Raw genomic sequence first — 576,716 nt, forward strand, 5'->3', positions numbered from 1 at the left:
GAAAACCCGAGTATCTAGCCAATCTGCTTTCTCTCCCCCTTTCAGAGTCGTTTTATATTGGTTTTGTAATACCATGCAGGATATTTAGCTATACTTAAACAGACAGAATGGATAGAAGTGCAACTATTCCATGTTCTCCTAGAACTGGAAGCTTGTATTATTTTTACAATTAAGAATAAAGTGATTAAACATTTTTATTTTTAAAACAAAACATGAATATGACATAGGCTTAATTTTTTTATTGGATTAGAACACTTGACATGAAATCTATTTAAAAAATTTTAAGTGCACAATACAGTATTGTTAAGTATAAGCACAAAGTTGTACACTAGATCTTTGGAACTTAATTTTAAGCCTGAAAGTAGCAAGCTTAATTAAAATATAGGATCTAAAATTTGCCAGCAAGAGGGAAAAATGACTACTTATTCTAATAGTAAAGTTCATTTCTCCCAATAATAAAAAATAATATGTATTATAGAAAATTGATATTACCTTTTTCTGTAGTAAGTGGAGTGAAAATTTCAAAGTTAATATAAGTTATGGGTGGCAGAAGATCCATATTCATTTAATTTTGCCATGATTTTATAGGGAAATACCAAGAAAAGAGGAGGAAATTTCCTGTAATATAGAACTAAAACAGGCCCCCATAGATGGCCTAGCAGAAGTCTCCCATACACAGTGTTAACGGTAAAACCTGGACTGCTTGTTTATATCCAAAGTCATGTGCATAGGAGATACTATCTTCTCAGTCATAGAGAAACAATTACAAATGTCCCTACCCACAAATTCTAGACTAATGAACTACTTCTGAGATGAAATTTTAATATAATATATTGCTGTCTAATCAACACTCAATTTGAAATCTTAAACAAGAACATCAAATTGTAATTATGTTGCAGTATTTCACATTATGAGGGCAATTTTCATTTATTTGTTTTTTTCTAAATATCCACAGTGACTCATAAGTGGATAAATTAATATCTCCCATGCTTTCATAAATATTAATGAAATGTCTAGACTGTTATAATCTAAACAAATACAACATGACAAAGCAAGCTTTGATCACCAAGAAGCTATCTGTAAGGAATAGGCTATCATTGTTTTATTTATTATGCTTTACATCACCAGGAAACAATTCTTTAGCAATGTGTTTATGTCCATAGAGCATTAGTCAGGGTTCTGGAAGCAGCCTTGCTGAAAATTATCCTCCTGACCTTAAGGTAACCAATTTCCCCTGAGCTCAATCCTTGTTAATCAAATTGAATTTATTAAATAACCAAATATATATTTTTTTAAATTCTGTATTTCAGAGTCTAGGATTTAATTCCGCAGTTCTTCAACAATATTCTATGGGCTTGTGTTATATGATGACATAGTTTCCATCAATCTTCCACTTGCAAAATGAGAAGTATAAGGACCATATAGTATCTATATACCGTATTTTCCAGCGTATAAAACGACCCCCTAATTTTACAGTTAAAACTTAGGTTTAGGCCTATATTCACTGTATAAGACTACCCCCCACTTCAAAGAAAAGACTTACTTTGTCGTCAAGATCTGCAGGTAATTTTTGTGCAATTTTGGTCTTTTGCCCCCGATTTTCGGTTGACTTTTTTTCCGTTTCAAAAGTCGTCTTATACGCCGGAAAATAAGGGTATATAAAAACCTAAGTGACTATTAAGGTGGAACCACCTGAATGACCAGTTGCTATTTCACGCACTGAGCAGGCAGGCAGGCAGGTGAGCAGTTGGGTGAGCAGGCAAGCAGGTAAGCAGTTAGGGGCTATTCGTCCCAGATTATGAGAGGGCTCAGTCTGGACTGAGGGACCCCCCTCCCATAGGCACACATTTCATGCACTGGGCCTCTAGTATTGTTCATAAAGCCAAATGGAAGAATCATGTTCTTTATTTTTATTGATAGCTATGATTACTTCTCACAAGTATGCATTTATCTTGCCTAGAATTTCCACACCCTCATTATTCATACTGAAATAAACTCATAATTTCCATTTAGTATTTAGAATTTTATTGATAACATTAAAGTGGTACATTTTTCCCTTCATGCTGAGTAAATATTACCTCAAGTGATTTGTGTTGAAATATTATTTCTGGTTTTAAATAACAGAAACTTAATGAGGCTGGCTTGAGGCAAAAAAATAGGAGATGGGGAGGAGAGGTGGTTTTAGGAGGGCAGAGCACCTGACATGGAGTACCAGTTGAATGTTGTTGAACCAGAAACCAATGCCCTTAAAAATAAATTCACATATTTTATCCCTAGAGTACTGCCATTAATATGACTTTGACTCCCAGTCTCTGTGTCACTTAACTCCAAATTCCAAAATTCTGGAGTCAAATCTTAATTTGTCTAACTTAGGTTACATGTCTATCTCTGGATCAACCAACTCTTCCAAGGGCATCAGGTTTTGCCTAAGCCTGCCCCTGCTCCTAAAGACAGTTTTCAGGGGAGAAGATTTCCCTGTAGGTCAAACAGCCTCTCCTGAAGTGCTTTATACTGATCATTAATGGTGTTCTCTTCCTGACAGGTTTCCATTTACCGTTTTCTTTCCTTAACATTTTAGTTAATTCAGTACTCATTTATACAGTCTGTTCCTTAATGGTAGGCACATTTTATCAGTAAGCAAATCATTCATTTTCTTCTCTATCTATAGCTCAGTTATTTGGATGAATATTAATTTAATTTAATTTAATTTGTAAAATGTTTTATTGATTTTAGAAAGAGAGGAGGGGAATAGGGAGAGAGGGAGAAGGGATAGGACAGAGAGAGAGAGAGAGAGAGAGAGAGAGAGACATGTCAGGAAGAAACATCAATTGGTTGCCTCTACCTGAACCCCAACTGGAGGTTGAACCTGAAACCCGAATGCAATGTGGGTACAGGGCTCAGTGCCCTGTGATATAGAGGTAAGCAGGAAAGGACAGGGCGTGGATCTGAGGGCTAATAGGCCAATGACAGGTATAAGACATTTCCCAGGTCTGGTCTTAATTCACCTTCCTGTTCTCATTTCCACTACTTCCAGCCCACTCCTGTTATCTCCAGCCATATCAGATTATCAGATGTTTTCAGGCTATGTCTTGCACATTCACAGTCTCTAACCCTTAGTTCAGATCATATCCTCAGCTTGGAATGCTTTCTTATCTTCTTTGAAGTCACACATTCTTCGAATGTCACTTTATGTCTTCACCCTTGAAGCATTTCTCCCCAGACATCCTTTTAATACTGAGGTTTCTAGAATGCTGTCCTTGGTCCTCTTTTTATCTTGTATTACTTGGGTATTTTAGTGGGTGATTTTATGTATCCCCAAGATTTTAACTTCCACTTAAGTAGTGATGATTCACAAATGTGTGTCTTTCCTAATCTCCAGACCAATATATATATATAGTTCCTGATTAGACATTTCCACTTGCCTGTTCTTTAATGCCTCAGACTGAGTCTGTCTAAAACCTAACTCATCAGTGACCACACTCCCTCTCCCTGTATAATCCTCCTGTATTTTACTCAGTTGCTTATATCTAATAAGAAATCACCCAGTTCTCCTTTCCTCTCTGATCCCTTCCCCAATTAGTCATCCTGAGTCCTGTCAGATGCTACCTCATTTACAACTCTAAAAGATGCACTCTAAAAATTTGGCAGCATATATTAAAAGTCTTACAGATATGTTGTAGGTTGAATTGTGTCCCCCCAAATTCACATGTGAGAGTCCTATCCTAGTATGTCAGAATGTCACCTTATTTGGAAATAGATTAATTATAACTGAGGTCATACTAGAGTAGGGTGGACCCCTAACCCATTATGACGAGTTTCCTTATAAAAAGGGGCAATTTGGGTATAGGAACATATGATATATCCAAATAGTGGAATGTCATGTACCTTTAAAAATATGTATGTATAAGAGGAAGAGAAAGACATTCACAATATAGTTAAGTTGCTTTTAAATATATATATATATTATTGATTTTTCACAGAGAGGAAGAGAGAGGGATAAAGAGTTAGAAACATCAATAAGCTGCCTCCTGCACACCCCCTACTGGGGATATGCCCGTAACCAAGATACATGCTCTTGACCAGAATCAAACCTGGGATCTTTCGGTCTGCAGGCCAACACTCTCTCTATCCACTGAGCCAAACAGGTTTCAGCAGTTAAGTTGCTTTCAAAGAGGTTACAAAGTAATACAGTGTGGTGACTGACCCCATCCTGAAGTTATCTATTGGCTTATCAGCATAAATTTTGATAAAGTGAAAAGGGGCTTGTTACTCCTATCAGGAAAATCCTAGAATTTTAGAAGCTCTGTACCAGAAATCAGGAACAAAGACCAAATGTGTGTTGTCCCAAAAAATGTATACACATTCTAAATAATTATTAATTCCAGCGAGTTAAATCTGAAAACAATTGAGCTATCAATAATATATGGACTTACATTTTCGGCGGGACACTCTACATATATGGTAGCACACATTGGGTGTCAGGTTCCATTTTTATACAATTCAAGAACAGACAAAACTAAACTACTAGAGTTTTCCACAGCTCAGCATGGTGCAGGAGCAGCAGAATGGATTGCCCCATCCTATTTCTTGGAATGTCTCCTAGCCACTAGACTAGAGCACACGGGGTTAGCACCTCCCATGATGACTTTTTTGCTCAGCAATACTAACAGCAACACCTCCCTCCAAGGAAATCTTTCCCAAATCCTTTCTCTGCTCCCTTTTTGCACCATTTGGTGACCTCATCTGCCCACAGGGCTCCGGGAGTCTTAGAACTAACTGGTGTGTTCACATTCCTTTCATCAATTATGCCCATGGGAGAGTCTGTGTCACTTTTATGTTGGCATCTGACTCTACTGTTTTGGTACCTCACTTGGCACAGGCAGAAAGTGTCCCACATCAACTTCCCCTGAAATGTGTATATAAAATGTGTGCTCGTTCTGCCCCTCTTTGCCTCATCCTTAATTCACCTAGCTAACTCGTATCAATGTTTCAATACTTAGAATGCTTCTCACTTCCTTTCATCCCAAGACCCCACAGAATGGGCTAATTCCTCCCATTTGTATTCCCAAGGCAAACTTGGCTCCCTTTAATTATAACCAATCCATTCCACTTTGTATCAAAACCAAAATTTATGTGCCTGTTCTCAACCCTATGGGATTGGAAATTCTTGAGGACAGGAACTCATGAGATTTACTGTTAACATATTCAAAGACTAACAGAAAATTTAAATTAACATTAACATAGCATAAAAACATAAAATATTTAGGAATTAATGTACTAAAATATATGCAAAACCTCTATGTCAAAAACAAAATGTCTCAATAAGACCTTGAGGAACTTGACAAGCAAAAATTGCAAATTTAATTCCAAAATTGATAAGGAAATATAATGAGCCAAAATCCTTTTGAAGAAAATAAAACAAAACAAAGACAAAGAATTGGGAGAACTTGCTCTACCATATATGGAGACTTCTTATTTAGCTAGAGTAATTGAAACAGTTTAGTATCGACACAGGATAGACAGTCAAACCTATGCAATGTTATAGTGAGTTCAGAAACAGATCTACACAGGTATGCATGCTGCATTCAAGACACAATGGCTTTGTAAAGCATGGGAGAAACAGGCTTAAAAGAATCATTACATGTGAAAACTTTAAATTTATGTTCATTATTTAGAGAATGAAAAGGGAAGCTACAGGGCAACAGAAGATGTTTGCAGTATATATGATTGACAAAGGATTAGAAAAACAAAGAATATACAAAAGATTAGAAATCAAGAAGCAAAAGACACACAACCCAGGAGAAAATTGAGGAAGAGACTTGAGCAATTCACAAAAGAGGAAACATGAAAGACAAAAGTCCAATAAACATGAAAAGGTACTCAGCCTCCTTAGCAATTATGAAAATGCAAATTAAAAACCTCTCTAGAGCCCTAGCTGGTTGGCTCAGTGGATAGAGCGTTGAAGGGTCCAAGGTTTGATTCAGGTCAAGGTCATGTACTTTGGTGCATGCTCCATCCCTGGCCCTGATTGGGGGCCATGGGGAAGGCAACCAATTGATGTGTTTTTCTCACATTGATGTCTCTAGATCTCTCTCTCTCTCTCTCTCTCTCTCTCTCCCCCTCCCTCCCTCCCCTTTTCCTCCCTCCTTCCCTCTCTCTATCTAAAAATCAATAGAAAAATATCCTCAGGTAAGGATTAACAAAAAACAAAACAACCCCCAGTAGAACGGCTACAATGAAAAAGATGGCAATACTAATGGTAGGCTAGAATATAAAGCAATAGAAACTCTGACCAATTGCTGTTGGGGGTGCATATTGGTGCATATACCTTGGAAGACAGTTGGAGTTATCTAAGAAAGCTGAATATCTACAGACGCTGTGGCCCAGCATTTCTTTTCAAGAGAAATGTTTGCACATGAGCACCAGGAGACAAGTTCCAAAATGCTGATAGCAGCATAATTTGTAGTAGCCCCAGACTGGAATTTAAGTGTTCATTAACCCAAACGTTGACTAACAGCAGAATGAACACAAAAATGTTATATTCAGATAATGTAATTAAAACTGGAATTTTAGTGAAAATGAAGAAAACTGCAGGTCTACGCAAGAACATAATTGAATCTCAAACACAATGTTAAGCTAGTCACCCAAGAATGCATACTAATATATGATTCCATTTATATACAATTCAAGAATAGGCAAAACTAAACTACCATGTGTAAGGACCCAGGTGGCCTCACAGAGAAAAGGAAGTTGCTGTATTAAAGTTAGGTTAGCATTTGTGCGAAGAGTGTGTGTGTGGAGGGGTGGGGGATGGGGGGGAGGGGACAGACTTCTGGGGTGTTAGCAAACTTCTATTTCTAGATAGTGGTTAAATGGGTTTTTAAAATAACAATTCGTTAAGTTGTACAGTTTTGTTACTGTGCACCTACCGTCATTTAAAAATACATATATATATATCTTATTAATTCTTCACAGAGAGGAAGGGAGAGGGACAGAGAGTCAGAAACATCAATCAGCTGCCTCCTGCACACCACCCACGGGGATGCGCCTGCAACCAAGACATACCTTTGATCGGAATTGAACCTGTAACCCTTCAGTTCACAGGCCGATGCTCTATCCACTGAGCCAAACCGGTTAAGGACCCTACCATCATTTTTTTTTTTTTTTTAGTTACTTCCTCATCTTCATAACAGCATATTACACTGACTAATAAATTAAAAGGATTGGTGACTAGGAACTCTTTTAATTGCAAATAATAAAAAATGTAACCCAAATTGGTTTAAGCAAAAAAAAAATCTTAGTTGATATAATTACATGATGGAGGTGGACATGCTGGCTTCAGATAGGGCTTAGATTAGGGCTCATGCACTGTGGTTTCTTTTTATGTCTTGGGTTCTTTTACATATTTTGGCATATTTTTAAGTTGGCTCTTCCCTTTTGGGTCTAAATGGCAGCCCCCAATTTTATACGATTCTTTATTCAGGTCTAGCAGAAAAGAGAAACTTTGCTCTCCCTCATAGTTCAGCCAAATTCTCTGGTGCTGAGCCTTGCTCTGATTGTTAAGGCTTGCCTGGGTCACGGGGTTTTCTCTGGACTAATCACTGTGGGAAATAGGGGAAAAAATAATTGATCCATCCATGATCAATTACCAATATACTACATAGCTAGGATATTCAAGTTGATATTGGGGAGGTAACTAACACATGTCTATGACAATCAATATCCATTCTATCACATTAACTATCATGCTTGAAAAGCAACTCATACTTTTGTATTACTGCCCATTTCAGGCTTAATCAAAATCAAGACAAAGAAAATGGCAGGGTAGGATGGGGGTATACCAGTTGATCTTAAATTTGAAAACAACAACAGTACATTTTTTTCCTTCTCCGTGCTGATGTTAGAGACTCTAACAGTCAGAAGCATTCAGGTTGATTAAAAGCAAAATTGGCTTGTAAGATGTAACAACTAAGGCAATTAAGATGTAACCACTTGATTTGATCTTGGTTGGAAAAAAAATTATCACTAAAAGATAATACAGGGAGAATTGTGAAAATTTGAATATTGGTTTGACAGTAAAAGATTTAGGGAATTATAATTCATTTTCTTAGGTGTGGTAATGGCATTTGGCAATACTGAAGAAAGCTCTTATTTTTAGAAGAGGAAGAGTAGAATATTTAAAGGTGCAGAGTGTTGTCCGTATCTCTCAAATAGCTTAACAAACCATACACATACATAAAGCAAATATTCAAAACCTTAACAATTGTTGAATCTAGATGGTGAGTATATGAGTGATGATTCTTTTAAATCTTCTGTATATTTTAAACTCCTCCAAATGAAAAGTTGGGGAAATAAAAAATGTTGGGGGGGGGGGGCAGATTTGAAAAATTCAAACCAAACAAAAGCTGATTTGTTTCTATGCTTTTTCCCTCCTGTATACTTGGGTATTCATTCCACCGAAGGTAGAAAAAGATGAATTTATTTTGTATTGCAACAATATAAGTTTCAAGACAAAATAATCATCCATTAAAAAGATTTAAGCAACTATGTGTAAGCATCTCTTATTTTTTTTATACATATTTTTATTGATTTCAGTGAGGAAAGGAGGAGAGACAGAAACATCAATTATGAGAATCATTGATGGGCTGCCTTCTGCAGCCCCACACCAGGAATCTAGCCCCCAACCTGAAAAATGTGCCTTGACTAGGCATGGAACTGTGACCTCCTGGTTCATAGATTGACACTCAACCACTGAGCCACACAGGCCATGCAGTAGCTCTTATTGCTAATAGGGAGTTATAATTGTATCTCTATCTGACTTTACTACAGAATAAATGTTGCCAATCAAATATCAAAGACAGAAGGAAGGAAACTAATAACATTTATTGAGGGCTTACTTTGTATTAGGAATATTCACATTTCATTTAATTTTCATTATAATCTGTGTAGAACATACTACCATTACTCCTGTTTCACAGATGACAGATGGAGGTGTTTATAAATTATGTCCACTTGGTACAGGGTCCCACGTCTAACAAGGGGCCATCTGAAACTAAGGGTAAATCTCCCCTCATACACTGCTGATGGGAATGTAAAATGGAGCAGCCACTTGGGAAAGTCTGGCATGACTGAACAGTTTTCCTCTTGGAATTGGATTTCAAAATCAAACCATTGGATTTCAAAATCAAACCAATATTTGGTTAATCTCTTACTGCCTGGCTCCCCACCCCTCCAACCCTTTCTAGATTTAATGAGATTTTATATATGACTCAGACTTTTCTATTCACTAAAATTAACTAATTTTGAGTTGGATAGAGAAAACTTTCAAAGTACCCAGAACATATTAGGAACTAAGGAAATGAATGAATAAATGAGTACACGAACATTCTCCTTTCTCTATATTTCCAATGTTGGCTAGCCAAGTTCTGTGAATTTGGGCCCCCTTTTGTGAAACCTATTATATGAAATCTTATCACTGGATCTAGAAGGTAAAGCATAACAAGCTGACCATCAGTTATCTGAAGATACTCATCCAAGGACTATTTCTATGTGATTATTAGCAATAGTCGGTTTTCGGAATTCGGAGACTAGCCTTTTAAAATAACTAGAGCAGTAACTAAATATGCACTCCTCCTCAATGTTAAATACATTTAGTGAACAGGAAAATAACTTTTATAGTCCTGAATGGCTTGCCATTCCAGTCATAAACACTCTACTCCTTTCTAGCAACCGAAGCTAATTCCTTTTATGACCAAGCTGTGGCATTTGGGTATTTCTTTAAGCTTGGAACCAGGCACTTACCCTAAATTTTGCTCCTGACCTTTCCTGATTAGGGTGGGTTTGGGTGCCTCTAGAAAGTACTTTTACTGTGATTGCTCTTTCATTTGAGTGGTCCTCTCTACTGCCCCTTGCTTGCCTGTTCTTTTTTTCTATAGGTTTCTTTTTCTTTTCATTTGGTTACATGCTTCTGGCAATGTGGAGCTTTCCCAAACTGGATCTGCAGCAATGTAATAGCAGTAACCCTTTCATTACCAGAGTAATTTTCTTCACTTGTTTGAACTTCAGATTTACTGGCAGCTGCTATAAAATTCAAAGGAAAAAAAAAAAAAAAAGACATGTGGCTTTTTTCTGCTTTTAGAAGTCCAGAGTAGTTACAGTCAAGGTTATAGGGCTTTGAAGCCATTTTTAGCATCCCCCCCTCCTTTTTTTTTTTTTTTTTTTTTAAGATTTATTACCATTCTCCCTCCACTCATCTCCTGCCTTTCCCGCCGGGCCTTCCTTGTAATATTGTCTGTGTCTATGGGTTATGCATACATGCATATATACATTCTTTGATTAATCTCTTACTGCCAGCCCACTCACCCCTCAAACCCTCTCTGAAGCTGAGGTAGGCCTTTCCTTCATTTAAACAAAACACACCAACCTGGTAACAAAACTAAGGTAACATTTTCAAGGTTTCTGCAACTCACCCTAGAGGAGTAAATAAAAACTAGTTACAATTTAGCATTATATCAATTTTGACTTTTTTTGTAATGTCTGTGGTCTTTTATTTTCTTGAATGAGTCGGTAATAAAGTTGTCCAAACAAGGAGAAACCAAGGGATAAGACCTGCTATCTTGGGCAATTTCCTATTCCAGACGTTAGTCATGTGGTCTCTGTAATTTCATACTTAACCAGGATATATAAAGAGACTCATAAAATGGCCTCCCTGGGATGTAGCAGGCTTAATGATTATTCTAAAGTAGTTTAAGGCACCTGGATGAAAGGTGGCTGTAGTAATTTTATTTTCTGGAACCCAATTCCCAGAAAATTCAAAAACAAAACAAAACTTGATTTCTATAGAAATCAAACTATTGAAGGGGGACGTTACTCTGAATTTGATTGGCTGATACCTCTGGTAATTACATTTTTTTAAATTATAGAGCTTCCTTATACAATTTTAGCAAGACGCAAAAACTGCTCAGAATTGGGGGTTTGGCATTTAAAGTGTAGAGGCCAGAGAGGTGAATTCCCAAGGATGGCCCCCAGCCCAGAAATCTAGATCTAAACACATCCATTTATCCTGTAACACGCAGAAGTTGTGGCTTCACAATTTCTGGATGATCCAGTATAGTTGCAACATTTTACCTACGGACATACATTTATGTAACAGGCACTGACAACATCAAAGGCTCGACTGGTTTCTCATAGCAACCTAACAGTCCTGCCAAAGCAGGGAGGACTAGCGGCATCCTTGATGCATTCTGCGCATACTCCAACGTGCCGCAGGCTTTGTATTGTGGGGAAGTGGGGCACAGTTTCTGCCCTAAAAAAGTGTGTCGACATTTAAATCAGGGCAGTCATGCTGGTCAGTGCTGGAGATTCCAGCAGAATTTCGACCTTGGGGAGGAAGGGCGTGTCTGTGTGTGTGTGTGTGTGTGTGTGTGTACTCTGATCTGTTTTGAACCTTAGACCGAAAAGACAAGACAAACACAAAATAACCACTTAATACTACTACAGTCATCTTCTTGGGAGCAAATTCTGTAAAGGGAAGGGGCGGAATCTTCCAGGTCAGGATGCTCCGTTCCAATTCATTTATTCCTTTCACCTACTCACTTATTCAGCAGAGGTTTCTTGGACACCCTGCGCTGGGCACCGCCGAGCCATCCCCGACGTGGTCCCTAACGCCATGGTGTGGACAGTCTAGTCCAGTCACCGAGGGACTTAAAAGGGGGGAGGGGGAGACATGTGGCTTTTTTCTGCTTTTAGAAGTCCAGCATAGTCACAGTCAAGGTTATAGGACTTTGAAGCCATTCTCTCCCCACCCGCCCACCTTTAAAAAAAAAAAGAAAAAAGATTTATTATCATTTTATTTTAAATTTATCTTTATTGTATTACAGATGTCCCTCGCTTATTTCCCCCACTGACCCTCTCTACCCATCTCCTGCCTTTCCCCCAGGCCTTCACTGTAATGTTGTCTGGCATCATGTAATACGTTCCGGCATCATTGCTGCTGCGATTGCACCGGGAGAGCGAGGACCGGCCCCCCTCCAGCCCTGCCACGTGCGCCCGGCAGGTGGATGTGGGTGTGAGCGCGTGCGTGGGGAGTGTGGGAGCGCACGTGTGTCAGAATGGCGCGTGTCACAGTGCGCGGGCCGGCGCCGGCGCGCGTTCCCATAACCGCCGGAGCCCGGCTGCGCGGGCCGCCGTGGGCTCGTCTCTCCCACCCACGCACCGCAGCGCGAGGCGGCGGCGCGGGAACCCCCCGGGCCCGCGCGATTGTGAGTGAACGCGGGCGCGCGCGCAGGAGGGGGCGGGGGAGGGGCGCGCCGCGCTGGCGGCGCCGCGCGCAGGCGCAGAGCGCAGGAGAGCGGACCGCGGCCGCCGCCGCAGAGAGTGCCCGGGGGCGGAGCGGAGAGAGCACTGGAGGCCATGGCCGCCGCCGCCGGCTGCTGACGGGCTCTGCCCGCGAGCGCACGCTGCCGCGGACGATGGTGACCGTACGCGTCGGGCCGTTGCCGCCGCCGCTGCCGCCGCCGCCTCCTCCCGAGACACAGCAGCCAAGGCCCGGCGCGGAGGAGCCGCCGCTGTGAGCCCTGCCGTCCCGGCCCCCGCCGCCGCCGCCACCGCCGCCGCCGCCGCTCCAGGAGGACGGGAGGGCGGGGGAGAGAGCCAGGCATCGGCGGAGCCTTCAGCCCTCGGCTGCGCCGCCTCGCAGGCCGGGACGCTGCAGCCCGAGGTGACCGCCCCGTCCGCCCCCTTCCCACCCGGGTGCCCCCGATCCGCCGCCGGCATCCTCCCTTCCCTCCGCTCCCTTCCCCCTTTCCGTCGCCGTGCCTGCCCTTTCTCTGCCTGCGCCCCTTCTCCCCCCGCTCTGCTCGCTTCTCTCAGGCGGCGTCCACATCCCTTCTTCTCCATCGCCAGCCTCTCCCGCGGTCCTCCTGGCCCCCTCGCCGGCCCTTCCCTCCCGGAGCCCCGCACAGGGCCCCTTCCCGCGCCGGATCGGCTCCCCCGCCCCCCATCTCCCCCATCTCCCCACCCTCCCGGAGCCTCCCCCGTCATTCCTAAGGTCCCCTCACTCTGCGCTTCCCCCATCCTCTCCCCGGCATCCCATTTCAAGGCCTTTTGTAAGCCCCTTCCTGAGCTGCCCCTTTCCTAGTCGCTCCTTTCCTCTAGTTCCTACTTCCAACTTTCCCTCTTTCGCAGTCTTTTGTCCACTTTGCGTCCAGGCTTGCCCCCCTCCTTCCTCTTGCCTTGCCCATCTCCGGTCTACGCAGCTCCAAACAGCCTCCTCCTCCTCCTCTTGAGGTGCGAGGTTTGGGGGTTGCAGAAAGGCTTTGCCAAGCCATTCTTCAAATGGGGGACCCGTTTGCTGTGCATCCCGTCCGTGAGTCTTTCTTTTTCTTCAGTAAGAGCATTCCTCATCCCTTCCTTTTTGTCCCTATCGCTTCCTCCTCCTCCTCCTCGCTTGCCATTCCTTCTGCACCCTCCCTCTCCACTCCCGCCCCGCGCAGTTCGCTTTTTCCCACCCAGGGACCCTGAGACCCAGGCCCTTCCTTAAGGAACGAGACTCCTTCGCGCTGGAGGATGAAGAACTTCCCCGCATCTTTCTTTGGAACCTTTCTGGTGTTTGGCGCGGAGGAGCCAGCACCCTTTGCTAGACCTGGAGGAGAGCCCCCCCTGGCACGGGCCTCTCTCCTGGCAGAGTTTTTGTGAACGTAATCCCCTACCCCGCGGCTGCGGCAGCGGCCCCGTTGCTGCTGCTGCTGCTGCTGCTGCTCGCTTTGCAGCGAGCTGAGTCGGGGTTACTATAGTTCAAACGCGTCTGAGATCCGCAGGCGTGGCGTTGGGGGAGGAGAGGCAGGGACGAGGGAGGGGGCTTTGCAGTGTGAAGGCATCAAAGATTAATGGATGGCTTTGCATCGCAGTTTACAGGAAACAGGAAACTAGTGTGAAGGGAAAGGAGAGGGGACCGTGCCTTTTTTATGTTTTAAAACACGGAGCGTGCAGCTCTGACTATTGAATCACGCCCCAAAGAGGATGAGCTGCCGGTGCTGCAGTCGTGACCCCGGTAGAGCGCTGAATGGCAGAGGTAGCAGTTTTTAACTTTCCGCTGTCTGGCCCCCTAAGTTGAAAGATTCAGAGTGGACTGTATCTTTGTGGATCTGGAGATGCTGAGGAACTACGGGACTGCTAGTAGTTTATGTGGAAATCAGGTACATACAAAGTTAGCTAGCAGTGAGTGGGAGTGGGGAGGACCAGCTATATTTTAGACATGTGCCAATGCTTATGTAAGCAGTGCATACTCCTCCCGGGTGTTTTTGGCAGAGTTGACTTATGGTTTTAGGCTCTAGTTTTATCCTTTTACATTTTTTTTTTAGAGCTTATCATACTAACATATGGACGACTAGAAAATCTGTTTTAAGATTGGTTTTAGCTGATGGTAGAATATTTTTTAATTGGATGAGACAAAGGAAATTAGTGATGAGTGAAAGTCCCCCCCCCCTTTTTTGATGGAAAAAGGTGTAGAAACTTTCAGCCTTAAATTATCCTAAGTATGTCCTGAAAAATTTTAAATTGTGTTATATAGTATTCTTATTTTTGCTTTGTCTTTTTGAAAGGGAGTTTATCCAGGAGATGTGAATACTATTCATTTTTTTTGGAAACATCACATTATTTTCCATTTCTGTTATTTACCACAATTCTTCAACTGAGATGAGCCATGACTTAAATATCTTATGTTTATTATATTGTTCGTGATGATTTGTTTGATTTCTTTAGATTTAAAACCAATGCAGTGTTTTCAGGAAAGTGTAGAATGAGGCTTCTTGTGTTTCCTAACCCACAAATATGAATGGTGAACCATGCAGCGTTATACTTGTACAGATATTACTGTGTTTGTAAGTAGCGATGATTGCTTTCAAGCCTGGGAAAGTCATTTAATGAAATCATTGTGGTCCTGTTTTTGGTTAGCATTTGTTGAACCTTTTTTTCCCCATTATTGGACAGAGAGGTTTAAAAAAAAATTTTTTTTTTTTTGAATTGTTTGCTTAAACTCCTGGGTAAAGCATCTTTAAATTTTAGTTTATGGTACTTGCTGAGACATGGTGGTGGAGTATTATTTTTCCAATTCTTCATAGTTCAAGGAGAAAACTTTAAAATCTTTCATTGAAAGTAAAATGTATGTAACTGAACTGGGCTGGAAGTAGCTTATATGTTTGGTTGTAAGAGTGTGGAGCCTTTTAGTTTTCTTTGCCTTTGGCTTTCCTCCTTATTTTTGAGAAATTTTTGGTCTTGTTTTGGTTTTAAGAGAATTTGGAGCTCACTCTGACTTAGGATATGCTCATTAGATCTATCCAACAAGTCTAAGGAAAAAGATAAATGAAGCTTGAACCAAACAACATAAAGGTATAATAATCTCTTTACTCCAGGAGAGAAAGCTCTATTTTGACTGAAAGCTTGTAATCATTGATTTGGCAGGTATGAGTGGTTTCAGGTATCTGCAAATCAAATATTTCAGCATCTTGTTTAGGTGTTGGTTTAGTTTATGGTGCTATAGTGTTATGTATGGTATTTATTTGTGCTGATCACCACTCTATATGGCATTTCTACTTTAGAAAGATTAAAAATTATTTAGAGAAAATGTTTTCTTTTTCTTTTTTTCTTTCCATATCTTTTGTGGGTAACATTTTAGATTTGGTTTTTCATGTATAAACTTTGTTTCCTCCATATCCCTACACATGGCATTCACGTACAGAAATAAATGAAAAGCTTAATAAGCAATAGATTTGTTATTAAATGGGCATATTTCATTCTATCCAAGGTCCTTCTTAATTTAGACTCTCGAGTTTACTATGTATAGAGTTTGGGGCTTGGCCTTGAATATTCTTCTGTATTGACAGCTTTAGAGATCCATGATTCTCTTTTTTTTAAAATTTATTTTATTGATTTTTTTTTTTTTAGAGAGAGGAAGGGAGAGGGATAGAGAGCTAGAAACATCAATCAGCTGCCTCCCGCACACTCCCCACTAGGGATGTGCCCGCAACCAAGGTACTTGCCCTTGGCCGGAATCGAACTTGGCACTCTTGAGCTCGCAGGCCGACACTCTATCCACTGAGCCAAACCGGTCAGGGCCCATGATTCTCTTTTTATTCTTGTTCTGTTTGTGAAACAGGAGTAGAGTTAAATACGAGGGAATATGTACCATTATACTAATGGTATTTTGTAATAGAGATGATTCTTTGTAAGAATTAAAGAGATTCTCCCCTCCCCCCAAAAAAACCAAAAACCCAAAAAACAAAAAACAGTTCAAATCTTGATTTCTAATGCAGGGTTGGTTATTTGTTTCAAGTTTTTTCTCTACCCCTTAAGAGCTACAGTGAAGGATGAAAGTGGGTACATTTAAAAATAACATTAAAAAGAGGAAGGTTCCAAATCAAATGAAGTAAATATGGACCTCAAAATATTAACTCAGTAAATATTTTCTTTTATGTTGTTGCTTAAAAAAGGAGTAGTGATTTATATTGGATTTTAGAATATGGAAAAATAGCTAAACTCCTAAGAACACATTGAGTTATCAGTTTAAACCACCAGAATAAGCTGTTATTTCCTGTGTGTGTGTGTGTGTGTGTGTGTGTGTGTGTGTGTTTAAATCCTCACCTGAGGATAGGCTTACATTAATTTTAGAGTGAGAGGGAAACATCCATGGGTTGTCTCCTGCCCGACCATGCCAGATCTCTCAGGATATGCCCTGACTGGGAATCAAACCCAAGACCTTTTGGGTTCTTGGGTCCATGCTCCAACCAACTGAGCCACATTGGCAGGGCTCCTGTATATATTCTTTTTTTAAAAAAATATATTTTATTGATTTTTTTACAGAGAGGAAGGGAGAGAGATAGAGAGCTAGAAACGTCGATGACAGAGAAACATCGACTAGCTGCCTCTTGCACACCCCCTACCGGGGATGTGCCCGCAACCAAGGTACATGCCCTTGACCGGAATCGAACCTGGGACCCTTCAGTCCGTAGACCCGACGCTCTACCGCTGAGCCAAACCGGTTTCGGCTCCTGTATATATTCTTAAGTAGATGGCACAAGCACATCATACTTTTTACAAAGAATTTTTCTTTTTATAAGTGCATCTCCATACCTTCCAAATAACACATGAATAGTCTAAAACTGTGGTCAGCAAACTGGCTCGTGAGCCACATGCGGCCCTTTGGCCCCTTGAGTGTAGTAGCTCTTCCACAAAATACCACAGCCTGGGCGAGTCTATTTTGAAGTGGCTTTAGAAAAAGTTTAAGAAATTTGGCTCTCAAAAGAAATTTCAATTGTTGTACTGTTGATATTTGGCTCTGTTGACTAATGAGTTTGCTGACCACTGGTCTAAAACATTTGGCAAACAGGAAAAGGTAGAAAGAAGGGAATAAAACTTACCCCAGCCTTACTGTTGAAAGGATGTTAATATTTTGGTATATTTCTTCCCAGCCCCCCCTCCCCTCCCCGCTTAAATATGAGCTTTGAGAAACTTAGGATCCTGAATAAATGTTGATTTGAGATTTTATTTTTCAGTGCTTTTTTTCTCTTAGGCCCACCTATTTGATTTGGATTCTCTCTCACCGTATTATTGTTATTTTTTAATGTAGGATAATTATTAAAGTGGTCTTGTTCATTTAAAGTAACCAGATTTTCAGTATTTACAAAAATGTTAATTATTCGGTATTGATAGGATGTGTATATATAATAGGAATGATACATGATTAGCTAACAATCAATGAAATTATCATTTATTTCCATGCTTGAAAAACTTATAATAACAGTGTGCCAAGTTGTGCTGCTCCCTTTTTAAAAAGAAATAACACAAAAAACAACTATCTGAGCTTGGGAGCAATGAAAATTAGAGGGTAAAATGGAAATACTGACAAATATTTAACTATAGCATAGCAATCTGTCACTATAATTTTCTTCAGAAATAAATGTTTTCATTTGTCTGAAATCACTGCCAAAGCTAGACATGTGTTTAGCTTTCTCAGCAAAATCCTTAAAAGGATATTGTCAGAGCCAACAATTCAGAATTATCTTAAAATTGTCCTTTACCCACCTTTGTCCTATCCTATCCTCTTTTTTGTAATTCCTTGGGTTAATTTGCAGCTCACTTATATAAAACAGTATTCCACTGAATTGTCCTGTTAAGTAGATTTGTCCAGGAGATTCTTAATTTCCTTCTTTTTCCCTTCTTCACTCTGCTGCTCATTAGCAATTCAGTAAAGTCAGAGGCTGCAGATTCACACAATGCCTGACTTCTTTCACGTGCCAGCAAGCATGTCTGTGTATCATAGGAAGAATCTAAATTATTTTCCTACCTTGAAGGCAAATGATGGAGATTTCAGATTAAGATATTAACTCTAATAATTCAAGGAAACAGTATTGCAAATAATAGTTCCTTTACATGTAGTAAAGATAAAATGCATATCACCAGTTCTCTGGATTTTATCTATAGCATGTAAATTCAGTACTTCTGTTTTGATTAAGGGATAAGGAAAAGAATAGATTGAGATGCTGCAGACTAAATATGTACTTATCAAATTTTTATTGAACTGTTTAGGTTTTTAACATTTATTAATATTTAATGTTTTCCTTCATTTAAGAGCTACATATATATCTCAAGTAATTTCATAGGAGTGAATTTTTTATTGCAAATTAATTAGACAAAAGCTACAATATTATTTTAGGGTATTTTGTTGCTAAGTGCCTAGCTTTGGAATTAGGGGCTTTTTAAAACTAAATTTGGAGGCCTGAACATTTCATCAGAATCTTAATGTGGCTAGGGAGTTTCATACAGTCCAATATAGTCTTTTTATAGTATGGAAAATCCAATAGACTCATAAGAAGATATCTAAAAGCTATTTGAGGTGACATGTTTTTATATACTGTACCTCTTGAATTTTAGGTCTGCTCCAAGAAAAAACATGGCTGCAAAGGAGAAAATGGAGGCAATGTTAAATGTGGCCCTCAGGGTGCCAAGCATCATGCTGTTGGATGTCTTGTACAGATGGGATGTCAGCTCCTTCTTCCAGCAGATCCAAAGAAGTAGCCTCAATCACAACCCTCTTTTCCAATATAAGTATTTGGCTCTTAATATGCATTATGTAGGTAAGTATCTGCATCACCTTTTGTTGAGCCATAATGAATGTTTATGAATCTTGTTTATAGTCTTACTATTGCATATGGTTTATTAGGGGTAGAAGAAAACAGTTATATTATTTTACTGGATGAAACTAGAGGGCAGAAGAAAACATTTTAGATTTTAATATGATAAAATATAAATAATGAAGAATACTTTTCTAGATATTTAGCTTGTTTTAATTTGTGATTATTTGTGGTTTTGGTAGTGATTCAGAAAGTAAGCTTTTTAAAATGCATTATTCTTTATTGTTCAAACATCAGTTGAAAATAAAGCCTTCAGCCCTAACCGGTTTGGCTCAGTGGATAGAACATCAGCCTGTGGTCCCAGGTTAGATTCCGGTCAAGGGCATGTCCCTTGGTTGTGGGCACATACCCAATAGGGGCTGTGCAGGAGGCAGCTGATCGATGTTTCTCTCTCATTGATGTTTCTAACTCTCTATCTCTCTCCCTTCCTCTCTGTAAAAAATCATTAAAATATATTTAAAAAAAGAAAAGAAAAGAAAACTTAAATTTCAGTTAAATGAAAGGTGGGAAATGATATAATATTTTCTTTTAAAATTCTCTTTGAAATATAATTGATATGATTTGGAGTTAGTTATAAAAGTAATGTTGAGGGGTTAAAGAAATTAAAGTCAAGAAATACTTTCAGGAACCGAAACCAGTTTGGCTTAGTGTATAGAGTGTCGGCTTGCGGACTGAAGTGTCCCGGGTTCGATTCCGGTCAAAGGCATGTATCTTGGTTGCAGGCACCTCTCCAGTGGGCGGTGTGCAGGAGGGAGCTGATGAGATGTTTCTCTCTCATCAGTGTTTCTGACTATCTGTCCCTCTCTCTTTCTCTCTGTAAAAAATCAATAAAATATATTAAAAAAAAAATACATTAAAAAAATACTTTCAGGAAACATAAAATTCTACATAACATAAAAACATAAAAATCTACATTAAAAACGTATGATTCTCAATTTTTTGGTTAATTTTTGATTACATGAAATGATACAACAATATATTTTATTTAGCATTGCTATTGCATAACTCAATACATGGTTTGAATGATGTATTATAGTGGTTTTATTAATATTTTTACTAGAATTGCCCATCAACAAGTGCATCTTTTATAAAATTGTGAAGGGTTGTCCTCTCTCTATGAGATTTATTTTTATCTATTGAAGGACTTCTTGGGTGCCAAAGCCTAGCCCTGAGAACCCCTTCCAGCTCTAAGAGATTATTACCAAGTAAGTCATTGTGGGAAGAAATAAGATCTAGCAGAAAAGACAGTGTGTACTAGAAGCAGAACATCTGAATACAATAAACTGTCTCTCTTAGGTGGCACTACATTGGGAAAGTCTGTGACATGAGAAGATTGTTTTATGCTGTGAAACACTATAATTCTCAGCCCTTTATTAGAGGCTTTGTATGTTAGCAATTTATGAGAAATAATTCCAGTCTGTTTTAGAAGAACAATTGAGTACTTGGCTTAGATGTTTAGCTTAATCAAATAATTTACAGGGTGGTTTAAAAAATGTGTTTATCATGTATATTATTTTTTATAGATTTAAATATTTGTTATAAAAACAGCCATTTTGTAACCAGAAACATTAAATTTAGAAATTGAATGTGTTCTAGTTCTGTTGCCTTTCATACCCACTGACATAACTTTGTGAATGTAACTCATCCTTCTTAAATACACTTAGTATACGCTATGGTAGAGTAAGCTCAGTGATTACATAGTAGATAATTTCAGCTTGAATAGTTTTTGGTTATAGAAACCCCTGTGTCAAAGTATTATATAGTGCTTATGTAATGTTCTTGATTACAGAAATTTTCTCCTTAAACACTGTAATGTATTTATGTTTAAAAATCAATAAGCATAAAAAGTATACAGTGAAAAGTATCTCCCCCTATATCTGTTTCTCATTCATTAAGTTCTCATTCTGAGCCTGAACAAGCAGCTATTTTTATTTCTTTGTGTATAATCTTACAGATATTTTTGTGTATATATAAATAAGTATAAAGATGTGTTGATAATATAAGTGTAAATAAAATATATAGTTTAAGTGTTTGTATTTCCCCTTTTTTGTACTATTAGTATAATGCACACTATTCTGAACCATTTGTTTGTTTTAACTTAATGACAAATCAGAACCATAATTACTGCTTTTAGATATTCATGAAATAAAGCTTTGTATTCTGTTCTGCCAAATCAAAAGTTTTTGCGATAATGTTGAGTCCTCACTCTCGCCCCAATCGAATAACTGTGTCCTTATATAGTCTATTGAACTAACAATTAGTGGGCATTTTAGGTAGGTCCTGTCTTCTATTTCATTAAGTATTGTACTAAATAATTTGGTATAGCCATAATTTCATCGAGTACAAATATAATGTTGGGATAAATTGCTAGGAGTGAAATTGCTGGATTAGAGAATGTATATGTTTGTAGTATTGAGTGATTGTACTCTCCGCAGGGTTTTACTATTTTGTACCTCCAGGAACAATGGTTGAGGGTTCCTGCAGTCCTACATCCTTTTCAAAGAAGTGTTACAAACTTTCATATTTATTTTCAGTATGTGAAAATGGATGTTTTTAAATGTAGTTTTATTTTTTTCTCATTATGAGTGAGATTTAATTTATTTACATTTAAGAAAAATGTGTATTTCCTCTTGGGAAAGTTGTCAGTTAATGTCCTTTGCCCACTTTTCTATGAGATTGTTAGCCTTTTTTAAACAATTTGTGGGAGAAACTTGTCCTTTGAAGTCATTTTTCCCAGTTTCAGTTCCCTTAATTATGCTTGATTTTTTTTTTGACATGCAGAATTTGTTTTTGATGTGATTTAATTTATTGTTTCTTCTTTTATAACTTTACAATTTTGAATTGACTAGAAAAGCTTTTCTGAATTTATATGCATGCACAGTGTGTTCCAAATATAAATTTCCCCCCAGATAACTGTCCAGTAGTCTCTGTGTATTTATTAAACAGTTTTTCTGACTGATTATTATTACTAAATTATATATACTTATACAACATACTAAAATATTATATTATCACATACATTTTGTTCTATTTCTGAATTTTTTTCCTGTCTTTATTTTTAAGCCTCATCCAAGGATGTTTATTAATTTTAGAAAAAGAGAGAAAGTGAAAAAAAGTGAGAGAGAGAAAGAAAGAGATAAAGAAAAAGAGAAAGAAACATTCATCAGTTGTCTCCTTATGCACTGACCGGGAATCGAACCCGAAACCTTTTGGTATATGGGATGAAGCTCCAACCATCTGAGCCTCTCCTTTTGTTTTGTCTATCTTATTATTAAAGATTTAGATTATTTTCATTGACTGATAGAGTTTGTCCCTTCATTACTTTTTATTTCTCCCTCTGAGTTTTTCTGTTGTTAGTTTTCTATATGAACTTTAGAATTATCTAGTCTTTTTAGTTCAAAAGTTTTATTCATACTACTATCATTTTGCATAAGTATTGCTAATCTCTCAAAAATCTTGTGCAGTATGTTATTATCACAGTTATTTTTCCATTGGAATGTGAAAATGGGGGTGTGGATTCTTTTTGTTGTTGATGATTTAAAAAAAAAATATATATTTTATTGATTTTTTACAGAGAGGAAGGGAGAGAGATAGAGAGCTAGAAACGTCAATGAGAGAGAAACATCGACCAGCTGCCTCTTGCACACCCCCTATCGGGGATGTGCCTGCAACCAATGTACATGCCCTTGACCGGAATCAAACCTGGGACCTTTCAGTCCGCAGATCGACGCTCTACCACTGAGCCAAACCGGCTTTGGCTGATTTGTTTTTTTGTTTGTTTTCTTGCCTAACCTAATGGGTCTCTAAAGGGTTTGAGAACCATTAATTCAGTCTAAACTCCTTACTGGAATTTACAAGGCTTTATATTGAGACTTTTGGCTCCAGTTCTGTTAGCACTACCTCACAGTATTCTCCCAATGTTCTTTCTGTTTGACACCAAATATTAATCTGGCCTACAGAATTGGCTGTCTTCTCCGGCTGTTTTCTTTTCCTAGAATTTTTTTTCTTTCTTCCTCCTGGTAGAGAAATTCATTCACTCTTTGAGGTCCAGATCAAACTTAATCAGTTAATCAACCATAGCCTTTCTAATGTTTGCTTATTACAGCAACAATATTGTATCATACTTTTGTCCATGTTCATGTTTCACTAGACTGATTATTTTAGTTTCCTTTGGATCTTCAATGCCTAGGAATGCATATGGGTCATACTTTACATATAATAATGTTAGTGGAGTAACTGGGTAATTGACAGAATGAATTAAATGAATATGTTCAATTAGAGGATTTGGTAGCTGGTTCTATGAGATGCACAGGAAATGAGAAAGATAATATATGGAAAGGAAAAGGATAGTTCATTCAAAGAATTTAAGGAAAAGTTTTATGCCATAGACTGACTAGAAAAATTCTTCAGCCACAAACACTAAAAATGCTTGTTAAATATAATAAATATCCTCTTAAATACCTCTATTTAAAACCAACACCCCCATTTTCACATTCCAGTTATTTAGCATTATAAATTCGGGCAATTATTTTAAGAAATGAAAAGCGAATAGAAATACTTGTCTGACTTCTGCTGGATTGTTCTAGGGTGCATGTGTAATAGGAATTTTACCTCTTTAGTCCCTTAGCACACCTCATCTGTTTTCCTTGCCTTAAGCATGATGGTTGAGTCAGCCTGAGAGAGGCATTAGATGCTAAGAAGGGATATCTGTGCCCTAATAAAGACTTAGTAAGTGGAAAATAGTGACAGGAGAGTAGATTAACCAGATTTACAAGACCTAGAATATCGGACTGAGAAGTTTAGAACTTTAAAGTTTTGAACAAGAGAGTTGCCTAGATGAAAGTGAAGGTTTTGAGAATATTACCCTGATAATGAAATATAGGATGCATGAAGATGAAAGGAGACTGAAAGAAGAATAGTAATTAGTATGCTTATATATTACAGCATGATTTAGGATGGGAACATAAGGGACTGGAAAGGAAGGGTAACATGTGACAGATTTATTGAGAAAGACTCAGCAGGGCTTGGTAATAGGAGAAAAGATGACTCAGATTTGAGTCAACGTGAATGGGATTTAGGAGAGTGAAAGAGGGTGAGCTAGCTTGTTGAGGAAGGAGACGGGAGCTTAGTTCGTACTTGTTGTATATTAGAACATCTCACTGGAATATGACCAGGCATCATGTGCTATGAGATGTCTTCTTAGAATAAGAAATGATTAAGCTTTGGAAGAGGCGGGGAAGAGGGAGAAAATGGGAGATATCTGTAATACTATCAACAGTAAAATATATATTAAAAAAATAAGTGATAAAGTTTTTTACTTAGAAAAGAAAGGATTAAGTTTTTTGTTTTTGCTTGTATAATAGGTTCTGAATAACTATTTGTTGATACCATACATCTAGAATGGTGTATTTGAAGCAAGAAAATTGATTATTGAAGCTACATATAGGTCTAGTAATAATTAATGTCGTTTTCTAATACTTTTTTAAATCGAATTTATTTAAACAATACAACAAAATTTAATCAACAATATAGTTGCCGTTGTTTTCTACTACTTGTACCCAACGCTCAGGAAGCATTTTAATCCCTCTTGTAAAATTCTTGTGATTTTGATGCAAAAAATTCGGTCAATGCATTTTTGAGGCATTCTTCATTATTAAATTTTTTTCCAAGAAGAAAGTTTTGCAAAGAACGAAACAAATGGTAATCGGAAGGGGCAATATCAGGAGAATATGCAGGTTGAGGGAGAACTTCCCATTCCAACTGGCGCAGTTTTTCAGCAGTGATTCTTGCAGTATGTGGTCGTGCGCTATCGTGGTGAAGAATTACGCCCTTCCGATTAATCAGCTCGGGTTCTTTTTCTCTTAAAGCTTGGGCTAACCTTTCCAATTGGGCACTATACACTGCACTTGTAATGGTTTGGTTAGATGGTAAAAGTTCATAATGAAGAATTCCTTTAAAATTCCACCAAACACACAACATCACTTTTTTCGCATGCAAGTCAGGTTTTGGCGTGGGCTGTGGAGCCTCATTTTTGTCCAACCATTGAGGCCGCTTTTTCAAATTAACATACAGCACCCATTTTTCATCTCCGGTAACAATTTGCTCTAAAAACGGCAAACAGTTTTGACGAGAGAGGAGCGAACTGCAAATTGTGACTCTTTGATTACGGTTGTTGTCGGTCAACTCATGAGGAACCCATTTTCCAATCTTTCGGACTTTGCCAAGTGCACGCAATTGATTGGAAATTGTTTTCTGTGAACAATTTAAAGTTGTTACAAGCTCTTGTTGGGTAATTTGAGGATTTTGCACCAAAAGAGCTTGAAGAGCTTCTTGGTCAAAATTGGACACACGGCCTCGACCACTCTTGTCATCTAACGAAAAATTTCCCTCGCGAAATTTCTCAAACCAACGCTGGCATTTTCTGGCGCTAATTGCATCTTGACCAAGAGCACTACAGATGTTTTTTGCAGCCTCACTTGCTTTTCTTCCTAATTGGAACTCGTAAAGCATGCAGTGCCGAATATGCTCTTCATCCGCCATCTTCTTAGCCCTAGTTTTGCAACAAAAACCAAACCAAACACAAAGTTTTTCAAGCAAAACTTGTTAATTGCACTTCACACGTTCTGTAGATACCACGTGTTTGAAGGTTATGTCAATACAAGTCAACGCCAAGCAAGATTTTAAACGAATGTTAAAAACGACATTAATTATTACTAGACCGATATTTTATACAGAGAAAAGCAGTTGTTCAGAGACTAAATTTTCTGTGTTCATTTGAGAGGGTGAAAAGAATGTAGAGGGGAGGATTTACAGGGTAAAAGGAAATTCATGTCACAGAGTCAAAGAATAATTTTGAGAGTAGTTACCTTAGATGCTGGCATAAAAATACACACGTTATCTTCTTTAGAGTGGAAAAGGGGGGGATTGGTAAAGGATGTGTAGATAGTAGAATATAAAGAAGGAATAATAGATGGTTAGAAAATAGAGACACTTGTTCTGCTGGTGTTGCTCAGTGATTTAGCATCAATCCATGAATCTAGAGCTCCCCTGTTGAATTTCAGGTCAGGGCAAATGCCCGGTTTGTGGGCTTGATCCCCAATAGGGGGCATGCAGGAGGCAGCCGACCATGCTTCTTTCTCATTAATGTTTCTATCTCTCTATCCCTTTCCTTTCTGCTTTCACTAAAATCAATAAAAAACATTTAAAAAAAAGAGAAACTAGAGACACTGATACACAGTTTATAACATTTATCAGTGGAATGAGAAAAACAGGCAATAGAAAAAGGAGAAATTGGTCTGAAGAGAAATTTTCCTCAGTACTTGGGGAAGAACCCTGCACATTGTGTGAAAAGAGAGGTAAGGACTGGTGTCAGGGGAATGATTGGAGATGAAGAAGGTAGAGTCTTTAGGAGTTGGAAAAATAAGATCTTAAATGAAAGGGGAAGCCTTCGAGGGACATGAAGGTGCCCAGTTCTTCCTCTGGAACTAGGGAATGGAGACTTGATGTAGAACCCGTGAGGACATCAGGAAGGGTAGATGATGAGAGGAGTCCGCTGTGCCTAAAGTACAAACGTCTACAAAAGAAGTGAAAAATGCTTTACATCTTCAAGAAAGAAATCTGCAGTGGTTTTACTGTGCTGAATTTACTTTGGTATGAAGTGAAAAAAAACCTTAAGTTGTTGAAACCTAATTGGAAAGTAATTTACTTCAATCTCTTTTTATTGGTGTAATTAATTGGGAGACTAAATTAGAACCGAATTTTATTTATATTTCTCTTAATTTTTACTACAGGTTATATCTTAAGTGTTGTGCTACTAACCTTGCCCAGGCAATACCTGGTTCAGCTTTACCTATATTTTTTGACTGCCCTTCTCCTCTATGCTGGACATCAAATCTCCAGGTAAGAATGTGACACCATTTTTGAAATGAATGACTGAATTTCAAGTTTTTCTTTACCAAAAAAATTCTTTTCATAAACATAGTTAAGAAGCTGAGGCCTTGGTAGGTATCCAAAACCTTTTCTAAAATACTTGATTTCTAAATAAATATTAGCATACAGGATTAGTAGGTGGAGCTATGTCTCAAATTTTATTTTTGCTTTTAAAAACAATCTTATATAAAATGGGCCTTAAGGTTATGTTTACAGTGATAACCATGAGTTTTTCTGTATCACCTGAGAAAAGAATTTCTAAAGACAGCCTATAGGACCATTTTAACAGTTACAGACTTCATCATTTTCATTATTTTAGGAAGTCAGTGTATGTTGCATGAGAATCAGTATAAGATGCAACCATGTACATCGTGGATGATTAATATAAATTATTTGATGGTGTTAATTGGATAGCTCAGAACTTCTACCTCTTTAGCAAGAGTGTCTATTTGCCTAGATCTACTAGCCCTAAAATTTAAGACCAATGAATATGAGTGTCCTACTTTGGAACAAAATGTTAAAATACAGGTGAACCAAAATCCACACAGTAAATGTAATGGAGTGGAATACATTTTGGAGTATTATTTCTTCTGTTTTGATTAAATTGTATAAAATATACTCCCTAGTCTAAGAAGAGTGACAGCTACTTTGCATATATAACAAGATATAATTATCCTAGAGGTCTGAAACAGATATTGTTGTAGGCTTGAAATTTAATGTTGGAAATAGTATTTTTATATGACTAGAATCGAATGGTTGACTTTTTTTTTTTAAAAAAAACCTTTCCTCCTGATTATAAAATAACAGTACTGCTCACCTTAGACAATTTTGGGGAAACAGAACATTCAAAGACAGTAATAATCACCTGAAATTATGCCACCCAGAAATAGACATGTTAAAATTCTGGTATGTCCTTCCAGGTTTTTTTTAATACCTTTCAGTTTTCACCACTGCACTGGATACGAAAAAGTGAAAATAATTAAAAGTCACTGACAAATGGCTCTTCTTGTTGAAGCAGGAAGGGTCCTGCTTCATCCTTAATATTTCATCTAGTTAATTCTCAGAGGCTCCAGAGTGTTTCCCAGAAACCAGTCCTCTCACATTCCTCACCTTTGTTTCTGTCTGGTTGATTTCCTCTGCTCGAAAAGGTACCTGGAGGGTGGGGAATTACGCTTGTCTTGCCCAGCATATGTCCTCACATGTCCAAGTTACAAAATGTGGAGCTGCATTTCTTGTAATCCTCACAGTGTTTCAAGTCAAGCTGTCACCCAAGGATATGTTTTTCATTGATTCTAGAGAGAGAAGGGAAGAAGGAGATAGAAAGAAACATTGATGGATTCCTCACCCACGTGCCCCAACCCCCACCGAGATCTTACCTTTGACCTAAGTATGTGCCCTGACTTGGGAATCGAGTCCATGGCCCTTTGGTGCACAAGGGTGATGCTCTAACCACTAATCACAACAGCCAGGGCATGATAGCTTTTAAAATTTAATAGGACTTTTTAAAATTTTATTTTATTTTTTCCAGTACCATTTATCAAGTACCATATTATTTTACTCATGGAATTTAATGAACAAGTTGAGCTATGAAGCAAAATACATTTAGACTCATAGATAGAAAAGCAGGCAGACAGCACTGGTAGGGGGAATATTGGTGGGGGTGGAGGGATTGAACAAGAAAGTTAATAGCATTTTGATGATTAATCAGAGAAATCTCAAAGTTGAAGGTAGAGCCATTAAAATGATTGCTTTGGCCTGGCTGGCATGTCTCAGTGATTGAGTGTTGACCTAAGAACCAGGAGGTCACAGTTCGATCTGTCAGGGCATATGTCGGATGTGCAGAAGTCAGCCAATCAATGATTCTCTCTCATCATTGATATTTCTATTTCTCCCTTTCTCTCTGGAATCAATAAAAATATATTAAAAATTGTTGCTTTGTTAGTTTTAATTCTGCATAACACACACACACACACAAACAAAACAACAAAAAACAATGAACCTGCCCTTTCCCTCGTGGTTTTTAGTTTTCATGTGGTTTGTGGTCTAGTGATGCTGAAATCATGTAGCTCTATTTTTATCTATGGTATTGCCATCCTGGCTTTTTTAGAGAGGTCACAATTCTGATATGTAAAAAGAAAAGGATCAGCTGTAAAGAAAAACCTTTTTCTAATTATTTTTGTGGCAATTTCAACTTTTTAGTTTTAATTTATGAAGTAATGCTTTTTTCTGATGTTTAAAGTTTGTTTTCATTATTAGAAAGTGTAAACTTACTTTAAACAATAAAAGAATTATAGTAGAACATTATAGTATACAAAATATTTCTGGTTCTTGATTTCATTTTGATCTTTATTATAATGCTTTGAGATTTACAGATAAAAATACTGAGAGGATGGTTCAGACTTTAACTTGACTTCAGGTTTTCTGATTCTTAGTTCTCTTAGGGAAGATAGGATGGTTAATGGGAAGAAAATTAGTTTTAGAATCAGACTGGATATGAAATAGTTTTACTACTGAGTGAATACTATGTTACTTTGGCAAGTTGCTTCTTTGAAACTAAAGACTCATTCATCTTACAGAGTTAGTTTTGATATTAACAAATTTCAAGATATGACATATTTTAGTATTTATCCTCAGTATAATTTATTCTGCATGGTTTCATGTCACAAAAGATGTGTTATTCTTATTTATAATGTATCACATCTATAATTCATTAGGGCCAAAATTTTTAGTTTGTTTAAAAAACTAGTTCAGATTTCATGTGGCAATTTTATAACTAAGTGTCTTAAAAAATAAGACACTTTATTTAAAAACTAGAGGCCTGATGCACAAATTCATGCACTGGTGGTGTTCAGCCAGCCTCCCCCAATCTGGCCAGGCCAGCCAAAGGAAGGGACCGAGGACATGGTGGGTTGGGCTGGCCCCACTCCCAATTGGGATGGGGGGTGATTGGGGAGAGGACCGGCCAGAGGGAGGGGCCGTGCGTGGTTAGCAGGCCGGCCCTATCCTCTAGTCAAACTATGGTCAAACTCCCAGTTGAGAGACAATTTGCATATTAGCCTTTTATTATACAGGATAAAGCTTTATTGAAATGTATACATTGAATTTTACAGTATGTGGTTCTTTGTGCCTGGCTTTTTGCACTTTGCACATGTTCAAGATTCATCCATGGTATAGCATGTATCACACTATTTTTCTGTCTAAATCATATTCTGTTTTATGAACAGACCATATTTTGTTTGTCCACTCACTTATTGATGAATATTTGGCTACTATGACTAATGCTATAAACATTCATGGTGGACATACTTTTTTTCTTGGAGTGGAATTTGTAGATCATATGACATTTATATTTAACTTTTTGAGAAACTGTCAGACTGTTTCTGAAGTGGCTGCACTATTTTATGTTTCCACCAGCAATGTATGAGGGTTTCAATTTCTCCATATCCTTGCCAGCACTTGTTGATATGTCTGTCTTTTTTAGTATAGACATCATAGTTACAATAGTATGAGGGTCCCAATTTCTCCATATCATTGCCAACACTTGTTGATGGCTGTCTTTTTTAGTATAGACATTGTAGTTAATATGGAGTGATATTTCATTGGGGTTTTGATTTGCATTTTCTTGATGGTTAATGAGGTTTAGCATCTTTTCATGTTAATCTTCTTTGGAAAAATGTTTATGCATATCCTTTTGTCCATTATTGAATGGGGTTATCTTTTTAAAAATTGAGTTGTAGAATATTTTCACATGTCCTAGATATAAGTTCCTTATTCATTATATGATTTACAAATATTCCCACCGTTACTCCAGTCTACTTATATCAAGGTAGAGCATAATGTAGTCCTGAGAAGAAGAGTTACACTACTTGGATAATTTCAATAATTAATTTGGTACTTCAAAAACTGGTTATATATAAAGACATTTGCAAATATTAATTTATTAAATAGAAAATTTCATAAACTCTTGAAAAACTGGATCTCTGTTTTCCCTAAATACATTTACTCACACAATGAAACTGATTATTCTTAAGTGAATAAAAAAATATTTTTATAATATGTCTGTAGAATGGATATGGCTTATAGTTCAGAAAATTTAATTAGAAGACCCAGGGACTCAGGTGGTATAGTTTCATACTATATGAATTAAACACATGAGAATTGAACTCATTAGAATTTGACAAAATTCTTAGAATCACTCAATTGTACTCTTAATTTTGAGTGATGTATGGAATGTTTTTTCAAGTACCAATCCTACTGTAATATTGAGACTATCCAGAAATAAAGGGGAAAAAGAAACCTTCAATTTACATGACCATTCCTATGAGGGTGTACTCATGGTTCAGATCCATTGTTCTTTGTCTTTTTCTAAATTTTTTAAGTTCTAGTTTTCTTAAAATTTCTTGCTTACTTGCTAGATTTTTGAATCAACATATCAGTTTTCATGTATGGCCTGAATTAAGAGGCTGTGCTTTTAAAAAGATGAAAGTATACTTTTTTTCATACTGGTCTGTCTTGGGTATATAAGTATGGTTTCAAATGTAAAAATTTTCCAAGAGTTACCTGTGTAAAATACAGGTAACCAGCTCTCCATCTTATGAAAGCTTGTATAATTCTTAGCTGTAGATGAGGGTTTCTCTATCTGGGGGCCATTAGCATTTTGAGCTGGGCCATTCTTTACTGTGGGTGGCAGTTCTGTGGTTTTCATAGAATAATAAGAGGACAATTGCTAAATCACCCATGAGATTTAGGATTGTTCCCCATACTGCTATTCTTAACAATTTGTCATTTAAGTTTTTAATTTTGATTTTTGGCAGTACTCTCCTTGCTGATTATGTAAGGGTCATTTATTGTTTGGCTGTGGTATGCTAAAGGAATTCAACTTGATTGCTTAATAGGAAGCAATTTCATGGAAAAAGTAAATACAGCCATATGAGTTTGTTTAGAAATACTTGCCACATTCAAACCGTTTTGAAACAGTGAATAAAGCATTCATCAATTGAAGAAAAGAGGAAGGATATTTAAACACATTTCCCCACTTTGATGTCATAAAACTTAAACAACCACTTTCTAGTGTTACTATTTAACTTACTGATTAATAAATTAAATTATCCCTTTCTGTGTTTCCCACCTATGCCCTAAAAGTTGTTTTCTCAGAGTATAAAGGCTTCTTGGCTACTACTTAAATTGTGTTGTTTCTTAGTAATCATGTGTTAAATGAATTAAATTTAAAAAGGGATATTTGCTTTGGTTTAAGATTTGTTTCAAAATAAATGTATAGATTTATTAAATTTCCTAGAGACTTAAAAGTGACATTTTTAAAGTGTTGTCCTTAAAGGTTAGCCAGTTTTCTAACTAGTTTAAGGTTTTACCTGTGATTAATTAAGTATAAGTGGGGACAAAACTTTGGGGAAAATAAGGGCGGATGGAGGAAGAGAGCCAAAAGAGGAAATAGTTCATGTAATATTGCTGGATATTATTAAATAGTAGGGTAGAGAAATGATGCCTCATTTGGCTTTTTTACTTGGTGTAAATTATTTAATAAGGTCATGGGAAGAAAGAAAGTCCCACACAATGGAGGTTTGCCTGTCTTCTCTGTATAGTAATCTCCCATTTCTGTAAATTCTGTTTCAGTGTTGGAAAGAAGGATTTGAAGGCCATTCCTGTATAAGTCATTATACTTAAATTTTTCCTTAGAAGTGGAAAGAGGAATTATTAAGAGGAGAATATGCTTTTTATAGGAATTCTGTGCTTTAGCTGCTTCTGTTTGCCATCTGTATGTGGGATGTATCTAATCCATTCTTACCATTTTACTTTTATAGAGACTATGTTCGAAGTGAATTGGAGTCTGCCTATGAAGGACCGATGTATTTAGAACCTCTTTCTATGAATCGATTTACCACAGCCTTAATAGGTAAGTACTATAAAAGAATTAAAAGTGTAGGTAGGAACCAACCAGTTTTGCTCTTATAATTACTACAAAAAAAAAAAATTACTACCAAAAACAAACAAACAAAACACAGGGACTCTTTCAAACTTCAGCCATTGGTAAACATTCCCTTTACTTAGTTGCTTTTCTCCTTGCATCAGTGCTTTTTATTTTATGAGTTTATAATCATACACAAGAGGCCCAGTTCACAAAATTCATGCACAGGGTGTGTGTGTCCCTCAGCCCAGTGTGTACCCTTTCCAATCTGGGATCCCTCTCACAATCCAGGCCTGCTGGCTCCCAACTGCTTGCCTGCCTGCCTGCCTGTTTGTCCCTAACCGCTTCTGCCTACCAGCTTGTTCACCTCCTAACTACTCCCCTGCCAGCCTGATCAATGCCTAACTGCTCCCCTGCTGGCCCAATTGCCCCTAACTGCCCTCCCCTATTGGCCTGGTCATCCCCCAACTGCCCTCTCCTGCAGGCCTGGTCCCCCCACAACTGCCCTCCCCTACCAGCCATCTTGTAGTGGCCATCTTATGTCCACATGTGGGTGGTCATCTTGTGTGTTGGAGTGATGGTCAATTTGCATATCACCTATTTATTATTATATATAGGATTGCCTATAGTTGATTGTGCTTTTTAGTGGTATTTTGAGTATTTGGGAAGATTAATAAAGCTAATTATGACTTTGTAAGATTAAAATGAAATGTGTAATGTGTTAAAAGTTATTTATTACTATTGAAAGCCATCACTTTATAGCCAAAACTAAATTGCTAGAAACTTCAAATACTTGAGACATGATTGAAATTTTCAGGTAACAAAATGTAAAAGTAGAAGTGTTGGCTAAGGTCCCAAAACAATATAGACAAAACAGTGTAAAGTGAGGAACCAGAGTTGCATAAAAAGAAGTGAGAGAAAACCTATTTGTGGCTCTTAACCTCACCTATGCAAGTGTTTAAAAGGTCCATTGTTGGAGATTGAAGGAGAGTTTCATTTTTTAAACTATTATTATTAATATATTTTTATTGAATTGAGAGAGGAAGGGAGAGGGAGAGTGAGATAGAAACTTCAAGGATGAGAGAGAGTATCATTGATGAGCTTGCCTCCTGCATGCCCACTACTGGGGATTTGAGCCCACAACCCTGGCATGTGCCCTTGACTGGAATCGAACCTGGGACCCTTCAGTATGCAATCCAATGCTCTATTCCCTGAGCCAAACCAGCTAGGCCAAGCAGGCTAATTTTTAAGTTGATAATTTTGTGTGGCCCCAGAGAGATATTATAAATAATCAAATGGCCCTTGGCAGAAAAAAGCTTCCCCACCCCTGATTTAGAGTCACATGTCTTCTATGGATTGAGAGGGGGGGGTGTGATACCATGGACTGGTGTCTGGCCCAAGTCTGCAAAATCTAAAGCTGTATCATCCAAAACTAGCTGCATGTGGCCACTGAGCACTTGAAATGTGGCTAGTGCACATTCAGATACACAAGTGTAAAACACACATCAAGTTTCTAAGACTTTGTACAGAAAGGATGTAAAATGTGTTGTTAATTTTTTTATGTAGATTTGAATATCTATATGATATTTGGGATATGTTATGTTAAAAAATATATTGTTAATTTAGCTGTTATTTTTAACTTTCTAAAATGAGGCTTAAATTCCTGATAGAATCAGCACGTATGTACCGTAAATTAAAAATTACGCATGTGCCTCATAATTCTAATCTACACTAATAAAAGAAATATGCAAATTGACCATACCTCCGACAACCACTAGCCAACGAGGAATGAGTATGCAAATTAACCCAACAAAGATGGCTAGTTAATTTGCATATGCAGGCATGGAGCAGCCAGGTGGGTGGGATGCTTCTAAGAGGGGGTGGGCCGGGGGCAGAGGGAGCTACAGGAGTGCCGCTCTGGCCCGAGTGGAGAAGACTGAAGGCTTCGGCCAGAGCAAACACTGAAGGCTTCAGCTTGAGTGAGTCCAGCTGGCCAGAGCAAAGACTGGCCAGAGTGAAGATGGAAGGCGGTGGCAGAGCAAAGACCCGGGTCCTGGGTGCTGGAGGAAAACCGGTGCCAGCAGCCAGGCGAAGGAAGGCCTATTGCATGAATCTTCGTGCAATGGGCCTCTAGTCTGATATAAAGGCCAACAGTGGAGTGGGTGGCTGTTGAGTTTTCTGACTGTGGACTGAGAATGACTTGTTGGGTTCTCTGTATTCCCTAAACTGTTTAGGCAAATGATGCTAGTTTCCTGTGGACTGGTTGGAGGGATTTTCTTAGTCCTTCCAGGAGGGCCCTTTAGAAAGGTGATAAGACCCCTAATAGGAATTGAACTTCCAAGATTCCCAGGAGTTAAGGAAAGAACCAAAAAACAGCCAGAGGAAGTACATAGCAAGCTTCAGGGGTACTGCAGATGTGATCCATACTAATGGGGACAATATCAGAAGGAACCATGTAATTGCCCAGGAGAAAAATCAAGTTTTAAATTTCTCCAATTCCAGGGAGCACCAACATATCGTTTGTCAGTACACTTGAGTAAGAATTTCCTACTTCCCTCCTTCTCCTTCCCCACCTTTTTCAATCTTGGGTAAATGAGAAGAGAGGGAGATGGTGCTGGCAAAGAAAGGGGTAGAATCCTGCCATACCTGCTCCAACATGGACCCTCTCACAAGGCATGTTTTCATCCATAGTCTCATAGGCCTAGGCCAGAGGAAAGGGAAAGCCTCAACTTTAAATCAGTGTCCGTTGTAGTTATTATCAGATTGAGACTGAAAATTAAGCTAAAAAAGTTATGGGACTTACTTTTGGGATAGGAGCACACTAGTCTTAATGGGTTTTAAAAGACAGTAGGAGACAAAGATAATGTTGCTTTATACGTATATCCTGAGTTGGTGTATTCAGTAATGGTAACATTTAAATGTGAGGATGTTTGGTAGGTTAGAAAGCTTGTAAATTATTCTCTCTTATTCTGTGATAGCTACAATTTAGTATAAATCTGAAACATTTTTAAAAATTGTTTCTTTCAGTGGTTATAATAATATACTCAAATATGATTCAATTAATTAGAAATAAAACAAAACCCATACACTATTAATAAGTAGCATGTTTTCATCTAACTTTAATTTTATTTATTTATTAAAATATATTTTATTGATTTTTTTACAGAGAGGAAGAGAGAGGGATAGAGAGTTAGAAACATCGATGAGAGAGAATCATCCATCAGCTTGCACACCCGCTACTGGGGTACATGCCCTTGACCAGAACCAAACTGGGACCCTTCAGTCCGCAGGCCGACGCTCTATCCACTGAGCCACACCAGTTTCGGCTAACTTTAATTTTAAAGTAACTCTCTACTTCTTTGCTTCCATTGCAAAAACTAAGTAATTTGAATATGCTATCATTTATTAGGGTTGCAGATTTCTTGGAGATATTTCTAATAGTGGAATTTAGACATCCAAAGAATACATTGAGATTTTGGTTTTCTCAGACTTATAAGTGTTAATAAACAACTTCCTGTTCTTTTGGAGCTACTGAAGAGGTTTCCACGAATTGACTCCTTCTTCCATCTAAGTAGGAGGAGAAATCTGCTCTTAGAATCATAGCACATGAGTCATATTCTATGAAAGAAGATAAGTGAAGCCTGTTGTCCAGAGCTGAGCGCTGAGTGCTGGCGCAGGCTTGTGGGAATGTTCAGAGCTTAGAAGAAGTTGTCATTCTGAACAAGGAAATTTAAGTGTCATAGCTATGAGCACAGAGAAAACAAGCTTTGTCAGAAAGGAAATTCCTAATCTTTCCCAGCATTTCCTTAAAAGTGAAGAAATACTACAATTTTATGATGAAAATCAGCTCTGTCCTGTACCTCTCCGCTCCACTCAGGTGTTGTTCTGCTGTTTTCTCTTTTATCCTTTTCTGGAAATCATGTTAATTGTTTAAGATTTCTCCTACATTGAGCCCCTAACTTTCTTTACAGTTCTGTTTTTCTTTTCTGCCTGAAACCTGGGCATGTGCCCTTGACCAGAATTGAATTCGGGATCCTTCAGTCCACAGGCTGAAGCTCTGCACTGAGCCATGCTGGCTAGGGCATGGCAGTCTTTTTATTTCTTAAATGTATTAGTTATCTCTTTGAAGCTTTCTTTTATTCCATTTCCTCTGAGATCTTTTTTTCTGTTTGTTTTGGTCTTTGTCTTTCACGAGACAGCAATGCTGCTCAAACCTGTATTGGAAACACCAGGTTATTTTTTTAAATTATGGATGCTGATGCTAGGCCCCAGCTGAGGCTAATTAAGCTATAGGTTTTTACTTAACTACATGGGAGTTTTTGGCAGATCATTTGTTTTGAAGTGAGTTATTAAGTTGGTGACTGGAATCTCTTTAGGGCCAAGAATTTGACATGCTTGCTTTAGAGCTTAGTCGCTGGTGTGAACACAGTAGGTGCTCAAGTGGGACTGGCTACTTTAAGTGTATTTGTAGGTCTTTTTACTTAGAGCTGAGTGTAAAATATGTATACTACACATTTCCTTTATGTGAAACATCTGTGTGTATCCATGTGCATGATATAAGTCTGGTCATTTTCCCTAAATGGGAATCTTTCTGTTCCCTCTGTGACTAGAACTGGGTGGCAGCAAATGTGGTAGCAGTGTTTGGAGATCTAGAGAGATCTCATCTTTGGAAGTGCAGATTTTTATTTTAATCCTTTCTTTTCTTTCGGGCACCTCACATGCCCTGGGCTGTTCTCAGGAGTCAGTTCAGTCTCTCCAAAGCAGACTTCAGCCTTCCTCCCGGGCAGGGAAGCATAATGGCCTGGCTGAAACCATGCTGTCTCATAGCTCTGTTTTCTCTCCTATCTCTCCTATACAATGTTGGCTTGTCTCACTTGGTAGCCTCTCTCCTGTTTTTTTTTTTTTTTTTTTTTTTTTTTAATTGTTACGGGCTTTCCTCTTTTTTTTTTTTTATATGCCTTTATAAATGTTTTTCACATATGAATATCAATTCTTTAAAGGCTAAAATTAATATGTGGGAGAACGTACCACATGTTTTATAGTAAGTAGGTTCTTCATAAACATTTGGCTTTGTGTAACAATGTTGCCATTTTTGTATTCTTCTAAGTAATATGAATGGAACACAAATAAAAATCCCAGAGTATTGTTTTGCTTTTCATCGGCAAGAAGGAAGATAATTTGACTGAGTGATATTTCTTTTGGATTGGTGTAGGGGAGGGGGGCGGTCTGAGACTTCTAAATACCTTTAAAAAAAAAAATCATCACCTGAGGATATGTTTTTATTGCTTTTAGAGAAGTTGGGGGTGGGCGGGTACAACATGGATATGTGCCCCGACCAGGAATTGAACCTTTTGGTGTACAGGATAATGCTCCAACCGAGCCACACTGGCCAAGGTCCTGTATGCTCTTGAGTAAGAGGAATCATGTAATTAACCATAGCAGCAAAAATGGAAACCATTAAGGAAAAAACTGATAGGTTTGACTCTTTACAATAAAAACTTACACAATAGGAACAAAATGTTATTAAAATAGACAGGTGACACATTTGGAAATATGGCAAACTAGATTAAAGTCTTAAACAATATTCTTCTACATATTCAAGTAGAAGTATGGGCAGAAAGTGTATAAGAATTTCAATAAAGAATTGCAAGTTTTTAAAAAACTTAGAAAATATTCCTTGCTCTTCCTTAAATTATTTTCACTTTGGCAAGTCAGTGGGAAAATGGGCACCCTGTACACTGGGTGTTTTGTTTCTGAAGGGCAATCCAATAGTGTATGTCAAAAGTCTTAAAAAATGTTTATTATAACTCTGTAGTCCCATTTTTAGGAATTGAGTCTAAGTAAATATTAGGAAATGTGCACCAAGTATCTCATAAATATGCAAAGCTTTTTATAATTATGAAATATTTAAAAACAGCCAAATGCTAATATCATGTCATATACAGTAAGTGTAATAATATACCATAAGCAACAACAACAACAAAAGGTATATATTTTTACTGATATAGAGAGATATATGAATAATATTTATTAAATGAAAAGAGCTGATTATAAAATATTATGTATACTAAACATTTCCTTTACATAAAACATCCATGTATATTCATGTGTATGGCATAAATCTGAAAAGATAACAAATAATATGGATAGCTAACTTTTGTTGAGCACTTACTATGTTTCAAATACAATGCTAAGATTTTATATCTAGTACTTCATTTAATGGAACCAAGACATACTTTTGGGTGATAAAATTGTAAGAGATTGGTATTTTTTTCCTTTTTTACTTCTCAATATTTCCTAAATTTTCTATAATGATTATGCATAATCTTCTTTGAGAATCCTCCTTGCCTCAACTTTTCAGTTCTAACTTTAATTATTCAGTCATTTGAGAAGGCTTTTATGGTCCTGTAAAAGTAATTAAAGATAAAAAAAAAAAAAACCTTCAGAATAAATGTTATCATAGCATGATCTTGGACAGGTAACGGTCCCCCTTATATTTATATTTTCCCCTGCAGACCAGGAGAGTTAAATATTGAGTACCTTTGTAAAAGGAGCTATATGTGTAATAGCAGTAACTGAATTATACTATTAAATTAGAAATTTTAGAACTTTCTTCGTATTACACATGCTATCTGGAATGGGATGAAGACCAGTGAATATTTGTGCTGCTTTTTTCAAATAATAGGGAATTGCTGCTCAAAATCCATAGAACATGTGAATATATAATTACGATCAGATGAAGTTAAAATTGGTCTAAGTCAAGCATGTCAAACTCACACGTGTGGGCTGCATGCCTTGTTTATTTGGCCTGTGTTAGCCTTTGAGTTTAACAAGCTTGGTCTAAGTCTGTGGTCCGCAAACCGTGTGGCTCTTGGTCCCTTGAGTGTGGCTCTTCCATAATATACCACAGTCTGGGGGAGTCTATTTTGAAGAAATGGCATTAGAAGAAGTTTAAGTTTAAAAAATTTGGCTCTCAAAAGAAATTTCAATCCTTGTACTGTTGCTATTTGGTTCTGTTGACTAATGAGTTTGCTGACCAGTGGTCTAAGTGATCTTAATTAGACTTCTTCAAAAGCTGTGTCATCGTCCTTATTGATGGGTGTGTGTGTGTGTGTGTGTGTGTGTGTGTGTTTGTTTTCACTTTGTGGACACCAAATCTCAAAAGTAAATGCCTTCTTCCCCTTTAGGTCAGTTGGTGGTGTGTACTTTATGCTCCTGTGTCATGAAAACGAAGCAGATTTGGCTCTTCTCCGCCCACATGCTTCCTCTGCTAGCACGACTCTGCCTGGTTCCTCTGGAGACCATTGTTATCATCAACAAATTCGCTATGATTTTTACTGGATTGGAAGTTCTCTATTTTCTTGGGTCTAATCTTTTGGTACCTTATAACCTTGCTAAGTCTGCATACAGAGAATTGGTTCAGGTAAGACTTACAACCACACACAGGTAGATAAAACTCTACATAAGTACTACGTATGTTAAAGGTTTAGTTCCCTTTTTTTTTCACAGTCCTGATCATGGTAACCTGTTTGATGGTTTCAAGATAGCAACTATTTTTAACCCAGTTAGGAACATCTGAGATTCTTTGTTGGGTGTGCCATTGAGAGGCAGTAAAGGGGAGTGATTTCTCTGGGTTTTTACTCTAGTGCTGCTGCTGACTAGCTGTGTAATCTGGGGATAGCCACTGAACTTCATTTACCTATAAAATAGAACTGACAATAGCAGTTGTACTTAATTCAGAGGGTTGCCATGAGATTCAAATGAGTTCAGTGCCATGCAGGTGATGTTTAGTATGCATTAATTGTTGTAATGAAGACAGTTAATACATACTGGAGGTCAGATCCTATTTACCCCCTGATTATAGTTTTACTGTAACTGCAGTTTTCCCTTTATGTTTGCCTAATTTGCTTAAACTGAGAAATTAAATAGTTCTAGACTGTAACATGATGGATTTCGTTTAGTACTTGAACTGACTTGCTAATATAACGTGCTTCTGTCTCCTACTTTTTTCAGACTTTGCTCTAAAACATTATTCCTAGATACAAACAGTAGATATGCAGGAGATAAATATTTCTATTTGATTTCATTGAGAAATTGCAGTATTTATACATATAAAAGCCTTAGTGACCATCCAACCATTCAGCTGGTAGCTATGATGTGTAATGACCACAGGGGGCTGGCATTCAATGCAGGAGCTGCCGAGCTGCAGTGACTTGGCAGATTTGGTTCTTGGGTGATGCATCTGGAACCAGAGAGGAGGGAGTCTGATTTTGGGGTGTGTCACCCAAGAACTCTCCTCTCAAAGTTCAGGACCCCTGGGGGAAGTTGGAGAGCTGGTTTCAGCCCAATCCCTTCAGGCCAGGCTGAGGGACACCACTGTTGCACGAACCCATGCACCAGGCCTCTAGCCCCATGGTCAGCAAACTGCAGCTCACGAGCCACATGCGGCTCTTTGGCTCCTTGAGTGTGGCTCTTCCACAAAATAACATGACCTGGATGAGTCTATTTTGAAGAAATGGCGTTAGAAGTTTAAGTTTAAAAAATTTGGCTCTCAAAAGAAATTTCAATCGTACTGTTGATATTTGGCTCTGTTGACTAATGAGTTTGCTGACCACTGCTCTAGCCTATACATATAATAGAGCTTAAAACTGACCTTGGTATAAAAAGAGAGTGTTGAAATGGGCATTCTCTTCTCTTGACTGTGTGTGTATGACCTTAAGGTACAGGAAGCTCTCAGGTTGTCCAAACATACTAGATGAAGCAGGCTTTTGTGTTGTTTTGGCCCAGGAGCAGATTTCCCAGAGAAAAATTTTCCAAGCTCTTGACCTTAGCCTGAACTTCCTTATTTCTTCATCTTACATAGTGTTGGATGATTCCTGGAAGTAGATCTTCCAGAGATGAGGTTCTTTTCGGTCTGTCCATGAAAAGTTGCTTCAAGGGGAAGGTTGCATTCTTCAGAGAGAATGACCAATTTAATTTGTATATTTTTTTCTTTGAATTCAGTCTTGTGGAGCTGTCTTAGTTTGTAAGAAACAGTAGACATTGAGAAAGTAATAATGTACACTGTTTAATTAGTCTCCAAAAGGACAAAGTATTTTCAAAGTCATGTTCAATGACATTTTCAGTGTCAAGGAGTTGATTGCCATAAGATTCATGCATCATTTAGTGTGGCAGTTGAAAACACATTATAAGTTATGGAGTTAATGACCTGGAAGGAATTTTTTAAAGGTTTTTTTAAAAAAAATGTTTTTATTGATTTTTAGAAAGGAAGTGAGAGGGATAGAGTTAGAAACCTCAGTGAGAGAGAAACATCATTGATTGAATGCCTCCTGCACACCCCCTACTGGGGATTGAGCCTGGACCTCTTAGTTTGTGGGTCAAAGCTCAACCACTGAACTACATCAACTGGGCTGACCTGGAAAAAATTTGATGGGCAAGAAGTGAAAACTGTCAGGTATTTTAATGATCTGCTCATTGAATGGAAAGGGGGAAAATTACTCTACCTCTCTCAATGATCAGTTTGCTGCTAATAATAACTTTATAGCTAGTTGAGTAATTTCCTCCCTCCATCCTCTCCCTTCAATATTTTCAAGTTGGGGAAAGAGAGATTAATTTTTTTACTAGTTTTTTAGAAAAAGCATTTGATTTAGTGGTACAGATGAAAAAAAATTAAATTTAGAATACCCTGCAAGTGAGTGTATTTTAACTTAATACTTAAAAGATCTTTGCCTACCTAGAGAGATACTAATTAGAAACCAGAACAACTTGCAATCCCATGTATTTTAAGATCTTTATAACTTATTGAAGAATCACATTGAGAGTTCTAGCAAGACCAGTTGACTGCTTAGGTTAGAGCATGAAGCTTGCCTGGGTTTGTTTTTTGTTTTTTTTTTTTTTTTTTTTTTTTTTTTTTTTTTTTATATATTTTATTGATTTTGTACAGAGAGGGAGGGAGAGAGATAGAGAGTTAGAAACATCGATGAGAGAGAGTCATCGATCAGTTGCCTCTTGCACACCCCCTACTGGGGATATGCCCGCAACCAAGGTTCATGCCCTTGACCGGAATCGAACCCGGGTCCCTTCAGTCCCCAAGCCGATGCTCTATCCATTGAGCTAAACCGGTCCCGGCTGTTTTTGTTTTGTTTTGTTTTCTTAAGGTATAGCTTGTTTCCTGATGTTAATGTACTTGACAAACCAAATTGAGAAATGTTGCTTGATAAATACACAGTAGGAGCGAAGGAAAAAACTTGCTGATTTCCTGGGGTGACAAACTCGCTAATTATCTTTGTTTTATGATAAAGTAAACCTCTCCAGTGATTATTCAGTCTTCCATCGAACTACTTCTATTGTTGACATTCCTGAAAAAAATCTGAAAAGTGTTTCCTTGTATATTTTATTTTTCCCTAGTCCTTCAAGCAATATTGTATTAATTGTGCTAGTCCTGATAATTTTGATTAAGATAATAATAAGTTTAGCAAGTCTCCTGGCATTGCTCTTGATAAAGTTTTATTCTGTGCATAACTGAACTATAAGGGCAATTTACTCTTCTATTTGATAAGTGTGTGTTAAGTGTTAATAATAATGCAGAAATCAATAAATTTTTCAAAACATGCTATTGGCTAACTATATGTGTAGAGTGACTTTAAAGGAATTTATTTGAAACAATCTTGCAATAAAAGTGATTCAAGTTTTATCTGTAGTACTTTAGAATAAACTTTTTAAGTTTAAAACTAGAGGCCCTGTGCCCGGATTCATGCACCAGTGAGGTCTCTCTCAGCCTGGCCTGTGGGGATCAGGCTGCAACCGACTCTCCGACATCCCTCGAGGGGTCCCAGATTGCGAGAGGGCACAGGCCAAGATGAGGGACCCCACTGCTGCACAATCGGGGCCGGGGAAAGATCTTGGGAGGGGTCCAGGTCATGTCCAGCTCACCATACACACCATAGCACACCATAGCAACTGGTCAAACAGTCTGGTGCAGCATATTATACTTCTATTATATAGGATTATTTATTAATCTGTGATACAAGATAAGATGTTTTTCTATTTGTTTTCTTTTTCAGGTTGTGGAGGTATATGGCCTTCTAGCCTTGGGAATGTCCCTGTGGAATCAACTGGTGGTCCCTGTACTTTTCATGGTTTTCTGGCTCGTCTTGTTTGCTCTTCAGATTTACTCCTACTTCAGTACTCGAGATCAGCCTGCGTCTCGGGAGAGACTTCTTTTCCTTTTCTTGACAAGGTAACTAATATTAGTGTCTGATACTGCCATACCTTAGGAAGAAAACACTGAACTAGGAACAGTAAGTTTTACAAATTAACTTTTATCAGTCTTATTATAGTACTTTATATTTAATTAAAATAGGATTTTCATTCAGTGGCTGTCCAGGTCTGGTGATGCTGGTGCCTTTGTTATTATTACCTTTTTATAGCTGAGGACTCTGTACCAAGTCACCCAGGTGGTGCTATGGAAAGAAGCAGCACTGAGCCTGAAACCCCATCTGACTTCAAACCTTGTGGCTTACCTATGCGCCTTCACTATGTCCCATCATCATTGTTATTATTAGTTTAATATATTTGTATTGATTTTAGAGAGGCAGGGAGAAGGAGAAATAGAAACATCAACAATGAGAGAGAATCATCGATCCGCTGCCTCCTGCACACCCTCTACTGGGGATCGAGCCTGCAACCCAGGCATGCATCCTGACTGGGAATTGAACCTGGGACTCTTCAGTCTACAGGCTGATGCTCTGTCCACTGAGCCAAACCAACTAGGGCACTATACCCCATTATTTTTAATGTTATGCTTCATTATTGAGATAGAATTAAATAATTAGTTAAAAGGGTTATTTACAGTCTTTTGCTACTAATCCCCAAGGTATTCTAAGACTTAGTTTTTAAGGTATAATATGAAAAAAAGTCCTTAGAGTCTTTTCTCACTTCACTGTCTTTGCTGTGAGCTTATGCTAGATGCAATCTGCCATTTTTTCACTTGGAGTTGGAATCTTGTGCCCTCAGAATCTAGCACATGGATACACATCTTTGCTCCCTGGCTCACTGTCGCCTTAAAAGGCAAAAATGAAACTGTCCTTCTGGAAAATAAATACTACAGGTGGATAAAAGTCTTGGGTTTTAGTTGATAGAACCATTGTTATCCAGCCATCCAAAATGATGGAACACTGTGTACTAATGGTACAAGGAATGAGAAGTTTAAGACAAATTTATGGTCCTTAAGGAACGTTTCTTGTTAAGATCGAACATGTTACACAAAGTTAAGTATTAATAAAAATGTCATAGGGCAGTACCTATGTTAACAAAAAGTAAACTTACTGGTACTAAGTCAGATTTTGTACTTTCTGAAAATAACACTTTTAATTGATAAGTAGCTTCTATAAACATAATAAATTGGTATCAAACACATTTTAATGGCCCATTATTAACTAAGTTTTACTGCTATTTACTTCTGTGTAAATATGGAGGTTTTATGCAGAATTTTAAAGTGATGTAAAAAATAACTGAATTTAATGAGAAAGAAGATAAAAATCCTACGGTTATAATAATAACCTAAATATGGCTGTGTTTTAATCCAGATTGCTATTCATTGTAAAGCACAATCAAATGAAGTATAGCATAGTGTAATAAATAGGCTCAACAATCAGTAAGCTGTGAATGAATTTGGACTTAATTACAAGTAAGAAAAATAATACTGAGATTTTGGTGAGGTTTAGATATATTGCCAAACTAATTTTTCTCTCTATTCTTTTTTTATATATAGGATAGATTGATCCTCAAAATAATAATACTTCAATTTTTAAAAAAAATATATTTTATTAGTTTTCTACCGAGAGGAAGATAGAGGGTTAGAGAGCCAAAAACATTGATGAGAGAGAAATACCAATCAGCTGCCTCCTCCACACTCCCCACTGGGTACCCGCCCTCAACCATGGCACATGCCCTTAATGGGAATCGAACCTGGGACCCTTGAGTCCACAGGCCGACGCTCCATTCACTGAGCCAAACTGGTCAGGGCTCAATTTGTTTTTTAATATAGCTCAAGACCATTTAAGAATATTTTAATATCGATATTTAGCATTAGAGTTTGCTATGAATATCACAAGGAAAACTGGAAGATCTTACACTGAAGCTTGGAAACACTTTCATATTTTATGGAAATACATTCACTGAACATATTAGGTATTAACTTCTAAGTACTTTGCAAATATATATAGTATATACCAATAATTTGGATTTAGCACTTACACAGCATCTAAGTTCCCATCTGGTTCTTTGCTTAATTTATATCTCTGTAAGCATTGTTTTTTGGTCTTCTTGATGCTCTTGTGTGCCAAGTTATATTTGTGTGTTGCCTTGTCAAAAAATAAAAACAAAACTTATTTACAGAAAGGAGGGTTACAATTTTATCAGAACACCCAGACTAAACAAACCAACCAAAAAGCATACACAAACTGAAAAACAAAAAGAAGCTTCTTTTGCAGCTAGAAAAATAGAAACTAAAATTAATAAAATATCTCATTGAAGAGAGGGGGAAGAAAAATTTTTATAAATTTCCCGGACTCTTTCACTTCCCCAAAGCTAGGTTGAAACCTCTTGTTTTCTTTGCTATGCTCTCTTTTGAAAAATACCAATACACTCTTTTCTAAAGTAAAGGGAGACGAATGTGCTCCTCTTGAAAATGTAATTAGATCACTCTTCTTTGGGTGTAAAAGATTACTTTAAATGTAGATACAGGAATAATATGGACCTTTATTAAACTTCAGATTTTACAATCTGAATAAGAAAATTTTTAGTGTTATTTTCAGCCATGATTTTTCTGTTTTGTAAATTACTGGACAATATATTGAAACATGTTATATAATGATTTCTCTAAGAAAAATGTCAAGCATTTCATAAATCAGATTTGTAAAAATGTCATATAATATTTATTTTTTTAGCTGTCAGCCAGTACAATTATAGGTATTTTCATTCCTAACATAAAACCAGACACTTTTTTTTTCTCATTAGAAGATATATTGGTTTGCATAAAATTAGATATTTTTCTATGAAAACTAGCTAGTAAGCAGTAATGTAGAAAGGATACCTATGTAGCAGAAGTATGGAGCTGACTAGTAAAGGACCAATATGATTCCCCTGATTAAACTCTTCATGCATCCAAATGAAATTCAAATCTGAAGATATAGGACTTTAAACATTTCTTAGATGCTGTGTAAGTGCTAAATCCAAATTATTGGTACATACTATATATATTTGCAAAGTACTTAGAAGTTAATACCTAATATGTTCAGTGAATGTATTTCCATAAAATATGAAAGTGTTTCCAAGCTTCAGTGTAAGATCTTCCAGTTTTCCTTGTGATATTCATAGCAAACTCTAATGCTAAATATCAATATTAAAATATTCTTAAATGGTCTTGAGCTATATTCTTGGACTTGCTTTAAAAATAACCCAAAATAAATTAATTGATGTAAACCTAAATTAAACTAAGCCTAAATAAGTTTATTTTATAGAATCAACAGTATGGAAGATGTTGAAGTGATGTCAGGGACGTCAGAGCCAACATAGACCTTGCCCCATAGCAGTTTGTCTAAATAAAGAGTTTTGACTAGTAACTATGGTCGCAGTACAGTCAGAACAATTTGAACAGCCAACAATTTTCAGAAGGAACAGTGGACAACTATACATGCTTCTTTTGAATATCACCAATATGTTAATGATGTGTTTCTTAAAGTTTGAACAAGCTGTAAGCCCTGGGAGTTTTAAGGAGATGATGCATTTGAAGGAGATCCTAGATAAATAAAAATTAAGAAGACTGTTTCAGATATGGTGCTGTGTACTAAATATTTGCCAAGGGGTAAGAAAATGTAGGTTAGGATAATAAGAATAGATTTAAATTACTAATAAGATGTTTAGGAGGTGACATCTGAAATTTTAGTTTGGAGTGTTTTAATTAATGAGAATTAGGTTAAGTTTGGTGATTATTTGAAAGTTTAAGATGTTTTTATTCCAAATAGAAAATTTTTATCTGCCACTGTTTCCCCTTTTCTTCTAGTATTGCTGAATGCTGCAGCACTCCTTATTCTCTTTTGGGTTTGGTCTTCACGGTTTCTTTTGTTGCCTTGGGTGTTCTGACACTCTGCAAGTTTTACTTGCAGGGTTATCGAGCTTTCATGAATGATCCTGCCATGAACCGGTAAGTTCTCTACTTCTAATATTTCTAGACATTTAAATCTTATCTCTAACTTAAAGAAGTAATGATAAATTATTTTTGTTAATGCATCTTAAAGGAAATGGAATTTTGAGTTGGTTTGGAATTTTGAGTTGGTTTAAAAAAAATATATATATATTATTGATTTTCTTACAGAGAGGAAGAGAGAGGGATAGAGAGTTAGAAACATTGATGAGAGAGAATCATCCATCAGCTGTCTTGCACACCCCCTACTGGGGATGTGTCCTCAACCACGGTACATGCCCTTGACCGGAATCCAACCTAGGACCTTTCAGTCCGCAGGCAGATGCTCTATCCACTGAGCCAAACCTGTTTCGGCTGTTTTAGAGGTTTCTGATAGCTTATTTTAAAATCAGATTTCTATATTTGATACTTAACGTTTTTTAATGTTTGAACATAATTTTGATACTAATCAAAGTTTCAAAGGATCATTAATGAGAATGCATAATTGATAAAATCTAGTGGTTATTAAATTAGTAAGATCAGGTTATTGGAAAATCTTGTTTCTAGAACTTGTCATGATGTCTATTTAAATATAGGAGTTTCATTTATATAAGTTTACATAACCTCTTCTTAAACTCTAAATTTTTATGGATTATTTAAGAATTAGTAAATAGTGAATACTTGGGGGCAAATTTTGGAGGAGTGTATATTACATTTTTATTACAGAAAATTTAAAAACCTGTGCTCTATAATCTTCCTGCCAGTCCCAGCCAACACCTTTGTGATGGGAATAAAGGAGGGAGGGCAAGAAAGAAAAAAATAACTCGTGTAAATTGACAATTTAAAGTGTTCAAAAAGTACAAAATGGATAGTGATACTTCTACTACTTTCCATTTCCTCTCTCCAAGCATAATAGCTATAGATGATTACTTTAAAATTTCTTAAAAATATTTTTTACCCATTTAAAAAAAATGTATTTTCCAATTACAGTTGACATACAATATTATATTTGTTTTACGTGTACAACATAGTGATTAGACATTTTTATGTACCCATCTAACACCATACATAGTTATTACAATATTATTGACCATATTTCCTCTGCTGTACTTTACATCCCCGTGACAACTATAAGTTTAAGTTTTATCTATAACTTGACTTATAGGGAAAGATGCATATATATTTTTTTCGGGGGGGGGCTCATTTCTGCATGCTATTCACACTATTGTGCACCTTATTGTTTCACTTAATGTTTTAAGTAGTGTTTATTTTTATGTTAATACATGTAAATACATCTCATTCTTTTTTGATGAAAGCATAGTATTCCAAATGCATTTATCTTTTTTTTTTTTCTGTTAAAAAGTAATGATATATATAAAGTTATGAGTAACTTTATATATGTCACTCTTATTTTTAAATGCTTAATTAGGCAATTTCAAACCAACAAAGCTGAGAGAGGAGTGAAATTCTCAAGTACAGTCGTGTGTCACCCATGTCCTTATCAAGTTCACCCACCCCAACCCCTCCTCCATAAAGCCCTGGTTGCATTTGTTTGGAGTAAATCCCAGATATAATATACTTTTACCTAAATATTTTTGTCTATTAAGCTTTTGAAAAAACATAACTATAATAGAATGTTTATTCATAACGAAAGAATTTCTTGACATCAAATACCCAGTTGGTGTTCAGATTTCCCTAGTAATCTAAAATGTTTTAAACATTTTGTTTGGTCATCTCAGGATCCATATAAGACTGTATTGCACTTGTTTTCTTTCTTTCTTTTTTTAAAAAATATATTTTATTGATTTTTTACAGAGAGGAAGGGAGAGAGATAGCCAGAAATGTCGATGAGAGAGAAACATCGACCAGCCGCCTCCTGCACACCCCCCACCGGGGATGTGCCCGCAACCAACGTACATGCCCCTGACCGGAATCGAACTTGGGACCTTTCAGTCCACAGACTGACGCTCTACCACTGAGCCAAACCGGCTTCGGCTGTATTGCACTTGTTTGATATGTCTCTTAAGTCACTTTTAATATTTAGGTCCCTACTATCTCTCTATTTTCTTTCATTTTATTTATTGAAGATACCAGCAGTCCTACTTCATTTTTCAGAGTCTCAATTTTGCTGATTGTATCCCCGTGATATCATATAACATGTTCCATTATTCACTATATTTTCTTTGATACATAACTTTTGTAGTACATTCATAGGAAAAATTATTTGTGGTAAGTTTATTAGGTTGAAGGATATGTTCATTTTAAATTTATTAGCAAATTTTTCTTTAGAAAGGTTTTATCTGTTTATGTCTCATGCTGTAAAAATGTGCAATTCAGTGGATATCTAAGAATGTTAGATGTATTTTGATTATTACCAAACTAGTTAGAACACTTATTTATCTCAGAAGTTGCTTTTTTTCTTTTGATTGTATGTTCAGTAAATAGCTATTATATTTTGCTCATGTACTGATGCATTATGACTGTATATTATTACATTGATGTTATATGATAAGTTAATACTCTGATTATGTATTGTCTTTTTTTTTTAAATCTAATGGTCACAGATACAAAACAACAGACTGATCCTTTAGATTGTTTTCTGTTGGAATTAAATGAGATTCTGATTGTTTTTCTGAAATTGTATGCTTCTTAGGGGCATGACAGAAGGAGTTACGCTGTTAATCCTGGCGGTGCAGACGGGTCTCATCGAGCTGCAGGTGGTTCACCGGGCATTCCTGCTCAGTATTATCCTTTTCATTGTTGTAGCTTCTATCCTACAGTCTATGCTGGAGATTGCAGATCCTATTGTTTTGGCCCTGGGAGCATCTAGAGACAAGTAAGAAACTTGCTAAGAGAAGTTTTTGTACTATGCTTTACATGAGTTTGTCGTCAGAAGATTTGGGTAATGTTTACAGACAGAAAATGGATGAATAATTGGTATTAAGTGAACAAATTTAATTTTAATTTTTTTATATGGCTGACTTTTCTGTTGTTTATTTTTTCTCTCAAGATTCCTATAGTTAAAAGTAATATCAAAGGCCATTTATTACAAATAAACTTTTCTTCAGAGAAATTTAATACTTTTTACTATTGTCCAGTTTTAAAATGAAGAACATAGAGCATAAGACTTATTTTAGTAAATACAGCAATTAATACATAATTTTATTCTGTGTAATGCTGAAGGAGAGAAAGCATTGAGAGAAATGTAAATGAAAGAAAAAGACTGGAGGCAATCATAGAGACAGGCATTTATGGAGTAACAACCTCATTTGATGCTTAAATAGGGAGATAATATGTTTGTGTATAGATGTATAAACACACAAAAATTAGATATAAATTTAAAGCTCTTTGCATATTATTCTGGTAGAGCCTTAAGAAGCTTAAACTGTCTGGTGGAGTCCAAGATAGGTCTCTGGGGAGGAAGAGCAGCTAGTAGGTCTTGCCTCAGTTTTTGCTCTAACCTCAGCAGATGTGAGGATCAATATACCTGTCATCATGAGCATTCCTCTCATGCCGAGATTTTCATCACAGTGGAGTGGGCAGGGAAAAGGGGGATGGTGATGGCATATGACTTAAGAACACAAACTACTGTTAAAATTATTAAGGTTTAATGCTACAAAAGCCTGAAATTGCTTTCAAATAGCTAGGATTGAGAATGAAACTGAAAGCAAACTGTTGAGGAAAAAACAAATTGATGATGCCTGGCTGTGGCTGAGTGTGGAAACTGAGAGAAAAGAAGCGAGTCAGGTGGACACACCGGCCTGAGCCCTAACCTGCCCTGACCTTCAGTGCCATGACCGGCTGGTGAAGGGTGCTCAGGACGGTATTTGTAAAGAGAAGCATGACAAACACCTGTTAGCTGGGAATGTAATGGTTGTGTTACTAGGAAACAGGCACTTTAAAAGAATACTTTTCTTTCTCTAGGAGTTTATGGAAACACTTCCGTGCTGTGAGCCTTTGTTTATTTTTACTGATATTCCCCGCTTACATGGCTTACATGATTTGCCAGTTTTTCCACATGGATTTTTGGCTTCTTATCATTATTTCTAGCAGCATTCTTACCTCTCTTCAGGTAAGCCAAAGTTATTAACGTTGTATAATAATTAAAACTTTTTAAGGACTCATGATAAAATATGACCTATGTAGGTGATTACTTCCCACCTTCTTTACTAAAATATGTGACATTTATTTGAGCATAGGAGTTGAAGGTAGTTTATTAAAATACTAGGCTGTCTGTCATTGTATTCTAGTATTCTATTTTATCAAGGTAATTAAACATTTTACTTTCTCTTTTTCAAAATGGTATGATACAAAGCTGTTATGTAAATCATAAATTGAAGTAATTACAAAATATTAAAAGATTTTAGCACTTGTTTGGAGCCTTTTTTTTTTTGTAAGAAAATACCATTCAGAAATATCCGTAATTTCATATTGTTTATAAATAAAATGACGTGTGTATTACACATATAACCAGTATTGCCTGAAAATGATAAGCTTATTATAACTCAAAGGTGGATCTTTGCTGCCTGATCCGTAGGAAGTAAAAGAAAATGTAGCACTGGCAGTAGGATTTATTCACTATTTTTTGTAGAAGTAACAGTTCTTTCAAAGTGGAGGAACACATATGACTACAGACTGAAGAAAATTCAGATAGAATTTTTATGGGTTTTGGTGACCTAGGGACTAAGAGGAAGGAAAGAATCAGAGAAAACTAAATACTAATTAGAACTGTTTTAGGAAAGTTGTGTCTCAAGATATGGCTTTTGGTATCTAATACCTGGATTATCGAAATCACGCACCCACATTTTAATCATGCCACTGTCTCTTCTAGATACTAATATGGCATCCAAAAGTGTTAGGAATGTGTTAATGTTTAACGTCTATGGAAAACCTTTCACAGTGATCGTATTCTGTTTTAATGTACATGCTTTCTCTTTCAGGTTCTGGGAACACTTTTTATTTATGTCTTATTTATGGTTGAGGAATTCAGAAAAGAGCCAGTAGAAAATATGGATGATGTCATCTACTATGTGAATGGCACTTACCGCCTGCTGGAGTTTCTTGTGGCGCTTTGTGTGGTGGCCTATGGCGTCTCGGAGACCATCTTTGGAGAATGGACAGTAATGGGCTCAATGATCATCTTCATCCATTCCTACTACAATGTGTGGCTTCGGGCCCAGCTGGGCTGGAAGAGCTTTCTTCTCCGCAGGGATGCTGTGAATAAGATTAAATCGTTACCTCTCGCAACTAAAGAGCAGCTTGAGAAACACAATGATATTTGTGCCATCTGTTATCAGGTAAGCCACACAGTAAGAATCCACATGGGTGGGTCATACTGTATCCTTTGGTGTCTCCCTTGGGACATTAACTACATTATCCAGATTCAAGTTAAGTCCCCAGGCAGAACTGTCTCCTGGGTACAAAGAACGTGGGCCTCAGAAATGATTAGATCTGATAAAATATTTTCATTTCATTTCTAAATTTAAGTTTTTAATGTAGTTCCTCAAATTCTAATATATTATTTTCATCATTATTGCTCACCCATAAATAAAGGAAAAACAGGTCAGGTGTATTTTATATTTTACTCCTGAGTACATTTACACACACACTTATATATTTGCACTATCAAATATATATTGTCACTCAGGAGTCAGCAACTTCTGAAAAGTGGTGTGCCAAGAATCAACTCTCTTTTGGTATTCCCAGGGTGGGGAAGAAGTGTTACTTTTCCTCCCGTAGGTGGAGAGAGTATTTGCTACCTGTGGATATCTGCGATGGTTACAGGTCTCTGTGTGTGGGTTGGGTGGGCACATATGGTAGAGGCAACCAGTTGGTATTCCATTACATTGGCCTACCTTTGGCACATGTGCCATGTATTGCTCACGATTACCTTCTATTAAACATCTAAAGGTGTTATTTAAATCAGCTTGAAAATATAACAACAAAAAACAGGCCTAGAGTTTAGTCACCAGTCATGTGCAAAGGGATGATTGAGTAGCAGCTTTTGTAACTCAGCTGTACTGTTGGGAGTGTGGACAGAAATGGGCAGCAGCAGAAGCTGCATGTGTAAAACGGATGGGGAGCATCCAGCCGGTGGGCAGTGTGAGGCCCGTGAAATCATTTGGTCTGGCCCTGCCAAGGCATTAGGGGTGAGTTAATTAAATGATTGGCCAAATATAGCAGGCTAATTTTTTTTTTTAATTAGAGGAAATATTTTAAAGTTTTTTTAAAAAAATATATTTTATTGATTTTTTACAGAGAGGAAGGGAGAGAGATAGCTAGAAACGTCGATGGCTAAATAATTTTTTAAATAAGTAAAAAATTAGAGAAACATCAACCAGCTGCCTCTTGCACACCCCCTACTGGGGATGTGCCCACAATCAATGTACATGCCCTTGACTGGAATCGAACCTGGGACCTTTCAGTCCGCAGACCGACGCTCTACCACTGAGCCAAACTGGCTTTGGCAGCAGGCTAATTTTTAAGTTGATAATTTTGTATGCCCCCCAAGTAATGTTATAAATATTCAAATGGCCCTTGGCAGGAACCCCCTCCGCCCCCTCTGCTCTAAAGTCACTCTTAGAGTGTGATGAGTGTGGCCTGTGGGATAATGCCACAGGGTGTCAGTGAGGACACAGGGAACATCCTCCCTCCTAGTTCTGCTAGACCATCTAGATTAGAATTTTTTTTCTTAAGATTAAAAGGCATTTATGTACCACACTTTATTGTTATTAGAACACACTTTTGCGTACTGGCAAAATACTATTTCTTGGGTTGTTTTTGCATTTGAGAGGACTTGGCGTATAATGTAGGTACCCGGAGTTAAGTGGTTGCTGTTTTAGTTTTGGCACTTGGTGCTTAGCACCTTGTCATGTGCAGGACAGAGCCCAGCAGTGACAGATTCAGGGCACAGCAGCTCCAGTAGCCAGCCTGTGTCTAAATATTCCAGTGCTGGGATTTGCGTCCTCTTTCTATTTCCTGTTGTCACATCACTTTTTTTGAGGTGCTTGAACTACCTGCTGATGCCACACAGAAAATGGAAGTCATTGCTTAACTTCCAAGCTGGCTGCATTTCCTTGGATGGCTTTCTGCTTAATAGTTGACTCCCAGGTGTTACCAGCTCTTGACAAGGGATTTATAGAAATTCCTTGTTTTGGGACTTTAAATAACCCCAATGGTCAGTTCACCAAATTATAATCTTAAATTTAAACTTCATGTCCTCAGCCTTCCCTCCCCAAATATATCTTAAGCAAGGAATGTAATGCAAAGTCTATCACCTCATATTCCAGTGGTTATTGAACTTGAATGTGCATAAAAGTCATGTGGATGGCTAGCTGTAACTGGATTTGTGAATGGCATCTTTAGTTGTCAACTTCTGGCCCAGGCATATGCATGGTTAACCAGCACTCTGGGCAGTTCTGATGCAAGTTGAGAAACACTGGCTTGGCTTATACAGGCCCTATCTTGAAAATTGGATATATAAGTTGAAACTGAAATTGCTATTTCCTTGTCAATATCCTGGTATTTTGTGGCTGATTTTGTCTCCTTGCCAATAATCTCATCATGGAATACTCTGTTCAACTGTGGAAAAGCCCTGTCTTCATCAGGTTTTTCTGAGGTTCCGATTATACTTGTGCTATATCCGATGGAGACTCAGTAACAGCTTTCTACAGTTCTGTAATCCTTGCATTTCAAGCCAGTTAAAGGGGTTATTTCTTCCTCGTTTTTTGCTTTTACTTGTTTAAAAAATTGTTTAGCCAGTGGTTCTTGTATTATTTGTAATGGGGGGTGGGGAAGGGGAGTGTTTCTCTGATGGCAAGAAAATTATTACTAAAATATAAAATGAGTTTTAACCTAAGATCTGTGTTACAGATTTTCTTTGGGGAATTGTGGGGCGGGGGGAAATGTGGCAACTATAACTTTTGGGGATATCATCAAAGGTTGTAGATAATAAACACGAGGTATCTTTATTCCCCATTAGGACATGAAGTCCGCTGTGATCACACCTTGCAGTCATTTCTTCCACGCAGGCTGTCTGAAGAAGTGGCTGTATGTCCAGGAGACCTGCCCCCTGTGCCACTGCCACCTCAAAAACTCTTCCCATTTCCCAGGGTCAGCCACTGAGCCGGCTCCTCAACCACGTGCTGGAGCTGAGCAAAACGCTGTGCGTCAGGAAGGGGCCCAGCCTGCTCCACAACCAGCTCCACAACGGCGTGCTGGAGCCGAGGAAAACGCTGTGCGTCAGGAAGGGACCCAGCCGGCTCCACAACCGCGTGCTGGAGCCGAGGAAGGGACCCAGCCGGCTCCACAACCAGCTCCTCAACCGCGTGCTGGAACCGAGGAAAACGCTGAGCGTCAGGAAGGGACTGCACCCCCAGACCAAAAGCATCCTGGAGGGACTGGAATGGAACGAGGTTCCAGAGACAATAATGAGTGCATTGCCAGCAGATCAGATAGCCAGGAAGGGACTTGTGAGCCTACGGAATAGCTTCTTGGTGCAAAAGATGAAGCACGTCCTGCTGAGGTCAACCCAGAAGAAAGCAGCAGGAGTAACGCTGCGTATGCTGGCTGCTGGCGGGGAGGCTGACTCCGATGGCATTTGTGCCCAGATTTGAGAAACAAATATATGGGGTGATTAGGTGGGAAATTTGACATTCCAAGGATCTAATCCGGGAAATACTTACTCTCAGTGGAGACCACCTGTTTTCATGCCCTTGACTTTGTGGGAGAAATTTTACAATGTATGTTAATCAAAATGTATTTATATATCCTGTGCTGATGTTTTGTAGAGGTTTGCCAAGGAAATTTAACCTCAACAACTTCAGAAACTGTCCCTGATTTGTAAGGGATAAATAAAATCAGATTTGAGTGTTTGAAAGGGGCTAAAGAAAGGAAGACAACATAAGGACAATCTGGGAAGAGGCAGGCAGAGTGGAGCTGACATTTCACTTTCTATGGGACAGGATCATTTTTGTTACAAAATATGAGTAGTGACCAACCCCTTTCTCCACCCCCTTTTCCCTCAGCTAATTGGAACTCAGTCTGGTAATTATTAAGTTTTGTATAGCACTGATTGAAATCAAAGATATAAAGGCATTAATTGTATCCAGAGATCGAAACACCCTCATACTTCGTATGTGCTTTAGTGGAGGGGCGGTTGGGCATTTGGCCCCAGGTATATTCATGTAACCTGAGACCCTTGAACTTTCTGATCGAGTCCTCAATATTTTGTGTATATGAAACTTTTGTTGATATATCGTACACTGTGTTGGCTGTGTGAAGTAATCTAAAACTCTAATGAACACTTTGGAGTCCACGTTAGTGTGGGAGACCAAAGTGGGAAGGGCTTTAGGTCACTGATAGAGGCCTTGTGTACTTTTCAATCCTGTGTAATGTTTAGTTCTTGCAACTGAATCAACAGTGTTAAATTATGGCAATATTTGCACTTGGGAATGAGTACATAACTGTATGATCACACACTGCAAATGCCACTTTTAAAGCTGTTAATAGACTTTGCACCTTTTCTTTGATAAGGATGTGTCATATTTAAATTTTTACATTCATCATGGCTACAGGTAGACCTGGGGGGGTACAATTTTTTTATGGGAATTTTGATATGAAAAGAAACTAGTCATTTATTTATACAATAGGCTTGGTTCAGAAAGTGTTTTTTTCAGACTTGGTATTCCTAATGTGGGTTGTGACTTTATTTTATTTTTAGTAGCAAATTTGGATGTAGACTGACAGACATAGCTGAATGTCTTAATAAATTTAAATTTGAAGATAACTTATGTTTTCCCCCCTGTGATGATTATTATGAAGTGTTTTGTTCTTAGGGACTTTTTTCCCCCCCTCTCCAGCTGGATTTCTTATATCTTGATCCCTGTCTAAAATGCCCTGTAGATGACAACATTTTTTACTTGAAAAAGGGCCAGTTCTTTGAAATCTCCTACACCAGTGATAGCAAACTCAGCTCTGCACCAGAGATCTGGAGAACTTAAAAAAAAAATAAATAAATATATATATATATATATATATATATATATATATATATATATATACACACACACACACATTTTTTAACATGACTTCAGACCCATTGAATCAGCTTCGGGGGAGCCTGAGAGCGGGTACTTCAGAGCTTCCTGTGTGATTTTATTCAAGACTGACACTAGCAATGTTGCAAGTTTAGAAAAGAAGTGGCTAGATGAGGATGAATTTCTCCCTGGTGGAGCTGCAAGTTTCCCACCATCCTATTGTTGAGCCGTGTTATGCAGCAAAAAGAGCAGATGGCTCCCTCTAGTGGTGCTCAGGCCGTTGTGCAAGACATAGCAGCGATCTCTGATTTAAATCGGGTTTTTGGCCTTTGTGGAAAAGGTAAGTGTTCAAATATTTACCTTTTTGGTGCCTCGTTTGAAGGAATTAAAATTGCAGGTGAAGTTGAAATCATTTGTGTCACAGTGACCTCGGCCAGCCTTGAGCACCATCTACACTTCTGACCAAAGGACTCCCATGCACATCTAAGGAAAAGGAGATGTTTAATAAAAACGGGCTTCTTTGACACCAAGTTTCACATTAGAATACAATTTTTTTTTTACCTCCTAATAGCATGGAGAGCCCCACTCTACTTGCCAAGTTGCAGCAGCCTAGTGGACAAATATGAGTCTCTCTGTTAGTCTACCGATTAATGCTTTTGCTTCAGTCAGGAGAGCTATCTTGTGTTGTAGTGATGAAAACCCTCCCAATCTCAGTGGCCCTAAAACAACAAAGGTTTATCCCTCACCCACATCGCATATATGTCTATTAGTTTTGGAGCAGACACTCAGGGATCTAGGCTGAGTGGAACAGCCAGTCTTGAACCTTCCTGATGGTCACACCAAGAGAAAGGGCTCTGGGAGGCTTAGCAAGTACATGCTCCTCCCAGTGGTGGGTGCACATCCCTTCTGTTCATCACCATCATCTCGTGTTCGGAACTGTGGTCACACCAGCACACGTGGGCGTAGTTGTTCAGTCCTCCTGTGGTCTGGGAAGAGGACACAGCAGTGCTGACTACCACACCTCTGTTGAAGCAACAGGTACTTTTATTTACTCATTAAAAATTCAGGAGCACGCCTGTGAATTTTTCAAAATATATGGGTTGGTTGAGAACCTCCAACCTAATTTGCTTCTTGGTCTAATATGTATGTAGCATTGTCTAATGCCATCTGTCTTTCACATTTCTGTTTTCCAGCCATGTTTCCAACTCCCTGCCAGACTTTGGACCTGAGAAGACAAAGTTTAATCAGCTAGTTTGTACCACGGAAGAGAAAACAAAATCAGACCATGTTTCCCTTATAGTTGATCAAATGAAGTGAGAAAATAACACATTCCTGATGGTTTCTTTTTAGGCCATTTTTCTCAGACAGTGTTTATGTACTTTTCACCTATGATCACTTTTCTCTTAGAAATTTTATTCCCTTGTAAACTTTGGCATCAAAATTAGTACTAAACAATCTTAATTCTCATACTAGTTATCAGTGTATATTTCTAGTTTTGTGTGGTTTCTCATTTTAGAAAGCTGTTCTAGAGGTCTAAATCATGCTATTTGCACAGCATGTCTTTATAGAGATCTGGTTTTTTTTTTTTTTTTTTTTTTTTTTAATCCTCACCCAGAGATGTTTTTTCCATTGAGTTTTAGAGAGAGTGGAAGGAAGGAAAGGAGGGGGGAGAGAGAGAGAAAAAACAAAAAACAAAACAAAACAAAACAAAAAACAATGTAAGAGATACACACTGATTGGTTGCCTCTCATTTGAATTCCCTAGTAGTCCAGTGGCCAGGGACTCCTTAGCCCAGAGGCTGGGTCTGCCTTGAATCTCACACCTTGATTGTCTCTGCTCTGAGGTATACTCCATTCCCCCATGGACCTGATCCCACAGGTGTAAGCTGCAGGTGCTTGGGGTCCTCCTTGCTTTTGCCTTGTTGCACTTTCTGATGCAGTGTCAATGGCTGGGATTAGATCAGACAAAGACTGTCTCCAGAGACCTGCCTCTACCTGCAGACTGATTGGACTCAGCCTTGAGTGACCTTGCACTTGTCCACAGGTGGGGTGAGAGGTTTTCTAACTAAGTGGGGTGATTGCTTTTGCCTGGAGGCTAATTGTTATTCTCAGTTTCTTAACAGGCCTCAGAAATTCGGTGTAGTACCTTTGGGCAAAGTGTTTTCCATTGGGGTAGGTTAACTGTCTTTCCCCCAGGCAAAAACCACCTGGATAGCAAATGTCAGCCTGAGAAAAATGACCTCTGCAGCATGAGGAAATGACTCAGGAAACTGGGCTATCTGCCTTCCAAATTGCTAACCCCAGAGCCCCCAACCCTGGCTTCTTGCTCACTCAGCTCCAGTCTTTCTGCACTCCCTTTGCCGGAGCCCAAGGTGAGTGGCTGTACACAAAATTTTGTGCGTTGGCCCTTTAAGAGGTTGCCTGCATTTCCAGCAGTCTCTCCCTGTCAGACAGCAAGCTGCTGCTTTTCACAGCCAGATATTGTGTGGGTACCCTCCTCAGTTCTGGTGCTCTCTGCTGGGAGGTCCATCTTGGGAGTTTAGACCCCAGAAATCTCAGTGGCAACCCCCTACAGGTGAACTGTCCTTCAGCTGCTGTCTGCGGGGGCTCAGCCAGCCCTTCATGCCTCTCCTATAAGTCTTTCTGTCTGCATTTTCTGTCCTTGATTATCAGGGTTCTCTCCTGATAATCAAGTTAGACTTCAGTTGATTATTTAAGATGTGTTTTTTTGTTTTGTTTTTTTGGTTTCTTTCTTGTACTTTAGTTGTAATTGTAATTCCAGTTTGGTCCTGTAGTGTGTCTGTGTAGCATCCACTTACTCCACTGCCATTTTTAAAAGAATAGAAATCCCACCTACTCTCACTTTTGGAATTAGTCTTTTAAGGTTATTTTTATATCTGGAGATAGCAGACGCCCTTCCCCCTTCTGTGGAGAAGCACAACCCCCAGAGAGCCATTTCCACTCTCTTTTTAAAGTCGACTGCCTATCCTTTGGTTTCTGAAATTCAAATACATTCCAAACAGTATAGCAATTCATCAGTTGAGGCACACCTGATTCTCTCACCTTTGCAGACAGAGAATGCTATGACTTTAAAAAATAGGGTTATATCTCATAGGTAGTACTTGCTTAGAAAATAAAAGTAAAAAAATATCAGGAGTCACTTATGGAGCTAGTCATTTTTGTGGCCACTCAGAAACACGCTTCCTTTTTCTCCAGTGGGTTCTGCAGTCAAATGCAATGTGTGGACAGGTCGAGAGTCCAGGTAAGACATTCACAGTGAAGACAACAAACTCTGCTATTGGCCATGCTTCTGGCATCCTCTTTATTGTCCTTGCTCTTACCTACACTGATATTGGGGTTCTTATCCTAACCTATTTTTATTGAAGGTTGACTGTTTGACCCTTAATTTATCTTAGATGTAAGCAACCCCTTGCTTTCCTATTGTTATTATATACTAGAGGCCCAGTGCACAAAATTTGTGCATGGGTGCGGTCCCTAGGCCTGGCTGAGGATTGAAGTATGATCATCTGGCATGGAAGGGCAGGTCCCAGCTGACCTCTGGGCCCTGGGCAGCACCTGGGCCACCAGGCCCTTGTGGGCTCCCATTCCCTAAGTCACAGCACCTGAGTCCCCATGCAGAGTTGCAGTGAGCATGACCTGATGCCATGGGCCAGGTTGCAGCGAGGGGCTCTGGGGCTGCCCAGTGGTGTTGCATGGAAGCTGGGCAGGCAGTGCAGGCTCTCATGGCTGGCCTCATGGACCGGCTCCCGTGTGAACCCCTGGGGAGCCCGACCGGCCCCTGCAGTCCTGGTGGCTGCAGCCCGGCTCACTGGGAAGAGGCTGTGTGGGTGTGGGGCGAGCTCCTTGTGGGCACCCAGCACCTGAGCACAGGAGCTTCCCTGGTGCATGAATCCTGGCATCCCATGGGAGGGAAGCTGAGGGAGTGAGAGAGAGCTTGGTGGACCCCCCACATTCCCACTGCACCTTCATCCCTGTCACCCCCACCCCAGGTAGCTGGCAAGAGGTCACAGCCTCCTGCCAGGGCACAGCAGGAGGTTGGTTGCCACCATCCACCCCCAGTTCCCTGTCCCAGCCTGGGGCCCGGTCCAGATTGGGCAATCAGGGGCCTGTTGGCTGCTGGTCACCATCTGTGGGGTGATCGATTGGAGCTGGCCCTTACCCTGCAACCCCTCCCTGGCTCCCTCAGTGCCTGGGAGCTGAATGGCGGCCCCGCTCCTGCCACCACCACTGGGTGCTGTCTGCAGGGCTATTGGCAGGGCAATCGGGCCCCCACTCGCACCCGCCTTGGTTTGGTGCCATCTATTCACCTGCTTCACCATCTTGCCTTGGTCCCGCTCGTGTCAGGGCCCATTGGGTCCAGCAGTGCCTCCACTGCCGCCTGTTGCCAATGCCACATGGCTGACACCTGCCATGTTCTGCACCACCCACTGTTGGTCAGTGCATGTCATAGCAAGCGGTCGAACTGGTGGAAGGAACAATTTGTATATTAGGGTTTTATTATATAGGATTCTAATGTATGGCTTCTGACTTGCAGGAAATAATCTCCATGGATGTAGAAGAAATCTTGAGCCAATTCTAGATGGAGTGTTCTATTACAGGTGAGAACTTGCCAAACTGATTTTTCTGAGGCCCATCAGGCCTGCAAAGTTTCCTTTGATAAGTCTTCATGAGCCCCGTTGGGTTTAGAGAACTAGATGGTGGAAGGAGGAGACTTGACTAAAGGCAGGATCTCTGGGCTGAATTTTTTACTCCCTTTCACGCTGTGTGATCCTTGGCCCAGCCTTTGTTCTCCTGGGCTTCAGTCCCATCTGAAAAAAATGATCTCTGAGGTCTTATTCTGCTCAAGAGTTTGCTCATCTGTATTAATTTTGAACACTGATGAGCCTCATCTATTTGATGAACCTCATATATTTGATGAACTATGCAAATATTAAACTTAACTAAGGTTGGGTTTACTCTATGTTCCCAGCACCTGACACAGGGCAGGAGCTCTCTGAGTATCTGCTGGATGAACAAATGAACTGAGTCTGTGGCTCCTTGTACAAACCCTATAGTTAAAAAAAAAAAAAAAAAAGCAGAGAATTTCGCTAGTTCTCGTGGCAGAGCGCATAACCCTGCGTGCCATCTGGATGAGGTCATTTCTGGAGTGGCTTTTGATCTGGGGCATCTAGGTGAAATCTGGGCAGATGAATTTTGCTTTGCTCTATGGTTTGGCCTCCGTCATGCACTTCAGCATGATGTGTTCAAAAACCTTAGAATCAGTTGCCAACCACTTAAAAATTGCAAGCCTATAAATACAAACTTGAACTTTCCAGCTTCTCAGAAAACTGGGAGAACTGGCTGCATGAGGTTACTCACGCCTGCCTGGCAGCTGTTGGCAGGAGCCGAGGTGGGTTGAGTGGGCTAGTTTCTAAATTCATCCTGGATCCCTCCCCAGCACGACCTGCTCTTGGAAATTAGATTGTTATCATCGAACTCTTCTGTTGCCACGAGAGATGCTGTGCTTACTGGGCAAGTTTGGCTTCTCATTTAATGAAATTGTGTAACGCAAATATCCTGTGCTGATTAAAGTAAAAAGAACCAGAAGCAATGTGGATAAGTACGATGTTCAGTTGGGAAAGTGTAGAGTCTGTACATTTTCATTTTTTTCTCATTATAATAGTCCAGTTTAAAAAAAAACAACACTAAGTGACCTAGTCATTCATTTGCATCTATTTTCAATTTGAGTCTATGTTTGAGTTTTGCACTCTGATGTTGCCAAATTGTCGCATGACCTAAGGCCAGTGTTTCTCCTCCTCTAATGGGTGTTGCTAGCAGGTGGGAAGCTTGTTAAAAATACAGGTGCCATGGCCCAGCCTCACAGGTTCCGATGGGGCAGGTTTGGGGTGGAGACTGAGCATCTGTTATCCTTGTACACATTTTGCAGATGATCTTGATTCCGTGGAAACGTGAGAACCTTTGATCTGGAGTAAATATTCTTGCTCTTTTGGTGTGGGGGAGGGTCCTGATTTTGGAAACTACTGCTTTTACGGAAGAAGATTCTTAGAGAGGAGATACACATGAACACGGTTGCCTCTGAGGAAGATCTGTGGTTAAGGATGGCAGCAGACCTCACAGCTTATGGAGTTTCTGCAGTAAAGCACCAAAGCCTGCAGGTGCACGCGTGAGATCCAGCCTCGTTGAGCAAACATTTTGGTTGATTAACCACCCAGAAATGTCTGAAACTATTTATATTTGAAAGTAAAACATTGTCAGCCCTCCCCCCCCCTCCATATATACAGAATTAAAAAACCATAGGATTTTGGAATAGAGATATGCTGGAAGTTACTCTAATAGACACATGCTGGAAGTTACTCCTAGACACCAGACATGGGCTCAATGTCAGGCACCGCCCTGCCCCCATAGAGCCCTCATTGAGCATTCAGAAGACACAACACTAACTAAGACCAAAGTGTGGCCCAGCTGGTGTTGCTCAGTGGTTGAGCATTGAGAGGTCATTGATTTGATTACTGATCAGGGCACCTGCCTGGGTTTTGGGCTCCATCCCCAGTAGGGGGCATGCAGGAGGCAGCTGATGGATGATGATTCTCTCTCATGAATGTTTCTCTCTATCCTCCTCCCTTCCTCTCTCTCTAAAAATCAATAAAAACACGTTTTAAAAAAGAATATGTCCACTTAAAAAAAAAAAGAATAAAGAGTTATGATAGGGATCCCAACTTCTCTACTTCACCTGTGCCTTTGTGAAGTCCATTGTTCATAGTCCAAAGAGAGTAAGGAAGGGGTTTCACCCCTAGATTAATTTTTCTGTCCAATATGAGAGCACATTCAATATTTAAAATTGAAGTACTCTTCTTGCTTTCTATGAGGCAATTGCTTCCAAGATAAACCAGCTTTATCAACTCTGCAGAGACAGGGTCTCAGAGAGGCATTCCCTAGCTGGAGTGTAGTGGTGATCGAACTCGCTGCACGTTGGAATCCTCTGGGCTGGGTGCAACCTGTGCATCAGAATTTTGAAAAGCTCCCTGTATGCACCAAAGTCTGGGAACCAGAGTGTTCAGGGGATCTGCACTCTTCAGCCCTGTCACTTGGATGCTCGCAGGTAGAATTGATGGGCCTGGGACCTTGACAACCAGGGTCCCTGGGTTGTAGCAGTTTCCCCATCCTGAGCCTTCATATTCCCAGCTCCCAATCTTCTCTTGAATCAGCGTCAGGCAAGTTGATCTCTGCTGCTGATAGGGTCTCATACTTGATAAACTGGCACTGGGATCCTGAATCTGACTGGCTTTATTTTGCTTGGACAGTGTTTCTAAAACATTTGAGCTAAAAGAGAGGTTTCATATTAAAAATCTGGACTCCTGAGTTTTCTGGAAAAAACACACACACACACACACACAAAAAAACCCAACAAAAAACTCTAAGCCCATTCTCACTGATTTAATCAACAGGGACTCCTGCTCCTTAAATGGCATCTACCCCACTTCCAACCTCCTGGTGTACCGGGCCCTACCCAGACCCCATCATTCTTGTTACTTATGACCCCCACAGGTCACATGACAGTTGCATTTACTCACCATTTGCTAAATATTGATTACCTACACATAGCGCTTTTCCAGCCATGGGTTGCCTCCTGCTTGCACAATTCACACACACACACACACACACACATGCACACACACACACACATACACACACACACACACACACACACGCACACACATTTTCCAGGTTCATGATCCCTACTTCCATATTCACTTTTCAGATCATGTCCGCTTCTCCTTTCGCACTTTCCTGAGGGGATAGGGTTAGTGGTGTTTTTTTAAAACATTGCAAAATTAAGTAGAAACCCAAAAGTATATGGCAGACTAGGTTCTCAAATTCAAATGCCTACAGGGGTCAGGTCGGTAATGTCAAGGGCAGGAGTGGGCTGCCTGGGGAGCACCGGCATCTGCAGAAGGCAGCCCTCCCAGCTCCCCTCTAGAGGGTGGTGCTGTAGGACACTTGATGACAGGAGAGCCCACTGCTCCGTCCCACTTGGCAGCCATGAGCCACACGTGGCTAGTGAGCATGTGAAGTGTGCCTGCTGAGATGGAGGAACTACATTTTAAATTTCATTTAATTGTTATTACTTTAAGTTCAAATAGCCACATGTGGCTAGTGAACACGCTCTCAAAACAAGTCTAGCTGAGTCTTGCTGATAAAAGTGAGTGTGGGGCCAGGGGGACTTGGGTTGGTTGACATTCATTTCATGCACCAGGAGGTCAACAGGTCAACTCCTGGTCAGGGCACGTGCCTGGGTTGCAGGCTCAATCCCCAATAGAGGGCATATAGGAAGCAGCTCATCAATGTGATGCTTTTCTCATTGATTTTTTTTTCTCTCTCCCTTCATCTGTCTCTAAAGTAAATTTAAAAAAAAAAAATGAAAAAGAAAGGTCATCAGTAGCAGAGTTTATGCACCTCCCATCTTATGAAAACATATATCAAGGGTCAGGTAGCCTGAGACATAATGGATGAAGAAAAGGTCTTCAAAGGAGAGGGAGCAGCAAGGGGAAGTCCCAAGGACCAGAGAGGACACAGTTGGCTGGGGACTTGAGATGTGATGTGTCCGCTCTGTCCAATATAGTAGCCACTAGCCACATAGGGCTACTAAATGTAAATAAAACTTCGAACATTAAACATTCAGTTTCTCAGTCACGTTAGCCACAGTTCAAGTGCTCAATAGCCATGCATGGCTCGTCCCTACCCTATGGAACCTTGGAGGTACTGAGCTTGTTTATTCTTGTACAAGTCTATTGCCAAGTACTAGAGCTCAAGGAGTGTGGGAGGCAAAGCTAGGGATGGGGCCTCGAGAAAGGGGCTACAGAGAGACTGGGGGGCCAGGCCACAAGGTCCCAAAGGGGCCAGTGCAGCTTATCAGGAAGTCTGGGCTTGGAGCTGAAGGTTTGTCATTTAGGAAGCTTGTGCTGTTGAGCTGTGAAGAAATGGATTGACGATTGAAAGGAGAACCAGAGTGGAGGGATGTGATAAGAGGGGTGCCAGTCCAGGTAAGGGGTGAAATGTGGCCCCGGCTGGGTAGCTCAGTTTGTGAGAGAGACGTCCGGATACATGAAGGTTACAGGTTTGATATGGTCAGGGCACCTAGGAGAATCAGCAATGTATGCATAAATAAGAGGAACAACAAATCCATGCCTCTCTCTCTCTCTCTCTCTCTCTCTCTCTCTCTCTCTCTCCCTCCCTCCAATTTTAAAACAGAGAGAGATAAAGATGACCAAACAGTTACATATTATCTGTTCTCCACCATCCACCATACTTGGCTCAGGACAAGCGTACAGTCACCACTTGCAGTGGGGACATAGAATCACCCACTCAAAACAGGAAAACAGGCCTGATTCCTCAGGAGAGGACATGAAGGTTCATGGTGATTAAATGCACCAGCCTCACAGGCCACACAGTTCGTTCCAGAACAATGCCTCGGCGATTAGCTCCAAAGCCTGAGATTAGCTTTTATTTTAGTTTTGTTCTCACATCAACTTCCCCCACACCCAGCGAGTCACTCCCTCTCACTGCAGTCTCACCCACACTCTGTGTTCCCTTCCCTTTAAGATGAAGAGAATTATATTTTAGAGCCTCCCCTCCCCCACCCCCCCCTGCCAGCTTGTTCTACTCCAAATTAAGGATAATCACAGCTGGTTGGTTGAATTCAATGCCAGAACCAGACCTAGATAAAAGTCTTTTGTATGTGATAGTAAATGTGTGAGCTTTTATGAAAATATGTGTGCCTTTGAGGAATTCAGACATCGGGGGAATTTAGACTAATAATTTATAATAGATTTTCTTGACTAGCATGATAATTTCCTAATGAAAAGAGTGGGCTTTGTGGCAAATTGTGTGTAGCAGTGAAAAGAGACTTTTCTGATGCTCAGTTAGGTGTAAGTTTACCTGCTTATTCTGCTCGTTTTTTTTCATTTGTTTTTCAAAATAAGTCAAACTTTAAAAAACTCCTTAAAACCTTATTTTTGCTTTTTTGTTAACTTCTATTTTGATATAATTTCAAATTTACAGAAAAGTTGCTAGAATAGTACAAAGAACCACTGTGTACCCTTTGCTTAGACACACCAATTATTAACATTTAACACACTTGCTTATTTTCTTTCAACATACACACACATGCATGCACACACAAAATAATTTTTGAACCACTTGAGAATAAGTTGCAGACATAATGCTGCTTTACTCCCTGAATATTTTAGTGTGTATTTTCTAATACTTTAAAAAATATTTTTATTGACTTCAGAGAGGATGGGAGAGGGAGAGATAGAAACATCAATGATGGGGGAGAATCCTTGATTAGCTGCCTCCTGCATGCCCCCTACTGAGGATCAAGCCCTGGGCATGTGACCTGACCAGGAATCCAAACTGTGACCTCCTGGTTCATAGGTCGACACTTAACCGCTGAGCCACACCAGCTGGGCTAATATTTTTATTTTACATAATATAATAAATTAATCAAAACAGAAAATTTAACACTGGGAGAGTATAATTATTCAATCCACAATATTTAATTCAAAAGATTATTCAAATTTTACCAAGTACTCGAATAATGTCCTTTCTAGCTATTTATAACTCCTTCCACAACATCACAGGCAGAATTGAATCCTGGATTATGTATAACATTGAGTTGTTAATCTCTTCTTCAGTCTCCTTAATCTGGAATAATTCTTTTTTTTTTTTTTTTTTTTTTTTTTTTTTTTTTTTACTTTCACAGTATATATTTTTAAAGAGAAATAAATAGCAATAGATTATGGATATGAATAATATAATATAATTATGTATAGTGCTAGAGGCCCAGTGCATGAAATTTGTGCACAAGGAGGGGGTCCCCCTCAGCCCAGCCTGCACCCTCTCCGATCTGGGACCCCTCAGGGGATGTCCGATTGCCGGTTTAGGCCCAATCCCCTAAACTGTGTACACAGGCAGTTGACGTCCTTCTCATAATCCAGGACCACTGGCTCCTAACTGCTCACCTGCCTGCCTGACATGCCCTCCTCCCGTCCCCCCCCCCCCCCCCCCCCCCCCCCCCCCCGCCAGCCTGATCACCCCTAATTGCCTCTGCCTGCCAGCCTGATGGCCCCACTGTGCCCCCTGCTAGCCTGGTCACTCACAACTGCCCCCCGCTGCTGGCCTGGTTGCCTCACGCAGCCTGCTGCTCAGTTGTTTGTTCGTCCCTCACTATCCCCACTGCTGGCCTGTTGCCCCACACGAGTTGCCTGCTTGTTCAGTCATTACTGTGAGGGCGTCCTGACCAATTTGCATATTACCCTTTTATTAGTATAGATGTAGGAATTCATGAGACCATATTAATAAATATAAACACAAATAAATAAGAAATAGGGAAAGTTCTTTCAGTAAAATGATAACTGATAAAAATGTAGAAAAAATAAACAGAATTAGAGAATTCTGTTACATTATAGTAATAATTGATTTAGTCAAGAATTATTTTTTCAGTTTATAATTTTTGTTTTTATATTATTTTGTATCAGTTTCAGGTGTACAGCCTCATGATTAGACAATCCTATACTTTGCAAAATGTTCCCCCAGGCAAGACTTACTAATGGATAGTAAAATTAGCAAATAAAAGTTTAAGAGAAAAAAAAAAGACATTTATATAGTTTCAAAATATTGCCCCACAAATATGTGATGAATCAGAAAGGAAAGGACAATAACTTTACATAGTGTAACCCTGGCGGGTACCCTGTTAACCAAATAGTTAAAGTTAACACACAAATAATGGGGTAAGCCATTATCACCTGCTTCTTGGTATGATGCACAACTTCACTTGGGTGGAATTTCTGTTAAAAAATAAATCTATTGCCCTATGGTTTGGCTCAATGGACAGAGCCTCAGCATGTGGAATGAAGGGTCCCAGGTACGACTCTAGTCAAAGGCACATGCCGGAGTTGCAGGATTGATCCCCAGCGTGGGGCGAACAGGAGGCAGCCGAACATCCTTGATGTTTCTATCTCTCCCTCTCCCTTCCACTCTGAATTCAAGAAAAATATACTTAAAAAAATAATTTTATTGCACTGGCCGGCCAGTGTTCTCAATGGTTAGAACGTCAGTCCCCACACCAAAGGGACCGCTGCCAGTGTTCGGTTTCCAGGTAAGGGCTGGTACCTGGGTTGTAGGTTTCATCCCTGCCCCAGTCAGGGTACATTCGGGAGGCAACCAATCCTTGTGGGTGTGTGTGTGTTTCTCTCTCTCCAACTTCCCTATCCCCTTCCCTCCCTCTCTCTCTCTAAAAATTAATGGAAAAATATCTTGGGTGAGCATTAAAACAAACAAACAAACAAAATCAATAAATATATTTATGAGGAAATAGACAAACTCAAACTGAGGGATAGAGTCTGCCTTTTAAATGACAAACTTGCTCAAATCAAGGGTTGCATCAAAAGTTGCAGTACTGAGGAATACCACTAGACGTCACTGTGGCTTTACAAGTTGGGCTCCGAAGGTCTGTGATTTAAGCTGATAATTTCTTAGCTTCAATAATTTCAGTGCCCTTTAGAGGATTTTTGCCCAACCACAATTGGACCACTATTGGTTTTCTTTGCTTTTTCACCTGTCCTCTAATTTATCTAATGTTTATCTTTAAGTTGGCTCTGTTTTTTTTTTTTTTTAAAAAAGGAAATAAATTTATAGGTGGATAACAAATGGAAACCAGTTCCACTTGCCATAAATGGAAGGTAACCGCAAAAATAAGTGTAACAAAAACAACATAATATAATTAAATTGGAGCTAGAGACTAGGGTCTGCCAAAGGCTCAGAGCCTGTGGCCTGACTTTTTATTTTATTTTTAGAGAGACGTGTTAAAGAGAAGTTGAAGACAGACTAACCCTGCCACTTTCCCCCTGATGTAAGCAAAAGAACTGAGACTGAGAACGGACCTGTCCGTGCGGTTCGGTATGCTTAAGTCTGTATCCACAAAACCTACCACAATGCTTCATACACCATCTAACCAGCCCCTGCTTTCATAAGCTGTCCTAAGTTCTATTATTCCCTCTCACCCTCCCTTTCTTCCTTTCATTCTTCTCTGTTTTTTGTTTTTATTTTTTTAACTCTTCTTCACTATCCCTAATAGACCAGAAATAATGTAGAAACCATACATTATTAATCTTTTTTCTTCAATCTATAGTTAGGCTTTCGTTTTATTTTGCTATTCCTTTCAGTGTAGTATCTGTTTAACTGGCTTTCGTGTTTATTTAAATCTGCTTTTATATTCAGTCTTCTCCCATTTAAACCGCTCACTCCCTTTTAAACAGAGGAGATGATATATACCCTGTGCTGTCAATGTCGAAGCAATTATATGCCACCAAATGACTTGTGATTTGGCATCTTCTCCTGATAAAGGCTTGTGATAGATAGGATGTGGCAGAGGTCAGGAATTCTGCTGAGTACAACCTGAGGGGATGCTTCAAATTGCTTGAGCTTTATCCAAGTCCCCCAGGACACAATCAGAAAGCTGGTCCCCTTCAATTTAGGTGCAGAGGGTTTTCTTCTTCATTCTTCACAGAGATTCAGAGGGAAGACTTCGGAGGCTGAGCCATCTAATTGCAAACTTCACTCCCTCACGTTAGTATAGGTTTTTCCTGCTTTGCATAATTTCTTACAATTGCTAATTTGCTAGCCACAATTAGTGTAGGGGATTTTATAGGATCCGAGACAATTTTTTAGCGACCCGGTGTTACTAAATAATTTGAAAAGGGGAAGGCCAATAATTTACATCAAACATGTTTTGTTTTCTTTTTAAAAATATATTTTATTGATTTTTTATAGAGAGGAAGAGAGAGGGATAGAGAGTTAGAAACATCGATGAGAAAGAAACATCAACCAGCTGCCTCCTGCACACCCTCTACTGGGGATGTGCCCGCAACCAAGGTACATGCCCCTGACTGGAATCGAACCCGGGACCTTTCAGTCTGCAGGCTGATGCTCTATCCACTGAGCCAAACCGGTTTCGGCTGTTTTGTTTTCTTAATACCTGTGTTGCAATTTAGGGAGACCATGATAAGGCAAGAAAATCAGGAAATGTGTGAAGATAAATATGCCAATTATTTTCTGCATTATAGTTATTCTTTCTATAGTTTCCTTTTCTTGGTAAGATAGATTTAATATGCCAGTAGGTGCTCCAAACCTGAGAGGTCAGCTTCCCTAGTCAACAAAACAGAATGCTTCTCATCTTGCATGGCTCCCTGTTCCTATCTGCAAGAAACTTCTTGAAGTGATTTCAGGAGAAATTTTCATGACATGGTGATAATGAATGAATGGAAATATTTTTTTCTCTACACCAAATTCTGTAAAACTATACTCTTGCTACTCACCCATCCCAATTCAGAGTAAGAACACCTGTTTTTTTTGTTTGTTTGTTTTTGTGTTTTCTTCTCTCAATGTTCATTACTACAAGTATGCTGAGACTCAAACCAGGGTGAGCAGATAGAAGATTTTATGAAATCTACTAAATACACTAATAAAAATCAAATACAAAGCATGATTGTTTTGCGAGTTTTTTTGTGTGTGGGTTTTTTTTTTTTTTTTTGTGAGAGACATATTTGAGGTTTGCTAGGGAATTTCTTTGTATTCCCTTTAGCCCTATTTTACTGGTGCTTACTGTTTATGATTTCATGATTCACTTTATGTTTATAGATTCCAGGCGCCCAGCATTCACTCAATTGTTTTATGATATGTTGATGTTGGTCTTAATGAAGGATGGTTCTTTGGCAGAGCCTCCTCCCAAGGTTTGCTGAATATCACCAGTCGGTGAGCCCATTTTTGGAACTAAATCCCAAGTATGTCCCCAGGGCTGCAAATTCTACTTTATTCCATTGTTTCAAAGTGTGTAGAGCCAACATGTCTGTTTGAGATACTGAGCCAAGTATTGTCTTCCCAGCACATCTATAACTATTGATTCCTATGAGGGAGGCCTAATTATATTTGTGCTTATCTTAGGACTACAGCATCGAAAGAGGCTTTAAAGATCTCTCATCCCATCTGGTGCTCGGGTCCCCATTGAATCAGCCTTCTGTGATGCAAGTAATGAAAACCAACGCTGGGCAAGTTAAACCAAAAAGGGCATTTATTTTATTAATAAAGGATGGCTCATGGAATAGAACAAGCAAACAAAACAAAACAAAAAAACAACAGCCCAAGAACCAGGCTCTGCAGGGTCAGAAGCCACATGGATTGGGTTTTAGGTAAAAGGCCCTAATGGGCAACGTCTTTAGGGGTTACCCAGTGGTGACTTCAAGGGGATATTTGGGGGAGCTCTTAACTCCCCCAAAACCCCAATTCTTAGTCTAGGCAGGTGAGATTTACTATCCTTTTCCAAAATGCTTTGCTAAAGAATCCCAGCCAGCCCTCTCCCTTCGACACAGAAATAATAAGGCTGGTACTGAAACAACCACGAGGGGGCACTAGGTTCACATTTCCCCCAGCTCCATCCTGGAACCACTGCGAAGAAGAGGGTTCTGAGGGAGGAAGCCCACCTGACTCGCTCTAAGTCATGATGGGACCACTCTTTGTCCAGGGTTATTGAGAAGTCAAGGCTGTCACAATAGGGGAGAGATCATTCCCCATGAGGAAGACAGGAGGCTCTTCTTCAAGAAAGGAGTGATGACCAGAAAACACATATTCACTGAACTTGCTAAGATTAAAGTGACAATCACTTCTGGTGACATGGGCCACGCAGACTCCTCAAGTAGCTCTTGATGAGGTACTTGAACCAATGGTAGAATTAATGGAAGGCTGCCAAACCTATTTTCAAAAGATAGATTTTTTAAAATCTTGAGCCATTTTAAATAGCTTTCTTATGGTATAGTTTATATGTAATAAATTGTATATATTTAAAGTGTCGTATGTGATAAGTTTTGAATATAGATGTAGCTGTGAAAACATACCTATAATAGATACTATATATATATATATATATATATATATATATATATATATATATATATATAAAATACACACACACACACACACACACACACACACATACAGGGTGTCCTCCAAAAATGTATACAGACTTTAAAAATATATATTTTTTATTGACTTATTATTATTTTTTTACAGAGAGGAAGGGAGAGGGATAAAGAGTTAGAAACATTGATGAGAGAGAAACATCGGTGAGCTGCCTCCTGTACCGCCCCCCGCCCCCCCCCCCCCCCCACTGGGGATGTGTCTGCAACCAAGGTACATGCCCTTGACCGGAATCGAACCTGGGACCCTTCAGCCCGCAGTCCAATGCTCTATTCACTGAGCCAAACCAGTTAAGGCCAGACTTTTTTTTGATAGCTCAATTGATGTTTCTTTCTTTTCATATTTAACCCATTGGAATTAATAATTTTTAAAAGTGTGTACACATTTTTGGGGGACTAAATATATCTGTATTTTATATATATATATTATATATATATATACACACACACACACACACACACACACACACACATATATTGGATATATAATAGATTGTTTAAGAATTGGTTATGAAGTGAATGAACTTTTGATAACCACCACCCACGTGAAGAAATGGCATGGTATTGGCACCCAAGAAATCATCCGTGTACTTTGCCCATTTCCAGTCACAATCCCTTTCTCCTCAACGAGGTAACTACTATTCTCACGTGATAATCATTTACTTGTGCTTCTCCATAGTATTACTGATCCGTAGGCCAGGTATTTTAGTCTTGCCCGAACTTAGAACTAGATATAGACGGAATGATACTGGATGACTCCTTTGCACCTTGATTATTTTGTTCAAGGTTATGTTTTTAGGCTTCTAACTTCTGGCATGATGGAGTGAGAAGGTTGACAAATATTATCCTTAAGTTGGCCAAAACTTCAAAAACAACCATATTAGTGCTCCTGAAATTTACCAAAGCATACCACTAATTGTTGGCTTTTAATAGGCAGAGAGTTTCCATTTTAGGAGATGAAAGATCGGTTGCACAACAATGTGAATATATTTAACGCAAGTGAACTGTATACACTTAAACATGGTTAAGATGATAAATTTTATGTTGTGTATATTTTACACAATTTTTAAAAGGAGAGAAAAAGCCTGCATGAGAGTGAGCTTTCAACACTTGTCACTACACCTCTAAAACACAATGTACCCCCAATTTTTTTTTTAAAAATAGAAGTACAGAAATTGAATTAGTAATTTATTCTCACAGAGAGAGAAGTCCAGAACCAGATTATTTTTTTACTGGTAAATTCTAGAAAATATTTAAAGAAGAAATATTGATCCTTCACAAACGTTTTAAAAAATATGTAGCAGGAAAAAACTTCTAAACTCATTTTGTAAGTCTACTATTAGTCTAATATATCCTGTTATTAAAACTAGACAAAGATCTCATTAAAAAGAAAGAAAGTCTATGAATCTTTAGAGGGAAGGCAGAGGAGGGTCAGGGTGGGGAGTAAGAGATCAACTAAAAGACTTTTATGCATGCATATAAGCATAACCAATGGACACAGACACTAGGGGGGTGAGGGCATGTGCCAGGGAGTGGGGGTAACTATGGGGAAAAAAGGAGACATGTGTAATACTTTAAACAATAAAGAATTTTAAAAAATAGGAAGAAAACTACAGAGCAATTTTGCTCAGGAACGGAGGTATTTTTTTTTAAGTTTTTATTTATTGATTTTTAGAGAGAGAGGAAGAGAGAGAGAGAGAAACATGTATTTGTTGTTCTACCTATGATATTTATACATTCACTGGTTGCTTCTTGCATGTGCCCTGACTAAGGATTGAACCCGCAGCCTTTTCATATTGGGATGATGCTCCCCAGTTGGTTGGAGCATCATCCCGATATGATATTTGAGGAAACAACATCAGTACCCTGGTCCCTGGAAAAAGTCCATGTGATGTTCACTCATTGCTTACTATTTAAAAAAAATCTATATTTTTGTTGATAAATATATATTTAAAAATATGTTTATTAGAGAGTAAGGGAGAGAGGGAGAGAAAGAGAGAAATTATCAGTGATGAGAGAGAATATCTTGCACACACATCACTGGGGATTGCGCCTGCAACCCAGCCAGGGCTGTAGAACTAAGTTTAAAGTATACTACATTTTTAAAAATGCAAATTATAAAACATTTTGGTCTGAAGGTGTAAGTATACTCTTACTGTCCTGAGCTTACCTATTGTCCTGAACTTCCATGCCGATGCGGCCCACACATTTCAAAATCTGTTCTCTATTCTGTTTTATCCTATATGCCTTTTGAAGGGTAACGTTTACCATACAAGAAAATATTTTTTCTCACTCAAACAACTCACATGTTCATGCCATTTAATTTTAGAGCGTAAGTAATGAGTTCACTGTTCTCCATTCTAAAAAGTCAAGTGAAGTAAGAAGAATGGCTGTAAAATACATACATCAGAAGTTATTCCCTTTCCCTGTGGTTTCCAACAGCAAGGGCCATGGAGTCAGAGTAGGCAGTGAGTATCCCGGCTGGCATGGCTCAGTAGTTGAAGCATTAACCTATGAATCAGGAAGTCATGGTTCGATTCCCAGTCAGGGCACATGCCCGGGTTGCAGGCTCAATCCCCAGTGTGGTGTGTGCTAGAGGCAGCCAATCAATGATTCTTTCTCATCATTGATATTTCTCTCTCTCTCCCTTCCTCTCTAAAAAACATAGTATTTTAAAAAGTATATTTATCAATAAAAAATATATATATATATTTTTAAAAGAGTAGGCAATAAGTGAACATCACATGGGCTTTTTCAAGGAACAAGGTACTGATGTTGTTTCCTCAATTTGTGTGAGAAGCCAAAAGAAACCTGCTCCTGCCCCTGACTCCATAGGTTCTTGATGACCCACCTCCAATTCCAGAGCCTTGAGGTTCTGAGTAACAGAACCTCAGGAGTAGCTGACTCCAGTCATTGGGGCGATTCTTCCACATTGATTTTGCACATATGCTCAGAGTAAGGGCATGGCCTCTGTGGATGGCTGAGATTGAATGTCGTCCTCACCACTTATTGCCTTTGGGACTTTTCCAAACTCTCACTGTGCCTCAGTTTTCTCCATGGTGAGAGGAGGAAAATGGACTGTTTCCACATCACAGACCTGCTGTGAGGAAGAGATGAGGTCATAAATGGGAAGGATTCAAACAGTCATTGGCATCTAAAAAGTGCTCAATAAATGTTGGATATTAATCTTCAGACTTGAGGCATAGTAGGCATATATTTAGTTAACTCACCTGGGGAGAGTAATATTCTTGAGAGAAAGTCTTGAATGTAGTTCAGAAATAATTAAATGCCTTCCTTGATTGAAATAGAAAGGCAATTAAGACAATGCAGCTTTTTTCTCTGTGTTATCTAGGACATATTTTTCTCATTTCCTCCTGTAATGGGAAAATTTGAAGCTCACACAGAATGGTGAAAAATTACTCATCTTGAGGTTAATTGTTCCCCAACAAATACATTTCAAATAGGGAAGGTGGGAAAGATTCCGGAGGTGTCGGAAGTCAACCAGTAGCATCCTGTTTGGGACGCAGGCAGGCCTAGGTGTCCTGTTTTGCCAGCATATGATTTGGAAAAATTCTTTAACCCTTCTAGGTTTCAGGCTCCTTGACTATAAATTAGGGATAAAAAATGGCAAACTGCAGTGATGGTATTGTCAGTTTTACAGATGACAGGCTATAGAGAGGACCCTTCTTTTATAGTTGAGCAACAATCCAAAACTTTGCCCTAGATCCTGGGGACTTAACTCTAAAAGGGAGCTACCTGTTTACATAAAATGAGCCACTTAAACAAACTCTAGTCATGTTAGCCAAGCAAACTGTCTCCCAAATGTGTGCCTCTGATTATCTGGGATGGGGCACAGGACAACCCAGATATGTCTCAGGGTACAGGATGGTGGGATGGAGAAAGAGAACAAGGACCACTTAGAATGTCGTAGATGCTGCATTCATTAATTTCGCCACTCACATAATTATTTACTGGTAGTGTTTTATTTATTTAGTTAACAATATGCATTGGGAAGGCTCCATGAGAGAACCTGTGGGAACATTTCAAGGGGAGGGAGAAAAGAGCCGCGGGTTGCCTGGGGTCAAGTTCATCAATAGTCACGTCCTCTTGATGACCTCCTCCAACAATATCAGAGCAGGCTAATGCCAAAATAACCCTAAAGTCTCAGTGGCCTCCTATGATAGAAGTTTAGTTGTTGCTTGTACAAAGTCTGTTTTCTCATGCAGTCATTGAGTGACCCAGATTCCTTTAACCCTGTGATTCTGATATATCTTAGAGCAGGGGGTCAGCAAACTATGATTCATGGGCCCAATTTAACCTACTATTCTCATAAAAAGTTTTTTTGTGTGTAAATTAAGTTTTATTGGAACACAACCACACTCATTTATTACCTATCACTTGGGCTTTGTAGCTCCTCTGATGCTTACATTGGCAAAGTGGAGAACTTGTGACAGACTCCATGGCCGATGAACCCTAAAATTACAGGAAAAGTTTGTTAAGCTCTAAAGCATTGGGTCTTATCTTGGATTCTCTAATTCAGCTCACAGAGGGAGAAGAAGAGTGGAAGATTATGTGGGAGGTTTTTATGAATGATGTCTTCCATCAATTCCATCTGTGGGTGTTTTTTTTGTTTGTTTGTTTGTTTTTTTCAGATCTCAGTCATGAAGCCTACCTAAGCTGCTAGGGAAGCTGAGAAATGCAGCTTAGCAATGGTCCAGAAGGAAAACACAGTTCTCCATGGACTGGTACTGCAGTAGATTCTTCCACTTATTCTATCCTCTGTGTTCTTCAAAACAACTGTCTAAGGTAAGTACAGTACTACTGTGCAAATGAGGTATCTGAGGTTCAGAGAGGTCAAGCAACTTGCCTCTGATGCCCAGCATCAGAATAGTAGGAGTGAGGATTTGATAGTCAGAATATGTTGTTCTGAAGCCTGTGCTATTTTTTCTGAAAAAAAATTTTTTAAATTGTAAAATATACAGAAAATGTGCCACTTAAGCCATTTTAAGTGTATAGTTCAGTGGCATATGACACACACACACACACACACACACACACACACGAGGCCAGGTGCACAAAATTTGTGCAAGGAGGAGGGGTGTCCCTTAGCTAGGCTGTACGCTCTTGCAATACGGGATCCCTTGGTTAAGGTCCTTAGGCCTGGCCAGTGGTCAGAGCCTATTGGGGTTTTCCTGCCCCCCAGCTGCTGGCATCTGGCCCTGCCACTGCTTGCCATCTGTGCAGTGCTGCTCCCCCTCCCCTGCCACCAGTTGCCTCCCTCTGCAGGCGACAGGTGTGGGGCGCGATTGCTTAACTGGCCTGGGCCTCCCTCTTTGGGGTGATTGTGGGGCAATGGCTGGACCCCATGACCAATTGCATTGCACCTGCCTTGGCTGGCCTGGTACCAGTGCATGTCATAGCATGGTTGTCCGGATGGTCCTTCTGCTGTTCCATTGTTCAGTCGATTTGCATATTATGCTTTTATTATTATAGATTTAACATATTAATATATTTTTATTGATTTTAGAGATAGAGAGGAAGAGAGAGAGAGAGAGAGAGAGAGAGAGAGAGAGAGAGAGAGAGAGAGAGAGAGAGAGAGAGACATCAGTGTGAGAGAAAAACATCTTGGCTGTCTCTCACACTGGGGATTGAGCCCCCAACTTGGGCCATATGCCCTGACTGGGAATACAATCTGACACCTTTCATTGCATGGGACTATACTCAAACAACTGAGCCATACTGGCCAGTGCTGAAATATATTTTTGAAAGTAGAAGATTCCTAGATTTTGATAGAAATGTAAAAGCGTAGGGCTTTCATTGCAATGATTGTCTTAAAAAGTTAAGCATAGTCAGGCTTAAAACTGAATGCTAACACAAAGTTTCCAAGCTCTAATTTTAGTGGATGTTTATTGGTGCCAACAGTGATTCTTGACTGCCATGGGCTGATTACAAAGGGACAGAGGTTGATTTGATAGAAAAATGACTCATTTAAGCTTTCCCTATACTATATTAATTAAGGAATGCTTTGCAGTCATTCAGAAAAAGAAAAAAAATGGTAGGACAATTGAGACATCACCCAGGACATCATTATATAGAGATGCCATTCTCCAATTAACCTATTTTATTGAATTCAAAACCATGTTGATGTTTGACTGGCAATTTAATTTCCACAAAACAATGGCACCCAGCACATTTTATTATTGTTCATTTGTAAATCTTTGGCGTTGTGGCATTTTTCTTTTCCATTAACTTTGAAATTGGGTTTCAGTTAAGTGTTATATGCATAAAGATTGTATTCCTAGTTTAATGCTATGCATATTTAAGAAGATAGTAAAATTAATTTAAATAAAAACACGAGAAAGCCAGGGAAACTTTTCTCTTTAAAAGGTGTGTATAAGATTCAAGTTTACAAGATAGTTCCCTTTGACAAAAGACTGAAATTTGAATTAGGAAACTGTACCTGCAGGACAGACTTAAGTTAAGCTGCAGTAACAAGCAACCCCTAGATTCTAGTGGCTTAACGCACTTCCTTGCAATAATCAGTTGCATATGGGTAGATACCTCTGCTCATCACGACCCTGACAGCAGGACCTACACTGATGGATCTACCTTCAGTAATATTTCTGGCTTAGGGGAGGAGTGAGTACTCTGGAGGTTTTCTGTCCTTGAAGTAAAATGCTGTGGCTCAAGAAAGTCTTATGACCACACCTAACTTCAAGAAGAGGACTACAGTCTTTTTGGGAGGAGAGAGAAACCAGCGGACAGCTATAATGTCTGCAACAAGAAGTACCCTGCATCTTTCTACAAAGGAATGCCCTATGGCCTAGTTTTGAAACTTTCTATTTCCTAGTAAAGTTGCACAGAGCTTTCTTAATTTCACAGGAGTCTGTGGCTCCTGGGTTACAGCCAAACCCTGCTGCTTACCAGCCCCATGGCATAGGCAGATCTAAACCTCAGCTCCTCCGCTGTGAAATGGGGGTGGGGAGAAGTGGTGGGAAGATGTCTGTCGCACTGTTTGTTGAGAAGAGTCAAAGTAATAACTGGTGGAACCTCTTCATCAGTTGTAAATTATTATCTAGATGAAGGAAGTAGTATTATTTCTGGCAATCAATCATGCCACGTGAAGGAGAAAGAACACATAATAATGATTCCACCCCACAGCACTTGTCACACAATCAATATTGTCTCACAAGTTTCCCAGAAATCCACAAGAAATTTCTTTTGGTGATCTGATAATGAAACCTGAAGAGAGTGGTTCTCCTATAAAAAAGCAAAAAAAATTTCCTCTTGGCTGGAAAATGACAAAGCATTTCACAAGACCCTGAATCTGTATGGTCCGCTTTTCTAGCAGATATCCACATAAAAAAAAAAAAAAAAAAAAAAAAAAAAAAAAAAGAGGTTGAAGAAAAGAAGTACTATCTATCTTGCCTAAGAAGCATTTTTTAGAAAGTTGGGATCCATGTGGAAAGAGTAAAAATGTTTTATGAAAGAGCAATGAAGATAGAAACACAGGGAGAGTCTTATATGGTAGGATTGACTCCTGAAACTGCTGTCACCCAAATATCCCAGTATTCTTGCTTTGTAGATAGAACTGAATGGCACCTCGATTTTGTCTAACACTCCTGTTTTCCAGATGAAGAAAGTAAGGTCTAGCAAAGTTAAACGACTTGCCCTAGACCAGTAGTCAACAGAGCCAAATATCAACAGTACAACGATCAAAATTTCTTTTGAGAGCCAAATTGTTCAATCGTAAGCTTCTTCTAATGCCAGTTCTTCAAAATAGATTCGCCCAGGTATTTTGTGGAAGAGCCACACTCAAGGGGCCAAAGAGCCTCATGTGGCTCGCGAGACGCAGTTTGCCCACCACGGCCCTAGATGGTGTTCCTTAAGCACAAGTTGGTTAGTCAAGTGTTCTTCCCTACCATCGACCTGAAATTATAGAAATGAACACAATGGAGGAAGAAATGTTTCTTCCATATAACTGAATCGAATCCGAACCTAGGAAATCCCCTTCATGGTGTACCTGCAAAGCTGGCAAAGGTCTCCCTGGACATTCTTGAAGATGGTCCAGCAGTGATTTTGACAAACCTTCTCAGCATTTCTAAAATTCTGTTGTTTTCCGCATTTCAGAGTCTTCTAAATGGTACTTTTGACTCACAGGAAATGTATGAATTAAATAAGAAAACAAGGAATAGATTTCAGATGGAGTAACTTCATTATCTAATTGTTCTTAAATAGACGTGGAAGCCCACATGGTACTCTAGGAGAAGAAACCTCACACTGTCCAAGGAAAGATGTGTTGCCTTCCTGGGCATATTTGTCAGGAGAGGCTCAGTTTGCTAGGGACTTACAGTAACAAAAGATGATTTCCCATTCGTGCGAAAAGTCCTCAGTGGGTTCGAAGGGTCTCCACTCGGCATTATCTTTGCAAAGAGTGGCGGGGGGTGGGGGAGGATTGCATCTGGGGGTCACCTGCATCTGTGGCACAGATGCTTTTAAAACTCCTGCCATGGACAATGGGGGGGGGGGAGAGATGGGGGGGCATATCTAGGGAGGGGTTTGGGATGGGACTGGGGGAATAAGGACAATTATGTGAGACCATAATCAATAAAAAAATTTTAAAAAATTAAAAAAATAAAACTCCTGCCTATAAATAATGCATATTACTTCTGCTAATTTCTCATTTGTCAAAGCAAATCACAGGGTCACATCTAAATGCACAGGGTTCAGCATACTTCCATCTGACTATGCACCTGGAAGAAGAAAAACTGATTTTGATGAACATCTCTGGTGACTACCATACTAGGAATAAAAGAGAAAACAACAGACCCCCCCCCCCCCATGACAAAAAGCTGGTGTCTAATACCAGCAATATGAATCAAATACCAAATCAGGATAATAAAATATCTGTCAACTTTACAATAAAACCATTTAATATTAATTTGCTGCAGCTAAAACTTTCTGAATTTGTTCATCTTCTTACAAGAGTATTGCATAGAATGGGCAGCAAATACAAATGAAGTAAACAAAATTGGGGCTGGCTGAGATGAAGTTTCTAGAAAGTCATTGTGGGCTAACTAAATAGGGAGGCACATTTATGCTTTCTGTAGATTTTATTAGACTAATTTCTCTGAGGAGAAATAGCTTCTTTATGACGTAACTGTGCTAGTCAACAGACTTTCTGAAGTAATTTGATAGCAGGAAAGTTATAGCCTGATCCAACAGAAGAGTTTGTCTTCATTGAAATTGCTAATAGGAGTAATTGTTTAATGATCTTTCTAAAAAGAGACCCCTGCCATCCAGTGTGGCTAGGTGGCTGAGTGGTTGACCCAGGGGGTTGCTGGTTAGATTCCGGGGTGAGGCACCTGCTGGGTTGCTCGCTCCATCCCTGGTGGGGAAGTGTGTGTGTGTGGAGGGGGCAGACTTACAGGAGGCAGCCGGTCTATGTTTTTGTCTTTCTGCCCCTCTTCCTTCCTCTCTCTGAAATCAATGAAAACATATTTAAAAAATAAAAAAAGGCCGTGAACCCTTAAAACTTAGACTTTTGGGGAAATGTCTGAAGGTCTGAAATATGTTTTAACAACCCTCATTTGTTTCTTTTATTTGGGCACAATCATTTGATTAGATATATATTTTTAAACTTTTTGTATATTACCAGCAACAGAGTGTTTCAAGTGGGAAAATGCAAACTAGCTCAGAATGTCCCCTAAATTAAAAAAAAATAGAGTTTTGTACTTTCCAGAATAGTAAGCATTTTTTTAAAAATAGTCTTTCTTTAAATCTTTCTTGGTAGAAATCTACAGAGCAGGAGGAAAGGGTGAGAGTCAATGTCCACTGAGTGACTGTTTAATTATATCATCTCCTCCCCTGCCCCTTAACATTTTATAACAGAGCAAGGTTAACATGAGCACGCCAAACACAATAAACATGCTTTATTACATATTTTATGTTCAAGATGAAAATGTAGACACAACAGTGAGATCATTTTATACAGAGGTACAGTGAATTCCATGTGAGTAGGGGAAAGTCAATTTTGTGTTTTGTGCTTTAGTTTTTAAAGCTCTCTCTAAATGAACTGGGGTTCATTTAGCAAAGATGGCAGAGCCGGGGCTGGAGTGGACGCAACCCTGGCACCTGTCTACAATAATGACATCAGAGTAAAATTTTATTGAGCACTGACCACAGTATGAGGGACTATATCAAGTACTTGGCAATTTTTCCTCAATAAAACCTCACAGCAAACTTTCTTTCACAAATGAGGAAATTAAGGAGGTCACCTAGCTAGTGAGTGAAGAAATACTCTTTGGGGGTAAATCATTGTAGTGGCATTTCAGTTAAGGTATCTGATAATTGCTGTATTTTTTTTTTTTTTTTATATCCCAACTCTCTCAGAGAAGAAGGAATTAAAGCTGGAGGTGGTTCATTTATTCATAAGTATACAAATGCCTGCTCTGTGCCTGGTCCTAAACACCATGCATATAGAGTTGAATAAGTCTGCAAGGTGCAGAAGTTAAGAAAAGCGGGCTCTAGCATCAGACAAACAGGCCTGGGTTGGGCTCTACAATGTGACTTTGTACAAGAACTCTCTCGTCTCATCCACAAACCGGGAAATTATATTGGTGCTTACTTCATGGTTTCGCTGGGAAAATTAAATGAGATAATGAAGGTGCTTATAATGGACAAGCTCGTTGCTCCATAGTATGGTCAGTAAATAGTAGGTTTTAATAGTTATTTGCATTGTCATTACCATACGCAACAGTAACAATAATCATTGTTGGGGAGCTCTTGATTGGGGAGGGAGAGACTTTTAAACATTTCTTGTCCAATGTGATATGAGCACTGGGGAAACCAGGGGAGGCAAGAGTGATGGCCTAGAGGGGTTTGTAGAAGTTTCACAGAAGAGATGAACTTTGAGCTCGTGAGAGAAGGGTGTAGGCATGCCAGTCTCCTGGAAGGTACACCGGCCAGGGGAGGGCCACGCATGGTTGGGGAACCTGGAGGCGCTTGCGAAGTGGAACTCCGGGGGATCGCAAGGTGGCGCTGTGGTTCCACGAAAGGAGGAGATTCGCGCGCCCACGGATCACCGCACGCCCAGGGCCCTGGCTTCCAAGAGGCAGGGCGGTGTTGTATTGCTCGGTTGGGCACGATCTTCACACAGCCACCAAATAATGACAGTGATAAAGATAATAAACACAAAGGCAAATAGCCCCGAAGTAATCTCCGTTAGGACACGCGGCATCAATAATCATGAAGAGCGTGGAACTGTCCAGCAGGGATCACTTGCGAGCGCAGTCCTGGTAAACTTGTGGGGCGCCCGTGGCAATCCCGCTCGCCCGCAGCCCTGGGCGCTAACCTGCAACCTCCAGGCGGGTCGGCTTCCTGCTACCCGCAGGCAGAAGGAGCAACAGTTCCCACACCGGCCCTTCTGTGATCAGTCTGCACCCTGCCTGACAGCATGACACATGCACACGTGGACACACGCGAACCACCTCTGGGCTCAGGCTCGCTCACCCACAAGTGTACGATCCTCTGGCACACACACCCACTCGCATAAACCAGACACTTGGCACATGCACACACTTATACACATGCACACGTGTGCAACAATCAGCCTCTGAGCGCACGCCCACACGTGCACCCAAGTGGGTGCTGTCACTCACTGGCGCACGCTCTTACTGGACTGGCCCACAAACAGGCAGCCGCTCTTCGCTCATACAAGCATATGTGGACACTCACATCACCGCCTCTTGCATCTCAGTAGCTAACAAAGACCTCCAAGCAGTGAGCGGTGCCTAAATATGTGTGAATTGTGACCTGGGTGCCTTGCGCTAAACTTCTCACTTCCCCACAAGCAAACGGGCCTACAGCGTTCTCACCCTTCCTCCCCACATCTCAGGCAGCCTCAGTTTCCAGCAAACGGATTTGCATTTGAAGGGATGCTAATTTCCAAAGAGCCAGGAGCTCCCTCCTCCCACATTTGAGCCTCCTTTCTGCCGTAGAAGTCGGCGAGGGCCCCTCCCCATCCCATTTTCTAATAGTGTGGTTGGAGGACTGTGGGGAAGGGCTGGGATAAGGTAGGGTCCCACCCAGTGATAGCCTGGGATTGGGAGATCCTTTCCGGGACAGGGCCCCCAACTGGATTCCCTCAGCTCAGAACACCATTAGCTTTTAGCCATTTGTGGTCATGCCAAGGCTATCTGGTCTGCCTCCGTTAGAGCACATCCGCAGGCGCCCAGGTTTCTGTCCCCGGATGAGTGTCGCAAGCATCCCCCTAAAGTCTCCTGTGTAGTCCATTTCAAAGCCACCTTGCCCCCGCATGGACCTCGAAGCCCTCAGCTAAAAGTGGGAGAAGCAGAGGACTGGGGTTCATTTAGCAAAGATGGCAGAGCCGGGGCTGGAGTGGACGCAACCCTGGCACCTGTCCCGGGAAGCCAGGGGGGGTCAGGAGTCCCTCTCTGCCCGCAGGGATACACACCCGGTCTTCTCATGAGGACTTGGCACAGTCCCTCCTTCCCCCTCCTCCCTCCCTTCTGCTGCCTGCCCTCAGGAGGCGACTTGCACCCAAGCTCTTCTGTCACCCAGATACTCTGGGTTGGGAGCCAGAAGGGATTTGTGCCGGGGAAGACGGGGGGTAGTGGTTTGGAGCTAAGGTTAAGGGCACAGGTTCTGGGGTAATTTCGGGAGGGTGACTTTGTTAGCAGCGTGGCCCCCAACAGGCTGACTCATTTCAGTCACAGGGCGGCTGTTTCCTCACCTGTAAAGCAGGAGTGATCTCACCTGCCTTCGAGGTCTGTTGTGGGAATTCAGTGAGTTTATGCCCGTAAAGCCTTCGACCCAGGAGAGGTATTATTATCTGGGGACCGCCCAGGGGAAACCCCAGCGAGCGGGCAGGCTTCCTCTGGGAAAGGTCTGTTCCAACCCGCTGCCCAAGCCCTCATCCTAGGCAGAGTAAGAGCTCAGAGCCCTGGACTGATCTACCCCCCCAACCTCCCCAATTCCCCCCGCGCCCCTGCCCACGGTGTTGTCGGCCTGCTCTCCACCTCTTAGCTTTTAGCTGTCTGGGGGTACCTCTGTCACCCCCTGGGCCCCGGTTTCCCTGTCTGTACTACGGGGGCTTCCAGGGGCTGGCAGGAAAGGGGACCCTGTTTGCAGCGCGGGGTCGGGGACTGGGATCAGGTTGAAGAAATGACCCCTTCCCTTTCTTTGCCACTTGCCAGAGCTGGCTGAGGGCGAGGAGGGGGAGCAGACGGATTTCCGGAGCAGCCGTGGCTGCGGCTCCTGTGTGCTCCCGGAGGGCAGCGATAGGAGTCCCTGCGGGGCGGGGCAGGGGCAGGGGCAGGGGCAGGGGCAGGGTTCTGACCGCGGGCCACCTGGCCCCGCTGCCCCGCTGTCCCGCCACCATCCCGGGCCGTCCAGGTCCTCGCTTCCCCAGGGGTTCGGGCTGCCTGGCACCCACTCCCATTGCTCTCTTCCCGCGGGCGGCGCCCTGCCTCTGCTCCCCTCCCGGCCTCGGCTCCGGAGGGCCAGTCGTCGCCTTTGGAGCCTGCGATGTGCGGGGGAGGCTTCGGCCTTCGCACTCCGCCCTCCCCCCACCTTTCCCTTTGCTTCTTCTCTGCACAGCAGGACGCGTCTCCCCCTCCCATTCCCCCCCCCCCCCCCCCCCCCCCCCCCGCCTCCGGCTAGCGGCAAAAGGAAGCGGGCATCTCCCGGGCTGGGGGCCCCTTTGGGAGGCGCGTCCTCGCTGGGGAAACGGGGATCCAGGAAACGTTCGGAGGGAGAGGTCTCCTGGGGGCGGACGAGCAGAGAGGATCCTCTGTCCCCCGGACGCCCGGGCCCGGTTAATTCCAACCCGGGGGCCCCAGCAGTTGTAGTTCGGCAGATATTTTCCTGCCTCTGCTCTTTGCGGGCGAGAGTTGGGACCGGCGGGGAGGGTTCCGCCTCCACCCCTTCCCCGGTACACCTCGGCCTGGACTGTTGCCCTTCAGGAGAGGGAATCGCTTTTTCTACTCTTACGCGGGTTGGGATATCCCAAAGCCAGAACGTTTCCAAGTTCGGAGTGAGGTGTGTTGGCGACTTTCTTGCCGGGCCTGGGCTTCCTTTAGCCGGGAGGGAGCAAGGGCTGGGCAGCCTCATCTACTTTTTGGAGCAACCGAGGAGGGGTTTTGAGGATGCTCACTTCCACCAGTAAAGAAACTCCGAGGAGCTCTGCTGGAGACTTAAGTCCAGAGGGAAATGCCATGCCTTTCCTTCCCATTGCTTCTTCCACATATAAACCCATTTTGCTGTATATTTATTTTTCTCATGCACAGGTTCCCCTCTCCCCCCACAACACACTTTCTCTCCCCCGTCCCCCCTCCCGAATTCTGCAGGTTTGGACAAGACCTGGGAATCTGCATGTCTATCCCACCCTCCCATAGGATCAGGCTGGTGAGTGGGATCGAGGCCAACTGTTACAAGCTGCCCTAAAAAATATGCTACAAAGCCTGGGCGAGGTTCCACATACAAGTATCTCTCCTTGCTGGAGGTGTGACTATAACGTAAAAAGGAAGGAACCAGTGTATACTTCATGGTCTCACCCTCCCCAGGCATGCTGTGCTTTTGGGACGTGGTGCTAACCTTACATCAGAGAAGACCCGTGTTGAAGGGATTTTTCAAAGTTTAAAATTGCAGTTGTGAGTTCAATATTCATGAGAGGAAATTCACCAAAATCCAGGGCTCATCCTTCTCTGACTCTTTTCTACCTTCTCTCTAGGTGGGAAGAAGGAATTCTTGTTTACACACTTATTACTGGGTGAGAACGGGCCTGGTTAGAAAAGCTGTGGCTACACTCTGCAAGATGAAAATAAAGTGTACTCAGCATCCCAGGTGAGGCACCTGCTGCCCCCACACAGCCAAAGGGCCCTAGTCTTATCAAAAGATTGCTGCCCCCTCATATTTTCCCTCCTCCTATGGCCTGGCAGATATGGAGATTGCCTCCTCTTATTTTTAATGCTTGATGATTACTGGCTCTGGAGCAGGAAGTAGGCTGCTAGAAGCTTCGATTTCTCTGGTCCAATTTCTCTTTGAACCAGGCTGCTTCAGGCCCCTCAACAAACACATCATTTCTGGAGTGCCTCTATAGTCTTCTTGACTCCCCCCCAATACCCCCCCTCTCCCATCCATCTGTTGTGTCTCATGATCCTGATCCTCAGAGAGGCTGGATCTCTCCTTTCTCTGGCACCTGTACCACCTCCCTTTGGCAGTGATCTTGTCCCCCATCATGTACTCCCTATCACTGGGGTATATCCCTCACCAAACTCAACTTGGAGTCCTGAATACTATTTACTGCAGAGTAAAATGGAGGCTCCGGTAATTACAAAGAGGGAGGCCTGGGTCCTATGCCAGGGGTATCTGGGACTCAGTGATAGGGCCGTGGCCTCTGCTTCCTGGTCCCTCTCCCTTCAAGGATCCCCTCAGAGCAGGCAGGGGGAGAGACTGGCTCTTGAGGACCCTTTGGGCCTTGAGATTAAGCTCGGAATTTTGGGAAGTTTTCAGCAGGCCCAGTTTCAACTGCGTATTTAAATTCTAAAGAGATGGAGAAGGTCCAACTCCCTCCATCTTTCCTCCCCACAAACCTATAATCCTTCAATTCTCTGCACCAACATGTCCCTCTTGTGCACCCACTGTGTGCCAGGAACTCTGGTAGATGCTGTGGGAATCCTGATGGATCAGACAGAGCTCCTCAGGAGTGTCCTGGAAGAGATGGTGTGAATTATGGTGCCAGGGAGAAAGTGATGAGTGTGCTAGTGGTCCTGATGAGATGGTCTGAGGGCTGGGAGGCTTTGTGCAGGAGATAAAGCAGTGTTTTGAGGACAGTGGCCATGGACTGACAGGCCTGGAACACAGGCTTTCATCTAGTCTGGGAATCAGGAAGTGGCTCCCACTTTCCTGCATTGCCAAGAGTACAAAGCATAACTCTCGCCTGTCTCCATTCCATTCTGCATGGGCATGTGTACTTTTCCATCACTGACCCCAGGAGCTTTCTGAATCAAAGGGCCAAGCAAGGCCAGCAGAAAGGGGACCTGGATTTCTGGCAAAGATTTTCCCCGAAGGAGTCCTTAGCAGATTTGGCTGCAGCCAGGGAGTTCCTTTGAGGGCAATGAAACAGAAGTTCATCATGTGCTTATTAGAGGTTACAACCTGCTAAAAAATGATGGGGCACATTACCCAGAAACATCTACCTAGATATTTCCTTTGCCAGCCTCAAGCATGCATGCCAGAGGCCTGAGGCGGGAGATCTTTCCTTCTTTCTTTCCTGCTTTCCTTTAATCTCTCTTGACATATGCCAGGGGCAGAATTTGGGGAGGGTTTGTGCAAGCCCACTCCCAATTGAACAAAAAGGATGAGGATGAGAGAAACCCTGCACCAAATAAACAGACTACTCAGGGGCCTTGTTGTTGCTTTGGTAGTTACTCTAAAGGAAAACTACTTTGGGGGCGGGGGTGAGGGGCTGGGATAAAAAATGAGTCAATTTAAAAACACATCCTGACACAGTTCCAGTGAGAGCATTCATTCCACCGTTTACGTATCCGCAGATCACTAGAGGGAGGTGAGCATCTGAGGACAGGACCTCTACAGTCTTCGGCCTCCAGGCTAGCGGCCAAGTGAGAAGTGTTTGCAGAGGCCAGACTAGGGGCAGAGCCCGCCTCCCAGCCCCACCCCTCCCAGCGTGAAGGCGGTACGCTCCGCGAGCCACCGGCCCCGACCTCCACCCAGCACCCTTTTCCCACCCCACCACCCCTTCCTCAAAGCGAAGAGGTGGGCACCTGGGACGGGCGTCCTGCTTTTGTTTTTTTTTTTCTTTTTCTTTTTCTGCCTGGGATCTCCCGTCTCCTCCACTTTGGCCCCCGACGTCCCAGAGCAGCGGAGCAGGACGCGGGCAACGGCCCCGGGAGGGCGCAGCCTGTGCTCCTCCAAGCGCGCTCAGGGCGCGGCGAGGATGCTAAACCGCCACGGCCAGGATGCAGATCCCAGCTCAAATCCTCGAGAAAAAGAAGGTCCCCACCCGTTCCTTCCGTCCCCATCCTCTGGCCAGGCTCTGTCCTGCTCAGCCCCGCTCCTTCCAGCTCAGACGCTCGAGCTCGGCGGTCCTTCGCCCGCCACTTTGCGAGGAACTTTGGCCGGCTCCCGGGAGCCGCCGGGAGAGGGATGTTAATGAGGGGGCGTGGTCCTGCACTGCGAGCCAGCGGGCTCCCGAGCAGCGATTGGCTGCGGCGAGGCGGAAGAATGACGTTATGCAAATGAAGGGGCGGGCCTGGGAGGCGCGGGCCCCGCCTCCTCCCTTTGGGGTTAGTGTGCCTGTGTTTAGCTCTGGGGAGAGTCAAACTGGATTCCATAGGGAAAGCCTGCAAATCACTTCTATTTTAGCGAGGAGAAAACAGAATCTCCATCCAGCAGGGTCCACCCCTCTCTCTTTCTCCCTCTCCTCTCCTTCTCTCTCTCTCTCCCTCCCCCCCTTCCTCTCTCCCTCTTTCTCCCCCCTTCCCCCCCATCCCAATCTCCCTCTCTGGTGTATCTGTCTACGGCAACCAGCGTCCTCCTCATCTATACGCACTGAAGGAAAGAAACATCTTTGGTTGGGAGAGAAGGAGGGAAAAAAAAGAAAGAGGAAAAAAACTTGCCTGGTTGTGGAAAATGACACTTGAAGTAGCAAAGCCGGCAGCGCGAGTTGAGTCTATTGTTTCTTAAATTGCCATCAGGGCTTTTTTTTTTCTTCCTGCTTCTTCAAGTGAAGGGTACCTCTGCAAAAGGAAACTCCAGCCCCTCCTGCCCTCCACCGGCCTGTGATCATTACAAAAAAAAAAAAAAAAAAAAAAAAAAAAAAAAGCAAAAAAAAAAAAAAAAAAAGCACCCAAACCAAAAATTAACCAACCAAACAACCCCCAACAGCCAAGCATACATCTCATTTTTTTTTTTTTGGTCTTTTCGTTGGATTTTCCCTTCTTTTTTTCTGCCTTTTTTTTTTTTCCGGGTTATCGCTGTTTTGAGCGACGGTTTACATTTTTTAAAAATTTGCTTTCTAGCCCGCCTTGATCTTCCAACGCGAGTTCACCGTCTTTAAAAAATCTCTGGCTGGCGTTTTTTTCTTTCCTTTTTTTTTTTTTTTTTTTTTTTTTTTTTTTTTAATATTTTCAAGGGGGAGGAGATTTTCCACAAGAAAAGGTTGTTTTCATGTTTGGGATTCAGGAAAGCATCCAACGGAGTGGAAGCAGCATGAAGGAAGAGCCGCTGGGCAGCGGCATGAACGCGGTGCGGACGTGGATGCAGGGCGCCGGGGTGCTGGACGCCAACACGGCGGCGCAGAGGTGGGTACCGCTCGGGGACGCGGCCGGGGCGGCGAGCCGGGAGCGGGGAGCCGGGAGGCGGTGGCGGCGGCGGCCGCCCGGGGCCTGGCCGCAGCCGTGCGGCCGCCGCTCCGCTCCGCTCGCCTCCGGGCTCCGCGCTCCGGGGCCGCGCTGCCTGAGTCGCCTGAGGCCGGAGGGCCGGGAGCTCCCGCGAGGAGCCCACGCTTTGCCGGCACTTTCCCCTGCCGGGTCTGCGGCTGTTTTCATTTTGTTTTAAGCCAGAAGAGGCGAGAGTCTCAGCAGCTTGATGTTGGATATCTGTGTTTTTATGACTGCTTTCTTTTCTCTTCTCTTCTCTTCTTTCTTTTTCTTTCTTTCTTTCTCCTTTCTTTCTTTCTTTCTTTCTTTCTTTCTTTCTTTCTTTTCTTTCTTTCTCTTTCTTTCTTTTCCTTCCTTCCTCCTTCCTTCTTCTTTCTCTTCCTTCCTTCCTTCTTCCTTCCTTCCTTCCTTCCTTCCTTTCATTTCTTTCTCATTCCTTCCTTTCCTTCTGCCTTTTTGTCTTCCCTCATTTTAAAACTTTCCTTCTCTTTCCCTTCATTCCTTTCCTCCCTCCCTCTCTTCTTCCTCCCTCCTTCCTTCCCTTTTCCTTCCTTCTTTTCTCCCTTCTTTCCTTTCTCCCTCCTTTTTTACTTCCCTCCCTTTTTTCCCCCTTCTTCCCTCCCTTCCTCTCTTTCCTCTTCTTTCTTCACCCCTCCCCCTCATTCTTCATCCCTGACCCTCTTTTTTTCTCTTCTTTTCTGTGTTCATTTTGCCCCAGAATCTTCTCTTATTCCCCCTATCAGTGTTTCTCAGTCCACTCAGGAGAACAGCAACTCCCAACTTTAATTCTGACGTCTCCTGGAAGTCTTCCCCACCCTGTCTCCCTGGCCCCTCTAGCCCCTGTCCAACTCTCAGCCTCTGGGATGCTGGGTTGTGTTGCCTTCGGGCACTGCCCTTGGAGGTTGACAGGGGGAACTTCCCTGGGCGCCCTGGGCACTCTTTCTGGGGACTCCTGGTCCCAAGTGAGAAATGGCCATTGCCCCCCACCCCTCCAGGCCACCGCCAGCTGGGCTTCAGGGAGTGGGAGACCTGGCGGCCCCAGGCCTTATCGGACCCAGCGAGGGCGGAAGGGGAAGAAGGAAGATGACTAATTACATCATCCTTATTTTCTCTGGGCTGCGGACAAGTGTCGTTAACACTGTTTCCATCCCCACTGTGTACAAAGATGGGGGTGGTAGGCAGTGAGAGTGAGTTGGATAACTGGGCTTGAAGTGAAAGTGTGTGTTTGTGACACGTGTGTGTTTGTGTGTGTGTGTGGGAGCGCGCTAGTGTGGGGCAGGTCAAGCTGTCAGTGGCCGCCGCCCCGCTCCCCGGGCGCCCCAGCCTCTAGCCCCAGGGTGGGCGCTCTCAGCCGTGAGCCCTGGTTCTTAGGGTTTCTGCAGAGTGTGAGGATTTCTGCGGAACGGGAAAGTTTGTCAGGACAGGTCTTTTTTATTTAAAAACAACACCACCAAACACAAAACACCCCAGCTCCCCTTTCCACAGTGACCACCCCTGACAGCTCTGCGTTCCATCCTTAGACCCCTTTCCCCCGCGCTTTATGGGGCGGGTGGGGGGCCCGTGGCTTCCCGCGGCCGGGCGCCCGCGCCTGCAGGGGAGCCTGAGGTTTCCCGGAGGATGGTTTCCGCAGCGAGCAGCTGAGCCTGCTCCCCATCCTTCCGCACCAGCCCACGGAGCAGAGACGGGAGAGACTCGAGGGGGCGGCGGGACCGATCCCCATGCCCCCTCCCGCTGAGCTGTCAGTGAGCTGCTCCGTTCCGCGGACGCGGGTTCGCCTCCTCCACGGCCACGCTCCTGGCTCCCCACGCCGCGCGCCGGGCCGGAGCCCGTGCCTTCCCTGCTGCGCAAAACGCAAACCAAACTTTCGCGGCGCTCCCGCGAGTTGGGGAGGGGAGGGGGCGCCCCGTGCTCCGCGTGGAGGCCAGGACGCGCGAGAACACGCCGATCCCGCCGTCGGGTGGGAACCGGGCGGCTGCGTGGAGGGCGCCCCCCACGGGCGTTTTTGGGGGGCGACCAGGGGTCGCGGGTGGGTGTCCCGTGTAGCCGTCTAACTCTGCCTCTTTGGCCGCAGCGGGGTGGGTCTGGCCCGGGCTCACTTCGAGAAGCAGCCGCCCTCCAACCTACGGAAGTCCAACTTCTTCCACTTCGTCCTGGCCCTCTACGACCGGCAGGGCCAGCCCGTGGAGATCGAGAGGACCGCCTTCGTGGGCTTCGTGGAGAAGGAGAAAGTAAGTGGGCGCCGCGCCCCGCGCCTCGCCCGGCGGGGGAGCAGGCCCAGGCGCCCGGGGGCGCGCTCCTCCCGCAGCCGCCCGTGCAAAGCGCTCCTGACACCGTGCGCAGGGTCTTCCCGTCCTGGGCGAACCCCGGCTCCTGCTCCAAAAAAATAAAATAATAAAATAAAATAAAATAAAAGAGTGTGCGCGTAGTCCCCCAGAGTCGGAGAGAGGCGAGCCCGGCTTCACCCTCCGGGGCGCCCCGGGAGGAACGCGCCCTCCACCCCCTGCGCCACCCCGCGCGGCTCCTGCCTCCGCTGGCCCAGGCCCGAGCCCCAGGGGATGGGGATCGCCTGTGCGTGCCCCCACGGAATTTTCTGGTAGGGAAGAGGGGGCAGTCAGGGTCGGGTTGTGGAGGGGCGCCGGCAGAGGGGTCCCCCCAGTTGGCCGCGATGTGTGCTGTTCCCGGCCTGTCCGGACTCCCCGCCGGTCAGGGGGCCCGGAGGGGAGAGTGGCCTCGAAGTCAGGCCACGAGCTCACGCCGACCTCTCTCCTGCGTCTCTTGTGTCTGTGCGTCCTGATGCGACCCAGGAAGCCAACAGCGAAAAGACCAACAACGGGATCCACTACCGGCTGCAGCTCCTCTACAGCAATGGTGAGGCTCCGCACCTGGGGCTGGGGCGCGGGTGGAGGGCGCGGGGAGCTGCAGGGCTGCAGGGAGGAGAGCGCCTGCGGGACTCGTGCTCGTTCACCTGCGTTTCGCCCGAAGAGGCTGCACCTGAGAAGCCCTGAGTGGCCCGTGGACAGACAGCCGGGGTCTGAGCTTACCTGGGGCCAGGTGTGGCTCCTCGGCCCTCGATGGGCCGCTTTCCCCTCCCTCCCCTCTCATAAGGCCGGTGCCTTCCGCTCAGCCCAGACGCCAGGCCCCAAGCCTCTGGCTGGCCCCCGGGGGCAGGAGGGCGCAGAGGGCTCCCTGGGAAGGCAGAGTGGCCAGGTGGGGCCCGGCCCCGTTGCCTGCTGCGGGCGGGTGGGGGGGCTGGCTAGCTAGGGCTAGGCCCGAGGCCCCTCTCTGCACCCTGGGCAACGGGGTCCTGGCCTCGGCGTCCCATGCTTTGTGTGCTTGTTTGTGTGTTTGTTGGTTTTCGCGCAGATCCCCTCTCACTTAATTCTCCTTGTTCCCCTCCTCTGCTCCCCCAGGGATAAGGACCGAGCAGGATTTCTACGTGCGCCTCATTGACTCCATGACAAAACAAGTAAGTTTCTGCATTTCGCGCCGCAGGGGTACGACTGTAGGGCAGCAACATATAGGGGAGTCCAGAAGCTGGCTGCTCCCAAGCGGAGGGCTGGGACTCGAACTCTCAGCGTCAGGGCTGGCCACAGACGCGGCTCTCAGCGCTGCCTTCCTAGTGCCGGTGCATTCTGGCACTTGTGCCCGCCGCCGCGTGGGGAAGGTGGCTCGAAGGCTCCTAAGGGCAACTCAGACCCTAGGACCAGGGGCTGCTGAGTAGGGAGAATATGGCTCAACTTTGCTTGACCCCGCCCGGTGCCCCAGGGGGCGGGCAAGGTGTCCCAGGGAACTGGTGAGGAGTGGGCCAGATGTGTAAAACCCACACCACTTGGGCCTGGGGTAGAGGGAGCGGCCGAGGGCAAAGGCAGCTTCTCCAGGAGTGGTGAGGAGGGCTGAGAACACATGTCACAGGTTTTTTAAAAGGAGGTGGTGGTGGTGTGCTGGAAGAGGGAGCGACAATTGTTAGAGGATATTTTGCAAAAATCCTCCTGCTTTTTGCCTCTAAGTTTGGCAAGAAGCCAGGCAGCATGAGTGAGCTTGTGGTCTTAAAGGTACATGGACTGCATTTTCTTAAGCTCCCCAACAGGCATGGAGTCAAGCAGTATACATTAAGGTTGAGTTATGGTTTAAAAGATACAATTATGAGCCCAGTCAGAAAAGAGGCCTGACGTTTTAATGAGGCACAGGAGCTCCCCCCTCCCCCCTATTCTTTTAAATTTTAAGAAAAAGTTTAGTTTCAGAATTAAGTAGTAGCTGGTTAGGTAGTTGGAGAACTTAGTCACAGAAAAAAAAAAGAAGACAGGTTTATTGGGTGAGGGAAAGAAATCAGAACAAAGAGAAAAGTTATCCATTGTGTACCAACTACCAATTTAGTAGGAGGGTTAAAACTTACTTGCTTGATTGTGATTTAAAAAGATTTCCTTTGAAATAAGGGAGGTGATCTTCTTTCATTGATATTGGTTTGGAAGGTTTCAAATTAAGGTGTATATATACATATATAAAATTTGTTTTTAGATAAGCATGGCTTAAATATGTTGTACAAAATGCACACCATTAAGCTGTTGTAAGTTTTAAACTCTATCGGCAAGAATAAATTTAATAACAGCTAATTTTGATTATTACCTCATAATTTCATTTTGAACCAAGTAGAAAAGGAGGGTATGAAATATATTTTTAAGATAAATATCTATTGAAACCTATTTCAAGTATTTGCAAAAAACTGGACTTTCTTAAAGATCTAGTCATTTCTTGGTTGATTGTTCAGAGTAAATCCACATTTATACTTTTAGTCTTGGTCTTTTTTTTTTTTAATGGTTTTTATTATTATATAGGAGAATTCCCTTTTAATTGGATATATTATATTTTGTTAATTTTCCCCTGCTAAGCAGAAACACAAAAGCCTAATTTCAATCACAGTTGTTTTTTTCATGATATCAAAATAAAAATGTCTTAAGTGATTTTTTTAATATTGTCTTTGATACCTTGATTATCCTTTCCTGCCATTCTCATCCCAGGAAAGAAAAGATGGGATGGGATGGGGAAAATATGAACTCTAATATGTATTCCATATGTATTCGTTAGAATTTACTTTTTGAAAGATAAAAAATCTCCACATATTAGTATATAAGGCCTGTCTGCTCGTGCAACATTGACAGCTTAAATATTAAATTATATGTAGCACTATGAAAGCAACAGTTGTAGGGAGCACAAAATTAGGATATGTTTGAAGTGATTAACTTCTCTCAAAACTTTATATTAGACCCCTTACACAAAAAGTGCCACCAAAAATCAATTTTCCCAGTATGAAATGAACTGACTTTACACACTTTCATATGATGGGAGAATACTCTTTTATATTTTTATAAAGCAATTTCATGATTTTTATAAAGCAATGCATCGAATATCATTTTACTAACAAGGTCACAGAGCTTAAGAAAAACTATAAGCCATCCTTTGACCTCTTGGTTATCATAAATTCTACCAGTTGCGTGTGTGTGGACTAGAACAAGATACAGTTTATTTTTAATAATAGCAGGTATGAGAAAGTCATTTGCCATAATATGACATCTCACTGGAAGTTAAAATTACAAATGTATACAATTCTATATTTTGGTGAGGAGTGACCTGAGAAAAAGTTTAAATAACTCTCTGAATTTAGTCTAAAAATATCAAGAAAAAGAGATTTTTTTTTTTCTTTGAGTCATACCTGTTTGCTTTCATAGTAATTTCCTAGTGCCTTCTATGTAGCTTTCACTTTGAAAGGCAATCCTTGCCCATTCTCCGGCTGCATGTTCGTTGATTATGTGCTGTAAGAGTTTGGGAAGTAGGTTAGCTTCTTGGGTACGCAATTAACACAATAGTCTTTAAAAAGCAAATCAGTTTGAAGAAGCATAACTTTCCTTAGCTGTGACATAATTATTATATTTTAGCCTTGATGAGTAAAACAGGGGGTCTCATTTATTATAGCTTGAATTATTCTATGATAAGTAATTACCAAGTCTGATAAAAAAATGCTTAAATTTTTTATTTTAGTTAAATATGTGGTAACCCATTCAATCAGAAGTAAAGCTAAAGCTGACTAAATAAATGGTTAACCCCAACTTCACCCCCGCCCCCCCTTAAATTCTTCTAGATAGACTCAGGATTTTGATACTTAGAATGCAGACTGGAATATTTGTCAGTGCTGTGATGAGTTCTAATAGCATCATACGTTTCAGAGAGCATATGTAGGCACAGTTCAAGTCTCCCCTTAGCTGCTGGTTTATTTTTTCAGATCTGAGATACAGCGTTGTGTGTGCGATGTCATATCTTTGCCTCACAAGATGGGGTTAAAATTCAAAGGGAATCTTTGGCAAGCAGAATCCAAAACTAGCAGTGAACTCCACATTTTTATAGAATGTCCCTGATCTTGGGTGGAGTTAGAATCATGGAGATCAAACAGAAATGTACTTGACCAAGATATGTTGGTATGACATGCAGTATTTCACACCTTTTCAAAGGGTCTCATGACACTCTTTTTGGGTAATGACTTACTTTTGGGACTCTCCCGGAAAGACGAAGCTTCATTAGAAGTGAATGTGTAAGGACCCGAGCCCCTATCCCTCTGCCTCTTGTACAAAACACAGAGGATATAAGGATATTTTAAAAATTCACCCACCAACTAGAAAATAAGAGGCTTGCTTTTTGGGAAGGGTTGTTCAAAACCAAGTTTAGCTGGACTAAAAATAGGTTGTTTTTGTGTCATTGCTGTTTTTGGTATTCCATTAGTGAGCATTGCAAAAACGCCTGTAGAATTCAGAACTTTATGGCTGTTGAATCCAGAAACAGGATCTAATGCAGAAGCTCAAGTGAACCCGGTGGGGCAGACTGAGGTTGAATCTGCTTCCTTTCAGGTTTTCCTGTAGTATTTGAAATTGGATTCTGTTCTGTGATGGCTTCACTGAGTTATTTATCTTTCAATAGTTAAAAAAAAAAAAAAGCCTTTAACTTATCTTTCCTCCTGATATCTTGCTTTAAAAAAAGTGACATTTTAATAATTAAAAGAAAGAGTACCAAAGTCCATAAAGTTATCAAAAACAAAAACAAAACTCTCCCTGCACCCAAACAAAAGTTTTTTTTTTTTGTTTTTTTTGGAAAGGGGAAAATAATGGCCACATAATCCTTGAATGTATGGTTGAAGTAGGTGATGTGGTGAGGGAACTCCTAAAAGGTCCCAGCACAGTGGGTGGTGCAAGGAACAATAATCAGAAATGCTGTCATATTTCTTTTCCCAACTAATCTTTATATATCTGTTTTGATGTTCCTGGTACTTTAAGTTATTGATGCAAGTGCATTTTTCCTTATTGATTGTTTCATTATATCCTGCCACAGCTACGCAGATTTGATTAACAACCCTTTCAGTTCGTGGTTCTTCATTGGTAGATAAACACATTTTTAGTATTCAATAAGTTCCAAAGGAATTCACTAGGTCAGGAGAGAGGGTCTTTCATACATTTGGGGAAACAAACAAAAAGCACAGGGTAAGATTATAGTCAGGAGCCATATTTCAGCAGCTTTCTCTCTTCTTTGGTAAAACGTAAAAAAATGCAGGTGATTTAAATTTCCTTGCACATGGAGGAATGAAGAAGTTTGGAATTTTTATGCATGATCAGGACCTGTGTTTGGGAAAATGTAAACTCATCACAGTGGAAAATGTGTTGTTTGGAGTCTGGGGGTGAAAACAAAGCTGATGGTTTTGGAGAGATTGCCGGAGCCAGATGGCCTAGTACTTCCCCAGTCTGGCGGTCCAACTGCTCCCTCCTGGATAATATACAGCCATTTGTTCGGGGATATTTACGCTAGAGCTGTTTCCATGTGAATGTTTGAACAGCATTAAAAACGAACATATTAGTAGTGATGCATTTCTAGAACTTGTATGACTACACCGATAGACTGTTCTTTTGCCTTTACGTACATTGCTGAGGGGCAAGAAGGAGGGTTTGGATATTGGTGAATTGTTTATATAGTTGTTGAACAAGAATAATTTGGTCTTAGTTAGTAATTAGAATATGTAAGCATTTGGAATTAAATTAATGGAAATAAAGGGGCACCTACCCCGGAGCTCTGTTGTGAGAATTATATGAACTCATACATGTGAAATGCTTAGTATAGTGATGGGCACGCATTAAGTGCTTAATAAATTAGCTGCTGCTATTATTATTATTATTATTATTATTACTATTATTATCCCATTGGGTTGACAAAGCCAGTTGAATCCACTAATATAGATGTAAATGTAGTTATCATATGAGTGAAATATCTTTTATAATATGGGGTTGTTAGAATGATTCAGTTTTTATCTTGGTGTTTGTATAATGGAAGGGATTTTAGTGTGTTTTTTTTTTGAGACATAAAAGATGTATTCTAAAGCCAACTGCTTTTGGTACACATTCTCTTTTTATTCAGGGCTGTGATGTAACTAAACAGCATACTGAATATGATATCATTCCTTTGCAACTTTCCTAATTCAGTCCTGAAAACGGCCTGTTTGGCTGCTGAGCTGAAATTACATCTTTGTAACTTGTTCACCAGTAGCCAAGCTGCTAATTGAAGCAAAATAATTTTTCATTTTATCCTACTATTAATGTTGGAAGGCTGTTTGACACAATTGTTTATGAAATGTCAGATGTGTAGTGTTTTCTTTGGCTCAGGTTAATTTCTAACTAACCTTCTAGAAATTTCTAGGATCACATTAGCAAGCACTTTTTTTTTTTTTTTAATGACAAGTAGTGGAACTTGGTGGTCAAATAAAATGATTCATATCACAGTTTGCTGATATTGTAGGTGTTAGTATTATTTTTGATTAGTTTCAATTCTTGATCATTTGCTACCAAAGCCTTATTGACAGTCTGTTTAGAGGACACTTCACTTCTGCTTGAAGGAGATACTTTGTATATTCATGAACTCTTTTTTTTTTTTTTTTTTTTTAATGAACTGATTATTTAACATGACACATTAGGTTTGGCCTTTTGTACGGGGAAAAATAGAGTAACATATATTCAAGTTTACTCTTTGGTTTAAATGGAAAATTAGGCATTGTTAGTTATAGATAACTTATCTACCTTCCCCCCCAAAAACTAATGATGACAAATCTCCTATTTGCTTGTAAACCAAAATGACTAATACAAACATTTTGTTTCTAAAACCCTTTAGCATTTTGACAAACCAAAGTCAAAATATTCTCCTCACCCTCTTTCTTTTGGCAAGGAACACAAAGAGTTAAAACTATTAGAAAAATAAACAAAGAAGGCCATGCTTAATTCTCTGTATTTCCTTTGGCATTCTATTGAAGTGTGATCCTGGAGTGTATGTTCACCATGTATTTTTTGTTTTACTGTGTGGTCTTTATCCACAGTAAGTTTCAATTAACTTTTAAAACCCAGTGATATTTTAGAAAAGCAGGATGAATCACACTTCACAAGATGCCTTCTAAAAACAGTGGCAACCAAAGCAGATTTTCACTATTGATTGATTATTTCTTTGCAAAGATGCTGTAGGTTAATTTATAATTGGGCATTTGAAATTGATGGCATTTTATCCTCTCATGGTAAACCTTCTGCCTTGTTGCGTAAGGATGTGAAAGTTTAACAATTCCTGTTTTTTTTCTTCAATTTTGTTAATTATAAAACATTATTCTGGGAGAAAAAAAACAAACCTCTCAATGTGAAAGTTAATAAAGTATTAAAAATAATTGCATATTTTCTTTCTGCTTAATAGAGGAGAACATTAAAAAATGGGAGGCTAGTCTATCAGAAAAAGAAATCTCCAGTTACAGAAAAAGAAATCTCCAGTTATGTCATTTTGACAACTTGTTTGTCAATTTCTCCAGGTTTTTAAAGTTGCAATGAAGTTAACTCTGTTTATTCTTCAACTTTTCTTCCTGAACAAGCATTCCTGCCATCTTAAGGCATTTACTTGCCATTGGTAGGATTAATATACACATTGTGTCCTACCTGATACTATATTCTTTTTGTTTCCTTGCTTAAAATTTCAACTTGCTTTACCATTCATCCACTTATTTAAAGAATATATTTTTCTATGTCTTCTCTTCCCTGCTTGCCCATCTCTGTGACAGGCCTCCCATCCCTACTCCTGGTAAACACATTGATTTATTTAAACCACTGTTGTCTTTGTTGCTCTCACAGCAGACTACCTTCCTCACAGGGAGCAGACGCATGATTTACTATGGAGGATGAAAATAAGCCTTCTTCTTGGTGTTCTATTGTTTGGGCCCTAAACCAGCTGTCTATTAAAATGGTTTCACTTAAAATAGTCAATGCTGTTTATATGCTTCTGTGATCTCCCAGCTGATCCAGCCTCAATGAGCTTTACTCACACCCCACAGAGACACACATTTAAATGAGGAAGAAAAGCAGGAACTTCTTCCGAAATTGGTGTTAAAGGATCCCTTTCCTTTTAGGCTTGAAGTCTGGGTTTGCTAAACTGTGAACCAGTCTTGGCGTGTGTACTGTGACTGTAGATGGTAGAGTTAACGTGTGGCTGCCAGTTGTGTGTACAGGCTGGAGGGGGAACTTGGTGGCATTTTCAAAAGTCTGTCTTATTTTTGACAATCTGCCTTAGGGATATTCGCCAACATGAATTTATCATGTTTCCCTATGTTGGATCTCATTAGACTGTTGATTTCCTGGCCCATACCTTTTATATAATAGTGTGTGTGTGTGTGTGTGTGTGTGTGTGTGTTTGTTAGTAACAAAAAACCGCTTTCGGTGAGGTTGGAGGTGAATCCGTCTTTGACTGAGTTCCACTCCCTAGCTGTTACACGGAGGTTCCAGTTTACTCTAGTCAAAGGATTTGAGCTCTCCTCACGGGACAGTGAAAAGGCTCCTTGTTTCACTTGCTTTTATTTCAGAAGTCACAGAAGCAGCAAAGCGCTTCTTTCTCTGCATTTAGGTGCTGAAAAATATTGTTCTGTTGAGGCCCCCAGGAAGGGGAACAGCAGAAACTTCATGCTTCATTTCTCCCCAGAGTTCCTAACAACTTCTGAGCAAATCCAAACTCATGCTTTCATTTTTTCTGTGCCCGATTTGGAGAAAGAGTCTCCCTTTGGACTCAGTGGCAGTTTGGCATTTGGTAGATATGTATTACAGAGACCCTGGAACTTCAGCAAATGATGCTTCCTCACCAGAGATGAAAACATGGGGTTGCTGGGAGTCCATGGGTTATTGACTCTTTGGGGGTGTCATGTGCATTTTTGCAGCATATCTTTAACTGAATATCATGATGGGCCCACTGATTTTAATGAAACTGGCAGCCGTAGTAAGAATAATACATGTCATCCAGAAATAATCAAAACAAGAAGGCCTGATGTAACGGATACTCCCTCCAAAAGAACAAAAAAATAATTTTTTTATTTTTTTTTTTGCAGTAGGGCAAACACCATCAATACCTGTGAATTTATTTACCAAGTTACTAGTTTAGCACGACAAAAAACTGAAATTGACACAGAGATTATCAGGGGTATTAAGAGAACATACAGAATGTAGTGATAATAGGATTTTATAGAAATGTGTGATTATGAATTTTTTAGCATCGTGTATGAGATCTAATCAGTTATTTACAGTGTTTCCCTGGTTCTCCAGCTGTGATTGCAGAAAATAAAGCAGGCAGATATAATTTTTTGGTTCACAAAATATTTTCAGTTCACATAATGCATTTTTTTTTTTTTTTTTGAGTAAAGCAACTTCTTAGGTATTTGAAAAGTTCCTTTAAGAATACAGGAAATCATGGATGAAGAGTTGAGGGATAATGGAATATTAGCATAATCTAGATATTTCTCCCAAAAGATAGTTGTGAATTACATAAGGTGTGGAAGTCTGGCTGATTATCTCTGTTGGACAACAGGCACCACCTTAACCAAATGACCAGAGTTTACTGCCAGTAGTGCAATTAGTTGACAGTGAGATTTGATACACGGAGAACTCAGCACCATGTCTTGTTATTCTGGCCCTTAATTACATAACTTAGTCTAAGTCTGAGGAGACATCAGACAAACCCAAGTTGAGGATGTTCTACAGAAGAACTGGCCTGTATTCTTCAACAATGCTCTGGTTAAGATATTCCCATTTTGGAGACATAACAACTGAATGCAATAATTGGTATTGGAATATGGTGTTTTTTTGCTTGTTTGTTTGTCTATTAGGACATTATTGGGTAGTTGATGAATCTCAATTAAGGTCCATAGATTAGATGATTGTATCAATGTTGATTTTCTGATTCAGATCATTGTATTGTGGTTATGTAAGGTAATTCCTTGTTTTAAGGAAATAATAGCTGAAGTATTTAGGGTGTGTCTGCAGTTTACTAATAAATGGTTCAGGGAAGAATAGGAAAGATTAAAGCAAATTTAGTAAAATGTAAATATTTGAAGAATCTGGGTAAAGAGTATGTTGAATTTATATGTCTTTGCAACTTTTCTGTAAGTCTAAAATTATGTCAAAATAAAACCTTAAAGAATGAGAGGCTAACCATAAAAAAGTCATTTTGATGGGCCAGTGGTAAGGAAATGTTTTCTTTCTGTGCACATGCTTTTGTAATTTTTAAATTTGTTGCTATTTTTGTTTTGTGTTGGAGTTAGATATCTTAACCAGAGCATGCTCATGGGTCCCCACCCACAGTGTCTTAAGTTTCTCTCATCATTTACAGGCTCTAGAAGTCCTGGGTTCATCAACAAAGCACATTAGAGCCAACGAACTATAAGTTAATTTTGTAGCATCTGTATGTACCAAATAAGGATAATTCCTGGGTAATTTAAGTAGTTTTATCACCAAGCAATTGAGGGTTAGGTGAATGTGCAAAAGTAATTTTATTAACAAATTGAAGCTGTATTATGCAGTGATACAGTGTTAAATGTATCCCAATGTGGAGAAAAGAAAGATGGGGGCATTGGTAAATGTCTGTACTCACTGCCTCCCACAACCATGTCAAAATTACAACTAAAATACAGAGCAACTATCATCCAGAACCGCTGGAAAGCTGGCTGAATGGAAGTCCTACAACTAGAGAAGTAAAGAAGAAAGCACACTGAGACTGGTAGGAGGTGCAGAGGCTTGAAATGGGCTGGTCTGAGACCCTGTGTGGTGCTTTTTAAATTGTCTCTGTGGAGGCTGCCCAGGGGAGCAAGGAGTCTAAGCTCCCAACCCGACCCCCTGCCCAGAGTCCCAGAGCTGAGAAATGAAGTCCTTATGGGCAGTAAGACCTACAGGCTGTAAAAATCAGTGTAGATTGGGGTGCAGTGACACAGAGGCTGCTGGAGACCCAGCTATTCTTCTTAAAAACCATGAACTGAACCTACAAGGTCCCACTTCATCTGAGCTCCAGCACTAGGGCAAGGCTTTGGGCAACACAGACACATATAAGGAGGAACTGGATTGTCTGGCATTGGGGCAGGAACTTGGGGGTGGCTTTGTCCCAGCCAGAGGTGCTTGTAGGGATCATGGTTCCTATGCTGGGACCTCCCCATTGCAGCTATTTCTGTAGTTCCCTAAGACCCCATCTCATCCAGCTTACAACCCCACCCAAGCTGTGTGCAGTGGCTTTTGCATGTGACTAGCCTGTCCTTTCCCAGGCCTTGCTTTATAGGTGGGACTCATCTGGGCACTTATAAATGTGATACAAAGAGGAGGAATCTTCAGATTTCTTTGTAGCTCCTGCTGGGTGGCCCCAGGCAGTGGCTGACTTTGCACCTCCCTGGAGACCCAAGAGCCAGTGTACCCAGTGGTCAGTGTCAGGCCATACCAGATTACAACCTATACATCCATAAGCGACACACTCAAGGGGCAGACTCAGTGAGCACCAAAGCCCCACTGAAGCAAGCCCTTCTCCCTAGGGGTGTCTTTTGCATAGCAGCTCTCCTACTGTAGTGGCAGCTGGTCCTCACAGCCAATTGCCCTGGAGGTCAATTCCTCCCAGTGACACCAACAGCAATCAAGTCTCAATAACAAGACTGTGCTCACAGCCCACAAAGGGGTGCACTTAGAGTGTCCAGCTCAGGTGACTGGGAAGGTTGGGCCACTGGGACCAATAGAATACCTATTACATAAGGCCACTCTACCAATTCAAGGAGACATAGTCCCACTACTCAATACATAGAAACAAACATAGGGAAGCAGCCAAAATGCAGAGACAAAGAAACATTTCACAAATGAAATAAATGGAAGAAATAAAACTATTGGATATAGAATTCAAAATCACAATTATAAGGTTACTCAAGAATTTTCTAGAAACCTCCTCCCAAAATGGAAAAGGACCAGTCATAAATTAAGCATAACTGACTGAAATAAAGAATAATATACAGGGATTCAACAGTAGAGTAGAAGATTCTGATAAACAAGTAAATGATTTGGAATATGAGAAAGCAAAGAACAACCAACCAAGAAAGCAGAAAGAGAAAAGGATCTAAAAATATGAAGATAGTATAAGAAGCCTCAGGGAAAACTTGAGTGTATCAACATTTGCATTATGGGGTGCCAGAAGAAGAGAGAGAGCAAGATATTGAAAATGTTTTTAAAGAAATAATGATAGAAAATTTCCCCTACCTGATAAAAGAAATAGACTTACAAGTCCAGGAAGCACACAGAGTCCCAAACAAGAGGAACCCAAAGAGGACCACAGCAAGACACATCATAATTAAAAGACCAAGTGCTAACGACAAAGAGAATCTTAAAAGCAGCAAGAGAAAAGCAGTTAGTTACTTACAAGGGAATGCCCATACGACTGTCAGCTGATTTCTCAACAAACTGTGCAGGCCATAAGGGAGTGGTAAGAAATATTCAAAGTAATGAATAGCAAGGACCTACACCAAGATTACTCTACCCAACAAAGCTATCATGAAGGTCAGATAGAGCTTCACAGACAAGAAAAAGCTAAAGGAATTCATCACCACCAAAGCAGTATTATATGAAATGTTGAAGAGTATTCTTTAAGAAGAGGAAGAAGAGTAAAAAGAAAATGATAAAAATAGAAACAACAAAATGGCAAATACATACCTATCAACAATTGAATCTAAAAATTAAAATAAACTAAGAAATCTAATGAATAAAATAAACTGGAGAATAAAATGGAATCAGAGGCATGGAAATGGAACAGACTGATGATTCTCAGAGGAAAGGAGAGTGGGGAGTGGGAAGAGATTAAACAAAGATATTATATGTACGGGTGGGTGTACACCCTGGAGAGCACATGCTTTCTGCCTGCTGGTGGGAAGAAGGCTTTTCCCTGATTGATGAATCATCTCAGAGAAGACAGTGAGAGAATGGATTCATTGATCATACCTCCTCCACTTGTTTCCTGCGGCTCATCTCTGGAACACTACATGCTGGGGCTGGAAGTAGTAAAATGAGGAGGGAAATACATACAAATCCGTGTACTTTTCTATATTTTAAATCAATAGTATCTCAATCTGCTAAAATGGCTGGGTTCTCTCGTCGTTGTTGATTAGATTTCTTTTATTCTGAATTGAGGGTGAACTGTGGTTGTCTTGTTGACAGACACCCATATCACACACGGATGCAGAGATGTGTGTCATAGTGAGGCCACAGAGAAACATGGCTGCTTCCACTCAGTTTGGGTTGATCCTTAACAAAGTATCTTGAAACAGCCCAGAGAGGCCTTAGCTCCTGAAAACGTCTGGGCCCGCAGCAGTGGAGAAGTGGTTAAGAACTCAACTGTGATGATTTGTCCTCTGCTACCTGTTTCCATTCTTAACTCAAATCCATTCTTAACTTTCTTCTTCTTCTTCTTTTTTATAGGCCATAGTGTATGAAGGCCAAGACAAGAACCCAGAAATGTGCCGAGTCTTGCTCACACACGAGATCATGTGCAGGTAAGAAATACCTTGTTCTCTCCCTTTAATTAGCAAAGAGAAGATGAATTTGTGTCTCCAATCTAGATGAACTCAGGTTTATTCTGGGGGTATATATTTAATCTTAAATTAGACAATATAAAAAGAACCCATGGACTTGAGTATTTGGCACTAAATTGTCAGGCATCAGAGTAGTTCTCAATTATTTATCAGAGTTCATCCTGTAAGATATATTACATTTCCATGTTGATATCTGCACTGTTAATGGGCACAAAGCAGTACCCTCCCCTTGTTCCTTTCAATCGAATAAAATACAATATAACGCTTTTAGTGCTAATATATGCACTCAACCACATTGCTAGTAAAATGAGTAAGAGTTCAGTTGATGTCAGTAGAAGCCTCCACTTGATAAGACTTAAGGTATACAGTGGTTCCCCCCCTTAATTCTTCCACTTAAAAATAGAACGTCCATACATAGGTAGCATTCCTCCTTAAACTGAGCGTGGATTTTCTTTCATTCACCGCCCCCCCCCCCCCCCCCGCCCCCAGACTCTGATCTCTTAATCTTAGTTACCCAGTGTGTAATTATGACAGTGTAGCTAATATTTCTGAGGGCTGGTGAGCTTTCGGAAGGATAGCAAAGAGGAATCCCTGAAAGCTATTATATAAGAATTCATATCACTTGCAAATGAGGGTCTTTATTTTTGCCTGTTATCTGACTGAAGCCACATTTGAAAACAGGCCTCTAGACCACATTCAGTTCCCTGGTCTCAGCCAGACCTCCACATGTGGGAAAGCAGACCAGAGAATGAACACTTTTTAACTTGCAGTTTAGGATTCTTATTCTTCATAAAGCAACAGTGGTTCTTGGCTCCCAGCATATTCTGAGTAATTGGACGAAGCATGAAGGTGCCACTGTGCATCAGAGAAAGGCTACTAATTGCTTTGTTAGCCATTCAGGTGGGCTCATGCAGGCTTGGCCCCTGACTATTACTGACCAATCCTGTTAGGGCTTCAGCATGAGTGGGCTTTATTTGCTGTGTACTGAACTCAGTATTAAAGCTCTAGTTTAGTGGTCGGCAAACTGTGGCTCGCGAGCCACATGCGGCTCTTTGGCCCCTTGAGTGTGGCTCTTCCACAAAATACCACGGCCTGGGCGAATCTATTTTGAAGAAGTGGCGTTAGAAGAAGTTAAGTTTAAAAAATTTGGCTCTCAAAAGAAATTTCAATTGTTGTACTGTTGATATTTGGCTCTGTTGACTAATGAGTTTGCTGACCACTGCTCTAGTTGGAAATACATTAGAAGGGCTTAATGTATAAACATATTTACTTACTGAAATCTCAAATATAAACTTCTTTATATAGAACTATGTATATGTCTGAAAATTTCCCTTTTTTCGTTTCCTTTTAAAAAAAATACTTCTAATATATCATTATAAAATATATAGGAGTTTCACAAGTTTTAACTTCAGTGATTTGTAAACCTTGTTAATTATTCCAAAAACAGGTTGCTTTTCTCTAACTTTAAGGCAGTAGCAAAGTGTAAAAATATGGTCATAAATTTCTTAGAAGGCAAAAATCAGCATTATACTGCATACAATAATTGTATGATTAAAGCTGAGTTGCACTTTACATAATTAAATGAGTAAAATCATTTTGAAAAGCCTTAAAAAAATGACCTCCTTTGTATTACCATTTTTCAGACTGTATTTTAGCTTCCCACAATTAGCATGTTATTAGAATGAATTTTCAGTGTTCTATTACATGTGATTCTCGCAAAATAGGAGACAGACAGGAAGATGGATCTCAACCAATGGCCACCTAATATCTGTATATCATAGATTTGCATCTCAGATCTGCCCATGTTTGGACTCTGCTAGAAATAATTCTGTTCTTGAAATACTTAAAGATATATTATGCCTTTCACACACAAGCCTACCCTCTATTAATGCAGTTTATATTTTTCTTGTTCTTAAAATTCATTGGTCCAAGGTATTTTATTATGCTGGTTGCTGTGCTTTACTGCTGGTGTTCTTTCTATTTTTCAGAAACATAAAAATAGCAAAAATAAAATTCTCAAGCCACGGAAGGCAAATGATGATGTTTTGTACTGCATGGCTGAGAGGGAAAAGCCATATTCAAAACGCCATCCTGTTAATGTTACAGATGACGGTTTTTCTGGCTGCCTATAGATGTGTGAGGGGTACTGTTTGTTTACCAGGCCGCCATGACCCTATTACACAAACCTGTCATCTATTGTGTGGCTAACAGTCTTTTAAATTGCAAATCAGATGCTCTTTAGGGGGCTTGAGGAAAAAAAAAAAATCTCGCTTTCCATACCATCCTATTTCTCTTGATTTCTTGCCTGTTGTAAGTGGAAGTTGGGATGTGCTGAATTTGCACCAGGGGTGCAAATGCAGTCTCAATTATAAGCATAAAATTAGAGTCTGTTCACCATTAATCAGCCTGGCTAATTGCTATGCACCACCATTAGCCATATGGTGTGAAAGACAGCTTGCTCTCCCCAAGATGAAATTTCTCCATTGCAGACATGAAATAGTGAGGACCCTGGATTCTAAAATAGCATGTTTTAGATATTTAATTTCTAAGCAACTTTCCGCTGTGCTTTCTATCAAGGCTAACGGCACAATAAAACTTTGCGTTTATGTCACGAAAACTGTATATTTATAGTACGTTGGAGCGATGGTAAAGGAGACAGAGAATTTACATCGACAGGAAAGGGTTTGGGATGGTTCTGTTTTGTTGTGGAAAAGGTGAAAAAGAAAAAAAGGAAAGAAAGATAGAAAAGAAATGAGGTAAGAGGAAAGAAGGAAGTTTTGTCTCAGGTGGCTACAAATTTAAGAAATCCATTTTGTTTTGTTGTGAGGATAACTCCGTGGTGTGAGCTGACTAGAGGACTTGCCACCGTTGGATTACAATGATTGCTACTCTTTGAGAGAAAACCTTGTTGACTTGGTGGCATAGGGTAGTGGCATAGAGCTCTTTCTGTGGAATTTTGGGAGCGTTTCTACATCTTTGGTAAATTAGAATCTGTCATTACATTTTGCTAATACCTGGTGGTTAAAGCCTTAAAATAATGTGGCCCCATAAAGGATTTTTTTTTTTAAAGCTGATCTCAACCAATAGGCCACTAATATCTATATATCATAGATTTGCATCCATAAGAAATTTGATTTTAAGTGCATCTCAACATCTTGTATTTACATGTGAATGGAAAACAGAAACTATACTTGGTAGTTAAACCAGCTCCCAACTTCCCAGGAAGGTTGAAGCAGGTTTTCTCTCCTTCCAGGTCACAGAATGGTTTCCCAGGTTGAGTGCTCTTTTGAGGCGAGCGATCGTTTTCCATGATCAGTGCCTGGCTTTCTGTGGGGCCGTGGCTCAGTTCTCAGGGTCAGCCTCTGCCTTGATCAGGCCTCTTCTTCTTTCTCTTTTGCTGGCTTATTCCGATTTTCCCCTTCAGATCCCCACTTCAGCGTGATTTCTTCAGGAAAGCCTCCCCAGTCCTTGTCCTTTGTTAGGCATTCTTATTCTATCCTATGCTTTTCTCTCAAAGCATGCAGGGCATTGTAACTGAGGGTCCATGGCCTGTGTTCCTTTCTGGACTAAGGACTTGCAAGCAGGGAAATTACTCAGTTTTCCTCTGTGGCTCGGTTGTTTCATGTGTGAAACAGGTGAAAAGTATTATCTCATAGATAGTGGTTAAAATTAAATGCTATAACCTATAAATGCTTATCATTGTGCTTACCATATAGAAAGTACTGAATGTCTATTGTTAGTGTTTAGAGCAGTGGCAGTAGTATTAGTATTAATATTAATATAAGCAGGAGTAGTAGTCGAAGCCATAGCAGCAATATCCAGTGTCTAGCTAGATACCCGGCACATATTTGTTCAGAGTGAAAGATTGATAAGAGAACTTTGAAAGGAAGTGAAGCATCCCTTGGCCTGGCCTGTGGGATCGAGCCAAAACCAGCTCTCTGACATCCCCTGAGGGGTCCCAGATTGCAAGAGGGCTCAGGCCAGGCTGATGGACCCCACTGGTGCTTGATTGGGGCTGGGGAGGGATGTGGGAAATAGGGTAGCTGGGGAGGGACTGTGGGAGGGCTCCAGGGCATGTCTGGTCTATCTCACTCAGGCCTGATTGGCTGTACTCCAGCAGCAAGCTCACCTACTAGTCAGAGCATCTTCCCCCTGGTGGTCAGTGTACGTCATAGCCACTGGTCAACTGGTTGACTGTCTGCCCCCTGGTGGTCAGTGCATATCATAGAGAGTGGTTAAGTGGCCTTAGCATACCATTAGCATATATTACCCATTGATTGGTTGAACGAACAACTGGATGACTGGACACTTAGCATATTAGGTTTTTATTATATAGGATATCCTATATAATAAAAGGGCAATATGCAAATTAACCATCACTCCGTCACAAAGATGGTGGTGCCCAGTTCTCTCAGCCCTGCTCAAGTACCCCAGTCCCAGGGGGGCGGCTCCTGAGAGTGGGCAGCATGAGCGGCCTAGTGGAATGCTTGCTTTGTTGCTGTGCCCGGCTTGGGCTGGTCCCCCAGAGCCGGAGCAGACATGGACAGGGACAGGGGGCTGGCCTGCAGCTTCTGCGACTGAGTGCAGGCCTGGAGAAGCAATGGTGGGCCTGCCTCCTGCAGAAGCAGTGTGGGTTCCTCCTGGCTCCTGTGGAATGAATGTGGGTCCCTTCTGTCTCCTATAGAAGCAGTGCGGTTTCTGGTGGTATGCTGCGGTTTCTGCTGGCTCTCGCAGAAGCGGCAGGTGGCCTACTGCACACGATATTGCGTGATGGACTACTTGTGTGTGTGTGTGTGTATGCTCCATTCTCCCCCACTCTTATTTCATAATGTACTTTGTTCATTCTAGGTGTGGTGGTTAAGGATGTTTTCATTCATTCTTTTAGCCCCTACTGTGTGCAAAGCACTGTGGAATGTGGAATGCTGAGCCCAAAAGGATTGAGTCCTGTAATAGGAGAGCTGACAGATTGGATAAGACTTGTGGGCAGAGTACCAGACTGCTCTGTAGAAAGAGTTGACTGTGGTCAGAGCTGAGGCAAAGGATTGTGGCTATTCAGAGAAGACAGAACATACTTGCAGGCAGGTAGTAGCCTCAGACATGGGGAGGAGGGTGAGCTAGGACAAGGATTTTAGAGGATGCATGAAGAAGTGTTTGGGTCCATTTGTTTCATTTGTTGGTGGTGCAGGTAGGATTTCTCTAAAGGTGGGTGGCCCTGTGGCCTGGAGCTGGGAAGAGAGTCAGGGTGAAAGACAACCCACTTCAGAGGTCTCTTCCCAAAGGTGAGAGTTGAAGCTATGGGCTTATAAGGGGTTGACAAGGGTGGGAGAAAAGAGAGCAAAGGGTCCTTGGATGCATTCTTGGGGAATAATCACACATTAGCAAGGAGGGAAGGTGTGTTCAAGAATCAAGGGAAAGAACCTGAGCATCCAAGACTAAGAAAGAAAAGGAGGGTGTTTCAAAGACGTCGGCCATCCATGTAAGTGCTAGGAGGCTCCACGTGGATATGAAAACAGAAAAACAGCAAAAAGGTTCACTGGTGAACGAAGCCAGTCTTTATGGGGTTAAGGTGGCAAGAACTGATGGAGATTCTGGCAAGGAAAGAGCTGGACAGAAAAGAAACTAACTCAAGAAACAAGATGGAGCAAGTCTTTTTAAAAAAAAAATTTTTTTTTTAAGAGAATGGGAAAACTTGACAACGTATGTAAACTGAGGGAAAGAATGAACTTATCCTCACAACCATTAATCAGACTCTTTGAGTAATTTCTCTCTACCTCCTTCTCCAGCTGCTTTGGTTAAATAAGTAAGATATTTTACTTTTTATTGCAAAGCTTAGAGATTGATACGGTGTTTTTCTCTGGTTGAGAGAGCCTCTACTTATCAGGAAAAAAAAGTGTGTTCCTAAAATGAGGATCTGCCAGTCCCATGACGAGGAGACCTCTAGCCATTTCTTGCTGTGATTGATGGAACTGCGTGTCAGCTCACTGGAGATACACCACCTGTGTCAGGCTGCTATGGAAGAGACTCATAAGTTTGCCTTGCCCTCGGTGTGTGGAATTGTCCAGGAGACGCACCAGCCTGCTGGGGAAAGGGCTGCTGTTTTGAGTCCTCAGTGTACTTGTGGCATCAGGTGCTGGGTACCCACTCCTGTGACAGGCCACATTGCTCTCCTGCCAGCTGGGTCGCAGGTTGAGAAGGGACGTGAAATAGTGGGAGTCCTGCCCTGTGACAAAACAAATTAGGCACCTCCAAGCTCTCCCACACGATAGATGTCTGCGCTGGGAAGCCAATACCGGGTCTGAGCCTGGCACGGTGCCTGCCACACAAGTAGGAGCCGGAGTAACACCTTTTTGACTTGATGAAGACCCATCCATCACACAGTAATGAGGATGTAATGATCACTGCGAGTTCTTTCACTACTGCGGCAACTTTTCCTTTGCAATGCTCTTGCATTTGCTGTCCCTACACACTGTAGTGTTTCATTCTGAGACCTCTTCTGCCTTACGCATAAAGGAATCTGTGCTCTTCTCAGCTGTCCTTGCTGATGCCTGTCTTGTGGAGGTCGGTGCCCACCTTTCTTGGTTCTTCTGAGTTCTATGGGAGAAACCAGGGGAGGTTCAACTCAGAGCTCAGAGGACTCTTGAGGGCAGGCAACAGCCATGGGAAGAAGGACAGGTCTTTGCTTGGCACTCGGGTTAGAATTAGGGAGCTACGGGGGGTGGGGTGGGGGGTGGTGTCCATGTCAGCTCAGTCTAAGGGAAGACCTTCTCCCACTGACAATTGAGTTTTCATTTTTCAGTGGGAAAGTAAGAATGCAATACAAAGCAGAAGACTGAAAATGTACTTAAAATATACACCCTCCATCATTCCCCATTCCTACTTCCCTTGCTATAGGTTACAGCTTTGAGGTATCTATTCGTTTATTAACTTTTTTCCAGAGGGCCCAGGGGTACTAGGCTCTGTCCTGATTGCTTGGGGATATAAAGGTGAATGCAAACATCTTAGGTCCTGTCCTCATGGGGTTTGTATTCTAGTGTATCAGACAATAATGAAGAAGATAAAGCAATATAAAATATAATGTGGGGAGTGCTAGGAAGAAAAGGGATGCAGAATAAGGGGCTAGAGAGCTCTGGGTGGCCAAGGAAGCCTTTCTAAGGCAGTGACTTTGTGCAGAGATTTGAGTGACATGAGGGTGTGGACCATGCTTATGACATCTCTCTCTCTCTCTCTCCCCTTCCCTCCCTCTCCCTCCCCTTTACTCCCCCCACCTCCTCACATTCTTCTCTCAGAAATTGGACCATATCATACATACTATTTTGCAACTTATTTTTCTCAGTTCACAATATAATGTTGACTTCTTTTCATGATAATTCATAAAAACCACCTTCATTCATTTTTAATTCTGCACAGAACTTCAACTATACATGTACATGTATAATATACACTCACATACAGGCACATACACACACATATATTTAAAGTGGGCTCATACCATAGACACTATTTTGTCATCACCCAGGTGCAGAGCAGAGCCCAAGGGTCTCATTTTGGGAAAACTATATGATGCAGTGACATGGGCTGGGAGATAGGAACCTGTTGGAATAATTTTCATCCTTTGCTTAAAGATTTTTATAAGTGATAAGTGACCTCCAGCAGCCCCTTGATTTTGTTTTCTCTTCCTCCATTCCCCCATTTTAGTCCCATTCTGTCCTTCCTTCTACACTCCTGTTCTTCGAATCTGCCTGCTACTCTGGGTCCCTTGGGGCACAGCACAGAGGGGACGGTTCTTATTTATGCTATTCTTCAATTCCTCTGGCTTCTCTCTAAGTCGTTTTTATTTGAGACAGTGCTTAAGTCAAAGGAAAAATTTCTGGCCTGGTGTGGCCCTCGCTTGGGGGAAGTGGTTTGGTGTATGGGGGTAGGGTGATAGCGATCTCCTCTTTCCATCCGGAGTGACTGCCCAGAGGGTCAGCTTGGTTCTCTTTATCTGCTTTCATGGGCTATATTCCCTCATCCCGATATGTTATACTCATTCATGAAATTAATCAATCAATCCAATATTTGAGCTTCTCTGTTCTATTCTAGGTTTTATGCTGCTCCTTAGGTAACTAAAATGACAGTTTTTTCCTTTAAGAAGAATATGGGTTAATGAGGGAGTGGTGTGCAAAGAGAAAGATAGCAACAAAACACACACACACACACACACACACACACACACACACACGCAAATATATATATGCAAGAATGGACTTTTCATTGTGTTAAGTGCCCTGAAAGGAAAAACAGAACAAACCTAACTTTGATGTTAGGGCCAACCTCTCAGAGGAAAGAGCCTAGAGGCTGAAGTCTGATGGGGGACCAGCGGCTACCTCACTAGGAAGGGGTCAAAGGAGGAACAGAGCAGGTGGGAGGCCTGGCCTGATTGGGGCCTGGGACCAGACTGAGTGTGTCTATCAGAGATATTGAAATTGGCCAGTGAGACTGCAGCTTGGCAAGTTGGAGAAGAGTGACAGGAGATTGGGAGGTGGTCTGGCATCCTGTCATGCCATAGATTTATTCTAAGTGTTGTGGGAAGGCATTAAAAGGTCCTGGGCAGTGAAGTGACACAGACCCATTGACATTTCTAAAAGATCACTCAGGCTGTTGCAGGGAGTAAAGAGTAGACAGCAAGAGTAGGCCACTGGAGGAATCCAAGGACAAATGAAAGTGATTGGACCAGGGTGATGGCAGTGAGGAGGGAGAGAATCAGGTAAGCCTGAGATGTAGATTCTACTCCACAATTACCATCATGCAAGTTGGAGTGCCTCCTCACTTAGGGGTGGGTATAATCATTGTTTGTTTTGCAAATGAGGGAACTATGAACTCTGAGGGGTAAGGGGACCCAGGTAGTTTTGTCTGATTCCAGAGCCAGTATTTTTAACCACTATGCTCATCTGCCCTTGAAATGTAGGCATAGAGGATCAGAGTTTAGGGAGGATGGAGTTGAGTTTTTAACTTATTATTATTATTATTATTTGCATTCAGCCCAACTACTGTACTTCTCATTTCTGTTCCTCATGTGTCTTATACATTGGGACACTTTAGGCCTTCTATCCCCGGAGCACCAGCACTGCAGAACTCAGGCCCGGAGGAAATAGTTCCCTCAGAATCACACAGGCAAAAACTATAGCGGGTGGAGTGGTTTTTAGCTGGGGCTTTGACAAAGGAAATACAATTCTTAGTATTGCTTTCTGAACATATGGGAGACACAGAATTAGCACCAAATTTGGAAGCTGATTCTCTTCTCAGGGATATAGTTACAGCAAAGAGAGAGACTCTCCAACTTGGGGGAGAGACTCCCTGTGCAGAAGTATATCTCCAGGTCCTGAAAGTGAAGTTCAATGTTTGATTCTCTCTGGCAGCTCTAAATTTAGGCTCTGTGATTCACTAAGTTGAGTGTGTGTGTGTGTGTGTGTGTGTGTGTGTGTGAGAGAGAGAGAGAGAGAGAGAGCAATAGAGAGAGAGAGAGAGAGAGAGAGAGAGAGAGAGAGAGAGAGAGAGAGAGAGATCATGCATGTGTGCCTGTGTAAGAAAGTGGGAGCAAAGTGCATATTATTTGTGCATGGTAATATATAACCCTGGGGTTCACTTCCTCACCTCCTTGACTAATCAAATATTTGCTTTTATAGTGTGCCCCTGTGGACAATGTTTTATTTGTAAACAAGTCTCAGGTGCATAGGTTTCCATTGATCATGGGTAATTTTCAAAATCCATAAATTTTTCCCGGTTAGAAGCATCTTAAGGTCACAGCTGGGGTGGGATTTGGATAGGGGTGCATCTCTTGCCCATGGCTGCTTTTTCTGGTCTAATAAAGAGTGCCCATTGCCAGGGCTGCGCTAGCCTTTTGGTCAATTGTCCCTAGTGTTTCCAGAAAATGTAAGTGGTGGCCAGTGCAAGACACAAAAGCCCAAGAGGGCATGCTGGTCTCCACTTTCTTTTATCCCGATTCTTGGTTTGTCTTAATTATTGTGTCATGCTTTTATTCTCATGAAGATGGTTCAAAAGCAAGCACTTGCAGCTTCAGGATTTTAGAAAGCCTGTGGTTGAAGAAAATGTCTCCCATAAAAGAGAGAGGAGGAGGAAGAGGAATCCACTTAATACAAAATGACTGGAGTGGGAGAAATCACTCATACCTCATTATTGACGCGTTCCACACAATTAGTGTGATCTTGAGGGAAGAACGTTTGAGCCACCCACAACCCTGAATATTCTCATTGGGTAGATGTGATCATAATGCATTTCACTGTGAACCCTCCCAATACCGTGGGCCGTGATGGGGAGACCCCATCTTAGGGCTGTCAGTCCCGGCTCCCAGAGAGTCCCTTTCTCTCCTCCTTTGTGTGGGGAGAGGTTAAGCCTGGCCATTAACCCATAGGTGACCTACATAGAATTTTCTGTCCCAGGGATCCATTGATTGCCAGGTATGGCTTTGCGGTAATTCTAGCATTTGCAACCCAGCAATTTGAACCTTCTGTCTGCCTAAATGATGATTTTACATTGTAATGGTTGTACTAAATCCTTTCGCTTTTGCCTCCATAGCCGCTGTTGTGACAAGAAAAGCTGTGGCAACCGAAATGAGACTCCCTCAGATCCAGTGATAATTGACAGGTAGGGACCACTCTACTTTCACTGGCTTCTTATTCCTCATTATAATGAAACACCTGCCTTGTGTCGCTCATGGGCGAGGGTTAGGAATGCATGTGGCCGAAATGTGCCTGTTGGTCATGACTTAATCGGCGCCGAGCTATTGCGAATCCTGGGAAAGCCGTATGGAATGTTCTTTGGAGGCCTGTTTTCTTGGATTGCTCCGGTTTTGTGTCTGATTCATGCTCCGAAAGGAATATTTTTTTCCCCCCCTGACTTTCAGTGGCTCAGTCCTCACGCTGTGCCAGGAAGCTTCAGAAATAAAATAATAATAGTTTGTGATTTATGAAATGTGGTTGGGTGCTTATAAATATTTAACTTTTATTTGAAAAATGTTTGAATCATTATCACTTTTAGCTACAGTAGTCCTGTTGGATGTAATCCATCTACATTTTAAGGTTTTATTTATGCATAAAAGCAGTTTTAAAGAGATCTGTGAACCATGATTTTCCTACTGTTATTTCCTGGGTTTGATTGTAGCTCATACTGTATCGTAAGTTGATTAATTTATCCTGCTTGTCTTAATTATCGTGTTTTTAAACAGATCCATATTACTAATCTGACATGACCGAGTAAATCACTGTGGAACGATAAATCTGTTTTAGTTGTTTGGTGCAATTTGAAGCCAGTATGTGCACATATTATGCAAAGCCACATTCCAAATATTCGTTTTACATTTTAATTATTGAAATTCATTGTATGGAAACATGTATGATAAACCATTTGTTACATAGCACTACTCATTGAGAGTTAAATGACCTGGAAGGTTTATAGATGCTGTCGGTTGTCAGCTAGGAAAAGAGCTAGCACCCTCCACCAGCCGGGAAAGAGTCTTGCAAGCAAGACTGACTGACTGATCCCTCATTGAAGGAACCTACAGCTGAGCAAAAGTCTCCTTTGGAGTTTGATAATATTGTTTTTTGACAATTCTCCCCTCTTCCCCCCACACTTCTCTGTCTTCCTAATTCTTTTATCATTTAGGGACTTGCCTAATCATTTTTCAATGAACCGGAAAGTGTTTGCTTCATCATAATTTATGACAAAACATTGGTTATTGATTTTGACATATGTGGTTCTTCAGGCTTAAGCCCAATTTTGTTTATTTTATTTTTTAAGCCCAATTTTGATTGCCAAGTAGTTTCCTAAAGCTCACATTTCAACTGGATGTTTTACTTAAGTATTTCTCACTAATGTTCACTAACAACATACACTTTTGCCTGATAAATAAGTATAATATACTTGATTCAAAGGTAACGCAGGTAATATTTGCAGTATAGTGAGGTGGTGTGCTGTCTGTAGAATTCGAATGACATGTTTATCTGAGACCACAGGCCTGCCATTCATATAATATTTTTTTTCTGCAACAGAAGATAAATATTCAAATACTATAAAACAATAAGTATCACCTCTGTGCTGTTTGTTTCATTTAAATACACCTCTTCAAAAATACCACTTTCTTATCCTAAGTAAGTTTTTCTTACTCAGCCATCAAAAAGAAAGTGTTCTAATCAAAGGACCAGCCCAGATCGGTCCCCCAAATTTGAAACTTTACGCATTTTGTTCTGATCCCCAGTTCCTTTTGGTTTAGATGATGACAAAAACTTACCTTGCCACACTCAATGAAAACATTTTTTTTTTTTTTTGCTTGTGAATGGGTTAAGCTTTTAAGTTCTTCGTTTGGTTTTAAGCCGTGACTCTGATATAGAAGGTTGATAGGACTGTGGTTTGAATAACATTTGATTTTGACCTGTTCCTGTGGGTTGCAATGGCATAAGAAACTTGACTCAGCAGCGCTGTAATTAGCCCGGCCCGTGTTTTTGAAACAGGATTGTGTTACCTGGATTGCATTAGTGTGGCTTCTATTGTTGCCGCTTTGCATCTGTCCCAGTAGGGTACTTAAAACCTTTTCTTGGCTGGGGTAGTTCAAACAATTTAGGCAAAATAAGTATGCACTTTATACTGTTGGTGGCTTTGGAGATATTACTCAGGACATTTATCCTTTTCATTTTTTCCCCCCTTTTCGGTCTGACAAAATAGAAAACTGTGTGTAGCCAGTGCTGGTCTCTTAAGAGAGGAGAATTCTACAAACAGCTGAAACCCAGTGCGTCTGCACCAGTCCAGCGTGTGTTTATTTGCTGGCTGTTGCCACTGTCTCCTGTGAACTATCTTTTTAAGCAGGGATGCCAGCTGATATGCAAAAACCCATTTAACTATCCTTTATTTGCATCCGAGTTTCCACAATTTGCCCTTCAGACGGCCAAAAGGCTTTTAAAGCTCCAGGCTTGTCTATGCTGATATGTGAAACTTCCATTTTTAAAGACGAGAGAAGAGAATAACAATAAGAAAAGAACTCACGCAAGGAAAGGCAAAATAGAAAAGATTTTTCAATTCCATACAATTGCTGCAAAGGGGGAAAAAAATGAAGGCAACTGTGTTTGAATTTCATGGTTTACAATTTGATTCTATATTACTGATTGCATAATATCTGTGTTACATGCTTAGGGTTTGATTTGTTTTCTAGATTTATGGATGTGAATTCCTGCATATTTTGGAAAAGTAGGTTATGGGGCCTGCATTCAGTAGCAGTAGCAACTGTTTTTTTTTTTTTTTTTACAAGATGCACACAGTATGTAATTATAGAGCTGAGGGTATAGGCAATCGTTATGTTAGGATTTAGCATAGTTTTAACACACAGTTACCTTTTGGGCACCAGTACTTTTTAGCTCCCTTTGCTTGTCCTTCAGATTTTGGAAGAACACTTCTAAAAAAAAGACTTTAAGCAGTGGTTATGCTGAAAAACTATTTATAGGGTAGATAGAAGAGCCTGTCTGGTCATATGGCAATGGTGCAGGGTAAGCTCTTTCTGTGTTGAATTTTGGCTGTATGATTTGCCGCCAGTGATTTGGGGACATCAGCTTGGCATAGTCTATCCAAAAAGTGGAATTAACAAAATCAGCAGTAGCACACTGTGTTGCAGAAAATGACTCCTTTTACAATTGTGACAATTTGTCCAGTCACTTTGAAAAGCTTTTTGGAAAATTCTCTGCAAACGTAGGACGTGTGCATCTGCAGTTGACTGCCAGGTTATATTTTATATTTCTGCCTGATACCAAATGGCTTGATGAAGAATGATAAAACCCAGGCTGTGCCCAATGATCCAGATATTTGGGCTGTGTAGACATGGAAAAAGTCAAAAGTGTTATGTTTAATAGCTGATGACCAGGAACTAATAATAGCAAATTTCATTATTGTTGAGGTAAAGGGCTATGTATAGTAATTATTGTTAAATAAAAAGCAAAACAATGATTTGCAGTTATTGAATTACAGTGGAGATTGACTTAACATATTCACACAGTAACTCATATTTGAATTTAAAAGGTTTGCAATAAAATTCATGTTTAGAAATTGAATAAATTGTAGTTTTATTACCACATTGGATATCCTTGTGTCCTAACCTTTTTCCTTGGAGTTATCTAAGTTCAATAAATAAAACCTCATTAGACTATTCCCATTTCAACGAGTTTATTAAATTTTGCAGGAGTAATTAGCATAAGCTGTGCTAATTTTTCTGGAAGACTAATGAGGGAGGTTCTTAATTAGGTTTACTTTGTGAGAATCAGAAAAGATGATAATGACAAAAGTCACATAGGGTAGTCTGAATTGGGAACCCAGTTTTTCTGAATCTGTAAAAAGGAGCTTCAATTTTCTAGATGGAAACTTCTTTATAAATGCTTGAACTGAATATATTAAATGTGCAGAATGTCATTTCGTATCTAGTTGTTAGGATTACTATCCACTCTTGATTTGCTTCACAAAAATTTATTTTCCTACCCTCGACTCACTAAACTATCTTTAAGCAATGACACAGATGAATTTGATGGTCTTACAAAAACATTTCTTTCTCCAAATTATACTGCAGGATTCCTTACACATGGAGCCCTAAAATTTCTCATCAGATTTTTGCCACTTATTGTAAAGCAGGATAGGGAATGGCTCAATATTTGTGTGTTTGTTTTTCCCCCAATTTTATTCTAATTTTATTCAGTGTGCTTGATAGAATCGTTAGCCCACTAAATAAAATGAAAAAAAATAAGAGCTCAATTCTTTATTTCCTTGTACTGTGGATCTTGAGCAGTTAATAGTGCATTTTTGAAAACAGAAATAATACAAGATGAAATTCTTCCTCAAATTATCTTCTCCTGTCTCATGTGAATTTAGATGTAGCTCTTTTGGGATATATAGCTCAAGCAACCTGCAAGTTTTGAGTTCCTCAGAGCCAATATTTAAAGCATGGATTTATAGAGCCTGTCAATTAAGATACCTCTAAAGATTTTGGGTTTGCACATTGTAACCTTAACAGATTTGTCTTTATTTTCCATTTATACTAATTCTTGTATCTATGTTTGAGATGAAAGCTTTGACATGTAACATTAAAAACACTAATTTTATAGAGTGAGAAGCCTACTCTGTTTGGAATATATATGTATTTTTACACACACACACACGATATATATATATATATATATATATGTATACATATATATATATATATATATGTATATGTATACATATATATATGTATATAGTTAAAATATCTTCCATATCTAGATCACTTGTATTTAGGTAACATTAATTGGGTATGTCTTCTGTTTATTGGTTGAAAAATGTTCAGGTGTGAAAATATTGGGATGCTTATTTTACCTGTTGATTTTACAGGATGTAAATCACCTGAATAGAAAAGCTTAACCATGTCAGGGTTGATCAAAGAACCAATTTTATTTACGATCTAATATTCATCTAAGAGATATAAATACTGTGGTAGGACATTTCATAAAGTGCAGTGCTATCAACAAGCTAATTTCTTAATTAAATTGGTCACGATATATTTATATAACATATATATTCATTTGTATAATAGGAAAATAATATTAAAAGTTTAGAATTAGCATATAATTGTGTGTGTTTTCCAACCATTGAGCAGGGTGGGGTATATCCTAATTTCTAAATTTACAATTACGAGGTTGTAAAGTCATCTGGGCCCCTCAACAATAAATGACTTCCTTCTCTCTTTTATTAACAGAGGTAAACCCCCAAAGCCATTAATTTTTTTTTAATCTTCTGTAAAAATAGTCTTCAACTAACGTGAATATAAACATATAGTTTTATTCAAGTTGCAGATGAGGCTTTCAGACAGAATTTCTTGGTTTCATTTCATTGACCTTCCAATTCTTAATATTTTGGTCTTCATCCAGTTTTTAGAAGGACCAATCACTAAACATAGACCCTCCATAAGATACGCAAATGACTTGTCCGGGGTGTGAAAAACCAGAGGTGTACCTGCATTTCTTGGAGTTCTGATAAGCCTTTATACCACCTGATTTCCTAACCTGGAATGCTGGGTTAAAGTAAAAGGAGGAGGAATTCACTTTTTAAAGTGGCCCCAGGCAGGGTAATTGCTGTCCTCTTGGCTGGTTTGGGAGGCTGCATTTTTCTAAAAGTGACAAGCCAGCGTCTATACCTAGCATGAATTTACGGATGTTTATTAAGTCTAGCATATTTAAACATTTGTTTTCTCAGTGGGAATTCACATGCGATTATTAGGAATGAGACTTATGTGAGAGAGCATCATTCTAAATTTTATCACATATCAGATAATACAATTCTGAATATGAGATGAGCCCTGTACATTTCACTGCAGCTCGCTTCCATGTTAAGAAAATAATGAATACAATAAGCTAATAGCAGCCTATATATCCCATTTGCTACCAGCTATTCCCAAATACACAACCAGGATACATTAAAATGCATTTCAAATATGCTGACAATATATCATAATGCAAAGCACTTTTACATGGCATAATGCTACTGCAGACACTGTATAATGAACAACAGTGGTTTTCCTGTAAAGGAAATAATGGCAGCAACTTCCAAGAAATGTATTTAACGGAGAGTCAGAGAATCAGCAGTGGATATGTGTAACTGGCCTAGGCGTCAGCTCATGGAGTGGGTTTTTCTTACCCTATGTCATCATAACTTTGCTTTTGTAATGGTTGTAGAAAAATACAGGAAAGCTGTACAAAGTCCCCTGTGTGTCATCTGGCAACTTTGCACCGTCAGTTTGTGATGAGAATCTATCACTGTATTAAATATGCTTTTACTTTTCTAATAGAAGTTGCTTAGAATGAAAATAAGACCACACTCCTATTCAAGTTCAGCTCTTCATTGATGAATTTCACTCGTTTATCCATACTGCCAGCACCTGACCAAACGCTTAAAAAAAAAAAAAAAAAACTGACCAGGTTTTTAAGACTCTATGTAGAGGTTCCTGCATATAAAGAGGTAGTATTTTGGCCATTTTAAATTGAGGCAGTATTTGAAATACACAACTAATTCTTCCTTCCCTCCCCTGCCCACAGCCCATCCTCTCCATACAAACTGTGTAACTATATACAGCCCTGGACAATATAAAAGTGACCTAAATACTCCAATTGCAGCCCATGAAATATGGTGAACAGTGCAGGTTTGTCTTTGGTTGCTCGCTGCCTTTAAAGGTGTGGGTAGATGAAGATAAATCTCCCTCCCAAACTCTTTCTCCAGTTACAAGCCTTTGTCCAGAAGCAAATGAAGGTTTTAACGTTACAGTACTTATTGTAATAGAATTTTAATTGCCTTAGGTGTGAAGCGGAGTGCATGTGTGTTTGTGTATATGTATTCTTCATGGGGAGGAGAGTCAAGACAACCCTCCCCCACTCACACTAATCAACAAAACAGCATATGTCCATGGGAGGTGGGGGTCATACATGGTAAATGATGCAAACTTAGAGAAATGGATTGTGAGGGAGGGAAGGCCTTTGGCGTTTGATCCACATAATTGGAACTCCACTTTCAGGAGGGGCAGAGTGGTCTTCAGTGTGCTTTAGGGATTTTTGTTATTGAAGGTGAAGTGCTTGGTCTTCCAAACCCTACTCGTAAAGACTTAACTAGACAAGCCATCAAGTTTAAAGCTGGATCCCACACAGTAGCCTCCAAAATGGCCCTGGGTAACGATACCGTCCCGCTAACTGTTTGAGGCACAATAGTTTGGTAATATAATATAAAGTAATAGTGATGGCCAACACATCTTTAATAAGATATTGTCCGTGCCTTTGCCATATGCTACAGAGCAGCCTCTCACTCGGTGGGCCTTTTGATTCCTCTCAATAAGATTATTTCAAATGCTCTAATCCCGAATCATTGACATGAATACAAAAGCCTAGTGACATCTAATAGATGCCTCTTAGCTTTGCTTTTCCTCTTGTTCCTTCCCTTTTTCTTGTCTTTTTACCTGACAAAAAGCTTATAGACACTTGGGCTCTGCCTCTCAGTAGCAGCATGGGGGGCTCCTCATGAAATATAAAGGAGGAAAAAGGACTGACAGAGGCCCGATAAGCTACAGAGTAAAGGGCTGTAGATTAAAAGTAAATGCCAGTAAATCCTGCCCTGTACACTTACTTGTTCGTCTATTGTTTTCTTTAACACTTTTGGGTCCAGGTCAGATGGGGGGAAAAAAGGAGAAAATGATAACCACATAGTGCCTAGGCATTTTTAAGCTGGACACGGTCACTATACATATTGAATGGGGTTTGGGTAAGATTTTCAAATTTCAGTTCGTGTAAAGGTTGTGGTGATAACTTTTCTCATGCTCAGAGGTTCTCTTATCTACCTTTCCAAAGAAATCATGATTTGACTAAAGCTTTGTGGAGTTTTTTTTTTCCCTCTGTCTTAGATCAGACAATCATGCTACTTGCAATTTATTTGTTATTGTTCCACAAATAAACTAGTAGGATTTGCCCCAATTTTTTAATATGCTTCCCATTCATTAGTATTTTGATTTGTTAGTAATATCTAAAAATAGCATTTTAAAAATAGTCTTGAATGCACTATTGATTGAAATCCCTCACAAAATGGAAAGGTAGTTTGAAGAACATTGGACCTATATCTGATTTGCTTACTCTCACATGTAAACACACACACACACAACACAAAGACAAAAACAAAGATGAAACATGAGAAGTCTCTTTTTTTCTTAATTAGAAAGTATTTTAGAAAAAGTTGGCTAAGAGTTAACCTGGTTATCTTGGAAGTTATTATAATGTAGAAAACCCATGTTTCTCTAACGATCTTGGTTCTATCTTAAAGGTAGATTCTAATCTCAGAATATCTTTAAAAAGCTGAGTCCTTCTTTCTGTGGCCATGGGCATGGGAGTGTCCAGTTCTGGACCCTGGTGTAAATTCTCTGACCAACATCAGAATCCTGGCCCTGTGAGCACCTGAAAGCAAAACCAAACCCCTACCCTTTGTGGATTAATAGTAATTTATGTCTGAGTGATACTTGCAAAGTAACAAAGCAAGTGGCTAGGAACCTCATAGCCTAGCTCTCAGCCTGATCCTTTTCTTTCCTCAGTTGCCCAGTAAAAAAAAATTTACTGTTTTCAGTATTTCAGAATAGTCTCATTTTTTCCCTTGGTGTTTACAATTCATACTTTCCATATATGACTCTAAACTTCTTTACCTATGCAGTTTTTTTTTTTAAAGTAGATTTTGCACTTAACTTTCAGGATTAAAAACAACAATGTGACATATAAATTGTTGAACCCATTGCTGGAGCAGTGTTTGAGTTCTGGTGTCCGCATTTAATTTGATGAGTGAACACTGTGTTTCGTGTGGAAAAAGTAGGCACTCTCCTACTTTTTCCAATGAGAAATCTAGGAGAAGGCAGAATATTATGGAAAAGACATAGATTTTGGAGTCCATTGTTTGTGGGATCAAGTCCCTCCATTACCAGCACCTCTGCTCTAGGGGGGAATCTTAGTTTTCACATCTTTAAAATGGGAAACATCTTTCTATTTTGAAGAGTTGCAAGGGTTAAAATACCTAGCCCTGGGTGTGGTACCTTGTGGGTACTTGAAATCAGATAGCTCTTGCAATTTGAATATAATATATTTCATGTGGATTGTTAATCTTAATGTGATGATTGCCGTGGATCTTTCTCACCAAAAGTTTATCATGGCAGCTAACCTCCTTGAATGAAGAGGCACTCAGTTTACTTTTTCCATAAATATTTACTGATCTTCTACTATACACCATGCACTGTTTTCAGGGTTGGAGATATAACATGGTTCCTGCCCTAAGGGAGCTTTTAGTGCCTCAGAGTTGAAAAAAAAAAATTGGAAGAGTGAGTGTAAACAAAGAATATCTTGATTAAAAAAAAAAGAAGAAGAAATAGAGGAATGCTATTTTAAGTAGGGATTATGATGCAGAGGAGAAAAAATCCCTGGACTGTTAGCTCTCATCCCTGGGTTATTGAACTTGGGCAAACTCATGGCTTCATTGCACTCCTCCAAGGCAGCCTACACAATGGTGAAGACCCATCAGCTGTGGAGTCAGACCATGTCGGGTCAAATCCAGCTCTTCCAGTGTTAACTGTGGGGCTACAAGCAGACCATTTAACTTCCTTAAGCCCCAGTTTCTTCATTTTTAAGGCCAGGATAAGAGTAGAAGTTCCTCCTTTATAGGGTTGTGGTGAAGAGTAAGTAGATAATGCATGGAGAGTACTTAGCACAGTGCCTGGCACATAAATCATATTCAGTAGAAGGTGGCTATTATTTTTTAAAACAAGGGCTGGAATGAGGAGATCTCTGAGGCTCTTTCCAGCTATGAAATTCCAATTTTAGTTCCCTGTGGTATTCCCGAGGCAGATAAACTCATTAGGAGGTAGACTGTGAGCCCCAGAGGGCAGTGATTCGTGTGTGCTGGTTGCTGTTGTATCCCCAGCACACAGCACAGTGCCTCGCTCCTGTGCAAGATGTGCTTAGAGCATGTTTTTGTGAAATGGAAGAAAGAATGAAAGAAGCTAGAAATGCAGTTTGTTGAATCTGGTGGTCTCCTCTCTCTGGGTAAAGACAGGCTTGTTACAGCTACACAATAAAGTGAGAAGGCACTGCCATTAAAGAATGATGAGAAACAGAAAATGTGAGATAAGATATTAAATTTGTTACACTTAAAAATGTTAATCTTCACACGATTACCATGCAAATCCCCTCGTTGCCTAACTGTTTAATTGATCAAGTAAATCACAGAAGAGACAAGTAAGAGAAAAACCCTGCTGTTGACATTCTCACAAAGCATATTTCCAAGGATACATTCTGGCAACTAGTATGTTTATTACAGAGGACAATGTGAATTAAAAGGCACAAGCACACACACACACACACACACACACACACACACACACAGCATCCTCTGCAAGCAAGCAGATTTCAGACAGTTTGGGGAAAGCTTTATTTTTTATGGCAACTTGGTCATCTTCCATTATGATACCAAACGTGAAATCAGCGTGAGGGTAACAGATGTTTTAGTAGTGCTTTTATTTTACATAATGTTAGAAGATTTAAGTCACTATTTTTTCTTTTAAAAGAAAAACTATATAGGTATATTTTGACATGCCTCTCATGATGAAAGGGTCAATGAATTCTCTCTCTCTCCCTCTTTCTCTCCCTTACCCTCTCTCCCTCCCTCCCTCCCTCCCTCCCCCCCCTCCTTCTCCCCCCACCCCAATCCCATCATGTGCCTGGTTGACTCTGAAAAAAGAGGCTTGGAGTTGCCCACAGGGCATCCCTTTTCCCAGCCTCCTCCAAGGCCACCTGGGCAGATGGGAGCTTGCCTCCTGTCCTTAGGACACAAAATCCAATCAGGCTCTGAGGCTTGCCAGTCTCTCTGACCTTCCAGCTGGGAAAGAGGAGGAGAAGCAGAGACCCCTCACATTTAATAGGATTCATCTCTGCGGCTTAAGGGGGCTCCTGCCTCTACTGGAGGAAGGAAGTTCTCCCTCATTTTCTCGATAAGGTGTCGCTCATGAGGGCAGCGTGCTGAACTAATCAGGTTAATTGAGAGGCCTCAAATCATCCTCACGGAGGCCAGCTCTTCTTCCTGGTAATGGCAGATAGTGCACACAGACAGATGACACACACTGCAGTTTTCTCTCCCAAAGCCCATGGAATCTGCAGGGGTGCAGGGCATAGAGGTTTAGCCAAGTGCCAAGTGAGCATGGGTTCTTATAGAACAGGGCAGCATAAAAACAAAACACAGTGCCTTTGAGTGTCCAATATCTTCTTTGCTTTTGCTTAGTGTTACAATAGCCTCAGTATTTCAGATCGGCTTGGAATGACTGTCTGTTAAAGGATCCAGATAGATTGCTCCTTGGCTATTTTATTTAAGATCGAAACTTAAGAAATCTCACTGTGGTGTGTGTCATCAGTAACAAGGAATTTCTCAGGCTGTGTTTTGGTTCCTCAGCATCCAAACTGGACGTGGGGGGCCAAGCCAGACACCAGGGTGCTGTGGCCCTGACTAATGGCACCTCTGGCCTCCCCTGGACACCCCTCTTCCACTCCTCCCCGCCCCCCACAACAATGAAGAAGAAAACAGAGCTGGTTCAACTGAATCCCATGAAGGTGGGGGTTCCTCCTCCCTCTCCTGCACTCAGAATGATTTGTCATAGTCTAATTTTAAACGCTATCATTGACTATTCTTTCCTCCGACCCCACCTCTTCCCCCCACCCCCCACCCCCCGCCCCGATTTTTTTTCTTGGAAGTTCCAGGAATGACTTTAATTATCTCCACAATCAAATTCTCATTGCTGCCTCTGTGAAAGTGTGTAGTCATAGATCGCAGGGATTATTTTCTTTAGCACTTGGGGATAGAGAAACCGGTTGTTTCAAAATGAGAACCAGCTGGTTCCACAGAGCCCTCTTTAATGGGGAGCCACTTTGTACACAAACCTTGGCTCAGGTCAGTCATTACGCCAAGCCCCAAATCAGCAGTGTTTGGTCTAGCACCCTTTATTAAATGTCGAGTGAGGAGTGATTTAGCCGATATGATAATAATACTAATAATTAAAAAAAAAAAAAACCCCACATTACTCTGCATCTTCAGTTTTGCCTCTGCCAAGTACTTGGGTTTATAAAGAGCATTTCTCAAACCTGTTCCTATGGTAATTATATTGTAGACCTAGTTTACCACTGCGCTCTCGTAGATGCTGTGTGTGTGTGTGTGTGTGTGTGTGTGTGTGTGTGTGTAGTTTTAACCCTCTCCAAATCCACAAAATAAAATTAAGCTCATCTTTCAACATGATCTTTTATCTGACAAGCACAGTAGATAGATGAAAAGTAGATATCCAAGTTGTTGGGTCCCCTTAATAGAACCAATTGGAGGACAGAGATAACTATTATCAAATGTCTTTGATGCCATTCTGTAAAACAGGGAGGAGGGTGATCCACCATATGTATTTTGCTGTCTTTTAAGCTTATAGAAACTGGTTTGTTGTCACACCATGTTAAACACTACCAGCACCAAATTCAATTTGAAATAAGGGAAGTACTTTCACTAGTTGTATGAAATATTTCTGAGGCATGCAAAGAAGGAAAAGAAGCATAAAAGACAGATAAAACCATGGTAGATATTTAGTTTGTTTTTAGGCCCTGGGTTGCATTTTTATAAGGTAAACTAATAAAAAGAACAGCTTCATAGAGATTTCTTAAAAATAGAATTTAACCAAATTTTGTTTTACAAAGGTGAGACATTACTTTGCATTATTCATAAAAATGTATGGTCAATTCTTTTATTATAACATGTTTTTTTATATTAAAATCACAATAAAATAACTTGAGGAAAGGATAAAAATTTAGAAATTTATTTTCACAGGTAGTTTGATCAATAAGGACTGGTTGTGCTTTCACTTGTTTTTATTTTAAGGATTTTCTTTTTAAAATATGGCTTGAGTAAAATTTTATTTAATAAGTTTTTTGTTTATTGATCAACTACTTTGATTATATACTGTCTCTTTAGTTCTTAGTGTAATTCTATTGCATATTTTCTGTGTCTGTATTTAAAAAAATTTGTGGGTTTTTTAATATAAAAAACAAATAACTGTTATATTTCCAGTCACTCAAATTTGAACTGAATTTTACTTCCTGTTTCAAAGGTCAAGGCAGACTGACCTCAACAGCAGTGTGGAGGCTGCTGAATTATTCATATCATTGACTTTGTGTCAGCTTCCACATTTGTGGAGAGGGATGTTTTATTCATTTATCTCATTTAGGGTTCTTCTCTGCACCTGTTTCTACCATTAAGTACCCTGTAATTTGCATTTGATGCTAATTTAGTTTCATATCAGCCTGGTCCCCCCTTGTTAATTTAATTTTCTAAGACCCTTTTCATTACAGTAGAACTGTTTTCCTCTTTAAAGCAAACATCTATACAAGTAATTGTATAAACTGCCTTTTAAATAATATCTTTTAGAAGATTCCATCGTTTAATTCCTTAATTCCTATAATTAGCCATGGTTTGATTAATGTTTCAAAGGGTTAAATTAAAATGCAGAATTACTCAAATGCATACTTGAATAATTTCTTATATATGGATGGCAGCATTTGTGTTTCAGTACTCTTCCTGATAATTCTCAGAACAGTGGTAATTTTCTTCTTTTAGACTGCTGTTTAGTTTACTAATAGTAGTTCCTTTCAGATCATGGCATTCTCAACATTACTTTTTAAATTGTTAGCTTTTGCTTTCATTAAGTTCCAGATAGATAGTGGCTTAAAAATGTTTCTGCAACATTAATAATGACATACCCAAAATAATCAGGGCAGAATTAGGTTTGATTCCTTGATATGTCATGGAAATTTGGTATAATGAACTTCAGGATACTGTGTTATGTCTTTTTCTCTTCTCCCCATGTCTTTCTCTTTCTCTTTCTGCTGCTCAGAGGAGATTTCCTGGGAATTTCTGTTTCCCAGACCTGGTACTTTTAGTAAACTTTGGTTTGCTTCTTTGAGCACCCATTGGTCTTCAAATGCTTCACTTAGATATTAAAACGGTGGCCTCACTGAAATGTGGCTACCTTGGTAGGAGCAGCCGTGTCCCTGGAGCATCCACCATTGGGGATTTAGAGGACATGAGAACTAGCAACTCCTATAAGCCAGGTATGCAGCCCCCCAGGGTTGAAGAAAGAACTCTACCTCAGTCGTTTCCACGTTAACTGCCTGGAAGGTTGTTGACACAAACATGCAAATATTCCTCATAGGCTCACTCGGTTGGAAATTTAAAACAAGGGCATGGATTACAATTTGAAGTTCCAAGCTACACAGGAATTACAGAGAAGGAAAAGCTGTGGCAGTCGCTGAATGGTACCAAAAAATTGGCCCACTCTCTAAGGTGACCCTTCTTGCCACAGGTTGGGTTAGTTTTATCTGTTGTTGATATTCTCTGGGGAGAGCAAATGGTGCCGAAGCTTTGGGTTTCCAGAAGGCTCTCAGGCCTATTGAAATTGGAGTTTGAAGGCGGCTTCTCTTGTTCTCTCAGTTATAAGTGATTCTTAGGGCCTCCCACAAACAACTTTGTAATTGTGGAGAATGAAAGAGAATCTCGGTTTCCTGGCAGACAGCTTCATCTGTCTGGTACCCAGACAGGGCCATGGGTGAACTGCCTGCTCCCAAGAGTCCCCTTCAGCTGGGGACTTCTCAGGTATGTCCCATCACAGAGAATGTTCTTATTCTTATGGAGCATTCAGCTAGCTTTGTGCTTCTGCTGATGGGTCTAAAACAACAGGAGATATTTTTAGGAATGAAACGTGGGATCTTTATTCATTAACCAAACATTTACTTACAGACTCTCTCTTCCCCCCGCATTTAGGCAAGTTTTTGAGCTCCACCAGAAATGTTTTAATGAGGTTTGATTAAACAGTCAGGTTGAAGTACAATAAGAAATATTTGGGGAGCTCTTAAGACATAGGAAAGGTTTTCCCGCCCAACTCTGGCTGATGCTTAGAATTCTACTGTTAGAGACCCATCTCTTTAGCCAAGAGTCATTGCTCTCTACTAAGACATATCTAACTTTGGGAAGGCAAACACTGTCATTCTACCACTCATCTACCTCTTTGAGGGAATAAAATAAAGTTTGTACGTGAGTTCAGCTCTTTGCAGTTTACAGACCTACATTGTTATAGTTCCCATGGCAACATAGGTAGTGGTTTTTGTACCCATTTTGTGGTTATGGAGAATGAATAATTTAGCTCTAGGAAGCTAGTAAATAACCTATCTAGGTCTCAAGGGCAGGTTTTCTGAGGAATCTAGGTTGTTGTAGAAAGAGACCAGGTTTCCATTTGAGACACATGGACTCTGAGAAATTTTGGTGCAATCCCTTCATTTTACAGATGAGAAAGCCGAGGTCAAGAGAAGCTCAGTCATGTTCCCAAAGATCTAATTAGCCTTATAGCCAGGCCCATAAGCCAAGTCCCTGGCTCTGATTCCAGTGTCTTTTCTCCTACCACTCTGGGCCACCCTCTCTCTCCATGTCACTTGTGAGATCAGGCTCAGGGAAATGTATAAGTTGTATTTTCTGGATTTGGGTTCCAAGGAAACCCTACACATACGTGTTGTTTCTCAGGAATTATAACATGGGGAGGAGGAAGCTACAGAGTACCTCATTGTAAAGAGTTAATTTAGTTTTAAAAGCTCACATATTTCTGTCATTTGCAACTGTGCTTGTTCATGCTATGTCATACTACTGTGCAAAAAAAAAAAATAATTTCTGTTTATACTCATCAGAGCTACGTCATCGATAGTCATCTTCCAGTAGGTATTTTATAAAAGTCCTTTCTATCCTAGACGTCTCATCATGAGCAGTTGTCTCTGACTATTATCTTTCTCTGGAAGGCACTGACATGTATAAATATTGAACTTGGCAAGTTTCAAAGTAAGTCCTAATTTAAAACAATTATCTTATATTTAAACCTAAACAAATGTAATAAACTGTCCCTTCCAGAAATAATAATAAAGGAAATGAGGCATTGCTGTAGAATATAATTCTGAAGAAATCATAGTGAAAGGGGAAAAAAAGTACATTGAACTTCCTCCTCCTCAAAACCACCTTTGTGTACAGTGCTGTCTGAACAGGTTTGTCACACCTTTTGATCTGCCAAGAAGGGGCAGCCATGGCCTTGGTGTTGAGAGAAATGAGTAGCCCCTGGCGTAGTCTCAAGCTGAACTGTAGGGGAGTTTTCAGCTGGTAGGCTGGAAGGAGGAGTGAGTGATTAGCATATTTTGTACTTTTTCGGGATGTGGGGAGACGGGGGAGCAAGAAATATCTCAGTTTCTGAATGAAATGCCTTTCTGGCCTGCCTGAAATGATTGAGCTGTTATGGGAAAACTTCCCTCTTGGTGCAGCGATGTGACTGAATATCAAGAGTTGTTTTCCTCTCCTTTATCCACTGTCTGGCCACTTAAAGCCCCATGCCCTACTTTAAAAATGATGGCATTTCAAATATATGTATTTTCTCTTCCTCTCTTTTCCTCTTCCGAAATTATCACAAACCACTCAACAAGCTGAACTTGGTTGTGCTCCCGAATGTTTTGATGTCGGGAGTGCAGAGAGAGTAATTCTGCTAACCCTACAACAGGTTGCTTCATGATAGGGTAGGCTCTTGTTTGGAACCATTGCTTTCATTTCACAGAGGCCATGAAGACAGGCACCCATGATTCCATTGACCTCTAGTAGGAGAAACAAAGACACCGGCGTGTTAATTTATTCACTAAATGTTCAGAAAGCATCTACTGTATGAAGTAGGTGGTAGCCCCTAGCCCTGAGTGATGCACTTCTGGGGCACTCACTTATTAAGGAAATTGCAGTTGGTTAGGATCTACTTTTTCCAAATCACCCCCAATTTGATTTTGTCATTTGTCTTTCTTCTGCCATCCCCTTGGGCCCCTGCCTCGCTCCCAACCTGAGATCTGAAGTAATTCATTATACATCAGATTCAGTGTAGGTTAATGCACTACTATGCTAATTTTCAATCTTCAAGTTTACTGTTACCTCCATGATGAACCCCAAATTGAGTGTATCCTTCTGCGGAGATAGCATGCTTTGGTTCTCTTATCGGCCTGATAAGTTAAACCCCTCATGCTGAAGTTGGGAGTTTTCATTTATAATGAAAATGAGAAGCAGCCTGGTGTAGAATGCTGAACTGGGACACAGGAGACCTGGTTTTCAATGTGGCCTCCGCCGTTAGTTAGATATGTGAGCCTCAGCAAGTCTCTTACCTTCTCTGGGTTTCAGTTTCCCCATTTATAAAATGAGAGAATTGGACGCCTAGGATCTTTAAGGTTCCCTCTTGCTCAATGATTTTAATCCTCTCTCCTCCTATAAATCTGGTCACCTCTTATATCTAATGTTGCACAATAGCCTATTATTAAACACTAGAGACCCAATGCGTGAAACTCGTGCAAGAGTGGTGCACTTCGCAGCTGGGGCAGCTGCCTCGATCCCACAGCTGCAGCCCTGGCTTAGTCCAGAAGGACGTCCGGTCTAATGAGCATATTACACTTTTATTATTATAGATTTGCATGGGCAGTAGGTACTATATGGGAAATAGCAACCTCCGCAGCCAGAATTGTACAATCAGCAATATTCTCCGCCAACTTTCACTCCTCCTTCATTACCTGTCCCAGGTATCAGCCAGCTCAGTGGTCGGCAAACTGTGGCTCTCAAGGCCTGTGCGGCTCTTTGACCCCTTGAGTGTGGCTCAACATTAGAACCACTTCTTCAAAATAGACTCGCCCAGGCCAAAACCCGACTTCTGCGCACGGGCCACGAAATTTCAATCGCACTATGTGTTCATGCCCACACGTGGTATTTTGTGGAAAAGCCACAAGCAACGGGCCAAAGAGCCGCATGTGGCTTGAGAGCCGCAGTTTGCCGACCACTTGAGCAAGGTAATAAGAAGGTCAGGCAGCACGCATAGCACACGTCTATTGCTGGCATTACCTTAAGGCAGGGGCTATTGGATGAGGTCATTAGGTGACATATCTTATAAGGTTAATTGAGTTGGTATATTTAAATTTATTGGTAGCATAACTTGGGAAAGATGGGGAAGGGATCTAGTAAAAAGAAAAATTGCAGGCTTGTAAAGTGTGAGGCACACGGGCAAACACTTTCATCTACGTGAGACAGTAACCCCAAAAGGCTGTCCGCAGAGGCTACCTATGTGGCATCCAGAGTCATCTAACCAGATTCCTCCAGCTTAGACTTGTCTTCCAGATGAAACAGCCTACATGTTGATAGATGAAGACACATACTCAGTTGTACATAGAACATGCTCATTGAATGATTAAGTATATCTATTTTGTATCTGTGCTTTTGGAGGTAGACAATTCCCTTTAAGGCCAAATAACTCTGAGTCTCTTTAGAATGAAGCTATGAGATAGTATGTTCTGCTAGTAAGTACCCTGTCTACGTGTGTGAGAATACAGTGTTTATCCACTAAACTTAAAGAAATTAGAATCTCACAAACTGTCAAAAACATGTTTTTATTTATTTATTTATTTTTTTTAATTTTGCCCTATGCAGAGATGAGAGACTGAGAAACTAAACTTTGTCTAGGACAAGAGTAAGATTCTTTATCTATCTACGTATTTTTTTTTTTAAATTTGAAATTCTTAAATCTTTACATAGAAACATTATGATATTCAATAGGTCCCCAAGGAAACACATTTGTGAGTCCTCTGGATAATGACTTTCTGAGAATTCCAGGTACAGAATAGGCCCTCTCAGGATTTCCTGTTTTTCGTTTGCTTTCCTTTATTTTTTATTTTATGTCTAATAAACCTTTGCTTTAAGCAGGATCAAGTGTTAAGACAAACCAACTACAGAGCTAATGTATAGAACATTAATTCTATAGTAATGCTCTATAAAAAAAAACCAAAAGAAATAAGACCAACTATTAAAAGAAATCCATATGTCTCTGGAATTTTTATTTAAGTTTATATTAGCGATAATGACCTTGGTTCCAGGGAATTCGGTAACAATTAATGACCAGCAAGGGGTCACTGGCCCCATGGTGCTTTGTGCCCACAATTCCTTCCAAAATGGTCAAGAGTTGGTTATTTATCCCAAGGAAATGCCCCGAGGTGAGGTCCTTATCCTTTTGCCATCTGATTATAATTTAACCTCAGCTTTTAAAGGGCCCCTAGGAACAAAGGTACAATGGGTCATGCTTATAGTGTTTTAAAAAGAGTTTATTTTTGCCACGCAATTTCTAACTGAGTGTCATCAAATAGAGTTATCAAAATAAAGTTAATAATGGTGTTCCTTTCATTCTGGGGTGTGAGTACTCATTTTTGTCTGAGTATCTGCTGGCTAGTATTGGTGTAGTGTGTATCCATGTATATGCTTACATTCATACTCTTGTGTCTGGGGTGTGTGTGTGTGTGTGTGTGTGAGAGAGAGAGAGAGAGAGAGAGAGAGAGAGAGAGAGAGAGAGAGAGAGAGAGAGAGAGAGGGGGGGAGAGAGAGAGAAAGAGAGATACATGCAGTGTAAACAGAATAAAACAAAATTGGGATTATAGAAACTCAGTTACACCAGTTTTCCTTGAAGTTTAGCAGGCCTGTAGTCTCTTCCTGGGGTTGAAATGACCAGTGTCATGGCGACTGGCATTGGCTTTTTCATGTTCTATGTTATTATTGTCATTACTGGTGATGATGATGGTAATAATAGTTCACATTTACTATGCTACATATTTGCTAAGTATGCTCCTCATCTATAAAAGAGGAGGGGGGGGGAGGGAGATAAGATGAGGACGAGGGGGCTCTGAGAGATAAATAACTTGCCCAAGGTCACCAGAGCTACGAAGTGGTGGAGTTGGGATGCCAGCCCTGCTGTTTGGAATACCAAAGATCAGGGTCTTAATCATGACACCATTCTGCCTCTATTTAAAAAACTAACATTTCCATTTTCTGAGCGCAGCCTTTAACATATTCATTTAGGCAAATTTCCATCCTTTGCTGGCATAATCACTATTCCTTTTGTTGGTCATTGCTCCCCTGGGCTTCCCTCAAACATGGTCAGAGGTGCCCTGGACTTTTTAAAGATGGAAGAAAGGCCACATGGCTCTGCATAATTTGACCGAGACAGCTGTGCAGTTGGTTGTCTCATTTAAATTACAACCACAAAAAAAGATGTGCCAGGCTTCACTGACACAGGCTAAGGGCAGGAACACGAAATGGTTTCTTGAACCTGCCCTGGGTTACTGCCAAAGGTAAGCAGCCACGCTCAGCGGGGTCTCATGGACCACTGAGGGGGCAGTGAGCTTCTTTAAAAACAATTATCCTTCTCCGGGCCTCTTCTGAAGGGTTGCAGCTCCAAATTCTCAGGGTAGAGATCCTGCCATTGCTGCGTGGAATGGCTGACCGAGACAGGAACGCGAAGACAATCTGTCTGAGAGTCAGGGAGAAAAAGAAAGATGTGGGATTTAAGAGGCTGGTGTTGCAAAGCATCCTCTTGACAGGCTGTGGCTCAGATTTAGAGAAACCCCAAACTGATTTGCTGAAGGCTGAACGCGGAACCTTGTAACCACAGACCAGAGAGGCATTCATGAGACCTGACAGGCCTACTTTTACTAAGGAGTCTGGTACAAAGTTTCATGTGTGTATTTTTTGCTGTGGGTCCCTCGCACCCCGCACCCCCACCTCTGAAACCTTTTGGAATTGAGGCTGAGAGTCCAAAGGAGAGATTTCATGTGCAATATTCTCTTCTTTGATTTGGGATAATTAGGAGCTTTTCTGGGGTTGCAAAACAATACACCTATATCTACATGATGCAGGATGTCCCCCTTTTTTTAGATGGAATTTTTTACATGGCATTGTTTCTGCCCCCCTGTTCAATGACTTTTAACATCCATTACTTTTTTTTTTTCTTTACCATTTCCCCCAAAACGTCATGGGTAATAGATGCTTCCCAAATCAGATTTGTTTTTTTTATTAAAATCATTATGTCTTTTTGAAGCAAACACACGCACTCTTCCATAACAGTGATATACTATTTTTTTTTGCGCACGTGAGTGTATTATGAGTCTCCCCCCCGCCCGCCCGTGTGTGTGTGTGTGTGTGTGTGTGTGTGTGTGCGTGGTTTGTGTAAACATGAATGTAGTATGACTTCTGTATTGCCGTTATTAATGGCTATAGGACATTTTTGAAGTCTGTTGGGTTTTTCACAAATTATGGTAAAAGGAAGGTGGTGGAGATTACTTTCCCCCCCTCTCATAGCAAACTAAAATAAAATAAATAAAATAAAAACGACAAGGAAATGAATGAGGACAAACTGCACGTGCGGTGCGGGCGGCGATGGGCCCGGAGGCAGGAGCACGGCCGGTGCTGCCCGCGGCGCCTCTCCGTGGCGGCTTTGTGGGGGCTCATGAATGACCCCTTACAGCGGGGCTCCCGCCATAAATCCCGCCGGTGCCGAGCGCTGCGGGCCGCGGGGCCAGCACAGGGGCCGCCGCTGTTTGTGTTGTTGTTAGCGATACGTAGCGGGCTCCTCCGAAGCGGAAGGCCCCGGCTCCAGTGTGTCGCCAGGGAAAGCCGAAACATGAGTCGCACATGTGGACGGGCGGGCGGGGACGCCGGCGGCCTGGGGTGCAGGGGGGGCGGCGTGCAGAGCGGCCCGGCCCCGCCACCGCCCAGCCCGGGCATCGGTTTGGAGGGGAGCGAGGAGGGGGTGGGCAGGAGCCAGGAAAACAGCCCGAGGGGAGCTGGGCAAAGGATACCCTGACCCCTAACCGGTATGGGCCTTCCCGTTACATCTCACTACTTGTCCGAATACTTGAGAGAATTAAAAAAAAAAAAAAAAAGAAAAAAAAGAGGGGGGGGGAAAAAAAAGACCCTCTGTGGCCTGGCTTTCAAATGTCTTTTCTTTCTCAGGAAATCCTGTGTCTGTCTTTGGGTGGGGTTTTTATGGGTTCTGTAGGATAGGAGATGGTCTCCTTCTATCCCTTTAAGAGGTAAACACATGAAAAGAATGTAAATGTAAGGACTTTAACACTCCCCCCCCTTCCTAACATTCATATAATTGCTGTTAAGCCACATTGAAAACCCTGGGGCCTGGTGTGCACCAGGGTAAAGTTACATTTCACAAGCAGAAAATTGACTCACCACTTAGGAAAATTGGCTACCAATTATGTGTCAAAGGCTCTAAAGTCAACCTGAGGTTTTCTTTTTTTGCCAGAACGAGGAATTAAAAAGGGCCCAGGGGCCCGGCCTGTCCCCTCTCCCCCTCCCGGGAGGGACTTCCTTCTTGCCCGGAGTTTGAGAGTTTGAGACATTCCTTTCCAAGCTTCTGGGTCCTGGTGGGGAAGGAGGGCTCCCAGCCCAGGAGGGACAGGCTGGGAGGAGGAACAGGGGTAGGAGAAAGGGAGACAACAGATAGAAGTGAGTTCATGTGTAAGTATTTTAAAAATCTGCTTAGGACACACAGGGAGAAAGTCACTCTTTTTAAAAAAAAATAAATTTTATTGATTTTTTACAGAGAGGAAGGGAGAGAGATAGAGAGCTAGAAACGTCGATGAGAGAGAAACATCGACCAGCTGCCTCCTGCACACCCCCCAACGGGGATGTGCCCGCAACCAATGTACATGGCCCCGACCAGAATCGAACCTGGGACCCTTCAGTCCGCAGACCAACGCTCTACCACTGAGCCAAACCAGCTTCGGTGAGAAAGTCACTCTTGCCCCAGTGCTGTTGGCCCAAGGTCTGAGAGCTGTGACTGAATCTCCTGGGGCCCAGGGGGCACTGGGGAAAGGAGTGCTGGGGAAAGAGGGGTGCTGAAGGCCAAGTCTCCACTGTCCTGGGACATGTGCTGTCTCTGGGGACATGGCACCATGTGTGGAGCCCTTTTTGGAAGCTCACTGGTCTCCCCTGTTGTAGGAGGATCCCCCCTACCCCCCAATCCGGGGAGGAGGGGGATCAGTTCCAGGGGCAGGAGGATCTATGATCCTAGGGGCACATGGGGGGTGAGGGGGGGGGGTAAAAGGCAGGAGAGAGAAGGAGAGGGAGGGAGGGGGAGAGAGAAAAGCATTATATGGTTATATGGGAGAGGGCGAGACAGGATATGGAGGAGAGTGTGGGAGGAGATGGAGGAGGGAGAGAGCCAGTGCTCTGAACATCACCGTTTGCCTTCCACCCTGTCTGCCTCCGTGCCCTGGGTCTCCTCTGTGCAACTTTCTTGACACACTTGCTTACCTTCTTTCAAGGCCTGCTTTCTGTGCCTGTTGCAGTGACTAATCCCAAGTTTTATTTCTTAATGTCTTGAAATCAAGCCTTATTTAGTGCTTCATTTTCTGCCTCTAGAGGGAGAGAAAGAGAAAGCATTGGGACTTGCCAGATTGAGTGAATCTGCTGTGGTGTGCTGGAGAGAGTGAGTTTTCTAGGACAACCAGGATGCAAATGCGTACTGGATTTTATCCCCAGATAAGCATCCCTCCTGACAACAGGATGTGATATGTAATAATTTCAGTGAGACAAACCATCCACATTTTGCCTCCTGGGAAATCTTATGCTTGCTGTTTCTGTTTGATTCTCACGTTGGAAATTTTCCAGAACTCTCAAGAACCAACTATCTTAAATTTTCAATGATTTTTGACAGAGAAGACTGTTTTGTCTAAGGGACAGCAATTCTAGGGCTGAATCGTAACCAAAAGATCTAATTTCAACTTAGTCCAAGCAACTTAGCTGGAACAAAGAGAGAAAGAATTTATTCTTTGCAGAATATATAGTTGACCTCAGAGTCTTTACTGGGTTAAAAAAAATGTATGTGTGAGTTTTTCCTTATGCAGCAATTCTGAATGCATGGAAGTTTATGTTTTTCTAATCAAGACTCAAATAATTTGAGTGAATTCCCCCTCCCCAACCCCCATCTTGTATGTTTGAGTGATCTTTTCAGGTTTTAAGAATCTCACGGGCTCCCTCAAGTGATGCTTAATTAGAGAAGCCTTCTACCCACTAAGTATTTTCTTAAATGTATAATTGATTGTGCAAGGAAGGAAGAGCGGCAGGAGTGGAAATCATACATCATTTCATTATTAATGGCAATGTCTAAATAAAATGCAGACTTTGTCATGCTAATGGATGGCTGAGTATGTTTAAATCAGAGGCTTTTCTTTCTTTCTTTCTTTACTGTTCTGGGATCATTTTAGGAAGTTTACATAGCATTTACTATATTGATAAATATGTTCTAACACCCAATCAATCTCTGAAGAATGTGATGGCAAGGTGCGACAAAACTAGTAACTGGGAAGCCACATACATTACCTCCTTTTTATAGTGAAGAAACTGGGGTTTTACCAGGATTTAATTGACAAGATATGCATTTAGCACTTACTATGTGATGTTTTCATGGCAGCACTTCACAGATATCCTCATGGAACCACAGAACTGCAAGTTTGTTTCCTGGTTTCCGTGTGGAATTCATTAGCCAGAGGGAAAGCTAGTGGAGACTGAAATGGCTGCTTTCTTTTATTTAAATTAAATTAAATTTTCCCCAACACTATTTGTCCCCTCTATGCCCTCTTCTACCTCCCCTCCCTCCCTTTCAATTAGAAGCTAAGTTTGAAATTCTCCTGAAAGTACTAGTAGATCTTCCAGAGGTATATGGATGCAGGTAGTTTATGTGGGCATGATCCTAGGAAGCAGGAACTGAGGAGAGTGAGAACAGGTAAGGAAGAAACATTGAGATGATGACGCATTTTCCAAGTCACTGCTTAGACAATAGGTGCTCAATCCTATTGGGATCTCCTAAGAGGCAGACTAAATCATACTCCCCCCACCCAATTATGCACCTGAAGGGCAAGAGGCTAGAGCATTTATTTCCTGGTTCTTCTCCCCCTTGGATTGAGGGTTGTCCATGGATGCATCTCAGAAGCTGTGCTTGCACATCAGCCTGGCAACTCCTACAGAGTTGGAATGCCATGGAAGGAAGCCTTCTTGTGGTGACTTGCGGTCAGGGTGAGCTAGGTGGTTGAAATTAGAGTGGACTGCGGAAATGGGAGGCAAGCACCAGAGGCATCTTCTACAGAATCTGAGTATAAAGTGTCTATGTGGAGGGAAGCTTTGATACTTGAAAGTTAATTTTTTCTTTATTGAGTACCTGCTATGTGGCATAGTAGGCATTCTGTGATTCCCTGTTGAATCAATAATGCACAAAATTCATACACAATATATGTTCGGTGAGGGCTTATTGTATGTCTGGAGATCTGTCTGTCTGTCTTCTAAGTGTTCATATTGTTAGACCACCTGTTGTGATTTTGCTTTGGAAAATATGCTACCAAAATAAGGAAAATATGGTATCTATCTTTTGACAAGATGAATGAGACATGATCTGAGCTCTGTGTCCTCAGCCTGAATATAGACAGTTCTGGGTGTGTAGCTCTGTTAGGTGTTGAGTGCTTGCCTACCACCAAGAAGCAAGGATCAGAAAGCAAGTTTGGGAAGGGGATTCTGCTGATAGAGGGAAGTGGCAGTAAAATGGGTTTTATGGCAACTGATGTGAAAGGAGGCTGGGAAGAAAGTAGGGACCAGAGTGTAAGGGCCTTGAAGGCCATGATAAGAGATATGGATTTTCCTTTTTGGGGGCCAATTTTACATATAAGGCTGAGAAGTTAGGAGATGGGAACATAAAATCCATATTGAAGTACTTGGTATCCAAACATGAACTTTCATCTGTGGTTCCCAGACCTGGTCATATTCTTCATATTACTTACAGATTTCTCTCTCCCTCCAATTGTAGAAACTTGGGAATTATCCTTATTGCTTCATTATTCCTCATACCCTGCAGGAAGTATCTCTCAACTCTGTCTTCTTCACACCACCCACATGCTTACCATGTCTTTGTCCACCTCAACTCCTGCTATAACTCCATTTGACCTCTCTAGAATCCATTCATTCCACACAGAAGCCAAAGTAATTGAATTTTAAGAATTCAAATTTCATAGTGCCCCTCCCTAGTGTAAAACCCACCACTGGCTTCTTGTAACTTGTAGGATAACGTCCAAATTCCTAACTCATGTTCTAGCACATCTTTTCTAGCCTCCACAACTGGGTCAGTTCCCACCATGGTATGTTGTCACATCCCTGAGGCCAGGGTCTCTGGCTGTTTGATATTATTTTATTTCTATCCAGCATAGTTCCTGACACTTAATGGTGATCAATAAGTAGCTATTGGATGAATTATTGGATAATGGGAAACTTAGCATGTGGCTGGGGGGAGATAGATCTTGTCCTGTGGTGTGCTGTAACTGGGCTGCATAGGCTCATGAGAATCAACTGAGTGAATCTCTTCCCCCACTCTGTTCAGTGGTCTTACACTGGTAGCTTGAAATCACTCATGGTGGGAATATTTACACTATGGGAATTGGCAAACACTGTGAAGTAGGATTCCCTCCATCTACTTTAGCAGAACATTGGTGATTCTGTCAGTCGTGACTCCTATAAAATCTTTTGTTTTTCAAACTTTTTCCATATTTAGTCTTTTCCATCAGCTCTGTGGAAGGCAGAGACCACATCTTATCAAGCTTTGAGTCATCAACACATAGCAAAGCATATAATTTAATAAGCATTTGTTTAGAAAAAGAAAGCAAAGTAACCAGTAGCTTGAATCTCCAGTCACGCAGTGCTGTCTGTCCCTGTCTGATCTAACATGCTCCTTGAGAAAGGAATTTTGAAAACATATTGTATTTTAGCCCGCTTTGAGCCTCTTTTCATTCTCTACTCCACTTAGGCCAATGACTCCTACACAGTCTACTCGTGTGATAGGAGCATGTTTTAATAAGCAGGATTCTTGTCATCATGGACAACTCATTACACTTAAGTGAATAGTTCAATTCCACAATAAGACTCAATGTTGAATTCAATTAGAATAATGAGGGTCTCCTTTGTGGATACCCTGTTGCTCATATGCTAGTGAAACAGAATTTTTTTCTGCCCTCAAATGTCTGTACAATTGAGAGGTGCAGACATACGCCCCTGTAGCCAATAAGATGTTAAGTGGTGGGCTAGAATATCAAAGACTAGGAAGAAGTGATATTTGAGTTGGACTTGGAGGGATGAAAAGAGAAAGCTGTAGAGGGTGTAGCTCAGAGGCAAGGAGACCAAGTTAGGAAGTTACTGTGATAGTAGGGCCCAAAGATAATGAAGTCTCAGTGAGTACTGGAGGCAGGAATGAAGGGAAGTGAACAAAGCATCAGATTAGCTGTGGGGAGGAGAGGGAGAAGAGAATGAAGGCAAACTGGCCCGATCATTTTCTCAGCCAGCCCCTTTTAGGGTGGGAAGATGAGAGAATTGAAATGATCTAAATATGGTTTCTTAATGTTCATATTATCTTGACTAATCTTGATAAGACTTTATGACAGCTTTATCTCAAGCTGCTGCTGTTTCAATAGAAATTGGATTGTAGGATGCACAATTTGATTAAGCCAAACAGCTTCGGACTTGCATCCTATTTCATTGTCCCTGAGTTTCATTACTGCCATTGTCTGCAACTTAATTCTATTTCTATTTGAATCACTCATTAAGCACCTTAAAATTATGCATGTAGTAAATTCACAGGATAACATATGCAAATAAGAAGCACCCCTCACCCTAGTTCTAAATAAACACTCTGGGTTTGTTAAATAAACTTAGGAGTTTCAGATAATTTCTTTTATGTAATGAAATTGTAGACACATACTTCCAATACAGCTAGAACTCTTATTCCCTTCTCCCTTTAGATACAAGGAGAAAAAAAATATTTTCATTTTGAGTCAGAAGTTGGGAGGGGGCCATGCAGAGGAGAGAGATGAAGAGGGAGGGAGGGAATGCATACAGCTTCTCTCTTAGGTTTTTGGCAAAAAAGAGTAATTCCCATCAACTCAGCTTGGCTAAGAGAAGCCTCTAGATAAGAATTCTTGAGATCTCTGACTCTTCTCCACATAAAAATGAAAAAAATAAAAATAAAAAAATTACAAATGATCTGGTCTTGAAGGCTAAAAGTGTAACCTTTGATGTTGGCTTTTTGGAAGTTAAATAATAAACCAGTCTCTTTTTTTCTCATTTTAAAGAGGACTGCTTTATAAAGTCTATCTCTATAATAAAAAGAAAGAAAACATAAACAAAAGACACTCAAATATTTATACAGTTATTCAAAGGATTAAGAGTATTTTGTAAGGTCTAAGGTTATTTGATATTTTCCTCTTTTTTTGAGTCTTTGTTTTTAGCTCTGATCCATTGAGGATATTTCTTTTCCCTGTGGTTTGGTTTATAGAAAATTAACTAATTTCCTTATAATCCTGGCCAAAGTTACATTAGATATATGCAAATACAAATAAATGAGAGAGATGGTATAGATGAGATATGAAATATTTAAATGGGTATGGTCTTTATATTACAGTGATTAATTAAAAAACCTAGTGTTATTGAATGAATAACAAAACCATGAATAAGTACCTACTGATAAAGATCTCAGAGACCCATAATCTAGAATAATATAATTTTGCTTTAAGCTTTTTTTTGTTTTATTAATCTTTACCTGAGGATATTTTTTCATTGATTTTTTCAGAGAGAGTGGAAGGGAGGGGTGGGGTGGGGAGAGAGCGAGAGAGCGAGAGAGAGCAAGAGAGAAAAAGAGAGACAGAGAGAGAGAGAGAGAGAGAGAGAGAGAGAGAGAGAGAGAGAAACATTGATATGAGAGAAACACAATGATTGGTTGCCTCCCACGCATGCCTCAACAGAAACTAGGGATGGAACCTGCAACCCAGGAAGGTGCCCTTGACTAGGAATCAAACCCAGGAGTCTTTGGGCGGACATTCTAACCACTTAGAAACACTGACTAGGGCTAAACTTTTATACTCTGTGGCAATGTACTAGAACATACTAATATTCACATGCATTTTGGGAAAGGAGAATGATTAATTTAAAAATGCAGTGTATTTGTATTTGTCATGAGTCTAATTAGGGCTAATTCTACTAATGTCCTTCCTCTCCTGCACTCCAGCTAGGATTCTTTTGTGAAAACATACCAAACTTCTCTTTAGAGTTTTAATTTGTTTTATTATATCAAAATTTAAATATCCAGATAGTAGTTTCTGATGGATTAAAACAACAACATCAACTCTACCACCAACTATAATGCCTTACCTTACACTTCTTGAAAGTCCCAATGTTATAATTTCTTAGTAAATAAGAGGGTGGTACCAACTATCCTACATTTAGACCATCATCACTTTCTACTTAGGGTGACTTAATTTCCTCTTAAAGAACACAAATGGGAATTCTATGTAGTTAAGTATTCTGGATAGTAGATAATTTCTTCATATGCTCGACACAGAACATCATGTTCAGATACAATAACATAGTTATGATCAATCTAGTTTTATTCAATGATTATGTGTTGTATAAAGCCCCTGGGAGAATTGTATAATGTGGTCTCTACTCTCAAAGAACTTCTTACCTAATGTCATTTTTTTTTCTGTGATCCAGAGCATATCTTGGTGACTTGTTGTGAATTAGGGTCATAATTATGACCATCATTTATCATTGTACTGTGATTGCACAAGTGCTGGTTAATAGAGGATTCAGAATGATAGAATGCCGGGTAAATCACATCACCTTCTCCTGGAGCCGTGTCTTGGTGAGCGGGAGCAGAAGCAGAGAATGAAACTGATATCATTTCCATCTGCAAGCCCTGGTGACGTATGAAGTGCGTGAGACATTTATGGCTTTGTTGCTACCATCAAAACCTTTGGCAGAGTTCTAAACTTATTTTGGTCTCTCCCTCTCCTTTTTTTTTTGTTTTGTTTTGTTAGCTATTTCCAGCTGTTTATTTTTATCTTGCTTTGAGATGCTTAAATGAAAGACATAATTTGAATCTAAATTGTGGTTGTTATCAGATCTGGCTAGGGCAATTAGACAGTGATAGCAACTTGGGTTCTCCTGGTTATGAATTTTGTGCTGAGTTACAACAGAGGTAAGTTTGAAGTAGTGGCTCATTCATTCATTCATTCATTCAGTGAGTACCTACTATGTGCCAGCAAAGACTGTTTAGACCTTGCATAAACCTTATAGTTGAGTAGGAAAGATAGTCATTCAAATAATCACATACTAAATAAAGATGAGATCACAATTATATTAGACTAGAGGCCCGGTGCATGAAATTCATGCACTGAAGGTGGGTAGTTCCTCAGTCAGGCCTGTGCCCTTCATAGTCTGGGAGCCCTGCAATAGATTGCCCCCACAGAGGAAAGCCCTGCCCACCCATTTGCAGCACCCACCTGCTGCAGTGCCACAGCTAGGTAGCCTGTGCCTCCCTCTTTGGGGCCATCTGTTGTGGGGCTCTGTCATCGATTGCCCCAAAGAGGTAGCCCCTGGCCATCCACCATGAATTGCTCCCATAGCGGGAGGTCCTGTCCACCCAGATCAGTGCCATGCTGGGTAGCCTGAGCCTCCCTCTTTGGGGTGATCAATCATGCCCTGAAGAGGGAGGCTCTGCCAACCCGCTGCAGCCTGTTGGCTTGTGGCCTGGGCCTCCCTCTGCAGGATGATTATGGGGTGATGGCCAGGCCCGTGACCAATCACATCACACCCACCTTGGCTGGCCCGGGGCCTATGAGTGTCATAGCGTGGTTGGATGGTCATTCTACTGTTTGGCCATTCAGTTGATTTGCATATTACACTTTTATTATTATAGATATTATGAAGGCAAGTGAAGGAGGAGGATTTGATGAGTGCATGTATCAGAGAGAAAAAGAACTAATGGTGGTGAGGGGAGTTTCAGGGAATGTGCCCCCATGGAAGTGATGATCAAACCTAGAGCAAATCTCTATGTCTGCATGCTCCTGTTGTTAGAGTGGTACAGTAGAAATAGCGTGGACTCTGGAAGCAGATGGACCACGGTTCCAAACCTCCTGTCTACTCACTAGCTGTGTGACCTTGGATGAGGAATCTCATTCTTTAAAATTTAGGATTTTTTTAATCTGCAAAATAAGAAAAGCAACATAAATCTGCTGGATTGTTTTGTGTTGTAGCACATTATTTTTAAAAAAATTAAATATATTTTTATTGATTTCAGAGAGGAAGGGAGAGGGAGAGAGAGATAGAAACATCAATGATGAGAGAATTATTGATCAGCTGCTTCCTGTATGTCCAATAATGGGGATCAAGCCAGCAACCAGGCATGTGCCCTTGACAGGAATAGAATCCAGGACCCTTCAGTTTGCAGGCTAGCACTCTGTCCACTGAGCCAAACCAGCTAGGGTGGAGTAGTACATTCTTTACATACCTGGTTCAATTAGATAATAGGTGCTCACTATTATTTTTTTCATATAATAAAAATATAGATTTAAATTTTGTAAATCAGACCCTATCCTTTCCAGAAAGATGCTTTAAAATAGACATTTCCTGACCACCTGACTAAACCAGCTCCCTATCATCGCATCCTGTTAAACCTTTAATTTTTCTACTGTTCATATTTGCTACATAAAAATAGTATATGTAACAATTATGCTGGGAAGCACAGTGGATAAAAACCCAGAACCCCTTATTGAACTTAAAGACTTAGTTTTTTTGAAATTTAAGTTATTAACAAATATGAGACCTTTGGTACAGTTCTGTTCAGAAGATAGATTTTTTTTTTTAAAGGAAAGCTAAAATGATGTTAATTATTTTAAGGCTCAATACAGTTTTTGTTGCTGGGAGACCAAAAAATAAATACACACAGATATACATACACACAAAGAAAACAAAAATTTTTTTTTTCCCCCTTTGGGAAAACAGTAGTATGTCTAAACTGGTTTGGAGGAAGTTGATTGTTTCCCAACCAGAATGACATTTGGGATAACATTTGAATTGGTTGATCATGGTTTTAGGTAAACAAACTCAGAAATAGGCCAGCTTTTAGATGTATGGAGGGGGAGGGACTCTGGGCAAGGGTGCAGGAAGATGCTGAATTCTGGTCCAGGCTTTGCCTTTGCCTTTGACCATGCACCTGAGATGTGTTTAGTTTGCTTGTCTAGGCTTCGTTTCCTCACCTCTAAATCAAGTTGATGAAATGACCTCGGAAGTTAACAATCCCTCGATCTGTGCCTCGTGACCTGCGCTCTCCACTGATCCAGGTCCCTTGATGACCAGAGGGCATAAGCATGGTCCAGGCCCCAGTCAGGGAGCGACACTGGCCGCAGGTGTGCCTCCTTTCATGCCAGTGTGCCATCTCTGATGGTCTGGTACCTACAGCAAGCTTCTTTGTGTGGGAAAAAGTTCCCTTCCAATTACACAGCAGTTTTGTGGTGGCTGAGGGCTATAATGGGAAAGCTTTGCAGCCAAAGCACTCTCATTCATAAATTCCACTGTGCCACTCTCTAATTTTTTTTCTTTTTTGGAGAGATCAGTATTTTGTGGTTCCCTTCTACCATAGCCATGCAAGCAAATGTGAGTAAATTGTCATGGCTTTTAAGTCCCTGCAACAGATGGACATGGCATTTTCAGTCATAAGCAATATCTTTTGCAGTAAATATGAGTGAACTGACCCTTCTAATATCTCCTAAGAAGCTCACTTTAAAATGAACTACAGGAAGGAGCTGAAGATGGGAGCTGGTTTGTTTCTAGTTTATGGATTTCTCTGGAACTAGACATTTTATTCTGGTAAAAGCCCTCTGTTCATCACACACAGCTCGATACATATGCTGAATGTCAACCCATTTGTGCAGGTGTGAATATCTATTGTAAATTATGGAAATGTAGGCTGCATATTTTTTAAAAAATATTTTCTACATCTGTTTTTGCAACTTGCATTATTCCCGGATTCCCTTTTTGGAAGTGACTAAAATGAAGAAGGAAAATAAAAGTAAATATTTAAACAAACACAGAAGAATCTAAAACAATAATACAGAATCCATATGCAACACAAGACTATTTTAGTGTTTATTTTTTAAACTTGAGAAGTATATTCCCTTAAAGCCAGAGTATTGTTTGCCGTGGTGGCAATCTAAAAGCATTATGCCTCATGAAAAAAACTGTTCTTTGTAGGATCTTTACCCTGTGTTGGTGTAGGTCACATGTGTCAAACACAAGGCCCACGGGCCAAATCCGTCCCGCCAGGCCTTGCAATGTGGCCCGCACCGCGCTGTCATCACTGCACTCCGCTGCGTTTCCATCACAATGACAGTTTATGACTGTTCAGTAAACCATTCGGCCCGCGATTTAGGCTGGATTTTAGATTTTGGCCCCTTCTCTGATTGAGTTCGACACCCCTAGTGTAGGTATATACATGGAGCAGAGCATTAAAAAGTTAACATTTGCTTTCTGCCATGTGGTGTTTATGTTTTCATGGCAGTGATAAGGGATACTGTAATTAGATTCTGCATAAGTGCAATTTCAGAAGTACTATTAGCTCATTAAAGCATTGAAGATTGGTCAAGTTCAGCTCAAATAACCATGGATGCATGTGAGGTTGGGTACCACATTGTGATGTAATGAATTTGTAGATCATAACTATGGCAAGGGCTTGCCTTCATATTTCCCTTTGAAAAAGATGACGGTTCCTCTGTAGATATGTAGCACAGAATCTGTTTCTAAACAGCTCCAATAAAATCTGTTTATTGGTGTCTCTTGTCTACATACAGCCACCTGTCTAAAAGCATAAATTCACATGTATGGAGTGGTCTATTCTCCCCTGTATAAGTATATGTCACCCCCACCGGCATCAATGAAAGCTGTGTTCTTACCAGCAGGAGAATAGATTCATATGCTGTGAAAAGGTATGGAATTCTGATTTATGGTCTGTGTTGCTTTTAATGGATATACCTGCAACAGCTACAGAGCTAGAAACTGTAAGGTGTTAAAATAAAACATTTTACAGTGCAATATATTGCCTGCTTGTTAGTTAAAAGCACTACCAGGGAGCACATTTTAGCTAAATTTGGCAGTATTAAAAATACATGTGGTGTATCCTTGCTTTTTTTTTTTCTCTCTTCACTCTTGCTCTCTGCCTCTTCCAAGTATGCTTTCCCTGTTTGGGGACTCGCTGCCTGTGACCTCCAGGGCAGCGAGGGTGGACATTCCTTGTGGCTTCAGATGAAACTAAAATGAAAGATTAAAGCCATTCTGAAAGATTTCATGATAGGCTACTGCCAGCTCAGTTTCAGAAGAAGAAAAAGGAAAAGAAACACCTTTCTTGAGTCACCTGCAATTTGGATCATTGATAGCCATTCCGGTGGTGTTCTCAGTGGACATAACGTAGCTAGTGCTTTCAAACTCTTCATGCTAGGGCTCAGAAGCCTTTGCAGAACCGTTTATTAAATATTTAAACATTTCCTCTTTCTGCCTCTCATTCAGCCACAGAGAGAGCTGGAGAGCAGCATTTTTCCAAACCCAGTGAGGGACCAGAGGGCGGCCATCATTCCTTCGGTTTCAGGCAAAGGGTCAGCTTTGTTTTGGGGGATGATTCTGCAGTAAGCTCCTTTCATACATCACTGAGGACTCCCATGGTCCAAAATCCAAATGCTAATCAAAGCCCCTACATGCATGCTCCCTGTAGTCTTTAATTGGGGTGGCTGTTTAAAGAAATTCACAGTACTTTAAGAGATTGGTTAATATTATGTTTGAACAGAAAACGATTTTAGGCATAAAATTTAGGGTTGCCTCAAGCAAGCTTTTGTTTTGTGTTGTCATCTTTTAGAGCTACTGCAGGAAATATTTTAAACCTAACCATATATATCAAGAACCCGTGGGCCTCATTATTGGAAATGCTGGGTTGCTCTCATTCGATAATTTATGCTTTACATGTTTTTACTCCCTGCCCAGCTCTTGCTTTTAGGTGGGTATTAGTTATTCTAAGAGCTCTTGAGAAGGAATAATAGTATGAGTTGGTTTTAAGTTTCATGGTGAAACTGCTTTTCATATTTAAATAATTTCTCTTTTGAAATGAGGAACTTCAATAAGAAAGTTATTTAATAGCTAAGTTACTTTAGCAACTGGCTTCCCTTATTCTTTCTTAAAGTCTGAAATAGTGCTAAGATAAAGTATAATGTAATATTTAAAATAAATATACCTGGGGCCTGTGAAAATCCTACTTCACAGCATTTGTAGGAAAATGTAATGCATGCGAAAGTACACAGTAGTTTATATAGTGGTTTTATTTTAACTAGTACAATATAACAACCCGACATGCTGTGAAGAATAAATAACTTTTTGAAAACGCATTTTCCAAGTATGAAAGTAATATTGAAAAACGACAAAAGTAATCTCTTTTGCATAGATTCTGAAAGGGGAAGAGAGGGAAAGAATAATTTATGGTTTAATGCATAGAATTTTACAAACATGTGAGAGATTTCCTTTGTGTGTGTGTGTGTGTGTGTGTGTGTGTGTGTGTGTGTGTGTGTGGAACCTGAAAGAATATGCTTTGCCATTTTTGCAAAAAGACTCAGGGAAGATAGCTGACTTGTGAGAGAGTGCTTGCCAAAGTCTTGGCCAACTCACTTATACCATGAACTCTCTTTGTTTTTGGTTTTGGTGTTAGCAGATCGAGTAAAGGGATTTCTTGTTATTTCTTCACAGGGAAAAAAGGCTTCTTTGGCTGTTAAATTTCAGTTTTCCAAAGGAAGTAAACATTCCATCTCAGGCTTCTCACACATTCAGATAAACAAACCACTTTGAATCACATAATGTTTATGGAGAGGAAATAGCCTCTCCATTTTTATAGATGAGGGTCCAGAGAGGAGGCGACTCACTCAAGGTCATACAGCTAGCTAGCCAGTATCCAAACCAGGATCACTTTCTGCCCAATTCCATTACTGTTGACTGTCAGACTTTCACAGGAAAATTAGGTGAGCTGGTATTAGACCAGGGACATTGAAAGTGTTGCTGTTAGTCTTGCTAATATAATGGGTCAGGAAACCCCAAACCAACCAAATATCACTAGGTCATTGACACTACCAAGGTATGGCTTAGGCTTATCAGCTCCTCCTAGTCCGGCTCAAATACACACACACTCTGAGTTAAACTGTGCTTGCTTTTTGTGGAGTTTAGCTTCTAGACAAGTTTACAAGCTGTCTTCTCCCCACCCTCCCCAACATCATCATACCCTAGACTTGTATTGATAGTCTAGAGCCACCACTGCATTCGATTTTAAGTTGTTTTGACTCTGAGTCTTGATATCTCTCTTTGGTGTGATAAGTCTGGTACATCTTGATTGGATAATATATATAAAAAACATGTTATTTTTGTTGGCTCTAAAAGTGTGAAGTATCTGGGCTGATGCACAAGTGCTAAGTAGAGAAGGTCTGGGTGGGTGTGTTTGCCTCCACTGCTTCCAATGGCTTTTTGACTTATTTTTGTCATGAGGTTTGCAAGTCAAGAGGAAGAGAAGGTGAGTCTACCGTTACACCTATCAAAAGGGATGGTCATGGTGGGGCATGGGTCAAGGGAGAAATAACTACTAAGATTAAAAAAAAAAAAAAAGATCATGGATTCCAGGGTAGCAAAGAAATATGCAGGATAAAGGGCAAAATTAAGTTATTAGTACTCCTTCTTCCCAGTTTCCCCAGATCTGTGATAATTCCTTAAAAAATAGCCCTGGCAGCTGGCACCACCTGTCATGTGGGCACTGCCCATGAGCCTAGCTGAAGAAAACAGTTCTTATAAATGGATCTCCCCTCTCCCCGCCCTCCCAGTCTTCTTTTGTAGAAGATCTAAAAGTGCCTGATGGTGGCAGGAGGGAAGGTGACAGTGGTCCTCATTGCTGAGGAAGCTGGGGGATTCAAATGATTAGCTTATCTCCCTTCCTATCAGAAACAGGGTATCCGGAAGTGCTGGCTGATGGCTGATAAGATGATGGAGCAGTTGAAGCACAACTCTGGAATCCTTCTTCTTTCCCTCTTTCTTTAGTCTGTTTTCTTTTTCAGTTTCATTCCTCATTCTGCACACGTAAGGCCCATGCTCCCCAGGCCCAAGTCTCTCCTGACCAAGGAGTAGGAAGAGGAGGAGATCTTTCATTTTATATCTTTGGAGAGATCAACCCAGTGACTGATTTTTAATGGTAAATTTCAAGGTTCTCCAAATCCAAGAGAGATTTTGGGGAGGGGGTAGTTATCACAATACTTCCATGTGTACATGAAATTGGGAAGGGCAACAACTTGATACATTCTGATCGTCCACATCCTTCAGTCTCCCCATTTTAAAACGAGACTGAAAAAATTAACCTGTTCCCTACTCATAAAAGTATTTTAGGGTCTGGTTAAGCAATGATAGCCAACATTACTTATTGCACACAAGAATGTGTGGTCAATTGGGAAAAACCAGTTATAGAGATAAAGAACCATTGAACAGACTGTCAAACTATAGCGGGAAGGCAAGGGAGGTTGGGGGTGGGGGCTGTAACAGATCACTGAAGGTCTTGTATGCATGCATATAAGTATAACCAATAGATACAAGACACGGGGGAGGGGGGAGGAGGGAAGCAGGGCAGGTAAAGGCATATGCAGGGGGACAGGAGAGGCTGGGGGCGGTCAAGGGGGAAAAAAAGGAGATATATGTACTACTATGTGTAATGCTTCAAACAAAGAAACAAACAAAGAAACAAACAAAAGAATATGTGGTCATTCTTATGGATAGATGAGGAAGATTAAAGCTTAGAGAAGCTAAGGGGCTTATACAAAATCTTCAGCTAGTTAGCAGAAAAACTGAGATTTGAATCTAAGTGGCTTATTTAACTTTGCAGTCTCTATGGCTTCCTTAAACATGGCTGAAGATCCTTCACTCCTGTGGTTTATAGCATCAAATTCTGCTGGTAATTTAACCTTTAGTATTGTTTAATACCAAGAGCTGCCAACTAGATTTTTCTGACTTGGAATTCTCAGTTTCTTCTTGGCATTTTTTGGGTTTATTTTGATGTGTGTGTGTGATGTTCCATAGAGTAAAAATACAGGTAAAAATTTGTGATTTGAGAATTTTCCCTTTCTCAAAAGCTTTTAGTTGATGTTTGATGAGTCTTTATATTTATTGCTCCCTTGATGAAACAGTGTTCTAAATTCTCTTGGCTTGATTTCTCTCTTCTCTCTCTTTGATGGCGTCAACAAACCAATAATATAATTAAGCAACAAAAAAAGAGAAATAACTAAGGCTCCTGGTTTTTGATTTTCTAAGGAGAAATCTCTTCAATCCTTAATGTTTCATGGCATATGTTTTCCAAAGAGCTCCATGTTACACTGGATCTCATAGAGTGGTTTTTGTTTTTATAGAGGGGGGAAAAAGGGGGTAAGGCACCGTTTCTGAGTGAACCAGGTGGGAACCATACTGCAGGAGGATTATGTGCTTCACTCTTGGTTTTTATTACCTGGAGTTCCATCATGAGTCTCTGGGTGGATTGAAATCCTATATTGAGGCCAAAAGTGAAAGGAAAACGAGGACAAAGAAATCTGCAGGGCAAGGGGCGGGGCTTGCGTAGCAAGAGCGATGGAAAACGACAGTGAAGTAGCTTGTAGCTTGCTGCCTAATATGTGTAAAGCGTTGGTACAGGCAAGATGGAGTTAATTCAATAAAATAAATATAAAATACTCTCTCCTCTGTCAGGCCACGCTGGAAGCGGGTCAGAGGTCACTGAGCCGCTTCACTGGAGCACTAATCGATTTGCTGTCAAGGTGGCCTGCTGGGGTTTCAAGCCAGAGAGGAATTGAGAGGCGCTCTGGCCCAATTTCCATAATTGCTCACTGCCTTTAGTGTACAACCTTTTATGAAACACAAAAAATATATCATGGAATTGTATTGATTAGCCATTGGGCTGAATAATTCACTTAGTATTTATTACCTGACCCCCAGAGGTTAAATAAATCCACTATCTAACTTGGGTTTGTGAGAAATATTACTTATTCATTGAAATGTGGACTGATTATTGCACAATAGGCCTGTATCTTTGTTTCTTGATTTTGCAATCAAGGTTAACCCTTCCTGCATTTTGGGGGCCAATGAGTTGGAATACAAAAAGCACAGTTTGAGTGCTTCCCCAAAGAAGTCCAATAGAATCACTGTTGGAATATCATTTTGAAGTCATTTTCTTATCTTGAATTTGAGTCATTTGAGTCCAGTTTCAAAATGGCCCCCAACTTTATGGAGAATGATGAAATGCAGACATAAACCTGGCTTTCATTGCACACACTACATTTCATAATAACAGACTTATTAATGGTGACATCTAAGCCCAATTTTATTACGCCATTTTTGGAAGCTTATGCTATTGTGATAAACACTCATAAATTAAGTGTCTTGGGAAACAAAAGGGTGGGTAGGAAGAAGACTCTTTCAGTCTTAAAGATGAATCAGTCACGGGCAGATGACTGATATTCATTCCAAAAAAGATGATTTCAGGTAGCTTGAAAATACGTTGGAATTTTATCGGTAGGGCACTTTATGAATGTGTAGCCTTTGTGGGTAATCATGACTTATTTACAGGAATTTGTATATTTCTCTTACTCTGACTAAAAGGTAAATCCTTTTTGATGTGCTATGCATCCCAGTCACAACTACATGGCATCCAAATCGAATTATTTTCTTGGTTGCCATGAGCTCTCACTGTCAAGGTCCAACACTTCCCTGCCACCGCCCTCCCTCCAGAAAAGACGTTTTTAACTTTTGTGCAAAGCCTTTCTTCAGTTTCCTGTCCGCATCCTCCAGCATTTCAAAGCATTGTTCCTGGAGTTTAATGGAATTTGTTGTAGGTCAAGAAAAGGAAGCATGTGAAGCTTTGTTTTTTCTCTCCCCCTTCAATAAAAGGGAAAGGGGAAAAAAAAATTCATTTGAGTTCAGTGCTAACTGCATGTTTGTTGATCCTTTAACATTTCTGTATCCAGGATCTAACCTTGCGATTAATGATAGGAAAAGCCAGGGCCCTGGTGTTAGCCTCAGAATGGGCCTTTCCTGTGCTGTGTGGTGGAAGGAAGAGATGGCTGCAGAGCAGGTTAAATGTGTGCAGAACTCCCCCGAGCAAGTTCAGGTGTGCCCCACTTCCCCTCTTCCGTGTGGCTGCTCATGTGAATTGGAGCATTGCATCTAATTTTTTTTTTTTTTTGTATTGCATGTTAAAATGATTTTCTGATTAGCACTTTGGGAATTTTCAAGTTCAGGTTTTGGTGTTTGGTGTCTATATTTAGCTTGGGGGTGGGGAGGATGTGGGAGGGTGGAGAACTTTGGGGAGGGAAAGAGAGAGGGAAGAGAATATTAAAAAAAAAAATTTTTTTTTAAAGTGGAATTTTAAGCCTTCCTCTCCTTCCCCTCCCTTCTGTCTGTGTGGGGCTCAGTTAAATGGAGAACGTAGTTAACAAAATGACTCAAGAGCTCCAGATAGCCTCTTGAGATAATTTGGTTTTAAGCACTGAACAAAATGCATTCCCTGGATCTACGCATTTCAAGTGCTAATTGTGAAGACTACATTTTTAAGGAAGCTGGTGTCATAATATTGTTCATGGCAATTCCAAGATAAATATTAGTGAAATGTTGTAAAAGTCTGGCGTGGTGTAAGAGATATGTTCCCCCCTCCCCACCCCTGTAGAATTCTTCTAGTATTTAACATAAGCTCTGCCATTAGGTACAGACATTGCATATGTTCAAGAATAACAATATACAGATAAGAGGTTTGTTCAAGGGTTTAGAAATTTAGTCCAAGGAAACTAAATAAGAGCTGATCAAGGAACCAGTGGTACATCTTGATGTCTAAATATAGCTGTGTTGGGTAGACAAGGGAAATGTATTCATATGGAAGAAATGCAATGGAAAAAAGCTAGATTTTGAATAAAATGGTCGTGGTTACCATGTATACCTGGGCAAGTTAACTTATTTTGTGTCTTTAATTTGTACAGCAGAGGTAATTTCACCTACCTGCACAGAATTATGGATATAATTCTGGCACATAATGTATAAATAAGTGGTAGCCATACTGTTCTTCTTCAGATATTTTCCTAAAAAATATTTTTATTGATTTCAGAGAGGAAAGGAGAGGAAGGGAGAGATAGAAACATCAATGATGAGAGAGAATCTTAGATCGGCTGCTTCTTGCGCGAACCTGGGTATGTACCCTGACCTGGAATCGAATCCTGACCTCTTGGTTCATAGGCCCATACTCAACCACTGAGCCATGCTGGTTGGGTTGTTCTTTAAATATTTGTTATAAACCATTGATATTGATTAGACATTTGGGGGCTGGTCTTGGTGGAGATTCTAACCCAAAACAGCCTCCCTCTTCTAGAGCAGTGTTTCCCAAACTTTTAACATATGTGTACCCCTTCTATATAATTTTCGTAATGCTGAGTACCCCTCATGAGAACGTAGAATTAGGTGCAACTAAGCACCAAACTCTTCCTGTACCCCTGGGGGTACGCATACCACACTTTGGGAAACACTGTTCTAGAGCATCCTGGAACATATCCCCCAGGTAATCTAAAAGCAAAGCATGGTTTGATATTTTTTGGAAAAAAAAAATTTTTTTTTAACCATGAACATTTCTTCAAAGAGGGGAGGAGTAGGGAAGATTTTTCAACTGTACCCACAAATATGGAGGTTTTGTTTTTTTATTTTAACTAAAAGTGGCCAAGATTTCCCAACTGTTCTATTTTTACAAATTTTAAAAGTTTCATCGCTGGGTCAGATTTAGGGCTTGTGTGGGAAACAGTGAGCGCTGCCAGCAGCTCAGCCAGATTCCTGCTGTGTTGTGGTTTCCATGTATTTTTACATTCCGTGCATTGCTGAACTGTGTATAGCAGGGAGCTCTAAATCACCGGTGCTTTATGTGCATTTGCAACCTTCTGATTTGGGCTTCAGAGTTAATGCATTCTGTTAAAACTGGGGAAGGTATGCTAGTGAGTCCTCCACAGATTTCTCCTCCCCTTCTCCCTGCTCCTCCCCTTACTTCCCCAGTGGAGGTCGAAGGTAAACTTTATATAGCACAGGAAACATTTGGGACTGCTAATAAACAAATGTTAGAAATGACGAGGCTTTAATTTTTGGGTGTGCACGCACACGCCGGGGCACTAAAGAAAGCCTGGTTGAAATGGGAAGTTAAGGAGTGGGTTTCTGTTTCCAAGAAATGTATAGACCTAAGGACAGGTTATATGTCTTCATGGATCACAGGCATGCTGTTGGAGAGTTCTAATATAGTCTCTACCCATGCAGTGGTTCTTATCTATCCATCCCTACAGCTCCTACACTGGGATCTCTCAGGGCCTTCCAACTGGTGTCTGGGGCCTTGTTATCTTCACAGCCCGTGGCATCACATCCCGCCACTGTGCGCACTCCAGCCACGTTAGTCTTCATCTAGTCCAGCCCCGATCATGTCATTTCTGCTCACCACAGGCCTCCCGAAGGAAGCCTAAACTATTTAGCCTGTGGGTTTAAACCACCTTTTCAGCCTTCTATTCCTCAAATGTCCTCATGCTCTGCAACCCAGACTTCTTCCTTTTTCCAGACGCTTGTATTGCTTGCCGAATCTCCAAATTCTATTGGCTGTCTTTCCCTTCTGCATGGATCGAAGCCTTGCTATGGCTTCTCCAGAGAAACTTCTCCTGCCTCTCCTACTGCTTCATTTATAATCAGATTTTATTGTAATTAAAAAATATATTTAATCAGCCAGTATTTGTGGAATTTCTATTCTCTGTCAGCCCTTTTGCTTGATGCTGAGATGCAGAGAGTAATAATATACATATTTTTCTTTAGTAAGTTATAAGATTAATTTAACTAAATTTCAGAAAAATTGGGGTAGAAATACAAAAGGAAAGAAAACCCCACAATCCAATATACACATAGCATTTTTAATTCATGTGCATCTTTACAAAGTTATGATAATATGACTAGAATTTTGTTTTTTTTGTTTTAAGTTCCAATGATATGCAATTTTGTAATGACATATAAAATATGATATTTTTTTATCATATGTGTATGATATGTACAAATTTTCATGAATAGCTCATGTTTAACGAATAATAAATTATTTTCCTATGATTGAAAATTAAGTTTTTTCATTTTTCACTATTATAAATAATACTGATGAGCATATTCATATTTATAGTGATTTTTATCATTTAGGTTATTTAAGAGAATAGTTTTTGTTTCTCTTAAGTATCAGCACTCCCTTTTTCAGGAAACTCTGTTATAAATTCAGGACCCTGAAGACATAAAACAGAGCTGTGCTGGGTCATGGGGTAGAATACCTAAACCCTTCCTTCCCTTTCAGAATAACCAGAGGCCATGAGGCACTTCTGCAGAACCTGAGGGCTTCATAGAAAATACTTTCAAAGCCTTGTGATAAATCTCAGAAGAGGAATTACTTCTTGAGACATTATAAACATTTTCATGGCACTCCATGCATAATATCAAATGGTTTTCCAACAGCTTGAGTTCCCAGTGCTCAAGTCTATTATTTGTGAGAGTACCACTTTCTCTGGATCTTTGCCAGTATTGTATATTATCATTACACTTACTTTTTCCTCATTTAATAGCTGAACATTAGTCTTATGTGTGCACTTCTCTTATTACCATTGTGATTGGGCATTTTCCATGTGTGCATTTATTATTTTCATGTTCTTCTTTTTTTTTTTTTTTTTTATAACTTCTCTATTTTCTTCTCCTTGAGGATTTCCTTATTGGAATAGTAGTACTTTTATTATCAGTTTGTTTAAATATTTATACAATAAAAATAATAGCTATCAAAAGTAATGCTTTGAACATATTTTATGGTTTTGAAACACATGATTGATTCTTCTATTTTGTTTACAGAACAAATAGCTAAGATTTTATTCTTTTTAAAAAATATATATTTTATTGATTTTTCACAGAGAGGAAGAGAGAGGGATAGAGAGTTAGAAACATTGATGAGAGAGAATCATCAACCAGCTGCCTCTTGCACACCTCCTACTGGGGATGTGCCCGCAACCAAGGTACATGCCCTTGACCGGAATCGAACCCGGGACCTTTCAGTTCGTAGGCCGACGCTCTATCCACTGAGCCAAACTGGTGCGGCTAAGATTTTATTCTTAAAAAATTCTGGCTAACCCTCCTTAGGGTAAAGGAGTCTTTGTATTCTCCATAGCAATTCCCATTGAGTCTTTTATGTGTCAGGGGTTCTGAAAATGCCAGTTAGATGGACAAAGTTCCTATCATAGCTCCTTTCTGTTTTCCATCCTCAGTCCTCTCCAGATGCACTCATCTCCAACCCTGCCACGGTCCCCACTGTCCAGGGGTGCTCCACACACCACACGTTAGCCTCTCTGGCCTCCTCCTGACATGCCAGACCTGTTAATGTCTTGAAAATGTACTGTTCCTTCTTTCTGGAACTTCTCATAAAGAACATTTATGATGGCCTCTTTCTTCTCAGCTTAAATGTCACCTTCTTAGAGAAGTCTTTCTTATTCACTTTTCCTCATACCTTCCCTCCCATCTTTACTCTAACCATCCATTCATTTATCCATTCAACCCTCCATTCATCCTTTAACACATAGTATCTGTTGAATTCACACTACTATACTTGGTGCAGGGGATATAGCAGTGAACAACACAGATGAGGTCCCTGCTCTCATTGGAGTATCTTTTTTGTTTCCTTGTTAATTGTACAATTCTCTCACTGCCACCCATAGAATGATAATTCCATGTGAGCAGATGCTTTATTCTTCTTGTTCATCATTACATTCCAGCCCTACATATGCTAAATATATAATTGATGAGTGAATAAGTGTTTCATCTCCTACCCCAACTTGATACTATTTCAATTTCTTAGAATGTTGATGGCATCTTTTCAGAAACTTAGACTTTCTTAGCTGAGCAGTCCATAATTTTGGGGGGTATTTTTTTTTTGTTTCTTTTTAAAATTTATTTTTTAATTATAGTTGACGTATGATATTATATTAGTTTCAGGTGTACAACATAGCGATTAGATGTTTATGTACCTTACGAGGTGATTACCCTGATAATTCTAGTACCCACCTGGCATCATCTGTAGATATTGCTGACTGTGCTCCCTATGTTGTACTTTACATCCCCATGACTATTTTTATAACTGGTCATCTTCATTGGTTTCTCTCTTCCTGCCTTGTCACCAAATTCTTAGAGATAATGAAATTAAGGATTATTCTCTTATTTACCCTCACTCTTATCCCAGGTCTTCCTGTTCCCATCCAGCCACCCACTAGGTTTGGCCCAAAGGATGTGCTCTCACTTCAGTGCAAGAGCCCAGCTCCCATTAGTGCTAAGGAGGATGATTCTGTCTCATCTAGAGCCTGCTGGGATTTTTCAAGCACTATCCACACACTTAAAATAGAGACACTTCGTAAAGTAGGAAGCAGTTATACAAAGCCCCAACTTCAACCTGCTTTTAATAATAGAAACCCTTATTTGCCAAGTTCATGTCAGTTTTTCCCTTGCAAGCTTTATTTGGAAAAGGCTTGGGCTGAAGTTCATTCTTCCAAAAGAGAGTAAGGGAAAGAAAGATCCATATGAATTTGGGGAACCCAGGGCATGACAAGCTTGAAAGTACTTTGTACAACTCAGGAGCTGCAAAGATGCATGTAAGGTTCAGTGATGGTCTACCCTGCTGAGCAGCTGTTATGTGAGGATTGGAAAATGAGGACTAGATGTTTCAATTCAGTGTTAATCAAATGCCAGCGACATGTTAGGCCCAGCACTGAGTAGTGGGGGAATGACTGTGACTAAGACGTGAACTCCGCCTAATTGGGCCAACATTTTGGGACAGTACTATCTCAGAGTCACCCGTGTATGAATCACTTTGGTCAAATGAAGATTTCCAAGCCTCTGTCAGAATCAGTTTCTAGGAACAGATGACTGAGAATTTACATTTTTGACAAACTCCCTGCAGATTCTTTTGCATGCTAAGGCCTGGTAAAAACACAGGTCTGGTAATTATTGAGCGTTGAGTGTTCAACAAGGAGAGGGTATGTCAGGGCAGCCTAACCTGATATGGAAATGAGTAAGGGTCTGAGAAGGCTTCCTGAAGAAACATTATTTCCGGGTGACTTGGAGGAGTTGTTAGTTAATGGGAAGGCAATGGAGTCTGGGCCTGGTCTATGATAAACCATAGATTAATAGGAGGAAGAATTTAGTCCCTCTCTGAGAAGAATTCAGGTCGTCAGAGTGAGTGAGCATAATGTCCATGTGTTTAAACAATAGTAAAGATTGGGAGTACTGTACAAGGTAAGGATTTCTTACTCATGACAAAGTCAGGCTATGTAGACAGTAGCACTGCCCCAGCTGAAATGCTGGACATACCCTCTTCCTGTTTTCTAATGGAGGGAACAAATGGAATCTGGATGTCATTGTGATGAGAAGAGGCACTAATGGCTAGATAGATAGATGCCTGAGGCCAGAAAAGCCAACTGGGTGGGGCTAATGGAAACTGGGCAGGGCCCAAACCAAATGAAATAGACCTTATCCCTTCTTTCTCTTCACTCTTTGTTTTCTTGGATTTCCCCCTCATGGGAATTTGTACGTGCTGTAGACAGATGCCAGTTTTTCCCCTTTTAACTTAGAGACACAGGGAATGTGAGGGACAGAAAAAGAAAAGTTTGATGAATAGAAAATAAAGTGGCATGGACCCTGTTCTTGTCTCTCATGCTATGCTCTCGCTAGGTAGAAATTAAAAAAAAAAATTCCTAATCTGATGCCCTTGATCTAAGTATCTTGGGTTGCATTAAGCTCAGGAGAAGAAAAGTTTGAGCAGATGAATGACTTCTAAGTCATGTAGTTCTGACTTGTACAGAGTAGAGAGAACTGAGAGTCCAGTTTCCTGATCTTTCCCGTACCAGGGAACAAAGGCCTGGGCACCTCTGGGATGTGAGAACAATGGTGGCCAGCCTAGGAGAGCACATTAAGGAAGCATTTGAGCCATGGATTCTGCTGGCTATTGGTTCAGGCTTTCCCATCTTTGTTGGTAGGAAATGTTATTTTTGCACCCACAGTTGTTAACATTTATGTTTGCTTGGTTTGTTAGCACCGACTGGCTTCCCTCTATATCCTCTTTCTTTCCCATGGTCTAAAATGTCCTTATCCTGACAGGGTTAGTTAAAACTGTGATTTCCCTGATTGGGGACATTGGTACTCGAGCTGGAATTTTTCTCCCCTATGTTTCAATGATAAGAAAACGAGTCGTCTTTAACAGGAGAGCCTGCTCATCTCAAAATACATACTAAATCTGGCTGTAGAATTTGACTTTGTGACCTTTTTGGGTGGTGAATGTCAAAGACCGAGCCCCGGGCAGTGTGAAATAATAAACAACTGGGCTGTAAGATCCAGCTTGATGGGTATCATCTGAAATCACCTCCCTGAATTTATTAGAGTTAATCAATCCAGGCTGAAAAGCGGAGCTAGGAAATCTCACCCACCATGCTCTGTTTCATTCACACTTAACACCAGGTAATGGACGTTTGTGAGTTTGTTTCACTGGTGGATTTTGTCGAGACAATCAAAGGTGTCCCCAAATGGGCACTACTTGGATGTAATGTAAAAAGTGATAAACCGCCCAAGAAGCAAAATACCAAGTTGTTTTCACTTGAATTGCTCAGGGCATTTTTTCAAAGGTAGAACGTAGCCCTCCTCTTCCAAGGTGTATTTTGGTGGTGACTAAAGTTAGCAGGAATCACATCTCATTTCAAACATCCAGGCAGACCTGTAGAGATACATTAAGGAGACGACCGGTTGAAAGAGAACTACCTATAGAAAAATCTTTCAGGGTTCAGGCTAGGGCAGTTGCTTGTGACCTCAAGGAATGGAAATAAAAAATCTGTTATTAGTTCCACGTCGGTTCTCAAGGCGAACGTTGCAGAGTGATGGAGGGTGTTAAGCTGTCAAATACTAGCAAGGGTTAATAAGGTTAAGGAAGAAATAAAAGCTGGTCAACAATAAAGCAGTGTGGGTAAATCAGCTCCAATAAATAAAAACATGTCACATCATGTATACACTGTGTAGGAAAAACAAAAAAATCATAACACATTCTCAAGCAATAGTTGTAGAATTCTGCACCGAAACATCCCAGGTTATTTCCCTGGGCATCTGGCAGCGACCCCCTTTCCTTTCTGGAAACCACTTAATCACTTTCCTTGTGGGGGAATTCTCTAACATCAATCAGAGCACAAAATATAAGAACAGAGTCAGTGTACAGCTTAGCACCTGATGTCAAGGGAAGGTCCTTCTAAACCACCATGCCAAAGAGGTGATTCACTTTCAGCCCCCTTTGACCTCTGCCCTGGAAAGAAAGGTCAGATAGATGCCTTCTGTGTGGGCTGAGTTTGCTTAGCAGACTAGGGAAAGGCATGACTCTGGTGGCCAAAGGATTTTGCCGATTCTTTTGTACATGGACCATACATAGCGCAAGGACTCGAGGAGCATGTAGCTGAAATTCCTTCACAACCTCAGAGCCTTGCTGTTGGCCATAGTAAGCCCACAAGAACAGGCAAAGTGGCTCTTTTTACTTATGTTGGTATGTAAGCACCAGGTTCTGGCTCGGTTGTAAGTGGGCAGCCATTCTAGCTGACCCATGAGCCTCGTTTTTATTGTTTCATGGCTACTTCCAGATCCAGGGGCTGTGGAGAATACTTCTGCTTTACCAGTCTCATTTAGATGCAATTCTGTATAGCATGAGTACAAGGATTCATACGATGTATTTGTTTTTTAAAGAAGTACACCCACACTCACACATCCAAGTGAATAATTGCTCTTTTGGGGAGCTATCCGTTTATTTCATTTCTTTAAACCTTCTTTGCTCCTCAACTTGCAGCATATTATTTTGAGTATCCTTGCTAGCAACAAGCCTTAGTCTTTGGGGGCTGTGTTTGGAAAGAGCCAAGCTTCAGGAGTCAAGCGGGTGGTCAACTTGGATGATTTTCCTTTGTTGTATTATTATAAAGTACAAATGCTATTTTTTTTTTTTTTGGGCGGGTGTGTGCAGTTTGGTTTTGTTTGCAGTAGGACCATAAAGGAATTTCCAGAAGACTAGTTCCAAAAATATATCAAGCAAAGGCCATAACATTGGAAAAACTGCATCGTTACTCAAAGGTTTAAGTTCTGGTAGGTGTGTTGGTTAAGCTGTAAGTTATCATTTATAGTCTCGGATTGTCAACTGCAGAACCAGTCAGGTTTGTGGAGGTGAGGCTTCTGTTCTCAGGACTCGTCTTCCAGCCGGTAATGAGAAATTTATGAAAAGTGACCACAGTGACTTCTCTGCTTGGATCTGCTGAGCCTTCGGGACTCCAGAAATTGGCTCGTAGAGCATGGAGGGTCCTGGGACCTCCGCCCGAGTGGCCCGACTCACAGAGACTTTTGTCTGAATACTGTTGGCTTTCCCATTCTAAGGAAGTAATCTCTTACCTTCAGCCACTGCTTTCACTGACAACTAGTTTTTCTTTGCTTGAGTAATCCTAGTAGCAACCTAAAAAAAGAATTTTTATTCCAAAGAAACAAACCCATAAAGAGAATTGTGAATTGTTAAGAGAACATGCATGTTTCTCATATGCCTGTCCTGCCCCTCCCCCATTTCCCACTGTTCCCTTCAACTCCACATGCAACGAAGGGTGGTTTTATTTAGACAGCAAGGCCTGATTATTTCTACATGGATTGATTTTCTATCAGTGGGTTCTCTCGGTCACAATGCTATTTTATGGCAAGCAAGACATTTGTGACTGTTGAACAGAGGGGGAGGTTTGGAAACTAGCCGCTAGAATTTTGTTTTTGTGAGTAAAAGGCAGGTTAAAGTAAAAAGTAAGTAACATCATCCTCTCCTATCACCAGCTGCATGCTCCAAATTATGCTAATTTGTAACTTTACAAATACTGCATGGTGTAGGCAAGGCTTCTCTGGGCCAAAGGTTTTCACTCCTTGAGAATATGTTTTCAGGGTTTTCACCCTCAGGTAGAAGGGCAATGGAAAGACTTATGACAAAACATAGTTTGGGCATCAGACAGATCTGGGTTTGAATTTTAGCATTTTCCTTTCCACTTGGAAGGCTTTATTTGGTTCAGGTTACTGTACAATAAACATAATTCCCGCTTCATAGTGTTTTTAGACTGTATCTATCATGTAACTGTAATATCCCAGGATAAAACCAGTCTCTCCATTCTCTTCTTTTGTTGAAAGTTATTTGCATAAAGTGAATTTCACAAACTAAGTATTTTTGTGTGTGTGTGAGAAAATTCTGGCACTGATATAGAAAACAAGTTAATATTTGCTTGAGAGCACTCTTTTCTACAAGTGAAGCATAGATTTGTATGGCTCTCAATGGCCCCAACTTTTCACAATTCTCAAAGCAGAGAAATAAACCCAGGAACTTTGCTATATTGAAGTAAGAGCTGGAAAGGCCAGGTCCACATTCAGGGACACTTTGGAAATAGTTATTTAATTTCACAGTTGTTTTTTATATTTTACTCAGTGAGTCACAAACAATTTTTTTAAAAGTCAAATGCTGAAAAACAGACACTTGGAATACAATAGCACTTACACGTTCTATTCTTTTGCTCTCTTCCCATCCGTCCATCTGTCTCTCGTTTAATACCGTGAAGGTGAGGAGTTTCTTGTAGGAGCACGTGACGTTGTTTTGCCCACCCACCCTGTCTCTTTATACCAATGGCCAGGCTTCAGAAAATAGGAAGGCCTGTTTTCAGTCCCTTTCCTTTTCATTATATACAGGCTGCAATGCAAAAAGCCTGTTTGCCTGTCTCCTAATTCCTCAGCCCATCCTTAATTAGTGTTTTTATGGTTAATCCCCACCATATATCTTTAAGAGTTTCACATGAGTCGGCTCCCTACAAGTTTTATTGCATTCAAAATAGAGGCAAGCTGGCAGTGTGTGATGGTGGGAATATATACAGTCACCACGAGGGGTTGGCTGTTACTTGTAATTGATTGCTCACTGAAGCCTGCCCGCGCACTTTACCCCGAGGCCTCGCTCTCCTCCATATGCCTAGTGTCAGAACTTGGAAGCCAGCTGGTCAGTCAGCGCACATCCTGTGGGAAGAGGCAGACACAGGCGGCCGGGTAGCCATCAGCCCTCCCGAGCACATTTCCTCTGTGTTTTGATAATAGTTCTGTAAGCTTTAATTATGCTGTGTGACAACACATTCACGAACTATCAAAATAAATCCTTTGAGGAGATGGCTGCTAATAAGTTTTGAAGCCACTGTGCTTGTTGGAGAGACGTAAGGAGCGAGGCAATCAGAGTTTTCAGGATCCCCCCTCAACGACGTTGAAACCAGATGAAACGTTTTCTTGCCTTTTTATCGTGCTGACAAATGCTCCTTTTAAAGTGGTGCCCTCAAGAAGTTAACTGAAGACACTTATTACAACACTCGAGTGTATCCAACACAAGGGCTTTACAATTAGCGGCGGTAATGTGAGCATAAAAGCTGTGCCCCAATATCAGTATATAATCTGAAGGAACACTGCGGGGTCCATTAAAGCCATTTACAGTTGAGACGGAGACTAATGGTATTAAATTATTACAGCTATTGCTAAGGGGGCATTCTAAGTGAATTCCTTCCAGCTGGGTTGGCTGTATGTGCTCCTTGACAACAGCACAGTCCTTTAAGGATATGCTTGTTGTTCCTGATCATTTAGATGTGATGCTGCATGCTTTACAGAAAGCATAAATAACACCCTCCAGAAAGACTGGGAATTAGTGTTGGATGAAACTTGGCTTAGAGTTAAGTGGAGTTGGGTAGTACTTGGGCAAAGCCTGCTTGTCTTCACACACATGTGTTTAGACTCCGGTGGGCTCACACTCAGGATTATCTGTGTTCAAGAACTGTGTGCGGTGGCGGTTTCCACCTGGCTCCACATGACCAGGTAGACCCAGAAGCCAGTTAAGAGTTCTTGCATTGTTCTGTGTCATTATTCTGTTTGGAACTCGGCAGAATTTATTGAATTAGAGAGTTAGAGGAGAATTCTGTTTGGAACCCAAGTGTTTAAGAAATAAGAACCATTTATAATGTTTCAACACACATTAACTTCTCGCTCTCTCTTTTTCCCCCCTATGGGTATGATTGCCCTTTATTTGGATAGAAGATTATGCAAATCTCTTTCAAGGTTGGTAGCACTATTAACTCTTAAGACATTTTAGCTTCCCCAACACCTAGTCAAACAGTGGGAAACTATTTTACAGAATAATTGAGCACGAGAGTCTTGGATTTCAATTTATTAAAACAAGGAAGTTGCAAAGAGAAATTTGGGAATAAATGCCAAGTTGCTAATGAGCTTAAATAACGCACATGGCACCAATCAATAACACCAGAGATACAAGAGAGAAAAGACTAAAAAACACAGAGGAACCTGTCTTCTCAGGCAGGAGTCAAAGGTCATTGCAAATAAGATCAAGGTGGTTGCCATAATAGGAATATTCATATATATTATACATATGCTATATATGTGTGTCTTCTTCCTATTGTATGCATTAAATTCATAAAGATAATTGAATGATTTGTGTTATTTACTCTTGTAGTTTACCTTGGTCAGATATATTTATTGAGCAGCAACTTACTTTGTGGATTCCACTTTACTAGGCACTTAGGAGGGAGAGGAGAGTCCATCAGGCATGCCTCTTGCCTCAAGGAGTTTATAATGAAGTTGCAAAGAATAAAGGAACAGAAAAGATAAACTTGTTCAGTGTGATCGTGTAGTGGTGGTTGAGTAGATTGGAGTTTAAGAAGGAGTGAAACCTCTGAGCTAAGCTTGTAGCATCATAGAACTGCAGTGAGGAGGTGGTAAGAACAGATCTTGAAGTCTGCAGGGGTTGGGAGATACCATGAAGGATTGCTGGGTTAAGGTAGAGCCTTGTCCTGTCCTCCCCCTCTGGGTGTTTAGAGCCTATGCATCTTTCCATTGAAATAAAAATTTGTTTGCAAAGAATTCAAGGAACCCGTGGTCCCTTTGAAGCTTATCAATTGATTCTTTGATCGAAGGTTAAGAGTTGTTGCCTCACAGGAATGAAACGTAATGCAAAGGGAATATAGTCAACAATATTGTTTTGTGGGTATTTCTGAAGTGAAAGGTTTAAAAGATTGTAATAGCTATCTATGGTGCCAGGTGGGCACTTGCATTATCAGGGAACACTTTGTAACCCAGAAGAATGTTTGGATGCTGTGCTGAAACTAATGTAAAATTATGTTGAAGGCAAACTAATCAACAAATGAAATGGAAAAACACACATATCACTGTTCAGAGGAGGAATTTTCAAACATACAGCATCAAGATACTTAAAAATAGTACTAATACTCTGACCCAAGAATTGCACATATAGGAATCTGGCCTAATGAAAAAAACATTGATTTATAACTGTTTTCATTGCCACACTATAATATCTTTAAAAAGAGAGAATGATTAAATGAGTTGAGGTACATAATATCCAGTTATGAATGGTTTGAGGAGTAAAAAACAAGAACAACTCAATGGCCACTAAAAAAATGCTGGCTCGTGGGAATTGTAGGACATAAGTTTGAGGTGGGACTGTTTTTTGTTGTTGTTGTTGTTATTGGGTGGGCACTAAAAACCTGGCAAAAGAGATAGACTGACAGAGGAGACAATAGAAAGACTCTAAAAAGACAAAGAATGTTAAAGATAGGCCATTGTCCACCCACCTCATTTTCAGGTGGTGAAACTGAGAGCCAGGGGCAGAGTATTAGTATTTTTAAAAGTCCTAGTCGCTCTTTATCATCTGCAGCTGAGTAGGCACTGCCCACCTGGGGCAGGTACTCTTGGGAATTCCCAGGGTGGCAGCAAAGTGTGAAAGATGAAAACCAACCTTTGGCTAACTCTCTTTAGCTGAGAGGCATGAAGAAAACCCAGGGCTGTAAGAGGAAAGGAGGATTTTGGAGGAATAAAGGACAAAAGGATGGGACCACCGGTGTGAAAGAAGCTCTACAGAGTATAGTTTTAATGCACAGAGATACTGTCCATGAGAAACCTCTTCTTCAACTTTGCAATAAAGCAGAGAATCTTTGCAATCTTTGAAACCTTTCACTTCGGAAATATCCACAAAACAAATGGGAAAAACAAACATTAATGAGGCAGATATAAAACACTTTGGAGAAAATTTTTTTTTCTTAGCATTTTTATAGTTGCTATAGAAACACCTCAGCCCTCTCACTCTTGCTAATTAGTTGGATTTTACACATTTTATATTTGGAAATGCAAATCAGTTTTCATAAATTATTACTTGTATTTTTTTTTCCAGTTACATTTACAGTACTGGTATGCAGATCCACCGAAAGTCTAGGATATTATTTAGTTACAGAATGTGACATAGTTATGTGAGCATGACATTTATATCCACTAAGACATTGCTTAGTTTAAATATTCTCCTGTTAAATGTTGTGGGAAATTATACAGAGATTTATAATTTTTACAGAAGAAAATGAGAAAACGTAAATTATGCGGTGGCTTACTAAAGTGTTTTCTCATGGAGTCTTGAGAGAGAAGGGAGAGATCTGGCCCCCCTCACAGTAAACTCTAAATAATAAACATTTAAAAACTTTTCTCTAGTCGTGGGAATTGTGGTTGGTTTGGGTGTCTTCTGAACTTTGGGTACTAAACACTCGCCATCTGTAAACACTTACTGCATTCTCGTTGATTGGAGAAGACACAGACATGTTTGGAGGAGTGAGACTACAGGACAGGCCCAAGATGTGGAGTGGCTGGTAGTCTTGCAGAGAGGAGGTGAGCAAATGGGAATTGCAGACATGTTTGCAGTCGGTAGTTGGAAGACAGTCCGTGTGAAGCTGTGGATGAGGGCTTTCTTATTGAAAAGGGGTTTCATTGATAGACTGTGGTCAACTGCTAGCCCCACTACTTACTAGCTGCGAGATTTGGGGCAGACTTATTGACCACTTCGAGCCAATCCTTATAAAATGAGGACCAAAAGTTTGATTCCTGCATCCCGGAGTTTTTGTTTGGTTGGGGCCCGGGACATTGCAAGTGCTTAGCTAGTGGTATCATAAAATTAGCACCACAGTTGATTTTCATTGTGCATGCATTTATCTTTCTGATTTCAACCGTGTGGAGTGGAACAAATAATAAAGAGAAAAAATGCTAAGAGGAAAAGAACAGTTTAAATAATATTGTCCATTCCACTCACTGGGTACATGTCTCTGAGTGAGCTCTAGAGGTGAACTTACTGATAATCAGGCTTTTGTATACATATTAATGCTTATGCTGTAAACACATATAAACCACACTCTCTGTGTAGTTTAAGGGATTTTTAAGCACTATTTTGACTTTATGTAATTTTTATCTAACTTTAGAAGCTAACTCCCACATCACAGTTGAAGCCACTGTATTATTATTGTTGTTGTCTTGTTCATGTTATTACTAGAGGCCCGATACACGAAATTTGTGCATGGTTAGGGTCCCTAGGTCTGACTGGTGGTCAGAGCCAACCTCTGGGGTGACCGGCGGGATGATTGGCCATCCCCCCCCAGGCCTGGCTGCCCCTGCTGCTGCCACCTCTCTCCTCTCTCTTTGTGACACCAGGCGTCAGGGTCTGCGGGCTGAGGGCAGCTCCTCCATTGAGTGTCTGCCCCCTGGTGGTCAGTGCATGTCATAGTGACAAGTTGTTCTGCTATTTGCATATTAGGCTTTCATTATATAGGATTGGCTTGTTGTGAAGGAACCAGTAGGGCAGCTGACAGAATACTGGAACCTTCAGTTGAGACCTTGGATTAGGTCTAGATGTCCCTGTGTGGTTTTGATATGAAGATAAAATAAATACCAGGGAGGGGTGGTAAAAGACTCTTAAATGTTTAGGGTGAGGGAGAGAGATAAAAGGGGAGGTGAGAGATGCTGGGAGGGGTTGTGGCCCAGTGCCAGGTCTTGACAAGGGGTCCTGGAGAGAGGAAACCAGTCTCAGAGAAACTAGAGCCACAGAGAGGGGAGGGACTGGGTGACTCGCCACATGTGGGAAATAAGCAGCACACAGAGAAAAATGTTTATATATGCTGGCATTCTCAGAGACCGAGGTCCTTTTAGCGATATGTTTGAATAACAAGGTGTTCTAATGCTTCTCAGCCTTATGTCTTCAGTTATTTGAAAAACAGAGTAAACAGGATCACTTTCTTCCCCAGGCTGATTTCCGCCCTTTCCTGAATCAATAAGCAAGGATTTGTTTCTTCTGTGTGTGGATGACCCCATTTAAATTCAGGGTTCATGGTAACATAAATGGTAAGTGGGAGGAAAACAAATAAAGTACAAATACATAAATACATTTCTTCTTCAGAATTCACCACATTAAACAAGCCGGTAGTTTTGATGTTATCTCCATAGGGTCGTGGCTGTGCTGTTTGCTGTGCCAGCTGGGGGGTGGCCAGGCAGGAAATCTCAGGGATTGAAGCAGTGGGTTCTGAGCAGGACCGTGGCTTTTACAGGGAGGGGCTGCAGCCGCTTCTCAGCTCTACCTCCTGGTGGCTAGTGGAACCCTGGAACCCAGGGTTGCCGGACATGGCTTTTCACCAGAAGCCAGAAACGGGTATTTTAATGCGAAATCTGACTTCAAATGATGGTAACTAATTAAAAAAAAAATCATCAAAGCCCAAACAAAATTAGTCTGTGGGTTGCAAGTTTGATATGAAGTTTGATATCCTTTTAGAGCCACACTCTCCAATTTGGTAGCCCCTGCCTGGAGGTGGCTACTGACTACTTACATACAACAAGGCCAATTCAAATTGAGATATCCTGTAAGTGTGAAGAACACACTGGATTTTGCAGATTATAAATATAGTAAGGTTTAAAAAGATTAGCATGTGGAAATGATAATAATATTGTGGATATGTTGGATTCAATGAAATATTTACTAAAATTAATGCACCTGGTTCTTTTCACTTTTTTTTTTTTTTTTTTTTTTTTTTTTAAACAAAGGTGGCTCCTGGGAAATGTAAAATGACATCTGTGATTTGCATCCCATTTTGAGTGGACATGAGGTGCTCGAGTGCTTGAGCTGCCGCGTTTTCCCTCTGAGGCAGTCTCTAAGTGTGTTTGTGGTTTTGGGAGGGTGAAGGTCCATATACACTTACCTCCGGGTGCAGTCCTTCCTTCTGTCTCAGGTCAACCTAAAGATCAAGAAAGGCCTGCCTTTTTGGTTTGCCCTCCAGCCAGGTCAGTTTTGAGCCAAGGATAGAGCTAAAAATAGATCTCAAGCCTCGAGCTCAGGTTTTGGTTGGCTGGCAGGTGTGCACCCAGCTGTCCCCGCCAGACGTGGTGGCACTGACATCTGGCATCCCAGACACGAGCACGCAGCCCTCGGTACCTGGGCTCTTCAGAAGAAATGGTGAACTCGGGGGAACCACATTTCTTTTGTTTGCCTTTATGTCGCTTCCAAGCTTGTATATTTGGGGGAAAAAAGAGCAAACACCTTAAATTTGCCCAAGGTGAGGATAAGCTGTCATGGGCACCGTGGGAGTCACGCCATGCTCACATTTTAACGGGGTCGAATGACTTAGGAAGTCACCAGGGGTGGTGGCTGGTCAGTGGGGCCACAGTGGAAATGCCAATGTGAGAAGAGGGGGAGCCCCTGGTCGGTTCTCCTCTCCAGCTTTTCAGAGAACAGTGTTTTCAGATTGAATTGACAAAGCGCTAGATTCAAATCCAGGAAATACTGTCCTACCTGTTAGGTGCCAGGCTCTGTATGGCATATCTTCACACACATTATCTCATTTAATTCTCACCTAATAAACCATCTCTGGTAACCTCTGTTGGGACTTTATGTGCTTCCTATCAAAAGAGGAGAGGATGAAGGCATCAGTCATCACCCGTCCCCAGACATGTAAGAAATTTCATAATTTTCTTAAAGGCAGGAAAGATTGAATGCTCAGACTTTAAGCACAGAGACTTTTACTTAGTTCAGCTTAGTGGTTCTCAATTTTTAGTGTAAATACAAATCCATAGGAGTGGTACTTTATGGATGATGTGATTTTCAAGGATAATTTTGACTATTTGTGATTGTTGTCTTCCCTGCTAACTTGACGACCTGGCTTTCTGGCTAAGAAGTAACTCCTCTAGTATGTGTAAAGTTCTTAGTGCATGATCCCAGGTGGTTGGATACAAAAATGTGCAATAAATATCCACTGTTCCCATGAATTACAGAATAATGTGCATTCTTAATGTAAGGGTTGGCGGGGTGGGAAGAAAACTCACGAAGCTTAGGCACTGTCAGTGCTCCTGAGGTGAGGGAGCAGAGGAGACATTCTTTGGAAATGGTGGAGGCAGCAGAGGGCAGTATGAATGGGAAAACAGCTGGACCCCACAGCTGCCTGGGATCGGAGATCCACAGGCATTATAGCTCCCTCAGGTACGTTGGTCCATTAAAGCCACAGTCATGTTATCTCTAGAAGGATCTTCAGTTCCAGCTCTAAGATAAGCCCCTGCAACTTCCAGTGGTGTCAGTTATGGGGCTCACAACTTAAAGTGCAAGCTGAATGTTGGGGCTTTAGTGCTTGTGATGGAGAATCCAGTTAATTTCATCAGCTCTGAGAGTTCCCTGTGAGTCCTATCGTGTGGGGAATATGGTGATAGTAAGCTAACATTTACTGAGGGCTTCTGATATGCCCGGGACTGTGCTAAATATTACAGTTACATCATATCTCATGTGATTCACACCATAGGAGATGGGCATTACTCATTCTAGTTTTACATATCAGGGAATCAGGAGGTTAAATAATTTACTCAGAGTATCACGCTTTTCTCTCTGTGACTGCATCAGCCTTGGTTAGATTTAGCTGTAAGTGAGGGAATCTGTGCCCTGAACCCACCCCCTTCAGAACCAAAACAAAACAGTGGCCTAGATCAGACAGAAGTTTATTACTTTCACATAAATGAAGCCTGGAGGTAAGCAACCCAGGGCTATGGGGGAGGCTTGGCTCCACCAAGCCCTGAAGGCATGCTTCCTTTACCACATTCTCCCACCATCTGGAGGGTGGCCTCATTTCTGCTGTCCAATATCCATAGACAACATCCAGTGTCCCAGAAACCTCCCCAATAACAAAATAAGGGAAGGAGAGGGCAGGACAGATTCCTTCTCTTAGCACTGGATTTTGCATACAGTGTTTTGCTTACTTCTCATTGGCTAGAACTTGGTCATATGATCATGTAGCTATAAAGGAGTTTGGGAAATATCATTTTTATTCCCGACAGTTACATGCTTGGATAAATATTAAAGATGTTACTACTTCACATGAAGGGGAAAACAGATATTTGAGGTTAGCAGTAGATTTTGGTCACTCCAGTGACCTTGGACACATCTCTTAGGTTCCCCCTGATTTATGTGTAAAAGAAATGACGAGAATAGATCCTAACTCAGTGTCCCATAGCAGCATCATTCAAAACATCATAGCTATTTTACACTGTAACATGACCAATCTTTTCTTATTCGTGTTCATTTTGTGTATATACCATGTTTCCTTGAAAATAAGACAGTGTCTTATATTAATTTTTGCTCCCAATGATGCGCTAGGTCTTATTTTCAGGGGATGTCTTATTTTTCCATGAAGAAGAATACAGTACACATTTATTGTTAAATGAAAATAAAGGAAATTTATTACTTGTATACGGTACGGTAGTATGGTAGTTGTAAACACAAACCAGACAAACTGTGAATCCTACAGTATCAAGAATTTACTCATTTATTCAATGACAATCATGTCATCTTCTTCTGGAACATCATCATAACAATCCAATTCCTGATTTTCCTGGTGAATTTCTTGTGACTCCATTTCTTTCAGAATCAGTGGACCAAATCTCTCATGTTTAGCCTGGGGGGGCCTTATTTTTTGGGGGATGCCTTATATTTCACTCAGAAGGAAACATGTAAGTAGGTCTTATTTTCAGAGGATGTCTTATTTTCGGGGAAACATGGTAGTAACACAGTCACTAGAGAAAGATGCTTGCTTTTACACTTTCTCCCTGGTGTTCTAGCTCACTACTAAATAATACTTGTGAGTTTCCTGGCTACCATGTAACCTTAGTTCAATATCTGTTTTCCTCTCACCTGAGGTGGTAAGATTCAGTGATCGTGCATTCTATAAGATTTGGAGAAGAAATCATGGAAGGCGAGATAAGTTGGTTTTCTTTCTCTTTCTAGTGATGGTCTATTTTTCTTGTAGAACAGACTTTTACATTGTGTGCTTGGAAAGTTGTGTGTTAATGTAGCCATATGTGAAATAATTTAAAACTTTTTAAAGAGAGGGATTAATTCTGAAATTTTACATCTGGACTTATGTCTATCTAGGGTGTCACTGAATAAGAATGGCTGAAAAGAGAGGCATACCTTTTAAAACAGAGACGTACTCTTTTTAAAAAAAATATTTTTTTTATTGATTTTTAGAGAGAGGAAGGGAGAGGGACAGAGAGATAGAAACAAGGATGAGAAGGAAACTTCATTGATTGACTGCATGTTCTCTACTGGGGATCGAGTTCACAATCCAGACATGTGCCTTGACCGGGAATCGAACAGGTGACCTCTTGGTTCTGGGTCAGGGTTCAACCACTGAGCAACACCAGCTAGGCTTAAGTGTTTTTGAAACACTGATAACTACCATTATATTCAACACCTTTGAGAGAGAATTTTGTAAATTGGCAGTTACAGAATAGTCATGGGGATGTAAAGTACAGCATAGGGAATATAGTCAATAACATTGTAATAACTATGCATGGTGTCCTGTGGGCACTAGACTTAACAGGGGAACATTTTTGTAAGTTATTTAAATGTTTAACCACTATGCTGTACACCTGAACCTAACACAACATTGAATGCCGATTGTAATTGAAAAATAAAGAAATGATAAACACTTTTGATTAGGAGACATGCATGGGCCAAAGAGTGCCATATCTTTAGTTTGGACCAGATCTTGACAAGTTTTGCAGGAGGTAGTGATGCACTGAATACTAAGCAAAAATCCTTCAATGGCATCCCATCTGGATTCAGTCCATGTTGCAGAGCAAGGTCCTGGTGGTCTGATCCTGCCTGCCTCATTGGCCCAGCATTTTAGGCCCTCCTATCACACGTATTCTCCCTCTGACCCTGGGGCTCTTCTGCAGTTTGATTCCCCTACCTGGGGTACCTCCCCACCCTCTTTGCTTATCTACTTACTCATCATCCCCCAACCCCACTTCCAGGAAAGCTTCTCTGAGGCCCCAGGTTGGTCAGACTTCTTGGTTTTTACTCTCATAACAAGGGCCACTTCCCCCCAGAATGCCCGACTTGGGCTTTTTTAGGTGACCATGTGGTTCACATCTTCCTTCTCCTCTAGTCTGTGAGCTCAGTGAAGGCTGGGTTGGATGGGGAGACTGTGTCTGCTTTGGCTACCATGTCCCCTGTGCTTGGCCTGGTGCTCAACAACTATTTGTGGAAGGAATTAATTTAAAAATCTATAAATTATCTATGGATCATCCTCTGGCCACTTATAGGACCTGCTGATAAACAATTTTTTTCCCTTTTGGGAGAAAAAAAAAAAAGCTTAACAGTTGCTCAGTGGGCATCGTGGACTCTACCTAGCACAGAAGTTTAATAAGTCAGCATTCTCTAAGCTGAGGCTGAGGTGGCTCTGGCCCAACCTGGCCTGGTTAGAGCAAGGCCCAGCCAGGCAGCTTCTGAATGGACACAGCAAGAAAGGCAGAGAATGGGACCCCTAAGGGTAGGTGGTCCACATGAAAGAGCAAGATTTATTTTTATTACGTTTTTTTCTTAACTGAGGGCATCTTATCTAGTTAGTCAGGCTTTGTTGGAACCAAATTTTGTTCTTTGTGACATTTGGAATTAATATGAGGAAATAACTCTTTGTATTGCCTGGTATTGAAAATGTCAGTAAACAAATCCAGCAGTCGCAGAAGGGGAGGGAGGTGGTTCATAACAAAAGACATTGTTTCTTGGTGCAGGAGGTAAACAAGAAAGTATGGAACAAAGGTTTTCTCAAAATAGGCTTTTTAGCAAGCGTTGCAGCTCGGGCTCTCGAACCCCACCCGCCTCCATGCTGCTGGAGCTGGGGGTGCTGATGAGAATCCTTATTATTTTAACCAGCCTCCCGAACTTACCAACACAAACACACTCTTAATGTCTGCGCTGACAGCAGGCCTGGGAAGGTCCTTATAGGATCACAAAACAACCGGGCGGTTGAGGGCTTCCGGCAGCCAGCTAACAAAAATATACTCTCAGAGGATGCAGCTCAGGGAGGCGTGGGACCTGCACAGCAGTGAGCCTGAAAGCCAGCCTTTCCGTTTTTTTTTTTATTTAATTTTTTTTTTTTTTTTTTTTTTACAGAGCTTCACCCCTCACATCTGGTGGAGCTGTGACAATCAGCGTTAGACCATTTTAGAAATCAGATACCCTGGGTACCAGGAAGTTGATTTGCCTTCCACTTCCTTAAGAAAACACACATTAATATTTAAGCCAGGTTTTCATAAAAGAAGTGTTGTGTTGGAGATGCGAAATAAAGTCCGGGGGGCTGGGAGAGCTCCCCCAGGTACAGTGACCCTGATGCAATTCAAATCGTCCTCCTGATTTGAAAAGGAAAAGGCTCCTCCTCCCCATCCTGGGGAACTTGTGGCATTTGGCACACACTGTTTTATGGTGTGTGTCTATAATTTGGGGAGAACTGGACTTGAAGTTGTAACTTCCTTCTCTGTAAACAGAAGTTGCAAAGCCTCGGAGGTTACCTTCTCAAGGGATCCCGAGAAACAGTGTGTAGAATTCCCACCTCAATATTGTTTCTTTGAGCTTTTTGTAGCTAGAGGACTGTGGGGTGCACGCGGTCCCATTTCTGGGCTCATGATAGCCCTTGTGCTCATAGTCCAGCCTTCTGCATTTTTCTACCCTCCTTTGGGTCCACTCTGCTCTATGTGGAGCTGACATGGAGATTGTGTCTTATAAATCAGGCCAGGCAGTCCTGCTAGTGCCTTTTTGAATACAGAGTGAGATTTTTTTTTTTTTTTTGATAGGTCTTTCAAAAAATTGTGGAGACAAATACAGTTCTGAAAGGGCGAGAGGGGTTTTTCAAAGATCAGTGTAAATGGCTTACTTCAAAAATAAACATTTTAAATCACTTTGATCTTGGCTGTCTAAACGATGCAAACTAGTCATGCTTCTGGGGAGTATTTTCCGGGGTTTTAAACCTAGCATAGACATTTCCTCTTTGCTTGTAAGAAGCTAAATAATTTTTGAGACAATAGAAGACATGAAGAAGCATTTGTGCAGCTCATAGGCAAGTAGGACGTTGAAGGTATTGTAAGATTGGAGGTTGACTTTGCATTTGCCAATGGAGATTTTAGTTGCTTCTCTTGGCAAAGTTATTTATAGACTTGAATCCTAAAAATTGCCTTTCCTTTCTTTGTGTTTATTCACCAACTTATCCACATGCATTGCTTCTGCAGATTTTTACCATGACCTTTTTTTTTTGTTTGTTTGTTTTTGTTAGATACCTTCCTGAAAATTTGCTCATGCCATTCGCTGGTATGTCTTAAATCTTTTGTTTTACTAATTAGACTTTACTCTTTTGGAACATATACTTGCCTGTTCACCAGCCATCTTCATTTAAATATGATTCCAGCATTAACTGGCTATCTGAATGTACCTATATTTGGTATTTTGGTATAGTGGTTAGTATTTTGAAGACTGCCTAAATTTTAGACTTTGATTAAGTACAACAATTGCAATGGGAGTAAGTTCTGATGCACTTGAAAAACCCAACCACAAATTATTCAAAGATGAAATGATTTTGAGGTTTTCCACAGGTTTCTTTTGCATGGGAAAGCAAGTGTCAACTGTACTAACATCACATACTATTAAATCCTTAAAGTATTTTTCTGTTCGTTTTCTATGTGATGTATAAAATGGTGATTTCATGGATGGCAGAAAGCTGTCCTCAATAGATCAGCCATCTTTTTCATATTTGTGCTATGAATTGTTACCCTAAAGATTAACAAGTCAAGCAATCATTTTCTTTTAAAAAAATATTTTTATTGATTTCAGAGAGGGAGAGGTAGAGAGAGATAGAAACATCAATGATGAGTGAGGATCATTGATTGGCTGCCTCTTGCATACCCCCTACTGGGGATTGAGCCCCTGCAACCCGGGCATATGGCATTGACTGGAATCAAACCCTGAAACCTTTAGTTCACAAGCCAACCCTCTATCTAGGGCTCAAGCAATCATTTTCAAAGAAGATGCTCAAAGGCCAAGATTGACATAGTAAAGGAAGTCTGATATTTTATTTTTAACTGGTTTCCAGTAGCATTTGTAAAACAGGGTTCCTTTTTCATGTTCTGTAGTCATGGGGTGAGGGTTGGGGTGCTGTGCAAAAAACTTTGGGTGATTCTATGTGGGTCTCTTACCAGTATAAAGCAATGAGCTATAAATGGGTGCTCTTCCTTGGGCAGATAGAATCACATCGTGGGCATAGGGGAATCTGAATTAGGATATTTGAGTTTTAATCTGAGATCCTCCATTAACAAGCCATGTGACCCTAGGCACTGACTGTTAACATTTCTGGGTAGTGGCTTCTCATTTATACATTGAAAAGGGTTTGATTTGATAGCAAATAAAAATATATAGAGAATAAATAAAGGCAAAGCTGTTATCGTTAAGAAGAACATTAGCCTGGGGTAATCTTCCACTGACTAGGCCTGTCCCCTCAGCCCCGAGATCCCTGGAGTCTCTGGCACCCAGTGTGGAAGTCACCTTCTATTGCTGGCATTTGACATTCCGTAAGTCTAAAAGAGATCATACTCATTGGAATTTAAACTCATAAAAGCCATTTGACTTCTTTCAAGTGTCCTTTTGCAGATATTCCATATTGCAGAAAACTTGGGATATATGGGAAAGTTTACAAAGGTAACCAAAGTGCCTCATAGGTGCCACTACCCAGGGATACACATTTGATATACTTTCTTTTCCTTTTCTTTCAATTTTCTTATACATTCTAAGAAAACACACACACACACACACACACACACACACACACACGATTTCTATGATTATCATGTGTCATAAACTGAGGAGGATGGTTAACGACAAACAAAACCTGATCATCTGTACGTACAGCTTTGAATCCTGTAACTTCTAATACATAGGGTGTCATGAGAATTTTTCTAGGCATTTTTGGGAAAGTATCTTAATGGTGAATTAATGTCTCATTGACCAGTCCCTCCTTATTGGATATTTAGGTTATGGCTAGTTTTTTCACATCCATGAATGTCACCGTGATGAACATCTCTGACTGCTGCTCTGATTACAGTCTTAGGGTAAATTCCTAGATGTACAATAGATAGAATTCCTAGGTCAAAAGTTTGACTTCATGTTGTCACAGTGATCTTATTTTAATTTTGGTTGGCTCTACTTGTTTAAGTAGAAATAATCTCTTATTTTTATATGTGGGAATCTGACGAGTTGTTCAGACTGTGAGGTGAAAGAATATTCTGAAAAATATTAGTGAACACGAAGCAGTTCTTCCAGATTGTAGAATAAAATATAGTTTCCGTGTCACTATTAAACGGGTCGTTGTCCTCCTTGAGTGTCATGGCCGAGAGTTGCTCTCCAAGTCAAGAGAAAGTGACCTGCGGAATCAATGCTAATTTTTGTCATATATCTGATTGCTAAGGTTTTTCTCTCCTTAGCATTGTAGGATACTTACCATTGGTTCAAACAAGCACAACTTATGTCTTTTCAACTTCCCTCATTTCTGAACTCCTAGCTTTGGAACGGGACATTTTGGGGAGGGGCGGGGCATGAATGCATATTTAAGGTATGAATGCTTCTTTCAGGAATTGATCTGCATTTTGGCTGGCAAACCTCTCAGGTGCACGTAGGGGCCCTGGCTACTTGGTCATTCGTGGAGGAATATATTTTAAAAATGCCTTCTTGACCTTCTTCTAACTTGGAGACAAGCACATTCCTCACTTTTCCCCAACCAAAGCGAACAAAATTTTCATGTGCAGAGGATGTGTTTTCAGTGGATTAGACCCAAAGCTATGTTGTTCTAGAAGTCTTAGAACTGCTTATGTAGTGCGCAATAAGCTTTGTAGCACAATTTAAATGTTGATTTTAACATATAAACAGTCATCCAAAAGCATTTCAGTGAAGCTGTTTTTAGGAATTGGCTTCAAAATATATTGGATAATGATTTTCCAAGCATGTTGTTGTTGGTTTTTTTTGGTGTCATTATTTAGGCATATAAAGTTTTTCCTTTTACTTGGACCCCATAAAAGAAGTTCTAGGACTGCTTTCTTTTCTCTGGGCTCCTTCCCTTCCTTTTCCAGCTGTTTTTTTTTTTTTTTTTTTACTCATCTGAGACATTAGACAACATTCTTTATTATGCCGACAATGACTTATTTATCCCTAATTGCCTGGATTCTGAGGTTGTTAGGGAACTGTATTGACAACGATAATTTTCAGTAGTCTCACAATAAGGGCCCATGAATTAACACAGATCCCAATCAAAACATGGCAAGTGAAAAACAAAGCCCCCACCGATAGCATGTTTCTGACACTGTCTTTGTTAAGTGTTGCCTTAATGGGAAGGTGACATTCTTTTGAGAAGTAAAGCATATGTAAATAGGAAGTGTTTTTAAAAAAATAGAATTATGCAAGACAGACTCATTTCTACAGCTTTCGAAGGCAGAAAATAAGTTAGAAGTCTCCTGTTTAATAGAGAATAGAAATTGGAGCTGTTTTCCTGCTTCATTGAAGAGCCACACTTTCTTTTGTGTTGGGCATAGCTGGGTATAGCTGGGTGTAAATCTGACAACATCGATTCCGTATTTGAATTTCATCACAAGTGAGAACCCAAGACAGACTTTTTTTTTTTTTTTGTATGACTGTGATTATATGAGTTTGTGATATTGCAAACTTAACTGCTGGGCAGCACTAAAACAGGAATTACCTGGAATGGAGTCTCTGGTTGCTTTGCAATTTGACCATTATGTCTCTTGATGTATTTCTTTTTCTAAGGAAGGAATAAAAGTGCTGCATTCACTAATGACCAAATTGGTCGGTTCCACTCATATGCCCCACGCTGCCTCTGTACTATTCAGCCCTTTCCAAGTTAATCTATTGTAAAATTAGATTGTAAAAATGGACACAGCCACCGCCACCCTGGGACAATGCTGAAGGACTCACGGTGTCAGCCCCACTGAGCTCCCCGGTGGAAATCGTTACACAATTTATTTGCGGTGTCACCCAGCTCCCCAAAGAGCGTAGCTTCTTTTCAGCCCCACTTATCTCTTGGAAGTGTGACCCTTCAGTTTGACTGCCCCAAGAAGGCACACAGTTTTCTCTGGATGGTGAACACCCCCCCCCACTCCCCCCCCCACGCCAGTCTGCATCTTAAATGGCAGAGATGCTGAAACATTTCTCCCAGCAGTGTTTCGAATTCATTTCTCCCTTATGTAATCATGCATAAACTGAGGTGTGCATCCAGTGAAGAAGAGAGGGGTCAGGAGGTGGGGTTCCAGTAGCATTTAAATAGCCACTGCACTTGCAATTTTAGACTGTGAACACCTCCTCTCTTAGCACATTGGGCAGGTCAGTTAGATGGAGTGAGTTTTCATGGTGTTGGGGATTATAATTCAGGGACTTGTATAGGTAAAACAAACAAACAAAAAATAATACTACCTTTCAGGAGGTGGGGGCAGTGAAATTTTTTAAATGAATGGGACATTTTTTATTAGGGATACACATTTTCCTAAGGAGAGACTTTTATCAAGTTCTCACATGGGGGCACAGCCCATAAAAGGCTAAAACACCACTGTCTTCTGTCTTCCTAGTTTTTAATGTTTTATTTCAAAAGTTGACATCCTGTTTCCTTTTATGCAGAAGAGACCATAGCATGCACAACACTGATATTTCTTGATCTCTAATTTCTCCTTTGTACAGGAAAGAAATATAAAATGCTACCCAAACTCGGTTAATAGCTCTGAGAAATGCACATTGAGAGTGGTTTAAAATCAGGTTACAAATATAATTTCCAATTTGCTGGGGAGAAAATAGGCAGAAAGAATCCTTCAGAACACAGAATAAATTCATTGTATGTGCATTATCGGCGTTGGTTCATTATCTTCCTCGTTGGCCCATAACTCAACACATCTTTAAGAAGCAGAAAGTGCACAGACTGTCCCTATTGACAAGATTGAGGGAGGGGTATGCAATCGGAACTACTGTGAGCAGGGTTCTTGAAGTCAAAGAGGTGCCAAGAGAAGTTATTTATTTATTTATTTTTAGGAGAGGCATTTTATTAAAAGGTTTTCACATGGCCCTTGGAATTAGGGTGATTTGACTGTAGGTGATTGAGTCATTTTATATAATCTTGATTTTATACAGATACTGCTAATTAGTAAATATATTTAAAAATAAAGCAAGTTATCTTGAAATGGAAAGACTAAAGAAAACATGAAGAACAGACTTTTCAAGACATGAGAGAAGCTGACATCTTTCTCGTGCAAGGTGAAGTTTTATTCTCTGGCACCGTAAAATCCCAAAGGCGAGCGGTGTTATCAGTGAAGGACACTTATGAGATTTGATTGAGAAATTCACCGCTCTTGGGGATTGTTTCCTCCTTTGTGGGGTAATCTGAATGAATGTCAAGACCTGGCCCTGATAGATTCCAGAGACTACGTCTATCTTAATTTGCGGGGGGACCTACGGGAGCCGCCATACTGCAGTGTCTGGGTCGCTGTCACAAGGAAAGCCTGGAGTTTGTAGGAGGGCACTCTTTTCCCTCTTTAAAATTCTCCGTTTCCACAACTGATTCTTATTATTCTGTGACATGCTGGAAGTGTTGCTGTGACTATTTAAGAAGTACGGATGGATATATTGCTGACTGGCTGCTTACTGGAAGAGTTTCACATTACGTTGATTTTAAGCAGCTTTGCCATTCCACCTCAAACTTCTCAGGATGCTTAGCCTTCCCTCATCCTGAAGTTTCCGGAGTCCCATCAACAGAAGCCACTGAGACGGTATGACCTACCGTGGGTCTGGAGAATTCCAAAGCACTTAGTATCTGGTAGAGAAACACAGTGTTTACTATATGATCAGCTAAGCAGTTGCAAAATGAGATGTGGCAACAATTACCTTTCCACTAAGTGACTTTGATGGGCTTTGATGATTTATTTATTTGCCTATTTTTTTGTTTGTTTGTTTGCCATTTTATAGCAAAACTAGCGGATCAGTACATGAAAATTTGTGCACTGGGTGGGGTGGGGGGTGTACTTCAGCCTGGCCTGTTCCCTCTAACACTCTGGGAGCCCTCAGGAGTTCCACGGGGAGCAAGGCGACCAGTGGGCCAATCAGGGGACAGAACCGGCCTGTGAGCAGCCAGTTCCTGACCTCCCCTCCCCCCAATTGCCCCTCTGCTGCCGCTGGTTGCTGCTGCCTCCCCCCACCGGGTCACCATCCCCTCCCTTTGCCCGTTGGCACACTCCTTGGCTGGCCTGGTGCTGCTTGCTCTCCAGTCCCACCCCCAACCTAAGGGTTATTCTGCTGTTTGGTTGATTTGCATATTATGTTTTTATTGTAGAGGATAATGGTCTTGTGGGAAGACCCAAATTCCTGTCCCAGCTCTTCTAGTCATGGCTGTTTGAACTCTAAGACAGTGCTTTAGCCGTTCTGGACTTGCTTTTCCTCACCTGTAAACGGAACATATTATTATCTCTTCTTATGACCTAATGTGATTAGGGTGTGGGGGAAATAAGAAATCAAATCAATAGGAAACATTTTAAAGCCAAGTGAAGATTGCTCTCTTCCTTGATAGAAACGCTCCCAACATTTCAGACTTAATCAGAAGCCATGTATTTTAGTGGTTCACAGTTCTGGCTCTGGAATCAGACAGGGCTGGGTGAGCATCCTGGCCAGGTCACTTACTCATAGGTGATTTTGAGGAAGTCACTTTTGTAATCTGAGCCCCCATCTGTGTAACTCATCTTCAAAATGAGGGTAATGATAGTTCAGACCTTACAGCATTGGGACATGGATTGATTGAGAGAGGACTGTGCCTAGCACAGGGCCTGGCATGTGGTCAGTGTTCAGTAGCTGTAAGCTATTGTTAGGGTTCAAGTCCCTTAGCCAGCAATGTTAAGCTTTAGAACACCCTGAAAAGCAGCCCTGCATAAGTGCTCCTGGAGTGAGCCATAGGCAAGCTGTCATTTTAAGGTGAAATCACCTGGGGTCTGCTGGTTAGTCCTCAATACTCACCTTCTATTATATTACAATCAGATTGGATCTTCAAGTGGTGGCAGAATGCCAGTTTTCCTTGCAGTTCTCAGTTTCCCATGTCTTCTAGTGGTATTCAAATTCACAATTTGACTCAAGAAATTTAGCACATCTTCAGAATAAATTATTATTGTTATTATTACATTACCGCCCAAGAAAATCTGTGCAGGAACAACATACCCAGGATGAAAGGCTGTATGCTCATCAACGTGTGAGCGCCATGCTTATGGGGATGTTTTTGTTTCAGGTTGCTTTTTGCACACCAAAGCTAAACACCAGGCACACCCGATGGTGTTTGTTGATCTTGTGACTAACAGAGTTAGCAAAGACCCAGTAGGACAGGTCAAACAGGAAGAAAGATAAGGATGCCAGCACCGAGAAAAGTCGCAGAGGCAGTACCTCCCAACAAAAGGGCAAATATGATGAAGATGTCACCATCTTACCTTTTATCAACTTGTGTATGTAAGTGCATAAAAAATGAACACATTTCCGACTTGCATTATGAGTGAAGAAATTGAAAGGAAAATCTATTTTGGTTGTTTCCATGGGACTTCCTTTTTACGTGCACTGAGGTTAATCAACTTTCCCATCCAGCGGTAATCTTTTAGCTATCCATCCTCGCTATCGCTTTCTTTCCTGGTGAATCTTGTTACCTGCGGTTTAGCACCACGAGTCATATTTTCATGTCACAGGTTTCCAAAGGTGATAATTTCTTGCATTTTACATGCTAATAATAAAGCATTGCTCCAAAGTCACTACTGTTTCAGATGCCCACATTACTTCATCCTTTTGAATAGCATTCCTTCCTCCATGTACATATTACCATATAATATATATATATATATATATATATATATATATATATATATATATATATGAAATTTTAGCCCTGAACCCGAACTAAAATTTCTTACTTTGAAATGCATTCGATATGGATCTTAAACCTGAGCTTGGAAAATAGGAAATAATTCACTCTGGCTTGAAAAGGGTGGGGATTTCTTTGTTTCTTTTTATATTTATTCAGGAAAAGCTGACAATCGTCCCACATTAATGAACTACACCATCAATCATGGAGTTGACAATGAGCGGAAAAGCGAGGTATATGTCAGGCTGACGGCATATTGCCTTTTTCAGCGAGGGCATGGCTGTTTATAGCACTTTCGTTGGCAAAATTCTTTTTTGCACTGGAACAGGAATAGAAAGAATTAGAAAGGCAGCCAGTGGAAAGAGCTTTACATTTTTCAAATTATGAAAAAAAATAATAATATGGGAATGCTGAGGAATGATTATCTTGGTAGTTTGTATACCTATTTCACAGAACTTAGAGAATAAATGGAAAATGAGAGAAAAGAGGGGTTTCTTTTATTTCACCTTATTATTCAGGGCTTTGGCTTTCCCCAAGACCATGGCAAAAAAGTTTCAAAGATTATATACATTGACTGCATTTGAACCCTGAGATTGTCACAAAAGTGAATTAATAGTAATGGATGTACTCTGATCTGAGCATCTATCTTGGGTTAACACACACACACACACACACACACACACACACACACACTTACACTTACAGGTTTGAGCTGGCCATTGATAATGAAAATGGCTTCAGTGCCCTCAGGAAATGGTAGAGTTTTCTCCCTTCTCTGGCTCTCACTCTACTCTAGTACTAGGTGGTAAGAAGAAAGCTGAACCCTGGTGGAGTTACCATATGAGGCCCTATTTTGGAAAATTGTGACTAAGACCAAACAGCCATGTGTCCATATCACTCATGAGTGGAGGGCACCTTCATCTCTCTTTTGGGGACATTTTTTTCACTCTTTCTGAAGCTAAATAGCTCTGACCCATTTCCACTTAATAAATTGGCCAACAAATACAAGATGAAGGCAATATCAGCAGCTAGTAATTAAGAATTTCTTATGTGTTAGGAACAATATAGTTGTTACTTCTTGTAATTCTTGGCAATAGACCTGTGAGATGGGGGAACATTATTACCTTCACAGATAACGAAATTGAGGTTTGGAGAGATGAGTGATTTGTAGCAGGGTATCTCACAGTCTGAGTTATAATTTGTGGGTTTCTCTTAACTACAGTCTCTCCAATGCTACACCAGTACTTTTTGAACCTTTTGGCCTCATGACCCCTTTACACTCTTAAAAATTATTGAGAATCCAAAGAACTTCTGTTTATGTGGCTCATATCTATACATATTCACTGTATCATAAATAAAAATAAGAAATTTAGAAATATTCTTATTAATTTAAAAACAATAGTAAACCCACCACACACTAACATAAGTAATCTCATATAATAAAAGGCTAATTTGCAAATTGTCCTTTCGACTGGGAGTTTGACCAACTGCCTGCATCCTTCCCCTCCCCCACCCCCTGCTGGTCCTGCCCCCTATTGTCCTCTATTGGGGTGGGCTGGCTAGACCCAACCCATGCATGAATTTGTACACTGGACCTCTAGTACATTATAAAATAAGAAATATCTGTATTTTCTGAAACAAAAATACTTACGGAGAAGAATGGTATTGTTTTACATTTTTACAAATCTCTTAAATGCCTAATCTATTAGAAGTCAGTATTCTCAAATTTGCTTCTGCATTAGGTTTACATATTTTATTTTGCCAAATGTATATGAAGAAAATGCAACTCCATAAATACATGAGGTTGGGGGAAAAGTAGTGTTTTAATATATATATATATATATATATATATATATATATATATATATATATTTAGATAACTATGAATATTCTTTGATACAACACCAGAATTTAATAAGTGGTAGTTGTTTTTTTTATTAATATATTTTATTGATTTTTTACAGAGAGGAAAAAGAAAGGGACAAAGAGCTAAAAACATCAATGAGAGAGAAACATCAATCAGCTGCCTCTTGCAAATCCCTTACCAGGGATGTGCCCTCAACCAATGTACATGCCCTTGACCGGAATCCAACCTGGAATCTTTCAGTCTACAGGCCAATGCTCTATCCACTGAGCCAAACCAGTTTTGGCATGGTAGTTGTTTTTAAAGTTAGTTGCAGTGTTTCATCTGAAAACATATCAATGAACTTTTGGTACTCTTTATATTAAAACTTATTGGTATATATTTTATTTTGAATGTGACCTTCTGGGTGGGAACCGGTAGAGGAGAGTAATGGGGGCAAAAAGGAGGAACTTCTGTAATTCAACAATACATATTAAAAACATCAAAACACACACACACACACACACACACACACACACACACACACACACAGCTAAACCTAGCAACTAATTTTGAAAGACTTGAAGAAAAGCTCACATTTTGTTGAAGTGAAGACAATTGGAGATTTTTATGGAAATTAACGATAACTGCTAATATGTCTTTTGAAGTTATCCTTCCATTGTTTGGAATGCCCATTGGCCATATTTCCTATTTGTGGGGCATTCCACAAATTCAGAAATTGTCTATGTCTGAGGCTACAACTCGGATAGATGAATCTCAGAGTTGAGCCTCTGGGTAAGAGCTGTCAATATGGGTCTTTCATTCTGTTTCTTTTTCTGTGAGAATTTTTTTTTCTTTCAAAGAGAAAATGAAACAGAAAAACTCTTGTATGCGCTTGAGGTTCGCTCACTGCAATCTGAGAAGCGTGGTGTTTGGGCTGAGCCTTTGAAGCTTCCATGACAGAGAAGCGCTTAGGATGTAGGCACTAAATTTTTCAGGTTGTGGATATTTTTTCAGTACTAAGTGAAAAGCCTGCATAATACACTTGCTGTCTGGTACAACAGGGGAATCGAAGGTTTGTCTGATGAAGTCAACAGCATTTCCCAAAGTGTGCTAAGATACCACTGAATGTACCAGCATTAGCCTGTAACATGATTTGAGGAGACACATAGATCATTATATCCCTATTTTTATGGTTGTCTTAAATGTGCTTGTTTTCTAAGTATAGCTTTCTTTGAAAATAATTTTACTTACATGAAATAATCAGTTTAAAGTAGAATTATCAAGTAAAGGAGAATAATGACAGTAGGTGGGTTGCCAAAATGTTATACAAAGGGTTGAAGTTTGAGGAAGCTGAAATAGTTCAGACATGTTTAGTGCATTCATTTACTTACCAACATTATTTATCGAATGCCTGCTTATTCTAGGTATTATGAATTCAGCAGTCGATAGTATAAACAAAGTCCCTGCCCTTGTGGAACTCCCATCCTAGTCGGGGAAGTAAATATAACATATAGTATGGGATAGCTAATGTTATAAAGAAAAATAAAGCAGGGCTAGAACTTGAAAGGAGGTAGTATTTTAGAGAAGGTTGAGGGAAAGCCTTGTTGAGAAGGTTGCATTTGAGGAGAGACCACCATGATGAATTGAATTTAGTTCATTTTAGCAAGCACGTGTTGGGTGTTAGGCTCTGGAATAAAAATGTAAATAAGTGGTCAGAAAACCTCAGAATTGGGGGCAAAGGTAATAATTATAATTTAATAGGCTATATAGGATAAACTTAATGGTGATCTATAAAAAGGATGCTTCGGTACCACAGAGGAGGGGAATGGCTATCCCAAGCAGTGGGAAATGTGGTCATGGAAGGTATCCTAGAGGAGGTGGCTGCCTTGAACCTTGTGTTTCAGCATGGGGAAGAGTTAGCAGGGGAAGGGGACGGTGGGAAGGCAAGGTTATTTACAGCAGAAGAAACAGCATGTGCAAAGGTGAAAAACATTCCTAATAGGTCAAATCTGGATTTTGAGGGACTGATACATAGATGGAGGGTGAGCTACACTAGGTTTATGGATTAACAAGTTCTAGAGAATTGGAAAGTGCAAAATACTTAATACTAACCTATACAGAATGCCCATTGTTTTCTTTGATTCCGAAAGGCTGAATGTCCAGTACCACTCTGCCCTGGATTCTACTCTTAAGAGGATCCCTGTTTGGCTCTCCCCAGCCATACTCTGCCCTATGGGATGAGAGGTCCATGAAACCACCTGGAACCTGCCCACTTTCAAGATCACACTCAGAGTTGTTGGCACCAGGAATTCTATGCCCCAATGGCCCTGAGTTCACTCTCAAGGCCTGTGTGGGTCCCTCACTGGATCTGTCTTCCTGGTGTGCACAGCCTAGGCTTGAGGGGATGGACGAAGGACTGTTTATAGAGAATAGGAAGAAGATTGGATGTGAGGGTTGCAGTGTTCATGTGTGTGTTTGCAAGGCCCCTTGAGATGCTGATCTGAGCCAGAGTTGGGAGGAGAAGGGGGCATTAGGAGATGGGGCTGACTTCCTGGTGCCACCAAGGTCCTGAGTGGAGGAACTTTGATGAGCATAAGGATTCTAAAATCAAAGTTGGCTTTCCAGATTATTACAAAGGAATATTCATCAAGACGGGAGATGTAACTTATTTAAAGTTTGTCTTATAGCTTTGACATATTTAGCCATGTGGCATGTGAGTCTCCTTTTATGAAGAATGGGTCTGAGTATCATAACACTTTACATTTGTTGCCTTTAAACTAGAAATACAGTAATAATTGTAGAGACGTTCAGTTTCTAGAAGGCTATTAAACAGACTTATTAAAGATGCAGGTTTTTGGGAGAAATTATATGAAGATGTGCCTCACTTTCCATAATTTCTTATATTTTTGGCCTCCTTACTACTGCATAAGTTCATATCCAGAATTGAACTAAATAGTTAAGAATAAGCTCATATTTTGAAATTGCTTTTAAAAAAGCAGGTTTGGAGAAAGTGAAAGAAAACCCCACATTTTTTTATTTTGGGAGGAGGGTGTAAAAGAAATAATTTTCCAAGTATAAATAATAATTTTTGTCATTAACCTATAGAATGAGAGTAAATTACAATATTTTATAAACAGTTGGGAAAAATTATAACAAAACCATCATTAACTTATCAAGAAAGTATGTCAAGAAATGATAAGCATACAAGTGATAAAGTCCAGAGTATATTTCTTGATTTGATTAATAAATGCTAAGTACTTCCAGAAAAATTCCTTTCTAGATAAAAAAGTCCAAGAAATCAGCACAATCATCAGATTTATCCAATAAAAGAAAGGGCGTAGGAAAGAGTATGTTCCAGATAAGTCCTGTGTAATACTCCTGAAAGCCATGAGGTCACCAATAAATTAAAGTTGGATTTGGGGCCCAGAATCTGTTAGAGCCCAAGGCTGGAGGCCAGACTGCCAGAAGCAGGGCTGAAATCCTCAGGGAGGCTGAATCCTCCCGGTTGCTGGTTGCCGTACTTGATGCATCAATGCACCCCTGGAACCCAGTAGGGTCAAGTTAACGCATTTTGGGAGTCTCTGTGCATCATGCGACAAAATTGTATTGCGTGACTCTGACCAAAGGTGAGATAATTTTTCTTAGCTCATAGTTTGAGGTTCAGGCTGCCCTACCCACAGGCAGAGTAATACAGAATGTCTGTGCCCTGGGATATGAAGTGGGTGGGAAGTAAATATTTTATCACTCAGCTACCCTGTGCCAGGCAGAGTGCTGTGTTTTTTCTTTAACTGTCTCACAGCAGTCCTGCAAAAAGGTCATAGAGGTTGAAAAATAAAACCAAGATCCCAGTGCGTCACCAATGGCAGATCTTGGAGTCCTTCACTGTCCGTGTAAGGCCTGTTGTAGACTCTTGCCACAGCATCTCGCTGAGGAGTGATGAAAGCTTTCTTTGCACTGGGAGGTTGTTTGGCCTCCTAGACTCACAAGGCTCAGAAGGACTTGGAGATTCTAAAGTCACAGAATTCTCCTGTTGTTGGAACACCCTCTGCCACATTCGCAGCAGGTCTAAGACAAACATGTCTAGAGTCTTCCCATCACTGAGCTGCTACTCTGCCTGAAATGTTCCCCTATTCCACATTGAATCTTAATCTCATGCTAAATAAAATATGAACTCAGGAAGATTCCATTAATACCTAGGTTTAGATTATTTTACACCGTTTGTATGTAAGGACCCAAGGACAGTAGGATGTTGGGAGGGGCAGAAAAGGGAAAATATGGTCTCTGGAAAAGGCGCTGGCATACCTTTCCCCAATTTCATACCACTTGCCCCATCCTCAAAATTCTCCCACCAAGGTGGAGAGAATCTTCAAGACAGAAGCTGACTTTTCTTCAAAGCTTGTCTAGAATATAGGGGAATAACCAACCAGAGAGCTTGATTTCTCTTAAATGACCATTTGTCTACCATAAAGCTTTGTTCTGTGTTGCTGGAGACTGGAGTGTGCCTCTCACACAATCGATGATGCATTTCTGAAATGTTCAATCTAGAATGAATTTCAAAAATTAAAATAAACTAAGAGAATTTGCTTTCTTATTAAGGATTTTTTGCATGATGGAAAAAATCAACTCGAAATTTTCTGCATTGTTAGTTCGAATGCTCAAAAATCCAAATGAACTAGGAAACTTATTAGTTATCACTGTCTAGAGTAAAGAATTCTTACCTAATCAAGTCATTCATGAATTTTATGCTTTATTAATTTGAGCAAAACTGTGGATTTTTTTTTGCCCTACTGGGTCTCTTAATGTAATGGTGTATTTGAGATTTTGAGGTGGCAACGAATTTCTGATAAAATAACCATTCAAATGATGAAATGTAAAATGGTAATGCAACATCAGTCATTCTCATTATAAGGCATCAAGCTAACAAGATATGAATATTAAAGTCAGAGACAACTTCAGACATAGAGTTCCAAGAAATAGGTTACTTTACTAAAAAGGAGCATAACTGTTATTCTTAGAGTTCTCACTAGCAGAGTAGACCCTGAGTTACTCTTTTGCTGTGGTTTTGTTAACACAATCCCTCGTATCAAGGCATGTTCAGCTTTTTCATGGTGGACTTTGTAAGATGAAGCTCCTTTGACCTTAAGGGCAAGAGTTTAAAGAGGCTAATAATGCTGGCTTAGCTGTTGGATTTGGGTGAAACCATTCTACTAGAATAACCAAATGGTATGTGGAACCAGATTGCTCACTTACCCTGTAGAACATTGGGTTAAGCTTTAGTCTGCTCATATTGCTGGAGTTTCCCACTTGTCTCTCCTTGGTGGAAATGAAGGAGGAATCTCACAGTCATTTAATTCGGTGGCCAAGAGAAGTAGTTCATGTTGTCTTTCCTTTGGAAGACACCTGCTGGATTGATAAACCCATCCCACTGAAAGTCTAAATGGCTTACCTGAGGCCTGCTGTCTGCCCCTTCTTCCTGGGAAATGTGGGAACAAGCCTCAGAATGAGAAGAGAACCCAGGTAATAGACCCCATTTTCCCATCTGCCTTGACAACAAATGGGTCATTTCTCTTCTCTGATAAAATGTGGAGGAAGACATTCATAGGTAGGCCCTTTATGTGCTTACTTATCTAGGATAGGCTTACTTTCCTTGACTAGTCCCTTTCTCCCCAATTGAACTGGAATGTGAGGTTTTCAATCTAGTTTGCTTAATTTCTTGATTTTGGCCATGATCTGAATTTGTTTGTCAGTTTTACTTTTGCTGGCTTGTGATAGTGATTCTGACTTAGGCTGAGTAGAGTCTGAGACAGTGGCAGTGGGAATTGCTTTGCACATTTCAAAGTGCTTTGTCATTATTAAGTTCAAAGCAATCTTTGCTCATAGTATAAGTATCATTAGTCCCATTTCACAGACAAGAAAAGAAGGCTCAGAGTGGTCAAAGGTCCTGTCCAAGGCCATTTAGCTTGGTGTCTGCCTCCAAATAGTAATTCCATTGTTTTCCAAACTAACCATGGTATTTCCTTTTATCACTGTTATTTCTGTGAATAGGATTTTTCAGCTAAAGATATTGAGACTTTAAGAAACATTTTTTTCTCTCTTGATAATCCATTGGCTCAGTAGCTGAGCCAGACCCAAGCCCAGACCCCTTTGTAGGTCATACTCAATTCCTAACAAGTCTAAAGGAAACAGCAGAACTCTTAATATACCCCTTAGTGGAGATAAATCCTATGAAATTACATTTCAGCAGCAAAATAGACAAGCACAGTAATTTCGGTGTAAAATGTGCAAAGTCTTATTTACAGAACATCTCATGATGCTGTTCCCAGATGTCTTTTTAAAGAAATTTTTAGTTACATGCAAAGGAACTGAAAACCAGGAATATAATTGGTAAGAAAAGTAAATCTGTCCAAAAAAAACATTTACAACAACTTGATGAGATATATATTTTCTCAGCATCAGCATAAAAGAAAGAACATTCTGATCCAGAAATGGTATGTAAGTAAATAAACTTTAATTGGTTTGACAATGCCCCTTTTCCTGGCAGTGCCAAGAATCCTAGCATTATAATTACACAGTTCTGGGCAGACATGTGGTTTCCATTAAGAAAGACTTGTGATTGACTGAGTTCATGAGGCATGTCAGAAAAAACACATCAATGTCTTTATAAGAAGGGAAGAGAAATGGATCTAAATGTATTTATAACTTCACAAGATATACATTCATAAATAGTTTTGAAAGGGCATACATTTCTTTAATTCCGATGAAAAAAAATCATTAAGGAAAACCATTTGGGAGCATTTTGGCCTCTGCTTCTGTATAAACTCAACACAGTTACTTGCATTGAGGCAAAAGGGACACCTTTTTGCCCTTACAAGGATTTATTTAAGGGTTCTGTCAGGAAAATGTTGAGAAATGGCTTTACCATTAACAAAAAGATTTTTCAGGTCCATTCTCTGCTAGCCCATGTGGTGAAGCCAAGCTGAGTTTATTCCCCCTCAATCCTACCCCCACTCCAGTTGTTTAAAAGAAGAGGAAAACTCAGACTTGAGAAGTTAGTAGGTTGCTCAAGGTCTCAGAGCTAGTAAATGCTTTTAATTTAAAATGTGTTGCAAAAACTTTTGAGGGGGTGAATTGGGTAGGTGGGGAGGGGTGGTTAAGCCCTTGCAAATGCTAAAAACTCCAAGGTAACACAGATAAAAGTTAAATAGTTTAAATTTATACGCAGAAGGAGAAAATTGGCTAGGCTGGAGAAGGTAAATTTCCTCCAAGGACATTTTAAACTAAAACCTAATGAATTGTCTTAATCACCCAAAATGACTAAAATATTGAATAGTTCATTTTCTGCTTTTGCATGAATACTTTTAGGATGACAAACATTTTTAGGTCTGCCAAATACTGTCATCTTTTGGCAATATTCACATCTCGGTCTTGATATATTTTCTTGACAACAGAACAATTGTGTGTGTGTACTTTTTCTTTTCTTGAAAAACATTTTGTCAATAAGCATTGGCAAAACATGTGGCTAAAATGACTATCTTCACAAAGTTATCTCTTACATAAAATATGAGATTTTTCAACTTAAAATACAAACCAGTGACTTCTTCAATGGAATGTTTCAAGCTGTTTTTATAAGCAGTAATTCGGATATTTTTAAGCAGACATCTGGTCAATGCTACAGTGGATATGCAAAATATTATAGTTTGAAATTAATGAAACAATGCCTATGATGTCAGCAATAATAAAAATAACAATGAATAATAGCCACTATTTATTGAGTACTTACTATGTGCCAGGCACTGTGCTCTGTGGTACATATTTATTTAATAGTCTTATGAGTACCAGGAGATTATTAACCTTATTTTACGATTAGAGAAACTAAGGCTTAGCAGTAAATTCCTCAAGCTTACATAGACATTAGATAGCAGGACTGAGATATACTGGTCTGTTCCCACTCTGGCATTATTACTCTGCTAATCTTTCTGTAGTGACTGGATAAGGAGGCATTTAGCATGTTCTATGGCAGGCGTCCTCAAACTTTTTAAAGTGGGGGCCAGATCACGGTCCCTCAGAGAGCTGGAGGGCCGGACTATATGAACTACTAATTCCTACTGTAACACCTCGGCTGCGCTCACTGCCCAAAAAACCTGGCAGGCCCGATCAGACTCCTCTGCTGGCTGCAGTTTGAAGACGCCTGTTCTATGGCTAAGGCTCAGTGTTGGGATATTTTATGGGGTTCTCATACATTTCATTGGCTCTTGTTATCACTTGGTTCATCAGTGCTGGGAACGATAGAGAGTGATGGGTTTCATTGAGATTAGCCTATGTTTAGAATTAGATTATCTATGACAGAAGCCTGGAAAATACAGATCCTTGAAGGACCACCTTACAGAAACAGCACAATGTTCTATGTTTCTATAGTTCTTACAGAAAAAGTGAAAATACATTCATGTCTGCCCATCCTAATAGTATCTCGCATTAGGCGTCACTATGAATAGTGACAAAGAGACCAAGGCACAGGAAGGTGAAGGGACTTGCTTGAATTCGCACAGCTAGTGTTTGCTTGAGTTAGGGCTAGAAATGAGACTTTCGAACTTCAGCCCATTTCTGTAGAGAATCACTTTGCTTCTCAAAACCCAGCCGGGCCCTGTATTCCAGGATTGAACAAGTGACATTTCAGGAAGAGGCGGTCTTCACGTGCCCATTCTTGGTTTCCCTGCCATAGTTCAGGCCTGCCTTATTCCAGTAACCTAACCTGTCACCCCTCCTAGTTTCCTCCTCTGATCTGTTTCTCCAACCCCAGCCAGGGAAGACTTCTTTATAGAACAATTCTGATTAGTCCTCTTTCCAATGAGGAGACTTCAGTGAGCTTCACAGAGCCAGGATGGTTGCATGTTGTCACAAGGCCTTCCTGACATGATTTCGAGCTGAGTGACCTGGGATGTCCCCACACCATGTTCCTCTCCAGAAGAAGAGTACTTTTGTGGTATCCAGTTTCCCCGATTATGGACTTTCTAACTGTCCTCCCTGTACTTTGCACCCCCACAGACCTCCACCTCTTGTGTAGAATCATTCCTATCCTGTGCCAGGGCCTTCATGTTTTGCTTCCTCCTGGAAGTTTCCTCTTCCATCTCTTAATCACCATTGGCTGCTTTGCAGTTGTATTGATTTCTGTTGGGATCTCTCATGTCACTCATCACTTTCCACCCTGCTTTCTAGTGGTTTTGCTATGTTTTAATCCCTGTGCATACTGTAAGCGCCTCAAGGCCTGTGCCATCTAGAGATTTGCATATAAATAATGTGCCCGTGGCACTTAACACGGTAACCCGGGTGGTCAACAGGTGTCGTGAATGAAGGAAGGGGTGAGCTATAGCATATCTTGGGTGCTGTTATAATAAATGAATGTGTTTTGAGTGAATGAGTACATGAATGAATGGCTGTGAGAGGCACTTGACCTCTCATGGACCTTTCCAGCATCTTGAGTAGAATTTTTCAAGTAGTTGCTGCTGTCCTCTTTTTTCAGTGGTCATGGCTCTCATGGCTGAGCTGGGTCTGGAGCTACACAGAGGGAGGAGGACTTTAGCATGAAGCGCTGCACCCAGCCTTGATCCCGGGATGCCTGCATTTGGTTTTAATTGGTGGCGGATTACAGTGATCACCGTGACTAAGCACTTAGTCTGAGGGTTTCCAAGAGCCTCGTGGCCATTTGTATCCATCATTTGACAAGAAGAGGTTTGTCTGCTCTCCAGTCTGACAAGAAATTGGCCATCATTTGGCATTGGAGCAGCCGTCTGCATTCAGGCCCAATTGTGCACTTTATTAACACCCAGAAGCCCAGCTTTCTGCAGTGGGGATTAAAAGGGAGGTTTTGCAGAAAACCCTCCTTCCCCAATCTGACCTTTCCTGTTTCTTTCTGGCATCAGAGGTTCAGTAATTGTGATGTTGGAGGCTCAGTTAGGTGTTGGGGGTGGGTGGGAGGACTGACCTGGTATCAGAGAGCCAGAAAATCACCATGTCTCTGGGTGTGCCTCAGAAGCGAGAAGCAGCCAGAATCACACCTCGGGATGTTTCAACAGTGTTTTTCTGGGGCACAGAGAGAGAGAGCCTCAGCCTGCGGCGGGCAAAACCAGTGGGTTAGCTATCAGTTCCTTTCTGTTGGAATTGTGTGGAAGCTGATTCAATGGAGACACCAGCTGCTGAATGAGGCGAAGGGGAAGAATCCCTTTAAATATTTTTCTTTCTTACTCCATTGACTCTGTTTTGTCCAATTCTAAACCAGAAGGAGAGAGACGGAGCAAAACATTGAAAGCAGGGATCTCTCTCCTGCATCAGTAGGGGCAACCTTAACATACTATGCACTTCTTTATATTTACTGTATTGTTATTGACATGTTCTGAGAGGCAAACTCAGAAGAACAATGGGGCCTATTTAAAGCCTCTTGGGATTGCATCAGCTGATCCAATACTATCCACTACACTGCTCACTTCCAAGGCAGATGATCCTTTGGTTATAAGCCATAGAAAATGATTCTTGACAACTTAAAGATTCTTGGGAATTCCTAACATCCGGTCAGGGCTGAGAACCACCAGGAGAGACAACCTCTAAAATGTTCTGAATCCTAATATTCCACTAAAAGGGATATCAGGCAAGCAAATGTCTGTTTTCTCCATGTTTCTCTTTTTCTTTTTTTCCAAACCTCCTCTCTCTTTCAAAGTGCTGGAACCACATACGCTTTCTAAAGAGTGCTGACAACTCCCAAATCACAGTTATCCACAAAAGCCATTAAGGCACTGTTTTCCTGTGTCTCACATCAGGGATAAAGCCGTTAAAACAGCAGCATCGGAGTGGGAAGTCAGGAATCCCAGACAAACAGCCCAGATCGTTAACTCTACTGCGGTGTCTAGAAGAGGAGAGGGCAGGACAGGGCAGGGCAATTCCTGGCCTCGGATGCCAGTGAGCCCATGAAGCTCAGGTGCTGAATCCAAGTGCAGGGGGGGCTGTGGAGCCAAGCTCCTGGAGATGTGCAGACTGCGGGACCCTGAGCATTAGCTCCAGGACTAGTGCTCTTCACATGCCACTTAAGTCCCTTCATCAATAACCACTTGCCCCAGAAATGGCGTATCAGCAAAGCCATTCTGATCAGCCTGCTCTTCCGCCCGGCACAGCCCCTGGGTCAGGGGGCAATGGAGTGATAAATACATAGCTGCAAGCCACACTGTCTCTCCCAGTCCCTGTCTCCTTCCCTAGCTTAATTAATAAACAACATATTCATTATCTCTCTCCTCTTTCCTCTCTTCCCCTCTCTCCTCATCCCCTCTCTCCTCTCTCCTCTCTCCTCTCTCCTCTCTCCTCTCTCGTCTCTCCTCTCTCCTTTCCCCTCTCCCCTCTCTCCTCTCCCCTCTCCCCTCTCTCCTCTCCCCTCTCTCCTCTCTCCTCTCTCCTCTCTTCTCTCCTTTCTCTGATTTTCTTTTTCATCTCCCCCTCCTTGGTCTGCAATAGGGGGCTGCCCTCTACATCATGGCACAGCAAGTTCAAGTGATGCTGATGACAAGTCCTATGCAAAATTAGGATCAGGTGAAATGTCAGGACTAGATTTCTTTATATATATATAGTCACTTCTATCTTTCCCCCTAGCTCTTCCAGGCTGACTTGGGTGGTTCTCATGCAGGGGGCTCAAACTCTAATGCTTACAGGAACAACGGAAGCATTGCACCCCCACATAAACACAGCAATTACAATCAGCAAAGGGGGGGTTGGTAGGCAGGTAAGTAAGCCAGTGGTTATATTATTCTCTGGTTTTTTTTTTTGTTTGTTTGTTTGTTTTTTAGGAATAGCCAGATACACAGATTTGAATGTGAAATCCTCTAATTTTATAATATTGCCTTCTAATTTTAATTAATATACATATATAATATATATATACATATACATATATATTCTTTGACCAAATTAATTGCATCTGAATTCTGAATTAAGTAAGGGAGCCACAGATTTGGGGACTTTTGTAAGCAGGGGTTGGGGAAAGGGGAAAGCAAATTCTTGAGAATTTAATCTCTCTCGTTTCATTGGATTTGCCAGATTTATATGACTCTTGTCTGGGCCCCAGCTAAGCAATTTAATCACTCTCAATCCAATTAATAATGATTATTATTACTATTTTTATAGATTTTCGTGTGTACTTTTGCTAAACACCCTTATGAATAAGGTACTGTTATCACCATCATTTCACAATAAGGAATCTGAGGCTCAGAGACTCAATATCTCATTTGGATCACATAGCTGCAAAGTGTTAGACATATTTAAAGCTGAGGCTGTCCAATTCCAGTGCCCAAATTTCTAACCCGGCACTAACAATGAGCTTCCCATCCTAGAACTAAAAAGTCTAGAGAGCCCTGGCCCAATAGCTCATTTGGTTAGAGCATTGTTGTGGGTTCGATTCCCAATCAGGGCAGACACAAGAATCAACCAATGAATACATAAATAAGTGGAATAACAAAATGGTATTTCTCTCTTTCTTTTTCCCTCTATCTAAAATCAATAAATTAATTTTTAGAAGGTCTGAGAAAATATCAGGGGACTTGGGGAGCTAAAGCTGACAGGTTTTGAGTAAAAGCCAGGCTTCCCACATACCAACTATGTGCACTTTGGCAAACTATTTCACTTTTCTGAGCCTCAGTTTCTTCTGGGGAAAAAGAAATAGCATTAGTATTTCCTATATAGGCTAGTGGATGAGCATTATATGAGATATTTATGTAAAGGCTTATCATAGCACCTGGAAGATAATAAACACTGGGTAAAGTTGGGCTGCTATTATTTTTTTCTTTACTGAGTCATCATGCCTCATATTCAGCCCTCTACCCTAATGCTACAGAATCTTAAAACTCCCTTGAGCTTTAAGAACACTTTTAACTTTTCAAAGCCTTTTAACATCCATTATTTCATTTGAACCTCCAAGAATCTGATACAGTAGGTGGGGCAGGGATGGACTCAAGACAGATGAGAGAATGAAGTAGGCTCAGAGGGGTTCATAAGACTTCCAAAGTCACATAGCTAGACATAGGCTCCATAACCCTGAGCTGTCTGTCTTCCATTACTATTCAAGGAAGAAGTAGGCAGGGAAGAACACCAAAAGCAGAAAGACTATATGTGACTTTGGTGCCTGGAAAATTAATGGGGGTTATGACACAACTAACTTCCCAATAAAAAATAAAATTATACACACACACACACACATATACACACATATATATTTCTGAAGACATGTAAATGAGTTAGAATTAACATACTGCAAATTATGTGGATAAATACATATAAAAATAGTTATTTACTAAAAGCAGTTTAGTAATTTAGCATGAGTGAAAACTGGGATGGTGAAGAGGTGCAGGGCCCCTCTGTGCATGTCTCAAACTCATTAGAATTGGGAATGGTGTCTCATGAGCTCACTGGAGCAGCATTTCAGGAGAAGCACACCATTTTCACCAACTCTGTCTCTGAGCACATCTTACATCCTAGACAACTGCATTGTTAAATTCTCTATATTCAGCATCTAGCTCAATATCTGACTCATAGTAGGTGCTCATAGTGGGTGCAATGAATGAATACCTCTTCTCAGAAAGATGGAAAAAGCTGTGAGCCCATTTGCAATGGACCTGGTTCATTCTTGTGGGTATCTGTTATTTTTCCTGCCTAATCCACCTCTTTGCAATTATACTATTCCTTTAGTGAGTTTCCCCAGCCTGTTCTTCATAATCTTAAAGCAAATACTGATGTCTATTCCCTGCTCTGGACATCCTAAATTAATTAGTCTGGGGTAGAGCCCAGGCATCAGCATTTTTGAAAAGATTCCCCAGGCCACTGTAGTGGACAGTCAGGTTGAAAACACTGATCTAATCCCTTTTTTTTCTGGTGAAGATAAATGATGATCAGTGACCTTCACATAGTTGCAGAGCTGGTTGGTGGTAGAACCATCACTAAAAACTGAGGCTGGCAGCTTCTCAGCTCAGGTGCTTGCTTTCCTGCCCAGGTTTCCTTATAAACACCCTTCCCATAGATCTTGCATGGTTTTTGCCATCTTTTATACCATTTATACTATTATAACATAAATTTATTTACATCAATGCACTCTTTAAGCTTGAATTTATTTACAAAGGAGACTCTATGGCGCTGCAGTAAGTGCCAGTTCAGCCTCACCTGCAGTAAATGGGAGGTGACCACAGATACACACAGCGTTGTGATATTTGGAGCCATACCCTGGTGCCTACCAGTGACTCTGCTAAACATGGAGACTGGCAAACGTCAGGTATTCCAAAAATGCTAGCACCAAACCAAGACACTCTCACTGGCTTCATCAGAACAATATAGGAAATTGAAAAGGGAACGAACTTCTCACTTTGTGGTTCGCTGTTACTTAATGGTCAAGTACTTGGACCACTAAAATAGTTTTGAATGTATTATTGGTATTGCTTTCTTTGCCTTAAAAAATGATACTGGAACTCTTAAGAAAAAATACTCCAAAGAAAGATCAAGACCCACAAAATAGAAAAATAAAATTTAAGTTCAGGTCATTGGACAAGAGACTTGAGAAAACTAGAGAAAAGAAATTAGAAACCTGACAGTCATCAGGAACAGAACCATAGAAATCAATTTTCAAGCTGGGGGGAGAATATGGGCCTGTATGGCCTAGGCTACCATTGGTATATTGTTGTCAGCACCCTCTGTAGGCGGTAGTCCCGACAAAATGACCAGCTGAATTTAGAGGAGCTTGAGGCCCATGAAATCATTTGGTCTGGCTTGGCCAAGGCATTAAGGGTGAGTTAATTAAATTTTGACAAAATATAGCAGACTAATTTTTAAGTTGATAATTTTGTATGGCCTCTGAAGCATGTTATAAATATCCAAATGGCCCATGGCAGAGAAAAGTTTCCCCATCCCTGCTCTAAAGGCTTCCTATAGGTATTTTATCCTTTCTTTTGGGATTCCAATTAAGACTTGGATGTTTATAAGATTTATGCAAAAACAACTTCTAACTAAATGATTCAAACAGTATATATACAGTAGCTAGCATCTGAATTTAACTTTCTTTGTTACCAAATTTCCATTTGAAGAGACAGTCTGTTTTCTTTATTTGGCCAAAACACACACATACACTCAGTGGCAGGATAAGATTCTGCCCATATAAAGTACTAAAATACTCTCAAGTACTTATAATAATGGCCTAACTTGGGCCTGCAACCTATTTATTCTGGGTTTTGGTTGAGCACATTATCTCTGGTGTGGCCATTGCCTCCTCCTTATACACCCCTACCCCAGGCCCACTTGGCAGTGTTCACTTTCCAAACTGAAATATCTGCTTCATATTTCCTTTGATTTTTCAGTGACGTTAGAGCTGATAGGGAGTCTCAGTCATTGGGTCAATACTCTTTGGTACATTTACCTAAATGGCATGTTCCTCTTCATGTCATTGCATCCACGCAATAATTAAATGTACCTTCAAACAGTATTGAAGAGAGGTCGTCTTTGAGCTTATTGCTTAATTAGTTCAGGTTTGTCCTATAGTTTCCCATCACTGCGCAATCAATACTACTCCAGAGAACATTCACCAATATTGGAAAAAGATGCCTCTCATGTCCAGAGTTCAGATGGTATTGTAAACAAGTTGTATTAGAAAGAACAAGTCAGTCTTACTTTTCAGAGAGCTTGCTAAGTGAATGTGCCTCTTCCAAATACACTTCTGTGCATAAAACCCCTCCATGCTTCCTTGGGGCCTGTTCTTCCTTTCTGTTTTCATGTCTTCAGGTTGGTAAGAATTTCAACCAAATGAAAGATAGGGCTTTTTCCAAGCTTGCTGCCACAGGGAATCCTTGTGCTATTTTACCACCTTTTGGGCCATCACAGGAATTTGATGGAAATGAAAAGCTGATATTTTTCCTGAGAGAACTCTGTCCTGGGCTTGAGAACATAGGGACTTCACAAGGTGTATCTTAGATGAGATGTGTCCTTTAGGGTTGGTTGCCATGGATGACAAATCCTGCAAAGATGCAGCCCGATGTCAGACAGCATTCATCTTGAATTTCCTTCCAGGCAAAAGGTTAAATTAAGAGCATCATACATAGCTTGCTGGGTAGAAGTTTGAGTCCACAAAATCTATATATTTTTCTAAATATCCATTGGATTATAGTATCCGAGTCAAGAGATTATGGCTATTTTATTAAGTTACTTTTAGCTAGGGATGAGTTTTTAAAGAGAGCAAGCTGGATTTGTGATGGGAAAATCCAGGTATGGCAAAAGGAATTAGACAGTGAATGCCTTGTCATGGGGAATTTTGTTTGGTTATTAATTCATTTGTGTGACCAATACTTATTGAGTATCTGCAATGTGTTGTGCTCTCTGCTAGGATCTGGAGATATAGCCAGAAATAAGGCAGACAAAGTAATGGCTCTCAGATAGCTTAGTTTAATCTTCTTGATCTTTGTATTCTCACCACCTAATGCAATATCTGACATACAATAAATAGTCCCACAATAAATGATTGTTAACTTGAGAAAATGTATGTATCTATGTGTGCCCAAGTACATTCCCTCCATCTGTGAGTTTAAGCTTTGGGCAGCTGCACCTTTGATTGAACCTTACTGTGCAAATAATACTATTATAGTAATAACTGTAGCAGCTAATATTTATTTAATAAATGTCAATTGATTTGCATGCATTAGTTCATTGTCTCAGGGCACTTATCTATTTGACCTAGAATTTCTAAAGGCATTTCTAGACATGTTCCAAAAACCTATTGAACTTTATTACAGAGTTTCAATTCATTTGTGGTTCGGTCTAGGCTGCTAGTCACTTATTTTGAATTCTCTTTCCCAAGCCATAATTTGATAATTAATTAGTTCATGTTGCATAGCTCATGTTGAGCACACAGTAGGCACTTAAGTAGGTTCTGGTTCAGCAAATTGGAAGCGATTTTAAATGATGCAATCGCATCACATTTTTATAATAATGACTTGAAGCCATTATTTACGCTTACTGTGCTATATGTATCTCTTGATTTTTTTTGATAGAGTTCTACAATACTGCTTTGACGAAATATTTAAAACAAAAGCAATCACAATATTTCTAAGTCCACCAGTGCAGTACTGCAAAGTAACCTCAGCTTTTTACACTATTTTATCTAGAAGCTTAGGAATTATTTCATATGTAGAACAACAACATAAAACCTCTAAAAATACAGAACTTGCAGTACTTGAACGTTTGTATTTTAAAATTAATTTTTAATGAGTTTTAATATTTTAATATTGTACTGGATTTTAAGTAAGAAAGTTGTTCTTGTATTAGATGGTGGTGTACAATATTACTTCATGGGATAACATTTAATTAAAATACACTAATTTATGTATTTGTTTATTAGCTTTATTTCTAAAGCAGTGAGAACTTCGGCATGATTTTATGAAAAATGTAAATGAGGGTTTTGGCATCACTAATAATATTAAATTACCAGAGGTAAAGAATGTATGCTTTCACTTTCATAACTTCATCAAAAAGAACTTTAAGATGTCGATTTGACATATAATAAAGATCACTTTTCAGTGAAAAGATTAAACTTCCCATGAAAACAACCTTCTATTTTTCTAATTTCCTTTTGGCTTTATTAGGTTTTACCTGATTTGTTCTTGTCTCAAAACATTTTTTCCTTGTTTCTGTAATTGCAGAAGTCATTCTAATGCAAGGATATTGTAATAAGATTTTTTTTTTTAACATTTGGAAATAGTTAGCTACCCTTACTCAATATGGTCCACTTTGAGTATTGAAGTAACAAATGAGAAACACCTTATTGAATGGTATATGTTCTTTGCCAATTTTACTTACCCTTAACTTAGATTTTATGCTCCTTAAGATGGGGCCTGGTTTTTGGGAACTTTTGCTGCAGCGTTGTCATCCTTCATGTTTTAGAAATAAGCAATAATATTATATAGCCTTAACCTAATTATCATGGAACTTATTAGCTTATTTTTTTCTCTTTTAAAAAAATCGTTTAAGTCTCTTGATACAGGCGAGGAGGAAAAATAAGAAAAAATAACATGCTCCAGTTTTTCAGAGTTTTATTTAATGTGCTGGAGACCAGTATACAAACACCTATTGTTTTTACTGTCCTGGGTGCCATGGATATGCCTTCAGGAGCATCATGTTTCCAGCAGAAAAGAAAAGAAAAGAAAAAAGAAAGAAAGAAAGAAAGAAAGAAAGAAAGAAAGAAAGAAAGACAGATTCAAAATGCATTTAAAAAACAACAGCCCTAAGATATTTTCTCTCCATTCTTCCTTTGTTAGTTATTTATATTCACACTTCTTCACTTCACTTCGTTCCATAGTAAACAGCTTGCAGGGGGGTTGATGTTTGTTAATGAACTGTCAATAAACACATGTTCTCCCCAACTTCTTAAAAAAAGACTGTTTTAGGGGTGAGCATGCTGGTTTCCAATTCCTGTTCATGCTGTGGAGACAGACCAAGGAGTCTTGGCTGAGGACCGGCCGGAGCTGGGCAAGGCCTGCTGTCACGCGGTGGGCGCGCAGCCTTTGTGCGGGAGGGAAGCAGCAGATTTTGATGGAGAGTGTGCAGGCAGTGATTAGCAAGAAGTGGGGAAGTGTCTGGAAACAGGGCTGCTCACATTCCCAACAAAGCTGGTGGGCAAGTCTCTCCAAAGAACAAAAGGCAAACACATCCTCAGGGTGAGGACTTCCTTCTCTGTTGACATAAGAGAGGCTCAGAAGCTGACCCATGTTGGGAGAGAGGACAAATAATAACATCTCTGTGGAGGGAAATGGGGTCCAATCAGTTTCTCCTGTCCTTATTCTCTCTCTGGCTCTTTTCTCTTGGTAGCTCAAATCTCCACAGAAGTGTTTAATGAAGTCCTGTGCCTATAAAATGCCAGTGGAGAGGAACCCCAGTCATTTGAAAAACTAACACTTTCTTCTTCACCGAGGTCCACCCCAGTGACTGATGGGCAGAGGGAAAAGACAGAGACTGTACTCAGGGGGTGGACATAGGCGAGAGGCCAGAAGCATGCTCTTGTTATTGGTACAGTCCTAAACTACACACTTAACGAGAGAAACTTAGACCAGCCTTCAAAGAAGATTATTTATAATTTCATTAGTATTATTGCTGCCTTCTATTCATTTGGAAACAAATTGTCCCAAGAGCCACAATTCTGGAAATGTGTGCTTTGGGAAAAAAGATGTTGAATTTCTCAGTATCCTTGTCTGTTTTGTTGTGTTTTGTCTTTTTATTTTTTATTTTTTATTTTTTTTTCCTTAAAAATTTCATGCATTGTTAGGGAAAAAAAGTCTAGTCTAACTCACAAATGCATCCTTATTCTCATGTATATTTGATACCGGCCCCAGTCTAATCTGATAAAGTGCACTTTGCCTGTGGTGTCTTACAATAAGCTGGCTGCATTAGTGCCGGGAAAAATCAATACCGATTTATAATTTACCATCGCAAAAACCTATCACTTTTTATGACCCTCCATCCTGGCTCATTAATATTACATTAAAACACACACACCCACTGCAACAGGGGAAAATTGTAGCTTGTTAGGTTTACAGCCATAAAGAAACCTTTAATTGGGCTTAGTTTGGGAATTCAGGCACAGATTTTATTTATTTGCTTTCTTCTTAATATATGATATTTACCTTGGTGGATTTTAGGATGATGCCTAATATGCCTCTCTATTTTTTTCTGAGAAGAAAGAAGAAAACTGGGCCACAACAGTTCTGAAATATGCTTGCATGTTGCTCTCACCCCATACATTTAATTGTACCTAATCATATCCTCCCCTGTTTTTCTCTAGTTTCCAGACCCTTTCCGCTTCCTTCCTTTTCCTTTTTGTGTGAGTGTGGGATCTCATTCTCTGTGTGGGAGCGTTTTAGTTGATGGTATTTCTCTTATCTTCTTGACTTGTCATAGTTGATATTTATTCTCTCTGCCCCACAAAGAAGCTAAATGCCATCGTTTGCATTGTCTGTCTCCCAAAGAAAGGATGCATGTTTGATAATTCCGCCACACTGAATGGAGAATACCACACTGACCCTGCCTGGAAACAGTGATCCTCCGTGCTGCCTTTTCCCAGCAGAGAACTAGTGTGTGTGTGTGTGTGTGTGTGTGTGTGTGTGTGTGTGTGTATTCGCGTGTTTGCGTCAGCCACTCTTTCACCTTAAAGAAACCCCAAAAGAAAAATTAAATAATACTCTTCCCTGAACCACGGCTATTCAGCAGCTCTACCCTCATGTGTTTTTAGACTTAAAAGTCTTATATCTAAATTCTTTCCAGATAATGTTAAAAAAAAAAAAAATGATGTCACTGTTTATGTTGGCAGCTGCGAGGTGCTCTATTTATTTCATACTATTCAAATAGTTTCCAGGGAATTTTTCCTGTTAATATCGTGAAGGACCAACCTTACCCTGTGGCTTGTTGCCTTTCCCTTGCTGCCTATGAGATTAAGGTCTCCTCCCCCCCACCCCCCCAGCCACCAGCCCCTCCCCCCAAAAAGGAGGTAAAATGCGAAGTGCAAAGCCGAGCTGAATAAATAAATAAGGAAGGGGAAGGGGAAATTCAGTGTGTCCTCAAGTGTGCAGTAGATCTGCGCCATGCAGCAAATACGTGTCGTGATTGGGTTTTTAAAAGACGTCCGCCTCGCCCCTGACTGACAGGGCCTATTGATTTTTTAGGTTTCTGCCGTCATCGGTTTCCAGCCTCACAGCGGCCCAGTGTCGGGGGTCAGGGCGCACCGGGGCTCAGTGAGCCAGCCCTCACCACTTCCCAAAGTGAAGGGCCGCTGAAAGAAAATCAATCATGTCATAAGTGAGAAGCATCAAAAAATTTCCCCCTGTATGGCCAAGACCCATCAGCCTGTCTCCACTCAGTAGCTAAGGTTAGGCATCTGTCAAGTCAGGCTAGGTGAAAAGTATTAGAAATGCCAGTTAACCCATGGGTAGACAGTGCAGGCCATTCTGGGATGACAAGGTTGGCATTTTCACTTAATTTTGGAGCTGGCATCACCCATTTCCTACGCCTTTAGGCTCAGAATCTCCCTCTCCTCTCTTTTCCTTCCGGAAGGCAGGAGGAATTGGGGCCTGGGTCCCTGTTTACTTATGAACGGGTGAAGAACCAGAATGGATGCTTCCTCTTAGCAGACCCCTTGGGAAGACAGTGCTGTTGTGTTTTTACCAAATCACAGAGTCTGTTTCCCTAAATGAAGCAGATTCCCCCGCTTCCTCCTCCCCCCCCCCCCCCGTTTTGTATCTAGCTTTGGAAATGCACATTACCCAGATAAGTTTAATTGTAAAATTAATTGTGCACATCACAAAATTTTTATTTGGCCATGGTGCTGATGTTTTTCAACTGATTGGACACTGCATTTTCTTCCTGTTCAGCGAATTGGGAGAAAATACATTTTCAGCGCTCAGAGAAATGGTCAGGAGTATGCCGTTCGCTCTCAAATGCCTTTTTATATTTCTGACATCCCAGATCTGTATCATTCGACTGTCTAGTTTGGCAAAGGAAACATTACTCAGTGTCTAGCTTGGAGAAACTTCTTTGCATGTGCCTTCTAATTCTGCACTTCGTAATTGGCTAGAATGTCACGATAGATGCTTTTCATGATATAAATTAGATGATGTCTTCTGTGGGAGAATGCTAGGCTTTGATTCACGTATTTTCGAGTGCATTTGTTAAAATCAATAAAGTGAAAACGGGTAGTTTCGTTTGCTTGTTCGTTTTGCTGTACAGGAAAGGTGGGTGGGGGAACTGGTGGCTGTCAGATTGGCCTCACTTCACTCAGTACCTCTCCTTCCAGGCTTCCCTCTATTGGTGGACACTGGTTCCAGGATAGTCACTGTTAATTTACGACTGGTTTGAGTGTTCCAGAGAAACACTTCTTTCTGGAAAACTCGCAGGGGGAGTTGTCTGGTGGAGGGGCAGGATTCAGGATCTCCTCCTCTGTATGCGGTGACCACCCCGGAGCATCGGAAGAACACAAAAATGATTGAACTGAGCTGTGTTGTAACTTTCCATATCTAAGTCAGCATTCACCGCCTGAATCAAGAGGTACACTCACTAATAAATATTTTAGCCCTCTCTGCTTCAGTGATTAAGCTGGCCATTCCACACAGATAAAAAGACAAAATGTTTCTTTAATCAGTACTGTGATGTGAGACCGTTAAGGTAATAGTGCTTGAAACTATTAGAATCTCAAAGATATTGACTGGCTTGCTTTTGGCATGGCAAATATAATTACATCTTTAGGTTACATTTTATGGGTTTATACTAGTTATTCTCACATGAAAGGAATTGCTGTCCGGAATTTTAACAGAGGGGAAAATGATCGAGGTTGAAATCCTCAGCCGTCCGGGCGTCAGGAGCTGCTAATATACGATCTAATTGTGATCAATACTTTCTTTTCTAGTTTCTGTAATGACAAGGCTTTTGCAATAAAAACACTACCATCTTTTTGAAATCCACAGGATGATAAATGACCCAGGCTTACATGGGGAGGGGAGGGGAGTGTATTTTACATTCCTAGTGATTTATTATGGGTTTGGGAACATAGCTGGTGTGAAGTCAAGCTTGGGGAGGGGGGAAAGAGGGATAAAGAGGGGAAGTTCCCAACAATAACAAAAAAATTCATTCTGCCTGAGATGCCTAGGTTTAAGTCCCATTACCACTGATGTGAGCTGAGTACTCTCATCAAGGGGCCTAGGAGCCCCTGAGTATTTAGATTCTTTGTGTCACATCACAGGGAAGGAAATAAAGCCAACACCATGAATCAGGACTTTGCTCTGTAGGAATGGCTAGGTCAGTCTAACTCACATGTTACCTAAAAAAGGAACAATTTGATTGTGTCTTGACAATAAATGAAAGCTTGGCTTTGAAGGTGCTCTTAGCTTGGTCTGTTTGCTTTTATAGACAGTATATTGGGCAGGTTATTTCAGGTGTAAGAAGGAAAATCTGTTCTTTCATTAAATATTAGGAACTTAGCTCCCTTTGGTGAAAACCAAGTCCAGTCATCTCTGACCTCCTTTTGCTGGTACGGGGTGCATTGCTGAGCTAATCAAATGCAGCTGGTCATTTAGACCTGGCAGGTAAAGTTTTGAGGAAACCCCGTGGAGATTTGCAAACCTACAGTAGAAAAAAGTGAATAAAAGTGGTGAAAGTGGATCAAAAAAGTGTCTATGTGAGCCCCTGTTCAGCTTCCCTCCCCATTGTTTATGTCCAGGAGTGTTTCTCATATGGCTCTGGTTAAGTCTCCCAGTTTTTTTCCTTCTGGATTTCTGTTACAGGTTGACTGTTGACATTTTGCTTCAGGCTGGCACTTAGTGTATAATATTACTGATGTCTTTCAATCTTCCTTCCTTTTTTTCTTTCCTTTCTCTTGCTTTCTCCTTTCTTTCATTTCATCCTTTAAGTCTTTTTTAAAATTTTCTTTCAAAAACAAAAATTCTTTTGTTAAAAAGAGGTGAAAAAAATATGAAGGCACTATATAGCATTCACAGCTTGAGGACTGATCCAATATATCGTCTGCCATTCTCCAGACCCTTGCATTTCTTAAGAAAACTTCCAGTGTAGCATTGAAGTGAATGGAATTTTTTTCTCTCTCTATGAAACAGAAAATATCCCATTTTCCTGCTTTACTAAACACAGCTTACAAAAAGAACTAAATACAAAGGCTAAGGGCTCTTATTCAAGTATTTGTTTTCTTTGGTCAGGTCTATGGAAGGAGATGCAGAAGGTATAGGAGACTAGGTTTTTTACATGAGATTATGAATCATATATTTTCTCCTGAATCAGGCTTGAGACAAAAGGGATAAAGAGTGTTTTCTCCTCAAATATCCAATTCATCCTATCAGATTTCCCACAATGACTTTATCCACCCAGGTCTTAATGTACTTCTCTTAGAACGTCTCATCAGTGACCAGAGCTGATGGGGTCTTTGAACATTAGACAGTACCCATTAGTCAAGGTCCCTGGGCTAACATCTTCTGGATGGCATTTTCTTCTAAGTGTGCCATTAGTTAGTATAATGGACTTGTGTCTGTCAGCCTTTGGGGCAAGATAGAGAGAAGCATCCAAGATCCTTTGTTAGAAGAATGGACTGTGTGTGTGTGTGTGTGTGTGTGTGTGTGTGTGTGTGTGTTTTCTCCCCCTTCTAACCTGGAAACATGTTCCCAGCAACATTTTTAGCCTTTGAGAGACAATAAATGTTAATGGCTTCAGTGAAGTCTTTATGATCTCCTGGGTCAGACAGAAATCTTGTCTTTTTCCCTGAAAGTCTCAAATATGGATTTACAAAATACTCTTCAGAACCATTATAGTCTTTTGGGTAAATAGTTTTTATTTTAAAACATTTTTATAATACACACATTTTAAAAAGTGTTCTAAATATGTATTTTTACGATTGATCGTGACAGCTCCTTACAGAGCCATTATTGCCTATCAGGGAGATAATGTGTGTGTTTATCCAAGAAATTGTTTACAAAAAAAAGTCATCTCAAAGCTGCATATATTTCCAATGAGGATTTTTTTCCTTACCAATAAACTCGAGAAAAGTATGCAGAACAATCGAAATTTAAATTGGCCGTAAAAATCAGCCAGTTTCAGAGAGGAGGATTTTTGGGATGTCTCTCAAAAGGCACTTGAGAAACTCCAGGAAGTGAATGATCACAACTGTTGGCTACCCTTCCTTGAGACTCTGACCACAGGTTATCAAAGATTTGGCTAATTTGCCAGACTTTCTTCCTCAAGTCTGCCTGCTTTGGAAAGTTACAAGATAAGGCTTTTGCTCTTGTTGGGTTCTACGAATCACAAGTTGCCTTCTCATCACAGAGGGCTTGAAATCGGACAGAGTAGAGCACTTGCTGGTTTATTTGAGCTTTTCATGACCATGCCATTAAAATTAATTTTATTTTATATGTCACTGAATGGGTGCTAGAAATTATAGGTGTGCAGAGAATAAGCTGCATTAAGGATGTTGTGGAGCATGTAGACCTGTAGACAGGCTTGGGTGCTAAATCCTACTAAGGAGGCATGCATGAAGGGAAGCACTGGCAGAGTGCTTTAGAATGAGATTGGTTTCAGTTTGTAGGATTTGGGTGTCTGTAAGTTTCCTCAGGGTACAAGATGGTAGCAAATAATTGAGGGTGCTGGGTGAGGGGGAGAGGCCCTGAGCGAAGTGTGATTCATGGGCTTAAGGAAGTAAGAGGACAGTGTGACTGGAACAGAGCAAGCAAGGGGGGTTGTAGGTGATGCAGCCAGAGGCATAATGGGGAATTGAGGGGCCCTGTGGGCCATATAAAGATCTTGGGTTTTTACCCTGTGTGGGATGGGAAGCCATTGGAGATCAAGGACAAATAGACAAAGTTTGCAAAGCGATGTGAGGAAGATGCCCACCCAGTAGGCAGATAAACCCTAAACTAAAGGGAAGCATTTCCAGGATGCTTTGAGTATTTCAGATCTCCCGACATTTCCTGAATGAAACCCTAAAACCACTGGAACATAAGATTCAGTGTTTATTTTTTTAGAATGGCCTCTGTGTCCAGTCCACCAACAAGATTTTCTTAACGGACCTTGACTCATAAAGATTCGATTTGGGAGATATTCTTCTCACCCATTACAGAGATGTTTTGATAACCCATTGCTAAAATTCTATCTGAACTCTTTGTCTAGTTATGTGACAGTTGTGTACCCAAATATGCAGTGCCTAAGTTATAAGGGTACATGCAATAAACTCAGCCAAGGCTCCAGTGGGAGGGTGAAAGAGAAGGGAGGGAGAAGGAGCAGCTGCAAATGCAGATTGAGGTGCGCAGGCAAGACAATGGCCTGTCCTGATAAGCACCTTTCCCCAAAGGTCATCAGTCAGTCATGGAGACTCAGCGCGGACACCTTGGCTTTTGTGTAAACTGAAGTTTCATTCTCCAGAGAAGCCAGTGGGATGTCTGAAAGAAAGGTTAAAAATCACTGTGGCAATTTGCAAGATGATCAGGAAGAAGAAATTCTTTGCTGTTCATATTTAAATACTTGGTAACCCACGTCCTGTAGGGGCCCTTAAGCTATTTCCCTTTCTAGCATCAGAGCTTGATTCATTTGATATTCATCTTTGATAGTAATCTCTCAAGGGTAGGGAACAATTCCAAAGAGTGACTCCAGATTCTCTGCACCTTCACATGGTGAAAGTGAGAGAGCACTCTGGAGCTTTGGCTCTTCAAGGCTGCATGGAATGGGTGTTGATTGGTTCACCAGACTTTTTAGAGGCCAGAACAAACATCTTTTTTGCTAATTATATCTCTTCAGGCTTTGAGTCCATTTTTGATGGCTTTGCTTGTGGTCTTTTAGTCATCTTCTCCTTGACAATGCCCTTGTAAGGCATTTGTTTGGGAAAACAAAGAGGTCCTTGTGAGACTTGCGGCACACTTTCCCTCTTGATTTCCAGTGAATATTCATTAAGCACACTGAGTGAGCCTCTTTAGGCTCCGACCTGAGGTGGGAGGTGTGTGGTTACCCAAGCAAAAGCAAAGAAGACCCTGAGAGGGCAGCCATTGAGAGCTCATATTGTTGGGTCCTGGGGCTTGATGGTGAAGAGTGATTTCATTGATGGCTGCTTGCTTTCCTTAGAGGTCCTGATCCCACCTCGAGCTGATTTTCTACAATCACTCATTTGGCCACAGGGAGCCAGAATTCACAGGCCTTTCTGGACAATCAGTTTCCCAGGACCGATGGGAATAAAAACAAATATCACTCATTCAGGGATTTTCACCATTGAAATACTTTCTCCATATGAACTCACTCTTCTTGCAAAAATCAGGCTAAGCATTGTTATCCTCACTCTGTGATGGGCACGCTCAGATTTCATTATTCCGAAGATAGATTTTGAATCCATGACAAATGTACTTAGCATCATAGTCAATTGAAGATGAAAAGACCTGTTAGGTCACCCAGTATCACCCCTCCCTCTCCACCTCCACACAGCCAGCACAGGAAGCTCTCTGCTATGTGCTTTCTGGTTCTTTGGCCAGGCTTCATTTAAATGTCCCAGGGGAACCTCCCTATAAGTCTAACCTTGGAGAAAGGATCTACTTCTAAAAGCAGCTTTTGTATTCTCAGTGCTGTGACCACCCCCCTCTGCTGAAAGGTTCTTGGAAGTGAGAGGTTGGAAGTCTTTTTTCCTTTCTCTTAATAGGAGAATTGCCATTCCAAGAGTCACATGTGTATCTTTTTCTTTCATAGTAGATTTTTATGTGCCTTTCTAGGTTTACTAACAGACATATGGGATTTTGAGTTAAAGTTGGGACATGAGCTCATGAAATTAGTATTAACTGCTTTAACCCCTGGGTGCTCGAGTTTATGGAATAAGCAAGTCATAATCGCTGACCACAGCCATTAAAATCTGATGTGAGTCAACTTCGAGTACAAAGACTTTCTATAACCCAACCCTCTTGAAGCAGAAATGATCACAATTTAATATAACGAGAATAATTAATAAGGAGTGTTCCAGTGACCTTGAATATTAATATTGTTTCCTTTTCCTGTAAACAAACTGGGCTATTTTATTATTATTTTAGTGTGTAATTTGGCATAAACACTCCTTTTCACATAATTTCCCCAGGTGACTTTTGTCTCCTTGGCAATTTCCGGCTTTAATAAAGAAAACCTAATTAAGGAGGAGCTGTTGATTGGTTTGCTAGTGTAATTAACACAGGTGATGCTAATGAGTTTCTATGAAACTGGTGGTTTATGGGAAAAATAAACAGACCGCTGTTGCATATGGCCCAATTGATACCTGCACTCTGCAAGAAAGGGTGATTTCCTGGTCCCCTGTGAGTGGGTTGTGGGCATGGAATAGGCAGATAAAATATTTTATAAGATTCATTAGTGGAACTAGACCAAATGGAGCAAAAGTCTCAGTGTTAGGCGATATTAAAACAATCTGATCTCTGGTTGTACTTGTTCGGTCTGTCTTTTTTCCCCCGTGTACCTAGAAGGGGCAGGTTTCTTTGTTCGAAGTGGGTTTCTGACTTTCACACAAGCATGTCAAGTTGGCAAAGCTCCTAGCAGCCTTTGTAGACACATTTTCATTTTCATCCTTTTCTCCCCCTGATTTTGCCATTAACCCTTGAAGAAGCATTGGCCAGAAAAACACATGGAATTCCTGCAGAAACAGACTCTCAAGAGCCTTCTTTCTTGGTCTACAATGGCCTCTCAGGGACTTCTTAATATTTACATTTCCTATGGCATCCATGCTACTCTGGTCTACCCAAAATTACTTATAAGAGGAAAATTTTCTCTTTGTTCCCCCTTCCCCTTTCTTTGTTGGGCTGGGAGGGGAGGTGGGAACTGTGGTTCAGATTTCATTTAATAACAGGTTTTTATAAGATGATCAAGATTCATGGCATTGATGCATATTTTCTCATTACAAATTTTACTCAGAATACCTGCCTTATTATTTTTGGTAATTTACAAATATCCTACTCAATTTCAAATTAGGTTCTTGAAGTCTTTTATATAAAAGACCGGTCTATAATAAGACCTTTGATGTTTATACCATTTTTTTCTGGACCTCTTCCATGTTTCCTTTGTATGTTCTTCAAATCAGTTTTTTTAAACACTGTTTTCTCTTTATTTTCATCTCATTTTTATCATTGGCTAGTTAATTCATTCTCTCTCTCTCTTTTTTTTTCTGTTTCCAAACACGCCTGCTCTACTTTGTCTCTCATCTATTGCCATGTGACAGGAAAGCCAGAGACATTCTGTGTCTAGCAGTGCACCTCCAGGGACATCTTTTGAACTCTCATAATTTGTATTTATTGCCACCCACTTTGTAAGTTCACAGTTTAATTTGCCAGCAGTGGCAGTGTTAGGCCGACACAGTAAAACAAGATAACGTTAAAATGTCAGAATGAGAAGGGGCATGAATGATGCATTACCCCTACTAGGACTTGCTCTTGTCATTCCTTTCCACCAAAGTGATGTTAACTACCTTTTGAGAGCTTTATCTGGCTGGTATTACTCAGAAATAGGATCATTAGTTCACTGTTCTGATTAGGAAGCTGCTATGCTTGATTAACTCCTCTTGGACTAGGATCTCAGTGGAAGCATTAAATGAATCGCACTGACTTAGGCATCTAGAACTAATTTATAATTATTTTTTTGCAATTATTTGTCGTTGTTGACATGTGTTTTTCCATGACTTAACAGGGATGAGTTAAACCTACTGGAGAAAACAGTCATGTTTGAGTTGCACTTGTAATCCACGTTTCAGGGACGGTCTTCTAGGTTTTTAAATATTTCCCTCCTGGACAGATGCCAAGGCATCATTCTTAGCAGTATCAATGTACAATTTGTTTACAAGCCTTTAGAAATTTCTGAATTTTGAAAAACGATCCCTTTGGTAGTTTTCTCAGAATCGTCCTGGGAAGAAACTCATTGAATTGATGTTTTCTCATGGTGGCGACTTTATGTGCAAAAAGCAGGGTTAACATGGGTCTTGAAAAAGCTTTTCAAGTGATAAATCTAGGAAGAGGGATCTCCTCCTTCCCAAAACCAACGTACACCATTCTTTTCCTATCTATATTTTTCTTCCCAATCTTGCTGCTGCTTGGAATCCTCGTGTTGATTCCTTGGCTTCTGACCAAATACATAATTTCTTTCCCCTTCAACACCCTCCCCCACATCTCACCCCCATGTAAGGTTCTCTTAATGTAAGGCTCTCTTAAATATATATATATATATATATATATATATATATATATATATATATATATATATATATTTCAGAGAGGAAGGGTTAGGGAGAGAGAGATAGAAACATCAATGACGAGAAAGAATCATTGATTAGTTGCCTCCTGCATACCCCACACTGAGGATCGAGCCCACAATCCAGCATGTGCTCTGACTGGGAATCAAACCATGACCTCCTGGTTCATAGGTCGATGCTCAACCACTGAGCCACACCAGCTGGGAAAGAGTAGGTTTTGATAAGAGTATTGAAAGGCTAGAAGGTGGATGTGGGCGTGGCACGGAAGAGGAAATTGGTTCTACAGCAAGTACCTTGATGGTAGTGAACACTTAATTTGTGCTCCATAGGAAAGGGCTGTTTTACAGTAAAAACATATATATTGATTCTGGTCCACAACTTAAGAAAGTTATATTTAGTTCAGCCTTTCTGAAACAATGATACTTTCCATTCCTGTACTTCTAAACAGAGCTATATGGAGAACAGGAGGGGCCTCTGTGAGTCTTCTGCACCACCTACTCTTCTAGGTGCCCAGTGTGCATTTGTTCGATAGAGTGGATGAAGCTGTCACTAAAGAGCAGTGGTGCAGAATTCCCCAACCACCATTCAAGTACTTCCCTCTACATGTCTTATTTCCTGAAAGGGCTTTTTATCTGTGTAGATCCAGAAACTTGGGCTGTTATTACAGATGCCACTGATGAACCCAGGGTTAACCCTGAGCATATTAACAACACCATCTCACTATATTCCTTCTCATATACTTGACATCGGCCCTAAGTTACTGTTCTTCACTATCTGCTCAAGTCAGCCTCTGGTCTCTTTGGAGATTTCATGACAGAACCCTTGCTATGGATTCAGATGATTTAGCCGTCAGCTATTTGTATTAAAAATTGGAATGCTGACTTCCTTGTCCAAGAAGATGATTTGGACCACATTTTCAAGGTCCAAGCCAGGTGCCTTGGAAATGGGCGGAGCAGGAAATCAGTGTAACAACTCAAAGGAGAACTTGGTTTCAGGATAATGATGATAAAACCCTACAGGTACAGAAAAGAGAATCTGTTTGGTTTGAGTTTCTTGGCTCTATTAATCTGGTCTAAGGGTATACTTTTTGTCAGGGTGAATCATTTATAATGAATTCCATTTTATTGATATTTCTCTCTGTCAGCCTATTTTTCAATGATTATACCCTGTATCACCCAGAGCACTGATGCTCTCTGAGATTTGGCTGTAATGCTGCTTTTGTAGAAAGGAGAAATTAAGGCAGAGAAAAATCAGTAGTTTTCAATAAGCCTATGTGAAAAGGTAGCCATCAAATAGAAAATATGCCCCCCCCCCCACTTCTATGGGGGAACCTTTTGATCAATTTCGGTCTACTTGAGAAAAATTAACTTTATTTCAAAACTGTTCTTATTTGGAAAATCCCTTTCTATACCCGTTCTCAGATGGGAAGGTTGGGAATAGAATTCTAAAGGAAAAGCTGTTGGGCTAAGCAAATATGAAAAATTTTCCCCACATCAAAGTTTAACATACCAATACATGCTTTAGGGACCCAACAAATCTGAGTTCTCTAGAAATAATTGTCATAACTGAATTATGATGACTTTCCCAAGTCTGGCTCTCTGCGTTATTCAAGGTTTCCTACGCCCTGCGTTGTCCCAGATAGAGAACAAAATGAAACTCTCACCAATTTTGTCTACCTTTTTTTTTTTTTTTTGCTCTAAGCCAATGCTTTGCAGCACCATTAGGATGTAGATTATCATATTTAAAACCTGTGATGACACCGTTGTACCCATCTGAATGATTAATCTGCTCATTAAAAGAGTGCCGATGGGCTAGTCTAATTGGAACATGGATCTTCTTAAAGGACGTTACAGGGTCGGGAATAGGAAATATTACTCATAACATAAAGTAGGGATTAATTATGCTACTAAATACTACTGTGTGAAATTTACATATGGGTCTGGTTAGAGATCAGGATTAGAAAAAGTGTAGCATCCCATTTTATAACATTTATGTCAACTTTAAGACAGGTGGTGTGCTCCTCCTTTAATCCCAAATCTTAAATCAACATTTACAAAAGCTGCTATAAACTCAAATGCCACAGAAGGCTTAGGAGGTTGGGATAAACATAGCATGCACATCAGCGGATCACATGATTCCACCGGATGGGCTTTTCAAAAACAATCGCAAAGATCCAAAGCTGCAGAGCAATCTTGACTCTGCCTGAAACCCTAAACTTCTGGATGGCATTAATCTTCCTAGAAGAGGATGAGAGTACAATTGGGATCTTTAAGAAAATATGCAAATCCATTGAGCACACGTTTACAAGCTTCCCCACTTCAGTAACCCTTCTTTAAGCAAATAATATGTACAAAAGATGTAAGGGGATTGCTATGGTTGCAAAGGGGACTGGAACATTCCAAACTCCACGTTAGTGCCTTTCTGCTGCAGGGATCCATGGCTGCTGTTAAAATGACAACAATAACCAAAACCACCTTGTCACATGGAGGCGGGTCCTAGAATCTTGGGACTGAAAAGAATATCTTTCACAGACAGTGTGGTGAGGGTCTGGGAGGGGTGTGTGCAGGGTGGAGGGGATCAATGGGGAAAAGGGATATCCACAATACTTTCAACAGTAAAGATACATTTAAAAAAAAGATTATTTTCTCACCCAAAGATATGTTTTTATTGATTTTAGAGAGCGAGGAAGGGCCCCTAAGTGCTCTGACTGGGGATCAAACCTGCGATCTTTTGGCATATGGAGTGACACACCAACCAACTGAGCCGCCTGGCCAGGGCTTGAAAAGAGTTGTGAAGGTCATTTATTCTATTTCCCTCAACTCAAGGCAAGGGACACGAAGCTTACACAACTCATTAGCAACAAGCCAGAGCTAAAACCCCAAATTTCTGACTCAGTCCAGTGCTATTTTTATAAGCAACACGGCATCTCTAGTCTGGTTACCAAATATCTTGACACGTTGGATTGTTTGTTTAACACGCCATGTCTTAAGATATCTCTGTTTACTGAAGTCAGATCTGTTTGACAAATGGGAAATATATTCTTACACATCTCACTGTTTCCTCTATTTGAAAATTCATACTTTTTTTTGCTGGTAGGCAGATGTCATGCCATGTGTGTAGTAAAAAATGGAAAGTTGTTTCTTCTGAGTAAACACGTTACTGTGCTAACTGGTCTAGCCAAAAAAGAAATAGTGAAAATCAGGGCACTTGGTCATTAGTGGGTCCCCACCTGTCTAAAGAACTGAAAGGATTATGCATTAATTTTTAGGGTGCTGTCAAGCTTACAGAATTTCCATGGCCTTGGGCAACTGTGTGATGCTTCTGAGGTTGCGGAAGCCTTGCTTAGACTGATAATGTTGGGCTTAAAGGTACCTTAACAGGTTCAAGTGTTTACCTGCCTCTGGACCCTCTCAGTCTGCTCTCCCCTTTCCCTTTCATTGTACTTGTCTGACTGAACTCACCCTCATTTCTCATGCCAATGACTACAGTAATGTCTTCGTTATCTCTTGGCCTCCAGTCTCGACCCTGCTCAATCTGTTGTCTATACAGCAGCTAGAACGATCTTTCGGAAACCTTTCTGATATTACTCTCTTGCTTAAAACTGTCACTTGGATAGCCTGTCTCCTCATTGTCTCAGAGATAAAAGTCCAAGCTTTTTTAGCACTGCCTGCGCTGTCCCTCCTGGCCTCATTGCTCCCAACCCTCCTCCTCGCTTACACTGGGGCTCTTTCCACTCACACAAACTTGCCATGCCTTCTGAGGAGGCCTGTGTCTTTGCACCTATTTTTCTTGATAACTAGTATGTCCTTCCGAGTTCCTCCTTCCTCAGCTTTCATCTGGCTATTTCTAACTTACCTTAGGTTTAAATTCAGCTCCCTGAAGGCAGGGAACATGTTGTTATTGTCCATTGTATTCTTATTTCTAGTGCTATGTCTGGTTCAGGGGAGGAAATCAATAAAGGTGGAAGAAAGGAAAGGAAAAGGAAGAAAAGGAAGGAAGAAAGGATGGAGGATGGAAAGAAGGAAGGAAGGAAGGAAGGAAGGAAAGAAGAAACAAATCCAGACAAGAATTTCCACCCTTGTAAGCTGTGCAAAGGAAATGTCCTAACAGTCTTCAGTTAGCTACTCTTCCATAGATAGTCTTTCATTAACAGCTGGTAGATTCCTTTTTTATATTAAGCTTTAATGCTGTGGTCCAATATCTTTTTTTACCCAAGTATAATAGAAATCAGTTGACCACCTTCTCCAGTAGCACCTTATGAAAACACTGGTTTGCTGGTGGTGTTCCATGGTGGTGCCATTGTGCTCTGTCACATGTTTTGCATGTCAGCAGAGACCCATAATCAAAAGAAGAGGTTGAGAAGTAGTTTTCCAGTTGGAGAAAATAAGCCTTTGTCATGGATTCTGAAGTACTCTTTAAACTGGCATTGTGGCATGTCTTAGAGGTCAGTTCTAAAGATACTCTTGCTGTAATCTGATGTAAGAGAGGCAACTTTCAGAGGAACCTGATATTATCATTCTGTAAAAGTTAACAGCAAAGTGTCATTGCAAAGCTGCTGGAAATCTTGGTTTTCTGCGGTAAACCTCTGAACATTTTTAAGACTTGCCTGAAACCTTTCTTTACAAATTCAAATCTGGTGGAATACCGTAACTGCCCAGTGATGGAACAGACCTTGGAGCAGAATATTCCTCAGTAAATATCATTCATTCCTGGATGTTCACAGTCTGCAAATGAAAATACACACTATAGGCCACGAGAAGTTAAAAAGACAGACACACTGCTGTAGTCAAACCTTCATCAGCCAAAATGCCAAGGGAAGGGAGTAATTTGTGAATTTTTTCCCCAGCCTTCCTGGTGAAAAAGTATTTCTTTTGTCTCTCTTGGCAAATAATGGGCTGATGAAGGAGATGTGATGTAGGAGGTATAGGAAGTTGGGCTGGTTGCAAACTAAATCTTGAATATCCCTGAGTTTTTCTCCTAAATCATAGAATTGTGGGTCTTTTGAGTCAGAATAAGACTCACCCACAGTCTGATAAAACCTCATTCATAAAGAAGTGGTGGTGAAGGTCATTAGAGATGACCCAAATGGCCCAAAGTCCCAGAGCAAAGTGGTCCCAAAGATGGGATTTCTTCATGGTCCTTGGACTCTAATTCATTATTCTTTATCCTATACTGTAAGTTCCTACATTGGCTTTAAGAAGTATTTGCATTTTATCCTATCATAAGCTCAGTGTGGAAAGTAACATTAGTTAACTAAATTGTGGGCTGATAAAATAAGACGTTGCTATAGTGTCACCTTGGTCTTCATGGTTCTCAAACAAAACATTTTCCCAGGATGTGCAAACTCAAAGTTGCACACTGGCAGCTGAGGTCCTATTTGGCTTGGGGAAGCGTTTTGCTGGTGCTGAGGTACTGGTGTTGCCTGTTAGATGGTACGTGGTCTGTGGGTTGCCCCAGTCCCCCATGCTCCCAGTAGCTTCACTTGACCTGGTCTCAGAATCAAGTGCTCTCAGTTTAGCGTGATCTTTTGTTTCGTTTGGGACTTACAGGAAGGTAACTCAGAGATGCCCATTTTATTTTCACCCCTTCTGAGAAGGGGGCTCCCTGTATGGGGTGGGCTGGTCGTTGACAATGTTGTTTACATATTTGAACGCAAGCTGCCCCTCAAGCTGCCACCAGCTTTATTAAATCACTTAAACCAAGCACATGTTGCCATCAACATTCGTTCAAATCTGTCACAACTGGCAACCTTCAGCATTTGTATGAAAAGATGGTTAATCAGTGCGCGTCGGCACAGATGCAAGGCATAAGCAAACAAGATTAGTGCATTTGTGCTACTCACCACTCAGGTTTATGCAAAAGATATCAAGGTTTTTCTGTTCCATCTGGAAAAAGACTTTCTAGGATTTAGGATTTTCGTTTTTCTTTCTTCTTAAAAAAATTCTCTCTCTCTCTCTCTCTCTCTCTCTCTCTCTCTCTCTCTCTCTTTCTCTTTCTTACACACACACACACACACACACACACACACACACACCCCTAGGCAAACAAATAATTATTTTTTTAAATAGAAATGCCGTCCATAGATGGCATTTCAGTAATATTCAGGAATATTTTAAGCCTTCATATGTTTTACTGAGTGATGGGTTTAAGCATGTTATTTATTTCTTACTCCTAAAATGATTTTAAATTTAAAAGGTTTTTTTTTTTAAATAAAAGGAGCGATATATGTTCTTTGTAGAAATCTGAGAGAATACACACAAGAAAATGAAAATTACCTCTTGTCCAAAGACTTGAACAAAAACTCTTTTAACATTTTCTGTAGTTTGTTTAGAATACCTTCTATGTATATATTAAAACTGTGTATTTATAAAATTGAATTATACTGTTTTATATCTTGCTTTTTGTATTTAATATATTGGGAATATTCTAATGTATCTCATAATTTTTAAAAATTGCCCAGCATTACATCCTATGGATATCACTTACTTAACCACTCCCTTGCAGTGGAACATTTCATCTGTTTTCAGAGGGGGTTTGTGTTTGTTAAAATTAAGCAATGAGCCACCTTGTATATAAAATTTGGGGTTGCAATTTGATTTTCCCCCCTGAGGGGGAAAATTCCTCAAAGTATAGTCTTTGAATTAAAGGCTATAAATATTTTTAATCCTTCTGACTGATTCATGTTACTAAATTGCCCTCCAGAATGATTATACTATTGATGCTCCCACCACCATTTTTAGAGATTTCCATTTACTGGTATCCTCAACACAGAACTCCCTCACTTAACAACATTTGTCAACTTAGTAAGCTGAAATATGGTATGTACTTCCTATTTTAATTTGCATTTTGTACTTATGGCTGAGGTTGAAAGTTTTTTTTTTTTTTGAGTCATTTATATATTTAAATTTTTGTGTGAATTGCTTATTCATTGTCTTTTTTTTTCCTTATCTTTTTCTCACCAATTTTTACTTAGGTTTTAAACAATGAACATTTATTATTCACAGGGATTCATAAACAGCCACAGTCATCTGAAGGCCTGACTGGGGCTAGAATCCACTTCTTAGCTGGTGCATTAACAAGGCGGTCAGTGGGAGGCCTCCTTTCTAGAGTGTCCTTCCTGCCATGGCGGCTGCTTCCCCAGATTGAGTGATCTGAGAGGAAGTGAACAGGAAAACACAGTGCCTTTCGTGACCCAGTCTTAGAAGTTACACACCACACTTCTGCTGTATTCCATTTGCTAGAAACAGGTCAGTGCGTCCAGCCCACAGACAGGAGGGGTAGCGAGACCCCACTTCTTGAAACAGCAGCAGCTTCTAGAGAATTTATGGTCCTGTTTTAAAGCCACCAAGAACCTATCTTTTTCTTCTTTCCAGTGTGACTTTCCAATGGTTTCCTCTGGTTTTTGTTGGTCTTTCAGTTTTATTTTATTTTTCACATTCAGAGATTTAAAACAATAACATAAGTTTCTTAACCATTTCCTTATTAACCTTAAAATGCTTCCATGCTGATAGGTAAGTAGCTGCTATTCCAAGTCCCCACACTTCTTCCTTTTCCTTCAGTTCATACCTCCCCCCCTTTTTAATTAATTAAAAGGCACATGGAGGAGGGTAGATCTGGTGCCTCCCAGACTAAAGATCTGATGTCAACTCCAGTGTGAATCTGCTAGTTTGAATATCAACCCTAAGGACAGAGAAGCACACGGCTTCTTTAAAATTCTGTTCCATTGATTGGTATGTCTAGTCTAATTCCTTTACTGAATAGGGCCAATCTGTGGTGTGATCGGCGGGGTGATTGGGGCACCCACTGGCACCCGCCTTGGCAGCCTGCTCTCCGGCCCTGCACCCTGTTTCCATCACCAGTCGCCTCCCTCTGCTGGGCTATTGACTAGATGATTTGATGATTTGGGGTCCCGTGTCTCCCCTCCCCTCCCCCACTGGCACTCACCTTGGCTGGCCTAGGGCCTGTAGGCTGGGGGCAGCTCCTGCATTGAGTGTCTGCCCCATGGTGGTCACTGCGCTTCATAGTGACTGGTCATTTCACAGGTTGTTCCACCATTCAGTCGATTTGCATATTAGGCTTTTATTATATAGGATATTAACTATAGATTATTTTTTAGGTTATAATAATTTTTAAAATATATCAAATACAATTATATATACTATCCTTAAATAGAATTCTTATTTATAATATATGTTTTTAGTTTCTTCTATATTTTATCATTTTTCTTGCTTTTGGTAATAGTATTTTTCAAAAATATAGCCAAATAGTTATTGCAGTTATTTATTGTTCATACATGTTAATCACTCAGGGTTTCTTTAAGATAGTAATTTTCCAAGTTTCAGAAAAATGACAATTTACTAAAGTCTTTTTAAATCACCCCTCTGTCGCTTAGGTTTTTGATAAAGTGAACAAAAATCCTGGCCATTTACATTGTATACATAACTAGTTCATAATGGTTTCACAACACCTTGAGTGACACAGAGATCACATAGGCCAAATTATTGTTGCCATTCAAGCTACCAGCCTTTAACTGTTTCTGTGAATGGCACACGGCATTGAACCTGGGGGTTTAATATTAAGTTTTGAACGGGACGGTTTGAAAACAGCATTTCTGCTTTTCTAAGATTCTCTCGTCTGGATACAAAGCTTGTTCCAGGGAATACCAGGCTTTTACTTCTCTGTGTTATAAAAATGATCGGTTCACTGTTGGCAGAGCCATAATACCAGTGGGATGTGTGTATTAACCTGTATGTCGGGGGAGCATTCTGAGAGCAAAAGGCCTATAATTTAGGCAGTAGCGTTCGCCCATGAAAAACACGCTGCGTTTGCCTTGATGCTAATCAGGAAACCATCAGACAGCCTTCCCTCTCTGAGCCAGGGCAGGGCGGGGAGGAAGTCAGCTGTCACCGTGTTTTTGAAGAAGAAAAAAACTGAGAGGTGAACTGAACTCTGTGATAAGAACCTCACTCTAAAGCTGCTTCCTGGATCTAAAGGTGTGGTAGTCCAATCAGCAGCACAAATTGGAGGCATCTGATTTGCATGGATTAACCAGAGTGGGTCACCACCTTCTGACAGGTCAATGGCACCACTGGGGACTTGAAGAAAACTTTGATTCTTCCTCTTTTCCCCTTTACCACAAAGCAATCATGCTGTTCTATTGTCACAAAGGATCCCTGCCTTATAAAGCCAAGCTTGTCATTTAAATTCACCCAAGTTAGGACACTACAGAGGCCTGTCAGATGTCAGTCTCAATACAGCAGGAGAATGTATTTCAACAGCTTTCCAACCCCTTTGCCTGGAAACACAGAGGCCTGGATCAAGGGGGAGGGGCGCTGACTGGGGCTGGGAGGATTCTGACAAAGGCAAGATTGGAATTTTTCATTTAAGTTTTCTTCTTCTTTGCTTTTTCTTATTTTTTTCTTGTAAGCCTTGTGTAAAAGATACTTCCACAAAAAGGGAGTGGGGGGAAAAATCAGATTGATTGTAAAGACTCCTTCAGTCGAGGGTCTCCTTGAAGGCAGTTAAGCCCGGGAGTGATGTTGGTATTTTTCTGCATCCCAGGTGAAGGCTGTTTGCCTGTCACTTCCCTTGAAAAATATTGTTTGGCTTTAAGGTGACTGTGAAATGTTTAGCAGAGGAAATATCTGTGGCCGAATATGGACAAAGAGAAATGGAGACTTTCCGGTTAAGCTTTCTAGCCCCTGGCACCCCAATCCGATCAAAATTAGAGGCGCATGCCATCACAGAGGTGTTCCTTCTGCTCCAAAGCACCTTTGGTAAGGGTGGGGGTGGGGGTGAGGTGGGGAGGGGCTTTGTTCCTTGAACGCAGTTAACCAAATGCTCAGGAGACAGGTTCCAGCAATTCTAAAGTACTCGCTCGACACTTACTATTTCCTACATTTATCAACAACTGTTCATTCACCACGTCCTTTAGGCCAGGTATTGTGCAGGCCCTGGAGACCCCCCCCCCCCACTCCCCTGCGAGAAGATAGATGTGATTCTTGTCCTCCTGGGACTTCCTGTTACGCCTGCCTCATCAGCGTGCTTTTCGTATGTGTCCTGATCGTTGCAATTTCAATTCCTGGTCCTTGATAGAAAGGATCAATAGCTCATACTTTCCTGCATCCGCCATAGCACTTAGCATTGCAAAACACTTGGCCTGTTGTTTGATTGGCTATTTGGGTAAGGCTTAAACTTTTGAAGCCTCGGTTTTCTCCATTGTAAAGCCTACATAATGACTCCTAACCCACAGGGTGCTCATGGAGAGTCGGTGACATGTTGCATGTAAAGCACTCGGCAGAGAGCATGGCACGGGGCGCGCACACAGTATTTGGGACCCGCTAGTATTTTTCATTAGTACAAGCAGCCAGTGCAGGTGTTGGAGGGTATGGCAGTGACAGTGTGCGCTTCACACCTAGAACCTCTGCTCTTGATAATTCCACTGGAATCTTTCTTCTTGGAGTAAATGTCTCTTTCAAAGAACCAGTGATGATTTGGATGCTTGGGAGTCACGTGGCATTGATTTGAAACAAGTTCTCGGCGGTTGGTGAAGGCAGATTACCTAGGAGATGGTGTGTGACTGTGAGTGCACACATGCTTGCGCTCATTTTGAAGGTAAGTCCTGCAGTTAAGCTGCCAGTTGAAATGGTAGTGTTGGATTCCAGAAACGAAAAGCCTCTAGAATGTCCTTCTCATTTATCTTCATTTTAACAGCACAGATGTCCTTCCAGAGGTAGATGTTCTCATTCTGCTCCTGGTGGAAACGCAGAGACCATTAGGCTGGAGCCCAGGGAAAGGAACTGCAACATAGGGTTTGAATGGAAAGGCCTGTGACCTGCCACAGCCATGTCCCTGCCAGGTAGCCGTTTTGGTGGTAGAATAGTATCGTGGATTGGAGCATGTGTGCTAGAGTTTGACCTGGGTTTAAATCTTGGCCTAGTCATTTATTATCCTTGTGACCTTGGGCCTGCTTCTACACACACACACACACACACACACACACACACACACACACACAGAAGTACCGACAAATACTCATATTCATGTATTAATGTGGTGTCTGGCACTTGTAAGCAGGAACTTGTAACAAATCAACATTTCTTGCATGAATGGATGCAAGCTAAGACTCCTTCATCAATGCCATCACTGAGTGTGTTTTTGGAGCTTCTCTTCCCCTCAGTTGCTTGCTGAACTGCAGCACCTTCTTATGACTGCCCCCCATAGTAGCACACTTCCACTTTTTGAGGATTGATCTGAGTTTCAGAAACAGTCAGCAGTAATTTGGTGCCAAGTCTGGTTAACACATCAGCCTAAGAAGACTAATTCAAATCAGAAGCGGGGTGTGCCTGTAAGGGAGCTGGGAAGAACTCTGCCCAGGTTCAGTAGAAGACCTACAGATGTGCTTAAGCAGAATATCCCAAAGCCACGGCCTGCGATGGTGGGATACACTTTGATGTGCAGTTCTGTTTTGAGAAGCAGTCACACTTCATGTCTCCTTCTGGCCTCTCTGTCCTGCACAGAGACAGGGTGAGGCCTGGCTCTCAGTGATATGAAAAGTTGAGGGCTAAGATCTGGTCAGTTAGTTCTGAGTTTGAATCCCGCCTCTGCCACTCAGTAACTAAGTCCTAAGGCTCGCTACTTAAGTCTTCGGCTCTGTAGTTATTTCTTTGAAAGTATTTATTTCCCTCCGAGATTGGAGGGGAACAATGTTCTTGTCACATAATACTCCATGTTAAGTTTCAGGATTATTTCCCCCTTTTACACAATTTTAGTTTCCTTTTCACATATACTCAGGACTGTAATATTCCTTGACTCTCAAAGACCTAGAAAAAAAATGACCTAAGAAATAGATTCACAGAAAGCATTACTGCCTTGGTGTCTTTTTACCCTTCTTGTGAGTATTTGTAGTGGAAAAATAGTGTCTAGAAGGGACAGTGCCTCATTAAGAGGACTGTGTTTCTAATTTTAGCCTCTTAAGCACAGTGAGACTGACATTGAGGTCAGGGAGGCCATAGGGGACCACACCACCTACCATGTTGCTACCCCACAAAGTGGATAGAAATGCTAAGCTTTCTGGAATCTGTCCCCCACTTCTCACCCCCTCCTTAGCTTAGAAACCAATACCAATGGAAACTTCTGTTGCTTACAGAAGCATTATTAAGTAGAGGAGCCCCTAAGAATAATTCCTTGCAAATGGATGGCACATTTGTTCTAATGACATGACTTTTAAAGGCAAATTAATTATAAACTGGTTGCAGTCTAATTCATTTTGTCTGGATTATGTGTTTGCAAGGCCTGTGAGTACATTTGGCACTGCTGCTGGCCCATTTGGATTTTAATGCCTTTGACAAGCCACAGCTTCCTTGGCCCGGGTGGACTGCCTACTGCCATACTGTCCTCTAACGCGATGGTGCCAGATGGACTTCTCAGCTTCCGCGTGCATCCCCACCCTTATCAGCCGTGCCTCGGCCTAAACATTGAGCGAGGACTGGACCCTGAGAAAATGATGGTTAATCACAAAGAAAAGTTTAGCTATTTGCATCAGCACAATAATACACAGGCACATAAGACTTTCAGTTCCCCAAAAAGTGGTTTAACAAGGTTGTGTGAAAATTTGACATCCTGCTATACATATAAATGTAAAAGCCAGGTTGGGAAAATAGATGAAAATTCCCCCTGTAAGTGAAGAGCACTATGCAAAATTTTTCCCTCATTATGGAGTGTCTTTAAAATTTTTAACTTATTTATGTGCTTATTTTTGAAGCCTATGCTTTTTAGCATGCTTATGAAACTATGGATTAATAATCCAGCAGGGCCACAGGTCATGCTGTCCGTGGAATTTTGGGTTCCTCTACACTTCCCACTCTCTGCCACTAGCTTCTCCCCCGCCCCCCCCCCCCTCGGCCTTGGAAATTCCCAGCCCTTATATAATTCTCAAGTTACAGTGGATCTCTTGCATGCAGACTGGTAGCAGACTAATTAAGAGACAAGAAGGAAACTTCAAAAAGGACATAAGTAATTATCAATTTTCTGAGTTCGGGACAGAGCATTAAACTAGCACTACTGAGATTTGAACTTGTGAGTCAAGGTGCCAACTTTTGTGAAAGGGATCCACTCCCTTCAGACCAGTCAGGTTAAAGCCCTCAGCCTCTGTGTTGCTGCTGCGTCTTCCTTGGCGGGATGAACTCTGACATTTATTTATCTACGAGGCTTGCAAAATCATGGTCTGTCATAAGGGTAAATAAAACGTGTTGGAGTTAATATGAAGAAGAAAGGAACAATTACAAATGCTTAAAACAGTCTTAAAATATACTTAAGCAGAGGTTTGACACGTAAACACACAATTAAAGCAGGAATTTGTGATGGATGCAAGGATTTGACGGTCCTAGACATATTGTTTACTGGTGTAGTTAGCAGATGGATAAGTCAACTGATCCCAGATGTGCAGCTTATAAATATAAACTCACGTCTTACTAGTGATGTATGTGTGCAAGTAGCAAAGTACTTTCTCTTTAAGTCTTGACTATTTGCTGGAGGTAATTTTGTAATACTTGCTTGCTTAAAAAAATAAAACAAAAGGATTTTTAAGGGGTTGCCTCTTTCAGAAGTGTAACCAAATAGCTAGAAGAGGGTACTTTTTTGATGGAGTACTTTTAAAGGACAGGTTTAAATAGGTTGATTTTTTCTTTTAAGTTCAGATAGTTAAGATCCCTAGCCACGGTTTTCAGATATTTGTAGCTAATTAATTCTTAGGAAATCTAATCTGAATTGAATTAATTTTCCCTGCTAGGGCACATGAAGCAACTTTTAGGAAAGAAAAAAAAAATGAAAACAGCTTTTGTTGCAAATAATTCTTGCAACTAATGAAAAGTAATATTGCTGTTCCTTTCAAATAATGCAATAACAAAACACCAAATGAGAGCCTTGCATTGTATTGTTATGTTTGCTGTTTAAATAATTTAGCTGCAAAAATCTGAAGGCTGCTTTAGCTGTAATTAATTATTCATTAATGACATGCTAATTGCACAATACCTTTGAATATTTAACAAAATGCAAAAGCCAGGCTCTGAAGTTATGCTTTTAGTGTAAGGGCGGAAAAAAATCCTTTAGTTCATCACTGCATCAGGAGGACCAAAAGAAGAAGAAAAAAAGTCCTTTTTCAGATGTGAGGTTGAGTTGTAGTAGTGGCCTACTTTCCATTCACCATCTCAGTCACCCTTTGTGCAGGGGAATATAATGTCCTTATCTAGACCTAACAATTGACAGGGTGGTAAATCCCTTGACTTTTGTCCAAATGATTTCTCTACAAAAATGGGTTAATTATCGCCTTTCCCTAGCTTTTTGACTAACAAAGGGCCCTGGGTCTCTTTTTTCCTTTCTTTCCTATTTACTGTAAGGAGCCCTTTGAAATGTGATAGTTTAATCGGCAACACCTTCTACAGGGGAATACTGAGAAGCAGGCCTGGCCCTTGCCTGGAGCTCAGGTTGCTCTGTGAACATTACCTTGGTTAGGAGATATGACCTTTATTATGCCAAAGCCATCCTGGACTTTCAGGATGAAAAACTCCTGAGTGCTTGGTAGTGGACTTCGTTTGTTTCTGCTAATAAAAGCTGGTGGGTTTTTAACAGTGTCTTTTAGTGGGTGGGAGACGAAAGGGCAATGGTGTTGAACTGGTTTAGTTGTTTCATTAATTCCCCTGCAAGGCTGCGAGTTTGCTCTCTGTCTCTGTTTCCAAGCTTCAAAGCTCCTCATTGTCTCCGACCTGTAAGTCAAGCAGAGTCCTGGTGGTGGATAAGCAGGGAACAGGGACTGGCTTTCCCTTTCTATTTGTCATTATCGCCAACTTGGTCCCAATTAGAGCCTCCCCAGCCCCTAATTTAACACAAGGCGGTGAGCTGTGGGGCAGCTTGTCCTTGTGGTTGAGAGTATATCTCATGCACTGGAGCCTACTCAGTCATACTTTGCATTTGAATCCTATTACTATTAATATTAATGGCACTTATGAACCTACATTGGCGGGAAGAAGACCCCATTGAATTTGGGCATTATCAGAGAGATGGGGAATTATTAGCATACTCTCGCAGCTGGTCTGTGATGGATTTTACTGTGCCTTGGAAATACTTAGTGATGAAATGAGAAGTCGTCATATACCTGCCAGGAAGAAAAAAAAAGCAGAGTAGAGAAGGAGTGTTCACTCAAGTTAATGCCAAGTGCCCTCTTTTGCATTTGCATTATCTTTATTGGGGTGGTCAGGGAAGCTGACTTTTGGACAAAGTCCACCAATTAACTCTACACACTCCTCTGGTATTCAGCCATGATGAGATTTTAGATGATGCACATCACTCATTCATAGATTCCCCTTTCCCGTATTCAAAGAAGTCATGAAGGTTGTCTTCAAGGCTACTGGGGAAATACCTTCGTTGCTTTCTGCATGATCCTCAGATCAGTGCCAATTTCATCAACATCTAAATTTCTTAAGATATCTTGTATTTCTTTTTCATACCTAAAAGAACCCTCATTAAGCATTTTCTCTTTGCAGGGCACTGAGCTGGGAATTTTTCACATGAGTCGGCTCCTTTTCAGGTCCATAAAGGCCAGACTCCAGTAGCTGTCAGTGACCAATACAGTAAAACATTTGCTTGGACTGAAGTTTTGTTGGGAAATAACAGTATGAAGAACAGGTTGCTATCTTCATTGGCTACTGACTCTGGGCCTGTGTACACTATCTTTTCTTGTGTGTGTACACTAAGGATGAATGAATGAGGTTGTTACATAAAATCATGCTTCTTCCCAAGTCTTGACATTAGTAATGTCCAAGGGAGTGCCCAGAGAAGCCAGTACCATTGGTGTTAATTAGAGGCCTTTGAGCTAGGAAATAGAAAAGCATTGGTCATCCACTTCTCTGTGCAAGTTAGCAGTATTAGGGAGACATTAGTGAACAGGCACCACCATACACCTCTGGGAATTGTTTAGAAGTGATACAAGTCTGACAAGTGAAAACTACTGCTGTGAGAAACATGCCATAAACCGCATGAATGCAGGGACCCTTCTTCCTGGAGGTTTGGATTGAGCTTAGGAATGGTGGTTACCAGAAGAGAAGTTGTTCTTCCTGTGAATAAGGGGATGAGAATTCAACAAGTGGCAAGTAGAGGGTGGAGTTTCTTGGTTAGATACAGGTAGGGTGCATTTGAGTTGGAGCACATGAATTTCTGTGAAGACTCATTCAGTGCACATTTATTGAACACATATAGTGGGGAAGCTCTTTGTTCGTTGAGAGGGGCATATATCTATCTGAGCCAAAGTCCCAATTTTTGACCATGCCTAGATTGCACAGGGGTCACTTTTTTGCCTTCTAGGAAATTATTTTAGTTGTTGATGTGGCTTCTTTGGGGGAAAAAATCTGAATGTAATTTCTCTACTGTGATCTGTTCTTTTGCTGATGAAAATGTTTTCAAAGAGCAAGAAGCATGATAAATGGGCATACCACCATAGGAACTATGGTGATACAAAAATCAAATCTTCCTACTTGCTTCTGTGAGTTAATAAGAGACAAGTGGTTATAGATTGGGATATTCATCAATATAAGGAATAAACTTGGGAATTGTATAAGATTATACAATTTTATACAATAAGGAGAGTAGGAAAACATGCGAGAGGAGACAGCTTCCTATTCTCTTATACACACACAGATGAAATCACAAATGTGTAGTATAAAAAAGGAGGGGTCTTGAAATCCTTTGGCATTTCCAGAAAATAATTCATGACCTACTCCTGTTGCAAATGTGCCTTTTAGCATCACAGGATGACAAAATGCCACAATCTGACTCCCAAGTACAATTAAGGGTCTATGTGATACAGCAGGCAGCCATTCTTGAGAGTTTTCATCGTATAATTAAAATAAACTGAGGGCCAGGAGGCAGGAAACGAAGTGGGGGAATAAGGTCCAGTTGAAGCATATTCAGATATGACATTTTCTGTTGTCGATAACCATCGAGAGCTTGGCTTCTCTGTCCATGAAGACAAGAATGTCACATGTCAGTCAAAGGCAGAGCTGTCAGGCGAGCCAGGCTTGAGGCTGAGGGGAGCCATGGAGGGCCCACCTGGCTCTGGCGAAGCTCAGCCTGGACTATTCCCAAGCTGTAATTGTCCTTTCTTTGGGTCAAGGGTGTCCACACCCAGGTTTCTGATGACACTGTGAATATGGAGAAAGAGCAGGTAGAGCAACATTTTGAGCTGGGATTCTAGGCCACGCTTAACCCCAGTGGAATAGATAAAAATAACACACCCAGCAAGCAATCTCAGAAAGATTTATTTTTTTTGAGAGCCATTTTAAGTAGTGTTGGCCCCTATTCTGTATACGTGTGTCATACCCCTCATATTCCTCTACGGGGGCTTTGCTGCTCTATTTATATCATGGAGTCAACACCTTCCTGCTCTTCAGCTAAGCATGTGCTGCCACTGGCCTGCCCTCGGGCCTCCCCTGACATCACAGGAACAAACAGCTGTATGAGAAGAGCTCAGATCACCCTGAGCAAGGAAGGGAAGGAGGGTCCCATTCAGGGAGAACATTGGTGACGTTTGACATGGTTCCGCACCTCTCACCTGACCCTCATTACAGGGAAAACTGGGAAGTCTACTCCTCATGGCAATCCTTACTTACCTTCAGCTCCTGAAAGCATACCTACCCTCTGGGGATTAAGGATTTATTTCGTTTAAGGGCTACACTACAAATTCTTCAGTATAGGCTAATCTTTTTTCATGTTGCAGTTTTAGAGAAAAACTAGTGTTTTATAGGCAAAGGTTGGATTTTAATGGAGTAAGGATGCTTTAGCTATTCACAGTGAGACTTTTAAAACAAGCTGCTCCACGTGTCTTCATATGAGGGAAGTGAGTCTCATTCCAGCTCTACATTCATGTTTAGCTTTGCTCTGATGGGATACTCCTCCTCTACCATTGGCTACGATCCTCTGCTTGCCTCCCAAATTCTAACATTGCAGGTTATCTCAGCACAGATTAGAAAGGATCCTAATAACTGACAAATTTAAAATAAGTTTCATATCACCTGCTTACACCAGTCCATTGCCAGTGGCAGCCTGGAGTACTTTGTTGAGAAGTACAGGAAGCAAAGACCAAGCGGTGCATACATCTGGCCCTGCACAAGAGGGAGGAATGGAGGTGACTGTCAGGTATTTTCTGTCGCTGATTTTGCCAAGTCTTACTTTTTTGTAGACCATGAGAGAAGTGATTCTAGGCTCGTTTCTGCCTTCCTATTCTGCTTTCCATTTCATCTGAGACTCCAGCGTGATTCTGTTATAAATTTTCCCAGGCATGATGCGGGCTGCCACTTAGAATAAGCACAAGCACACTCTTCTGTAAAATCCACTCTGCTTGCTTCCCTGATTCTAGAAGCCAGGTGGATTCTGGAGGTTAGGTCAGAGGTCTTGGGTCAAGGCTGTTCTCTTTAGAAGCTTTTCTGTAGGGATTTGGATTTGATCAGGGAATGCCACTTACAACTCATAGCACATTGGAATGAATGGCTATTTCTGTGTTAGCTGTTTCATAGCTATCTATACAGCTAGGTTAGAGGCTCCAAAAGAGCTATTCATTTCTGTGTTCTCAAAGCCTGGCATAGTGCCTTGAATATAGTGGGTACCCCATAGAGACTTGCTAAGGGCATTGAAGGAATGGACAACAGGAAACTTTTGGACTCTGGAAGTCAACCTTGAAAGACCCCTAAAGACTGTCTAGTTAGAATGATGACTGGTCTGTATGTCATTCTGGCCACTCTGCATTAATGTGACAAGATGGGAAATTCAGCTTGTTCAGATGACTGCCCTGGATTCATCTTTGACTCATGATGAGTCATTCTAGTCCTTCATTTAGAGCAGTTTTTCCCCCTCCCTCTTTCTCTCTACCTCCCTCTTTTCTTCCTTCCCTCCCTCCTATTTTTTTCTCCTCCCTCATTTTTCCTTCCCTTCCTCCTCTTTTTTCCTCCTCCCTCATTTTTCCTTTTTCCTGTTTCTCCTTCCTCTTCTTCCTCCTTTAAAACTATTCTTGTGAAGACCCTGTCCTTTGCTTTGCCATTTCTTCCATTCTCATCCAGAGCTGTATGGGGCTAGCCTGGGACCATTGCAGACTTTCTAGGTGGCCCCAACACCCCTCACTTCTCTTTTATAGTGTATTAAACCCCACTTGTCTGAGCTTCCTTAAAAGCTTCTCTATCATACCACTCCACCTTAAAAAAATTTACTCGTTCCCTACTTCCTTGTCTATGAAATTAACACCCCTGTTTAAAATTCATGATAACTGGTCATCTGTTCCCACTTACCCAGTCCTAGTGTCCATGGAAGCTGAATAACAACTCTCAGTTATTGAGGGCTTACCATGTGTCCAACACTGTGCTACTTGCTTTTTCCCTGTGGGGTTCTAGGTATTGCTGTTATCTCCAATTTATAATGAGATTATAAGGCTTAAAGAAGTGCAGTAACTTGTCTAAGTTTACACAAATCCTTAGTTGGTACAGCTAGGATTTGAATGTAGGTGGTCTGGTCTAGAGCCAGAGTCTTTGACAACTAGTTCATGATTTCATGTTTGCTATACCGTGTAGATTACTAGGTAGGAATTTCATAAATACAGTGACACAGTGCTAAATTTGGTCATATATAAGACAGTGCTTCACAATGTAACAAAAGCATTTTTACATAGCATTGTATGTATATTTTATTTCATAGAGCACCATTTCTCAGAGCAATCCTCTATATGATCTATGTGCTAATATCTGAATTATTACTCACTTCTTCCTTTCTTGTTTTCAAATTAGGTAGTAAAAAGAATTTTCATATTTATAAAATACATATTTTCTCTAATACATGCTTTTTGTTACCTAAAAAAAAGTGCTTAAGAACTATCACCTGGAAAGTATTTGCAAATATACTCTAAGGCTCTAAGACCCTTAGCAATCTTTGAATCCTTGGACAAAGCAGCTGAGTTTGGATAGTTTGGTGGAAACCAGTGATGATGTATGCATGCAGGTGAGCATGGTTTGTGGATGGGTGTGTCTACAGAAGCAGGAGGAAGAGCACAGAGAGATGAGTGAGGGTCCTCTTTAAACATTCACAATATTAACAGGCTTGGACTACAAGTGGTTTTGTTTCATTGGTTGCTTTGCCTTGGAAGAACCAAGAAGAAGGGCTTAAGAAATCATTCTTCCGAGGACGTTCACTACTTTTGGTATGTTCCCTATGTGACCAGTCCAGTCTTGATTGCATGGATCTATCCCCTCATATTACCAGTCTTCACAAAATATATGTGTCTGGAATGGGTCTCTCTCTCTTTCACAGCAGACCTGAGGATTTGCTGCTTGCACAGCTTACAAAAAGCCCCCAGTGCCATATGTTCATCCTTTTTGTTTTCTGTCCACCCCAAAAGAGCTGGTTGTAAGAAGCAGCGGAGGATTGTTTTCAGTTTTGTCTTTTCTTGAGGCAAGAGCTTCACCCTAATGATCTTCTAGGTGGTTGACATTTTCAATTAAATTCTACTCAGTCAGACAGACATAACTTATCACGAGAAACTGTCAGGAGCTGTCTCTTGCCCAAATGTTACACAGATAATGATTATAATAATTGGTCCAACTCATCCATAGACTGTCCTTTCATCTGAAGTGGTTTTATACCAGGGTTAGTCCACGGGGAAGCCTCTGTCCCATTGGGATTCACTTCCTGTTAGAATCCATCCCTCACATGACCAGTAGGGGTCAGAAAACTAGCTCTGTGAGAAGAGCAGGTTTCATCTCCTACTCTTATAAAAGGCTGGATGGAGTAAGCATGCCCTGTTAATAAACAGTCTCTCCTCTTTGTTCTCTCCCAAGAATGTTCTAAGAAATGTAGCAACTGAATAGCATAGCAAAATGATTGAGACCCTGGGCTCTGGTGTCAGACAAACCTAGATTCAAACTCCTATTCCACCTCTTTGCCAGCTATCTGGCTTAGGAGGAACCTTTTTACCTCTCTAAGTGTTCGTTTTCCGATCTTTCACATTGCCTAATAACACTGGAGCTGGAGAAAATCAAAGTGGACATGTACTTAAATGGCCTTGAATCCTGTAGTTCTGCAAATGGCAGTAGATACTGTCACAATTATTACTCTCCCAACTTGCTCCCATCTGATGTGGGACCTTCCATTCTTTGGCAATTCCCCCCTTTAGGTTTCATCAGGTGGGAGGGTTGAGTAAACATCCTGGGCTTCAGTTTCTAGGTGAAGCAATCTGCAGGTGCCATCGCTACACAACTGTTCAATGGTTACTTTTGTGGCTCTCTCACCAGCAAAAGCTGCAGCTAAAAATTCTGCTAAATGGAAGTAGGGGCAAGGGAAACCCTCCCAGAATGCACTGAGCAAAGTCAAGTGCTGCAGCTGACCCCCAGGTAAATGAAGCATGAGGGCTGGAAGTTGGAGGCAACCAAGGAAACTCTGGGCAAAGTCTTCAATGAAGAGAATGATAAGAGGGCATGGCCTAAACTCTTTCAGAATTTTGAATTAGAACATTCAGACTCCATAATTTAGGGTTTTCGTTAGGTTGGTTGTTATATAGCCTGAGCTCGGAAGATCTAAGAAGAATTTATTTCCACGATGGCAATTTGTTAGACAATTTCTGAGGCAAAGGACCACTCTATTGTTCCCTACCCCGAGAGAACACATGGTTGATTCTCTCAGAATACTGACTGCTTAGTGATTGGTTGCTTGAAAAGGAGTAAACGATAGGTTTTCTTATAAATTATAGTGCGAATGTCCACTTCCTACCAAGGTATACCACAGAGCAACATCTGATTGTCACTCTCTTGTGTATATAATAAAGTCTCAGCTATTTACTCAAGATACTTTGTGATCAAAATAGCTTTTCTACAACTGAATTTTAGTTTAATTCTGTTATTGAGCCAAAGATGCTCATTTCCAGCTTCTAGGCCTTTCCTTATTCTGGCCTCTCTATTTGGTTATGCCTACTTTCTGGGTGTCATCTCCACACCTAATGTTTTCCCAGCCTCTTCTGGGAAGTCTCCTGTTCCCTAACCCAACAGGAAATGCATGTTGAATTTCCACAGCTCCATGTCTCATGGCACTTTTAGCTTTGTGTCTTGGTGTACCCATTATTTATATGTGTGTCTTCTCTCTCTGTCTAGTCCTAAGTCCTTGAGGATTAGTTTCTAGTTTATCTTTGTGTTTTTCAGAAGACCCAGCCCTTGTCCTACATACTTCTAGCTCTTGGGGTGTGCCGCATTAGGTGATCCCACAGAGCTAAGGGGATGCCTTTGATGCAATTAGAGGGGGGCCCTAATCCAGTCTTTTCCAGATCAGGAAAGTCTTCCTGAAGGCTACATGGAAAGCTAGGTCCCGAAGGAAGAGGAGCGATGGAATGTTATAGTCTCTGTGTTCCCTCCGAATTCATATATTGAAACCCTAACCCCCAGTGGAGAGGTGAAGTCTTTGGGAGGTGATTTGGTTTAGATGATGTCAAAGAGGGCTCTTACCAGAACTCAATCATGCTGGCACACTGATCTTGGAGTTTCTGGCTTCCAGAACTATGAGAAATAAACTCTTGTTTAATCCACCATAAACTGTGGTATTTTTGTTATGGTAGCATAAACAGATGAATACATTACTGCAGATAGAAAAAGCAAGAGAGTGCTTGAGACAGAGGGAACAGCAAGGACAAATCCTATAGGAAGAGGGAACACAGGTTGTTTGGGAACCCCTAAAAGGCATATAATGCTGGAGTAAAAGGTGGGGAGAGGGGGAGGTGCGAGGTGAGGCTGCAGAGGTCACTGTGGGACTATAGCCCATGCTAGAAATATTGAACTCTCATCGGGAAGCAAAAAAGAGTCATGTGATCAGTGTGGAGAATAAATGAAACATATCACAATTTTATATTAGCTTTTTCTGGACCCCATACCAAAGATAAATGACTTTCTTTTGAATTGGAAAAGGTCTCACACAAAACAAAACAAAAATATCCTGCTTCCAGGAGCCAAGACTAAGGAAACTGGAGCCAGCGTTAACATTTCTCCTTCAAAGCCGTGGAGTGTCTCTTGAAGTGAATGGGAATGTTTCTTGAGTGGCATATTGAGAAAGCACAATGGCGAAGGGTGTGTGTGTGGGGTACAGTGCTTTAGACTTTCGCCAGTGGGTGCCTGATGAAATACATCTTGACGTGTCATTGAAGTGTGGAGTCGAGCAGCTCTGTGAGGTCACCTGTCCCACCCCCTGTGTGGGGACATTGTGCCTCACACTCTCTTTCTCTGCTCTTTGTCCAGTGGCTTTATGCACCTCAAGTGATGGGGCTTCCACCGCCACCCTGGGGGAACCATCCCACCCTTCAATTGAGCCTTGTCTTAAGAAGGTTGCCCTGGTATTCAGCCCAAGTTTTCCTTTCTGTAATTACATCCCATTCCTCTCTGCTCTATCCCTTCCTGTGACCCCGAGCAGTGCTTTCCCTTCATCGGTGTGCCTACACCCTTGCTCGGGGAGAGTATTTGATCCTCGGTCCTTTTTGTTGTCCCTGAGCTTTGCTTATTCCTGCCTGGTGCTGCAGGAACCCTTATAAGTAGCTCCCGTGGCTTCTCTCTTTAATCCTCCTGGCTCCCCTGCTTTGATTTCTGTCCAATTTGCCTATTTCTTTCAGGGGCACCGAAGGGCCTAGAATGAATCCTAGGCTTTCTAACTATAGTTTTGATTAATCTTTTATATGGTAGATGTTCTCAGGGATGCTACCCCAGGTTGGGTGGAAAATAAAAATCTTTCAGAAAGAGCTGATCTGAACCCCTGTGATAGGACTCTGGGCACGTCAGAGAAAAGTGAGTTTGACTCCAAGGACCACCCCACCCCCAGCCTTCTGACATTCATGCACCTGCACTTCGCTGTACTACTGAGGGCAGAGGAGGCCCCCATTTGGGTGATCAGAATGACCCTTCTCAGTCAGCCTCACTAAGTCTGGCCTGTTCCCCAAGGCCAAGGTTTGGGGTTCACTCCTCCAAGACACCTTCTTTGATCATCCTGACTCCCTCTTTGGTATAGCAGGTAAAAGTCATCGCTCCTTCCTATGATTCGCCATCTTGCTTTTGTAGTACCTGCGCTTGTGGCACTTCCGGCTCTCTGTTTTATTCCTTTACCCATTCAGCAAATGTTTATCGCCTACTCTGTTTATGATATTGTAGTTCACATTAAGGGAAATGGAAGAGCAGGAAAATTAAAGCCCCAAAACAAAGTTCTTGTCCTCTAGGAGTTTCCCCACTCAGATGTTGGAGTGGAAATTGTACAGCAGGAGTGACTTGGAGCAGATTATCATGCCCAGTGTGAATTCTGAGTTCTTGCACATGGGCAGATCGCTGATTCATCTGGGTATCTTCTGCAATGCCTAGCATGTGCCCTCAGTGTAGTCAGTTCTTAGTCATATATACATTTATGGAGCATTAACATGTGCCAGGCAGTGTGCTGAGCACTTTACATGTGTATCTCAACTCTGTAACTACTTGTATTACCTTCATTTACCAAGGAGGAGACCAAGTCTCAAGGATATAAGGCCACTAACCTGAGTCACAGCTGGAAAGTGGTGGAGCCGAGGGTGAACTGAGACGCTTCACCTCCCATGTCCCCTGGCCTATCAGTTATGCTATATACGTGGATCATTCATTCACGATAAACTGAGATGGGAAACGGAGGCAGGAAAGGTGGTTTACAGGGTAGCAAATTGAAGACATTTTCTTGTGATGCCCAATGCCACCTTCCCTGTGCTGGTATCGACAGAAAGCAAAAGTGGGATCAGCAAGGTGTGTTGTCAGACACCTTGGGAGCACACATAGATCTTACCTGTCATTGGTGGTGTTGGGCAGAGGATGGGAAATCAGGCTTCTCTCACTTTTCTTTTCCCTCCCTCCCTCCCTCCCTCCTCCCTCCCTCCCTCCCTCCCTCCTTCCCTCCCTCCCTTCCTTCCTTCCTTCCTTCCTTCCTTCCTTCCTTCCTTTTTAAAAGAATCCAATAACATCATGTATATTCATTCGGTCCATCTACTTGACCAAATCCTACTTGGGGATGAGGGCAGAGGAAAATGGCCACCCAGGGCAAAGATCACTGCATTAAGATGAAACATGACTCACCTGTAATTTGGGGGATTTTGGTGTCATTTTATAATAATATTGTCTTATATACTCAGCACACAGTAGGTGTTCATTACCTGTTTGTTTAAAATGAATACATGACCACCACCTCTGGTACTTTTTGTGCTTGTAAGGGTGAGTTATTTTGTTGCATAAATGGCTAATTATAGTGATGGGATGTATGATAATTTTTAACAGTCACTAAAGTAGCCGTATGAGTTTGCCATTTTGTGTCTGCTGCTCCTTTATTGAAGCCTCTTAAGGGGGACAAATCTGGTTCTCTCCTGCTTACCTTGTGTGTGCGTGTGCGTGTGCGTGTGTGTGTGTGTCTGGGCACAGCCAGAGCCCACAACAGTGGATATTGGATGTTCTACCTGCTGGCCTGCCCCGGGTTTGCTTATGCTAATCTAGGAGTGGGGCAGCAGCGCCTGTGCCCGGGGCTCCCGGGAGGCTCACTGGGCAAGCGGGCAGCTATGCTACAGCAAGCACATTTGTGTCATATCTTTGGAATATGTCCTCAGCTCCGTGGTGCACATGGGCTGCGCTCTCTGTGTTCACCTTACCTGTGACCTTGGACCATGTCCTCCAACCAGCTGTGGCCTCCTCATTCCCTCTGCTCTTGGGTAGAGGAGTTGCAGGAGGGTAGAGAGCTGGATGAAGGGCATGTACCTGCCCAAGCACCTTCCTTGAGACCAGGAAAAAAACTGGGTCTGTCATTTCTCAAGGTAAACACAAGTATCAGCTTTCCCTTTTAATAGATTAGATAGAGTTTTACCCTACCCCAGTGGTCGGCAAACTCATTAGTCAACAGAGCCAAATATCAACAGCACAACAATTGAAATTTCTTTTGAGAGCCAAAATTTTTTAAACTTAAACTTCTTCTAACACCACTTCTTCAAAACAGACTCCCAGGCCGTGGCATTTTGTGGAAGAGCCACACTCAAGGGGCTAAAGAGCCACATGTTTGCCGACCACGGCCCTAACAGATTAAACAAATATTGTGTAGCCATTTAACAGCTAGGGCTCTGGAGCCAGCTTTCCTAAGTCTCATCTCAGCTCTACCACTTTCTTATTGAGTCTTGGGCAAATTAACCCCCATGAGTCTGTTTCCTCTTCTGTAGAGTGCAGATAATAATAGTATCTACCTTGTAGCCTTGTTAAGAGTACAGTCATGCACATAAAGCCCTGAGCTCAGGGTCAGGCTATAATTGTCACTTTTACTTCCTTTAGTAATGGCACTTAGGAGACTATGTGCCAGGCACTGTGCTAAACACTCTATATGCATGATTGCATTTGGACTTTACAACAGACTCTTAAGTTCACTGGGGCTTCGGGAGATTCAATAACTTGTAGAGATTCGAATTCAAGCTTATGCCAGTATCTGCACTCTTTCCAAGTATTTGGTCCTGCCCATTACAAGCCCTGACTGAGAGTCAAAATTTGAATGGCTTATTTGAGCCAAGGAAGACCCTTGAGCTTGAGAGTTGGGGAAAGAGCAAGAAAAAGGAGAGTCCTATTTCCCTCTGTCTTCCAAATTACTTCTTCTTCTATCTCTACAGAGTAGCATGTCATCTAGTCCTCTAGATGACATTAAGGAGCCAGTTTCGTCTGGCAATGATAGGGTTGCTCGTGTGTGTGTGTGTGTGTGTGTGTGTGTGTGTGTGTGTGTGTGTAGTGCACTGTTCTGAACTGGCATTGCAGAGATTGAATGAATGAATGAATGAATAAATGGAGGGAGTTAGTATGTACATAAATGACACATGGATCTAGGTGTAAGTCAGCTACTAAAAGCCATTCATAAGAAACTGTGTCATCTTCATTACTTGATAATCACATGGCACACCCACGCATACACCCAGCACACAAGCGTTATCATTGGTCTGTGTGTACTGGATATGACGAAAACATCCTGTGGGTGCATATGGTAGACACTAAATAAGGAATTTTTTTCTTTTTTGTGATTTCAATAGAAAAGCAAAACACAGAGTAATTGAAACTTGGTGACAGTACTACAGGTTGCCCTTCCATGCGGGTGGAAAACAAAGGAGATGCTGTGTTTCTTCAAATGTGGTCATGCATTCGGGTCCTTTCTTTTTGGGGTATGAACACATTCAATTTATTTTGTATGTTCACTTGAAAGTGAAAGGAAAAAAAAAAAACTTCAAAATTGAGCACCTAACCATTTCTGCAGCTCTCTGATAGGTGACTTAGCTTTTCAGAACACTGTGAGAAAAGCCGTGCACAGGTTAAGAATTGGCTCGGAGAGGTTAAGTCACTTGCCCAAAGCAACAAGTGTGCAATGAAAGATGCAAGCCTCGTCTCTGTCCTCAGCTCTCTGTCCTCTCCCTCAGCTTTTGAAAGATGAAGACCAATAAGTGAATAACCCATGGATTATTTGATGAGTAGTTTAAATGCATTTTATTTACTCTCCAGTAGGGAGAAATCTGTTATTTTTTTCTGAGCATCCTCAAAGCCCATATAAACCCAATTATATTACAAATGCGATAGGGAAATGTTGGGCAATTTATTGATCCCCTCATGTCCAGCTGACAGGTGACTTTCTGGGAACCTCTTTCCATGTCTTCATTTTTTGTTGTGGTTATGTCATCTTTCTGAAGGATGACGGTTGTCTTTTGTGGTAAGTTTGCTATGTAAAGCTAAACTCACCTTTTTTTTTTTTTAATGTTTTTTATTTTTTTTAATAGAAAATAGTCTCTCTAAAAACGGTATAATTAAAGTGTCAAAACATTTTCTCTTCTGTTCCTTGAATTTTTATTTTTCAAAATTTAAATAATACCTAGGATGTATATATTGGCAGTTTTCACCAATTAAGAAAACCCACCACCACAACTGATTCCCAAAGAACTGAGTTCTGAGAGCAATACAAACTCACTTAACCTGACTGGAAAGTGGCTTCAGAAGTTCCAAGGAATCCCAGGAAAAAGTGTTCATCCTCTGTCCAATGAGCAGAGGAAACCTTTAAAGAAAATGCCCGCCCCGAGGATCTAGGGAGTGCTCTGGAGCAAGCGGGTCTTCAGAGGCAGCACTCTTGCCTGGTACGGATCTGAGGAAACTTTGCGGGATTGAGATTATCACTGCAATTATGAAACACGAAGGCATCTTTTAAAGGTGTGTTCTGGGAGCACTACTGCTCTGAGTGCCTCCTAATAGTAGTTCTGGGCGTTTCAATATTCTCGGAGCTTCCTGGGGCTGAATACTTACGAGGGTTGTAGAGAAAAAAATACTTGGACTGATTATGTTGTAAACAATAAAATGGTATATTGAATTATAAATTATGCCATTATATAAAATTCCTAAGACCATCTAGGTGCATTCTAGAAAAGAAACTCTAATGTTATTGAACTACTTTATAATTTTAATACTTCTAATTGAGTAATTTTTTCAAAGTATAAAGACAAATATTTAAATTACCTTTCATCCCACCTTACAGAGATAACCGCTATTTGCACTTTGGTATCAGTTTTCTGTGCTGACTTAAAATAGATGTATTGAAATCTACTGGTGTGGGGACATATTGTAATTATATATAAATATATATATATATTCTAATATTATATCTTCAGTCCTCTCCTTTGTGGTTATTGTATTCATTCCTATGTATTCTTTGAACATGTTTTTAATGACTGCATAATATTAGAGCACATGGATAGATCATCATTTATTTAACCAATCTGCCAATGTGAGACATTTAAGTTTTTAATTTTTCATTATTATAAATAATGCTTTGATGAGCATCTCTGATTTTCCTCTGGTGGATTCCTAGAAGTGCAATTATGGGATGAAAGGATATGAATGTTTTTAGATTCCTGATGCAGTACCAAAGTGGTTTCTGGAGAGGCTGTGTCCGTTTTTGCTGCCGTCCCTTCCCAGTCCACATAAGCGAGAATGCCCATGTCCCTGCGCCCTCTCCAGCACCGATGCTGTCAGTCATTGACGTCTTTGCCATTTTAGGAAGGGACACTTGAGTGATTATTAGCGTTAAGTTGGAAAAACCACCAAGAGAGCTGAAGTTTAAATTCCAGTCAGTAAACCAAATCGGCAAAGGCATCCTGCTTCTTTCGGAAATGTTCTTTTCTTAATTCACATATGAAGAATTAAGAAATTTCCGCTTCTGTGCTTCCATGAAGCTGCCTTAACACTTTGCAGCCTTGTGCAGTTTTAGCAGCCCCCGAGCCTGTCGAAGTATGTTCTTGTGGCTCATTGATGCACATTCGTTCGAGATTTAGAGCTTTTACCACCTTTATAAGACTTCGGAATCATTTTAATGTGTTTTCCCCCCCTATGCTTAATCCTCCACTAAGAAGCTGGCGACCAATTTACTCCCATGCAATACTAGAGCATTTTGAGTTTCCCTGAATCTGACTGGTTGAAAATGACAAGCTAAGTCAAAGTTTGATTTGCTCCACAAAACTGAGTATCTAATTTTCTTGAGATGTTTGAGGAAGGTGGCTAATCATTTTGGTGGAGACTTTGAGAGGGCCCTGAAAAATTTAGGAGGCCATCTAACCCAGCCTTCGGCCCCAGGATCCAACCAGCCCAAACCGGGGATACAGTGAGGAAGGAAAGCAATTTTTGATTTTTATTTTTCAGTCACAGCAGTTAAGACAAGTCTGAAAACCCTCAAAACCTGTCTGTCCTGATCCGTGGGGAAAGAAGTGCAGAGTTTGGTTAGTCGCTGTGAATTAGTGGCACCATTGGAAGACTAGTTACTGCTGTCAGTTATGAAACTTGGTGGGTCAGAGTGGGTTCCCTTTGGCGTTAACAACAAGCTCTAGAAAGGGGAAGCTTTGTGTGAGGGCTCATCACTGTTGTCTACACAGGGAGGGTCTGAGACCTGCCACTTTGATGAAGGGTTTGTCATTCACAGTGGTTGCATTCCAAGAGAAACAGAAACATTGCAGGTCTTTTAAATTTCTGTACCTTATGAAAATGAGTTGTTGATTGAGTAACCTAAAGAAACAAAAAACCTAGAGTGAACATTTTGAATTGCAGAGATGGTGTGAGCTAAGAAGGGGAGGGAGAGGGGTTATCCCTGCCTTCTGTGCCTCTGACCAGGGACACATCACCCTGCTCAGTTTTCCCCATCTGTACAATGGAGCTATTTTATTGCTTTCCCCCTTGAGACCTCTCAGAAATGTGTAAAATCATTTTTATTTCTTAGGAAGCTTGGAAATTCACAATGTGATAATTTCCTAAAGTGGGTCGTGCAACCCTAATTGTATTTGAGAGGCCGGAACTATTTTAAACGAAAAAAGTGTTCAAAATGTCCTCATTCTAGTTCAAATCAAATGCTGAGTCACATCAGTGTGGCCTCTGCAGTGGGCGGCCCGAAGTGGGCAGCTTTGTGTTGTCAGAGCAGCAGGATCCCTGCTCCGAGGACCATCTTTTCAGCTCTCCTTTCACTCCCTTTGATTCCAGCTTCCCTTGAATAGTCATCTGCAGGCTCATTTTTGTTGTTTCTCACCCAGCAGAGTTTGTTAATTACTGAACAAGGGAGACTTAAAAAAAAGAAAGAAAGAAAGAAAACAAAATAGAGTGAGCCTTGTTTTCCAAAGTTTTGTTTTAGGTCCAGTCGGTTGAATTGGCACCAAAAAGAAGAAAGAAAATGCAAGAGATACACCTGACTAACTTGCATTTCCTATTTCCAACCCTCAAAAGTACAATGCTTATGGTAATGCATTTTATCTGTTTCGAGGGAAAACAATCACCTTTGATGACATTATAGAATAAACACATTTAACAGCATGCTGAATTGCTGAAGTATCATTTTCAACGACCTCATTAGTGTCACTTAATTAAAACTTCCTGCTCTTGACTTTGATGCTGGTACAGGCAAAAGCACAGAGGGAATTGAACAAACAACAACAAAAACGGGGTGGGGGGAAGATGAGGGGTGCATTTTCTAGTGATAAATCACAGAGGTTGCTAATGAAACCAAATTATGTACCTTTTTCCTGCAACTCGGATAAAATAATATGAAACACACAGCAACTTTGCATCAAACAAATTAATCAGCTGTCAGCAGATTTGCCTTATAATAATCTCTTGCACTTATTGATCATTTAATAAAAGGGGGGGGCTTCTTTTTTTCTCTGTACACAAGCATTAGGTTGGTGATAATTAAAGCCTCAGCTTCAGAAATGCCATAATAACCGTTAATTAGCAGGATGCTATTTTCAACATAATTTGCTAATTAGGCAGTGAGCCTGGTATAGTGTATATACCTAATTATGAAGGGTCTTGTGCCGTAGACACATGTGACTGGAGTGTAAATGACACCATTACAGGGGTCCTAGTGGATTTTTTAAAAAAATATAGTTTGTTCAGAGGTGCTTAGCTCTTTAGGGAGATCTTGGTATAGGGAAGATTACTCTTGGTTGTTTTGCAGGAGATCTAGAAGAGGAAACACTATATGGAACTTTACCATCTCTTTGATCTAGACCACATGTGTCAAACACAAGGCCCGTGGGCCTAATCCGTCCCGCCAGGCCTTGCAATGTGGCCCGCACCGCGCTGTCATCACTGCACTCCGCTGCGTTTCCATCACAATGACAGTTTATGACTGTTCAGTAAACCATTCGGCCCGCGATTTAGGCTGGATTTTAGATTTTGGCCCCTTCTCTGATTGAGTTCGACACCCCTAATCTAGACAGTGGACAGACAGGATTAATAATTCCCAAGGGACTTGTGGCCCAGTGCCTACTGCAAGGGCTGCTAATTTAGGCAGCAACTTTGTGCTTTCTCCCCTAGTGGAGAATTATTCTGTATTTGCCTGCCACATGCAATTCATCTGTGGACCGCAATGCTGGAAATCGTTTAATATTCGGTGCCTGCCCTATGTTGATTTTCCCACCACACACTGGTACCCGATAACATGTATCTCTCTCTGCCTTTCGGTCTCCTCTCCCTCTGTGTTTCCCTCCACGTCGTAAAGAAAATCTAGAATTTTCAAAAATGCATGTTGATTTTTGCCTGTTTTTTCCCCCCAGCCAATTCCCTAATTGCCTTGATTTAATTTTTTTTTTTTAAGAGAGGAATGATAAAGTCTGAAAAGTAAGGGTGAGCTCTCATGCAAAAATCTCAAATAATATGCATATGAGTAACATTGATGAGTTTAAGCAGAGTGAGAGCATTGGCAGCTATATAAACCAGCTTCCAGGATCATCCTAGCCAATCTCTCTTAAATGTTTGCACCTTGTTTCAAATAAAACTATATTTCTTTATTCCCTTTAAAGGAAATGAAAACTTAATTCAATAATAAATGAGCTTCAGAGCAGTACAAGAGTCACTTAACTTAAATCTTTTTGTAGAGGTTCCCACTTAAGCAGCTTGAAAGACAGTAAATCACGCCGGAGAACGGACATCCCAATTTCATTGCCGCGCTGGAGAACGCTGAATTAATGGCCTTCTCTTTAGAATGTATGGATGCGCTTTCCAGCTGCTGAGCCTGACAGTGTTATAGCTCAATTAATGGGATTTTGATGTAATTGCAGAGAGGGGACGTCGTGCCGAAAAATTATATTTTTTCATAAGAATTCCATTTTATCATCCAGATGTGAGGGGGGGGGGGGGTAGGGCTTCAAGGCTGAATATGATAAGTAACAGGGCCTCTATTTTTTATTTTAAAATAATGTGTCTCTAAAGGAGGGAGAGGATAATGAATCACCGTGGTTACATATTGAGCACTTAGTACGTGCCCTACAGTGAGCTAAGCGCTTTCCTCAAACATATCATGCAGTCTTCACAAGTCCATGAAGCAGGCCCTGTCGTCACCCCCATTTTACAGATGAGAAAAGTGAGTCTAAGAGAGATCAGGCTTGTAAGGGGCAGACCTGGGAGTTGAAACCCTGTGTATCTGACATCCTGAGGTCCGACTTCACTAGTATATGGGTTGCCTCTCTAAATTGCCATCAGTGGAAGATGGCAGGATCCATGAATGTTTAAAAGCTTAGAACGACTTCCTAGAACATCACAGTTAGTGTTGAGAGAAAGAAGTTTCAGTCAGGCTGCCTGCATGTGAAGCTGACATCTGCAATTTCCTAGCTGTGTTTGATTTGAGGCAAGCTATTTAAACCCTGTGAGCCCGACTTCCCACAATTGTAAAGACAGAATAATAATGGTGATGCTCTCATACAATTTGTCACAAGAATTAAATGAGAGAATCTGTGCAAAGTGCTCAGAACAGTGCCTGGAACATAGTAAGTGAGCAGGAAGTGGTAGCCATGCTTACTGTTAGCTAAACGCCAGGCCGCAGCGTCATCTGTCTCATCCAGTGCAATTTTTTTCCCCTCATCTTATCTACGGGGTGTAGTCTGCCTCTGGGAACTTGGCTGCTGGTGTTTTCTGGGAAGGACCCGGAGTGGCATTTAGCGTAATACAGCTGTGCCTACTGGTATTGAGGCATGAAGGCATTTCTTTCTTGTTTTGAAGCTGTTGAAATTCCTGTGTTATCAGAATGGAGAGGGATGCTCTCAAGGAGCTATAAGCTGTGTCCTGTCAGTGCATATAGACTCGCCCTTCGGCCCAAGGCCGGCTGGTGTGTGTGAGGAAGCACTGCATTTCAGGGAACCTTCAGGGGTTCCAGGGGCCAGAAAGAATAACACACTGTTGGCACTGCCCTCTGCTTTATGAACTAAAACAAAGTTCAGGAAATCTCTGGAGTTATTCTAGGAAATCCAGTTAGGAAAAAAAAACACACACACACAGAAAAACGATGATGATGATGATGACCATAGCAATGATGGTACTGACAATGAGTACTTACTATTTGCCAGACATGGCAACATTATCTTTTCAATGCTCCCATATCTGTACAGTTGAGAACTGGTGTTAGCCTGGGTACATGTTTACCCTTGAGGAGGATGGAAGGGCAAAGAAGTTAAGTAACTGGCCCAGGGAAATATAGCTGTAAATCTTTCTCGCCATTCTCTCATCTCAGCCTCTTATGATACTGCCTGGATGGAGGGCAGTCTCTTGGAGTTAATCTGAGGGATGGGTGGAGGGAGGTAGGCAAGAGAGCTGGATTACTTTTACTTCTCATTCCTCCTTGCATCAACAAGGAAGGCCTGCTTTCTCACTTGCTCATAACATTGTAAAGAATATCCTCTATTTGTGGTTGTATTGATTGAGTTGCAATTAATACATATCTCAAGTCTCGATGGCCAAATTTGTTAAACAATATTATACACAAATAATGTACAATAAATCCTGGGCGTTTTCATTGCTGTGGGTCAATGATTTCATTTGACTATGATAGTTATTTCTTATAATACACAGGATTGGGACATTATAATATACTTTAATAATCCTAATTTGTTATGGCAGTGTCATTACTCCCTTCAGAGTCAATATGTAAAAATTAAGATTAAATTTCAATGCCATATGGATGCATTTACATAACAAAAGCTCCAACATTTGAATAAAACTGTGCTACAGTGCTTGGTACAGCTGTTGAAATGCAAAAGAATAGGTATAGGTAGGTTCATTACTTTTGTAGAATAATAGTTATGGAAATAATTTTTTGTTTGTAGAAATGCAACTTATGTGCTAGCAGCACATTTTAATGGTGGCCGTGCAAATGGAATGTGTCAAAGAAGTGCTATTTGCATTCATGATTTTATTTTCTGATAAGCCTCCAAGTTTGGGGCTTATTGAATGAAATTCATTTTGTACCATTGGCTTATTTTTCTTATTTCTCTATCCCACCAAACTTTGTACCTGGATAGGTGAGTACTGAGAGTTGTATCTTGGATAGAGTTGGATCACATCAATTAACATTCTGATTCCCTTCTAAGAGCATTATCTTCTCCCATTTTGCCAATAGTGGCGTAATTAATTAGGATTAATTAGGTTGCCAGTAGATACCCTCTCATCTCTACCCATTACCCCTCCCACCACCATATAACAATACCTTAAGACAGAAGTTTATCTCCCTCCTCCCCCCCCCCCCCCCCCAGCTTAGGAAGTCCAGGTCTAGGTGGTACTCCATGGGGTTGGATCCCTGGTTGCTGTGCTGTGCATGACCTCAGTTTCCTATTGGTCAAAAATGGCTGCTGAAGCTCCAGCCTTTGCCTCCACATCACAGCCAGTAGAAGGAGGAAGGAAGAAGGGCAGCTCCTTCCCTTTTAAGACACTTGAGGAAGTTACACTTACTACATCTCCACACACACCCTATTGGTCAGAATTAGTCACATGGCTACCCAGAAGCCAGAAATACAGGAAAGCTCTGTAATCTACTAGAAACTAGGGGTCCTATTACTCTGCTACAGTCTGTCTTACCTTCTAGGAGCCATACACCCTTTGAGAATATGATGAAAGTGTGGGACCTCTCACCTGAAAAATACCCAAAGTTGGATTTTACAAGTAATTTGAGGGAATTTAAGGACTTCTTAAAGTCCATGAATCCCAGTGAAGAACCTTTTGTGTTAAAGTTTTTATTTTTTTCATTCATTTCTCCAATTATACGTTATTCAACCATTCAGTAAATATTTATTGTGTACTTGCTATATGTTTACTTTATTCCTGGCAATGGAGTGGTGAACAAGATGGGCAAAGTCCCTGTTCTGATTGGTCTTGCTTTCCAGGGGGTAGCTAGACAATGAATGAGACACAAGTGAAACATGCTGGGAGGAAAATAAAGCAGTTGAGGTCATAGAGGGTGGAATGATGGCCAACAGTGCCAGTCGCTCTGGATTGTGCCAGTCAAAGATGTCCTTTCTGGGAAGATGACCTTTGAGATGAACTCTGACCGGTGAGATAGAGCAGGCTGTTCCATGAGCTAGAGGGTGAGAGGACTATTTCGGGCAGGGAGAACAGCATGTACAAAGACCCTGAGATGAGGATGAGTACATTTCAGGAACAGAAAGAAAGCCAGGCAAGTGTGGCATGAGTAATAGGCAGGAACTAGGTCATGGTAAGGGGTGTGGATTTCATTCCACCAGCAATGGAAACCATTGGAAGGGAGGGGAGGAAGGGTGTGTGATTCAGGTGATCATTTTTAAAAGACCAGTCAAGCAGATGCTACAAGCAGAATGGCAGATGAGACAGAGTGGTGACAGCGGGCCATTCTGCTGTAGCTGGTGGGAGGAGAGAAGGATTTACTCTGCTTCCCAGGTCCGTGCTGAACACATGAAGGAGATTTGTGGTCGGCCAGTGCCCTATGATGTGGCTTTAGCAACACACTGAAAGTCTTGCATGTTTAGAGACACAAGGTAAACCACATTGAAAACCACCTTTGTCTCTGCAGTGAGTGCCCCTGCACGGGGAAGGTAGTGAGCATTCACAGTGAAAAGGCAGGAGAACTGCCCATGATAAAAATGAAGCTACAGTTCACCAAGTCATCTGTCTTCCCCACCAGTTGTTTATTCACCCAACATGGGGCAGAGCAGTTGTTAATGGGCTCCCAGGGCCCCAGGGCGAACCCAGTAGGGGATGGTTGTGGGGGGTAAAGTTAGATAACTAAGAACATATGATTTTATCTTGTAATTCTCACAAGGGATGGTGCTTTGTGAATGACACATCTGGGCTGTGGGGAAGGTCTCAAGTGCTTAAAACAACAAGCAATTAAAACGGCACAACACTGGGTGAACTTAGTTTCAAGTAGGATCTCTAAAATGATGCTGAAGTCAACAAGGCTAAATAAAGAGGCGGGATGATAAGCCACACCCAGTTGGGCTCTGAGCTCAGAGGATATTTGAATCTTCCTTACCTTGCTTACCAGGGGTCAGGGTTAGACTGATCTATTGCTAGTTCAAGAAATATGATGTTTTATATCAGAATCATGGAGTTTGCATCTGAAAGGGACCTTAAAGTGAATGGAACTGGTTTTGGGGAAAATGTGAGGCCCAGAAAAGGTGTGACTTGTTCATTGTTTCTTTTGATTTACTGTTTTTTGTTTTTTTTGTTTGTTTGTTTTTTGTTTTGTTTGTTTGTTTTTCTCTAGAGCCAATTAAAGGAGCTAATGGTATATATCCCCTTGATATATTGTGACTATTTTCAAGTCCTGCCCCCTACCCAATCAAACACTGTTATATCTTTCCCAGTATTGTAGAAGCTCAACAGAGCTGCACCGTTTAATGAAAACGAAATTTCCTGTTTTGAAATCAGATTGGCTCAGTCATCTGAGATCCACCCTCCCAAGCTAAGGAAATATCCTTAAAATATATTGAAAGCTGCAATACTCTCTCTCAGGAATAGCTGAAAGATGGATTCATCTTCAACATTAACAATGGACTAAACATGTCAGAGGAGTTTTAATTTATAAACTTTATGAAAGGGGGAGAGAGGAGGTTTTTATGGATAAGGCAACGTTGGACATTAACTTTGTTTAGAATGTGAAGGATGACAGGCACCTGTTAAACTGCATTTTCAAAAATATTGCCCCATTGGGAGGGCTGTGCAAAATGTATCACCTGGACCCGGAGATGTTAGGGCTGTAGGAAAAGTTGACACAAACGAATTTTCTGCTTCTGAGCAGCCTTGCTCTGCACTGAGGGAGAGGTTCCTGCCACTCTTCCTGGCATTGCTGGAGTCTGTGGCAGAGGCCTGGGGGCTCCATGGAGAGGTTTTCTGCATTCAAATGGTCCCTCCCCCTAATAGACAATCTAGCTGGCTAATTGTAGGCTCAATGAGCCACTTCTTACTTTGCAGGTAGAAGTGGCCACTTGAATCCTGAAAAAGTCCATTGTGAAGGCAGTTATTTGTGTGTCCAATTCCACCTGGACAAAGAGTAGTTAGGGGGAAAAAACAAAAATATAATAAACAATGGTCCTTGAGAGATAATCCCTCTGGTATCTGTCACTTCTGAAGTGACAATAACAGAAACAGATAGTTATTAAAAAAAAAAAGCCTATTAAACATAACACATGCAAACATCCTATTAACTCGAGACTTAATTTCCCCCCAGTATCCTTCATGTCAAGCACGTGGACCACCCGTGGGCTTTCAGCTTAATAACTTTCTGTGAATCTACTTTTCCAAACCCTTGGACTTGCTGAGGGTAATTTAACTGGCCACTATATATTTTTGTATGAAACAAACTTGCTAATTTATAAAGCGATGCATGAATTCTCTGTGCTATTTTAAAAACTCTGGAGAATTGCAGGATTCATTTTTAATGCTGGACTCACTATCTTAAAATGACATTCAAGAGCTGCTGTTTACATACACCCTTTTGATGTGGTTGGTAATTGTTATGTTGGGTCAAAGGGACCTACCTGGGAGATGACAGATGCAGACACCCTGCCACCAGTTTTCCTTAGAAGTGCACAATAGCAGCCAAAAAAAACCAAAAAAAACAAAAAACAAAACAAAACAAAAAACAAAAACAAAAACAACACCTCACTGTGAGAATAGTGGGTGGAAAGTTGCTCTTGGGGGGAATTCCAGGAAAGAGAAGATTGTGGCCTCCATTACTGCGCAGTGTCAAGGACAGATGGGAAGAAGGTATGAATCAATATATGTCAACTGCACAGATGGTATAGCCATACAGTGTCCACATCCTGATTTTCCATCCCCTGAAAGTGAAATTAATAATGCCTTCATTATAGGCAGTAGCTGCCAAGCAGCTGAGAGGGCCCGGCACAACTAAGGGCCCTGCTCTGAGCAAGGTGTTTAAAACATGAGGTCTCTCTCTCTCTCTCAGATAGGAATGCTATGGATCATAATGGAGAAAAGGAATTATCTTTTGATCATGAGTTGCAAAAAGTAATACACCAAAGACTGTAGTGATTTCCTGCTTTGCAATATTTTTATGCCAGGGCACCTTTTCCCAGGACCTGGCTATGTCACAGGGAGAGGGTTAACTCTGGTGTGCCAATTACTGAGCTCGGGGTGTTGAAGATCTCAGACTAGGATTTGAAGTGGAGTGTAAAATAAAAATAAGCAGCCACAAACCACCAAAACAAGTATTGGCACATCTCTACAAGCTCTGGCTAGTAATGATGAATTCAGTATTCATCACGTGGACTAATTAATGTGTGCTAGCACATCCCAGTGCAATTTGCAAGTCACAGATTGTGTTAGGTGATACAAATGACTCATTTGTGAACCTGAAGGATGACCTTTGGCAGGACTATCTGCTGACCTCAAAAATATTAAAGAAAGGTTATTTCACCTTGCCATTGTCTCCAAATGCCAAAATAGCCCAATTAAAAACCTTGACTTGGAACCATAGGAGCAGATGCGAGTCCTAAAGGGCATTAATTATTTTCAGTGTCAGCTGGTTGTATAACTGAGGCCAAATGAGAGTTTGGAAAGCTATTAAGACCCTGTGTTACAGGCACTGGGTCTAAGATTTGAATTTAGAATAAGGCACAGATTTCATCTACTTTAGGCAGGCTGTGTAGTATTTATGCTGGCTGTCCTGTTAAGAATTAAGGGTGAACGTAGGTGAAATGAAGCTCATCACCCTTGCTGGGGTTTTCCCATTTGCAATCATCCATTTATTTTCTCAAGTCTATTTGCAGAACCATCATTAGTTACCATATTGTGAGGTCAAAAGCATAAACATGTGTTTGTTATTAGTTTGCTTCCAAGAGGACTTTTCTTCTTCTCTACAAGCCTAAACACTACAGTGATTCTGTAGTGTTTTCCCCACAAATGTAGCGACAGATGAAGATATGTACCCAAGCTAGGTTCCCATATGGCTAATTTCTACATTTGTTTTAACAACACACAGATTTTTTTAAGGCAAATTAAAACACAAGGACCTCGGTATTCATGGCATTCTCTCCAGTTCTGTCGTTTCTGCCTCCAAGTGTATGTTAGCAAGTCATACCAATGGAACACCCTGTATTAACATGAAGTGGGCAATCTCTCTTCCGTTGGGAAGTTGCTGAATATTGATAAATCTCACATTCGTTGGTGTACAAGACTTTCAGAGGCTTTGGGGAAGATTTTGCCTGTGGCTCACAGCTTTCGCATCACCAATTTTCACAGTGGACATTGACTGCCAAGACTCACCACATGTCAAGGTGTTATAAAACAGGAACGTTTGAAAGCAGGGAGTAACATGTTGATTTTAACATCTTTATAGTTGAAGTTTAAGATTTTGATTTACCACCTTCTCCAGTTTAAATGAATGGAAAAGGAAGATTTCATTCTTAGAAAAGGATTGAATAGTGTGGTGGGAAAGCCCAGAGGATGGGGAATCAGACAGACCTGGGTGTAGATCTTAGTTCTGTTAGTCACTGTGTAAACTTGAGTACGTGACAGCTCCTCTTGACTTCAGTGCCCCCCTTATCTGTGACATAAGAATCATAACACCTGACAGGATGGCTTAGAAGAGAACATGAAGCCATGTGTGTATACATAGCTAGGACATTGTGGCTATCGTTGTTTTCATTACAAGGGATTTAGAGAACACCTTCAAAGATGCCATTTCCAGCCCACTCTAGATTTTTCTTTCTGTTCTCTTGTGGGGCTATGTGCAATATACATGGCAGAAAACATGACTTAGAAATCAGTCCTGCCTTGAAATCCTTGTTCAGTTGGGAAGTTGCCGAATCTTGATAAACTTCACATTCTTATCTATGAGCTGGGATAAGAAGACCTACCCTAATGTGTTTCTGAGAGGATTAAGCAGGACAGCAGCTGACTGTGGTATTTACCATTCAGTAGGTGTTTGAGAAATGAATGAAGCCCTATTGTCCTTGCTTCCAGAACATCCCCCCCCCCCCCTTTGTCCCCATATATGCCACTACTGAACTTTCTGTCTCAACTCTTCCTTCAGGTTCACTGGTGTTCTGTTCTGAAAGATGAGCACCCTTGTTGGAAGACATTTTCTCAGAAATTGACAACTTGTAACTTTCCATTCAAGGTTGAAGGAAGATCTGCTTCCCCAGTCAGTGTCCTTGTTTCCCCCTTCATTGCCAGCACAGTCTATGGTGATAGCCCATGTTATAGAGCAACATTGGCAGGCAGAGATTGTCCTCACTGGCCCCTCAGATGTGGTAGATTGTATCTATAAGATAAGAACCCTCACAGGTGTTCCTCCTCTGGCTACTTAGACCACATGTTACCCAAGTAACATGACTACTATTTTTCTCTACAAGGTTGCTATTATTCTAAACTGCCACTTAAAAAAAATCTAATTTTATTATAAGATCCTCATAAACGCCAGCAGTTAATGAAAGCAGGTTTATTTCTTGCTCTTTGGGAGGTGGCCACCCATGTCAGCATTGGAGGGTGTCTGCACATCCTTGCAGGCCCAACAAGTGGTGAACAGATGGAGTCTGAATTCAGAGCAGCTTTACCAAGAAAAAAAAAAATTCTGTTCTTTCACCAAATAAGATTTTCAACATCCATTTGCAAAGAACTCTAAGCCATGGTATATTGGGAGAGTTAGCTCCATTGGTAATGAATGCATGAGCTGAAAGGCCACACAAACTCTATCAGCTCATAATTTTTATATACAAGCCCACCCTTGACTTAAATTTGGAGAATGCATGCATTTTTAAATGCACATGCTGACTTTGTGGCAGAGTGGAACTTCCTATTGAGCAGTAGCTTGTCTTCAGTTTGGTCTAGTGCCTTAGCTCCAACACATAGGACGCTCCTCTTGGTGCTTGGTAAAAACAAACAAAAAACAAACAAAAACCCTTGACCCCATGGTTACACCATTCTCTTCAGAAAGGACCTCAGTGTAAAGAAAGGGATAAGTGTGAGAATGGAGGTGTGTGGGCAAGAGATGGGTTTAATGACATGAATACGAAGATACCTTTATCACAAACGGGTTTACCATAGAGGCAGTATTCTACGGAGGGTTCAGTAAATTACTGAATCCCAGTTTCTCAGTCTTCCTCCCTCAGGTGAAACCTCCTTATCTCTCATTTGTGCTCCCTCTTTTAATCTCTCTCTGCTAGCCCTGCTGGTCATCAATCATTCCACTATATTGGTTCTTAAGTCTTAGCTCACAGTGCAGTCACTTAGGAAGCTAATTAAAGATGCAAATTATTGGACTTCACTCCCAGAGAGTCTGTGTCTATCAAGTTCTGGGTGGGACCCAGAAATTTGAATTTAAACATTACCACCCTCCACCTCACCCACCCAAGAGATGCTAGCAAAAATGATTCTTGAGCCCTATTTTGGGAGCAGCTGGACAATGCTGATGGAAAACAATTTGCTGCCCTGTGAGCAAGGTTGAATGGCATGAAAAGACCAACTTGAGGAGCTTTCAGTCATTTGAAGAGTTATCATTGCATCAGTGAATCCTTGTAAACAATCTTATGTAATACTCTTTCTTCAAATGAAATCAGACACTGATCCCCGAAGAAGAAGGGGGATAGAGCCCTGCTTCTTGTGCTCTCTCCCTCTATTTCCAGCGGCCTCAGGGAAGGGCAGCTCTACAGTATTCTTGGGACTCACAATCCATTTCTTTCCAAAGTGAACTTTGATGAAAGCCTGGGTCCCTGGGGCAAGAAAGAGCACATGCAATTTCCAGCTCCAGCCTCACCTCTATGTGGCAGTGTGGTCTGTACCTCTCTGAGCTCCAGTTTATCCCTGTAGGAAAAAGAGGGGGTTGTACTAGATTTTTTTTTTTTTATAGAAGTTCTGTCCTTTATGTCTTTTACAAAATACCTTTGTGACTCTTGCTGTAGATGAGGGCCACTTAGAGTATTATTTACCCTATATTTGTCTTTCTAATAAAATAAATCTATTCACTATTCCTTACTCAAATATTTACTTGGGTTAGGAGCTGAGCAGTATCATCTGTGAAATCCAAAGTTTAATGTGCTAATTATAGTTTTCTTTGCTAATATTCATGAAACTAGATATATAGGCACTGAAATATAAAAGCGTATAACTAAAGCCAGTGGTGTGCACTCACCCTTGAGAAACATTGAGCTGGAAGATCTCTAAAAGGTCGCCCTGCTTCCATAGTCAGTGGGGTTCGTATCCAGGTGGGCCGCTCTCGTTATTACCTTGGGGATTTGCAGATGGTGGCAGGTTATAGAGAAAAACAAAGAACTCCTCTGGGTGCTAGAAGCATGGGAAAGACTAGGGGGATGGGGAAGAAAGAAATTGCTTGTACTGCTGGGAAGAATGAGGGCGCTTGAGGCTTCGAGTGTACATACAAAGGATCCAAATGGCTCAAAGAGAGTTTTTAATATTAATTTTGTGGCGACATAGGGCCACCAGCTGCTTAATTTTATTTAGGTCTAGTAGGGAGCTTAGTAACCAAGAACATCATTGGTTTCTTGTTTGTTCCTTTTATTGACTGTCAAAGAGCTAACAGCTTTTATTACAGATTTCCTAGGGCCGGAGTTGGCTAGTTAGGACAGTGGCAGCACGGGGCTCTGCGGCAGAGTCCCAGGGAAAAGCCTTACCCAGTGGTGCCCATCATGTTTTGGAAAATGAGTTGTAAATATATGGATTTCAGGAGACACTTTGTGGGAGGCAGAGGATGCTAACGGGTTGCTCGGGGCATGCATTGTAGAATGAAGGATGTTGACGACCTTTTTGTTTCATGCAAAGGGGAGACAGTGACTCTAAGTGTATACCTCGTGAGCTGGTGTGGGAATGGCACAGACAATTTACCAATCGTCATGGTCCAGAGCAAGAAAACAAAATGCACTTGAAAAGTGAGGGAAGCTGTAGTGCAGTTAAATATGCCCAGCATCTAAGCACACTGTGATGAAATGGAAATCAGCTTAGAATACATAATAGGGTCAAAGCTTAAGCTCCGGAGACAGACTGACCTGGGATCTAAATACTGACCCTGCCACTTCCTGGTTGTGATTTCTTCCTTGAGCAACATACCTATCTTTTTGAGCCTTGGTTTAGTCACCTGTCAAATGGGTATAATAGGTACTTCCAGGGCTAACTTTAGTATTTATTTAAAGAACTTTGCACAATGTCTGGCAATTAGAAGTATTTATCAGTACTTTGTGGGTGCTATTTTTGTCATCAACATTATGTGATAGGTTTATTTTATTTAGTTTTTCTATTAAATCCAATGAGGTAGTGGTATAGGTGGCCCATAGAGAAGGTCTTGAAGTTGCTACATCTCTGGTGGTTTCCCAGAAGTGCTCAATAAATGACTTTTTTTTTTTTAAATATATTTTATTGATTTTTTGCAGAGAGGAAGAGAGAGGGATAGAGAGCTAGAAACATCGATGAGAGAGAATCATCAATCAGCTGCCTCCTGCACACCCCCTACTGGGGGATGTGCCTGCAACCAAGGTACATGCCCTTGTCTGGAATTGAACCTGGGACCTTTCAGTCCGCAGACTTACACTCTATCCACTGAGCCACACCGGTCTCGGCCAATGAATGACCTTTAATGACACACTCTTATGACTGTAATATTCTTGAAAATTTCTTTCGTGATGATCTTGAGATAACTGAGACTGAGTTATCACCACATGATTCTGACTAAGGTTTCAAGATTAAGGGGTCTTTTGCATAGAAATTTCCCATCCTTGGAAGTAAGGCACTTCTCAGAGGGTATAGGAGAACTAAACAGAAGTCAAGAACTGAGACATGGTTCTATTCTGCCAACACCAACCAAATGTGGAGCTCTCTTTGTCAGCAAGGAGGTCACACCTATTGCCAGGGGCGACAGGTGAGGAAGGTATAAAAGAGCAAAGTCTGACAGGGTACTGTGAATCCCGAGAACCAGACCCTTGCTGGTCAGAGACTCCTATGCAAAGGTTTTTAACTCTCTGGTGTAATGAGTGTGAAAGCCCCAAATAGGGACCCCCCCTCTTGAGACATTTTTGCATTGAGTTTTGGAATTGATTTCTGGAAAAGATAAGGAAGTTTATAACTCCTTTTCTTGTTTTTACTTACTCTGTCTTCATGTTCATGACCAACAACAACAAAAAAAGGGTGTCAGCATTCCTTGTGACATTAACCCTATCCCCCACCTCCTTGACCTCCACAGTGAAATTGCATGGAGTGTCTGTTTCTTTAAGGGCCAAGCTATGCCCTGAATGTTTGTGCCATAAGAGTTACATGTGTGTCTCTGAGGAGTCTCCTCTCCCCCAGTTGCTTTATATAAATGTCCAATTAACAGCAGTGAAAAAGTTCTTGTTCCTAGCCTATCTGACAGAAGAAACAATGGAGGGAAACGGAGACAGCCCCACTGCGATGGCTATATCCTACGCCTGTGATGCATTACCATAGACTCCGTTCCACATGGTTTTGCATTGTCTCTTCTTACATTTATCCTCCGACTATTGTTTCCTTTTGTTCAGCAACAGATGGAAATGGTAAATTCATGTGTTGAGCCAATGTTTTCCTTTGCCCTGGCATTTCTAAACATTTATTTTCTTATGATCCAAAAATACCCGCAAAGTTGCTCTCGGGAAGATCTTCATCTCACGCTGCCCAATCGCCCTCTGATGCTGTCCCTTTAAATGAGGCTCCGGTGTTCACTTTCTGAAGTTCATTAGCTTGTGTTATCAATAATGTAGGATAATATTCCGGTGGAGCCTGAGTGCCTGGCCCGCCCCGTTTCCACTGTCAGTTTCCTTGTACCCTAGCAGTCCAGTGAACTTGATAAGTGTCCCATCATCCTGTTAATCAAATTACTTATGAACTAAAATTGACAGTTTTCATTAATTATAAAGGATTATTCTAATTGCAATTCAAATTTATTCATTTAGAACAGACGGCATTCAGTAATATTTCAGGAAATTTGCATATTAAATGGAGAGGGTCGTCCATTAAGTATGGTAATGTATGCATATTTCCTTATTTTTAACTTCTAGGCCATATGCACTGCTGCTACTTCAGCAGGTGAAAAACCAGAACGTGCTTAATTTGTTCAACAAACACAGGGGCCAGAGCACATCTTTTGGCACCGGGGACTGGCACCCCTTCTACCTTATTCCTTCTGCTCTTCCTTTCCCCACCTCCCACGGCCCCGAACACAGCCAAAACCACGGTTGATCTTTCGAAGAAACTTTTTTGATAAACCTGCCCCCCCCCCGCCCCCGCCTTTTCTTTTTCTTAAATGTAGGCACAGCTGGTAAGGGTTGATTGAAATGTTTTGCCATAGAAGCTGTGTTCATTAATTTCTTCAAGATGCTGAAGTAGGCATTAAGGTTGCCGGCTGGAGTCCTTCCCTGTGACATGTGGAACAGCAAGGGGCCTAATAGTCAGCCTTGTAACATCAACTGGTTACCCCCCTCGTGCGGCATGAACCTTTCCCCTCCAGTGAAAAATGAACCTGTCTGAGACAAAAGCACAAACCACGCATGCAATGAGACAGTGCCATTATTCACACCATATAGGCTGTTTTCAGAGATCATTAAAAATCATATCTCCATGATATTAATAAGCACCTTCCCTGATGCAGGTCTTGGGTAACAGGAAGGTATATTTAGAGCCACCCTCACCACCTACCTAATCTGAGATCATGAATCTGGGAGGGAAAAAAAAATGTCTGGAAGATAAAGGCTAACAAGCTGGTGTGGTCGGAGCCACTTGGCTTTTTAAACAGCTGGTCTGTCCCAGCGTTCCTAGTATCTGCCCCCATGAGGGAAGGGAGGGCGTGAGCCCCCAGCCACGGCAAGTTGTTTCCGGTGAGTTTTGCCTCTAATCCTAAGGAATTGATGATATCTAGTCTTAATGATTTGAATACGGCATATGCCAGCTCATTCATCTCCAAAAACTCACATAGAGTAACTGGCTGCTCATTTAGCCTGGTTTCAAGTAGACTTGTTTTTCATTTTTCTGCAGTTAAACTAAAAGCTTTGTTGTTCCACATACAGATATTCTATTTGCTGAGCATATTTATTTCAGTCTGTTTGTATAGCACCAGGGCTTTCGTGGCCATATGTTATTGATTGAAAAGCCTCTGTGAACTCGGATTCTGAATAGGCGCTGTGTCCTTGGGAGGTGTCCGAGAGGCAGAGACTGAGGGCCGGCTCGCTGCCTTGCCAAACCCATACTGAGGTCCCTTTCCACTGCTCTCCCTCCTCCCTCCTCCCAGGCAATACGTAAATGTCTCATCAATGCTTTAGTTGTTGACACAATCTCTCCCCAAATCTCAGTGGGAGCATGCAGTACCCTGTTCCTTCTTGTTGGGGTACAGCCGTTCCTGCTAGCACTACTAGGAACGCCACTGAAAGAACAGACCACCAAAGGCTATTTTAGAAAACACAGATGGAAAATTCTCAGAAATCATTCAAGCCCACTGTTGAGTCCAGGGGAACATCCCCACCCTGTGTCACATCTTTTCTTCCACTTCGTTCCGCGTTCAAACCATGAAAGCCCCGATCCTAATCCTGTTTCTGATGAGAGTGAGTTTTCAATGCAAGTTTTAAAAAATTTAATTGTTACTGATTACTGACATGCAATAGTAAAATAATATAAAAGAATGCCGCAAATGATTAAAGTAAAACTTAACAGTGTATGCATTAAAAAAACCCCATAACTCTACTTTTGTTATGGGAAATATTAAGTTGCATTATGTGACCCAGTGGTATAGGATAATTGCTTAAAAAGCTGTATTATACAGAAATTTTGTATATTGTATCCTCATGTGCGGTATTCTTGGTGGTTAATTCCTCAGTAGAGGGAGGCTCTCTGGAACAGATGTTGATTATATCAGAATGTGGGCCGAAAGTGATGCCAGGAGTGGAGAGTGGGCACGAGTATGCCAGGCATCCTCTGGAAACTAGTGAGGGACTGTTCTCAGAAATTGCTCTTGCAGTCAGCATCCATACTGTCTGCAAGAATAACTTCCAGGTCATTGACAGAGGGCTACATAGTATCTGATGGAGAGAGAGAGAGAAGGATAAGAACATAAGATATGTATAAACCATGATGTAGAGCTAATGAAGAATTAAGTCCAGTGGAAGGAACTAACCCTTCTGAGTTCCATGTCTTTTATATCTGTAAAATGGAGCTCACACTTGCCCTGCCATTTTCCTGGGGCTGTTGTGAATAACACCCGTCTGTTTCTCAGCCTCTCCTGTTCCTTAGAACCACACAAGAATAGTCAACATTACACATTCCTGGGCCCTTTTAGCTAAAGATTCCAATTTAGTAGTTCTGGGGGTGGGGCTTGGGAATCTATATATTGGGTCGGCAACTAAGTAATTGCGGGTTTTTTAAAGAATTTTTTCATGGAACTAAATAACTTTATTCTGTAATGTATTGCCCATTTTGATCAATGACCTTTTGCCATCTTTCAGGCAGCATCATAATCCCACGTTCAAAAAACTTCTGGTTTTTATTAGCAAAAAACTGAATCAGGTACGATTTGACATCATCATCATTATTGAAATTTTTACCATTCAAGGAGTTTTGTAAAGATCGAAACAAAAAGTAATCAGATGGTGCAAGGTCAGGACTATATGGTGGATGTGGCAAAACATCCCAACCAAGCTCCATTAATTTTTGCCGAGTGACCAAAGATGTGTGTGGCCTTGCATTGTCATGATGGAATACAACACCTTTTCGATTTGTCAATTCGGGCCGCTTTTCTTCAACTGCATTGTTTAATTTCGTTAGTTGTTCAATGTAGACATCAGAATTGATTGTTCGGTTGGGTGGTAAGAGTTCAAAGTAGACAATTCCTTTGTAATCCCACCAAACTGATAACAAAACCTTCTTTTGATGAATATCAGCTTTTGATGTTGTTTGAGTTGGTTCACCTGGCCTGCTCCACGATCTTTTCCGCTTGATATTGTTGTAAACAACCCATTTTTCATCGCCAGTTATCAGTCGTTTTAAAAATGGATCATTTTCATTACGTTTCTTTAGCAAATCGCAGCTGCTAATGCGTTGCGTTAACTGTGATTCTTTCAGTTCGTGAGGAACCCATGTATCGAGTTTTTGAACATAGCCAAGTAGTTTTAAGTGATTTTCAATGCATGTATGTGATACATGAAGCTTCTCTGCAATCTCACGTGTTGTACCGTGACGGTCCAAATTGATTATTGCTTTGATTAGGGCGTCATCAACTTCAACTGGACGACCAGAGCGTTTTTCATCTTTGAGTGAAAAATCACCAGAACGAAATTTGGCAAACCAATTTTGACACTGCCGTTCTTTTAAGGCTTCGTCACCATAAACAGCACATAACTTTTTATGAGCTTGCGATGCGTTTTTCCCTTTGCGTAAATAAAAAAGCAAAATATGACGAAAATGTTCCTTTTGATTTTCCATTTTTCAACGAACGCCAAACGAAAACTACAAAACAGATCAAAAAACTTTTTTTACTGATTAACAGCTGAATAGCCAACTATCAAATAACAAAATGTGTTTTACATTTGTACTACGTCTGCAAACCTAAAAATTCAACTGAAGCCATATATGTGTGAAACCCGCAATTACTTAGTTGCTGACCCAATATTTCAACATTATCAGATGATTTAATCATCCAGCCCATTTTGAAGGCATAGACTGCTCTACAATATATGCTACTCTTAGGGAGATAGATTTGCAAAGTAATTAAAAAGTGGCTCAAGACTGCACCTTTCCATAGCATTTTAATGGGGGGGTGGGAGGGGGTGGGGGAAGCTCTAGATTATAGGAATGCCAAGAATTAACTAAACTCTGGAATTTGACCCCTAGCCAGGTAAGTTACTGAGATCTGGTGCTGAAAACAATGGCTGCATGAATGTGCAGGGTTGGTACACAAGTGGGATCTCTATGTGTCTATCCACAAGGATCCATGGGAAAGAACACTTACCCCACTGCCCTACTAAACCATGTACAGCCCATACTCCTTAGCTGAACCCTGAGTCAGCAGCAGGTGCTTTTCAACCAAATGTCTAGGTCCTTCTATGAATGGGTTCTTTATAGTTAAATAGACTCTGGAGGTGAAACTGTCATCACTTACCCACTAAAGAAATGAACCTGGAGATGTGGAAGAGAGAGCAGTCTCCTGCCTGTGAAAGCATATGGAAATGGTAACGGAGTTCAGGTATGGCTATATTTATTAATCATTCTGGATTCAGAACCACTTCATACTATGTCAGAGGAGAATAAATTGGATAACAATGGGATGACAGCATCATCTAATCTAATGTTAGTGTTGCTCTGTAGTTACATTTTAGCTGCCAAGTTGGGCGCTAAGATTCTCTGCTCCCAGTGGTTCCAGTTGAGGATTAAAGCAGGAATAATAGGTGCCCTGTCTGACTTGAGACACCCTCAGGCATAAGCAAGGTGAGATGGCATGAATGAGATGATTTACTCATTTTCTATGCTATCATCGCTAAAAATGCATTGCTTCCTCAAGTTTTGGTAGACATGGATTTTAGGTTGGTTTTCGCAGAAATGGAAAAAAATGATGGGTCTTCTTTTTCTCATTTTCTTTCCACCCCAAGGAGTATGCACAATTTAAGAAAACTGCTATCTTTGTCAAACACTTTTTGCTCATCAACTTCTTGTAACTACCCTGTTTCCCCGAAAATAAGACAGTGTCTTATATTAATTTTTTCTCCCAAAGTTGTGCTAGGTCTTATTTTCAGGGGATGTCTTATCTTTCCATGCACTAGGTCTTATTTTTGGAAGATGTCTTATTTTCGGGGAAACAAGGTAGTAGATTGCCAGGCTAGTTAGAGATAGAAGTAAATGGTTGTGTCTCTAGCCTCTTGAGAGTTGACAGCTTTCATTAGTCAAACTGAGTTAGGCATGAAGCACACCTAGATAAATGAGCAAGATTGAACATTAAATGAGTAAATTAAATGAGGTTCAAACATTTTATATGAAGTGGGTGTTACGTTTAGTTTTAGCATTCAGTGATTTCATGAGAGGAAGGAGATTTGCAGGTCTCAAATAGGTGATGCATTGAGGCAAGTTTTCTGGGAGTTGCTGCAGAAGTTCCTCAGAAGGAAATGCTCTGTAGCTGGGGCTGTGAGCATTGCTTTAGCTCCCCTTTCCCCACACCCCCATATATACACACTACTTTAAAATACTGGAAATTTATTTTTATTTTGAATGGAGAACTCTGGATCAGTGGGAGCTAATAGGAAATAGAATTTTGTAGATTGCATGAGAACAGGCATGCTTCCTTTGGGGGCCACAAATTGTACTTTACAGTTTCCTATTGCTTAGCTGCAGCACACTTCAGCCAGCCTTTGTCTGGGGGCATTTTATTACATTTCAAGATCCTGCACAAGTTACTGTGATGTGCATCTAGAGAAGAGGGGCTCACAGTCTCCATATCTTTCCATAAACCATGAAGATCACTTGTTCTGAGACATAGGTAAAGATTAGAAAAAAGAGTATCAGGTATTTCTGAGATTAGTTTGAGGACATGCATCAGTTAATTTTTCATTGAGCAAAGGAAATGACATCTGAATAAAATATATAATTTAAAAAAATCATATTTTAAAAAACGTTATCTTTATTGTTGAAAGTATTACAGGTGCCCCCCTTTATCCCCCCATTAACCCCTTGACCCCACACCCACCCCTCCATGGCCTTTAACACACTATTAGGGCTATGCGTATATGCATATAAATTCCCCGGTTAATCTCTCCACCCTCATCCCTACCCAAAAGCATCATCTTTGCTGCGGCAATTAAGCATACTGAATCTTTAGGGTAGGATCTAATCCCAATGTAACTGATGCTCTTAATTCTTCTTGAAATGTTTTCCAAGTAAGAGGTGTGTTTAGGATCTAATGGTATCCCATCTCCTTCAACACAGCCTTATGCTGGATTCATTCCAGTAATTTTGAAGTCCTATTAATGGGAATTAAAAGTGTCTTTTCTAAGAGTAATGTTGACAGAAGGGTAGGCTTTTGTGAAAGATCAACATGTGAAAGGTATTTTTAAACTGTATTTACACTGGATTCTGGAATGGTTTATCTTTGGAAGAACCACTACTTGATGGGTGACTTGGTTCTGCTTGGTATGGTGACAGTTTATTTCCATTTTACAGATTAGTACACTGAGATCAAAGGAGGACAAATAAATTGTTTCTGCCTCTTGTAAAAGTCCGTAATGAAATGTCAGACTTATTTCAGAGCTCAATTAGGATGGTAATGCCTCTTCATTCCAAATGGATGCCATTGGGAGATCAGGAAATATACATCTGATTTTATTAGAAACCCTAAAATGTGTTCTTCTTCTTCTGGCTCTGATCTTTTCCGTGCTTCTTACATGATCTGGAACTGCCAGCACCATTGTAGTGACCAGAGCCATTTGTCCCAAAGAGCAAGGAGTACAAGAGGGCTGAATTCTTCCAGACCCTACCAGTGATCAGAGCGTGCCCTGAGGCATGGGCTTTGATTACCTTTAATTAGTATGCATAACTTCAAATAGTCCTAATGGTCATAAAATGATCTGATTCTCTTTAATATGCAACCAGAGTTCTTAGTGCTTCCTCCCCATAAGCCCTTATATGGCATTCATTTCTCTGTCTTCTAAAATAAAACACAGAAAAGAAACAAATTTTTAAAATACCCAAAGGAAAAAAAACACTACCACCATCACCCAAGCATATTGAGAGGTTCCATAAGAGAGGAAATGCAAACATTTGAGGTAGTTTATGACACATCCATACATTTCCGTTGTTCGTTCTTGCTGCTGCCTAGGAGTTTCATTTTCCCCTGCGCCATAATATTAATGCTTCTCCCCTCGCTGGCTTCCCAGCCTGGGGGTCACAGCTCCTGTTTCACAACATGAGACACCCAGCCATAAATCTCCTTTAAATAATACAGACGGCAGGAGGGTCACTGTGGAGGGAGCCAGTCGGTCTGAACAAAGTGGCATTGATGCATGGCAAGTGGAACAGCTTGACCAGGGCCCTGCTGGACAGGTAGAGTGTGGAGCAGCCTTTAGTTAAGGAGAGGGAGGCATGCGCTCTGCATGGTTCCAAAGAGCCAACCAGATCTGGTTCTCAGTAGGATTTGGCTGCCAATCACAGAGGCTTCCTGAGAATAATCACGTCACCTCTTCCTGGCTCAGGCTGGAATGCCTGATTAACATAATCTGTGTTTGGAGGTGCAAACACATCTTTTTAGATATAAACCTGCATTTCTTGGGGCCTCTTCACCATATTTAAAATATTGAACTGCCAGGGCGGAAGTGACAATGCACACCTGGTCGGACACTGTTTCATTATTCCAGGACCGAGAATGGTTAACTCAAGGGGAGGAGAAAAGGCAGGCTGAAATTTGAACCTCAACTTTCAGAGGAGCTCCATCAGATGGGGAAAGAGATGAGGGCTTAGCCAGGGATTTGATTTTGTCAGCAAAAATTTTAACATATTAACACCCATGGACCAAGGTATCATGTTGGGATCATGTGTCTTGTGACTATACCTTTGGTGAGCAGAAGTTATATATGTGTAAATCTGTATCGTTACATATAGAATATGGGCCAGATGTACAGAAATAATTAGTTTGTGCATAAAGATATATAGTGCATGTGTGTGTGTGTATGTGAGAGAGAGACACCCCAATAATTTAGGAGATAATTGACAAGCATGTAAGGTAATGGGCTAGTGAGAAGAGCCACAGTGTTTCCTCTGACAGCTTTTTAGACTTTGTATGTTGGTTATCAGTTGCCAAACTCCAGCTCAGTGATCCGTCTGCTAAAGGAGTGTTGGGGCAAAGATTAGCATCTCACTTTGTTCATGTTTCCTTGAACTCCTTTTTCTGCAACTACTTAGTCACACTTTTGAAAAAAGCCAATGTGGCTTTTAATTTCTCAATTACCTCACTTGTTATGATGGTTGGGAGGGGTTTGTATGGATGGGATTTCCAGAATCTCCAGTGCCCCTGGTAAATGCACTGAGAATAGAGTGCACATCAACTCAGGGGATGATGACACTGGTCCTAGTTGGTTCCACTCTGAGCATTTATTATTTTTTTTAAGTTGTTGACATTAGTTGCTGCTGAAAAGTCATAATTGCTCAAAAGATACACGTTTGGGTGATGGCAGTGGTGAAGGAGGAGAACTGATTCAGTTCTTACTCATTTAAAACAACAAATGATAGTGATTACTCAACAGTTCATCTATTGGAACTAGGAGACCCATGAGATTTGAAAGGTTTTGGATAATGTTAACTTTCCAGCCTCCTGCTTATATTAAAAAAATGTTGCTTTTTCAACTTATTCAGTTTTACACAGGTCATCTCAGAGGTCTTAATGATAGTCTAAAATACATAAGCATTTTCTCATATTTGTAAGCCACGTGCATAATTTTGGCCTTGATCTTTTTACTTCATTAATAAATGTATATGTGCAATTTTGTGAAAAAGCAACTTTTTGTTTCTGATTTTGTTTATTGGGTGACTTTGCAGACCTAAAGGAAGTATATTGATAGCCTCTGTGTGCCTGTGCTGTCAGCCTGCAGCCTATGTCCCTCCTGGTCCCAGCTACCCACTGTTTACCTGTCCGGGTCCCATTGGAATGGGGCTGAAGGCAGGGATGATATCTGTCTAGTTCACTATTTTACCCCTGGTTTATGCCCTACTGTTTTCCTGGGCTCTCTTGGTTTTAGAATCAAGAGTCCCAAACACAAGGTACCCCAGAGTCCCACGCCATCTTGGCCCACAGATGCTCGTCAGTATTCCCTAGATAAACGAGTCCCTCCATTCTACAGAGCTGAGAGTCAGGTGAGAGAAAAGTGCACTCAGGTCCTGTTAACATCAGTCAGCATCATCTTTCTGCTGATGATGGGGGAGGGGAGGGCCAGGACTGTGTCTTCTCTGTTTCTTTGAATTTCCCACGGTGGCCTAGAAACCCTTTCAAGGTAGAACTCAATCAAATGCTATGCAACACGTGATCCAATACCCAGCTGCTCTGTAGTGTAAACTCAGGTTCTGTTCCTTCCTGGCTCCATGAGTCCAAGCAAACTCCTTGCTTTCTCTATGGTCATTCTCCAGGGTCCTCACTCATAAAATGGGGACGATATCGGTACCTTCCTCACGGGGCTGGTACCAGGGTTCACCGAGCCAAAGGACAGAGTGCAGTGTCTGCTCCGAGTGGGTCAGGTGTATGGTGTGTGCACACTGTTTCTCCTTTTCCCCTGCACCCCACACCGCCTCCAACATGAGACAGATGTTGAGCATCCAGGCAGGTGACAGTCTTTTTGGTGACATGTCCTGCTAAGCTGAATTTGGAGTTGTTCTGGTGTATAGTAGTTTGCCTGGAGAAAGAATACCCTTCCCTGTGCATGACTGGTTTCTGAAATGCTGCATCTGTGTCATCCAGAGTCTACTTGACCTCCGTGCACTTTGCTGACATTGGAACAATAGGCAGCCAGGCAAGCACTCGGTTAGAGGTGGGATAGGGACACTGTTGCTCACAGATTCAGGTCCAGGGTGAGCATGAAACAACACCCAGGCTGGCTAAGAGGGAAGCTCTGGAAAGAGGCGTATTCCATTTTGATTCTGTCTTTACCCCTCTCTCCTCACCGTCTTATCCTCCCCAGGCTGGGACCTGTGTAGGTCAGTTGCAATGTCTCCATGCTGGGAACCTCAAAGAGAGCAAAACTATACTTGGGTTAAATGACAAATCAATCAGGGGCGCTTTATAAATAGCTTCTTTTAATGAAGGCATGTGTTTCATGGAAATAATCTCATAAAAATGACTGTTGTATTTTGCTCTCCTCCTCTCTGTCCCCGTATCCTTCCTGCTACCCACTAAATGAGAAAAGGGCAAAGGTTTCCTTACAGGTTCCTTGTTTTCTTCATTATTTTCCGCCGGCGAGCAGCAGAATAGAGAGGAAGTGTCACTATTTTGCCTTTGGAACTTTAGTCATTAAATCCCCTTTGCCCCAGCCCTGGCATTGCATATTTCAATAATGAGCAAGAGAAATTGTTTTATGGCAGTTTAATAAAAGCAGAAGACAAATGTTGCTTCTGTGCAAAGGAACTGAATTACACACTTCATGAACCAAATTAGTACCACAACATTTGGCTTTGTTCGAAAGGTGATACACATTTATGGGCCCATTTTTCAGCAAGATAAATATGGCACAGGCCAAGATTTCCCTGAAGTAAATATTGTAAATAATAAAAGACTCTGCCAAGGAAAGCTGAGAAATGACTTAATCCTCACCCAGTTACGCCTCGATGCCAAGATGCCACTGTCCGGACTCTCCAACAAACTGCCCGTTTAGTCAACTCATCTCATGATTAAGAGAGTGCAAGGCCCTTTAATTTCCCAGTAATAGTCAATATCCCTCAATTCTGGCCTTAAGAAAATATTCACATAGGAGCCAGGGCATTTTATAGCATCAGTAGATTTGATTACCAAGTAACCAAATATATTTTGAGGGCAGTTTGGAGTCACACGGCAGAAATGTTTATGCGAATAGGTGCAAATTGGGAGACTTTTACAGAAAGTAAAAGCTATCACTCTGGGCCTAACTCGCATCCTCATTTAGTTTCAGCTTATTCCAGTTTGATTTCAGCTCACGTTTTTCTACTAGCAAAATGGGCTGAATGTTTTTGTTCCTTCCGTGCCGATTGTCCTGTGAGAAGCTGGGGTGATGAAGAGAATGTGTTGGAATACTCTGGTTAATGTGAGAATTCGCAGTGCAAGCCAGTGCAAGCCATCCATCTGGCTGCAGGGCATGTCATAACAGCCCCTGTAGCAGGGCCTGCTGCTGTCTTAGTGCTGGAGGCCAATGTAATTGCTGCCTGACAGAAATGGGTTGAGTGGCCATGTTTGAGACAGGCATTAGGGAGTAGTGGTGACTGGGATTAACTGGTGAGCATGTGTCCTGTCTAAGGGTGCAGTCTCTGTTGAGCCCCAGATAATTGTTGACATATAGGAATATGGAACTAGTACTGCTGGAATGCCTCATTTTCCAAGAAATTTGGGAAATCTTGATTTTCCCCCCCTGTGAAATCTCCTGATTTTTAAATGCTAGTCACACACACACACACACACAAAAAAAAGCAAACAAAATAAAAAAGGCTTGTATCCCAAATAAAACAAAGGCTCAGAGTTTGTGACTTCTGCTTTGCAATTTAGGGTCCAAAATAGGGCAAACCAAGTACACCGTGATGGACAGCATTTAGTCCTGGGGCTGAGCTAAAGAGAGCTGCTCACATTGTGCCAGGCTCTGTCCTAAGCTGTGGGTGGTTTACCTCATTCAATCCTCCTCCCCCATGTCAAGTAGGCACTGTGAGTAGGTACTAGTATGTTTCTAGTTTCACAGATATGGGACAGGCTGAGGTGGGATTTGAATTCAGATCAGCTTTGTGAGCTCTTAAGCACCAAACTGCACCTTGATTTGGTGGTGTGGCCCACATTGCAAGTACAGTGGAAAAGGACTCGGGGACTTGGGTATTGGTTTTACAGCCGCCGCCTTCCTTTGAGACTGGGTTCTTTATCTGAGGACATCCTGAGCCTCTAGACTCGCTGTATCAAGTGGAGATAATACCACCTACTCGATTTACCTCGCAGAGTGTGGGGAAGGATGACATCAGAAATAAGTGCAGAAGAGTGTGGAAAATTATGAAGTACTCTGTCAACATGAGCGGAGATGGGGGATAGTGCTCATAATTAATCAGAGGACACGGAGAGGTGAGACTGTGAAGCTGCTGATTGCCTTTGGATCAAATACAATTAAAAAGCAATCCTTTCTTGAGTCTTCAACTCAATAAAGTGTCTATTTCTAGAAGTGGCTTAAAACTGAACTCACTTGGAAAATTAATCAGCCACTGCTAATGGCTGGGAAGTTAGCAGACTGCATGCATTTGAAGGGAAAAAGAGCAAAAGAGAAAGTAATCCACCAAAAAGGAGTTAACAGCCTGTTGTCTGCCAGGCTTGTGACAGGGAGGACAGAGCATGAAGGCCCCCCACTGCCAGGGCCTTCCACGCCCCCTAATCAAGGAACCCCCCTTTGGAAGAGAGGACATTGCTGGCCAATGTGAAACTGTTAATTGATGCTGGCTAGTGGAGGAAATGCATCATAACCCAGGTACACTGAGCAGTTGAAGAGGAAAAGGGAATAGAGACACATAGGAAAGGTGGAGGTAAAAATGCAGAAAGCTGTTTATGAGTATAAGCAGTGAGTAATCTTATTTGTGAATGAATGAGCTGACATGGGGGAGGGGGACTTTGTGGATTCTAATCACAACCCCACAGAACAGGCTTAGGCTTCCTCATGGAAGGGGCTCTTTCCTCATTGACATGTCTGTTCTTCCTCATACCCATATCCCCAGCTAATGGTGGTGCCAGTTTGTCCTCTGAACTTTTATTCTGAAGATCCCAGCTCTTTTCACTTACAAGATCTACTTTGCTTCAGGAAACTTTCTTCAGTGCTTTCTAAATGACTTGTTTCTCCTTCTCCTCTTCCCTCTCTCACTCCTGCCTGGCAAAGTCTCTAATACCCCTCCCATAGGAACTCTCCCATCTTCGAGCTTTGGTCTCACCACCTCCGTGTGGAACCCTTGCTCACTCTTCTCTCAAAACTGTGTGTCTTTGGGGATCATGCTGAAATCTGCTCTGCTCCTACAAGAAAGTGTTTTTTTGGCCTCACTCTACTTTGATCACTGCATTACTCAAGTCAGTTTAAGATTTGGGCAGAGTCCCTTCAATAAAACCCTTGTTCTGTAATCGATTTGTAATTATTTTAGAGGTGGAGTTTTGATTGCATCTTGGGGTTGTCTCCTAATTTGTGATAGGACTTCTTGTTAGCTTTCTAAGGCTTTCTCCTCCTTTTCCACAGTCATAAAAAAAAAATACATACACAAGCAATCTTACTCTCAGTAAATGGAGGGCAGCATACTGTCAGGATAAGAGCATGGGCTTTAGAATCAGAAAGTTTGGTTTTGGATCTCCTCTTCACTACTTAATGTTAATATAAACCTGGGAGGTACTACCTCTCTAAACCTTGTTTTTCATGTGTCTAAAAAGACAGTTTAAAAGAATACCTGCACATATACCTGACATATACCTAGGTAAAGTATCTAATGTATGTTTTTTGTAAATTCTTAATAAATGCTAGCTATGATTGTGATAATGCTGTTAACTGACTAAATGTATCACTCTTCCTGGCACGTAATTAGCAATTGTACTCAGTCAGGGCTGGGTGTTGAATGAATGAATGGATGAACAGATGATTGAATGATTCCATGAATTCTCTTGAGCCAGAAGACACAGATATGTTCACTCGCTTATTGTTAACGTCCTACTGAGTAGTAGCTGGGAATATAGCCGTGAACAAGACAAACAATGTCCCTGTGCTCATAAGCTTAAATCCTAGTGGATGCAGACAGATAATAAGCAAATTAAATAAATAATGCAGCTAAGTTTTCAGATGATAAGTTTTAGTCATGATAGGTGAGTGTGAGGAATATTATAGAGAACTAGCAGTATTTATCTTATAATCAAGCCAGTGGAGACTAGTGAATGGGTTCCAAGGTCCAATGAGATGTATGAGAGAGAGACATGTTCTGTGTTCCTCCCAAGAGCAAGAACGAGATCCAAATGATGAAAGCCAACAAGAAAACTGAATTTGAGTCTAATTGAGACACTTTGGTTCAGTAGTCTAGGAGTAACACAGACTACCCCTGGGGGCAGGGCGTATGTCAGAAGAGGATTCCAAGTAGGATCTGAGGGACATTTTAACATCATTTGTAAGGTTTCTTCAGAGAATTTCTAAGGTTATTTCCAGTGTAAAGATTCTAGAATTATCCATGATCCAGTAAACAGAAGAGGATAGGACCTGGGGAAGAGTTGTGGTAGAATGGGAAGAACACAGGCTTTCTCAGAGGATTCAAATTCCATGGTCTGTGTACTATTTGTGGAACCTTCCTTAACTTCTCTCAACTTTCCTCCTCTGTAGAATGGCAAGATTCATAGGAATCAAATGAGAATTCAGTTAACTAAGGCATCTAAAGTACTTAGCATAGTCCTTGGTGTCCAATCCATGGCAGTTGCCATTGCAAAAGATTTTTCTGTGGTTATTGTTATCACCAAAATTGGGAGCAGTCAACTTAGTGCTCTGCTTCAGGGGATTTCCCTGCTGAGGCACTGACTGGGGAATAAGTCAAGGCAGTAGTTAAGGGTAATGGGGAATAGGTGGTAGCTGTCTTGTTGCAAAAATGAAAGATTGAGTGCATGCTCCAATTCCCAGGCTCATGCTTAGGTCATCATCGCCCAATCAGAACTACCCAGGGAGCTCTTTCTCCTCCCAGGTGACAGACAGTGTCCTTTTCTTATTTTGTCCCCTTTTGAGCTTCCCTTAGTGTTAATTAAAATTTGATTTTGATAGGAAAGAAACAGCTGGAATAGAAATGGATGGAGGAATAAGGACACAGTATGATTTGTTTCCACATCTCCCCTTTCCTCCCTGAGCTTAGTATCCCATGTCTTCAGTAAGATGGCCCTGATGCTATACTCATGTATGCCTTTGGATCTACACTTCTTTGTGCAAAATATAACCCTAGAGGGAAAAATATAAGATCCTCTTCTTCAATATGAACCTGACAATTCTTCTGGTCCAAAATGACTTCTTGTGAAAATGCCCTGCAGAGGCAGGAAGCAGCTCCCAAACAGAAGAAGCATGAGGCACATCTGGAGAGAACCCAAGCGGGAAACCTGAGGGCCTGACCATCTGCCAGAGGGCCAGATGCTGCTGCTGGAAGTCTCTTGCCTCCCGGCTTGTCATCTGGGTCTGATGATGCCATCCAAAAGAAGGACCACAGAGTGGGAGGGCAATGAGCAATCCATCTTCTCCTACTCACAGTTTTTAATTGTGTGACATGGCCTGGGGGGTGGGGTGGGATGGGGAAGGGGATTAATAGTTTGCCCACAAAACCGCACCTTCTTCATGCAAAAGGCCATCTTACAACAGATGGCTCTGACCACCCAGAATGTATAGAAAATCATCCCATTAAATATCCCTTTCTTATTTACTCTGAATAGGATGGACGAGGAGGCTTAGCTGTGTAGTTGTCAGTGGGAACTGCCATCTTCTGTGAACTTGGGAGTGTACTGAGAGTTTCTAACCAATTGCACTGGCCATTACATTACAGGGTTTCTCGTATTGCAAGTGTTCTTCCTATTAACAGCTTTGGTGTCTGATTTTGGTCAAAGCAGATCATTTGGATTCAGAGGGATATCCTCTTCTTTTTCCATTGCAGAGGCAATCAAGGGTCGGTGCATACGGCACTCATAAAAGGAAAATGATCAAAATCACACACACCTAAAGGACTATTAAGTTCCGGATGAGATGACCACTTCGTGTGATTCCTACCATTCAGGAATGTCTTTCTGCCTCATAATTGCTCACTGACAGATAGACATACATGTTAAAAAAATGGTAAATGAAGTAGCATTCTCTCTTATGCTGGCATACATGTTTTATGCTGAAGTTATAGGCACCTAGGACAGTTTTAGCGAGGGCATGTTTTCAGTGCCAGGAAATGGCTGTATATTATGTTTTTATATATGTGTATGTGTGCTTTAATTTGTAAAGACTTGCAGGACTTTCTGGGTGCATGCCAGGCATAAATTGTGTTAATTTTAAAGAGTCACCTGTTGGAATAGTTTAACACATTATTTTTAAATCTCACATAATGATTCAGATACAGGATTGTATAACTCAAGAATTGAGAGAAGGTGATATGCATTCAACAACATCAGGAGAATTATACAGTATAACTCTAAACTGTTAGTCTGCCGGCAGTTCTGCATTCATTAGGAGAAAGACTAGGGAATCTTGAGCCAGCACTGTGTTGTCACCGCTCATTGTAAGCAGGCTAGGGTGTCACTGGAGATGGGCTGTTTTAAGTTTCATTTTAGGAGTTTTCTTTTCAAAGGGCTGGTTCTACCACCACCTCAGAGTCTTACTGCCTGAAACATGGGTCCTTCCTGAGACTCATTGTTATTTTGTGTAGCAACTTCCATGGAGAAGGGTTGCTTCTCCAATAGAAAAGCTAGGTCCCCAAGAGACAAAGAGATAATCTGCTGCTTAATGTGGGGATGACAGTTGCTCTGAGTGTAATACTAGCCGTGGAAAGTCTGAGGTTTTGAAAATAGCAGAAGTGGAGAAAACAAAAATGTGATGTCAATTTATGTTCAAAATTGTCTTCTGTTTTGTTAAGGCTGACAAATGTCCCACTTAGGAAAACCTCTGATATTGAGTAGTTGGAAAGAAATAAAAGCTACTTTATGAAAATGAAAAGAAGTATCCTATTTCAAGATGGGGGGCAAATGCCTCAAGGCTCAGCGGTGAAAGGATTTCTGGTTCTGGTTGGTGATTCACCTCAAGGACTTGAGCACATTGGACTCAATGAGTAATTTCTGAGAAAGTATAGTGAGGGGCGAACACTTTTCTGTCAGCATCAGAAATTCTTATGTCTGGTGTCAAGTGTTTAGCAGTTGTGTGGAACAGTTGCCAATGCGAATATTGGTAAAAGGAGAACACCTGGAACTACGAAAAAGGACCAGGGGGCTATTTAGACCCAAGATGATGTTTCTGGTGTCCAGCAGCTGGTTACCTACTTTCTATAATGATAACACCATTTTTGATATTTTTTTAATGTTTCAAAGAGCAAGGGTAATCGTAAAAGTCATGGTCTTTAGATAACAAGAGATTAGATTCTTCTGGGGAACTGGCCTCTGCTAACATATTTCCTTTTACACAGTTTCAGGATTAGCAATGACCTTACAATGGCAAATAGTCATAAGTAGTGTTTGTCAATCACTCTGGACACATTGCCTGTCACCTTTTGTGCATCATCTCATTTCCTCCTCAGAGCAGGTCCTATTATTATCCCCATATTTGATTGCCAAAGCTCCCCTACTCTTTACGGATTGAGACAAGACATTATTCTCCTTTCCTTAGCTAATCGTTTTATAAAAGGAAGGTGAAAGTGACTTAGTCTAAACAGCCACAGAGATCGTGGCGCAACTTGAACTTGAACCTGAATCAATCTTGTGGGCCCAGGTCAGTGCTTTTGCTGCCCTTGGATGAGAGCTCTTTTGTAGTTGGTTGCATGTAATTAACATGATCAACTTGAGCAGTTGTTTATTAATTTCATGTATATATTAGCTCTTCTTTTGAATTAGATGAGAACAATGATGCTTTTACTTGTAACACAGTAGTACTGAGTTGCTAATGGACCCTTAATCAATACAAACTGACTGCTCAACATGTCCCTTGAGTTAAATGTACCTTGGGCTGAAGTCAAGGGCCCCGAATTCCAACTCTACCTACATTACTGTCTGTCAGTATGACCTTGGGCACATCCCTGAAATTCTAGTGGAACCAACTGGATATGTTGGGTAGAGGAGAAACATCCAGTTTGTTCCTGATCTTCAAAGAAATGGGATATAAAAATGGGAAACCTTTAGTTTTTTTCTATAAAAAGTTTTAAAAAGCTTACTAGAGTCATTTTGGCTAAAGAGACAATTTTGATGGAGTAATGAAAGAAGGTGGCAATATTCAGAAAAATAAAGCAACCATCCATGTTGCATCCAATATATCCTATGTGTGTAAATATGTACAACACATGTGCACAGCAACAGAGGAACAAGAACTTTGAAATAATACAGTTTAAATCCCAGCTTCTGCCACCTAGCTGTGTGGTCTTGAACAATTCAAGCTTCTTAACTTTGATTCCTTTTTCAGGAAACTGTGGGTAATAACACTGTCTTAAATGAGATTAAATGCGAGAATTATGAAAACAACCAGTTCTTGAGACATTATGAGTCATCAAAATGGCAGCTATGACTGTTATTATTGAATGAAATATTTATTGAGTAGTCGGTCTTTCAAAAATGTGTATAAAGACTAAGGAGATCCAACAAAGTATGGACAGCCCTCTGGATGTTCACTATCTAATCTTCAGGAGATGAGTTAAAAGACAACCTACTTGCTATCAAGATAGTAAATAGTATTGAGCAGAAGATAAATGAATATTCTGTGTTCTGGTCTCCACGTAAGATTTCACAGTGGCCCTCAAAAGCTCTGGATCCTTAAGTGGTTAAGGAATACTTTATTGTGATTGCAACTGATTTGAAACTTGCCTCAGAGAAGGGTAAGTGATTAATATTATTAGTTTCTTCTTTTGTTGTCGTTGAGTGTTAAAGATCTTTTCTTGTTCAGCCTTACATTTGTCCTTATAATTTTTCACGTATAATCTGTTGTGCAGAGTAATTTGGAATTTCACTGTTCTTTCCTATATTTTTTGAACATCCTCTTCTTTGCCTCTCTTATTTTTGTTGCATTTCTGGAGAAGAAATACATGTGTCAATAGTTTCAAAAGTATAATGTGGCTGATTTTGGGAATTTTATTTTTGGAACTTGGAAGCTGCAGGTCAACAGCTGGTTGGGGAACTTGAACTTCAGTTATGTTTACAGACTGGGAGAGGTTTTCTACCTTTGTCTCAAGGGTTAGCCAGGCTCGAGATAGGGTTGTTTAGGCTAGCTGTCTTCAGAATTTCCCTTGGCTAGATCACTACTTCCTATTCAAATTGTTCATTCTTCCTCTCAGAAAATATCTTATTCATTGATAATCCTCCACTGGAATGACAGCATTGTCTTCAGTCCTTGACCTGGGTGGGTGACTTCACTTCTTAAAACCTCAGCCTACTCATCTGAAGATTGGGTATAATATTTGGGGTTGCCGTGAGTGCAAAATGAGATAATTATATAAAATGCTCAGGGTACATAGCAAGCACTCAGTAAATGTTCATTGATTTACTATTAATTTTATTATCATTATTATGAAATACTCACAAAATATTTTTATTGCCTTTTTATACTTTTAGAATGCTATGCAAAGTACTTTGCTGATAGTAAATGCTCAATGAATAATGTTGATGACCACCATGTCCTACTGGCATGTGACTTATTATTGATGTTTGGAGAACCTATAAAAGAAAATAATAATCCATTCTCTTCAACTGGCAAATGAGGGCATTTGGACAAGGTTCTTAAATACTGAAATTGATTTTGGTATACATTCTAATCTTTTAAAATTCCATTTAATGCTCCTATTCAGACGTTTCAGCAATGAAGTATTACATAATATGCAGTATGTGTAGTATTTGTGCCATGTTACCTTTCTAATACTTAAAGAACTCCGAATTAAAAAGCAAATCTGGTTCATAAGTGGGTTCAGGTAAGGGATTGTGGATTTAGAGATGGGGAGGAACTTGCACTTTGTAATGCTTTCCCATACATTAGCCCATCTGATGGGCTGCAAAAGTCCATTGAAATTGGCAGGGCAGGTGTAAGCTCTATTTTACACACGAGGGAATGAAAACTCAGAGCAGTGATGATCTGCCCTTCTGATACAGTAAATGGCTGGAGTCCCATGTCCTTTCCACCACACTCTCTGCTCTTCTCAGTATGTTGAAAGAACAACTAATCCTGACACCAAGGCCATGGAGGAGGTGATATTGGGTGTGGGCTTTGAAGGATGGATCACTGTGCAAATCCACCAATAACTACAGAAAGGGAGGGGCTGGTGCTTCTTGCCTTGGGACCTTCTCAGTGTCACAGAGAATGATATGTCTCTTGACTTAACCCAGGATAATCTCAAGAGCTATGAGCAACGAAAGGGAGAAAAATATTCTGAAAGGGATAAAAATATATTTAAGTATTAGGAGAAGTTTACTATATTTTCTCATATTAGATACTTTTCAAGGACCAAATTAAAACAAAAAAATTAAATATCCTTTTCCTGAACTCAAGCTTGAAAAAAGAACAGAAATCAGATTTAATTCAAATAATACATATCCTTTCAGCATTATATTTTTGCATCTGAATTGTATGAGGAAGTTTAAAGATGGTTTCATTATGCAGTATATATTCTGCCAATTCTCTCACTTTTGCCAGGAACTTGGAAGTGGCATTCAGAGAGCATGTTAATTTTTTATTAGTAACTCCCTTTCTCCTCCGCCCTTTGGTCATTTGCAGGGCTTTTAATATTTTGGCCAGAACTGCTTAAAATACATGTTAAATAAAGCTTCTCCACCATTTTCTCCCCCTGCCCCCCATTTTTAAATGGCATGGTCTCAATCATTTAAAATGTTTAACAGAGCTCACTGAACAGCACCAAATCTGTGCAGCATTTCTCAGATGATATTGTCCTACACCTGGAAGGCAAGCCCCATTTTGAAACAGTAATTTGGTCCCTGAAGGGCCCTTTGGGCTCTGTCCCGCTGCCTGTCCTGGCTGAACTGTCTAGGAATAAAGCTCAAGATAAATGGGGCTGGATTTATGCAGAGTAATTTAAAGCCTCCTGCCTATGCTTGTCTTTCTTGTGGAGAATACACTTGGAAATTTGCTTTAAGTCTGAGGCATTCCTTGAACACCTGATTTTGTGATTTTGTTTTCTTCCTCCCCCTTTGTAGAAGCTTTATTAGAATGCTGACGAACCTTGGCCTCAGCGAAGGATTAAGTGAGCAGATTCTTCAAGTAATAAATCTGAAGACATATTAAAAGCAAGGAAAAGGGATTTCCCCAGTGTTTTGGAGGGGAATTTATAAGTGCCAAAGGCTAAACAACTTACAAGAGAAGTAAAATTGCTCCTTTTTCCAACCTGGACATGTTCTAATATTGTGACACAGCGTAGAATTAAGCTGGCTTACTAAGTAGAAACATGTAACGTAATTGAAAATGCACAATACGGACAGGAATTCTCAATACAGCAATGCACTGCTGTAAAGATTACACTGATTTATAAGGAATGCCTTAACTCCTAATCCCAGCCATGCGAGACCAGAGTCGAGTTTTTTTATAACCAGGGACAGAGAAGAAAAGGCTTAATAATATATATTCCCAAAATTGAATATAAATTTGGAAATGAATGGAGCAGGCCATTCATTTCTCTTAAAACAATGTAGCCATGAAAACATTTTTATTATATTTTGACATGTGGATTTTCAAAGAAGTTCAGGCATTCTCTATTTCAGACATGATGGGGGTAGTCAAATCGTGGAAGATTAATGAAAATGAATGGTGTGTGGGGGAGAAGAATAAATACTGTGGGACATAAACTGCTTAGAAAAGATCAGCAAAGAAGAGAAGTGTCAGGCTGATGGAAATAAAAACCAAAGGCATAACCTTATGTATAAAGTGAGGCTTAGAAAAAACGCAGGGAAAGGGGACCTTGGAATAAATGCTGAGGGAACAAAATCATTATGGCTTGAAATCAAGGATAATGAGTAGACATTGAGTGCACATTTTTTTTTTCTTTTTTCCTTCTTTCCTTTTAAAATGCATCTTCTCAAGAAAAGTCATATCACAAGGTCTGATCAGAATGGGGAATTTTGCAAGCTTATTGATGCAGCAAGGAAACAGACTTCAGTCTTGTGGTCTGACTACACCTCCACCCCAACTTTTTTCCTTCTTCCCTGGGAGATAAGAGAATATGTATCCCTCATGCTGAATTAGATGGTATATAGATGGGAGGAGGAAATATTGTTGAACAGAACTTAACAGGAAACATTGTGTGTGTGTGTGTGTGTGTGTGTGTGTGTGTGTGTGTGTGAGTGAGTGTGTGTGAGTGTGTGGGGGGAGCGAGAGAGAGAGAGAGAGAGAGAGAGAGAGAGAGAGAGAGAGAGAGAGAGAGAGAGAGATAAAATAGGGCCCAAACCGGTTTGGCTTAGTGGAGAGTGTCAGCCTGCAAACTTAAGGGTCCCGGGTTCGATTCCGGTCAAGGGCATGTACCTTGGTTGCGGGCACATCCCCAGTGGCGGGTGTGCAGGAGGCAGCTGATTGATGTTTCTCTCTCATTGTTGTTTCTAACTTTCTATCCTTCTCCCTTCCTCTCTTTAAAAAAAAAAAATCAATAAAATATATTAAAAAAAAGAAATAAAATGGGAGGGGAAGATCTTAGAGAGATAATATTCCCTGGTATGTTGTACATACTAATTGTGGGTGAAATCAATAAAGGCTACATTGCTTATCTACAGAAAAGGGGAGCTTTTGATTGAACAGTAATCAACCAGCAAAAATAAGTAAATATTTAAAATAAAAATAAAGCCAGTATTAACTTTTGATTCATTTGTTTTTTAGTGAGATGAGAAGAATGAAAAATAAAATTCCCCAGGAAAATGTCTTAGTCTATAGGAATTGGAAAGCTATAGAAGTATAGGAGAGAGTTGAATATTCAAGACATTGCCAAAGAGAATTTACTGAGCCAAGAGAGCTAATTACTGTGTGTACTGTGTACACATCCATACACACAAACTCACACATAGTGTACATGCATGTTCACATATATACACACATATATGGACATATACAAACACACAAGTATGGGCATATACACACTATTTAGCTCACTCTGAGAAGGAAAAATATCAGGGAACTAAAGATTGGCCCAAAGTTGGGACCTGGGAAAGTGATGGCTCTGGCAATGATAGGGCTTTAACACAGGGGAGAGCTGCTTAGGCAGCTTATAGTTTGCTTGCAAGGAGAGCACACACATATTATCAGAAGGGAAGTGTATTTTGCTACCACAAAAGAAGGATGAGTACCTTCCCACACTTATAGGGATGCAATTCCTATTGAAATCCATTTCACTGCTCTGAGTTTTTTAACTTCAGAAGTTGGCAAAATACAAGAATGATGTTTGAAAGCCTAAAAAAGCAGTGGCAAGAGTGAGGCATGGGGTTTAAAAATGCCCCCAAGTTCTCCAAATCAGAAACCATGGTGCTCAAACAAAATCAAACATGAACCCCAAACTAAGCGTGTGCAGCCAGAGAAAAATGAGCTTTAGTGCTTTTTGACTTCAGAGTAGTTGGCGATTCTTTCATGGAAAACAGATTAATGTACTAGTTTGTTTGTGGATGAGCTTCCAGAATGGATAAAACAAAAAATCTGTCTTGTGCTCAAGATTTAAGGTGCTTTGTTTTCAACATTTCAAGCAAGGAAAGGAAAACTAATCCTGGCCCTTTGAATGCCCATCAGAAGATAAACACTAGCCCAGGATGCAGAGAAAAAACATTGATGCTAAGTGACAGTAAATCATGGCATGAAGACTTGGCTAAAAGGAGGGCAGAACTAAAGCCATCAAAGATTATTAGGTTTTATTTTAAAATGTTAAACAGAAAACCTACACCTTCACGAGTGACCCACCCCCAAGTCAAGATAAAATGGCATAATCTCGGCTGCAGGATATAAAACTCTCATCTATTTGATACTAGGCTTAGCAGCAGTCTGGTGGGGGTGGAAGGAGGAACAGAAAGACAAACAAACAAAGGCAGCAGACAAAATGAAAGTATAAATAGAAGTATTGAATATACAGTAACCTGGAGGAAATTACTATAAGTGCTGTTTTCAGTTCTTGTCTCCATTTGTAACAACGAGAAAGAAATGTCTGAAGTATGCAAGATAATGCTATAGGAGTCCCAAGTTTAGACAGGAAAAAGGTCTGTGTCTCCAGAAAAGAAAGATGAAAAGACTATCAAGGACCTATTGAGAGGTTTGCATGGTTTTGAGAGGCATGTACAAGTGGCTGGTGACTATTTGTTTCTGTGGCATGTATGGGGATAGGGCTTTTCAATTAATGAGTACTACTAAGTGGGGCCATCTTTGAGTTTCCTTGTAAGAAAACATAATCACTGCACTGAACAAAGGCCTTGTGGCCAGAACAGCAGGGGTTAAACAATTCAAAAATTAAAGAAGTATAATACCTAGAAAAACACACTACAATATTATTTTATCCTTTATAATATCCCTTTTGTGATAGTTTTTGCTTTGCAAAGTCCTTTTGCATCTATATGCTTTCATTCTCACAACAACCAGAAGAATAAAATATTGCTTCCAATTAATGGAAGAAAAGTAGAAAAAGTGAGTAGAAAAGACCTAGATTTTTGCTTTGGCTGTGCCAATAGCTCCCTCTGTGTGTTTTTTTCACCAATTTCCATAATCCCTGTGGGTCTTGAATCTGCAAAATGGAAAAGTTTGAGCAAATGATTGAGGAGAGCTTTCAGCTCTGAATTCTAGGAATCTTTGAACTACAGATAGCAGAGGCTAAAACTTTGTTCTCATTGTCATTGCCATCAACACAATTATGCTCAAGCTTTCTACTCATCTTTACCAACTTCCCCATATACAAGCAATAGAGAAATTGCTAGATGTGGACAAATTCATTTTAAGAATTTTATCTTAGAAAATTAAAAGTAGGGTGACAATGTGAATCCCTTCAGCTGTCTCAACCAAAAACCTGGGCTTACTGGTAAATATTGTCTTTAGCAGAATTTTTGAACCCTTCCTTTTTCGCCGTATTCTGCTTACAAATACTCCCCCTACCCCCTTGTCCCCATCTGTTGATTCACATACTAGCGGTTCATTCAGCATATATTGAATGCCTTTGTTGGGCTAGACATATTGCAGTATGGGTTTAAATGAAAGGAAGATAATTATTCAACCTATTGGTGAGAGAAACAGAGGGAAGGAAATTCTACTTTTATTGGCTAGAAGGTCACACTTATTGAAGGATAGTGCAGCAGGAGGAAAATATGGTGGGACAGGGGAGAGGAAGAGGGAGAAAGAGAATCTTTATTAAAAAAAAAAATATATATATATATATATTTTTTTTTTATTTATTTATTTATTTATTTTTTATTGATTTTTCACAGAGAGGAAGAGAGAGGGATAGAGAGTTAGAAACGTCCATGAGAGCATCATCCAACAGCTGCCTCCTGAACACCCCTCACTGGGGATGTGCCCGCAACCAAGGTACATGCCCTTGGCAGGAATCAAACCTGGGATCCTTCAGTCTGCAGACTGACGCTCTATCCATTGAGCCAAACCGGTTTTGGCAAGAGAATCTTTGTGCATAGATGGAGGGGCTGAGTGTTCCTGGGGTGGTAGAGATGTTAGGAGAATTTTATCATGGGAGAGGTGTAGGGACTAGTAGAGATACATAGGAGAAAATTCACATACAGATAGAAATCTAAGCCTTTTGCTTATCTTTTCCCCTCCAACTGCCTATGTTTCTCTTCAAAATATATCAGTACCAGTTCCATGTCTTTAATATAATTTGTTGATTTTTTTAATCTGGTGGAGGTATACCTTTTAATTTGAAAACATAGTCATCGAGCATGTTCTCTGCCAGCCCATTGGACAAATTTAGCACATTGGGTGTGAAAGCATTATCTAGCTATGTAGATTTATCAGCTTTATGACTAAAGACGTGGTTCACATTCTTTCCCCTTAGTAATGTACACAACTTTTCTGAAGACAGGTTGCCCCACTCACATTTTATTTGCCAAGATACATGGGAGTCATAGTCAGTACTCTGATACTTTAATTTTAACTCAAGCATTGATTCCACACTCTACACATACAACATGCACAAACATACACAGATGACAAAACACAAGGAGTGAATTTTAAGAGCTTCTATTTCTTAACCAATAGGGGGAAAATGGAAAAAGAACTAAGGAGTAGTAACTGTCAAACTGTCCATGTGTGTTGCCTTTTGTGGCTCTCTTTTTTGATCAAGTAAATAATTTGTAAGGTTTTGATGACAAGAGATGCAACTTCTGCTGAGCCCTCACCTGCCAGCTCTACTCCGTGCAGTCTCACTTAGAGATTTAAGCGAAAAAATCATCCTTTCTTCTGTCTCCCCTGGAAACAGAGAGCCCAGCAGTGAGGTTAATCATTTGAATTTTGCCAATTCATATCGAGGCAAAACAGAAATAATTCCTCACCTTGGACCCTGGAAAATGTCTTGTCAAACATTTTAGAGCATGAGGTTAGACTTTTCTTCCCCTTTGAATCATAAATATGAGATGCTTTAAATACATTGTTTCATAACCCAATCTCCTGCTGAAGTGAACCCTACAAGGCAATATAAAATGGAGTGGAAATCACTTCTAGAATGCCAGATTAGAGTGAAAATAAGTAGGGGAGTATAAAGAAGCTTCTAACCACAGAGGAACTGTCTGGGGATGAAGATAGAATCTGCCCCTGAAGGTGGTCATTCTACACAGGGACTCCCCTAAGCTTCTCCTCAGAGTGTCCTGGGAAATTTTTCTAAGGATAGTGATCTAAGGTATTACACATGGAAATTAGGATAAAGCCACTTCTGATAAATAGGACATTCTAAAGACGAACTTGGCAGAAAGCTCACCACAGAGGAACTTCATAGAAACATTACAAGAATAGTTCAATAGGTACAATGACTGTTTCTGAAAAAAACAAACAAAACAAAACAAAAAACAAAACAAAAAAACAAAACAAAACCCAAAACCCAAAACTCTTTTTAAAATCCAGGGAAATTAAATTGTGGTGAATTTTGTGGCTGATTTTTAGGATCAGAGATTTTATATATTGTTGGCTTAACTGTTACTACTTAGCAGACATCCTATGTACCTGTTAGTTTTAGTGACTATATTTTTCCAATAAAAAATAGGGACTTGTCTTATAAGTCTAAAAAATGTTATGAGAATAGAATAGAAGCCGTTAATTTGCTCATTGAAAAAATATTTATTAGTACCAACTTGTTTTTGCCACCCAGTGTGCCAGAATTAATCTGAATATTTGAAATTGAGATTTCTAAAATAAAATAAAAAATAAAAAAATTGAAATAGAAAAGTTTTCTTTTATAAAGAGAAAATTTCTATCTATGTTTTGTAACTAAAACAAGTATTAATTTTCCCATGTCTATCCCTATGTTTAAATATTAGCCTCCTACTAGGTTAGCAGCTCATGTAGACATTAGGCCAGGATAATATCTTTTTCATTTTGAAAGAGAAACAGAAATACCTTCTATTTTAAGATAGCTCAAGATCGGCATAGGCTCTGGGATTGGAGTTCCCCATGGTGAACACCCTTCTTTATGCCCAAATCTGTACAGAAATGCTTTCATCTAAGGAACGTGCCCGAGAATCCTTTGGACTCAAATGCATCAATGCAAAGCAAATACCCATCCGTCTAACTTGGAATGCTCCCCTTCAGAAATAGCCTGGAATTTGTCAGTTATTGATGAGTATTGCTGGAAGACACAGAGCGTCTGGCTTCCGACCAGCCCTCCATTGCCAATGCAATGCACGTCTGTTGGGTTTCTAAAATTTGTGGTTGAGCTGCCGGTCCATAGTGCTTTTCCAGTGCGACAAGCTGATGACAGAAATACCTCAAATTAGGACTTTTCTTCTAAGGGGCTGCATAGGTAACAGCTCTATTCTGGCAGATAAATCTGGAAGGTTGGCATTGATGGGTCCTTTTGAAGGATTAGGACAAGAGACATGGGCATAGGTAGAACACACCTTCCCATTCATACTGAACGTTGCCAGCAAAGCCAGGCTCCTAGGCCTGTTTCTTTTCTTCCTCCTGCCTTAGAACGACCTCTTTCAAACTGTGCTTGGAGTAGGGGTTGGGGAGTCATGGGGAGGGCAAGGGTGGAGAAGTACTTCCGTGGGTACTTTGCATAGCAGACCCACTAGGTTCAATCATGTAGTTTCTGATATTTTACTGTGCTAGGAAGGGAACAGCAAAAACAACAACAAAAAAGACATGGAACATTGTGGCAGAGAATAATGGTTAAGAACAGGGACTCCGGAGCTTGGCAGACCTGGGTTGGAGTCCCCGTTCTGCCACTCGGTGGTGCAGCATGTGAGTTGCCCGGACCTTGTTTCCCAGTCTGTAAAGAAGTCAGCATCTTCCCCACAGAGCAGTGATGAGGGTTTGATGAGCAGATGTGGGCAAAGTGCTAGCTGAGTGGCCCATAACAGGTGCTCAGTAAACCTCAGCTAGTATGGTGATGGTAATTATTATGTGTGCCATTTCTTTCCTCACAGCACCCTGCAGCGTGTGCATTATTTAGCCAATCTTCTTCCCATCCCGGAACCAACAGTCCCACCATCCAGCCAGCTTGGTCAGCCCCAAATGTGGGCGGCACCTCACTTACTGTATTTTCCCAAGATGATAATTAAAATGAGTAAAACTTGATTCAATATCATTGTAGCTGTTCTGTTCCATGAACTAAAAGAAACCCTCTGAAAATACTAGGACAGGGGCATAAGCACTTAGGGGAGGGGAGGAAATATTAAGACATGACAGTAGGGTGCCAGAAGATGTCAAAGGCGCAGGGCATTTGTGTACTTCTTGTGGTAGATTTGTCTTAGAGGAAAGAAAGTTCCAGAAGACCTGTTGGCTTCCACGTCAGTACTGAGTTCACCTGGTGCCCTCTAACTTTTCATCCTGCAGACACGGTGCTTGCTGGTTTCTGCATGTGGCTCTTGTAGACTGCGGCTTCTCCTGGGCAGGGACCTCCTGATTACTGTTGCATCCTGCCCGGTTCCTTGAAGTTGCCAGAGGGAGGTGGCTACCAGCAGCAGAGAAGGGAGGCAGGCACTCAGCTTACCAGCACTGTGACTTCCACCCAAGCCTCAGCCTCCCCATTCGTAAAATGGGGCTAATTACTCTTGTGGGTTTTTAGGAAGATTGAGTGCAGTCATTTTGTAAGACACTCAGCACAGTTTCTGGTACCGGTTCCAGGCTGCATTTATGGAATCCTTATCACTTCACCCCGAACAGGGTCTTTTCTTTTCTTTTCTTTCTTTTTTTTAAAAAATATATTTTATTTTTTACTGAGAAGAAGGGAGAGAGATAGAGAGCTAGAAACATTGATGAGAGAGAAACATCGACCAGCTGCCTCTTGCACACCCCCTACTGGGGATGTGCCCGCAACCAAGGTTCATGCCCTTGACCGGAATCGAACCCCGGACCTTTCAGTCCGTAGACCGACGCTCTACCAGTGAGCCAAACCGGTTTCGGCTAGAACAGGACCTTTTCTATCAGAAGGGCTGGTGGGGCTTGCTGAATGCTTTATTAACTATCTATGTAGCCTGAGTTTGTGTTTATTTATACAGATGCAAGTATCAATATTTGTATATATGTATATATAATGTTAAATATAATATTAACTATATAATATGTTTATACATATTAAAGTGAAGGGAGACTGTTGCAAAAAAAGGATATTCATTTTTGAACTATGTATGTCTGTATATTTATATATGTATATGAGCATATACATGTATATACAGACACATACATATGTACATATGGGTGGCTTTTCTTTACTTTTCCCAACATTATATATATACTAGAGGCCTGATGCATGAAATTCATGCAAGGGGCTTGGTCCCGCTGCCTCCTCTGCCTAGGCCCCCTGCCCACCGCAACTGCCTTGGCCCTCACAGCCCCAGCTTTATCTGGAAAGTCATCCTGGAAGGATGTCCGGTCTAATTAGCATATTATGATTTTTTTATTATAGGTTTTGAAGAAAAAATATTGACAGGATCAACATAGGTTGTTGCAAGCATTTTATGGGCTTGGAGATCATCTTCTCTTACATAAAGAAGTAATAAAACAAAAAAGAATGTAGGAGAAAATAAAAGAAAGATAAACAAAATAGAGATGGTCATTCTGCCCCCTCTGTTTTTCCAAGGCCCTTGTGTACCCACAGCTAAGTAAATGTCTAACCTGACCCACTACGCAGGTTCATGCTGGTTCACGCATGAGCAGCAGGCGCTGTGGCACCTTGAGTGCACATGTAGTGCTGGCTGCTTCATGATGTGTAACATGGGCACATGAAGCTCCATGAATATCCCCATGTTATTGAAACCTCTTATTGGAGAAGATATGTCAAAAGACCACTATCCTTGTAGTCCAAAATCAATAGCATCTCTCTGAATTATTGTGCTGTTGGCCACCACTTTCCTGTCCTTTTTTATCCTAAGGGCTCATGGTTGTGATAAGGTTGCAAGCCCCTTCGAGAAACTTGGTGTATTTTTATCTTGTGTGTTGTCGTAAAAATAATCAGGAGTGCCCACCTTCTCCACACCTCTCTTTCCAGCTCTATCATCTAAATGTTCTAACACTTAGACTGAGCCCTGAGCATGAACTTCTAGCACAGTGGTCGGCAAACTCATTAAGCAACAGAACCAAATATCAACAGTACAATGATTGAAATTTCTTTTGAGAGTCAAATTTTTTAAACTTCTAACGCCACTTCTTCAAAATAGACTTGCCCAGGCCATGGTGTTTTGTGGAAGAGCCACACTCAAGGGGCCAAAGAGCTGCATGTGGCTCCCGAGCCGCAGTTTGCCAACCACGGTTCTAGCATGTGGCAACCCAGAATGTGTGTGTGGCAGGCTCTGGGGGCTCAAACTCATTTTAAAGAGAAAAACCCTCATTTTTCCTGTGGCAATGAGCATGGCATTCATATGCTTGCATCCCATACTGTCGAACAGCCTTTATACCAAACGAAAAGACATTACTAAATGAACATTTCTTGCAGTTGTGTAAATAGGTAGATTAATGGCATTAAGTGAAAGCCAGGCCTGCCTGAAATGTTAACTTGTTTATGGGTTTTGAGTTTCTCTTATTTTTGATAAATGGACCAATCTGGCAATAAAATCCTTGCACAGTAGGTTAATAATGTCATAGCTGAACTGTGAAATAGTAATGTGTGTACCATCTCTCGGCAAACAATAATCCTTGAAGCCTGATAAATCTATTTCCAGCCCAACTGCATGTTCATTGTTACCTCCATCGCACGCTCTCTCTCTTTCTCTCTCTCTCTCTCTCTCTCTCTCTCTCTCTCTCTCTCTCTCTCTCTCTCTCTCTCTCTCTCTCAAATACAAAGCAGTTTTGTCACATGCATTTTCAGCAGAAGCAACTGGAAAGCCCATGTCCTCAGGGGGACAGGTTTGTTTTCAGCCATCCTAAGCTCCTGCTGCCCTCAATGTCTAAAGACACTCTGTGGGTCCTTGCATTGTTAGCAACCCTCCAGGCCTTCCTGCGCCCAAAGCACTGAGGTGCTGCTGGAGGCAGAGAGGGACCAGGACCTGGGAAGCAAAAATGCCCCCAGGCCCTTCCGTTTGTATTGATCACTTAGGAGGAGGCAAGGTCTGGTGCGATTTACCCCAAGTCTCTGGTGACAGGAGATGTGATGGGGAGGCTTCTCTGCACTGACTTCCTGTAGAGCTGGGAATAGAGTCTGGCAGCTGTCTGCAGGCTTCAGACAGCCCGCAGCACACACTGACTGTGCGCAGAACTCTACACAAAAGGTGGTCCAATGCCCTCCTTGATGTAGGCTCCGTACCCCACCTATGGCTGGTCCTGGGCAACTCGGGGGTAAAATTCACACTGTGTGGGTTAAAAAACACACAAAAAAACCCCCCAAAACACTGTATCCAAAAATCACAGCTGATTCGGAGGGACTATTTCAGCGTCAGAATCTAAGTAGCTCCGGGCAGTGCCCATAAACTTGACAAACAGGCTACTTTAGTCCTGTCTGACTGTATCAGCATAATAGGGCAATGAAGCTTTTATTCATTCAAAGAGAGGTTGAGTTTGATTGGCAGGGCAGGCTGCCTGAACGCAAGTGGCTCTTCCCCCCCCAACACTTTCACCGCTATCAATTACCGTTTTGAATACGAAGTGTTTCTAATGTAAAATAATGCCAACCTCTGCCTCTGTCCTCAGGCCAGAAAGCTTCTTTGTGTTATTTATTCCCCGGCTGTGCCTGTTTCCTAATGAACCTTCCCCTCTCTGCTGGGTTTTTCTCCCGCCCCCCCTCCTTTCTTTTCTTCTTCATTCCTTTCAGTATCTAATTCTAAATGATGTTAATGTTGCCAGTAGAAGTGAGGTGGATGTGCCACGCGGAAAACATTTCTGTTCTTCATTTTAATCAATAGCCTCCAGGGTGAATGACATTTCCACCTTCGTGATTTAAAGTCAGAAGACCTGGGGATGTCCGTGCTTGTGAATCACCCCAGGTTCCAGGAACAAAGGAGGCATTTTTTTTTTTTTTTTTTGGTTGTTTGTTTTCCTGTAACTTCCCTTGCTTACTACCAACAACTGGGCTCTGAAGTTGATTTCATTTCGCAGTCAACTTCTGTCTAGAAAACTGTCTGAGGGAACGGACGGCTGTCCTTATTGAAATCAGCAAGCGATTTGCTTTAGCTGCCATCTGTTGGCCGCTTAGCTACTATTTGAATGCGATGCCGGGGACATTATCTGACTTTGTATATTGCGTTTTGATCTGCATCATGTTTGAGAAATGTCTGAAAATGACTCGAAGGGAGAGGACTTCGAGCGGGTCTGTTGAACAAATATGTACATATGTTAATACGGCCCTGGGCACACAAGTGTGGGGAAAGTCAAGTGTGTGTGTGTGTGTGTGTGTGTGTGTGTACATAATGTGCCTTCCCTAATCATCTTTATGGCCAGACTGATAATAAAGGCTTCCACCTTTTCTTTCCTCCACATTTCCAACGAACCCTCCTCATGGAAAAGCCATTAACTTGGAGCTTTCCTGGTATTGCTCCCTGTTCTCCTAACACGGCAGGTTCTCATGTTTATAAGTGTTCTGAGTGAGGCGTGGCTAATAGGGCAGCGTGGTGAGTGCCCGCGGATGTGTGTCTGAGGTCTGGATGCGAACAGCAGGCTCTCTTCTTTCCCTGCTCAGAGTACCCAGAGTTTGAGCGTGCTTTGTCTGTGTTTACCGAGAGCCTCCTAAAAGGCAGAGGGCAGTTTGAAAAGTGCGCAGAGCAAGGAGTCAGCGGGCCTGTGGCCGGGCTCCCTGCCACTAATTAGTTGTGTGATTTTGGGGCCGGTTCTTTAGCCCATCTCCTGCACCCTCATCTCCTTTGGTGTAAATGAGGTGATCTCCGACTGCCCTTCCTGCCCTAATGTTCCAGAAAGTCTGGTTCAGGAGGAAAAGGCACAGGGCCCAATCTCTGCCCCAGTCTTATTGAGACCATAGGAATTATTCATAATCACAACACATTGTGGGACGGGGGCTGATCAGATGCTAACTTGGCTTCCTCTCTGTTTATATTCTCCTCACTAATAAGCTTCCTACAGCTGTTGAACATGATTTTATTTTTCCGAGTCTTGCCTTCCTCATGCTGTTCTTGTCTGCATAGCCTATTCCTCTGAGTCTCTGTAGGAGGTGCTCCCTGCTTTTCTTTTCTCACATTCATTAATATTCAGATAGGCATATACAAGAACGTTTCCATGTGAACTTCCCTCTCTCGGGACACCTTCTTTGCCTCAGTCACCTTGCTTGGCACATTGGCTCCCCGTTGGCAAACTTACTTACAAACACTAAGTGAGGCTCAACCCTATTTTGCCACATCAGAGATGAATAAGATGCCTCTAGTCTATATATTCACCGTTATGATCATTGATAACATTTCAGTGCCCAGGTTCATACTGCCCAGACCAACCATCCTCCTCTAAACATTTATGCACAAAACTTTTAGGCAACAAAGGGACATATTCAATAATAAGGCAGAGTGGATCCAGAGTGAGTAATGGTACAGATTGGACAGAAAAAACAACAACAACAACAAAAAAAAACCCAAGGAGTTTTAGCTTCAAACTTGAAATGATGGGCATCTACTTCCATTTATTGGACTTCAGGAATATGGGAAGAAATTTAGGCTGGCTAATGGTGGAGATGTGGGGTCCTGGGCCAATGACTTGTCTGAGCTTCAGTTTCTTCAGTGAAAAACGAGGGCAGTAATGGTATATTCCTACATCATAAGGTTGTTGGGGGGTGCAATGAGATAATGAAATGAAGTAAAGCATTGGGCAGGGCACGGGGCCCGAAGTAAGGATTCAATAAATATTTCCCATTGCTGCTACTGTTATGTGGAAATCATAACACCAGAAACTAGTATCTTAAATGGAGATATTTTCTCAAAGAAGCGGGGTGCCAGATTTGACTCGGGAAGCTCTATAATCAGAAACCACCCCAATCTTTCCAGTAAAACCCTTTCTTTCCTCTCTCCTCCTCCCTATGTCAATTTCTCATGCTCATTTACAGTTTTCTTCTTCTTCTTCTTCTTTTTCCTGATAGTTATAAATATTGATCTGTCCCCATGCCATAGCAGGTCAATATTCTCACTGCTGTTAGTTGCAAAAATTGCAAGTGATTTATTACGAGTGAAAATAGTTTTTCAGATTTGTGCATTTGCATACCCAATTTGTTAGAATTTTCTGGGTCATTTTCTGCTTGCAAACCTGCTCAAACTTCTCCCAGGAGCAGCAGCGACCCCCCCTCTGGAAGGGAGAGCCTGACACTTGGTTTGCACTTGGTTTGGTTCCATTCAGCAGCCACATGAGGTTATGTTCTTTTCCATTGTGACTCAGGAGTTGGCACTGGTGTTCTATTTCTTGCTGGTTTCACAGGCATCTGAAGCTATTATTCCCATAGCAAGATATGGCAAATGGAAATGACTTCTTCCCTAATTATTTGAATGAGGCTTCCTGAACATTACCAGGAAAGGACTCCATGAAAAGCGTGCATCGCCACAAAACTTTGTACTCTAAGCATCGTGTTAGGCTTGCAAAGGTCTTTCGAGAGAACACCAACCGAAGCGGGAGAGGATGTGCACGCGCATTTGTTGTATTTGGTTATTGTCATAACTCAGGGTCACCAGAATGTCTCCTTAAAGGGAGAACCACCTAACAGGGATGAAATAATTTAGTCTCTATTTCTTATGAAGCTATAATAATATTTTCTGAGCAGTCAGCTGAATGCCTCCTAAGTTGCCTGGGTGACTACAGGGCTTAAGAACTTCTTCCATGGAGATAAATAAGCTGTCAATTCATGACGAAGAAAATCAAACTCATGGTGTTGATCTTGGCCAGGCTGCCTGTGCAAGTATGAAAGACATTTTTGCCGAGATGTAGCACAGCCCATGTGTTAGCAGTTAGCACTATGATGCCACATGGCACCTCTACTAGCCTTCTTCAAAAGATAAACATGGTTGTCAAAATAAGGAAAAGAAAAGATTAACCCATTCAAGTGCGTGTAAATAATAAATGACAGTCTAGCTCCCTAGAGTCCACAAGAAGAAAAGAGGTAAGAGTCCAGAGACTGGTTTTTATTCAGTTGCTTGGGTCTCCTTTTCTGAGCACCTTTTCAAGCTGGGGTTAGAGATGTGGGAAGGAAGCTCCAGAGTGAAATCTGGATGCAGTGGGAAGGGAGGTGGCAGAGGGAGAGGCTTAAAGGAAACACGCCCAACACCAATCAGTGGACTTAGTTTCTTAGTCTCTTACAATACAACAGGGTATTTCTCTGGCCTTGTGGTCTAAGCCGTGTGTACTTTGGAGTGAGCACCTAAAAGAAAATACCAAACTGGATCATTCTGTTTATACCAGATTAGTGCACTCGTGTGAAAAGACCTGTATGAGTTATCCCCCTGATACTAAAACCCAGAACTGGGTCTGAGCAGAGAGAGAGGGAGAACCATGCTCATTTTTACTTTCTTTGTATTCACAAAACCAAAAGGGGACTCTTCAAAACACAACACTGGCCTGCCCTTCCACGCCCCAAATTGTTGTCATGGGCTTTATAGATTCTCAAGGTATTTTCATGCCTCAGATCCAACATGAGAGGTGCCCCCAGTGGAGCCCTGGCTCAGAACCTTTAAAACGGAATAGCAGGGGAATGGCAAACATTTTCTGGACAGGTCTTGTTTTTCTTCAAACTCTTGTGGGGTAGGTCATAGGGAGCCTCCTCCTTTTTCTTTGCTACCAGAGGTCCAACAATGCAGCAGGCGCAGGGAGGTGGGAAACATTGTGCCTCACATTGAGGAAGTCATCCCCAGTAAAAGCCAGGCATCCCCTATCACAGCCGAGGTGTGAGGAGAGGCTTTTTATATAGCTTCCCAAGGAGTGCTTCAGATGGGAAGGGTCATGGGATTAATAGTAGGAGAGACAACCTCTCTGAGCTCCGTTTCCTCATCTTTGAATGGAGACAATAACAGTACCGAACACGGAAGTATTGGGGCGACTAAAAGAGACAGAGCCTGAAAGCAGAGTGCCCACCTTATTGCAAGGTCTCCATAAATATTTAAAGTTGTCACTGGTTTTTATTGTTGCTAGTATTATCATATATTATTATGGGTGCTATTGTTTTAGTTATTCCTGAGTGGTGGTGAGTATGCCATGGAATATTTTTTAGCCTATAACTTTTCTTATCTGCAAAATGATAGAGTTGGACCAGATGATATCTTAAGGTCCTTTCCTGTATTAAGACTCTGGAGTTCTAGAGGTTCTTTTTTGTCGTCATCTGTTGAAAAATGCACATTACCATGATGAAAAAAATATAAAGCTAGAGCCCTTTTGAAGGCACTAGGAGAAGTCTGAAAAGTTTAGGTCATGATGAAAAATGCGGATTATGGTCAAGTTGACTTGAGGAAGCCAGTAGAGTTTACCCACATGGACATCATCTGGGTGAGTGTAAATAAGAGGCAGGTAACAAGGATGAACACTAATCTCTACAAAATGCAAATAGTGCGAGTCCAGTGCACAGAGAAATCAGGACATGAATTCATATGATTTCATTTTTTTCCCCATCTGCGTACATCCTTCGGTTACAGAAACCGCTCAGGACTTACGCTCTTGCTCATTTCCTACTGAAGTGTGACGTCTGGGCTGCTCCTTAAAATATGCTACCTTGTTTGCTCAGGCTTCTGCCTCAGTATTATTTGTCTTGTCTTATAAATGTAGTGGAAGCAGAGATTACAGGTATTCCTCCAGGAGTAATTAGAAATAAAAGCTTATTTCTGCGAGGGAAGTTTTCAGGGGAGGATGTGTTCTTGCTTGAGTCATAAAGAAGTGATACTGGTTTCAGTTTCCATTTTGATGCACTGGAACTCTATACTTTTTGTCAAGTCCATTTGGAGAGGTGAAAAAAAAAATCACTCAGAATTCTCTGCACAAGTTTTGGGTTAAAAATGGCTTGTCCTTCTTCCTCATTTTCAAGCTCTTCTGCCCTATTGGCAGATCTGTTCCTCCATTCCTCCATGTTTGGATTTTAAGAAATAAATCCAAGAAAGGAAAAACATATAACTGTGGGCACAGTTTCTGTAAAAGAAAGGTATGCTGGGGATCAAAGAGAAGCCTTGTTTCAGAATACAATTTGGCCCAAACTGCCTGGTGTGTGTGTGTGTGTGTGTGTGTGTGTGTGTGTGTGTGTTCATCTCTCCATGATTCATTCTGAGGGCTGTTTTAGCCTTCATAAAATATTCATGCTAGTTGTGCATGGTTCTATAATTGCCATCTCAGGCCTTGAATTATTTATAGGTTGTACTGTTCACATAGTCTCATTTACTGATAGAGAAGATAACACCATACGAGAGGAGCCCAAACACTCTGAGGCCTGTTACTTTGCATTAAGTAGTGGAATTATATTACGGTAGGTGTAAAACGCTGGCCTTTTTCCCCCCTCCTCTCCCTTTAATATATCATTTTTGTATTTATAATATGCTAATTGTCAGGATGCTGTTAAGCCTCATAATTCCTGCTGAGTTTTGCTGAAATCAAGATGTGGCTGAAATGATTTAGCTCTCGATCCCAGAATGATTGTTCTAAGAAAAGGAAAAAAACAAACAAACAAAAAAAACCAACAAAAAAACCCACACCTGTCTTTACACACAGCATAATTTATTGAAATGATGTATGACTTTACATGCATACCTGAGCCCTTTTGTTTTGTACTATTGATCGGTTTGTATGTCTCGGTGTTAACCAACACGTGGTTGGTTTAGATAGACATTTACCAAGGAGGCTTTCAAGCTTGCTGTCCCTAATTAAATACCGAGTCTCAATTCAGCATATGACAGTTTCTCTGCACCTGTTTATTTTGCCTTCTTAATGCTCCTTTCCCTTTCCTGCCAACTTGATCTCTATTCCACATACATCACACTGTTTTGAAATTTATTCGAGGGCAGGAGTATACTGTAGTTGTATCTCTTTTTCCTTTTTGTATTATTTAGTTTCAAAACTACATGCTAATGTTAATCAATATCAAAAGCTAGATTCACCACACAGTCTGCTTTTCTGGCATTTCACTATTATTCTCCATGTTTAAAGAGGAAAAACAGATAGAAAAATTCATGACAGCTCATAACCGACTGCTGATGTATTTTAGTTTTCTCCTGCACCCGTGCTAACTCATAAATTTTCTGCTAGTTTAGGAACTTCCAACTCCATACAAATCATTTAACAAACCTTCCTCCATCCCCTCTCCCAAGACCGATCAATCCTTTTCCCTCCAGCCTTTATTCCATCACACAATTGCTCTCCCTTCCACGTGTGATGGGCACTTTCCTACCCCCGTGGCAGCCCACCCACTGTTTCTCAAAGTACACCTGTGTCCTGCTGGTGGGGTGGAGGTGACTTTACATTGGCAGGCAGATGATTTCTAAGTGGTACCTTTGTGTGGTTTTGAATAACACTGAATCTGGTAATGAGATTATTCCATGTAAAATTTCCTTGGTTCTTCCAATTAGGCCAACACCCCAGCTTGTTGCCCTCTCAATACTTGCTTTATTTCCCTTTCTAATAGACATATTGGTCTTTGCAGGAAATAGGATTTAAATTTTAAAATTTTGTTTTATTGACTTCTGTTTGTATTGCTTCCCTCTATCTCAAGCAAGAAGCATTGGTCTTCATTCATAATAGTAAATGGAAAGTGTAATTTAAAGATCAATTTATTGGAAGTGAAAAGAAGTGAGTTATTCATCAAATATTAAATACATAATATAGGTATTATGTACAAAGCAGAGGCCCAGTGCATGAAATCCGTGCACTTGGCGGGGAGTTCCCTCAGCCCTGCCTGTGCCCTCTCACAGTTCAGGACCCCTCTGGGGATGTCCGCCTGCCAGTTTAGGAGTGGGCCTAAGCTGGCAGGCAGACATCCCTCTCACAGTCTAGGAGCCCCTCAAGGATGTCTACCTGCCTGCTTGCTGCCACTCAGCTCGCTACTTCTTAGTACTGCTGTGGAGGTGGAAGAGGCTCCAGCCACTGCATTGTGCCTGCCAGCAGTGAGCCTGGCTTCTGGCTAAGTGGCATTCCCCCTGTGGGAGTGCACTGACCACCAGGGGGCAGCTCCTGCATTGAGCATCTGTCCCCTAGTGGTCAGTGCATGTCATAGCGACCAGTCATTCTCTGTTTGGTTGATTTGCATATTAGGCTTTTATTATATAGGATGTAAAAAATTACAAAAGTGTTGTTTTTTTTTTAATTTTATTTTTGTTGTTGTTAATCCTTGCCTGAGGATGTTTTTGCCATTGATTTTTAGACAATGGAAGGGAGGTGGGAGAAGAGAGAGAAAAACATTGATGTGTCTCTACACATTGATTTGTTGCCTCCTGCATGTGCCCCAACAAGAGCTAGGGATTGAACCTGCAACCCAGGTACATGCCCTTGATAGGGAATCGAACCCATGGCCGTTTGGTCCAGGGGCCCAGACTCTACCATTGAGAAACACAAACCAGGGCACAAAAGTATTTTTATAACTGACTGAAGTTCAGGGAGCACTATGATAATGCCATAGCAAGGGTGAATCATTCTAGGGGATTCAATAGAGCCAAAGAACATGGTGGGGTTGAGTGATGGACAAAAATAGGATGTGGAAGTAGGATGGTGGAGAGAGTGAAGGTGTGCATTTTTTATGTAACTCAGCTTTTTGTCTTTAAACAGTAAAAAAGTTCCATGAACTAAATAGGATTCTATTCAATTTTCTTAAAAAAACCTTTTTTAATCCTCACCAGGGGATATGTTTTCCATTGATTTTTAAATAGAATGGGAGGGAGGGAGGGAGGGAGGGAGGGAGGGAGAGAGAGAGAGAGAGAGAGAGAGAGAGAGAGAGAGAGAGAGAGAGAGAGAGAAACACACACACACAGAAACTGACTTGAGAGACATCTCAATTGGTTGATTCCTGAATGTGCCCTGAGCAGGGCCAGGGATTGAACCCTTGACTGGGAATCAAACCCTTTGGTCCTTGGGTCTATGCTCTAACCACTGAGAAAAACCAGCCAGGACTCAATTTTTTTTCTTACTAACTTAAGATCCATTGATGGAAAATGTTTCTAAAGTCACAGGACTCCCCTTTTGACCCCTGTAAGACAATGCAAGGGGTAAAACTATCATTCATGAATAGGGCTTTTAGGATTCAGGTGGTTGTAGGTGGCAGTGGATCTAATAGATTAACGTTGATAGGAGTGCAGGAACTTAGTGTCATTCTCTAACGTGTCTGAGAGCTCTTGGACAAGCTACATTTCTCAGTAAGGCCAAAATATTAGCTTGTTTTGTTATCTAAAGAGGATGTGCTCTGGGCGACTTTGGCCTATGCTCAGGGACCACGCCTGGCATTTCATAACACATATTCATCGTATTTGAATTAATGCTAGGGCTGTGATTAATATTTCCTTAAAAATATACACACAGAAAAGTGAAGTATGATTGAAGATGACATTAGCTCGCTATTTCATCTACTCTGTGTATCCTGCAGAGTAAATGCCTATGTCTATACACTGGGGGGTGACCGGGAATAAATTATACAATTCTTAGGAGCTTGTGACAGACAGCTCACCTGACAAGAGTGAATTGTGTGCTAAGCAGGTTTTAAAATTAAAATGCAGATATGAATGTCTTACATTCTTATTTCCCTCCAGCCTATCTCCCCAAATCAGAAAAGACCTAAACCTTGGCTTTTTTGGTAGCTAGGGGAGTCCCGTCCAAAGTCCAAAGGAAGCTTAAGGCCATCTTGGGTTGGGGATGACTGTGTCCCTCCTGGCTACTCGTTAGTATCTGTTTTGGCAACAGAATTAAGTTGCAAAACATTTTTTAAAATGTCTTAGCCAACATTCTGTAGTTTGGAAAGCCACAGCTGCAATGCTACCAGGTACCTCTGTACCTAGCCTGGTAACTAATTGTCTTCTTTCAGACTTTCATCCCATTGGTTCTGACTGTTCCAACCTTGTGCCTCATGCTTTTATGAAGTTCAATTTAAAAATAGTGAATATGGTGTAATGTTGTGGGAAGAGGTCTGGACCATAAGGCCAGGTCTTAAGAAGGTTGTGGCCCCAACTTTGCTGCTGCTGAACTGTGTGTCTTGGGCAAGTCCACCAGGGTACCTGAGCTTCTGTATCCCCAACTGTTGAGGGACATGATTGAACTCAAGGTTCTCTCTTCTAATATTTTATGGTTCTTTCACTTCATGTTTATACCTGTGATGATGGGCTGGCCCTGTCTGAATATCATTTGTCATAACATAAACAAGACTTCTGTTGGCCCCTTTTTTATTTTTGCCTCCTCAGTCATGTGGCCATATGTCAGAATGACTCACTGGCTATTTCTTTCCTATTCCAATTGTTCTGTATATTACTATTATTCTGCAATATTTAAAATAGCAATGCTTGTGCTAATTCAGTTTGATGGCATTTTCCCAAGGGTACCAAAATGTGTTTAGAACACTCTTTAATCAAAAAGGGGACGGAGGTGATGAAGAACTGTAGAACTTTGTTTTGTCTTAGTACTTGATATTTGATTCTGATACCTTAATCTGTTTTTTGCAGCAATCTGCATGTCCGAAGCTCAAACTCTCTAAGCTTCTGCTGGCTTTAGACTCATATATGACTTGAAGGGAAGTTAATGGGTAGCTAGACAAGCACCTCGCTTCTCTGGTATTTCTGCCAAATGGTGTCTGTCTTCCCTTGAATGTGTGCAGTTATGGGGAACCCAAGGACTCAAGAGGCAGCCCATCTTTCACCATTAGGGTGTTCTTTCCTTCTGGTGAGCAGAAATCTGCCTGATGAGATGTTCACTCTTTGGTGCTAGTTCTGTCTAATGGACTTTAAAAGAACAGAACTGCTGCTTTATCCACCGAGAAAATAATTCAGGCACAATTCCAAGTCACTGGCCTGGATGAAAGACAGGATGGTGAAGTGCACAGGGAATGGGGCGGGGCAGAGGGGGGGAGGGTGGTGGTTGGAGTTGGGTGGCTCCTCAAAGATAAAAGGAAAACAAACAATGAAAATGTGAGTGGGAGAGCGTATTCAGGATGAGTATGAAGGCCTGTGCCAAAGTTGAAAATACGGCAAATAGGATGGTCTCATTGATTTCATTTGGTAAAGTTATGCTAAAATGTGGGAGAGGAGTCCTCTCTTCTCAGCCCCTACAAACTGACCTACAATCCCCTTCTCTACAGTGGGCTCCACTGAACCATGTGGTGTTTTCTCTCAAGGTATCCCACTCTTGGGTCCCTGATAAGCAATAGCCCATTGTTATGCAAATGGTTGCTATTCCCAGGGGATTTTGCTGAGCTTGGTGAGGGCCTCTGCTGGGAAAAAACACTTTCAGCTGTCTCCTCCTGGGGTGATATCTTTATAGAGCAACCAGAGCAGACACGTTCTGCATTTTGTTCTACACAGTGCCCAAAGTTCTAGTGCCTTCCATTTCTGCCTCCCTTACACACACACACACACACACACACACACACACACACACACACACAAGTGCCTTTTCCTTCTTACACACTCCAGAAGAAACCAGCCCTAAAAGGGGAGAAAGTTAACTGTGTCACTTCAGACCCTGAAGAAAAGGTACACATAGCCTTGTTTTCTCTCCTGGCCCCTCTTTGTCAAGGGGACATCAAGACTCCCCATTTGCTGGTTGCCATGAGTTGGTTTTATGAAGTCATTTTGAATCTTTTCAAGAGTAGGTTACAAGGGAATGCTTTCAACATCCCACATGTGGAAATGGTTTCAAGTTTTGTTTATGCCATCTCCACCCCACCCCACGCCACCTCTCGTCTCCAACACGGTATTGTCACGGTGCTTGCTCGTGCAGAATTTCAGCATCTTTTTGTGTGCTTGTTTGTCCCAAATTGTGCAAACACAGGAGGCGAGGGCACCAAGTCATCAGTCCACTTGCTGGTCTACTAGCCTTTCCAGCTGGCTGTGTGGTATGTGACCCTAGACTGTACTTTGAAACCGTTTTCCTGAGCACCAAACATTGCCCAATTTTCAAATAAGAGAAATTCCTTTGCATCACCATCAGTTTCTCACCATCACACGCTCTTTGAGGGTGTGTGAAGGGTATTAGTACTTGAGCTAGATATGAGCAGACCCCAGGAAAACAAGTTGGGCAACATGGTCCCCGCCAGGCCAAGTGCAACTAAGACACTTTGCTAATAAACACGCAATGAAAACATGTTTGCAGTGCTTATCATGGTTTCTTTTAAATATTTGAGTGATAATTTTTTTAAAGCAGCATGTTTAAGTCTTTAATGTTTCTTAGATATAATTTGGAAAAACTTAGCTCTCAGACACAGAATGAAAGTCTTGGTAAACCTGGGTTTATAAAACACGAATCTTTGTTTAGAGTCATAAATATTCAATAGAAGCTCTTATCTGTTCATATTAGTTTAATGGTAAAACGGGGAGTGTGGCAAAAGAGTTCTAAAAACCATTTTTGTACGTTTGTTTCTTGAACGACTCTAATTTAAATTTAGAGCTAAATCCTTGTGGCCAAAAACTACATAAGAGAATTCCCAGATATAGATATACAATCTTCAGGGGGAAATTTTTGAAAAAAAGTTTTTGTAAGTTTTGCATCATTAGGTGATTATGTATCTTCTGAGTTTACTAGGCAAGAAGAAAAAGGTAGGTGGAAATGGGCTTTCTGAGCTACTGGTTTGAAAGCCTGTCAAAGAGGGAGCATAATAAAGACCCCGTAGGACCCATCCCAAACTTTTAAATATGCAGTTTAAAATTTTTTGCTCATTTCAATGTCTATTCTAGCAATTAGTTTCTGGAATTAAGATGGGACAGCAGAGGGAAAGAAAACGATAATAATAATAAAAAATCTAACCATATGGAAGTTTGGGCACACTCCAAAAGACAGAGAGTTTCCAAAATCAAGGCAGGTGGAGAGAGTTGTTTTCTATGAGAACTCAGCCCCCAGAGCTGTGGCTGTGCACATAGGCTCCCAAGAAAATCCCAAGCCTTCTTTGACCTTAGAGCACGTGTCAAACACAAGGCCCGCGGGCCAAATCCGTCCCGCCAGGCCTTGCAATGTGGCCCGCACTGCGCTGTCGTCACTGCACTCCACTGCGTTTCCATCACAATGACAGTTTATGACTGTTCAGTAAACCATTCAGCCCGCAATTTAGGCTGGATTTTAGATTTTGGCCCCTTCTCTGATTGAGTTCGACACCCCTACAGAGGGTTGTCACTGTGTGTAGTGTCCAACCCAGGTGGGTGAGTATTCTACTTCTGTCAGTGCCAGAGCTGCCTCTGACACAGGCAAAGTGACAAAAAGAGACACCAGTTGAAGTAGCATTGTTTCTCTTTGTGAATCTGATGAAAATATGGAGGCTGAGGTACACCCTCACTAATTACTTTGTGAAACATGAAATCATGGCTCAGAAGGAGATATGAACTACTCAAGTCAAGTAAATAAGTCCCCTCTTCCATACCGACACCCAGTGACCATCCATTTTTCCATAAAAATGTAGATCCGCTGTCTCACTGTCAATGTTTTCTGCATCACATCATCCCCTCCCTTTTCATCACTGCCACTGGGCCTTCATTGTTAGTCAGGTTATCCTGAAGCCTGGCAGGAAGCAAAAGACTACAACTTACTACATCACATTTGAAATAGACGTTGACCACATTTGTGGGACTGTCATCGTTCCCAGTGATGCTCGTTCCATCTTTTAGAGATGAAAGTGCAGGTGGTTATTGCACAACTCTTCACCACACAAATTATGCACCGTATGTATTCCACATTTGTGCCTGAGTGTGCTGGCAGGCTTTGTTAGTCCCTGCAGGTATGTCTGTGTGTGCTTAAATGTATGTAATATGTGAATATATATTCATATATATATATGTATATATGTGTATATATTATATGTAATACATGTATATATAATAGATAAATATATATAATATATATATTACTGGAGTCCCCTGTGTATAGTTTATAGTTTGGAAAGAAATCATCTTCCATCATTCCTCACTCCCTAGCTGTTGTAGACTGGGCAGAACATCATTTGTTAACAGCGACAAAGCCGCACTCATAAACGCCGACATGTTACATTAATTTATAGGCACTGAGTGACTTATTAAAAGTGACGTGTGAAATATAACAGGGCCCGGTATGGATGATTAGGTTTCGGGCTTTGAATTGTTGACAAGGCAGGAGTAATGAATTGCGGGACACCGGCTCCTGCATTTCCCCCTCATTAGTCAGTATTAGCTGCATTAATAGTAATAATTGGATATATTCATCATTTAAAATGTTTTAATAAATGTTTGGACAGTACCCGATCAGAGCTGTCAAATAGTAGGCTGGAAGGGTTGTGACAAGAGAAAAATGATGATGTTCCTTAGGTGAGAGATTTATGCAGCTTTGGAATGCCAGCCTTGACTTTCATTCCCGAAGGAACCCGAGTTCAGATGAGTTAGGGATACAAACCTTGGAAATGGGAATGCTGACTCTTTTCTGCCTCATAGGACATTTCTGCAAGAAGACTTTGGAGAAGGATAGAGGATGTGCCTGTGACTAGTTTGCTCAGGATGGTTTCCTGGGAAGAGATTACATGCGGATGCAAGTTAGCTATGTGGTCTTGGATAAGTCGCTTCCCCTTTCTGAGCCTCTGTTCCTGCACCTGTGAGATGATTCATTTGGGTCCCTTTGAGAGCTTACATTGTGTGAGTTTGATCATCAACTGTGATCCTAGAAATCGAGGTAGACCTCTAAGTGACTTCCCCAGCCTACTTCCCCTTCCTGCACACCCACCAGTCTTTAGTGAGGACTGATGCGTGGGCTCTGATGAGGACGGAAAAGATGGATGAGACTCATCTCTGGCCCCTAAGAGGGTGATCATGAAACATTGTTGAGTACATGCAGTGTTATCTAACTAATATGGGCATGATTATATTTTCTATAGTAACTGGAGTCTAGATGCATCCCAATTTTGTGGTTTAATTCTTTATTGATCTTCCTCTGTTACTGTGGTCAGATTAGGGCTATTGTATTACCTTCAAAAGACCTGAGGAAAGGAGGCTCAGTATGCATTTAGACGGTTCCTAATTCCAGCCCATTCCTGGGACCTCACTATGCAAACACAACTAAACAGAGCAAAACAAAAGTAAGTGTATGGTTAACTTGCATTTGAGCACATATAGATTTAGACCAATATGGAGAATGACTGAGGTCATGTAATAATAATCCTATATAATAAAGGCTAACATGGAAATAGACCAAACGATGGACCAACTGAACAACTGGTCACTATGATGTATGCTGACCACCAGGGTGTGTGTATGGAACATGGTGGGCATTGGCTGGGGCAGGATGGTGGAGCAGGTGAGCCGGGGCGCCAGATGAAGGGGGGCTCCAGTCACTGTCATTGGGGCGAGCTATAAAGTTTAGCTAGTCTATTATTATTAAAATTACTAAAAATTCTTTGTTCCTGTGCACAGTGGTTTTGCCTGGCACTTGCACCTGCTGTCAGTGCCATAGCCACCACTCACAACCACAGCCAGCGCTGGAGCCACCACTCATATCTGCTGCCAGTGCCCGGTGCCAGTCCTAATCTCTCAGCGCCGTCATTGGGTGTGAGTGGCAGCTGCTGGCCCTGATTGCCCCTGAGGGCTTCTCCACCTCCCCCTGCTCCTGACGAGTGATCAGGGCAGCAGGTGTCAGTGGGTTCAAGCACTGTCAGTGCATGGGAGCAGCAGCAGCAGGAGTGGGGCTGCTGGCAGACAGGACTGGGGGCCAAGGTGGGAAGGGCCGGGCTGGGGCACAAAGGATGGGCTGAGACACATCCCTCTGCCTACCACAGCCGTGTGGCCCACAATTCCTTTCAAGGTGCATGAATTCGTGCACTGGGCCCCTAGTAATAACAACAACAACAACAACAACAACAACAACATAAACAACAATAGCTAGTAATAATAGACTAGCTAAACTTTATTGAGCATGTACTGCATGCCATTTAAAGCCCTTTGGACTCTACACATATTTTCTTATTTAATCCTCACAGTATTTCTCCCAGGTAGGTATTATAATTCCCGTTTCACAGATGAAAAGACAGAGGCTTAGAGAGTTAAGTGGTTTGCTTAAGATCTCATGGCTGATAAGTGGTAGAGCCCAAATTGGAACCTCATTTGTCTGACTTTAGATCTCTTCTGCCTCTAACATGGTGGGGCCTGCTCAGTTCAGATGATGTAATGCAGGAGGGGTATTGTCTGACTCGAGAATATTTGGAAGAGTGTAAACAGGATGGTGAAGCATCTGGAAATCCTGAACTGAGGTGGCAGAAGAATACGGTTTGCTTATCCTGGAACAGAGACCTGGGAAGATAAAGAGGCCACTTGATCTTAAGGGTTACCTTGGGGCAAGGGGAGGAGTGCCTCTGTATGGATGCAGGCTAAAAGTGAAATTTCGGAAGGTGACTGACAGGAGGGCAGAGTTGCATTCTGAGGACGAGGGAACTTCATCACAGTGCTGTCCAGTTTGGTTGGGAAGGGCTGCCTTGCCATGCTGGACTTTCTGTCAGAGTTTGGATGAGCCTGCCTCCCTTGGGGATCCTTCCCACCACTTTTTTCCTCACTTACTTTTCTCCTGTTTCACTGGCTTTAGCGCTAACAGGAATGCTCGGCCCCTGGGTTTTGGCATGGTTGACTCCTGGCTTTCAGGTCTCAACCCAAATATCATTTCCAAGAACTTCATTGACTCTTTCTACCAGCAATCGCTTCCCATCTGCCTTCTTTCCTCTTTATACCACTCTAACCAGTGGCAGACATTTCTTGTTTATGTGTGAGGTTTTGTTTTACTTTTTTTTTTTTCTTTTCTTTTCTTTCTTCCCCTCGAGAATGTCAAGTCCAGGAGGACTTGTCTTCCACATTCCATCTTCTGTTCCCAGGACAGGAGTAGAGCTGCCAGAGCCACTGTGTGTCGGGGACATCAAGGAAGGAATTCCTTCTTTGGGAGGGAAGTTACACTCCATAGATCCTATATTACTCACTCCTTGCAGCCCAAGAGTACCCCATGTCTCTTTGCCTTATTGGAAAAACAAAAACATTTTTTGAGATTTTAAAAGACCTCAACACCAGCTCTTGGTTGGTTTAGAACCAGTGCTCTTTATATCTAAGATAGCCCCCATTCTCATCGGTTTGATTTACTCCCTCAGGACCTCTGTGGTCATTCTGTACATCTGCTGCCATTCAACTTGGTGTTCATCGGTACTAGCATGAGATTTGGCATCATTTATGTGATGTATGTTTAGAATACACCAAAGAAAAAAGTTTGGATGATATGAATGACACTTTATAGAACTTGTGTTTATTATTTCAGATGATATTCTCTATTTCAGAGAAAAAATTAAGATTATTGCCACATAGTATAAAACTCTGGATGTTATTCATTAGTACAATTTGGTTTTGCAAGCATTCCAGCATACAGACTTTTATAATAAGCCATAATGCTCTGCACACACAGTTCACAGCTAGAATGTCTTAAGGGCTCTTGGTGCTCTCAGTTCATTTATTTTGGCTTCTCAGTTATTTCTAAGTTTTAAGTTGCATGTAATAAAATAATATGGCTTACAAATCACATTTTGAAGATTGCATAACATGAAAAAGAAGGATAAAAATCTGTATATAATAGTAAATTTGTGTATACATGAAAAGACTGGGAGAAGAGATGTAGGTGGTTTTTTTAATTTTTAGTATGTCAACATTCTTTTTTAAGAACAGGAAGTCAACACTTATAATCAGAAAAAAAATTTAGACACTATTTTTAAATATGCCAACTGGGATTTTAAAGAGGTGTCTATATTTCAGATATCATATAGTAATAATAATAAAAATGATTATGTGATGCATGATGGCAGAAAAGTGGGAATTGGTAAGGTCACATGCAACAGCTCTGGCTCTAGCATCTTGTTAGGCACTGGAGAAGCATTTTTTTTTAAAGGCAGCATTTGACTAAGCTAATTCTGGACATTTCTCTCAACTCCTGTGCAGTTGGTTTTGAGTTGCAGGAGAGATTTTTGGCTCAGGCCAATGGAGGGAGTATACATAAACATGGGGCTTATTTTGTCAGGGATGTTCTTGAGAGACTCAGTTCTTTATTGATCTCTCTCTCTCTTTTTTTTTTGTGGCCATTTATTTACTTTTGAAAATAACCTCCGCAGACCCTTACATCAGTGAAAATAAGATCTGTTCTTATGGCAGGGATCAGTCGCTGACCAAGGAGGCTCTAAGAATTGAGTATGAATTCGGTATCTGCTGTTTTTAACCTATCAGCTAATTGGCTTCATTTCCATAAGTGACGGATGTTGCTTCAAATATTTTCAGAAATTCCCAGCCCTGGCATTAATAATATTGCTGCCCACCTTCCAATTTCTTTTTTCCCCTTTTTCTTGCCTTTAAGTGGGGCTCATGATGATGGACATTCTTACCCATTACCTTGAACCTTACAGAAACTTAGGGGACAAGTGACTGGAAGAGGTCCAAACTGATTCTGCTCATCTTTTTAGTGAGTGCACAAGAAGAGAGGAGATTTACAGTTAAGGTCCCAAATGAGAGCTGGATGTTAAAGTTTTTGTTGAGGATTTAGGAAGGCTGAAGTTAAAACTGAGTGTCATCTTGGAGGTTAATCCACCCGGCTCTGGAATGCGTCTTGCTGCCTGTTATACTGACACGGCAGAACAGCTGAGGGTGAGAGGCCCTACGCTAGCCTCTGTGCAGGCGTTGGAGGTGTAATGATGGCCATGCCAGGGTTCTGGGGCACAGGTGTTTGTGCCCTAAGCTATGCATGCAGTGGAAACACAGGATGCTCCATGGGCTGGGACCAAAGGGGAGCTGGGACAGGCAACTGAGCCATTAGAAATGTCACTTGACTATATTGCAAAGCATGAAGTAACAAGCCTTTTAAAGTTCAAACTGACAATGTGGGCTAAAAAAAGCATGGCAGTGTGGGATTCAAGGGTGAGAGAGTTTTTTCTTGTTCTTCTAAAAGTGAAAAGAGCTCAGTTGCACCAAAGAGAACCACACCAATATGGTGGCCAAATCCATGGCCAGTGGAAACTATCGGAGGTGATTCCTTTCCACATGATGGTCTCTTGTTTCTAAACACTGACTCGAGATGCTCATTCCTGTACCTGAGAGCCAGGGTGAGGAGGCAAGCAGGGAAAAATCATCTTTCACCCTCTGAATAGTGATAAGCTAGTTGTGTAGTGAACAAGAACATGAGCTTTGGCCTAGTCAGACCTGGGTTTGAATCCAAGTTCTCGCACTATATTTGTGACCACAGACAAATGGACTACTAAGACTGTTGACCTTAATAGTTGCTACCTTAGGGTTGTTGTAAGGATTAAATGAAATGCTGTCATAAAAGTGCTCAGCAAATGATCTTGCACATAGTAAGCACTCAAATAATAGTAATGTTAATAAGAACAAAAATAATAGTAATCATGATGATATTATCATGATAGCAGCAGAAGTAGAAGTATTATTGCCAGAAAAGGAGTTTATTCATCAATATTTGTCTCATTTCTCTGAAAGTCCTAAAGTAAAAAATTTGATCCACATCCAGTTACTACCATACAATTGATAATTGTGATACATAAACAAGATTCTGCCAAACACTGTGGAGGAAACAGGATCGTGTAAAATATGATCCCTCCCAGGAGATGCTTATAATCAGAGAAGACATGTAAATGCAGATAACCAATTACAAGGTGCTAAGGAACCAGTATGGCATAAATCATGGCTGTGAGAAGTTAGATAGGGCTGTTTTGGCCAATATGATCAAGGAGGCTTTGGCATTGGCCTTAAAGAATGGATTTGATTTATTTTCAGTAAACAAAATTCCAGGCAGTGGGAACAGTATGTACACAGGCTTGGAAATGGGAAATAACAGACTTCCAGGGAATAGTGAGGCATTTGATCAAAGGTTAAGTGAAGGGCATCTTTGGAGGAAAAAATGAACTAGTGAGTTTTAGCTGGGAATGGCCCCAATTGTGGTCACTGAGATTAGGCAAAGTGTCAACTCTAATAATCCCTTCAGATGTTCACGGCCAAGTGAACCAGCCTGACTTAGGCATGGATAACCCAAGTACAAAATGACTTTGGTAAGAACCATAAGGAAGACACTCACAGATCTTGAATGCCTTAGGTGTATGGAGGAGTAAAGCGTTAACTCCAAATGGGAGAATCTGGGCAGTCTATTGGAAGTGGAATAATCTTAATCCTACTGGATGGATGGAAGGATGTAAAGAGAGAAAGAAAGACCTTACAGGCCAAATAAATGATTGAGCTAAAGCTTGGAGGTTGGAGAAGACTTATTTCCCAGTGAATGTGGGCCATATTATGTCTGTGGGCTCACAAGGCTATTCTATTTGGGGATAAAGACCAATAGGGTTTCCTGCCTGTCACTTGGGTAAAATAGAGGACAGATGAGAAGGACCTCTCACTTGATGTTTCTTCACATTCCACCTGAGATGTGTCTCTTGTAGGGAAATGGAGTAGGTGGATCCTGTCCTTGATAGACAAACACAGGGGAAGGGGATTGCTGTGGATGTCTCATAGATCACCAGCGTGACCCAGGCAGGAGAAACCTGCCCATATCTGTGCCTGTAGCTTACTGTCTAAGGGGCCAGGACAACTGCCTATTTGATCCATCATCTCATGTCACGCACAAGCCTCACCTCTGATCTCATCAGGAAGAGTTTACCTTCCACTCACAATGAAAAAACTACTACAAATGCTCCATTTAAGCCAAAGATCCTCTCCTTTCCTCTGAGGCCCCATCTTCTGGACCAGGCTGTGGACCATCTGGACATGAAAAACGGAGGCACACTTTTTAAAATCTGTGTTTCAGAAAAAGGGAAGCCGAAATGTTGCCTCTACTAAATGGTTGTCATTTAAGCCTGGGTTTCTTTACATTACTGTCATGATGTCTGAAAGAAAAATAATCAGGAGAAAGAGCAAGCTGAGTGCCTTCCAGATTGGCTACTTAATGATGACTTTGTTATCTGATGGTGACTTGGTTTTGAGAGGCGTGTATGTGCATTGGGCATGCTCCTCCCATTCTCTTGAGCAAATGGGTTTGAAGAAGCATTACCTGAGAAGGTAGCATGTGTCCAGTGGGCTTGCTGTTTCTTTAAAGATCGAGGTGTCTCGGCTTCTGAATTGCTGAGGCACCTGAACTAATGCTAGTTTACCACTAGCTGACACCAAGTGTAATGCCAGTGTCGTGTTACAGTTAATAGTTATTCTGGTGACTGTCATCACTTACACTGAACAAGGGATCTCCACAAAAAGTATGACACCATTACGCCCGCTAATTCAAAGGCATTGTGTGAGCTATGACAGACCCCAGTTGATTTGCCTTTTATGCTTATTCAAATGAGTAAAGTCTAGCAATTTAAATGGAGTGGAGGGAGAAGAAATTTTAACACATTTCTGTAGATAAGCCCAGGAAGGGTCAACTTGGGGGGAAAAAAAAGTTGTGTTAAGGAGAGTAATTAAACAGGCTGAGAGATTGAATATTAGTGCTTTTACAGAGTGAATGAGGATAAATTCTGTTAATTATATGCCTTTCTCAGTACTAATGTGATAATAAAGTACTCTAATTCTGGAGAGGCTTGTCACAATCTCAGCTAAAACACTGACCCTTCTACTAGGTGAGACCAAGATACAGCTTATAACGCTTTCTAGCAAAAAGCAAGAAATCAGAGTTAAGTGGGTTTTTTTTTTCTCCCACTCTCAGTGTGTTTAGCATAGAAAACTGCTACCCAACACCATCAGGAGACTGTTGGTGAATGGACTGTCTCACTTGAGGCACGGAAGCACTTATGCTTGCTTTTATGTTTAGTTCCTAAGGGAAGAAATGTGAGCAATTCAGAGTATAAATAGCCCAGTGCAGGATTCTAGTACAACGATTAACAGCATCAAAAAGATTACCCTCAGAATGCTGGTGACATTTCAGTATTTGAAACTTTAATCTTATAAAGTTATGTCATTGTGAATGAATGGGAACTTGGGTGAGGGCAACAGAGAAATGAAACTGGATGTTTTACAGCATTCTAATTATGGTGGGAGCACAGAGGAGAGAATTTAGGGACATTACTTTGGGAGAGCAGGGCAGTGCCCTCGTACAGGTGATATTTGAACTTGTCTTTGATTAATGATTAGTTGTTCAGGTGAGAAGGGACAGAAGAGGGAAAGAGGAGGTATGCCAGGAGAAGTGGTTTATTGTGGATGCAGCATAAAGTCAGGCAGAGGGTGGAAGTAAGGAGTAGGCTTGGTTCAGGTAATGAAGAGAAGGCGTGTTTTTGGACAGAAGGAGACATTTTTTAACAAATTAAAGTAGGCATGAATGCATGTTGATTGTTGCATCCCCAGTAGCATAAAAACCTAGTTTCCTTGAGAGCTGTTTTGAACTTCAGTTGAGCCATTCATCCAATGGGGGTGATTCTACCCACCCCTGAACCATTTTTCAAGAGTTTTATTAGAATATCAATTGAACAAAAAGGTTAAAAATAGATTATTTTAAAGCAAATCATAGTTTCAAGCAAATCATAGCCTGTTACTTTTTAAAATTGATTTAGTGATGAATTATTGCTAATAGAACCTAGCGCAAGTGTGAATACTTATTTTTCACCCAAGGAAATTTATCCCAGTGTGTAACAGAAGCCTGCTATTTTCGTATAGTTGCACTTTTAACTTGATCCAAGGTTAGGCAGTGAGCCCTACACTATAATCTTTCTCTCTGTTATGAATTATATAATCGCCCCAGGTCTTGGTTCTGCTACTTATGGTGTGTATGGGACCTGGGGCTCAGCTCTTTTACTAACCTTTTTGGCCTCAGTATACTCATCTGAGAAATAGGGATATAATAGGGCCTAACTAATAAGGTATATAAAGATTCATTGGAATGATTCCTATAAATGCCCAGTGCCTGGCACATGCTGAGTGAAGTGGGGGCTTTCTAAGTGAAAATGTGAGGGATTCCAATGTCAGGGAGGCCTGTCCTGATTCAGGTATCCTCCCATTAAATGTAAGAAGGGATAAAACTTGCTTGTAGTGGGTTGATAGTGGTGTCTTCTTTCATAAAGTCTCAAATTGCAGATTTTTCAGGCTATTGATTCTTATAAAAGTATGTCATTGTGAATGAGTAGGAACTTGTGTGAGGGAAATAGACATTCATTCTTCAGATTATACAATCTCTAGTACTGTCATTGGTTTTACATGCAGCCTCATTCACCCATTGAAGCTATCTATCTATCTATCTATCTATCTATCTATCTATCTATCTATCCATCCATCTATCTACCTACCTACCTATCATATACCTACCTAACCTACCTACCTACCTACTTACCTACCTACCTACTTACCTACCTACCTACCTACCTACCTACCTACTTATTTATTAATGATGGTGACTTGAGAGGAGGCCATAGGATGTTGAAGTCTTATAATCTACAAGTTAGCAGAGCTCAATAGAATAGAATATTTTCTCTTTTACACACATCCTATTTTAGGATTCTCTGTTTTGCCACCTTCTCAGCTTCATCATTCTGCCCACATCTCCATCTCCACTTGATTCCACCTTTCTTGGAGGGCATTGTGTGACTTGAGCTCCCTGTACCTTCTCTCTTCCTCACCTATCACAGTTTCCTTGCCATGTGATCTCTGTTAGGTGGAATTCTAGTGGATTATATTCTCTTAAGATTCATCTCTAAAAGTAGAATTTTTCAGGAAACTCATCCTCACATTTTTCCAGGTTCAACTCTAGTAGAACAAAATCCATGTCTGGTTTTAATCACTCAAATAAAAAACCCACAGCTAGCTTGGTTTGGGCCTGGTTGGATTGCTTTGGGTCATATACCTATCTCTAAAGCAGGCTGGCCTGGATCACAGGTGCTGTCTTGCCCAAGTATAGAATGAGTTCATGCCACTGAAATGCTAGGACTCTTGGGTGGGAGCCAGGAAGTTCTCCAAAAGGACAGTGGAGGTCTGTTACAAAGTGGGGGAAATGGGTTCTGGGCAGTTAACTCACAGATTCCTTCCATAATCTTGTGAAAACTGTGGGTGGACTCATTCAACAGGAAAAAAAATGTGTGCAAAAATTTGGGTGCAATGTTGAGATCTTCAAGAAGGCCACATAGGCCATTCATGGACTTTAGGATAAGATTATCTAGACTAGATAAATTCTAAAGTCTCACCCCATTCTAGCATTCTTTGTTTTATTAATCAGTTGTCGAGATAAGAGATAAAAGCCTCTTTGGAGTTTTGTTTCCCACATTTCTGCTTTTAAACTGGAGCTGTTTAAGAGTGATGTGAAGTGGGGAGCAGGAAAGGGCAAAGGGATATGATGTGGAAGCTACAAAGCACCTCAGAAAGGCTAAATTATGTCATTGTTGGTCAACAATATTGCTTTAGTTTCATTTTCCATCAGCCTCCTTATGATATCATAAGAAATAATGCTTAATAAAGTGTCAGACTCTATTTTGCATTATGATTTTAAAATGATAAATTTATTCTTGTATTTTTATGGACTAGAACACACAGACTTATTGGATCACCCATAATATAAACTGGAATAATTTGGAGCTCATGAGATTATTATCATTGCTCTGTGGGCATGAGGCTCACTGGTCATTTTTATTTGGAGGCAGATCCTGAGCTTTAAATCCAAATTAAGGAGTCACTTGTTTTTGTCTGAACTCTGCTTGGGTGGGGTGTTGGAACACAGTGGTTTTTCTTGATGAAAGCCATTGCTCAAATTCATTATCCCCAGTGGTGCGTTAGCCCGGAGGATGGGAGGCAACACATGGTGATGCTGAGAATGGGACCAGGGAGGATGTGTCCAAGAAGGTGAACAGACAAATGCAAAGAGATTTTTTTTAAAGGGCTGTGATGATTTAAGCAGCTTCCAAAATAATTTTCATCCTTAGCAAGATGCCTTGCTTTTCTTTGAACAGTATTTTCTACTGATGCTTTTCCTTTCTTTCTTTTTTGGTAGAAAAATGGGTTTGTTTCTTTTTCTTGAAGCAAAAAAATTTTCAAATAGCTTTCTTTGACAACCAGGAAACTCCTTTCTTTCTCTGTGTCTCATGCTGGGGATGAGGTGGGATGAGTGAGGGAATTTAACTTTACAGAGGTGATTTGACATGTGTTTTTACACCAAGTCTCATGATTAGATGGCCTCCCCTTCTCTGAACTTCACTATTCTGGTACAAAAGATTATCATTGCATTTATCAGATGGTATTGACATGACTGATGATTTTTAAAAAAATTAAATATTCATTCTTAAGATTTAGTCTACATCAAACATGTTTGCATACCTCACCTCCTAACCTTCTTCCAGCAGGACAAGTTTCCAGACAAATCTGATGCAGGGGGCCTGGGAACTATATTTTGATGAACTTCTATAAGGACAGGGAGGAAGTTGTCTCTCTGTACTTAGTGTGTTGTTAGGGCTTAGAAAATACTTATTGAATGAACAATGGACTGAAGGATGAAATGGATGACTTAAGGAAATAAGCTGAACCAAGAAATGGCAAACCATCAAGTATTTTCAGCACTGGGTCTCAACAAAGTCATCAGAAGGGTCTATAAAATTTTCGAGAGATGACATCCATTTCACACTACTTGTTACATTGCCTTTTGTCCCTTTGAGTTATACTTAAATATTTTAAAAACAATGGCAAGTTTAACCTACACATAATATTTTAAATTTGAGGAATTTTTAAGTAGGAAACTGGGGACACAAATGATGTGGAATCTGCCCAATTGATATACTTTTATGAATTATGCGTATGGGAAACTAATAAATGATCTACATTTTACAGAGTGTGAGATGGATAACTCTTAACTGTTCTTTAAATTAACTAACAAATCTTAAAGCATGAAGACTTGGGCAAAGACACCTGTCATTATTTATTCATTGTAAAATGGGGGTAGCATTCTCTAGGTATTATGCTGAATGATACTTAGATTTTTATAATAATAAAGTTGTGGGGTTTTTTTTTTTCTTAAAGTAATGCCTATTTAGAGAAAATTCAGAAAATAAAAAATATGGAAACAACTTTTTTTTTTTGCTATCAGAGTTAACTACTCTTAATATTTACAGTCAGTTTAAGTCAGATTTTTTTTTTTACTGTTTTTCATATACAGTCATACTAGATGCTGTGGGAATAGAAAGGTCCTTTAAGCATGTCTGTAGTGTCATGGGGGATGCAAACGATTACTCAGCTAACTGGAATGCAGGATGTAAAGACCAGTACAACAAGAGATGTAACAGAGCAGAGGAGGAAGTTTTCATGGGAAGGTTTCATGGGCATATGCGTTTATGCTCCACCTTGATGGCTCAGGAGGGATATGGGAAGTTTTGAGATGGTGTGGGACCCAGGAATGCAGCCTATAGTGAAGGCAGGAAGGAATCTTCATGCTCAGGGCATAGGATGTAACTTGATGTGACTGAAGCAAAAAATGCTGAAAGGTGAAGAATAGGGGACCATTGTGCCCAGAAAGAAATAATCTTGACATTCCCAATCCAGATCCTGACAGAATACCCACAACAGGTTATTACTTTTAAAAATATATATATTTTATTGATTTTTTACAGAGAGAAAGGGAAAGGGATAGAGAGTTAGAAACATAGTTGAGAAAGAAACATCCATCAGCTACCTCCTGCACACCTCCCACTGGGGATGTGCCTGCAACCAAGGTACATGCCCTTGACCGGGATTGAACCAGGGAACTTTCAGTCTGCAGGCCGACGCTCCATCCACTGAGCCAAACCGGTCAGGGTAGATTATTACTTTTGAAGTATTCAACCTTTCTTGGCAATTATTCAAAAACTCTATCATCCCCAGAGTTAGAGTTTTCTTGAAATTTTGATTTTAAGTGCTTTTCTTCTCCTTTCCTTTCGGAGAAAAATTTGAACCTAACTCACAATGCTAGTAGTACAATTGGAGGTAAGGGGAAAAGAATTAATGACATGTTAGGTTCTCTGGGAATATTATTAACTTGAGTAAATGAATGACACTGAGTGTTTATACTTCATAAAGTCTTGGAAAAAAATAGTGAGGTGAGTGTCCAGAAAACCCCACATGTTTCACTTACTGTGGATTTGAACTTTCTGATCTCTCTCTGGCATTTATCACCTCCACAGAGGAAATTAATACTGAAACCTTTTGAGTCTTTAGGAGGGAAAGTGAAATTCTCACATCAGATTCTAAATGAATATGTTTTAAAATCTTAAAACATGTGAGTATTAAACAGCCTTTCATTTTCAACCTGTGGTTTCCCATCTGCAAGAAAGGGTTAAAAGATACTGACGTGTGTAACTGGTAAATACAGAGAGTACAACTGAATCCTTAAGACGCTGTTTATTGACTCCTCCCAAGAGACCCGTATCACGTTGGGTTTGCTTTGGCTGTCATTCTCCAACTTTGCTTTGGCTCTGTGACCAGACTCACCCACTGGGCTCTCATTATTGGTTAAAATGTATTTGAAATAGGTAATAGTCATGAGAAAAAGTGGAGCACATTAAAAATTTATAATTGGAAATATTGTGGTGACCATACCAGAAAATGTTATGCTAACTTTAGCTCTAATTGTGGATGAATTTGATCGTGATGATAAGAGTAGAGCCAGATATGACAATGGCCATACTCTCATAGTAAAACACATAACATACAAAGGAATGAGTTTAGTGGATATAGGCTTTGGAGCCAAATCATCCTCATTCAAATCCCAGTTCTACCACTTACTAGATGGGAAACTTTGGGCAAATTACATAACTTCTCAGCATTGTTATCTATAACACAAGAATAAAGATAGTTCTGAGGCCTGATGCCTGTCTCAATCCTATCCCCACGTCAGCAGGAGCTCTGTGTCATGTGGTTCCTTGCAGATCATGTTGCTTGGAATGGAAACAGTTTAAGACACATATGTCCTCAGTCTGTCCCCACCTTAAGAAAAATGGACCAACTCTTGGGTGTGTTACCTGCTTCATTCAAACTATTAGGACGATTCCAAATGTCTGTCCAGGTACTGTTTGTACATTAATACATTGTGGCAAGAAGCACTAGGCATTTGAGAAATATTTGTCAAAGAGTATCTCTGAAGATGAATGCCTTCTCTACCACACACAAGCCTACACTGCTTTGGATGAGTCAGACTTTCTCGTCCATCAAACCTTGCAGGAGACAGTGTTAAACTACAGCATTCTTGCTCTGACTTCTCCCTTTTATTTCAGAATAATTGTAATTTATTTTTCCCCATTTGGCCACAATTGATTTGTCCTCTCCACTCTCCTTTTACGATCCTGCTGCCTTTTCCTGCCTTTTAGACAGATCGCTAGCATGAGGACACCTATTTGCAGTGGGTCCTTTTTTCTGAAAACTATTTTTAAATTCTTTGGTCTGTTGCTATGCTATCCCAACACTTTTTTTTTTTTTTTTAAGTTCTTGCTTCTAATTATGTTCTTTTATCAAGGGCAAACTCTGAGCTCTAAGGTAATGAATGCTTTTCAAGTTGATCATGTTCACCCCTTCAGGCTGAGAACACTTTCCAAAAATGCCCAAGATCTTAGGTACCTTGGCCAGGGGAAAAGGTAAACTCCTTGAAGTCAGTGGCCAATAATAGGGGTAGCCACATGCTCCCCCTTAGGATCCCCAAGATAGTGCCACAACTTGGTGTCATTCCACTTTCCACTGGGGGGGGGGGGGGGGGGGGGGGAAGAAGAGGATTTGCTTCAACTATGTAGAATCCCTTCCCAGATCTCATTTTTCCTCTTTCTTTCTTTCTTGCCTCTCAAGCATAACTTTGAGTCAAGGCAAGTCCTCTCTCAGCAATGCATTTTAATATCAGAAAAGGAGAGTGGGCCTGGCAGTGAGCAACCTTTGCCCGCACACAGCCTGCCCCTGTGACATCTGTGGGGTTTTGGCTGACTTCTGTGTACCATATTTTCACATGGATGAACTGTACTCTACCACTTCTGTGTACCAGGGAACCCAAAACAGTGTTGACATTGAAAATAGAGTTTTCTCTTTCTAGCTGTTTTAGCTTCCCTGTTTTCAAGGGCGGCCTATTATTTTTCATGGCAGTGGCCATGGGACTCTTGTTTACCTCTCTCCACGGAGTGCTGTCCTGAGGCACTGTTGGTATTTCTGAACTGGCCCCTGGCAGCTCGGGTGGTCTGGGTAGACATAGCTGCTTTCTGGTTAAATATTTTCAATTTGGGAGGATTCCTGGACTCCTGGAAAGTCTTCCTCGGTTATATCTGGGCAGTGGACTTGGTCTTTGGAGGCAGACGGCTCCGTGCTTCATTGTCAAAGTAAAGATAATAACGCAGTTCATGGAAAGAGGCCCTTTGAATCATGAGGCATTTCCTTCTCACTCTCCAGTGAGTGTCTGTGTGGGAGCAGCTGGAGCTTCACACAGAAGGGACCCCCCAGTTGTCTCCACACAGCTGTTTCCAGCATCAGGCCAGTGTGAGTCTCCGTGTCCTGAATATCTTTGGGAAGGATCGTCTGCCACATAACCATCTGCAGGCATAAGTCAGAAGAACTTTAAGGGAGCCTTAAGACTGCAAATAGGGATTTTTATGTCTTGGTTTAGGTGTGCCTTGATGCTGTTCTTTTCCAGCCTGGCCATTCTGAGAGCAGCTGAAAACAGCCAAACGTGGTTTTTCAGAATTTGGGTGGGAGAGGTAAAAACTCAACCTGCTCAGCCTGGATGTATTGCACTGCTTTGCATAATAATTAATGATGTACAAGCTGTTGCTTAATGGACAGTTTTACTGTGTGTGCCCTTCAGTTGTGACTAGCTGGAGTCCTCCATGATTTAAGCGGCTACCTCTCTTCTTTATGTGTGTCTTGGCCATTGCATCAAGCTGTTGGAGTCATACCGTCTCTCCTTGGTTTCTGCTTCCTCTTTCCTTTTTGTAGGTCATTCAATGAACTTATGCTTAACTCTCACATTCAAAGAGAGGAGAGTATTTTCTTGTATCTGAAAATCTCCACATCTCTGAGTGCTAGGCAATGACCAGTTCACAGGGATAAATGATGAAAATAATTATTACTCTTTCTATGCTTGTTGCTATTTAAAGACTCCACATATGATGCTCATTTAATTATCAATAACCCTCTAAAGTAGGGTCTGTTATCCACTCCCCCCTTTTACAGGTGAGGAAATCAAGGTAAAATAACTTGTCTAGAGTCACACAATTAATTCAACAGTGAAGCTGGAATCATGATGAAACCCATACAGTAGTCCTGGGAGAGAGATAGTGTTATTTCCACATTTTAATGAGGCCACTGAGTGAGGGTCAAGGGAATAAATTTACTCAGGCTTGTCTTATCTCCAACCCTAGCTCTTGTGCAGTATTCTCCACTACTGTCTGTATTGTAGAGGTCCTGGATTCTGTTTGGTTGCACAGATATTTACTGGAAACCCACTGGGTTCTGAGTCCTGTGCCATGTGCTGGTTATATGGAATTGGCTTTTTGTTATTTTACATGCTTATATAGATGAGTCAGATCCCTGTGGCTAATTCGGTGAATTTTCCTTTTGGGAAAACTTGTAGGTGCCTCTGGTGTCCAGTACCATGCTAGTCACATGGAAGCTACCTAATATACTGAATAACTATTGGTTGATAAAATGTGATATCAGTTAATCATTGAATAAACACTTTTGTTCTAGCAGCCTCTGTGTTCAATTCAGCTAATGTTTAATGACAGGCTGATGTCTCACATTTGCCTGACCAATGAACCTAAACACTATTTTTAATACGATGCCACACTTGGTTTTATGACCGTCACTTTCCTAATTGAGGTAGTAGACTAAAAAAGCTCAATGTCAAAGGATAGAGCTCTTACTGGGTTTATTTTGAAAAGCTAACATTATATTGGAAAACCCAAACAACTAGTAGTGCAGGATGCTAGTACTAACTCTTATAACTAATAAAACTGTGTACCTGTTACCACATCTCCTGCTCTCAATTTTTTCATATGCACAATGAGGAAATTAGACTAAGTAATGGTTAAGGTCACTTGTTAAGTCCTGTAATTCATGAAAAACACACATATTGTAATGAGTCCTTTTTAGTAATGCTATGTAATAGTTTAGTTTTGGCTGTGGTAAGTATATATCTTAATTCTATTGTCTTAGTTTTCTTGCCTTTTCAATGGATTGATAATTTCTGGCACTCCTAATCTATGACTTCTGTAAGGGTTCAATGAGATAACAGGGATACACGTGCTTTGAATAGTATAATACACGTAGGAACACAAGATGACGTTATTCATATTGAAAATTAATGATAAAGTGTCAGGTTTCTTACCACTCTTCCTCCCACCTCCAAAAGACTGGAGGTGGGTCCTGGCTAGGCTATTTCTCGGAGTTTATGGGACTCTTTGGGACTGTACAGGGTCAATAAAGGCTTTGTCCTGCTGCAGGTCCGTTTCCCACGGCTGGGGCAAGACAGCCACACTCTTTCTCTGGACACACTTTATCAAACACACCTGCCACACAAACGGGGGTAATTCGTCAGACAAAAGTGAGGTTTTCAGTTACAATAACCTCCACTTTGTGAAAAGCCCCCTCGGAATCTGAGACCTTCCCCTCGGGCCGACAGACGTGTCTCCCCGGCTTTACAAATGCCTTAAAAGCAGCCCGATAAAAAACTACCCCGAATTTGTGTGCCCCGTCTAACTCTGTCTCTTGGTGCGGGATATTTTTAACTCCTGCTTCTAGCTCCTCTTGGTTCCTTTAAGGAATCGTGATCAGAAGGGTCAAACACTTGGCATCTACTTAGGGGAAAACTTTGAAAGAATTTCTGAGGCTCCCCCTGGGGTAGAGCTGGCTCTCCCCAGAAGAATCGGCCTTTCAGAGCGCCTTTGCCACATAAGGGCTTGAGCTGGGCTCCAGGCACTAGTTGACGCTGTCTCTCCCCCACGACAGATGGGCAATTTCAGCAAGTGATCCTCTGTCGAGCTTCTGCCAGCATGCCGAGTGACAGGGCAGCTTAGGGTACCGGGGATCCGGTATGTGCCCCGCATAGCTTTTGTGCTAACAACGGGCTGCTGACAGGCGCCTTGCTCCTGCTCATCCTGGAGGCAGATCCCCACTCCCTTAATTCTGTTTCTCTCTGGCAGAGCTGCATCCTGTTTGCCTGTCTTTCAGAGCCCATTTTGGCACCAGATGGACCCCCTCACGGTGGCTAGCAGTTGTCTGACTTGAAGAAGCCAGAGGGTGTGCTGACAGCTCCTTCTAACATAACCTGAATCTGGCTGTCAGCTCTGGGCTCAAATGGCTTACACACACAGGCGGCAAATATTATCTACCCTGGGGAACGAGGGAGGGGAGAGAATGGCAGTGCCCGCTACTACAATATTTACGTTGCCAGTGTAGAGATAATAATACTAATAATGTCTCTTGCTTGTACAATTACTCATATGTACTCTTATTAGTACAATTGCTGTTGATAATACAGTTAGTGTTCATATCAGTACTGTACTACTTCTGTTATTACTAAAACTACTATAGCATAATGGTTAAGAACACAGGCTCCATCCAAATTTGAGTTCTACTCTTTCATGAAGAATGTGTACTACGGTGGGAATTTTACACCATTGTAGACTTTAAGTGGGGGAAAGATGAAGAAGGGAAAATTTCTTTAAAATTTTTTTTTTCATTTCATTTAATTTTTTTCATCACCTTCTCTCCTTCCTGTACCCTCTTCTACCTACCCCCCCACCCCCAATCAGCACATTGTTGTCCATGTCAATGAGTTCTTTCTATCTTTTTACTTTTTTGCTCAATCCTTCCACTTCCCCAACCTCCCTTCTCCTCCCTATCAGCCTGCCCTCTATACTTATAAGAATTTCACTGACTAGCATTTTAATGCATTCTGATATTTTGGGAAATTATTTGAGTCTCAAATCCACAGGCCTAAGTGAAAGGGAATGAAGATATTAAGGTGACTTTTAAAATTGTTCTTTCCCCAAACCTGGGCAGGTATGGAAGGAATATGCAGGTGGCCAGCATGAATGCTTTAGAAGGCTGCCTTTGATATCTGCTTCCTTTACCTGATGGACAAACAAACCACTGCAACATAAGAAATAACTCAGAAAGCTACAGGGTGCCCATCGAACTTATCATCCATAACAGAATACTTTTGCAAGTTAAAGTGGGCACTATTAATATATTAATACAGCAGGCGACAACTGGGATTGTTCCTGGCAAGGTGGGACCTTTGGTCACTCTAAGCCCCTGGGCCTCACCTCTAGGAAATGTTTGAGAAGCCAAAGGACTTTAGTTAGTATGTGACTCTCACCTGCTTCTCATGGGTACTACTGAACTAGGGTATTTTATTTGGAGCTGCTAAGTTAAAAAGTGTCGACTTTTTCCTTGTGGTCATTCAGCATGTATTTTGCTGGCTCATAATCTGTGACTTTACAGGTTTTGACTTACATGTTATTAGGGACCGTGAGCAATTCTCAGGCCATTATAGTCAATGGGAACCTACCCTAAATGGTGGTGAAGACTTTCTCTCTGCCTGAGTGAGAATCCTTCCTTGGGGGCTTAATCCCTTTGCCGCTAAGAGAGCTGCTGGCAGGACTGAGAGCTGTCCATTCCAGCTCGATGCAAAGCAAAGGCTAAAGCTTTCAAAGAAATACTGGTTCTAACACCATTCTGAATATTTCAGAAAACTGGCCTAGAATACACCGCCCAGAAGCGATGTACTACTTTTTTTTTCTTTCTTTCGGTGTCAGGACTGAAATGCTAACCATGATCATTTCTTTCTTCACAGGTTCTTCTTGAAATTTTTCCTCAAATGCAACCAAAATTGCCTAAAGAATGCCGGAAACCCACGTGACATGCGGAGATTCCAGGTGGGTGTCTCTTGTCTTTCTTAAATCTCAACAATGACATGAATATCAGGAGAGGATACAGAGAGAGAGAGAGAGAGAGAGAGAGAGAGAGAGAGAGAGAGAGAGAGAGACTGACACTGACTGACTGACTTAGGCAGAAGATAGAGAGTAGAGAGTACAGTTGTTTTCCCAGAGTGGAGAGCAGGTGAGGTTCCTAGTCCCTCAGGTCTCTGCTGTCTAGGAGTTGTTGTTTTTATTAAAGAAGAATTGGGACCACACCACCTGCATGCACTAGGTTGAGCCTAGGGTGGCTTCCAGAATACTCTCAGTTTAAACTACTACAGGTTAAGTGAAGTACACAGAAACAATGAATTCTTTGCCTATAAGTTTACAATTGGAAAACTGGTACATAAGAGCTTTGTTCTGTTTTTAGAATTTACTACCTTCTTCCTTCCTCTCTCTTTGTTCTTCTATCCTTGGAAATTGTTAGTAGCAATTATCATTAAAAATGGACTCCTGAAGAAGCAGGGTGTTTCCAGACTGACAGGGGTGACAGTTCTGTTTCAGAAATGTCCTTGTAAGGCTCATGTAAATGTCCTGAAGCACCCATCCGACCTTCCAGCTTTAAAAGCATGAATGGTATGATAACCTCATATAATTATACATTTTCTAAAAGAAAAAGAACGTGAGAACAAATGTGTTAACTTCTGAGACACAGAATAGGAGTTGGGTTTTAGTAAAGGTGGTTAAGTTCTAGGTAAGTGCTTCTCAAACTGGAAAGTCAAGAATCCCCTGGGGATCTTGTTAAAATGCTAATTGAGGTCTTGGGAGAGGGGGTGCAGAAATTCTACAAATTTAACAAGCTCCCTAGTGATGCCAATGCCATGGCCATACTTGAGTAGCAAAGTACTAGTGCCCCTCCTCCCTGTGTTGCTCTTTGTCTAATTTTATGGCTAACTTATTTGCATGGCCTTTGTTAAATTTCCCATCAAAGTCATGACCCATATAGGTATGCCCATAAGGTCTGTATGGTGCTTATATCATACCCTTAGGTATAATTAGCTTTAAGTAGATTGAAATGTATGATCTTGAGAAGCTCTTGAAAATTTTTAACTGCACAGTCTCTGATGGAGAAAGGGAAGGGATGATTCTGAGCATTGATTTTTGAATGTCAAGATCTCTTAATCTCCAAGAAGATTGTTTTTTAAAGGTGTGAGACTTATTGGTCTCATGAAAGAACGAATTCAGTGAAAAAAAGAAGACATTCTATCCTGAGATCTGAATCATTTTTCTAAAATCATTTTGGACTTGCCAACTTTTGACTTAACAGAGATGAATGGGGGAGAATCCTTAAATTTCTAGTTTCCCAGAAAATGTTTCTCCTGGCTAGATTCTGATCCCATTTTGCTAGACTTGGGCACTCTCATTCCCACACAGGACTTTTTGGGTTGCATTGGAGTCAGCTTTAGGGGCAAACCAACACATATGACGCCACTAAGTGTGTATTGCTAAGTGCCTTGAAACATGAGGGTGAATTTTAATATAAACTGTTTGGTAGTTTGCTTTGCCATTGAGAGAAGCCCTATATCTCATTTGAACAAGCTTGGGTCAGAAACAAAGCATCTCCAGGCACAAAACAATTATATCTGAGAGACATGTCTAATGGCTTTTGAATACCAGGATCTACTTTGCTGTATTTCTCAGAGAAGCAGAGCTAGAGATGGACTTTGGTGACATTGGGAACCTAAAGAAAGAGCATTTGTGTAAGACTTCTGGGGACTTGTTTGCCCTTATAGGTCCTACTAGTAAAATGTCTGAAAGCCTTGAATTATAGGAATGTAGCTCTTATGTGAGACGAGAAACCAATTCAGTCTGTTATTGTTGAGTCGAGAAAGTTTTACAGACAAAAGAATTACTCTTTGTTTAATAGAAAGCCTACAGAGATGAGGAGACATGAGTTAGATTTCTGGAAAGCCTCCATTTCCTCAACTGTAAAATGGAGTAAAAGTGACCATTCTACTTATTTTACAACATATGAAGGAAAGACAACATTTTGCATGCATATGTAATTATAAATGATGAAATAAAATGTAAGCTTTTGGAGAAAATACTTGCAATAAACTAAAGCTGGGTCATTATTTCAGTACAGGGTTTCTCTAACTTGGGCACAATTCACATTTTAGACTGGTTAATCCTTTGTGGGGAGTGAGGGGTAGGGTCAGGGGAATGATATGTCCTGTGTTTGTAGTATGTTTGCAGTTGTCACTGGCCTCTACCACTAGATGCCAGTAGAGATACTCCCCTCCCCCCAAGTCATGACAAACCAAGATGTCTCCAGGCCTTGTCAAATGTCCCCTGGTTGGAGTTGGAGTGCAAAATTGACACTGGTTGATAATCACTGGTTCAGTTCTATACTTGATGACTTCTGGCAGATTCTTCTCGGGAACAGTGGTTTTATCTCAAAGAGCACACTCTTTGTCTAGGCATGAGAGCTGCCCAACACAGGTCATACTATCCTTCAAATACATAATGCTTTATCTGAACCACAACAATGCTCTTTCCTATGATTCTCCAACTGGTCCTAAAGTAGGTAGATTTGTCTCAATAGGGGCAGCTACCTTGGCTACCACAGAGTCAGTGTTTGAATTGAAGAAGAGCTGCATCTCTTTCTGTCAGCAATGACAAATTCCTTATTGCATCTCAGATTTAACCTGCTTTGTTCCATCACTAACTCCTTCCTTCCTGGCAGAGGATGGAGGGAGCCTATGACAGAATGAATATTGATGACGACTTCTTCTTCTTCTTCTTCTTCTTCTTCTTCTTCTTCTTCTTCTTCTTCTTCTAAATTGACTCCTTTAGTTTTGTATCTGCTTACACTTACACATTTCATAAATTATCATTTTATGCAATTAGCACATAGTCTTATGCATGTAGGCGCATGCATATTTATGCAATCAGAATGTATGAATTGCCTCAATATAATTCAAGTAAAACTTCAAGTATCTCTTATTCAACCTTTCCATTTTTTCTCCAGTCTTGTTTCTTTATATCATTTCATGCTGGAAGCCACTCCATCCTTCTTGAATCCATCTTTTTCCTCAGATTCATAACAACATTCATTCATTCTCAGCTCCTCCTAAGATATGCTCTTATCTGCTCTCCTATGAATTTTGGTGTTCTCTAAATTTCCTTTTGAGATACAGAACTCTTTTCATTGTATAGGATCTCTGAGTATCTTCTCTACCCCCAGCATCTTAATCACTTTTTGGGCACTGAGAATTCTTGAGTCAGGTTCCTTGAGACCTGATATTCCAATTCAGACCTAGCTACCAGCTGCCTGCTGGATATTTCCAGGACCTTCAACTCTTGAGTCTTAAACTCAATGGTCACCTCATTTATTTTTCTTTGTGCCAGTGCCCATGCTGGCTTCTCTTCCTATATTCCCTGTTTTAGTTAGTCCCTAACTGCATTAAGTGCTATTTACATTTGTGTCTATATCAGTGTGTTCCATATACATGTGTATACATGTCCCTGTGTGTACCTTAATGGACATGGACCATAATTATGATGATGATAAAACTAACATTCATTGGGTTCTGATGTGAGAGATATTATGCTAAGCATTTAAAAAAAAAAAAAATATATATATATATATATATGTAATTGATTTTTTTACAGAGAGGAAGGGAGAGAGATAGTTAGAAACATTGATGAGAGAGAAACATCCATCAGCTGCCTCATGCACACCCCCTACAGGGGATGTGCCCACAACCAAGGTACATGCCTTTGACTGGAATCGAACCTGGGACCTTTCAGTCTGCAGGCTGATGCTCTATCCACTGAGCCAAACCGGTTTTGACTAATATGCTAAGCATTTTACATGAATTATCATTTTTTATCTTCACAATATCCCTGTTGGAAATGTGTAAATATGGATTATGGATTTTACAGATGAAGAAACAGAGGCTTAGAGAGGGTAAGTTGCCTGAAGCCACACATCTACTAAGTATTGAGGCAGTCTGACTCAGATGTTATCTAAGGTTGCGGAACTATAAAGAACTTGTCCAGAATCTGTTGACAGGTTCCAAACGAGACAATAAGGAGTTCTCTCAACATCTGAGAGCCACAGTGGCTACCCACAAATATGTGCTGGAATCTCAGCAAAGCGAAGGAGGGGTTTTCAAAAGAGGCATTTGCCCCAATAGAACCTAAAGATACCATCTGGATGAAGAACATTGGAACAGCACCAAAGTTTGCCAAGCAGAGGGTAGAATTGTGTGGAAGGGGAGAAACCTGGGCCTTGTTTCTGAACAGAGCTACAGTGTTGGTCAATTTGTAATTGTATAAACTTTAGGAAAAGAAGTTGTTATTCAGAAGACTGCCCGAGCTTCACTGTAGCAGTAGAGTTTTAGGCCAGTTCTCTAGGGTGAGAAAGACCCCTTACCTAGATGGAGCCTGAGTAAAGCGGCCCCTCAGTGAAAAGTGCATCTCAGATACTCTGTTAAGAAATCTACCGAAGTTCCCAGATCTTAGAAGTTAACCAGGAGCAGGGAGGGTTAGTCTTCCCTGAAGCTATGCTGGCTGATAGAGAGGTGACAAGAGACAGTGGTCAAATGCTTCCTATGAATAAGACTTGTAATTTCCATCATTTTTCTCATAGCACACTAAGTGGGAAGCTGGTTTCAAATATTTTTACTAGCATGCTGCTGTTGCCTCCAAGGGGGAGTGAGAGAATGTCTTTTTGGCATGAGAAAACTGGTGTACTCTTTAGATCTCCCTGTGGCTTTTCCCAGTTATATTGAAAATCCGAGACCTGGAGACATCTGATTGAAAACGCGCTCTCCTGCCTATTCAGTGGGCTCTTTCCAGTTGTCATGAGGGCTCTTTTTCCTTGTACCTATTTTGTCTGTTTGCCGGGCCAGTCTGATCTTCACACAGTTGTGCCTCGCGTGTCTCCTCTGAACAGCAATCAGGGGCCTGTGTAGGTGACCGAGGAGGACATAAGAAAGGTTGTTGATCTCTTGACATGTAAAGACATTCTGTCAAGCAAACTCAGCCACACAGCAGCAGAGCTTCTGGTGTGTAAACAGAGACTGCTTAATTACACAGGTCATGTCAATTAGTGTGACCCTAGCATTTTCAAGAAATTAATCACTTTCCTCCAAGCTCAACTATGTTCATACATTAAGGCAGTATGTAATAAACCTTGTAGAAAATCTGGTGCAATCTTTTTTTTTTTTTTTCTCTCAATAGATGTTTTCCTTTGAAATCTCCAGGCTGTGGTTAGGGTAACAAACTTGCTTAGATACAACAGTGGATACAGGCTACATTCAGTTCTAGTAGGTGTGGAGAATTGGGGAGAGGGAGGGGGTAAGCTAGGAATGGCAACAGCTTATGACAGGGAGAAATTCACTGTGACTAAATGAGCCTGTTACTTCATCTTGACACTAAAAAGATGCTAATGTCACAGGACTTTGTTCAAACCATGTCACGGGGCTGGTTTTTAACGACAGGAGCTAGACAAGTCAAGGTTAAGATTTAAATCCTTATCAATAGCTTTTCTTGTTGGGGCTGGCAGAATGAGGATGGAGAGGGGAGGAACAAGAGTTGGGTACAGGCTGTCATCACAGTCGACACCATAATATCTGGAGGCTGTGAAGTAAAGTGTACATTTCCAAATCCATCTCAACAAAGTTTTTCCAGAGGCTATAAATCTATTTCTATGTATAAATGTTAGTCCCGTGACTACCTACGAATATAAATGTAAGATGGATTCATTCATTCATTCATGTCTGCATGCACTTAGTAGTATTTATTGATGCAGTAGGTAGTGAGTATATTGTGATGAACATGAAAGGCAGAGTGTTTGTTCTAATGAAACTTGTATTCTAGGCGGGGTCTATTACTTAGGGTAATACTAGCTGCTGTAACAAATAGATCAAAGAATACATAATGGCTCATGTACAAAAAAATGTTACTTCTTGTTCATATAACTTATAAGGCAGGTGTTCTTGTTGGTGAGTGGATCTTGTCCAGGGAGTGATATGAGGACTTGGGCTCCTTTTTTGTTTTGTGTCTCTACTTACCTGTAGGGTCTAGTTGTCTCCATCTACCCAGCTGAAGGCTACAGGGGGCATGGAGAGGGCACATGGACTTCCTAAAAGCCCAGGCTAAGAAATGACCCTTGTTAAATCTGCTCACATTCCCTGGCTGGGAGTCTGTCCCATGGCCATATGTAATAAGCAAGGGAGGTCTGCAAATGCTTAGTCGTACAGCTCAGGAAAAGAGAAAATGGATGTACACTGAATAATTATCATCAGCTTCCACATGTGTACAAATTTATAATTGCAAATCATTAAAAATTGTAATTATTGCTGTAAAGAAAATTAAACAGGATATTACAAGAGAGAATAACTGTGTGGGTGAGTGATGGGAATCTGCTTTAAAGTAGGTGGCCAGGGAAAGCTTGTGGGGAGATAACATTGATGCTCAGAGCTAAAGGATAAGAATGAATTGTCCTGGGAAGTGCCAGAAGAAGAATAATTTGTCCAGAGCAAAGAGAACAGCAAGCTGGAACTCATGTTTATCTGAGGGGATGAATAATCGTCCTTCACTTCTTAGTCATTCAGAGTGAAGGATAGAAAATATGAGAAGAAACCACCAGGTTGTGCATCCAAAATTCCCACTAAAACATGTGTGTTCTCTTTAAAATGATGACATTAAAAGGCAGCTCTCTGTCTTTTTTTTCGGGATGAATTCTATAAGTTGTGGAGGACCCTTGTTATTTATTCAGAAACCCACAGAGGCTCTGAATCAATATGTCATAGGGTATCATTAAAGAATTCTTAAAATACATGCCCAACCTCTGTACTTTTGGTCTGTTTGGAAAGGCACTTAAATAAAGATGAGAATATTCTCATTCCTTCTCTTTCTCTCTTTCTCTTTTGTCCCCCACCCCCTGCCTCATGTTGTTTTGACAAACAGCACATTTTGCAATTAAATTCTTTACCAAACAGAATGCTAGGGGCCCGGGCTGCAATCACTCTGCTCATACGGAATAATTTCAAGATGCACCACGCTGATTAATTATACTGAAAGCAGCTCTAATGATAGTTTCTGAATCCAGGATTAATTCACAGAACATGGTAAATACAAATGGTGGATTTTCAACCTGATATATTAAACCATTAAGGCTTATTGGGCAAATATGTGTCTTGGCATGAGCCTTCAGCTGGGGCTCGGCAGAAAATATGCATCAGTGAGAAGGAATCCTTATGAGCTGGATTTGTTGAGTGGTAGCTCTGCACTTAGAGGAAATAAATTCCTACGTGAAGTACAGCTGGTATTGAAAAAAATGTAGAATACATTAAGTAGACACGAAAGTGTTCGGTTTGATCAGTGTTGCCAATGGATATTGGTTCTGAGGATGCCAATACTTACCAAGACTTTCCAACAAAAGATATTATTATATGCTTTCACTTTTTCAGTTGTAACTTTTATAGAGCTCTTAGTATGTGTGAGACACTGTAGTGCTCAGTATTTTACACGTATTATCTGACTTTTTTTCTATAGTTCTTTCCTTGCTACTTTGCTCCAAACAAGCACAATGGTCTTTCTTCTCTTCCTTCTTTTCTCTTTCCCAAATATACTGACCCTATTCCTGACTCAGGGTCTTCACACTGGCTGTTGCCTCTCCCTGGGAAATTCTCTCACTTCATGGAGAGAATTTACTTATTTACTTATTTACTCAGATTTCAGCTAAAATGTCCACTCCTTGGGGATGCCGTCCTTAATCACTCAATCAACAGTAGCACCACCTGTTTAGGCATCCCCCCTCCACATTTTATTTTCTTCCTAGAACTTTTCATATTCCAAAATTTGCTTTCATTGCTTATTTACTTATTGTCTAAAGACCCCGCTTTGCCTCTGCTAAGAACTAAGCTCTTTGTGGTCAAATACTTTATCTGTCTTGCTCATTGCTACTTCTCCAATACATGGAATAATGCCTGGCAAATAGTAGGCCCAAATCTTATTCTTATGATTAAGTGACTTACCTTGGGCTACAAGCTAGTAAATCATAAACTTGGTTGGGATTCAAACTCAGTAATGCCTGACCCTGGACTTGGAGTTGTTGACCAGTATGCTATTTTCTTCCAATTTCAACATCCATGTGCCATAACCTGTTGGTAGAGAGCACACAAGGCAATTCTGTATGTGTTGGCCCACTGCTGCTTAAAATGGCCAGTGTACATGTAATTGGAGAGCACCAGGTACAGGCCAACGACACTGTCAGGAGTCATCAAAAGTATCCTGACCCAGAGAGAGAAAAACACAGTTCAGGCCACCGATGAATTTTTTCTGTGTAGCATGCGTCTCAGTTCAGGAGGCAGAAATTGAGTCTAGTTCCCAAAGATCCAAGTTAGTTTTCACCTAAGTACTTGAGGATTTAGAAACATCCACCCTTGTCTTACTCTTAAAAGAAGAGAGAGTTTTGCCTTGAGCCTTAAAGTGTGGATTTAATTCAGTTACTGCATATTCTAGCAGTTTCACTCTGTTACATCCTGTAGGTTCATGTGTCCTCCATAATTTTTAATGACTTATTTGGGATCTTTCAACCAGATAGAAGTTAGCAATCAGGCAGGTTTTAGAGAATATATCATTCCATATCAGTGAAGGATATTTTAAAGGACAAAGTTAATGAAGGCCTTACTACTGCAGACCATTTTTGTGTAAAAAATACTTAAAAGTGTAGTCAGTCACATAGGCACCAGAGGTGTTCTCTGGAAGATACCAGGGGAGTCAGAGAAGAGAGACCGGAAGCCAGGAGAGTGGATGGAGAGGCCAGAGGCTGCTGTGGGTGAACACTGGACCTGAAGTCTGGAAGTTTCCCTTCAGGCTTGCCTCTGCTGTGAACTTGTCCTGTGACTTTGAGGGTGTTTTTAAACCGTTTTGGGCCTCAGTTTTGCTATCTGTAAAAGGAAGTGTTGGGCAAATTTGCGGTATCATAACTCCTGAGAATTTCTTTTGTCATTTTGGTTTACGAACCTCATGTGATGACATATTTTCCAACCTAATAGCCTTTATGGAGTAAAATTTGCCCTCTCTATTTTAAAATAATTGAAGCCATGTGAACCTACCAGCTCGCAGCTTCTCATCTGCGTGAGATAACCAGTGTTTCCATATGGAGATGATCTTATCCATGTCAACAAAAGGAAATCACTGCATGCTTTAGTGGCAGCCTTGCCGTGGCTGCATTTAGGATTCCCTCTCTGCAGTCTTGTCTCCTTTGGAAGCCACTAGATTGGCTGATCTCTTGGGTCTCTTGAGACTAACATTTGAGGAGCCTCTAATGAGTGGTTTAGCAGACAGCTGGGTGGAGAATGTGGGCTGTGTGGGGTGGAGGGCAGGCATTTGATGGAATAGAATTCATTTTATAGAGCAGTTTCAGGTTTACAGAAAAACGAGGGGGAAATACAGAGAGTTCCCATAGAATCCCTCACTTCCCCCTCCCCTATTTCTCCTAACATCTTATATTAGACTACTACATTTATTACAGTTGATATACTAATAATGGTACATTATAGTCTTCCATTTATACTAGGGTTCACTCTTTATGTTATGTTATTATATTATATTATGTTATATTAGCCCATGGATTTGGACAAATGCAGAATGTTATATATCTACAATTTAGGTGTGATCTAGAATATTCCACTCTTCTAAAATCCCCTACCCTCCACCTGTTTGTCCTTCCCTCCCACCTCCCAAAATCCTGACTGTCACTGATATTTATACTGTCACCATAGTTTTGCCTTTTCCAGAAGGTCATATAGTTGGAATCATACAGTACATAGTCCTTTCCAGATTGGCTGCATTCATTTAGCAATATGCATTTAAGGTTTTCCTCCATGTCTTTTCATAGCTTGATAGCTCATTTCTTTTTATTGCTATTTAATATTTCCTTCTATGGATTACCAGTTTTGTATATCCTTTCACCTGTTGAAAGGCATCTTGATTGCTGATGTCTTTCACTTAGGTCAATTTTTATTGAATTAATTGTAGATTCACACACAGTTGTATAAAATAATATAGCGTGATCCTGTGTACCCTTTACCTAGACCTCAATAGTAATATTTTGAAAAACTGGAGTACAGTATCACATTGTGCTCTATAGTGTTTATATAGAATATGAACATTGATACATCCACCCATCTTATTCACATTTTTCTAGTTTTACGTGTAGTCATCTGTGTTTGTATGTTCGTATAGCTCTATATAATTTTATGATGTATAGGTCTGTGTACCTATCACCACAGTCAAGATATTAGGTATGTCCATCACCACAAGGGTCCCTCTGTTATGCTTTAATGGCAAGCACATCCCCCTCCCTCTGTCCCTAACCCTTGGCTAACACTGGTGTGTTTTCCTTTTCTAAAATTTTGCTATTTCAGAAATGTTAAGGAAATGGAATCATGCAGTGTATTAGTTTGCTATAGCTTCCATAAAAAAAAAAAAAAAAAAAAAAAAAAAAAAAAAAAACCAACAAAAAAAAAAACCACACACTGTGTGGCTTAAAAATGGAAATTTATTTTTTCACAGTTTGGGAGGGCTAGATCAAGGTGTGAGCAGGGTTGGTTTTCTCTGAGACTTCTCTCATTGGCTTACAAATGTTCACCTTCTCACGGTGTCCTCACATGGTCTTTCCTCTTTGCACTCACATCCCTGATCTCTCTGTGTCTGTCCAAATTTCTTCTTCTTAGAAGGACACCACTCAGATTGGATTAGGGCCCATCCTGAAGGCCTAATTTTAACATAATCACCTCTCTAAAGGCCCTACTTACAAATACGTTCACATTCTAGGTACTGAGAGTTAGGACTTCAACATATGAATTTTTGGGGTGAGGGAACACAATTCAGATCATAATATGCAATGTGCAACCTTTGGTATTGGTTTCTTTCTCTTGCTGTATTTCCCCCGAAATTCATCCAGGAATATCAATAGTCTGTTTCTTTATATTGCTACTAGAGATACTCTAAATATTAAAGATATTGTTAGGGTCTGACCTTCCCCCTGACTCCACATTTATTGTAGAAATGTTTAAAGATATAGATCTCAATTCTTTGGGGCCCTTTGGTCATAACCCTTCCTCCCATAGGAGCTGCTACTTCTGTTAATGTGACCTTCCACTCATAACTAAATTTAGCTGCTGGTGTCTTTTTGAAAATCTGCTCATGAGACAGAGATTATGCTTCATGAATTTCTGATAACATAGTTGGGAAGTCTTCCGCCTGGTATGAAGGGAAGAGGACCAGCTTGAGGAATGACAGTGAGGAAATGCGAACTTAACAACAAAACTCCCAGAGAACCCTCATTCCAATGAAGTATTAGGAACACCAGACTGAATTGATCAGCTGTCTAATTTATAGACTATTTTCAAAGCAGTAAGATTTCATTGAGTTTCAAGCCTAGAGTGTAACGGGCTGAGATGTAGATGAGGTCTAGAAAGCAAAATTACATAAATCAGTGAGGTCTTGCAATTCACAAGAGGCCTAAGGTATATGATTATGTGTTGTGAGCACAAAGGTCTTTCAAAATGGTTTAATTGTTAGACTGATAAAGGCGTGGACATGGAAGAAATACTTTCTGTATCTTTGTATTTGAAATAACAGTTTGTGCTGGGTCCTCTTCATGGCCCAGCATGTCCTCTCCAACTTTTTTTGAGCATCACAAACATCTCTAAAAGCAACAGCTATACAAGTACTATTATTGACGTTTGCTGATTGCTCGGTATGAAACCAGGAACCATACTAGGCACCTTATGCAATGTCAGCCCCACAGTAACATTGTGTATTGGCCACTATGATTGTTTCCAGGTGAGATTCAGGGACACTGGGGCTCCAAGAAGTTAAGTTAAAATCATATCCACCAGGAAAGCTTGGGAATCAAGAATCAAAATTTGTGCGTTGATTTTTTTCTAATTCTAAATAGTGGAGAGTACTAGTAAACAGCAAAAAGAATAAGATTTAGGGGTATCTAGATCCAGGATATAGCAGAGAAGATTCTCAACCACCAAGGTGAGCCAAGAAATTGAAAATGACAATGTAAAATCTTCAAGTCTGTGGGCAGCTGCAGACTTCTCTCCTGCCCTTTATATTCCCTCACACTTCACCTAGAAGGTTGAACCCAGGTGCATGCTGGGTGTTCATCAGTACATCTCTGGATTGCTATCTTAAAAGGGTATGCCCCTTCATCCAATAGAAATTTGATTCCAGAAAATATACATGTACACAACCTTAAACATGTTCACTTAGCCAATACTTATTTCAGGAGATGTTATTTGGCCATTCTAGTGAGTGAATTTGGGCACAACTTATTTCAAAACCAACAGTAACGTTGCCCAACAGAACATTCTGCAATGATCTGTTCTCTATCTGCCCTCTAGCCGCATGTGACTACTGACCACTTGAAATGTGGCCCTGGCGACTCAGGAACAATGGAACTTTACATTTTACTTAATAGTTTTCATTTAAATAGCCATCAGTGTGGTGTGGTTACTGTATTGGGCAGTGCGATTCTAGAGACTAAAGATTTAATTCTAGCATCTATAATAAAATTCTAACTAGACCTGCTCTTCATATTCCCTTCATGTCGTTCCCTGGGCAGGAGGATGAAGAAGTGGGTAGAGAGGGAAGGGGTGGTCGAGTCCAAACGTAAAGTCATTTTCCATGTTTATCTGTCCCAAATTCAAGCTGTGCTTTGTTGACAAAAATTTGGGAAGGTTGCAGATTTGGCAGGCCTGTCTGTCCCCTTGCCTGCATGAATGTGTCAGCACCTCATTAATCTTGGGTTAAACTGTAAAGGCCCTTTTCCCTCCTACCATGGGCCTATTTTTTAAAGGACACTTCAGTGCCCTTTTGCATTTCACAGTGAGATTTTAAAAAATTTATAACTTGCTCTGTGGATTAATTTAAGCCTATAGTTTACTTAAATATATCCTGATCGTTTCCAAATTGAAGTGAGAGAAATTATTTTGGAGATATAGGGGAGTTAAAAATGTATTGTGCCATGAGTTTCTGAGGATCATATTGGGTGTTTATTTTCTAGAAATTAAAAGCATGAGGAATATCTGTGTTTTCTTTCTTCAGTTTAATGACTCTTGCAATGAAATGATTTTATTACACATGTGGTCTTGGTGATTCTTCTCTTTCCAAGAAAAAGACATAGAGGGTGTAATGTTTTGTGGGTTTTTTGTCCTTAACAGTTTTTGTCATTTTTGTCCAATGTAAGAAGGAGATGAACATGTCTTTAAACAATACAGGATATTTTAAGCCTTAAGCCTGTAGTGCTCTGTCTTACAGGTGCGTGGTGAATTGTCATTGTCGAGAATAACCACTTTTCTGTATTTCCTGGCACTGGAAACAGTTACCGTTTGGGATTCCTTTTATAGTTTCTTCAGCTAACGACTCCAGTGACCACTCAGTTGTGGTCTCGTAGTAAATCAAAATTTCTTTGAAAGAGTCAGCTCTGTTATATAATTATAGGTGTCCTGGGAAGTCATCTCCCTAACTAAAAAGAAAGACGTGGTTCCGTTGTCTCAAATAATACGGATTTTGCCTCCACACATAATATTTTCTGAAATGAAAAGAATAGGCCATTTTCCCCTCTTCCTCCTCCTCCTCCTCCTCCTTCTTCTTTTAAAGGAACCTACAATTGATGAGACATACACACGAGTGTCAGGCTGTGTCAGATCTGGCTGGTCAATCCTGAAGAGAAAAACCAAGCTGCAAACTGCTCCTTCACACTTACCTCCTCCCATGAATGGCTTGCCCTCGCTGGGATTTGGGGTTTCACGGTGACTAAGGAGAATGTTCTCAATGGTTTACTTTGTGTTTTAATAAAATAGAGTTAAAATAAAATCAAGGGATGGCCTAGCTCCTGCTGGGATCAAGGTGAGGGCCCTGACAGAGGATTTAGGGGGCCCATGGAAGCCCTCCCTTGGAGGTAACATGACCATAGGCCCAGGTCCTTCTGCCTCTGGGTCTGACAGACACCAGGGGCTTGTTACGAGGAGCAGGGCCTCAGGTGGGCTCAGGTGAGGGTCTAAAAGGAAAAAAACACCAATGAAATCAGCCCAACCCCATGATTCTATGGAGGCAGTGTGTGCACAGCCCACAGTTCATTGCCACCTTTGAGGAAGCGGGAGGGAAACTCATAGTTTGCCAGGAGGCTTTTAGGTTAAAGTGAGGAGCAGGAGAACTTTTAAGGGTGAGGGGCATGGATGGGTGTAGGGGTCCATACGGGGCCCCCTTGGTCAGGCAAGGCCGGCCATTTGCAGGCCCAGGCCAAGGCCCAGCGCTTTCCCCTCTGCCCAAATCAGGTGATGAAACTGCCCTGTTGCCCAAGACTCTAGAATTCACTGCCCACTCTGGCCAACTCAGAGCAAAGGCTTTCCCGGAAAAGGGGGCCTCAGTGCGTGCCAATTCTTGTAGAGCGTTTCACCTCTCCAGAAGCTAATGCCTCTTGAAACCAAGAACAATTAAAGCTCGAGTCTTCCCAAGCCAACGGGGGAATTGAGCAAAATAAATCAGAAACCCTCAGCTTGGCTCTGGAGGCTCGCCTCATTATGAGAGCAGATCTATTAGCCCTCTTGCCATTGTCTTTCATTTCTCAAGTGAGGTGATTCTAATTAAATTAATCTGCATGTCAATCTATCGGTGATCAATCAAAGAGCCCTGGGTCCCCCCTATGCTGCAGGGTGCTTGCGGCTGACAGGGGCTGATAATGGAGGAAGAAATAAACTGTCGAGCAAAGTTAATTAGTCAACATAATAGGTGGATTAAACGGGAGCCGGCTGATTGCTGTTTCCCCATGTCAGAGCACGAGGTGGGAGCTGAAGCTGCAATTACAGACAATTATTATATTTGGTTGTAAGAGGTCGCATGAATAAACATATCTCTGCGGGTTTCAGTTTTAATCCTCTTCCCCATTTAATGTAAGGAGAAGTGTAGGTCATTTCTTCTCATTGTTTTAGTCAAAATTCCCTGAGAAAAAAACACCTTTCCGGCAAACTGAGTTCAGAATCAGTGTATAAGGTGACCAGGGTATGTGAATTGTACCCTGGGCCCATGCCACCATTTGGGGGTCAAGGGGAGGTGGGGAGAGCTTTGAAACACAGACCTAAGACCTTTCTTGAGCAGAGATTTTTATTTATTTATTATTATTATTATTATTTGTTTGGCAGGGGGCAGAGGGAAGTAGTGGTGATGGTGGCAAGGGGGTCTTTGGGCTAATTAACTGAATGAATGCAGGAAGAAAAAGGTACAAGAATCCCCTAAAAAGACAGCCAGGAGAGCAAGCTGTATCCCAGCTCTCCCTAAAACCTCTTTTTTCTTTTCTCTCTCCTCTTAACTCTGACACAGGGGAAGGAGGGGGAAGAGAGGAATATTTTAAAGATTCAAAAGATTTTCATTTGCATGATCAACTGTGATATCTGCTTCGGTGTCTAAACTGAAGGGTAATTTAGGTGAAACACAACCACCCTTGTGTAAAAAAAAATATATGCTAATAAAGATCCTCTTGTTAAAATTATGGTTAACAGTGTACCTTTTGCTGTAGAACTATAAACTGTGCAATTTTACTTAAAACTGCATCAAAAACGTTCCATGCCAAAGACCCACTCATCAATAGCTCCTCTTGTTAGAGTTGTACAGCATAAGCACCAGTTATTATGTGAAATCGCGATGCAATTTTCTTCAGCTCCCAGCTGTTATTTATTTAACTTGAGTTTATTACCCTCCGTGCTTTTATATTAAAATGTTCATTCATCTCTCTCTTCTGTCTCCAGGTCGTGGTGTCTACGACAGTCAATGTGGATGGCCATGTCCTGGCAGTCTCTGATAATATGTTTGTCCACAATAACTCCAAGCATGGGCGGAGGGCTCGGAGGCTTGACCCCTCGGAAGGTACGCCCTCTTATCTGGAACATGGTAGGCGAATCATTTTCATTGGTTGACATTGTTACCTTTAACTGTGAACTTATTTTGGTTTCTTTCTTCCAACTCCACCACATTTTCTACCCATTTCAAATTTCCAATGCCCTGTTGAAGAATGTGGGTGTTGTGTAGTTAAAGACAGGGAGATATCTTTGAGTCTTGCCCTTGCCTGTTGCACAGTTTTCCACCCTGGAAATTGGTTGATATTATCTTTCCTTTTTGTTAAGTCAGAAGGAGACCTGGATCCCCACTTTATTTTAAGCTTCCACTTGACTGACAAATAAAGGCCAAAGCAGGATCACAAAAATCATGACACATTTTGAGCTTACAGTTGACTTGATTGTACAATCCTCCTTGCTGGTGGTGTATCTCTGTGACTACATACTTAACTGCATTTGGAGATAAAATTTAAAAGCTAGGTTGGAGGCAGTATCTGAATATGCAGCCCAAACTAAATGTTTCTCCCATGCCCTGTGCAGACCCTCATCACCACATGGCAGAGCCTACTTTCTGTAGGTAGCCTTTGGTGGGGAGAAATCACATTTGTCTTAAATTTATGGCTTATCAGTTGTGCCTTTGAGTGAACTAGAGGAAACCAGATAAAATTTTAAATGAAGAAAAGTGAATGCCACTCAAAAGAACCATGGTCCAACTGAGTATATGTGTGAATGTTTCAGCACTACATGTATAGGTAATGTATCATCCATACTTCCATCTGTCCATCTATCCATTATCAATGCAAATTCTATCCATTCGTCTTCTCGTTGCATCCATCTCTCTGTCAATCCATTCATTTGTCTATCATCCACCTGTCCATCCATTCATCCATCCATCAATACACCCATCTTTCATCCATCCGTCCGTCCATCCATCCAAGAAACAGTGACTGAGCCTACTGGATACCAATCACCATGTTAGATTTTCACCATCTGCTTTTTAAGCTCTTAATTCATTTCCCTACTTCACTTTCCAGTTTGCTAGATCAGCAGGATTCTTTGTAAAACACTACCATACAAATTACCACTGATGGCGTGACTTTTCCATGGGCGTGAGCAGTCCATGATGTAGTCCACAAGGTAGAAATTGCCCTTTCCTGACAGCATCCCAATTGAATGAACACACCACTATTATCATCCTTTGCCTGATTTTATTTGCCTGTGCTTATGGAATACACAAACTGTGCTTTTTATTAATTAGCCAGATGTAACTCTTTCAGAAGGGATTCTTCACTACATCCAGTTTTACAGGCTTTTTAAGGTAAACCATCATCTTTCAAAAGCTGTTACTTTATGGTTTCATTAGTGCTGAGATGGATGGATATTACTTTTTTGCAGGAGGCCATTTGAATCACTTGCTCATGATTACATTCACAGTTCCATTTCTGTACTTAAAATTATTCTGATCCTCACTTTACGGTATTATTGCCTTCTTAATACCTTTGGAGTCACTTAAGGCAATGAAGATGTTTAGGTAAAAGGAAAGAGGAAAAGATAAGTAAACACTAGTGGGCACAGTTTGGAGAGTTCTGGCTTAAAAGCTGAAGTCTTGTTTTTGACTGTGACTGGTTAGTTACTGTCCTGTCTGGGACACACTGAACTCACTTTGAAATGTGCCAGTCATGGGTTCACATGTGCTCAAAGTGCAGAGCTTACTCTGCATGCATTCCTGTCCTAGGGAAGCAGGGGAGAGAGCACAGGATGCCAGGCCAATCGACCCTCCACCAAAGAAACCAACACAAACAGCAGAAAACAACCAGGTAGAAAGGATGCCTCTTGGTGTGGAGGTCAGGAACATTATTTCACATCATGATGAGTTGGAAAGAGTCTTATAATTGGAGTCAGGGAATGTAAATTGAATTTGTAGTTTCACTTCTACCCTTGGTGTGACCTTGAACAAGTCATCTTATATCTTTTGGTATCCTTAGTTTCCTTCTTAGTAAAACAAAGGTGATGATCTTCAGGGTGGGGGATGGGGTAGAAAAATGGCTACCCCCTTAGGCTGGGGCTGGTCACACACACACACACACACACACACACACACACACACACAGGGGAAGTGGGCTGGGTGGAGACTGCGGAACAAGAGACATGCTCCACCGCCCCAGCCCCAGGCAGTTGTCACCGAGGGGAGTGAAAGCCCAGTGAGGCCAGATGTTCCATTTTGGCAGGACTCTTAATTTTTAATTGTTGGTAACTAATTACAAAATTTTAAACCCTGGAGAGAGAAGAGGGGGTAAAAGTCACCAGGAGGAATATAGCCATGGGCTGACAGTTTGGAGTCTCTATGCTTCTCCCAGCTTAATATTTTTATTTCTAGGCATACACATTAACATTTTAGTTATGATATTATATTATCCTAAGCTTTTTATTTTTTATTTTTAAAATCCTCACTTGACGATATGTTTTGATTGATTTTTAGAATGAAAGGAAGAGAGGGAGTAAGAGAAAGAGAAACATCGATGTGAGAGAAACATCAACGGGTCGCCTTCCATTTGCACCCTGACTAGGGATAGAATCTGCAACCTAGATATGTACCCTGACTGAGACTCAAACCTGCAACCTTTTGGTGTCTGAGATGACGCTCCAACTGACTGAGCTACCTGGCCAAGGCTTTTTTATGTTTTAAAGACAATATTTTATTCATCTGCTTCAGTTTAGCAGTCCACAACTGGCCGTATTATTATTAGCGAATGATTCAAAGAAATGATGACATTTCACTATTTGTTAATGGTTAATCATTGTTGAGGATGTGGGGGTGTCCTACCTCCTTTAGCTAGGGGGCCTCCCGTTCTCCAAAGCCTTACTTCACTTCTCTCCAGAAGATTCAAAGGGTAGACAGCCCCTTAAGGTTCTTAGGAACAACAGTGCCATGGAAATCTGCTTCTTTGTAGATGAATCAACCAACCACCCAGGACCACCCACTCATGTGGACTCTTCAAGTTGATAGCTACATAAATATCTACTCAGCAAAGGGTGACGATGGGCTCTTTCATTGGTGGTGTGTGGGTGTGGGCCTATGATGCTAACACACATTTGATTTTGGGTATGGTAATGCTTTATCTGGCCATTGAAAAATCCTATTAGCAATTGCCCTTTTGAAGACTTGTGGAACCACGCCCCACTCCTTGGCCCCTCCACTTCAGCAGCTACTGCAGAGTGTGACTACCAGGTATTTTTGTCTCTTAGGTGACCTGTAGGAGCCTTCGTTTTCCCTCATTCTGGGCTTTTCACCCTCTCATTTACAGGTAGCCTGAATTATTTTGAGCTGCTGCACATCTCTATTTATATCCTGCATGTCAGACAGTTGGAGGAAAGTTCCCTTTCTTGGCTCAAATCTTTCTGTGAATGAGAGAAATAGAGACCATGTTTCACACTCATGCAGTCTCCCTGTGTGATCCACACACTCACCGCCCTTGCGCTCATGTAACTGTCTCCGTATTTCAAGTAAAAGAGTTGCCAAAGGCAAAATTATTTCCTGGAATCTTGTGTGATCCACAGAGGGTGAATGAATCCCTGCTTGCTGAAGCTGTTGGAAACTGCTCTCAGCCTCTTTTTCCTCATTCATAAATACTGAGATGTACGGGAGAGTTTAAGGTAGTGAGGTTTCCTCCTTAAGCAATAGCTTTATGGGAGAGGTCTGGTTGGAGAGAGAGGCAGCCTCAGGACTTTACTGCTCTCAGTGTTCCAATTTTTGAAAAAGTGCAGGCCTAGGGCCAGACACTGAATTGTTGCCACCACGGTTGTGTACAGCTCTGGCTTGTGTGCCTCCCCTGTGTCCCCCTCACGTGGGCAAATTCCTGGGACTGTGCAGTGGGGATCTTCGAAGGGCTTGGCGAGTGTTAACATTGCCCTTGTTCTTCTGACTTTCAGGTTGTGTTTACTTGGGTTTAAGGCCAACTGTGGCATTAGTTTCTTTATCTTTTCCACCCCCATGGCAAAATGCGGTGCCCTCACAGAGCTACAGTGCAGGGCCCCTGTGAGCTTGCACGCGCTAACACTTTATTACCTAATGATCTAATATGCAACAAGGCAAAGAGCTGGTGCTCATCATCCTGACATCGGAGCCGGGAGAAGTGACTAAATTGCTTTATGTACCATTAGCGCTCGCAGCTGTGGTGAACTCACTGGCAGCGTTTATGCAAATGCTAGTGAAGACACTCCAGTGGCTTTGTCAGGAAGCCGTCTGACAAGCAGTTTAAATGCTCATTTTTTTTTTTTTTAAGGGGACTTTAAAAATTTTGATATGCATGTGTTTTTCTCACTTCCTCCTTTTTTTCTTCCCTCTGCTCTTCCCCCTTTACGGACTATTTATTCCTGATCACCGGGGATGTCTGAGCGGGCAGGGAGTTAAGGCCCCAGTCAGCTGTTCGTATTTAGGGATATTTATTATTGTTGTGCATTTGTGTTGTTGTATATTTCATATTTATTTTAAAAATAAGTAGAACTGTGGTTAATCAAAAATTTTTAGAAGATGAACATTTTAATGTTCATGAGTTCTTACCTGGGGTCCTACTTGGCTTCTTGGCTCAAATACAGAGGCTTTAACACACCCTTACTTTTTAAAAATGGAAAACGATGGACATTTAGCTTTTGTGGGCATCAGATATGAATGAATTGAATTTCCCTTCAATGTAATTATACAGATTGAGATGTGTAAGTAAACAGAATCAAAACAAAAGTGGGATTTGGTCAAACTAAAAGCCCTTGAAGAAGAGTTGTGTCAGAATCACAGGGCCTTCTCCTTGCTAAGATTATGGCATTAGAGAAATAGAATCCCATTTGCCCCACCACCAGTTAGCTCTGACCTTTCTACTGTAGTGTCCCCTCCCAGCTGTCCCTGACAATATGGTGTTATTCTTGCTCTTTAGCGTTTGACCTTCTTTAATCCTTCTGCTCCAGACAGAAGCAGTGTTTGCTTCCGTTGCTTGCCCCTGGGTATCCGGTCCCATTGCCTCCCGGTGCCCAGCTGCACTTAAATTTGCTGTTTTATGGACATGGAGAGAGATGGGTCAGGCCTGGAGATTATTCCTTGGGAGACAGCATAGAGCTTCCAACAGAATGGAGCCGCCTCCTCTTCTCCCCTCTGTGTAACGAGGCGACAAGAAAGAGCCAGTGAATCTCAGCTGGGTCTATGAGAACTAGCATCCACCTGTCTGACTGGAGAGCTGGATTCTGGTCCTGACTCTGCCATTAACGAGCTGGGTGACTCTGGGAAGTCCACTTTGCTTCCGTAGCCTCCATTTTGTATGTTAATAATGAGGTCTGGGTTGGGTCATCTTTAGACCTCCTTTTAACATGCCCATTTTGGGGTGTTCTGAACTGAAGCATTGATACATGCCTTCCCTAGTCTGACACCTATTTCAGGAGATGCCTCCGGAAAGACAGGACTTGAGAACAGAGAAATCCCCAGGCTATTTCTAGGTTAACCCTTCCTTTGGATCTTTAGCCAAAGAATAAGGTGTCAGCACAATGAACTTCAAATATTCCTTCCTCCATTCCTTCATTCATACTAAGCATTCACTACATGCCAGACACTAAGCTAGGTACAGTAGCCGCCCAAGGCAGATACAGTCACTGTCTCCAAAGAATTTATGATATAAATAGAGAAGAAAAACATTAAGCAAAACTTCTAACTCCTTAGAGTTGTGCATAAAAGAGGGATGACAAGAGGAGTGAGGTGTCAGGGAAGCCTTTCTATGAGGAAATGACATTTATGCCCAAACCTAAGAAATGAGTAAGTCTTTCACCAGGCAAAGGGACAGAAACAAATTTCCAGGCAGAGAGAACAGAACATACAAAGGCTGTTTTGCTAAGTGAGTTCAAGGCACCAAAAGAGATAGGGATGGCTCCTGCTGCTCCAGCCACCGGAAGGATGGCAGGAGAGGAGGCTGAGCTGGCTGCCGAGGGCCAGGTCACTCAGGCCCACATGGGATGCCCAGGCCCTGGTTGTGGCAGTTGTGAAATGGGGGTGGAGTGGAGGGAACCAACCAAGCAGGGATTTGATGAACTCAGTTGTAATTACATGAACTACTTCTGTGTCATGAGAGCCCAGGGCAAGATTGCTCTGAGTTGCTTATAACTTTGCCCTTCTCTGCCAGCCTCTGGAAGTTCACCAGGGAGTTGGCTGTGTCTTGAAGCCGTCCCCCTGATCACTTCTCATTCCATCAACAGTGCGTGTGTTCAAAATAGGAAGAAAGTCTAACATTTGAGGGTTCTTTTTCCTCAATGGTTTTGGCTTATGAATTCACTATTTCTTTTTCATAATTAGCTTAGAAAAAGTTTACCTATTGACTTCTTTTTGAACTTGTAGAGACCTTTTTTTTTCTTCTTTTTTTCTTTTTAAGGCTTGCTGTTATTTGACCTAGGAAATGTAAATTACTTGTCTGGTCCAAAAATTAAAATGGGTTGAGCGGAAATAAACCAAACAACAAAGAGAAGTGCACCCTTCCAAAATGTCTCTCTCCTCTGCCACCATGGTCAATAGCCGAGTCACAGCACATGCTAAGTGAAGAGTCATTCAAGTATAGAGGCCATGCAACAGATCTAGAGACCCAGAGAGGGGATGCAACCGGCTCAGGCTCACATAGCTATTTTCTGTCAAAAGCCATTTAGTACTCTCTGTACTTGTCATGGTATGCTGGCTGGCAAGTGTGAAAATCAGGCATTGCACAACTAAAAGGTCACTTGGTTACACAGTATGTTGGAGAACTGGGGGTCCATCCCTGATGCCTGTCCCGTCCAGGTTGGCCTAGGCTTGCAGGGACCTCTGGGATTCCAAGGATCATGAGAAGGTTGTGTGTAAAATCTCTCCAGCCTCCTGACAGAAACGCACCTTCAGATCACAGGGGCAGAGGATGAGGGACTCACAGCTTTGCACTTAGAGTTTCAGTGAGAACTCCAGCCAGGTCTCCTTTGGCAAGAGCATTTTGGTGAAGGGTCCAAAGTTAAGTAGAACAATAGCAGCAGCAATTTTTGCTACTGAGGGTGGCATATTGTATCTTATCAATGGATTTTCCTATTTGAGAAAGCAAGACAGATGTAAGAACAGGACATTAAGGTTAAGAATATCCAGATGTGTCACAAAGCAGAGCATGATGGCCCCAGATTTTCAAGCATCAAATCAGGCCTTTTTCTTTGAGCAATAGGGAGCATGTCTTTTGTCTTCCCTCATGATGGAAAGGACTCCACAAGAAGTCAAGATAATGAACAAGGATCTAAGTGAAGACTGACTTTCAGTATATTCCCTGAATAATCCTCAGAGCAAGTAATGGCAGAAGTGTTGGGAACTTGGTAGCCAGCAGGCTCTCAGGGTCAGGCAGATTAAAGAGTTTATGAGTCACAGGTCACTGCAAAGCAGGTGGTCTACGTTATCCTTGTTTGAATATGACACCACCAACAGCATTGGTGACAAAGGAGAAACAGTGCTCAGACTTTGCTGTCTGGCTTAATGATGATGATCAGGCCAGATAGCAATATGTATTATTATTGCTATCATTGTTATTTTTGGACTAATAGAAACTAACATTTATGGAGCATTTACTATGTGCCAGTACTGTGGTGATCATTTTATTTATACAATCTTATCAAATCCTTACCCATATAAGGACCTATAATAATTATTATCCCCATTTTACAGATGAGAAAACTGAGCTTTTGAGAGGGTCGGCAACTTATCCAAAGACACAAAACTAATCCTATGTGGACCTGGGACGGGATCCCAGATCTACCTAACCATATAGCTCTGTGTAATAGTAGAAGTATTAAGAATGATGACAATACACATTCATTGAGCCCTTCTCATGCTGGCACATAGCTGCTATAGACACCCCACTGTCGGATGAAGAAACTGAGGCTAAAGAGCAGTTAGGCAACTTGCCCAGAGATGCACAGCACGTAAGCTGTGGATGTGGGTCAAACCCAGGGAACCCCTACCACTTGCTCTGAACATGATTCTTAAATTATTTTCATCTCCTCTCTCATGTTCATTTTTTTTCTCTCCCAATACAAGGAAGGCAATTTATGCTGGTCTTAAATAGACCTTTCAAACGTTAGCCCAGAGCAGATCTTTTTATTTTTTGATGGGCATGCTGTGTATGTTTATGTTTACCTTAGAGTTCATTTTCCTTCAATAACCTGTGTTTTTTTCCTGTGGCTATATCACATTGTGCTAGTCAAATAAAGAAAATGCTGATTTTATTTGATGAATGGTATGTTGTCTTTGGGGCTGGCAAGTTAACAAGGAGGCTGAAAATATTTTATTATATTTATTTGCAAGGATCTTCTAACTCATCTCTGTAGATATCATATGTTGACCATATGGGCTCTCTGGCTTGTATGCAAGGCAGAGAAAAAGGAGATCACGAGAAAACTGTGAGACTGTGAGTTAGGTGTTAGGATACTGACCGTATCCTTGTGAAGGTACTGAAGGGTTACTAAGCCTCATGCTCCAGGTAACACGGGAAACTGATATGCATTCTGGAAGGATGTTGCCTTAAATTTCTTGACAGACCCATAAATAGTGGGAAACTTCCAGATATTTTTTGTGATCTAATAAATGAATGAGCCACACCTAACTTACTTTAATAAATATGTGGGTGATGGTGTGGGGAAGGAGAGCAGTACTTTCTGCTTACATTTTGGACAGAAAATGGGCAGACATTTTATTAAAAAAAATCTATATATGATTTATTTCGGACAGGGAGAGGGAGAGATAAAAACACCAATGATGAGAGAGAATCATTGATGGGCTGCCTCCTGCATGCCCCCTACTGGCAATTGAATCATGACCTCCTGGCTCATAGATCCACATGGAACCCCTGAGCACACTGGCTGGGCAATTGCAGACTTTTTTAAAGGCTAATTTTATAATCTCATATTTGATTACAAAAGCATCATAATTCCAGTTTTGTTTATGCGATTGTTAATTGATTGTTCTAAACCACATGTGTCAAACACAAGGCCCGCGGGCCAAATCCGTCCCGCCAGGCCTTGCAATGTGGCCCGCACTGCGCTGTCATCACTGCACTCCGCTGCGTTTCCATCACAATGACAGTTTATGACTGTTCAGTAAACCATTCGGCCCGCGATTTAGGCTGGATTTTAGATTTTGGCCCCTTCTCTGATTGAGTTCAACACCCCTATTCTAAACCAAGGGCCCCATTCTATTTACGTGCTTGAGTACCTTCCCTCAGGAGAATTTTGGAGGATTCAGATGAGGTGAATATACCAATAAAAGTTTCTCTTTGTTGCCACACACATTCTGAAGATAATATCTTTAGGGGCAATGTGGCCAGGAGTGGGTTTGAGTCATATTTGACTGAACATTTTCAGTTATATGTACTTTGACTTCTTTGGGCCTCAGTTTCCTCATCTATTAAAGGGGTGCAGCCTTGGTAGAGCCCGTTAAGCTCTGGTGATCTGTTGTTTGAATCCTGATGATTCTGTGAGAGGTCTGTTTCCAGGAGGTGCCATACACACAGCCTTGATGAATGGCCTCCAAGGCCATGGTCATTCCACAGGACAGATCCAAGGCCAACTTCCCTTCACCATAGGCATTTCTGCAGGAGGTTCACAGTGGGTTCCAGGAGGCCTGGAAAAGCCACAAAGTGTGGCTTACACAGCCACATATGCCTTAGGTAGCTCTAATCTGATGTTCTTTCCTCTGAATTCCTTCCACTGAGATGGTATTGTGTTCAATCCACTCAGTGTTTACTAGTGAGCTTTAGGCTAGGTTTCCCATGCAGTATGTGAGATGGGGAGACATATTTAAAAAAAAATTAAATATATATAATTATCTATTTGAACACAAAAAAGCCAACATCAAAAAAACAAAAATCACCAAAGCATTTTAAAGTCTCACAGCTATTATTGCTTAGGGCAAGACTGAATTTAAGGAGAAAGTAAGTCAATATAAACAGAATTGCAACTAAATAAGTCATAATGTAAGTGGTACTGAGGTGCAGCAAAGAACAGTTTGAGAGTTGTTAAGGGTGGGCAAGTAGTAATTCTTTACAGTTATCAGGAAAAAAGACCCTGGGGAAAATTTTTTTAAAGTTAAATATTGGTATTTAAAAAAATATTTTTAGCTCATTGACTATTAGAACAGAATTAATGTCTGTATAGGATTTTAAAAATCAAAATGTCTCCCACACCAAAATGGCTGGTGTGCTCAGTAGTTAGAGCATTGTCCCATACCCTAAAGGGTGGTGGGTTCGGTTCTGGTCAGGGCACATACCCAGATCTCGGGTTCGTTCCCCTCCCCGCCCTTTCCCCCAGGGGTGCTTGCAAGAGACACCTGATTGATGTTTCTCTTTCACATTGATATATCTCTCTCTTCCTCTCCCTTCTCTCTCTCTGGAATAAGCATGTTAAACTCAAAGGCTAACACGGGCCAAATAAATGAGGCATGTGGCTTGTGGGTCACCAGTTTGACATGCTTGCTCTAGAATCAATGGAAAACACCCTCCGGTAAGGATTAAAAAACGAAAACCACAAATGTCTCCCAAGCTGTTAACTCTGGGTTTTTAAACAAGCAGTGTCTGCATGCTGAAGAGGAGAAATTAGTGTAGAAAGGGAGGATTTGAGTCAAGGAGAGCCTCAGCCGGGTCCACCCAGGCAGTGCATTATGATAATATACATGGAGCCAGCTCGACACTGAGCAGAGCTGACATTGTCAGGGGCAGGATTGCCCATCAATTTCCAAGAGAGGATTTGAGTTCAAATGACAGAAAGAGCAGCAACTGTGTTGAAACTGATGCAAGGGGGAGGGGTGGGGCAGGCAGGAACCAGCCAGGCCTAAAGACAGGAAGCACTGGTACCTCCGGAAGGGGGTGGCTCTGTTTTCTCATCTGGCTGCTACCCTTCCTTCTAACCTTAACATCTGTCAGCAAGATCCACCTGGGCCCTCTCATGATGAGAGCCCACTGTATGGGGAGCTTACTGGTGCTAATTTTAACCCCCAAGAGAATAGAGTGTCTGCAGCTGGAGTGAGGGCCAGGTCAGCCTAGGAAACTGGATTCTGTGGAGTCAGTTGCTTATCAACTGAGGAAGCACAGTGAGGGTGTAGGGACAATTATTAATAACCACTGGAAGACTTCTCAACATTTAAGCTACTCTGTTTGGTTCCTCAGTCTCATACCAATTCTGATCATTCTTCTTCCATGCATGTGCTTATTCACCCATTCAATCATTCATCTATTTAACATGTATGTATTGGCTGCCTGCTGTATTAGACAATAGGTTTGCAGAGGTGAACAAGGCAAGGATAGCTGTTGACGTTATGAGGATATAGTCGAGGATGTGCGTATCTGAGTGTTGATATTAAGCAAATAAGTGCATCCAGAATTATGTAAAGTGCAATGATGGTAGGCATGATAAGGAAAAATATAGACTGCTAAGAGAGCTTTCAACAGGGGGACTCAGCCAAGTCTGAAGAACCAGGGACACTTTTAAAATTTAAAATGAAGCCGGGACCGGTTTGGCTCAATAGATAGAGCGTCGGCTTGGGGACTGAAGGGTCCCGGGTTCGATTCCGGTCAAGGGCATGTACCTTGGTTGCGGGCATATTCCCAGTGGGGGGTGTGCAAGAGGCAACTGATCGATGACTCTCTCTCACCGATGTTTCTAACTCTCTATCTCTCTCCCTTCCTCTCTGTATAAAATCAATAAAATATATTAAAAAAAATAAATAAAATAAAATGAAAATAACATTTCATCAAGCAAAGAGGAAAGAGCTTTCTTGGTGGAGGGGAAAGCATGTCCAAATTCCATGTGAGGACCAAATATCAGAAGCTTGTGGAAGGGCTGTTTGGGAAGGTGTGCTGGGTCTAAGATCCATTTCTGAGAAAACAAATCTGGAAATTTCTCCTAGGTTGGATTTTCTTTTACTTGGAGATATGACTCAATGTATTTTCTTCATCACAGGCTAACAGAACTCTTTTCCCAGGAAAATGCTAGCTTTAGGCCAGTGTTTGCAGTGAAGATAATTCTGCTCTTATAATAGCAGGCTATGAGCATCTATTACTGTCAGGTTCAGTGCTAAATATTTGGTATCGTCTCTTGGAATGCTCTCAACCACCATAGGAGGGCACTACTATTTTCTTCATTCAGCAATGAGGGAGACTGAGACCATCCTTCAAAGAGTCGGTTGTGGCTCCTAAAAGAGTTAGGTAGCAGTGGACCTCTAGGTAGCTGACACAAGGCGGTCATCACCACTGTTCTTTTCCACTGTTGAGTCAGTGCTAGTCCCCTCACGTTATACTTCAGAGGTGGAAAGAAATTCTCTTGCTATTTGATCACGTAATATAATTCCTGCTTCAATGGAAGCAAATTGACGACGTTACTCAAAGGCAAATTGAAAAGCCAGATCTGTGCTCAATCCCCAGGGAATGCTAGTTGGCATATGCAGTGATATATGGGAAGGTGCTTTTCTGGGTTAAGATAAAAAATCCTGGTATCACGTCACGCTATCGGGCATCCCATCTCAGCCTCCCTGTGCCAGCCCTGCAACTTGAAATACTCAGTGGACAGAAATGAAACTTTATAGAAATTAGGTGATCATCATCCTTATCAGATGAATACGATGCCATCAGCATGACTTGAGCATCCTCAGAAAGAAAAGAAAAAAAGAGATTTACCTGGAGAGGAGCAAGAGAAAGTCTGAGGCATGGATTGTAAGTCTTTTCTGCCAGCCTACTACAGATGACCTAGTAATTAAAATCCTGCTTAAACGTATGCTCAGTCATAACAGAGGCTAACAGACCTGGGAAACCAGATGGTAACCAGAGAAGGAAAAATAAAACACAAAAGTAACACTCTCCAGCCACAGGCATAGAAATAGATCTGAATTGGCCAAATACTTATCTGACTACTAAGCATGAAACCAGAACCCAAGTACTAATATATTTTTATCCCAATCTTTGAAATTAATCAATATTTATATGTGAACATTTGCTCCTGTGTTGCTGGTTTATTTAGTAGACAGTTGTAATCAACTGGACATTAGTCATTCAAACCCACATTCGTCACCTGTAGTTCTGGGGAGATGTGCAGCAGGAAAACATGGGAAATCGAAGCATAGTCAATGCTAGGTTTGGGGCCTCTTCTCAATACATGACTTTTTTTTTAGTCCTTACCCAAGGATATTTTTTTTCCCATTGATATTTTAGAGAAGGGAAGGGAGGGGCGGATGCACAGAGATAATTGAAGTGAGAGAGACACATCACTGGTTGCTTTCTACATGCACTCAGACCAGGGCTGAGGATCAAACCTGCAATCTAGGTACATGACCTTGATCAGAATCAAACCCATGACTCTTCAGTCCACAGGCCAGTGCTCTAACCACTGGCCAAACCAGTCAGGGCCACATGGGTTTTTTTTCCATCAACTTTGGGGCAAAGTAATAAAAGTTTCAAGAGAAGAGCATAAAATAGCGGTAGACTTTAGATGTTATTTAGAAGACTGATTAAAGTTAATGTGGTTCGTACAAATGGTGAACTTTCTTTAATTCCTTATTATTCTTTGTCTATTTTTCTTCTGAGCACAGTTGGCAAGCCAATAATATGAGCACCTACTATGTGCTGGGCCTGAGGTAGATGCATTTAGGGACATTATTAGGATGGGTGAGGGGAATGTATCTCAGCAGTTCCAATGTATTTTATCATTTCTTTGTAGAGGAGAAAAAGAGAATTTTTGTCATTCTTTGCTAAAATCTGGCTGAATCATCAAACCAGCTGTATTCTTCCAGTAACTATTATGTGCAACAAATCTATAAGGTTGTACCTTAGATTCCTCTACCTTTCAACTTGGGTAAAATCATAGAAACACTTCTTGATTTGGTTAGCTAAAGCCTGTGGAATCCAACTCTTATTGTTGAAAATAAAATTAAAAAAAGAAAACAGTTGGGGAAAATGTTATTAAGGTATTGTTTTATGATAACCTATTTTATCAGTAAACTTTTATTATGTTGTATATGTGCAAAATTATATAATGAACATAATTGAGGTGAAAATGTCCATATTGAGAATGAAAGTTAAGGGGAACTACCCTTCACTTTAAAAATGTAAGTTCTCATAGTGCTGCTATCACTGGTATTAGATGTTTAAACTCTGTGTGTTTAGCAGCCCAACTTGTAACAATAGAAAAGCTTCTCAGCCTGGAAGTCTGGCAGTGTTTTCAATGTTCCTGTGTTTAAGTTGGCACCTGCAGCAATATATTAGGATGCCATATTTTGAAGTTGGAAATAGAAGAAGGTAGAGAGAGATTTTACTATAATTCATACATGGGGCTGAGTCTTAAGGGGGAAATAACTTTACTTGGAAACAGAGAAGTAATATTCTGTAAAGTTAATAAATATCCACCCTCTATCTTGGGAATAAGGAATTGCACAACTAAGATTTTATGGGACTTTGGCTGAGTTTATATGATTACAGTGAAGATTTTAGCCAAACTGAGCAGGAATTTTAAATAAATACCACAGTTTAAGGGTAGTTTGGGTGTTTTAAATATTTGACTTTGTCAACCAATGTGGATTCTCAAAGTCTCAAGTTCAAATGCATCTCTGAGATCAGGTACCTCATTTGTAAAGTAGAAATTTAGATTAACATTTGCTTACCTACAACTCAGGGTTGATATTAAGAATAATTGAGATAATGTATTAACAAGTCCTTTGAAAACTTAACATGCGAGTTAATTGTCAGGTATTGATTATGTGCAGAGAACTGTCTATCCAGTTTGTGAATGAATGAGGTCCCTGCCTTGAAGGGATGCATAGAGTTGATTGACAGTAGGGTTGATTTACATAATACATACATGCCCAGCTACACAAATACACATATATAATACATATATCAAGATAAAAGTTTAAGGAAAAGTGCAGTAAGTGACAGATGAATGGGAAAGACATGAAGACGTTCACTGAAGGGCTAGTGTTGTATAGATGGAGACAGAAATAAGTAGCTTCACACAGAAGACCAGTCTTCTTGGCAAATACTATTTGAGTAGAAGTGAGTGATGCAACCTTCTTGAAAAAGAAATGGTAGGGATGTGCAAAGTATGTTTGGAGACAGTGAATATGGAGAGCCTGTCATCGAGTTCTTCATTTTCTTCTTCCCCATCTTCCTCCTGCTTTTCCTGCAACTTCTGGTCTTCTTCTCTCTCACATTTATTCGTTGTACACTCTGTACATGCAGATTAACTCATGTAAACCACCTCATGCGGTGGCTTCTCTCATAATTACTGCTTCCAATTAAAGTGATAATAATGGAGGCTAAGGAAAGTAACTTGCCCAAGTAATTTGCTAAGTGATGAAGCTGGAAGGCAAGCTGAGGGCTCCTGAAGCCAGAGCCAGTGGCCTTAGCTGCTGCCTACTCCTGCCTGCAGTCAGGGAGAGCTGGGGAGTGAGGTTGGAAGGCAGAACTGGCCAGACTCATGAGGTGGACTTGATCGTGTAGGCTAATGGGAAACACCAGAAAGCTTTGGATCAGGGTGGGAACATTTTGAAAGCTGGCATCTGAGAGAAAAATTAACCTCGGTTTTTGATATGTCGAGGGGACTTTTCACATAATTAAATCACATAGTAAAATGAATCACAAACAGGCAAGCGTGAGTGTTTGCTCTTTGGACTTCAGAGTGAAAAGCCCAGATCCCACCAAGTAATTGTTGAGAAAGCTGAGTCACTCCTCATGAAGTTCAAATGGAAATGGAATTCCCACTCGCCTTTGCAGCTCTGCCTGGATAAATCTGATGATACACATTCCTATGCTGGTGACGTCACTGATCATCACCACGGAAACATCTGTGCTCCAACAAACACTGGAGTTGCAGCGTCACTGAATGTGTCAGGGAGGAGAGGAAACTGGCTCAGGGCGATAAGGCTCTCCAGAATAAAAGTTCACTCAACTACATTAGCAGTGGCAGCCTTGGTCGTGAAGAGAAATATAAGAATTAATTTTCCGAAAAGCACAAAGCGGGAGTCATGCATTGCTGAAGGTTGGGCAAGGTTGATTTTGAGATGCTGCTCACATTCAAAACTGAGTTTCCTTAAAGAGTCACTCTCTATGCTGTCTTACATGATGACAGCAGAAATCCTTTAGGAGCAGGGATCTCGCCTTCCAAACAGCTCACAGCAAACCTCCTTGCATGGCAGAGGAAGGCTAGCTGGGGACTGCTGTCTGGTTCTGGGAGAGGCCTCGAACAATCAGAAGTAGAATTGACCATGGTTGTGGTTTGCATTTATTTGATGAGTTAGTGGCAGTATTAGTTATGTATTGTAGTTGCAGAGATTAATAACTAAAAATCGCTTCTTGACCCTCCATGGATTTATAGAAGTTGCACATGGGTGAATCAGATCATGGATTGAATCCAGAGTTGAGGTATGTTTAGGTTTAATTTGTATGGTGCCTAAAGAAATGATATATTTGTTGCTTTACAATGAAAAATAATGAAATTTTATATGAAAATCTGGATTTGCAAATTCTGTTTGTATTCAGAAGATCTGAAAGGGCTGGAATCACATTCTCAAATGACAACAGTTTGATCAAACTGAGGACTTATGTCCCTTTTAGGAGGGATAAACTCTACAGTTAGCTACAGTCCCCACCTCTCCCATGGTGTTACCCCTAGCCAATTTTAGTTACTTACCTTCCTGTCTGGCCCATGAGCATTTGATTTTGTGATCATTGGTGGTGGTATTAGAGAGTAATCATTCCTAGCAAGGCTCCTGGTTTATGGAAGGCATCCCTAAATGGTAGCTCTGATTATTATTTGTCAATTACAGGCTCAGGTATTTAAACATGATCCTCAGGTTAGCACTGTCCAATAGAACTTCCAGTAATGATGGAAATGTTCTATCTCTGGTCTGCCCAACATGATAGTCACAAGACCCATATAGCTATTAACCACTTGAAATGTGGCTAGTATGACTAAGGAAATTTTTTTTAATGTAATTAATTGAAAATGAGATTTAATAGCCACATGTGGCTAGTGGGTACTATTTTGGGCAAAGCAGATTTAAGTAATGGGATTGAACACCCAGTCAGGTGTCCTTGTTTAGAATAAAATGTGGACACAGGTTGTATGTGGGGGCGTGTTCATTTTACAAGAGATTACTTTCTAGTGGGCTTCATCACACAGCATCACCTCCTTTCGAAAAGGAAACCTCCCTTATTACTCAACTAGACTTCTTGTCAATTTAAGGAGCCAAAACTGTGTGTTTTCAAGATGTTGACCGTCCATCCCTACCAATAAGAACAAGTCATTGAAGCATGAATGGGAAGGTTTGCTGCTCTCTGCTCCCTGACTGTCCTGTTAAGGGTGCTGCATAAATATAGAACCTAGACCTGTGGGTGGGAAAGCCTAACTTCTTTGATGAGCTGCTTGATTGACCCTGTCATTCATGAGAGCATAAAGCCCAGAGCCAGTGCTGTCCAGGGGATGGTGGAAAGGTGAAGGAAGCCAGCTGATTGCCAGAGGGATGCTATATTCCTAGAGCCAGAGCTCCATGGGCTGCCTGCTGTCTCTGTGGCTTCCACCACAAGCACACATCGATCGCATTGAATGATCACATTGCCTTAAACCAGCTACAAAGTAGGATTCTCAAAGATCCCTCTGTCATGCAACTTACTCATTTGCATGTTGTTTGCCCGAAAGTTTCTGACACTGACCTGCTTTGCTGAGCCCAGCAGTCAGAGCCCTCCCTTCCTTCCTTTGACACAGGTCTGGAAACCCCAGAACCATTTACCAGACTTCGGCCTATTGGTAACTTAGCAGCCTCTGTCCTGAAACTTGCCCCAAGCCAACTTGTGTGGCTGATAAATAATATCATGATTTCTAGGGATCTATGCACAGGAGGGCAAAACTGACAGCCTGTTTCATTCAAGATGAAGCTCTGAATTATACCCCTCCCTCAAAAAAAAAAAAAGCCTCCTTAAAAACACAGAAAACCTAATGAAAATGATAGAAACTGCTATTGAAGCTAATTTTGTCACATGATGACTAATACCAGTCCTCTTGTAATGGGAAGAAAAGAGAACAAAACACACATGAGCATATCCTGCCTGGATCATTCATCTGCTCAGAGTTACAGATCATCTATTCTTACAGTCGATTTTGCAGAGAGGAGGCTCCTTCTTCCTTTCCCCTCTCCATGGACAAATGTCCATGCAAACCCCTCAGAAAACATGGATGTGAATGGGCCCCAGGATTCAATAGGAGAGAAAGACAAAGCCCTCTAACAACAATCACCACCAAAGCATAATCTGCAAACTTTTAAATTCCATCTTAGGAAAATTCTTCACCAAAAATGTGTTCTAGAAAAAAGACCAAGCTTATCTCAATGGAGACTAACGAACAAAATGTTAAATTTTCTGCATGTATTCAATATCTATTTTTTAATGCTGAATTTAGGTTCAGCTCCAAGACCCAAGAAGGCCAAAAATTCATATTCAGATAAGGAGAAAGAAACCTTGGCGGACAGATGGAGCCGAATTCGGCATAAAGGTTTAATCCTATCAGGCCGATTCCTGTATGACCATCTGGGTAATCCGGCACAAACATTCAAGGCCTGTTAACAATACAGCTCCAGCCAAGATTAACGTCACCCATTTTCCACTAGACTTGTTTGTGTTTGCCTTTATGATTTTCCAGGCCCAGGACAATGGCTTGTGAATCAAGACTTGAGTATTCCTTGACGAAGCAGTGACTTTTTTTTTTTTTTTTAATCTGAAAATTGTTTCCTTTATACAATACTAGAGGTTCAGTGCACAAAATTCAGGTGTGAGGGGGGGAGGTCTCTCAGCCTGGCCTGCACCTTCTTGCAATCTGTGATGCTGCCTGCTCCAGTGACCATATTTTCATACAGGTGAAAGGCATCTTGCTATTGTCTGAGCAGCTACATTTTTTTTTTTTTGCCCTGATTATAAAAAGTAGTATATAACATGATCCTTCTGAGGCATTAGTACCATTTTCCCCATCTTATGGGTGGAAATATTGAAGTAGAGAGAAGTAATTAACTTTGTCACACAGTTATAAGTGTCAGAATTAGGGCAGATCACAAAATGTGCAAGCCAGAGTCCATGCATGTCATTGCTGCATCATCCTGTTTTTTCAGTGTTAGAGTTTTAATTTTTAAATTTAAGCAACCGTTCCCAATATATAGGGTGGGGTCTTTAGGTCTGGCAGGTGATCAGGGGTGACCAGCAGGTGGGGCGATCTGGAGGCCCTGCTGGCACCCACCTTAGCTGGCGGCCTGGTGCTGCATACTGGCTGGCCCTGCCTCACCAATCGCCATCACCAGTTGCCTTTCTCTAGAGGGGCTGATGCTCAACACTGAAGCTTTCTCCTGTTGATTGAGCATCTGCCCCCTGGTGGTCAATGTATGTCATAGTGACTGGTCATTCCGCTGTTTGGTCGATTTGCATATTAGGCTTTTATTATAGAGGATTGGGTGTCCATTTTTGGAAAATTATTTTTATTTCCCTTTCTTCCTTGGCTTTGATAACTAGAACTTTTTTCACAACAGGATAAAGAGGAGAATTGGGGAAAAAAATAAATTTGTGTGTGAAAGTTCTTCTTGTTAGGAAGAAAAGAGTTATTTACTTATTGTATAATCAGAGGCAAGTGAATGTATTATTGTTGCAACGGATATCACAATTGGACCCATGAATAATTCATTTTGAGGATTCTCTCACCCTCCATGATAATTTTTCCCCATTATTTTGCAATGGTGTTGCTGATAATCATAGAATGAGAGAGAAAAGAAATAAGGAAGGCTGATAGTAGTATATGTTATTAGCTGTTCCAGGATTAATATTTTGTGCATTTCAATTTTGGGTGTGACAGATCAAACAGGAGGCAGAGAACAGTACATTCTCACACCCTTGAGCTATAAAATTCTAAGCTTCCAAAGTGTTTTTAACAAACATTTATTTTTACATATTATGAAATAATGCTGTGTTGCATGTCATTAAATCAATAAGTCTTAACAAGTGCAGTTTAGAAATTATAGGTGCATCAAAATGTCAAGATTTTTCACTGCTAAATCATTAAATAATGGTGTATAGTGAACCTGTACAGATGTGGCTCTCAGGTAGACAAACTTAGAAATACAAAAGTGCTTGCCCTGGCATGTTCAGCTTACAATTGTTACACCAAGATTTGTTTTTCCCTTCCTCGAATGCCATGTCCACTGACTGTTGAGGAATTGTGCTAATTCAGAAAAGAATAGGAAAGCTACACAATATCCAGGTGGTAGATACACTTGGGCTTGGGCTTTGTTTAGCAAATGGCATAGCTTGGACTTTAGCCATGGTGCTAAGTTTAGCTACACGTAGTGCTAGTTCTCCCTACCAAGTTAACCCTGCCTTGATATCTATGGGTGTTGGATTTGTGTCTCCATCTTATGACCAGGACTTTTCTCTTTTCTCTTTTCTGTGAGAACCATTAATGCTGTCAAAGCAAAGGGCTTCCTTGCCAAGTGAAGTCACTTTGGAATAAAGGATGAAAAACACTTGAAATTCTTGATCTCCTTATTTAATATTTAATAGATTTAATTGCATCTGGAGTTGAGAAATCTCTATATCATGGGTTACATTTCTCTTGAAAATGACAAACATCTCTCTCTCACACAACAGAGGCTCTTTTGCATAGAAAATATATGATTCTTTGCCAAGTAATATCTAGATATGCTAGTGGGTGGAATAGTAAATACAGACCAATAACAAAACAAAATTAAAATCTTAATAAACAATAAAATGCTTAACTGCATAGTCCAATTACTGAAAAACAAAAAGGAAGGCAGAAATAAATCTGGTACCTCAAAGCAAGAGAGTAAGAGTTACAAAGATTGCTATCTCTTATTCAGGAAACTACCCAGTTGTTTTTTTTTGTTGTTTTGTTTTTTTTGTGCCTGTTTTCTGCCTATGAGTCTTTGGGGCCATTAGGATTCTGCAAGTGAAGTTCTCACAGGCTGGCGCTAGGGTTCAGGTCAGGCATCATAACTGCTACTGGTTTCTAAGGCACCAGAAAGAGGGTGGGTAGACTCTGAATAGATTTGCCTCCTGTACAGGGGGAAAACAAGGAAGACGAGGAGGGCCAATCTTCTCCTCGGATGAATACCAGGTCCTCTTTCCTGGCCAGTAGCTGCCAGTTGTCAGGATCAGAAAACACTGGTGTTGGTGGCACTGAGCTGTGTGCAGTCAGATAAGTCATGTCACTCAAAAGACCCGGATATTGGTGTGCTGAGTCCAAGTGGGGATACATTGTGTCCCCATTGTCTCTGAACAGGTTTCTCTCAGGCACAACTTCACCCAAATCAAGTAGAGACGAGGGAGAAAGGCCCGAGACTTTATGGGGCCACAACTGTCCCGAAGAAATGAACTGAGCTCATGGGTTTTGCAACCTTTTCTGCCAAGTCTCAAGAGCGTGGGACACTAAAATTAGAGCCAATTCCTCATTTCTGAAAAGATTGCCATGAATATCCATTCCAGGCAAAGTGTGGATGCCAACCCCACCGCCTCCATGGATTGAACTGGCTGCTTAGTAAGTCACTGGACTGGAAGTTCCGAGGAAAGTTTTCCAATAAACTACATTCTCTCAGTGATGAGACTACAGGGCATTCTAGTAAATAAATAAACTTGCTAATGGGGAGCTGATGATAACGACAATAATTACTTGCCAGCGTCAAGGGTACTATCTCACAGGCACAAAGCACATGTAGGCACTTGCTGCATTTTGCCACGAGTCTATGAGGTGGGCACCCAGGGGGCAGCCACAGCTAAGAGAGGGGAAGGTAAATGACTGCTTTAAGGTCACACGAAGGGGTAGATGTGTAATGTAAACAGCTGGTGCTCTTCCCTGTATTCCAATCCTATAACACTCTGAATGTGAAAATCCACTTAATGTAATCACATCTTTCTGGCTTTACTCAGAAGCCACGTGGGCTGGTGCGGACATTGTCTCCGCTATAAGCACCCATAACCTGTTCGGTGGAAATGCTCATCCATTGAGAGTTCTGGTTAATAAAATGCCAGAGGAGGAGAGCCTACATCCTTTTCAAAGCCACACACGATAGAAACGGGAAAGGACCTTGTACCTGCGTTTGTGGGATTTCACCTTGAGATTTAGAATGGGATTAGAACATTTCTAAATGTGTGCATTTTAGCAGCTGATCCAGGCTTGTTTCCCCAGCGAACTTGAATACGGGAATGGGGAATAAAAGCACCCACAGTGGCCCTCTAACGGGACATCAACTGTTTCAAAAGCCTGGTCTGGGGGATAAAGGATGATAAACGCTGAACCCGGGTCACCTCCCCAACCCCCCAAACAAGTGAGGTATTGATCGCGGCACAAAGAGATTTCAGAGGCGAAAGCAAGAGCAGCCCCAAGACCCCGCTGATTGCCGCACACACCACTAATTCACCTCAATGGGCAGGCACCTCTGAGCTCAATTAACCCTTATTCCCAAGGCCACCCATAAACCCCGAGGTAAACATGGTCCTCCTGGCCCTTGCTCTCTCCCCGTGAAATAGATCATCTCTATTGGAGGCGGAGTGGCGATTCCCGCTTATAAATTCACCTTGCTAATAAAGAGCCCCGTGCTCCGATGCGAGCGAGCAGGCCGTCGAATCTTGTAACATTGATCCTGTACGTACATCAGGAAATTTTAAACCGCTGAGGGCATCTGTGATTTCTTCTGCCTTCCGCGGCTATAAGGAGGGAATAGAAACGCTCAGGAGGTAGAGCAGGTGACTTCAGAGTCCCCTGGCACCGCTGTCTGCACACAGAACATTCGTTGTTAAATATGTACTGGAGGCTGAACAGTTTCTTCCTCCCTCCACCCCCCACCCCCCACCTCCTCTTTCTTCCCTCGCTTTTCCTCACCCCGACCATTGTTCAGAAGCAAATTGGAAATCTGGTAATTAGGCCCTGACTCGCGGTGTAGTATTAGAGTCTCGAGCCAAAGTTCAACACCCTGAAATGAAATTTAAACCAATTAATCTGTTAGATTTTTATCGCTTGTCCGTGTTTTCTCAGCAATTCCCCCAGCACGTGGCCTTTGATCAACTCTCATGCAAACGCTAAAATGTGTGCCTGCTGCTAGCAAGATGGGAATGACATTAACATGGTCCTCATAAAACAATCAGAGCAAAGAAGCCCTCAGACAGACAGGGCATAGTAATATTTAATAAAAGCGCACACATAATCTCCAGAATTAGCATTTTGTGCCTCGCAGTACCTTTGGGAGAAGAGCTTTTATTTGTGGAGTGATCATTATTATAACAAAGAAGAGCTACCTAATAATTTCCACTTTAACTCTGCAATGTGCCACGAGCGTTTCAGAGCCATTATGCTAAACTGTGGTGGGGTAATCACGTTATTGTCATCATGTGAAGGAAGGAAAATCTCTATTTTAGTGGCTGTTGGGGGGTAGTGGGGGGAGAAGTAAAAAAGAAAAAAAAGAAAAAAGCAGCAGCAAAAATACCAACCCCTCCGAACTTTTGTGTTTAACAAGGTTTGCAAACAGGAATTGGCTAGTAGTCCTTGTGGATACGTAAATGTGTGAAAATTCATTGGTGAGGAAGAACATCTATTAATTAAGTCAAGATTTTGGCTGGTAAAAGTGGTTTTGTATTCAAACCCCCTCTTCTTGCCGCATTTTGTAATATTTTCTTGGAGATAGAATTTTATTGATTATTAGACTCCTGGGCTGTATTGAATTCTTTTATAAATCTTTTCACCCTCAAAGTCCACTGACTACATCTTCTGCAACTGTATTAAAAACTATCTCTCCTCCTCTTACCTCTGGGTTTCCCTGGGTATCCTGAGCGCAGGAGAAATAAGTCCTGTGCCGTTAGATGACTGAGCTTCCTTAGAGACAGCCAAAAGGAAGAGGGAAGGAGAGGCTCAGGGTCTGTTTCTCAGCACAGCCTGGCTTAAAAAAAATAAAAAATCACCACCAGTTTGCTTTTAAAAAGCACAGTCTTTACCTCCCATAGAGTCAAATGCTCTGCTGTTATTTATTTTTTATGTATAATAATGTATTACCTCAACATATGCTCATTGAAAAAATTCAAACCCTACAGATGTGTACAGAGTCTAATTGAATGGTCACCCTTCTCTGTTAGTTTCACGCTAGTCACATTCCTTTTGCATGTGGACACACTGACAAGAGTTGGTGTACATCCTTCCAGACCTTTGTCTATCATACCTGTTCACTGATAATTGCATACACACACACATACATACAAACTCACATTCGTGCTCTCCCATACCTATGCACATACAGGCTCATATATATCATTTTTAAATAAACAAGGTTACATTATTCTCCAGAATACAAATTGTGTTTTTCCCTCCCTAATGTATTTTGACATCTACCCATGTCAGTTTATAGAATTTCTTTTCATCTGCTCTAAGGACCCTCCTAATATTCTATAGTATGGATTACCATGGCTTGTTTAATCACTCTCTAGCCGGGAGCACCTAGGCTCTTGGATATTTTACTGTCAGGACTGCTGTGGACATTTGGGTACCTTAGTTTGGTCGTAATTTGCAAGTATTTCCTGGGCTGTGTTTAGTCTGGCAAATTCATGACTCAGGTGGAAGGGTAAAATGACATTCTGTGAGTTCAATCTACTCATCAACATTTTGTTTAGCCAACACAATTTATTGAATTAGTTGCCAACATTTAAAGATTTGGAAATTTCACATAAAAGTCTAGGTTCCTATCTTTTTTTCTGAAGTCCCACCCACAACCTGGGCTTGTGTTTGTGTGCAGTTACCAATGGCTGGAGCTGAGTAGCAGTGACACCTTTAGGTGGGGGGCACATTTAGCAAACTGTCAGTGTCCTGTCATTCCCCATTGCTTCTCCAGTTCCTAGTGTCAGTGGCCATCCCTCCCTCTCATGCTTGTTCTGAGACCCTGCACTGTTTTATTCATCTGTGTTTCTTGACCTGTATGGATCTGTCAGTTCTTAACACCTGTTCCTGGGCCTGGTCTTTTAGGTAGAGTATTTTCTACCATGCACCACTGACATTTTAGAGTTCATCATGTTGGATGGATCATCCCAGGCAGTGTCAGATACTCAGCATTCTTAGCCTCCTGATGCTAGATGCCGGTAACATCTCTTACTCCTCTCTCTCGGTGGCACAGTCCATGATTCCTTTACATATTTTCCTAGCTTCCCACGGGGGGAGTGCTATAGAGCTTCTGCTTAAGACTGCTAAAAGGTCCAGATGTGTAAGAGCGCCTCTAGAACCAGGTGAAGTCTAAACTTGGAAAGGGCTGCATGCCTTACCTGTTCTAAAAATGGTGTCTAGTCTCTAAGCAGGCACAGTGGCTGACATTGAGTATTGAGGTAGGATGGACCAGGAGGTGAGATGTGCCACTCCTTTCCTGGGGTACTTCCTTCAAGACTTTTTTCTCTCTCCAAAAATCTAATAAGATAGTGCCATATATTGTCTCCTCACCAAGCTTGCTGCTCTTTCTCTCCTCCTACAAGTTGCATCTAGCTTTGTTTCTGGACAGTTGCTCACACATTTTGAAGACACGCTTTTTCTCAGGAAATGTTTGAAAGCACACACACAAACACACATGCACACATATTCACATGCCTTCTGTATCCTACAAATAACAAATGAAAGAAGAGAAAGAGGGAGGGGCTCAAGTTTAAATCCAGCAGGTGTTGCTATGCTGTTGTAACATCTTAACTATAGATGAGTCTCAATGATACACCAGCACATTCTGTCTCCTTCTGTACAATGAGGAGGAAGCCTGGAGGAGACCATATTTATCCAAAGAAACATACTTGTATGACTAAAAAACAAATTAAGAAATTAAAAATTTAAAAGAAATCCCCAAGCTAATCCAGACATAAACACCAAGCCTATTTTGTGTTTTATGAAGGTAATCACAGGATCCACATTTGATAATACCACCATCAGGAGGGACTCTGTCAAGGCCAGTTCATTTAAACCAATATCCCATTCTTCTCAGAAGTTGAAGAGATAGGCGAGACCTCTTCTACTCTAGCAACTGAATATACTGAGTTTGAAATTAAGAGTTAAGATTTTGAGACATTAACTAGAATTTTTCCAAGCTGCTTTTATTTGAAGAATTTTACATCGTTGTGAAATGTAGTTTATTTCTCTCATAATTTGCTTGAAATCATACATCATAGTTTATCCTTGGTTTGGGGTATTTGATTATGCATGTAAACCTGTTTTACTTTTAGAGAAAAATGTTGCTAAACAAGAAGTCCTGGGCCCGTGGAACTGTGAATCACAACCTTTATGTGTGTTAAAAATTGGACAAGGATTTTTCAAGTCATGAATCATTTACATTTTCTTGATTAATTATTTTGTTTTGGGGGGAAAGTGGAGGAGAGAAAAGGCATCCGAGCTGCCCATTTTGAGTTGTAAATGCATTACTCTGAGTTCAGCCAACATGAAATGTTTAGTTTGGATATTTCTTAAATTTTCTGTGCAATTTTATAAGACTAATTTGAACCAAAATCAAACCCACTCTGCTTGTTTGTGTGGCTGCACGTGAGCAATGGTCCCATTGGGCTGGGCTTCATATTTTCTTTCTTGCAAAAGTTAAAGCATGACTTTTTGCCAAATTTGACAAAGTCCAATAATTTTTTGCCAGTTTTTTTTTTAATCCCATTAAAATTAACTGGTGCTCACATTGGCTTCAATACTTGGAAAGTCAGTCTTGGATACTTAATAAATTTTTTTTATAGAGGAGGGTCTCATTTTCTCTCCTGGCACAACACATTCCTCACTTGAGAATTTTGCTTTGGTCGTGTTCATAAAAGTAATCATGGCAAAAGCAGCGTGGCATCGCAGAGTTAAAAATCCTCAGGGGAAGGAAGGTGCCCTGTGAGACAGTTCTAAAACATAATCCTACAATTACATTTATGCCCAGTAATTCTCTTGAAAGTACACCATGCTCATCAGGCAAATCTCCTCCAGTCTGTTTGGAATTGCAGTATTTGCAAATTATTTCCCATCTCCAAGGGTCATTTATAATGGAAAAAATAAGAGATACGAAATTCCGAAAAAGTCAGTTCTAGGAGTTTATGCCTGGGAATGACAGCAAAACAAAGGTCATGAGATTCTGTGGTTCAGCCCTGACTCAGCTGTGCAGTTGCATAACTCACCCCAAGTGACCTGTGCATGTTGCACCTATAAAAAGGAATCCATAACATTTAATGAAAAAAATTTTAATGATTTTTAACGAGGAATGTTCTACGCTAGTGTTACAGACAAAAGGCATTCAGCAAGAATAATTTTTTGCTCGTGCCTCCTTTCCTGCTTCCTACTGGACAGAAATGTTTGTCTAGAAAAATCTATGAGCTTATTTTCAGGATGTATATTTCATTATGAAGCAATTCTATAAGTGTTCCAGTGTGTTCCAAAAAGCCATTCATTGTTCATTTTTTATAATCTGTAGTATTTCATAAATTAAACATTGCTTCCATTTCATAAGATTTCAGGTTTGAAAATGATTTGGGGAAAACATATGTCTCTCAGTAGAAAAAATGAAAAGAATGCTTTTTAAAAACTGAGAAATTGCACCCTAAGGTTTCTGGTCCTAATGTGGCTAAGAAACGCTGAGATCTTGCAGGACTTTTTGTTCGTGAAAAGATAAAAGATTTTTTTTTCTTTTTCTCAAGTCTCCCATCATTAAAGTTTGATTCTAACAGCAGACTCCTTCTCTTTTTCATGTGTGTTGAAAAGCAGCTACTCCCTGTATCAAAGCCATCAGCCCGAGTGAAGGATGGACGACGGGAGGCGCGACTGTGATCATCATAGGGGACAATTTCTTTGATGGGTTACAGGTCATATTCGGTACCATGCTGGTCTGGAGTGAGGTAGGTGTTGTCTGAACATTAATATCTAATAGCTTGGTCTAGTGGAAGATCCTGTCTACACTTGAATGTGTAATAGAGTGTGTGGAATTGGTGGTGCCACCCTGGGTGGGCCAGCACCAGGGTCCAGGACTCCAGGAAACTAGGAAAGATGGGTTGGGCTTACCAGGAGGCAGCCCTTTTCACTGAAATGACTTCCATCCCTTGACCCATTAGTAATCAGAGAGTTTTCATTTGGTCATTTGTCCTGTTGGGCTTGCTATGAGGTGGAGGTCCTATTGGATATTGGTAGTTAGAAAGGAGATCCGAGGTCACGAAATCTATAGGAAAAGCCTCGTCCAAACCCTAGCAAGGGAGTCATCTGTGAAGGTTTGCAGGTGGAGTCTCTTGTAGGCCCATCCTCAAGGAGCACCATTCAAATGACAGCAATAATCTAGGGGTAGGTGGTCCTTGATTTATTCAGTGACCCAGAAACTGAGCGATTTGCCAGGGGAACCTGGGAGAACCAGAATTAGGGATTTACAGGTCTCAGGCACCTCAGTGTGTGACAGCAACCAAGGACTGTGATAATTATTTTAACGTGCCAATTGACTTGCATAGCAATAATCAAGTTGGATTAAGATTACAAAATGTAGCCGAAACTGGTTTGGCTCAATGGATAGAGCGTCGGCTTGGGGACTGAAAGGTCTCAGGTTCGATTCTGGTCAAGGCCATGTACCTTGGTTGCGGGCACATCCCCAGTAGGGGGTGTGCAAGAGGCAGCTGATCGATGACTCTCATTGATGTTTCTAACTCTCTATCTCTCTCCCTTCCTCTCTGTACAAAAATCAATAAAATATTTTTTTAAAAAAAGATTACAAAATGTAAACATCACCATTGTACAGATGCCATGGCAAACTTGTCTTTGCTTTCTAAATTCTGAGCCTAGACTTCCCAGCCAGATAATCCCTTCTCTTTCACCTCACCCAAGCTTAGACTAGAAACAATGTTAGGGCCACAAAGTACCATATACTTGTCCCACTCACTTTGCAAGTAGTCATATGAATCGCTAAACCTAATTGAGATTTACTCTGGGTTAGGCACTGTGCTGGGCTTGGCATTGGTCATGTCACTCTCTCTACACCACCAGGTAAAGACTCTTACTTAGCATGGATCTTGTCTTGAGAAGGATACTGAGGCTTAGAGATACATCCTTATACAACCTGAAAGCAGCCATCCAGCGCCCATGGAGTGAATGTGGTGTGCATGTGGCCACACAGAGAAGTCAGTAGGCAACTGGAGCTAGAACTCAGATTTTCTATTTCCATTTCTAGTGGTTCTCCCACCACTGCTTATCCCATCTAGACGTTTTATTTGTGTTTTCTCTTTAGAGGGGCCATCGAGATAAGCGGAGTACAGACGGTGATTGTTGATTATGTTTATCTTTCCAAAGCCAAGCCTGTCTTTTTAAGCTTTCTATGTGCACATTTCACTGCCAGTGTCCACCCTGGCAAGCCCCTTGCCAGCCCTGTCTCTCCCTTTGTGTTTCTCATGCAGCCAGCCAGTGGCATGTGCTTGGCCAGAGAATCAGAGCTCTGGTAAAGCTGAATCAGGGATGGGCTTCTCATTCCCTCAGAGTAATTGTAGTCCAAGTTAAAACATCCCAGGCATGAGCTCCCCGTGCCAACTGCAGCCCATTCTCTGTCAGAACCAGTGCGTTGTAAAATTAGAAGCATCACAAACATGGCATGTTTGACTGCCAACCAGTTGTCTTCCTCCCTGTTGAAGAGAGCAGTCTACACAAGCACAACCTGAACCAGGTCTTGTGGCTCTATCTCCACCCCTTTCTATCAGTCATTCTGTTACTTATCCATGTTACTGCAGTCAGTGTAAAGTCTGAATGAGAAGTGGGGCTCAGAATTGGCAGTAAGTCTCATTGAACCCCTGAGAGTAAGGTGAGTTAGTCTGAACTTCATTTAAAACCTTGTGCCAAAAACCAGCCAGTCAAACAAAGCACCCCAGTCTGTCTTAGCCCAAGTGCACTACACTGACTGTGGAATACGTTCTTCCACACATCAGGAAGTCGTTCACATGTGCCTCCACCTTGTTCTAGGTCAACTGAGTAAACTGAGTGTCTGAGGCACTAAGAAACCTGTCTGACTCCATACAGCCCAATAGTGATAGAGATGGGATTTGAGCTACAAAGGTCATTTTTACAAAAGAAATAAAAGCCCAGGTTAATGAGCAAGCAAATGGAATACTGAGAAAGGGAAGAAGAACAGAAAGAGGAGGAAAAAACCACATAGATGGCATAGTAGTAGCAGTAATAATAATAGTAGTCAAGTACCTTTTATTTTGGTAGGGGCAAAAGATATCAATTTTGGGATCATTTTTCTAGGATTCCATTGGATAGAATGAGAACTTGATACTGTGAATATTTAAGAGAAAATATTTATGAAAAACTTATAGAAAAATGCAGAGCATGACAGATTTTATTTAATGGTTATTGAACATTTAGTTTTTGCCAGGTACTATTGTAAGTGTTTGTTATGGCTCTCATGCAGGTCTTATAACATCTGTATACTATCTCATTTTCATTTTACTGATGAGGAATTGAGGCTTGGGAAAGTTAAATGAGCTGTTAGTTATCAAGTGGGATTTGAGCCTAGACAATCTAACTACAGGGCTCACCTTGTTAACTGTTTATGATTTACCCTGTGCCAAAATTTGACCCAAGGATTTTACCACTTTCTAGTTGTATATGTTGTGGTGGAGCCACTGGTTGGTAGGATGACTTAATCCTTATGAAAGGTACATGCCTTGTGTTGGGGGCAGAAGGCAGCCTTTTCCTTTGTCTTCATAAGTGATTTTAGGCAATACAGTTAACCTGTTCGGACCTCATTACTAGAGTAAGACCACTAACTATCTGAAATCTTTGTCCCCTGGCCAGCCATGTGGTCTCAAGGACATGCCACCTCTAAAATCGAGGTCTTCTAATCCTATATAATAAAAGCCTAATATGCTAAGTGTCTGGTTGGCCTTTCAACCAGTTAAAAAGAATGTGCTAAAGGCCGCTTAACTGCTCGCTATGATGTGCACTGATCACCAGGGGGTAGACGCTCCAACACATAGGTTAGCTTGAAGCTAGGGTCCGGCTGATTGGGACTGAGGGAAATAGACCAGACAAGCCCTGGAGCCCTTCTGTGGTCCCTCCCCAGCTGGCCAACTTCCTGCATCCCTCCCTAGCCCTGATTGTGCACCTGTGGGGTCCCTGGGCCTGGCTTGTGCCCTCTCTCAATCTGGGATCCCTTGGGGGATATCAGAGATCTGGTTTCAGCCTGATCCCACAGGTCAGGCCGAGGGACCCCACTGGTGCACAAATTCGTGCACCGGGCCTCTAGTTATAAATAAACTTTGATTTCTTCTCCATTTTTCTCATTGTATAGCCTAAAGCTCTTAGGAAGCAGGTTTATGGGCAAGGACAGGCAAGCAACATTTTAGATTAACAGTTGAGTCTTTTTTTAGCTAAATAATTTTTTAAAAAGAACCAGAGAAAATAGGGCTGGCTTAATTTTCCCTCATCTGTGTTCTTCCCCTACCAACCCAATCTTTTGCAAATGAGTAGTTCAGTTTAGCTCACTGATTGTCCCTTGAGGGTTGGGAGGTAGAAAGGTGGCACTCCATTGCTCCTAACTCAGGGCTGCCTCCTACGGGATCCTAAGTTTGAGGTCAACCCCATGGCTTTTCTGTGAGTTTGGTTCATTCTCTTTGTTATTTTTCCTTCATTGTTTCTAACCCTTTATTCATTCTCTCTATATATCATTTAAAAGCAACTTATTTTATTGATATTTTTGTGTTTATCCTGACTTACCCCCAAAGACTTAAGAAAACACATGAACCTGTAGCCCCGCCTCAGTGATTGAGCATCGACCTATGAGCCAGGAGGTCATGGTTCAATTCCCAGTCAGGGCTCATATCTGTGTGTGGGCTTGATCCCCAGTAGGGGGAGTGCAGAAGGTAGCTGATCAGTGATTCTCTCTCATCACTGATGTTTCTTCCTCTTTTTATTTCTTCTTTCCCTTCTAGCATAAACCCAATAAAACCAACAGGATTGATGTGTCCTAATTTTTAATGTGAGTTGAATATTTTCTTAGTCAGAGATGTACTTGGTTGCTTTTGATTACCCACCAAAATGTGATTTGGAGGAGGAAGGGGCTCCTACTACTAGTTTGTAAAGATAATCATTCTTTTAGTATCTCCTTCTGAATTCTTCTAATTTTTCAACAATAAGTACTGGCTGGCTTGCCCTAGCTCTGGGTTAGGTACTATGGGTGATTAAAATTAGGCTTGTGGAAGCTGATGTTTCATTTGGAAAAACAACTTGGTCCCATGAAACAAATTAGAGAGTTTCATAATATGTTTATATAATCCAATGTTCAATTTACAGATGCAAATTTGAGGCAAGGTACTAGAAGGAAGAGGGAGTGGTGTAGCCAGAAGTAGGCTGTTTGAATAACTAATCAAGCTTCCTGTTACATACGGGTTGGTCTCTGTGCTAGACAATTGAGGTTCTCACAGTCCTTTTATTTAATCACTGAACTCTCCAAGAGAATTCATACAGCTTAAGGTATTTAAGCTGCTGGTAAAAAACAAAACAAAACAAAACAAAACAACAACAACAACAAAAAACTACAGTGGTGGGATTGGCTAGGAGCAGAAGATGCAGAGAACTGCAGACAGACAGTCACCCAGCAAAGGCTGAGATAGAGTGGGGTAGCAGTAGGCAAGGTACCAGTAAGGAGACCTGCATCCTGACTGCAGTCCTTTTCATTGCTCAGTTGGAGCATCCAGATTTTAGTCAGGGTTGGTCATTGGCCTCAGTTTCCCCATCTGAAAATGAGGGCTTAGATGAAATCCTCTTTGGAATCAGCTACAATTCTAGTAATTCCTTCTATCTAGAGTTGACTCCCTTGAGACTCCCTCCAAAGTCAGAGGGCAAGAAGTAGCTTCTTTTCTTCCACTATTGTTCTCTACTTTTAGAGCGAGCATACTTGCAATATGCAATTATCATACTTATTTGCAAAAGGCTTCTTTGAACTTTATAAAAGTCAATTAATTAGCCACAGAATTGGATCTGCCTCCTGATATGTCCTTAGTATTTTCCCCCCTCTACATTTCAGATTCTGGTATCTGATATTATATAAACTGGAGACTTATACCTCCATGTTGCTCTAATCATCTTCCAGATAGTTCTATGGAATACTGTATAATAGCTCTTTAGATATCAATAGGTACCCTATGGGAGACAAGGAAGGGAGGTTTTTCTTGGTAAGTTTGGGAAATGTTGAGCCAACAGTGGTTGGCAAACTCATTAGTAAACAGAGCCAAATATCAACAGTACAATAGTACAACGATTGAAATTTCTTTTGAGGGCCAAATTTTTTAAACTTAAACTTCTAAAGCCACTTCTTCAAAATAGACTTGCCCAGGCCATGGTACTTTGTGGAAGAGCCACACTCAAGGGGCCAAAGAGTCACATGTGGTTTGCGAGCCGCAGTTGCCGACCACAGATCTAGGACTTTGCAGCTTTGGAGAGACAGGCATGCACTATGAATACCCAAAACATAGTACATGGCATGTACCAAACGTTAGTGACGACAGAACCTTTTTTCAGGGATCGCCTTCAGCAAGATATATTGGTGATGGCTGGGCATTTGGATTTCATGTTAATGAAATAAAGTCATGAAATTCAATCATGAGGTGGTTGGGCTGGGGTAGAGGTGAGGGAATTGTCTAAAATAGGGGTGTCGAACTCAATCAGACAAAGGGCCAAAATCTAAAATCCAGCCTAAATCGCGGGCGGAATGGTTTACTGAACAGTCATAAACTGTCATTGTGATGGAAACGCAGCGGAGTGCAGTGATGACAGCCCGGTGCGGGCCACATTGGAAGGCCTGGCGGGACGGATTTGGCCCGCGGGCCTTGTGTTTGACACATGTGTACTATTTGCAGAGTATTATTCAGATCAGACCAGGAATATTTAGAGCCATTATTCTTTAATGCTGTGAGGCTCTGAACAGAATTTCCTTCATGTTTTGCATCTAGTTTGAGTTAGTGCATACTTGGCATTAGAGGCCATGCGACTTTGTAGGACAGGGTTATTTAAAGATTGCCAGGGCCACGTGGCTCAGATGGGAGAAGCCAGAGTTACACCCCTGTGTGAACAAATTAGTTAAGTGTTTTCTCCAACTGCATTCCCAGAGGTAGGGAGAAGTCACAAGGAGACACTGTGGAGGAAAACCAATGGGTGAATGTGGTTGGGTAAATGGCAATTTGGAGGCTGAGGAGTGATTTGGCTTTTTGGGTCCAAAAATTGGATGACGGGGTTTTAAATGCAGTTCTTGATTGCTTTCCTTTTTCCTGTCTCCACTTCCAATGCTTGTTTGTGTACATAGCTCAGGGGAAGGATTGTAAATAAAAAAAAACAGTATTTGTTTCTCTGTGACCTTAGAGAATGAGTGGCTACAACTCATATATGTTCCCACCGGAAGTTTCCCAGGCCTTTTGTCTGCCCTCGATTTTTACTGAACCACATGTAGAGAGTCACACACTCTGAGAGCTTAGAGGAACCTTCCAAGCATCAAGGGCAGCTGCTTTATGAGGGAAGTGAGGGGAGAGAGGTTCCAGAGCCGCACAAGGCTTGCCCTGGGAACACATTAGCTACTTAATGCTGGGATTACAGCCCTGTGCTCCTAACACAACCTCCCCCACCCATTCAGCTTTCTCTCGCACCTGGAATCCGATTGGCTTTTAATATACTTCATTTTAACCTACTGCCTTTTACTTCCCAAATTTCACATGGCATTGACACTCTAACACTCATTATCTCTACTGCATTTATATGCGAAACAATTCCACTAAAATAAAAAAAGGAAATTACGAAGGATGGAGCAGGACACCCTCAAATGATCTCTTTGAAAAATGTTATAATGTAAAGAGTTGTGTCATTTATTTTTACCTACATTGAGGCTTACACATGTAAGTTTAATTCAAAGTTGATTAAAGGCATGGGTATACAATAATTCATTGTCACCTACTTTTTCCTAAATATGTAAGTAGCCAAGTCTATATTGAATCTATACTTACTGATCACCTATTAAATGGAAGATTCTTAATGAAAAATCATAAACTTTATTTTTAAGGAATAAAAGGAGCAGTCTGAATCAGTTGCGGTAAATTTGGAATATGACTTTGAAAAACACCTTTCAAGCCCAACTTATTTTTATGGGAAATCATTTCAGAATGAGCCAGCATATTAAAAAACAGATTAAAAATAGTCTAATGGCCTTTTTAATATGGTTACAGTTACAACCATGCTCACCTTATTCCTAAAAAATGCTTTAGTCTATATTTTTATTTTTAATGGCTAAGGTGCTTGAAATTTATCCTCTACATTCATAATTATGGGATATTTAAAAACGACTTTAATATGACATTTTCAGCTCGTTGTTTAGGGCACATTCAGGAGGTACACTCATGTACCTATAACTTGAGAGTGGAAACCATGGAAATGTAATGGGTTCTAATTTAAATAGGAATCAAAGACAGAGTTTGTGCCTGACTGCGGTAATGTAGCTCCTGTGAGGAAAATAGTTACCAGTATAGTGTTGTGTTTATTTTATACCAGAGGCTCGTGCATGGATTTATGCATGGGGGGGGTCCCTTAGCCTAGCCTGTGCTCTCTTGCAAGCAGGGACTCCTAGGGGGATGATGGTTTCAGCCTGATCCCTGCAGGCCAGGTAGTCTGACATCCCCCCTGAGGGATGTAGCAGGGCTGAAGTGGCAGGTGGCCAGGGAGGAGCCCCAGGTGGGGCTGGGTGCAGCTCCATTGCTGCTCATCCCGGCTCTGCTGTGCCCACTGCCGCTGCCACTCAGTAGTGTCAGCCATGAGCGTGGTTTCTGGCTGAGCGGTGCTCCTACTGTGGGAGCATACTGACCACCAGGGGGCAGTTCTGGACTGAGCATCTGCCTCCTGATGGTCAGTGCATGTCATAGCGACTGGTCCGGTTGTTCTGGTGGTTCGGTCCTGATGGTCGCTTATGCTTTTATGTATATAGATATGTGCTCAGTGCTAATTGCTGGACTGGCTCCTGGTGGTCAGGACTAACCTTACTGACTTCCTTTTTCTTAAAGTTCATTGGTTTGGGATTCCAGCACTCTCCTCAAGGCTCTACCCTTTCTTTTCAACATCCTTGCCCACTAGGCATCTGAACTTATGCTCCAGGCACATTGAGGTGTTGGCTGCTCCTTTTACCCATAGTGAGTTTTCGTCTCTGTGTGCTTGTCTTGCTTATGCCATTTCTCCTTCCACAATGCTTTTCCCTTCTTTCTGGGCCCAATCTTCTTTTCGTTAAGATTCAATAAAATATCACTTTTGACTGTGAAGTCTTTCCGCCAGCACCAGGTATTGTTTTCTCTTCTTTCTGAATTCCTATATGGCCATATAAGGTTCCTTATGTCTTTCTATCTTCAATGTTATTTAAGGGGCTGTTCTTGCCTTCAGAGACGGGGTCCATGCTACATTCAGCTTAGTCTCTTACAGTGTCTGGCACAGAGCCTTGCACATCAAAGACATTAATTTATACAAATTTATATGAAACGTTGAATGATATTAATCAATTAACTCATTCAAACAAATGCTCCTCATTAGCAACTGTTGTACTCAACAATGCCCTAAAGAATCAGTACCAGACAGACAGACTGCAGTTTAGTCTTTGTAAATGAGTAGTTTATATTTAGATATATTTGTTGTACAATAAGGCTGCACATAAATAACTCAGTGTAAATCTGTTGGTATGGTGAGGATTAAGTATTAATAAAACTAACACTTTGTAGTGATCGATGCCAGTGAGACCTTCTCCTAACTCATTACAGGCATTATATCAATTAATCCTTATAATAACACTAATTACATAGCTGGCCCCTTTTCCTTATCCTCCTCTCTTCCCAGAGAGTGAAACTGAGGGTTAGAGAGAGAGGGGTTGAATGACTTTCAAAGGACCTACAACTGATAATTTGCAAAGCCTCAACTTGAACCCAAATCCATCTGACTCCAGAGCCACCTCTTACCATTTAATAAGAATGTAGTGAAACCTCATTTATCCAGAGAAGAGTGTGACAATGACCTTAAACTTCCCAAATTCAGCATGACATCAGAAATCAGCAAAAAAGGTAAACACATAAAATAAAAGACTTTAGGGTAACCAGAGCAGTAATTTTTTAACAAACGATGTTATCTTTCCCCCCAGCTCATAGGAAAGGAACAAGCTATAGGCGGGTGGTTAGAAGCAGGTTTGGGGACAGCAGAAGTGACAGCTAAGTGTCAAGGGCAGAAATGGAGCAGCCTAAAAAGCAGATGAAGAACTTGATTACTGTGGAGCACATTGGTGAGAGCTCACCATGACAGTGGCCCTGAGTCACCACTGTGTTCTCCCTAACTGACATGTGTAATGCGTCCCTGTACGGCTCCCAGCGAGAGCAGTTGGGATGACCCAGTATTTAGAGGGGTTTGGCTTTGGTTTCCTATGCCACTCACTTCTCAAAGGGACATATTAAACGAGGAATTACTGAATATATATGCAAGTGTAATGTATGCAGTATGCAAATATGCACTAAACCACACACACAAAACAAGTCAGAATGAGTCCCTGTTTAGTATTTTGATGTCCTTTTCTTAGAGCTTTGAAAGGCCCTACAAGTCTTGCTGAAAGGTGAATTAATCCCCTGCTTCCCCATCTGTCAGCCTTTTGGTTCCTAGAGTTTTCTTTCCTAATTCCATAGGCAAAGATTTGGGCCCACAAACCGCCAACATTGCTAACAAACATGCAGCCTCTTCCATAAATGTATCAGGCTTTGTTTTTTCTTTCTTTTATATTTTAATTTCCAAACAAACAAGCAGGAGCCCAGGACCCTAAGCCAGGCAAGATTAAGGAATGATGTCCCTTCTTGACTGAACTTAGAAAAACAAGCCTTGAGAAAGAGCTCATTGTGCTGTTTCAAACCACAGGGACTGGCGTGGCCGGGCCCAGCCCCTCCTCCCGGAATACTGCGGGCCTCAGGAACTCACCAGCGCTTCTCCAGCTCCCAGATGGTCAGGATGGGTTCCAGTCTTTAATGGGCCCAATTGGCTCGAGATTTACATCCTGGGAAGAGAGCTGGAGAAAGTTTATTTTAAAAATAAATTACCAGAAAATAAATAAATAAATAAACCCACAAAACCAAAGGTAGTTGAAGCATAGTGTATTCCGTTTAGCTTCCCTCCTCTCCCTCCTTTTTACTCCGAACGCTGTTATTTTGAAAGATGATCTTGTTGCTGTTTTGCTTTGTACAGTTCACTGCATTGACTTAGGGACCTGGGTAGTTTTTTGGGGATTTTTTTGGTGAGAAGAATTGGGTGGTATGTTTTTGCAAATGCTTATTGAGGCTGCCAGGAAGTTTGTGGAAACGAAATAAAAATGAATTTTTTTTTTCTTTAGTAACAGGAGTTTTGAATGATGTGGTATTATTTCTTTTTTGTAGGTTGATAAGGGACTTCATTGAATCTTTTTCCTAATTATTAGGGGTGGTTAATGGCATCACAGAATTTATTCATTCTGCATTCAACAAGTACAGGGTGAGGCAACAGGAGGTTTACAGTTATTTGTATGGAAAATATGATCTATACTAAAAGGGTAATATACTAATTATACCGGGAGATCTTCTGGGAGACCAACCAGGGAGGGCAGTTGGGGGCCATTAGGCTGGCAGGGGAGGATAATTGGGGGCAATCAGGTCAGTGGGGGACAATTGGGGGTGAGCTGGCTGGCAGTGGGGGGGAAGTTAAGAGCGAGCAGGTTGGCAGGCAGAGTGGTTAGGGACAATAGGACAGGCAGGCAGGTGAGCAGTTAAGCGCCAGCAGCCCCGGATTTCGAGAGGGATGTCTCTGTGAGATCAGGCCTAAACTGGCAGTTGGACATCTTACAACCTCCTCTATTGGAGAAGGTTCAGGCTAGGCTGAGGGACACTCCCCCTCCCCTTGTGCATGAATTTTGTGCACTGGGCCACTAGTTAATAAATAATAATACAAGAATAAACTCTGTGCTTTACGTACTCACAACTATAAACCTACTTTTGTCCCACAGTGTGTTTATTGAGTGTCTACTAATTCCAGGTACTAGTAAAACTGGAAACATCATAGTGAAATCATGACAAAGTTTATATCATAATGGGCTTATATTCTAGTCATGGGAAACAGACAATAAGGAAAATATATCTACACCTCTGTACCCTGTATCTGTGTCTATGTTTACATGAGAGGGATTTCAGACAGTTTTAAGAAATATTGCTAACTGTTCAAAAGCTAGCTTTCAAATTCCCCATGTGCTAGTAACTCAGGTCCTGAGACTTGACGTTCAAAAATCTCCTCTGACATTCATCCATAGAGTTTATCTCTGGAAACTCATGGAACCAACATATTTTGCTAAACATTGGTTTAAATTTATGTTGTTGAAAGGACAAAGGGAAACCAGAATGTTTGTGAAACAGTAACTGCCTCCACTGGCATTCTCTCACGTTCCCTGAGAAATCATAGACTGCCTTTGAGACAGGCAGCTCTTGGGAACAAAAAAATCTGTGTTATGAAACCCAGAGAAGTCTGATTAGGGAGCAAACCAGAATACACGGAGGGCCTCAGAAGAGCTGGCATCCCCCCTGATTTATGTCATATCCACTTCGGGGGAAACAGAGATATAATACGGAGGTTCAGCCAGGACAGTTGCCACAAGTATATACTTTTCATATTTCAGCTTCCTTCAGGAACTCCCGAAGATAAAATTTTTTTTTTTTAATGCCATCTTTAACTACAGAAAGATGAATGTTCCGGAGTGGAGTGGGAAAATCAGTTTTCTTGTTCGCTCAACTCACTACCACTGTGTTGTCTCTTTAAAAATCCTTGGATGATTTGGTTCTGAAGCTTTAATTATGCTTGTATGTTATGGTTTCCTTATTTAAGTGTCTGCTTCATGTCCAGCACTCAGCACCCCCTGCCTATCTCAAAAGAGATGGATATTATTATCCTAATTGAGGAGGAGGGAGAATGCTGTGAGAATTATTAATATATAAATTAAAAAATTAATCTGGAAAGTGCTTTAGGGTCCCCAAAGAGCTCTTCCCAAACACAAAGCATCTTTCACATTACTGTAAGTACTAGAGGCCCGATGCACAAAATTCGTGCAAGAGCAGGCCTTCCTTCCCCCTGCTGCTGGTACCAGCTTCCCTCTGGCACAGGAACCAGGGCTTCCCTGCAGCTCTGGCTTCTTTTGGAAGGACAGCCAGTATAATTAGCATATTACACTTTTATTATTATAGATTTCCACAGCACAGATAGGCTGGGGTAGTAATGAGATGAGTAAACTGAGGCACTGAGGGTGACAGTGGGTGAGTGGGCCAGCATAGCTTAGAACCCAGGCCCTTGGATGGGTAATACCTAAAAATCACTCTGCCAGGGGCCACGTTAGGTGTTTTCTAGTCATTAGTGTTAACCATTTTCCCAGAGAAGAAACTTTTCCTTCATTTTACCTCTTCTCTTTAAGTCTTTGCTTATTTTGGACTTTTTGAAAAAATAACTTTGTAGTGTTGAAAGTGATTAAGGCTAAAATATTAAATCCTAGGCCAGTAATGAAAAATCACTGGTGTGCTTTCTAGTAATCCCAGTTATTCTTTTGGCTTTGTGGCTTGGAACTTCAATTTGCATTTATTTCATATAGACCTAGTGGTTGGAAAACACGCATAAAGGCTTATCTTGGAATGGCTCTTTTGTTTTGCTAAGAACTCATTCTCAGCTAGCCTCTCGCCCATGAGAAGGGTTTTATTTTTGAGGACCTACTATGTCCCCAGACAGAACCTTTGAAGATGTAGGAGAAGCTGAGGACCCAGCCTGTCCTCTCAGGGGTGGACCCAGGGGGAAAAGCACAGAAACCAGCAATTATGGAAAAGCAGCAGGCAGGAGCCGGAAGGGACAGCAGGGATTGTATAAGTATGGTCGGTTATTGATCACGCAGGTTTGCACTTCCGATTGGTTCCCTGATCATACTTTTTAACTTGCCTAAAACTCATTAGCTAATGCCCATACCTGCCCCTCATACTAGAGGACAATAGTTACTGAAGCAGCATCACACAGTACTTGGCACATAATTAGAAGACAGCAAAAGGCCATTGCTGCAAAAATCACAGTGGAGGTCATCACGGCCGCCCATTCAGCGTGTGCTAAAGGGATAGAGATACTACCTGCCACTGGCTCCCAAGGCAGGAAGTAGTTCCCAATTGCCTTTTCCCCCAGAATTCTACATGTTTTCATTAACAGGTATTTAAAAATGCGAGGCACTCCCATTTACCTCCATGGAGGTCATACTTCTGCAAGAGGCTTTTGTCCGCACCCATGCTTCTGCCTGGGTTGCCAGACTTTGCAGACTGTCTCTTTTGGAGTTTTGCATCCATCTCCATGCACCCCCCTACACACACACACACACACACACACACACACACACACACACTCTTCTTGCATTCATAGGAAAAAGTTTCTCTCTCCTGTTTCTTGCACTTCTGTGGAGGACAGGCACTATCCACCGCCCCCTTTCACATGTTCCATCTCCCTCACAGCCACAGTAGCTTCACTTTGTACCCAGAGGTCATAGCGACGTGCCTCACCTGGTCCAGCCCCACAGACCCTTCTGCTCTTGTGCTTTGAGTCTGGACAAGGAGCTAAGGCAGGTTTGCCTTCACGCGCTGGCAGCCTCTCATGGGGCCTGGCAGAGAACACGTGTGTTTCTTTCATTGTAATGGAACACTTTAAAATGATGTCTTCTGATTACAATGTTAATGAATTCATATTGCCGAGCAGTTAGTGAACTCAGAGAGGTATGCAGAGGAAAATTAAATGACCCATAACTGTACCATCTCTTGATACTTTGATGAGTAGGGAGATGTTTAGGCAAGGAATAGCATGGACAAAACAAAGATGTCAGTCAAGGATTGGTATTTTTATGTATCCACATGCCATACTCTCCAGAAAGTCTAAAGTAGTGGTGTCGAACTCAATCAGAGAAGGGGCCAAAATCTAAAATCCAGCCTAAATCGCGGGCCGAATGGTTTACTGAACAGTCATAAACTGTCATTGTGATGGAAACGCAGTGGAGTGCAGTGATGACAGCGCGGTGTGGGCCACATTGCAAGGCCTGGCGGGACGGATTTGGCCCGTGGGCCTTGTGTTTGACACATGTGGTCTAAAGGCAAAATGGGAAGTATGACTAGAAAGGGAGATGGACGTCAGGCCTAGGAGCACCCTGCATATTATTCCAAGGAGTTTGGAATTTGTAAAGGGAGCAGTTGAGGCAGCTGAGAGTTTGAGTCAGGGAATGGCACTATGAGGTTGTATTTGAAGAAGATAATTCTGGAGGAGAAAATAGAAATAGAGGGAGAATATTTAGAAAAAAGTCTGAGTGAGAAATGGTAATAAATTGAATAGAAGAAAGTACAGAAGCAGAGCCAATGGTGTTCAGATGTGTGTGTGTGGCGGGAATGTGGAAGGCAGGGGAGGGTGGAGGAGGGAATCAACATGACTAAAAGGAAAACTGAAGGGAGGAGAAATGAATATGATCTCAAGTTTTCTATTTTGGGTGTTTCAAAGGATAGCATTCCTTAAGTGTGAAAGTGAACACGGAGGAAAGAATTATATTGATAGGTAGTAAGATGATAAATTTAGCTTGGGTCACGTTGAAATTGAGGCGGCAATTAGACATGTTTGGGGAGATTCTGTTGCTGTTGCAAATCAAGGTCTGGTGCTTAGCCAAAAAGGTCAAAAGCTACAGGTAGAGATTTAGAAGTGAGTTCAGCTGAGGTGGTTGAATCAATTTGCGAACTCAAGAAATGTTAGGCAAGTAGAAACGGAGGAGAATATAGAACAAAACTTGTGACAGTTCTCCAATTAAGAAGTTGGCGGGAAGGAAAAGTTTGAAAACAAGGAACACAGGGGCCTATGAATAAGAGATGCGGTCTGGAAAACACTTATTTGCAGGCATAAGAGATTGGTTTCCTTTCTGGTGTTTTACATAATTTTGATTAACTTGTCCAGCCATCAGATTTCTCATCTGGAATACACATCCCACAAGGACGGGTTTCAGAGAGTGGCTGTGCAAGTGCATCGATAAACGTTAGACACACTGCAAGTCGTATATCTTATAATTAGTGTCACAGTGGAGACTTACAAGATGGGAGAAAGTAGTGTCAGATGCTACAGAGTTTCAAGAGAATATTTATTTTTAGCACAACTCATTTGATTTGTAATTGAAGGAAGTTGAATTAAGAGAGTGAATCTGTTCTCTCATCACTTAGAACAATATTTCCCAAAGTATGGATCATGTGTCCCAGGCAGTATAGGAGACAATTTTGGATTTGACACAGATGTTAAGTAGAACTGAATCACAGGGTTAGAAAGCCATTCTCCATTTGGTTCTCATTGAATCCTTTGGGTTTATGTTGATAGAGGAAGTCTCAGTTGGGGCAAATAAGTCTGTCACACCTAACACTAATTTCTATTTTCAATAAACTCCTTCAAGTTATCAACATGATTCAATTAGAATTTAACAACATTGATTACCTAAGATTACCATCCAGAATACCTCCTTATTTTGGCAGGGGATTTTAGTTTTTCAGTTACAGTAATGATAGAAAGTTTCCTTTTATTAAAAAAAAATTTTTAAACAAAAAGGCAATCAATTTTTTAAGTACATAATTGTATAGATGACATACAGATATGGCAAAACTGAGAAAATTATATTTTAATGATGGAAGTTTGGAAAATTTAGACTTACTCGAACCCTTCCTTTGTCTGTTGCAGAGAGTGATTACCTTAGTTCAACCAGGTTGGAGCGATGTAGGAAATTTGCCCCAGAATATTGTTAGGTTTAGATTTCCAGATCCAAAACCCATCCTTCCCCCAAGATATTGTTGGGTCAATTTTTGAAGCCACTGGACTTTTTTGTATGTTTATGTCCTTAGGTGTTAAAATTAGAGTGTTAGTTTTAAATGATTTACTAACATTCCTTTGAGAAACAAATTCTATGATTTTTGGAGTTATTAGTAAATAAGCCCATGCTTTCAAATGGATAGAAGTCAGATAAAATATTTTCCTTCTGTAAGCCATGTGTCAATGCCAGAGACTGTTCCCAGACTAACATCCACAGAAAGAAAAACACCAGTGAATTCATTTTCTAATGATGATTCATATTTTGCCTCACTTGTGAAGCTTAGTGATTTCTAGAAGAAATCTCTGCTTTAGTTGGGGCAGTTGACTAGAACTGAAAATGAAATTATATGTGAAAATGTGGTTTAGTTCTCTGAGCCTAACACTTTATGCCAGCACCCTACTCCCAAATCAGTAGTTTAATCACTGTCATATCTAATCAATTAAAAAATGCCCATAAATTTTATTCCTCAGTGTAGCAGCACATCTATAATAATACAAGCATAATATGCTAATTAGACAGGATATCCTTCCGGATGTCTTTCTGGATGACCTCCTTGATAAAGCTGCAGCAGGTGGGGGCCTTAGCAGAGAAGATAGGTGGTGGCGGGGGGCTGAGGCAGAGGCAGCTGCTGCAGTGGCAGGGGCCAAGCCTCTTATACGAATTTCATGCATCAGGTCTCTAGTTGGTAATATAAGCCCCTATACTTAAAAAAGACATCTTCACTCATCTATTTACTAATCTTTCCATCTTTAAAAAAACTTCTAAGAATAAAGAGAGTGGAGGTGAAGGATTTTCTAACTGGCTGAAAGTCCTCCTAAGTATTATTGTGAATTAACATTACTCTACATCCTAAGTAATTCTTGAAAATAGAAGCATACCACCTATTTGGAATATAACAATAGGGCTTATACCAACTTTAACCATCAAAAACATGGCCAAGGATTGGGAAGCAATTGAAAATAGATATAGCATAAAGATAGAAACACACACACACAGTCTTTGGATCTGAAAAATTTGAGTTTGTTACTGCTTTTGAAAAGTTTCCGTATACACGATTTTTTCTGTATGGGTAGATAGTATTTGTCACTGTGGTTTTTGAACTATATCATTGTCACTTTTTGCCCTAATGAGGATGATCTTATATAAGCAACTTAACCATTTTAAGATCCTGTGTCCACATCTGAAAAATAAAAGGGATAATAATAAAAGCCATTGCTCTGGCCACATTAATGTTTACATGTAAAATCCGCAGGAATGCAATAGATGCCTCCTAGGACCCTCAACAAGTGTTAATTCCTCGCACTGCAAAGACACTACCTGAACAACTGAGATTAAACGTGCACTTGACTTTGGAAGAGCATCTCTTGCTGCCCTTTAGAGCCTCTTTCTTTCTCAGGTTCTCAGTGTAATAATAAACTTGATTACCTGCTTATAAATAAGAACAGCAGATTAGAATGTACAAAGGGTACCAGGAGGAAACAAAGAGACTGAATAAAATAGAACTAACTTTAAAACCAAAGCTACCTGGTACCATTTGGTATGGGAGAAACAGCCTCTTATAACCTCAGAAGTCACTTAGGGCTTTTCTGTATCACAGCAAGATATAATAAGGGGTATTCTGAATGAAGACCTTGATTTCTCAAGGCTGAATTAAGTGATACATACTTTGCTTATTTTATAAAACATAAAGTGCATTTGGGAAGAAGTCAATATTGTTTTGTGCCTTTTCTGGGTAAACCCTTAGCCCTCCAAAACATGGGGCATGGCAATGAACTCAGCATCCAGGGGTTTTACTGTAGTATCTTGTGTGATTCCAGCAACTAAGCTAAAGCTCCACACCTTCTGCAGGAGATAAGCCTTCCTAATTGTTTTATGATTTTTGTGTCAATAGCCTTTTCTTTATCTTTTCCAGAAAGAGCGTTTGAGGTTGCTGTAGACTTTAGCAATATCCACATTCCCTCATTCTTTCCCCCAGAACTCTGTATTAGGAAAGTGGACTCAGGCAGGTCCCACTGGCTGGTATTTGTGGGTGTCACCTTAATTCTCATGGTGTCCCCTGTGATTCTCGGGGCAAACATTTGTCTTGGACCTGGCTTACACATGAAAACAAAAGCCCTTTCTAAGTTGTACTCTTAAAGACAGCACACACATACGTTGGTACAAACTGAATAACTAACCCATAGTAGTCTGACTTGGTTCCACAAATATCTGAGCTAAATGAATGTGAGAGAAGTCAAATAGTGGGCAATAGCAGACACCACAGAGAGAGAATATATAGAATCCAGCACCATCAGAGGTCAACCCGTCAAATACCAGGGCTGGATTTTTCAAAGAACCAGATAATGCCAGTTTTATGGCCACTAATAAAATTTCAGTTATATAAACAAAGATAAAGAGTAATAAAAAATAAATTCTGCTTCATGGTGTAATCTGATTGCCAACAGGGTTCAGAAACGAGCTTTCTCGCTGTGCACGTGGCATTGTATAATGGACCAGTGATCATTTTGCAGGCCCCTCCCCAACCTTCCATTTCCCTTTTATGGACAGTCCTTAGTTCTGCCAGATTCATAAACTATTCCAGGGAGGCAGGTTAAAGCCCTTTGATTGTGCCTCTGGTAGTTAATGCACCAAATGGTCTTTAGGGGCATTTCATAGTGTGTTCTGCAGCTAATCAGAGTGCCTTGGCCCAGTGATTTCCTACCTCTGTGCTTTCCACATGTTTAAGGGCTCAGTTCAAATACCAGGCCCACCGACTTGTGGAGAGACAGGACAGAGCCCAGCTCTGAGTGGGGTGTCTGCTTTAAACAGAGATTTTCCAAAGGATATCCTGGTGTAGATAAATCATTTCATTAGGCCAGGTTCCCTCTGCAAACCAGGAAGCAGAGTGCCTGCCGTGTAGGAAAACTCCGATAAACTTGTTATGGCTGTGCTCTGAGCACTTGTAAATATTGTTGTCCGTGTCTTTTACACAGGCTCCTTCAAGATTGTATTTAAACACTGACAGGTTCATTATGTGTTTTAAAGCTTTGTTTATTGAGAGCTGATAGCAGAGTTGCAAAAATGAGTCCTTTTCATATTGCATTGACATTTATTTTCTCTTCCCAATGTCTCCCCTAGTTGATCACTCCCCATGCCATCCGTGTGCAGACCCCTCCTCGGCACATCCCTGGCGTTGTGGAAGTCACACTGTCCTACAAATCCAAACAGTTCTGCAAAGGGACTCCGGGAAGGTTCATTTACACAGGTAAGAGCCACTGTGGGGGTGAGCACAGGGCTGCGTTGGCCTCGTGGGTCTTTCACTTGATCTTGTATGTATAAGTGTGTATTTTTTTTTAAACTCTAGTTTCTGTTAAGACCTCTTTTCTTTCTCTATTTCACCATATGCATGACCAAATGAGTTGCTGCTGCTATATTATTATTATCATCATTATCATTATTATCATCATTATTATGAATTCATCTGGATGGCCATGTTGAATGACAGGATCCATCAAAATAATGGGTTGGATTCTTCAAGAAGCAGAATGAGAAATAAGGGAAGGAGATAAGGCCCTAGACAATCCTGAGTCTCTCTGGATGATACGCCATCCGTGCTTGGGTTGGTTTGCTTTATGGAGTACGGATGTGCTTTAAAGAACAGTGCGACTTTCTTCCAATCTGGGCATAGCTTTTGTACTGTAGGCGGTTGTTAGTTTGCACATTTACTTCTGGGTTGGTGCTTTGTTTCCCTGCAAGCTGCAGTCGGCATGTGGATCTGCCTCGTGGCCAGAAGCTAGGGGTACAGGTGGGAGGTGAGTTCCCTCCCGTCAGTGGAAAGAAGCAGGCAGGTTCTCTATGGAAATATACCGCGTGCATGGTCTGAGTTGCCCACTGTGCACTCTAAGAGATTTTTGGATTGTGCTGTGCAAACTGGAAATGCAGGATTCTGCTTCCAATTCAGATTTTGATTCAGTAGCTCTGGGTGGGGGACCTGAGACAAGCTCCTGGGTGTGGCTACTGCTGCTGGTCCAAGGACCACAATGGGACTCATGTACCCCCTGCTTCATAGTAATCATCCCTGCCTGGCTGTCTCCAGGAAGCGGTCCCATGTTTCCGACTTCATTCAATAAAGGACCAGTGAAGAGATGGGATAGTTCTGTTAACACATCCTAATTATAACCATACAATTCAATAGACACATTTTATGTTGCTGTGACATTTTACCTCAAAGCATCTTACCTTTTGTAATTAAATACCAGGAACAAAATCAACCTTGCTTCTTAGTGTCTGTTTGTCCTCTCTCTTTCTCTTTCTTCCCCTAACACCCCTATCCTCAAAATTATAAAGACAATTAATGCATCCTGACCCTTGGAAATGCCTCCCAGCCCTTTAAACAAAATGCAGGTTTGATGCCCACTTGACAATTAGTTTTAGTTAATTGAAAATTATAGGATTGACCCAAGAGGAAAATTTTGTTTGCACTCCAATCACTTTTACAAATTAAGGAAAATTACCACAATTTTGTTTAGCTAAGGTTTCATACTGAGTTCAAGAAATTAGCTCAGCCATCCCAACAAAGTCAGCACTTTGTTAGTGAGCACTTGAAAAAATAATAGTCTATCTGGAGTTTTCTGGTGTATACAAACGAAGCATAGAGAAAGCGATGATGCTTTATAGAAGTAGGCCAAGTGTTTTTAATTAGGCTCATTGGTTCAGCGTAAGTTTTGAAGAACAATCAAACTAGCAGATTAGCTGTTTCTTTTAAAGCTAGGATTTCTTGCCATTCATTTTTCCCATGAGAACTTCCACATAGCACTCCTTTTTTTTTTTTTTTTTTTTTTTTTTTTTTTTTAACAAGCCTCATTATGGGCCTGCAGGAAAAGGACCAATTGCAACTTCTGATACTGTAACATTCCCCACCATCATTCCGATGGGTGGGAGTTTTTCACAATGTTCCTCGCTGAACTCGGTGTTCTGGAACATATTACAAAACCACAGAGGCCAAATGTTTTCTCTGAGGAGTTTGGACTCTGCTTTTGGCCGAAAACATTTAGGCCTCACTGGCTGCTTATTTACTCTGCGATTAAGAACAAGAAAAGGAGAAGAAACAGAAGAAAATGTCGTGCGAGTGGGAGGTACGAGAGGCAATCAGGCATGATTCCGCCTTGGTGACAACATCCCTGCCCATTAATGGTTCCATTTTGTGGTCAGGTCTCATTTAGAAGAAATTATTTTTAATCAGTGCTCAACAAAATATCCTCTTGAGCCCACCTGGCCATAAAGTTTTTTTTGTGTGTGTGGTTTTTTTTTTTTGGTTTTTTTTTTTAATCGTCCCCATTAAATTACTTAACTTCTCAAAAGAAAATAACTAGGGACCCATCATTATTTGGAATTTTTTTTAACCATTTAAAAAAAATTGCCATCAATTTAAGAAATCACATCTTGGAAAACCTGTATCATAGGGGAATTAAGATCAAAGATAAAAGTGGCATATTTGCAGGTCTAGCAAAGTAGGTTAGGATAAGAGGGAGAAATCCTGGGGGGGGGGGGATGTGCACACTTGTGAATGTACAAGAAATGTAAAGTATAAAAAATACTTCTGCTGGCCTTAGACTGTGGGCAATAGACAAGAAGACTTAGTTTTATCAGCATTCTAGAAGAGAGTCTAACCTCTCCCCGTGTGGCAAAAAGAAAAAAATTGAAGAAATTGGCATGAAAACTTCCTCACTGATGTAGTTGGCTGTTCACAGTCACGGTGACATTATGTCCTTTCTAGCAAAAGGGCATCTCTGTAAAAGGGTGAGCTACACACGGGCCTCTTGATCATTAGCATGAAGTGCCTGTACCCAGGGTCACTTGCTCATGGCGGTGCTCCCAGCTCCTCTGACTATCTCAGTTTACCTCTCTGCTTGTCACCGCTCACTGGCGAAGGCATGCAGGATGGTGGGAAAACCCCTCCTCTGCTCATTATATGAGCGCACAGGTTATTGCAAATGTTAGTCCTCCTCTTCCCTCCACTCACAGAAGCTCACACTTCATTTTCTTGAACATCCACAGTGTTTCAAGATGTGAGCGTTGGTTTTCAGCATGGGGAGACAGCCCTCCTGTTTCTTAATGGAATGTCACTTGGAATTTTTTCCTTAAAAAATAATAAAAAAGAAATATTCTAAGACTTAAAAATAGCAACCCAAACTGAGGCACAGTTGCTGTTTTCTGAGCATGTGTGAGAGGGTTTGGGTGTGTAGATGAAAACCCATAATCGAGAAAGAGAGAGAGAGAGAGAGAGAGAGAGAGAGAGAGAGAGAGAGAGAGAGAGAGAGACTGAGAGAGACAGACAGCTTGGCCTAATCTATGCAAATAGAGGCAGACTTTTTAAGGAGGGAGGGAAGGATTTGACTAAACACAGATTGCCTGCAAGCTGGCTCCACTTGTAAGAACTGTGAGCACACCCTCCATCCACCATTCTTCAGCCCAGGGACACATGAGGGATGCTTAGCTGCCAGATGTGCGGGTCTCCTGTGATTGCCCAATCAGAGTGCAGGGTAGAGTGAACCCCAACTTTATTAGACCAGAGAAGCTCAACAGCACTCTTCTGCTCTTATTTGTTGCGGCCAGTTATTCTTAAGGAAATCCAGGGCAAGGCTGACTTTAAATACTCAATGTTTTCTAATAGAAGGAAGCAAACACCCTTTCCAACCGCGGGACTGTTTTCAAAGTCCTCCCTCTAATCAGGTTTCTGGTCAGTCAGTCCAAGAGGAAGCAAACCTCCCATAAACCCCCAGTGCTATGGAAGGGGGTCTTCCCAGCGCCTTTGTTATTCTCCCAGCTTGTTTTCCTGCAATTGTGACATCTTTAAGAGACTTGGATTTTGTAGGATTGTAATCTCTCTGGCTAAACTTTAAGTAATCTTTGGAGCTGACAAAAGATTCTTAGGAGCCTTTAGCTGCTTCTTCAAAGTTCTTAGAACTGGTTTTCCTGTTAAGAAGTGGCCAAATCCAAAGGCAGTTTTTACTTCATTCCAGTTATTTCTCCATTGAAGAGGCTGCTACGTTTGGGGAAAATATAGCTGGACAAATGGGCCACCAGGACAATGTTCCACTGGCTTAGGTATGCACGAAGAACTGTAGACTGCCTGCTCCCCCCAATGTTGGAGAAAGCTCCAAGGATAATCATCTAACCACTCAGATGTTTGGTTAGATCACTCAGACTATTTCAACCCATTCTTAACATTGTTCACCAAACTTCCTGTCCCTGTGGAAGGACTGAACCAAATTCCTATATATTAGTCTCATAATTAACTTTGAAAAAAAAATTCTTCCTGGAAATGTTTCCTGTTTGTACCTTGTGCCCAAAATAACTGCATATAGAAGGGCCATTGTATTGTTGCTGAATCTGCTGTGAAACTTAATGACATGTTCCAGTGTTTGTCAAGTTTTTCTTTTTTCTCTCCATTCCTCTTGCTTTCTCCTTCTCCCCATTCCCCCCTTTTCATTTTCTCCCCCCTATTCTTTCTTTCCTACTAAGGATACGGTAAAACATAGTGATTAGTTCTTGGGTTCAAGAGATCATAGGTGTAGATCCAGCTCTCAAACTTGACCACTTACTAGAGAGGTTATTTTGGGGACATTGATGGTTCCGCATCATAATCACCTCATATTTACAAGGAAATCATACTTTACTGGTTTTTTTTAGTATTAGGGAAATGTATGTAAAGTATTAGGTCTAGTAATAATTAATGTCGTTTTCTAATACTTTTTAAAATCGAATTTATTTAAACAATACAACAAAATTTAATCAACAATATAGTTGCTGTTGTTTTCTACTATCTAGCATGAGAACCTAGCCAGATATTGGGTGTTTGTTTTAATGACTGAGGCCCATCATTATTTTTAATTCATTTCTTGCTGAGTCCCTACAATGGTATAAATGTAGTGTTTGTCTTCTCTAGCATTTCCCTAGAGGTCTAAGGAATGTCCTTTAGGAATTTTAATAACAAAACTGTAGGCATCAGGAAATTAAAGAAACAATGCCAATCAACCACAAACAAAAAGAGCAAACTATAAATAAGGTGACAAGAAAAAGATTTACAAATGTGAATACAAGAAGTTTGGTAGACCAACTATTTTCTCAGGAATGGCCTCAAGTAAGACATATTATAATGGCAGCCCGATTTGTCAGGTTTTCTGGTGTTGGTTTTTCAAGAACAACACAATACACATTTGTTCTCTTGTTTCCTACCCCTAAACTCTTACCCTCCTCTGGAGGTCACAGCAACATGGGTATAGTCGATTTCCAGGCCCCTTCAAAGGTGTTTAAGTTATAATCAGCTTCACCTCCAGGTTCAGGAGGTTTCAAGCCAGAAAGTTCTGTTTTTAGTTCTTGGAAACCTCCTCCACAAGTGAAGGCTGGGGATATACAGGCATCAATTTTAGGTGAGAAGTGGAGAGTTGCACCCACTGAATCTCATGTTCTTTAGCCTCTTTGTACACTAGTTCATTGTCAGGTTAAGCCTCCAAAAAGCCACTTTTCTAACATTACTCTACTGAGAGACCTTCCCAATTTGCTCACTGTATGTTAAGAAGTAGCCAGGACCTTGAGGCTTGGGATTCACAGGTCACTGTATTCTGGGCCCAGTGCTTTCTTAGCTCCTCTCAAGCCAGGCTCCTCCCTCTACCTCGAGCAACTGGGAACATGATAATTCCCCTGTAAGATCCAGTTCATACTTTGTTTCCCCCCTGAAGTGTTCTCTGGCCACTGAGGTGTAGTGGACAGAGCACCAGGTTGAGAACAAGGAGGCCTGTGTCCCAGCTCCAGCTCTGCTGCTAACTGGCTCTGAGACAGGGGACAAGTGGTGGCTGACATGCTCCAGATTCCAGGTTCTTCATTGTAAAATGAGCCAAGTGGACTAGGTGACTTGACATTCCCTGTGGCTTGTCTTAATCCACTGGAAGTCTCTGTCTGTCCTTGGATCGCTATTGTGACATGTGCTGAGACCACTTATTCTTCATTCACTTCCTTATGCCCTTTGCTCTCTTGTGCTGTTCTTATGTAGAAACATCACAAAAAGTCCACAAGCTGGATGAAGAAAGAGCTATCTACCCTGCCCCAATAGTACTTTTTGGCACACTATAATTGATTGACATATTGCCCAGGATCAATGAATCCTCGTGGATTTGTGTGCTCTGGATGACACGCAATGTAAATAAGTGCTGTTAATTAAGAATCCATCCTTTTCACTCAAAGTTTTGCATATAGAAAACCTAGTATATGGGGTTGCTGTTAAAGATAGGTGGTTCTGTATGATAAATATTCTTCATTTTTTAAAAATCAGTAAAAATGACTTTTTATTCTTTATTGTTTAAAGTATTACATAAGTCTCCTTTTTTCCCCATTGACCTTTCCCTGGCCACCCCCATTCCCAGTCTGTGTCCATTGGTTATGTTCATATGCATGCATAAAAGTTCTTTGGTTGATCTCTTACCCGTCAAACCCTTCCCCACTCTGTCTTTCCTCATAGGTTAGATAGTCTGTTCAATGCTTCTATGATGTTGGTTCTATTTTTGCTCATCAGTTTATGGTGTTCATTTTTTCCACAAATGAGTGAGATCATGTGATATTTATCTTTCTCTAACCGACTTATTTCACTTAGCATAATGCTCTCCAGTTCCATTCATGCTATCACAAATGGTAAGAATTCCTTTTTTACAGCAGTGTAGTATTCCATGTGTAGATATACCACCATTTTCTAATCTACTCATCAGCTGATGGGCACTTAGGCTATTTCCTAATCTTAGCTATTGTAAATTGTGCTGCTGTGAACATAGGGGTTTCATTTCTGATTGGTGTTTCTGTTTTCTTGGGATATTTTCCCAGAAGTGGGATTACTGGGTCAAATGGAAGTTCCATTTTTATTTTTTTGAGGAAATGTCATACTGTTTTCCTCAGTGGTTGCATCAGTTTGCATTCCCACCAGTAATGTAAGAAGGTTCCCTTTTCTCTGCATCCTCATCAGCACTTGTCCTTTGTTGATTTGTTGATGATAGCCTTTCTGACATATGTGATATGGTACTTCATTGTCATTTTGATTTGTATCTCTCTGATGATCAGTGACTTTGAGCATGTTTTCATACATCTCTTGGCCTTCTGTATGTACTCTTTTGAAAAGTGTCTATTTAGGTCCTTGGCTCATTTTTCGATTGGGTTGTTTATCTTCCTTTTGTTAAGTTGCATGAGTTCCACATAAATTTTGGAGATTAAATCCTTATTGGAGATAACATTGGCAAATATGTTTTCCCATGCAGTAGGCTTTCTTGTTGTTTTGTTGATGGTTTCTTTTGCTGTGCAGGATATTTTTATTTTGAGGTAGTCCCATTTGCTTATTTTCTCATTAGTTTCCATTGCCCTAGGAGCTGTATCAGTAAAGATATTGCTATGGCAAATGTATGCTATTTTGCTGCCCATGGCTTCTTCTAATATTTTTATGGTTTCCTGTCTTACATTTAAGTCTTCCATCCATTTAGAGTTTTTGTGTATGGTGTAAGTTGGTGATCTAGTTTCATTTTTTGCATGTGTCTGTCCAATTTTCCCAACACCATTTATTGAAGAGATTGTTTTTGCCTCCATTTTATGCTCTTGACTCCTTTGTCAAATATTAATTGAGCATAATGACTTGGGTCAGCCTCTGGGTTCTCTGTTCTGTTCCATTGGTCTATATGTCTGTGCTTGTGCCAGTACCAGGCAGTTTTGAGAACAGTGGCTTTGTAGTATAGCTTGATATCTGGTATTGTGATCCCTCCAACTTTGTCCTTCTTTCTTAAGATTGCTACAGCTATTCAGGGTCTTTTTTTTTAAAAAAAAATCCAGATAAATTTTTGTAGAGTTTGTTCTAGGTTTTGAAGTATATGCTATTGTTATTTTAATCTGGATTGCCTTGAAACTGTAGATTTCTTTGGGTAGTATGGACATTTTAATGATGTTGATTCTATCATTCCATGAACATGGTATATTCTTCCATTTGTTTATGCCTTCCAAAATGAGGATATTTCAACAGCACCTGCATCTAAAGAAAAAATAGGTCAATGTAAATACACTCCTGACAGTGCATGATGGGACAGAGCTCCCTTAAACAAACTCAAAAAGAAGGAAGCGGACAAAGGAATACATACATATATATATATATATATATATATATATATATATATATATATATATATATATATTTTTTTTTTTGAAAATCCAAAGACTTGGTTATTAGAGCATATTTTTATTGGTATTATATATGTCCCAACTTTCATGTGACTAAAGAAATTGTTTCTCTCTAGGCATTAGAGTAGGAGTCAAAAGACCTGGGTTCTAATTCTGTTTTACTACTTTCTTCTGTTACTTCTCACAAATATTTGTGGATTGCCTGTTCTATTCTAGGCAATGTTTTAAACCAGTTCTAGGTAATTTTCTAGAACTGTTTGGAGCAAATGTTAAGATAGTCCCTATTTTCATTGATCTTATAGTCTATGAGGGAACACGGACATTCGTAAGTTTACTATTTCAAATCTGGTGAGTGCCAGAAAAATACAATAGGAAAAGAGTTTCAGACAAACATATAACAAAGGAACCCCAACTGATCAGCTAGGGATTTTCTTTCAGGTAAAGATACATTAGCTCTAGTTTGAAGGATGACTAAGAGTCAACCTGGCCATCAGAAAAGGGTTGGGTAGGAAGGGTGGGGTTGAGAAAAGAGAATAAGTATTCTAGCAGAGAGGAACATGTAAAAAAGCACCGAATGGCAGTAAATATGGCATCTTGGAATGCTGTAAAAATTCCAGGGAGGCTGAAATATCAAAAGAGAGATTAGCAAGTGAAAAGCCTGGAGAAGTAGTTGGGGACAAGCCAATGCAAAGTTTTGTAAGCCATGGGGAGGAGTTAAGTTGCCATTTTAAGAGCAGTGGGCAGTCCTTGAAGTGTCATAAATGACAGGTGGACATGACCCACATGGGGGAGAAAAAACTGGCTGGATGGAGCATGGGAAACCAGAATGGATGTTGGTAGATCTGTTGAGAGGCCATTGCAGTTGTCTGGGAAAGGGACTTGGTGGTTGTAATTTGGGTGATAATGGATGGAGGTGGCATAAAGTGAGAGGATTCAGGAAGTGTTTAAGAGGAAAAATGCACAGGACATGGAGATGGGTTGGATATGGAGGTAAGGAAGACAGCAAGCTTAGGCTACCAGAGTTTTGGCTTCCTCTGCTTAATATATGGTGGGAACATTTCTCCTCTGGATATCCCAAGGTGTATCAATGAAAGAATGGGCATGAACATGTTTTAACACATATGTTAATTGTTGTAAAGACATCACTAAGCACATAGGGAGAACTGGGAGAAAGAAGGCAAGAATTGTTTTCTTTTATGTCAGATCATTTTCATTTGGGATTAAGCTGAATGAAGGCTGTGTAATGAACACTTGACTAGCAAGCAGTTCTGCCTTAGTGGTGTCCTAATTGGAAGAGACCCAGGAAGAAAGAAAAAAATGAACAGGTTGCTCCTGTCCACATGTCTTGAATATTACTCCAAATGATCCATTTACACACAAAAGAATTCAAGGCAGAGGGGATGTTAATTCTCTGTGCTTTTGTGATTCAAAGGGTAGGTCCCAAGCCTCTTCTCTGCTGAAGGGAGTTCTTTTTTCACAAGATATGATTGCTTCTGATCTGATGTATACCAATATGATGGGTGACCCTGAACGCCCTGGCATTTGTAAAGTTAAACACTGTTGGTGCCACAATGGGTACAACAGCAACAAGAATCACTAAAAGTACCCATTGTACTGTGACATCTGTAAAATGAAAGCTGTTCCTGCAAAGAATAAGGCTGGTCTGAAGGAGGCACATTATTTTGCATATTTTATGTACATACTTTCCAAGAAATATGACCTTTATTTCCTATTTGGAGTGGAGTGTAATCAGGACTTGAGTAGCTAGTGTAACGGGATCATTAAAAGGGATATTTTCACTGACATTAGAGGTCTAAATGGCCACTAGGCCTTATATACAACCTTGGCTTTTTCCTGTCTACCCGGAGTTAATAAGTGATAAGGCTGGGAGAGAGATAAATCACAGAAATCCCTGTCCAAAGAAAACATATTGACTACAGCCAAGCAAATAACAGACCATAACCAACAGTCTCATTCATCATTCATGTAATAGGGATATAAAGTATTTCTTACCAATGAAACCGTATAGAAGGAAAGGCAGATAAGCTTCCCCAATCTAAGACATGTGATTTGGTTATTAAGGGACATGAACTATTTGTCACATGACTTTAATCTTTAAGATGTGTTGCTATTCCTAAACTATAAATTTCTGGTCAGGGATTAGAAAGCTATTAACAATAAAGGTAGAAACTGAGCTTTGTGTGTATTCTTGCCAACGTAACGCAATCCTATAAAGTCTTGAACCTCTAATCTCTTTAGCATGATATAACATGATTTGGTTTTCTAAGCCAATAAACTATTTGTGGGTTTTCAAAGCTTTTGTTTTTATTTATTTATTTTTTTTACCCAGGATCATGATAAATTAACCCTTCAGTTTTTAAATTATATATGTTGAAACTTTCTCTAAGATCCTAGGGATGGGTGGGGGAGGGAGCCTAAACTAAATTTATTTATTTTTCTCCTTTCCTGAGATTATTCCAAATGTTTGATGGAGGATTGTTTTCTGTCTTAGTTGTCCATGTTTGAAGAAGTATGGATGCTGTTCTTTCTGTTCATTGTTAACTAAGTGATATGGCGCCCACTAGAGTATTACAACTCATTTTTCTTTCTTTATGCCAAAATAGTCCAAACTGATTTCATATAAATTAGAAAGCATCAATAAAAAAATAATTGAAATAGTAAAAGTGCCCACATTTCTATCAATTCTTTAAACATAAAAACACAATAAATATCATATATTTTAATGGCTCATATCTTGTCTTTTTTTTCTATGCATATATCTACCTCATTAGTAAAATAGTGTGATTTATTACATAATATTAATTTGTTTTGTGTTTTTCCACTTAACAATGTATCATAAGCACCAAGACATTATGAATTTAAAACAATTTTGGTCTTGAATAATCATTTTATATCTCAGCATAATCTTATAAATGAGATATATCTTTATTTTCTTGTTAAAGCATAAATACCTTGAATTTGGGTTCTTATCTCTTTTTATATTCCTGGGAATTTACAACACAAGCTCATTAATCCTTTACTCACATTCTTGGTGGCCACATTGGTCAGAATTCATCAGCCATCCCCAATTGAGTGAGCTTAGGTAGACCTTAGGGCTGTTGTCTCAGAGGTTGGGACCAGTTCCTGCAGCATGGAGCCAATTGTTTTCATCCTGAACCACCTTTGGAAGGTCAATGACTTCCATAAATTGCTCCCCTGCTCCATGAAGCAGTACTGCACTTTGCGTAACAAAAATGGGAACTCATCTACTATACTTAACATATATGCAACTTAAGTCCAAAATTACAACAGTGGGCAGGTAAATTTAGGATACTCCCTGAACCACCTTTCCCAGGAGATGAGCACGTACCACTAGCATTTTGAACTTCTTTCTTCTCTCCCCCTTGTCGACTGGTTTTCCACTTCAGTGGCCTTTCAACTGTCTTCCCTGACTTTCATCCCGTGTTTCCTCCTATTTCACACTTTTTATTTACATCTCCTCTCAATCTTCTTCCTCTTTGCACCACTGAGATGTAAAACATGTTTCCCCTGAGAATCTTTGTTCTGTGGGCTTTATTGCATTTATGTTGGCATCATCTAAAGACAAGAAAACTTAGAAAGGTGAATGACTCCTTCACAGTTACGTAGTTAATAAGTGGAAGAACCAGGATTTGGACGCTGGCTGAAGGAGACGCAAGTCCACACTGTGATAAACCTCTTGGGTTGCTACTTTAGTTCATTCAATTTTTGGAATTAGGTGTTTCCCTCAAATTAGAGTGTTGGTGAAGGTAGAGTGTGGGTATTTCTAGGACACGTCAGGTCTGACAGAACAGGGGCTACATACTTTTTACCAAATCCTATTCTTGTGAACATATGCATATTTGTATAGAAAATTAAAAACAGAAAAGTGTGAACAGATCCATTATTCCACTCTGTGAGAAAATCACTGTTAATATTTTTAATACTTCTTTAAATATTGTTCTTTGTGTGCTCATGTCCTTTTATCAGAGTGAATCACAATATGTTTATGTAAGTTTGCAACCTGTTTTGCAATTTAAATGATAAAATAAACATTTAATCTGTTAGTTCAGATTCTTCCTAAATACATTTTAGTAGGTATATAATAGTCCACCTTATGGCTGCATCATAATTTACTTACTCATTTCACCGATCATTGGATAGCCACATCTTTCCTCTCCTAGAACTTTTCTCATCATATATGCCAACATAGGGCATGATCTTGCATATACAAGGTGTTCTCCATTTTTCTAATGAAAAGTTTTTATGTTTTAAGGCCAAGATAACCATATGCATTTTTATAGCGATTACTGAATTATTAGTCTACTTTTATATTTTACATATTATGTTAGTTACACATTTAAAACCACTACATAATTCACAATATTTACAAGTGCAGTTGGTCCTGCAACAACACAGTTTTGAGTTTTGAGGATTCACTTTTATGGAGATTCCCGGTATAAGTAGACTTATGCAGTTCAAACTCATGTTATTCAAGGGTCCAAGATCCATCCGTGGCTGGGAATCCACATATGTGGAGTGCCCCCTTAAGTTACACTCAGATTTAGGGTGTACAGGGAATTGGCACTCCCAGCAACCAGTTTGTTCAAGGGTCAACCATATAACTTTTTCCGCGTTTAGGCTTTATACTTTATAGCCATCAGCATTTTTTTTTTTTTTTAAATCAGAACCAGAGCCAATTTTCATCTCTTCATATTCTCTTCTACATTTGAGATGCTGATCTTACTGAATCTATGCATCATGCTTTCCCTGGAAATTTCATCCTAAGCCTTAAGTAACCATTTGCTTTATTTAAATCTCCAAACACAACCATTTTCAGCAATGTTTTAAAAACTGATCTTTGAAAGGCTTATTTTGAGGAACGTTTATAATGGTGAGACGCCAATGTCCTAGTAAAAATTACTCTATTTGTGTGAATTTTCTATTCTTCCTTTTTATTTTGACTAACTTCTTCAGCTAACCTCTGTGAGTATCCCCAAACCACCACCGATCATGGTTGTTTTATGCTCCAAACATTACTTAGTTTAAAAAGGGTAATTGGGAAAGCATATTGTCATAGGAGATACTTTAAAATTATTAAAACATATAACAAGGGAACTATTTTTGTGAGACGGATATTCTTTTTCTATATATTTCAGGACATTGATGTTTCTTTCCTGCCTGTGGGTCATACGCCCTAATGCAGTCATGAGTACGAATTGAATACAATACCCCATGGTATTTTTGACTTGAATAGAAGTATGCTCTTTCTCTTAGGCGGGCCTCATATAATCCAGAGCACTGAAAGTACAGATGGAAACATCTCATTCATGTCCAATTGGATAATTTCAGCCAGACCTCTCTATCATGGTGAGGGGGTGGAGAGAAGCTGGGGCTCCCTCATTGTGGCAGGAACAACAGAAGAGCAGACTTCCCCTTGTACCCACTGCTCTGCAGCCTGAAATGTAATTGTTCATCTTTTTCCTGTGAACATAAACTGCGGTTCACTTCTTACATCATGGGTGGAAGGCCTGACGGCTGGGCAGAGCCACCTGGGATCTGCCTGTGGTTAGCTTCAGGAAGTCCCAACCCCTGGTTCCTATGGAGTTAATTTAGGCCTTTGTTTAATGCCACAATGTATTCGCATTTAAGTATCTGCACAGAATAAATGCTCCCAGTCATTCTATACATGTGTATTGTTTACTTTTAGTGTCAACTGATTTTTTTTTTAATTATTCACTGAGGCCAGGCTGACTATGTGAGGCTATTGGGAGGTTTGGGTGGAGGAAGGTGTCTCTGGAGAACTTGCTGTGAGCAAGCTTGTAGGTCTTGTATTTCTGTTTCTTCAAGTCTAGAAAAAATGAAACATGTGCACTGTTTAGCTAGGGAGGCAGAGGAAGATCATCTAAAGGCTTGGAAATTTCATTTAATAAAATTATTAGCATCAAATCGGAAATGATACTGTGACTTGTCAGAATGTTGTATGTCAGGACCCAAAGTACAGGTGTGGCTGTTCAGCCTAGGTGTGCCTTGTCTTTGTGTCTTGTCTGTGCAGTTAAGTAAAAATACTTTAATGAAGTCTTTTCTACAGTTGACCAAGTCTTTTCTATTCTAATTTTTTTGTGTTAGTTTACCTGTGAGGTAGGAAGGACAAGCATTTTTAGCCCCATTTTTCAAGTGTGAAAAATGAGGTTTAGAGAGAAGTGAGGTGGTTCATTTAAAGTCATTTAGATCATGGGTCTGACATTATATCTCGGTTACTCTGAATAATTGATTATACTTTATGGCATCTCATATTTTTAATCTACAAAATGGACTTACTCTGCTTTTACTCCTTTTTTTTAGCTTTTTTTTTTTATGGACATTAATTAGGTTGGGGGTTTCTAGAGTCTTTGGCTGCTTTCCTGGCATTAATGCCTGGGTTACATGTAGTATTGTTATTTTTAGCACTTACCACTAGTTGATATGATTTGAATTATTTCTTGTGTTCCCTTGTGTGTATAGTCTGTCTCTCACTAGAATATAAGCTCCATGGTGAGTCCTGTCTGTCTGTTCACCACTGTATTCCTAGGGCCCAGTACAGTGCCTACTGCAGAGAGGGAACATTCAATACAGATCAATCAAATCAGTGAATGGAAGAAAGTATGAGGGAGTGATTGATAAATATGGCCACATATTTATGGGATGTGAGCCTTAACGATAACCTAGTTACCCAGATTGCTGATGTCTTTACAGATGATGAAAACTTGGCTTCCAGAGTTTAAAAACTTGGCAGATGCCATTTGGCTGGTGGTAGATCTTTATACTTGAGTCTTTTCCTTTGACTGATCAGGAGAAGGCTTATCTCCTTCTGCGTATATTCCCTGAAGGCTCACTTGTAGAGAAACTGTATAGATTCTGGAGTCAAGACAGACTCTCCCCCCACCCCCCCAATTTAAACCCTGGCTCAGTCTAGCTTTCTGTCTTAACCCACCTAGGACTCTGTTTTCTCATCTATGTAATGGGGATGATACTGTCTCATAGGCTTGCTGAGAGGATTCCATTAGATAATGCATGTGAAAAGCTTAGTTCAATGCATGACATGTAGTAAGAGCTCAATTAGTGGTGAGTCTTATTCAAAAAGGATTCCAGAGTACAGACTCCTGAAAGTCTGAATTTTAGAGATGAAAAGGCCCTCAGAGGTAGCCTGGACCAATCTTACCATTCTGTAGAGGAGGCAACTGAAGCTTTCTCACACCAACACATGATTGATTTATATTCAGAACCAGAACAAATCATATGTAAATGGATTTGCTAATTATCTTGTCAGTGGACTTCCAAATACACAAATATATGAAGACATCACATTTTTGCATGTATACAAAAATCATCTAACCAACATTACTGTGATTATTTGGGAAGCTCCTCTTGAATTATTTCAGGTCATTAATCTGAGTAGACTTTCAAGGAAAGAGCGAGACAGTAGAGAAGGCTTGATTCCTTGGCCCTCCAGTATGTGATCTGTTAAAAATAAAGAGTGTCACCTACATTCTTGTTCTGATCTGTTTACTTCTTGTGTTTTTCTGTTGACAAAAAAGAGGAGCTTTTCTTCACTTCTGAGTAAATCAAAGTCCAACAGAAGAGTCAGGTGCCATTTTTAGTAATGGGGAAGTGGAGTCACGCAATTTAAGGATGTTTCCTTCATTCTATCTTTTTGTCAAAGTCCAGTAGGACATCTGTCAGACCCCAGCAAGCTGCGGGGAGACCTCCTCCTAAGGTCCAGAGCAGAGAGGGACTTGGTGGGATCCCCCTTAAAACACTGTCCCCAGCCACACTCTCGGGTCTAGTATCTGTGGGGACTAGTTGGATATTTTCTCCTGGCCCCAGAGCTCTGGGCACTCTCTGCTCTGCCTTTAAGTCTCGGTGCCCTGGAGGGAACTAATCTGATAGGCATTGCTGCACTTAATGACCTTCCTCTTAGTGAACTTGGAAGCAAAATCGTCATCTTCAGGGTCAATGAGAGAGAAATAATAGAAAGATGATGACGACCAGGGACAAGATTAAGACGTGTCTGGGGAGAGGTGTCTGCTGTGTGCCTGGCACAATGAGGTGTCTGCTGCCCACCTGGCTGGCAGGGAATGAATGCATGAAATGTTGTCAACCTGCCCTGCAGCTACCCATGTGGAAGGTATCACTGTATCAATGGCATATCCCAATCCATTGAACAATGCTTATCTTGTGAGTGGGTTCTGCTTTAAACCTTACTTGGTGCTTGTGTTAGAATTCAAATATAAGAGATTTTTCCCCAGACCATCCTAAAAGGGCTCTCCATTGTTGGTGAAAAGCAATAATAATAATTTTTTTAAAAGGCCAGTTGTCCATTGTTACTAAATCTACATGTAATGAGTGAAGTAAAAGTAAAATATATTAATTCCACTTTTCTAACTGCAGCTAATTAAGGGTAGCTCATTAAAAAACAAAAAACAAAAAAAAACACAGACCTAATTTAACCACTAATATAAGTATTCAATTAGAGTTGTTCCCACTGCTTTCTTCTCCTCAGAATGCTTTTTCATATACTTACATCCGATGCAGTCATAGTGTGAATCCTTCGAAGGGCCCAGGTTATAATGGAAAAAGAGGTTTTAGGACTTCATAATTGCCCAAATTAAATAATATGTACGTAAATGAGGCTTGTATCTAAATCGTACCCTACAATGGTAGTAGGAATGAAGTCCCTATATCCTGATGCCTACTGGCCAATCAGAATAAAATGCTTCTCATTTTATTCTATACCACTTAGCGTAGTTTATTGCAATTTTAAGCACAAGTTACAAGAAGCACATTGTTGTTTAAGACTCATTGATTTAGGCAGAACTATTCTTATAAAGTTTCGTAGGCTTTTACATAAAAGGAGAAGAGCCCATAAAAATTATAAAATCGTAATGCCATATAACAGCCTATAATATAATATTCTCCCATTTTCTGAAGAAGCCACCAAAATTTTTTTTAATGAGTTTATTAGAATCACTGTTTGTGAATTCTGGGATGTCCTGTCTAATTAGACTTAATGGATTTAAGCATTTCTCTAATGAAATCTGTAGCTCAACTCACCCGGGCTTATATTCCTTGTGCCCCTGTCCTGAAAGCGATTTTACTTTATTTTTATTTGGGGTGGCATTAAAAAGAAATGAAAGACTATGATTCTGCCTCATTCTCAGATGGAAATAGTGGAAAAATACAGTGCTTATTATGAAGTTAATGTTAATTACCATGTAATTACCACTGGCTGCACTGTAATGACTATTTAGTTACCACTGAGCGTTCTCTGCCAAGCAGCACGCATTATTTCATAGGAAGCATAGAATTAAACTGAAGCCATCCTGGGACTCAGGGAGGGAGCTCCGTATTCCCGGTCTCTTTCCTTCAGTGTTGGCGCCGCTAATGTTAACATCTAAATAATCAGGCTCAGAGCAAAGCGACAGCCGAACAGGGTATGAGTTTACATGATTTGATTTGCGGATGTTTTAAACACTTAGCAGGAGAGAGCTAGAGAGAAGCCAATTAAATCTCTCCAAGGTGCACAGAGTTATCTCCTTTGTGAGAAACAATTTAAGGGAATTGCATTGGCTCTTTAACTGGAGGGGAGAAGCAGCATTTAGGAATGAAATTTCAGATGCAAAGTGCTGATCAATCGTGCCTCCTCTCGAGTTTTTTCAGACTGGCGCTGCTATTTGAAAGGATTTGCACTTTTTATTTTGCAAGCCCAGGGTTCTGTTCAACTTTTTTTTCCCCCCTCCACGCAATGTTCCTTCGGCTATTGATTACGGTGTGCCTCGTTTAGAGTAAAACAAAAACAAAAACAAAAAAAACATGTCAGAACACCCCGTCCCTTCCAGACACTGCATCTTATTTAGTGTACCGGAATTCCCAGTTTAAAGTAATCACAAAATTTATGGAGAAACGGATAAAAAAGGTTGTAAAATATCGATTGGGGGAAAATAATAACACAACTCATCTATAATAAGAAGAAAAATGAAGCAATAATTCAGGGGGTATCGAGCGGTTTGCTGCTGGGAGTATTGATCCAGTCCTTTACGGTATCAGATCGCACCTGAGATTGCTCTGAAAGAAAGAACAGCATTCCTGCGCTCATTATTTCTCAGATACGATCGCCTTGTTACACGGGCCCTGCAGAGCTGGGCTTGTTGCAGCTGGGAGAGTGGGACCCGCAATAATAATAATAAATAAATAAATAGCTCAGAAATCTATATTGCCTTAAAGCCACTGTGCGTGGTCTTAATAACACATTGGCTCTGATTTTCTGAGTCCTCCGTTGCCGGATAGCAGCTAATGACAAGGCCGATGCTGTGTGGTTCGCCCAGGGACCGGGCAGATCTTCATCTCATATAATGGGCTCTCTGTGCGGCGGGGAGTCTTGTCTTGGCCGAAGAAGCTTGCGTCTGTGGTGTTTCTTCCTAAGTCCCTAAATTAGAAAACAACCTCTGTATGCCACTTTGGGCTATGAAAAATGTTGGCTTTGTTTGATATTTTTAGACATTTTTTTTTTTGATAATGCAGTGGTGTTATTATTCCTGAGCAGAATCTTTGAATATGGCCCAGAACTTTGAAATAATTCACTTTCACAGAGCATGAGTGTATAACTTTATAATTTCTAAGATGTTAAATGAGACATTTAACTCATCACAGTAACTTCTTACAGTGGCAGACAATATTTAATTGTGGAGGAATTCCAGGTTCTTTCTGGAATTTTAAGATGATCCTATAAGGAATGAATATTCTTGCCATATTTTTCGGCGTATAAGATGACCTTCTAATTTTATAGTTAAAACATAGGTTTAGGCCTATATTCGCTGTATAAGACTACCCCCCACTTCAAAGAAAAGACTTACTTTGTCATCAAGATCTGCAGGTAATTTTTGTGCAATTTTGGTCTTTTGCCCCTAATTTTCGGTTGACTTTTTTTCATTTCAAAAGTCGTCTTATTTTCAAATATTCATAAATATTTTGCTGTCATGCTATTCTTTTTCTTTTTTCTTTGTTTATTTACTTGGAGGAGAGGGTGAAATAATCTTAAAATTCTAATTTAATAAAACTTTTCTTTAGCTCAGTGGATAGAGTGTTGGCCTGCAGACTGAAGGGTCCCAGGTTCAATTCCATTTAAGGGTACCTGCCCAGGTTGTGGGCTCAATCCCCAGTGGGAGGCATGCAGGAGGCAGCCAATCAATAATTCTCTCTCAATCTCTCCCTCTTTTTTCTCCTCTGAAATCAATAAAAAATATATATATATATATTAAAAAATTCTGATGCCTGTTATGTTCCAGGCACCAGCTAGACTCTGTGAATCAGAAAAGTAAGGTCCTTGTCCTCAAGACACTTATATTCTAGTGAGGAAGGAAAGCAATGCCCAAGTTGAGAGGTGAACAATAAAATGACCAGATTGGTAAACATGTTATGAATGAAATCAGAAGGGTGATCTGGTAGACATAATGGGGTCAAGGATGGCTTCTTTAAATAGAATTAGTGTGCCAGGTCAGTGTGACTCAGTGGTTGAGCATTGACCTATGAACCAGGAGGTCACTGTTCCGGATCAGAGCACATGCCCAGGGTTGCAGGCTCAATCCCCGGGAGAGGGTGTGCAGGAGGCAGCCAATCAATGATTCTCTCCCATCATTGATGTTTCTCTCTTTCTCCCCTTCTCCCTTTCTCTTTGAAATCAATAAAAATACATTAAAAAGAAATAGGATTAGGAAAGTATATAATGAAGAGCACTCCGAGCCTGTGGCAGCATCACCCAGGCAGACACGTTTTTGTTTCTAAGCATCTGTGCATTTCCCCCAGGGCCAGAGACAGTGCTGTCATTTGCCAGAGCTTCACTTTCCCTCCCCACCCCCAGCCACTCTGTGATCATTATCTAGAAATATGAGCCATACCGGCTGACTATGTTCTCAGCAGATCAAGCTTCCTGAAATTTCAATAAGCATTGATCCATGTCATTGCGCCAGATCCTTGAAATTGTTGTTTCTATAATATTTGTCTCTCCAGTCCTGACTCTAAAAGGAGCACACACACAAAAAGTTCCGTGAAGCAAGAGGCTGATGCCTGGTGTCAATAAAGGGGGATAGAGAGACAAGGACGGAGAAGCAGAAAGAATAAAACATCTTAAACATCAAAACTTAACTCCCCAAATAGCTTCCCATAAACTGCAAAGCACACCCCTCCTTCTTCAGCCACAAAGCAAGATTGAAAATCATCACAGCATCTTCAACTGCGAATATTGAAATCGCAAGATGTATGGTACATTTAGCGCAGGCGCTGGTGAAGTGCAGGAGTCACTTTAACTTTGTCTTTTAATTTTCGAGATTTATCCACCTCAAGGAAAAGAAAATGTTTATAAGTGTTCTTCAGTATTCACAAAACATATGGTTGCCAAACAGTGCAAAGAATGGAAAGAAGTCATCATTACGAGGCTGGGTGACTCAGGAAACAGGGTGATAAATATGGGAGTGACAACGTATTATCTCAGCCCTTTCTAGCGCCACATTTTTGAGTCATGATGATTCCGTGTTCCGCTGCCGGGAGTATGCTAAGTCAGTTTGGAGCTAAAGGAGTTTTAGTTTTAAAAGAATAACCAGACAGGGTTTGGGGAAGCACAATTACAATAAATGATGTCAAGTCATCTCAGCTTGAATAAATATATATTGTATAATTTGCTTTTGCACTTTAATTTCTTGCAACAAAAGGAAAGTGGCAGGCAACAAGAAAGCAATTAATTGCAACAATGATTACTTAGCTTCTGTAATGCCTGGATTTAAACACACACACATTAAGATTACTTTTCTAGTAGTTCTTTTTTATTTTTTTTAATCATTGATGCTTTTAAATAGCAGGTGCGTTTGATTGTTTTAAAATACTGCTTCCCGCCCCTCTCCGCCTTGTTGGCAAACAGATTGTCAAAATGAGCTGTGTGTGTGGTGGTTATGTGTTATCCCGAATTCATGAAGACAAATGTCATATCCTAGCTAATCTACTATAATCCTTCTGTGTGTGTGTGTGTGTCTTTTAATTTGAGACAGGCCGGTTATTGAAAACAAACATGTGGCTGTCAGTGTGACTTCCACGTGCGGACTAACTTTCATCAGCCCAGAGCCATGAGTGCAGTTGTGCCAGTAGATGTTGAAGGAGTGAGTGAATACAGAATGAATGAGTGCGGGAGAGAGTCTGGCGTTCTCTAGCCTTCAACAGGCTCCTTCACTGCTTAGACCTCACTGTTCATATCTGAATAATGGGGCAACTAAACATTCATTCTTCACTAGTTTGTTGTAATGATTAAAATAGATAACATGCATAAAGCACTCATTATAAGTGGTGTCCATTAAGGAACCAAAGAAAATCGATGATCTGACAGTCTGTTTCCAGTGCCTAGTACTATGCCTGGACCAGAGTATAGGCTCAAAAAAAATGTTTATGGAATGAATCTTCTTATTCTTTTAATTAATGTGGCTATTGCTGCTGACACTTACAAGGCACTTACTATGTTCCACACACTGTTTTAAATAGAGGACATATTTTAGATGCTTAATGTTTAAAAAAAATGAAGAAATAAGTATTATTATTATTATTCCCACTTTACACATGAAGAAACTGAGTCCAAGAGGAGTTAAGAACTTGCTCGAGGTCATGAACCAGATGTGCACACAGACAGACGGGCTGCTGACACCAGGCTCTTGAGCTCATAGCTTACCTTCAGCATTTAGGCACAGAGGTGAAACTGCCTGTGCCCTCATCATCCATTCATCCCCCGATACTTATTAATCATCCTCCACATGTTGGTTACTGTAGATGCCATGTATAAGATGGGCGCGGTCCTGCCCTCATGGAGATGATCATCTAATGGGTCTGGTTTCCTCAAATTTCATTCCATCCCATACTTTATTCAGTGACTATTAGAATGAGAGGCGTTTAGAGGTCTTACTTGATGCAGGAGAAGGAAGGATATGTACGTAGTCAGAAACAAGAATACAGGGTAAGCCTGAAAGGGAGACAATTAAGGTGGCATTGTAACGATTCTTATGGGTTATCCAGCGTACATCCTACATTCTCTTTGGAGAATGCAGGGTGCGTGCCTTCCAAAGGCTGAATTGCCACAGAGGCCCCTTCCTCTTTCTGATACCATGGGCAGGTTTCCCCTGTTCCATGCCAGCCTCCAGGTGGAGCTGAGCGGGGCGTTGCTGCAGTCCAGCCCTGGGGCCATGCCTCTGCGTCAGCCTGTGAAGGGTGACAGGGTGTCTGATGCCCACTTCATCGTCTTTTCTGAGCATCTGGGTCAGAAGTCATGCTTTTGACAGAAAAGTCCCACCAACTGTTTCTTTCAGTTTTTTAAGTTGAATTTATTGGGGCGACATCGGGTAATAAAATTATACAGGTTTCAGGTGTTCACTGCTACAATACACCATCTGTATGTTGTTCTGTGTGTTTACCACCCCAAGTCAAGTCTCCTTTCATCATTGTTTATCCCCCCTTTCCCTTCTTCTACCTCCCACACACCCCTTCCCTCTGGCAATCACCATACTGTTGTCTGTGCCCATGAGTCTTTGTTTCTCTTTTACTTGCTTAATCCCTTCATCCTTCTCACCCAGCCCCCAACCCCCAATCCCCTCCCCTCTGACAGCTGTCAGTTTATTCTCTATCCATGAGTCTGTCTCCAGCATTAACCTCAAGGACACGGGGATTAGTGGCCAATAAGTGCCTGCATTTTAGATCTGTGGCAGAATTTCCTAATAATTGGTCTAAGCATTCAAACTGTGTCCCTTGCTTAAATTTTTACTCTTTTCTGTTTGTTTTTCCTGTTAGCACTTGTCCCCTTTCTTACTGTCCATTCATTCCTTATTTTCTTTATATTCATTGAGGAATGAAAAAAACAGGCAGAGGGAAGGATAGAGTTTACATTTTGATCACCTTAAGCACCATGCCTGGCGGAGAGTAAAAAGTTCAGTAATGTTGATTCAGCTGACTGATGATGGATGAATACAAAGAAAATTAGAAAACTACTATGTTTATATTTCAGGAAATTATTTTTACTAAGAAACGAGTTCAAGCAAAATAGCCAAAGTAATGTGAAGAAGTAGCAAATCATTCAATAAAAAAGGGCCAAAAGAAAAAAATCAAATTTCTTGCAATAGGGTTCCGTGATTTTTACAAAACAAATCCATTGATCTGGACTTACCCAGTTTCTTCTGCTTCTGCCTGAAGTCACCAGCCAAGATGACTGACTGGCCTGGGAAAGGCTCTAGAGCAGCAGTCGCCAGCCAGTGGCCTGCGAGGTCGGAAAGGTTGTTGACCGCTGCTCTAGAGCCTACCTCAGAAAGTAACTGTCTCACCCTCGGTCGGAAGGCAGGTCAGGCGCTTTGCCTGCAGAGGCTGGGAAAGTGTGGCTGTGGTTGAGATTTGGCTGAAGTGAAAAGAGCCTGCCAGGATGAGAGCGTGGGTCTCAGAGACCCGACCAGGATGGGATGGTGGGAGCCCACATGGAGGGCACAGCGCACTCAGTAAGTTAGGATTCTGGGTCAACTCGAAAACTTATTAAGGTTTGCTGCTAAGTTGTCTAAGCTGTTTAAGTACCACAGACGTGTTGGCCAGCTTAGAAATTTTGGGATGAGAGCCTTAGAAACGCCCCACTGATTTCACAATTTGCTTTTTTCCATAGGAAAGCCACCAGCTCTCTTGATCTGTGACTCTTTTATTTAGAATCTTAGAGGATTGCTAGGTGGCCTTTCACCAACTATGATCTGCATGTTGAGATACTTGTGTTCACCTATACTGGTAGACTCTGTCCCAACTCCCTCATCGGTCTTCATAGAGATTCTCCCAACGTCCTCCCAGGGAAACCATTTTCTATAAAGTCCTTCCCCCTCCCTCTTGCTTTCCTTACGGATGTGTGGATGTGTTTGTGCTCAACTGATAAATGGGTCCTGCTTTCTGGCAGGCATTACACTTACAAGTCTCAGCCATTAAAAATAAAAAAAAATTCTGTGAGAATTCCAGGTCCATCAAGCATCTTAAAGTGCCCTCACATCCCTGTGCTTTCTCTTATCTTTAGACCTTTAACTAACTAATCCCCCAAAGAGTTTAAGGGTTTAAAAAGAAAATGAACTTTCTAAAGCAGGAGGAAGTCTATTGTGTTCTTGAGTTTCATTGTCTGCCTTTTATTAAACTCCACTGTGTGCAAAGTGTGATGACACCAATTGGGTCCAGAGAAACCACAAATAGAGGGCAGGCTGTGTTAGCAAATGATGCCAGTCAAAGAGATAAAAAGCTCTGGTAGGAATCTAAGTAATTGGCTGTGGGAGGGCAGCCCAGCCTGGGAGTCCAGGGAACTCGGACCAGGGAGGGGTTTTGCCTAGGGGACGGAGGATGTATGAGTTCCAGTCTTCTGTTTTCTCTTATTATTGAGTGCCATCCTCTTAAGAATGGGCTGACGTCACATGTGAAAATGATTTAAGAAACTATCAGAAGAACTTTGCCCATCCATCATCTCCCTTTGTTTTTATCTTCATTAAGATATGCTCTACAGTTTTCCAGGATCTATGTACAGATAATTTCCCAAGCTTATTATTTTCCTTGTATTTTTTACTTTATTCGCCTTGCTATGGGAAATCCTGTACATTCACCTGAATCCAGTTTTGAGTAAGACACGTTACTTGCCTTAAAGTGGGGAGAGTTTTCACACCTTTTCCCAGTGTTACCAAGACACTTTTCTCAGAGAGCAATAGGTGCTTATAACGATAAGTCAACCATTTGGGGTCCTTGTCAGTCAAGGATAATGTTTCTGATCTGATGCCAGAGATTCGGAAACAAGGCCAAGAGTGGGAGGCATAGGTGAGGGGCTTTTGTGGGTAACTTTGGAAAGAATAAATGCCTTGATTTGTGAATACCCTTTCTCATCTGCTTCCCTTTCGAGATGCCCTTCTGTGGATCCCCTAGTTAGAGTACTGCAGGTTTTTTTTGTTTTGTTTTGTTTTAGATTTTTTTGAGCATTTTGCTATGAAGTCCTCCCATTTTGCTGTAGCATCTTTTTGTTCTGACTACACATCATTTGGGGCTGAGGTACATGGAAACGCTGTACTCAGCCAGGACTGTACTCATTGAGAAATCATCGCCTGAGGGTTGCGTAACCGGAGTGTTACAGGTAGGGAAGGGCCTTTCACCAGCACCAGAGATTTACTGACTTCTGGACAGGAGAAGCTGGCTTTTATATTTCAAGAGAGTAAATCACCTCTTGTTGATTGGGATGCCCTCAAAGGACATTTTAGATGGTGAACCTCAGTGAGAGCTTCGTGCAGTAATGTGTTGTTTTTTTTTAAAATAAAATGCAGTTGACCAGAAGTTTGCAGTTTTGACTAATAGGATTATTAGTCAATGAGTAATACTTCAAGTTTGCCAAGTCCTAGTTTATTGCTGGACTTTCATAAGTCAGGACTTAGTGTTCTAATAGTCAGAGGCGCACTTTGCTTAGGACTGCAACCCCGGATAGAAAAAATATTAGCAAATACTACATTTTGGCCAAAGAAGAAAAACCTCAGGGTACGGCATTCTATCGGGTACTCGGGTTACTGTTTGGTCTAACAAAGTACAGGTAATCTTTGTGGTTGCCACAGTATGTCTGAAAGTGAGCATTATTGGAAGGAGGATTGTGAGAAAGCCGTCATGGTTCTCTTTAAGTCACACGGGCCTTGGAGAATTCGCTCAATGGTGATGTACCATTTTAATGCAATGGTTTAATTTTCTGAATATTTTATTTTGCCCAACACATAGATAGTCCACATGGCTAATAAGGTGAAAGCAGTGCTTAATCTGAGGACTAAAAAGAGTACATTTAACCCAAAGTTTGTTGCAAAGGAGGAAAAAAACAGCTGGGTGATTGATTTCATTGTTTGCACTCCAGCTGGTGGTTTTGGTGTGGCAGGCACACCTCATGCACTTCCTGTCTCTAACATGCTAGTTGTTGACCACTACCTTGAAAAGAGAAAGTATGCTGGTCAGACTCTGAGATTATAGACAGACTCCAGCAGATGGCTATAATTTCTTTCCATTCCAAATCTCTTGTCTTTTGTTCTGTTTCTAGGTGTGCATTTCAGTGATTTCAACGTTAATTGTTTTAGTGGTTCTTTTGGTAGTCAGTGGCAGAGAGTGGGATGGGGACGTGCACGGCCTTTTCTAACTCAGAGATTTCCTGTTGTACAATGCGTTCAGGTTGTCAGCTTCTACTCCCGCTTCCCTTCATTCTTCCTTTCTTTCCCTTTTAACTGTAGCTTGTTTCACCAGAGGGAGGAAGACTAACTCAATTATATCATCCCGTGTGATTGCTTAAACCGTGTTTAGATACAAAAAAATTATTTTATGCTTTTTCTTACTTCAGTTCGTGATATCCATTTTGCAAGGCATCGCTGCTGAATTTTGTGCTTTATTATTCTTGCGGTGCGAAGCGAGCGAAAACAAACTCTAGTTCATAATTCACTTTAAAGAACATACCCCTTCTTTCTATTTTCTTGTTAAAACCAAATTGTGTGCAATTTGTAGTAAATTGAAACCACATTTTTCACTTAACTTTCCGAAATTAAAATTTATGGGGAAAAGAAGCAATAAAACAGTTACAATCTGGTTATCTATAATTATCTGTGTGGTTTGAGCAGTTCCACATTTGAAAAAAGTGACACTGAGAACGTATCAAGACTTTACAACCATGAGACATTTCACTTCTCTTTTGTTGCTTCGGAGCCAAGAACTCCTCAAAATGCTGAAAGTTACGCTATGAATTTAGAGATCAGATGCGTGAAGAGTAACTCTTAAATGCACAGAAAACAATGGACAGCATCTAAAAATAGCTGCTTTTCTCTCTCATTATTGAAATTTATTACAGTAGAACTTACCATTTATATTCTGTTATTTCAAGTATTGTCTTTGATTTCAGCTGCTTTGACATTCTCTTGTCACGCTCTATCTGGTAGGAAAAAAACAAAATGCCACAGAACGAGTGAGACACACTATTTTTACTTGTTGGTGCCTCCATTGCTGTCTTGGTATCTCAGCTTCCAGTGTTCCCTTCATTATTATGGACCCCCAGGAAAAGGATCTTTGAAGTGCTGAGTGGCACTTTTCTTAGATTAACTTGTGTTTTCATTCCTCTGGTCTTTTGATATTGCCCTCTCATCATCTCCATATTATAGCAGTAAAAAGTTTTAATGATTCAACTCTAGTTCTTAATATTTCCCTTTGAAGAAATATGCCTATATCTGGACAACTTGATGTAGACATGGTGAAGTCATTCATTCATTCATTCATCTTTTCATTCAGTAAACATTTATTGAACATCTACCTAATTCCAAGTCTTAGGCTAGAGTATAAATAAAGGGTAGCAAACAAAACAGGACAAACAGAACTGGCACGTAGTAAGGATTCAAGGGAACCTCAGCCCATCGTCAGTGTTCTAGACATGCATGGAGAGACAGAGCTTTGACAATTACAGAAAAAAAAATATTAAAAATAATCATAGTTGTGGGTATTGGCTTAAATCCAACAGAAAATTAAACTCCTGCCCTGGATGAGCTTATCAAAAATCTTATACACACTCAGATGTTTTGCAAATATTTTGACCTTGTTCATGTCTTAATTTGTAACTTTATTCTGATTAGGACAAGTCAACACTATTTTGTTTAACAAATATTTTAAGTATGTAAATGTGCTGCTCTGTTCTAAGTGTTTTATAAATAGAGGGTGGGCAAAGGTAGACTAATAATAATAAATATTATAATAGTCAATACATAAAATAATACAAGGATAAATGCAGTGTTTCATGTACTTACAACTTAAAACCTACTGTTGCCCACCCCTGTATTGACTCATTAAACTTCTTAACATCTCTGTGAAGTAGGTAGTTTCTTATGCTGATATTGCAGATAAAAAAACTGAGGCACGGAGCTATAAAGTCATTAGCCAGAGTTAGTCAAGGGGGACTTAGAAAAGTCACACCCAGGCTGCCCAGCTCCAGAATCCATCCTCTCACAACTGCTCCTCTGTGCTGTCTTTCACAAGTATTTCAATATATTTTTTTGCTAATCTTCACCCAAGACTATTTCCCCCCCCCCCATTAATTTTTAGAAAGAGTGTAAGGGAGAAGGAGAGACAGAGAGAAACATCGATGTGAGAGAAACACATCAATTAGTTACATCCTGTTCACACTCTGATCAGGGCTGGGGAATTTACAACAAAGGATTGGGCTGACACTCTATCCACTGAGCCAAACTGGCTAGGGCCAAGTATTTCAATATGTATACAACTATCTGCCCTCTATGCCACGGATTTAAACATGTGCTGATCCCTGGGTGTCCGACATGTGGACACATCTGATCGAATTCTGCAGAGAACTCAGCCTGCTTGCCAATGGGCAGGTTTGCAAAGAGGAGCCACCAGAAGCCCCTGGCATGTTTCTATTCTCAGGTCACTTTGAACCAGGAGCAAAGGAGAGGTGTGTCAGACCTTCCATCCAGTCCAAGGTGTCCATCTCTCCATTTCTCTGACACTTGCTTAGTTGTTTCCTTACAGGTTTATATCATTATGGTGATTACATTATAGTTATATAAAAATAATGTATGCTCATTATAGAAAATCTGGAGAAAAACAGGATTGACTAAGAGATCATCCATGGATAACTGCTGCTAACATTTTCATATATTTCTTTCATACTTTTCTATGTATAACAAAGACATACAAACATCTTTCATATTTGTGGTTATACTGTATGTGTGTATACTCACTCAGTTTTATATCCTGCTTTTTTTTCACACAGCCTACTGAGCATTTCCCATGCATTAAACCTTCTTCATAAACATGATGTTAAAGGCTGCATAATCTCCTACAGTGTGGATTTACTAAATTTACTTACCCATTCCTCCACTGCTGGATATTTAAGTTGTCTTATATACTCTTAAAATGATACATAACTTGTTATTTTTTTTTTCTAACTTTGGTGCTTTTAAAAAAATCATTGTCATTTCTGGCAATTAAATGTTCTAATCATATATATATATTTAAATTTCTCAATAAGTCCCGTTTTGTAGAAGATAAACTTTTTAAAGAGCCATTTTTTGAAGTGATTTTGTTTTTATTATTTTAGTGTTTGCACTATAAAATAATGCTGTAAAATAGAGAATAGTGGAAATAAAATACGTCCAAGTATACGAATGAACTCACGATTAGCCTAGGAAATTCTATCTAGCCATAAAGTGAGCATATTAAAACTCTAGTATATATTAATACAATCAGCCATACTTTTTAATGTATAAGTGTTTAATCTATCAGTGTCCTTTCTCTCTTTATCACCCAGCTGCAAACTGGATTCATTTTGGATAATTACCTTTGGTACTAAATGTATATTATCTGCTCAGTTGGGAAAGAGATTGGAGGGAATTCAGAAATCAATAGTAATAAAGTAAACAGAGAGAATGGAATCTATTTCCGCTCTTAGAATTTATTTGAATCCATTCTACTAAAGACAGGGACCCTGTCTAATGGACGTTGGACAGAAGACCACAAATAAACTCCAGTGGGGCCAGCTTTCCTTTAAGAATTGATCTGATATTTCAGTAACCATTCTATTGTTTAAATATTAAAATGTAGGCCTTTAGTGACCTCCCCCCAAAAAAGAATATATGACTTGTTTACAGGATAGATTTTAGTTGCTCTTTCAGTATTTATATATCGACAACTGGGGTATGCCTCCTTTATGCTCAACCTCTCTGATTTTCATGAAACTATTTTTTGATAGAGACGGCGTTGGATTCACTGGTGTTACACTACCACAGTCTCATGGTCCAAAGGGAAATAAAACCCAGTGCCCCATATTGCTGACTATAAACGAGCCTCCCTCTGCAGTTTCAGTGACGGTGTGGTCATGAGGAAGGATAAATTAATACTTAGACTGGGACAAGTCCGTGGCACCTCTCCCTCAGCACGAACATGGGAACGTTAGTTCACCTTACCCAGACCTCTGAATGTTCTGGCAAGCTAAGGAGAGTTGGAATCGGCGTGCCCAGCATCCCTTGTTGACATTCTGAATCCCACAGCCAAGAAAATATTCCTGCCACGTAGAGGAAACTCATAACTGCTGTTATTCTGTGTGTGTTTATCTCCCTCATGTAATATGGTTAGTTTGTTTCCTCCAAATCCTAAACTCGAGGGGAGCTTATTGGCTTCTGTCGCATCTAATGGCATTACTAGCAGGTGTACTGGGTTGAACCCTCCTTTCCCACAGTTTCCTACCGACATTGCAGAGTGGCTGCTCTGGGATGCCAGTGACCTGACTTGGTACCTTCAACACCCAAACCCAAGGTCAGGGCTATAGCGAGTCAGGAATCTCTTTTCTGTGTTTATGCGATTATAAGCCGTCGCTGGTTTTAGAATCCTGGCCAAAGGGGACACGGTTAAAACTCGGAGTTTATTTCAAAAGCAAAATTAGGCTGCTTAAGTGGATCTTCCTGATGGTTTCTAATATTTCGTGACATTAAAAAAAAAAAAATCTCACTAGAGCCCAAAGTGCAGTAAGAACTTAAATATGCGCGTATCTTTTTACAATGTCTAATTATAAAGTCTTCCTCATCAGGGACATAATCTCACACCCTCCTGACTTCAAGAGGCTGCAAGCTCGGTGAGAGGTTCAGCTGGCATAGCTCTCCCTCAAGAGGCTTGCTGCCCCTGGCACAACAGGGCACTCAGTCTCGGATCTCTTCCACGGGGACTTGCCATGCTATGGGAAGCAACCTGACAAGACTCCTTTAGGGACATAGCTCAAGCCCCTGCTAAGACCTTTTTTTCTTTTTTATCTGGAGAGAGAAAGAAAAGTGGAACTTTGAAACTGGCCAAATATTTCAGGAGAGAAAAGTGCAATTCATTTTTTTCTTTCACCCCACCCTACCCCTTTTATCATTATACCTCCCCTTCACATCCAGGAGACTGTTTGCAAGCCTTGTCTTCTCTCTGCAGGCACATTTGAAGCCTGCTTAACTGGTACTCAGAGGACAGCACGGCATTATTTGAGAATCCCTTGCAGTTGGCTCAGAGCAGTGATGGGAGGATGTCAGTTTTGCAAGGGCAGCATTATTTGCTGTTCTTGCTGCTCAGCCCCAGAATGCTCGTTTGCTGGGGAAGATGAGTGCTTAATGCATTCTCTCTGTCCCTCTGCTGTTCCCTCCGCATTCCTGCTGAATCTCACATTCCTCTGAGCAGGGCCCGGAGAGTGCCAGCCTCCGACAAGCCGGGAAGGAGAGAAGACTCTCTGAAATGGGGCATTCATGGTTGGTGAATCCAAAGATACTTAACTGATGTGTGCATTCAATTAAGAGGCGTTTTCGGTTGTAAGACTCCCCAGGAGAAGTGGCCTTCTTCTCATTTCTGGGCAATGAGCAGCTAATGAAGGAAACATATCAGAATTTCACTGAGTACCGGATCTGCCTCAAGATTCCGTACCATTTTCCAGTTCCTTGATGAAGGAAGACTTGCCCGGCAAGATTAAAAAAGCTGGGAGGTGATAATGGAGCAGTGTATGTCACTTCTCATCTCTTTATGGGTGACATCACCACCATACACTTCACAGAAATGGTTTCGGGGCTTAAGTGTGATCTATTTTGGAAAGTGTCCCTTTTTAAAGGTACATCCTACTGGAACCCAGTCTTTATATAACACGCACAGATATGCACTTACATTTTCAAATCGAAGCCAGGTAGTTTTGCTTGAGGCATCGTTTAGCCCCTGTTTTATTCGGTGTTGCCCTGAAGGGAAAGATAGCTCCACTCTTCCAACCTATTAGCTACTTCCTTCCCCAGGGGCTGCCTGTGCAGAGGGTGAGTAAATCTGTGCTGGGTGCCAGAGACTGATTGCCCAAGTTCAAGTCCTGGTTCTGCTCTTCCTGCTGTAATACTCAAGCAGGATCTGCCATCTCTCTGTTATCCTCAGGATCTTTCCTTGTCTGTGTAAAGGGTGATGATAGCAGTAGACTTCTTAGGGACAGCTAAAAGTTAATAGCATATAACAGTGCTGAGCGCAGACTCTGGAACATTCTAACTTGCATCAATTAAAATTCTTATCACAAGCATAGGTAAAGTCTGAGCACAGTGTTTTTAATCCCTGGGGTTTTTGCCAAGCAGAATTTAAGAGAGATTGGCAAACAAATGGAAACCACAGACACGTCATTGACCTGCTCCATGACACTCTCAGGATCCTGGGAGCCTTCATTGGCCTTCACTACATTTTGTGTTCATTTTATAAAATGGCAGGGCCTTTGGGCTTTGAAATGACCAGCAGTTATGTAAGAGGCAGATCTTATAATGAAGATGTTGTCATCTGAAGGGTAGGTTGGATATCCTTTTCCATAGGTACAATTTAATCACACTTCTCATTGCCTACCTCCCCCTTGTCCCCACACTTAGCTTCATTTTTCTCACCTATGAAATAGGAATACCTACCTCTTGGAGTACTGAAGAAAAAGCTAAGTTAACAAAAGTAAAATGTTGAGTACCACTTCTCAGTGTATGGTCCTTATTATTTTAAATCAGGCTTTTGTGGAGGACTGATGCAGGGGTCCTGGGGTGGACATTTGCATTTGTTTTTGTTCGGAGTCAGCTGTTTACTAATTTTGATCTTGCACTGATCACTTAGGATCTTGTGTTTTGTTTTTTAAAGGAAGGGTCTTTACAGCAATAAAGTTCTAAAGTTGATTGAGTGGCTGTGTTTTTGCCTCTCTCTTGGACCACATCAAGATCAAGTTAATTCCAGAGTTAGAAAGGAGACTTAGAAGAATGTATTATTGCCTCAAAGTTGTGTTGGTAGCATTTGAAGAATGCAATCCTTTATGTTTGATTTTGCGCTTAAAGGGTCACAGTACCTATTGTCCCGATATAATCATAGAATTTTTCCATCTGGGACTAGGTCAGCAGTTTATCAAGCCTGGTCTCTCTGCCCCCACAGATACGTCCCAGCCTCTGAAAAGCCCAGAAACAATATCTGACACCATGGCCTCAGGCAAAGTGAATTCCACAGATGGAGTTAAATATGTATTTTTCATTTCCTCTAAAATTCACGAGCCTCCAAGCGGGGCCAGCAGATTGTAGAGACACAGTATGGAACGGAGGTCGCTTCTTTTACCTTGTTCCCATTTATTATTCAGTTTAAGCTGCTCTGTCGCACCCATTAATTTAGAGGAAATTGGATGATTCAGTTGGGGGAATTTCAGTCTCTAGTTCTAGTTTGGAGGAAGAAGAGAGCCTAGAGGAGTTAGAGTGGGAAATGCAAGGCAGTATTTCTGACGTGTGACAAGGCTGCTGTAGGCCTGTGCCCACTTGGAAAAATAGAATTCCCAGAAGTGGTTTGTGTAGCCACAGGACCTGCTTTGGGGGAGGCCTCGGAACTTGGTGTTTAGCCTCTAAACTTAGTCTTTCATCCTCTCCATCCATGAGAGTTGCCGTTGTTGAGAATTTAACCATACAAGTCATTTTTTTTTAAAAAAAATTTTCAGTAAAAATTAGTCTGTTGTTGCTCTGTTAGGAAACTAATGCTTTTCTTCAGCAGCACCCAGTCAGAGTCTGTCCATGATGCATGTACCTAGGAGAACCATCTGTAAGTCTTAGAAGAGCAAAAGAGAGGTATCAACTAAATCTCTCCCCAAACTGAAAAAGAACCCAAAGTAGCACTAATGAGAAGTTAGTCATCTTTAAATATGGAACATGCCATGCCATTCTTAAAAGTTGCTGGCATAACTTTGACTAAGCCTTTCTCCTACCCTCCTATCCCCACATGTCCATGGTATTTCATATAGACCCGGGTAGCCTTTCAAGCACTAGGAATGAGAAATGAAAGATCACAGCATGACAGTAGAGGCTGGTTTATTTCTTTGGGTTATATTAGTGGATTAACAGAGTGTTTGCTCAGAGATCAATGGGTATAACCAGCATTTCCCTTCACCTCCATGATAGTGTGGCTCGTGTTCCCTACATTCTTCTTTGTCCTCTACATTTAAAGTATATATTATACCAGCATGGTGATTGTTCTCTGATACAGTTTCTAAATCCTTCTCCATTGTTTGAAGGGGATGGAGGGTGGTGGCTCAATTCAAACAGGAATCTGAAAGTCTTTGGGTTGGCAATTTAGTGACAGATCCATTCCCTTTAGCTCTTGAGAATTGTCATAGGCATTACTGGAATAAATTTACTATAGCACCTTTAAACAGAGATTTGGTAAAATAAGTTAAAAGCAAAATGCTGGGTACCACTTCTCAATACATAATCCTTTTTATGTGACACAAAGAGTCTTCTGTGCACCTGGCTTAGGTGGGCAGGTGCAAGCCTTTTCCTCGCTGAAGGTCAGAACCAGTGTCAAATTTACAGCAAACCCACTTATGATGCTTGCTGATCCCTTTGGATTTTATCGTCACAGTAGGTTTAACCTGACTAAGAAGTAATTACACCATTATTTTTTATGTGGTGCTTTATTACTTGCTTTTCAAAATTGGTTTCCAGAATCTCATGAGCTAATAGCAACAAATGTGTGATTGCAATGTTCACTTTGTCAGGAGATGTGGGGTTATTGCGGAAGTGGCCACATATCCATTGCCCACACAATGACTGTTACTCCAGAACGAGTGAACTGCTTAACTAAACAGCTATTGATTGCAAGTCATCAGAGACCAATCATAAGACCACCAACATCCAAAGGAGACAATTACATTCTGGTTATTTTGTCAATATTTTGTGACAAGGAGGCCCAGTCTTGCATGGCTCACAAATCTAATTCCAACGTGGGTTAGAAGCAGTAGAACCTCATTGGGGTGCCTCAAGGGTTAACAAGTTTCCATACCTTGAAAGAGCGATGTCAAGATTGGGAACAGAAAGAACCAAGAGCCATGGAAAATCTCCTCACCCTAACCCTTCCAACTCAAATGGGAATTGATCAAATATAAAAGCAAACTTGGCATCAGCTTTTTTTTCAGGGCTCCTAGAGTTCTACACTTTTCCTTGGGACAAATTTGACTCTGGTTTAGGACTGAGTGTCTCATATACTTCTTGTCATTAGCTAAGCTTCATTAGGGCAAACAGTTTTGCCAACAATCCTTACTCACTTGGTGTGTTCAGATCTTTGTATGGGGGTCACTGAGTGACACAATACAACTGATTCACGGGGTTAAAACATTCATGAGTCTTCTACAGTTGATTACACCTACATTAATGATCTTGGAATGTTTATTTTGGAAGCTTCTCTTCAGATTTCTGGTTGATTACCCAGCTACACTAGGTGGTGTGGACAGCCCCTTTTGTTTTAAACTCCCCATTTAATTTCAGTGACATATTCTCTCCTAGCATTCTGTCTAGTTTTTTGACCTGCCTATGTCCTTTTGGTCTCCAAATTTTTCTCGGTTCTTTAACTATCAGAGTACCCATAATACTGTCTGTCCTGGGTTATCTTCTCACACCAGTTGGTATCTTGGCATTGCCCAAATGCTAACTTCATCCTTGGTCCTTTTTTCTCAGTTTCAGTTCTTTATCTCCAAAAATATTTACATGGATGTACGATTGCATTTAAAATTCAGTATGTTTGAAATCAAACTCATGACTTTTCCCTTCTCTATCTTGTTTTCTACTTGCATCCTTTATCCTGCTAAATGGCCTATTCATTCAGTCAGGTAAATCAGAAGGATCAGTCTTTATTCTTTCTAACCCCTCACATCTAAGGTGCCATTGAAAACATGTATAGTGCATTCTACAATCTCCCTTTTCCTCTGTGAGTACCTCATCATCAGTTGGTCTTTCATTTTCCATTTGTATTATTGCAATAGTACTGACTTTAAAATCCATCTTGTATTGGACTCTTATGGTTATGTCTTTGAACCATAAATCTGATTGTGCCACTCCTATGACATGGAAAACCTTAAAAAGCTTCTTGTTGCCAACCAGATAGGATTCTTATCAAGGCACCTAAGGCCAATGCTGTCACTCAACACTCTACACTCAATATGCTATGCTCTCCCCAAACTAGAATATCAAACATTATTTGAACACATCATGTTCTTTTATGTCTGTGCTCACGCTGCTTGCTCCCGTTGTCCTGAAATGCTTTCCCCACCTTTTTTCAGTAGAATAGTCCTATTTATCCTCACATGTCCAGCTGAAATATGACCTGTTTGGTAAATGTTTCACTAACTCCACTATAAAGAATTATATTTTCCTTCTTCTGTGAAGTATACTACCAGGACATCAGTAATGCTGCTATTTGTATCTTTTTGATTAGCTTACAGGCCTGTCTCCCCACTGGATTATGCACTCCTCAAGGGTACATCACAGGAGAGTTTTTCAAATGGAATCATCTCCAGGTGGAGATGCACAGGAAACTAGATCTGTGTTGTACTTCTTTTTCTTTGTTTCATTTTCTTAAGCACAGAGCCTTGTATACAGCAGGCACTCACTTTTATTGAATTAATTAAATAATGTAAAGAAGAAACCTCATCTTAATTAGATGTGTCCTATCTATTTTTCTTGCCATTTTATATTGTTTTAACAAAATTATGTTGCTTTATATTATTTTAACAAAACATGTATTGTTTAAAAACAATTGTGTCCTAGAAGCCCCAGTGGCCTAATGGATAAGGCATTGGCCTCCTAAAACAATTGTGTCCTATGACAAATAGAGTTCTATTTCAAGGTAATACATGAGACCCAGAAGTGGTGGAATTCTTTGAACAGTAGTTTCAAATTAGTGTAAGTTGGGCAGAAAAGGCTGAGCCCAAAGACAAGTGAAACATACTTGGTGTTCTCCTAGAATCCTACATGCTCCGATTGAATTGATCACTGTGTTTTAGAACTCTGCTTATGGCTTTCTGCTCCTCTGGACTCTGGAGTTCCTTAAGAGTAGGAACTGTGCAGTATATATAATTAATCCTTATGCCATCAGCCCCTATTTCTAGTACATAGCAGGTATTATTAATAATAACAACTGCCTGTTGAGAATTTATTATATGCCCAGCACTGTACAAATAGTACCCATCATATCTTTGCTTTACAGAGAAGGAGGAATTAAAGAATGTGACTTTTCAAAAGGCACACAGCTGGTCAGTGTTGTAGCCTGCATGCAGACCTGGCTGTTCTTACTCTAAAAGGGATAAAACAAAGGGAAGAGGAGTGTCTCTTAGAGAAATGGGAGTCAAATTAGGAACTGGAGTAGGAGGCCAAGGTTTTCATGACCTGTAAATTAAGTCCAAATTGCAGATAGAGGAGTATATGAGGATTGAGAAAAGCATTAGTAAAGTTCGGTAAGCCAGAATTATTAGAGACCTACTCCATAGGCTTCTTGATTGTCCTAACTTGTTTTTTCTAGAAAAAAGGTGAAGAGCAGGCATACTGCCTAGTTTGAATCTTTTGCCTTTTACTCATTAGCTCTGTGGATTTAGGAAAGATATTTAACTGCTCTGAGCCGCATTTTTCCTTCTCTGGGTATGTAAATAATATTTCCTGTTCGGGTTGTGATAAATGTTAGATGGGTTAATCCATGTAAAGTTCTTTGCACATAGTAAATTGTTAGGAAGTGTTAGCTGCAGCTGTTACAATAATTATTAATAGAAGAAAAGACACAGTGAATGAATACAATGGGTCCTTGTAACATCTTAGCATTTAACTAATTCTGTGCCTCTGAGTGGATCCATGTTCCCTAAACTTACAGACCAAGGTGTCCCTGCCAACCTATAATGGAGCCATGAGATGTTTAAAATTTGAGGGAAATAAGTGATACTTTAAGTCTGTGAGATACCACACAGACTACTAGTTTAAGCTAGTTCCTAGCTCCACACTAAAGTTTACTGCATACTGATGGTGTCATAGCTCAGCAAAGCTGAATTTTCAGTGGTTACTGCCATCAAAAGGAAGTATCTTGTGAAAACCAATGCAGAATAACAGAAAAGAGGGTGATGATGTACAATCTTATTCCAATGTTTGAGAAGTTGGGCAGTGCCCAGTAAGAGTGCACACTCCATTAGTAAGTTGTCTTTATTTTAGAATGAAATAAAATATTATATATGTATTCCATTTTTTGTATTTTTTTCAAATGGCTTCTAAGTTGTTAGAATAGAAATATTAAAGCATTAGAACTGTTTGGACAAAAGTAATTAACAAAACAGAATCTCTTGGTATATTTCTTTTGGCTTAGCAGCACTGCCAGTAGATTGCTGAGATGCTCAAGGCCCTATGGACAGAGAAAGTTTGAGAAGCTCTGGAGTAGCCAGTGAATTAAATTATAATCAACATGTGTGTTAACACTACAAGGAGAGGGTCCCAGACTCTAATGTTCAGGTAGAGGAGGCTTTCTGGCTGAGTCTGAGGTTAATGATACATAACGATAATAATCACCTAGGGTCAATACTGGAGAAGGCTGACTTCATTTATTTTATATCAAGATGCTATTTAGGTTGGAGTTCAGGCCGATAAAATGCCAAGGCTTATCTGCAAGCCATTGTAGCTCTCTCCACCGCCTACCTGTTGTAAGTTCTTCTTAGCTCCACTAACATATTACTAAATAATCAGTTAATCCCCCTATTATCTGCAAGTTATAAGCACTTTACTGTCTTATTAGTTGAATTAATAATGGGTTATTTGGAGTCCCTTTTGTTTATCTTTTCTTGGGAGGTTTCCCTCCTCCCCACCTGATGGTCTGTGGAGCTGCTATATGTTAACTTCATTATCCAACTCTTCAGAAACTGGTCCACTGGCTTAGACGGCATGATTCTGAACAGGGTGCCTCATAAACTGTGATATTAACAATCACAAGTAGGACCTCAGCCCAGAACTCTGCGCCTGGTTAGCACGAGGCTTGGAGAAGGGTTTCTTCGCTTCCGAGCCCGCCGCGGTGCTGTTCCCCGCTGAGAGCCGTGAGTTGCTGGGCAGCTGCTCCAGGAGAGTAATAAGTATTGTTGTTTAGCAATTGTGTTGTTGAAATTCAGCTCCACTATGTCTGACAGTATTTATCTAAAATACTTTCCCTGGTGCGTGTTCAAGTTCCAGTAAACCGTGTCTTATTGTGCGACCTTTTCATTTTCCAGTGAAAAGGGATCAGCTCGTCAGATAAAAGCTACAAGCCGAGTACAGGAAAAATGCGTGCTCAGAAAATCCAAGCATGATTGAAAACAAGATGTGTTAAATCAATGCGGTTTATCGCCTGCCTATTCCCGGCAATTGCTGTTCTAAGCTCATTCTGAACACACGCGGGATGATAAAAGTACGGTGTCAAGCACTCGCTGGGGTGGGAACACAAGAAAACATGTTTATCAGGCAGGCTGGGTGATTTTACCCCCTTGATAACAGTTATTGTAAAAAACTCTTTGGGTAGAAATCTGAAGAACAATTATAGAAGGAATATTACTCTTGTTATAGCAGAAGATATGCCAGTAGGGAAGAAAATTATGGATTTATCCTTACACGTTAAGAAAGAAAAAACAGAGTGTAGAGGTTGTCAATACTCAAACACCATCATCCATTACACAGTGAATATCATCCTCCTCTTGTTCAAAATTTCAAATCCGATATTTTAATTTTTTTATTTCTGTTAATCCTCACCCAAGATATTTTCCTATTGATGTTTAGGGAGTGTGAAAGAGAAAGGGAAAGTTAGAGATAAACATGGATGTGAGAGAAATACATCAATTGGTTGCCTCCTGCAGGAGCATGGACCAGGGCCTGGATTGGAAGAAGCCTGCAATTGAGGTACATGCCCTTGACCGAAATCGAACCTTTAGTCCACAGGCCGATGCTCTGTCCACTGAGGCTAACTGGCTAGAGCAGATCCTATTTTTTTTTTTTTAAGCAATCCAAAATGTAAAAGATGGAAAGAAAAAAAAAGAATACCTCATAAAGACCTGCAAGCTTCAGTTTGCACAAGTTTTAAACTTGCATCAAATTTGGAAATCTAAATTAAGCTCCTGGAAGGCCACACTGGTCAGAGCACATCATACCCAATAACAGAGGCTATTTCTCATTGACTTGATTACCATTAGAAAGCAGTAACTTCTCCCTAATTATGGCACCTCCCCTAGTCTCCTTTTAATAGAGTGGGACCCTCCAGGCAAGGAAGGAGTCTGTTTACCAAGAGGTGCTCTATGTCTGCCCATGACTTCTCAACAAGGATCTTTTAGAAAATACCAGCAGGGTGTGGTATGAAATCACTTGATTTGATGTATATCAAGAGCATTTTGTGCCTCTTTTTCCCCAAAAGGCTAATCAACTTTTGAGAGTTCAACTTAGACCTAGGAGAACTTGATGGGACAGCAAACACAGTTTCTCCATCATTTGTGGGGCAAGTTCACAATAGCAAAATGGCCTCCCCAGAAGGTTTTGTTAGTTGACATGCTGAGCTTTAAGTAAAGAAATGAGGCCAAGCGACCTGTATCAGGAGTCTGGGAACAGAATTCCTCCTTGTGCTAGATTTCTGTTCCGTGGCTATTTAGTAAAAAGGGAGCAGTTTAATCAATTTGATAACAGGTCTTATCAATAGGCTGCAAATGGAGATTCATCAATATTTTTTTTAAATGTAGTCACCTTGGAATAGTAAATAAAACACATCTGTTCTGATTTATGCAGCCAGCCCTTTCTGTGCCTCAGTTTCTCACCTTCCAACTAGGGATAATAATTTTTTGACATTCATATTAAGAGAATATTGAAGGAATCAATAAGAGAGTGTCTAATAGAGCACGATGCTATCCCTGGGAAAAGGGTCTTAGATGGCGTGAGAGTATGTGGAAAAATGACAACTCTAGAAGTAGTCATTCATTCTTAACATCCATTAAAAACCTGCCAAGGTCCTTATAACTTAGAGACTTGAGTTCAGGTTACAAAAATCTTAAAAACTAGTACTCTTTCATCAGTGAAAAATTTTTGGGGAAAATGCAAATCCCTTTAACACAGGATTTGTTACATAAATTATGGCCATCCATATAATATGATATGCTACAACCATTAAAAAGAATGAGGTGGATATAAATATGTAGATAATCTATACTAATAATCTATACTAATAATAGGTAATATGCAAATTGGTAAGGACGTTGTCACAGTAATGACAGGTCAGCAAGCTGCATGCACAGCAGGCACGGGTGGACAGGGGATTGAGGACTTACAGCTTCCATACTGTGACCGGGCACAGGCGAGGCTGGGTGACCCACCTCCTTCCTGCCCTGATTGTACAAATTTCGTGTACCAGGCCACTAGTCCAGATATAAAACAGTATTGTGAAAATGTCTGAAAACATTCATACTACTATAAGTAGAGATTATATATGCGTAGGGGTATTATGGGGCTCTTTCCCCTATTTTGTGTTTCTTTTGTATTTTTATGAGCTAAAAATGTATTTCTTTTAAATTTAAAAAAGCAGTAAAGCTATTTCCATTTTGCAAAAACAAAAGAAAGTCCCTCTTGATTCTTCCTTCCTGCTCTTGATTACTTTTGCTCCTGGAAGAGTTATTAATTTCCAAGCATTCACAAGCTCTTTGCCTTCCAAGTGACAGTCCTCAGGGTCTAGCATTTCTTTCTCCAAATGTCTCCACAGTTCATCCTCTTGGGCTCTCGTCCACTTCCCAGACACCTTTCTCTCTTCATTCTCTGCTTTTTCTACTCTGGCTCCAGACTTCATAAAGAGGACGTAGCCACACAAGCCAACTGATTGTATCTTCGGTGGAGAGAGGTATTCCTTCCTTCGCTTGGTTTTTGAATCTCAGAGTTGCTGCCACACATCAAGGGTTTTGAAGACAAATCAGAAGTCAGAGCAAGTTCAAAGCCAGTTTGGAAATGTTCCTTTGGCTCCCACGTTGGTAAATTCTGCCCATGCTGGCTCCATCCTGAGGCCCTTCTGGTTCCCTTCCAGCTTTCTGGGAGCCTCTTCCCAAAGCTTCTCCCAGATCGTGCCGCTCCTGAGGCAGGACGCCAGGCTGGAAAAGCATGTCACACTAAAAACGGGGGCTTCACTCACAGGGATTTGGTTTAGGTTTTTTAGGCAGTGCATCCCCTCCAGGAGTACCATTCCTGCCCTAAACCTCTAGGCAATGAAATGTCCAAATGGCTGGAATGTTGCCTATCTCTTTGGGGACCAGATTTCTGGCTCTTGTTTGGGTTTCTGGTTGGTGTTGTTTTCTTCTCCTCCTCCTCCTCCTCCTCCTCCTCCTCCTCCTCCTCCTCCTCCTCCTCCTCCTCCTCCTTCTTCTTCTTCTTTCTTCTTCTATATTATAGTCAGTCTTAAAGATAACTTGCTGTTTTATTATTTACCTCTGGTTGTTAATTTAGTGACTGGGGGAAGAAGGGGGGAAAATGGGGCCATTAAGGGACTAAAAAGCTCAGTCTAACTCGTATGTAACAACTCCCATCCCAGAAAGGATCTGGCTTGAAGGGGACCGCTCTGTTGTTACCCCTCCTGTTCAAATAGTGAGAAGCCAGTCACCAGGGAAGGTTGGAGGCCCAGGTGCTGGTTTTATCATTGCCTCTGCTCTGAGGTTTTATTTATTATTTGGCATAGAGCCTTCAATATTTGCTTGGGCATTAAATGGCAATAGAATATAAATATGACTTTCCTAATAATATCTGCATTTTTTTTTATTTCCAGTCAAAATGACATCATGTCACACAACCATTAAAAAAAGGAAATTAAACCCCCAGAAATATGTTTAAACACGGCAGTGAGCGCCTGAGCTATAAAAGCAGGGAAATCTCTGATGCTGGACCAGCACCCAGCAGCTTCCCCCCCACCCACCCTGTGCTGGGAACACAGCCCTAACCTGCCTCCCATTGTTTCCAGGAATAAGTGGTCAAGAAGTTAGGGAGAACAGAGCAGGGGTTTCTCCAAATCTCTGACAAGAGACAAATCAGCTTTCATAGCTGAGAATGTATCCGTCTTGACAACGTGATTTTAATTTGCAAATAAATCCCCTTAAAGAGAATATTCTTTATTTGATGTGTTCGTGAAGTGGATTTAAAAGGGAAAAAAAGATTCAAGGCATGAAAAGGCCTCAATCCGCACATAAATTTAGTTAGGATTTGCTCATTAGTTGTGAATGGATTTGGTAATCTTGTCATTAGTGTTAGTGCATAAAACCTAGACACAGTATTGAGATTTTTATTTGCCTAGAGCGGGTCATGCTGCATGAACGATTAGACACTATAAACAGTAGTTTTGTGGAATCCAGGCTGTTCTGGTTTGACCAGGACCTTGGTAGAAGCTGGAGAACACTGATTCTGCATAGTTACTGGCTTCCTTTCGGGGAGTCTGAGATTGTGAGACTGGGAAGGAACCCAAAGTCATTTATAAGCAGCCCCAACACAGGGCCAGAAGTGATTTGATTTTTTTTTTTTTTTTTTTTTTTTTTTACCATTTCATTAACTTTTACTTTTTGAAAACAAATGACTTCGATGAAGCTGAAATGCCAGTCCCCTGCCTATATCCAGTGCTTCCAACAAATATCGGGTTCTAGTACCATGTCATAGCTGTGAGTAGGAGAACCCTTCTGGAATCTCCACTGAGATATCTGCCCTGAAAACTCAATCTCCGCTGTAGAGACAGTTGATGCACTGATAGAAGAGATGCTGTAGCATAGGGGTGTCAAACTCAATCAGAGAAGGGGCCAAAATCTAAAATCCAGCTTAAATCACGGGCCGAATGGTTTACTGAACAGTCATAAACTGTCATTGTGATGGAAACGCAGCGGAGTGCAGTGATGACAGCGTGGTGCGGGCCACATTACAAGGCCTGGCGGGACGGATTTGGCCCGCGGGCCTTGTGTTTGACACACGTGCTGTAGCATATGTAGAGTGCTCCATGAGGTCCTCCTCAGCTTATTCAGTTAATTCCTATCTTCTCTAACTTTGAACGGTCAGTGGAAGACATGGGAGTAGGGGAGGTGGAGGAGAGTCAAGGAGGGAAAATGGTGATGGAAGGAGACTTGACATGGGGTGGTGAACACACACTACCATATACAGATGATGTGTTAAAAACACACAAACTAAACGAAACAAAAAACATAGATGTCTGTGGCTCCCTAATAGCCTGATCACTCTTTAAATCCATGTGTCCCTGTTAAGTGTGGCCCGAGTGAAGGCTATGCCAGATCCCGGGTCTGACATTCAGGGAGGCAGGAGAATGGATTCAGGATGGGGAGGGCAACCTCCATGAGAGCTGGTGCTGCATCCCAGCTCTGTCATCAAACTCGTTCGCCTGTCTTTTTTTTTTTTTTTTTTTTAGGATTAAATACACATCTCACAACATTTACTTTTAAGGGCATATGGTATTGTGACACAAAACATTCCTACAAATGCCTTCTGAACACTTGGGCACCAGACATGATGACTGAATCAGTAGAGAATTTGTTATCTTGTGAAATTTTTTAAATGCCCACCTTGGTCCCATTTTTTTCTGATAATTTTAAAATGGAGGCCTTGTTTGGGATTAGGGAATTTTTTTTAAACCTCTGTAACCTCCCTTATTTTGTTACTATCCCTTCCTGGCTGAGGGTGATACCCTCTCAAGTGCTATTCAGAGAGTGTGGCCTCCGTGAAGCAGGGCCTTATACACTGCCCTCAGCGTTACATTCCTTTTGCAATTTACAGCATCATCTGTTTGGTGTGTGTGTGTGTGTGTGTGCGCGCGCGCGCACGTGTGTTTAACTTAAAAATCCGTATGCTTCTTTATTTGTGGTTAATTATGCCAGATTAAGTGTTTTTTTTTTTCTTTCTTTTTCTCTACTGGATTCTCGGATTTGCCCCAAGTTTTAGGGGAAAAAATTGATTAGCCCCATTTCTGCTGTGTCCCCTGAGCCCTGTGCTTGAAAACAATGAGGTCACTTTGTTGAAGGATTAACTTTATATTACATTCTTGCAGGGTAGATGTATGTCCCAAAGGTACAACTACCCCCACGGATGAAATAAATATACCATTCTTTATGATTCCTCCCCGTTACCTTCTCTGTTGATTTTCAGAGAGTTTATGAATAGTCACATATTTATACAACTGGCCAAAAGTATACTACTTATTTTTCTTATGGTCTGTAATAACCTATGCAAGGTTATTAAAGGGTCTACAGACCCCTTTTAAGGCATAGTTTCTTATGTCATTACTTTATACAAGCAGGTCAAATTCCATCTTGGCAATAATCTCTTGCTCTTAACCTTTTTCTTTGATTATAAAAGTAATATATGTTCATTGTGGAAAATGTAGAGAATGCACAGCAGAAAGAGAAGAGAAGCATTTAAGACCCTCTTGTAGGCGGTTTATACACAGACGCATTTTCTTTACTCTCTGTTTGTTTTTAAAAAGGGAACCTTTTAGACATGTGCTCCTGTAAGCTGCTTGTTAGCCTAGCCATATATCATGCCAGTAAATATTCCCCCCACTTATGGCATTGCTTTTGAGAACTGCATCATATTCCAGAAACATTGAATCTGTTTTCTGGTGTTTTCTTTGTGTGTGTGTGTGTGTTTTGTTTTGTTTTGTTTTGTTTTAAAAAATCTTTATCAGATATCTGCTCTCACTCAGTCATTGACTTAAAATTTTTCTCTAGTCAGTGCAATCAGAGAAATCATCAGACACCTTTGCATTTAAGACAAGCTTTGTCTTGCATATCTGTAGTGTTATCTTTATGCTCAGCACCGGGACAATTGCGCTGTAATGTTCAATTCCTCAATTGAAGGCGGATTAACATATTTAAAGATCTGTGCAAAGAGCAAGTCATAAAGGCATGAGAAATAAAAGCCTTTGTCTTACAGCTGAAATATCTCCTCCAACATAGTATGCTTCCATAGAACAGATGCTTACTTTTCTTTGAATAATGAGTTTAATATATCTAATTCAATTACTCTTTGTGTCAGCCCAGTGACTTCTCCTCAGCTCTTTAGCTGTTTGTTCTAGCTGATATTTGAATCTGTTCTTTTAATTGCAGATGTTAAGTGTCCGTCTTTCTGCAGTGTGTTGGCCACGTGGCCAGATAAACACAGCCGGACTCCCTTCCCACATGTCAGACAGTCATTCAATTAGCAACCACAGGTCCCTGACACAGTAGGAATTAATTCATTTTGCAGACAACTGAAGGGGTGGGTCAGCACTTCACATTTTATTGTTGGTTTGGTCTGAAAAATTAAACCAAGAATTGGAATTTTCAGGATGCCACATTATGTCTTCAGATATTAAAATGATGCATTTAATTGTCTAAAGCTCTTTTATGGTCAAACTTCTTTGCTGACAATTAGCATGGTGGCTGGGGGATGGATGTGATATATAACTTAAACCTAGGTGCTAATTCCTGTCGCCCTCATGCATTTCTTGATTAAATCCCATGTATTTTATGAGTAACAGCTTCCCTGCATAAAGCACTCTATGGCTTTTTCTTTACAAGTCTAACTTGAAAAAAAAAGACAAAGAAGGAAAAGAAGAAGAAATTCTTCTCAAGGGTTTAGAAAGTAATCATAAAAAAATGAGAGGAATAATAAATATTGTGCCTTAACTCATATGCTAGCACAGATAGAGAGATGTGGTACTCCTGGGTGTAATTTCAGTTAATTTCCACAAGAGACAGGTTGAAAGTTTACTGTTTAGAAGGGGAGGGAGGCATAGCTAAATCTCATATTTGCAAAAATGATTACATTATCTGAAATGAAAATGCTACTCTATTAACAAACTTCAATAAGCATTACATTTGGGGAAAAAAATCTTTTAAATAAAAAGTTACCTGAGTTCACTTTAACTTAAAATATACAAGTGAGGAAAAAGTACTTACTCTGATTTATGTGTCTTTTGGAGGTGTAATTATTGGCTTTTTACTCACCTATGGAAAACAATGTACTTTTGTAAATGGATTTCTGGCCACTTTATGCAGCCATTTTCTTATTTTTTTTATTTTTTTTACATAAAAAGTAAGCACTGTCAATCAAGGAATTTTAAGGTTTATTTCCTCTTTAGAAATGATTGATAGCCTTTTAGATTTACCAGTTGACAAGTTAAAGGGTTCTATTGGTATAATTATGTACTAAATTCACAGTCTTTCAATTTAAATGTCCTTTTAAAACCGCAAGATTATCATACCTGTATTTTGAAAAGTGGGCCAGTTAGTTTGGGTTGGTCTACAAATTGCTTCCATTAGCCTTGGGACCTATTTGAATTTAATACAGTTTTTTAAAGTTAGTAGTAGTATGAATCTTACTTTTAAAAATTTAGGTTTAATGGAAATTCATTTTAAGTAAAGCATGTAGCAACTTGTTTTTTCATGTATAGCTAAATCTCAGAAGTGCAAAAACTGTCTTTTTATTCAGTATGGGAGGAAATATGTGGTTGAACACTTGGGTTACATGAAAAAAAGAGAAGAGAAGAACCTTCCCAACTGCTCCTTATTTAAAAGCTCTGAGGGCTATGGGTAGAAGATGGAGCTGCCATCTCTCCCTTGTTCCAAGAAGAAGGCTGAAGCTATTTCACATCTCGGGGAGGACATTTCAGAGTTCACTTTGTATTTTGTTTCATTTACGGGTGCTCTGAAGAGGGTGTAGTCAGTATGAGCACAGCAAGGCTCATTGTCTCCAAATATTGCACCAGTTTTGCTCTTTAGTCTAGTAAACAATCATGGAGACCTGGCTGCTCTAAGCCAGTGCTCTCAGAAGCTGGTTTTTCCCTGAGATTATATTGATATTGGTGAATAGTCTGTCATAGTAGATGGGAGAGTGTTGTATCAAGGTCATTGCAATGCCTCGCTCTTGGCCCCTCCCCATACTCTTGCAGGCTTCATTGCCACAGAAGGCACTGAGGCGCTGTGTCAGCTGAGGTCCACCAGAGATTTTGCAATGAAACAAGTACTTTGAACTCTCCTGCTTTTTAGAATCTGTAGACATCCTCGGGCAGGCCCTTGAGCATTCTGACCTCAGCTTCTGACTGAAAGTAAATCCTATAACTTCACATTCAATACCATTTGACTTTCTGTTTTCAATAATGTAAGGAATATAAAATGTGGCCGGAAGAACAAAGTTTGTTCCTGTCCTATGAAGGGGTCCTTTGAGGGAGTCCCTCCCTGCCATGGTCAATAGCAGAAGTAGATGGCAGTCATGTTCAGCAGAGGAAACATTCGTCTTGTCATTTTCATAATCTAATTCAAAGGTTATCAACGAAGCTTTGGGCTTCCTGGTTATTTCTGGTTACTTCCACATCATCAGTGCTGCAGAACTCATGTTCTCATTCCTGAAATGGCTCTAACTGAGTGACTTCTTCATTGTAGCGCTCAATGAACCCACCATCGATTATGGTTTCCAGAGGTTACAGAAGGTCATTCCCCGGCACCCTGGAGATCCTGAGCGTTTGCCAAAGGTCAGTACACCTCTTCTTTGGATTACGGTCTCTGGAAACCTGGGCTTGGGTGATTGGCAGGAAACTTGGCCATTGATAAAAATCAGTTCGTAGATAAGCAACTCAGTAATCTTTTGGCTTTGTGTGTTTGGTGCTATAGGTAAACAAGCACTTATGTGCCAGGTAATATGGTACTTCTTTTGCATATGCTGTGTCATTTCTTACTCTCAAAACTCTCTGAGATTAGTCCTGTTACCACCTCCATTTTGAAGAAAATAATCAAGCAAAGAGAGGTTAAATCATTTGCCCAAGGTCACAAAGTATGTAACTTGCTAAACTGAGATTCAAATCAATATAGCCTTGGTCCAAAGTTCAAGTTGTTGTTAATTACTTCGTCACTCCTGCTCTCAAGAGGAAAAGGAACACTGCTTTTCTACCTGCATGGAAATTCATTCTCATCCCCATCGAGACGAGAACAAAAGAAAACGTATTGGTAGATCTTGCAACTGGACAAATAAGACAGGACCTCTTTCCTCTAGAGGCATGCTAACTGGGAGTTGAGGTAGAAATGAAACAAGAATTCCAGGCAGAGTAACACATGGCACACAGCAATACGTCATTAATCCCCAATGAGGAAAAAAGCAAGTCCACACTTACTGACTCTCATTCTGAACCTATTGTCTGTGATGAATATCCCCATCTTGGTACCCAAAGAGCTCTGAACCTGTGTGGGAGAGATCACTCTACCCCACACCATACGTGACAGGAAGAACAGGTACATTTAACAAAAGTACAGCCAAAGTTCCCTGAGAACTCAGAACAGTTAAAGGCTAAGGGAGTTCGAAGGACAGAATGAATTGAGCTACGATTCACTTTACTGACAGCAAAATGGAATTTTATTCATGACACCAGTGAAAACTATTATAAATTAAATGAGTAGGTGAGAGGTCTTCTCTTTGCTATAGTACATCCACAGATAGGTCTGTTTCTCCTCATGAAGCACTTAGAAAAATGAAGTTGGCATCCTTCCTAGCTCAGTTAACCTCTTTGGGAGAGCCATTCATCATCAAATTCTACCTGTGCACCTGCTACCTGGGGAGGCAGAGCCACCTGTCTGAACAGGCCTGGTCCAGGAGAAAGCGGCCGGGGAAAAGATATGCAGCGCGAGGGGCCAGGAGGGTGGAGAAGGGGGTGCTGCTTCCCGGAGAGAGGAAGAACTGGGACAGGCCAGTGCGTCTGTCCTCCACCTAGATTGCAGAGAAAGAACCACATAAGAGAGCCTTGCTTCCACCGAGTGCTGTTGGTAAAAGCTTCCTAGAAGCATTTCACCCGAGGAAGAAGCCATAGGATGTGTCAGTCTGTCCATATCCTTGTCTTTGGAAGGTACCTTCCTCTTACACACCATTCTCTATCACCTTGCCTCATTCGTGGTGAGCAATTAAATAATCTAATGGTTACAGTGGATGGAAGTCTGCTTCTATAGTATAGATGTGCAGTGGGTAGATTTACCATAGGTTCCTCTGTTTAACTAGAACCTAACTCCCAAGCATTTCCTGAGGGGCAATAATTGGACATTTTATTGGTAATTTTATAGCACGATGATATAAATAATGTTTATCTTCCCAAAGGTCAGTGCTTTAGGTTTCTCTATAGTAGAAAGAAGGCATGGATTCTTCCCATTTGGGGATCGTGTTCACTTTACTTTTGACATTGGATGGGTCTAGAGTCTGCGGAAGGGACTGCATGGGCAGATCGGGGTGGGGGTTGGAGGATGGAGTGAACTTTAAGCGAGGGCAATGGCTATGCAATCTGGGTCAAATTTTTTTTTTTTTTTAATTTAAAAGCAGCATTCTTTAACTCTGTGGGCCTCAATTCACCTCTCAGTCAAATAGAAGTGATAGTATTTCCTACTTTTGGGGGTTGCCACTTTAATCCCTTGCTTTGCATTCGACAAAAGGTAGCTATGCTTATTTGCCAGTGAGTTTGAGTGAAACCTTTGCTTCTCAGAGTTAATCCCAGTCCCACTGAGCAGCTGGGTCTATGATTTATCTTCTGTGCCTCAATTTCTTTATCTTTCAAATGGGGATTTAATGGTGCCAACGTCAAGGGGCTCAGTAAGGATTAAAAGAGGTAATCCTGTGTGTGCCCTTGGCACCATATCTAGCTCACTATTGCCATTCTCTAAGTATTTATTGAAAAATATAGAAAACGAATTGGTTTCATTTGGATGAGGTCTAGAGAAGCCAGGCAGTTCTTTTCTCATCTAGAAAGAAAGAAAAGACAAGTAGGAATATGGGATTGAGTTTTGTGTGCTTAACTTTGAAAAACATTTTTTTTTTTTCTGGCTGAAGATCACGTTCAGAAATGTTGAACAAATAGCCCAGGCACGTGTCCCTTCGTCCCCGTGGCCTGATGGTGGAACTCCCAGCCCCTTTTCCTGGGATTGGGACGAGTAATCAAGGACACAATGGGCTTGTGTGTTAAGGAAACACTCTGCAGCCTGCATCTACCACTGGCCCGTGTGCGAGAACTCTGGCAGGAGCCCACCCCAGGAAGCCCTGTGTGTGACTCAGAGCGGAGGAGTGGCTGTCCTCCTGGCTCCGCGCCTTAAGGTGGAGTGAGGGTTCAAGAGCAGGGTCAGGAAGTGGCGGATGGAGCCAGCACGAGGTATTCCTGTGCGCTTGGGAGGCTTATCCTCTCGCTGTCCATTGTTCAGGGGATCAAAACGGGCCCCGCCTTCCTCAGAGTCATGGTCAGTGTTTGTCAAACAGGAGTGTTTCAGTGAGCCGCGCGGACCACACACCTCACAAAACAAACGGCGCTTTATTAAACCCATGTGTTTGTGAATAGACAAAGCTAGATTCATACCACCACCCACATATTCTGTCAAATGAAACTGCTCCCAAGACCAAGCAGACAGCGTCCCGTAATAATATGCCTTTGTATGGTGGCGTGGGCTTTTTCAAAGAGCTCATACACGCTTTGTTTTATGGGAGGCCCTCTCGCGAGAGAAGTCAGGGACGCAGGCATCCCTCCCATTTCCCAAACGAGAGCTCGGGGGCAAGCCGATCCTTCTCTGCAGGTTATTTCATCTCTAAATGTCTCCGCTGGTGATAGTTGCTGGACACACTTTTTAAAAAACAACGGTTATGCTCACCCCAGATGTTTTCTGGTTTCCTTTTCCATGTGCACGTGGGTAAGGGCGAACGAAGGTTTTTAAATCACAGCGTTCTGTTCTGTTTCACATAGAGACTCGCCTTCCTCCCAGATTCTGGCAGGAGGGAGAGAGCACGTGGCCAAGTTTGGGGTGAAGGTTGACATTTCTTACAAGGTCGAGATGAGGGGGAAGGGGACTTTGGTCAGTCAGAAGCTCTGAGGTGCCGAAAGGCATGATGCAACCCAGAAACATTGAGCAAAGAGCTCCATCTGTTCTGGAGGCCAGAGGTGTCTCTGTCCCCTTTCAAATTGCTTTGGACTCCTTCTTGGTTGTCTTCTGAGTGGTCTGCGAGCATTAGTGCAAAGGCAGTGAGTGGAGTAGACGAGTTAGCAGGGGATCCCAGAGAGTAGATAACATTTAATTGATGCCTACTATGTGCAAAGCACGGCTTTGTCAAGTTTGTTGATGGGCAGAGAGGTCAAAAGAGACGGCTGTCAGGCCAGACAGACATGGGCTTTGAAAGCCAGATCCACTTGACAACCTTCCCAGGCAAGGTTCTCTCCCTAAACCAGCTGCCTGCAGTGTTGTTGTCCAGCGTTAATGAGATAATCCATGCAGAGAGATCTCTCTGGCATTTAACAAGACTTCAGAAATGGAAGCTACACATGTCTGCGAGGTGGGTGCTCCCCATTTCATAGGAACCAGAGCCCCCAGGGGGCCACTGACTCCTACAGAGTCTCAGCCTGCAGCTAGGGAACAGGTTTGAGCCCAGGTCTTCAGGCTTATGGTTGCCACTGCATAGAGTTTCTGCTTCCTCCTCAGACCTGGAACCCGAGGTAATTCGGCCTTGAGGCGATTAGCTTCCCTCTCCTGTCATCTCACCCCCATCCTACTCCAGCTTCCACCAGCTTTCCCCCACATCCCCACCCAGAGGGGTTGGCCTGGGCACCTCCAGGGGGCAACATGTTTTTTCTCCAAGAGCCAGTCCCTCTTTTGGAGAAAATGAAGCAGTTTGAGAAAAGTAACAAAGGCGGCATTTGTGTATTTTGCTTTATGGAGCTGAAAATATCTGGTAAATTGATCCAGTGGGAGTAATAAATACACATTACTTTATCTTGTTCTTCATGTGCTATACCCCTGAGCCCTGATAGAACAACACCACTTAATAGACTTAAAAAAGAGTAATTACACTCACTGGTTGTGTGATTTTTCAGCCCTCCCAGCCCTGCCTGACCTTCTAATTTAGCTCACCGTGTCTAACTATCGCATTTATATTCATCTTTTATGAAGCATGTATGTTCAGGATTGACTTCGGAGCCTTTTTCAAGCTGTCCGTCCAGGCCTCCAATCTGGTTAGCAGTGAGGAGGAGGAGCTATCTGTCTCTATACATGCGATTGTATAGGTAACGTGTATACGTGGTTACTCACAGCATTTTTTTTATCCTTTATGAAACATAATAAAAAGTATTTATTACATTTTTTACTTTAAAGCTTTTATACATTCTAGCATTATTTACAGCTAAACACGCAGGCAAGAGATGTGAGTGTTTTAAAAATGATTACTGCTAATGTTTCCGCTTGTCACAAGTGCTTAAATTCTCTTGCACTTTGTCTCAAAACTTAGTATTGTTGCCTTTTAAGAACAACACGTTTAAAAGATCTTGCAAGTCAGATTTGCAAACACTGCTGACAGTTCGTGATGAATGATATTGCAAAACCTGCAAGATGTTTGTCATTTCGCACAGCCGAAATATTAAGGAACAGATTAAGAAATGAGCAACACCCCATGGAAAACAACCACCCCAAACAAAACCCCAAACCTATGCCAGCCAAACCTTGAGCCCAGAGAGCGCACACACCAGCGTGGGTCCCTCAGCCAGGCTCTCTCCCCCACAACTTCCCACTCAGCCGGGGAGCCCGATTGTTCTCAGTGCAGCTTCTCTCACCATATGGTCTCCTCATTACCATACACTAAGGGTCCATATGGGAAACTTGTGAAATGAACTGTATTCATTTTAACTGCCAGATGAGCAGCCTTTTGCTTTGCAAGCTTAGCTTTAGTCATCTGCTGTCTTCGTGTTGTTATGGCAACATGGCACCAATAAAAAATTCTAATCTACTGTAAGTGATCACTGTATTTTAAGTGCTTGCCTATAACTGCCCTCAAAGGGGAGGATGGAGGAGGAGTCATCTTTGTCCGAGGAGCAAAGGGCTGTTCTTCATTCCAGCAGGTGTCAGTAAGGAAGCAGGTGAGGTGCAGGGGGTGGTGCCAGCAGGGCCCTGCAGTAGGTGGGATTGTAAGGAGGATAGGTGGGTGGCAGAGGGATGGATGGTAGTGAGGAGGGACTGTAGACCCGTTGCCTGGGTCTAGATAAGAACGGATTGTCAGGACTCTAGCTCGTCTGGAAGACAGGATACCCGGCTAGTGTGGTGCAGCCTGTAGAGAACCCAAGGCCTGAACAGCATGGGCCGCAAATCCTCACGGAAGCTTCTCTCATTGGCCCTGGACAAAAACCTCAGCCCCCGAGACCCTGCTCTTCCTGCACATGGGAACCAGTCATTTCCAACACCATGCTAATTAGGAGGACCCTAAAGTAATGGAGGCAGGCTGCAGCATCCTTCAATATAAATCATTCTCGCCTCTACAGGCCCACGATAGGTTGCATCCTTGTCGCTCTGTCTGCATTGAAAGTGAATGTTTATAGTCTCAGTTCATCGGTTCACATTAGCCTCATGCTGAATATTTAAACACAGAACAATTTGAACACACCATGGAGGAAGACAGTGACTGCACTTTCATTTGGAACAGCAAGGGCTCATCTAATAATAATTTAGTAAATCAGCCATTTAGTGGCTCGGTTGTGCACTGTGTCGTGCCAAATATTATTCAGTTCGACTGTACACTCGCAGAATTGGAATTTAGACTCTAGTCGCGGGCACTGTTTTTTTTGCTCAATGGAGAGACGGGGCCCAAAGCCGCCCTCCCTAAAGAGCGTTGTGTTTGGTGATTTATCATAAATACAGAGCTGGGGCACAAGGCACCAGGAGCCTGCTGTATACATTGTATTCTAATTACGCTGTTATTGTTTTGGTCTTTATGCAAAGACTATCAGTGATTCCAAAGCCACAGTTGCATCAGTGAAAATACAAATACAAACTCTTTGCATAATAGCATTGCCTGTTAGCAGAAAAGGGGGTGACTAAAGGTTTCAGAAAAGGATAAAGAAAACCCCTACATCTTTTATCTTCCACACCATGACACTGGCCACTCTCTCATTTTATTAGCTCAGTTATTTTTTAATTTGAAGAAATTCCATTAACAGTATATCCAGGAACCAACGTGACTCAAATAAAAAATACCCCAAAGCCAAAACCGGTTTGGCTCAGTAGATAGAGCGTCAGCCTGCGGACTGAAAGGTCCCAGGTTTGATTCTGGTAAAGGGCATGTACATTGGTTGCAGGTACATCCCCAGTAGGGGGTGTGCAGGAGGCAGCTGGTCGATTTTTATCTCTCATCGATGATTCTAGTTCTTTATCCCTCTCCCTTCCTCTCTGTAAAAAATCAATAAAATATATATTTTTTAAAATACCCCAAAGCAAATCAGAGGTTATAATAATTCATAGACAAAACATTTTTAAAATTTATTTCTTTATTTTTCTATTACAGTTGTTATTCAATATTATTTTATGTTAGTTTCAGCATAGTGGGTAGACAGTCATATACTTTACAAAATGATCCCCACCCCTTATAATTCAAGCACCTACCTGGCCCCATTCATAGTTATTTCAATATTATCGACTATATTCCCTATGCTGTACATTGTTACATCCCCCTCATGACAATTTTGTCATGAAGTACTAATCTGTACTTCTCTGAACCCCCTCCCTTCTGGCGATCCCATCAGTTTGTTCTCTGCATCTCTGAGTCTGTTTCTGTTTTGTTTAATTTGTTATTTAGATTCCACATAGAAGTGAAGTCATATGGTATTTGTCTTTCTCGGTCTGACTTATTTCACTTAGCATAATACTCTCTAAGTCCTTCCATGTTGTTGGAAATGGTAAGGTTTCATTCTTTTTTATGGTCGAGTAGTATTCCATCATACATACACACTTACACACACAAAAAAAAAAACTTAAAAAAAATTTTTATATACTAGAGGTCCCTTGGCCTGGCTTGTGCCCTTTCACAATCCAGGACCCCTCAAGGGATGTCGGAGAGCAGGTTTCAGCCAGGCCAAAGGACCCCATAAGTGCATGAATCCATGCACTGGGCCTCTAGTATGCATATAAGATTTTTGGTTAATCCCTTTCCACCCTCTCCCCTCCCCTCTTCCTTCTGAGATTTATCAGTCTGTTCCATGTTTCCATGCCTGTGATTTCTTCTCCTGCATTGAGCATCTGCCCCTGGAAGGTCAGTGCACATCATAGCTACCAGCTGGTTGGCCGGTTGCTTAGGCTTTTATATATAGAGATCTATAGGTGGGACTTGCATTGCTTCCATATGTTGGGTATCCTATATAATAAACCTCAATATGCAAATTGACCAACTGATGGAACAACTGGCTGCTATAATGAGCACTGACCACCAGGGGCAGACACTCAATGCAGGAGCTTCCCCCAGTCGAGGCTGGTGAACAGGTGGTGCCAGGCCATCAGCCAAGGTGGGTTCCAGCGGCACCCACCCTTCACCCTCCCAGTCGCCTCACCCACGGTTGCCCTAGGGACCCTACCCATACACGAATTTCATGCACCAGGCCTCTAGTAGTACATAATGCTATGATGAATGCTATGATGGTCTTTTACCCAGAAGTGGAATTGCTGGGTGATAAGGCAGATCCATTTTTAATTTTTTGAGATAACTCCATACTGCTTTTCACAGTGGCTGCACCAGTCTGCATTCCCATTAATAGTGCACATCCTTGCCAGTACTTGTCGATTTATTGATGATAGTCATTCTGATAGATGTGAAGTGATACCTCATTATTGTTTTAATTTGCATTTCTCTGGTGATTAGGAACGCTCAGCATCTTTTCATATGTCTGTTGGCCATCGGTATATCTTCTTTGAAGAAGTGTCTAATGAGGTCTTCAGCCCATTTTTAATTGGACTGTTTGTTTTTTGGTGTTGAGTTGTATGAGTTCTTTATAGATTTTGGATATTAACCCCTTATAGGATGTATCATGGGTGAATATGTTCTTGCACCCAGTGGTTGTCTTTTCATTTTGTTGGTGGTTTCCTTTGCTGAGCAAAAACATTTTAGCTTGATACAGTTTCATTTGTTTTTGGTTTTTTTTCTTTTCTTTTGTTTGCCTTCCCTGAGGAGATATATCAGAAAAGAATATTGCTAAGGGAAATGTCCGAGATTTTACTACCTATGTTTTTATTTAGGATTTTTATGGTTTTGAGTCCTACATTTAACTCTTTAATCTATTTTGAGTTTATTTTTGTATATGTCATACGAAGGTGGTCTAGTTTCATTTTTTTGCATGTATCGGTCCAATTTTCCCAACATCATTTATTGGATAGACTGTGAGACAAAGCACGCTTGACTATGATTTCAAAAAAATGTAGTCTCTTCATTCTCTTGTCAAAAACACAAACTGTGGAACACAATACATTTTCTGCATCTCTCCTATCAGCCAGAAAACTTATGGGCAGATTCCATTTACCCATTGTGATAATATATATAGTTTATTATGGGGATTTAGTGTCCCCAACTGATTCTTTCATCAGCTGAGGATAGCCTGGATCTCTGTACCCCTGAAATTATACCGAGTGTCCCCAAAATGTATTCACATTTTAACAGCTGATAGCTCAATTTTAAAAGTGAAATGTATTTTAATAAACACTGTATTAAATATTATTCAAATTTTGGGGGGACACCTTATATAGAGACGTGTGTGTGCGTGTGTGTGTGTGTGTGTGATGAGTATGCACATATGCATGCATATATCATTTTTCTGAAGAGGAGATTTAGTTTCAGTTAAAAAACACAGTACTTCTAGAGGTTACAAGTCTCACTTTTTATTTAATTTAATTTATTTTAACTGACTTGTCAGCGAGTTACTCTGTTTGTCACTATGGTATCACACCAATTTTAGAGATGAGGACCCTGGCACGCAGAAAGGACAACCTGCTCAGGCTTCTGCAGCTGATAAATGGAGGTCTTCTATCTCACCAGCCTTCTCCACCATTAGTCCATTCAGAATCTTTTGCAGTAGTTTGCAAAGAAGGTTTCAAATAGCACTCAGAATGGATAATACACGTTGACTCTAAAGAATGCATGCATGAAATTTGTCCATGTCTTCTGGAAACCAAGCCAGGTGCAGGTATTAACCCTGCTCTGCAGACCAGGAAGCAATTACAGGGCAGGGTGTGGGTCTGAGTCAACTCTGTTGGACTCCAGAGCCAGCATCCCAAGGCCTGCCCCCGAGAATTAAGAAAAGGGAATTTTGAGAGAGAGAGAGAGAGAGAGAGAGAGAGAGAGAGAGAAGAAGCAATTTTGCAAACCAGTCTTTAAAAAAGAATCCCTCCAGTTGGCCAGGGAGAAACAGGGAAGTGGTAGCATAGACTAAGGTTGCCTAAACCAGATGAAAGTGGCAGCAGGGGTTAAAATACACACCTGTGTACCTTTTACTTTGGGGATTATTCTCTCACTCCTTAGCTATAGAGTGATTGTGGTAGGGACCTGTAACAACAGATTACTCCAATAGCTTAATTCTGGAACCTATTTTTTAAAAATATATATTTTATTGATTTTTTACGGAGAGGAGGGGAGAGGGATAGAAAGTTAGAAACATCAATGAGAGAGAAACATCAATCAGGTGCCTCCTCCACACTCCCTACTGGGGATGTGCCCGCAACCAAGGTACATGCCCTTGACAGGAATTGAACCTGGGACCCTTCAGTCTGCAGGCCGTCGCTTTGTCCACTGAGCCAAACCTGTTAGGGCTAGAACCTTTTTCAAGGTCTTTGTTAGCACTGAGATCTCAATGAGGGGGGCTAAGTTTAACCTAGTTCATATCACACCCCATGTAAAAGAACACTGAAAATGACTACTCATTAATTCAAGAAGTCACAGGAGGAACAAGGGACTAACTCACACCTGCCTGTCCGCCATCTAGTATCCTCCTCTTAAAGACCGAAGCCGTTAGAAACAGATGGTAGGAGGTCTTCAGACTTGTTCACTGTTTTCAGCCTTGAGTAACACTTCATGTAAGCCCTGGAGGAACAGGGACTGAGCCCCAGTGGTCTGCAGGCAGTGTACTTCCAATGCAGTTATAGTTAAGACCACCTGTAAAGCCCAGGAATCATCATTCAGAAACATTGGTCTGGAGGTCCATATAATAACAGATGATGTTCAACAACATCAGAAGCAAAAAACAAGCAAACCAAACTATATGTGTGCTTCCCTGAGTTATCTCTAAATTACAGTGTAGTTCCAGCATTCACAGATCACTTACTCAGGTTTAAATATAACCACACACACACACACAAACACTGTGTACACATGCGAAACGCACACACATAGACATACACATTTGCACATGTGACAGTGCATCTCTTCGTTGACTCAGTGGTCCTTTTCCTTTCAAACCAGGTATTTCTTCTCCTCCACCCCCAGGAAAGGGAAGCCACAGCCAAAAGACAAAGAGAAACAGAAGTAGTTAATATTTGGCCTTTGTGTTTCTAAGAGCCCAGGCCTTGGCAACTTAAAAGATTTCCAAGGGTAATTTTGAGTCGAGGCCATTTTTATTTCATGTGCTGACTTTACAACCTACCCCCGAGAAAGGCACCTCTGCCCATCGCCTTCTCTTTAAGCTGAGACTTTTATCCTGATCAGAAAGCCGATTTCCAAGGCCACTCAGCAGGACCTAACCCAGAGCGCTGGTCTGAAACCATACAACGGATGGGAATCAGAGGAGCCCGCCGGAGGTGGCCAAGTTCAGCTCTGTACCTCCAAGCGGGTCAGGTTCACAGGGGTGCAGACACCATTTTTCACTGTGTTTGTGGCAGGAAGCACCCCAGGCTCCCATTCACCAATTACCATGACACCATTTCGAGGGGAATGCCAGGAGACCAAAAAGACGGGGGGAAAGCCATTGTCATAACTCTTCTCAGGAACACCAGGTTTCACAATTTATCCTTAACTGCTGACACTTGAAAAGTCGCACATTTTGGTAAAATGAATCAAGCTGTAATGTTTCTTTTATGAGATCCCCTTGCAGGAAAGGGAGGTCCGGCACCTGGCGGAGGCCGTCCTCGGTTATCCATCATGGCAAAGGCGGCTGTCCCGGCCAGCTTCTCAGAGGTCACGCGATCGAACCAACAGCTCTTACAACTATGTTATTGCTTACGGAACAGTAATTGAGGCACCGGATAAAAATTACCTGGTCTAATAGGCAGCGAACAATTCTCACTCAATAAAATTGTAAGCCAAATCATTCATTTCATAACACTCTGGCTAATTTATTTGTTGACCTTTTAATATCCATAGCTCTTCAGTGGTATTAACTGCAACTCAGACAAAAATCTCTTGTTCATTTCGCTCTCATTGATTTTTCTCTTTTCTTTTCCATGGAGGCAATCACAGCTGCTTTGAAAACAGGCTTTTTCTTTCCACTGTAAAAGTCAGTCATGTAAGTTAGCATGTCTTACATGGTCAGAGTTGCATTAGCGTACAGCCTACTTTAATGTCACGTGGTTCCGAACTCTTCAGTACCATGTCTAACAAAGGCGATGCCTCCAGCCGGATGAACCATAATAAACACATTTCGGGGTAAGAGAGCCCTCGTCTACCCTGAACATAAAATCAACTTGAAGGTGAAAGGAGGTTGAGAAGTGGCCGCTGCCTTTTCTTTAGACCAGACCAGCATGCTTTTGTTGCCTCTTGTATCAATAGCCATGGACCTCCTTCTGAATATGTAATTCCTTTGTTCTGGAAATTTCTGCAGATTTTGATTAAGGTTTGAATTTTATTTTTCTTTATAAGACGGTGGGCAACGAGTGTGCTTGATAATATTCTGTAAGTTTCAGCTAACACTTCTTATCTAGTAAAATAGGCTAAAGTCTTTACAATGCAGGACAGTAAAATATAATCGTTACACATTTGGCATTTTATGCCTCTCTAGGAATAACCACTTGCTACCTACGCCTCATCTATGCTCCTCCTTTCCATTTCAATTTACTCTAAAGTGGTCCTTAGCTGTAATGAGAATGCCCCTTTCAACAGAAACATGCTTAATTATATCCTTGCTAAGTATAAGTGACTCTTCTCAGTCACAGGGCTTCTGAGCAGAGAGTTTAAAGCGTGACACTAAAGGTTTCTAATGATCTCTGCGGTAAGCTCCATTTCAAGTTCATATTACCAGAAAAATGAAAAATTTGAGGAATGTCTCAGAGGATCAGAAACTAAACAGTGCTAAAGTATTATTTTGGTTTGTTTCACTCTGTCCCTCACTGCCCTCATTATATGATTTTTAAGAATGCAACGTTGACTATGGTGGAATTTTCCATTTGGCTGAATTAATACAAAGGAAGTTGGGACATAAAACCACCCTCCACAGAAATACCTCTCAGCACAACTAGTATTTGTTGCCGGGTGCATCCAGCTCTGTGGGGAATGGGCAATTCCGATTGATTTTTGGCTTTCAGGATTCCCAATCTGTAGTGTCCCCCATACTTTCAGGAGCAGGCAGGGAAGGCACTGGAATTTAAGGGCTAGTGAGCTGAAGGTACTGCTCAAAACTGGACCCTCCAGTCAACTCCAGAGTGAAGAGGCCTGTGAAATCACTGCTGGTTTCATTGATAGAGGCATATCGCTTTTAAATCAGGAGTGGTTTTTGCCACTTCGCTGTATTTTATGCCGCTGGTGTCTGTGCCCACTGTGTCCAGTGGCAACACAGGCTGTTGGCAAGTGGGGGTCAGGAAACCGTGCCGTGACAGAGAGTATTGTGCTGCTTTCTCTGGAATCAACCACGTCTACTTGCCTTTGATGCTTGTAGTTTAGCTTCTGTTTTCCTCTATATCCTGCAAAACATCATTTCCCACTCTAGGGGGCAGAAAGCCAAGCACAGATTGTCCTCCCGAGTTGCGGAAGCATCCCTGGACCTTATTTTATGAGGGAGTTCCCAGAGTCTCCAGATCTGATTCTGAAACTTGAAATGCATGTTGTGTTGGTAAATGGGTGTCCATCTGGCTTTGAGAGTTGGCTTCTATGTGCTGTGAATGAGGGATCATTTAGACTAGGGGTGTTGAACTCAATCAGAGAAGGGGCCAAAATCTAAAATCCAGTCTAAATCGCGGGCCGAATGGTTTACTGAACAGTCATAAACTGTCATTGTGATGGAAATGCAGCGGAGTGCAGTGATGACAGCGCAGTGCGGGCCACATTGCAAGGCCTGGCGGGACGGATTTGGCCCGCGGGCCTTGTGTTTGACACATGTGATTTAGACCATCTCCCCTGCTTACCTGGGTTTGAATTACTTGGAACAGTGAATTGGGTCTAAAAATGGGCTCACCATTAGAGAATTAGCCAATCTTTCCTCTCTCCCTAGAACAGTGTTTCCCAAACTTTTGACATATGTGTACCCCTTCTATAATTTTCGTAACGCTGAGTACCCCTCTTACACATGAGAACATAGAATTAGGTGCAGCTAAGCACGGTGCAGTGCATATCCCCACCAAACTCCAGTGCAACGTGTACCCCCACCAAACTCTTCCTGTACCCCTGGTGGTACGTGTACCCCACTTTGGGAAACACTGTGTCTAGAAGATTAGATGTAGGCAGAGAATATGAGCTTATCAGCCACACACTTGTCGAAGGAGGATAATAATCATCAGAGATTTTACTCTCAGGAAACAGAAGAAAAGATGAGTTGACCATATCTGTATATCAGAAATGCTACGCCTGCTTTCCACAAGTGTGCAAATTCCCAAGTATTTCTAAGGGCCTAAAAGGACAGTTAATAAAAGGCTAATGTTCATCAAGACCAAACTCCTGTTGCTAGGAGCCTATAACTTGAGATAATGTCTGTACCCAACATGATTCATTAACTTAATCACAAAATTAAAATGTAAGTGCAAGCCAGCAGGAGACAAAGAGTAAATCCAAACAAAGAAGGGACATAAAAAAATCCCCGCAGTGATCAAGACTTAACTTTTGGGAATTTATATATTGGATTCAAAAGTCTGGAGCCCAATGGAGCACCAAATTTAAGTCTCCTGCTTTTATAAACCATGCCAAATATGCAACGTTGCCATTTAACCATGTAAACTAAGCATGCACTTTAAAAAATAACTATCTTAGAACAAACTCTTCAACAAGAATTTCTCAGAGGCTGAGAGGAGACTGAGACGCATCACTGGAATTAAAGAACCTACAGCCTAGTGTGGAAAGCAAACATACACTTAAGAGCAGAGCAGAATGACCCTTGTAGCAGAATGATGCTTGTACTGCTGTGCTGGGTGGTACAGTCAGCACAATTTTTTCCCAGAAGAATGAGAGAGATTAGGAGCTGGGGTACCAGTGAAGGCAAGATTCTCGAAAGCTCAGGCTCTGATGTCTAATAGGCATGGGGTTGAATCCCTGCTCAGCCACTTATCAGTTGTGTAAACTCAGGGAAAGCTAGCTGACCTTTCTGAGCCTCAGTTTCCTCACCTGTGAAATGGTGATATGGACAATACCTTAACAGGCTCTCTGAATGAGTCAATGTCTCACTTTCAATAAACCATAGTTATCTTTGTCATTGTTATACCACCACCACAGTTACTAAGCTTTAGAAGGTGAGAATGAGTTTTCGCAGCTTGAAGCCAGCATTTAAAATACAGGAGAGACAGAAGGAGTGAATGGGTGGAGAGAGGAAGGAGCCCCATATTTTACTCCCAGGTGAGGAAGACTAGCTAGACCAGGATAGTGAGCAGTTCTTTATATGTGCAGGGTGATAAGACTGGATAAAGAGGGTAGGAGCAGACTGTTGGGGGGAATCTTTTGTAATCCCTGTAGAACCCTGTACCTTGATTCTGGGAAGACAGTGTGCTCTGAAAGGTTCTGGAGAGTAAGTAGTCATCAGTGTGTGACCACTGGGGCCACAGGAGGCTCAAAAAATACTTGCTGACTGATTTAATTGCAATGCAGGGAACATAGCAGAATCTTCCCTCTGTATCTGTATCCCACTCCTCATTATTATGATAAATGCTCCAAACCCAAGTAAAACCTGGAACAATTGCACTTCTATTTCTCGAGACTCTACTTGCCCTTCTGTCTTCTCAGGTTGTCTGTAAACTTTAAATAGATTTACTTTTATCCATTTCGTCTATCTTCGAACCCCCATTCATATAATTATCAACTAACAGTCATGGCGAGACAGGTGCAACCAGGTTTTAATTGTGAGAGGAAAGTTGTTGTTTCCAAGAAGTAAACGTTTTCTGTTTCTTTAATAGAGAAGAAATCCAAGACCATGAAAAGAAAAAAAAAATAGTCCAACTCGGCATGAAACTGAGAACAAGCACGAGCTCTGTAAGGAGACTCCCAGGCTTTTCAATATTTAGGATCTAGTATTTGTCTTAATTCCCCTATGGGGTATTTTTTAAAAATCCAAAGATAGGATTAATTATCCTGGAAGAATCTAATCTCTACCCTCATGTTTTAAACTGCAAGCAGGGAGACATTTCAAACATTATGAAAGAAGAGGAAATCTCTCCTGACAAATAAATGCCTTGAAAAATTAGTTATTAGTACTAGTCAAGTGCTCTTTCTTCCCAGAAATATTAAAATTGCATATTAGAGTGGAAAGATCCTTATTCCATGCTCCCTCCTAATGCCACAAAACTAAGACTTGAGGAACAATTTCAGAGACAAAGAGGATATGAAACATCCAGCTCTTCCCCTTATAGGAAATCCCCCTCCCCATATCCCAGGCTCAATCATTTCCTAATGTGAAATTACAGATTTTTCCAATTACCTTATAAAACTGCAAAAAAATTACACTTGTGACCACAGAAAAGATAGCACACACTATCAATTTGATTTTAAAAGGCATACATCTTTTATACTACCTGTCATTGTTATAATGCCTTTTACAAATTTAATCAATACATTTTAACATTCTATATACTTTAAGTGCAATATACAATAAATATTCAAGTTTCATCTTAAACGGGCTCTAGCCTTTAAATTGTTAAAATGGCAGTGCCCTTTCCATCTACTTACATAATGTCATAAAATATACATTTCAAGGTAAATGAAGTCAGCTACTTCAATTTAGTTCCTCAAACTGGTAGTAAATGAGAGGTTAACACTATGGTGCCAAACCCATTATTGAGTAAATTTAGCACCTTGGACAGCTCTGTAAAATCTTTATTGCTTTCCTGACCTGCTCGTCATGTTCTGTCCGTGTGTTCAGGGGCTCTCAGCTCTGATTGAAAGGCAATATATTAGATCCCAACACAAACACGCTTGGGGGCTAGTTCCCTGGGAGCATAATGACATGGAGGTGAGAGCAATTTTCTGGTCACCGAAATCCAAGCACCTTGCAGGCCCGTGGCACTCACTCATAGAGGACCCGGACGTTTCCTTTCTCCTTCCCATTTGTGGAAATAACTAATAGAAGCCGAGTCACATGGGCAAAGCAGGACCAAGATGCGGGCTCTCCTGTGAACCCCACAGTGGATGCCGCAGTGCGTTTTGAAATGGGAGAGATATCATTTAAGGACATCGCTGAAGTGATAACCCAGGTTCACCTCCTCGAGACGGCTGGTCTGAAGCTGTGTGGGGCCGCTGACCCACCCATAGCAGGGAGCCAGGTTGCAAAGCATGGCCCAGCTTCATGGATCAAAGAAGGAGTCAACCTGAGGAAACAAGATTCGGGTGTTCCATTTTCAAAGGATTAATGGTGAGGAGAGCTCTGGGTATCGACAGGAGGAAAAATCCACGTGGATTAAATCATTAAAATCCTTTATCACACAATATATATGAGATTAAAACATATAGTACCATGGGTAGCTGGCCTTTTTTTCAGGTTCACAAAAACTTCAAAGATCTTGGGGTTTATATTGACTGTCCCTCCTCCCTGGTTCTGTGCAATTAATTAAATAAGTTAGGAAGCACCGCTTGAAATCCTCAAGGATACCAGTGCTCACAAGTGTAAAAACCACCAGTCTTATGGCTCTTGACAAACAGGAGACTTGTATTTTTTTTTCTCAAAATGAAAAGGAAGAAAAAACACTTTCTCTGCCAACCCCAAAACACTGGCATAAATATGTATCTGAAGAAATAACGGAGCACAGACCCAGAGAAGTAAAATCCTAGCAAGTAAACTATCTGGGTCTTGTTTTGTTTTCATCTTCCCTGTGAGCCAGAGGAAGCTGCGAGGTCCCAGAGAGAGCAGCGGAGCTGAATTTGATCTGCGGCTAGGGTTCAGCGTGCCCATCGCGCGGTGAATTATTAACTGCTGTGGTCAGACAATACTGCAAACAAAAGGCTGTAAATTAGCTGGTTGCTTGCATTAGAAGCATAGAGGAATTATTTCAGATGTATTGATTCAAACCCCATTGATTCTATAATACTTTTCACTCCTGCTATGAAAAATAACTGGACTGTTTTTGTAAATGGGGTCTAGCAGCTTAAGGCAAGCATAAATGTTTATTAAGGAACTGAAAATCCCTCTTCCTCATTTTTGAATTTAGGACATATATAATAGTAGTTACTGCAGTATGACAACTATTTTATCTTGTATTATGGAGAAGTTAACATTGAGAAATGCTAATATGCATCTAAGAGCTTGTCATTTCAAGACTCGGTCTAGAATTTTTGAAGAGGCTATGGTGATGGCAAAATGAATGCAATTATGTCCCTATTTTCTGATCAGCATCTCCAGTGTATGAAAAGGGAGTTGTAACTATGTCACCCTGCAGAAATTGATTGTGTAAAATAAAGTGAGACTTCTTTTTGAAACTTTTACCCACAGCAAAAGAAAAAAATTGTAAACATGTCTTTTTGCAAAGTCACCTCTGATAGCCACGCATGCCTTTAGGCTTGGTTCTCTTATAAGCCTCCATTCTATCTACATGGATCACATTTTGCAATATAAATGAATCTGGAAGAAATCAGGGCAAAATGAAGAGGGGAATATTGCTTTTGGTCAGAACAACAACAAAAAAATCACTACACACACTTTTGTGGAGTGCCATATATTATTGGAAACAAGCAAGCAAGCTAAATGTGGAAGCCTACTTAAATGAAAAGATGGAGATACATTTTCTTCAATGGGGAGGGGAGGGAACAGCAGAGCATAGATCTCGGATAAGAATGAATGAGCAGATAGGGAAGATGCTAACAATCCTGGATTAGAGAAGAATCACTACCAAGGATACACTGCTGGTCGTGAGGATGCGTGCAGAGGGAGCTTCTGAAGGCAGGAGACTCCTTTGGTGAGAGCCTTCGATGAGCAGGGCATGGCCGAGGTATGTGGGTTGACTGTATCACCCCCTTATGTCCGGATTGTGCCACACAATGGAGATAAAGAAGTTTAATGCTACATGCTTCTAGTAGCTGAAGATTGATTGGAAATCCCTCGAAAATGACCTGTCTGATAAGGTCATGGTGCCTGGAATAAGCAATTAAGTGCAAAATAAACGCATCTTAGGGATTCATAACATGCACTGAATGACATCGATTGTAGTCATCCAGTAAATGACCTCGCAATTGTATTCGGCAATAAACACATGAGCGCTTTATCGTGCCTATGGCAGGCGCTTGAGTGATGTATTTTATCTTGCAGCACCAACGATGCTCACCTTTTGACTCGATTAAGTGTGTATGTGAACAGGGACAAATTGGTGATTTAGCACCATTCGGGGATTCCCGGAGCTACTGCCTTCAGAGTAGTGCCTTGGCAGAGAGTGGCCAGGATAAGGGCAACCTGCCTTCACTCAGAGGCCTGTGTCTGCTTCTCCCGACAGGAAGTCATACTCAAGAGGGCCGCGGACCTGGTGGAAGCGCTGTATGGGATGCCACACAACAACCAGGTGAGCGAATGGGGCCTCCAGCTACGCGGGCTACACATTCAATGGGAGGTCCCAGATTCCTTGGTATAATGGAAACATTCAGAACCTATAAAAGCCCCTTGCACGAGTTCAGCATTTAAGCCATTCAGACACATCACATTGCAAAACCATTCAATTTTTCTCTCTTCTTTTGTAAAAATTTTATTGCCTTTTCTACTGTGATCATTTTCTTTACCAGAAGAGGCATTCTGTTTAAAATGAAATCTTCTGTGGGAATGTACTTCATGATGGAGGGAGAGAGTTACTGGTGCTTTATTTTATTCCTCAGGGTTTTCAAGCCAATTGAGGAGGGGAAAAGGGGTTTAATTTCTTCTCCTAAAAAGTATAACAAGATCTGAATATAACTATCTTCCTCTATTTCATAGAGCACATTCTTGTATGAGGGTGCAAGTATGAGTTGGACAAATTATTCACTCTTTTTGTGCCATCTGAGTCAATGTGAAGGGGACACAGTCCCACTAATACTCAGGGACCCAGAGAGTTCTAATCTACCCTAAAATCAGTAGGAGAGGGGGCTGTGTGCATGTGTGTGAGGTGTACTAGTATAGCTTCCATGTTCCTGTGTGTTCCCAGGGAGCTGTCATAGACTGCCAGGTGGTGTGGAGGGAAGGCTTTGATAATGGTCTTCCCAAGTCAGACAGACAGGGCTCTACAGCCCAACTCTGTCCTTAAATAGGTAAGTTTCCCCAGTTGTGATATGAGAGTGATGACAGACTAAACCCGAAGGTTTGCAGAGGCAGGTGCAGAAGTTGATGCCGTTATCCTTGGGAAGCCCGGAGCATGGTCCACAGTGAGCCGCTGACCATGATGTCACTGGGGTGTGATGGGGTAGCTAATGGGGGTGCTCCTCTTACTTTCCAGGAGATTATTCTGAAGAGAGCAGCTGACATCGCGGAGGCCCTATACAGTGTCCCCCGCAACCACAGCCAGCTCCCGGCCCTCACTAACACTTCGGTCCATGCGGGCATGATGGGCGTGAACTCCTTCAGTGGACAACTGGCCGTGAATGTCTCCGAGGCCTCCCAGGCCACCAATCAGGGTCAGGAGCCTGTTCTTCCTCCTTCCTGTTCCCCTGTCCCTTCCAAACCTAATGCTTTGAACCAAAAGGGAGATTCCTGGTCAGTGTGCATCAGGCACCGTGGTGGCATTTTGTCGAGGAAGCTGGCAGAGGGGGCTGTTGAGATGTGTGCCTAGAGCCACCGATGTACCAGACTTCTCACCATAAAACAAGCGTTACAGACCACAAGAAGGGCGGGAATGGAAGTTCCAAAGGGCCAACGCATAGCATCCGCACCCAGGGAATAGGAGCCTGTTCACTTCAGGGTACATCTTGTAAATTGGGATTTATTTCTGCTCCAAAATGACGATTTATGGGCCCTGCATTGCCACTTCTCAGGGCCCTGCTAAGTATTTATGATCTCCTAAGAAATGCGCCTTTGCTGGTTTCCCATTTTAATCAGAGCCAGCACCACGAGCCCTTCCTGTGAATCACCAGTACTTTTTTTCTGGGGCACAATGTGGGGCAGCCATTCCCTGCCCCATCTTCCAGGACTGCCACCCTCACCTCTGGTTTTGTCCCCGCCCCTCAGGTTTCACCCGCAACTCAAGCAGCGTCTCACCACATGGATACGTGCCGAGCACCACCCCCCAGCAGACCAACTATAACTCTGTCACCACAAGCATGAATGGATATGGCACAGCCGCCATGTCCAATTTGGGTGGCTCCCCGACCTTCCTCAATGGCTCGGCTGCCAACTCGCCCTATGCCAGTAAGTACAGACATGTTTCTGCAGGGAACTCAGCTTTGTGCTGTGCGGCCCACTGTGCAGCTCTCTGCCAGCCCAGCATTGACCCAGATGCTGCTGCTGGGGCAGAACTGTTTCCATCAGACACCACTGCCTCCTTGGCTCACCTTTCTCCCCCCCAAAACCGCCCTAACCATCAGAACTTTGCTGCAACCCAAAGCAGCAGTATGATATTATGGCAAGAACCCAAGCTTGGAATCAGATGGAGACAGGTCACTAACTCGTGGCCCCAGAAAGCTGATCTCCTCTCCAAGTCTCAATTTTTAGTCTGTGAAATGGGAAGAAACTAGCTTCAACCCCATAGAATTGTTGTGAGACTTAGATAAAAGAATGCATGCCATGAGTTGTCCCTGTCCCGTGAGAGGCACATGCAGTGAATCTAAGTACTAGTCATAATGATAACAGTGAGGGGGCAGGTAATACTATAGCACAGTAACAATAGTCTAAAACTTAAACTCTCTTCCTTTAGGAATATGACTCCTTTATTTTTAGTGCCTAAAAACAACACAACTTTATTACCTTGAGTTCTAGAGGTCAAAGGTCAACAATGGGCTGGCAGGACTGGGTTCCTTGTGGCGGCTCTGGGGAAATCTAATTTCCTTTGTTGTTTTAATTGTTGGAATTTTCCCCCCTTTGTGTTTGATATGCACTTAAAAAACACACCAACCAATGAAAAAATACACTTTTATTTTTTCCAAAAACCTGGCACAGGAAACACGCACAGACACAAGAAATGTTCTTGGCTCTTGTCTTAAAGAAGTGTACCTTAGGGTATTTTTTGGTACCACATTTAGATTGTACCTAAAAAGCCTCAATGAATTGGTTGCATGTAAAATGTCATGTGATGTGTCTCTACATTCTCTTTGTCTCCCTCAGAGGATATTTATATAGACAACCAAGCTCATCTTGGACAGTGTGGTTGACCCTTGTTGTCTAAAATGTGGCCAAACTCTTAGGCATTTATAGGAAAAGAGGATGATTGAAGATGTATTGTTCAATGAAAGAATATTCATGACTTTTTTTAAAATCATGTTTAGCTAAAAATACTGAAAGTGATGCTGTCTCTTATGGTGGAAATGTGGAGAGTGATAATCCTTAGAAAGTTTCAAAGTTATTTCTGAAAGCAATACTGAGGGCCTTTTGCTTTCTGGGCTCAGTGTAGCTAAATAGTTCTACTTTGTTTGGAATCATCAGCAGGTTGAACATTTAGAATTTCCCCCCCAATAACGTGCTTACATTATGTCTGTCTGCTCGAGAGTCGACGGTGAGGGCCAGTTCCACGTAGATTTTGATTCATGGGAAGGTTGTTCCTCATAGATCTATCAGTTCGGTGTTCTCCCATCTACTCAATCAGAAAATGTTTCCATCATGACCTGAAAATTAAAAGGTGGCACTCTTAATTAAATCAATAAACTAATTGCTATATGGAAGCAATCCAATTTAAGGTGCTTGGATTGCTCCATCTTCTCAAGCCCGCGCAGACACCGAGCAACTTCAGCCTGAGATTGCATCTGTCAGCCCGGGAAACTTCGAACACTTAATTTCCATTAATTGATTTCCTTAGTGCTCACAAATATAGTATTAAATTCTCAAATAAGCTCTCAGATGGGACGGTTTCATCTGCATAAATGCAAATAAAACAATAAATACCAAGCCCAGCAGATTCAAATTTTTGCTTCCATAAGACTTAATTATTCATAAACCACTCATGTTGAAAAATCCCTTGCAGGATAATAAAAAAAAAAAAAAAGTAAAATAAGACATTCCACTGGTTAGCACACTTTCTGGTGTGCAGGCTGGTAACTATTATAATAACGTTGTAACAAACGGAACTGCTTGACTAACTCTCACCCCTCTCTCTGTTCACACTCCCCACCCCTAAATACACATCACCATCTTATTTGCCAATGAGATTAATTGCCTTCCTTGGTAAACCAGGATTTCTAGTCTAGGAATATTTAAAAACCAAACCTCCAGTGCAGGGGTTTTGCAATTTAAATGGGTGTTATTATTGAGCGTATTTTCACATTTACAAATCCTAAGAGATGTATAAAAATGCTGGCCTCATTAAAAGAAAAAGTACAGTTTAGGAAATGCTTGTGGAAACTCTGAGGATGGCTGTGTAAAGCATTCAGGGCCTTAGATTGTGATTGTATGCCACTGAGAGCTCATTGCGAGGGTTCACTTCTCCGCTGGCAACTGCTGCCTGTGACCAATTCTTTCTCAAGTCAATAGGCCAAGGGTAAGCCTACCTTCGCAGACCCTGGGAGCCTTTTCTCCTGGCTCTTTTTCCTCTGCATGACAGTGTGGTAGAAAGAGCACTGAGTCGGGGTGTGGTTCCTGGCTTCACCATTCCAGCAATGGCCCTTGGGTTAGTGACGTTACTGTTTTCTGAGTTCCAGCTGGCTCCATTGGCTCAGGTGTAAAAAGGATGTAATAGGCCCCAACTTAACTTGCTTGGCCAATGACATAAGCTGAAAAAGATGGGAAGATGTCTTCTGATTGATAAAGCAATAGATAACGTTCATGACATAATAGGAGAAATAACACAGTAGAAGGAAGTACCTAGAATTTGAATTAAGTGCCTGGGAATCACTGGGCAGCATTCATACTCTTCCCAGGAGATGACGGAGCTGGAAGGGGAATAGATGGAGATACTAGTCTTGAGTTGTAGAGGACTTAGTGGGTGCAAAATCTGTCTCCTAAAGTAATCGAAAGATGAGAGGACTATTGTTGGTAGAGAAGGTGTGTCTCCCAAACTCTTTCGTATTCCCAAGCATCTAGGTGTTCTTTCTCTCTGAATTGCCCACATCAGTTCTCCCATCATTGATTATCCACATTCCCACTCCTACTAGACTGGGAGTATTTACATAAGACTCCTCCTATCACACTGCTTCTTAATTCACAATCATTTACATTCCACTTCATGGGGGCTAGACGGGATTTAGAATGTTGACTTGTAGTTCTGCATTAGCTACAAAGGTTGCATGTGACAGTCTACTTGTCCACCTTGCCTCCTACCCACCTATCTCTGTGCTGTGGAGTATCAAGGTGCAATCATATTCTTAAAGAACCCATGCAATCATGGGGAGAAAAGGGACCCACACATACGCACCTCCCTATGTCAGTGCCCGCAGTCATCCTTCTTCCTCACACTCTCTCATTATGGCAGTGACCATGTACTCTCAGGCTGGCCTCCTTCAACCTCTTATCCCCAACCCCTTTGCTAGAACCTCAGGTTAGGCTCCACCAGGAATGCTTTCCCTGACACCTCCTCTGTGAAGCCTTCTCTGGTTTCCCTTTCCTATCTCTATAGAGTTCACCAGGCTCACTTTTGTTGCTATTTTGTGCTACCCTAACCCTTGTAAGAGCACGTTGTTCCCTGGCTTGGGGCACCTCAGTGCCTAGCATGCTCCTGGCACACAGTAAACCCACAATAAACACAAAGGAGATCAACACCAACTGAAGGTAGCACATGCCAAGTACCTGCACCAAATGATGATGAAAGCAGACCAGCTCCTGAGCGTTTGGGGAAAGCTCATGCTGGTGGGGCAGTCTGAGCCACCTTGTGTTGAGATGCCAGGAGAACTACTAATCTCTGCTTTCCCATTGCCTCTCCCAGTCGTGCCATCCAGCCCCACCATGGCCTCTTCCACAAGCCTCCCCTCCAACTGCAGCAGCTCCTCCGGCATCTTCTCCTTCTCACCAGCCAACATGGTCTCCGCCGTGAAACAGAAGAGTGCTTTCGCACCAGTCGTCAGACCCCAGACCTCCCCGCCTCCCACCTGCACCAGCACCAATGGGAACAGCCTGCAAGGTAAGCCCTGGGCCCCACCGGGCCAGCCAGATGCCCTGACTCCACCCTCCCAGGCCTGAAGCAGATGTGTCACTGCTGCCGAGGGCACCAGCTTCTCTTTGCCCTCATCTCTTCTGTTCTTCTGTGTTCACTCTCCTTGGTCCTGGCCACAGCCCTCTTCTGCTGGGCCTGCCTGAGAAGCCCTCTTTTTAACTCCAGGAATTGTGCTTAGGCCCGGGATTTGCTTGAGAATACTGTTTCCGTTTATTAATGCCATCGTTTTTCTTTTCTCCTCTTTCATTCCCTGTGGTCGCTATAATCAGACCAGTCTTTTGTGGACTCTAGCAAGTTCTCCACTGCAGGGTCTCTCTCGGGACTGGCCTTCTCCTGAAGTAGGTCACTCAACCTTCCCTTCCAGTTGGCTGTGTCAGGGTGAATGTGTGTGGGGCTGATAACAGGGAGGGGGTGAGCCACGGCCTGGTCAGAGCCCTGACATTAGAGCAGCATAGGACAAAAGCTCAAGACTTTCTACTGGCAACCCAAAACACCACTAGAGTATTCATTAAAATTGTTCAGTCTCTTCCCTGTCATGTAATATAGAAAACAATAGAGTCACCAATAGAGTCACCAAGAGTTAAAGTGACCTTTTGGTTCATTAAGAAAAATAACCACGTTTTTCAAACGCGTCCACCACTTCTTACATTTTTTTCATTGCCGGTGTCATGGTGTGGACCTGCACCATCTTGTTCTTTTTCCCACACCAGGTTGTGTGATAGGTACTCACCGTTAAGTGTGTGATCTCCAAAAGCTGGTGTGGCCCAAGCCGGTTTCAAACTCAGGCTCAAACATTCATCTCCTCTCTCCATCTCCCAGGCACTTTACTACTTGGGGGGTTGGAGTGTAAAACAGATGTGTCCAGGGTCCCTCAGGCATCTGGCAGAGAAATATTAAATGATCAATTAAACGATCTGCTACCATTTGTTCAGCACACAAGAGTCATGTGCTAAGGACTGAGCATGCTTTGTCTTCCTTGATCCCCACATCTTCCTGATGAAATAGGAGGACTATTATGGTCTCCGTTGTGCAGATGGTAACACTGAAGCATAAGGAGAGTAAATACCTGCTCACAGGCCAAGCCAGTCAACTGTGGGGATGAATGTAAACCCAGCAGGGTCTGTGACCCGAACCCCTGACCTACACAGCTCCCTATGGTGCCTCCCCCTTCAGTGGTTGTCACACTCCTGGCTACTGATGGAGGGCAGCAGACTTGTTTGGTACCTCTCAGCCCTCTCAGCCCTGCTTCTCATGTGTAAGTGCATGTATATTTATATTCATATACACTGTACTCTGTGCTGGACACTTTACCTTGGTGGAACCTTCCATTGATTCTGAAAACTCCATGAAGTCATCACTATCCCTAGAGATGGGGAAATTAAGGCCCAGTTTGCTCAAGGTCACCCAGGTAGTACTGACCACCTTTTCGTGCCATGCTGAGCAAGGCAGGAGAAAGAAGGGGTGGAAAATGGGGATGTGGCCCAGGTTTTAGAACTTCTGGATTCAAGGAACATCTGGTAGTATAGGGATGTGTGTAACAATGAAAGGGCTTTAAGACAGGGGCACATACTAGGTTTGTGCATCCTAACCTCCCCCCCCCCCCCCCCTGGTCTACACAAACTCCAGAAGTAATGAGATTCCCTCCTATTTATGGTTATCCACGGCCTCTCTAAGATGCAGAGCATGGAGGGTTTGAGGGTAACTCTGGAGTGCACTGCCCTTTCCCTCTGAACATGTATCCAGGAGATTCTTGCTGGTTGTTGTTTTTCTGACACTGTCATGGACCAAGTGTCCCTACTTTTGGGGGGTGGCTGTAGGGGAGGTATGAGTAGAGAAATTAACAGTCAATTCTGATGCCATCCATCCTACCCCCTGCCTGCTCCACTCCCAACCAAGACACTCACCTGGCAGGGCCCCTACACACTCTGCACACAATTCAGGAAGCTCCTGCAGGGGGCCTGGGTTTCCCCAAGCAAGGTGACAGTCAGACTCTGGGCTCCTAGAATTAGAACCAAAGCATTAGTTCATCTTTTGCTTTCTGAACCCCACCTCTTCTGTAGAAAAGGACATAGTGGGTTGTAGAATTGCAAGTAAGAACCTCTGGCGTGTTATGTTCCTCCTTCTCCTTCTCATAGTTACAGTAACACCTGCTTCCTTTGGACCCTCCCTCCCCCCCCCCCCCCCCCTAGTTCAGGATGGTGATCATTAAGGCAGGACAAGTGACACGGGAAGAGTTGGTTAAGCAAATTGACCATGTAAACAAGATTACAGGTGACACACATAGACTGCTTAAGTATTTTAAAGGCCTATTACCTCCACCACTCTGCTAACTATACCATCCTTTTTTTTTTCTTTTTTTTTTCTTTTTTTTTTCTATAAAGCCAAATTCTAAAGACCTTATCCCCAGCATCCCTTCCTTAGCCTCAAAGCCCAACTCTTCTCCTAGAATGAAGCATAGCAGCCTCCCAGGATGGAGGTTAGGGTGATCACAGCACTCACATGGGAGAGCTTGATCCCAGCCTAGCTTCTGCATTGTCTCAACCTCCCCACCACCCTTTGGTGTACACTGTTTATTGTCCCCATTTTACAGACACAGAAACTGAGACTTATAGCCAACATAGCTCATTGAGTGTTACACAGCTAGCAAGTGTGCAGACCGACCATTGTAAATCCTTATGCTTTATGCCTACACTACAGCCAAGCCTCTGAATTAGGCCCATGTAGACTACACCGTCCTGACCTTAAAAAGTTCCCCATGAAGATCAACGCAACAAACACCACAGGAATGAAGGCAGGTCTGTCTCGGGGGAGGCTGGGAACCGTGCTGTGGAAGCTCAAGGGAAAGGTTAGGGAGCATGCCTACCAGCCTTTGAAATGGCCTGTAGGTGGAGGGCAGGTAGGATTTGGGCAAAGGGACACAGAGGAAGGGGCACTGAAGCAGAGGATTAGGGAAACTGAGCCAGAGAATGATGTGCAGTCGCCATAAGCCCCCAGCACCCTGGTGCACGAAGTCCTTCATAGTCATTCGCCCAGAGTTTCCACTATGATCCCAGCTAGCTTTCTCAGGGAGTCAAGACCTTTGACAATTTACCATATGTCTTGAGAAATATTTTTAGGACAAGGTGACTCTTAATCTCATTCCTTCTGGAGCCTCAGAAGATATTCTGTTAAAAACCGGTTTACATGTGCTGAAACACGTCTAGAAAATGATCCTTACTGAATTGCTGGCTTGAGGATCCATAATGCACCAAAGTGCACGGAGGGTCCTGAGATGTCCTGAAGCCAAACAACCAAATGTTTGCCCAAAGAACCCTTTCCAGATACCAGCGAACATCCATAAAAACTTTGGGAAAGGCAGAGACATCTTCCCTTCTAGCCATTGGTCAGTCCCAATGCTAGACTCCCCAGCGTGCCACTCTCATAGGAAGAGTTGAGTCACCTAGCACGCTCATTGTCCTGGAGCCATCCTCCCCTTCTCCCAAAGCCGCAGCCCCCAGCAGGGTTTCTCTGCAATCTCAGTCCTAGAGGAAGGACTTCATTAATTGAGAGAGGGGCAGCCCAGAGAAGGCTGGCACCATCTCCTCCACCCAGTGTTGTGATTTCAAACCCTAACCAAGTCCCTGACCATCTGGGCAATGAAAAGTTAAAAATGAAAGGCTGACCGTGGCTGGTGTGGTCAGTGGTTAGAGCATTGGCCCATACTGAAGGGTTGTGGGTTTGATTCTTGGTCAAGGACACGTACCTGGGTTGTAGGTCCATTCCCTGTCCCTAGTCTGGACACGTCAGGAGGCAACCAGCTGAAATGTTTCTCTCTTCACTCTCTGTGAAGAACAAAGGAAAAAATAACAAGTGAGAAAAACAAAACGCACATATAATATATATAAAACAAAAGGCCAGAACATTCTCACACTGAGATTTTTCTTCCCCAGCTTGGCTGAAACTCAGACTGGCCAGGCCCACCCAATTGGGGTGCCATGCTGTCCAGTAGTGAACCCCGTGGAATTGGAATTTATTATTATTTTTTTTTAGCATTTGTTCCATTTGTGTAGGCTCTTTCCTTATTCTATTCCTGGTTAGCTCCTAATTCTTACTCACATGGTGGTTCAAGGAAGCCCCCGCTCCAGAGTCCCCAGCTCTGCAAAACGTTCTGTTTTGCTTTGTTCTTACCGAACGTGGAAACTGTTCCTGCCTTTCACACAGGAGTCCTCTGGGCTCCTGTCACTGGACATGGCCACCCAGCTGCCGGGGAGGACGGCAGTGCCCTCCATCTTGTGATAAGTTTGGCCCGTAGGGCTCTCTGAGAGTGTCATGTCCTCATGGAGATCTTGGGTAACCCAACATGCCAGTGGCATCTCTGGAACATTCCAAGCCTTAGACACCCAGCCCTCTAACCCACATAAGCAATGCTGAGGATTGCAGCACAGATGCAGGCAAATGGCTCCCGGGAGCTCCGGGGGCACCCCTGCAGTCTGCAGTGAAGTTTGTGTATGAAATGGCCTCTTTAGAGGTGTCTGAGCTCAGAGGCCACAAACGCTGTTTTCCCAGCATGCACCCCTCAGTGAGGGTTCTGCACTGGACTTTAGGAAGTCACAGGCAAGATAGAGTGAGCTGTAACTCCGATGGCGTGTACAGGATTCTGGGTATAAGTACACATGGGACTTCTTCCGGAGAGAGGTCTGAGGGCCAGGGAAGTGTGGCAGACCAAAGCCACCCACTGGATAGCCTCAGATATGTTTGCTTGTTTGATTTTAGTTATTTGCCAACCCTATGTAAACTGAGCTAGTCTTTTAAATCCACACCTTTACCTTGTCTCCACACCTTTACCTTGTCTTCAGATAGCTCAGCTCTGGTGGCTCAGAGGAGGCATTCCTGCCCAGCGGCCTTTGGTGGGAGCGAGTCCCTGGCCCCTCTGCAGGAGGTGTGCCCTGGGCGGAGTCAGCTCAAGCCCTGCGCAGGGCACTTCGTTCCAGCCTGGGCTCTCGGGGCACTGGAGCTGGCCATCCCTGCATTCCAGATTAAGAAGAGCTGTTAGCTGTGGGCTAGCACACCAGTTAGCCTTGCTTTATAATGCTTAACATGGCCCTGGTGGAGGTTTAATATAATTATCCTAACACATCATGCCAGGAACCAAAACACTGCTTAGATTTTTTTTTTTTTCCCACTTCTGCACATCCAAATGGGATCGTTTCAGGCCCCAACTGATCAATGGTGGCTGAATGACTGAATCCATTGACCAAATTAGCAGAAAGCTTGTCAGTTTCCACTTTGCTTTGCACCATATTGACTCTGCCCCGCTACCTGGCTGTGCTGTGGGGAAATTGCCCTTCAAGGCCAGGCACACGGTAAATGTGTGGGGGGAGGCAGGAGGCGGCTTGCTTCCTTTTGCCATAAGCTCAGAAAGGTCTGCCTTTGCTAAGGGTGACTGGGCTCACCTCCAGCCTGAACAGAAAGGTCCTCATGGAAGTGGGGGTGCTGAGCAGGCACTACATGGAGACCCCCTACCCCTCACCTTTGGAGCTATGAACATCTTGCATTCTCAAGTTAAGCTTGGATTGAAATATGGAGCTCCCTGTTTCAAAAGGGGCTCAGTGGACTCTTAGGGGGACTGCATTTCCAACTGATCCCAACTCTTTGGGGGTTTAAGTTGGTCTGCATTTGGCAAGAGGCACTTCCTGTTTCTAAGAAAAATGGCTTTTGAGGGCTTAAGAAAAAGGCTCCAGGAGCTTTTGGACTGCAAACTGGCTCTTGCAAAACAACATTTGGATGATTTACGTGTAAATGAATCAGAAACATGTGGATTAAATTTCCTTGTGAATACAGATGGGTTTAAAAATTAACGAAAAAAGTGTTTGGCAAAATACTTATTTTTTAATTGAATCTAAAATGTCAGGGGTGGGGGAGGGGAGGCACCGGGTTTGTGTGCCTCCTCCCGTGCCCCCAGTCCTCACCCTGCAGGGCTCCGAGCCCCATCTAGCCTCCCCCTGTGTATCTACTGCAGTGTGTGTTAATTGGGGTTCAGTGTGTTTTTTAATGGCACATTCCTCCAGACATGATATTTGGGAAATGAAAAGAGTCACTTCCTAGATGCAGTCACCACTGATTTAAATGTAGAATTGCCAATAAAAAACAAATAAAACAATGACCTCTAGACAGCATGCTAAACCACCCATAAGAGGCAGTGATGGCCGCCCCTTGCTTCTAATGAAAGCATTGCTCTCATCTCTGCGTATTTCAAAGCTGCCACCCTCACTAATTATGTTTTAGACACACCCCTGTATTCCTCACACCCATCATGTGAAGTGTGCTGGGTGGCAGGGTACTTATTCAATATCAGAGGAATCAGCTCAGAGAAGTTAAACAACTAATCCAAGGTCACACAGCTCAGTTACACAGAAGTTTGGGTTAGAAAAAATAGCGACTAATCCCTATGAGGTCTTGCCTAGGAGCTGAACGGGGGCCAGGCACTTACCATATGTAGTTTTACTTAAATCGTCAACAAGCCTGGCAGTATCACAGCCTTGGCAAATGCCGATGAGCTACACTTTCTAGCAGAGGACAAGAAGATACCTCTGGGGACCACACTCAGCAAGCAGGGAGGCTGGAGGTGGAAAGCCGGTCTATGGGATTCCCTGCTCTTCTGAACACACCGTGTGGCCTTCTAACTGAGCATTGGGAGAGATTTTTGATGACATTGACAGCCTTCCCTTTTCCCAGGATCTCACCCCAGCTTTCCAAGACTATATTTCTCTAGGGGCAGGTGCAGACCATTCTAGCAGCCTGGATGAAGTGGTAGTATAGGAGACATTCTAGAGTTTCATGCATACCTGCTTTCTCCTTCTCTTCTGCCTCCTCCTCCTCTTCCCGATTTCCCAGCTTCACAGGCCCATGGACAAGGCCTGTGGCAGCTGCCCTGCCTTGGGTTGCTGGCGCTGGCGTCAGTCTGGGAGCTAACAGAGCACAGAGATACCCATGGTGTTTTGTGAAAGTACTGGCAGTTGGGACGGACCAGGTTTTCATTCTAGATTCTGCAAGTGAAGGAGAAAGAAAAGAGTGACAAATAGAAAAATCTCACTCTTCTACAAGGTTTGGGGCTGTGACTTCCCCAGCAGTTTTCAAATGATGCCCCTTCCCAGCAATGTTTTAAAATGGAAATCAGACTTGGAGGAGTGTTTAGATTTGTTCTGTTCAAGACACATACCCAGGCTGGCATAGTAATTATCATTCTTAATAAAGTACCTGAATGTTCCATACAAAAACTCAATCCTCGGAGGAGAAGAGCACTTTTGTGGTGAATAGTCAACCAACATAGTGGTGTGGGTTTTTGTTGTTGTTTTGTTTTTTGTTTTTGCTTTTTTTGGTGAGAAGTTTGGAGGCAAACCATTGACTTTTGTCTTCTCTTTCCACAGCGATATCTGGCATGATTGTTCCTCCCATGTGAAAGAATTGCCTTGAAGAATTTTATTAATGAAGAGGTTGGATTCTGCTACAGAGAGTAATCTGATACAAGTCCCAGAGTGGAACTTTTAACTCAGGCCTTTTTCAGAGGAGTCACAATAACTGCAGATTTTTAAACAAACAATATCACCGACCTTGCAAATACTGAAGTTGGAAGGGATCTTGTGAGTGCAGGGTGTTGGTTCAAGTTGTACCTCCCAGATGTTTGGGGGATATATTTATTCTGTGTTGATAAAAGCAAATCCTCTTTTCTTTTCTTTTCTTTTTTTTTTTAAAGCTTAACTCTGCGGTCATTTGTCTTTTATAAACCGTAAAGCTGTATACAAGGGACACTATAAATAAGAACCCATGTTTTAATTTATGATGTTTTTAAAGCGGTGTAAAGGGAGAATGAAGTGGTGATATTTACAAAAAAGTTAAAAAAAGAAAAAAAGAAAAAAGAAAACTAAAAAAAAGCTTGTATGGGACAGAATAGGAATGCCAGTTAGATTTTTTAGAAAAACTAAGAGTCGGCTTTTGCGCCTTAAAGCATATCAAATGGTAGTTAGCTCAGACACTGCATTTTCAGTATCTAACTTAACATGCCACCCCTTAGCAGTGCAAGCTTATTTCTCTCTTTTCGTATTGTTGTCTTAAGTAACTGTGTAAATAAATGCAGCCTGGAGAGTAAAAAAGTGACCGTGACGTGATCGCACGTTTCCCTTCAACACAAAAATCCAGTGCCTCTAGACAGATTGTTAAAAACAAAAAACCTGCATATTTAAACCTGAGATCATTCTCGCTTTTAATTATGTCAACTCCGTCGGAAGCCGATGGCCTCTTGAGAGCTTGGTGGCACACGGACTGTGTGAGAACCTCCTTCGAATCTCTATGGAACAGGGTCCAGGCACAGAATTCCACATTATGCCTCCAGTTATCAAGCCAAAATATCCTCTTACACCCCCGCCATTTACAAGGTAAAAGTTTACTCATCCTAAAGGGGACTTCCCATTGGCCCTCCCAATGCTGACAGGGGCAAGATGGCAGGCATTTCCCATATCGCTATGAGAAGGAGAAGGAGACGGGCCTCTCTCAGCTGCCCCTCCCATTGGTAACACAGTAGGTTAAAAGGGTGGTAGGTAAGTGCTTGGGAATTAAGAGTAAGAGGAATCTAGGAGAAAGGAGAAGTAGGTTGAGACCTCCCAAACATCATTTTCTGTTCTACGGCAATTTTTTGCTCTCATTATCTGGGAAGTGTTCTTAAAAATGAGAATTGATAGCAAAGATGCAGCGAAGCTATGAGGATGCATTTGCCTGATTATCATTTTTTTTTTCTTTGCGGTTGTGTTTTTGTATGTAGTTATAAATACTGTAGATTTTTTTCTTTGCCAAAGTTGTTGTTCTATTTATACATTTTAATGTCTTAAGACATTTTTTTCAATATCACAAACAGATTTTGCCGCATATTTTGCAAAGGAAAAAGCAGCTCACTACCTTTAGCTTGCACATACTTGCGAAGTTAATGAAAAGGCTTTCTGTTTTAAAGGGGATTTTGTAAAATATCCATATAAATAATGTATTTATCTTTGGAATTTGTACATTGCTTTCCCCTTCTTCCTTTTCCTCCCACCCCCAATTTATTTTATTGTGTATGTTTGCTATGTGAAAAGTGCGTATTTGTTTGGTCACCTACAGTTGTATTAGCTGTTCCAATGTGATTTTTAAACATTTCATTTATAGTTATTTTAGTATTGTTTTAAACCATGCTTCAATTTTTTTTTAAATTTCCTCCCCAAAAGCCATTGTCTATTTTTGTATTATTTGTAAGTTAAGAAGTTTTTTCCAATATATGGCAAAAAAAAAGTAGCATATTATTCTTGTAGCATTTAGTTCTGTAGATTTAAAAAAATGTATCCTTTGCTTTGGAAGCTTACAAAAACACACACCCCTAATGCTGTTTTACTCTATTAATATGCATGGAACCTCTCCCTCTGGAGTGACGCATTTTGTGCATTAAATTCGGGGGAGAAACTTCATAGAAATCAATGAACATTCTTTCTTAAGTCTGCTTGTATATTTCCTCTGTCTTTCACATAAATATAAACCAGCAGATTGGATGCCTTAACAATGCAAATCATATCCATTTCACTTGTACATTGTAAGTGTGCACCAGAACTGTCAGTCATCACTAACATTATAAGAAAAAAGAAAAAGAAAAAAAAAAAAAGACAAAGAAATCGAAAAGCACAAAAGAACTGTTTTGTTACCTTAAGACAATGTAACTTTTTCTAGTAGAGCAAGAAATTTACAACAATGCTGCAAATGTGCATGCCCCCATATGGATTTTGCAATGGTTTTCACTAGACTATCAGAGTGCGATTTTTATGGGTTGGGGTGGGTGAGGGAGGGGAGTTGCGGGAGGGAAGGGAGGAGGGGAGGAAAGCTGATTTTTCATGGTGAGAAATAATAATGATGATTAATAATAATAATAAAACTGGAAAATGTAAGCAAGGTGGACGCATTGCTTCTCGGTACTCGGAAAGGTTGTCTGAATTCGTGTGGTAAGCACTGGCCTGAAGAAGTGTACAATTTAAAGCCATATTTTGTCTGGTGAGCCCCTTAACTGTTTGTGAAGGGCCAGTCGGCTGGTGAGGTGTCTGGCTCAGACCCCGACAACAAACGCCACCCATCTTTCAGCCATGTGTAGTGGTTAGAACTTCTCTTGAAAGTCCAAAGAGCCTTTAAAATAGGTTTAATTTGTGTCTTGTTGCCTCTATTTATATTGATTAGATGAAAAGACGTTCTGGCCCTCTGACCCTCTTTCTCCTACACAAAACTTTTACAAGTAAACAATGTTCCCCTAAATACAGAATATGGCTTTAAGAAGAAGATGAAATAGAGAACTAAGATTTCAGTTTTGGGGGAAAAATACAGCTTCTGGATGACTGGATTGCATAACATGCCCTGGCCTCACATTGTACTATAATGCAGCTTAACGAAGTCATCTCTAAATCTACTAACTAACCTTTCACCTTCTTATCAAACTTTTTGAATAGACACACACTGTACAGTTCAATTGTTAGAGAACCTAACTACTGTAGAGATTGTTATAATTTTTTTTTTTTTGCAAAAATTCAAGCTGTAAAAACTTTTCAACTTTCACAATATTTAATTAAAGTTACTTCCTGTCTGTGATGGCAGCTCCTAGTTGTGTATTCATTTCAATATTTCAGATGAGCCAAAGTCCAACATAATGTAAAAGGTCTGTGTTTGCAATTGTTCAGACCAGTGTTGACACTCAGAAGAATTTAGGGTAGTCCTGGGACACCCACATTCTTTCCTTGTAAATCCTTGGGGATTTGCTAATCTGGGATGCTAATTGCAGACGCACAGCGTACTGCTGCCCTCTGCTGGCAGCAGCTGGATGCACATGTGCCCTCGCTGGTCCACAGAGGCGCCCAGAGCCCCCCAAATTTCACCAGGCGAGCAATGAGATCCCCTGCTGTGACTGAGCTGTGAATCCAACACCTGGCCATTCTAGAACACCATCCTCCATGCTGCAAGTCTGAACTACGCTCTTCACATACAGCTGCTAATTAATCCCTGTGAGCCTTTTGCCCAATTAATTATGTGCCCTGGCTCATTGATGAGGAGGTGTGTGAGAACTCAGAACCCGCATGAGCCACAGTTTTAAATCCCATGTGGATGAGATGCATTCCCTGTTGGATAAAATCAAATCTTTGTGGCGTCAAACATTCTACAAACATCCAATAGGTCCATAATCCTGTAAAACTGTTTCACGTTAAGTTTCATCATGATCATAAGTCTTCCCAATTGCACATTCAATGCTTTTCCAACTTTGCAGTTGTTGGACATAAGGTTAATGACGCTTGTAAAATGTCTGGAGAACTCAGCAAATAAGCCATAGACCAACAGACCCTGGACGGGCAGAGCCAACAAGGTGTCACGCAGACACCATGATGGTCATTTGTGCTGGGCATTATGGTTGCACATTTGCTCTGGAACAGAGCTTGATGGGAGATAATGACAGAGTGTAACCAATTCACTTAATAAGTAGAGAAGCTGCCACCCTTTTCTTCAAAAGGAAATGTACATTGATTAGTTTGGTCATTATACATTTTTGAAATTCTATATTAGATGCAGGTCCTTGCATTAGATGCAGAAGATTTAAAAAAAAATGAACAAGAGGCATCTTAAACAAAATAAATGTAGAGTCAAATAAAGTAGTCTAGAATGGTTTGAGTGAGACAGGCAGTCGCGGAATAAAATAGATAACCACACATTTACAGATTGGCTTCTAGTTTCCTTAAGGCCTATTTCTTAAAAGCATTCACTCATTCATTCACATTGAAGGTTTCCTATGCACCTGGCACCAGGTAAGACCTGGTAAACTCCATAGTGGGCACAGAGACACTGGTCCTGTCCTCTTGGACCTTACAGTTAAGTGGGGCAAGCAGACACTATGCAACCACACACATCTAACCAACCAACCATGGCCATGGAGAAAAGTCCAGTGTGCTCTGCAAGTCAATGACAGTGGGATCTGACTTAGCCTGAAGGGCTGGGGAAGGTTTCCAAAGTGACCTTTGAGCTGAGATGTGAAGAATGAGGTAACCAGGTGGGTGGGGCACCTTGGGCAGAAGGAATGAGGGCAGGTATAAGGACCTGAGCTTGGGGCATGGATATGGTGCATTCAAGAACAGAAAGTCTATGTGGGTGGAGTACACATGTGTGCTTGGCACTGTGCTAGATGCTAGGATGCACTAGGTCAGTAGTCAGCAAACTGTGTCTCACGAGCCACATGAGGCTCTTTGGCCCCTTGAATGTGGCTCTTTCACAAAATACCACATGCGGGCACGCACATAAAGTGCGAGTGAAACTTTATAGCCCAAAGGCAGAAGTCTGTTTTCAGCTCTCAAAAGAAACTTCAAACTAGATAAATGTAGAGTCAAATAAAGTAGTCTAGAATGGTTTGAGTGAGAGTAATCGTTGTACTATTGATATTTGGCTCTGTTAACTAATGAGTTTGCTGACCACTGCACTAGGCAGACCAGTCATAATTCCTGCCTGTGGGGTCTAAGGCACAGCTTGTACACTGAGCCCCCTAACAGGGGCTATGCTGGTTCAACAAGGTGCGAGGGGGAGAGGGGGGAGAAGCTGTCAGGGTAAAAAATGACTCCATGTGGGAATGTGGGCCCAGTGGTGCCCCTCTGTCATATTTTAACCCTTTGCACTCCGAACCATTCTGGACATTGGCTACCAGCTACTCGACGCTACTTTGCGGCGGACACGTGCGTTGAATTAACTCAATTCCCCGTAATCATTAATAAACTGCAATGTCCCCCCTGAGAGGGGACATCCGAGTGATATGCTAGAATTCCGATGTCGCCTGAGAGGGGACAGCGGAGTGCAAAGGGTTAAATGCCAGATATATTGTTGGGTTTTGGATTTTTTTTATGTGAAATTTTCATTTTTTAAATGTTGTCATCTAATCTAAAAATAGCGCTTTCAAAACACTGCATTGGGCAAACAAGGTCCATGAGCTTTAGAATGTCAGTTTGGGACTTCTGGCTGAAACACAAGTTCCTCAGAGAGATGTTTACACAGCCTGATCTGAAGGTCGTAGCCATAGGGCCCATCCATGGAGATCCAGGAATGCTGCACAGAAGGGCACGCTGGGTGCTGTGAACAGGAGCTCTCCCAGCGCCCCGAGGGAAAGCGGGGCGTGCAAGGCCATGGCCGATGCCTCTGGAGCTGGCGATATGCAAAACCGCCACTACAATCAGTGGAAAGGAATAGGGATTCTATAGGAAGATGGACTAGGTAATTACAAAAAAATTCCTCCTCCTCTGCAATGGGCAGTAGCCACATTCAATGCAAAATATATAGATTAGTTTTGTTTCTTTTCATCTCCTTCTGCCTTGCAGAAAGGCCCTCATGAGCGAGCTCCTTTTAAGCAGACTGCCAGTTAAGTGCACACTTTCTAACACTCCTCGCTCAGGCCATGCTGCCCTTCCGACCACTCACGTTCTCAAGAATGTTGCTCCTGGAATTATCCTCTCTCCCCAACATCATCAATTTCTCCTTCCTCAGTATTACTTTCTGATTAGCATACAATATATCATTAAAAAAAAATACTATTTTGACCTCACTTGGCTTTCAATCTGCCCATTGTCTTTCTGCTCCCTTTTACAGCAAGTCCCCTCTACAGTAGGGGTGGGGAACATCTGGCCCATGGGCCATATAAGGCCTGAAAATCATTTACTCCTGCCCTGCCAAGGCATTAGGGGTGAGTTAATTAAATGTTTGACCAAACAGAGCAGGCTAATGTTTAAGTTGATAATTTTGTATGGCCTGCAAATGATGTTATAAATACTCAAATGGCCCTTGGCAGAAAAAGGTTCCCTACTCCTGTTCTAAAGGGTCACGTGGCTGTCTTATTCTCTTCTTCATTCCTGTTCTCTTGTTACCCATATTACAATAGATGTTTACTGTAATGATGATTAGTGAGGAGTCTTAAACATTGCACATAAGGGATCAACTGTACATTTTAGATCATTGGGGTATCAGCATAGAGGATGAATTGGAGAGAAGCAGAGGGGAAATGGAAGACAATTAGGAGGTCATCGCAATGGTCCAAGAAAGGATGAACAAATACTACCTTGAACCAGGAGAATGAAAAGGAGGAAAGCAGATAGACTTAGAGATATTCCACATTATGATTTTAGTCAACCACACTGTATTATACAGTTCAAAGTTGCTAAGAGAGTAGGTCTTCAGTGTTTTCACCAACTAATGAAATGGTGATTGTGTGACTTGATAGAGATGTTAGCTAATGCTACAGTGGTCATCACATTGCAAGTCATAAATTAACATGTTGTAAGCCTTTAATTTACACAATGCTACATACCAGTGATATCTCAATCTCAATTAAAAGAAAGATTCAGGGGTCAGAACAACCAAAATTTGTGTACAACATGGGGTTGGAGGGAAAGAAAAGATAAACTCAGTTTTCTGACTGGTTGATTCCTCGGACTGTTTCTCAACTATGAAGCTGTGAAGCTCGATGGCGAAGTCCCTTCCTCTGGCTCCCTCGCCTCCCTTCCCTCCCACCAAAGGCTTCTATATTTACATCAGGAATGAAATGCAGTTTCCGGAACTGGAAATATTTTGTTATTTTTTTTCTTCTTAACTTAAGCATCAAGCCGTTTTATCTCTTCTCTCTGGAGAGTTATGCTACAGTGGGACTGATTTTTATCTGCTTAGCATACTTCTTTCCCACTGATTGTAGAATTTCCACATTCTATATTAAGAAGGAGAGTTCAGAGCCCCGAGAGTTCTAACCATGGGCCTGGAAGCTGGCTTTCAGCAGGAAGTGTCTTGCCTAGGGGGTTATGCTATAAGGAGACTCTGGTGCTCCACAAAGGAGTTGACAACATGTCAGCAACAAAGAGGGTGAATCCTTAAAGTCTGTTTTCTCAATAACATAGATTTGGGGGGGATTCTGCTAGGACAGTAGTGGCCATAGAATGAGGGGAGCAAGGAGAGATGAGTTAGAACCAGGCCAAGTGCAGTGTCTTCTCTAACATACTTGTTTCTTCAAGGACTTCCTTAGTATCAGGCACTGTGCTAAAGGCTGAGGTTAGATCGTGTCTTAAACAGACCCATTTCCTTCCCTCACTAGTGCCTGAGGAGGACACATACATGAAGCAAACCATCACACAAACAATTTCACACTGAGATCAACACTACTATAACCCTAGTGTATCTGAGAGCATATCCCTGCACACATTCAAGCTTACTTCAACACCCAACTGGATTTCTTATTCAAATCCCTAGACTCAGAGGCTCTTAAAAATAATTTAAATCTAAATTTCACAGCAGCCCTATCTGGTTTGGCTTAGTGGATAGAACATCAGCCTGTGGACTGAAGGGTTCCAGGTTTAATTCCATTCAAGGGCACATGCCCAGGTTGTGGGATCAATCCCCAGTAGAAGGCATGCAGGAGGCAGAATCAATGATTCTCATCATTGATGTTTCTAGCGCGCTTGTGCGCTCGCGCTCTCTTGCTCTCTCTCTCTCTCTCTCTCTCCCTCCCTCCCTCCCTCTCCCTCTCTGAAATCAATCAATGAAGTCCATAGCAATACCTACAATATTAAAACTCTCTTTACTCTTTTTTTCTTATTTCTCACCTTACTCAAGAGGCCCCTTCTTCAAGAGGCCCCTTCTTCAATCTATCTGACAAAAAGTCTATTCTGAGTTTGCATATTTTTCTTTTGACATCCTCCCTTTCCCAGCTCTCTTATTGCATGATTTTCAACCAAATACTTTTTTTCCAGCAAGAAAACCCTGCAGTGCTGGGGGCAGGGGAGCTACTGGGCTGGTTAAATAGGACTCCCTTTGGTGAGTTATGGGAGAGGAGAGTCCATACATACATCCTTGTTAACATTTGACCTGTTGTGTTTTGAGAGGCAAGAATAGAGAGCTATGAGCACAGAGAGCAAGATGCATCAATCTACTTGTGTTTGGCAGAAAACCACATGGACGAGTGAGCTCAGTGAGTGGAGAGGAGTGGACAGGGCATTCCAAAAAGAGGCAGCTGGTCACCAAAAAGTGGATACCTAGTGTCATTCGATTTCTCATAGAGCACTGCTCTTTCTCAGATAGTATATTAAACTGATCTAAAACTGATAGATATTAGTTTTTTCATATTTTTATATTATATGTAATATTATGATGAACATCCTTGATTTTAAAAAATAAAATTCTTTCAAGTCCTTTCTACTTCTTAACAGCTAACTATACTGTATCATCAAAATAGTGATAAAATTAGTGTAAAGAGCATTTTTTATCTGAGACAGTTACAACACATTGGGGATACTAATATGGGCTCTAATTTGGTGATTTCAAAGTCAGCAAGTGGGACCATTCCTCAGAAGAATGTCTCAGGAAAGCAAGTAACCCAGTGGACAGAAAGCCTCCTCCTGAACTGTGATAAGCAAGAAGACCACACTGCTAATTTCAGTACACCCATCTCTGTTTTCATTGTCCATGAGGTGGTCTATATAGGGCAAGCTAATCATTAGAGATAATGTTGGAATTTGATGAGGTTAAAACTAGTCACTAGGCAATAAACCTCAACTATGAGGAATAGAACCCAAGAAAAGCCAAACTTTATTTCCAATAGTCTCATTATACTTCTGCCTTTTCTGTCCATAGACATCTCTCAAGAATGAACTGATTACTCTATTTGTTCAACTGGCACTATGCAAGGTGCTAGAAAAACCAGGTGAGCAAACCCAGAGTGATCTTTGCCTTCAAGGAGATTTCCCTATAGCTCGAGGGGCAGGCCTTAATCAGATATTTGTGTGACTAAATATAGTACACTAACCTGTTCTGAGGGCTATGTAGAAAGACAGGAAACTAAGATCATCATCTGTTAGAGCCCTGACTATGTATAGGTCATGGGGACCAACTTCCCCCAAGAAACTGGTGCTCATGCTGAGAGCTGAGGAATCTTGAGGCAGGAAAGAACATTAAAGAGGGAGCAAGTATCATGTGCATATGACCTGAAAAAAATCAGTGTGGCTGGAACAAGGGGAAGAGAGGTGAAAGGTAAGGCCAGATAGCAAGACCCAGACCATACAGAGCCTTGTGTAGGTCAGGTCTTGTGCAAGGAGCTTGAATTTTATCTAAAGACTAAAAGGGAGCCCTGATGAGGTTGACTCTGCAATGCACTGACCATCTTCCAAGAGACTCAGGTAGATCCTGCCAACAAATATTGTGTGATTTTGTGTGTGTGTGTGTGTGTGTGTGTGTGTGTGTGTGTGTGTGTTGGGGGCGCTTAGAAGACCATTCTCAAACAACTCTCCTTCCACTGGTGAGCACCCCAGGACTGGAACATGACAAAGAGTTCTGTCTGCCTCCTCATACCCAGGGTGTCACCTGTCAGCTTGTAATAGCTAGCTCACCGTTACCTTTCCACGAAGCCCACTGTGTTTTAAGCAATACCTAAAAGACCTTGCATGGCTTGATATTTATTTTATTTCAACTATCACTCTTTTTTGTCAAGTGCAGTCTCACGCACAGCAGGTGGACCTTCATAGTTTAAGGAATAAATAGAAAACTGACGGCTCCCACCCATTAGCTAATGGATTACTAAGCAAGAGGGACTATGTCCCACCCCAGTGCACTTAGCCCAGGGTTGTTAGGAATTTTAAAGACTCCAAGCTAACGCTGCATGGGCCCAAGGGAAAGGAGCTCAAGCTCAAATAGGGCTCCTCTGATAGACAGGTGAGTGAGTGTGGCTATCATTATGTAATCACACAACATAGGAGTTATTTATTTTCGACTGCGCAACACATTCTAGAAACATATTGGAGACCCTTGGCCTCCAGCTCCGTATGTTTGTGGCTGTAACTGGCAGACAGAAGGACCCTGATGGGAGAATCAATCACTTGGCCATCTTGCTTTTTTCCTCACTACATCGGTGTCCCAGGATTTCACGGTGAAAATGCATACAGGAAAGCAGGCTGCATTCGACACCTCTCTGAAGCAAAGGTGCCCGGCATTCTGTTATCTGAAATGCTCTCTGCTTTTGTAAATTAGCCACCTCACATGTTGTTCTGAGACCTCCTTTCCACAGTCTTTAATCAGTTGTTTCAGATATATGTGTCTCATTAGCATCTGAGCAAGGCAATCACTTTTTTACCCTGAATCTCATGATTTTATTGGGCTATTAAGAGCTTGATTTGTGGGCAGTGGGAACAGCAAGAGAACTCATGCCATTGATCACGTTACCCTGGAGGGATCTAGCAGAACGAGGAAACCAGCGAGTGGAGCCCTCAGAAGCACAGGCAGGGGAGGCACGATGAGTGGGGCACCAGAGCCCACACCAGGCGTCCACAGAAGCCATGGCAATCAACCGCATCGCTGCCCTCGGACACCGCTGTTTGGTGAGGGATGAGTCTCAGACAGCCAGCCTGGATTGCATCTGAGGACCACCCAGGCCACAGCAGCTCAGAAAAGATAGCAGGGCAGAGAGGTGACCTCCCAAAGATCTGGGGACCATGCTCATAGGCTGGAATTAAACAGCACCCTTGGGGAAGCAGGGCTGAGGAAACCCCGACCTGATATACCTGCATGCACCCCATTCCTGATGAGGAACCAAAACCCAAACTGTGTCTAGAACCAGGGCTGGGTCTGATTCCTGCACATCTGAAAGCCTGGATCTACAGCTGTTGTGTCTATTCCCATAGGGTCTGTGTGTATTTTCTATGTGAGACTCGGATTTTAAACACAAACTCCGAGTTGCTTGTCTACTGCATGGGGAAGGACAAATCCAGCCTCTCCACACTCTCACAGTTTGCATGGAACGGCATTAAATAAATATACCCCAGGAACTCGGCTAGCCTGCATCATCAGAGGGCAGAACCAACAATACCACTGGCTCTTCCAGGAGAGCATGGGTACATAGCTGTCTCTCCCCTCCACCCCCAAAGCCTCTCCATCCAATGTAAACTCAGTTTCAAGGTGATTGGGGAGGAAATTTATACAGTTTACAGATTTAAAATCTTTGCTTCTTCCCAGAGGACAAGCAAGGGAGTGAGGAGCTGCAAACATTGAGAGGAGGGGAAGTGAGGCAGCCCCAGGGGACAGGGAGGTAGGAATGTGAGCAGAGATGGAAAGAGGGCAGGTGACAATCCTCAGATGCGTTTCATCACACTGCTGGGCTCTCCCTGCTCTCAACTCCCCCGAAAAACTGTCCTTCGGGGCCCAAACTTCCCCCGGGTAGTGTCAGCTGGAGCTGAATTGGTATGGGAGTTTGAGCAAAATCATTTCAGGCATCTCAGAGTTATGCATGCAGGCATTGAAATGGCATTGTTTCCACTTTCAAAATAAAGGGGAGAGTTTTTGGTCACGGAGAGCTCAGGAATGAGAAGTAAGAAATGGCTGAGTCCCACCTCCCTGGTGAGCAAACAAATCTCATAGACCTGGGAGAAAACAGTCTGAATAAAGATGATGCTGGAGTTGAGGAAGGGGGGAGGGGCAGACAGGGCAACGCAGACCCTGTTAGCTCAGTGCAACTCTCTCTCCCTGGAGATTGAATAATTGCCGGGGGCTGGAAACCACAGGGCATTTCTTAGACTCTTCTTATTCTTACACTCTGTTCAACCACCAAAGACAACAAAATTCCCTGGGCTAGGCCTCGGGGTCCTTATAATTTTCCAGATTATCCTACGACATAATTGTATGGTTCCAAATGGTCACGCTTTGTGCTTTCCCTTCCAGCTCCTTCCTTTTGCAAATGAACGGGCGTTTTAAAGACAGCACCTTCAACACAAACAAACTAATAAAAATCTCTGAATCCAGAAAAACAACTGCAAAAGAAGATGCCGAGGGAGAAACCAGGGGGAGACACGTTTTCCAGGCAACATTTTACCTGGGACATGGCTTAATCGTTATACCATATTTTTCGGACCATAAGACGCACTTTTTTCCCCCCAGAAGTGGGGGGGAAAAAGTCCCTGCGTCTTATGGTCCAAATATAGCCTACACATATACTTAAAAAAAAAAAAGTTTTTTTACTTGCCCGGCTCTGTGTGGTCTGTGTGCTTGCCCGGCTCTAAAATGGTTCTAAATGCTGCTGTTTACTTTACAGGGTTGATTACATGTGTTTATGACTGTGATGTTGGGTTTTAATGCACATAAAATATTTTAGGACACTATCTGTTTCAGAATCTTTTTTTCTTCATTTCCCTTCTTTAAAAACTGGTGCGTCTTATGGTCCGGTGCGTCTTATGGTCCGAAAAATACGGTATGTCTCATTTGGTGCTGGTCTTGTGGCTGCTATGATGTCTTCTCTGGTCTCAGTACTCCATAGTCATTTAGCAAATATGGAATCTGGGAGATGGGCTGGCTGATATGGATGTCCCTCTTCATGCCCAGGGGGCATGGTCACTAGCTTTAAAGCATAGCTTACCCTTTCTCGTGCCACCCTGCAGACGAGCCAGAAAATGGCAGGGAAGCAGACACGCATGTATGCGTGAAAATATATGCTCTAAACATCTCAATCTACTACCTGTCTGGTTCTGGCACGTGGCAGGCTTCCCCAGTGCTCAGGGGAAGCAGCCAGCCTGCCCTCCCAGCCTTTGATATGCAAGGAGCCGGGGCCAAACCAGCCACTCCATAATTTCAATTGTAGGCATCTTTGGAGAGGAGTCCGCTGGCAGAGAGGTGCCATGGCCCAAATTGGACTCCATAACAAAGCCCTCAAAGCTGAGAGATTTTGCAGAATTTAATGGGCTTTGGGGGACAATTTTTACAGGCTGCTTTCCAGGAACACAAATATTCAAATGGCTCAGCCCCTATTTGAAGGCGCATCTGAAGGTGCACCCTACAACCTGTGTGTAGCAGGCGCTTTTGAATCTTGTCCTTGAAACAAAACAAAAAAAAGGAAAAGAGTAAGAAAGCAGTGCCTCCTGGGACTTTGCCAGCGGAGACGCCGGGTAAGTGCAGAGTGACTACAAGGCCCTGGCAGGAGTCCTTGGGGCTGCAGGGAGGAAGGGATGAGAGAGACCGGAGATGAGAAGGGCCCTCAGCAGCCATTGGGGAGGCAGTGATGGGGGAGGAGGAAGGCAGACATGCACCAGAAACAACAGAAATACAGGTGGAAATGGCCTTGTGGGAAATCAGCCTGTCAGCACACAAAGCTGGAGCCTGGACATACGGCCTCCCCAGCCCGGCTCCCCAGCAAGGAGATGGTTCTTAAGTAAATTAGCAGCCGCTTTGACTGCTTGGAAATTAACACTGACACCGTGAAAGCAGCCCGACTCCCTTTCATTGGGAGCAGAAGCGCGGCGCTTCGCAGAGGGCTCTCTTTTTTTGTTTGCCAGCCCTCCTCTTATTTTGCTTTGTTTTCTTGGGGAAAGTAAATTAGAGCCACTTACTTCAGCGGCGCAGGTTAAAGAAAGGGGAAGAAGGAGAAGAAGAAAAGAGTTTCATTTCATGTACCAGTGGTTCAGAACTTCATTTAGAGCTAATCACACCCCCATCTTCCTCCGAGCCATTTATGCCGGCAACTCTGCCTAGACTGCCAGTCTGAGGTGCAGGCGCCCTGAGCTTTGTGGGAAGCACACACAAAGGCCGGAGTGAGGGTCCCCAGGGTTCTGTGGATGGTCAGGCAAGTTCAGGTTCCGGAGAGGGATATTAGTTCATGGTCAACAAAGCCAAGAACTCACTGTCAGGACCTGCCCCGTGGGAGGCAGGCATGTCTTTCAACTCGGGGTTGCCTTCCAGAAGGATGGCTGCAATTTACTCAGCGAAATAACAGCCTTTATGAATGTGACCCAAATAGGCCAAACTATCTTTATCCTCTGGGGAGAAATCAGAATTTCTTCCTTTCTACCCCTATCCTGTCCTACTAACCACACTTCCCCCCAGATAAACTAAACCAGAGATCATAAAGAATCAATGCCTTTAGGAAAATTAGCATATTACAAATCTCTATATCCAATATCCTATTCATTAAAACTCCCCTTTAACAACTGCCATATTTTCATGGTAAACTCAAAATTGATGGAAGTAAAAGACTTTGAAGACTCGTTCTGGGCTGCCAAAGGTGCAATTATTTAATCAAATTTTATAAGAAATTATGAGTTGCCTCTTTATGCTTTCAGAAGATGATAATCTGAATACAATGGTCATGGTGAACTCATAGCAGCCAGAATTCTGGGTGAGCCAGTGTGACTCCAGCCTTCCACCTTCTCCCCCTGAAACTGGAGGCACATTCATTCCTGAGCCTGCACAAAGGCCACCTGACTCGACTCAGACCCCTCTCTTTCTTGGTTACAGCTGCAAACTCCCAAGTAGACAAGAAACAAAAGTCAAAAGAAAGCTCAGCCCTTGGATACCTTGCAATAAAAACGAATTTTAAAGGTCATAGGAGAAATCCCCCTCACGGGAGGAGGAAGCACCATCACACATCAGCTGGTTGGTGTTGACTAGAAGGGCTCTGACTGACAGGGACGTGGACAGTAGCGGTGCCAGGAGTGACAGGAAAGCAGAGTGAAGAGCACGGCCTGTGTGAGAGGCTGGGAAAGTGAGCTGTGAGCCACAGTGATAACAGGGAGAATGAGCCGTATTGCAGACATGGCACATCCCAATCCTGCTGGGTCCCCCAGTCCCTCACTGCAGAGCCCTGACGGGGAAGGGTCCCATTTTCACGTGATGTCACAAGAACCTGTAGGTCCTAAGATTCAGGGGCCAGAAAGCTCACAGGGAAATGGCTTTGTGTGAAAAAGAGCAATGCGCTCATTGAGCAATTCTGAATGAGTAATCTGTCCACTTAATACATACTGCAGGCAAATTCCTACAGCCTTTGAGGATTTGTTGTTTTTCAAAGTTTTATATTTAAACAATTAGGAAAGTGGTCATAGGTTGGTAAAAAAAAAAAAAAATAACATGCATATAAAGCCACCATTTGGAGAACAAACTGAGCCCTTTACCCCCCCCCACACACACACACACATACAACCAACACAAAAGAAAAGGGATGCAAATTTACATAGCACTGCATTTAAAAGGAATAGCTATGCTTTGTGTTGGAATGGTTGAAACTTCTGAAATTTGAATTTCACACAAAATCCATATTTAAGCAAGCTAGTTTAACAAATCACTGAATTAAGAGATGATGAAAATGCAGTAGATTGAACTCGAAAAAGGCTTTAGACGAGAACTTCACCCTCTCATCTATATAAACCTAAGCTTACAGCATCAGCATGCACAACATCCCCAATCCTATCTAATAAAAGAGAAATACCAGTACGCAAATTCACCATCACTTAAAAACACAAGATGGCCACCCATATGTGGTCAAAGATGGCTGCCCCTATGTGGACACAAGTTGGCCACAACAAGATGGAGGGCAGTTGTGGGTGATCAGGCCTGCAGGGGAGGGTAGTTGGAGGGAACCAGGTCTACAGGGGAGGGAAGTTGGGGGGACCAGCCCTGAGGGGAGGGCAATTGAGGGGGTACCAGCCCTGCAGGGGATGGCAGTTGGGGGGGACCAGGCCAGCAAAACCAGTGCTGCATGAAGAGTGCACTGGGAAGAAAGCTTTGGAAACAGGGGAAGTAGCACCAGACAATTAGAAGACAGCTATGGAGACTTTAATATATTTAATTATTAGTGATGAGAAATATATATGCCAAGCAACATATACCTATATAGGATGTTTTTATATAGTTGGCTAAGAAGAATTTCCAATATATAGGGCATAATCCGCAAATACATAACAAGGCAACTGAAGATAAGGATACCTTAAAGGAGCGTAAAGCACAACATCTGAACTTCCTTACACTCTACATGGTAGGAAGCGAATGACTTCATGAAAACACACCAGTGACTCACCCAATAAAGCCTCCAGCTGGTCCATTCTTTCCTCTTCTGAAAGATCCCCATTATTGATCAGAAGATAACCCATAAAATCAGGCCAGTAACTTGGGAAGAGAAATATTTTAAGGATTTGCCTCAAACCTCAGATGTACAAGGTAACTTTAGTTGCAAGAAGGTGGGTATTTGATGTATGGAAGATAATAAGAGGCATGCACGTGAAGTAGGATTGGAATGATGGGAAACTCCACAGCACAAGGCCAATGGCTTCTGTGGAGTTGTTGAATAACTGTATTCATGGAGCAACTTCCAAACAGGATTGAAGCAAGATAGAACATTTCTAGGGCAGCTTCCTTTTAACATGACATGCTTAGAAATCTGTTCTTTCCAGAATCTGGGACAGAGTCACTTGCTCACCAAGTGAGGAAAAATGAAAAACCTTTGACTGTGGAAGATAAGGATTTAGGCAAGTCTGGAGATAAGACAGATTAAATCTATGCCACTGAAACTTAGATATATAATTTTCCTCCAGAGAACACCAAAGACTGACAAAATAAACAAAGAAATAACATGTTGCTTAACTTGTGCAATGTGACAGTCAGAGACAGATGGCAAAACAAAATGCAAGGAAATAATGTTAGAAGTTTTCCAATGTTCCTCGCTAAGAAGGAAGTGGAAGGCATGTCTCTCTCCCAAACAAAGGGCTAATGAGAAATCACTTTAAAAAAAATCCCTTTATATGAGAATACTTCTTATTTTTACTATAGGTAGTACCCTGCTGGTTGGGGACCACGAGGTAAGATTACTCAATTCGACTATTCAGAATTTTCTAGGGTATGTGCTTTGCCTTTAAACACCCTCCTCCTGGTAGCATAGTTGTCAGAATCAACATCACATCTACTCCCAGGCTGTGGTGTGGGGACAGGACCCAGACCTGGCCATGGGGAGCACTCCTTTCTTCCCTAGCCCATGGGATTGGTTCATAATGTGCACAGGACCTTTGCTGGGCCAAGGAGAATCATGAACGGGGCATTAGTCAGAGCTAGCAGGAGTGAAGTGCTCTTATTTCTAGAGGACATTGCTAAATTAGACGACTAAAACCTGGAGCAGGATAGCCACCTTTGCTACTATTTGGGGAGGGCTTATCTGAAGAAAAGCTAAGGATGAAGAAAGCAGGGCTAAAATGACAAGGATATAGATTTCTGGTATTATTTGCATCCATGAGTTTGACCATGGTGAACTTTTTATCTACATGAATTAGTAAATCTATTTTATACATATCTAGCTTGAGGGTTCCTTTTTCTTCCCTTACCTTCCCCTATCTTCCTCCTCTTTCTTCTCCCCCCACCTCCTTCTCCTATTCTTTCTTTTCCCCTCCACCGTCTCCTCCTTCTCTTTGGATTTCATTACCAACCTTACCATAAAGAAGCTGGGTGGGCCTAGGCCTATTTTCATATTGAATGAGACAAAAAGCTGGTGATTGCAACTAAAAAGCTTTGACTATAATAATTTGCTTTCAGGACTGTGCTCAAAGAAATATACTCCTAAATCTGATGACTACTTGATGTTCAGCATTGTCATCATGCTATGTTTGAATTAGCTACAAATCCTAAGAAGTTTGTAAACTTTGTTGTAAGTACTTCACATATATATGTCTACATATGTACACATATGTACTTCATATATTTGATCTAACATAATAATAGCTAAATATAGAAAGAACTCCGCCAATATATCAGTATGCCCAGCTACAGTGTAAATTCAGGGAGGGTGGGGTGAAATATGCCTTCTTTTCCACTGTATGCCCAGCCCCCAGCATGGCCTGGCACATGGCTGGCATCCCATTTTTGAAAGGAAATAAACAATACGACTTTCTGTATTTGGTTTGGCGTGTTCAAATTTATCTATCCTCTAATCCAAGGAATTTTGCCACTAGTTTACTATTCATCAAGCAGAAAGACAGATCAGTTGAAACATAGTTTGATGTAAATATTGGAAGAAAATGAATTAATATCCTAAACAGATTGAGAGTTTTTATGCAACTTGGCATGCTGATAAGCAAAATTACGTCTCAAGTATGTTAAACACAATATTCAATCTCTATACAGACCTACTCCTTTGAATTTTGGGATTTGCTAAGATCTTATCTTTAAACTTCTCTTCCTCAGTCCTTATAAAAGGAAATGCTTTCTAAAATATGTCAGTCTTAGAATTATTCAATAAATGAGAAGAAATGGTTATTTGTTAAAAGACAAAAGTTATATTCTTATCTTATCCTATCCCATATACCAAGATACATTCGACAGATGATGAATTTAAAGGTATAATAAACTCAATAGAAGAATGATAGATTTGGCTTACATGACCAAATGGTATAAAGAAATCAATAAACAAATGACAAACTGGGAAATAGTACTTGAACTATAAAGTGGACAAAGGGCTGACATTGCAAACATATACCAAATATCTCGATACATGAACATGCAATTCACAAAATAAGAAGTCTAAACGGCTGTTGAACATATGCTAACAATGACCAACTCTTGCAGTAATAAAAATTACAAAAATAAATTGATATAATTTATTTGGCCCAGTCAAATGGAAAATATGAATAACAATCATAATCCCCAATTTTGGCAAAGGAAATAGGGCCTTCCATAAAATTTGATTGGAGTACAGTTTCAGTACAAGATTTTTAGAGGATGATTTTAAATGATGCACTAAAGGCTTAAAAAAAATTCACAATTTTATTCCTCTTCACCAGCAATTCTACTCTTAAATTTTTAAAAAATATAGAGATGAGTATGATGATTCATATTTTTTAACAATTAACACAAAAGGTCAAGCTAGAAAGTACCATCATGCCCAACAATGGGGGACTGAGTTAAGTAAGTTATAGTCACAAGACTGAATGTGTTCCTGCTATACTGACATGTTAAGATGGTAGTAGCATGCTGCTACAAAAAAAAAAAAAAAAAAAAAAAAAAAAAGCAAGTTATAAAACAGAGAATATAGTGCAATACAATTTTGTCAGAAAAAGAATACATGCCAAAACCTGTTTGGCTCAGTGGATAGAGCATCGGCCCACAGACTGAAAGGTCCCAGGTTCGATTCTGGTCAAGGGCATGTACCTTGGTTGCAGGCACATTCCCAATAGGGGATGTGCAAGAGGCCACTGATCGATGATTCTCTCTCATCGATGTTTCTAACTCTCTATCCCTCTCTCTTCCTCTCTGTAAAAAAATCAATAAAATATATTTTTTAAAAAAAGAATACATGTATTCAGATGTGCGTAGTCATTGAATAAAAGTGCATAATCTAAAATATTAACCATAATCATTTGGGGTTAATGACACTATTCTTGTCTTTACCCTTTCCTCTGTAATCAAATGTTTCTGAATAAGATATGTATGCATTAGCACACAGAAAAAGCATATATCATATGCATATAGTGTAATGCATTTTCAGAAATTACAAACCTATGCACTCAGCATCCAGGTCAAGAAACAGAGTATTTCTGTCTCCAGAATTCCTCTTTTCCCCTCTTCCAGCCATCAGAAGGGGTAAAGTCATATCAAAAACTGACAATTCTTTCAATTGCATTATTATGGCTTCAAAAAGTATAGAATGGTTTTATCTGTTTTTAATTTTATTTAAATAAAATCATACAGTATGTAGTCTTATGTCTAGCTTCTTCCATGCAGCATGTTTATGATACATTCGATTTATTGTGCCTGGCTATAGTTTACTTATTCTTGTTGTAGAATATTCCATTGACTGAACATATCACAATTTATTTATGTATTCTCCTCTTAATGAGGATTTGTGTATAAATAGTATTTATGTACAGTTTGGGGCTACAGTAAATAGTGCTGCTCTGATTATGTTAGAACATGTCATTTGGGGAACATTTCCTATATAATAAAAGGCTAATATGTAAATAGACTGAATGGTGGAACAATGGAACAACCAAACAACTGAACAACCAGTCACTATGGTGTGCACTGACCACCAGGGGGCATGTGCAAAGCATGGCAGGAGTTGGCCACAGTAGAATGGTAGAGCAGGTGGGCAGGGAACCAGACCAAGGTGGGGTACTGGTTGCTGTCATCAGGGCAAGACTCTGATGATTACTGAAAATTCTTTGTTCCCACTCGCAGTCTCACCGGCTGCCAGGACTGGCCCAGCTCACACCCGCTGCCAGCACTGGAGCTGCTGCTCACACCCACAACCAGCACCAGCCCTGCTGGCACCTGCATATGGCGCTGGAGCTGCTCCTTGCACCAGCTGCAAGTGCCTAGTTCTGGTCCCGATGATCACTGGCACCATCAGTGGTTGTGAGCAGCAGGGGCTGCTAGCCCTGATCACGCCTGAGGGCTTCCCTGCCTCAGGGCTTCCCCACCTCCCCCTGCTCCTGAGGGGTAATTGGGGCAGCAGCCACCACTCACACCCACTTATGGCACTGGTCCCATTCGCACCTGATGCTAGTGCTGGCCCCAGTTGCTCCATGCTGTCAGTTATTTTCGGCAAATGCCTTCTAAAAAAAGCTTTTCACAAGATAAGCACCCACTCAGGTTAAAAAACTAAACAAAACAGACACCCTCCTAAGGGAGGGCTTCTTGGGAATAACTAGACAGATCAAACAATGGGAATGAGGTCTGAAGGGCTCCAATGCCATATTGCCCTTTTCAGTGGCTGCCAAGCTATAGGTTTTCACTGACACTGTGGGCTGCAGGTGTTAAAGGTCATGTTAAAGGTGGGTGGGTGTGGTGTGGGAATAGGAAAACCTAAAGTGCCACAAAATCTCAGTTCCGGCTGAGATGCTATCATTAAAGAGAAAACACCTTCCCTGGATTACTGTAAGCCTTGGGTTAATTTTCAAAGTTCTAAAAAATGAACTCTGATCATTTTTGCCAGTTTTCTCATTGTTTTTGTGGAGGAGATCATACTTGGAAGCCTAAAAACTTACCCCATTTTCGTTGACGTCACTCTATCTGCCTTTCTAAAATGTAATTGCCACCGCAATCCTATGAGACAGAATGATTGGACCAGAGTGCTGGTTAGGAAACTAAGACTGCAGGGGATTAGGTAACATGCTCAGAGGTACAGTTAGGAAGTGGAGGGCTGGGCTTGAAACTTCTCTGCTTGAACTCAACACTACACGCTCCAGCGAAAGGAAGGTGGTGGCAGACAAATGCATTGAGCCTTGGCCTGTTCCTCTCAGAACCATCATTTCAGGACATGCAATGGGGCTTGGAGAGTCCCGTTATTTCCTTCAGTGTAAGAAGGAGATTGTATTACACTTCTCTTCCTGAAGCCTAGGAATCCAAAGACGCTGCATACAGAAATAACATCCTCCGAGGTCCTAGAAAATTGACGTTATATAGGAAATAGTATACTAAACAGTAATATTATATGGCACTCTTAGGAAAATGCCAAGCAGGCCTAAATCATCATTGTCTTCCTGGGGGAGCTTCCTTCACAAGCAGGCAAGGCCCCTTGCTGTGTGGGCCAAGTTCCACATGTAAAGCTTTCTGCTGACATGACTGTCAAATTGGGGTTTGGGCCATGTGTCCCTCCCAACTCTATGGTTAAATGAAAACAATAGCCAGGACTATACCAACTAAAGGAAAAATGTCCTTCACCCTCAGAAGGATTGTTTTGTTTCTTCTGTCACCAGAGTCTATGGAAACATGGAGCTCCATTTTTCAAGTGAGCGATGGAAATAGGACTAACAAGTGGTCCCAGATTCAGTCATATGAAAACAATAACACATTTTGTGACTTGGAGGTCTGGAGGTTTATGTTGGCACCAACTGGAATGCTAATGTGCAAAGAATCTGGTCTCTCCTCTCAAACACTAACAAACACCAGTCATTTCCTACTGATTGGTTTCAACCTAACAAGCATTTTGTTGAGCCCAGAAGAATATTTCATTTTAGAGTATTTAGATTATGTTGATTACTCACTTATGAGCCATAAGTTGGTCAATGAAGAACAGATTGCTTCAACTTGGAACCCACCCTCCCCCACATACCCACTCACCACCACCACCGCCGCTGCCACCACCACCACCTAGGATTAATACTCATACACAGAAAAGACACCCCACAAAAAGGTATCCAGCGCTTTCTTAAATGATTCATGAATGTTGGGGTATCAGAGATCCCCTCTGAGCATATGACTAGGGCTGTGAACACCTTCTCCTGTGAAATGGCCCTATCAATAGAATTGCACATTCATCTCAGGGAGCATGGGTGCTCTAAAAGCTCATCTGTCCTTGAGAATCCTTTTTCTACAGCAGATCTTTGTCCAGACCACTAATGCCTTGGTCATATAGATTTCCAAGAGCATCTCACAGACCAACTCTAAACTTTCCACCTTCTGAATTAGAATTGTGCTTTGACCTCAGAGTTTGGTGTATACAGATGCACGTGGGTTATTTCTGGAAGACTGCTATCAATTTGGTGAGCAGATTCTTAGAAAGGGTATAAAGTGTCGTGGAACACAATGCAGCACCAGTAACCTCATGGAATGGTACTGATTACTTAGGTATATGTGTGGTTGCTATTTCTCAAAGAGGTAGTTTTAATAGATATGTTTTCATTTCAAATTAGTGTATATAGAAGATATTAATGCAGGTATTAAGAAATATGAAAAATAGGAGGTCCAGTTAAGATGGCTACATAGGTAAATGCAGTACTTAGAACCTCTTACAACACCACCAAAATTGCAATTAAATTATAATTACAGACTAACCCTTATTCAGAACTGCCTGACATCTAACTGAACAGAAGTCTGTTAACTAAGGATATGCAGAAGAAGCCATAAGGTAGGAGGGGTGCAAACATGGCATGGGCTGGTCCCACAGCCATGTGTGTCAGATAAAAATCAGGAAGAATATCTACAAGAGATTCACTTGAGACTGAAAGACAAATACAAATTGAAAGTAAAGGGATGCAAAAAGATATTTCATAAAAATGGAAACAAAACAGAAACAAAGCTGGGGTAGCAATACTTATATACCAGACAAAGCAGTCTTCAAAACAAAGGCTACAAGAGACAAAGAAGTACCTGGCAACTCCACTTTTGGGTTTTTAGATGAAGACATCCAAAAACCTAATTTGAAAGACATATACAACCATATATTTATTGCAGCATTATTTACAATAGCCAAGATACAGAAGCAACCTCAGTGTCCATCAATAGATGAATGAATAAAGAAGTGCTGCATATATGCAGTGGAATATTACCGAGCCATAAAAAGAATAAAATCTTGCCATTTGCCCAAACATGGATGGACCTAGAGGATGTTATGCTAAGGGAAATAATCCAGACAGAGGAAGATAAATGCCATATAATATCACTCATACGTGGAATCTAAAAAACAATATAAACAAACAGAACAGAAACAGATTCATAGGTGCAGAACATTCTGATAGTTGTCAGATGGGAGAAAGGTTGAGGGTATGAGTGACAAAGGTGATAAAAGATTATTCAGTTAGCCGAAGCCGGTTTGGCTTTGTGCATAGAGCTTCGGTCTGCAGACTGAAGGGTCCCAGGTTCGATTCGAGTCAAGGGCATGTGCATTGGTTGTGGCACATCCCCAATAGGGGGTGTGCAGAAGGCAGCTGATTGATGTTTCTCTCTCATTGATGTTTCTAGCTCTCTATCACTCTCCTTTTCTCTCTGTAAAATATCAATAAAATATATATATTAAAAAAAAAAAGGTTAGTCAGTTTAAGACCTCACAATGGTCACATGGCTTACATAGGTCCCAATGAGAATTTATATCTGTTTCAAAACAAACGTTTCCCCCCTGCACCATCCTGTCCACTTTGCAGATGGGAGCAAAGCTCAGGAAGGCTCAGGGTTTGCCATCACCATATGAGGGTAAGTGTTGGCACAGTCCTCTTGAATGTCTGAGGAGGTGCTTGCAGCCCCCTACTACAGGCATGTTTCTCTTCTCTTCTCTCTCTCACTACATGTCTGCTTCCTCAGTCCACAGAACTTATTTTCTTACCCATTTTGCTTTTTGAATTTTCTTAAAGAACTTAGAGCTAAAAACTCAATCTTTCACATATGTGAGCATAGTCATTCTTTAGATCCAAAATCTCTGTAACCTCCATGGTATTGAGGGAAGTAAGTGTAGTAGTTCAGGGTGAAGGTTTGGAAGACTTTCTGTGATTTAAATGCCATCTCTGACACTAACTTTGTGGCTCCATGCCAGGCTTAACCTCTGCTTCCTCTTTCTCTCTTTCTACCCCCTTTATTCTCTCTCCACCCACCTCCATCTACCTTACAGAAAACACAGCAAGAATGCAGTCACCAAGAATAAAGGAAGAGAGTTCTCACCAGAACCTGACCTGCTGACACCCTGATCTCTGACTTCCAGCCTCCAGAGTTGTGAAAGAATAAATTACTGTTTAGGCCACACATGATTTGGGGACTGCCATTTTAGGTAGTCTGGAAAGGCTTTTCTATAAAACTGACATTTGCACTAAGACCTGACTGTTGACAAGATGGCAGTCAAGTGAAGATCTGGGATTAAGGAGTATTTTCAGTATGAGGGGTGTGTAAAAAAGTCTATACAGTTATGACACAGACAACCCTGAATATCAATTTCCCTCTCCTCCATTTCCCTCCCACCAGGGTCTACCAGTAATGCTTCAGGCCTAAGAACTCTGTAACCTTTACTGGTACCTTCGGACCCACCCATGACAGAAAGCCTTCTGGGTTTGTTATTTTCCTTATTTTCTTTCCCCATCAAAACCTGTCTTTCCTATGGTCCATTTCCTCAGTAACTCATATTTGTTACTACACTTGATCTTAGCCAAAAGGCCGAGAAGCGATAACTCATATTTGTTTACACACCTAAGGGACATATGATACTCCTCCCAGGTGATCTCTGCATTTCATAGGAACCTACTAAAGGAGATTCGATTCTAGACAACGCATAGAAATGAGGGAATCAGGCATTACAGGGCTACTGCGTCATTTTAGAGCAGATGGTTCCTATAGTTCCCACACTACCCAGCATAGGAAGTATCTGTTCTCCTTCAGGGATGTCTTTTCCTGAGGGCAGACATTACCGACTGTCTAGAAAACACTCCAAACTGACACTTAAGAATAAAATTTCCTCTTCAAGTCCAAGCACAACTGAAAACAGAGATAGGTTGTGATTTCGGGCAAATATTGACAATATATTCGATAGATCATATCCCAGTACATTTATATAAGCTCTATGTTGAGTAATTCCTTGTGAAAGGATTTTAGATTAGTATCTGGGATTTAAATGTTGAACCACAAAGGAGTTACTGAAACCTGCCTTAAGCAGCTAAAATCTAGTTCCCAATTCACAAGAAATTTGGCCAAGAAAGGTATTAAATAGAGTGGTATCACTAGTCAGAGTTGATGAGATGCAGGCAGAGATGGTACCGATCAATAGGGAAATAAGAATAAATGAATATTAAAATATTTAAATCTGTAATAATGTGTTCAAAACACAGTTCTAAAGAACATTATCATTGGAAGTGAGAAGCCTGTACTAAGTCACTTACAGTCTTTTCTAAGCAACTGTCTTCCCTCATATTAGCATTAGGATAATGCTAGCTTCAGGTGTAACTGTGTAATGTTAACTGCACTGTACACAAATCACTCTGGTTCTCACTCTGGCAAGGCTGAGCTCTAATTCCTCCTGGCAGACCTTTAGCAATTGCTATAGTGCTGGAGAAAGAAAAAGAGATGAGGCACTTAGAAACAAAGTTATAGTCAGGATAGCCATTAGATTAGATTAATGTAGAAGAATACTTCTAAATTTAAGAGTTAAAAACAAACAAAAACACAAAGAAATAGAGATTTTATTATTTCTGAAATGGCCTACACAATACAATATGTTACGCAGGGGTCCTCAAACTTTTTAAAGTGGGGGCCAGATCACGGTCCCTCAGAGAGCTGGAGGGCCGGACTATATGAACTACTAATTCCTACTGTAACACCTCGGCTGCACTCACTGCCCAAAAAACCTGGCGGGCCGGATCAGACTCCTCTGTGGGCCGCATGTGGCCCGCGGGCCGTAGTTTGAAGACGCCTGTATAGAGTATAGTGTTAGGAGATACAGCACCAGTGTATAGATCTTTTGATTTTTACTGTAAATCATCGGAAAGACAGACTTCTAATACTAACCTAAATTCATATACACATGCACACCCACAAACATGCTTTTTTTGATGTTCCAAAGGTCAAGGTAGTTTCTGCCAAGACATATACAGAAAATATATATTTTAATTCAATGAACACCGTGCAGTTTTCCTGGTTAGAAAATGGAGAAGGTAGTAGTTACCTCAAAGGTTTAATGAGGATTAAATGAGGTAGTGAATGTAAAGTACTTAACACAGTGCCTACCAGGCAGTAAGGACTTAGTAGAAGGCAGCTGCCATTATTGCTATTATTATTGTAATCAGGCACAAAGTAAACAAAATGATTCACATTGGAGTCCAGACCCCAAAGTACTTCCATATACATCCTTACATTTGAATCTCAAAACCATCTAGGGAGATAGGCAGACAAGAACCTCATTATTGCAGATGAGGAAGGTAAGACTCAGCAAGAATAACTGATCACAAACCTGGAAATACAGCCTAGATCTTCTAAATCCTAGTGATTCATAGAGCAGCTCTTGGTTGCTCTTAACTTTTAACACCCTGGATTTGCATGCATGTATCCATCCATGCATCCAAGAGATATTCCTCAAGCACCCATTTAACACCAGGTATTGTTCCTAAAGCAGAAGCCACAGCAAGTGCAGAGTAGAAAGGGCACTGAGTTAAACCAGAATTGTGGTTTTACCTGATAAGTTCAGCAAGGGAATCAATGATGCTTGCCAGTTGGTGATTATTATGATTTACATGGGATTGAAGCTGAGGAAAGAGAGGACTTGAAGGTAATAAGGAATAGAAAAAGAGTGATAGGGTCAAGGGATCAGGGGTCCTGGTGAGGTGGAAAGGTGGTTGAAGTCTAGCCACTTTAGAAAGTAAGCTGGAAAAGTCACAAATGGTGATAAGAGAGTAAGGTGTATAATACTGAAATATAGTGTGGTTATTGCTAGTTACAAAGTTTAATGTATGAAAAAGGAATGAGAGGAAGAGGTGGGAGAACCGACAAGATCTTTGGAGGAGTGAAGGCCATAGCATTGAGAAGCCACAGTCTTGGGTTATCTATATACATGTTGAAATTATAAAGTTTCCATTCATTCACTCATTCATTCATTCATTCATTTCTTTTGTTTTTCATCCAAATATTTATGTTCTGGTCAAAAGAGAAAATAAAGCTTTGTTGAGAGCTAGGTATATGAAACCCAACAAGAAAGCCACTGCAAAGCCCAGCTGTACCTGCCTGGGTGTAGAAGACCGTCTTTGGCTGGCCTATATCATGATAATGGAAGCAGAAAGATTTTTTTTTAAAAACTCTACAACTTACTGAAGTTAACTTTAAAACTCCTTTTATACCCAAATAAACAATTAACCCAGAGGAAAATAAAAATCTCATACTCTAAACATCCTTCACTGCTTGTTTTAAAAGTTACGATTATTATTTGGCCTCTTCAGTACCCTGCATTCACTGTGTTGATGTGTGTGTTTCCTGGGGATTCTACACACTCCAAAATCTGAAGAGTAAGCAAAAACAGTGCCTCTGCTTCCACCCTTCACAGTTTATAGCCACATTTACATAACATTAAATAAGTCAACAAAGGCATCATTAGCTCCCATTAAAATATGAGCAAAGAAATTTAAATGAACAAGACAGGCTAATTGGTAAGTAATGTTGTGTATCAAAAATTATGACTATAAGATACCCCAGTTAATGAGAAGCCCTACAATCATGTTTACTACATATTTAAAAATTAAATGAAGGTGAATAAACATTAACAGAGAGAGGATTTTCTCCTTCACAGATGCTAGCATATCTGTTTTTCAAAGTTAAAATTAATAAGGATGATTTTATCCATCTACCTTGACAAAAAATCTCCTCATAACTTATGTGATTTTTATCTTTTCTGTGAGTCACACACACAGAAGCCCCGAAGGCAGGAAAGGCAGAACTCTGAATTGTACCAGGGACTGGGCCCCTGTCTGATCACAGGCCTTAGTTGTTAGAGACACTCTCCCTCTTTTCTTTTTTTCTGAAGGGAGGAGTTGCTTGGCCCAACCCTGGGCAGACCATGCCCTTCAGTCAGCCATAGGAGGAAGGCAATGTGCTCAGCAAGGTCATGCCAGAGTGATGATGGGTCCTGTCTGCCTAAAAGGATCACCTGAGGTAAAACTAAAAAATGCTGATGCCTGGGCTCCACCCCAGACCCATTTTATCAGAATTGTGTGGAGGGAGCCCAGGCCTCTGTACTTTAGAAAAACGTCCCCACTGATTCTATAGAGCAGCTAAGGTTAGAAGCCACTCTCACCTTGTGGACTCCAAAGTGTAAGTCCTTTGCCTAAACATTTGTCTGAATTTTAGCCTTTCCTATGCTAGAATGGTCTTTATCCTAGGCCTAATGTATCTCTCTCCATTCATCTAAATGGCTCCTGAAGTCTCAATTCCTTAAAAAGGCTTAGTTCAGTCATTGGATCATTCAGTATCCTTAGTGAGTAGTGAAAGTAATTGACAACCTAGTCTCTGCTACATATGAGACCAGGCCTTGGGAATACAGGAGTGAACAGAGCAGTTGGGTGCTACTGCTCTTATGAATCTCAAAGAAGATATTATACAGTCAAGTAAACAATTATGTTCTTGCAATTCTGATCATGATTATGTAGAAATCATCCAGGAAGTGTTTTGAATGTATAACAGACGGGCTTGACCTCATCTATGAGACCTGGTGGGGCTCCCTGAGGAAGTATAGCTCAGAGAAGACCTCAAGAATGAACTGAATGTAGCTGGGCTAAGAGCAGAAGTGAGAGAGGCTACAGATGGTGCAAAGGCCCTGAGGTAGCAAAGAACAAAACAATTGTCATGAATTAAAAATAAGGAGGGAGGGCATTGTGGTTCTAATGGAATGAGCCACCATTTAGGAGGCCACGTGCAAGGTTGGTGGCCGCAAGGAGCATGTGTTTTATTCTAATTACAGTGGGAAGATATTCTTGCAGAATTCAAGTGAAGATATAGTGAAGATATCATTGTAAGCATGTGGTTAACATAATCAGTGTGTGTGTGTGTGTGTGTGTGTGTGTGTGTGTGTGTGTTAATTTAGTGTGAAGGTCAGATTGAAGAGAACTATTTTAGAGGTTTGCAGTGATCCATTGGTGCCAATGATGACCTGGACTGGGGTGGGGCCTGGAGATGAGGGGGAGTGTCTAAGATTCCTAGCAGCTCACTCACCCCCACTGGTTCTTGTCTGCCATGCCCACTGGACAGTGGAATCCCCATGCTCACAAAGCAGATACAGGCCTTACCAATAAGTAAATACAATGGGCATGTCTGGGAATAGCACATGGCCTGAAAGACCAAGAAAAATATTTTATGTTGGCCAGCTGAGCTTTGGAGTAATGCAGAGACCTCTGTGAATCATTTCATGGTGTATTGAGCAAAGTTCTGTTTGCAGTTGGCAAGTTGGAAAAATAAACGCCCATGTCTGTTTTCACTTTCTACTTCCTTAGTTTGTCCAGAGACTCACACAGCCCAACTCTTAGAGCTGTCCTTGGAGACTAAGGAATGTCCCATGGAAATCAGCCACCAATTGCCATTAACCCCTCTGAGAACTAGGGGAATTCCTGCTGTCATTCCATTACCCAAGAGGGCATCTGGGCTGCCTGCCAGGGTCTTCAGGTATGGACTTCCTATTTCACATTACTGCTCTGATGCTGACCCTGAGGGCTCTTTGCTCTTCCAGAACTGGGTGAATGCTGTGAAGGATCCATAGATGAAAGGGTTTTACCTTTTCTAGAAAATGGTACTCTACCAGTGATTACCCACAATCTCATTCAAGGGAGTGTGTGTGTGTGTGTGTGTGTGTGTGTGTGTGTGTGTGTGTGTGTTTGAGGATGATTTACAAGGCTGAATCCTATTTGGGTGCCTGGTTTTGGTTTTTAGAGAGGACACAATCTGGGTGTGCCATCAGAATTACTTGGAGAATATGCTAATAGAGTGTTGTGCCCCACCCCCTGACTCAGAGTTTCTGAGTCAGGCATAACGTGGGGCCTGAGAAGTTGCTTTTCTACCAAGTTCCCAGATGATGCTGAAGCTCCTGCACTAAGGACCACACATGAGAACTGCTACTCTATGCGACATAGCCTGCAGATCAGTTGTATTCAGTGAACACCTGAGTCATCAAATGTCTCCTGATGGCACACAGTAAAGGTTAATTTAAGCAATATTATCAAGTTTTGGTCAACAAATGAATGAATAGTTCAGGATGGATCTTTGACCCAAGACATCTTGGCAGCATCTGGAATATTCACCTGGAACGGAATCATATTTCTATTGACACAATTTATACTTGGTAAGGCATTATTTCTGAGGGCAAGGATTTTTTTAAGTCCAATTATAGCAAAGAAAACAGTCAAATATAAAAGTGCAATATGAAGATAATCTTTATATTTGACTGACATACCTAAAGTCACTAAGCACTTTAGGCACCTGGGCGAAGATGTCTTATTGCTTTGTACATGTTAAATAATAAGCCTTTAATATGATATATTCATAAAGTGGGCAAACTCATTTAGTTATTCATTTACTGAAATTCTTATTGAACAACTACAATGTGTTGGGTTGGGACAGGAGGATCTTAATGGCATAAGACTTGGTCTTTATTTAGTGAACCCCTTTTTTAGATACTAGCATCCCCTCAAAGCTTTCCCATCATGGATGACTGTCTAACACCACTTGAATGCTTCTAGTTACAGAATACTCACTACCTTACGTGACAGCCAACCTTTGAATTATGGCTGTTAACCTTCCTTATGTTGGGATGAAGCCTCACTCCCTGGCTTTTCTATTGCTAGTCCTATTTAACCTCCTGGGGCAATAGAGCATGTTTAATTTACCTTCCCCTGACAATCTCATTTGATAATGGCAATGGATATTGCCCAGAGGGTCAGAACATGGGCATAGGAGCAGGTTGGCTCAGCTTTGAATCTCAGTTCTCAAGCTTACTAGTTGTGTGACTGCGAAAATTTCTTAACCTCCTTGTGACCCAATGTACAATTTCACAATTATCTGTGAAATGCGGATCATGTTATGCCTCAAGTAGTGATTTTTGAAGGTTAAAAGTTTTACTACTGGTCATGAATTAGAACAAGAGTAGGTATATATTAATAGTTACTCTTTTATTCGTGAGGAGGTCTCTTGTCCTCTCAATTTTAGACTAAGCATCCCTATCTTGGACAACCACAATGTGACCCCACACTGGCTACTCTCACCTCCTTGTTCTTTTCCAGAGCTAAGTGTGTTAGATGCCTCTGACTTTGGTGATCAGAGCAGAGCTCAACACCAGGAGCTCTTTGTCCAGCAGAGGATACATAAGGGCTGTCATCCCCACTGCTCCTAATTAGCTTTGTGATAGGAGTGATGTTAATAATAAAAATATGTTGTCTATTAACTATCTAATAATAGAGGAACATGCAAATTAGCCAGGATGCCATACCATCATGACCAAACAGCAGGGTCCTGAGGCTGCATGGTTCCTCGCCAGGGTGAGGGACCTCAGGCTGTGCCCCCCACTCTGCAGAGCTTGATGGGGACCTCAGGCCATGCCCCCCCCCCATCCTGGTGGGGCTTCAAGGGGACCTCAGGCTATTCCCCCCTTCAGGGCCGGGGGACCTGAAGCAGTGCCCTCCCACCTCAGCTTGGCACCAGGCTGGGGGACCTGAGGCTGCGCCCCCCACCCAGAGGGGCTTGACAGAGGTGTGACAGGCCAGGTCTGGGTCTCACTCAATGTGGGTGGGGCTGGCAGGGTCTGAGTCTTCTGTGTTTTCAAAGCACGTGTGGGTAGTGGGCATGGACTTGACTCTAGATCCCATAGTGCACCCCAGATTCTGACAGGAGGGAGATTTTCATTTACATTTTACTAATTTTCTTTCATCTCTGACACTTCTGTTATAGAGAAAGGGCAAATAGCAATATTAAAATATTTCCTCCAATTAATTCCCTTTTAATGTACATGAATTTTGTGCACCGGGCCACTAGTATGTAAATATTATGCTACAGTCTTTGAATAGTACATCATTCCTCATACCTATGATAGCCGAGAGGTTGCACAGGGACATGTCACTAAGAGACAGAGAAGTCAGAATCCAAACAGGTCCTCAGACTTCAGAGGGGAACCTCTTAGCACTCTGCATGCGCCTTGCTGCCTGCAGTCAATCGCTAAGGGATGACAGGGCCCTGACTTTGGCAGTCAGGGCAGAGCTATAAAACGATCTGCAAGTTTCACAGCCCTGGATGGGAAGTGTTCAGATCACAACCTTATTTATTCATTGCTGCCATGGCCGTGCTCTCTCTGATCTCTCTCCCCAAGTCTCTTGGGTTGGGCAAAGAAAACACTCTTGGGAAGAATATAATAAAGCCCTGAAACCATTCAGAGGACCAAGCCCATTGCATTTCAAACCAAAAGGATGAGAACATTCACAGAAAGAATGCAGCCCCTTGGGCATTACCTTCTCATGCCATCCTGGCAGAAATGGGTCCACATTGTCATGATTCTATTACTGAACATTTTGCAAAAATAATTGTCACCTCCAATCAGCACTGCCTGTCCTGAGCAGGGAGGTTCAGTGGATTAAGAGCAGCAGCAGCTGACATTTATTGAACCCTCCCTCCACACCAGGCTCCCCACCAGGCTGCCTCACCATTTCCCACCATGGCTTGCACTAGCCCAGAGAGGGAGCAACTATGTCATGTCACACAGGAAGCATGAGGAAGCTGAGACTCAGGCTAGGGCTGGGCCTTGTCTCACAGGTGGTTAACTTCTGAGTTATTTTACCTTCATTGCAGCCACAGTACTGTCTTTTATTGTTGTTGTTACTAACCCTCACCTGAGAATATTTTTCCCATTGATTTTTAGAGAGAGTGAAGGAAGGAGAGAGAAAGCTATGTGAAAGACACACATTGATTGGTTGCCTCTCACACATACCCTGAACAGATCCAGGGATTGAACCTGCAATCCAGGTATGTGCCCTTGACCAGAATCAAACCTAAGATCCTTCTGTGCAATGCCCTAACCACTGAGCACAGCGGCCAGCGCCACAATTCTATCTTGGAGCTATTTTCACAGAGTTCCATTTTTCTTTACTAGCTGTTCAAAGCCACCCCAGCTCCATACACATACCACGGCCACCATGACAAAGGGAGTGCCAGGTGCAAGCCAGGGGCTTCTCTGGGGGCGGTGGCCTTGCTGTGAAGAGCACACAACCACTAACAGTTAAGCCCCATACAAGGCTCACAGAAAATTCTCCAGGAAGGACTCTGCTTTCATAGTGGAGGAGGAGGTGGGCCAAATAGTAAACACAACTCCCTAGTCACAGCAGGCATGCACTTTACAAAGTACTGTCATGGCTGGCCAACCATTCACTCCTCACTGCAGCCCTGCAGGAGGGCTCAGGATCCTTGGGAACCTGAGGGCACCAGGCGGCAGAGTGGTTGCTACAGGTCCTCAGCCAGATGGGGAGGGGCAGGACCTGGGCTCTGGAACCTGTGCTTATCTATTTTCCCTTTGCTATCTTCTTTTTAGCTTTTCATTTAAAATCAAAATATGCATAAGAAAAAGCTTGCTGGGAGAAGAAAGTATAAACAAGCAAAGGGGGGGAAAAAGTGTAACCACCCAAATCTCCCATTCTAAGACAACCTTTGTTAATATTTCCGTCTAGTTCCTTCAAGGCCTTTTTTTTTTCTTTTCTTTTTTTTTGTTCCCCCCCAAAACACATACATACTTTAAAAAAATAGATATCAATGGCCTATTTCTTACTCACCATTCCCACCAATATAACCTATCTATGTTTATATGTTAGTACTTATGATGTTATATATATACCCCCATTTCACAACTCATTCTATCCCACTGCTCCAATGTCTTAAACAAGAGGGCCCTGCTCTCTCCATGGCCCTTAGGGGAGTGATGGGCCAAATAAAACAAAACAAAATAAGACGACTTTTTCCTTTCCAACAGTGTTAGCAGGACCCTTCAATCTTCCTCTTCCCCTGCCCCAAATCCCACCTGAACACAGGGCAGCATTGGGTGTAGGGTAGCTCCAAGCCAGAGTGTACCATGAATTCAGAGAAGCGTCTAAAACTCAATCCAAGCCCGGAAATCACAAAGGGTTTCCTATTGCCTTCGTTGGGACAGAGTTTCGTGTTTGGTAAGACAAAGGAAAGGCTAGCATTACTGTATCCTGACCATGCTGATAAGGGTAAGGTCTGCAATCTTATCTAATGTCCCCAAGCCTTTGTCGTGGGCAGGCAGAGAATCCACCTGCTGGCTCAGACTTTCCCCCCAAAAGAAAACTGCCTGACCATTGATGGAAGACCTTTCCCAAGCTCTCCCCTTACTGGGCATTGTCCTGGTTATAACCAGATCGCTCTCTGTGCACATCCAGGCCCTGCCGGCTGCCCCCAGGATTACATTTGTCATTAGATACAGAATGCCCACTTTGGAGGTTTGTCATCCTCTGCCAGATCAGATGAAGCTTTCACTTTGAAGAAGAAGAAAAAGAAACAAAAAAATAAAGAGGTGAGGAGAGACGAGACCAATGGGGTTAAGCGTGTATGGGGACTGCAGTAAGTGAATTGGCCATGGATACTCGTTTAGGGGTGTGCTGCGGCTTCCATTTCTGAGCCACGTATTCATTTATCCCCACCCTTCTTTGCATGTGAGAGAGGGGATTTCCAAGGGGAGTAGTCTTGCATGCTTTGAATCCATGCCAATAGTCAAAGGTATACGATGGGCGTGCTGAAAGCTAGAGGAGGCTGATGGAATCTGAATAGCTCTGGGAACTCACCTCTCCTTCCTCTCCTCGGAGCCCCATTAATAGCACATTGGTAACATTAAATTATTTCATTCTCTTTTCCTTAACTGCTATTTTGGCTTCTTTGCCATGCTCAAACTGTATTTCTTGTGGTAATTATTACATTTCCTTTATTTCCAATGTCAACTTATTTTCAAAGGGAAAAAAAAATCATACAACACAGCTAAAGGAGCACAATTTGTTATAGTAAGCAAATATTTACTTGCATAATTGTGATACCCATATTTATATTAGCACAGCGGCAACAGCATTCATTTTGGAAGGACATAGCCTGCAAGACCTACTCTCTCACTGGGGATCAGCCAGGGAGGGGGACGGTAACCAACTTTCCCTCTGAGGCCCATGTCCAATTACCAGTGAGGAATTTTCTCTTCTCTCCCACCACCCCTCACCTCATTTCTTCAGGAATTTTTTTAAAAAAAAGTTTGATAGATTAATCTTTATCCTAATATTATATTTAAGAAACAAACAATATTATTTATAAGGTTAAGAATGAACTGGGAACCAAAATGTGAGAACTTTTTCTGGAAAATGGGTCTCCAAAAATAGCCTCCACTTGTTCTAATTAATATCTCCCCCAGTAATTCCTGGGGGGGGGAAGCAGGTAAATTCAGAGAATTATGTGAGAAGAACTCTTGCTACAATACTGTCTGAGCCTTGCTTGTACACAGAATCAAGCAGGAGGTAGGTCTGTCCTAATGCCCTTGAAAGACAGTTTTTGAGCATAAAATTAAAGGTATGCATATTAATGTATACAAAGTTGAGTAGCCTTTTTAAAACATAAAACATTTATGACATGTTAAAATGTGATGTCAAAGGTATTGCTGTAAGAAGTGATTTTGTTTTTATATAGGAAAAACAAATCTCCAGATCAGTTCATGTTAGCAGGCACCTGAAAAACGATACTGCCCAGACTGAGAAGTAGTGTTTTCTTAATTAGAGAGTCAACAGCTTTCTGATCCAGGTTCCTGGTCACTAATAGGAAAATATCTAGTATCAGAAGTGACCCTGAGACTGACTCTTTCAAGATTCAAGCACGCTACGAAGTAATTTGAAGAGCTGAGTTATTTACAACATGGGCTGTGCAGTCCGATCTGGGGGAAATCCCAGCTCTGCCACTTACAGGTGTGCGACATTGGGCATGTAACCTGACCTCTGGGAGCATCACTTTCCTCACCTGTAAGAGACAGACCTAGAAATTGCCCATCACAAGGAGTTGCAATCTTAGATGAAATATGAAGTGTTTAGCAAGGTTCCTGGCACACAATAAGTGTCAACCAAAGGTATTCATTGTTAATGCGTGTGCTAAATTGCAAAAGACTTATTCATCCACATCATGAATGAGAAATCCAGGGACCAGGCTGGAGACAGGAAGTACTGGAGATGGGTAGGAAGGGTTGGTAATGCAGACGTCCTTTTTAATTGCAACTTGAAACTGGAATCCTGACCTCCCAGAGTGACAGCATGATCTTTTGTCATCAGAGCCTCCATTAGTCAAGAGTAGGACTTGAGGGTAAGGCAGTTGCTTTCAAATTATCTGCTAGCATACCATGGGGATCTTTTATTCCTTCTCTAGAATCTTCTGCTAAAGTTATGGAGTTTATGGTTCCCATAATGCACATGTACAGTATCTATTTCATTTAATTTGCTATTAACACTTACAGTTTTACTTACTTCAACACAGCTGGATAGAAAGAATTGAAATCAACCACCTATAGTAGAATTGGAATGTAGCAAGCAGTAGTTTTACCTAGAAACCCATCCTACCTCCTATCTTGTGGCATAGCACAGATTCCATTCAATACACAATTATTATATGCAGTTTTATGCCAACCATGGTCACTATGCTTTGCCCACCAAATCCAGTACTTACAATGGCTTTGCTGTGCCCCAAGTGTCACACAAAGGTGTAAGAGACTTTTGTAAACATAAGTCAAGTAAACAAAAATAAAAAACAAATACACCAACACAACAACAACTTCAACTCTGTGAGTAAAAATTTAAACTTCAAATTTTCTTAACTTAAATAATTGAAATAATTGGCAATTTTTTCTAGTGTTGGGTTTCATGGTACTGGAATGCTCCATTACAACCCACGTGTTTTTGGAGACTGGTATCTATTTAAGAATGAGCCCTGTGAGTTCTAGTTGTAGAAAGACACCTACCTAAGCTGGCTCACACAAAGGAGACTGACCTACTTCTGGCCTTACATGGACTGGAAATGGAAAACCATCCACTTGTCAGGATCTACACAGACCATATTTTTCTTTCTGGGAACATGTCATCTTATGTCCTTTTCTCTATTCAACTGATTAATCTCAACTTCTCTGAGCAGATTGGCTGTCTCTGCTAATCCTCTGGTTTGCAATTGGCCAAAAAAGACCACTCCATTTCCATCTGAATGTGACCTTCAATTTAGGGACCTACCATTGTCTGCTCTCAGGTACTGGGCCTCTTAGTTCAGATTTTCAAAAGGAGAGAATTGAATTAGTCATTACCTATTCCATGGACTGGCTCACCTGAGTCATGAGTCTACTCTTATCTAAACAGCTGAGATGGAGGAGAGATTTCATGGTATAATCCTGGTGGCCTAGACTCAACACTCACAAATATGTCATTATGAAGCCACTGGCTCAAATGCCTCACTTCCATTCTCAACAGAAGGAATACCCACTGGTAATGAGCATTCCTGATGTAACGTGTCAAACTACTTTTCAAAGTTAAAACCAAAATAATCTGATGCTTCTTCAGAAGGCATGGGTTCCAAATGCATTTAAAATTCTTCTGTCTTTTCCCATTTTGACTCTACATCTCTTTCAACAGGTATCTTCTGTTGGTTTCTGCAGGCTGTTTATTTGTGCCACAGTACACATATAGTAAAATCGCATCAATAGTCACAGAGAGAAAAATATTTTCTTGCACATGCCTGGAAATTCTCATTTGAATCTAGATTTATTTTATACGTGCTAGAATTTCAGACAAGCTAATGAAATTATATAACTGTTTAAACACTCGATGCTGAATACAATTAGCCAAAACACACAACAGCCCGTTGTTTAGCATTAATTCTGAAAATTGTTCCAGAAATAATATTTTCAGGACTCTCCCTCTGATGAGATGAGGCCAAAAAACATCTCATAGGTCTTTCAATGTATAGCTAACAGCCTAGGGCTATATCAAGCTCATTGTTTATTAGGATAAAGACTTCACTTTCATAACTTTCTCCTTTCCCTGTGCAGGAGGGAGAAAGCGGGGGTGAGGTTAGGGTGGGGGTGGGGGGCCTAAGGCCCATTTTAAAGTGTGTGAGAGTTGGATACTCCCAAAATTCCAGCAAGATTACACACACGCACAAAAACTCTCATCTGGTAAATATTACATTCTGTTTTTGTCTTTTCTTTAGTTTTTACACAACTTGACAGCCTGTGGTATTGTGCCACATTTCAGAGCTAAGGTTTACAAACATCTGGCTCGTGGGCAGCATTCCATTCCCCATGGCCCCCCAGTGTCTCTGGGATACAGTGTTTGCAACATACCAACCGAGGTGGAAAACAAGAGTTTTCCTAGAGAACAATGGCAGTGAGCAAGGCATTTTGCTTCACAAAATTCTTCCGCAAAGGCTGGCCCTTGGAAAGTTAACCCACTTGCTGCCACCACCATGAACTTTGAAGAGTTGGAAATCATTGGACACCCATGCTGAGCAGCCTGTTAAGGGCATCCCTTGAAATCCCCAGCAATATGAGAATTTCCTCACTAATAACAATGAAGTGATGCAAACTCTTTAGTCATTTTATTGCTTTAAATCCTCCTTCCACCTTGGACTCTATCCATCTAGAAATAAGAAAATATTTCCCCTTTCTTGTATGGAAGAACGGATAAGAGGATCATACATATTGTTTAAAGCATGTGGCCTAATTCCTGGCATTTTGTAAGAGCTACTTAAGTTGTTCCTTTCACCATTGTTATTATTTCCATGTTGTGCACCAGTGTACAGAGGAAAGTTATTTTTAGGTGGTCAGATTTTTTAAAGATTAATTATAATGACTGATGTGCCATTTCTCTGTCTCTTTTCATCTTTTCTTCTCCACTGATGCTATAATAAAATACTACTTTATTGTCTAAAGCAAGACATTCCAGTTTTATATCCCTTTTTAAATACAAGGCTGTTGATTTTGAGTGCTTCCTAACATCTTTACTTCCTAAGAAACAAACACCACGTTTTCTATATCAGATAAGACAACCCAAAAAAGAGAATGTCATTTTTCCCTCAGGGGATTACCTCAACAAGTCTCCATTATCTCAACAAGTCTTCAGTCCACACTCAAGGACGGAAGTGATCTGGACAGGGGAAAGTCCATAGATTCTTAGGAGGGCCCATTTAGGCCCTGCAATTCATGTGTATGGATGGCATGTACTCCCAGGAAGAGGCCAATAGCTTGCATCAGATCAAATAACAAAACATAAGAGATTCATGATAACTAGTTCTACCAAGTGAATAAGATAGCCATAGTAAGGAAGAGATCTATGTAAAATTATGAAAGCAAAGTCTCTCCTCTAGGCATACCCTCTATAGGTTATTGGCCCTTATTCTTCCTCAGACAACAAGAACCCAAATGCAATCTTTCCTCACTTCCAAATGAAAACTTCATCTTGATTCCTAATTCACTCTGAAAATGTGCACAACAGAAAACACCTACGAAAGGCTTATTTTTGGAGATTGAAGTCTCTGGCTAATGGGAAAAACTAAGGAACTACACTTTCAGACTCAGTCAGCTGGTGAGAGCTTCAGGCTTACAACCTGCCTGTCCCAGAGTCACCAGAGAGATAAGAAAATTGTCTTCCTCGAGGGAAATGTGAGAGGTGATTCCATTGGGATTCACAAATAGCTCTTAGCATCAGCTCTGTCTAATCATGGGTCACATTCTTAATCTACCACTTGATGGAGGAGGAACCTCATGCATGTTACATAACAGCCCAAAGCCTTACAACCCTAATTCATAAAATAGATATGATTGTAGTACTTTCTTCATTGGATTATTGTCAGGATTAAATAGGAAAACACGTACATCAAGGATGTGGTACGATCTCTAGACATAGTAGGAACTGAATAAATTTTAACTATAACTGGTTCTCTCACTGAATCCTCATAACACTTCTAGGTGGCACATAGTAGTCTTCTCATTTTGCAGATAGGAACATGATTACTGAATGGGAAATTAATTTAGATGGTAAATGGGAAGAATACATATGCATTCATATTGATGGACATAGAAAAATTAACTACTCCAATCTCATATTTCATATATTTAGGGTGAATCCAAGAATTAAAAAATTAAGCTGATTTAAAAATATTATAAATTATAATATTTCAGATAAGAGAATGAAATGGCTAAAATTAAAAAAGCAGAGAACAAAAAGATCTCCTCATTAATGTGGAACAGGAAAAATATAAGAAGAAAAGGGTCCACACTCAAGGACTGAAATATGTATTTTTTTAATTCATCCTAGAATTTCAATATAACTTGGCAACACATCCTCGCTGCAGCTGTTAGAAATCTGATTATGGCATTTGCCTATGAGTCAAGCCATAAGTTCCTTCCAGAGAATGTTGGCACCCCATATGACCCAACTAAGACCCCAAGGAGGAAACCACTGGTAAAAACCTGATTGGAAGAAGGTTATAAAAATGAAGCTAGGCCCAGGAGGGCATAGGGGCACACATGGTAGAGACCATAAGGGAAGAAATAGAATGGTGCACCCCATTTTAAGCACAATGCTCCCCTTAGTTCATCCATCAGACCCCTATAAAATAGCACCTGGTACCCATTTCAATTCTATGAAATATTGCCCATAGATGATGTTTTCAACCTATTTTACTGTTGCTTTTTATAAAATAGCTTTCTCTTCCTTCTTTTCGTATTTTGTCATGCAGACTTAAACTCCAGTGCTAGAGAAACAAAAAAAGTAGTAGGGTTGTTGATTTCCTCTCTTACTTGCCTTGCTTGCTCATTACTCCCAAAGGGAGCTATTTACGCTTTCAAAATAGGAATGAGGAGGAAAGTCCTTATAGAGAAGCCCAGTTAAGTCATGAAGACTGGGCAAACAATGTCATCAACAAAGAGGTAGTAAAAAGAGAAGGAGTTTGGGGACCAGATGGCAATAGGTTCAAACTGTATCTGCATTTCAAGGCTTAGTCACCTTGAATGAGTCAATTAACTTTTATGAGCTTAAGTTTTTTCCTTTAAAAAAAAATGCTAGCACCAAAATGCCCCAATGTTGTCATGAATATTAAATAAGCACCAAGTAAGTAAAGAACCTATACAATAGTGCTCAATAAGATTTATCTATCCTTTCTATCTCTTGTCATTCCAGTGTCTTGAATCATAGGAGTTGGTATTCTGTCTCCATTTCCTGATAGTAAACAGGAAGATTCTAATCTAATGCCAAGTGCTCTTCCTAAATCAGACACTTTGGCAAAGAACCATATTCCAAACCCTTGTCTTTGAAAGTTTCCTATCTGAAAACTGTCAACACAGGCCTGTGAAACATTAGCCGAGATCTGCTTTCATGCAAGAGCAAAGTCTCACCATATCCAGGAAGATGAGCTTTTCCACTGGAGGTGCCAAAGAGCTGTGTACCTCTCATAAAATCCATCCGCCTTGGAAAAGTCATGGCTAACACACTGTGTTGGAACACATTTATTTTTATAGCATGACAACAGAATTTACAATTTCTTTCTATGTTTCCTCCCCTCTCTTCTCCCTGACCATGTATCTATTTTTTGGCTTCTTGGCACCACCAGAAGATCCCATGCCTGTAGCAAATAATTTCTGAACATTTTAACATTGATTTGGGGCCTGTGCCTCCCATTAGGAGATCTGGTAATATTTAGAGTTTAATAGAGGGTTTACAAAAACAAAACCACTGCATCACCTTGGGCAAAGGCAGAGCTAATATTCCAAGGGTAGAGAACCAGGTAAAATGAGAAGAATCCAGTCTATGTATCCCTACCTACACCACTGTAATCCAAGCTACCTTCATCTTTTGCTTGGATCATTAAAATGGTCACTTAAGCAGTCTCATCATATTTTCTAGTACCTCTCTAATCCATTTTCTAAGAGGCAGCCAGAGTACTCATTTTAAACACAAATCAAACACTGGGTTTCTAACTGTTTAAAAGCGCTCAGTAAATTCCTATTCCCAAATAGATAAAAACTAAAATCTTTAACATGGCTTGAAAGACCATTGAAAGCTCTTCTGTCCCTTTCTTTCCTGGCCTGCCACTCCCTATATCCACCCATACAACTTCAATTATGTAGAGCATAGACCTAATACAGTAAGTTCAGGACAAGTTCTTTTGTGATTATGCTCTTTTCTGGCATTCTCTTATGATATATGCTTATCTTAACTTATAACTACTGTATATAATCAAATGCACAATTATTTTACTAATTTCTCTCATTAGACTCCAAGCAAGAACTTCATCAATTATGCTCATCAGTATATCTCCAGGATCTTGTTCAGGGCCAGGGCCAACAGTCATACTAACTATCAACATTATTAACCAATTCTAAGCACTTTAGATGTTAACTCAATTTTCACAACTCATTAAGAATACATTATTATCCTCCTGTGAGTAATAGAGAAACTAAGGTACAGAAAGGTTAAGTAAACCATTCCAAAGTTCCACAGCTGATAAATGGGACATCTGGGTCTCGAACCCAGGAAATTTGGTTTCAGAGCCCATTGTTTAGCATTAATTCTGAAGACTGTTCCTGAAATAATATTTTCAGAACTCTCCCTCTGATGAGATGGGACCAAAAAAATGTCTCGTAGGTCTTTCAGTGTATAGCTAACAGCCTAGGGCTATATCAAGCTCATTGTTTATTAGGACAAAGACTTTCACTTCCATAACTTTCTCCTTTCTCTGCGCAGGAGGGAGAAAGCAGGGGCGAAGTTAGGAGGGGAGTGAGGGGCCCAAGGCCCATTTTAAAGTGTGTGAGAGTTGGATACTCCCAAAATTCCAGCAAGATTACACACAGACATACAAGATGTTTTTTGGCCCTGTCTCATCAGAGGGAGAGTGCTGAGAATATATTTTTCTGGAATAATCTTCAGAATTAATGCTATATCTCCTGTACTTCTGAAATATAGTAGCAAATTCTCAAGTCATAGTAAGTACCCAATAAATATTTGTTAATTCAATAATGAATAATGAACAGATTGTTGCTTAATTGACTCATCAGGAGACCCAACACCCTTGAGTTTGTTGAGGATTAGGGAAAAATTATTGAAATAGCAAGTCCGATGGTGCAGAAGGTCAGCATCATCTGGCAAACCAATGTGGTGGTGAATACTAAAGCAGCAGTCCTCATCAGTTGTGCTTGTTATCCTGGAAGCTGCTGTGTTTGTCTTGCTATTTGGAAATGCTGGCAGGCAACATCTCGGCTCCTGACTAAGCAAGAGCAAGTTTAAATATAGATGAGAACTCTAAAAATGCTGCCATTGAGGCTGTTACAGGTGATGGTATACATTTTTTTTGGTAGGCAAGCACATTAAAAAGCTTTTGAAAGTGAGTGTGAACCACAACTACCCTTGAGTGTTTATCCCAAGAGTTTTTAATGTGATGCTGAGACCATTGTCATTTACTGAAGGATTTGTCTATTTGCTATGAATGTCAAGAGACTGAGAACTTGTCTATTTACCATGAATGTCAAGAGACTGACATTCATAAAGATGAACAAATACCTTTTACCTACAGAGGCTGTGCCTTCAAGGAGGTCATCTGGGGCTGATGGCAAGAGAACAGCATAGAAGAAAATCTAGGGGGATTCTTTTGTCCTAAAAGAACAAGGAAAAATGGCAAAATAGGGATTTTGCTGACCTCCTCAAAGGATTTAACATTTGGAGAGTTACTTGCTCAACACTTAGTCAACAATATGGACAGGGGACATTTACACAGACCAGAGCAGAGCACAGACCAGCAGGAGTGATGAACAGGAGGGGGAATGGCAGCCCTGTCCTTGGAGAGCTGAGACATTAGTTAGGAAGGTCAAACACTCAAATAATGTCTCAGCAATCTGCTAAAACAACTAACATACTAGGACAAATGAAGAGTGGAAAACTGAATGGCAATGTGAAAAGGACCGTGAGAGAATGTCATTGGAACTAGTTTAGACATTCACTGGCCACTGTGTGCCATGTTAGGGACTGGAGCTATATGAATTATTTCTATTCCTCGAGGAACTTAGAAATCATGTGTGGAGACAGATATAATCTAAGATATGATAGGAGCTAAAACCAAGATAATCCAGTTTCTAGAAGACCAAAGAAAAACTAACTTGGAGTGATATGGGTTAGGGGAGGCGTCACAGAACTGAACCTTAGAGTGTAAGAAAAGTGGCAGTGGTGCTGGCAGAAGAGATGTAAAATGGAGAAGATGTATTTCAGGTAACCAGGATTTGAACCCAGGTCTACCTAGCTCCATATCTCCTGTACTTTCTATTACACCAGGTAGACTTCCAAGTCATTCAATATTTATTATTTGTTATATGTAGGTACTAAACCATAAGGCTTGGATCCTGCCCTTTAAATGTACTAATCTTGACTCTTATTTACATAAAAGCTTAAGCGACTGACCCAATATGATAATTTCAAGGGTTACTATCTATTGTTGAAATCTAAAATCTAGCTTCAAGTAAGAACTCAATAAATATTTGATGAGTATTTTGAATGTACAAGTAAATGAGTGTATTTCTCTATGAATAGGTGATGAGATTGTAGAGACAGATTGGAGCATACAATGAAGGACATTGAAGGGTTAGTCTGGAATAAAATTTTGAGGAAGAGGAGGGCCATGATATGGCAAATATAAATCAAGAAGAGCAAATAAGAAGTGCAAGGAGGAAAATGACTACTAGGTTAAACATAGTACTCTCAGATCTTTAGTCAATGACAGCCATGTCAGTACCACTGCTATGCCCAATGTGGTTTACTGAACATCATCCATGTGCCAGATTTTATATTATGTCTTTTTGTACAGAAGGCTAATTCATACTACAGACCTGCAGTCTGATGGTGTAATTTCTATCATGTAGTTAATGATAGAACATAAGGTTTATAAATTGGCATAGTAAAAAATGGATATTGGATTAAAATCCAAATCCTTTAACTAAAGAACCCATGTTCTTTTCAATATTCTCCCTTCCAATGAACTGCTAACTTTAAATAGTATGTGTTTACAATACAGACATGGTCCTAGGCCTAGAAACTACCTACTTTTCCATACTTTATAGTAACATAGATATTCATCTATCCATTTGTCTGGAAGATTGGGCCTTGATTGTAACATTTCAAGTAGCAAAAATTCAATCCTTCACACACTCCTAATTATTTATTGACCACCTATTATCCACTTGAAATTATCATATTGAGTCAGTAGCTTAAGCTCTTAGGCAAAATAGTTTTCCCAGTATTGGAGTTACTAGTTAGACCAAGTATCTGCCTCCAGGAATCTTATATTCTAGAGAAATGGAAAAACCCTCACACAAAACAAATAAGTAAAATAAATGAATTTCCAATTGTGATAAGCTTACAAAAAGAATGAGCGCAAGTCCTGAAAAAGTGCTTGACTGTGGGGAGGGTGGAGCTACTAAAAGTCAGACCTTCCCTGAGCAGTGGCTTGAGTAAGATGAGCCAGGGGTCAGCATATCTGGGGAAACTATGTTCCTTGTGAGGAGAGCAGGTATAAAGACACTGAGATGGAAATAAATACAATGAGTTTAATAAACAGAAAGACACTTGATCCTAGTGGGTCAGAAGAGGAAAAGGAAGAGTTGAAAGCTGTTGACAGGTAATTAGGGGACAAACCAAATATGGACCTCGTAGACTATGATAAGAATTTTATTTTGGTTGATATAGGAATTAGTTACATGCAAGGAAGAGAATCTTCTGACTTCTTCATGTAATATAGATTTTGAAGAGCAAGTTAGAAGCATATAGATCAGGGAAAGGCTTTGCCTTTGTCCAGATACAAGGTGATGGTGGCATAAACTAAGATAGAAGTGGAGATAGTGAGAAGTGGTAAATTTTTGGAATTTATTTTAAATGTAGAGTTTATGAGACTTGCTGAAGGAGTAACTTGTGTCAAAAGATAAATGGAATGTGGAATCATGGAAAACTGGAGTAGATAATGTTTCAATAAGAAGGCAGTAGTTGCCGAAACCAGTTTGGCTCAGTGGATAGAGCATTGGTCTGTGAACTGAAAGGTCCCAAGTTCGATTCCGGTCAAGGGCATGTACCTTAGTTGCGGGCACATCCCCAGTAGGGTGTGTTCAAGAGGCAGCTGATCAATGTTTCTAACTCTCTATCCCTCTCTCTTCCTCTCAATAAAAAAATCAATAAAATGTATTAAAAAAAAAAAAAGAGAAGGTAGTAGTTAACTGGTATTAAATAAAACAGAGATAAAGTAAAATGAGAAAAATGAATTTTAATCATATATAGCTCCAAGGATATTGTGTAGGTATCCTGCCCAAAGATCCCTGATTACAAGGGTGAGGGCTGAAATACAGCCACTGAATCCATTCACCCAAACCTTCCTACTCCAGCTTCACACACTTCATACCTGCTGTTTCCCCCACCTTGAGCACTCTCCCATATTTTAGTCTTCCCTTAAACCCTCTCCTCTAAAACTAATTAATTTCTTCTCATTCCTTTAAGCCTCAGTTTAAACAGCTTTGCTTCCTCCAAAAGACTATTCTCACTGTCCACAGTTCTGTATTTCTCACTCATTACAGCAGAAACAGAATTAAATCATTAACTGGATGACTAAGCTTTCCTGATATATCTTTCATGCTACTGTGTAAGTTCTGGGTAGGCAGGACCATGTCTGGCTTGTTCATTTATGATCTCCATTGCCCAGCCAGTGTCTGACACACCAGAGACAGAAAATGCCTCTTCACTGAATGAATGAACAAATGAATGGAAAATTAGACCTTATTGAAGCCTATCTTGCTCTCTTTGGAACTGGATTGTTTATTGCAACTAGAATATTGTCTCACATGTTTTCAGAATTGGCTTAACTGATGTTTTATCTTCTACTAGAGGCCTGGTGCACAGGGGGCAGGGCAGGGGAATCCCTCAGCCTGGCCTGTGCCCTCTCATAGTCTGGGAGTCCTTAGGGGATGTCCTATTGATGGCTTAGGCTTTAAGCCCAGACTCTTTCTGCAGGAGGCAACAGGACAGGGGATCAGGGGATGGTGCTGTCTCCATCACCTTTCTGCTGCTGCTGGTTGCCACCTCTGTTCCCTGGCCTTCACCCCCTCCCCCATCCCTGTTCCCTCCCTCTGCCCACTAGCACGTGCCTTGGCTGGCCTGGTGCTGCCTGCTCACCAGCCCCACCCCCAGCCAACTGGTACTTCTGCCATTCAGTCGACTTGCATATTATGCTTTTATTATATAGGATTATACCCATGATGTGCACTCATAATATATTCCAAAAGGCAAGCCCCCAAGAGCCTTCTCCACCCCACAATATAAGGATTATGAGGAAATAGAAAATTTTGAATAGACACAATTCCACAGTGAATAAGTGAAGGCCATAAATATAGTAGGTTGAGGGTTAGTGAAATTCCTGACAAACTAGAAGCAACTCCACATTTTTCTTTCTTATTAGAAAATATTATATTGCATGTGAAGGACAGTGATATAATCCACATAACAGCCCTCAATTAGTTATAATCAACATAAAAATATCTATAATAAACACAAAAAGTCTTTGTATTTTTCTTCAATACAAAGATTTCTATTTTGATAAATCCCTTATTATATTTTTCATAAACTTTAACTTTGAACAATATCAAATGCTACAAGTAGGAAGTACTGTTGAGAATGAATCATGTAGTTCTGGCTTTAATATTCAAATAAGTTAATGCTGGCTCCTGTGATGGTGATTTTATATGTCAAGTTAACTAGGCCTTGGGATGCCTAGACATTTGGCCCAACATTATTTTGGGGGGGGGGTCTGTGAGAGTATTTTTTTGGAGGGAAAAATTAACATTTGAATTGAAGAACTAAATAAAGCAGATTGTCCTCTCCAATGTGGGTGGACTTCATTCAACCAATTAAAGATCTGAATAAAACAAAAAAGTTTGAGTAAGAGAGAACTACTTCTGCCTGACAGTTGTTGTTTTTCTGGGACATTGTTGTTTTTTTTCCTTGCACTTGCACTAGAACATATACCACTGGCTCTTCTGGTTCTCAGGCCTTCATATTCAAATTAGAACTAAACCATTGGCTCTCTGGGTCTCCAATTTGTCTCCTGAGTTTCTGTTCCAAAGTGATACTGTTTTTGCCATTAGGGACTGCAGATCTTGGGACTCCTCAGCCTTCATAATCACATGAGTCAAATATATATGTATGTGGTTCTGTTTTTCTGGAAAACTCTAAACCTTGAGTTGCACTATGGTAATCCAAGATTTTCAATAACATTTAGCAGGTAGATTTTGTATAATGATACTAGTAGTTTAGTGATTGAATAAGATCAAAAGTTGGTGACGAGTAACACATGAAGAAAGCTAAGAGCACCTCTTTCTTTCCTGTTCTAACACAGTGTTTCTCAAAGTACAGTCCCTACTGGCAACAACAGTATCACTTTGAAACAGAAATTCAAGTTACTAGGACCTAGTCCAGATATCAGAAACTCTGGAGTGGGATACAGAAATCTGTTTTAATAAAGCCTTCTCGTGATTTTGACGCATTCTACAGTTTAAGTACTAATCTAGACGTTAAACATGATTGCTCATTAAGAAGAGAATGAATAACTTTAAAATATGGAACCAAATTAAAAATAAAAAAGCAGCAGGATCCATGAGTCCCAACCCAACAAGACTGAAGAAAATGTAGCCATCGAAATGAAAATAGCAGTCAAAGGTCAACAGCTGAAACCATGGATAAGTAGGTTGCAAGATTTGTCTTCTAAAGCCAACAGTGCAATTTTTTCAAATACCAAGATTGAAGCAAATCAAAGTCAAACTATAATAAAAGAAAATTGGCTTCTAACATAGTGTAACTAAATCTATTCAAAACAAAGCTTCAAAAATTGGCACTGAAGTCATCAGAAGATATCTGAGGAAGATTCCCACCAACGTCCTGGTTAAATATTATATATAATATGTTCATATACAAACTTGTTATTGAGAAGCGTGAGAACATCAAGTAGATCATAGTTTTTGAAAGCTGGGAAGCTCCAGAGAACGGAGATGGTTCCCAGAGAGATTAGGATGTGGGGAGAAATTCCTTCTTCTTGACCCCAATTCCACCTCTCCCCACATGACAGTTGGCAGCATGGCTGAAGAGAGATCCCCGAATCAGGCTATGAGAGCATCCAAAAAAAAGCAGGAGGCTTAGCACCTGGTCCAAGAAGAACATAGTCAAATGGGGGCAATCAGACTAATATTTTCTAAACCTGAATTCACTGGAATACAAAGGTGGCAAGTAGCAAAACCTAATTCCTGAGTAGGTTAAGATAAAAAAAAAAAAAGGAATGTATTATAAGATATAGAGGTGTCTCATAAAAATTAAGTGTAGGAATTGATTGGGTGTGCAACTAAAATGAGGAAGTTGAAGGGAACTCTCTTTAGCTGTCCCTGGTGTATCTGTTTGTTTCCCTCTTCACTTTCTCTGCATCTCAGGACACATGGCTGACTTTGGTCTCTCCCGATTAGAGTTTCCATGTTGACTTCTTGCCACATAGACAACCTGTTTGTTCCCTATGCTAGTTACAGACTTCTAGAAAAGAGAATTGTTTGAGCCTCTTTATGTCATGTTCAGCTTTGACCCAATTTGTCAGTGAGGGTATAGACATTCATTACAGAAATGGCTGCTGGTGTCCAAGCCCATGGAAATAGAAGGGAGCAGGCCATTTCCAGAATAATAATGAAGATACTTCAAGATGACTACTGCCTTATCAGCGAAGTATATCACCAAAAATAAACCAATTAGTTTTCTCTAACTGAAGACTTCTTAGGGAAGGGTGGTTAATGGGTTTAGTTTGGAAAGGTTTCATGGAGGAAGTGTTATAACACCTGTTAAAGCAGTGGTTGAGGAATGAACTGAGAAGCAAATAAGTGGTCACTCACCAAAGTTTGTAATCTTTGAACTTCACTACTAACCTAGTATCATCAACACACAACCCACATGATGAAATTTTATAGAAAATCTTTGAAAGAATTAAGGTGCAATTGAAGAATATGATAACACCATCATTTTCACTTATTTGAGTAGTAAAGCTAGAACTACACAATTCATTCCAGTGTTTGATATCCTTAAAAGTTAAAGTTTGTGAAAAACGTAAGACAGCTATCAGAATATAAATTTTCTTATGGAAGAAGAAAAAAAAAAAAAGATCTTTCTCCTCATCCCCATCATGAAATCAAGATATTTGATAGATTGGTGGGATTAAATTTAATACAACTGAGAACCACTAATATGAACTACATTGGATGGATAACTAAGATTTACCTGGATTTTCCCTCCTAATATCTAAAAGAGAAAAATCTTGAATGTAGTTTTATTGGGTAAAAAATTATTTATATATACTTTAAGACTATTATGTTATTTTAAAAAGTATTTTAAAGTATGTATGTAGAATTCACTTTCCTTTAAAATCTCACAAAGATCTTTTGGATAAATAAATACCTTTCATAACATATTTTCCTAATCATGCACATGACTTCAGTAACTCTAGATTTTCTCTCTTGTGACATTTCATGTTTTTGTTCTATGACTTTATGAATATGTCTACATAAAAGAGGTTAAAATTGCTTCACTGTATAGCATAACCAATCACTCCCACAAACTATCTTATAAAATAGTTCCTTGAAATGAGCTTAGAAACAAATCCCTGCTTTCATGGTTCAGAGTCAAAGCAAGCAATCAGTTGCCCTATATACACACAGAGGTCCTTCCATCCCCCAACACAGACTCCCCTTGGTTCTATAACAGGCCTGCAAATTTCTGACTACAAATTAGGCTGGTAAAAAGAAAATTACCTGAATTGTATGGCAATTTAAACCATTCTACGTCAACAGAATCTTAGTCTCAGTTACTTTGTTAGATTATAATGTAGCCAAAACCCATATTTAAAAAAAAAAAAAAAAATTAGAGTGAAGAAGAGGTGGTGGATAGGGAAGAAGGGAGAAAACACATTGATCTGCTTCACCACCCTTCCATGCATTTATTGATTGATTCCTGTATGTGCCCTGACCGGAGACCAAACCCGTAACCTTGGTGTATGGGGAGGATGCTCTAACCAGCTGAGCTACCCAGCCAGGGCAAAACCAGATTTTTAAGGAAATGAAATACAGATCTGTCAAGCTAGTACTTGAATACGTAAAACTTGAAAAATATCACAGTATAGAGAACCGAGGAGCTTGTCTATTTTATAAAATCCTATGGCTCATTTTATGGTGCATTTGCTCATCAGACAAATTAATTCAGCCACTATTAATTGAGCATGTATGGTGGATGGCAACACCATTCCAGACAGGAGAACAAAAGAAACTTAGTTTGGTGGCTAAAAGTAACAGACATTTCCTAATTTGAAATCCACGATAACCCCAACTAAACTAAGTTGCTTCGAGGTCCAGGGAAAGATTATTTCATAAATCAAAGCAAAAACACCTCTGCAGGAGAAAGCTCATTGCTATCAAGCATGCTCTGAACTTGTAGAGGCCCAGCGGTGAAGTGCTCCGCACTTAGGTGCTAGTTTATTCTGCATTGTGATGGAATTGTGTTGCCTGAGGAAACGTGTCCTGGATTCCAGCTGTTGGGATCAAATCCACAGGAGTAAGAGGAGTCCATTTCCCTCTTCCTTCTCTTTCTGATTGTTGGACATCATGTGAACTTAATCGAAGGTGAGAGGCTGGGGGAGGTGGGATCATGGACGCTCAGCAAACTCAGCGGCTGCCTCCAATGCTTTCCTTGTTCGTTGGTCTGAAAACTGTGACTCAGATTACTACGGTTTGGGAATTGAAATCCTGACATGAACAATTAAATTCTGTATTTATATTCCTAGCAATTTCATCTTGTCATTTGCGGTTTTCTTCAAATTACAAAACAATTAAATGAAGAATCTGGCAAAGAAATTGAACCAGATGCAAGTTTCTCTTCTCCCTTCCTCCCCCCCATTCCCTTTTAATGGCAGGAAAAAGAATGTAATTTTAGTCTTCCCAGCGCTTCAGCTGTGGAACAGCTGAACAGGCATCTTGAAGGAGAAAGTGTCTCTCTCACTGAAGAGTGTGATGTAGTGTTTTATCTGCAATGTTGACGAGGAAAGCCCTTGAAGAACAGAATTCCCAAATGCACACATCCTCCAAACACAGCACTCATTATTCTGACACTGTGATTTAGTAACCAAAAGGCACAAAAAGTGTCATTCTGGCCTACCTTTGGGTAGACAACATAGTTGAGAGGTTCCTTGCAAATTCAATACAGCTGAAAGTTTATTCTTAGACACAAAGTTAAGATCTAATATCTGAACTGGTCTAATAATATTCAGAGTTTTGATATTCTTTTTTTTTTTTCTCTAGCTGGGTGATGCATAAGAGCAAATGCATTTTTATATATTATACCTCTCACATTCTCTACGTCCACTTTGTCAGAGAGGTCAAGAACTTACTTTTGATGGATTTAGATTTACCACCTGCATAAACTCATTGCACCTCTTAAAGATCCTTCCATCTGTTGCTCTAGCAAAGCATCTGATCAACAGGCCCAGCACACTCTAATGGAAACTTGGAGGATAAACTCCATGCCATCTGGGAGCAGAGCATCTCCAATCAGGCAATGGGGTGCAGACAATTTGGGAGACAACCCATATCAACACACCCCCAGAAAATGTGGCTGCACACTTCTCAGTGCAGCCCAAAGTGTCACGTTACATTTTATTCTGAGAAAGGCAGCAGAGCCGCTGCATAATGATTTCCTATGCTGAATTAGAGAAAGAACTTTTCCATTTTTCCTGACCCGTAACTTAATATCAGGCAAAAAGGCTATTAGGTAGAGGAAATGCTATTTGCTTGAGTGGTTCCATTTTTGTCACCAACACCTTCCCCCACCCCCAAACATACACACTGACTGAGAACAAAGAAAAGGAACCTTCCTGAATTTTGCTTGTTCTTCTAAGAAAGAAGGAGAAGTGGGGAAAGCGCAATCTTAGAATCAGGCAAATGAGGGTTCTGCTGGTATTGTCTGTGAAGCTTATTCTAGGGCAAGTTATTTTCTCAGTACCAAGAGGTTCTCATCTAAAACAAAACAAAACAAAAAACAATGAAGAAATAGCATCACCTACAGTAAGAGGTTATTGTGGGATTAGGCATGGAATACTGAGATGAAGCAGATCTCAGTGGAAGGCAGGCCTGAATGTGATCATCGTCAATGCAGAAGCTGAGGTAGGCTGAAGTCCCATCACCTCTGATGACTTTAGTCTTTGTGTCCACAAAGTTGAATGCCAGTACTTCCATGTTCCCTGAAATGTGCATTCCTCTTTTTTAATTTATATTATGTTTTCCTTTCCTAGACTAAGTGACCGTCATTTTTTAAAAAACATAATGATCCATATTAAAAATTTAGCAAATTCAGCCGGCACCGGTTTGGCTCAGTGGATAGAGCCTCGGCCTGTGGACTGAAGGGTCCTGGGTTTGATTCCAGTCCAGAGCATGTACCTTGGTTGCGGGCACATCCCCAGTAGGGGGTGTGCAAGAGGCAGCTGGTCGATGATTCTCTCTCATCGACGTTTCTAACTCTCTATCCCTCCCTCTTCCTCTCTGTGAAAAATCAGTAAAATATATTTAAAAAAATTAAAATTTAGCAAATTCATATAAGAAAGTAAACACAAATTACCCATAATCTCATGCCTAGATAATAACATATTGATGCACATCCTTTCAAGATGTTTGTTTTTGTGTTGTTTTTTTGTTTTGTTTTGCTATAGAGTTGACCTTTAAATAACAGGGGGTCAGTGGCACCCCTATATAGTCCAAAATCCACATATAACTTTTGACTACTCTAAAAGTTAAGCTGTCTCTCAGTATTGGGGCATTGGTTTCAGGAACCCCTGCAGATTCTAAATTACATGGATGCTCAAGCCCAGTGTATTAAATGGCATAGATCAATACATACAGGCAGCTTTCTGCATCCATGGTCTCCCAATCACAGATTAAAACAATACAGTTATTTATAAAAAATCCACACATAATTGGACCCACACAGTTCAAACTGGCATTGTTCAAGTGTCAACTATATTTGGCTAGCATATTATAAAATATGTTTTCTCACTTTCTTTCTCTCCATTCATACTGAGAAATTTTTACATATTATTAAAATACTAAAGGCCTGGTGCATGAAATTTGTGCACTTGGGGAAGGGGTCACTCAGTTCAGCTTGTCCCCCTTCTCAGGGGATGTCCCTCTGTGGAAGACAACAAGGCTGATCAGGGGAAGGCGCCAACCCCATCATCCTGCTGCTGCTGCCACTGCTGGCTGCTGCAGCCACTAAGGTATTTTCATCAACACAAACTCTAGTCCCTTCACCACGAAAAAATTAACAACTTTCTTTAGGCATTTTCAAGATGTCTCTTTCATAGGATATGACATTTTTTCTTCTTCTTTTTTTTTTAATCCTCACATGAGGATATTTTCCCATTGATTTTTAGAGAACATGGAAGAGAGAGGGAAAGACAGAAACATCAATGTGAAAGGCACACTTCGATTGGTTGCTTCATGCATGAGCCCTGATCTGGGCCCCAGCCAGGGAGAAGCCTGCAACTTAGGTACATGCCCTTGATCAGATTGAAATCTGGCCTCCAGCAATGGGCACGGGGCTGAGGCTGGGCACCAGCCCCTCTGCAGATTTGTGTCTCCACTGCTCCAACCCTAGCAGCCCAGCACTGTGGCCATGGGGCTGGGGCTGGGAGCCAGCCCCCCTGCATGTGGTTCTCTCCAGCTCCAGGTTAGGCCTCCCCATTTGTTGTTCTCTCAGGCTCTGGGCCTGCACCAAGCCCCTTCACCCTCAGTGCTATGATGATGGCTGTTTTTAATTTCTACTTTATATTTTTCTCTATGTTCTAAATAGAGAATAATATATATTCTTAAGAAACATCATTTCTAATGCCTATTAGTATATCATTGTAAGGATCTAAGACAATTTAATTAAATAGCTCTATATTATTAGACATTTAGATTGTTTCCAAATTATTGATTTAATAAGCCAAAACATTTAATGTAAGATCTTTAAGTGGTGGATTATGATTTTTATCTACTTGAATGCCATATTTATCTAGCACATGACCATGGATCAACACAAGTTTGTTGAACTTCTTCTGTGGATCTTAAGATGTGTGTTTGGAATTCAAAAGTATGAATGAGCATGGGCCTCAGAGATTAGGGTAGGGGTGTCGAACTCAATCAGAGAAGGGGCCAAATCTAAAATCCAGCCTAAATCGCGGGCCGAATGGTTTACTGAACAGTCATAAACTGTCATTGTGATGGAAACGCAGCGGAGTGCAGTGATGACATCGCGGTGCGGGCCACATTGCAAGGCCTGGCGGGATGGATTTGGTCCGCGGGCCTTGTGTTTGACACATGTGGATTAGGGTATATCAGCAGCTCAAGGAGAGGGCAGATATAGAAGCCCCATTCATATATATACCAGAAAGCCATGCATTTGTTTTAAAGAGCACCATGTCTCTTTCTATTCTCCTCTTCCTAGTATAGCTTCTTTAAACCTTCCTTATCTCAGTGGACTTCCAAAATACATGACTATCCTACCTTAGTAGCTGATTTTTTGCTGTGTGTATGTGCATGTGTGTTTACCTTTTTTATTGAAGTAATATATATATACACATATGAAAGTATACAGAGTGTAGCTCAGTCATAAACTGAACAAACTGTATAACCAGGACTGAGATCAAGAAATAGAATATTTCCAGAAGCCCAGAAGCATCAGCCCTATTGTTCCCTTCTAATCACTATTCCTAAAGGTGAGTAACCACTATCTTAACTTCTAACAACATAGCCTTATTCTGCCCAATTTCATTCTTTCTGTAAGAGGAATTGTACAAAGGTTCACCCATGTTGTTGTGCATAGTTCTGAACTGTTCATCTCACAGTCCACTTACTGTTTCATAGTGTGACTTGAAAGCAGTTTTTCAACTTTTATGTTTTTCGGCAATAGAAACTTCCCTTGACATGAAACCTCATGTGGGATTCTCTCCTATGAAACAACAAAGAGAAAAGAAACTGTGCTGGTAGAAGTGGAAAGTCCTAGATCATCCCCTATTCCCTCCCTTTGGTCCACTCTCTGCCCTCTCTAATACACCCTCAGTGCTATGATGATTGCTGATTTTTATTTCTACTTTATATTTTTCTCTATGTTCTAAATAAAGTTGTATACACATACATATGTGTGTGCCTGCGTATAGCCATATTAGCTTTATCCTATAAATATGCCACCTATTAAATGCTACTATGTGCAAGTCTTTCAAAATTATATATTCTTCAATTTAGTAAGTCAAGCCATGATGGTTACAACAAAAACACATCCAGATCTGGGATTGGAAAAAAGTCTAGGGTGTCTTATTTACAAGGGGTGACATCAGTTAAGATGTCAATACCCTGGTCCTGAGTATCTATAGGCCAACATGAGATGCCTCCTAAAAAGGAGGGAAATAGCATCCAAAGACAACCAAGGTCAACATCACAGTTTCACCTGGTATCTGCCATTATAGGAGTCACAGGAACAGCTGTGCCCTTGTAAAAAGAGAGTTCTTTTCCTGGAATATGAGGAAAATAGCCCAAATGCACTGACTGTCATCCCTTGTAACCAAGTCAGCCTTTGCATTGGTCAAACTGGATGTGTTTTTCTTGGCCTGGCCAAGCTAAACTTTTGTCATTCACTGAGCAGACATCCACCAAATTAGAAACACTGGGACAGGCAATTTCTCTGATGTTTTGGTTTCAACAGTACTGATCTGTAATTATTTCTCCAAACAAAAAGAAAGTGTTTGACAGAGACATTTAAAGACCTAAAACAACTTTCTTATAGGAAACACATGCTCCTTCCCCAAATTAAAACACGCCACTATGCTAATAGGAGAACACTCAACAAGTGGAATTTTCTAGGGATTTGTTGTGGGGAGGGGTGGGGGCTGAGGGAGTGATCAGAAGGTAGGAGACAAATGACTTTTGTTAGCTGTCCTGAACAGATGCCAAAAGAGTGAAGTCCAACAAATGTGTCCTTAAAATGACCCTATTATGCACACTGGGGAAGTATCTTAGTGTTTTTCCTGGGACCATGCAACACTTAGCTTCAGGAAACATAACGAGAATGAATTTCTGGTTTGCATTAGTGCCTTCTCACCTAGTCTCTGTACTGGACTATATAGCTTCCTAGGCTTGAAGGCAAATAGATTTGTATGCAGGTAGGTGGGTCTTTGTAACTTTAGTGGTACCACTTGATGACTTAAGAACGTCAGTGCCAGCTCTTTATCAGAAGGTAGCTTGTCTCATTTTCTTGCCATCTCCAACCTCCCATCCCAAAATATCATCAATAAAAGCAAAGAAATGACACCTCCTTCCCAAGTAACATGCAATGTACTTGAGAGATACTTGGATTTAAAAATGGCACATTTGTAAAGCACAGTAGTCAGGAGGACACTTTCACAATTAAACTCTTTTAGTGATTAGCAGCACTAAGCTTGATAAAAAATAAAAAAAAAGGCAATGAATTCTGGACAACTCTAAATTATTGTCCACTTAAGGGGTGGTTTCATTACGTGAGAGTGAGAAGCTAGGACCTTGAAGTGGAAAATGCAGGGAGAAAAGTTTTGCCAAAGTCATGTTTCCTTGATTTATTTTTTAATAAAAATTAGGAGAAATACTGCCAAGGTTTTCCCCCATCTATCATTAACTCATACATTTGCTATCATCGCCATGAGTTTTAGAAATCCCCCTCCAAATTTTGTTTGGCTCCATCCAAGTTCCTCTTGCTCCAGTGCTGGCCCCCAAATCATCAGGGATCCACAACTCTTTTTTGTTTGTTTGTTCTGATTTGTTTGTTTCAATGTGTGTTTTTCTATATTAAGGGGAACATTCCCTGCCTGGCCCAGTCCCTCCCATAGCTTTCCCTTTACTTACACTTTCACTTAGCACATTATAGCCGCACATTAACATGTAAATGGTATCAGGAAGGGATCTCATTTTAACCTATCAATGGTCAGACCATCTGCCTATTTCTAGAAATATTAATCACTCCTCCCTTTGCTAAGTGTCATACATTCCAGTTTTTCTAAGCACTTTCTAATTTCATGTAATTTACTCTCTATAAAAGGATGACTCTTTAAATTTTACCTACTTATTTGTTTACATTCATAATATTTACATAAATTGAAATGTGGACACCCCCCAAAAAAAATTGTATCAAAGTGTGTGTCTTGCATTTTCATCCTGAAAGTCTAGTACAGGCCTGAGGAGTTTGCATAATGCCACTTTCAGCATGTGACATAGTGCTTTGAAAACATGGCCTCTCTTGAGAGCAAGGGCAGAAGCCATAGCTGATGCTCAGTAAATGTTTGTGAAGAACAGGATTCTAAGTTGGCCACTAAGTTTGCATTTAAGAAACAAAAGAACCCAACAGCACTTGGATTGGTTTGGTAATCTGACAGAGAATTTAATTGCTGGAGAGAAGTGGTCCTGATCCATTGGTGACAACTGGAGACTTCTAAAACAGCAGTTCTCAATCAGGAGTGATTTGTGCCCCCTTGGAACCTTTGGCAACGTCTGGGAGACAATTTTATTGTTTACACAACTGAGGGGTGTGCTAGTAATAGCTAGTGGGTAGAGACCATGGATGCTGCTAAACATCCTACAATACACAGGACCATCTCCTCGGCAAAGGATGATTCTGACCCACAATGTCAGTGGGGTAGAAGGTGAGAGACCCTCCTCTATAGTGCTGAGGCAGTGGAGGGGGTAGGGGGGAGAGATGGGGCTGAAACAAAAAATAACATGTTTTGTGTATCCAGGGCTCAGGAATAGGTTATTTTCTTTAATCTGGCAACAATTCCTTTAGGTAGAAATTATTGTACTGTATTTTTAGATGAAGAAACTGGGGTTTACACAACTAGGTAAGTAGTAGAGCTAGAGCTGACATTTGAACCAGGATCTCTTAACCACCCTCACAAAGTTCTCCTCTACTAAAGTTATTAGATTCATATTTCCATTTAATAAAATTAAAGCTGGCATGTAACAGGTAATATGATAAAATGCAGGAAGAATTTAAAATAAAAACATCATAAGAAAAGACAGGCAGAATAATAAAGATCCAGAAGTAAAAACACATAATGATGGACAAGGACTAAAAAGCTGGCCTTCAAAATTGGCCTTGTCTTTCCAAGTGGACAAAGTGAAAAGGGAATTGCAAGCAATACACATTGATCTTAGATGAAAAACCCACCAATCTTACAAAACTTATAAATCCAGCAATCACACTGCTTGGGATTTATCCAAAGAAACCGAAAACTTATGTCTACCCAAGCACCTGCACACAGATATTCACATCAGCTTTGTTCATTATTGCCAAAACTTGGAAGTGACCGAGATATCCATCAGGAGGTGAATGAATAAAGTGTGGTGCATTCACTGCTGAAAAAAAAAATGAATTATCAAGCCACAAAAAGACGGAGAAAATTGAAATGCATATTACCAAGAGAAAGAAGCTAATTTAAAGAGGCTACATATCCCATGACATTCTGGAAAAACAAAACTAGGAAACAGGAAAAAAGTCTGGTGGTTTGGAGGGGAGGGAAAGTGAGGGATGAATAGACAGAAAACAAGATTTTCAGGGCAAGGAAACTCTATCATAATGGTGGACACATATCACTATACATTTGTCCAAATAAGTAGAATGTATAATACCAAGAGTGAACCCTAATGTAAACTTTGGGCTCCAGATGACGACATGTCAATGTAGAATCATCAAGTATAACAATGTCCCTCTCCAGTGAATGAGTAAGTAATGGGGGAGGCTGTGCATGCATGGAGATGGGAGCTATATGGGAAATCTCTATACCTTCTTCTCAATTTTGCTGTGAACCTAAAATTTTTCGAAAAAGTGAAATATATTTAAAAATAAAAACAAAACACCCCCCTAAAAGACACATTAAACAAAACAAAGAAACCAACAGAATTCCACTATTCAGAAATAAATTTTTGAGGACTGAGAATACTCTTACAGTCTTTGTAAGTAGGCTACTGTGTGTGGACTCCAGATTATCTCTGTAATAAATAAAACTGTGAGTTTTGTTTGGCCATTTCTTTTAGCATCCCTTGGTGCAAGAATCCAAAACAATTTGTTGAAAGTGATGGATTATACATGGATCAAAAAAAGGTATGTGTCCCAGGTGTAAAACTCCTATGGTCTGACCAAGTTCAGGTACCCAGACCAGAATGATGGTTAAGGGATCCTCACCTTCCATTTTTAGAACTCAGTTTCTACTTGTGAAAAATGGGAATGTTAATAGTTTGTTAAATAATAGTTCGTAATTTTTTAATTCACTCAGCAATTATTAACTGGATGCTTATTTGGTGTTAGCCACTGTCTGGGGCCAGCACCTAGGTTTCAGAGATGAACATGACAGATATGTTCCCCTATGTCACTGTACAGTTTAATGCAGAGAAAGATTTCACTGTAACATACAACATACAATCATACATCCAACATATGTTTATAAAGTACCTACAATGGGTGAGGTGCTGCTATGCAATGGGTACAGCCAACGGTTTATTGTTGCTTTAAATTAATTACTATAAACAATTTTCTCCTTTTTGATTCCTGCATTGAGGGAGGCTGAGTGACATATGGAACAGATCCAAATGGGTAAAACTTTCAGGGCTGCTCTTGTAAGGGTCTTGCACTTTAATCAAGGGGGTGCCATTCATGGTGAAATCTAAGCGAGTGACTGTGCTAAAGCTGTGTAGTGTCCAACCCGCGCTACTGCACTCCTTGGTCATCTACCGTGTTTCCCCCAAAATAAGACATCCTCCGAAAATAAGACCTAGAGCATGGAAAGATAAGACATCCCCTGAAAATAAGACCTAGAACAACTTTGGGAGAAAAAAATAATATAAGACACGGTCTTATTTTCGGGGAAACAGGCTATCTAACCATCTCACTCCAGCCTACAAAAAAATCATTCTGCTTGATCTTGAGAAAATGCCAAGCTTCTATAATATAGGGTCAGATAAACATGTACTTTACAAATGTGCAGTGTTGAATCTATCAGTTCCATGAATCCATGTGCCCAGCCAGCGTTACTAACACCCACTGCCATTCAGTGCTGGCAGAAGGTTGTCTGTCCTCCCTGATCACAGGGACATAATGAGATTCATTTCCTCTCTGAATGGAACCTCTACCAAGAGAAAAGGAAAAGAGATCATGTTTTGTCACCTCTAAGCTAAAACGGTTGTATTTCCCCACAAGCCATGATCCTTTGACATTACACTGGTAGGTGCAGGCCACCCCCTCATAATTGTTTTAATTGGTGTGCTTTGTCAAGTCTAACCCCAGATTAGATTCCTTCTTCTCCATAAATCTCACCAAACTGAGTTTGCTTTTTCCTATGAAATGACATTTAGCTGCACAAACATGCTCAATTGTATTTAAAGACACAGTTGAGAACACCAGCTTCTCCGTAATACAAACCCAGCCCGGATGAAAAAATCAGAAGCCTTCAAACTCCCTACACTTTCCCCTCAAAGAGTTCAAGAGGTCTAATTCTTTCCAACTTAGTTCTTGACCATTCCAGATCTTAGCTGGGAAAGGAGGATGAAGAATTTATTTTAAATTATATTTGGCTTTAAAAGCCCACTGTGTTTCCCATTCTGAGAATGAACAAAAGAGAAATGTGGTTGTCTGAAAAGTCAGAGAAAAAAGCTGTGCTCTCTAAATCATGCTATACTCTGTGGTTGTTTTGTTACTGTTACTTCTAATATGGCCTAGTGTACTGTTAGACAAGATATATTTTTCAGATAGCCTACTTGACCCTGAGAAAATTTCTATTCTAAAACAGCAATATTGATGTGGATCTTAGAGATGTTCAAATAAAGTTCAAAGAATTTCATAGATAAGATGTTTCAAGATATAAAACTATCAGTTGATGATATGCCAGAAGAGTCATGAACTTTATTGATAACACGTATTTTCAAAATGAAACAATGTTAGATCTTTTCCTTTAATCAAAGGGTAATAAATATGTTTCCAGTTTTTATAGTAAGCTTAAACTTCAGAAATTTTATTAATTCACACCCAGAAAACAAGTTCTGTTAACACTTTAAGAAATGGGTTTTCTGATTAAGGAAGGCAAGACTAACATAAACCCTTAAAAATGGAAGGCCAATAACTGCATAATTAATTAAATGGAGTCTTCTTTTTGTGCCTTTACGAACAAAGGCTAGTTGTAACATTATGACAATGTATGGCCCTTACTGCCTACAATATAAAATTACCTAGACCATATTTTGTGTTTTTCTCTAAAGAGGCATAAAATGGAATATGACAAAGAGCTATTATTAATTACTACTCACTCAATCAAAAAATATCTATGGTGCATGTATACAATGAAAGATTATTCAGACACATACACAAAAAAGAATGAAAATGAAATCTTGCCATCTGCACCAATATGGATGGACACACATGTGTCAAACACAAGGCCCGCGGGCCAAATCCGTCCCGCCAGGCCTTGCAATGTGGCCCGCACCGCTCTGTCATCACTGCACTCCGCTGCGTTTCCATCACAATGACAGTTTATGACTGTTCAGTAAACCATTCGGCCCGCGATTTAGGCTGGATTTTAGATTTTGGCCCCTTCTCTGATTGAGTTCGACACCCCTAACCTAGAGGGTACTTTGCTGAGAGAAATAAGTCAGATAGAAGACAAATGCCATATGATTTCACTTATATGTGGAATCTAAAAAACAAAATAAACAAACAAATAGAACAGAAACAGACTCACAGACACAGAGAACATTTTGACGATTGCCAGATGGAAGAGAAGTTGGGGGGATGGGTGAAAAAGTTGAAGGGATTTAAAAGTTTAAATTGGTATTTACAGAATAGTCCCAAGGATGTATTGTGCAACATAGGGAATATAGTCGATAATATTGTAATAACTATGGATGGTGCCAGGTGGGTATTAGACTTGTCAGGGTGATCACTTAGTAAATTATATAAACATTAGATCACCTGGGTTATACACCTGAAACTAATGTAATATTGTATGTTTACAGTACTTGAAAAATAAAACAATTTAAAGTAAAAAAGAAAAGAATCCTGTTGTTAGAATACTGTGCCTCTGTCTTTGTTTTAGGCAGCTGACTTTGTACTGCACTAAACAGATCTACTAGGCTAGGATTAAAATATGTTTATATTTTTTCATAGTCTAAAAATCCTCCATTTTATGCCCCAAAGCTAAGAATGGTTGTTTTGGGGTTATAAGATGATAGATGATTTTTTTAAAATTTCCCCATATTTTCCAAATGAATTTAAGAATAGAAATTTCTTACTTTTGGAAAGAGAAGAAAAATGAACTATTAAAAGATATATTTCCAGACAAAGGAATTAGGTATTAGAAAAATCCACTATATTTAGGCTCTGGACTTGGTAAGAAATTATATAACCCCATCTATTAAGGAGTTTTAGATAGGAGTTTTTCCTAAGTGCCCGAAGCAGCAGGGGCAGTTACAAAGTCACTGATTCAATGTGACTTTATCTGAATAGTGAATTTTAATATTCTGCCTTCCTTCTAACACTAAGGAGCTGGTGGATAGTAGGCACTCAATAAACATTTGTTGAATTTCTATGAATGAATAAAGATCTTCATCAGAAAACTTGAGTTCTGAGAGGTTAAAACAGTTTGAGTAAAGAGGCATCCTAACTGTTGGATATTCCCCCATCATTGTCATCATTGTCTTTATGCCCAGTGTGCCCACGTCCTTACTCACTGAGGCTCTGTTTTCTGCTGTGTATCAGGCAGACACACAACATCAGAGTGTCGCTGTCCGATGCAGCATACTCTGATTCCCTCAGCCTGTCTCACCTTTACTGCTGGCCAAAGCACTGGGCTGTGGATACCAGGCAAAGGGACAGGGAATCTTGCCAAGTGCTAAGGGAAGCCTGCTTTGCCTGGCTGCCAATGCCTGGTATTTGGCTCGGGAAGGCATCTGTTGTGGTTGTGGATTTGGGCTGAGCTATTGCTGATGAAAACACTGTGAGTAATTCTAACAATGTCACCGCACGCTGTAGCCCTGGTCTTTCTCCTCCCTGGGTCATGTTTCCAGGCACAGATGACTAGGAATAAACACTAATCAGTAAACTGGTCAGAAAAAACAATGCCAATGCCAAGATCTGCCAAAAGTGCACTAATAGGATACTGGGTTCTGATTTCATTTTTAAGTTGATGTGGGTTGAGGCGGGGGAGGATTCACAGAGCAACAGCAGGGAACTGATCCTCTGGCAGATTAAGCATCATCAATCTTTCTCATTTTCTGGAGTTAGAAAATGAAGTCTTAAAAAGTTTGTGTCACATTATTTTTTCCACATGTATTTATGTCATAGAGGTTGGATGTCCCAGGAGGCTCAAATTATCTTGCTTTCTCATGCTTGATGGTTAAGTCAGTTTGATTATCTATCCTTATCTATCCTTATCTATCTATCTATCTATCTATCTATCTACCTACCTACCTATCTATTTACCTACCTATCTACTTACCTACCTATCTACCTACCTATCTATCTACATACCTATCTATCTACATACCTATCATCTATCTATAGTTTAAACCACATGTGTCAAACACAAGGCCCGCGGGCCAAATCCGTCCCGCCAGGCCTTGCAATGTGGCCCGCACTGCTCTGTCATCACTGCACTCCGCTGCGTTTCCATCACAATGACAGTTTATGACTGTTCAGTAAACCATTCGGCCCACGATTTAGGCTGGATTTTAGATTTTGGCCCCTTCTCTGATTGAGTTCGACACCCCTAGTTTAAACACTGCCACTCTAAAAATACACCTGCACCTAGGAGAACTTTATCAGATATATCCCCCATTTTCCCCAGACATCAAGAGCAGAAACTGTCTTTTGGGTTAACAAAGCCAATGGGAGGACTACAATGTTTATGCTTAGCCCCATTAAAGTGTAAACTTATAAAAGGATCATTAAAGTGAGAAATACTTCAGCTCTTTATTTTTTAATCCTATAGTAGTCAAATAAGAATATTTCTTACTGCCACCGACGACTCCCTTATCCTACAGTATCTATCCATAAAACATTGATCGGTGCCTAGGCCATAGTTCATCATATGAAACACCCAGCCCTCCAACATCCAAATTTATATTTCTCTTCCTTGAAGAAGAATCATCATCATCTTTTAGATTGAGTTCTTACTAGATTAAATAATTTACCCACACTATTTAATCCTCACAAAAGTTCTATGAGGTAGATTCTATCATTACTTCCATTTTCCAGATGAGGAAATCAAGGCTCAGAGAGATTAACTAGCTCACTTAAAGTCACACATCTTATGAAAAGCAGAGTTAAATACCAATGCAGCATATGATCCAGAGCTTGTGCTCTTAAACACTAAGATAGAATTAGAGGCTTGAGAAATCATAGTGTCTCAAAGGAAGAGGGGAACTTAAAAGTTCATCTGTTCCTGATATTCTTAACCTAAGTGGCATATTAAACTCATATGGGAAACTTTTATAAACTGGTGTTCTCGACTCAATTGAATCAAAATCTCAGGTGGTGGGACATGGGTACTAGTATTTAATGAAAGATCCTCAGATGACTCCAATTGAAACTGGGGGTGTCATCTGGATTGCTTTTATTTTTATGTAATAGATGTATGGAGGTATAATTCACATATCATATAGTGCCCATTTAAAGATTTCAATTTGATTGTTTCTAGCATATTCACAGTGTTGTGAAATGATTACCACAGTCAATTTAGAACATTTTAATAACCCTCAAGAGAAATCCCTTAACTATCAATCATTCCCATTTCCCCCCAATATCTCCTACCCCTGTCTCTATAGATTTGCCTATTTTGGGCATTTCCTATAAATGGAATCATACAATATGTAGTGTTTGCAACTATTTCACTTAGCATAATGCTTCCAGGGTTCATCAATTTTGTATAATGTACTTCTTTCTTATGACTAATATTCCATTGTATTGATTTATTTATCTTGCATTGCATTTTGAAGATACATATTCCCAAGACCTACTTTATTATTAGAATCTTTGAGGTGGGGCACAGGTACACTGATCATTCAATTTGAGAATTACTTAGTTCATATTCATCCACTTGCCACATTTTTTCATTCCTCTCCCTTCAAAATATTGTGCTGAGGAACCTGTTGCTGATTGTTGACTCATCCATCTTTCAGTACGGTCAGAAAGTTCTTTCTTAGCTTATATCTAAAATCATTATTTCTTAAAAAATAAATATTTTTCCTACCAGTTCTGGTTTCCCTTGCAAAACCACACACACATATTATACATAATCACTCATCAGATCTTTCAAGTCAGCTCTGAGGATGATCTTAGGATATTTTTTCTGCAAGCTAAACACTCCAGATTCTTTTGAATAATTCTAAGATGAGGTGGCTTTGAGTTCTTTCAACTTCCTGGTTGCATTCAAAATGAGCTACAGGTCTCCTAAAATATAGTGCCAGGAATTGATCATAACATTCTGAATGTGATCCAGACTCATTGATAGGCTGAGTGAACCTACCATATGTGACCTGTGCAACATCACATGTCAAGCAACATAGGCTAGCAACAAAATACATTATGACAATTCAAATATTTAATAACTCTCAAAGAGTTATTAAAGGGAGAGAAGTATATATGCCTGCAAAGCATACTTCAAATGTTCTTTCCTCATTGGTGTCCTGCACATTGATGATCTATAATCTCCTCAGAGCTCTCTCCTACTCTTAATTCCCAAGCAAGTACTATTTTGATACCCAGCTGTGGGTGCAGGATGGCATGGAGCTTCATTCCTCTCACACCGTCCTTTTGTTTTTCTGTTCTCCCTTGACAGAATTTTGTCCCTTTCCAGATCAGCCTTTTCCATTTCTCCTCTCTCTCTCTCTCTCTCTCTCTCTCTCTCTCTCTCTCTCTCTCTCTCTCTCTCTCCCTCTCTTCCTCCCTCCCTCCCTCCCTCCCTCCCTCCTTCCTCTGTCCCATTTAAGCCCCAGCTAATAAACTTAGAGTTGTTCTTAGAGCAAGGTGATAGAGATGCTGAAGCAACAAGAACAGAATGCCCCTTAATGAATAAGGAAAGAGGGAGACTATAAATAAATAATGTCTTGTTCTTATCACATAAAAGTAGGAAATAATCTGATGTAAGTTCAAATACACCAGTTCATGTCTATCCTCTCAGAACTTCCTAACTCCCAAAAGTCATCAGATTGAAGACAGTATCCTGTGCTTCCAATAATGGTCTAAGGATCTTTATCTTCTGGACTCCTTAAAATTATTCCATTCTCATCTGAGATGGTTCAATTTTGACCTCATTTGAAAACTCTTTTCCTTTGGAATACAAGGTCCATACCTAATGATGAAGGCTACTAATAGCATAGAGTGCCTCCAAGACAAATACCAAAAAAGAGCCCCCTGATAGTGTTATTAAAAAACAAACAAAAAAACTAAATGAGTCCCAAGAAAGTATGCAATGCTGAAGCTTTTAAATTTTGTTTGCTGCAATAAAGAGAAAAGAAGGTGATACGCACTCTTACACAAACTCTCAGCCTACCAGAGAGATGGGGTAGGCACTTAAAACATAGTGCCATGAATTAACCATAACATTCCAAATATAACCCAGGCTCACTGGTATGCTGAGTGAAATTTATCATATGTGACTTGAAAATAAAATAATTCAAGTCTATGTTCAACATCATTTGCTAAGCAATATAGGCTAGATATCTGTAATCATTTATTATTCACTAGATTAAACAACTAATCTGATAAGGGGTTGCCACCTGAAAATCCAGAGGGCTTTTCATAATGGTAGTTTGCAGTATTTTATAGAGCCTTGGCCTCCTAAACATCCTCTATGTGAGAGGTATCTTTAATTCAATTTAGATAGTTAAGTGTTAGAATTTGGATCTGCAAGTCTTTAATAAAGCATGCTGATTTGAGTAACTCCTCTGATAATTTTTAAACCACAAGAAGATAATTAATGTGACTCAGATAAGCTCGGAATGACTGCATGATTCGGGGGTAAACAAAACTTTATGAGTTAAGGCAAGAACCCTTGATATGCATAGCAATATTCACCTAGATTTTATGCAACAGAAAGGTTGTTAGCAGCAAAACAGGGATGCAAAACCAGGTTAAGTACTAGAAACTCCTTGGGGAAGCCCACCATGTTAAACGTTTTACCTGCATTAGGCTCATTAGTCCTTATAACAACCTTATTAGGAAGATACATTAGTATATTTCTCAGTCCTGATTCCGCCACTTATCGTGTAAATGTGAGCATATTACTTAACTTTCTTTTGGCTTTGTTTCCTCATATGTAAAGAGAACATTATAATAGCATATACTTCAGAGGTCATTGCCCAGACTTAATGAATCAGTTTATGGCTATCTTTGGGAACAGCATAATTTCAATTACAGAAAGAAAGAAGGCAGGCAGGGAGGGAGGAGATAGAGAGGGAGGCAGGAAATAAGACAGGCTAGAGTGATGCTAAAGCCATAATAGGTAAAGAGCAGCTGTCACTCATATTAGGTTGTTTGGTATTATAATTTGAACAGTGATCAGTTTTTGCGCTTAGACAGAATTATGAAGTGGTCTTGTTTTTTTGTCTCACTTCCTCATGATCCCTGAGTAATTCTATCTAATGTTATGTTTAGTGGCATCATTTACCTCCAACAGGAGGACAACATGGCCTAGCTCTGAGTTCTAGGCAAGCTCCTAACAACATGGAGACCTAGTTATAAGTATCTGACCATTTCCTAGATGTCAAAGGCTGCTCTTTCATAGATTCATTGGTGTATAAGATGAGAGGATAAACTCAATGGCAAAAAGAATAATATAAGTGGGATGCCCTGTCCATGCATCATCTCATTGAATTTCAAAACAACTCCATAGGGAGCCATTATTATCTTTATTTTCTAGATGAAGACCTCAGGCTTAGAAATACTAAATGAATAGCCCTATGTCATAGGGCTAGGTCATAGCTGGTAAGTGGAGCAGGGGTTCAATCCCTGACCTGCTTGACTTCATCTGATCATGACACTATGGAAATTCTTGAAGCCAGGGGCTGTGGAAGAGAGCTTTCCATTCCATGAACACTGTGGAGTCATCTGGTTAACTTCCTAAAGGATGCAAAAATTCTAGCCTCAGAGATCCTGATTTGATTAATCAGACTGGGCCTGAGCATCAGCACGTGTTAAACACATCTCAAGTGGTTCTGATGTGCAACAGATTTGAAGTATAGCACAACAGGAGAAGGCACCTAAATTATCTGGAGTTAACAATGGCAATCAGTAACCTGGCTAATGCCCTGCGGCGGAGCTGGGGAAAAGCTGAAGTGTTATTTTACAATCTGATAGATTCTCTCCTGAGAAAAACAAAAACATGCCAAGTCTTTCCCTCAAGAAGGCAGACTAACATTCAATATCCCCAGTCTCCCTGAGCATCATGGCAGCCAAAAATAGCTCCACGGATAGACACAGACTTCCTCAATTTCATCATTAAATGGTAAAACAAATGAGCCGCTTCTAAGAGCTTGAATTCTTGTGAAGAAATGTGCTCCGGTGCAATGGGTCTTTTCTCTTCCTCCTATAATATTTTCTGTGTTCAAACAGAGAGGTATTAAGTAGCTTACCTAATTCTTCCTTCCAAGTAACTAGGAGTAAAAATACACTTTGGGATCTGAATTTCATCCTTAAGTGGCTTAAAACCTTAGCATAACTTCAGAAACCAGTATGAAAATTTGTGGAGGTGGGGTGGGGCTGGGGGGGAAAGGGTATACACCAAACCAAATTATAACAAAATAAAGTGAATGTGGTCATAACTCCATTATTGAAGTCTCTCTCCAAAATAGATATTTCTAAATTTGAACAATAATGCAGTTTGATAGCCACCAAAGAAATATACCACAAAAACTCATGCAAGAGATGGCAGCATAGTTAAATGCCTGTACTCGCTGCTTCCCACAACCACATCAAAATTATAACTAAAATACAGAGCAGCCATCATCCAGAACCACCAGAAAGCTGGCTGAATCGAAGTCCTACAACTAGAGAAACAAAGAAAGCCCACTGAGACTAGTAGGAGGTGTGGAGGCACAGAACGAGCTGTTCAGGCACCTACATGGACTGCTTTTGTAATTAGGAGGGAGATCGTCTCGGTGTAGGCAGCCTAGGGGAGCAAGAAGTCCCAGCCCCACACCATACTCCCAGCCCAGGGTCCCCCCAGGTCGGGGGGAAAAAGTCCCTATGAGCAGTAAGAACTACAGGCTGTAAAAAACAATGCAGATTGTGGTTCAGTGCCATAGAAGCTGCTGAGACCCAGCTGTTCCTCTTGAAAGGCCAGCACCGCAAACTGAACTTACCATGTCCTGCTTCCTCTGAGTTCCAGCAACAGGGCAAGGCTCTGGGTAACACAGACACGTCCAAGGAGGAACTGAATTATCTGGCATTGGGGCAGGAACTCAGGAGCAGCTTTCTCCCAGACAGAGGTTCTCACAGGGATCATTGTTCCTATGCAGAGCTAACTGGCAGCCATTTCTGTTTGCTCCATCCTGGTGACTCCCTAAGACCTTCCCTCATCCAATTTATAACTCCACCCAATCTGCGTGCCCGTCCTTGATCAGGTTAAAATCTCTCAAACAAGCTGCACCTGGGTCAGGAGGCCCAAACTTATCAAAAAATGCCCCAAGACCCAGCACCAGCACTAGCCTGCCTTGCTGCATAGCTGGGCCTCATCTGGGCACTTCCAAACCTGATACAAAGAGGAGGAATCTGAAGATCTCTTTGTAGCTCCTACTGGGTTGCCCCAGACAGTGGCTGGCTTTGTACCTCCCTGGAGACCTAAGAGCCAGTGTACCCAATGATCAGTTTCAGACCATACCAGATTATAAATCTACACATCCATAAGCACACACTCAAGGAGCAGACTCAGTGAGCACCAAAGCCCCACTGAAGCAAGTCCTTTTCCATAGGGGTGTCTCCTGCACAGCAGCTCTCCCACTGCAGTGGCAGCTGGTCCTCACAGTCAATTGGCCTGGAGGTCAATTCCTCCCAGTAACACCAACAGCAATCAAATCTCAACACAATAAGACTGTGCTCACAGCCCACAAAGGGGTGAACCTAGAGTGCCCAGCTCAGATGATTGGGGAGGCTGAGCCACTGGGCTCTATAGAACACCTACTACACAAGGCCACTCTACCAACTCAAGAAGACATAGCAGCTCTATTGAATATTGAATACATAGAAACAAACACAGGGAAACAACCAAAATGCAGATACAAAGAAACATGTCACCAATGAAAGAAATGGAAGAAAGTAAACAACTGGATATAGAATTCAAAAGCATGGTTATAAGGTTACTCAAGAATCTTCTAGAAACCTCAGGGGGAAAAAGGGAAAAAAGATCAGTCAGAAATTAAGCATACACTGACTGAAATAAAGAATTATATACATGGATTCAAGAGTAGAGTAGAGGATTCTGATATAATTAAAATCAAAGCAATGACTTTAATTATGAGGAAGCAAAGAACACCCAACCAGAAGAGCAAAAATAAAAAAGAACCTAAAAATATGAAGATGAGTAAGGAGCCTCTGGGACAACTTCAAGCATAACAACATTTGCATTAAGGTACCAGAAGAAGAGAGCAAGATATTGAAAACCTATTTAAAGAAATAATGACAGAAAATTTCCCCAATCTGGTGAAATAAATAGACTTACAAGTCCAGGAAGCACACAGAGTCCCAAACAAGAGGAATCCAAAAAGGGCCACACCAAGACACAGAGAGAACCTTAAAAGCAGCAAGAGATAAGCAGTTAACTACCTACAAGGGAATTCCCACATGACTGTCAGCTGATTTCTCAACAGAAACTATGCAGTCCAGAAGGGAGTGGCAAGAAATATTCAAAGTAATGACCTACAACCAAGATTACTCTACCCAGTAAGGCTATCATTTAGAATTAAAGGCCAGATAAAGAGCCTCGGAGACAAGAAAAAGCTAAAGGAATTCACCACCAAAATAGTATTATCGATATATTAAATGCTGAAGGGTATTCTTTAAGAAGGGGAAGAAGAAGAAAAAGAAATGATAAAAAATATGAACACCAATGGCAACAAATACATACCTATCAACAATTGAATCTAAAAATCAAAATAAATGAATAAGAAATCTAATGAATAGAATAAATTAGTGAATAAAATAGAATCAGAAACATGGAAATGAAACAGACTAACAATTCTCAAAGGGAAGAGGTTGGGTGTAAGAGTTTAAATATATACTTTATATACATTACTTATGAACACAGACAATAGGGTAGTGAGGCCTGGGGTGAGGTGGGAACCAGGTGGAAGGGAACAATGGGGGGGGGGGGGAAGAGGGACATCTGTAATAATTTTAACAATAAATATTAAAAATATATATGTAAAAATAATTAAAAACTCACACAAGTTGCAAAAATAATAAATGGCATCAAATATTTGTGGGGCTTGAAAAGCTGGGTTAGCCTTTAAATAGCAGGTATGTCTCAGCCACAAACAGGAAGTAAGCAGAGCATGGGGATGTGATTGTGATTGGGAAGGTCAACACTGGATCTGGACAGGAAGGAACTAAAAATGACCACATCCCTATTGAGCTGATACATGTGTGACTCTTCCTGAAAAGAAAAAAAATTAAAAGCTTTCCATGAAAATTGTCTATTGACTGCCTTTAAACTGAAGCCTTTGTCTTAAAACTATGGCCATCTAACTGATGAGGCAATTACATGGCGCCTGCAGTCGCCAACCTTTTGGACTCACAGACCACTGGTTGGCGACCACTGGCATAGACCATGTTTCTCAATGTCAGACACTACTGCTGATGGCACGTGAGAAATGTTTCGAGGATTCACATAGGGATTTTTAAATTTTGAGTAGTTTTATGTTTATTGAAATGTGCCTCAGAAAAATATACACTCAGTAATACTGGTAAATATTGTTTCTTAAAATCAGGCTAGAGTAGATATTTAAATAAAGTTCGTAAGTATCTGATAAAAGACTCAAAAAAGATGATAGCAGTTTGGGAAATAGCAGTGTAGGAGTTAACAGAATAGATGGTTTAAACTCCTGCTCCACTTCTTATGGGCTGAGTGACTTTGGACAAGTCACTTAACCTCTCTGAGCTCCAATTTTTTTATGTGTAGTGTAAGGTAGCCTGTTGAGCTCTTGAAAGCCAGAGAGGATTAAAATTGCTGAATTTGCCAAAGGAGCTGTGAAGATGCTCCTGCAGGACCAAATTTCTGAGGTCAAATTGGTTTTATTTATAAAATATTAAGGAGATATAATGTTAAGTGAAAGCATATTCACAAACGTTAGTTGGTCAGTTTGTGGTCACTTATCATTAAGAAGCCAGAAGACTTTAATATTGCCTCATCAGTAGGGGATCCAGTGGGAGGATACATATTCTTTGGATCTTTTATATTCTGTCCCTCTCCTCTACATCATGAAATAATCCTCATGATGGAGGTGGGACCATGGTTATAGGTAAACATATATTAGCCCCAAAGCAAGACAATTGAGGCCAGCAGAGTAGTTTAAGGACATGGGCTATGGGAACTGAGATTTGGATTTGGATCTCCATTTCTCACTTAGCAATTGTTGTAGCTCTAGGAAGCCTCAATAGTCCCATCTGTAAAAGGTAGATGGTTATTGCTACCTCATAATACATTCTTTTCTAAACTACTAGTAGTGAGCATGTATTTTTGGTCATCACCATAGGACCTCAGTAAGTTTTCTGAATGAACAAATGTATGAATGAGAGGCTGTGGGGAGAATATTAGGTAATGTCTGATATATTTCTCTAAATACATGGCAATAGTAGTGGGTGGATATTTCTCATGGATATGTTTTGGTGACTCCTAACCCATGAACTTCGGGGGCAAACCACATGCATATGCTAATCACAAGTCATCACTGTATTATATCTTCACCCCTCACCATGGTGATTGGCTTGGAGATGAGCCAATGACCCAGTCAGAGCAGTGAGTTTTTGGTGAGGAGTCCTGGAAAGAGACCATTGGTTTTTCCTTATTGGAAGTGAACCAGAGAGAATGTGAGATTTGGGACTACTGTGGCCATTCTATGAGTATACGGAGCCCAACAAAGAAGCCAGCACCAAGGGAAATGGAGAGGGAGAAACGGGGACCTGGTAACATGATTTGTCCTGCATCAAGCAATAGGTAAAGTCATATCCACCCTGGTCTACTTGATTACCTCAACTTTATCAAAAGCTTCTTGTTTTACTGCTTACAGCAATTTGAGTTATGCCAGGGCAGAAAAAAAGTATTCAGATATCGCAAAACTATTATCATCATTATAAATAAAATAACAAATTAGGAACAAATGTCTGCAGTTCAACAACTTAACATTTTTAGTTTTGCTTGGGCAAATTTTGAAGAACTTAGCTTCAAGTTTTTCCTGTCAAAGACAAAGCCCAGCCAATTCCTTCTTGAATGGATTATACTGATTCTTTCCTGATGTCCTGAGAGGTGGGGATCTTCCTGGCATGAATATTTACAAAGGGACGTGCACACAGTATGTTTTTCTTTTAAATCCCTTAAAACATCCTGCCTACCTGGCAGAAACAGTTCAATCACCTCTTTCCCTGGCAGTGATTGCTTTCAATTCCCCACTATAATTTTCTCCTTCTCAATTTATCTGTGTGATACCACCTCCTCAAATCACAGACAAATTACTTCTGAAAGTAACATCTGGGCCCACAATTAAATTCTTTCACACATCAGAGACTGCTTATTACTGGACACTGGACACATGGTATGATTTCAGAGTTAATCAACCACTACCTTGAAAATGAAGTTTGAGGCATCAAGAGGAAAGACAACTCCAAATTTCCCCTTTCTCCACTAAGGGGTCTGGGTATAGATAATGTTCTGTAATCTAGGAACTTGGGAACTATTTTTATAGTTTCCATTTGCATCCCCCCCACCCCCCCACCCCCCCAAAAAAAATAGCAGTAACTTGCTCAATAGGGCCACAGGAATGGGATACAAATGTTTAATATTATGTTTCTCAGTCTTTTAAAATCATTTCCAACATGATACTATCAGCTTCCACCCCCATAGGCATATAATGTAGAAAGCACATTAGAACATTTGAGAGTGACTTTTGTCTTAAGATGTCTTAGATTTCACTCAAGTTTATAAAGTCATAATCACTCACCAATGCTTAACAACACATAACTTGGAGCACCATATGCAAACGTGTTTTGACCCATGGTTGAGAGTAATTGGGTCAAATTGAGAACCAAAAAGCATCATAGGAGAGTCAAGCTGCCTCTTGCAAATCCACTATCCTGTCACCTCCATTCGGTTGCCTCCTTTAGGAGTCACTCCCCTTGCTGAGTAGAGCGATTTTTCACAACTGGTGGTGGAATGAGATTAGTATGCCAAGTTCTCTTTGAGGGTATGGCAAAAATGAGCGAGTGGGGAATACAATTAAAAGTGGTGGGGATGATGAAGTGACACATACTAGCAAGAGCAAATAAACAAGGGATCCCATCCAGAATCTTAGAAGGTTTTAGATTTAGTGGAGACTCCATGACGCCTGGAATCAGGGCTTTCTTCCCCACAACTTCACTGGAGAAAAACTTGTCTTTGGAAAATTACTCTTCTCTTAAAATAAGGCACTTTGGGGAAGAGAGAGAAACCAGTTGAACCGCATGTGCCCTATCTGGCCATTATTTATTTTACTGCTTCACTTTGGACACAAACAAGCAATCCAGGACTGGGAGACCTCATCTTATTACTCAACTTCCTACTTTTCATTCCACTCCCCATTACTTTTAGGGTTTTATTATTTTAAGAATTTAACAGTTATCCATTTACTTTGGGAAAACTTAGGCAATTGACTTAACATAATACTTTTATGATTTTATTCACAAAGTGATATGACAATTGAAAGCCAGACATGTTTCAGTTTCCTATGATTAGAATTCCCTCCAAATAATTTTGATAATAAAATACTAAAGGAATATGCTGCATATAGAGTCACCCTAGGAATCCTTCTGTGGGCAGTCAACTGGTTAGGAGTCTGTCAGGGACCAATGCCTAGTATACAACAAGCAACAATATGAAGGTGAAAAAACATATATTTTATTTTTTAATGTTTTTATTGATTTTTAGAGAGAGGGGGATACAGAGATAGCAAGATGGATGAGAAAGAGACATTAATAATCAGCTGCCTTCTGCATGGCCCCCATCAGAGATTAAGCTCACAACCTGGGCTGTGCCCTGACAGGGAATTGATATGGAGATCTCTTGGTTTGTGGGTCTATACTCAACCACTGAGCCACACCAGCCAGGTTAGACCTATATCTCTCTATATAAAAGCCTAAGTGACTGGCCAACTGACCAAATGGCAGCTATGATGGACAATGACCACCAGGGGGAAGATGCTCAATACAAAGGCACGGAAACATGGAACAGGCTGATTAATCTCAGAGGGAATGGGGGGTGGGGGTGGGAGGGCTGGATTAACCAAAGATCTTATAGAAATACTAGAAGCCTGGTGCATGGATTCATGCATTGGTGGGGTCCCTCGGCCTGCCCTGAGAAGATTGAGTTGAAACTGGCTCTCCAACATCCCCTGAAGGGTCCTGTATTGCGAGAGGGCGCAGGCCAGGCCGAGGGACCTAGGTATATAAAAGGCTAATATGATAAGTGTTCAACCTTTCGACTGGTAGCTATGATGCGCACTGACTACCAGGGGCAGACACTCAACTCAGGAGCTCTTGTGATGCAGACTGGTCATTTAATTTAAAGAGAAATTGAACCACAGATCTGGTACCCACAAAGTAACACTTGGCTTCTCCCAAGTGGGACACAGGTCTACCCTGGAGCAACACCCCACCAAATCACAGCTGATGCTGCTATACCCCATGTTGCAAAATGTGCCTATAGCCCAGCCCAGCCCAGCCCAGCCTAGCCCAGAAACAGTGGCTATGGGTGCTGAGTATTGATGTCACATAGCAATGCCCAACTTCCTCTCCCTAGCAACTAGCCTCTTTGGAGTTTCTTTAGCCAAGGAACACAACTTGTTTTATAGCCAGTTGGAAACATTTTAGACTTTAACCAAATGTCTGTGAAGCATTTTACTGTGCCTCATCTCATTGATCCTCACAGAAGTCCTATTGTAGGTAGATAGAAGACTCAGTGGAATTCTATTTTCTTTTCATTAGCCAAAAAATGGAGATTTAGAAAGCTTAGAAACTTGACCCAGCTGAAAAGAAGAAATGGTGGGCCATAAAAATGATTTCAGGTTTTCTCACTGTGCAGAATATAGTCAAACACTGCTGCAGTTAAGTATTTTACCCTTTGTTCTCCTTGCATGATCTACAATAATAATCTGCTTCGTGTTGATATTTACTGCTGCATTGCTGACAATTACCTGAAATAAAGTTGGGGTGCTTCACTGGGCTGGAAGAATTTTAACTACCTTGGAAAGCAGGTCTAATTAAGCAAGTTTATTCTATGTATATAAAAGGCTAAGTTGACTTGTGCATGCACCATTCTTATAAAGCTTTCGCTGGCAACAATCACACATGTGTGTTTCCATCTATCATTGTTGATCATGAATTTGGTTGACACTACTTTTATAGAAAAAGGACAAATAGTGATATTATAATATTTCTTCTATTTAATTTCCTTTCAATGTGCATGAATCCATGCACTGGGCCTCTAGTTTTAAATAAAATAATTTAGGGAATTATTTTTCCATGTCCTGGTTAAAGCTTTGATATTAATACAGTGCAAACTATATAATATATATTCAACCAACATTTGTCTATTGGCTGTTCTTAGAATAATCCAAGATTCTTGGGGTAAATTCAAAAGAAATGGAAAGTGTAGCTCACTTCCTCAAAAAATGTTTAGTCTAACTGGAGAGAAGAGACAGGAGACAGCACTCATTAGGCAGGTGAGTTTCAAAGCAAGCTGATTAGACTTACGTAGCAATTAGGTGAAAGAGACAAGTCAGAAAAGGGAGACAGTGCCTACTGGAAGGAAAGCATGCAGGAATTTGAAAGAAACAAAGGATGACTACCAATGAACCTTCAAGTCAAAAATAAACTTGAATAAATAATATCATATAATCAAGTGACACTTTTTCCCCCAAGAATTTTTATTGATTTTGAGAGAGAATAAAGGAGAGGGAGAAAGAGGAAAAGAGAGTGAAAGAGGGCAGCCAATTGATGTTTCCCTCAATTGGCTGCCCTGGCATTCTGCCTACCTGGGATCATGTCTGAAACCTGGGCATATGCCCTAACCTGAATCCAACCAGCAACCTTTCAATATACCAGATGCCACCCAACCGAGCCACACTGGCCAGGGCTCAAGTATACTTTTTAAAGCACTAATTGGTCTTCTCTGACCTGTCTAATGGGTTCTGGGGGTTGTGGAGGGCTGTTTTGTCCATTTTACAGAAATGGCTAGAAAATCAATTGATTTCTGCTAAGTCTCATATCAAATGAAACATATTCCGTGGAGCTTGGATGGCCTGTGATTTCCTCTTATGCCATCCGTTTAAACACATAGAAGGAAATGGGCCTCCTTTCCTGCCTCTATGCAGAACACATGCTGAGAACTGGTAAATGCTGGAAATTAAAGCTACTATGTTTAATGAAAAATCATAGTGCATTTCAATGAGCACTTCTAATTATTATTATATTCGAGGCTCTCACAGCCCCAGCTTTATCTGGAAAGTGGTCTAGACAGTCATCTGAAAGGTTATCCGGATGGTCATTCTATTGTTCAGTCTAATTAGCATATTAGCTCTTTATATATAAGATTAATTTTCTAAATGAGAAAACTGAGGCTCAGAGACTGAGTCATTTGTCTAATATGTGTAAAGCAGGAGTTCAAACCCAGGGTAATCTAGTTCTAAATTCTAAGTTCTTAATCACTCTATCAGGCTCTCTGAGTGAAGCTGAGACTAGCAATAACAGCATCACCCAGGAATGCAAAGTCCCAGGCCCACCCCAAACATGGAATCAGAAACTCTGGGGGTGGGGCCCAGCAGTCTGTGTTTAAAAAACTACTGGAGAACTACTGCCTATACCATTTCCCTGACTTGAGCTTTTGCATGTCTCTGAAGAGCAGATGAGTTTGCACCTGCCAACCAGTCTATAAATGGAGCTGACTTGGGAATAAAGGCACAGGCTAAACACAGGGACCAACTCCTGGGATGACACACTCTAGGGGTTACAAGTGCAGCTCTGCTGTCAACCAGCATTGTGACCTTGAACAAGTCCTTCAACCACTCTGAGTCCTACTTTCCTCATGTGCTCCAGAAGGCTGCTGGGATACATTATTTGCATTGTCCCTTCCTGCTCTAAAACTCTAAGATAAGCAGTGCAAGGCCAGGGCAGAGTTAGCTGCTATGTTCAGCAGTAGACTAAGTAGCTTGGAAGAGAAGATGACTCAAGGCTTAGAGTTATTCAGGAAGATTTATTATTGAAAGAGCTGGGGGCTGAAGCTAGGGTGGGTTCAGACAGGAGGAGGAGCGGGGAAGACAGTGCATTCCAGATGTGGGAGCCAGAGATCAGGGACAGGGGTTAGGTGAGCCAGATGTGCTTGTGAGATCAACCTGAGCAGATGGGTTTGAGTATTAGAGAGAGCTTTTGCCTCGACTGGAAAGCGGAGCCATGGAATGCACTGACTAGTGGTTTTCCTTTAACCTGTGCAATAGTCTCAACCAATGACACTTTCTGATTGTTACAACTGAGTGAGTCTAGGGGGTGGGAATGCTACCAGAGTCTAGTAGGGAAAGCCTAGGGATTTGGGGATGCTCCTACAATTTGTAGGACACCCTAACCTCACACTCAGGATTCAATGACCCGAGATGTCAACAGTGGCTAGGTTGGAAATCCCTCTACCCACAGAAGATCCCTAGCCTGATACCTAATAACTAATTTATTAGATAACTGGAAGCAACAGAGGATGACTACTAGGTCTTATAGGGTTCCAAGTACTTCCAGGCCTATTCTCACAGCAGCCCTCTGTGCTTATTTTTTATAAAAACAAACTTGATTTCTTAGAGCAGATTTTGGTTCACAACAAAATTGAATGTAGTTTTCTGCCCAGCTGGCGTAGCTCAGTGATTGAGCATTGACTTATGAACCAGGAAGTCATGGTTCGATTCCGGTCAGGGCACATGCCGAGGGTTGCAGACTCAATCCCCAATGTGGGATGTGCAGGAGGCAGGCAATCAATGATTCTCTCTCATCATTGATTTTTCTATTTCTCTCTCTCCATTCCTCTCTGAAATCAATAAAAATATATTTTAAAAATAAATAAATAAAATAGAGTTTTCCCACATATCCCCAATCTCATACACACATAGCCTCCCCCATTACCTGGGCTCATTTTTAGGAACTGCTTTAGATCTGTAAGAAACAGAGGCTCACAGAACCTCAGAAACAGAGCTCTCCAGTGCAGTGGTGGCATTGGGACTGGAATCCATGGAGTCAGAAAACCAAGGCTCTTGTGTGCTACCTAGTTCTTTCTGGGCCCCACTGCCTTCCCCATTGAGATAACAAGTTAGCTCTGTTGTAAGCACACAAGGCAGAAAGGGGCAGGCCAAGTCTGTTCCTGAGGACCCAGGGCCCCTTCATTCAGAGCCCCCAGACTCTCACTATTATTTTATAGGACAAATCAAGAAGTTAAGGCATCAGAAACAGACCACAAAATGACTACATGGTGCAAAGAGTCTACATGAAATTATTGTTCTCCAGGCATTTAAATGCCTCTGCAGCCTTTTCCCATTCTTTCCAGAGGAGTCCTGGGTATCAGCTGATAGAGGAGGTGAACCATGAAAAATGCTGGGTTCCACTCAAAGTAATTCCATTAGGGGCAGAAATGGCTTGCTGAAACACGAGGAAGGGAAATCATTTGTAGCATACCAACAGCTGGGCCCAAATGACATCACTCGCCAAAATCAAAGGAAATGAGCTAATCAGATATGCATAAAAGCCCTTTTTGTTTGCTTGCTTAGAAAGTTACTGTTTGCTTTCAAGCTAGAGGTAAAAAAAAAAAAATCTCTTTGAAAAATTTTGGCCCTGACATTTTGCTTCTTTAAATTGTTTTCATTTATCGGAACAGACGTGCAAATAAAATGCTTGAAATGTTCTCAGGTCACTGCATACTAGGAGGAATTACCACAGAAATGTTATTTTTCCAGGTTCCTGCCAGACATTGGATGGGCCTTAGCCCCATGCTCTAATCCTAAATGGGAATAAGAAAGGTGACAGTAGTTATCCTTTGGACTTTGAATTGGACCACATGCTCCCCACATATTATAGATTCCATCCATCAAGCTCCGAAAGTAAGCATCATCCTCCCCAAATGGGGAAATGGAGGCTTGGAGAAGTTACATAGGTGACAGCTCTAGAAAGAGGCAGAGCCAGCAAGTAAAATCGGGTTTGACTGAATCTAAAATCCCATACTCAGTCCCCTACATAACACTCAACCAATGTTATATATCTTACCCCATGGCTTCCATCTTGATTGAGGCATTTTCCATTTGAGAGCACAGGAGACAACATTGATTAAACTCTTAATATGTGCCAGTCTTTACATAAATTAACTCATTTAGTCATCACAACCACTTCAGGATGTGAATTCCATTATTGTCCCCATTTTAGTTATGGGGACACTCATGCACAGGGAGATTATGTGAACTTGTCCAAGGACACAAAGCGAACAATTGGCAGGGCCAGGTGTCAAGTCAGGTGGGCTGGGTATGGAGAGATCCGCCTTATGTAATTAGACTTAACAATGGGGCTTTGGCTGAAAATCTGCACTGGAAAACTTTGATTAAATAAAATATTTAGTGATAGAATGGGCTGATACTTAAGAAGACATTGTCTTTTGGAAGCCAAAAAGCCTATCTGATGTTTATTTAGTTAGATATGTTCTCAGAAAGTTCAGCTGAATTTATTTACATTTCTCTGGAAAAGGAGTTAAATACTCAGGCTATATACAATGGTAACTAGAAACCATTTGAGCCATTCACAATAAAAGTAAAATTTGGTGGTGGTGGGGGGGGGGGAGATGATGCTACTCTATGTGGCCCAGAAACTATATTCAGGGAAGTATTGAGGTTCTCTCTAAAGCCCAGCACATTCTGACTGGAGATGAGGCTCTTCCCTGTGCTAGAATCACTGTTGATGAAATCATGGTATACATATGACACCTCAGTGGTCCAGGCCCTGGACAGGCCACCTCCCAGAGCTGGTGTAAAGCCTTCACCCATTGTGTCACTGAGCTGGCTCTCACCCAAGGTGATCACAAGTCTGCAGGGAGGCAGGGCCCTAGGTGTCCATCACATTCAGGGAGACCTTCAGCTTGGTACATTCTCCCTACAGAAATTATCATGCATGCCAGAGTTGGAGACCAATTGCTCTGGATTAAAAGAAAGAACAAAAGGAAAGACCACATGCAGAGGTCTGGGTGTTCAAACTTTCAACCTCTAGACAACCAAGTCCCTGGCTAGCATGGTGGATGGGTAGAGAATTCTGGTCTTTTTGATGACCTGAGGGAATAATTTTATCCCCCTCTATATTACCTTAATATACAGCAGTAATTTGTTTGTGCTGTGGGTTGTATCACATAAGTGTGTGCAAGTGTGTGCATGTGTGTGTGGTGGGGAGGTGGGTGTGGTCTCAGGATGCAAAATCAGCTCACAGGTAGAGTGTTTTCATCCCACTCTGTGTAGATAACTCTACTGAGGTCTTCAAGTAAAAGCTACAGTGAAGGCCAAACATAATTCAGCAAACACACATGAACCTGAAAGTAACATGAATTCTTCACTTGCAATTCTCAGCATGAAGGAACTACTTGATACATATGGTCTTGGCATAGTGGTAAGAGAGGGCACTGGACCCAGAAACCCTGGAGGTAAATTCCTCCTACTAGCTGGGTATTTTTGAACAAATTACTTAACATGTGTAAAAAATGATTAACTCAGGATAGAACTCCCTCACAGAACTGGGAAGATTAAAATGAAGGGAAATACAAAAAAAGGTCTTAGAACAGTGCATGGTGCATGGTAACTAGCCAATAAATCTTAACTCAAGATCTTTAAACTCTCATTTCCACTCATTCTCTGCAAGCTACCCAGCACTGCTCCTAAACCTTAGCCCCAAATTCTTCCTCTAGTCCTTTGTCTCTTCCCCCTCTTGCTGCTTCTGTATCTTCAAAAGCTAAAAGAATCATCATAAACAGAAACAGCCAGGGAGAAACTGAGTGAATAAAACCAGAACTCTGGGATTAAGTAGGAAAATGCTTAGGAAAACCTTAAAATTTCTTCTTCTCATGGACACATAAGGCATTGCTATCATCTCATTATCTTCATCATAGTTGGATGCAAGCTCCAAAGCGCAATTAAGAATAGGTGCTTTGAAATCAAAGTTTTCTGAATCCTTCCTTTGCTGAGACCATAGCAAGGCACAAGAGTTGACAGAATCTCAGTTTCCTTTTGGGTAAAATGTAACTGGTGATGCTGACCTTACTGAGTGATGGTGAGGTTTAAAGTCATTAATACTATAGTGTGCTGGCCTATAGAAAGTACCCAGACACGGGGAGTCATTCTTACTATGTTTTTCTAATTCTGCAAAAGTAGGAGGCAGATGGGAAGAGAACTTCAAGATAGAGACCGTCAGAGTAGTAAGAAAGGTATTTTCAGCTTTGCCCCTACTATTGCAACCCCTAGAACTTCAATCGTTTGCCTCCTGTTCATTGCTGGTTTACCCAGAGTCAGGAAATCCAGCATCCTTGAAAAGAATCCACCCATTTTCTAGAAACTTCCTAAGAAAGAGTGAAAAACAAGGCCTCGTTTAACCAGTTTGGCACTCTCTGAGCATACGTAAAGCCACCCAGAGGGCCTATGAGCAGAGAACAAGGAGGGGGTGGGGGTCCCCAGGCCCCAAGCGGCAGGCAGGCCGTCTTCCAGGTTTAATTGCAGTGCATTTCTGAGGTCTGTCGTCATTCACCGAGCCATGATGCAAATGCCTCAGCAATATGGGTGGAGGGAAGTTAGAGTATCTATGAAAGACACACAAAAACATATGCTGACCCCTTAGAACCTATGACCATATTGCAAGTGGAGCCAAACTAAATGAAATCAAGGTCTCTGTCCAGCATTTGAGCGCCAGTGAAAATAGGAACTCGGTGTTTCTCTAAATTCTCAGAGTATATTACCTTAGTCATAAAATTGGGGACTTTCAAATCTAATTTGTTCAGCGCTAGCGCTGTTGAAGGCTGGGCAGGGTTCCAAAGGAAATCACCTCCACGCAAACAGAGATTAGCAGCTCTCCACTGGAGACATATGGGAATGATTCCCTATAATCTTCAGTAATTGTGGCTGCATTACATTCAAATCCTGTTTTCAATTTTCTTAAACTTCTAGACTGATTGTGTTATTAAATCATGCTGGCTGATGTGTTTAATAAGGACCTATTAAATGTTTATAAAATTAGGGAAATAAATATGGGCTTTTAGCCAGATTGCCCAATGGATCTGGTAACCTATTGTTACAATAACAGCCTGCTGTTAAAAAACTGGGTCTCCTGACTACATACCCCGGTCCTCACTTTAAAACACCATCCCAACATTCGAGCAGGACTGTTTATTCCAACACTATATTCGCAGAAAGAATTTGCCACCACCCCCGCTTCCACTCTGCAAAGAAAGAAACACATTCAGAGAAGACTAGCTCACCGTAAGATGTCGTGTCTTGGCTGACAAGAAATATCACCACTGCTTCCAGTGAAGTAGTGATAACACCAATTTTCAGAGAAGACCCAGAGAGACCCGTGTTGTTGTTATTGTTGAAGCCTCCACCTGGCCCAATTTCAAACTGGAAATTGCACAGACATCCTCCCAGGCCTTCAGAGGAAGGCATGATCGGTCTTTAGAGGGGGAGGAAAACTTGGCTAGGATTTACACAGCAAGAAGAGAGAACAAATCCAATCTAGTCTTCAACAGAGGGGCTTCCTTAGGAATGATTTCCTGGTTAAATCTTGGGGATCATGGGTGATTTGATCTGATGGCTCTCAGTGACCTGGCTCCGACTAGTTCAGTCACCTTTTCCCCCTTGACATTTGAAAGCAAAGACTAGAAAAGCCTGCAGAAAAGATTGAGGCACCGATGGCTGCTACAATCTTAGTAGAAGGCTCACTGCCTGGGAGAACTGGCTGTCAGGCAGGGGAATCTGCATCCAGTACCACGGTCATAAGACTTGACCCAGAAAAAGGTATTCCCTTGCCTTTAAAGTGAAGATGTTAACAGAATTCACCTCCAAGGGTTGCTGTAAGGATTAAAGAGAACTATAATGCATGTCAACCGTGGCATCTGGCCCTTGGTAAGGGCCCAAAAGTGGTTGCTAAAAAAAAAAAAAAAAAAAAAAAAAAAAAAAAAAAAAAAAAAAAAAAAAAAAAAAAAGAGAAGTGAAGAAGTAGATAGAGGTCAGAGTCCAATCTATTATATAATCTCCTTTAAAGTGCTCAAAATAATTAGGATCCTATGTTAAAAATAAACAGTATGACAATATTAACTGTCTGAGTGCACGCCCAAGTGTGGCATTACATGCAATATGGCATGACTCTCGTCCAAAGCAATTCCCTAACACAAAACCATAACTCTAGGCCTTCCTGCCAAAACACTCTGGGCCACCTGGTCTTAAACCACAGTTTCCTACACCCTGGACCACAGCTCAAGTAATTCTGTTATCTTCAGGGCAAATGCAAACCCCACTTTCTTGGACAAATTAACCTTCGAGTTTCCCCTAAGGAAAAAGAGGGCAATTAAACAATCTTTCTGGCACTTAAAACAACAACAACAAACCACATCATTATCTTGATATAAACACACCCCCTTTAAAGTATCTCTAACAAGTGCATACCAGCTCCCCCCACTCACCCATGGCTGCCACCCCCAATCCAGAACATTGTAAAGTGACGTGGGAGCTGGTCTGATTCACATTAGGGGCTCTGAAAGGTTGGCGCAGAATTGGATATAAGGTTAATATTTGGCAGAACCTTGTAAATGACCCGATTGTTATTTTATATTGCCTCCAGCCTCCAAGTCACTGCTGCCGGCCAGTGTCACCAGCCTGCTCTGTGGAAGGACACGCTTGCTCTGTGTGTGTGTGTGTGTGTGTGTGTGTGTGTGTGTTCCATGTGCACGCATGTGTGTGTGTGTGTGTGCACCCACATGGCCTAAAATACAGCAGAAATCCAGCCTGGCAATTACCTTTACGAATTTTTTTGTCTGCCCTCGGGGGACTTTCTCCCAGTTTAATTGTCTAAGGGGATTATTTCCTTGTGGGATTTTATTTCAAAATGTTCCTGTTAAAATTTCTTTCGTAGGGGGAAGGAAATAAGGAAAGGAATTTTTTTTTTTTAATCTCCTTAAATACACAAACCCACAATCACATAAAAATGCACCAAACTGTGTATCCTAAAATTAATAGAGGTGTTTCATGATGCAAAGATTTTTAAATTATTTGTCTAAAGAAATGTTTAGAATTGATTATTTTAAAGGTGTATAAATCTTGTGCCTTAGAAATGAATTCAAGCAAGCCAACCGCACTTTAAGTTAAGACAAATAGGGGGAGAGATCATTTGTCTCCAGTTATACATGAAATGGCTTATAATAGTGGATGCCGAGTTCATGAAGTATATGTTCAAACTCCTTTGATATAAATTCCATCATCAGCTCACAAGGAAATTGTATTTATGCATAAGACAGTGCTCTTTAACATGAACTCCTATAAATTACGAGAACGGAAAACCCAAATTTATAAGATGCCATTTCTGGATTTATTTTTAATGCTCTCTCCCACATATTACCAAACAAATGCCACATTAGCAGAGCAGGAAAGGCTTTTTACTGGCATAAGCTATGGCCATGAAATTCTCAGCACAGGCTGGTGGGAGGGGTGAGGCCCAAATGGAGAAGCAAAGAGAAAGTAAGAGAGGAACCGGGTGCCCAGAGCACTTGGGAGGCCTAAAGGTCTGCGGTTTGTTTTCACGTGGACAAGCTGGTCACTTTCCTTTGAAAGAAGGCACATGTCCTAATGCATTAATGATAGCAAACACGGGTGATTATTCTTCTTTTTCCTAAAAAATACGAGTTTGTGTTTCCCTTTCCAAATTCCTCAAGGTAGATCAGACCCAGTTCTTTGCATCTTTCACTAACTCATTCAATTACTCATGCATTTGTTTGTTCATTTATTCATCAAGTCTTTATTGACTGCCATGTGTCAGTCATTCAGCTCAGGAACTGAGGACAGAGAATGAGGAACAATACTGCGTGGTAGCTAGAATATAAGCTCTGAAGTCAGTCTGCCTGAATTGCACACAGAGAAATAATAATATTAATAGTACTAGTTAACACTTATTGGCTCCTTACTCGGTGCCAAGTTTTTACATGTACTAAGTCATTTAATGTCTCACCCCCATGAGGTTTGACACTATAATTTACTTTTATTTTAACAATGAGAAACTAAAGTTAAAAGTAAGTTATCATAGCTGCTAAGGAGAAAGACTACCATTTAAACTTAAGGTTTCAAGACCAGAAGATGCAATCATCATGCTGAACAAGTTGGGGTGCTCCCAATTCAATCAACCAACCAATTAATCATTAATCTCCCAGCTCTGCCCTTAATTGACGGTGTGACCTTGGACAAGTTAGTGGACTACTCACTCACTCAGTTTTCCCATGTATAAAGTGGGGACAATAAAAGTGCCTGTTTCGTGTCATCAAGATAAGTGTAAAGGAAAAGTTGTATCTGTGTGGCACTTAGTCCCTGACACAGGAATGTGCACAGAATTAACTTTTAATTTTTATTTATTCTCATTTTCATTATCTGATAAATCTCTTCTCTCTCTTATTACATACAAAGGATGCGTTAAGACACCACAGAACCTGCTTGAAGAAAGGCCAAATTTAAACATAAAAATCAACAAACAGAGATACCAAGAAGGTCTTAGATCATTATGGTTACTTGACTGGTCCAAGCCAAACCACCAGCATAATCTAGTAAAAAAATTGCTGACACCATTTTGTAGTTTGTGGAAAGTTTTGGGGTTGTGATGGGTGGGATCCTGTGGTGAGCTCTCTAAGGTTCTGCCTGCAACCCAAGTCCCTACCTGTGGCACAATGCCACCTGCCGCCCAGTCAGGTAACCTCTTTCCAAGTAAGCTTATTCTGTCAGTCTCTCTTCAGGAAAAGCTTGAGGCAGTGCATCTGAACACTTAAGACCTTTGATTATTTTCTCTTTTTGAAAAATCCAAAGCCCACGAGGGCAGGATGCTAAAATATTAAGATTCACAAGAACATTCAAATGGCAATACTCAATAAGAACCCACCCTTCCCCATGTGTGGGCACCAATCCCTTCGATCTCTGTCTTCAGAAGTCAGCTATTATTTTTTTTTCAATGTCTTATCTTCTGTCTCAAGCAAGTTCGGGTCGCAAGCATCAGAAGCTGGTACAGAAAAGGAATTTATCAAAAGAATATAGGGTAGAATGCCAGTGGAACCAAACTCAGAAACTATCCACCTGGAGATGACTCCAACCTGACATAGGAAGGTATGAGCAGCTAGTACCTCCTCTGGGACTAAGAACTCCATGCCAGACTTTGTATCTCTGGATCGGGCTGTCTTGGGACTATCCTTTCTCTACTCTCCTAGGAACTACATCTTGCTCTGCCCACCATCACTACCAAAGAACTTGCCAAAGGCCCTGCTTCTTTGTAGTTCCATCTTAGAATATAAAACTGGGGGGGGGGGGGGTGTAGGTGATTGATATATAATTGGCCATACCTACGTGCATGCCTTCACTGTCAGAGGACTCTGGACAAAAGTTTCTGGCATTTTCAGATTTGTAGAAGGAGATAAATTTGGCTTGCCTCCAAATCTCATAAGATGGAGGGTTTGAAATAGCAGAAAAAAATCTTTAGCTGCTATCAACGAAAAATAGGAACAAAAAGCCACTGTATCTTTCCTGTTGGACAGGTGAGTCTCTGGGAATGATTTTACCTGTCCCTGCTCTGGACATCTACAATGTTGGGACATCTATGATGTTGGGAGGCATAGTTGGTTGTCACAAGTGGAAGAGGTGTTATTATCATCCAGTAGTTGGAGGGGCAAGGAAGCTGCTAATACCCTACAACACACAGGACAGATTCCCACAACAAATGATGACGTGGCCCAAATGGTACAGTGCCAAGATGAGGGGGCACTGTGTGAGCCTGAAAGTACCATGTGGATAGGGACTCTCTCTGGTTTTTCTCACCACTGTGCCCTGAAAGCCATCAAAGGGTTGTAGGTATTGAACAAACAAAAGAAAAAAGATGTATTCAAAGATGTCCTTGATAGTCTACTAGTTTTAACAGCAAAAGGACAGATAATTTCTATTTGCTCCTGATGTTTTCCTGACCACCATGGCTCCTAACACATGGCTATCCATGAAACAGAAACCTAATACAGTGCATACTTCTCAAATGAATAGATTCGGGGTGAAGTCCTGAGTTTAAGCAATGCCAAGAAAACTCTCAATGATCGGGCGTTTCATTAATTCTTGAACCTCCTCTCCTCACTTTGTTCCTACCACACTGGCTTCCTTCTTATTCTTCCTATGAGCATGTCAGCCATGCTCTGCTCTCTCTGCCTGGAATGTTCTCCATCCTCCTCCCTCCCCAGGTACCCACACGGCTCACTCTTTTCTCTCCTGTAGGTCTTTGAGGAGATGACCTCTTTCCAAGTAAGCTTATTCTGACTGTTCTAAATAAAGTAAGCTTATTCTGGCACCCCACTCTTGGCATTCCTGGTAACTTTACACTACTCCTTTAAAAAAAACACAGACCTATAATTTTATATATAACTAATGCATTTACTTTATATAAATTTAATATACATAAATTATTTACATATATAATGAGATACAAAATAAATGTACATATTTAACTTGCACAGTTTGATGTTTGTGGTTGTGCAAACACTCATGACACTATTACCTCCTTGTGTCCCTTTGGTTTTGTGTGCTTGGTTTGTGTGGTAAGAACACTCAGAATGAGATCCACCCTCTTGACAAGTTGTGAAGTTCATGATGCCGTATGGCTAACTATGTAGTAAGCAGACCTTTAGAACAAATTCATCTTGCATAATGAAAAACCTACACCCATTAAACAACTACACTGATCTTTTATCCCCCACAGCACATATCACTTTTAAATTGAGGACAGAATTTATAAATATGTTGTAACTGTTGTATATTGTATATATTTCCTCATCAGAGTGGTGCTTTTTGCTTATCTTGCTTATGGTGTACAGAACCTGTGACATGTGCCTAGAATGGTGTCTGACACATAATAGGCGCTCAATAAGTGTTTGTTGAATGAACAAACAATGGAATTAAACCCCCCATGACATGAGCCAGATTGAATGTATAAATAGTAGCCCCAACAGATCTTTAAAGTTCGCTGAATGGCAGATGCATGATGGTGCCACAGATGCATAAGACTTCTGGGTGTTTGGCAGTGTCTGGGGCTGACGCTAAGAGTAGAGAACTGCCCTGCCAAGTGCAGCCTCCTGGGGCCTCGTGCCTATCAGATAGGAGCCCAGGGGGTTCCCAAAATAGCCTCTCCTCCTCACAAGTCTAGGAGAAAAATATTAGTATCCAAATTTTACAAATGAGAGAACTGGGGCTCAGGGAGATTAAGTAGCTTTTCTAAGGGTAACAAGTCTGGAGATTACAGAGCTGGGATTGCCATCTGGAATTTTCTGGTTCGAAAGCTCATGACCCTGAGACCTACAATGTTGCCTATATGGACAGGAGTGGAAGTCTGGGTCTGGCCTGGTGGGGAAGTTCTCATAGGGCTGGATCTCAGAATCCTGCATCAAGTGGCCACATAGAGATGAAGAATTTCCAGATTCAAGGGCAAAGGCCTCGTGTCAATGCATGAGAGACCTCTCTAAACCATTTCTTAATTTTTTCCGGCTACTTCAAAACAATACAATAATGTATTGTGTATTCATAACACTTTTATATTAACCAGCTGTTTAGAATCTCCCTAAAACCAATGCATTATCTGGACCACAAGATTGGTTATTTGTCTCTATTTTACACATAAGAACAAAGAGGTATGGAATAACGTAGTGATTTGTGCCAATATGGACAGGAGTGGAAGTCAGTTCTCTTTCTGTTTTTCTACCTGCTGCTTAACATAGTGTAGATAAAGGGCCACACTTATAAACAAACAAGAATATATACAGGTAAGTTCATGTGTGTGCATACATATGCATATGAATATATAAATAGAGGTATGTGTTTATTATATATATATGTACATGCTTCTATGTGTGTATGTGTGAGTACACCTGGTTACCACTTTGGCTCTTAGGTTCTCTGCATGCTCCAGACACACCTGGAATTCAGGACACCTGGTCTCTACACTAGACCTTTCCACTTTCCCCACTTACCAAAAGAGGACTCCAATGATGTGAGCCCCAAGTTAGAATAATTCCCTGATCTTCACTTAAGCCTTTGGGTTTCTGCACATGCTGCCTTCTTCCCACAATTTGTTTGCTTATTTGTTCTCGCCCTCTAACCAGTTAGTTCCCATTCATCCATCATGTGCTGGCTTGAACCTTTTTTCCTCAGCAGGGTTGTGCTTTCTCACAGAGCCCTATACTTGCCTCTAGGGTAGGGGTGTCAAACTCAATCAGAGAAGGGGCCAAAATCTAAAATCCAGCCTAAATCGCGGGCCGAATGGTTTACTGAACAGTCATAAACTGTCATTGTGATGGAAACGCAGCGGAGTGCAGTGATGACAGCGCGGTGCGGGCCACATTGCAAGGCCTGGCGGGACGGATTTGGCCCGCGGGCCTTGTGTTTGACACATGTGCTCTAGGGCATCTAGGACAACAGCTGGAAACCATCTTTCATCTGTGAGTTGTTTTAGCAAAGCCTCTGTATCTCTCTCTGCTACACCATGAGTTCCAAGGAGACAGGAGTAGGGTGACTGTCCCTGGCTACCACATGCCCAGGGCCAGGCCCTGGCTCAAGGTAGCTGCCCCATCATCTGTGTCCATTGGATGGATGTGGAATGGGAGCCGGGCTTGAGTTCAGCACCCACTAATGTATGTTCAGCTCCCACTAAGAGGATTTGTGTGAGGAGTAGCGCCTTCCAAGAACAGGAAGCCAGCAGTGATTTCTCTACATAGCAACATTTTAAGGTAACCATATTTAGGGCATTTTGATTTTTTTACTATTTCAATGCCTGTACTAGATTGAAAATAATTTTTATCAGTTAGGTTTTTGTAAATCTGTGACATAAACATCAGATGACCTGGATTTCTTCTTTCTACTGTAGCCTTGCACCTCGCCCATGCCCAATCTATAATACATCAGATGTGGCCAACAGCTCTTGGGCTAATTTAAATAATTAAGATTGTTTATGCCAATGAGTTGAGTGAAACTTCACTCTGCAAAGTTTCTTGGGAGTGTCTGTTGGCAAAGCCACTTGAGCTAAGCACACGGGAAACATAATCTCATGACCCTGTTTTAAAACAAAGTGTTTTCCCAGTTTGGTCACTTTCTTTCTTTCTTCATCAATCACACTTCATGCCAAATAACTTTCGGTCCATTTCAAAAGGTAAATCAGTACCACACAGAGGCAGACCGACTACCATTAAAGCTATTCTAAATACCCTCAGAACCTCAGTCTTCCATAATGACAGCCTCACTGGGATAAATATACAGCCTCTCAAGGTGACTGCATCGAACATGGTTGTGTTTGTGTGGTTTGTTTTGTAAGGCCGTCACACTGTGTAGTCATAACACAAAATTTCTTAAAGTTAGATGGCTAAGAAAAAGCCAGTTTTTACATAGCTGTTCTTATTGCATTTGATTTAAGCCTCTTGATCTTATTCATGGGAGATGAGGCAGTAAGCAATGCTATCTATGGATATATTCCTTTAGCCCACTAGGCTGTAATGTCAGAAGGATGGAGATCGTGTCTCTCATTTGACTGTTGTGTTCCCAATACTGAACACAGTGCCTGGAGGCAATGCATGGTGGAGTCAACTCATTCTTATTTGCCCAAGACAATCTCTGTTCACCCTGGGTTGTCCTGCTGTAATTTTGAAGAGCAGCCCCTTTCATTCTTAGAAATGTCATAGTGTGGGAGATAAAATATATAGCAATAAGTGTTTTTTACTGTATCATGGATGAATAGCTAAAGAAATGAGTCACACATCTTTCATCTAAGACATATGATGAATTATTAAGTTGGTTCTATGATTTGTAGTGTTACTGATTTCTGTGGTGTAAATGCTCCCACTATGGCTGATTCTAAACTACCAATGTTCCATCACTGAAGATGGGATTGGGAAGAACTGGCTCCATCACACCATTATTCCAATAACCCTCAGTTGCATGTTTCTGTGATACCAGATTGAAAATGGGCATGTGGTTTTTTTTCCAGGGATGATAATAAACAAAATTCATCATCTGATATAACATAGATTCCAGTCCATCAGAATGGATGCTGGTCTAATCCATGCAGGTAAGAACTGCAATGAGCCATGCTGCCAACTAGAGCATCCTGGCCCCACAGGATGGAAGCCACTGCCCTGACCTCATCTGCCCTGTGCACTCACTTTCCAAACTCGCTGATTCAGTTTGTTAAAGGCAGGGCAAGGACAATAGCAATATGACTTCCAGGCTTGCAGCAACCTTTTGGTGCTTCTAGGAATTTTGAACAGGAGCAAACTAGACCTCCCCTGTGTGGTGTGCTCTCCACAGCTGTGAGTGGATCACAGAGCATTGCAGAGCCCTGCTGGGAACCCCTGCTGGCCTGCCCTACTGGAGAACACTCCCAGTCCTTTGTTACCTTGATGTGGAATTGAACTGTAGAGGAGTTAGACAACATAAGCCAGAAGTATTCTCAATCTCCCTTTGATTTAAGTAGGAGGGAAAATTTTTTAAAGATAAAATAAAACATACTCCCAGGCCATCAAGACCACAATTCTTAGGAAATGTGGGCAAACTTTCAACTCTGTGAAGAAATAGGTAAGAGCTCAAGCAGATGAACACAGGAAAATTTTAAAGGAAAATGAGGACAAATCACAACTCTTCCTTGGCATCGGTCTTAGTACCTTTGGATTGCTATAGCAAAACCAGAGAGTGTGTGGCTTATGAACTATAGACATTTATTTCCTACAGCTCTGGAGGCTAGGAAGTCCAAAATCAAGGTGCTGGCAGATTCCATGTCTACTGGGGCTTCTTTTATAAAAACATTAATCCCATTTATGAGGACTCCACTGCTATGACCTCATCATCTCCTGATATCATCACACTTGTTTTGATCTATGAATTCTGGGAGGACACAAATTCAGCCTCTAGCAGCACCTCAGAAAGAGGCTGGAAGAAGCTGAGGGAAGCTACTGTTTTGATGCTGGAATGCATTCCATTTTCTCTGTAGAGAACAAAACCAGCAGGCAACATTCCTGAAGGTGGTCTAACTCCTGGAAGTCTGGGTCTTCATGGGAAGGTGGGGACATGCCTACTAGACAGAGAAGGGAGACAAAGTTGCTGCCAGTTTGGAGAGGAACTCTATGTTATTAAAACTGACTGCCACCAACATTGCAGACTTTGAAGACATTGAGAACTCAATTCCCACATCACAAACAAGGGCTGATTTTGGGGTCAAATGGAACCCATACTTGGAAGGGCCTCACCTTTGGTTTAATGCTCTGCTGTTGCCATTTTGAAATTTTCAATAACTTTCGAACAAGAGACCTGGAATCTTCATTTTGCACTGGGAAGTGAAAACTGAGTTGTGGCTTTCCAAGGGCCCATTAAAGAAGTTCAGGTTATAATTTTTCAAATAATGTATCCGGGAGACCACCAATGTGTATCATGATCCACAAAGGGATAGAGGCGGAGCCAACAGAGGTGTGCATTACATTGAACAGGAAGGATCAGAAATTCTTTCATCTGTTAGCAAGAATGCATTTTACCTGAGCAATTAACCCATCATAGCTAACCAAAAGGCATAGTTAAAAGAAGGCCATTCTGAGACACAGGATAAGCAGTGAGGATAGTATAAAAGGTGTCTAGTTTTTAGAAGGAAGCCTAGAATTTGCAAATATTATTTCCACTTTGCACATATAATTCTCTGAATTTGCTTTCTTTTCTTTCTCCTTCTTTCCTCCCCTTTCCCTCTTTATTCTTTCATATGATTGTTCCGTAAACATGTATAGTAGACAATGGAAAGTATAATAAGAGAGATAATGATAAAGAACTATGTGAGTTTGGAAAAGTGAGATTACTACATGCTCAGCTAATGGGAAGATACATTTGGAGAAGTCAGCATTGTAGCTTGTCCTTGGGAGATGGGTAGACTTGGGTAAAAGGTGATAGGAAGCTTTTCTAAGGAAAGAGGACGCAGAACAAAGGCCTGAAATGAGAAAGCCCCAGGGTGATGATAGAAAACAATGCGTTGCTTTGTTTGGCTGGAGCACAACATTCATGATGAGGAGCAGTGGGAGATAGAGCTTTCATTCCTCTATTATTCTTTTCCTAAATATTTCAGATGAACAGAAGCTGGTTTAGAGAAGGGGATGCTAAGCCAAGCAACTGGTCCTTATCCACTAGTTTTATTTCTATCCTGCACTGTGACATATAAATTCCAAGCTGGAGAATGTATCAGTTAGGAGAGGCTCAGTTATGCTATAGCAATAAGTAAACCCCACATTTCAGAGGCTTATATTAACAAAGGTTGATTTCTTGTTCATGTTCAATGTGGACAACAGATCAGCTAAAGTCTCTGCTCCACCCCATGCTGTCTCCACTCAAAGATTCAGACTAAAGAAAGAGGTACCATCTGGAGCTTTGCTAGTTGCTATATGGGAGGGGCTAAGAAAGGCAAACATTGGCTCTTAAAGGATTTTGCTCAAAGGAGGATCATGACACCTTCATTCACATTTTCTTGGCAATAATGCAAGTATTATGATCACAACCAACTTGGAGGAGCCAACAAAGATGCAATCCTACCATGGACTTAGCCAAAGAAATATTGGAAATATTTTATAAATGGCACTAATGAAGACCACAGAGAATCTCTCAAGGTGATTTGTTCCAAGGCACCCAAACGCTTACTTCTGTCTATGCACAATATGATTGGTAAGCTGTTTGTTTTTGCAGGCCCTTATTTTAGTGTTTTAGCAATTTAAATTGAGAGATTTATTTATACATCTGAATAGAATTGTGTAAAACAATTTTTAAAAAACTTTTCACCATTTTTTTTTCAAATTCATACCTGGCAACTGTAGGCATTTTCATTATCCCAGCCTTCCTTTATTTCTCACCACTTTACACAGATCTCTACAGCTTAAACCACATAATCAAGTATTACTTATGTGTTACTCCTGAATTTTCTCTAGTTCAAGAATAAAACATGCGTCACAATTTTCTCCTCTTTTCCCTAAGACAGATATCACTAATCAATCATGGTCCTCTTTTCTCACAGAAATTAATTGAATTCTCAATAGAGTGTTCCAACTGATTAAACCTTTAAATAAGATAAAACCAATTTATCATCCTTTTATAACATACGGGGAAATGCTACCTAAATCCGCACTATGTTATTCTTTTACATATTTATTGATTTATTGATTCATTTATTTATTCAACAAGTATTTATTGAGATACAACCATGTGCCAGGTACTATTAATATTCTAGGCACGGGGGATGCTGATGGCCACAATGGCATAGTTTCCCAGTGGAACTAGTGTCCTAATACTATAAGGTATATCAATGAGTTTGTGTGTACATGTTTAGGAGGAAGAGACAAAAGTAAACAGCACTTCAAGAAACAGCAGAAAAAACTTAAAGTTGGGAGCCAATGGAGTCTAACAGATCAGAGGTGGAGCAGAAAGCCAGAGAAAAAAATAAATGTCTGTAGCAAAAATGACAAAAACCACCCTCCTTTACCTAAAAGCTCAAAACAATAAACACTTACTAATATATTTGCTAAGACATGATTTATACTTCTCCTTAGAGGTAACTATTTTTATAGATTCACTCATTCATTTACTTATTTACTTATTTAGTCAATGTTTTTACTGAGCACTTACTATGTATCAGATATTTGATAATTCCACAAGAATTTAACTGCAAGATGAATATCCTGACTTCAAGAAGTGCCCAGATTGAGGTTTGGGGTACTCAGCAGGGGCAGGGAAGACTGACTGAGAAGCAAATAATTACAAGACAGAGCGATTACAGAGGTGATGGAGGCACAGAAGGAATAGTCATCTTTGGCCACACCAGAAAAGCTTTGAAGAAGACTAGGAGTGGAATTTTCCATGAGGAAGGGAGACCAATGACATTTAGGAGAGCTAGAGAGGTAGAGCAGGGCAGAAAGTGACAGACTATAGTGAGCCTGTGGACTTTGACAGAAACTGCTAGCTTCCGGTGTTGCATGCATGAAGGTGAGGTTGGGAAGATTTGTAAAGACCTAAGCAAATTAAGTTCTTAGGGTGGAGCTTCAAGGGAGAGCATAGGAGCCTGTGATGAATCAATACCCAGTGAAATGAATACCCAGGGTGCCACCCATTCCATCTGCACATAGAACTATCCTGATGCCAATGGTGCCTCATCTCCTTTGCTCTGCTCTTGGACTCGGCTTCCTTCCTGCTCTATAGCAAATGAACCTGACCTTTACAAAAGGATAGTATATTCTTTTAAAAAAAATAAATAAATAAACTCGTGACTGCACTGAAGGGTACTTTCTCCGTAGGTGATATGAAAAGTTTCATCTTTTCCAACCTGAGCCAGCAGGCCTTCACAATACCAGAACACCTGTGTCCTCATGGTCATTCATGGTTAGAAGCCCAGAGTCATAAGCATGAGGACTTGGGCTTGGCCTGAACCCCTAAACTACCTCAGGCTACAACAGGAGCTCATTTCGGGATGCTGTTTCTAGCATGGGCCCCTTCATTTCCTCCTCTCTTGGGGACTTTGTCTGTAGGTTCATGTGTGTGCTTAAGCAATGCTACATGCTCACTACATTTCCTCTTCCTTAGTAGGCAAAGATTGCATTCCCCCCCTTCCCTGTCTCACACTGTTATGTTTGGACCATCTCATTTAATCCTGAGCAATGGAATGCACATGAAGTAAGGCCTGACCCTTAAACACATCCCTTGTGACCCTCTAGCTCTTGCTTCTGCTCTGGCAGCCTGAAGGCTGTGAGGCATTCCTGAATGCATGTGTGAGAAATACATGCCTGTGGTGGTAAGCCCTGAGATCTGGGGCTTGTCTATTGTAGGAGATAGCACTAATTTCCTTCCCGCCACCTGAGGCAAAACCTGATTTCCCCCCAGCCAGTACAACACTATTTCCTCTGGACCCACTGAGACCTGGATCTCATTTCCATGTTCATCAGCCAGGGAGTCTGATTGGTCTTCATTCACTGAAGCCAGGGCCAAGAGCCCACTGTAGAAATCAGGTTTCTCCCACAGGAAGCATATGGATAGAGCAGGTGAAAGGATCAGTTCTTAGGAAATGGAAGATGCATTCTACAGAAGATGAACCTGACAAACAACTCAGTAGGTATCTCTGCTAAGAATCTTCCCAAACCCAGCCGGTGTGGCTCAGCAGTTGAGCGTCCACTCAGGAACCAAGAGCTCGCTGGTTCAATTCTCATTCATGCCCTTTCTACCTCCCAAAGATCACTGGGCTTGATCCCTAGTGCAGGCTGTGCACGAGATCAATGATTTTCCTCTTTCATTGATGTTTCTATCTCTCTACCCCCCTCCCTTCCCTCTCTAAAAATCAATAAAAACATTTTTTTAAGGAATATTCTCAGTGTCCTTCCAGTGGCACCAAGAAAGAGACACCCACAGAAAGAAAGTATCTTTGGAAGCAAGAGTATAAACTCTGCTTTGCTAACACTGGCCCTGCAGCTTTCCTGTGAGCATCTAAGATGCAGGAAGAGTTCAAAGGACCACTCCCTTCCTCAGACCCTTCGCCGGGTCCCCAGACCTCTGACATGGCTGCTTCCAGCTGTGAAAGGCCAAACTGGGAATCAAACCATGAAGCTGCAACTCATTTTCCATAAGCCATGGAACAGCTGTCAGATGTTTGTGAATTTGACTCAGTACCACCCAGAAGCTGGATTCTGTGGGCAAAAGGGTACATGCTTCCAAGGCTATGACACAGCTGGCCACGCCCTCTGCTCTTCTGGGAGGAGGTCACCTTCTGAGGGAGATAAAGAACTGACAGCAGGGTGTCCTTGCACCAGGGAAGCAGAGGCCCCTGTCCATCCTCCGATGCTATTTTGTAAAAGCCTCCCGCCTGTGGGGCTGTGATGCTTTGTAAGAACAAACAGACATTTGTGGCATCACTGTCTCTGACAGCCTTCCCTACAGGCAGGAGGGTCTGACTCGCACATGGCTTACTTATGGGA

The 576,716-nt window shown here is 41.0% G+C and overlaps 2 protein-coding genes across 20 annotated transcripts; both read left to right on the plus strand.

Annotated features, from left to right (window-relative positions):
* The first annotated feature begins 12,127 nt into the window (after positions 1–12,127).
* Positions 12,128–58,010, plus strand: RNF145 (ring finger protein 145). 12 transcript variants are annotated; one of them, XM_036423303.2, is made up of 12 exons: positions 12,406–12,718; positions 13,908–14,071; positions 18,928–19,130; positions 26,978–27,086; positions 32,936–33,027; positions 40,227–40,462; positions 44,103–44,278; positions 48,104–48,244; positions 50,877–51,059; positions 52,148–52,295; positions 53,164–53,520; positions 56,205–58,010. In XM_036423303.2, exons 3-12 carry the CDS (start codon positions 18,947–18,949, stop codon positions 56,709–56,711), a joined length of 2,133 nt encoding a protein of 710 aa, XP_036279196.1. In that variant the 5' UTR covers positions 12,406–12,718; positions 13,908–14,071; positions 18,928–18,946; the 3' UTR covers positions 56,712–58,010. The 12 variants fall into 12 exon arrangements, with proteins under 12 accessions (XP_036279198.1, XP_036279196.1, XP_045432705.1 ...); XM_036423307.1 differs by lacking the exons at positions 12,406–12,718; positions 13,908–14,071 and having other exon boundaries at positions 56,205–56,351; positions 56,424–56,510; positions 56,565–58,010; XM_036423308.1 differs by lacking the exons at positions 12,406–12,718; positions 13,908–14,071 and having other exon boundaries at positions 56,205–56,351; positions 56,424–56,505; positions 56,560–58,010.
* A 33,655-nt stretch (positions 58,011–91,665) lies between these two features.
* On the plus strand, positions 91,666–479,645 carry EBF1 (EBF transcription factor 1). Of its 8 annotated transcripts, none has more exons than XM_036423502.2 (17): positions 92,175–92,652; positions 94,802–94,958; positions 95,535–95,598; positions 96,141–96,196; positions 108,537–108,610; positions 119,225–119,293; positions 332,596–332,677; positions 348,502–348,643; positions 376,387–376,520; positions 395,675–395,801; positions 444,072–444,160; positions 463,257–463,322; positions 464,223–464,400; positions 464,951–465,130; positions 468,789–468,983; positions 469,286–469,354; positions 476,423–479,645. In XM_036423502.2, exons 1-16 carry the CDS (start codon positions 92,519–92,521, stop codon positions 469,351–469,353), a joined length of 1,815 nt encoding a protein of 604 aa, XP_036279395.1. In that variant the 5' UTR covers positions 92,175–92,518; the 3' UTR covers position 469,354; positions 476,423–479,645. The 8 variants fall into 8 exon arrangements, with proteins under 8 accessions (XP_036279399.1, XP_036279400.1, XP_036279401.1 ...); XM_036423503.2 differs by having other exon boundaries at positions 376,390–376,520; XM_036423504.2 differs by having other exon boundaries at positions 348,502–348,619.
* The last annotated feature ends 97,071 nt before the right edge of the window (positions 479,646–576,716 follow it).

Source organism: Pipistrellus kuhlii, unplaced genomic scaffold, assembly GCF_014108245.1.
Source record: "Pipistrellus kuhlii isolate mPipKuh1 unplaced genomic scaffold, mPipKuh1.p scaffold_m20_p_8, whole genome shotgun sequence".
Classification (NCBI taxonomy): Eukaryota; Metazoa; Chordata; class Mammalia; order Chiroptera; family Vespertilionidae; genus Pipistrellus; species Pipistrellus kuhlii.

What these genes read in the sequence shown, in the direction of transcription:
- RNF145 (XM_036423311.1), top strand. Translation starts at nt 14,151, where the DNA reads ATGCTGAGGAACTACGGGACTGCTAGTAGTTTATGTGGAAATCAGGTA. An exon ending in CTTTTCCTTTTCTTGACAAG is followed by an intron (nt 44,279 to 48,103) that starts GTAACTAATATT and finishes CTTTTCTTCTAG; the next exon opens with TATTGCTGAATGCTGCAGCA. An exon ending in TTTGTGCCATCTGTTATCAG is followed by an intron (nt 53,521 to 56,204) that starts GTAAGCCACACA and finishes ATTCCCCATTAG; the next exon opens with GACATGAAGTCCGCTGTGAT.
- EBF1 (XM_036423502.2), top strand. Translation starts at nt 92,519, where the DNA reads ATGTTTGGGATTCAGGAAAGCATCCAACGGAGTGGAAGCAGCATGAAG. An exon ending in GCCAACACGGCGGCGCAGAG is followed by an intron (nt 92,653 to 94,801) that starts GTGGGTACCGCT and finishes CTTTGGCCGCAG; the next exon opens with CGGGGTGGGTCTGGCCCGGG. An exon ending in GGATGCCACACAACAACCAG is followed by an intron (nt 463,323 to 464,222) that starts GTGAGCGAATGG and finishes CTTACTTTCCAG; the next exon opens with GAGATTATTCTGAAGAGAGC.